The following is a 515221-nucleotide window of genomic DNA, read 5'->3' as shown; positions in this document are numbered from 1 at the left end:
ACAGACCAATGACAAGGAAGCTCTATAGTCTGAACCAAGACGGCAACACATCTTTATTGATTTCAAATCAAGCAGCACATTACAACCCTAGACTTATTCATTGCATCATTGGTTACCAGAGAGCCGTTTGGTAGGAAGCAACTCAACCAAATAGCTCACAGCAGCTGAATAACCAGAGTCAATGTTAACTGTTGAAACTCTACTTGCCAAATGAGACTTATTGATGGAAGAAGCAAAGAAGGTAAATAGGGAGATTGATCAAATGAAATACTAATATACCATGTTTGTTACTCTTTTATCATAGCATTGAGATAAGTGTTCCCTAGTTCATACATTGCGGTTGTTTCCTTCTTTCAACAGTAGACTGCTGTGAGTGTTGCTAACAAAGTGTGAACATTTTTATTTCTGGATCTCATTTATAAATCCACAGATACATAGCTCCTCAAAGTCAAAATCGACCTTGTCTTTCGTGAGAATTTTCTGTGAACCCTCATCATTTTCCCAGGGTTCACATCTGCTATTTATATCCATGATCCGGTAATTGCTATTAATATCAGGGAGCTGGTGTTAAATGACTACAGCAGGACTCAGTATTAAAGGATAATGGGCCATGCAGGAGCTGCCACATGGCATATATTGAACACACCACCTGTCAGGAAATCCTGCATCGTTACTGATCCACAAACACACACCGTCTTCCCAGACCGTCCAACCTGGTTAGTTGAGGGAATCTGTTTCTGTGACTGGGATTAATTCCTGGCAGAGGGCTTGGCCCAGCTCCAGCCAGGGAACAAGAGCAGCTTCCCTCTCTCAGAGCAGCGGTTTATCTCCTGCGGTGGGTCCAACTGGGCTGATCCTCTCATATTAAATGGATTAGCAGAGTCCTTGTTCTACTGTCAGGAGCTCATGAAAAGAATAGGGGTTTAGCATGTCGGCATTTTTCTTCCTGACAACACTGTAAATGTAAATCACGTACTTATTGAAAATAAATCTTCCAACCTCTGCATACTGGGTCTTCTCAAATGAGTGAATTTAAGTATTTTTTCACACTATAATGTTGGTAACATGATTCGTAGCTGACCTCCAGCCCTCTTTAGCCCTTGTAGTATCCGTGGGAAACTGTAGCATTAGTGCTGCTTACAAGCCTTTTTTATTTCCCATGGGAGACATCCATGACAGGTTAGGTTGGGACCCAAACACTGCATGGCATGACTCGGAACATACAGATCATGTTACAGATATCAGGAAAAATCCCATGAAGGGTGTGAGGTTATCTCTGAATGTCAACATCTACACGTCAGACGGGACTATTCTCAGATAGGACATTAGTGCTGCACCTCAGGAGCCTGAGCCAAGAAATGATCAAGTTATTTAGCGCCATTTGCGCTTCGTGAAGACTTCAAACACAGATAGTGTTAGATCTCATGCTCTGCCCGTTTTTGAGTAGACGGATAGCAGGTGCTCCTCCCTGCCTGCGCTCTGACTTTAATCTTCTTCAGAAGGCAGCCGACCTGCCACCCTCGCAGGCTCCCATACGGGCGCCAGACTAATCACACAGTTTAATGGGAGCCTGTCTGTGGCCGAGCCCTCACATCACCACAGATGTACTGAGATCAGGCTGGGCACTAACCGCTCTGACCCCAGGTCGGCCCCCTGTCCCTGCTCGAGGACCGACCCTTCGCTGATAAGCTTGTGTTAGTCTGTCTGGCCAACATGCTTTTAGTGTGAATCTTTATGCTGATCAGGAATTTGTACTCTATCGACTGCAGGCGAAAAGCCAAGCTAAGATTCATGTGATATTCTTGCTTTTGGATTTATTCAAATAATTTGGCTCCAAACCTAATTAAAGCACATTTTTAAAACACTTTAGGAGTTCTTACCATAGATTGTATATATGCATTGCTTACTTCACTGCTTCACTGTTCAGAATGATTTACTAGCAGATGTTCATTCACAACAATGTATGTGCAGAGTTTGAGACTATAAGGCTTCTTTTATGTTGTATTAGCTTAAAATTGTCTACAATGTCCACATTTTGTTCACATTAGCATTAGCATTAGGCTCTGGGGGCAATGAGCAATATTTTGGTTGTATCCATTCCAATAACTAATTTTCCCTTTGGTAAAATGTTCACAGTCTGATTGAGAGATTACCTGTAGCCTACTATAAAAATGTATTTTTCCCAAGTTTACATCCTAATTGTATAAGCTAATAAAATGTGTGTGCGTGTGTGTGTGTGTGTGTGTGTGTGTGTGTGTGTGTGTGTGTGTGTGTGTGTGTGTGTGTGTGTGTGTGTGTGTGTGTGTGTGTGTGTGTGTGTGTGTGTGTGTGTGTGTGTGTGTGTGTGTGCGTGTGTGCGCGTGTGCGCGTGTGTGCGTGTGCGCGTGTGTGCGTGTGTGGTAAGTTTGGCAGTTAGGTTGCATGTCTATTTAACCACACATAGCAACAGTTTTTTTTGTCACCCCCCCTCTCTGTCTCAGCTGGACTCGGCCCAGTATCATTAAAGACTGTGTAGTCCATTCAGTGAGGCAGGACCGGCCCCTGAATTGAGGCCACACTTACTCACTGGCCCTTTCCCACAACCTCCAGGCACCTTGGAGGAAGTCATCCATGCATAACTGTGCTCCTTAATCAAAGGCTGAATGTCCATGTTGTCCCGGAGGTTTGCTGCTGCAAGTGCGGCATTAGCAAAGCACATGCTCTCCTTTCACGGAGAAACAATGCGGCTCTTTGTGTCCGGCCACAAGTGTCTATTTTGATTTAGAAGGGGATCTCACAAGGAGATGGACAATGAAGAGAATATCTCTGACTGCAGGATAAGCTCAGGCTGCACACCACCGAAAATTAACAAGGCCAGTGTGACAGCATCTTCATGAGATAAGAGACAAGGCATGCTTTATGGGAAGATTAAAAAGAAGAAGCCTCCAACACAACTGATATCAAAGAAGTTAAGATATCATCAGCCCGGCTGCAGAGTAATGTCCTCTGAAACTGTTTTGACAGACTGAACTTATCTCTGTTTTTAACCCCGATGTAACAAGCTCTATCGGGCCCCTTAGAGCTGTCAAAATAAGAGCTTAGTATGAGAAATGGATGAGCGCAGCGGATCTCTGGATTAGTGTTGTCGTTAGTGAGAGATGCAGACCTAATAAACGTCATGAAATTCCCTGAAAATATAACTTGTGATATGTTCGATCAATGATATTTGGAAGCAGTGAAAAAACTGTCAAAATTGACCATAAAGCGTGAAATGTTATATTCAAAGTCCATCCCACCTCCTCTGGCCTCTTCACTGGTTTATAAATAACAGTGACCCATCTTTAAATAGGACACTGTCTATTGTCTTTCCATCCCAGTGCTGTCCTGATCACTGATGCTGAAGCACTGTGGTAAACATCCTCTGACCCTCCTCACCCTCCACTATATAGACTCTGACCTCATGTTGCTAATCCTCCCTTACACTACACAGACCTATGTGTTTTTAGGAATGTGCATTAACGATTTGGCCAGCATTTTTAGTTTTGAACAGAGATATTAGTTATAGATGTTCAAATAATCATCCAGAGTTGAGCGAACACACTTTGTGTTTTGCTTACAGGATTGAAAAAATAAAGAATTGAGGGAACATTTTTACAATTTATATCAAATCATGGACATAGTGATTTTGTTGAAACTAACTATCAGTATGCTTATATTCTCTTTTTTTGTGCTCAAAACACTTTAAAGAAAAACAACTTAAAAAAGTGTTTTATTTTCATAATTGTAATGATATCTTTATCTACATAGCTCTTTTAAAACAAAGTTACAAAGTGCTTCACATAACTACATGGAACTCTGGATGGGCAGTGGGATTTGAATCGTAAAAGTTGGTGTTTTGATAAAAAAGTGAATAAATGTTTCTTTCTATGTGCTTAATATTTGCATTACAGTGGTGGATGGAAACACACATTCATTTTTTATTTTCTTCTTCAGGTTTAGATGGAATTCCGTCAAACGATGGAGTCTAGATGGAAACTGGATTAGACATTGCAAACTGTTTGCGCACATAAACCAATTTTCAGTTAGTTTGCGGAGATGTTTAAAAAATAAAAAAGCACCAGCTCTAGGAGCGGGAAATAAAGCTTGCTAAACACGGTTTCTCCTTTCAACGTGATTAGGCTCAGAATCCGACTGTTTAAAGGAGCTTTTTAGAAAGGATGTTTAGGGGCTTGGAGCTGGGGGTGTGCTGGAGTGGTGCATGGTTTCCCATTCTTCTCATTATCCGGCTCGCCATTTTCATTGGAAAGAAGGCCATCTATCAGGAGCCCCTATAGGTCTTTGTGGAGCCGAATAAAAGGATCACTGTGAACAGACCTGTCTGTGGGTTGCTCAGACATGGGAGACAACAGATGTGTTAAACATAGCCAGCTCCCTCACAAAAAGCCCAAGGAGCTGAGACTGCATGCTCTCTAATGGAGAGGCAGCTTTATGTTAATTGCTGAATGGAGTCGGTCAAAGCTCCTCCATGCTGTTAGTGAGCACGTACAAGGAGGAATGCCACATCATAAAAGGAGAAGACTGCACTTCCCTCCACCTTTTAGGAAGCTGCAAAGAAAAGACTGTAAAATAGTTACAAGACCTTTAACCAAACTGCGTCTTAAAATCCCACATAAACCCAGCTTTCTCTGAATGTAGAACCACAACAGGTTTCTTTTCAGAAGGATTGGGTTGTTTGGACTTTGGAAGATCAACCTTGATTTGAGTATCCAAACAATTGGGTAATTTGAATCAAAAAGAAAATTGATTAATCCAACGTTAGATCTTGTTTTGTTATTCTTTTGCAGTGATGCTGTCGTGGATTTAATTGGTATTGGATTGAAAACACATGTATGTGCTATCGCCACCTTTTACTTAAAAAATATTATATGTAGCTTCCACTACGATAAAGCTAACAAGGAGAGCCTGTTGCTTCCTGCTTGGGTGATGCTTACCTTCTGTATTCCTGTGGGAATCAGGGTAATCCAGGGAGATCACAGCACAAATGCTTTATTTATTTACCCTAATAGATTTGTACATCAACTTTAACTGTTGCAACATGCAGTGCTGCTTATATGAAAACACCGATGAAATATGATTTTTTTTCTTTGGTTGATTTCACCTAAACACAGAGGGGTTTGATTTCACTTCTGCACCCCAGTATCCTTCTGTGACACTGAAGGAGGAGGAGCAAAGGTCCCTGCATCAAACCCCGGAGCCTAAACAATGGGAGCTTGGCGTGGACAGCCCGGGGCGAAGCCATCTGCCACGGAGAGAGTGAGGTCCCTTTGTCAGATATTGTGGAATGTGAAGGCAGATTGATGAGGGCCGGGTGATTCCTTTAGGGCCCGGCGAGGCAGCCGGCAGCGCAGAGAGCCTGAACAGACACCACAGGGAACTCCCTCTCCTTCTGTCTCCACATTTAGCAGTCACATGACGGAGTTGCCAGACGCTACAACCTGGGAAAAGGGAGAGTGTTTCTGAGTGGGTTATATTTGAGAAAATCCTCAGTCGTGTTCCCTGCAGATATTTCAGAAGTGTTCGTTTTTCATTGGTAGATTTTTCAGAGTGGCTTGTCCCCTCTGCTATGCTGCATAAGAATGTGATGCCAGGACAAAGTAGTGTGTCCAGGCCTGGATCATGACCTCTGACCCTCTCAGCAGGTGTGTGTGTGCGGATGGCCTTTATAGAGAAAAGCTGGTCCAGAGGCTCTTTGGCTTTTGTAGCGCTTGGGTCAGGGAGGGGGAGACAGGGCAGATGTTGTATGAGAAATCCCCCGGGGAAAGTGTGCCGCCACTGAGGGAAGGGGTCAGGGCAAAAGGGCGGATCCCTGACACAACCAAGACAACAGATAACTCTGGTTTCCATGGCAGCTTGCTGCATCACTAAACCGTCTGTTCTTCAGGACATGAAATAGGACTTTAGGCTCTGAGATCACCCACAAAACAAGCCTTTATTCTGCTTCTCATAGCAGACTAACTACGAAATGTGGCGTTTGGGTCAGATTCTGTTTCAGTTCGGAACATGTTCAAGAAACTGAACGAAGCATCTATTCTGTTTCATGAATTCAACTACATTGACAATTATTTATCAAAATCCACTTCCCCTTGAAAGTGCACTACCTTACTTTCTACCTCTTTATCACAAATTCCATCTTACAAAAAACCCATTTGATAAGCTAATAAGATACAAAGATATTGTCAAAGAGTAATCCAGAGGTCCCCACCCTTTTTGCCTTGTGAACTGTTACACAAATCAGTATCTTGTTTAGGCTCAGATGATATGTCATAGTTGTTAGCATTCCTACCAATAAAAGAGACGCTGTAGGGCTAACAGAAGTCAAATTATCACAAAATATTAAAGATTAGAGAAAAGTCGCAGAGATGAAAACACATTTGAGTTTCAGCACTTTGGAGGGGCCTGACCCCTAGGTTGGGACCCGCTGAACTAAACTAGCTCATTGTTTATAAAGTGTTTTAAAATAGCTCCACCTTCAGCAGCTATTACAGGAAAAGGCTGTTCATTAATAAAATATATAGGGACACTAAGCTTTTTCTAAGTAAGTAAGTATTTATTATTGTTTCAGTGGTACCTTTACTAAGTTATCTGAATACTTCTTCCATCTTTGAACACACAAAAAGACATCCTGTTTTCATCTGTTCATGTTTACAGATTAACAGCTAAATTGTTCTGTTGTTGAATAGCTATTTTTAAGAACATATTTGGGCACTATTCCCATCATTCCTTGATCCCATTGTTTTGTCCTCGCTTCTCTTCTGCCCCACACAAACACAATGCTAAATCTTTACCAATAAACAGAGCCTATCAAAATAAACGTTAATGTCTGGGGATGGTTTCAGCTGTGGAGCTTCAAAGCCGCAGGGTGCAGCAGAAATAAGAGCAGATAAAAAGCACAGCTTGTTGTCCCCACTGTTTACTGTAGCTGGACTGTGAGTCATTTCCTCTGAGGTGACGGCTGCAGAGGAATGTGACTTTCTGCTGATGTCTTTGATCAAACCCTGGCTCCATCAGGTTATCTCAGTGTGGAGTAAATAGGCAATAACCCACTCGCTTTAGGTGGCTTAAGGATTCACATTCTTGTTAGCTGCTCGTATGGTGACCCATACAAACACGCTACGACGGCCCTAAACACTTTCATTAAGTGAAACGCTCTGCACTTTCAAAAACGATGTATATATGAAAACACAAATGTTCTGAAAAACATGCTTATAAAGACAAATCTTCAGCAACTTGACGAAACATGCGCAGCGTTTGGTAAAAGCACTGCATTTACAAAACACAACGGAAACCAGCGACTAAGAAACTATGCACACAGCTGGGCCTGAGCACTTGTTGGCATTCAGGGACTATAAAGTCAATTCTCGCAGAGTTAGTCTATTTGAAATGACTAGTAGCTGTGTTAGCAACCTAGCTTAAAGCAGATCTGCAATAATATCTGAAGGAATCATGTGATCACATTGTTAAAAACAACAATAAAACTTATATTTTAATAATAATAATAATTCATTACATTTTTATTAAAGCCTAAGTGAAAGTGACCGTGATGGTGTCAAGTGTGTCAAGTTGGTGAAGATGTTTCTTCCTTTGCATATTATGTTTTGGCACATTTGTGTTTTTATTTTATTTCCATTGTTTTGGAAAGTGCAGCGTGTTTCTCCTAATGAAAGTGTTTGGGCTGTTGTAACACATTTGCCCCTGTTGGCCACCGTATGCACGTGTCGTTATTGCAACTATAAGTGAGGAGAGTTTTATTCAATACACTAGCTGCTGTTCCTACTGGACAGGATGACCAGTCATCTTAGTGACATCTTGGTTTAATAAAAAACAATGTATCCCCCAGAGATTTACACAATCACAACTTTTCATTAACTATCCTTGCAAATAAAATCTTACTGAATGAAGGGTCATAAAGGGCATGTGATACACTTTGAAACTCTATCATTATTAATAACCACACTGCAACATAAAGAATGTTGTTCTTCTCAAGCATCAAAGGAAGTGATAACTTGAGTAATAAATAAAGCTTGCAACAGAGATGTCAAACAGTCATCAGAACTTCCAAGATGAGTTTGTGGGCAGGAAAACTTTGCCCAACAGTCTTGGTGTTTTCTTTTTCTTCCTGACCTTGTCCGATATACACCATTGTTTATCTCTGTCATTCTACAAAGCACCCTCTTTGCGACAAAGCTCATAGTCCAAATGCCAGTCCCGTGACGCATGACATTTGTATAACATTACCAGGATCACAGCCCACGATCAAGATATTTGAGGTGGATGAAAGGAAGTGGGTCAGGGCTCTGGACAAAGTCTTGAACTCCAGCCTGCATGAAGAAAGCACAGGTCAAATCATACTTAGATATGCATCTTCAGCCAATGGTTGGCCATAATGTTTGAAAAGAACTCCTTAAAGTCCTCAGTCATCTCTCTATAGCGCTATTGTTAAGGAAGCTAAAGGAAAGAGGACACAAAGAGTTTCATATCATATTAGAAAATCCATCACAGGATTTCAAAGAATATGAGCCTGTTCTCAAGCTACTCTTTTTTTGCTTTTCGTGCCATGAAAATACTGGTTTTGAACTTCCTTTCTTCCTTTTTTTGTCACTTCTTACATTTACAACCAAGTGTAACACCAAAGTTCCTTCTAGGAAAAACTTTCCAACAAATGTGCACTGCTTTCCCCGTATTGTGACTGGCCCCCTTTCTTTGACCGCCAGCGTTTTAACCTCTTGGGAACATTAATGTCTGTTCAAAATGTCATTGCAATCCAACTTGATAGATGATTGTTTCATTCTTGAACAAAGTGACGGACAAATAGCATACCATTCACAAGAGAGACATGGAAACAGATTTAGGACCAGATTGCTTGTGTAAGTGCAATGCCGCCCTTAACTTACAATAGCATTATTAATGGATTATTAAATACAAAAATGGGGGGGAAACAATGTGAACAGAAAACTAAAACATTGACAACTATTTCATAAATAAATCAAGCAATACAGACAGAAAGTTAATCCATTTAAAATTGTTAATGGTTAACATTCTTGACTGTTGATGCTCTGGAGTTCCTCTTTTCTTTAGAAAGATACGTCCCAGTATCCTCTGTCTTCTGCCAGAAAGGATACAGGTATCGCCATACCTCCATGAGCCAACACAAACATGGAAACCTCATCACCGTCCGAGCAGAGGTGAAGGGAGGAGTCGTTTCCTCCCTCTGGTTAGCAGGAAGGGGTCATCCACCCCCTCTGACATTGTCTCTGCAGTATTGACGGTAAGACCCTGATTTCCCAGGTCATCTCCGCTGTTTCACCGACCAAAGTTAGCCTGACCTGTCCGCCCGTAAGTGGAGCATAGAGACAACGTGTACTCTGTCACATCTCCAGGAAGATACCCCATTGTGATTGTGTTTTCGTACTCTGAATGTCGTCAAATACCTTGCTGGATATTTTTTCCGGTATTATCAAAATACTTTAGTGCTTCTTACATCATGCCGGCATTATGTAGTATGTAGTTCATAGCAAGTCAGTAAGTGACCTGTCTATTATTACATTGCTTACGCAGTTTTGATGCCACTTGTGATCCGAGTCCTAAGTATATTGAACATCTGAGGATGGTCATCGCCTATTAAGGAGATAAAAACCATGATGCTAGCCAAATTCAGCAGCAGCCTGGAAATAAAATAATACAAGTCCTGAAAATAATTCACCAGGGGCTAACATTTATTTATAAATTGGAGTGTCTTCAAGCCTATAAGGATGTTACACTTTCTTTGTAGATCAAAAATGTCAGTAGAGATCAAATATTTGTTTTAAATGTAGCCCTACTGCTTTATGTGTTCACACCAATAACCAGATTGTACAGCTCTTCTTTATATCCTGCATGTTTCCTTTCATGCTTTTATCTTCACAAGATGGTTGTGATGATTGTTAGATCTACTGCAGAGCACAGCTTTAAGTAGAAAAGCATTTTTTGATATATTTTTTCCCAGGGCAGCATCTTCGATCAAGTCAGTATGTTGGCGGGGATTGGAATAACAGGACAAATAGCGAGTAGGATGTGAGCAGCCCAACTCTGACCTCAATCTGCACAGTTTCCTCTCCAGTCTCCCTGGGTGGGACTCCCCCAGGCAACTCAAACTCACACATATCTACTGTTCTCCAATCGTGTCTCCAATTATGCAGTGCTGCGCCTCTCAGACTGGATATAGTGTTTCTCAGGGTGCTGAGGTTAGGGACTCTCGTAGTGTAGTGTTTGTTGCAGTTGGGCTGCTGCCACCGGCGATATTAATCTTCAGTCATGGAGCAGGAAATCAAAAATAAGCTGTAGAACACACTGAATTAGTAGAAACAGCTATATAATCCACTTTCTCCATAACAATAACGTGACAGACATGTTTCTCAGCAAACATCATAGTGCTGAGATCATGTATAACAGAGGAAAATCATCTTGACACAAGACTTTGTGGGAAAGGGAGCCATGGCTGTGTTTCATTGGCTGCTTTGATTTAAGCAAACAGCACAGTGGAACCGAAATAACTGCACTAGATGAAAAGTCAGGAGATAACCCAACATTTTTATATCAATGAAAAACAAGCATGTTACCTCATGGTGGAGCTTTAGAAATAGTCAGGGGATCATCAAAGCCAATAGGCTACATCAACTTGGACCCATAAATGTCTGCAAAGTTTGTGCTTTAAGCGGATGTTACGGTATTTCCTACATGAAAGAACATTTTGACATTTTGTTAGCGCTAACAATCAAGGATCATCATTCATAAGAAACAATCCTTCAGGGCCTTGAACTTAGTATTGTTGAGCTATTCCAGTCTGGACCACAATTGACAGACAAACAATACACTAGAGCTGCTGATAAAACATCCCTTTTGTTTTCCACAAACAGTAACATGAGGACATGGATCAGCATGTGGCTTGAATTTGCCTGGTTGGCTCACTTGCCAGCAGAGTCAAACACTTCCAGCCCTCACGGAGAACGGGTTTCAATCTGATGCATCGCTCAATCCCCTCAGGAAGTGTGTGCACCAGTGCAAGCAGAGGAAGTTTATTCTCGCTCCACAGATCTCTGTTTATGTTGGGGCCACCTCACTAGGATGCAGAGCAACTTTGATTTTTTTTTCTTTACATGTGTATGTCATTAAATTAGTCTATTTTTTCCACATGATGAGTGAAAAGCAAACAAAGATTCTGTTGTTATTGATGGAGCGCAGGATGTGGCTCTTGGAAAAATCACAGAGATGGGTTTGATGGAAGGGAAGTGTCCTCTGTGACATTAGGGTTGTCACATACCGGTTAATTGTCATTACTGCAATACACTGATTTTCTGTGTTTGGACGGCAGGTCAGTTTAACAAGAGGTTACCGAAATCACCTTTATGTCTACAACAGATCCAGTGTGCATGTAAGTGTAGAGCTTATTGCTTTAGAAAAAGAAATAGTTTGAACCAGCTCTAAGTCAAATAAATGGATTTCCAGTGGCAGATCAGGCCGGATAAAGGGTTGGATAAAGGCTGATTTCTGAATCAATGTCACAATTTAGTAAAAGTTGAATAAAGACATAAATGTAAAAGAAACTCCTATTGTAGATATTGACTGGCTTTGTCAAATGTATAACTTTTTGACATGCTGAAGTGAAACACTAATTAGAAAGATAAGAAAGAGATAAGGTCTGGTTTGTTTTTTAGTCTTGGATGATGGTTTCTATTTTAGGGTCTTCTAAACAATACACAACAGGAAAGTGTAAGGAATAGATAGCAGTCGGTTCGACTGTTCTTATTCAAGCTGCTGATGTTAGCATGTCAGCTAGCCCGCTAACTCCAGGAGGAACCTAACTCAGCATTTCTTTCAGGTCCTGGAGGCATATTTTTGCCACATTATTTTGTTGGATTGGTAATATGTTAAATACATTATTTCAAATGTACTGTGTCCGTTTTGCATGGTGTCCCAGAACAGTAGGTCTACTAACTGAAAGGTACATGTTAGCTTGTTAATTGAGTGTAAGCTTAATTAGGGCTAAAGCTAACCTAGCTGGTGTAGTTGTCAGTGTATGATGCAGGGAATTGGCCTTAGGGTTTTCCATAACTGGAATGCATTGAGGCTCTATTGAGTCTGTGAAGAAATAAACATAATTTATTTCTCTATAAACTAAGTATATTTTCAAAAACGTTTGAAAATCCAATTGAGTCCTGGGAGGCCTCTGAATTCAATCTCTTTGGATTGTGGTGGTCTATACAGATGCAATCTATTTTAAGATAAGGGCATTTTCTATTTGCTTGAGTGGGGGGGGAAATGTAGGATTAGTTTTTTCTTTTGAAGAATGTTTGGGATTTGCTGTTATCTCCATCATGTTTTACACACTGCTGTGAAACAGAGATGTTCTGGCAGCCAGGCACACAATGGTACAGGGTTATCAGCAGTGTCACTTCATTGGCTTCTTTCGCAGTGAACCCCCCCCCCCCCCCCCCTGTTTCTCAGAGAGGGGGTCCTGCTGCAAGATTTGTTTTGCCTGCAGAAAAGGCATTTCAGCCAGGGCCATCATTACCACATAGGACATGTAGGTCATGATCTCCATTTCTCTTCATTTCCATTTTTCACACAAAGACCCCATTTAGATGGTCTTGTATTCAGACTTTTGATGGAGATCTGTGACTTTAAATCTCTCTCAACTGTATAATGTCTTAATTAATAGGAAAAAGCTTCAAAAACAGACATCACAAATGTTATTTATTTGATTCCTTTTTACATCCACAACGTTCTCAACAGCCTATTCTTTGGACAGTAAGTATTGAGTTTCTTACAGTTTTACTTGTATTGCTGACATATCCAACTTTTTAGCTGTGATGTCGGTTAGCACTTTATATTTTCCCCATTTGGTTGAGCCCTGTCCAAAAAAAGGAAAAGTATGTAGCATACAATCTCATGATTATATGCAGGTTTTCTAACATTAGACTTAACATTTGATTTAGAGTGTCTTGATCTGCCGAGAACGAAAAGCAGAAAATACCTTCCAGATTTCCTAAATCAAAAAATTCATAAATTCAAACCAAACGTCTAAAGCGTGGAAAAGTTAACAGAAAACTTTACAAAGGCAGATCTGTAAGATTTAGTGTGCGCCACACACATTGTTTCTCTCTGCATTGTCTGAGATGTAAAGAACTCCATTTCCTTTCTCTTGGTAACATAGTGATTGTACGACTACAAAGGGAACACAGTTTAAGTTGCACAGACAGTGGGCATGCTCTATCCCTTTTGTTATCTTGTTAGCTGTCATTCACAGAGGCAAGAAGATACTCCTTTTTCTCTTCCTAGACAACTGGTAATGAAACAGATCATTGTGAAACTCCCGTCACTTCCTTCCCTTTATGTTTGCAGCAGCAGCAGCACAACAAGATTTGAAATGCATCCTCAAGTGACTAGATTGAAGTGGTGCAATACCAAGTCCCTATAGTACCCCTTGCTGTATAAGATAAAATAAGATAAGAGGTACTTTATTGATCCCAAATTGGGACATTTTTGTATAATGATTTACAGCAACATACTGAAGTGGTAATGTGCGTGGCAGGTTAATTTGTTGTCATCTATAATAATCAATAACCCTATTAACAAGAACATTTGAATTGTTACGAGTAATAAGTCAATACATGTATAATTATAATCCAGTGAAGCACAGTGAGAACTGGGCCAATGTGACAATATCTGACTGAGACGGTGGGAACCAAGGTCACACATGCAGGGACTGGATGGTGTTTTCTCTGAGCAGAAATCTAAACAGTATAGACCAAGAAGAAAGAAGTCAGCAACAACAAGATTCTCCACAACACTGTGGTTTGGTTAGGTTAGCAAGAACTGTGTTTTCAAAATGAACCCAACTGTGGTTAACCAAGGAGCAGATTCATGGTGTGACAGTTTATGAGCTCATGTGGGGAGACAGAGTCAAAGAGTTGAAATGTTGTCCAGTTGAGAAATAACACTTGAGGGTAATAAAACCAATTAGAACACATACAAATAATATAATTTCTCATAGTATGTTCATGTCAGATTTACATCACAGTGATTTGTTATGCTGTCTGAGATAATTGTTGCCTATTAAGTGCAGTGGCTCAGAGTAAAGTAATGAACATATAAAACAAATGTAACATTAATTGGTTACAGTAACATATTAAACATATACATTACAGTAAAGAATCAAAATGTTTGGGGTTTCCGAAGGGTTATCTGTATGTATTATTGTCAGTGAAAAAGCTTTTGCGTAGAATATGACAAATAAATGCTATGTTACAATCCTGATTACATTTATGCTGAACATTTAATAAAAGTTTGACAGCAATAAATGCACTATTGTTGTAAAGATTTCTTTAGCTTCATTGCCCATTTTAAAACATTTGTAGAAGAGTGATACAAAGGTAATCAGACGTTATAAGTAACATAACTTCGATTATGTAATTCATATATTTGCATTCCTACATTTTTAACAGGATAACTAGTTACTTAAGGGGTAAAGACCACCTAATTATTATTTTTTTAAACCCAGCTACTCATGCACCTCTAAGAATAGCTGCCCTGAAATCAAAGCAATCTGTTCCTCGAACATAAACACCACAGTAGCAGTGTGCAGTTAAAAAAGAATGGAGAAATTAGATCCAGCGGAGGATGCGAGGAGGAGAGATCGATTACTCAGAGGTTTCCCATGATCCTGCCTCTCTCCAGGGAGAGCCAGCCTCTGCTGCTGCGCTGCGTTGGTCTCATACTGTCATTATCACCGATGGGAGCCACAATAGGTCAGGGAGATGAGATAACATTGTGAGCGGCAGAGCAGCAGGTGAGAGGCTCAACAGGACGCGATTAGGTATCCGGGTCCCAGGGTGTAGCATTGCCTGGGGCCTCAGGGTCCTCGGCCCTGCCATCTGCCAGGGTGAATTCCTCCTGCAGCACAGGAACTGCTCGATATCAACACAAACTGTTGCTGTGGGGCGTAGCTTTGAGTTTCTCCTGTTACCTTTAAATAGAGAGAAGTGTTACACTTTACAGTACCGTTGCTAGAGTCTCAAAGAATGCCTGCAAATAAAGGACTGAAACTTCTGGTATTCAGTCTGGTCAGCTGTGTGTGTGTGTGTGTGTGTGTGTGTGTGTGTGTGTGTGTGTGTGTGTGTGTGTGTGTGTGTGTGTGTGTGTGTGTGTGTGTGTGTGTGTGTGTGTGTGTGTGTGTGTGTGTGTGTGTGTGTGTGTGTGTGTGTGTGTGTGTGTGTGTGTGTGTGTGTGTGTGTGTGTGTGTGTGTGTGGGTGTGTGTATACACAGATGAGGACAGTAACAGTACATTTACCCAAGTACTGACATTCTACTTTTAGGTATTGAGGTACTTTACTGTCCTTTATTTCTACTTCACTACACTTTGGGGGCCAATATTGTATGTTTTACTCCACTACATTTATTTGATAGCTTTAGTAATTTGGAATACTCAAATTAATAAAACAAAAAAATCAACAAAAGATCTATCCAATATTAATACAGGTAAAGATAACCAGTATTGATTGCTTGGTGAAATTGACAAGCTATTCTTGGCAGTGTATAGTAATAAGAAAAATAAATCCTCTAGTGATTTACATATGATAATGAAAAATGCATCATTAATTATAATCCATCAGACTATAGATTCCTTCAAATGTTTAGTTTTGGTCATTTAAGTATATTTTAAGGATAATACCTTTGTACTTTTTCTTCAGTAAAATGTAAACTGCAAGATGGTTTACTTGTAACAAAATATTCAATACACTGTGGTATAACTACTCAAGTGAAAGATCTGAGTACTTTGTCCACCTCTGGTTATAAATGTCTTCCATCTGCAGACCAGAGTCACCTGGCATCATGCATGAAGCACTGAAACAGCACTTGTTAGATATGCAGTCCAGATCCAGCCTGGTTTCTGGATATTGAACGGCTCCATGACTCCAGTGTGAGGCCATCATTCAGCGAGAGCACACCCTGGGGATGCCCTGATGACAGCCATGCTGGACGGTTCTCACCTGACCCGAGAGTCCTGTTGCACGCAACACCCGTCCTGTGACCCGCCAGCACCAGCCCCCACTTTGATCTGACAACATGATGTAAAACTGGAGATGCCCAGCACACTCACACATGCCAGACATGCAGTCTGTCTGACGGACAGGCGAGAACACGGCTGAACATGAGAATATTGAATTAGGAGCCGTCGTGCAAATCTGGGATGTGTTGCAGGGCTCTCCGCTTACCTACTCGTCAGGCCAGGTGAGCGCCAATCAATCAAGTAACTGTAATCAATAGTTTGGGGTATCTGGAATCAAACAGCCGCTTCAGAACTTTACACTTCTGATTTTCCGTCATGTGTGAATCACAACATCATAACCAATGTTTTCATAGCAGACACAACTCGCAAATGATGTGTGAGCGAAGAGTGGGAGCCACATCTGTTGAATCACTTAAAATCAGTTAAGAGGCTAAGGGTGCTGCTGCGGATATCAGACACTGATAACTGTGACCCCGACCTCTAACCTGAGAGTAATAGATCTTGACATGCTCATTAACCTCCAGATCTACTTTCACTGACTTTGAGAAATCCCGACACCAAACCCGGACAGTAAGCCATACCAAACCACATCTAATATGTGTACGTACAGTTTGCAGCACATACACACATGACCATTTGTTTGTGACTGAATGCAATGGAAGATATTTTTTAATATGATGTTTTCAGACACCAGTCCATCTCCAGTGCAGGACCATTGGCTGTCTTTGTGCAGATCGTGAGGGCTGATGACATGTCCAGATGTGGAGAGTGACCCTGCACTGACCCTCATGCAGCCCACAGTCTTCCTGTTGTGCATCCCCAGCAGTGAAGATGCTGGACAGTGATGAGTTTGATGGTTACGTATTAAAATGCGGTCTATCAAACTAGAAAGATAGAAAGAAGTCTGTGGCCACAACAGCATAAAAGTCACATTTTAGCGTTATCCACGTCTTCCAACATTTTATTTATTGTATCACTTAGAAAATGTCAATTAGTAATACAAAAGATAATAAAACCAGTTATAAATATGTATTATTATACTTAAAGCTGACCAGCGATACATACAGTTTTCAAACTAGCCCAACCTTTAAGTGAAGATGATCCCCTATCCTTGAACAATGGATAGATATAGTAAATCTAAATAATAGAATAATTGACACATTTTTGGAGATTACAAGAAGCACAGATGGAGGAAAAGTGGGAAAATTGATCCAGGAAAACAACATGGTTTATTTGTTTTGTGATATGTTGAAATTATCTGAGAAAGGAACTCAAACTTAAGCCCCACCTTTACCAGCTACAACATGAACATGATAAATATAATCCAATAAAGTAGTATATTATATAATTCTGAAGTGGGCCATTCTACATAATGAGAACTAGTTTTGCTACTACATTTGTGTTTTGATGCCAATAGCTATACTTTTACTAAAGTTAAATTCTTACTGCATTTATTTTACTTTTATGTCTACACTTGTTTACTTAAACCTCAAAATTATGCAAAACCTACCTCCATATTTAGCCCAGCCTAGGATGAGGCCTGTTGTGCAGACAGGGCTTTATCTGTTACAGCCCAGGCTTCTCTACACATAACAGGTCTCCATCTGTTGAGCCAATCAGATCTGCTGCTGCTGTTTCTCTGCTGCTCGCTGCAGACAGCCTCCAAACAACCCAGAACGAGGGTCCAGGGACTATACGAGCCCCCGCCGCCCACACCTCCTGCTGGGACACCAGAAGGCCTCTGTTTTGATAGTGGCTATTACCCTCATAAGGCTGACCCTCTGAGTTAACATCCCTGCCATTAGATACACAAGTAAGCACGACGGCAAGTACACTGTGTGACACTGGGTAAACATGTTGGCAAACTGCAGGAATGTAAAGGGAGACAGTTCAGAAGAGTGTTTGTCTGCCACAGACAGAGGAGAGACGTCCATCCAGAGTTATGAAACATGACATATGAGTGTTAAAAAACATGGTTTGTCCATATTTTACTCCTTGACGGGATAGATGTATTGTGTATATACAGAGGGCCATCTCTGAGCTCTCTGGCCTGTTGGGGTTGTTGGACTGTGACGAATGGAGCACTAAATCTACACCGTTCACCCTCACCTTTTGGCGAAGACTCCAGATGGAAAATTGGGAGAATTAAGCAGAGCCATGAAGAGGCGGAGAGAGGCTGGCTTCTCCATCACTAAAAACCAACATCCCCACCTGGAGGAGAGCATTGGCTCGTCTTTCAATGTGATGAAGGAGGATGTGCTGACTGAATAGTCTAAATTATAATCTTAAATAACAGGCAATTAAATCAAAAATCATTCCGGCCATAAAGAAGAGTAGGACCAAAGGTGCTGTAAAATGAATTCATATCCTACAATAACAAGGAAACTAAACTAGACCATGCGAGCAGCACTGTGAGTCTGGGCATATGGTAAAATAATGATAGCATGGGGAACTTATCTATGTTCCCAGGGTCCTATATCCCCAGCTTAATATCCTCGTAAGTCGTAATATAATACATTTACAAGACATTCAAAGGGTTTTATCCAGTTCAAAGTGTCTCCAGGTCAAATGTGGAAAATTCCCACCTACAGACTACTGATGTTACATTCCTTGAAACCTACGAACCTTAATTTGCAGGCTAGACATTTTTTTCTTTTTACCTTTGACATTGATATCTCAATTGGGCTGAACAGATTTTCAGATTTCAAACTGCATTTCCAAGCACATAATACCCTGGGGAAATTGCAAAAGCATGCTAAAATGCCCCCTGCTTCAGATGTTGACATTGTTTATCATGCTAGCATGACAAAAAAGTATATAACCTAGCTTTCAAATGTCACGATATATGAAGACAACACAGTGATAAATCTAGGATACATATACAGAATCAAAAAAACACGCAGCACATTATAAGTAACTTTTGTATACAACTAAACAAAAATGTGCCTTGCCAAAAAGAAGGCAAATAATCCAGTAACCATACATTGGTTGCTTTAACATGCATATGAATTACATGATGAACATTTTTGTAGCCATTATGCTTCAATTACTTTTTGGTGAGAACAAGGGACTATACGATACAATAATTGATTGATTGATACAATACGATAATACTTTATTGTCCGATGGAGTCTGTTCTTGAATCACAGCAGCTCCATTTGCAACATCAACAAGGACAATATTTAGAAACAAGGAAACATATATTTAACATAACATCACGGTCGATCACTAAAGAGAAACATGCTCAAGACCCTCTAACGTAGGCTACATTTGATCTGGGACTTATCTCTGTATTTAATTTGAGGATTGACAAAAGAGTGCTTCAGTATAACCTTATTAAATCACGGGACCCTGTATCTACGATTTGATCGATATGCCTCAATATGTTATTTCCGAAGGTTGATTCATAGAGTATCTCAAAAGGTTGAACTTGTCGTGGGAAGGCTTTCTGCAGCCGGAGAGAAAGACCTCCAGGAAAATAATCAATGATGGGTTGTCAAATGTCCCGAAGGAAAATCATTAAATGTGACTGAGAGAGGTCTCTCCTTGATTCACTAGGACAGAATGCATCGCCTCGCTAGAAGCATTAGCTTCTCCATAAAGTCAGCTACTAACAGGCTTCCCTATCAGCACAAATGATCACAGTTGAACACTGTCAGCTTGAGTTTATTATAGTTGCTCAGACTTTTTGAGGGATCAGTCCTCTGCCCTCTAACAAACACTCTGTGGGAGTAGTATGTGCTCATGTGGGCTGGGTGGCCTGCTGGGCTGTCCTGCTCCCTGGGGTGTCTGCTGTAGAGAGGGCCTGTTATTCAGAGAACATCCTGGGCCCTCCCACCCTCCCGTAGTGTCTGCACCTATGGAGAGAAGGAGCTGGGAAAGCCCCAGTACAAAAGAGGACAATTTGTGGTTAGAAGACTGCTGTTTAGGTAAATATTGTAGCATGGGCGGGGAGCTGGGATCTTTGTTAGTACAACAAAAACACAAGTGAAAACTGTAATTGAGGGAAAATGCTTGTTTTTCGCAAAGCAAGGTTTTATGTGGTGTCTGCTTACCCTCATTATCTTTAAATGATGGGACTGCTTACACGGCTGAGCTCACATTAACCACTTTCTCCTCCTCACATCATCATCAACATATGGGGCCCATTCACTGGAGCATTAGGGGGAAACATGTACAGCATCATTATGGTAATGGTGATGCCTCTGCCATGGCACTCAACAGACAGAAGGACATGGATTAAAGGAGGATGGATCATAGGGATGGATGAGAGGAGGGGGGGGGGCTTACTGATTCCCATACAGTAAAGATGTCATCTTCTCAGGCTGAAATAAGGACACATGCAAATGACTCAGCTGATGCAGACAGGCTGTATGTATTTGCATGTGTTTATTTGGATATCAGACACTACTGAGCATCATCATGGCTGCAATGGTAGGAAGGAGGTCATATATTTTTGTAGATACATCGTCATATATGCTGAGGTCATTGATCCTGTCTTGTTCTGGTAGTAATCCCTCATATTGTTCACTTAACTGTCTGAACATGCCTAGTGTCAATTAAAATGTATTTAAAGGTGCTATAACTAAGTGATTGGATGTAACAAAGTATATGTATTTAAGTATTGCACTTTTTTGACATACTTGACTAACTTGAGTACGCCTATTTCCTGCTAATCTCTATTCCACTACATCTCAGAGGATATATTGTACTTTTTATTCGTCTTTACTTATTTGTAAAGCTTCAGAGACTATCTACTTTGCAGATTTAAATCATCAATACATACAACATATAATCAAATAATGAATTAGATAGGCCTTTTATAATATATATAACTACTCAGCAGTTCAAATGAGCTCAACCTTTAGCAACTTAAATTTCGAAGTAACTAACAAAAGTCTTGCATAAATGATTGTGCTTATTATTCAGACCTCTACTGCTGTATCACGTAGCCCTACAGTATGTATTGGATTCGAGTTATGGTTGCTTAACATAAAGTAGTTATATGTCGCCATCTGCTGGATATATTTCATTCAGGGGAAAACGTGTGGTGACATAATGAAACACTAGGGGCGTCGTGGGTCCGGAGTACGCTACTAACAGATTCTCATTGTTGTATAATAAGAACGTTGTAACGGTTGTAATACGTTATGAAATTGCATCTTGTTTACTTTTGTTAGCTTCGCTCCCAATTTAGCAAATGATGTCACATGGTGAAACTAATCATTTCATTATGCAATCACTTTAGTGTTATTCTGCAATGATCTTACTTTATTTTAACATCCCAGTTGTCAGATTTCCTTAAGAGTTCACTTAAAAACTGAAGTTTATAAGGGGTAAGGTGAGTGGGAACATTTCAGTTCCTTGCAAATTCTGCATTTCATATTGGTTTTGGAACTTTGATACTTCATTCTGTGAAACGGTTTTGGAGGGTTATCAAAGACTAAGATACTGGAACAGAGCTCAAGAAATAACTTTAGTAAATCATTGCTGCAGAATTGAGTTTGATAATCCATACAAATTGTTTAACAGAGTTTACCAAATGTTAGAAAATATTGCACCACTACAAAGGGGAAAAAGTAGATTTTTAGTTTTCCATAAAATCAATGTAAAGATTTTGATATCCTTAATTCTGATTTAGTGTCCACAATTATATTTCATCTTAAATTATATTCCCAGTTTATCAATTCAACATCTAATTATCCAAGCCTTCAAACCTTCCCAAATCCCTCCCATTTTTAAACAATTATTTTTGGATTTTTCAATATTACCCCTCATCACACACCAACTTATAAGTGTACCACAACACTAGTTTATTAATTCAAACCAGAAAACTAATGAGGAGAAAAAAACAGTAGATGTGAACATATGATTGTGGCATGTAACCTTAGCTTAGTAGATTCAAACCCAAAGAAAATGAGACAAATCGAAAAGGCAATTTTTTTTATTTGACAGTGAAACAGGCAGCACAAGCTGCCGTCCTGTTCAGTCACACCTAAAACTTCTGGAACTGCTTCTTGGCGCCTGCAGCCTTCATCACTTTGAGGACGTTGAACCTCACGGTCTTGCTGAGTGGTCGGCACTCTCCAACGGTGACGTTGTCTCCAACTGAGACGTCTCTGTAAAAAAGCACCAACATAAAGATATTAACAGGTGGTTGGGTTACCTTTTTGCATGAACAAGTCAATAAAGATGTATACATTTTTAAATAGGATGTTCCAATTAAAATCAGACTGCATCAGTGTTTGCCATAAGGCATTATCGTCACAGCTTCTTGAGCTAGGAAGACCATCGTGAGAAAAATCATCATTTGCAGCAGATGGTGTTCTACTTTTGGCTGTTACAGGGACTGACCATTTAACAGACGTTGAATAGGACAAGTATATTGTGGGTAAAAAACATTTATAACTTGAGCCCAATAAGGAAACAATTACGGCACTATTTTCCAGACATTTAAAAATGTGTTTTTTTTTTAAATAATTGTTTACATTTCTGGGTGCTCCATGTTTTCTATAACTGTAGAAACTGTTAATTATAAGCATAATATGGGCAGTGTTGTACCTGAAGCAAGGTGACAGATGGACAGAGATGTTCTTGTGCCTCTTCTCAAAACGGTTGTACTTGCGGATGTAATGCAGGTAGTCACGTCTGATAACGATGGTCCTCTGCATCTTCATTTTGGTCACCACACCTGTTTGAGCACAAAAGGAAATATGGTTAGGGGATTGAATTTTATGTATAATGCAATTAAGAATTCAATCAATGCCCATTTAATAGGATTGTCACTCTACTACATCAGTGTTGCCATAAGGCATTATCGTCAGCGCCTAGAAGGCTTGGAAGACCATCGTGAGAAAACATCATTTGTAGTAGTGACAGGAATATTCAATATACGGTTTGTGGCAAGTTACCCTGTATAGACTGGTTCTTGCTTGGGTTGCTTCACCTGTACAAGGGCATGTTGATTTGCAGTCAGTGTAATACACACAGTATCAGGCTGGACATTGTAACCTGTGTATCACTGGATTTAAACTACATTCGCTAGCATTAAATGTGCAATGTGTTCCTGGTTGTACATCACATCTCCAGATTGAGTGCATGACACTGTAAAATACATTTTCTAGGACTCTGTATGTTCAGTTGTATATTGTATTGGGCTGTTGTGTTTAATTGACAGCAAGTTATATGTTGCAGCACCCAAAGCCATTGACAATTGACTTGTGCAAGTTGAGTGTCAAATTTACCAGAGAGGATGCGGCCACGGATGGACACATTTCCAGTGAAGGGGCATTTCTTGTCAATGTAAGTGCCGTCAATAGCCTGATGGGGAAAACAAGGGAACAGTCAATACCATTTATCACTATACATATTCCTTGGCTCAATTAAATCATTTTATCTTGAGACTGCATCAGCATTGCCAAAAGGCATTATCGTCAGAACCCTAAAGGGCTAGGAAGACCATCGTGAGAAAAACATCATTTGCAGCTACCTAAGAAGTTACGTTTAAAACTAGTTTTACACCGGTTGACAGTCACACCTAAAACTTCTGGAACTGCTTCTTGGCGCCTGCAGCCTTCATCACTTTGAGGACGTTGAACCTCACGGTCTTGCTGAATGGTCAGCACTCTCCAACGGTGACTTTGTCTCCAACTGAGACGTCTCTGTAGAAAAGCACCAACATAAAGATATTAACAGGTGGTTGGGTTACCTTTTTGCATGAACAAGTCAATAAAGATGCAGTGCATGACATTAAGGATTTGGGGAGATGGCCCTGTGGGCCATCTAAGCTAATTTACAGATGGCCCTGAGCCCAATAGAGATTGCCCAGAAAAATGCGCGCGGACAAAATGACGCACGAAGGGTTTGGGGGGCCTCCCCCTAGAACATTTAGATTGTTGCAGGTCTTAGATGCTGTCTGGTGCATTCTCTAGACTGAATTATAAGATGAACCACCACAATATTATATTGTACAATTTCAATTTTATTTTTAATTTCACTTGTTTGTTTGTTCTTGTTTGTGTTTGCTCGCTTGCATGCCCTGCATAGCTTTAAGAAATACTTAAGTTGTTGGTCAAGACACTTTCCATCTGATGAAGGCAAATGCCTTCCCAGATGTAAAAAAAGTAGAAAACATTACATTCAGTTATAACTGCCAAAACAAACATTATTTACACTATTATGGCCCCTGTTAAAAATGTTTGTAATGTTATCTAAATTGGTCGAACGAATGCCTCCTCATCCGGAAGCTGACCGAGCAGACCCGAGCAGCAGTCGAGAGGAGCCGAGCGCATCCGCGAAGCACGCAAAATGGCGACGTCAGAGTTCCCGTTAGCCGGCAAATCTAAATATCTTCGGTCAAAATAATTTCCCTTTAGCGCAATACCGCTTCAGTTGCGCCACTTATGTGACAGACAAGAAGAGTATGTGACAGACAAGAAGAGTAAATTCTAATGTCTAACACTTAATGTGGAGAAAGAGATGTCCTGTGTGGGTTGATTGTGCGTTGATCTGTTGGTAATGCCTCGGCGTTCCGGTGGGCATGTAAACAAATGCATAATGCTGCGCATACTTTGTGGCCTCATCCGGTTGCATAGCGACACTTATTGTTTAGGTGTCTTTTAATAAGCAGGTAGTCATATCATTAGCTAGAACTAGCTGGATCTGATCGATATGGACATAAACGCGAGTGAAGTCTAATCTGACGGGAGAGAGAGATCAGCTGCTGCTGACGAGTCGACACGCAGCTCTGCATGATCACATGCAGCGGTGAGCGGACAAAACACACACTTCAGGTTAGAATATCACACGTAGCTATTTTAATTACCTCTAAACCTACCTAAACTAGTTATAGATAAGTTTAGTTTTACTGTCGGGTCTCTCATTACTGGATCCACGAGCTGCATGATACTGGCATAATAGATTGCCCGATCGGGCAACCAGCAGGTGAGGCTTCATTGCCCGAGCTAAATACTAGATGGCCCCGGGCCATCGGGCAGTCCTTAATGTCGAGCCCTGAGATGTATACATTTTTAAATAGGATGTTCCAATTAAAATCAGACTGCATCAGTGTTTGCCATAAGGCATTATCGTCACAGCTTCTTGAGCTAGGAAGACCATCGTGAGAAAAATCATCATTTGCAGCAGTTGGTGTTCTACTTTTGGCTGTTACAGGGACTGACCATTTAACAGACGTTGAATAGGACAAGTATATTGTGGGTAAAAAACATTTATAACTTGAGCCCAATAAGGAAACAATTACGGCACTATTTTCCAGACATTTGACAATGTGTTTTTTTTTTAAATAATTTTTTACATTTCTGGGTGCTCCATGTTTTCTATAACTGTAGAAACTGTTAATTATAAGCATAATATGGGCAGTGTTGTACCTGAAGCAAGGTGACAGATGGACAGAGATGTTCTTGTGCCTCTTCTCAAAACGGTTGTACTTGCGGATGTAATGCAGGTAGTCACGTCTGATAACGATGGTCCTCTGCATCTTCATTTTGGTCACCACACCTGTTTGAGCACAAAAGGAAATATGGTTAGGATTGAGTTTTATGTATAATGCAATTAAGAATCCAATCAATGCCCATTTAATAGGATTGTCACTCTACTACATCAGTGTTGCCATAAGGCATTATCGTCAGCGCCTAGAAGGCTTGGAAGACCATCGTGAGAAAACATCATTTGTAGTAGTGACAGGAATATTCAATATACGGTTTGTGGCAAGTTACCCTGTATAGACTGGTTCTTGCTTGGGTTGCTTCACCTGTACAAGGGCATGTTGATTTGCAGTCAGTGTAATACACACAGTATCAGGCTGGACATTGTAACCTGTGTATCACTGGATTTAAACTACATTCGCTAGCATTAAATGTGCAATGTGTTCCTGGTTGTACATCACATCTCCAGATTGAGTGCATGACACTGTAAAATACATTTTCTAGGACTCTGTATGTTCAGTTGTATATTGTATTGGGCTGTTGTGTTTAATTGACAGCAAGTTATATGTTGCAGCACCCAAAGCCATTGACAATTGACTTGTGCAAGTAGAGTGTCAAATTTACCAGAGAGGATGCGGCCACGGATGGACACATTTCCAGTGAAGGGGCATTTCTTGTCAATGTAAGTGCCGTCAATAGCCTGATGGAAAAAAATGGAAGAGTCAATACCATTTATCACTATACATATTCCTTGGCTCAATTAAATCATTTTATCTTGAGACTGCATCAGCATTGCCATAAGGCATTATCGTCAGAACCCTAAAGGGCTAGGAAGACCATCGTGAGAAAAACATCATTTGCAGCTACCTAAGAAGTTACGTTTAAAACTAGTTTTACACCGGTTGACAGTCACACCTAAAACTTCTGGAACTGCTTCTTGGCGCCTGCAGCCTTCATCACTTTGAGGACGTTGAACCTCACGGTCTTGCTGAGTGGTCAGCACTCTCCAACGGTGACGTTGTCTCCAACTGAGACGTCTCTGTAGAAAAGCACCAACATAAAGATATTAACAGGTGGTTGGGTTACCTTTTTGCATGAACAAGTCAATAAAGATGCAGTGCATGACATTAAGGATTTGGGGAGATGGCCCTGTGGGCCATCTAAGCTAATTTACAGATGGCCCTGAGCCCAATAGAGATTGCCCAGAAAAATGCGCGCGGACAAAATGACGCACGAAGGGTTTGGGGGGCCTCCCCCTAGAACATTTAGATTGTTGCAGGTCTTAGATGCTGTCTGGTTCTCTAGACTGAATTATAAGATGAACCACCACAATATTATATTGTACAATTTCAATTTTATTTTTAATTTCACTTGTTTGTTTGTTCTTGTTTGTGTTTGCTCGCTTGCATGCCCTGCATAGCTTTAAGAAATACTTAAGTTGTTGGTCAAGACACTTTCCATCTGATGAAGGCAAATGCCTTCCCAGATGTAAAAAAAGTAGAAAACATTACATTCAGTTATAACTGCCAAAACAAACATTATTTACACTAGTATGGCCCCTGTTAAAAATGTTTGTAATGTTATCTAAATTGGTCGAACGAATGCCTCCTCATCCGGAAGCTGACCGAGCAGACCCGAGCAGCAGTCGAGAGGAGCCGAGCGCATCCGCGAAGCACGCAAAATGGCGACGTCAGAGTTCCCGTTAGCCGGCAAATCTAAATATCTTCGGTCAAAATAATTTCCCTTTAGCGCAATACCGCTTCAGTTGCGCCACTTATGTGACAGACAAGAAGAGTATGTGACAGACAAGAAGAGTATGTGACAGACAAGAAGAGTAAATTCTAATGTCTAACACTTAATGTGGAGAAAGAGATGTCCTGTATGGGTTGATTGTGCGTTGATCTGTTGGTAATGCCTCGGGGTTCCGGTGGGCATGTAAACAAATGCATAATGCATGCGCTATACTTTGTGGCCTCACCCGGTTGCATAGCGACACTTATTGTTTAGGTGTCTTTTAATAAGCAGGTAGTCATATCATTAGCTAGAACTAGCTGGATCTGATCGATATGGACATAAACGCGAGTGAAGTCTAATCTGACGGGAGAGAGAGATCAGCTGCTGCTGACGAGTCGACACGCAGCTCTGCATGATCACATGCAGCGGTGAGCGGACAAAACACACACTTCAGGTTAGAATATCACACGTAGCTATTTTAATTACCTCTAAACCTACCTAAACTAGTTATAGATAAGTTTAGTTTTACTGTCGGGTCTCTCATTACTGGATCCACGAGCTGCATGATACTGGCATAATAGATTGCCCCATCGGGCAACCAGCAGGTGAGGCTTCATTGCCCGAGCTAAATACTAGATGGCCCCGGGCCATCGGGCAGTCCTTAATGTCGAGCCCTGAGATGTATACATTTTTAAATAGGATGTTCCAATTAAAATCAGACTGCATCAGTGTTTGCCATAAGGCATTATCGTCACAGCTTCTTGAGCTAGGAAGACCATCGTGAGAAAAATCATCATTTGCAGCAGTTTGCGTTCTACTTTTGGCTGTTACAGGGACTGACCATTTAACAGACGTTGAATAGGACAAGTATATTGTGGGTAAAAAACATTTATAACTTGAGCCCAATAAGGAAACAATTACGGCACTATTTTCCAGACATTTAAAATGTGTTTTTTTTTAAAATAATTTTTTACATTTCTGGGTGCTCCATGTTTTCTATAACTGTAGAAACTGTTAATTATAAGCATAATATGGGCAGTGTTGTACCTGAAGCAAGGTGACAGATGGACAGAGATGTTCTTGTGCCTCTTCTCAAAACGGTTGTACTTGCGGATGTAATGCAGGTAGTCACGTCTGATAACAATGGTCCTCTGCATCTTCATTTTGGTCACCACACCTGTTTGAGCACAAAAGGAAATATGGTTAGGATTTAATTTTATGTATAATGCAATTAAGAATCCAATCAATGCCCATTTAATAGGATTGTCACTCTACTACATCAGTGTTGCCATAAGGCATTATCGTCAGCGCCTAGAAGGCTTGGAAGACCATCGTGAGAAAACATCATTTGTAGTAGTGACAAGAATATTCAATATACGGTTTGTGGCAAGTTACCCTGTATAGACTGGTTCTTGCTTGGGTTGCTTCACCTGTACAAGGGCATGTTGATTTGCAGTCAGTGTAATACACACAGTATCAGGCTGGACATTGTAACCTGTGTATCACTGGATTTAAACTACATTCGCTAGCATTAAATGTGCAATGTGTTCCTGGTTGTACATCACATCTCCAGATTGAGTGCATGACACTGTAAAATACATTTTCTAGGACTCTGTATGTTCAGTTATATATATTGTATTGGGCTGTTGTGTTTAATTGACAGCAAGCGATATGTTGCAGCACCCAAAGCCATTGACAATTGACTTGTGCAAGTTGAGTGTCAAATGTTAAATTTACCAGAGAGGATGCGGCCACGGATGGACACATTTCCAGTGAAGGGGCATTTCTTGTCAATGTAAGTGCCGTCAATAGCCTGATGGAAAAAAATGGAAGAGTCAATACCATTTATCACTATACATATTCCTTGGCTCAATTAAATCATTTTATCTTGAGACTGCATCAGCATTGCCAAAAGGCATTATCGTCAGAACCCTAAAGGGCTAGGAAGACCATCGTGAGAAAAACATCATTTTGCAGCTACGAGAAGTTAAGTTTAAAACTAGTGTTCATATTTTTCTGGACAATTCAAGTTACCTCTCTTGGTGTTTTGAAGCCCAGCCCCACACTTTTGTGGTAGCTTCTCCTTGGCCTCCTTGTCACCCTCAGCGACCAGAACACGCTTCTTGTTCTTGAAGATAGTGAGCTGTTTCTGATAAGCCCTCTCAGTCTGTGGAACAAGGAGAACAACAAGTTAAAAACTGGGATAAGCAGGAACAGGGAAGCATTGAGACAATACATTCAGACGCCACCACCCGGCCTCGCTAAGTAGCCGACACAAGTTCAAGATTTACTTCCTCCTAAGGAATAAAAGTCCCGTAACCTTAAATACATATTATTAACGTAATGAGTAAAAACGGTTACATATGGACGTTTGCACTTTAAACAAAGCAATTCGTCGTTCATAAAGAATGTTAAGTTGTAGAAGGCTAAGCTAACCGAGTAGCATAGCGGCACACTTTTGCTGATATCTTTCGCGAGAGATTTAAACGTGGCTCCTTTTTTTCACAGCGATGTTTCGATCTAACTGAGCACGTGCAGAGTGAGTGTCATCACTCTAGCTTCTTCTTCTTCTCTATTTGAATGCCGGATCGCAAATAGCTTTTAGTTGCATACCGCCACCTACTGTACATGAGTGTGTATCATGTCATTCCATCACTCAACTCATGGACGTATATCTAGCTTGTTTGTTTGTAACACGTTATGAAATTGCATCTTGTTTACTTTTGTTAGCTTTGCTCCCAATTTAGCAAATTATGTCACATGGTGAAACTAATGATTTCATTAAGCATTCACTTTAGTGTTAGGCTGCAATGATCTTACTTTATCTTAATTAACATCCCAGTTGTCAGATTTCCTTAAAAACTGAATTTTATCAGGGTGTAAGGTGAGTGGGAACATTTCAGTTCCTTGCTAATTCTGCATTTCATATTGTTTTTGAAACTTCGATGCTGCTTTATTCTGTGAAAAGGTTTTGTTGGAAGGTTATCAAAGACTAAAGATACTGGGACCAGTGGCGGTTCTAGACCAATTTGACTGGGGGGGGCAGTTATTTTCTAAGGGGGGCACAATAAATGCAGGACGAAAAAGACAAAGACAGTATGAAGTAATTGCGCATAAGAAAACAATGCAATACAGTTATTGGTATTTGTTTCAGTACACATTTATTTCAGATACTTATAGTTACAGTTTGTACGCTCTAATGCAGGGGTCTCCAACCTTTTTTAGGATGAGAGCTACTTTCAAAAAATAAAACAAGTCGTGAGCTACTTTTACTCCTTTTTTTTGTTTTTTGCAGTGTATATATTTAGCACATGTTAACATTATATGCTAACCTTTGTGTGCTGTTTGGGTCTGTGGGACCCGTTTTCAGTGTTTACTAAAATAACATGTATGCAATTAAATTATTTTAACCCGCTTTATTTGGGGGTCGACCTCACCTCATCTAGGGGGGTCCGGGGGCATGTTGAAGTTAAATGCATCAATCTGGTGCACTTTGAGCACAAAATGAATTATGGATACAGCTCTCAATACTCATATGAAAGAGAGCTGTATACTTTTCAATAATCCACAAATCTTTAGAATATGATCAACCAATAACAAATCATTGAAACTTGTTCATTTTTAGCCAATAAATCATTTAATCATAAACTTTTTTTTTTAGGGGGGTCCAAAGTCAGTGTTAGGGGCACCGGCCCCCCCTGACTGGGACAAATCAAGAAATAACTTGGGTAAATTATTGCCGCCGAATCATGCTTGGTAGCTTCTTAAAAATATAATAATCCACGAAAAGGGTTTAACAAAGTTTACCAAATGTTAGGAAATATTGCAACGCAACAAGTGGGGAAAAAGTAGTTTTTTCCTTCATAAAAAAAAACCAATGTACAGACTTTGATATTCTTAATTGTGATTTAGTGTCCAAAATTATATTTCACCTTAAATTATATTCCCAGTTTATCAATTCAACTTCTAATTATCCAAGCCTTCAAACCTTCCAAATTCCCTCCCATTTTTTTAACAATTATTTTTAAATTATTCAATATTACCCCTCATCACACACCAACTTATAAGTGTACCACAAAACTAGTTTATTAATTCAAACCAGAAAACTAATGAGGGGAAAAAACAGTAGATGTGAACATATGATTGTAGCATGTAACCTTTAGTTTCAAACCCAAAGAAAATGATGAGACAAATCGAAAAGGCAATTTAAACAAGATTTTTTTTATTTGACAGTGAAACAGGCAGCACAAGCTGCCGCCCTGTTCACAGTCACACCTAAAACTTCTGGAACTGCTTCTTGGCGCCTGCAGCCTTCATCACTTTGAGGACGTTGAACCTCACGGTCTTGCTGAGTGGTCGGCACTCTCCAACGGTGACGTTGTCTCCAACTGAGACGTCTCTGTAGAAAAGCACCAACATAAAGATATTAACAGGTGGTTGGGTTACCTTTTTGCATGAACAAGTCAATAAAGATGTATACATTTTTAAATAGGATGTTCCAATTAAAATCAGACTGCATCAGTGTTTGCCATAAGGCATTATCGTCACAGCTTCTTGAGCTAGGAAGACCATCGTGAGAAAAATCATCATTTGCAGCAGTTTGTGTTCTACTTTTGGCTGTTACAGGGACTGACCATTTAACAGACGTTGAATAGGACAAGTATATTGTGGGTAAAAAACATTTATAACTTGAGCCCAATAAGGAAACAATTACGGCACTATTTTCCAGACATTTGAAAATGTTTTTTTTTTAATTATAATTGTTTACATTTCTGGGTGCTCCATGTTTTCTATAACTGTAGAAACTGTTAATTATAAGCATAATATGGGCAGTGTTGTACCTGAAGCAAGGTGACAGATGGACAGAGATGTTCTTGTGCCTCTTCTCAAAACGGTTGTACTTGCGGATGTAATGCAGGTAGTCACGTCTGATAACAATGGTCCTCTGCATCTTCATTTTGGTCACCACACCTGTTTGAGCACAAAAAGAAATATGGTTAGGATTGAATTTTATGTATAATGCAATTAAGAATTCAATCAATGCCCATTTAATAGGATTGTCACTCTACTACATCAGTGTTGCCATAAGGCATTATCGTCAGCGCCTAGAAGGCTTGGAAGACCATCGTGAGAAAACATCATTTGTAGTAGTGACAGGAATATTCAATATACGGTTTGTGGCAAGTTACCCTGTATAGACTGGTTCTTGCTTGGGTTGCTTCACCTGTACAAGGGCATGTTGATTTGCAGTCAGTGTAATACACACAGTATCAGGCTGGACATTGTAACCTGTGTATCACTGGATTTAAACTACATTCGCTAGCATTAAATGTGCAATGTGTTCCTGGTTGTACATCACATCTCCAGATTGAGTGCATGACACTGTAAAATACATTTTCTAGGACTCTGTATGTTCAGTTGTATATTGTATTGGGCTGTTGTGTTTAATTGACAGCAAGTGATATGTTGCAGCACCCAAAGCCATTGACAATTGACTTGTGCAAGTTGAGTGTCAAATGTTAAATTTACCAGAGAGGATGCGGCCACGGATGGACACATTTCCAGTGAAGGGGCATTTCTTGTCAATGTAAGTGCCGTCAATAGCCTGATGGGGAAAACAAGGGAACAGTCAATACCATTTATCACTATACATATTCCTTGGCTCAATTAAATCATTTTATCTTGAGACTGCATCAGCATTGCCATAAGGCATTATCGTCAGAACCCTAAAGGGCTAGGAAGACCATCGTGAGAAAAACATCATTTGCAGCTACCTAAGAAGCTAAGCTTAAAACTAGATTTTATATTTTTTTGGACAATTCAAGTTACCTCTCTTGGTGTTTTGAAGCCCAGACCCACACTTTTGTGGTAGCGGGGGAGCTTCTCCTTGACTTCCTTGGCACCCTCAGCGACCAGAACACGCTTCTTGTTCTGGAAGATAGTGGGCTGTTTCTGATAAGCCCTCTCGGTCTGTGGAACAAGGAGAACAACAACTTAAAATTGGGATAAGGAACAGGGAAGCATTGAGACAATACATTCAAACGCCACCACCCGGCCTTGCTAAGTAGCCGACACAAGTTCAAGATGTACTTCCTCCTAAGGGATAAAAGTCCCTTAACATTTAATATATTATTAACGTTATGATTAAAAACGGTTCCATATGGGCGTTTGCACTATATACAAAGCAATCCGTCGTTCATAAAGAATGTTAAGTTGTAGCAGGCTAAGCTAATCGAGTAGCATCGCGGCTAGTCCAACGTTGCACGAGGGTATGAAGAACAGCAACAACAAATGGCATTTCTTAAAGTCTAATTATGGTTTAAAACGGCTCAAAACGTGTTTAAAGGACTTGTAAACGCACATACTTAATGTAAACCGGTAAATGTGTTTAGTAAAACGTAAAAATATCGTTTTAAAGTCACCACGCCGTTTTCCTGAACGTACTTGTGCATCCGCCATCTTTGCCTGCCGAGTCGTAAAGAGGCCTAAAGATGCGCGCGACGGCCTAAAGACCGCGACACACAGGAAGTGACGTTCGAAAAGGCGAGGCTAACATTTTTTTTCGTATTGATCATACTTTAAAAATCACACTACAATCCATAGATAATTATATATTGCGTATGAACATATTGAAGAACTTAATTAAAAAAAATTAGACCTACCATTTAAATGATAATATCATGAGTACAAACAAAAAAATACACTGTATGAGATAGATTTAGGCTACGTTTAAACATACATTTTTCCTTTAAACGTTATTCATTTATTTTGAAGTATTCTTTCATTTATCGAGATGTCTTCTCAGACTTTTTGCTATTTAAGAAACCGAGTCAAATAGATAGTTAAGTAATCAAAGAACACAAACACTTAACCTGTCTTCGCTGAGTGACAACTTCATCTGCCTGGACTGGTAAGATTCTGGACTGGTAAGATGGTAAGATTCCCAGCTCTGCATATCACCCATAGATATCACCACATAAAGACTGCACTGATTCACAATGGAAACATATATTTATACCAAACGTTACACCTTAATAAAAAATACTAGTTCATAATAACATGTAATATTAATAATTATTTAGTTGGATCGATCTCCTTTGACATTTTTCCATTTAACCTGGGGATGAAGTGAATATTAAATATCTATTTCTTATTTTCTATATTTCGATCTCCAAAATTCCCCGACAACCGCTGACAACATAACAATGCGTCACATGATTGTACGTAAGCGCCAGCGGTTGAAGTAAACACACAACAAGATGGCATCGCACCGGGGAGGAGGCGATAAAGGTAGCAGCTGGAAACAGCGATATTTTGTATTGAAACCTACTCTGACAGCGTCACCAACACCTTGGTAGACAAAGATAATCTCACATTTGAACAACTATCTATTAATTTGATCTTGTAGTTTGTTTGCTTGTTATCAGAAACATTAGCTGAACTGAGGTTAGCAAGTCAGCTAACCTAAACGTTAGCAGTGCGTTAGCTTATGCTACCTACTATGCGTTGTATAGATACCGTTAGCTTGGTTAGCTGATAGCTGTTCTAGAGTGAGTTAGCAAATATGTTTAAACAAAACTGAAACAAAGCTTTCAGAAGACACCGACAAAGTCCACGTTTATTGGTTTCATCGGTTCGTAGACTTAGTAGACCTCCAGTATTTCTTAGCCATAACATTGACTAACTTATTGACTTAACGTTAGCCTAATCAACTTAGCTAACCACTTAAAAACTGTGGACATGTATTGCTGGCTTTGTTTACCGAACTCACAAGCTTAATAAAAGGCACAGGTGTATAAATTACTAACAAATGATTAACAAAAAATATATTTTCAAGTTTTGCTAATCTAAATAAACTCACAGTAAAGGGTGGCAGCAGATTCAGGTTAAATTGATTACAAAAGTACTGTTTTACTAGCAAATGTTCTTCAATTTCTAGAATTTCTTTATAATATATGAGAAAACTGGTTGTAAAACACTATCAGCATTTGGATGATTTAACATTGACCTTTGTCTTTTCAGGCAATACTGCAGACCAGATAGTGGAAGTAGGAACTGTTTTGTTACAAGAGTAAGTATATACTTTACAGTTAGGCGTCTCATTATTAAACAAGGCACATTATAATTTCACACTTTATTTCTATCCGCTCTGTCTCTCCCTGTGTAGTTTCATCTACGAGCGAGTTCAGCGGCATGGAAATGGAAACACTGCAGTGACCAGGGCACAGCTGGGTGGAGGAGAGCTCGACCCTAAACACAAGAAGCTTGCCCAGTGCCTGCAGCAGATTGGCGATGAGCTGGATGGAAATGTAGAGCTTCAAAGGTGAGCTATCTTGTTGTGCTATTTGGAACTGATGAACAGAAATCATCAGAAAAGCGTTTGTTAACTAAAATGAATAATGATCTGTCTGACTTAGAGTAAACACCATCAAAAGAACTTTGTCACTAACACATGCACAGAGGTCTGTCTGTGCCCAGTTGAGATGTTGTATCTTGCCTCTTGCTTCCACTACATTTCAGAGGAGAAAGTGAGAAAGTAGCAGAGGTCCAAAAATAAAATACACTCTTTGCTATATTGTACATTACACAATATTAGCTTTCCCTAAAAAAAAGTCTGCAGAGTCTCTTCATTAGTTTCCTGTCTAATGCACTTGACTTCAGCACTTGTTTGCTCAGTGTGGATTAAATGCATACAAACAGCGTAGCAGGGTGCTTTATGTTTGATGTGTTAAAGGCACATTATGTGTCTTAAAAGTATCTCTGATGTCTTAAAATTGTCATGTTTAAGGCAGGGGTGTCAAACTCAATTTCATCGTGGGCCACATTAGCACTATGGTTGCACTCAAAGGGCCGGTTGTAACTTTAAGACTATATAAAAATATACATATATAATATATATAAAATAATGTTTTATTTTACATTATTGCCTCTGCTTTGGATTATTATGGGATAGGGTAATAACTTCATAATTAACTACGTCTGAAAGCAGAAGTCTGGGGCAAATAATTGCAAGTCTCTTCAGTGTGCATGTCACAAAACTAGATGCATTGTGGGACATGTAGTTTATGGACAATGTGCTTCTGTAAAGCGGCATGTAACCTTATAATAAACATATTTTATTCTTTCTTAGCTCTTGCGGGCCACATAAAATGAAGTCGAGGGCCGGATTTGGCCCACGGGCCTTGAGTTTGACAGCCCTGGTCTAAGGAGATGGACTGTGTTCGTATTTGCTTTGACAGAGTTTATTAGGGCCCGAGCACAGAGCGCTAGGACCCAACGGCGTCCTAGCACGAAGTGCGAGGAACCTATTGTTATCCTAGGAATTCTTCTTATTATACTGCTGGCGTTTCCTGTTTTTGAGGGCTTTAGGACGCTTCAAAAGTTGTACAATTTTGCACGGATTCCAGGATCGGTGAAAAATTCAACATTCTGGAGTCAAAATGTTCAAATTGTCCAGCATGCTCTCTAGCGCCACCTATGGCCATTTCCATTTTACGAAAGATGTACAAAGTCGCACCGTAACTCTGAATGACCTGAAATTGTGCACACTTATTCGGGTAGACCTGCTCTACATATTATCTCCTTGAACCCCTAAGCCCCCCTTTTTTAATTAGCACAATGTTAAAAACAGTGAAATATTAACTTACATTTACAAAACACACCTACACATTGTACAACAAACACAAACAGCTCCTAAAACATATAATAAAGATCAGGCTACAACCCTTGCAGTGTGCGAAAAAGTACACGTCCCACCGTCCGGGACGTGTTATTTACAATATCGGACAAGTAGATCTTTCAATTGACTTGTCCAAAGGACAAGTGACGTTTTTCGGCCTGATTTATTGACAAATTATTGATACATTCAGTTTACAAAAGGCAGAACTCATTTGCAAATTGTACGTGTCCGCCATTGTTCGTTTAGAAGTGTTAGTTTCGGTTCTGCTTGTCGATTCCTAAGGAAATGCATCTCGCCGCTTTCTGTACAGTTAGACGGGGCGGAGCGGGCGGGAAGTGTAGCACAGTGGCAGGGTTGGGAAGCAAAACTCGTTTCCGAGTAGGAACAAATAACAATTGTCCGGTACCGGGATTAATAAGAGTTGTGAGGACAGGAGGCGAGGCCGAGCCCCGCGGACTGCAGCTCTCTCTATGCTCCGTATCAGCTGATCTCTGCATGGTGCAGCTCAGCGTCTCTCTCTCTCTCTCTCTCTCTACACACAGCGGATCAGCTGCCCGATTAACAGCCTCATCTTTGTCAAACTTTCTTATGTTCTTTCTCTAACACATAATGAAGGTTATTAAGCGTTTTAACTCCTATGTTGTTAATATTGACCACCATTTCCTTTATGAAGTAAAGCAACCTCCCTGTCTGTGTCCTCGCGCTGTCCTCACATCCCCAGACCCCCAGACTCAGAGGAGCACAGGGATGTCAGTATTGTTTATGAAGCAGGGTATAGAAAGTACATTATTGAAATGAAAATACTATTTATTTACTTTTACAAACAGTGAGCAGCTGCAGCATGTGTATTGCAGAACATGTGCAAGCGTCTTTGAGTTGTAGAAAAGCGCTAGGCCTATAGGCTATACATCTAATGTGTCATTATTATTATTATTATTAGGTTATGTCCTATGTGTTGGACATGTGTGGTTGGACTTTGTCTCACAGGCAGGTTGCAGTGTAACATCAGAGGAGACTGGGCCAATTGTACATTCTCAAACTGCACCACTTAGAACTAACTAAACAATGCAGAGATTATTTGTATATAATTGTATTCAATAACCGTAAGAAATTCAACAGTATGAAGTGATTTGTAAATAGGAATACAGATTTGACTTAATGTTTTCATAAATATATTTTTCTCCCAGTTTGTCATGGGACTTATTTTTACCCTCTCAAAGAACCGGAATTGAGAACCAAAAATAACCGGAATCGAAAAGCAGAACCGGAATCGTTAAAATCCAAACGATACCCAACCCTATGTGTGATGCAGTAAAATCTTACCGCTCACTTACGTTAGCGGTGTCATAAAAACCGTGGGAAAATGTAAAATACGATGACGAAGAAGATTCCAGTGGCCCCAATTTTTGTCCATTCTGGACAAGTGAAACATTTATTCGGACAAGTAAATTGCCAAACTCACTTGTCCATGGACAAGTACTCTCTAAAAACATTTTCTCACACTGCCTTGTATATTTTATTATGTGAAGCACTACATGGTTTCATGACAAATCTCTACTTAGATGTCTCCTAAAGCCTACAAATAAAGCGTGTAATGTAGGCCTGTTACATATATTATTGAGCGATATATATTATACACACTGTTCTGCTTTCTGCACTGACCTCAGCAGCTGTTCTCACTGTAAACATCGCCTCACAATGAAAGGGCAGAAAGTCTGATGCACATTTATTTGATCATCTTAAATAACTTATCACAACGGGAACAGTTTGCAGAGCTTTGCTTCGTTGACATAAGTCAAGCCATGCGTCACGCCTCTTTTAAACATCACTGTTAGCTGAAATCGACTCCGGAGAATACTTCAGTGTACCCTCGGTTATAGCTCCTCTAGAGACACTCCTCTCTCCTCTAAATCAGTGTATCCTTGGTTACGGCTCCTCCAGACAGCCTCCTCGATAATCGATCCTCGACGAGCCTTTAGAGAAATTTGTTTTCCTTCGAGACGGCGCGCCGACATCCGTTTCCGGGTCGCTGCCGCAGGACCTGGGAGTCTGGGATGCGAAAATTATAGAAACGGCTCATTTCGGAGGACTCGCGAGCGTCTGCTTGACGCCGGGACGACCGGCCGCCCTCCCCGACAGGCGCACGGACGCGAGGGCCCGCTCATCACTGCGCGCACTTCTGTGACCGCAGTTTTAATTAAATGTTTTCTTTCACTCTCAATTTATTATTTCCAGAGCGGACTGGGCACCTTTTGGTGTGGCCGTGATGTTTAGAAATATAAACAAGTTGTTTATCAGTAATAATTATATAATAAGCCTGTTCATAATTGCTAAATGTTGTTCTCCACAGGATGATAGATGACTCCCAGCTCAGTCCCTCAAAAGATATTTTTATGAAAGTTGCCATTGAGATCTTTGCAGATGGAAAATTCAACTGGGGCAGGGTTGTTGCACTGTTCTACTTTGCCTGTCGACTCGTCATCAAAGTGAGTTAAGCAGCTCTTTTGTACCTCACTTCATAAAAACAAAAGTTAGACATCTATTTGATAGATTAACAACAACTCTAATATTAAAGTATTTAACATTCCCACCATTCTCAGGCTCTGGTGACCAAACTTCCTGACATCATCAGAACAATAATCAGCTGGACTATGGACTACCTTCAGGAAAATGTGATCAACTGGATCAGGGAGCAAGGTGGCTGGGTAAGAAGCTAGCTAACAAATGCCACCCAAAAAAATAAACGTGCATCATGTTGTTGTCTTTTTGTAATTGATCTCCTGATTGTTTGAACATGTGATAATATTTGTGTCTATTTTTCATGATTTTTTTTTAGGAGGGTATTCGGTCCCACTTTGGCACGCCCACATGGCAGACATTGGGAGTTTTCTTGGCCGGTGTTCTCACCACTGTTCTAGTGATTCGCAAATTGTGAGGGATATGTGAAGAGAAGAATGGAAAGAATCGCCCGTGAGGAATGGGGACGGGAACACGAAAGAACGTCTGAAAGCATACAGAAAGAAGTTATGGCAGTGAACAAGTCGAACAGGACGAGCTTGTATTTAGACACGAAGGGCATCTCTTTGTTTCTGCCCCCTTTCATTTCCAAGGATTTGGAGTAAGACAGTAAGCACTTTCTCACCCGTAATCCTAATGCCATTGAGGAAGTGAGCGGAGCATGATGCACAAAATGGGGAGGTGAAAATGTTGTCAGGACTTAAACAGGGAATGCATTTTATGTAATTTATTTTTTATTCGGTACAGACAAGAAATGTGACTGCTTCTGTTTTTTTCTGCCCTTAAAGATATATGGACTAAAAATGTTATTTTACGTTTTGCTAAATTTCCTTCGGTTTTATTTTTTGTTCCACTCGGATTGTTTATCTTTTTATTTTCCCACTCGCCATCCACCTCATCATGGTCTCTGTATGCTAGAGAATCAGTCTTCATATGCATTTGTGAGTGTTAACCGGTGCTAATCTGCTACGATCTGCTGGAAAGTTTTATATTCACATCGGGTAAAAATATGTTTTTGCAAACAATTATTAGATAATATAAAAAAATTACACATCCAATAATATTTGGGCTAAAATTACCATGATTGTTCCCCTGAAATGTTGAGCGCAAAACTCCTATCTTCTGTAACATTCAATCATATGATATGCTCCATTTGGGTCTTTCAACCAGCATTGTGACCTAATGTGCCACATCTCGTGAACATTTCCTGAGGCCTATTAAATATGTTGCACTGCAGACACAGAAAGTGCTGGATGCTCACAGATGCTTACCTCATGTCACACATATTCAAAAGTACTGTACGTTTACTTGAGATATTCAGACAACAATCTTATCTACAGAGCAAAACGTTTTTTTATACATACTTCTTGTTTGTCAGTGCCTTGGTGTTTGGCTTTTCTTTTTTTTACTCTGAAATCACTTTGATATTCTCAATTTTTCACGTTTTTCTATTACATTTGTAAAGCTGAAATTAGTTTCCAGTCCTCCCTGCAAATCTTTTTGCTTGTCTGTTGTAATATGGAAAATAAATCTTTTAACTCTTGACTGTGTCTCTGGATATGTATAAATAGTGTAGCGTTAAGGATTATAAATATGAAAAATAAACACCAGCTACTCGTGGAGGGAGTGAACCAACATGTGCATTTAGCTCAAAACGCTGGTGTGCCTGAATGCAGAAAGGCATGATGGCATGTATACATATTTAGTTTTGTGATTTGCAAATTAAATGACAATTTGGCAGATAGCACATTTTATATTTAAGGTTGAGTACTTTGAGGCTGAAGTCCACAATATCCATACTTTTTTGGGCATAAATGTAATGTTATTGGTTTATAACATTTTGATATAGCATATGCACAAGTGTAAAACCTTTGGGCTAGAGCAGGGGTACTCAAATACAAATCTTAAAGGTCCAAAATAAATGTTTCAATAAGACAAAGGTCCGTTTATTACGGTCATTCAAACTTTTAAACAATTGCAACAAGATTCTTAACACGAGGTTGCAAAAACAAAAATAATCTGTATGCAGCAGTTTTCATTGTTATTGTGTCTGTGCTTGACCCCTCAGAGTCGCAGTGTAAGAGCTGCACAGTTAGGAATAAAGGCAGCTGCACCCTCTTTCATTCAGCATTCCCATTATTGCTTTATAAATGTCTTGCCCCCTTTTGTGTCCGCTGAGGTTCGTCAGGCCCAACACATCTTCAACAAACTCCCCCTTTGCCTCATCATAAAAACTCACAAACACCAGCAACTGAGCAGTGTCAGTGGACTCACCCACAGCTAAGGAAATGCACTGTGCATTTTCTATTCCATCACAAAGCTGATTAATCAAATCACCAGCCTGTATTTATGTTCTTCTGGTTGCTGTAGAATCTGAGAGGGGATTTGCTTGATTTTACCTGTTATTTCCTCTTTTTGTTTGCCTTCAACATGGTCTCCATCACTTCAGTCATGCATTCTTTTATACTTCAGTTATTATCCAGTGGAAGGTCCTTACCTACTGGCCTAGTTCAATCAAAGTGGCTACTTTTGTTTGGCTGGGCAGTGTAGTTTTACACACCGTCTTATTTGACTTTCTCAGGACTTAAAACAGTTTTTTGGGGGCAGACCCCCTCAAAGAAAAAAAAAATATTTACACACATAAGGTCATCATCTTAACAGTTTTGTATGCTCATCCGTGAGCAGAGCATCAAGTTGACATGTCTATTACAGCTGAATGCGGCGATTACCATTTTGTTCAGCAAAACGCCTCACAAACGTATTAAGATCAACAGCTTTAGTGCGTTTTGATTCAATGCTGAGTACAGCCAAACTGACAGTCTCTTCTCTGTCAGTGTAGACCGCAAATACCTCATTCCTTCAGTGCTTGGGTCCGAATGCTTCTCGTTTTGCACCGTCCGGTTCAAATTAAATCGCCGCCAATCATATGTCCACGCTCGCGCCAGGACCGGGGGAGGGGTTACATGACGTGCATCTTGTGCTGCATTCACTTGCACTCGGACATTAGAGACTTTCTCTCATAAATGTCCGATGAGCCACAACTTTTCTTTCAAAAGAAAGCTGCCAACTGGGGTGGCAGCTGGGGTGGTAAGGCCTATTTTTAGGGTGTCAGTTGCCACCCCGGTAGGTGAAACTAGGCTACTAGCTACAGTACAGATGGAACTTGATGAGCTGTTAACTCTACCTCTGAATTTTTTTTTTTTAAACTCTCGCTCTGACTCAGGCCCATTCTCAAACCGCCCCCTACACCCTACCCCTACCCCTCCGTTTGCGCGTTCACGCGGAGGGTCCGCCATATTGAGGGCTGTTCCAAAGCAACGAGTGTGGAGCGGTGTGGAGGGGGAGTGGGCTATCAAGACCTCAAACAGCGAGTCTGCAGCGGTGCTGACTTGAGCAGTGGCGGCGCCAGATATTTCCTCTAGGGGGTGCTGTAGGGTAGCTTGACGTTTCATAGAGGGTGCTCAAACATTTAGGGTTTCCCATTAATGCACCAGCGCTACAGTTGAATTGTCTACTGCAACACTCCCCCCCCCCCACACACACACACACACACACACACACACACACACACACACACACACACACACACACACACACACACACACACACACACACACACACACACACACACACACACACACACACACACACACACACACACACACACACACACACACACACACAGTGCACCCGCGACTGTTACAATGAAGGCTCGATAATCAGCTCACGGCATATAGGCAGGGGTAAAGTGCTATTTTTACAAGTGGAGAGCGGACCTCACCTCCTCTAGGAGGGTCCTCACCTCCTCTAGGGGGGTCCGGGGGCATGCTCCCCCGGGAAGATTTGTTTTTAAATATTGAAGTTAAAAGCATAAATCTGGTGCACTTTGAGAGCAACATTAAGAGATCTATGGATACATCTCTCAATACCCATACGAAACAGAACTGTCAACAGATTTACTTTTTCTTTATAGATATTTTACAAATCACTCCCCTTTTAAAACAAACCGTTTGAGACCCACTGAGATAACTAGACTAAAGTTAACCATCTAAACACTGAGAGAGTCCTTTACTTCACCTGAGCTGAGGTTACCTGAGACTCTCCGTCTGACAGGAGAGAGTTCTCCCTCCACCTTGTTGTTGAAAAAGCTCCTTATATCCGTTAGCTTGGCTAGCTAGCACCAGATGCTAACCACTGTCACTACCCGATCTGCAGCTCTGCCCGATCTGCAGTGCGCATGTGCGAGATGGTCCATCATATTGGACAACTCCGGACGGCAACCCAAGATGGACACTTGACACAGTGGCTTTTAGCAAAGCTCAAAAATAAAACGAGAGAGAGATGAGTTATTGTTATTACAACGTGACTTCACTATTATTTAACAACTCTTTTTATGGGGTTCTTTTATTTGGGGTTAAGTACATTGTCAGAATAAGTGAGAAATGAATTTAACTTCTGTTAGACAGCTATATGCCATACGTTTTTGCACACATTCACAGTAAATATGTATTCAGTATGATAGCTGTCTAACAGAAGTTAAATCCATTTCTCACTTATTCTGACAATGTACTTAACCCCAAATAAACGAACCCAATAAAAATAGTTGTTAAATAATAGTGAAGTCACGTTGTAATAACAATAACTCATCCCTCTCGAGTTTTCCTTTTTAGCTTTGCCAAAAGCCACTGTGTCAATGTTGTCCTATTTGGGTTGCCGTCCGGAGTTGTCCAATATGGCGGACCATCTCGCACATGCGCACTGCAGATCGGGCAGAGCTGCAGATCGGGTAGTGACAACCACAACGATCTCCGGTAGATACCCACTGGTGCGCGAGGCGAGCTCTCTCGCTCGCGCACGCACGCACACAAAATGGCTCGTGCCACACACACACACACACACACACACACGCACACAGAGAGCAGGGCTTGAATGAAACACAGAGACCCAGAAGTAAGCTACTTGTACTCACGAGGCCTATTATGTGCAGAATCCCTCACGCTTTCAGTTGGTTTTGATTGAGTGTCCACACGTGGACGTTTAAGGATTAAAAACGATCAATTTTTCACTTTGCTGTTAGCAAATCATTTGGCGCTCTAGCTAACAGGAAGTCACCCAAGTGTCACAAAGTAATTTAGTCTATGGGTAGGTCAAAAATCGAATGGGTGCTGGCCATTGGCCTAATCATATCACCTGTGTTGGCTTTATGTTTTTGGTCAAAAATGTGTTTGTTTCACATATGCATTGATGTAATCAATAATATTTCTAATTTAATTTAATAAAAATAATAATAATAATTTAAATTAAAAAAAAAAAAACATATTTCTTGGGGGTGCTTAGGGGGTGCTTTGGCAATCCTGGGGGGTGCTGAAGCACCCCCTAGCTCGCCCCTGGCGCCGCCCCTGGACTTGAGACCGGTCTCTACCTGACCGGAATCACGCTGTGTGTGTCCGTCAGGAAACACGCTGTTTACAAGTAGTTCCAGCAAACATCCACTGATAAATTGCGATGTTAACAACCTCATGATAACCTCATATGTTTTTAACTTAGGATCATACCTGTGTTTAGTCTAGAAAAAGGTAAATGTGTGCATTTTATTATAAAGTTGTGTACATTTACAGACTGTTGCAAAAACTAAGAAGCTTATAAACATCAGGTTTAAAACTAAAAGAGCTTTGAAACACAATGAAAGATGTTTGGAGTTTTATTTGAGTTATTCATTTAAACTTTTTGTTTAAGAGATGCTGATTTGAAACCGTTGTTACATACAGTTACGGCATTTCCTGTTTCTGCCGGAGAGAGGGGAGGCCGTCCCAAAGCTTGCTGCTGTATTTACTCCCTCCATCTGACAGGAGGGAGCCTCGTTGAGCTGCGAGTGTGGCTACGGACGGAGTTCACTCCGTCACGGAGGGGTAGGGTCGAGGGAGTGGTTTGGGATTGGGCCTCAGACAGGTTGAAAGAGAGACACACATTTTTCCCACCCGCATTCCGCGAAGACCCGCCCTACTGTGCCTCTGATTCGCAGATTGTTTGGGGGGGGGAAAACGCTAACGGGATGCTGAATGTGATTGGACCAATGCGTTGACAGACACACACAGACAGTGGAACAGGACATGCAGAGCGCTGTTTGCAGTCTATGGACATAGCGGATCATTTTGACTCGTTGCGTTGTGGCGATGTCTCGCAGATAACACAGATAATACATATGAAAAGTATAATTTGCTCAGAGTCCAGAGACAGTTGTGGTTCGGTCCGGATCCGGACCTGAGTCCGGACTTTGAGGATGCCTGGGCTAGAGGATCCCACCAGAGCAAAGGTCAGGGGTTCTCCAAAACCACAGAGTTTCAACCTCAACCGCTCGTAAATATCATCTGTAAAGGTCATGGAAGTCCAGGCATTGCAGTACTATCATTATTAACTTCAAATTAAAAGACAACTTTTAAATTGTGGTTCATGGTAGGGATTTTTTTGATCTCACAGTGGCACTAGAGGAAAGGTCAGATGGTTATCAAATCCTTGCAAGTCCTTCTCTGGGGACTGATTTCCTCTGTCAAATCTAATCTGACCAAAAGTTGTTTTACTCTGAAGTCCAGCTAATTGAAATAAGTGTTAAACAGTATAACATAGAAATGCAAATTAACTTAACTCAATGTTATTGGTAGATAAACTAAATCCCAGATAGCGTAATTGAATAGCATTAGATAGCATTTTGATCACCCTGTCTGTATCACACAAACAGAAGATTGACAATAAAGTTGACTGACTAAATACAGCAGAAATGGCCATAGTCATTGTGGTATTGTGAACTAGTCAATACAAATTGCATTACGGACTTCAATAATGTATCACACTCTGCATAGTTTCATATGCTGTTTAATGACTCATGTTAGCATAAACAAAGAAAGGGTGTAAACATCACAGTGGTTAAAAAAGCTCAGCACTGACTCATAAGGCTTTTAATGATTACTTTGAAGATAAAAAGAGCACCAGGCCCCCATTTTGGCACTAAAAACACGAGACACAAGTGCTGAAGAGGCAGTTCTGGAAGATGTATTCAGCCCCTCAGATAGCATGGTCCTCGCATATTGTTGCATATGGTCAAACATTTAAAAAGCTAAACAGAAGGCCATGAACATGTAAGATGGTTTAGATGACACTGAGGTGGACGGATGGAGAGAGCAGTGGGCTCTATCTCGTCTCCAGCACTCCGTCTCTGATCCTCCACCTCCAGGCAGAGCTGAAGTCCGGAGCAGGAACACAGCTGAGCTCCAGACCGGACTCTTGCACCTCCTCATCGTGAGCAACCTGCTGGCCCTGCTGGGTTTCCAGGGTGAAAACCCTCTCGGAGATCTAAAAAACGAGCACACATAAGCATTTAAAGGTCTAATCAAACTCTAAAGCATGAAAAGCTGTCGTGACATGAGTGTTCTCGGTGGCCGGCCCTCACCTGATCACTGATTCCCGTGGCGATGTGGCCCACCTTCACACGGCGCGTCTCTCTGATGCGGATGCTTCTCCCGCTGAATTCTCTGATGCAGACATCCACCCCTGAGCCAATCACAGAGCAGATAGATATATGTGTTACAGTTTGGTACAACATTAAACAGGTTTAAAAGAAGCGGGATTGTAATGTTGTTGCTCACCTTCAAAACAGCAGGGTGGTGGTAGCTGTGTGTGACCCAGCAAATCCAAACTGGAAACCTGCACGTCTGGCTGACTGCTGTAGGAGAACACACCAGAGCTGAGGTCGTCTGCTGGGCTCAGAGACCACCGGCCAGAGTCCTAGGATAAAGACAAACAAGGTGAGAGTTAAAATATTATAGCCAAAATGGGTGCCCACCATCCATGGATGAATGTCTTTGTTTAAATTGTCCTCAGTTTGGAATATCTTTTGATTATTTATGTCAAAATGTTTGATATAGAACATTATTTTCTGGAATTACATTTCTGGATGTCTGAGATAAATAACAAGTTAAAAAGGTATCAGTTATCAATCTAAACTGCCACCTAATGATTGCTTTGTGGATTTAAAGGCAAAATGAGAAGGGTTTGTAAAAACAACATAACGGTTTTGCCCCTTCTTTCCAGCTCAACGAGTCACGATGCCAGAGAGCAAAACCGAAGTTAACCTCAGATTCAGTCTTGTTTTGGAACTGAATTTGTCAGCTTTGCATCTTATTTGCATATATTCGCCATTTCATCGTCATTTCGTAGTTTCCTCTTGGATGCATGCTTATAATGGCATCTGGTCACTACTTGATTATAAAGCTTGACAACCGAGAACGCACCAACACACATCTTGTGGGTTATAAAAGATGAAAAAGAGGAATTGTTTTTTTATGAGTCTTTACATTTTATTTTTTTGGTGAAATCCTACTCACTGGGCCATTACAATTGGGATGAATAACAGCAATTTATTGTTTCTCTTAACATATTCCACTACTTTGGATCAATGTGTGCTTTATTGGGGAATAAGAACATTGAATGTGATAGTTGGCTACCTTTTTGTCCCATGGTTCCCAGGTGGAGTACAGGTCGCTGCTGAGACAAGACAACAGCTGCTCCTGCATCTCAACCGAGTGGAGCTGGGACAGACTGCTCAGGTAAAAGTCTGCAAAACAGGAAGGAACACAATGAGTGGGGTTCAGAAACATTTAACACAATAGAATGAAGCAGAACACTGAGAGAAACCTCACCTCGCTCCAGTTTACGGAGCTCAAGTTCAGGCACAGTGGAGATCTTGTTGCCCCTCTTGTATTTTGGCTCACAGATCAGTATTTGTGGACAGTAATCTTCATCATCATCACTCTGGTCCTTTGTCCTCCTCCCTGTTGTGATCAGTTTCTCAACAGACTCTTGATCCTCATCCTCGTAGTTTACGCTGCTGTTGATCAGCTGCAGGGAGTCAGGAGGTTTGTCAGAGACACACAGGGGCTCTGTGTAGGGGCCCCTCACTGGGCTGGTGAGTCCTCCAACTGCAACCACACAAACACAATACATCACACACTGCAGTTGATGATGCATTCAAGGGCGTAAATCCTTTGAAAACTCCTGCTAATATTAGTTGTTTTGATACTGTTTGTAGAATTTGTTTCTAGTGGTGTCTCCAAACCAGTCCAAAAGTTAAAAAATATTGAAATATCATAGATGAATAATTTTTCTTATCTTATTAACTACAATTCATATTTGTTGCCGTTTCAAAACAAACTTTTAACTGCTTATATATGTTTTGCTCTTCCTTGTTTTTTAGGGTGATCATCATATGACGACAGACATTCAGAGACTTCAACAAAAGCTTTGAATTCAAACATGACATTAGATAAAGCTCTATTATATATCAATGTACAGTTAATATTGTCCTAAAAAGATACTGGATTTGAGAACCTATCAGAGAGACAGTAAAGCATAGATATGTTTTTGCAAAAAATGCAACACAACAGTAAATATGGGAATGTTTTCAGGTCTGTAAAAAGGAAAGGGGGGCTACATAATGTTAAAATGTTTGGCCATACTACTGTTATTATGGGAATGTATAATATCCAACTTTTTGTTATTTACTCTATACAGTATGTGGTGTGTGTTTGGATGCCTCGCTTGGTTACCTTCTGTCAGAGCTCTGGCAGTTTTCTCTTTGAGCTCAGATGCTGATGCTCTCTTGGCTGGATCCTTCTGTAGCCCCGCCTTGATAACTTCAGCCGTGAGCGGGCTACAGTCGGGGGGGATCTCTCTCACGGGCGGGGGCTCGTTAGCGATCTGTAACCATCACAAAACAGCGGTTACAAAATCTGATGAGAAAACTTTCAAGAGCTGACTGAACATCGACACTGAAACCATGTCTGTGTGTTGCTGTGAAGAATACCTTCAGGTAAAGTCTACAGGTGTAGTATCTGCTCCAAGGCTGGCACGCATTGAGCATGTGCAGTAACATACAGCAGCTGCTCCACACATCTGCTTTGGCTCCGCGGGGTTCACCTTTCACAATCTCAGGGGCCATGTGGGTCTCTGTGCCCTTCAGATCTGCATTAGGAAACGATGATTTAAGACGTGTTAGTTGAGAAATCCATTTTCTTGGATATTGAATCGCTAAAGTAACACTGTATGTACCTTTGGACCCGCTGAGGCTCTGTCCCTGATTGTCCAGTCTCTCTGCGTGTCCAAAATCACACAGGAAGGTGTCTCTACCGTCCTCCGACAGCAACACATTGTCAGCTGTGGAAAACAATGACCCACTGCATTAGCTCTGATTTCCATTACTTCTTCAGTTCAGTTTGCGGATGACATAATGAGAAACAGGACAGCTGCACTTTCACAGAACAGTCTAAAAGGCAACAGAGCAAAAATAAGAGGGAGCTATGACGTCACTTTGGGACAACTGCTGTCCAACACTTTAATTAGGGAGGAATGAGGAGTCTAGAAACAAAAAGGTTCATTACGGTCACCAGGTGGCGCCTGAGCTGCAACCGCACAATCGTCTTCCTGTTTGTTTCTGCACTTCCTCTAACTTCTAACTTCTCTTTTAGTTTTTTTCATTCCTTCTTTTTTACAATCCGCTCTACTTTTTGCATCTTCTTTCTTGTTTCTGTATTTGTATGTAGTTCTGTCTCTCTCTGCTCTCGCTAACTTCTTCCTGCTTTTCGTCCCATCCCCCCCTCTCTGTTTTGTTCTCCCTTTCTTTCTTGCTCTCCTGCCTCTGTGCACATGCGCCGCCTCTAAAGAGCAGCGGTGAGTCATACTGTGGGAAATTCCCAGCCCGCCGGCTTCTCTGTGGCGGTCGGGTTCCACAACACAGGTGCTGGGGATCAGATCTACTGTACGGGTGACACTTGTGTTCCACGCAACAACTACACAAAGACACAAAATTCCTCTAACTTTTCGGACTAATTAGAAGTCTGAGTTCTTCTCACTGTATGGTTTTGTTTTCCAGTATGTACCACAACAAGTAAAAGTCAAGCTGACACATTTATTTTCCCTCCTATTACTATCGTGCTATTTTGATCTGTTCAATTGCTCCTGTTCCAACTTATATTGAAAGTGTTTTGATGTATTTCAGGATTGCAAATAATACTGACAATTTCTCAAAGCATTTAGATAACTGTCTTGACTAAACTAAACATGATTGTTTGTTTGAGGTAAAACCTTCAGGACAAATTGTCTAAAACTTTGGAAAATTGTTTAAAGCAATTTCACTAATGACTAAGAAATGCCACTATTGGTGTTTTGATTTTAAAAATGTAAACACTAATTAAACTGTAAAGAATATAATTTTTTGAGGGGACGATTGGGACAAATATATTTTTGGACTTTTACATTCAATACCCACAAACTCCAAAACTAAACACCTATTTGGAATTCTGACTGTAGCTGCAAGTACTGCAGTACTGCAACGGTATCGTTAAGGTTTTAACGGTACTACTACTTTTATCGATACTGCTTATCGACCCGGTCCTTTAACGGTACTTTTATCGGTTCTTTTAGAGAACTTTAGTAAACTAACTAAAGAAATTGTGAACAAAATTAACATTGCTTTTTATTTAAATTAAATAAATAATATTTCACATCAAAAGAAACAACAATGTTTTAACAAATCGTATTAAATAATGTGATAACATAATTGTAAACAGAATAGCTGAAACTTTAACAAATAAATAACTCTGTTTCCTCTAATCATTAACCCATGTTTGTATCATGTAGTTAACTCTGTGTGTTGCTGCTAGCATACATAACACCTGACGTGGAAAAGTTACTCGTGGATGGGGGGGCTACAGAGCTACAAGAAAGACAGTCGAACCCGGTACATTCCTCCGTCTGAATGTGGAGCACTTTTGCTAAATGTTTAGACAAACAGCTCGTGTTACCGCCCTTACATGCTAAACTCTTATTGCACTTTTGGTAACGAGCATCGAGACGGGTAAAGTTTAACCACACCTCGGAGCGCTTAGTTCTCTCCGCCGTGTGTATGTGTTGCTGCATGTAGCAGCTGCGTGTGTGTAAACCGCCCCGCCCCCTCGCACACAGAGAGATCTCTCGCCTGGATTGGAAAGATCGAAAATACTAAAAATAATCATAGACACAGTCTGCGTATTAGAAACGGAGTTGGCGACACTAAAACTGCAATATAATGTTTGTGTAGCATAATACATATGGTATATTTTTTAGATGTCTCCAGTACCGATAAAAAGGCCGATAACGTCGGAGCTTAACGGTACCACGGTCTTTAATAATTCAGCCCCGGGGCCCATTTAATACCAGGGCTCGGTACCCATCCCTAGCTGCAAGAAAAGCAAAAGCAAGAAAATGGCGCGAACCGAACATTCCATCGATTGACAACTGGTATGATAGAATACATGAAACATTCGTTAGGGAAATAATTACTTATTCTATGATACTTCAGGAAAATTATTATTTATTTTAATTACTATTATTATTAGTATTCTTTTTTTTATTCTACATATAGTTTGCTTTTTTTTGATAACATAATAGAATGATTTGTCAATTGAATAAAGATGTAATATGAATATTATGGGAAGAAAAAAAGAAAGAAATATAGTTTTGTTTAACATACCTTTGATATCGAGATGCGCTACTTTTTTCTTCCCCAAGTACTCCAGTGCTGTTAGGATTTGTGCATTGTAGTGGAGGCTCAGGTCCTCTGGCAGCCGGCCACGCTCCGATATCAGCTGGCCCAGCGAGCCTGGAATAACAAAATATGGTCAGACCAGGATAAAGACTGAGAGATATCTAGGTAACAATAACTGATACGCCGTGTCTGATTCAACAATTCCTTTTTATTATGGCCTGAAATTTGATGACAAAGGAAAAGAGGCATTGAGTGTAATAGTGTTTATCAAGCCGGCATCTCCCTTTACAGATGTTGAGTGTAATTTGGACCAAAACACTTCAAGGAAGCTCAACACTCATTTCTGTCGTCCTACAACCACCCACTTCCACATCTCGACACTAATCGCATCCGTTTTTTCCTGTAATCTGCCTTCCTCTCATGTGTTTGCGCTTAGATGTGTTAAATCATCACATATCACCAGTGTTGGGACTAACGCGTTACAAAGTAACGCCGTTATTTTTGGCAGTAACTAGTACTCTAACGCATTACTTTTTAAATTCAGTAACTCAGTTACCGTTACTACATGGTGCGTTACTCCGTTAGTTTTTTTATATAGTCAACAGCCAGGCGGAACAGAGATGAGAACTGTACTTAAGTACTTGAGTAAATGTACTTAGATACTTCCTGTGTCACATGCGGAGACGGGCTGTGGGCGTGTTTGTGTTGTTTACTAACAAGACTATCATGGCGGCGGCGGAGCTCAAGTCTAGTTTCTCCACCTGGAGATATTCTCACTATTTCACTTTTGTCGAGCACAAAGAAAAGAACGTTTTAGTTAAATGTAAGTTGTGTCTTGGCGGGTCAAAGAGCCTATATACTGCCCAAACCAGTAATTCAAATCTCTTAAAACATCTGCAAAAACAACATGCTGGGACGAAGCTAGTAGCTAAGACCACAGAGACTCAGCCGACGCCACTCCACCTCCACCTAAGCAACAGCGGCTGGATTTTAACCAAGGGACTGCTAGCCAGGGAAAAGTCGATAAAGCCATTGCACGGTATGTTGTAGAACACATGCAGGCTATTGCTACAGTGGAGTCACCCGCTTTCAGGGAGCTAGTTAGCATGATAGCATGTCCGGGCGGCACACGGCATATGGGACGGAACACTTTTTCCAACTACCTGGAGAAAGAATATACAAAAATGGAAAGCCAGCTAATATCGATGCAATCCAGATTGCATATAATGCATGTCAAGTTGATCAACAGATTGTATTATTCTCCAATGCAATAACAGTACTGAAATGAAGGCTATAAGGGCATTCATGGGAGCCCTTTTTTTAAGTAACTAAAACGTTACTTTTCACAGTAACGCATTACTTTTGGGTGTAAGTAACTAGTAAAGTAACTGAGTTACTTTTGAAATGAAGTAACTAGTAATGGTAACTAGTTACTGGTTTTCAGTAACTAGCACAACACTGCATATCACCCAACAATTTCCCCCCTAATCTCAACATCAGCAGTGAGCACTGGCAGAATGTGGTGTGAAGCTTTGTTTACCAGATTTCAGGTCCATGAAGAGCATGACGTTCGGCCCCTCTCTGACCACTCCAAAGAGTTCCACCACACGAGGAGATCTGAGGGTACTCCACGCACCCACCTCCTCACTGCTGAACCTCTTCAGGGCGATCTGTGAGGAAAGGTGGGAACAAAAGAGTGAGAGGGTTTTATTTTCTGGCACTTTGTGAGTTCCCTTACACACCGAGGACACATATTTATGTATAAAAGACATCAAAAAGTGCATTTTGCATGATAGGAGACCTTTAAAGACACTTTGGGTTTTTAGAAGAACGTGAATGAACACTTTTAACTAGTTTCTGACTCAAAATCTGAAAAACAATAGGCAGATGCAGTCGCACTGGGTTACCTTTTTGACAGCAAATTTGAAGCCTGTGTTGACATCTTGTGCGCTGTGTACTTCACCATAGGAGCCTTCCTTGATGAACTGTGGGAGGACATACTCCCTCCCCTCCTTGTATTCAGAGTCCACAGGCTGGATGTTCTGACAGATAAGAGAGCAACAAATTAGTTTGGTTGAATCGCTTTAAATCTGCCTTTTCCTTTCACGTGCTGCAAGATTGGAAGTCAAACTTAACTTTGAATCTCTTCCCTCTCTTGAAATGTTTAACAGTATTTTTAAAATAAACAGACTGCCGTGAAGCAGAACGTACTTCATTGTCAAAGATCATTCCCTCAGTGGTGACAGAATCATCTGCTGAGAGCTCATCCTCCTCCTCTCTTACGCCCCTCTCCACATCTTTGAAGAAGGGCCCTGCGTAGCACCGGTCCCCCTGACTGACGCAGCCTCTGAGGCCAGCGACAGCCAGGGAACAGTCTCCCAAACTGCTGAGGGAGTCTGAGTCGCTGTCCTGCCCGTAGGAGTGGACACTGGAGAGGGAGGCGCACACCGGCTCCCCCCAGGTCGGAGGAGAGCAGCTGGAGTGTGTGTTGTAGATCTGTCGGCTGTAGAGAGGGGGCCCTCCGTCCCGCTCTTCTGAGCTTTCAACGCTGCTGCAACAGGAAGACTCCTCCTTCAGGACACAAGGGAAAAAAACATGTTTACATTCTCAGGTGAGTTTGCTCAGGGGCTAAACGTTCAAGGCCATGAGAGACAGCTTTGTCTGATTTCTGTGATTCACTCCCACAACACATGAAGGCTCGTGGGAACGTCTGGAGATCGCGCCTCCGACTGCCAAAGAATGTGGCATTTTATCCTGGAGGGTGATTCACCAGGAAAACACTGCAAGAGCTTTTCAGCTGCTTTAGAGGAACAAGAGTTTACAATGTACCAAAGTCTCCTTGGGGCGAAACTGTAGTGTTGCAGTTTAGTCATTTATGGCGCGTTTCCACTGCAGCGGGTAGCTCGCTTTAAGCGTGCCGAGCCCGTTTTTGGTTGCGCTTCCACTTGGCCTAGTTTTGGCCCGGGAATACTTTTTCACCTTTTTTCTGGTTCTAGGGCCAGGAACAACCAGGCTGAGTCGGGCTGAGTATGCTAAACTAGAGAGAGAATCGCTGGCAAGGGGGCTACAACTACAACAAGATGAACATATTTGACCGTGATTTAATTGTAATACACGTTTCAAAATGATGCCGAAGTAACAACATACTGATACCGGTTAGTAAAAACCATGAATTAATGCTTTGACAAGTCTGCAGACAGACGGCAGGCGAAAAACCCTTTTAAAATGCGTGTTTTCTAAATGGAGCTTGGCTAAGCTAACGTTATATATGCTCCGACCGTCCACACTCACAGCAACGGCCTATACAGACATAAATAAACCAGCGACTGTATTCGCCATGACACAGACAGTCTGTGGTTTGTACTTGTTTAAGTTTTGTCTAGTTTCTGAACAGATATGAGGAGCTGTGAGCTCTGAGGGCTAACAGCTAACGGCTGTGTTGTTTTTTGGGGCGCTCATTGAAGATGACGTCACGGCTCCGCCTACACTGCGTTACTATAGTAACTACCCCAGTTCCTAAACTGTAATGGAAGCGCAGCATTAAAGTGAGCCGGGCCAAGCGAGGCAAAGCGAGGCCTGCAGTGGAAACGCGCCATTAGAGTTTTAAGAACTGGCCTAATAACCTCTGCCCGGTTGATTCTTGGGGAAAAGATGCTGGGAAAGTTGATAAAAAAAAAATGATATGATCAAATATGATTCAGCTTAGATATAGTGTTGCTGTATTCTAATTGCTGCCTTTATTGTATTTATATCTGTTTGGTCTATTGTCTGCCTATCAGTGTTTTTGTTCGACTTTTTCCTTTTTCGGGCTTGATATTTGGTTTTAACATGAGAGAAATAGTTTGGAGAAAAATGCACCAACCTATTTTAATGTCAGTTTCAATCTCTTTTTCCCATGTTAGACTGAACTATATGATGATAACCAGAGTTCTTACCAGGATCCGGACCAGAGAACTTCCACTCTCCTGCTCAGGGACTCCAGAGGGCATTCGTTGTCTGTGTCTCTGTCTCTCTTTCTTCCTCTCCAGTTTCTTCTTCCCCTTTCGCTTCTGTCTCTTCCTCGCCCTCTTTCCTGGCGCGAGCTGAGCGGACGAGCTGCTCGGCTCCTGGATGGAGGAGGCCGTGGTCGCCACATTGTTGTGCTCTGAGGTAACACTGAAGCAAAACGATGGCAACGATGTTAATACCAGACATGGCGTTAGATCATTCAGTATAACCTGTGTAAATAAACACAAGATGTCAAGAGCAGAGGCAATGTAGAGAAGAAGTGTCAAACCTGCTGGTGAAGCAGTTCGGGGAGGGGACATAGGAGCGTTCATAGCCGGAGGGACTAAACTCTTGGGAATCCTGGGTTTCACCTGAGGAGAGCACAATGTTAACTCTAAGTCCACAGGTATTATATGTCTTATTAAATAAATCAGAAAGACATAATTACATTCAGCTTGGGCAATGAAGGTGGAGGTCTTCAGGGGCTTTTCGCCCACTTGCTCTGCGGTCCCATGTGTCAGGAGTTTCTTTATCAAAGGGTTCAAGCAGGCTGTGTAGCCCGTTTTGCTGTCCTTCCCCTCCTCTTCCTCCTCCTCTGCCTCCTGCTCTGCAGCGGAGCAGGACGGGTACGACCCCTTCAGCTCAGCCTGGGACGACCCGGAGAAAGGTGACGTCGAGTTAAAAAGCCTCACCGCCATTTCATCTGCTGGATCTGAAAGAAATAAAATAAAAACAACTGATAAGTCAAGTGCTTCAATTGTACAAATGGTCATATTTGTAATAATAACTGATCATACTGTATATCCTAGAAATACTCAACAGCTCTTTTCTGAAATGTTTGAAAAACCCTCAATGGCATTGTGTCTCGGATCAAACTGTTTCGTAAAATGTATCTGCTAATTATTCTCTCAATTAAAGAAAGTTTGTTGAATAAAAAAATCTACAACCCTAGTGGATGTCTTTAAATGTCATGGTTTGTCCGAACCTACAGATATTGAGATGACTATTTTTGATGACAAAGAAAGGCGTACAAGTCTTACTTTTGAGAACCTGCAAAAGTTTGATATTGTTTGCTTCTCAAAGTTTTTGAATCATGAATAAGTTATAGATACTTATCACTGCAGCTCAATCGTGGAAATGCAAAGCAGTAAATGTGTCTTCTTTAAAAACTGCACTTTCAATTAATTATTACATTACATTAGTTGACATGTTACATAAGTAATCAAACACAATGTATTGCATCATGTGTCTATAGTAAACCAAATGTTCCTGCCTGTCCTTGCTACTGACTGACCTTTATAAATGTCGTGGAGTTTCTGCCTCCTAAAAACCCCGTAACGCAACACAGGACTTTTTACTATCTGATAATATGAGAGTGATGGAGCCTACTGACAAAATGTACGTCATTTCTTCAAGTTAAAATGTCTAATAAGTTTAACTTGTGTTCTCTTTTAAAGGCCTAAAAAGTACTCTTTGTTGTTGGACAGATCACCAGTTGTAATGAAGAGAAGATGTTTACTCTTCCCTACAGAAATATGCACACTCCAATCAAACAATGGCAGGCTTTGTACTGCGGTACACTATATATAAACCTTCTTCTTTAGAGCTTGTTTAACACATACTGTGTGACTGTGTCAAGTGCATTCAGGGTCACGACGTTCACTTAAAGCGAAACTTTCGAAAGTTTGCGGTTGGCATTAGAGACAGGAAACTAAACCCTGGCCTTCTTTTGACAGTTGCAACAGCGTCGTTAAAAGTGAGCACTCTGTTGCACTCGGAGGAAGTAAAATAAAGCACATAACGCCGCCAAGCTGAACTTCCAATAAAGATTTGCACGATTGACTGCAGATGGCTTGGACGTTACGATCTTCAAAACGTAAAATCAACACACCCTCTCTCTCTCTAACACACACACACACACACACACACACACACACATCTCAGCACTGGCTATTTGCAACAAAGTCAGTTTGAAGGGCACAAACTGGGACTACAGTTGCAGCATGTTGCATCAGAGTTCCCCCTTAACCACAGCTTTTCTTTGTCACTCAGCTTTTGAGTGTTTCTGCACATACATGCCAGTAAAAGATGTTCTTGATAGAGATCATACCAGGCTAAATCTAGATATCTTGACTCAAACAATAGCAGGGCTGTCAAAACATTCACCCACTTAGTCTTCACCTTTTGCTCATTACAAATAACTGCTAAAAGTCATAGTAAAGACAGACTGACATCAAACTATAGTCACATTTCAATGAAAGCTGTTGAGTTGAGTCATTACCTTGTGTGGCGACTTCATGCACTGTAAGACAATCTAGAAACAAAGCGATTCAACTGTCACTTCCTTCTTAAGACACACCCTGATGAGTTTACATGGAAAGGAAGCAGAGAAAACCCGCTGCGAAAAACACAACCACAAAAACATCTCTGTGTGTGTGAGGTAGAGGTAGCCTACCGACAGATGCCAGGGGGAAGGGCTATCTCTCTCCTGTGTGTCCTCTCTGTATAACCTCATGTACTTTAGTAGAACTGTGCTGCTGTGTCTGCCTGCGTGTTCTCCGTAACACTCAGTGCTCACCGCTTTGCTCTCCTTCATGCTGGCTCTCAGCCAACACAGGAGAGGAGGGGGGGGAGCTGGCTGACTTATGGGAAATGCATCTCCACTTCCCCATATTCACCCCTCCTTCCCTCTCTATCTCCCTCCCTCCTCTCCTGCCAACAGGGCTGGCTTACTTCCTCGTCTCGGACTAGATTAAAGGATAACGTGTTTGGTTACGTTTTTGATGATTAACTATGGATTGTTAAAACAGAAGAGCTCTGTGTGGCCTTGCTGTCAAAAATATACTCAGGTCTTTAATGGAAGATTAATTAATAATGGATGTTATTATTAAAGGCAGTATATTTATTTTAAAACGTTGTAAACATTTCAAAAGAGGGAAGAGATTCAAAGTGTTGCCTTGCAGTGAAAGTAAGGTACCAATTTAAAGTAATTGAACCAAACAAATGTGTTGCTCTCTTATTCTATCAGAAATGAAATCTTCATTAGGTCAAAAACACTACAGAAAGAAAACTTGAAAGATGTCTGTCAGTGTATTAATAAGGCTATGAGGTGTGTACATGCTGGGTACATGGGAGACCATCCGTCATAATGGATGATGAAGAGTGCAAAGAAGATATGTGGCGACATACCAAATCAAATTCAGTATGCAATTATACTAAAGTAACACACTTTGAGATTAGACACAGAAGCATGTAGCTCCTTGACTCCCACTAACGACATATTTTAGGCCCAGCTCTTTCACCCATATGCCTTAAATGCAAGACAGTACAAATAGTACTATAAAATCAATGTCTTGTAGTTGGCTGCAAGGGTTAAAGTGTGTGACTAATACAAAATGGCAAAAGTATTGGGACTTGAACTGGATATGGTCCCATTGCACATCCTTGTATATATATTCTACTTTTTAGTAATGTTTCTTTTCTATTTTTGAAATGTTTCTATTTTAAAATTGTTTATTTTTTGTCTGCTTTTAATTTCTGTGTGCAATGCATTGTTTTTTGTATGCTGCTGTAACGATAACATTTGCCAATTTGGGATCAATAAAGTATATCTTATCCTCGGCCTTTGATACAGATAAGTAACACCAAAGAACAATGAAAGATTGTACTGCTTTGCTGCGAGGAAAAACGTTTTATGCCAACTGTCAAAGTGCTGTTTGATCTTGCGCCATTAGAATATCTGACATGTTTTATACATCTAATAAACCAGTTTTTTCTTTTTAATTCGGGTGCCCTTACTGAAACTATGGACAGCGTGGTTTATCCTTTATGCTGAAGGGGTTTTCTTGATTATAACCTGAGATAATCTCTCGTAGTTATTTTCCATCATTCTATAATGTATCCATCTTCTACTGCGAAAATGTGAAAATAAAAGAGTTTCATTTAGTATTGCACACACCCGCGACACTAAAATGTTAAATGATTTGTAACCTTTCATATGCTCTGATATCCTAATGAGCATTCGTGCTCTGCAGTCAGCTAACGCAGTCACATGTCATGTCACACCACCACTTAATGCCACCATCAGACAGCAGACTTCTGGTATCTGATATTATGAGAATCAAAATTACGCTGTCACTTAAAATGTGATGTGTAATTTCACTTGCCAGTCTTTCCGGCAGCAAAACAACTTACTCATTACCGCCACAGAACACAGGAAATTCATAATACCACTTGAGAGGCTCAACCTGAACCCGAGAACACAGAGCTAAATGCAAGTGTTACAGAAACTGTTTGCTGGCATGGCAACAATATCTTCGAAACACTGAGAAAATAAGGCTTAATCAGTTAAGGTTTAGTTTTGACTACTCAAGTATCTGATACAAAACTGGATAGAGTATTTTCCACATGAACAATGGAAGAAAAGGTCTAAAAATATTATATTAAAAGTAATTTAATGTTCAATTTATCATTTAAGTCAATCTTTAAAGTAATTCAACTGCAACCATTCACTGATATAATCTTCTAAAATGATTTGTTTAAGTAGTTCACTGAATGTAAATTGAACAAACTTGGACATTTAAAGACATCACCTTTGTGAGTTGTGATAGTGAGGCGCATTTCTTTGCTATTTGCTGGCATTCTAAAGTCAAAACCAGGGTCTGATAATACGTTTTCTTTTACACCTGCCACATAAATGAACATTTCTACCACCCACTTTTGTAATCTTCGTAGAAAGATTTACAAACCTTGAGACAGTATACTATATAGATATAGAATACATCAATAAAATGACCATTGTACAGAGTTTTATAAGCGGTCAATTTGGACAAAATGCAAGTGTACAGATGTACTTAATAAATGCAAGTACACAATAACCATAAATCTTAAATATGGATATGCTTAATTGTAACCTAGTTTTGCAGATAGATCCTGAGCTAAACTCCACATACAGTTAGTGGCTATATTGAGTCGACTTCTGCTGTACACCCACGCAGATTAATGAAATTCCAAAGTCTTTAGTAAGGACAGGGAATAGGGACTCAACCTGAAGTGGGCCACAGAAAACGCACAGCCAAGCATTCCTTAAAGGAAACGCAGGCTACTTCTGAGGACATTGTCCCAGTCCTAGCCTACATATGTTTTAAAAACATCTGCCGGCTACAGTATGACTGTCACACTTCTCTCTTAACAACTTCCCTTTCCTGTTACTTCACTATTAACTGTCAATACAGGAAGTTCTCTTTTCCTAACGTTTGCTGCTCATTTTGAATCCACTGATAATGATCTGTATGTTAGATGTGAAAATGTTAACTTCAACTATGGGAAATGATGTAAATGCCAGGATATTATGCTGAATGGCATTTTATTTTACAAGGGGAAAGACTAGACACATATTGACTGAATTCAAAGACCATTACATTTCATGAAGCATTAACACTTTTAACAGTCTAGTATGAAACACTTTAAATTTGGCATTTATTTTATACATTATATATGCTATATAAGAATGGTATAGCATGTTTTTGTGTAGAAAGGCTGCAAAACTTCGACTCAACATGGTCTGTCATCATGGGTGACTACTTTGAAGCACTTACATCTGGTATATGAGCTAATAATGGCTTATTGCTATCAATCAGACAGATAGGAGCTAATGATTTAATTTTCCCATATCAATATTTTACATAATGACATGAGCATATTAGCTCTTATGGTGATACCTAATAATTAGTGAGGGCAAAATTATGATTTTCCTATGTATTACATTTGTATTATGGCTATGAATGTATTATTAATCTCCTCTTGTATGCTCTTTATATGTTATATATCACTGTAATAGTTTATCCTTAAAGTTATAGGTCATAAGACTTCCGTGACAAACACAAGCTGGAGTTGCTATAATCACAGACATCTGGCTTCCCCTAGGCGTATGAGCGGCTCTGAAAAAGTTTGGTGAAACAACAGTCGAGCTTACAGTAACAGCAGCCGGCTATTTACTGTACCGACCTTGTGTTTAACTATTGTCAAAAACAAAATATAATCATAAGTTTCCCCCGTTAGGCGGATCGTTCTTCGACCATGTATCCCTCAGTGTATCGTTACTAACATAATAACTTTCTTCTTGCCACATTGACCGCCATTTCATGTCAAACTTAAGATTGTTTTGGCCGTCGCTTATCAGTCGAAACTTTTCAAATAAGAAATTCAATAAACAACAGATATGGTTAAGTTTATACAATCGCTTAGACTATTTGATTTATCAATAAATGTACATTAGATTGTGTTCTTACCGAGCTCCCAATTAGTAGGCGTCGGCCGATGGTGATCAGATCATAGCTAACCTAGAATAGGGTTTCCGGTTTTAATTTCAAAGTAAGCACCATGTTCCCTTAATAATAATATGAAAGCATTAAAAATTACATTATACGGATTTGTCACAATTGGTATTATTATTTATTTATTGTTTTGATAATTTTTCAGTGCTACTTGCAACCGTGTTTTATGTTTGACATTGTGAGTAAGTGTCAGTTATGCTTTTATTTTGAAGCTGCAGTTTCTGTACTTCCTGTAAGCACCTGTTTTGACCATGGTTTCCTGAAGAGGCACACAAATAAAACTATAAATGCAAATAATAATACAAATGGAAACTACACAATGAGATTGAGAAATGTAGCATGGCATTAAAATGGGTTATTTGTGCAATTAATTTAACAATGGGGTTTTGTAAGTCACCAAGCATTTCCTCTTCTGCCTCTTCAAGGTTTAAATACATATTTATTTTTTATCAACATTGTTTTGTGTTTAATTGAAGTAAGAGTGCATTTATTTGTCCATATACTTTGGGATTTAAAGAACAGTGCTAGTTGTCTACTTGTCTCATTAAAAAGCATAAATTGTGCCATAATAATCCGTGGTGTCCTCCTTTTTGGCTTTAATTGTTCGAGTCTAGATAGCTGTCTGTTTCTTTCCTTGCTATAAAGAAATTAAGATAATTTAAAACGTTTAACTGAGTTGTGTATCTATACGTTTTTATATTTATCTTATTATCATCTAGACTGTACTGACACAGATTTACCTCAAGATGGAGTCATAAACTACTGACAGAAGGCATTTTATTGTTATTAGTAAACATTTTGGTTGCCTGATGTGCAATCTTTAGTATTTAGACTGAGATAGGATTAAATTAGGCAAACTATATATTTCTTTCTGATTAATAATTTTAGCAACGTCACAATCGATTGTTGAGCTTAGCACAGATGTTTGCATCCTTTAATTTTGAAGAAGGATATCATGACCAAAATGTTATGGTATAGGAAAGTAAAAAGCAACTGCAATTTCAATTCACACTCATTTAAGCTTTGATAAAGAGATGCTATATACATGTTTGATTTTGGGAGTAAACAAATGATACATTTTTAGGGAGTTATATAAGAAAATATGAAAAAAACGACATGTACAGTCCCCTCCAAAACTATTGGAACAGCGAGGCAAATTGCTTTAATTTTGCTGTACACTGAAAGCAATTAGGTTTGACATCAAAAGATGAATATGAGACAAAAGGTCAGTATTTCAGCTTTTAAGGTATTTACATCTAGATCTGTTAAACAACTGAGAAGATAGCACCTTTTGTTTAAACCCACCCATTTTTCATGTGAGCAAAAGTATAGGAACTTAAAGACTTAAAAAAGTGAATAATACTTAGTAATTAGTTGCAAATCCTTTGCTTGCATTAACTGCATCAAGCCTGCAACCCATTGACATCACCAAACTTTTGCATTCTTCTTTTGTGATGCTTTCACCACATCCTCTTTCAATTGTTGTTTGTTTCGAGGGGTTCCTCTGCAGTCTCCTCAGGTAAAATGCACGCTCAATAGGGTTTAAGTCTGAAGATTGACTTGGCCAGTCTAAAACCTTCCACTTCTTTTCCCTGATAAACTCCTTGGTTGTTTTGGCAGTGTGTTTTAGGTTGTTGTCTTGCTGCATGATGAAGGATCTCCTAATCAGTTTGGTTGCATCTCTCTTTAAATTGGCAGATAAAATGTTTCTGTGGACTTCTGAGTTCATTTTGCTGCTGCCATCATGTGTTGCATCATCAATGAAGATGAATGAGCCGGTCCCAGAAGAAGTCATGCAAGAACAAGCCATGACATTACCTCAAGCATGTTTCACAGATGAGCTTGTGCATGTGTTTGGGATCATGAGCAGATCCTTTCTTTCTCCACACGTTAGGCATTCCATCACTTTCGTAAAGATTCATCTTTGACTCATCAGTCCATACACATCATTTTTTATTTATTGTTTTAGCCTTGTCTCTGTACTTTTTGGAAAATTCAAATATGGCCATCCTATTCTTATTGTTAATGAGTGGTTTGCATATTCTGGTGTAGCCTCTGTACTTTTGTTCCCAAAGTGTTCTGCTAACGGTGGATTGTGATACCTTCACTCCTGCCCTCTGGAGGTTGTTGGTGATGTTTCTTCTCACAATGTTTCTGTCATCAACTGCTGATGTTTTCCTCGGTCGACCAGTTTGAAGTCTGATGCTCAGTACACTATAGTGCTTGCTTTTTCTCAATGACATTCTAAATGGTTGAATGGCCAATGTTTGTGCAATGCCTCTTATTGATTTTCCATCTTCTCTCAGTTTCAAAATGGCTTGCTTTTCTCCCATAGGCAGCTCTCTAGTCTTCATGTTGGTTACACCGTTATAACTATAAATGCAGTCAGCACAGGCAAAGCCCAAAGCTAAAACTGAGAGTAGACATGCAGTGCTATTTATTGTTTGAATAATCAATGTAGCAGGACACACCTGGGCAACAAAAATCACCTGTCAGTAACATGTTCCAATACTTTTGCTCACTTGAAAAATTGGTGGGTTTAAACTAAATGTGTTATCTTCTCAGTAAGATGTAAATATATTAAAAGCTGTAATACTGACCTTTTGTCTCATATTCATCTTTTGATGTCAAACCTAATTGTTTTCAGTGTACATCAAAAATAAAGCAATTGGCCTCGCTGTTCCAATAGTTTTGGAGGGGACTGTACATATTAATCTTACATGAAACTCAACAAGCATATACAACTGCCTTTATTAGTCAATCAGCATTGACTAAACAGTGACACAAAATACTCTCTATCATGCTGTGCGTGCTTTCACCTACTCAGTTTACGTAAACGTAGCCGGCCAATCGGGGCGAGCCTACCTGAATGCGCGCGCAGGCCCACAGTATATAAAGGCGGCTACACCCGCCGCCCACTATCCTTTTCCTCTTCAGACGAGCTGACAACCGAAGAGTTAAATGAACGAAGATTAGAAGATTAGAAGAAACGAAAAATGGACTCACCATTACTGGAAGCTCGGCCATGCACCTGCCCTGGTTTGATCGCGGGCGCCGGTCTCCACCACCTCTGCTTAGAGTGTTTGGGGGACCAGGATATGGCCGAGGTGGTGCCATTCACGTTCGCCATTCCAGCGGGGTGGATGGCTCCATTTGCCGTTGTCGGGCACTTCCGGGTCCGGTCCATGGAGGTCCACCGCCCTAGGTGATGACCATGGCGGCGGAGCGCTGCTGCTCCCAGCGGGCAGCATGCTGGGCAGGGAGCTGAAAACAGCTCTGCCACGCTACTGCGTGACAAGGCGACTGCAAATAAACACGGGTGTGTTGGGCATCTCGCTCATTGCTGGAGATGCCCCCACCTCACCAGATCAGAGCGATTATTTGTAGCTTGATCGTGGCCGCCGCCGTTGTCTGCCGTGTGATATCCCGGTGAGGGATCACGCCGCATGGCACTTTTCAAAAGGACCGTGTTGTTGATCTCCCGGGCCGGGAGCCCCCGTGTTTACGGAAGGGCTCTTTGGATCAATCTCCTTGGTTACGTGGGTGAGGAGTAGTCGCAGCGTGGCTGCTTCTTGCTCATCCCCAGAGGAAATAACACTGTCCCACACTCCCCGCCCCCTCTGTAAACTCCAGTATAGGAGCCAGCAGGTGGGCGCGTGCACGTGAGTGGAATAAACCGAAGTGCTGTCAAAACACTGTGCGGGTTCAAGAGAGTGATGTGTGTGTGAGAAACGCATTCAGTGAAAACGATTGCATTTATCCCAGAGTAAGGCCCCGGCCACACGAGGACGAAAACGGCTAAACGCATAGGATTAACGGAAACGCAATCGCAAAAAAGCTTCCGTCCACACGCAATATTCACCGGATAGTGTCTGTCCACACGAGACAGCTCCGTTTAGCTCCAACCGCTGAAGAAGCTGCGTACTGCAGGAGCCTGTACGTGGCGCTGTAACTTCCTCCACAAAAGCAGCGAAGAAGCATGGTTGTCATGGTTGCCCTTCTGTTTATTCTCCGCGGTGGGGGCCGAGGGAACCGGGCAGAGTTGTTCGCCAGTCAACGTGTATTAAAGTTTAAATCTTCCGACAAAATTATGAAAGTGCCGGTCAAAGGTCTTCTTTGTTATTTATTGAGCTTTAAAACAAATGAATAACGACTATATAATAAAATACACGGAGCCTCTCTTTTTCCTCCCTCTCTTCGGACAGCGTCAGTGTCTGTCTCATGCAGCAGCTGATCCAGTAATGAGTGACCCGGACGACAGTAAAAATAAACATATTTATAACTAGTTTAGGTAGGCTAGTTTGAGAGGTAATTAAAAAAGCTAAGGGTGATGATCTTACTTGAAGTGTGTCTTTTGCTCCGTTCACCGCCGCATCACAGCGGGAGGAGCTGCAGGTGAGCAGAGCTGCGTGTCTCCGTCCTGTCAGATTAGACTTCACTCGCGTTTATGTCCATATCGAGAGAAAGATAAATAATCTGAATTCAGTGTGCAGTTTACTTTGACGCGGGGGTGAGCAGCAGAGGTGGGGAGAGGCGGGGCTATTGCCTCATCATTATCAGAAAATGATCGTATATAGGGCATACACACGGAGCCGTTTGACCCCCCAGAGCGTTGCGTATGCCGTTCTATCCACCTTGGGACCCATTATCGTTACCGTAGTCGTTTAGTGCTGTATTCTGTCGTCCTAGTGTGGCCGAACGGTCTATATGACACTAAACAGTAACTGAAACGACCGTTATCGTCCTCGTGTGGCCAGGGCCTAAGAGTCATCTCTCTCCACATTTCCACTTTTCACCATAATGTCCGTTTCAAAGCGACGGCATTAGGACAGAGCCGCGGCCCCACGGGAGCACGACGTCCGTCTTCAAGTCCTTCGGTAGGATTTGTGATCTGCACGGCTTCAGCCAGCTAATCACCCAACCCACCCGGGTATGTGAAACAACACAAACTACCATTGATCTCATTCTGACCTCTGACAAGTCCAGGATCTCCAGTAAAGGGGTTATAGCATGCGGGTTAAGTGATCATTATATGATATTCTGTACCCGCAAAAAGCTAAAACAAAGGGCCGGCTGTCACAAAACAGTCATATCTAGAGACCTCAAAAACTACTCTAGCGAGGCCTTTAACCTAGAACTGGAGAGCCTGGACTGGTCAGATGAGCTCAGTGGTACACAAGTTGAAGAAACATGGCTTGGTTTCAAAAACAAATTCTCTGCAATACTCAATGATTTGGCCCCCCTAAGAACAACCAGGGTAAAAAATCGCGCTGAGCCGTGGATGCACTCCGGCATACTGACCGCCATGAAAGCCAGAGACAAAAAATGCTCTGAGTTTCATAAAAGTCAGTCAATGCTTTCCAAAAGCACGAGCAGTGAACTCCAGGCCCACGTGACTGAACTCAAAATTGAAAGAAACAGACTAAGAAATGACGTAAGCTCCATGATCAAAACTGCCAAAAAGAATTTCATCAATGTCAAAACTGAGGAAAACAAAAATAAACCCCGTGAACTTTGGAAATTACTCAATAACCAGCTTGGCTGCAGTAAAAAAACTCAAAACGAGATTTTCTAGCTTAAACATAAAGACAGATAACAGGCTCATCACAGACAAACTGGATGTGGCCAAGTACTTGAACATTTTTTTCACAAACATAGTCACAACTCTTGTAAATAAATTACCGTCCCACTCAGGGCTTTTTGGAGTAGATCACATCATGACCTACTACAAAAACCTAGGGGTACGCAAAGATGATTTCAGTCTAGCAAGGGTAACAACAGCAGAGGTACTCATTAAACTGAGCGCCCTCCAACCTAACAAGGCCACTGGCCACGACAATATCCCCTCCAAATTCCTCAGAGACACAGCAATCGCCATCTCACCAGTCATAGCTCACATAATTAACCTCTCCATAAAACAGGGAAAAGTACCCAAAGACTTCAAAATTGCAAGAGTAACCCCCCTGCACAAAAAGGGCAGCAAATTGGACCCAGGCAACTACCGCCCTGTTTCTATACTTACCTCCATCTCGAAAGTCATGGAAAAAATAGTATATGAACAGGTCGAAAAGTACCTCGCGGAAAAGAAACTAATCTATGAATTTCAATCTGGCTTTAGAACATCCCACTCCACTGACACATGCCTTCTTATTTGAGCGACCACATCAAACAAGAGGTGGACGAGGGCAAGTACTGCGGCATGGTGATGCTGGACCTACAAAAGGCTTTCGACACTGTCAATCACCCCATTCTGATTGACAAGCTAAAAGCAATTGGTTTTGGTAAACTATCGGTGAGCTGGATGCAATCCTACCTGGAGGGGAGAGAACAGATGGTGGAGGTAAACGGTACTCTGTCCCCCCCCCTCCCAGTGAGCTGTGGTGTTCCACAAGGAAGCATATTAGGTCCGTTACTGTTCCTAATTTATGCAAACGACATGTCATCAGCATGTGACTGCAACTTGTTCCTGTTCGCCGACGACTCAGCCCTGCTGGTCTCTGACAGGAACAGGTTAGAGGTTGAAAAAACCCTCAGCTCCGAGCTCGGCAGAATCTGCACCTGGCTCGCCGATAATAAATTATCATTACACCTGGGTAAAACAGAGTCCATTCTCTTCGGTTCGAAACATAATCTCAGCAAATCCGACGACTTCTCAGTTGCAGTGGGCGACATTATTGTCACAAGTAAGAAGGAAATTACATACCTAGGATCTATTCTTGAGGCAAACCTCTCCTGTGACAAAATGGCATCCAATGTAATACAAAAAGTCAATCAAAAAACTAGATTCCTATACCGGATCTCCTCTCTGGTAAACAAAAACACCCTGAAAACTCTGGCAGGAGCACTCATTCAAGGGTACTATGACTATGCTTGCACGTCATGGTACCATAGCACCTCCAAGGCGCTAAAAATAAAACTTCAAACATCGCAAAATAAACTGGTCAGACTACTGCTTGACCTTTCATCTAGAACCCACCTCACCTCTGCCCACTTTGACAACCTAGGATGGCTTAGAGTAGACGACAGAGTACAGCTACTTGCAATGGGCCTGGTCTACAAGATCCACTACACCTCTATGGTACCCATGTACATGTCAAAATTCTTCCCAAAGGTCAAGGAATACCATGATCATAACACCAGAGGGAGCTCCACAAATCATGTGAAACCCAGATTTGGCACAAAAAAGGGGGAATACACGTTTCGCAATTATGCCACATCAAGGTGGAACGCTCTTCCCACAACTGTAAAGGAAAGTAAAACTATACTTACCTTCAAAACCTCTCTTAAAGAGCACCTTCGGGGGAGAGCATTGCAAAACTGGCCCCGGTAATGGTACAAATCTCAACCTGTCGTTCAATGGACAGCTTCCCCCCCCCCCCCCCCCCCATCTATGTATATACTCGCATTTTAGACTCTGTTACTAACTGTATATCTGTAGACTTGGTATGTCTTAAATGTCCGGTTAGGATGTATTAGAACGAAATCTAAAATGAAAATTGTAAACAAGCAATCTGTATGTAAAAAAAAACCACCTGTATGTAAATTGTAAATAAGCCATCTGTATGTCAAATATGTCTTATATGTCTTAAATGACATGATGAATTGGAAATGGGGGACCCTGATGTAAACAAGACGAAAGTCTTTCTCTGGTCTGCATCCCCTTAACAATTGTATGTTTTGAGCTGTACTGTACCCAATATACAAGCTGTTAATAAACTTTTCAATCAATTAAATCAATCAGCATGCCGCGGTGCGTTCAAGGACCTCAGTAGAAAATCGGCCTTTTTTTGTGTCAGCCCCCATGCCAAAACTCCCTTCTTATGGAAAGGTTTGGCAGCGGAGTAGGCCACCAGAGAATACTACAGCTTCTTAGCTTTGGCTCCACAGCTGCTGGCATGTCCCCTGAACACAGTTTTGTGGGGAATGGAAGCCCCACAAAAGCTGTGTACTGACAGAGTAGAGGGGCAGGACACTGACTGGGTTACTCACTCAAGCTTTGCAGCGTCTCTCCTCCATTCAGGGGCAATGGAGAGTAAAATATATCATCCTGGGAGGAGATAGGTTTCCTTTCAACAGGAAGTCGAAAAGAGGCCCTGTTGCATGAACGGTGGGTTACGTATTGTAACCAGTGTGCGAACTATACCACGGTCTCCGGGGGAGCCGGGATTTATTATTTTTTTTGCGGGGGAGGTAAATGCTGATCCGTGCATTAATAGCAACAGCACAGACATAGGCCTATTATAAAGAGAAAATCTGTTGCACACGGGGTGGTGCCACAGGTCTACATTTACATGAAACGTCCCGATGGATCATGTTCATGTCAACAGATTTCCCGAGCATGTATGGGCTACGCAAACTTCAATCAACTTGATAATAAATAATCCACGGACCACCAATGTAACGTTTGACTGTTTAATTAAATCAACTTAAAATGACTCAAAAACAGGCTACATTGTTTCACATGGGCTATAGCCTATTATGGCTGTAGCCTACACAGAGTCGAACACACGCGATAAGAGCAGCCAGCGGCACCAACCATGAACAATATTCATATTAATAATACAGCTATAGCACAACACAACCCTCTCACTGCCTGGAGAGACGCGACGCCACACACACAACACAACGGCTCGTCTTCTTGTGTCTCTTCAGCCCCCAAGTTAACGTTAGCTGTCAAGTTAGCACTAGCACTGACTTTAGCTACCTCCTCTCTCGGTTCTGTTGTAGCAGCAGTCACAACGTACGATGTGCTGCCTACCACCAGCTACATTCGGTTGGTCTTCTTGATCAGGTTGTTTGGCCGTCTTTTTAAAGAAATTGCCCAAGGTAAGTTGTTTTTTTCTTTTCGACATGTCAGCAGCAGCAACAATGCCTGGTAAACATGCAGTTCTAACTAAACGAGCTTGTGAGTGAGTGGGTAGTGGGTGGAGCTGCGGGCAGCGTGCAAGCAGGCGACACTTTTTTCATGAATCATAAACTCTAAATATAATTTTATTTCACCTATTTTACACCTTTGAAAAAAAAAACATGCCCAAAATGGAATTTATTTGGTCATCATATCAGTATTTTAGAGAGCTCCCCCCCAAATTTCACAAACCATGTTCCCAGGGGAGCTCATGTCACCACTAGGGGTGCTATAGCTCCCCCTGCTCCCCTCCAGTTCGCACCCTGATTGTAACCCTAGTTCTAGCGCAGGGGTGCCCAACCAGTCGATCGCGATCGACCGGTCGATCGCGGGGAGATTCCCAGTCGATCGCGAGATGTGTCTAAAAATAGAACAACAACATTCTGTTGTATCGTTAATGTCCTGTAACATAATCTTCCTGTCCAGAATAATGCACTTGAACGCATCAAAGCTTTGTGATTGGCCGGCGAGACCCCATGTGTCGGGGCGTGACTGGTGGGCATTGGGCAGTATTTCACTGACGTTGTCCGTGTCAACAGGAGTGACAGTCCGCACACACACAAGACCGCAATTATGGCAGAAGCAAAAAAGCCCAACATATATAATTTTCACTCCGAGTGGGAGGATGATTATTTTTGTATCTATTCCAATTCAAAGTCCATCTGTCTCATCTACAATGCGAGCGTGGCTTTATCGAAGAAGGGTAATTTAGGAGCGGCATTTCAAAACGGTGCACAAACGCTACGAGACGGAATTCCCTCCTAATTCTGCCCTACGCTCCCAAAAGGGGAGGGGCCTGAGAGGACAGCTTGAGAAATTAATTGAAAGAAACACATGAAGTCTTTCAAAGACGGCGAAGTTGTGAAAGAAGCTTTCCTGGAGGCTGCCGACGCGCTTTTGGGGGACAGTCAAAATAACAGCATTTCAACAGGTTTTTGATATAATAAAAACTAAGTTAGATACCGTTATTAATCAGCTGTAAGTTTTAGTTTGTTTGAACTTATTCATTATTGTACAAAATGGTATAAGAATGCAAACATTCAGATCTGTTCTGTTTAAATTGATTATAGTCTATTATCAATTCAGGTTAAGAAACTAGTGTTGCTTGCATCCTATTTTAAAGGCATTTATTTGTATACTCTACTAAAATGCAACAAAAAAAGGGTTTGATTCTATTAATTTTGTCTTTTTTTATTGCACTTTGGCAGCAGATTCCTGTGTAGCTTCAGATCTAAGTTGTCTTATTAGTAAGCCTAATTTATACTTTTGTAGCAACACTATTTTTATATAATGGCCAAGGAAGGGTTCAGAGTCTTTTCTTTTTTTCCTGTGTCATATGTGGCAGCACTGTTCAATGTTTCTTGAAAAAATTACCCACTGTAGACGTGTGGATACACTCCAACTCTGTATCAACAACACTGTTGTGTAACTTCAGTTAAATACTAGTATGTGTGTAGATTAGAAAGAGGTAAGATAAAGGATCTGCAGTATTTTATGAAGTATTCATCGTACAAAGGTCAGTTTTATACAAGTAGAAGTGTGTATTTACATGGTAGTAATGGCTACGCCTCTCTATTTGGACTGGTAGATCTCGGCAGACTGGCAACTTTAAAAGTAGCTCTCGGTTCAACCAGTCATCTCTCTCCACAATTCCACATTTTCCCATAATGTCTTGTTGAGATCGGCAAGGCCGTTTTCATACGATGTTAATTGGACACCCATTATGAGGCGCGGCCCCCGTGAGAGTGGCCGCGGTGCGTTCAGGGACCTCCGCAGAAGAACAGTGGGTTACGTAGTGTAACTCTAGTTCTAGAGTGATATGGGTGTGTAAAATGCATTCAGTAAAAACGAGTGCATTTATCCCAGAGTAAGAGTCATCTCTCTCCACATTCCATATTTCCCCATAATGTCCGTTTCAAAGAGACGGCATTATGACGACCCCCCGATCCCCCCCCCCCGAGAGCGGGCCGCGGTGCGTTCATGGACAGAAGAAGCTCAGATGAATGCCTCTTTCTCTTTCTCTTTTCTCTTTCTCTCTGGCATTTTTTGACGCCTGTAGTGTAGACGGGAGGTGGATTAACGTGCCGTGGTGTGTTCAGGGACCTCAGTGAAAAATCGGCCGTTTTGTTCTCTGAGTGGAAACTGCATTATAGAAAAACGGCCCTTTCTGTGTCAGCCCCCATGGGTCAAACTTCCTTTTATGGAGGGTTTGACGGCGGAGTGGGCCACCAGAGAGTACCACAGCCTCATAGCTGCGGCTCCGCAGCTGATTGCACATCCCCTAACACAATGTTATGGGGAATGGAAAATCAGTGGTGTATTAAAGGGATAGTGGAAATGGAACCTCAAATAGTTTCGTTTTAACTTATATACAAGCATAATTACGTACCAAAACAATCACACCTGATTAAAAAAAATAATAATTGCCTTACGCATGTTAGAAGCACTTTATTGCAGCTTCCCCGTAGTTTTTTAGAAACGAAATGTTCGACTCAGCCAAACCGGAAGTGACGAAAACTCAGGAAGACGATACGATAACAAACTATGGCGTCTATGCAGAATGAACGTGGAAGGGCAAATATACCAGACAAAGAAGAAGGATTGTACGAGGTATCCAGTGATGATAGCGAGTCAGAAACATCCTCTCGGCTTTCCTACGAAAATGTCGTTTTAGGAACTGAATCTGAATCCCGTTCAGTAAGCGACGATGGTGAGAATATTGAGCCAGACGATGGACCATTACGTCCTTATTTGTTCGAGCCCGAGCCCGAGGTGATGGTTCACGGCATGGGCAATGGCGAGGATGACCAGGACCAGGCGCCAGATGATGCACCCCTACGCACAAATAATCTTGACTGGTAGGTCCCTAAGCATAGCTCACGCATCTTAAAGGGATAGTGGAAATCCGCGAATTTTAGGTTTAACTTATGTATTTTTATTAAAAATAAGCATAATAAACAATTTTTTTTAATTTCATGCGCCTAGTTTCATTTTATTTTCAATTTTACTGCGCCCTCTCAATGAAACGAAATACTTCGGGAATCGTCGGGAATCTTCGGGTGATGACGAGAGCAGAGGAAGACGGGCACAAACAATGGCGGACATTCAATAGCATTTGCATGTGAATAGCCGACCTTTATTATGGTGAATAGATGTGTTTTGTATGGCTGTAGTGCGACAGCAAATGCAGAGAATGGCGTATCGACGCATGCGTTTCCAAGAAACCCAGCCATTCGTCGTCAGTGGGTGAAATTTGTTCAGAAATTTTCACTATAGGTAATACTATAAGACTGTAAGACGGCAATACTTTATACCGAGTATATTGCCATAAATATGATGATTGATTATCAGTACAACATTCTACGTGACACAACGACATTGGATTAACCTTGAGATGCGTTTTTATTCCGTTGAACATAACTTTTGATCACAAATCAAAAAAGGTAAGACGTAATTATTGTAATATTTTTGGAACCGGATGTTGTTTACTTTCTCTTTTCTGGCTGATAGCTATAGGAATTCGAGGTCTTACAGTGATGACATTACATCTGTGGAGTCTCAGCTTTAAATCGTATATCTTGTTTGTGCAGTTAAGATAGTAATAAGGGCATTTCCACCGTGTGTTGTGTGTAAAAAAGCGTTAGCATTAGTTAGCATCGTTTCGCTCATTGCTAATTCAAAGGCTTGGTATTACTCTTGTGTTTTTTCTAGCTAACAATTGTTCTTATTGTCAGTTAGCGGAGTTTCTTACCTTTAAAAGGGTATGAAACATTAATAGTTTCATAAATGTTAAGAAGCCCTGAGACATGTGAGAGGAAAACAACTGTGGGAGGGGTCCACTGGGGGGACCTTCGGGCTTAACTGGTTAACAATGATTAATATTTGTAAAGGCTACAGGTGATCCTGATGAAACAGTTTCTGGGACTGGTGCAGCCAGACGATTGGTTCACAACCATCGACCTGAAGAACGCTTACTTTCATGGCGAAATTGCTCCAAAACACAAAGTATTTGCGTTTTGCCTTCCAGGGGGTAGCCTACGAGTACAACAGACTGACGTTCGGCTACTCCCTAGCCCCACGCACGCTACGGCGCTGCAACCGCTGCGGGACCATGACATGAGGGTGTTCTTTTATCTGGGCGACCTCATAGTCATGGCACAGCCCAATTGATCCTACACCTAACCAAGTTGGGTTGAAAAAGAGTTGCGTTCAATTGGAAGAAGAGCTCCCCCATACATCACCAGCAGGTAGAATATCTGGGGGTGATGCTCGATGCAGGCAGACTAGTGCCACCCTGACAGAAAACAGACAGGCATCCCTGCTGCGGGCAGTCTGCAGGCTGTGTCAGGGGGCGACGGTGACAGCTTTGATCATCATGCAGACTTTGGGTCTCATGACAGCTGCTCACTCCGTAGTGCCACTCGGACTTCTGCATGCACGTCGCATACAGAGGTGGCTTACCGGCCTTCGTTTAGATCTCAAGACACAAACGACGTCTGGTGATCATCCCCCCCTCAGTAGAAAGCAACCTCCGATTCTGGGGGTCCCCAGAGAATCTGCGGAGGGGAGCTCCACTGGGGCAAGTGACCTCCTAAATCACAGTCTTTACAGACGCTTCAGTGACAGGATGGGGGGGGACGTGCCTAGAGAGAGCTGTAGGTGGTTGCTGGCCTCTGACAGAGGCTCGGCACAGCAACCTCCTGGAGCTGCAAGCAGTGATGCTGGTCCTACAGCACTTCAAACCCTTAATACAGGGCAAACATGTGCTAGTGAGGAGCGACAACCGCACCACAGTGGCGTACATCAACAGGCAAGGCGGAGTCCGCTCAATAGCCTTGTTGACCGCGGCAGAGAACCTGTGGTTGTGGGTTTCACAGATTGTGTTGTCTCTAAGGGCCCTGCACATCCCGGGACGGGAGAACGGGGGGACCGACCTCATGTCAAGAGGCGGACCCCTGCCAGACGTGTGGAGGCTTCACCCGGAGGTGGTGAAGCAGTTCTGGACTCAGTTCGGGAGAGCAGAGGTGGACCTGTTCGCCAATCGGCGCAACAGCCACTGTGCCCTGTAGTTCTCCCTGGCCCGGTGGGACAATCCGCCCTTGGGGGTGGACGCATTTGCACACGAGCCATGGCCAAGGAAGCTGCTTTACGCCTTTCCACTGCTGCACCTTATCCCCCCCCCTCCTGGATAGGGTGAGGCGGGAGCAGCTGTCAGTCATCCTAATGGCCCCAGATCGCCGCCTGGCGCCGTGGTACGCGGGGTAACACAGATGATGGTGGGCCAGCCCTGGGCTATTCCTCAGGTCTGGGGAGCGCTGTCTCAGGAAGCAGGGGCAATAGGGGCGTTACACAGGCTGAGACAGGTGGGGCTGTCTGACAACGTTATTCAGACTATCCAAGCAGCAGAAGCAGAATCCACCACAGACTGTTGCAGGCCAAAGTGGGCGGGATTCCGGGCGATGGTGTGAAGAAAGGAGTCTAGAGCCTCTGTCATGCACGCTGGGCTCTATTCTTACCTACTTACAGATACTGGTGGACAGGGGGCTGACTCATTCCACAATTAAGGTGTATGCAGCAGCCATTTCGTCCTGCCATTTCGGATTTGGAGGCAGGTCAGCCTTCAGTCAGCCGCTTATGTCGCGGTTTTTGCAGTCAGGAGGCAGCGCCCATGTAATGCACGCCTCCGCCCCACAGTGGGACCTGCCGTTGGTGCTCGAGGCTCTGGTCACAGAACCATTTGAGCCCCTGGAGCTCTCCTCCCTGAAAGCACTGTCATGGAAGACAGCATTGCTACTTGCCTTGACTTCGGCCAAAAGAGTGTCCGAGCTGACCGCTCTGTCGGTGCACCCAAGCTGCCTTTTGATCCGGGGTGACCGTAGCAGGGCGACACTCAGACCGAACCCCTCCTTTACTCCTAAGAGCCTAAGGAGTTCGTTCAGGTCAAGGGCTATTCAGTTAGGTGGCTTTAATCTTCCACCCCATATTGAGGCCAGGGAGGCTAAATTGCACCTCCTCTGCCCAGTGCGTGCGCTAGCATGTTATGTAGAGCGCATGGCTGCCATTAGACGCACTGAACAGCTGTTTGTGTGCTTTGGGGATGGTGTGGCTAGAAAAGCTCTCTCCAAGAAACGCCTAACAGGATGGCTATGCGGGTGCATTACACATGCCTATGGACGGGCGGGGAGAGCCCTCCCCACTGGGGTCCGTGTGCATTCTACACGGGCTGTGTCAAACAGCCTTATTCAGCAGCGTGAGTGTAGAAGATATATGCATGTCGGCGTCTTGGTCTACGCCAGGCTCCTTCATAAAATGTTATCTCCTGGACATGTCTGGCTCCTTCTCGTCGTCTGTGCTTGCCGAGGCAACGCATGACTGGTGAGAGGGGGGGTAGCTGTGGGTCAGCAGTTGTCTGACCCCCCCCTGGACATAAAGCACTTGTGTTTTCCCATGTTCCTGAGGGACTCGGGAGACATGGTGCGCAATCAGCCTCATACAGGGCTGGAGGCAGGCTGGGAGAGCCTTCCTCACTATTGTCCATGCCCACTCTACACGGAGCGTGTGTGAGTGTGGGGGACATGGTGCACTTATGTTTTCCCATGCTCCTGAGTGACCTGGGGAACATGGTGCGCGGTAGGCTCCAGACGGAGTCTCCGCACAGATCTTTTCCATGCACACTTACACGAGGTAATAATAATAATAATTCCTTACATTTATTATAGCGCTTTATCAATGACTCAAAGCGCTTTACATATACACACATTACACATATATGATACATGCAATGGTCAGATACTGTGGACAATACCCACAGGAGCAAGTTCAGGTGAAGTGTCTTGCCCAAGGACACACCGGCTTTACAGACGCAGCAGCGGCGGGTTTCACCCCTTGATCTGATGATCATTGCACAGCGCACTGCGCCACACCGTCCATCTTCACGCCTCGAAGACATCGAGGCGCTTTTACAGGTACACATTGGTATTATACATGTACTGTGGACAATACCCACAGGAGAAAATCCGGGTGAAGTGTCTTGCCCAAGGACACAACGGCCTGACGCAGGAGCGGGTTTCGAACTGGAGTTCCCCAGCACTCCCCCTTGATCTGATGATCGGATGCACAGACCACTGCGCCACCCGTCCCAAGCGTGTGAGTGTGCCTTATCCAAATTGCGGCCCCAACTATATGGGCTCAGAACAGTCTCATAATACACACATGCACACATGGATTCACACTTGTATTTCCGGATCCATACTTGTGTTTTTCAACACAAATGTATTCCGTTTCATATACATGTAAATAAAATCCAAATACAGAAAAAAGTTTTACATATGTATTTTTGATCCTCACTTATTAGTTTCCCGTTTAAATCCCCTGAACCTGCAAACACAAACAGCTTTCTGTGCAGGGATCGCTTTGCATTCGTGTGTGGGTTTTTTGAGACTCCCCTGACGGTCAGCCGATTCGTACTTGTAATTGTTTCTATCTATAGCAATCAGATGTCTCCTTCATTCTAAGCCAATCACATGAGCGCGCCCCCACGAGGGTAAGATTACTTCATATACGCATTTTGCGCAGTCCGGTCAGCTCGCTAAACAGAGGGCGGAGCATCAGGTGATCATGCAGAGCAGCGTGTCTCCATCAGACTCAGCAGCTGATCTGATCTCTCTCTCGCGTCCGGTTATACTTCACTCGCGTTTATGTCCATATCGATCAGATCCAGCTCTCCTGATCGGCCTTTATAGAGAGCACCGATCAAACTATTAAGAGTGAATATCGGCCGATAATGACCGACGGGTCTCCCCCCCGTTAACAGGTCACTGTCTAGCACTGGCTTCGTAGTGCACTGATCGATTAGGCTAAGTTAACCTGTAGCTGCTCCCTCCTAAAGCAGCTGTATTCACTTTACAGGAAACACACATTTAAAACGGGTTTGCCTGCCGTTTTTGTGTACACAAGCATTCATCAATGGTTTGGAAAGTGGCGCTGTATGTAGCCTACCTTACTAATATAAAGGCTTGTATTTGCGTGCATTTCCTGTTCGGAAAGTGGCGCTGTACTGAGAGTGGAGGGTGTCCTGAGATTAGCGCCTGCAGGCAGGCTCCATGGAGCTGTCAGCTCCGGACTGCGCAAAATGCGTACATGAAGCGCTACGTCATGAACGCAAGAAATCTACCCTCGTGGGGGCGCGCTCATGTGATTGGCTTAGAATTGAGGAGACATCTGATTGGCTATAGATAGAAATAATTACAAGTACGAATCGGCTGACCGTCAGGGGAGTCTCAAAAAACCCACACACGAATGCACAGCGATCCATGCACAGAAAGCGGGTTGTGTTTGCAGGTTCAGAGGTTTTACACGGAAAACAAATATGTGAGGATCAAAAATACACATGTGAAACTTTTTTCTGTAGGCTATTTGGATTTTATTTACATGTATATGAAACGGAATACATTTGTGTGTGCATTGAAAAACACAAGTGTGGATCCGGAAATACAAGTGTGAATCCTTTTGCGGATCATGAAATACAAGTGTGAATCCTTCTGTGCACATGTGTGTATTATGAGACTGTTCTGAGCCCATACAACTACTCTACGGTTACAACCGGATGGGAGGAAGTGGGGATACAATGGATGTTAGCCAAAAGCCGGTCAGGGACGGTGTGGTGGGTCGATGTTGTTGGATGACAGGGCGTGTATACATCGGGGCTCCGCCCACTGTACCCATAGAGTCCAGTAGAGGGCGGACCCTGTGTGAAATATAACAGGGGGTTACGTATTGTAACCCTAGTTATATAAGCACAGGCGGAGCCCTCTACCTGGGGGCCCTGTCTTTCCTAGTCCGCTCGCTGAAGAGTGTATAGGATAGTGGGCGGCGGGTGTAGCCGCCTTTATATACTGTGGGCCTGCACGCGCATTCAGGTAGACTCGGCCCGATTGGCCGGCTACGTTTACGTAAACTCAGTAGGTGAAAGCACGCACAGCATGATAGAGAGTAGTACCCATAGAGTCCAGTAGAGGGATCTGCCTGTGCTTATATAACTAGGGTTACAATACGTAACCCCCTGTTTCTTTCTTAAATTAGATCCAGAAATGGGCTGCAAGTTCTGAGTGTGTGTCATGTGAGAAGAGAAGCCAAATAAATGATTGATGATCCGGTAATTTCCCCTTTTCAATACCAAGTAAAACCCCTGGCTTTCTTCCTGTCTTCACACTTGTGTGAACAAAAGCCAAGAGATTCTCAAAGCAAACCATGCAAGTATGTTGTTTAAACAGAACAAGCAGAAGAGTGGATTTCAATCTGCTGTTTGCTCCAGTATTTAATTGCAGAAGAAAATATGACAAGAAATGTGAGCATTTTTCATGTCTGCAATTTCGATGGACAAACAAAAAGATGCTATAATCTGGTGGACAAAAAAAGTTCCTAGGACACACTACAACTGCTCTCTTAGATTAAGGGCAAAGCACATCATCTAAATAGATTAGAAACTGGCAAAAAAATGTGACTAAATGATATTGGTATTTTTGGCCATATGCTATATTCTGTCAAGAGCACATTCAATATGGGTTTCAGATATACCTAATACCATTCCAAAATTAATCAACCACTACAAAATGCATACAATACTTTAGCTTCTTAGCTTAATATGTCATCAGATTAGTTTTAATACAGATGCAAACAGAGCAGTCAAATAAGTATAAAGAAGAATTAGAAGTATAAAGTATATGACAAATGGAAATACTGCATGAAGTAAATTAAAATTGTAGGTAGGTCCAGTACTACAAATAAATGTACTTCGTTACTTTTCATATCGGGCATACACATTTCCTAGACATTACAGTGTTAATATAGCCCCAGTTCATTCCAAAAGGTACACATGTAACATATTGCTGGGAATCATACTGTTACAGTGTATGGTGAAAATTGTTAGCGAAAGGTCAGTTGACAGAGGCAGGATCATTTGCTTAGAGCACCTCATCATCAGCAGCGGCAGCAACACAGCGCATCTGTTGGACACAGACAGACGGAGCGATAGAGAAGCTGCTGCTCGGTTCAGAAAATGGCCGACAGATTTTCTAGGTTCAACGAAGAGCGTGATTTCAAGGTAATGCATGTTAAACAATTGACGGTTTGCACATATTTCACCATGTATGTGTGTTTAAGCACATACATATGGTTTACAACGTAGCGGGTGGTTAAATGTAATTGCAAACGTCTGATCTAGATGTCGCTTGCTAGCACCGCAAGCTGGCTAAGCTAACGCTAGTGCACTGCGGTTCTTTTGAATGTTACTTCCCTGACGTCTCAGTGTTTGGCTGCGTGCTATATTTGGCTCCTGTCATTGGTTATTAGCCTTACGATTATGCTTACCACGCAAACTATCTTAACCATGCAACAGCAACATATATATTGAAGTCCAATTAGCTGTTAGTGACCTTGGGTAGTGTGGTTGTTTATCGACATATGCTAACGATGGATTGCTAGCTAGCTTGTAGCTAACTGGTACGCACATTCATTAGCAGTTGTAGTACTAGCTAGAAATGGCTGTATCATTTTGACAACAACTACAGCAGCTAGTTAGCGTGTTAAAATTGACCTAGTTTTAACTAGATATATGAAGGCTCAATAATACATGACATTACATGAAATTATATCTTACAGTTTGCTACTTAAATGTCTGAGGCATGTTTATCGATTGCTTTTAGATCAACAACATATCCTTGTCCACTTATTAGCTGATATTTAAAAAAAGTTTTGTTTTCAAAACTGTTATAACCTGTGTTTTCCTTGCGTAAAGTCTTTACGGTAAAGGTGACATAATTGCTTCACTTTTTTTGTTTTTGTACCGTTGCCAGACTGGTTTATCTAGCCTTCATTTTGTTTGTTTCTATCATACGACTTAAACGTACAATTCACAAGTAGAGAAGTTAGTAACAATGGGTTTCCATTTTGCTTCGTTTGTGGGAAAATGTCAAGCAATTTTACAAATAAATCCGTCCCTAGTGAACAGTTTTAACATGCCTTTTTGTAAAGGTTTTAGTTTGCATATTTACAACAGTAGTGCCAGAGTTGAGTTGCTGAATTACATCCACATATGAGCTGTTTGTCTTTCACTTGTCTATCTTTGATCTAGGACCGCACCCAGTACAAGCCAAACACACAATTAAAGATTAGAGAAAACAAGATGACCATGTTAACATGTGTTTTTTTTCACCATAAACATTGTCATTCATCATATTTGTTTACTTCAAATTCTTTACATGACATTCTAATCCCCTACTTTAACTCTGCAGCATTTGTACTTTCTGGCAATAAATATTTTAAGCCACCCAACATATTTTTAATGATTTGATGTATGGTTATTGACTGGTCTCAAAACTGTCAATAGAAGACATCCTTCGTAACAAAGTATGCAGATAATGTGTCATAATGTTTTCCTTTCTAAATATATGAATGCAGTGTTTTGAAATAAATTGTCATTTGGTTTGATCAAATTAAAGCAGCTTGAAAATTGAGTTTTGGGATTACCTGGGGTTGTAAGTCTGGCACAGGTGTCATTCAGCTACAAGTTTCAAAACATTTCCTCCAGGAACCATCTTTTCACATGGTACAAATTAGAAAAGTTGTGGTTTCATGTTATGTATATACAATGAATGTTAAGATATAGAAGATGGTAAACATATTGTGTGACCAAAAATGTGTGCTTGTATTTAGAACATTTCGAATTGGTTTAGAGTTAAAGTAACTGTGGTGTTCAGGGACATTTAAAGGGTATTGATACATTTTTTTCAACAACTAACTTGTCCTTAAATTTTTCTGACGTCATTTGTTGTGTAATATTTGGCCCATTTTTGAAAAAGAGCAAGTGTTTTTGAACAAGAAGCCGTTGATGCTCAGTTTGTTTTTTTAGTTATTTTGGGGGGTTCTTTTGCTATTGGACAGTTATAAACTTTGCTTAAAATGCTATAGTTGTTTTTAAAAAAAGCAATCAAGTACTTTTTGTAGCAATGATATGGCGAATGGGTGAATTAGTAGACAGGCCATTACAAGTTTAAGCATGTATAATTGCTTGTGAAATTAGCCAGTGTTTTCCCCCCTAAAGCCACTGTGATGCTGTCGAGTGGGAACTCAGTATTCAGCTTTTTTGTCAGTGAGAGCTAAATGTTGTGTGCTCTGAATGAGTCTGTTGAAGGCAGCTTTGGCTCAGCACAGTGGAGCTCTGTGTGGCAGATCTGCTGTGAAGGATTCATTTGCTCAGTATTCAGAAAGTTTCTCCTTGACTCCATGGACTAAAGCAAGCTGCCAAGCAACACGGAGAAGGAAACTCCCACTGATGGTCTACCTACTATCTAAAGCAAAACAAGTCCATTTGCAATATGGAGCTATGTTTCAGCAGACACCAGGTTATTTATGAGCATCTACACTGCTGGCTGGCATTAGTTCTCTTATTTGCTAATGTTAAGTGGTATGGAGCGCTCATATCAGCGTTTAAAAACAAAGAGAAATATTCTCTTGTAATATCAGAGGACACAGCGAAGATCAGTTCTATGCAGCATTGCCGTGGTGTTTGTTTACCAGACTCAGGGGATGAAAAAGCAGCAGAACATAAGAAGTCATTGTGGCAGGCCGAGGTTGTGCTTGATAGCACATTAAGGGGTCTGAGCAGAAAGTCAGGAGGAAGAGAGGTGGCTGGGGAAGAGATAAATAAATCCTTTGCTATTCTCTGAATCTCCTTCTCATAATCCCGGGCTTCACTCATGCTGACGAGAGGTCCTGTCTCATCTGAATTAATGGCTGCCAGTGTGGCATCAAATCACCTCATTATGGTGGGCGGATTTGAGTAGTTGCTTATCTCTGCAAAACCCAGATCCCCCTAGAGAATGTAGGCGGTACAGCTGCTTGCATAGCCCAGTCCGTGTTAGCATTGTCTTTGCTGCACAGTTCTGCAGCTGTAACCATATACTTTTTAGCAGTGAAGGAAGAAGTCCTGAATAATACAAAGGCAAATCATTTGTTTGCAGTGCCTGTTCCATCTCCCAGATAGATATACAAAGTGGAAATCAAACCTCCCTATGTTGTATATATCGTGTCTAGTTGCATTAGTTAGTTGTCCACACTTGTACTATTGCTAGTTGCTGCAGGCATCTAGTAAATATTGTACCACAAACTATTTTTGGACTTGTTCAGTTTTTTCTGAAGGTCAGTAGAAAACACACTCACAAACATGACCTTCGTCTCTCCTCTGCTGCTTAAGAGAGGAAGCCATCTGTCTCTGAGCAGAAACGGCTCTATAAACACAACCCTTTTGGTCAGGGTAGCAAGCCCATTACTCACTCTCCGTCCCTCCCAGGGTATGGACTTAAAATGAAATGCTCAATTTGTGTAAGTAAAGACCAGCTTCAAATTCAGACAACAAATAGCCTAAGGCGGAAGTCATCCTTCACTGCTGCTCCTCCTGGAATACATTTACCAGGAATCTGCTTCCTGAAATAACAATCCAAACTTCAAATTAAAGGCTTTTTTAAGTTTAAATAACTGGAAAATGGGATTGTTTATAGTGGAGTAATGGTTTTCTTACTTGATATGTTTTTATTAAACTATATAAACGTCATAAACATGATTTGATATGCAGTAAACCACATGCTGGTTGTGTGTTTTGCTTTTATTTGAGAGGTAAACACAATTAATGAAGCATATGTTGTGATTATTTTGGCCTGAGATTACATGATAAACCCAAAAACGACTTAATGCAGTTAAATCCTCACCACTGGCTGGAATGTTTAGGATTAGCTCAAAAACTGATTGAACTGATGATGATGATGAAAGAAAGCAAGTCTACATGATATTTCTAAATGAAAGCTTTTACATGTTTTTCACTCAGGGTGGGAATCACTTTGACCAGTATGAAGAAGGCCATTTGGAGCTGGAGCAGGCGTCCCTGGACAAGCCCATCGAATCGGTAAGGCTGCATCCATCATCCCACACCATTGGACCAGCTGTGAGAGTGGATGATTGGTCCAGGGAGAAATAAAAGCCACACCTATAAACTCCATTCTTTCTGCCCATGTAGATGCATCCAGTGTTTTCGTAAACACACTTGCCACCTAACCTGTAGAATCACCTGTCTCATGGTCATTAATACCCTTTAAGTCCCTCCCACTTCCCATGTCCTCTGCCTATTCCATTTCCTGTGTGATAGTTAAAAGATAATGTATATGCTAGATCTTCCTGTTTTATGTGCAGCTTACAGATAATCATTTGATTTATGTATCAGTCTCCCATTAGTCATTGTTAGTCATCTTAGCACAATGAGATAAGATGACTGAAAGCATGGGGTGGATAAAGCACTGTCATCAATGGCTGTTTTCTAATCATCCAGCTGTTATTCATTTGTAATTGGTAATGACAAGACTTTATTATGGATATACCTGCTTTAAACAAGGTTTCTGCACTGAGCCATGTTGTTGTTTCTACATTTGAGAGGGTGATTTACCTTTACAACAACTCTGATTTGATGATTCACGGATTTCAAATGTATTCAAAGGGTTAAGATCATAAATGCAACCCTCTTGAATCAAGGCACATGTTATCATTTTGCATTAAAAAAACAGCCAGATTAAGAAGTGTTTACACCTGTATATCTGACTATCTTTCAGTGGCTCAAATGTTTCCGATTATAAAAAGTTGGCAGTGCTTTTTCCACTCCATTTAGCAAACCAAATAGCACACATAAGATGGTGTGAATGGCTACATCTGTGTTTGAATGAGTGTGTCCATGTAGCTCTAGAATTTGTGTGTAAGTGTTTGTGTCTATAGGACAGTTATCTTATTGTACACAACTTGGGGTGTTCGACATTTCTCTCCTGCAGCGAATTGGCCCCCTATTAGCTAAGCAGCAATGACCCGGTTTGTATTTGCACGCTCTGCTTTCTTACTCCTATCTTTAGGGTCCTTGTAACGCTTCTCTGACTGTCTTTCTCTCTCTCTGTTTCACTACTGTCGCACTCTACATCTATTCTCTCTCTACCTCTCTCTCGCTCCCTCCCTACTACACAGTGATTCGTTGTACAGTACCCTCTGTCATTCTGTGCTGGCATGGTGCTTGTGCAACTGGGACTGCATTTTTTTCGCTGAAGAGGCACAAAGATAATAGCGCAGGCAGCTCTCTTTTTTTCTGTCTTTCCCACTCTCTCCACCCCCCATTCCCCTCTCTGTCACTGAAGCTCTTTGGTGAGCAGGCCCAAACTCCTCTGACCTACACAGTGTCCCATGACCTCTCTTCAGCCTTAGGGATGTGCTTTGAAAGTCAATCAGATAGTACCAGCAATCTAACAGGCATGCTCACTTTCTTCAGATTCTATAATCAAACAAAAGCATGACAAATAAAAGGGGTTTTATTTGTTCCTAAATTAAAGCTGTATTTAAACAATTAACATCGCTGGATTGCAACACAAGTAAACTAGATATTTGAAACATAATTAAACAAGTAAATTATGAGTATCATGACATTATAACAACAGGATTGCCTGGGAAAATACAAACGTTGAGATTAAACATTTCCGTCAATTAAAAAAATAAACATTCAAGCAGCGGAATACATTTCATTTTGAAAGGGAAAAAAACCCCTTAATTTATTCACAATTTTCTAATTTATCACTCTGATCAAATGTGTAGCCTATATTTGTGTTTAAGATGTGCCAGAATCTGGCATAGAATCTTTTGACATCCTGGTTGAGTTTCACTTTATTGTTTTCTAACAGGCACACACACCTCCCACTGTGTGTGGGTGGTGGAGGGGGAGAAATACAAATAGAGAGAGGTGGCCTTCTCACCTGGCTTGAGTGACTCTTTAGCTCCTGCGCTATTATTTGTGGAGGGGCGTTGAGGGCAGCGCTGCAGCATCACACATGTGGAAAAGACATGGCCACAACTGTGGGGGGTGTCACATCGTCACTAATAGAAATACACACCTTTACATATTCTCTTTGGAAAGTGCATGCTCAAAGGAGATGGTGGCAGACTGTGTAACCACAAGCAAGTCACTATGAATATTTGTTAACCCTGAGGATTATTTTAAAGGATCTGGTGACAGTTTCGTTACATCAGTTACATTTCAATAATACAAATTACACCGTTTATAAGACTGTCAAATGCAACATGTACAAACAGTATAGACCAACAATGCTACCCCTTAATCAGCCTTTAACAGTGCACCTAAATGGATAGCTAAAACATCACAGTAAAACACAGACTGACATAGAGTATGTGACAGTGTTGTTACAGGTACACAGGCCTGATCTGGGATCTGTTAGTGAATGCTTTGGCCCAGCTTCTCGGAGCCCCTCCCCCGCCACTTATTGTGTGTGAACTATAGGCAGCTAGAGGTCTGTGGTACTTTATTGGGATCTTTTTTCTCTTTCTGTCTTTCCCCTTTGGTCTTTTGCTCTTTCTCTATAACATTGTTTTTGCATTGCATGTGTTAACTTGGGAGCATTCAGTACTATTTTATCTCAACACTCTGTCCTAATCACTACTACAGTTTTCCTCCAATACTCATCCCTCGTACGTCATCTGCCCCCTTTCAGTCCCTCCAGCCTCCCCTCCTTCCCCCTCTGACCCTGTCTAAGAGCGATATGCAGCGGGCAGCCTCAGAGCCACAGAAACCACATATACGCACCAGAAATCTAAGAATCACATGTACGCAGACCACAATGCGTTTTTCTCTTAGTAAAAATGTTGTTTCAACTTTTTGCATTCAAGAGTTATTCATTACTACTTGTCTCAACTTGTACTACAGATGCTAACATATATGGTGTATTAGATATGACAATTTGATAAGAAAATGAAAACGCCCAATCCTTTTTTTATTTTAATCCTGCCCTACTCGTGACCTACATTATTTGCAACATGGCAAGCTTTCTATTAAGCACCAGCCTTAATCCAGAGAGCATCAGTGATGCTGGGTTCAAGGTCATTGCTAATGCCCTCAAAAATAATCTGTTTTAAAGTCAGCAATGGGGTAAGTGTGGAGAAAAAGAATAACCTAACCAAAAAACGCACTTCAAACCGAATGGGAAGGCCAGTTTTACAGTCTCTGTTTAAAGTTACTGGAGACCGCTACAAATGTTGGCTTCAGTGTCAACTTAATTTCCGGTTGATGCATTGGGCTTTCAGAATGATGAGGTAAGTATGTATTTTAAAATGATTCCATTTAAACCGGACGCTGGTTCTCTGTCATTTTCCCAATCACTTAATTCATGAAATCTGTTATCCCCTCGCGGTCACTCTGACACTTCCACACTTCACCTCCATCTGCTGGGAAAAAGGAGCCTGCTGTTAAAGCAATTTGACTCTTGATGCACTGACACAGTTGTTTCCATTTAGTCACACCTGCAAAAGTGGAGACCAACAAGGAATGCACAAGGGAGCTGCAAAAGCTTATGAGGAGCAGCAGTCAGCAGGCCCTGTCCTCAACCAGCACTTCCAAAAACACATTCCTCAAGGACACGAGAGAGGAGGATGAGTAACTGCAGCAGCCCCCCTTTTTCTGCAAGACAGAACCCTAAAGGGTCTGTGTTTACTCATCAGAACATGCAAACTCTCAAATCTGTTTCTGTGAGCAATAATCCCCCAAAATGATATAAAATATGTAGTTTGAGTTGATTTAGTTGAGTCACTTGCATAGATTAATATGCATGTGTGTTACATCTTTCTCTGGAACCAGAGCATTTTCTAATATCGAGACACGCTCCAGTACTGTAGACATATCAATGACTGCTTCGACTGAAGCTATAAGATTCCTAAATACTGTGAGGTCTCTAGGTGGGGTCCCCTGCATATCACTTCCCTTCCCCATATCTTTTTCCATGCACTGTGCCGATGACGGCACAGTGCACAGTTTTAAAAACACCTCTCCTTTTAGATCTCTTTTGTTTGGATAACATTTTCAATTTTTTCTTTCTCCTGTATTAACAGTCAGTTGGTGGATTTATTGACATGCCCTTTCTGTTTGTATACAGCATTATGTTTGTTTAAGAGCAGAGAGAAAGATTTGCATATGTAAGAACTTAGAGAAGCTAGCAGAATTGCAGTTGAAAGCGTTTGGCCGGTTTCTTACGTTGTGTCACGTGTGACTGTTTTTTTGACAGCCCAGTATTTTAAAGCCAGGTTCGTATGGAAATGCCTTCACTCCACTTGCACTGCTGTTGGACTCGCCGTCGTTGCTTTCATCCGTCTGTCTGTCTATTCTTTTGGTGCACTCATCTGTTCAGACACGCAGTGAGCGCCTCATCTCCGCCCTCTTAGTTTGCTGAGCCCATTTTGAACTAATCTTTTTATTAGTGTCAGCAGTTGCGACTGATGCCTTATCCAACTTGCCCTCCAAAAACAAGCTAAACACATTTAATTTAAGGTAGGGCTTATGTTCTCTGAGCTTTCAGAACATTTCATTATAACACCCTTGGTCAGACTTCTCTAGCTTTCGAGATCAAAAATAAACAAATCGGCAAACGGGGATTATGTAAACACGAGACAGGAGCAGCTAGGATAGGGTGCATCTCATTTTCCTTCTTGCTGAAACCTCATAGATCAGCTTATTCCCCAAATCAATATAGATAATCATGTGTAGAGTGGTGCACCATAATACTGCAGTAAGAGACAGAAGCATACCCAATGTCGGTGGGAGGGGAGGCATCCACTGCAGCAAATTCTGCTGTGTTTCCTACATAATGAAGTCAGGGGACACGTTGTTCACCATGCAGGAGGCCACAAACTATTAGCCATGCAGCCTATCTTTGGTGGTGACATGCCAAGGAACTGCCAGGCAATGTACAGTGAAAGCATGTCAAATGTAGGATTTCATGTCGTCCCAGTTATAATTTAAAACAAGCAGGTGTCCTCAGTTCCCTTCCCACCATGTGAGACCCAGCACAGATTCCCTCCTATCTCACCCCGCAGCGGAAAGGGATCTGAATGTGTCACAGAGTAAACACAGCTCATAGATCCATGAAATAGTGGGGGGGGAAATACCAAACCCAACAGAAACAGGAAGTGAGGCAGTTAAGCTTTTCTCTTGGGAGGAAAACATCAGCCAGTTGTCTTGGATAGATGTATTGCAGATATCTGGGATTTCACGGTTCTAAATACTAAGTATCGGTTTTTTCCTCTCAGAAATAATAAATAGGGCAAAAGAAGGCATCAGTTTGCTCCTAAACGCCAACAGGGTTTGAACATGATTATGCCAAATGTACCATAAATGAGACCCTTTGGGCGGAGATGCAGTGTGTGCTGTGTGTGTGTGTGAATCCCACTCCCCTTCACATGCACTAACCCATTCAAGCTCAGCTCACCTCCAACACCCCAGAAACTCACCTCCACCATGGCTCAGCCTGCTCTGTTCTGTCCCCACCTCCTCTTTGTCAAATAGAACTAATTGAGCCCTGTTGAGCCATCACCTTCCTCTCTGTGCCTGATCCACCTGAAGCTAACATAGTTGGAGTTTTGTTACCCGCCCTCCACCCCAGCCCGCTCCACCCCCTCTGTATGTGTACCATTCACGCTACTAACACCGACGATACTTTTTGTTAAAATAATTTAACAAAAAGCTGCATGCTGTTTTGTTCCAACCCCTTCACTTTCTGTTTGTGAAAGTTGATGTCAATCTCTTTGTGATTATAAATATCCTTTATGTTTGGTTTGTATGTTTTTTTGGTAGAATGCAGCACTCTGGTGAATGTTAGCAAAGCTTGGAATAGTTATAATCACAACAGAAAACACTGCTTATTAAGAAATCTCATTGTTTATTTGTGCTTGAGGATGTACTGTAGTGTGTAGTGGTGGGATGATCTTGCATTTCACTTAATGTTTTTGTTTTTCTTGCTGACCCATACTAGTGATATAACGCTCTCAGACATGTGCAGTTGCCCCCCTGAGTATACTAGGAATTGCTGTTGTGTGTGTTCTCGCACTTCTCTCTTGCCTCTTTGATTCAATATAATGGGTCTGATCTTGCCCACATGTACATTGTCTGTATACTTTCCTAAAGTATTCAAATAAAACCCCCAAATTCATATTGAGTTATTAATATTCAGTTCATATAATTGCATTGTTTATGACCAAATGACGAGCCTCTTTTGTGCTCTAGCCGGGCGCCACCCCTCTTATACAACATACTTTTCCAGAAAGAGATAATGCTTCTGACAAACTCCTGTTGTGTGCTCAGTCTTAAAATGAAAACACTTGACAAAGTACAGACCAGATTTTCTCCACATTGCCTGAATGAGGATTTAAATAAGAGGCAAGCTAACGGCACACATTTGTGTCTAATAATGGTTTAGAATAATTGTGCATATGGTTTGGATCAGACCATTGATAAAAGACGAAAAATACTGGAGGTGTCCGAATCATTCACAACAGCTATTTCTAGTGAATCCAACGGGGCTACGTGCACACAATGTCCCTCTCTTCACCTGCACTCACATATCCCCTCACGTGCATATTCTGTCCGCCCTGGGCCTTGTAATGGTAATCCAAGGCCCATTAGCCCCACTTCTGTCTCTTCCTCTTGCTATAGTTTTTGTGACAGCTGCATATGTTTTCATGGTGCTCTCCTTGTCATGGTTACGGAATCACAGCAAGCTTGGGTTTCTGATCTTTGTTTTGTTAATGCAAGATTTCCATACCTGTTCTGTGTCACTTTTCTTTGTGTACTAAGATCTTGCTCTGTAGTGGTTCATATATGTATGCGTGTGTGATACATATATTGCCTCCCTCCTTCCTACCACTCCTCTTAACTTCTCAGTTAGTGGATGTGACTCAATGTTATCTTTATCATCCAAAGTAAAAGATAAAGAAATGACTGCCTTACAAAACAGCACTCTGTAGGAGGGTCCTGTAGTTTACAAGCTACACATAGCCTCATGTAGTGTTCATAGTGGACAAGCTACCCTTCCTCTCAGTCTCCAACCATCTACCCCCCCCCCACCCTAACCGTCCTTACCACTCCTCGTGCTGGAAGACACTGATAATACACGCTGTAGGTGATGTGGATGACAATAATGGTGATGGTGGTGGTTGTGCTGATGATGATAGTGTGATCTGAGTGTCTTTTTGTTTTTGTTTGTTTGTTTTTGATGAAAACCCAACAGGGAAAAGCTCCTCTTATTATTGGAATATTTTTGGTTTTTTTCTCCTCTGTTCTCTCTGCTAGGATAACATTGGGCACCGGCTGCTTCAGAAACATGGCTGGAAGTCGGGGCAAGGTCTCGGCAAAAGCATGCAGGGTAAGGACAAACTCTTCTGAACATCTGTTTGCAATGTATGCTGGTGGTACTGAGCCACCAACCCTATGTCCTTTTCTTCGCCCTCACATTTCTAGGTTTTGTTGTATCAGCAAATGTTTCTTTTCCGTTTCTTTCTCTGGTCTTTTCCTTTGTGTCTGTTGCTAGCTAAAATCAATTTGTATTCAAACAAACCTCATTCCAGTTCCTGTCGCTCTCTCGCTGCTGTTCCCTGGAATGGAAGAGGGAGGGGAATGTTTCAGAGGCCTTGTAAAGGAGTTACACCGAGGGCAGGGACCATAGTGGGTTGAGGGATAGGAGTGGAGTGTTTGTCTTTCAATTATGCAATACAGATTAAAGCGAGCTTTCGGTCCTCCTTCAAAATCACAGTATAATTGAAGACAGCCTTGTTCACATTCAGTTGTTTTAGCCAACAAACTTTTATGTATTGCAGATGTGCTAGCACACAAGTCTTGTATCATCTCCAGATCTTACCCCTGGTTAAAAACATACATCCTCTTCTCAACTTACATTGCCGGTAAAGAAGCTAAATGTACCTCTTCCGAAACTTTGGGGCAGGGTTGCAGCTGCATTATAACGAATAGCACATGGTTGACATGGAAACACTAAAATGGTAAACAGGGTAGCCAGAACTCGAGCCAACAGAGCTGTCAACTTGCAGGAATGCATAGCACACCCTGTTTTTCCAAGGGCTTTTTCTGGCCTAGTTGTAAATGAATTCAAGAACAGGCCGCTGTGACAATGCCATCGGACCTAGTCCAGAACCAATGTATATTTCGAAAAAGGAAAAACCTCCAGAGCTCTGACTGCCTTCCACCATGTTAACATTGACGCAAAACAGACCCACGTTGCATGCTCCGCCTGCTTCTGGGAGACTGTTGTTAACTTTGGTTGATGCTGGACAGTCTGTTTTTAATGATTTAAAAAAAGATAGTGATACCAATCATAATCAATTTTAGCATGGTTTATTATGAACCAGATAACCGTTTCAATCCTACTCTATAGTTAGTATATTATTTACTTCAACTGATTAACATCATGTGTACACCATCCGCTTCATTTTTTAAGATCGAGAATTGCGGTCTCTTCTGAGGGAAGTGAAAGCGGTGCTGTAAAAGTGCTCTGTAAGCTCTGCCCATTGAATGAACTTGTGCAGAAAGCTTTCAACCAGAAAGCTGCATTAGAGAGCTTTACTTTCAGGAGACATCTGTAATTGGAGGTCCCAGTTGATATTGACTTGCTGTAAGAGGGAGCAGGCTGAGCAGAGCTGAGTGTGGGTTGGTCTTGGCTAACGTCAGCACATCATTAGCTCGACCCCGCTCTGCTCGTCGGCTCATTGGCTCAGAGGCAGTGGTGCAGAGCCCTGGCATGTTTCCACCGAGCCTCTTCCTGTCTCATCAGCCTCTTTCTCTCCTCATCACTTTCTTTATTCTCTCTTTTAGTTCGAACGTCCTAACTCCCTCTTCAGAGCCGCACCCTTCCATGCCCTTTCTCCAAAGAGGATGACGTATAGCATTGGCCATGAGTGATGACATCACTGGCAAGCGAATGGGTCCTGGCCGTTCGCTAAGAACCAAGCTGGTTTTTCTGCATCATTTCTGGCATTTACTTTTGTCTGCCTCCTCAATCTCCCCTGTCATCCCACACCATTTTAACATCAGAGCTTTTATTTCTATAACTCTCATGCAGTCATTTTCTTCTACTTATTCTTCTCATTTCTTGCTCAATTGCAACATTTGCTTAAGAGCATTTATTTCCCTTCAAACCCAGCAAGAAGGTATCTGCGTTCAGAATTGTGCTGCTTGATTTAATTTGTATTCAGCATAATCAGATCATGAAAAGTCCATGCCTTCCTCGTGTTTGTGGTTCAGGTGATGAGATGTTCAGTTGTCTCTGGTTTTGTAATACAACAGCCACAGAAGACTTGATGAAAATATGCATTCATTTGTATCAGGTGTTTAGAAAACAGGGCTTTACCCTGCCTATAGATGTCCTTGCTTTTGCAGATACCGGCTGTGGTGCTCAACTTGGTTGTAAATGAGAAGGAAAGGAGGAATGGCTCCCTCTCTGGAGTCACTCTTGTCTTTATTTAGATCTGCTCTCCACTGTGTCGGATTGAAGGGTCATGATATATTGCAATCTGACATTTAGATATTACATTTTGATTGTGTTTATTGGTGAGCCTTCAGAGACAGAGCTGATGACTGGCTGTTGAGCTGCGCTGAGGCCACCCTGGCACCTCTTGTTCATGCACATATATGGCCGTGGATCCCTGTGTCGTCTCATAGGTGTTCTCGGCCTGACGAAGGCCAGGGACCAGAGTAGACCAGAAAGCTGCTTCATTCTGGGCAGGCTGACAAGTGATTGCAGAGTAACGACGCAGCAGTCATTTCTGAGCTTAGCCTTTTGGTGTGCATGCGTTTCCATCTGGCCTTGAACAGCTGAATAGCAATGGATTTGATGTGATAATGATGTGTGCTTTGTGGAGAAGAGAACAAGTAGCAGGGGCTGACTGTGCTCTTGTGTTTGCCGCTGGCCCCTCTGATGTGTGGTTATGTAAGCATCCTGCTTTGTGGGCAGATGAGACTGCAGCAAAGTGTGTCCAGTTGTTTTGTAGGAATGAATGGCCCACGAAGGAGCCTACTATCTCTGTTCAAATGTGCTAAATGCACTTGTAGTGTCACACAACACAAAAACGCCCTTGCATCACATTGAAGTTTGCTGGATAATCATTATTATCTTCCTGTCCTGTCCTCCCTGCAAGAAGAGAAGGTTTTTGAATTTTGAAGTGAAAGCATTGTGTCCCCTTTTTAAGTTTTTCACTGTATTGACTTTGTTCTTATTCTTCTTTTGTCATTTTTGCCCCTTTTTAGGTAAGGTTTGTTGGATCCCCTCTGTATGTCAGTATGTGTGTGTGTGGGTGTGTTTTCTTTCTCCCACTCTGCAGTTGACCTCAATGTAACACCCCTTTGACAGTGTACCGTAGGCTAATGGCCTCTGTCAGCTTCCTCCTCTTTGCTTCATAATCACTAAACCTTTATTTCAATCTGCACAATGAGTAAAGTGCTTCGATTTGAACAAAGAACAACAATCCATTTCAAATCAAGGTAGATTTAGGAAAGCTATGATTCCATCACATCCCTTAGAATCATCATCTCCACGTACGGTAGATTTTTGTTTTCCTCTTTGAGTTTCCGTTGCTGCTGTCGGGTATCTGATTGGCTGTAACCACGGCTCAGACTTTGAATGGCTTGCAGAGTAGACATGTTTTCCCCCTTCTGCTTGTTTGCCTGTTTCTACCTCAAAACCTGTGAAGCTTGTGTGTATGTGCGTGGTCATCATGTGGGACTGAGATGTGTGTGTGTGCGTCTGTTACTGACCGGGCCATAGAGTCAACTTACAGGGAAAACCTCACCACCTTTCTACACCCCAAATGTCTCTGTCCCCATGGTAAAACACTCCCGTCCTCCCCCCGTTTCTTTGCCCCTCCTGCACAGCATGTTTGTCCTAGCGGTGCACTCCTGCCTGCCTCAAACCGTCACACTCACCTGGGGCTTTAAGCAGTGTTGGAGGTACTGAGCGACTACTTTAACAGGATAGAGTGAAATGTAACACATTTTTAGGATACTTTGGGAAAACTGCTGCTAGATAGCAACACAGACCACGCTCTAAGCACTGCTCAAAGCCTTGCTGGCTCTTTGCTCAGGTACATTTTTATGTATGTCATGTGTTCACTTGTTCTAGGGTAAAGCACGCCCCAAAACAATCTCGCTGGCTGTAGGCTAGTAAGGAAATGAAAGATTCTCAGGGAGATTTGCTATGACTGGGCTGACGAGCATCTGCCTTGCAAAACGCTTAAAGGGGGGAAATGGTGGTCGTCCCTAAAGGCATCAATCGTCTCAGACTAGATAGTTGTCCCCATGATAAAACTAAATTAAACGTAAAGACTGGCAACAGAGGCGAGGCCTGTCACAATAATTACTTTCGATTTTATAGTACGATATTTGGACATGACCACAAAGGTTCTAACGGACCTTGATATTGCCTGTTGCACGAGTGTTTGTAAAGATAAGAATGTCACGAACAGCATGCCAGAATAAACAGAGAGGTTTCAATAGCATTATCAGACCTGCACAGTTCTGTTATCAGAGCCAGAGTGTGTTCCATTTCTTTTTTCTATTTCTATCACATTCCAATCCAATATATTAATATACTTAAGGAGTTAAAGTCTGTTGCTATTTGAAATATTTTACTTGCATTTTTATGCCATTATTTTATCAAATCTGTGGCATAAAAATAGTCTTTAAAAATGTCAATAATGTAATTTATCGCAATATGATGCAGTATATTGTCCAATCTAATGTAACTATTGTGACAGGCCTACCAGACTCTCCACAGTAGATGTTAGTTTTGATTCACAACTCTTGGCTATCATAGTTAATATTGAGTTGTAGGTTTTTTGAATCACTCCCTTACCCATTGTAGCTCCTCTAAAACCACCTATATGACTGGGTTTCTAATTTCTCTTCTCGGTAAAGGTTCAAAGTGAAGGTTTTCAGTAATGGAGGGATACAGGACTTGGGGCAGATTTGGTAAGGGGGGGTAGTTTGGTACCTTGGGGGCATATTGTGGTTTAGAGAGTGAGGCAATGCCAGGCTAAGGGCCCGGGGACTGGGACCAGTGGTTGGGAGAGAGTGGTGAGAGGAAATCCCTGTAAGCACCTGGCCATGAGTGAAGGGAAGAGGGGGGTGGGGGGGTGACACACTAAACCCCCTCTGGTAATAAACCCCAAAGACACTCCAAACCCCACCCTCCCTTCTCTGTGTGCCTCAATCTTCCTGCTTAACCAATTGGTGTTTCTTTTTTACAGCGATTTGATCCTGCCCATGTTGTGCTGATGGTAAACTTAGTGGTAAATGTTATTTTATCCCCCAATTGAATTTTCTTTATTTTTGTTTTTATTTCTCCCATTTGTTTTGTTTTCCTCTCATCAGAGCACCAATGCTACATAGGCTTTCAATTCTCTCTGTATTAGTCCTCATTCTGCTGCTTGTATATTATCATGCATATGTATTACTCTTAGAACATTGTCATTTTGTTTGTTTTCAGTTTTTTTTTGAAACCCTGTGATTCACACCCTGTGATTTAGATGCACATTGTTTTTGTCTGGTCCCTTTCTTTTCCACTGGAATGGGTAACGTGGAAGTATTGTCACTGTGTTTAAAGATTGGTGATAGCTTGGGATGATTGTAATTGTTCATTAATCTTTAATTCTGGGCCTAGCTTGTGACTTCATTCAGAATAACCACTGCAGTGGCTGAAAAACAGACCAACCCCTTATCTTGGTTTCACTTTTCTGCTGTTGGGTAAAGAGTGAACACACGCCTATCATTTGATAGTCTTGTGCTCTACATAGCATACAGTCAGTCCTCTTACTACTTCAGGGGAATAAAACCTCCGCAATTATGCAGTCATTATAGCCTTTTAGCTAAAGGCCCACTCGTATGACAGACACTGCAGTGGGACTGAGAGTCCAGGCAGGCCATTCTATGTTCCAATGCCCATGCATCTATGATTTCAGAATGAATATGTCATTGGGCTGTGATGACAATATTATAAAAACAATACAGGAATGAACCGGATATTAACATCAAATTGTGTCCAGGAAGTCATTTTCTCTCCAATTGAAATGCATTAATTCAGAGTTTAAGGGAAGCTTAAAGCTTTCAAATGCTTATTAAGTAACTCTTTGGCTCAAAGTATAACTTGGGCCAGAAAATTAAACACGTATGGTATTAGACGTTTTTCTGTCGTATAGAAAACAACTCTTAATTTAAACTCAATTTTGTAAGAAACTTAAACCATACTTGTGACCGGTATTTCACAAGATAAACTTTGATTATACATTCCATATGCCCAATGGTATATATAAAACATTGATTCATGAAAAAAAACTAACTTGAAAATGTGGGAGGAAAAAACTGAAACCAAACGGAATTGATAATCACTATCAGTAACAACTGATTGCTGTATCTGGCTGGCAGCAGAGGCAGCAGAACTAGTCCAAATGATTTAGCCTTTTGTTTTGAGATTCCCCTGTCTACCTGTCTGTCTGTCCTCCCCTTACCCCCCCTCCCCATACCCATGTTTTACCAGGTAAGTATCCCCATCCCTTGCACTGTCACCATGGCGATACCTGGCCTGTGACGTCACTCTGCTGTAGTTCAGTGCTTGTGTCCTTTTTTAATTTTGATTCTGTCTTTCTCTCTGCTTTGTTTGGCTGATTATGAGTGGATTAAGCAATTATGTGTCAATCTCCAGAGTAGTTTTGATTTTTATATATTTTATATCTGTAATGTTTTTTTTTTTGGTTGTTTGTTTATTTTTCTACAGTTAATTTCTTTCTAATCTAGCTCTTTTCACAGCTTACGTAACATAGCTGAAGTAGACGGGGAAAAATACATTTCTCAGCTCTAAGTCATGATGAGGAAGGGGGCCAGGGAACACATTTGAACCTGAGGACAGTGGAAGGGTCAGCAGGCCTGCGGACCGTCCAGAAAGAGACAATGCATTAGGCCTCAGATAATATTAGATGGCTTTGTTCCTCTCATGGTGATGTCGCAGCAGCTGCGCAGGCCTGTTGCAACTCCCTACACACACACACACACACACACACACACACACACACACACACACACACACACACACACACACACACACACACTCACTCTAACGTACCACACAAACACACTCTCAAGCTGTAGTGTCCTTGATAAACTTGGCATTCTGGTTTGACAGGACTGCAGCAATGAACGGGTGGAGGAGGGGCGGTGGGTTGTACGACTACACTGAAAATAAATGCCAACAGATCTAAACGGACAGTCTTGTTTCCAGTTACTTTCTTTTGTAGGACATATTGCTAAACAGCCCTGTTGCCCTTGACCTCATCTAACAACACATTTGCAGCTAATTTGACTCATTCAAAATGCAAACCAGCAGCCATGTCAAATCTAAGGAAAGTAAGATAAAGTGTTTTATACTCGGTGGCTGCAGTAAGCTGTGAGAATGGCTGGTGTTTGGTTCACTGTAGCTTTCTGGTCTCTTTGCACTTCAAGGCAAATTCTCTAACCCCAGCCCCCTATGCTATGAAAGCAGGCTGTTTTCGAGCTGGCCCCATGTCCCAGTCTCAAAAACTCACCTCGTCCTCTCTCTGTCTCTTTTCCCTCAGGACGCACCGACCCTGTGCCCATCACCCTCAAATATGATGTCATGGGGATGGGACGCATGGAGATGGAGGTGAGATGGAGGTTTTTTATTTTTTTCTCCAATCACTATATGTTGTTTTTTGACATAAAAGCTTCAGTTTTAAAATGCGCAATTGGCTCTATACTGACAGCGTGATGTTTTGACATCTCTGATTGTTTTCATATTGGACAAGACCAGTTCTTAGTTGAGCTGTCATGGCATCTTAAACCAAATGCCACAATACATTATGATACAGTAACACTGTCTGACTAAACACACATGAAGATGTTCTGCTGAATCTGCTGGCTGCACAATGTTCCAGTGTTTTCAGTTCTTGTCGTAAATTGCATTTGACCTTCACAATTGTCGCTGAATATCATTCCTTTGCCTTCAGGAGGATTTATGCTTTTTTTTCATATTTATGTTTGCTACATTATGCATAACTGCCTTGTAAATCATAAGTCCTGTCCTGTGTTCACCTTTGAGAAAAAAACTAAAGAGAAATGTATACTTCAGATGTTTTGGTTTCATGTTTTGCAATTTTTGGATACAAAGAGGATTTATACAGCCACCTGCAAAAAGGGATGACTAAGTTACTTTTCAGTCGAACAATCTGTCACCATCAGAAACAAGTGGAAGAAAACAGAAGTAAAACAAAGTGACCATCAGAGCTCGTATGGGCCTACAGCATAACTGCTTCACAGTTCATTATGAGTGGCATATAAGATGAATTAAACTACTGTGTTGTCTGCAAGTGCTGTAACTGCTGTCTATGCTTTTTAGCTGGACTATGCAGAGGACGCCACAGAGAAGAGAAGAGTGCTCGAAGTTGAGAAGGAAGACACAGAAGAACTACGGCAAAAATACAAGGTGAGCTAGTTCCATTCTCATCAGTGTTGATTCTACTAGGGCTGCTGTAGTACATCTCACATGGAAAGAAACAGGAGAGCAAGTACTCTAGTTACTGTCATTTGAGTCTAATCTTCTACTTTTCAAAAACACTCACTCATTCCTTTCTGTTTTTCCCATCAACAATAGGACCAGGTGGAAAAGGAGAAAGCCATTGCAAAGGCTTTGGAAGACCTGAGAGCCAATTTCTACTGTGAGCTATGTGAAAAACAGTACACCAAACACCAGGAGTTTGACAACCACATCAACTCTTACGACCACGCTCACAAGCAGGTATGTCAGAGGATCAATTCTTGGGTGCTTAACGAAGGTCTTTTTGCGTCAGAATATCTTGTTGTGAGAGAAAAGTTCCTGATGTGTTTCGTTTCTCCCTGTTTCGTCTAATGCAGAGGCTTAAAGAGCTCAAACAGAGAGAGTTTGCTCGTAATGTGTCCTCTCGCTCCCGGAAAGGTGGAAAAAAGCAAGAAAAGATGCTGCGCAGATTGCATGAGTTGGCTGAGCAGAGGAAACAACAGGACCGGTAAGAGCTTATTCCTTGAGTGCCCTCTGCTGGCTTGATTTCAACATATATCTGTAGTGGTCACACAGGTGCATGTCTTGAAGGATCACCATGAAACTTGCTAACAAAGACCACAGCCATAGATTTCTTATTATTTTTAACAATTCCATCTCACAGGACAAGATATCGAAATGAATGTTCCGTTTTGTCCGAAGGACACCAGAATAAAGTTTATTGCCAAGGTTTTCACTTGCAAGGAATTTGCCTTGGGGTTTTGGGCATTCACTAAACATAAATATATTATGAGGAAATGAAAAGACAGGAGAAGTACTACAAACAACATAAATACAGAAAAAGATAGGAATAGAAATCTGTACAATGTGACAGTAATTCCTTATTACTGTCAATATGTTGATCAAACTGTATCCTGATACTGAAAACAACCAGGACCCTGTCAAGCCCTTTGTGATGACAAACAACAAGATGAAGCATGCAACCATCCAGTTAACCTGTCACCGAAGTAACGTCTTGTATTTCCTCAGTTGTAAACATTCATCCCAGTTCTCATTGTTATCATGCTTTTATGTTACAGCACTCCAGGAAGTGGGCCCATGTTCAAACCGACCACAGTGGCTGTGGATGGAGAGACTTTAGAAGATGGCGACATAATGCCTGAAAACACTGATTTGACAGACTGTGTGCCGGAAGCACCCCTTGAAGAGAAAATTGAGGAAGCCTCCCCAAAACCAGCTCCAACCATCAGCTTCTCTCTGGGGAGGAACAACTCCTCATCCCCGACCCCTAGTGGGGCATCCAAAGTTAGTGTGTCCTTTTCTTTTGCCAAGAAAGCCCCAGTAAAGCTGGAAACAGCCGCCGCAGTGTTTGCTGATCATGGCGAGGAGGCTATGGAGGACGAAGAGTCACAGGATGGAGAAAAGGCTGGAGGGCAAGAGGAGGTTTCTGGCAGCAGCTCGGACAGCCCTAAGGAAGGTGAAGGAGAAGGTGAAGGAGGAAGTGAAGCAGGAGAGAGCGTTAGTGTGGCAGTGGTAGAAGAGGTGGAGCAGCCTGATGACGGAGCCTCTCTAGCCTCCACTCTCAACAAATTAAAGATGATGATGAAAAAAGAGGAAGGATATGCAGGACAGGAGCCGGAGTACTATCACTATATACCTCCTGTTCACTGCCGGGTGAAGCCTCACTTCCAGTTCCTGCTGTTTATGAAGGCCACTGATCAGTGTCTGATCAAAGCAGACGACGAAGAGGAAGAGGGGCAGGAGGAGAGGAAGAAGGTTGAAGAAACGACTAAAGAGACAGAGCCCGACGCTACAGAGGAATGCAGACCTGAGAAAGAACTAGATAATGTCCCTCCATCCCCTGACCCAGAGCCGACTCCGCCGTCGCCTAAAGCGAAGACGGAGGATGTCTCTACCCCCGCAGCAGAGGCAGTCTCATTGCCCACTTCCCCTGTTCAGAAAGCGGAGAGCACACGGGATAGAAAGGATTCCAACTCGGGTCCTAAGATCCCCACAGGTCCCTTCTTCCCAGTTCTGAGCAAAGATGAGAGCACTACACTGCAGTGGCCCTCTGAGCTCCTCGAATTCACCAAATCTCAGCCCTCCCTGTCCTACAGCTGCAATCCCCTCTACTTTGACTTCAAGCTGTCCCGCAACAAAGGAGTGCGTGCTGGGAAAGCAACAAAGTCTCCAAAGCCTTGTGAAGCGTCTAATGACAAGGGGCAAGAGATGGCGGCTTCAACAACAACAACAACAACAACAACTGTAGATGCAAAGACTAAACCTGGGACCAGCACTGACAATGATAAGCCAACAAAAAAAGGAGAGCTTGAGCAAGTAGAAAGTGAGGAGCAAAAGCTTCAAACTGGAAGCACTAGTGCCAAGAAAAAAAAGAAAAAGAAGAAGCACAAGAAGTCTGCAAAGCACTCAAAACGCAAGACTGGAAAAGATGGGAAGGGAGCCAAAGAAGATGCGGAGGGTGAGACCGAGGCAACGCAAGAGAAGCCCAAAAAGAAGAAAAAACACAAACGGAAGAAGAACAAAAACAAGGATCCCAATCCAGATGAGGCAGCTGTTGATGAAAAGGAAAAAGCCAAACCAAAGTCAGAAGATAAAACCGTGGCCTTGTCTGTTCAGCTGACAACTGGAAGTGGAGAAGCTGCAGGAAACACAGCAGTAGAAACAGGGAAGAGGAAACGTGCTAATAAGGAAGTGCCTTGTAAGTCTGGAGCAGAGGAAGGAGGAGCTGGAAAAGGCAACGACAAAGTCAACTCCTCAGAGGAGCACAGTGGCGCAAAACGACAAAAGACTGACTCCAGTGAAAAATCTCAGAGTGCCTCCTGCTCCTCCTCAGCCCAAAAGAATCCCGGTCCCGGTCGACCTCCCAGCAGCGGGAGTGAAGAAGGAGGGGGCTCTAATACCAAGCGCTCACGGCATCACAGGTCAAGTCCTCGGGAACAACGGCGTCACCACAGCGAGGAATCGAGAAATCGGTCCTGCAGCCGCTCTTCGAGGCGGGGGGAGAGACGGGGCAGCAGTCGCCGGCGCCATCATGGCCAAACCTCCCGTAGCCACTCGTACTCCAGCAGCTCCGAGCGCTCCTCGGCAGGCAGCAGCGCCTACAGCCGTCGCAGCCGCAGCAACTCCAGCTACAGCAACTACAGCAAAGAGGGCCGCAGGCGGAGGCACTCCAAACGCTCCTCAGACTCTGAGTACGAGCGAAGAGGAAGCCGAGGACGTAGACGATCCAGGAGACATCGTTCCTCCTCTTCCTCCTCAGAAGAATCCCGATCACGTTCACGCAGTCACAGCCGCAGGAAGAGGCACCGGCGGCACCATCGCAGCAGCTCCAGAAGCTCCAGCAGCTGGAGCCGCAGCACCAGCCCGAGATCCTGGAGGCGCAGCTACAGCCGAAGCCACAGCTCAGCCAGCCGCTCCTCCAGCTCCACCAAGGGCTCTTCTCGCCGACGAGCTCCCAGGGCTCGAGTGGAAACCGACGCACAACGCAGAGACTTCAACCGCTCGTGCATCTATCGCTCCCAGTCTCCGCGTTCATCTTCCTCACGAGGCCTTAACCGCAGCACCCATTCATCCAGCTCACAGTCTCTGAGGCAAGGGGGGTCCCGGGATGCAGGAGAACAGAAAAACAGCCTTACTGCACGCCAGCTGCTGGAGAAGGTTCAGTCCAAAAGGAGCTCTGATGATTCTGCCACAGGAACAAAATCTGGGAATAAGATTAAAAATCCACCACAGGGATACTTTGGACCCAAACTACCCCCGACCCTGGGAAGCAAATCCATGCTGCCGCTCTTTGGTAAGCTGCAGGCCGGAAAGAAACCCCTGTTTCCCCTCACCAGACCTATGGAGGTTGATAAATCAGGAGCTGGAAAGTGTATTGAGCCAGAAGTTATCCTGGTAGAGGCTATACGGGAGTTCCCCCCTCCCCCCCCACCACCAGCTCCCCCGGTGCAGAAGGTCGAGGAGGCCCCACAGATCACAGTTGTGCAAGAGGAGACACAGCATCCCGCTATAGAAGCTCCTGTTCACCAAGAACCCCTGCCGCTGTTCGAACCCGATGAGCCTTCCATGGCGATGGCCCAGTACCAAGCAGAATCTGGACAGGACCCTTCTCAGAACCCCATGATGGAGTCCCTCATGCCAGAAATGCAGCATCAGCAGCATCAGATGCATGCCTACCCTGCTTACCCCCCACCCAGCCTAGAGGAGGAGTGCATGGAGGCGGAGGAAGACGGCCTGGCTCCTTTAGAGAGTCAGCCCATCACGTTCACACCAGAGGAGATGGAGAAATACGGCAAGCTGCAGCAGGCTGCTCAGCAGCACATCCAGCAGCAGTTGATGGCCAAGCAGGTGAAGACTTTTCCCTCAGCTGCTGCCGCCAGCCTGGCCCAGCCCCCCCCTCCCCCCACCATGCAGCAGATCCACATCCAGCAGCCCATGTCCATGGCCTCCGGCACATCAATCACCACAGTGCAGCACGCCATCCTGCAGCACCACGCAGCTGCAGCGGCAGCCATGGGCATCCACCAACACCCTGCACATGCCCACCACCCTCACCCTGCACATGCCCAGTTAGCCCAGGTACACCACATTCCCCAGCATCACCTCACCCCCATCTCCCTGTCTCCTCTGGGCCACTCCCTGAGTCACTCTCTGGGACACACTCTGGGACACTCTCTGGGACACACACTGGGACACTCTCTGGGACACTCACTGGGACACTCACTGGGACACGCAGGACTGATTCCTGCCCACCACACCGCCTTCCTCTCCGGTCAGCCCATACACATTATCCCAGCATCTGCACTTCACCACGGCCCCTTAGCTCTCCACCATGTACCACATGGACTCTACCCCACACTTTTTTCATCCCGCCCCTCACAGGCTGCTGCAGCAGCAGCTCTCCAACTTCACCCGCTGCTACACCCCATCTTCTCAGGGCAGGACCTCCAGCACCCACCTAACCATGGCTCCTGAGTAATACAAGCAAAGTATAGTCACAGCCACAACCACTGAAAGAAAGAAAGACTGGACCTGAACCGGCTTACGTCAGGGTTTGGATGAAGTCTTTGAGACAGAAAGCTGTCAATAAGCAGCCCTTCTACTGACCAACACAGGGCAGGAGTTGTAGCCACAAAGTGGTGCTGCCTGTGTCCCACTCAGAGTTGACATTTTCCTCTGGCTTTTGCAAGATATTTTTTTATGCATTGCCCTGAACTTCTAAAAAAGAAGTTCAAGTTTAAAGAGACTTCTTAAAGACATGGTTTATATTCGAACTTGAGGTAAATTAACACAACCCATTTACTTTTGAATGATGAATAAGAGAAATCACTGGAGTTTGTTTTGTTTTCCATATAAATATTATTTCGGACTTCTTTGCTCATCTTGGCAGCCATAGAGTGACGTGCTGGCTGAAGCTATGAGCTGAGCCATGTTAAGGTGAGGAGTACGCGGTAGGCTTTGACTATAATGTACCCTTCAGAGACAGACTACTTCATATTTACTGGTATTGTTTATGTTCTAATATGACTACTTGATCTCTATTGGATCCTTGGTCTCAATTCATTTGTAATGCAGTAACGTGTACATATATCAGTGTGTAATGTGAAGAATCCCACCAACGATGACCATATACAATGACCGCTATGGTGTCCAAGTCGGTATGACAATGTCCCTTATGAATCATTCTCTTAGTGGGAAAGACTGGGGGGGGGGGATGGTTGAAGGAGGGGTTTGAACATCCCTGCTGCTCTGAGGCAAAGCTCATGTTCCCTGTGTGGGGGTGCACCTGAATAAATTGCACTGAAAATCTGTACATCGATATGGTGCGTTTGCATCATGTAACAATAAGATTGTAGTATACTGCAATAATTGTATTTTTCTGTTTTTAAATTATTTTCCAGAATGCTCTTCAAAAGAAGGGCTGTGTTTTGCTTTTGTGTAATTTTGTAAATAAAGCGGCTGTAGATTAACCTATTAACGTTCTAGCAGTTTGGTATTGGTAAAAGCAGAATTACAAGATGGATGGAAGACGGTCACGTGAAATGTATTCTATCAAGTTTGTTTCTAAATGAACCCGGTGGCTGGGATGGCAAAGGGTGGGGATCTGTGAAGCAGTAGCACCTCTGTGTTTCAGCAAATAAAATCTTGAGTTCATGTGTTTTTCCATAATATGCGGGGTTAAAGAAATGCACATGTTAACATTTCATCTTTCAACCACTCGGCAGTCATTAGAATAAAAGCCAGCATCAGTCCCTGTAGGGATCAGTGTCCAATATTAAACACTAGGTGGCGCCCTAGCTGCCTTAATACTTGTGAAAGCTGTAGATCAACAAGAAACTCATCAGCAGAAGAATTAGAACCTCAGATTTAACCAATTTTTGTGTTTTTATTTTATTTTACCTCAGCTCCTTTGATGTGTATAATGAACTGTGAAGCCATAAGCATAGGAACGTTCTATTATATTAGGCTTGCAAGCTAGAGCCTTGGCTTCAAAATGTCTTTTTTTCCCACTGGTTCGAGACATTTTCTCATGTTGAACTTGGGCAAGTATGCTATTTTCCGGTTACTGCTCCAAAAAATAAACTGCATTAAAATAAATGTTGATGATAATTATTGACACATCCTAGAAGGAATTTAAGGTTTTAATATTATGGGTAATGTCCACAGTATTGACATTTACATGTGTAATGTGTAATTGTAAAGCGCTTTGAGCACCTGTAAAAGCGCTCCAATTAAAAAATGTAATCTATTATTATAATATTGATATATACACTTTGTTCCCGTTACAAGACAAGTCAGTTGAAGCTATACAAAATGTAATGAAACATGTTTTGTTTTATTAAGAGAATTAAATCACTCACATAGTGAGATTTGACCCAAGGTTACATCCTAGAGAAACTATATAAACAATAACAAATTAACTGCAGCTTACATTGCAGATTGTTGTTGCAACCCTGTTATTTAAAACAAAAACATCTTTAGGGATTACTCTGGAGATGCCTTATAATGAACATGGAGAATTGTATGTATTTCTACGAAGGCAGAATAACATTACAGACAGATTCAGGAGCTTTTCACTGGAGAGGAGAGCAAGTTGAGCGAAGATCAGTGAATTCTTTAGAAAAAGCCATTTGGGGTCCATTCACAAGAGTGATTGACAGCATCGGAGTGGTTTGGATACAAACAATAGATTTGAGACAGAGTTCAATGCTCGTTTGGAGCTTCAAGTGGAATAAAATACTGAATGTAATCAAGGGCTTCACTGTTCCTCATGTGCCAATAATCATTTAGATGGTGGAAAAAAAACTAATGGCACAATTTATTTCAAGAAATGTAGTTAAATCTAATAAAAATTAAGTTCTTTCATATCATGAGGGATGATGTCATGCAGAAATGTCCACGACAGATCAAAAAACGCCCGCTGTGATTGGACGGGGGTCAGCCCAGGTATCTGATCACCAGGAACATAAAGACGCAGGTCAGCAGCATGCCTCCAACCATGATGAGCTTATCCTGGGTGGCTCTCCTCTCTATCAGTCTCATCACTGTGTTAGACAGGCCCAGCATGTTGGCCACATCCAGCATCTTCTTATGGGTCCCCTGTGCAGAGCCAAAACAGAGCCATGTAAACACTAATGATCACACAAGTTAGATTAAGCCATACATACAACATGTTATGGACAATTCAGGCATTATATGAACACAGTGTAATTATGGAAACTAATTAGTTTGATTTTGGTTGACATTGAGTGCCAACACCCTGTCTGACGCGCCACTCCGTCAGAAGTTTCTCATGGCGAGACAACCGCGCCATGAGTGCTGATCAGCAGACACACCCTGATAAGACGAGGCCTGAGGCACAGCCAGGAAGACCATCTCCTCCCTGGAAACAAGGACTCACCCTCTAGCCGAGCATACGCACACTAACAATAGGACCATTATGATCAATGTGGACACCAGTAACTGGGTCAAGCATCATACAATTTAAACAGCAGATCCATCAAATGTAACCTTTTGAACTGGGCCATTATTTAGAAAAAAGGGAGGGGAAAGATAGATTGTTTTGCCTTGTATAAAGTCATATGCACTCACCTTCAGTGTAGATCTCTGGTCTCTAATACTGTTGAGCATGCTACTGCCACTGCCCAGGAGGTCGTCCATGCCTCTGTGTGCGTTTTGCAAGTTGGAGTTTAACTGTAGGGTCTCATCTATGGGGATGGAGGTATCTGCGTCCTATTGAACACAAATATAATTCCACTTTATCATCCTGAGTTATCACATGCTCCACGGCGGAAACAAGCACGTGGAGATGAAGAATCAAAGTTCATGGAGCACTATCACATTTTCACCAACACGTTTTTATCAGAGGACTTGGACCTTTGCATGCTGCATTCAGGTGCAACAAAGGGAACTGTGCCAAACAGTATTGTTTTGTATTACTTGCCACCCTGTTTTCAGGTACTTACATTGGTGGTGAAGGTGCGGCTCATGAGCTCCTCCCGGTCTCGATCCTGGGCCTCTCTGGCGTGGCGTCGCTGCTGGAAGTTTTGCAGGGCGGTGCGAAGGTGCTGGACATCATACTTCAGCTGGTCCACTCGCCTGAGGGAAAGCAAATAAAGAACACTGGTGATTCATCGTTGATATGAAGTTGGAAAACGCTCCACAGCATATTTTATGACAACGCGTCATTGCACCTCAGTTTATTGTAACTATTTGTAATTGTTCGGCTGATGAGAACATCTTTTCCCCCTCAGATCTCATGTGGTGTTTCTCACGGTCTCCATGGCTTCACTCAGACCCAACTGGAGCTGTACTGAGATCTGAGGAGTGATGTGGGATGGGGTGTACCGTGTCCCCTAAGGCCTGTTTACCCAGCTCAGAAACGAGTCTTCGCCCAATGCAGCAGGAATGCTGGTGATGACGGGGCTCCTGAGGAAATGTTTTCATAAAGCCACGTCGCCACAGGGCTACGCATCTCCTCTTCTACACCCTGTTCTGTGCCTTTATGAGATATGGCTTGCCAGCTCTGGGGCTTTGGGGGTCACCATCAATTGGGCCACTGCAAACTCACAATTTGGCGTTCTGGCGGCGGTTTGGTGGCTCCTTGCTGGCCAGGATCTCCAGGCGTTCAAGATGATTGAAGATCTGGTCGGTTCTAGCCTGTAGCTCATTCTCTAACACTTGAATAATGAGAAAAAGAATACAATAAATATGGTATAATTGCAAGAAAGAAGACATCATTTATCATTTTGATCCATTCAACATAAATGTAATACATGTGTCTGAAAGTTAGATTTATAATTCCTTTCTGAGTGTTTACTCCAGAGTGACTTCAGTGGTTTTAATTAGCAGAATAACTCTTCTTTTATTAGTTAGGCGGCAACTAACAATAGTTGTCCTGTTTTTTTGATTATCAATTTTTCATTTAGTCCATACAATGTCAGAACATTGTGGGAAATGGCTACCCCAAGTCTAATGGGATTGGATTTAAAAGGCTTGTTTTGCCAGTCCAAATTGAATAGGTATTCAGTTTAGAAAATAGGAAATAAAACAGAGAAAATAAGGCAATCTTCATATTTGAGAGCTTAGCATTTTCTGCTATTTCAGTATGAACAAATCCTTTATCAATTATTTAGTTTAGTAGGTGATTATTTCTCTGTCCATCCAATACCCATGAGTCATGAATGCTACATCCTCTTCTGGGTTCAAACACAAGTTGATGTCACACTTTAGGAAGGGTGGGGGGGGGGGGGGGGAGGAGAGGGAGGGTTGTCTACTGCCTGGCTCCCACCATTATCTAGAAGAAGCCCTCCCAGCTTCAGTCACTGCACCCACCCTGCTCCTTCCTGTCCTGGCACCAGCCTGGCCCACCACTGATTTGAGTCGGCACCAAACACAGAGAACAATCCTCCAGAGACACCACCTCCCCTCCTTTCATTCTGTCATTATATCAGGGGAGGCAGCCATAACAAGGAGTCTGCACTGAATTAGAATTTAAGGATTTAAAAGAACAATCGAGCCAGAAGTGGTGGCATCAACAAAAATAGTTAGTGCTGGCTTTTGAGATAATATCATATACCCTAATAAATGAGGTTGAAACGATTGAACACTATTTTCTGAGCATTAGGGTAAAGTGGTCATCCTGCACTAAACTAACATATTGTTCATATGTATTATCATATTTTTATAGCATTTCTTATATGTTGTTGTAGCCTACTTTTTCTATTCTTTTTTCACCCATTCTGTTTATGTTCTTGGATTTTTTATTTCTCTCAACACCATTGTATGCAAACAAAGGCACATTTCTTGTTAGAAAACCTACTTGGATATAAAACCTTCTGATTCTAATTTTGTGTCATAACTCAGGCGAGCTGGTGCCTATATTGTTAATTGTTTGTTACATGTTGATGTGTTAAATAAGGAGACACTTTCTATGTAGTATATAGCTCTTTGAAACTGTCACAAAAGGAGGCTGGTTATGGTAAAGGAAGGACATATTATAATATGATAATGAGGTGGACACTATTACATGAACACTATTCAAACATCTTCTTAGGACTATAATTGGACATCTGGCAGTATACCACTGCCAGATGTTTGACATATGGTAAATCTGTTATTTTGATTAACTTTAGTTTATTGTTTTAACTTATTGTCAGTGTGCTTGTATTTATCTTTTAGTACAAGTCAATCCTCACCTACTTTATAAATGACTGCATTAACACTAATATTCATAAAAGTGGGACAGTTAAACGGTGTAGCTTCTACTCACAGTGGACTGACTGACGATCCGTCCTCTCCAGATTTCCCATATAAGACTGAACCTCCTGGATTTTTCTAAAGAAGAATAAAACATAACGTTAATGAATCGGAACAAACACAGTACATAACTGCAAACCCGATAACATTAATGGACGTGAACAATCATCTTTGTGAAGCTTTTAGCGACCATATAAACCCCACAAAGGTTCTTTGCTCAATTTCAATCAAATGAAGTTCAATCGCATGTAATTAGCTCGTTAGCTATCTGAGAGTCTACCGTTTCCACAGAAGATACACTTACTTGTTTGTCTGATGGTAAAGCGCCTCCATCTTCCGCGATTTGTTGGAGTTTCCTCCGTGTTTCTTTATGTGTTGTAACTTTGCTTTATTCTCATATAACACCGTTATTATTCTGACAGGTGTCTGGGCTAGCTAGCTAGCCAGCTAACGGTGGTAGAGTGTACACGTCATCAGCTGAGCGTTTGTGTACGGAAATGGGAAAGCGGAAGTTGTGCAGCGTCACCTGTTGATATAGAGAGAGAGTGCGGCGGGAAAATACAGAGAGCTCACTCTGCCTCGATGTTTAGAAACGGGGTTACAGATATAGTTGCTCAGGTGGCAGCTGTTTCTCAGACATTGCATTGAGGTAATGCAATATTTAAAATATTTGAGAAGGTCGTTCCATAGATCTTTTTTGACAAGAGTAGTTTGATATATCATTTTTTTAGCAGGTTTTTAGTCTTTGAATTAACGATCTTCGCTCGTAGCCTACATTATGTAGAAACGCACTCAGAAGCAGACACATTGATAAGAAACCTAACCATGGATATTTAGTTTTATGAATTATTCTTCTTGGTTTGTGTACTGTCATCGACCTACACAAGGTATGGTGGAGCAGCTTTCTGTTTTCATGCAACAAGAGTTTGGTGAAAACACCCATCACAAATAACACAAGCAGCTTCTATTTGTAGTTCAAAGGAAGTTTAATTCCACTAGTACAAGTAGCCATCTTGTATCTTGTTTTTTAACTTGTTAGGACTTTATTTTTAGGTTATACTGTTTGTGTCTTTGTGTTGTTTATTTCTCTTGTAAGCATTCTGAGCCGCATTTTATGTTTTGCAAAATACTATATACATTTTTATAAAGCTTATTTTTAATCCTTTGATACATTGCTAAGGTAAATCTGTAGGAAGTGCTATGTTCCCCAGCTTAATATCCTCTTTAAATTACACATTGAGGAGACTTTTATTCTTATTTAAAAATAACATCATATCAAATGTTCAGTGTATGAATCCCCAGGTCAATATATTGCAATCGCTCTCCTATAGCCTACTGATGTATTAGACAATTAAAGACTCACAGCCTCAAATTTGATGGCAAGACCGTTGTCTTTACTATAGACATTGTCATCCCCACAGTGGCTGAATGGATCTTTGACCATTTTGTCCACTTGTGCAAAAATAGCTCATCTCTTAATGAGGTCTCTGTGAACAACACACCAAATGCTACCACTGAATGTCATGCAGACACTGAATCCAGGTATGATGGCTGACAACCCCCTTTGTGAACAAGTCGACATTTCGCTGAGGTCATTCAATTGATGCTAAACTTCCCAAATTTAAATCTAGGCTGCAGGCAATATTTTCCATTATATTTGATATTCTCTTCAGCGTAGTAGCTGACAGGTGTGATTGCAGAGATCCTTCCCCCTAACCTAAGACAAACTCTGAGAGCATATAGCATAATCTGTTGACATGTAGACATGTGACAGGAAAGACTCTGTGTAACATGTCCTGGGGCTATAGCTTTTGTCAGCTCGCCCTGATTCAGTCTAATAAGGCTATCCTCTTTTTCCACAGATAGGTGTCAGGATATTCCTGCCTGTCCATCCAGAGGCTTTCTTTTAGCCTGCGGTCAGAGACACCAAAACTAATGATATCAAACTTCCCAGTAAGTCCCCGCATATGATGGAGAGGATGTCAGTCAGAGGAAGTGTGTTTGTGAGTACTGTGTGAAAGTGGCATGATAGGACTTCCCAGAACAAGCTGTGAGAATTTCACAGCAGTTCCTTGGTGATTTACTGTGAGGAAAATCATCCCGGGGCGCTGCCTGGCACCTTCACAAAACCACATCTCAATCACCTCGATCCAAGCCTCCATCACGGTGCAGGAGCCAGCAAAGTAGACTCAAGCATCCTTATTAGTGCAGTGAGCTGTTTCAAGCTCCTGTGTGCCAATGATAGCCATATTTGTTTACCTCCTTCAGCACAGCAATCACAAGTCGGCCCAGATAGTCTTCCGCGGCTGCCTGATGGTACTTGAGTTGATGGTTGTATCTTCAGGCTAGACACTTCTCAACAGAGGTCTTTTTCACCCACCCCCACATGTCAGCAACCTTGGGATCTGTTCATGCCACTTCTTGCTCTTGCTGTTCACCATTTTCGGTTGTCATAACACATCCCCAGGGCAGTGGTTGGATGTGCAAGGCTTTAACCTGTTGCTCAGGAAAGAGGTGGAAGAAGGGAGAAGTAAGGCCCCCCTTCTAAACGTTTCGAAACAGTACAAATGCCCATTTACCTCTCTCTCTCTGCGCTCTCTTTCTGAAGGTCGTGGGGTTCTCTCTGTCTGTCCTTTATCTCTCAGCCCTGAGGAAAGGATGAGATGAGCTTACTGGTTTTCCTCCACACCTGAGCACCACGGGCACAAACTAGAATCCAGACTCCAGGTGTGGAGTGCGATCACGCCACTCCAACTGACCGAGAGCTCACATGTGGTTGCACCAGTTCGTCACTACCTTAGTGTTATGCACATGCACGATGCAAAGCTTGGGTTTTGTCCAGCTGTTACCTCCACCAAGGAAACTACATCTTAGGTTCCTTTTGTGTTTGTGTATAATTAAAAAAAAAAAATTGTACAGATTTCAAAGCAAATACAGATTGAATATTGGATTCTTCCTTTTTCCTCATGAATTAGTGCACTTCATTAGTGCAAAACTATTAAATATTTTACTTAAGTAAAATTAGCAATACCAAAGAGTGAAAATAATAATAAATTCCTGTAGCCCAGAACAGTCAAACCAAATGTTGGCTCTCGGGAGTGCCTTTGCAGGTTTATGTGACCTATGGGTCAACGTAGTTCTTCGTCTCACTTATAAAGAGAGGGGTGAGATGAAGGGTATTTTTGTTGGTTGCAATCTGCAACCTCACCACTAGATGTCACTATATAGTATTTTCAAATATATTCTACAGGTTAAACATCTCTGGTATTATCAGCAAAGTGCAGTTTAATTATTAAATATTATAAATGTAATATTATTGTGGATTTGTTTACATATAAGCAGTATTTTGAATAGTGTTAAGGAATAGCTAGCTTTAAATATTTACATGGAGATAAGCCCCGAATATTCGCATCACTCTAATCGCTCAAGTCTCACTGCAGCTGTCAGCTGTGTTTACTCCTGTCATTCAAACAAGACGCGCTGGAGAGGGGGCGGGGCTTATATCCATGCAAATACTTTGGTAGATACCAAGTTGGTATTACCAACTACAACAAAATGAACATATTTTACCATGATTTAATTGTAATACACGTTTCAAAATGATGCCGAAGTAACAACATACTGATACCGGTTAGTAAGAAACATGAATTAATGCTTTGACAAGTGCAGACAAGACGGCAGGCGAAAAACCTTTTAAAATGCGTGTTTTCTGAATGGAGATCGGATCGATCAGGCTAAACCAGTGATTCTCAAACTTTTTCTGTCAGGCCCCCCCTTTGGAGAACAAAATAAGTCGGGCCCCCCCCAACACAAATAGTCAGGCTCAGTGGCGGCGCCAGATATTTATTTTGGGGTGCTGTGGGGTAGCTTGACGTTTAGAGGGTGCTCAAACATTTAGGGTTTCCCATTAATGTACCGGACGCAACAGTGGAATATTCTACTGCAACACTCCCCACGCATATACACAGTGTGACAGTTACAATGAAGGCTCGAGGCATATAGGTGTAAGCAGGGGCAAAGTGCTATTTTATAGGTGGTGTGTGGACCTCACATAGGGGGGTCCGGGGGCAAGCTCCCCCGGGAAGATTTATTTTTAAATATTGAAGTTAAAAGCATCAATCTGGTGCACTTTGAGAGCAAAATGGAGAGATCTATAGATACCTCTTTCAACACCCATTTGAAACAGAACTGTAAACAGATTTACTTTTTCTTTATGGATATTTTACAAATCACCCTTTTAAACTTTATTCTTGTTTTACTGTCATATAGTATTTCATACCTGTTTTTCATTTATTCTCTTGTTTTTTTATAACTATAATGATCATTATAAACGTGTGCCTCGGAAATAATTGTTTGCATTAATGGTGACCAAAACTGTTGAGACCCACTGAGATAACACTGAGAGAGTTATTTAGTTCACTGAGTCTCTCAGTCTGACAGGAGAGGACTCTCCTCCACTTTGTTGTTGAAAAGACTCCTTATATCCGTTAGCGTAGCTCGCTAGCACCAGAAGCTAACAACAACGATCTCCGGTACCGGTGCGTTCTCTCTCTCTCGCTCGCGCACACACACACAGAGCCGAGCTTTAATGAAACACAGAGACCCAGACGTAATAGTACTGCATCATATTATTTTCGAATCAATAATTTTTCAATTTCTGATTTTTTTTTTTTTAATCTTTTTTTTTTTTATAGCCATTTTTCCTCCTGGTCTCTTGCGCCCCCCCCTAGCATGCCTCTGCGCCCCCCAGGGGGGGCACGCCCCCCAGTTTGAGAACCACTGGGCTAAACTAACCTGTAGCTGCTCCGTCCAAACTCACAACAACGTCATACAGACAGAAATAAAGCAGCGACTGTATTCGCCATGACATAGACAGTCTGTGGTTTGTACATGTTTAACTTTTGTTCAGTTTCTGAACAGATATGAGGAGCTGTGAGCTCTGTGTGCTAACAGCTAACGGCTGATGTTTTGGGACATGTTGCGCTGTCAGGTGCTGACCAATCACGAAGCGTCATTTCTTGACTGGCAGCAAAAACAACCAATCACAGCAGTGCTTCTCTGGCTGGCTCTGTCCAATCACAAACAAGAAGTGTTCTCCCTAAAGGAATACCCTTTCCGTAAAAGTTGAAATGTTGACGGGTTTTGTGAAATGCTGTAGCGTTTTGTGAAATGCTGAAGCATTTTGTGAAATGCTGTAGCCTTTTGTGAAACGCTGTAGTGTTTTGTGAAACGATGTAGCGTTTTGTGAAATGCTGAAGCGTTTTGTGAAATGCTGTAGTGTTTTCTGAAATGTTGAAACGTCTTATGAAATGCTGTTGTGTTTTCTGAAATGCTGTAGCGTTTTCTGAAATGTTGAAGTGTTTTCTGAAATGCTGTGGTGTTTTCTGAAATGTTGAAGTGTTTTGTGAAATGCTGTTGTGTTTTCTGAAATGTTGAAGTGTTTTCTGAAATGCTGTAGCGTTTTGTGAAATGCTGTAGCGTTTTGTGAAATGTTGAAGTGTTTTGTGAAATGCTGTTGTGTTTTCTGAAATGCTGTAGCGTTTTCTGAAATGTTGAAGTGTTTTCTGAAATGCTGTGGTGTTTTCTGAAATGCTGTGGTGTTTTCTGAAATGTTGAAGTGTTTTGTGAAATGCTGTTGTGTTTTCTGAAATGCTGTAGTGTTTTGTGAAATGCTGTAGCGTTTTCTGAAATGTTGAAGTGTTTTCTGAAATGCTGTTGTGTTTTCTGAAATGTTGAAGTGTTTTGTGAAATGCTGTAGCGTTTTGTGAAATGCTGTAGCGTTTTCTGAAATGTTGAAGTGTTTTGTGAAATGCTGTAGCGTTTTCTGAAATGTTGAAGTGTTTTCTGAAATGCTGTAGCGTTTTCTGAAATGCTGTAGCATTTTCTGAAATGTTGAAGTGTTTTGTGAAATGCTGTAGCGTTTTCTGAAATGTTGAAGTGTTTTCTGAAATGCTGTAGCGTTTTCTGAAATGCTGTAGCATTTTCTGAAATGTTGAAGTGTTTTGTGAAATGCTGTTGTGTTTTCTGAAATGTTGAAGTGTTTTGTGAAATGCTGTAGCGTTTTGTGAAATGCTGTAGCGTTTTCTGAAATGTTGAAGGGTTTTGTGAAATGCTGTGGTGTTTTCTGAAATGCTGTGGTGTTTTCTGAAATATTGAAGTGTTTTCTGAAATGCTGTAGCGTTTTGTGAAATGCTGTAGCGTTTTCTGAAATGTTGAAGTGTTTTGTGAAATGCTGTAGCGTTTTCTGAAATGTTGAAGTGTTTTCTGAAATGCTGTAGCGTTTTCTGAAATGCTGTAGCATTTTCTGAAATGTTGAAGTGTTTTGTGAAATGCTGTAGCGTTTTCTGAAATGTTGAAGTGTATTGTGAAATGCTGTTGTGTTTTCTGAAATGCTGAAGTGTTTTCTGAGATGTTGAAACGTTTCTGAAATGCTGTAGCGTTTTCTGAAATGTTGAAGTGTTTTCTGAAATGCTGTGGTGTTTTCTGAAATGCTGTGGTGTTTTCTGAAATGTTGAAGTGTTTTGTGAAATGCTGTTGTATTTTCTGAAATGTTGAAGTGTTTTGTGAAATGCTGTAGCGTTTTGTGAAATGCTGTAGCGTTTTCTGAAATGTTGAAGTGTTTTGTGAAATGCTGTTGTGTTTTCTGAAATGCTGTAGCGTTTTCTGAAATGTTGAAGTGTTTTCTGAAATGCTGTGGTGTTTTCTGAAATGCTGTGGTGTTTTCTGAAATGTTGAAGTGTTTTGTGAAATGCTGTTGTGTTTTCTGAAATGTTGAAGTGTTTTCTGAAATGCTGTAGCGTTTTCTGAAATGTTGAAGTGTTTTGTGAAATGCTGTTGTGTTTTCTGAAATGCTGTAGCGTTTTCTGAAATGTTGAAGTGTTTTCTGAAATGCTGTGGTGTTTTCTGAAATGTTGAAGTGTTTTGTGAAATGCTGTTGTGTTTTCTGAAATGTTGAAGTGTTTTCTGAAATGCTGTAGCGTTTTCTGAAATGTTGAAGTGTTTTGTGAAATGCTGTTGTGTTTTCTGAAATGCTGTAGCGTTTTCTGAAATGTTGAAGTGTTTTCTGAAATGCTGTGGTGTTTTCTGAAATGCTGTTGTGTTTTCTGAAATGTTGAAGTGTTTTCTGAAATGCTGTAGCGTTTTGTGAAATGCTGTAGCGTTTTCTGAAATGTTGAAGTGTTTTGTGAAATGCTGTAGCGTTTTCTGAAATGTTGAAGTGTTTTCTGAAATGCTGTAGCGTTTTCTGAAATGCTGTAGCGTTTTCTGAAATGTTGAAGTGTTTTGTGAAATGCTGTGGTGTTTTCTGAAATGTTGAAGTGTTTTGTGAAATGCTGTTGTGTTTTCTGAAATGTTGAAGTGTTTTCTGAAATGCTGTAGCGTTTTGTGAAATGCTGTAGCGTTTTCTGAAATGTTGAAGTGTTTTGTGAAATGCTGTTGTGTTTTCTGAAATGCTGTAGCGTTTTCTGAAATGTTGAAGTGTTTTCTGAAATGCTGTGGTGTTTTCTGAAATGCTGTGGTGTTTTCTGAAATGTTGAAGTGTTTTGTGAAATGCTGTTGTGTTTTCTGAAATGCTGTAGTGTTTTGTGAAATGTTGTAGCGTTTTCTGAAATGCTGTTGTGTTTTCTGAAATGTTGAAGTGTTTTGTGAAATGCTGTAGCGTTTTGTGAAATGCTGTAGCGTTTTCTGAAATGTTGAAGTGTTTTGTGAAATGCTGTAGCGTTTTCTGAAATGTTGAAGTGTTTTCTGAAATGCTGTAGTGTTTTCTGAAATGCTGAAGTGTTTTGTGAAATGCTGTAGCGTTTTGTGAAATGCTGTAGCGTTTTCTGAAATGTTGAAGGGTTTTGTGAAATGCTGTGGTGTTTTCTGAAATGCTGTAGCGTTTTCTGAAATGTTGAAGTGTTTTCTGAAATGCTGTAGCGTTTTGTGAAATGCTGTAGCGTTTTCTGAAATGTTGAAGTGTTTTGTGAAATGCTGTAGCGTTTTCTGAAATGTTGAAGTGTTTTCTGAAATGCTGTAGCGTTTTCTGAAATGCTGTAGCATTTTCTGAAATGTTGAAGTGTTTTGTGAAATGCTGTAGCGTTTTCTGAAATGTTGAAGTGTTTTGTGAAATGCTGTTGTGTTTTCTGAAATGCTGAAGTGTTTTCTGAGATGTTGTGGTGTTTTCTGAAATGCTGTGGTGTTTTCTGAAATGTTGAAGTGTTTTGTGAAATGCTGTTGTGTTTTCTGAAATGTTGAAGTGTTTTCTGAAATGCTGTAGCGTTTTCTGAAATGTTGAAGTGTTTTGTGAAATGCTGTTGTGTTTTCTGAAATGCTGTAGCGTTTTCTGAAATGTTGAAGTGTTTTCTGAAATGCTGTGGTGTTTTCTGAAATGTTGAAGTGTTTTGTGAAATGCTGTTGTGTTTTCTGAAATGTTGAAGTGTTTTCTGAAATGCTGTAGCGTTTTCTGAAATGTTGAAGTGTTTTGTGAAATGCTGTTGTGTTTTCTGAAATGCTGTAGCGTTTTCTGAAATGTTGAAGTGTTTTCTGAAATGCTGTGGTGTTTTCTGAAATGCTGTGGTGTTTTCTGAAATGTTGAAGTGTTTTGTGAAATGCTGTTGTGTTTTCTGAAATGTTGAAGTGTTTTCTGAAATGCTGTAGCGTTTTGTGAAATTCTGTAGCGTTTTCTGAAATGTTGAAGTGTTTTGTGAAATGCTGTAGCGTTTTCTGAAATGTTGAAGTGTTTTCTGAAATGCTGTAGCGTTTTCTGAAATGTTGAAGTGTTTTCTGAAATGCTGTAGCGTTTTCTGAAATGTTGTAGCATTTTCTGAAATGTTGAAGTGTTTTGTGAAATGCTGTTGTGTTTTCTGAAATGCTGAAGTGTTTTCTGAAATGTTGAAACGTTTTCTGAAATGCTGTAGCGTTTTCTGAAATGTTGAAGTGTTTTGTGAAATGCTGTGGTGTTTTCTGAAATGCTGTAGCGTTTTCTGAAATGTTGAAGTGTTTTGTGAAATGCTGTGGTGTTTTGTGAAATGTTGAAGTGTTTTGTGAAATGTTGTAGTGTTTTGTGAAATGCTGTAGCGTTTTCTGAAATGTTGAAGTGTTTTCTGAAATGTTGTAGCGTTTTCTGAAATGTTGAAGTGTTTTGTGAAATGCTGTAGCGTTTTCTGAAATGTTGAAGTGTTTTGTGAAATGCTGTAGCGTTTTCTGAAATGTTGAAGTGTTTTGTGAAATGCTGTAGCGTTTTCTGAAATGTTGAAGTGTTTTCTGAAATGCTGTAGCGTTTTCTGAAATGTTGAAGTGTTTTGTGAAATGCTGTAGCGTTTTCTGAAATGCTGTAGCATTTTCTGAAATGTTGAAGTGTTTTGTGAAATGCTGTTGTGTTTTCTGAAATGCTGAAGTGTTTTCTGAAATGTTGAAACGTTTTATGAAATGCTGTAGCGTTTTCTGAAATGTTGAAGTGTTTTGTGAAATGCTGTAGCGTTTTCTGAAATGCTGTAGCATTTTCTGAAATGTTGAAGTGTTTTGTGAAATGCTGTAGCGTTTTCTGAAATGCTGTAGCGTTTTCTGAAATGTTGAAGTGTTTTGTGAAATGCTGTGGTGTTTTGTGAAATGCTGTTGTGTTTTCTGAAATGCTGTAGCGTTTTGTGAAATGTTGAAGTATTTTCTGAAATGCTGTAGCGTTTTCTGAAATGTTGAAGTGTTTTCTGAAATGCTGTGGTGTTTTCTGAAATGTTGTAGCATTTTCTGAAATGCTGTAGTGTTTTGTAAAATGTTGTTTTGACTTGCACTTTACGGCCACCGTAAATATGTTTACCAATTTAGAACTTTAGGGTTAGGGTTAGGGGGTTAGGGTTAGGGTTATGTTAGATAACCCTATTTATCTAAGAATATTAAGTAAAGTGTATATATTTTAGCCTATATGTGTGTTTGTATGTGTCTGTTTGTGTGTGGCCACCTCATTGGATTGTCAAAGAATGCTATTTCCTGGTGCGAAGCTTTGCTCCTTTAGGGGCTCCAGCTGGAACCAAACAAGATTTAGCGCTGGATCAGTCTGCCTGTCCTGGTTAGACAACATGGCAGCAGAGTTGTTGTTTGGTAGAGGAAAAAAAGCACTCTGTGTACTACGTGACTAACCCTGCTATAACAGTGTTTTGTTCATCAAGAGAAAATTATACGTTACTGAATGTCTTAAACAACATACTTAATGATGTTTTCCATGCAATATAATACATCATGATTCTCCAATGATTGCCCAAGACAGACAAAGTGAAGAAGCCAATTATGAGGAGCAAAATCGCCCTGGGTCAACAATTTTTGGATACCAGTCATTTTTTGGAGGCACACTGATCTTCTCACTCCCCCCGAGGGAGATGATCCACTCGTCTTTGAAGCCGTGATGAGACGCTGAATGAAAGCAAATGAGGGCCTGTCAGAGATGACAGGAGAAACTCATAAGCTCCCAGTGTCCCTGTGGGTTTTGGTGGGAAAGGGGTCCAGAGGCGGGGCCGAAGGGGGGGCCAGGGGCGGCACAGGCCCCCCCCCCCCCCCCCCAGGAATCTGATATTACCAAAGTAAGAAGGTGATCGGCAGTTGGCTTGTGAGTATCAAAACCTCTTTATGGAGTGACGTCAAAAAGACACTCAAACAACCACTAAGAAAGGGAAAAGGAAAACAGAGAGACACAAGACAACAACAGAGCAATTCAAAACTACTGTAAAGAGATGCAAGACCACTACAAAGAGACACACAATGACCTGAGATAGCAAAAAAGATGCAAACCAACCACAAAGAGACTATACATCTAATAAAGAGTTGCAAAACTACTACAAATATACGCTAAAAGAACTACAAAGAGGAGGAAAACGGCTCTTAAAATATGCAATACAAACCCAAACAATGCAAAACAACTACAAGCAGATGCTAAAGGAAATGCAAAATGATTACAAATAAGACACAAATGACCATCTAGAGATGCAAATGGACGAAACAGAGCTGGAAAACAACTACAAAATGACTCAAACTACGCTTCTTTTTTTCAGTTTTTGTTTAATTTTGCGTTATTGTGTTCAATAGCATGTTTTTCTTTCATAATCTGTTCACGGCTGATTTTACATAAAGCTTGTTGTGTAGCTGCAGATATTTTTGCATACAAGCACAGCGACATTCTAGACTTTTTCCGGGAGATGTTGCTGGTTTAGGGAACACATAGCTCTTCCCTTTATCTGTGTTTTCCTTTATGGGATATTGTTGATCTGGGAACGTTTTGTTGTGGTTGTAATGGAGGTCAGTGTGTGTGTGTGTGTGTGTGTGTGTGTGTGTGTGTGTGTGTGTGTGTGTGTGTGTGTGTGTGTGTGTGTGTGTGTGTGTGTGTGTGTGTGTGTGTGTGTGTGTGTGTGTGTGTGTGTGTGTGAGGGGGTGTGTTTGCAGCTGAGAGAAAAGCAGAGGAGTGCGGTAAAATAGGCATTGGGAGTCAGTCATATGGGAGCATATCATGTCCTATCACAGCGGCTGCTATGTAAACCCTTTTTTTTGGCGCTGCAGGTGTTTCTGTGAAGTAGCATGGGAACAGTCTCCTCCAGGAGTTTCCCAGTGGGGGTGGGGGGTAACCAGGGACTGGTCAAGACGGATGCCAGTAAACATATGCCAGGCATCTTTGATGTGTGGAATCTAGTCACAACACTTTGCAGTGTGCTGCCCCACCTACTGCGTTCTTCTTTCTGTAGTTAGCCACCTCCCTCAAGCCTCCATCTCAATCTTTTAACCAATTTATACCAAGCTGGGCAAGATGTTTTGATTGAAAATGTTTATTTATAATGTTGATTTACTAATGTAACACTTCACAGTGTAGCACTCTGCCAAGGGGTCGGTTGAAAGTTTCTGGATTCATTAACTTGTCATATATTGATTCCATGATATATCACTTTTATTTTACAAACATTTCATAAAACTATTTTTTTTACTCAAAATTTATTTCAAAGTCATTTTTGTTTTTGAAATAGTTAATAGATTATGTTTGAATATAACTAATTGCTATGTATTCACAACAAAAACCCTGTTATATCCATGTTTGACTTTTAACCCCTATTCTTAATTTATTTATGTATTTATATTTTATACATTCGTTACATTTGCTTGTATATGTGCATAGGAAATGATGTGCAACAGTTTCAAGTGTCTTTATGAACAGAGTAAAGATGTAGCAAGGTTACGTTTCACAATTGATCCATCGGTTGATGCGTTTTTTTAAGAATTGATTCATCATCTGGTCAATCAAATGTCAGACTCAAGACTCTGTCAGGCTCTACTCAAGCATTCTCACATGTACAAAGCTAACAAGCTGATGTATAGCAGGTGTAACGATAACCACCTCAGATTTTAAAAGGCTAACGTGTTGATTTGTCAGCCACAGTCGATGGGAATGTCATGAATTTTGCAATATTTGTTCATAAACCAAAGTATTGGACAAATATTATATTGACCTGATGGTGGCCCTAGATGAAAAGTTTCCAAAGTCACTAGGGTTCATCATCTGGGAACCATGAATGTCTGTACAAAATGTCATGGCTATCCATCTAACAGTTGATATTTTTCAATCTAGACCGACATTGCCAAATGCTGTCATAATTTCCTGAAAGTTTGACTAACAGTCTAAAACCCAAATATTTTTTGTTGAATTCATATAGGGGTATTGTTGTAGGAACAAATCTAGAGAAATTGGAAGTATACATTTTGGGTATTCTGCTTACAATACAGACTTAAACTTTGTATCCGTTATGAAGAAATATGCATTTTCTATTGGTAAATTAATCAAATGACCATCTCACATGACGCTGTTCTCCAAGTTGTAGAGGCTAGACTCTGGTATTACAGGATGACACTGACTATCTTGACTGCACTAAATATCTATTCTACTCTAACCATCTCTTCTCTGTTCTCAGACGTAAATCCATAATTTCAACCGTGCTGCCCGCTCATTTGACCATCTCACAGGTACACACTGTCTTTCAGCCACCCTCCCTGTCCACCCTGGCCTCTGCGTTAGGCCCCCCCATAGAGGTATGCACTCAGCCTTGTCGTAGCTCTAGGCAGTGCATGTTCTTGTTGTGGGTTGAGCAATTGCATTAGTCATTTCACATTCCAAATTCCTACCCCATGCCGTATTCACAACTCTGCCTCTCTCACTCTCTCACCTCTTCTTCTGCACCAAATCTGTGTCCCTCCTCATCTTGTTCATCATTTAATGTTTTCTCTGTGCCATGTCAGAGTGTTTGTGGGGATTAGGCCCCGCACTGATGCTATCTCAGCACCTTCTCCTCAGAGGCGGAAGTCGTGTAGGGTGTAGAAGTTTGACCCGAGGCTCAGGTTCCGATTACAGGAACGGCCTTGCGCTTTGTGTCCTTGAGCAAAGTATCTAAGCCTTCTACGCTTCAGTTAACTTCTACTGTTCTTACACAAATGAGTGATGTATAAACCCCCGAAAGCTATGTATGTTGCTTTGGATAATATTTATTTTTCGCCAAGCAATGCAAATATAATACATATCTCATACAAATGCCTCAGCAGCCCCAGTGTGCCAATTCATCTTCATCCATCAGAGCATAGTAACCTTTACCTGAACCAGGCCAGTGCAGACACAAGAGATAGTGTTACCACCAGCGTTACCATACATTGTGCCATTCAGGGTGACGGAGAGAAGCTCCAGCATACAGCCGGCTGACTGCCCGCACAGGAGAACCAGACTACAAACACACACTCCCATATCATTCCTGCTGAAGTGACCACAGGTGTGCACAGGGCAAGTATGCACACACACACATATGCAAAAACCTTTTCTGCCCTCACCTGTCTGCTGTCAGGACTTTTTCAAACACACACACAGGAGCTTGCCTGTTGCACCCCTGCTCCGTCCAACCCCCCACCCTGTACAAAGCAGCCACCCTCTGGGCTTGTGCGTGCGAATCTGGCTGTGGACTCAGCAGCCCCCATCGCTGCACCCCCCCCACTCAGGGTAGTGAGGGAAATGAAGGCTTTAGGAGTTCATTATAAAACAACAACAGCAGCAGCAGGGGATAGGCCTCGCGGGGCCACAAACTATCCCTTCTCATCCCTCCATCCTCATCTTTTTCCTTTCTGTCCCTCAATATCTCAACCCCGTCCACCCACTCTCTGCGACACACTCCTCTCTCTCATCCCACCGCTCTTCTCAGAAGAACGCCGCTTTATGAAAATACAGCATTCATGTTGAATAAAGTTAAATATTGATCCGCAATATTATAATATGGCGAGTTAATATAGTGAGTCAGTAGTCTCGGCATATGAACTTGGATGACCTGACAGATGACGCACTTGTGTAGCACTGAACTGAAGATTTCAACTTTATTGTCCAAGAGGGGAAATTAATATTGAAGCAAAGGATAAAAGCGTGGGTTGATATTGGTAATATATTTATTTTTATTAGATAGACAAAAGCATGTTGCTGCTTTCCAGTTAAAACCACATTTCTCAAAAACATTTCCACTTTAGGTGAGCCAAGTAAAACAGCCCTGTTTCCAGCTTAGTAACAATGTATTGTTCAGGTTTTAAAATGGTTTATTTAACTTTGAGAATTGATCAACCCCCAAAATTAAAACAATTGTGAGATACATGCTTTTATTATGCCGGAAAATACAATTATTTGCTTTTTTCTTTTGGTCACGTTTGAATATTCTAAAGAAAAGCAAACATTCAAAGAATTCTATATATGCGTAATTGACCATTTTTTATTTAAAGCTTTAACAATAATCCTACTACTTATTTTGGTCAAACGGCCAAAAATTCAATTGCCAGCTATTTTGTTAATGGATTTACCGTTTAAGTATTTTTTCATGCAAAAAGTAGCAGAAAACGCTGTTTTGTTCCTCAAAATATGGAGATTTTCTGCTTTCTCTGTGTTATATCATATTAAACTGAATATCTTTGACCAGTGCACTGACAAAACTGGACATCTAAAAACATAACTTTCACATGTTCACAATCATCTGATACATTATAGACTGTTAATCCAGAAATAATTTGCAGACAAATCAATAATGAGAATAATCAATACTTGCAGCCCTAGTTTGATTTTAAGATACACGTAGAAAGATTGTTAATGTGTGTCTCTAAATCAGTCAAACCTTCCTTATTGCTCCTCGTGGTATAGCTGCAAGCAGTAAACTCATCACACTGAGAGATCATTTGCTCCAACAATATAATAAACTGTGCATCCATTATAATGTTTTTAATGTTATTAAACCTTTGAGAGTCAATTTAAATGGCCCTATAATTCACTGCAATACTTGGGGGCTCATGTTGATGTTCTAATAAGGAATAATAATGTGTAATCATAGTAATTAGAGAGCGACATCAAAAGCACACACTATAAATACTTCATACAATAGCCCTCTGTGTGCTGCAGCTTCACTGATGCTCTGCAAATGAGTGGAAAAGTTATGATTCAGGGATAATAGCATGTAAACGGCTCTCATCGTCAATCTGGTGCAGCCCAAAGTAACATTCTAATGGTGAAACGGGGGTCAAGCGCTCGTTAGACAGCATTTTCCCAAGTCATCGTCTTTTTCATCATCGTCATTATGATTTTCATCTCATCGCGGTTGGTGTGCTGGCTAGAGGCACAACACCTGTATGCGTGCCAAACACCCACCCACCCACCCCGTGCCTTTTACCGGGCGGTTACAGGGTGATGCATCGAGACCACAGGCCTTTCAGATGAAAAGGAGGGCAGGGCAGTTTCAGGCAGGTGTATTGCACTCGCGTGTGGAGTGTGTGCATGTTTGTGAAGGTGACCGCCTACAGCAACTGAACAAGACACAACACACACACAACGCTGTTACAAATGTATGTATTTATTTTAAATAAGAACGTAATGCAACAAGATTAAAAAAACAACATTTGGAGATGTGGTGAAGCAAAATTCAAAAGAACTGTACAAGAAAATCTAAATTATGATCTTTAAACAAATGCAAAAGGACAGGACATAACTCTGCATAGCTCATAAATCTTAATGATATTTGCCAAAAGATGAAGTGAGGTAGAAAAATTACGATTCCATGTTGTCATAAGCCTGGAGCCCTGACATGAGTTATATTCATATCATATATAAAGTTCAGAATCACTCAAACAAAACATAAACTGGCCAATAAAATAAACCTCTTGGGTGCACTTTTGACCTGCACACATGGACTTGTAAGAGTTGTCGTGGATGTAGGGATAAGTGAGTAAACACTGGGATTTACTTTAATTGGCATTTAAGGAAAATGAGAACGATTAGCCCACTTCAAAGGCATTTAGAACAAAGATGTGGCTAAATTAGACTTTGAAGACTAAATAGTTCAATTTTAAACTTGAAAGCATAGCATAGTGCATGCTTCTATAAATAGAGAGGAGGGTTGGTATGTTCAGAAATGAAACATTCTTTTTTGTTTTTCAAAGACAGTGTTTGGTGTTTCCCTGACTATTACCCCAGGTATTTCCTTTTGTTCTGTTGAGCACACATTAGGCTACATGTAGACATTTCCATAGACATTTCCATAAGAGCAACTGAAAACCCAGCTTGTTTCTTTAAACAATAACCCTGTTTATGCATGTTACAATGTATTTCAGTGGCACCCCTCAAAGCTTCCAGTGATTCGGTTTAAACATATACTTTAAATAGTTATACCATGATTTATTATCTTTGTATCATACATAACAAGAGCAATCTAAGTGCTTTTTTTTTTTTAAATCAAAAATGAACTCCTAACATGTCTCCACAGCAGGCAGAAAGACAGACAGGTGGATTCCCTTTAAGGCCATGTTAGCCTTAGTGGCAATTATAAGAAGGTTAAGGTATAAAGCAGCAGTACAACAGTGACTGATACAATAAATAGTCAAGTGGAAGGGGCCGATGCAATAACAATACGCAAAATCACTGTTAGAGACGACGTACTGCCGGTGACATCCAGTCCAAGTACCTGTTTTAAGAGCTCAGTCCCATAAGAAATGGGATTTCAGTGCATCCAAAGCAGAGTTTAAAAACATCCTAACTTACAGGAAAGCTGCTGCGTATCAATTCGGTGACGATTAGCAAAAAAAACAGCAATATTATAATATTACAAATGTATATTCCTCCCCAAATAACATGCAGGTCTGAATGGAGATTTGCATAGACATGCTCTGTGTGAGATTGGAGCTTATAGTTCATCCACGTCAAAATGTCTCTCTCACGTTTCTGTTCCCAAAGGATCATTCTACTTTCTTCTATGCGTTCTTGCAGGTGTACACCTCCTCCTCCCTCACACACGTCTGACACTCCACGTGGCAGCACCAGCGGACCTGGCAGTGGCAGGAGAGGCTGGTGAGGCGCATGGCTGTGTTGTACCCCCGTCCGCAGCACAGGCTCTGACAGCTGGTGTCTTTGGCGCAGGACCGGCCCCCCGTACCCGGGGAGTACCGTGAGGGCCTGCAGAAGCTAGGGGAGTCCTCCAGGAAGACCAGGTCAGTGGTGCGGAGGCTCTGGCCGTGGCGCCGGGGCCCCGCCAGCTCCGTCTCCCCGGTGGCTTCGTTGGTGACACTCAGCACTCGCACTGCCGTGTCGTACCTGTACTTCAGCAGCCGTCCAGTGTCGTGGATAGGAGACAGCTGCTTCCAGCAAGTCCGTACGGCACAGGAGCCGGAGACACCGTGACACTTGCAGGTTGTTTTCAGCCCGCTCTTCACTGCCTGAGATGGGAGAGAGAAAAAGCAAGGGAGAGGGGGGGGGGGGGGAATGCAGAGATGTCAGTTGGTTCAGCTTGATTCATTACCTGGCCTCTTATCTGGGAGGTCTATCTGGACTGAGGGAGACAGTTTCCTGAAGGGTGGGTAGGGAGGTTAGGAGTGGTGGTCTGCGGATTCTGCGCCTTTAGCCCACCTCAGTCAGAAATGTTGACATAATGGATTGAGGAGGACTGTTCAGAATGTCGTATTTCATTCACCTCGCATTTTTCACTTGGACAGCTCTTGCAATTTTTTGTTTCTCAATGTGTTGAAACTAGCTCTGTCTGCTTCTCTCCTGTCTCTCTTTCCTGAAGCCCGAGGCATAGGTGACAAACGGTGCAGACAGTGGAATCTCTCCACCCTGTTCTTTGTACATGCCTGCTCATGGAAAACATTGATAAGAATTTCTGTGCAAGAAGTGCCAAAAACAATGCAGCGGCGGTTGTGCGACGATGTTTGGGTTAATAGTTCACTGAGCTTGATGGTCAGCGATGAGCGCGCGATCACTCAGCCTGAGAGCCGCTGTCTTGACGGAGGCCAGAGACAGGTCACACAGAGGGAGCCAGAGGGGGCTTCTGGTTGAAAAGTGCTGCTCAGTTCCTCCCTTTGCAGGTATGAACCCCTCAGGGGCTTCAGAGCACCATTACTGAGAGGTGAGGGGGGCGCCAACCACCTCATGTTGTTGTTCACACAGCTCTTCTTGGCCACATTGGTGTAAAGTGAGGAAAACATTTAACTCAGTAAAGATGAGATAAGATAGTTCCCCCTTCCTGTTTTCTTTTTTTCTTTTTGTCTCCACTGGCTCTACCTAGGTGAGAGCTTCAGGACCCCGGGGCCTGCTATTTAGAGCTACACAGTGGTGGTTATGAACATTAGGTGGATTTATGAAGAGCACAGTGATCCAGTAAGTGGAAAAAAATGCTTGCTCGTATATTAAAAAGAGGCCACGGTTATAATCGTTCTCTCCGACATGAGACCTTTAATTTTCTGTAGGCCCGCACAGCAAGCTTTATCATGTCTGAGAACACCTGGCTCCAACGATCCCACAGCCATGTTGTCTCCCTGTTGCAGCGCCTCTGCCTCTCTGTTATCCACCAACCAAGGCCAACGACAGCAGAAAAGAAGGGGGTGTTTGTCTGGCTGGCACTGGGAAAATATGCAGGTGAGGATCGCAATCCGTATCCTCTGATGGCGCACGAGGTATAATTGTGAAGTAAAATTGCAGCCCAACTAATTGAGCTCAGGTATAGGTGATGTTTGCGATTCCCCTGGAGGAAACTTCCCCATAATGGGACAGGGCGGCTCTTTTGCTGAAGCACATTCAATGTCACATTTCTAATCTTTTTGGGGTTTATTTGTTCACACTCACCCGAATTCCAACGTTGATGTTGTGGGCGTCGATTTGAGCCCTCAGGTCCTTGCTGACCTTCTTTTGGCCGAGGAACTTCTTTATAAATTTGGTGCTATATTTCAGGTTGTCCCCGCAGACCCCCCACTGCCACGCTTCTCGATGCTGGATGCCAGGGGAGTCGTCACATGTGCATCTCTCCATTCGACCTGAGCTGCACGCTTTGGCGAGTGCATGAGTCAGCGCTGCATAGGACACTGCCAGAAGGAAGGCAGTCTCCTTGAATGCTGGGACAGATATAGGAAAGATTAGAACATGTTGTGTAAAACTATAGGACATTTAAAGGGCTACATTTACAGAGCTTTAAATGCAAGTTGTGTCAAGCCTTCTGAGGACAAACTGTCTATAGCTTAAGGGATTCATTCATGGTTTACAATCATCAAAATGTTTACAGAGAGCTCATTACGTTGTCATGGTTTGCTACAACCTCAACATTATTCTGCAAGTTTTTCTGGTGTCATAATTCTTCTTCTGACCTTTCCTTTTGGTTACGCACTGTTATTTGCCTCACCAAGAGCCGTCACTGGGGTATATTTTGATCCAATTAATTATTATTTTGACTAGGAAGGATTTTCCCAGATGAAAGTGGTTTAATCATGCCACCCTTTTCCTCTGGGAATGGGCGCTTTCCCGGGATAAAAATAACCACCGGGCTTGAGCGCTTGTCCACCGCACCACATTTCTAGGGTTTCTACTCCCTCATTATCTCCATGCTGACCTGTTCATGTTCTCCCACACACTGATATCTGTATGCATAAAGCATTTTCTGTGCACAGCAGACCTACAGGGGATTTGAGATATATCCAATATGTTGATCTTTTCTCCCAAGTGTAGCTAATCAATGGTTGTAGCATGTCATGGAAAAAAGTATTTAAGTACAACCTTTGGAAAACTTTTTTTAGGGGAGGTATGAAGGCAAAAGCGTGTGGAGAACATCTTAATGAACACAAAATAAAATGTTAAAAAGGATTTAGACTGTCACCTGTTGTGACAAACTCAAATGAATAAGGAAACTTATATCTCAAAATGAGTTAAAACGTATTGCTGTGTTTTAAAACCAGCGACAGGGAGGAAGCAAGGCAATAAGTAAGGCATTAACAACACAACCATTTTAATTAATATTCTAAAAACGTTATGTTTTAAAAGATAGACATAATACAATAACTGGTGTTAAATTTATATTATTTTCTGTGACAATACACACTTCTATTTTTACTTTATCTTAACCTTATCTCTGTGTTGTCATGTGACTTATGTCACATCAGTACAAATGTTTTATTAAAGTTAAACAACAATAATGTTTGATAACTGTCTCCTGTCGTGCCTCCAAACTTTCATAATATCTCAACTGAAGACAAACAACTGCTTATCATATTTCTTCAATCACTGCAGGCCTGTCTCACTTTGTTTTTTAGATCATTTGCATTGCCTCAAGGTACAGTACCCAATATTGCTCTCCTGTTCAGAGACACTCAGCTGAAAATATGTAAAGCATACTGCATGTCATGTCAGGGTTGGAGATTTAAAAAAACATCTGGCAGCTGTGTCACTCAAGAAAAAATGAAGATTAAAGACATGAATCCGCAAGTGAATGGTCACGAGTTCGAACCCAGCACTACCCGCTTTGGATGATGGGTTAATGCTTTCTGCTGTAAAAAATACTTGGTGTTTAAGTCTTACCTCTTTTCAGGAGGCTTCCCCGGCCTTCCAGGCTGCAGTTCCAGCGCTCGTTCCTGAACTGATAGCGACACTCCACGAGGCTGAGGCGCACCGACTCCCGCAGCGCCTCTGCCAGACCCGGCTCCCTGCGACACAGCCTCTTCTGCCGCCGGGTCAGACTCATCTGCTCGCACTGCTTCAGGTGGGCCTTGCCCGTCGGAGGTTCATTGGAAAACGGACCAGGTAAAAACACCAAGGGTTCCCGTCCTGACAGCCTGGGGATGCAAAGAAAAACAAATGAGGTGAGTTGCATTCATGCATTTGATATGAAGTATGACTACACGATCAAGTTGATATTGTTTCCATTCATAATTCCATCACTGCAGTTACTTTATACCTAAAGAAAATATGTGATTGTGATGAATTTGTAACTTAGTTTTACGCTGTCTACTCATCTACTTGCTTGCCACCTGAACATGTTATTTCCTCTTCCCATAAATAAAAACAAAACAAATATATATATATATATATGATATATATGTTATAGAAAACACAAATATATATCAGTTTTTGGACTCGTAAAAATACTGTCAACAATATAGAATAAGTCCGTATAAAGTTAAAACGTCAACGGTAGTTTAACAAACTCAGAGAAAAACGCGTGAAAACAGCCAAAACACAAATGTTGTTGATATACATCTTAAATAACACTGGTGATGATAACCCACAAACATTAGCATGACAATTAGAAAAACTACAGCGGTTTCAAACAACATAATAACAATTCACCTTACTAGCTTCTGCGCAATTACGCGTGCGTAATTTAGCTTAAGGTTACTGGTTGCCGTTTTGTTATCTCTAAGGGTTAAAACAGCATGGCAATCAATTAATGTGTTAGGCAGAAGTAAAAAAAAACACATCAGCTGACCCAAAATAAGCTGCAGTGTTCGAGAGGAGGATGCAGAGTGCAACGAGTCGCAATAGGCAGGCGGTCCGTGGGAGCCTGGAGCGCATGGTGCCGGGTTGTTGCTGCTCTTCATCTCGCTGATTCTTCAACGGAGAAAGTCTGTGCCGTCTGGCCGGCGCACCTCTTTAAGCGGCCCCACATGCAATCAGACGTTCAATCCGCTGCACCGGTCCCAGTGGTCCGCTGGGAGGCAGGGCCCTTTGGGGAATAGGGGAGGGGGGGCATCGTCCTGCTGCACCCTCATTGGATTCTCTCAATATTGTTACTGTATGTTCCCTCCCACTGTTACGCCACCCAGGTGGACGGAGCTGCAAAGTGTGTTTACCTGGTGTGATGTAGAGAGCTCCAATACACCTGGGTACCTATCCATCATTTTCTATCCGGTCCTCCTGGTTAAGCACTGGAACCAAAACCTCAGATCAAGATATTGTTTGGGCTAAATCCTATTTTTTCCCCCAGGGAAACTCTGTAGTTAAAACACTTTGTTTGAAGTCAGAGTTTTTTATTTGTCAGCTTTACTGTTGAGCAGGATGCTTCTTTTAAAACAACATGGTGGTTTCATGACCCATAATGGCAGCATATCTGCAGTGTCCTTGAACATGGAGAAACCAAAAATAGATTTCCCACACTTTACAAGTGATTACAAATATAATCATTGCAATAAAGCAACAAAATCCACAAATCTTCCAAATAACTCAAAACACAGCATTCACCCAAAAGACAAGTTACTAAAAGACCCATGCAACCTGAGATTAAAGGACAACAACATACAAATATATTAGTAAAGGGCCTACACAGCTTGTTCTTCAAGTGAAAACTACACAGTCATGTAACTTCATTGGTCCTTCAGATAAAAAAAGAAAACATGGATAGAGCACCATCTAGTGGATTCAGTATGTAAATTAATCTCTGAACGTAAATGGATGTTATGTTGTTAATGTTAAACCCAACCTGAGGAAATGTAGCAAAATATACTAGTTTTTAATATTGGGCATTGAAAATAATTGCTTGACATTTTTATTTTATTTTCACCAAAAGAAGATATGTGATGTCTAAACAGTATATTATATGGTCACACATATTTTTGGTTAAGGAGACATTTCAACCTGGCTTAATCCAGTGTTCAGATTTATGATATGAAAATGTATGCAAATAAGCAAATATTGAATATGATACTGTATAATTTGCGTAATCTAAACAAAGCATTTCTGAAAACTCTGTTAACATTTTTACCTGGGGTGTCTCTCCTATTACAGCTGAGTGACGCTGAGCTGACAGAATGCAGTACTGGTCACACTGGTTGAACTGGCCTCAGGCCTCTGAACAACCAGGTACACGTCACATCACAGTCTCTTTACTCCCTATAATTAATGATTGGCCTCAATTCTACAAACAGTTGTTTTATTTCCACTTTGATTATAGGGAGATGTCTTTGTGTGACTTAGTGTGACAGTGACACATTGAATAAAAGCATGCTCAATATTCTTGCACTTTTTGTAATTTCTCTCTCTCTTTCTCTCCCTCAATTTCTTCAAATTATACAATCTGAATGGAATCATATTTTTTAATTTCAGGAGTGATATTTTTAGTTTATTTAACGTAGCCTACTTTTGCTGAGAAGTCCAGTAGATGACTTGATTTTCAGTGTTTGAGAATAACTAGGCTCACCGAAAGGGATGTTCGTTTTTCTCACCTGCACTATCAAGATGTTGTAATTTCTCATTAAGAGGGCGGGGACAGAAACAAGAAGAAGACGACACCGGAAAAAGACACATTTGTGTTGAACCAGGAAGAAGGACTGAGACGTGCAAGTAAAGGTAGATTACTTTTATGTGTAATTCATCATTAATCATTACTGTTCGTGGATATGAATTTTCATTTTAATAACGTTAAGTTTGGAGATCAAAAAACGGTTTACGTCGACAGTTTGCTGGAACGTAAAAACCTAGCGCTAAACGTAGTGAGCTTTTCCCTGGCAGTTTAACTTCATTGCGACTGTGTTTCCTCAGGACATTTTTAAATATTTGAACTTTAATATAAATTCCTCATACATATTAATGAGAATTTATAATTCTGTGTCGTTTTTTGTGAAGGATATTCTTCCCTATGCTAACGTTTATCTATGCTTCCTAAAACTTCCACGATCCCAGTTAACGCCTGCTTTAATTCATGACTATAATGAGTCATTAAGGAAACAAAAACAGGTATTTACACAGCTACAGGCAAAGGTAACATTACTTTTCGATATCAGTTTACCTTAACTCACAACACTTTACCTTGCCCAGCTGAGTATTTTCACACATGCGACATCTTTTTTTCCTCATACTTTACCATTCTTAAGTCAAATTGGCGTTAAGGTAGATGCTAGGAAGTTAACCTCAGTTTAAGAGAAGACATTACAGATTTCTGCATTTGAAAAGAGCAAGATTTGCTTCCTGAGATCGTTCTTGTTAATGAATGATGAATCTTAACGTCACTGTTCAGGAAAGGTAGAACAGATTTCAGACCGATCCAGTGATACAGGTTCAACTCAATTCTGGATGAACTGGTCCACATGTTATTCATTTTGTCTTCATGGCTCTACAATGGCTCTTTCTTACATTTGACCTAAGATATTGTTTGAACTGCTGTTTGCATACATGGGTAGTCCATCATAGGACACACACAATGCTTGGGTATGGTTCATTCTCTCTTCCTCCCTTTTATTCAAACACAAAAGCTCCTTATTACGACCATTGTTGTACAGTAACTATGTACATTTACTCAAGTACTGTGCTTAAGTACAAATTTGAGTTACTTGTACTTTACTTGAATATGTACATGTTTTGCTACTTCATACTTCTACTCCACTACAATTCAGAGGTAAATGTTGTACTTTTACTCTACTACATTTATTGAATTCCTTAAGTTACTCTAGTACAGATGTGGATGAATGATGTGAAATATAATCAAGTGTTAAATCAGACTTTAGTTCCACCTGGAGTAAATTCACAAGCTACCCTGCAGTATACAAAGTCATTCAAACTAGCTGCACCTTTACCAGCTTTGAGAACACTTTCATGATCAATCATTATAAAACATATCATATATATTATTCTGAAATGGGCCAATCTGCATAATGAGTAATTGTACTCACGGTACTTATAGTATGTTTTGATGCCAATACTTTTCAATGCAGGACTTTTACTACAGAGTATTCCTACACTCTTGTATTTCTGCTTTTACTTAAGTAGAATATCTGAGTACTTCTTCCACCTCTGATTACAACCAGAGGGGTCCAGGTGAGGGGTTTTCGTGTGGTCTATAACAAAAACAGATGCAGAGAATGCAAAATAAGAATCCCAGGAACAGGTTATATATTATAGCCAATTAACAATCCATTTCCTTAAATCATGCAACTGATTATGTCTTTATAAGTCTTATCAACAAGTTAAAAGAGTTTTAATAAAACAGTCACACATGTACAGTAATCACACATGCTGCTAACACACACTTACAGGTCATTTAAACATATCAGAATGCTAAAAGTTACAACAGTTTAACCAAAAAGAAGAAGCTAATGTTTAGCTTCTTCTTTTTGGTAAAACTATTTGAGCTCAGCATCTAAATATTCAAGATTTAAAGGCTTTATTGTCATGTGCACACTGCACAGTAGCTACAGTGTAGAAATGGCAATGAAAATCCTCCTCCAACAATTCAGCATTTTATATAAAGGACATAAACAATAACATTAAATTAAAATAGTGCAAAATGAAATAGAGTAGAATACAAATAGTGCAGATTATGTTGCAAGACCAATGTGCATGTAATGCAGATGAAGTAAACTATACTGTACATGTCAGAAAATAAAATACAATAAGCTAAATAATGCATAGAATGTTGTAAGTGACCAAGTGAATGCAGGACTCGTGTAAATATATTTAGATATACAAGAATGTAAATTCAAATATTGTACAGTGAAATAAAATACTAATACCAGCCTTAATGAACACAACACATTTAGTAAAGTCAGTAAATGCCCCATTCCGTTGTAAGTGGTTCGTGTCACTACATGTTTATCATAGAGGAACACGACTCACACCACTTGGATGTGGTTTAGACTCGAAACGCTTTATGTTCCGTTTGTCTGTTGAGCCCGAGCCTCATCTCTTTTCATGTTCCTTACTGACTGCAGAATCTTTACGGTGCAGTGCCTCATTCTACCAGTGGGGGGCACTGCGACCACAGTCAACAGCCTTTCTAACAGTTCTTCCAAGCGTTGCATTCAGTTTCCAACATAAAAAGCCTTGGAAATGTCTCTTTCTTGGTCAACCTGCAAAAACCCCAGAAAGGCCTTTCTGTATTCTGTATTATGAAACATCAGCCTTAAAGGTGGAACATTAATACTTGATTCATGATCTCTTTGGCATGGTTTTGTATCCTCGTTTAAAGACCTGATCACTCGATCAGAATCAGAATTCCTTTATTAGTCCCATGGCGGGGACATTTAGAAAACATTTTATGGTTTGTTTTTCTGCAGGTCAGTCAAGATGGGGGCTTTTGCTAGCCTGATGAAAGGTATGTTCGGTAGTAAAGAGATGAGGATCCTGATGGTAGGACTGGACGCTGCTGGAAAGACAACCGTCCTGTATAAGCTCAAACTGGGAGAAGTTGTTACAACAATCCCTACTATTGGTGAGTCCTCTGCTGCATCTTCACACGTTTCCAACTGCATGGTCTTCTTACCAATGCCAAGATTTAAAAAATCCCTTTTTGTTTTACCCTTCATCCCCAGGTTTTAATGTTGAAACGGTAGAATACAAGAACATCAATTTCACGGTGTGGGATGTCGGTGGTCAGGACAAGATCAGGCCGCTCTGGAGACATTACTTCCAAAACACACAAGGTCAGAAACTACCTAATTTGACCAGATCTCTCAGTCTGTTGGTCGTGTCCTCCATTGCTTGTGAAACTTGAAACCACTCTCCCTTACAAACCTCACGTCTTTTCCCTTTGTAGCCGTCGTCTTTGTAGTGGACAGTAATGACAGGGAGCGAATTGGTGAGGCGAAGGAGGAGCTGATGCGGATGCTGGCTGAAGATGAACTGGCAGATGCAAAGCTGCTTGTTTTTGCCAACAAACAGGTAAATATGTGTTTTTATTGTATGATCATTAGTGGAGGAACACCAGGAAATGATGTTTGCCTTTTTCTCTAGTTGCTATTTAAGTATTGTGTTTACTGCTCTTTCAGGACCTTCCCAATGCCATGAATGCAGCTGAGATTACAGACAAGCTGGCCCTTCACACCCTGTGCAATCGCAACTGGTATATCCAGGCAACATGCGCCACTACTGGAGACGGTATCTACGAGGGTCTCAACTGGCTTGCAATGACGATAAAGAAAAAAAAATGATTCATCACTCCATCTCCTCTCTGCAGTTTAACAGGAGACTGCTCTTTTGTTCTCTTTCTCTCTTTTCACTAATGCGCTGTATCTTTTGACCATCGCTCCCCCGCATTGTTTCTCTTTAGAGGGGCGAATGTGAGTCAGAGCAGCCATGTTGTGTATTGAACTGTTAACCTTAACCCCTTACTCCGATGTTCCAACGTCCCACAGCACAAAACAAAAATCTAAGAATGACAGATATGTGTACCCATTTGTTGAATCATTTCTTCAGTTTTTAAATCAAATTTAGACCCATGTCTAAAATGAATTGGGTCTTAAAGTCTATAAATGTTACAGGGTATGTTTGCACATATGAAAGTGTATTGAGTGAAGCTGTGTTGTTCAGTTCCATTGACTGACTGGTGAGGCCTTGAACAATTATTAAAATAGAAAATTGGACTAGTGCAATATCAAAATCGCCAGAGCTGCAATAATTGTTAAAAACTAAATATGTATACAATTCTGAAGTAAACTGTATTGTTATAGAGGTCCCTTCCTACAAATCATACCCTAAGGACTTTGTTTGGTACAGATCCTTGCAAAGGAATCACACCATCATCATTTTAATATATTTTCATTTGATTAGATTATTTTATCTAATCCATGTAATTAAGCAAAACGATGCCAAAGTCATAATTTCCTTTTCTATTGTGAACGACATCACAACTGCAATATCAATCGTATAGGATATTTTTCCACTTCACTCTGTTTTTTATTTAATTTTTGTATTTATTTCTTATTTTCCGTTTTTTACAGTTCTTTTGGTCTGTTTTCAATGTTTGTATTCCTCTTTTGTTACTGTTGTTCCACGTACAACCTGTTTTACTTGGCAGCTAGTTACAGGTCTGCAGTCTTTTGATAAAAATACTATTGGGACTAATTGATCATTGATCGAATTAGTGTTCTCTTGGGAAGTTTGAGTAATGGATCGACTGTCTTGGGGTTTTCTTTGTCTTTACTCCAGGTATTTCTTCAACACAAGTAGAGTATATATGGTGTACAACAAGAAATAGTAATGTGTATTATATAATGTAATAAAATGTATTTTAACTTGACGTCCTTGTTCAGATGTTGGTCAGCTTTAATTTACATGAATCTTCTGTGCAGATGACAAGGTTGTACATGTACAAAGGTTTGTCTTTCTACCTTCAACAATTGCTTTAAGCTCGTCTTTTGACATTTGATAAATGCACTATAGTAAAGAGATTTACTGGCCTTTTCATTGTAATACCTTCAATATATTTTTTCAATATGAATTAAAGTACTAAAAAAAACTAATGCCCCACAGATAAGCATTTTAAAATGATCTTGCAGTAGCCAACAATTTGTCTGTTGAGATTCATATTCAGTACAAACAGAAACATGTTTTTGGATCAAACACCCAGGCAGTGCACAATTCAAGTATACCAAATTAAATGGTTTAATAAACAAAAAAGACCACAATAAGCAAAGAGTTAAAAGTCCTTTCAACACACGGCAGATCATAGTGCTTTACAAAAATGAAAGACATTAAGAGCATTAAGAAGTAGTGCAGCAGAAACACATAAAAAATGGCATTTAAAAACAGTCATTCGAAAGCAAAAACAATAAAAATAAACATGCTAATATATGAAATACATGAATAAAAGTTACAGTGCAGTTTAAGATATGAATAGTTCAATTAAAAGCAGCAGCAAAAAGAAAAGTCTTCAGCCTGGATTGGGAGAGTTGCAGCGGACCTGCAGGTTTCTGGTAGTTTGTTCCAGATATTTGGAGCATAATAACTGAACGCTGCTTCTCCATGTTTAGTTCTGACTCTGGGGACAGAAAGCTGACCAGTCCCTGAAGACCTGAGAGTTCTGGATGGTTCATCATTTGTAGATCAGAAATGTATTTTGGGCCTAAACCATTCCATGCTTTATAAACCAGCAGCAGTATTTTGGAATCAGTTATTTGACATACAGGTAGCCATGTCTGTCATGTGTTGCCAGGGCTTGGTGCGGGTGAGAAGCCTGGTGGCAGAGTTCTGGACGTATTGGAGCCTCTCCAGGGCTTTGCTTGGAACCCCGGACAGGACTCCATTGCAGTAGTCCAGGCGGGAGGTGATGAAAGCGTGTATGAGGGTTTCTGCCACAGAGTCAGAGAGTGAAGGCCTGAGTCTGGAAATGTTCAGAGTTCTCACAATTTCCCACATCCACCACAACCTCTGCTGTTTTAAATGTGGGACTGCATTTGACAATTTCTCGAGCTTTCTGCGTTCATGACAACTTCACTTGTGGTCTTTTTAGCTCTTTAATGAATTAGAAAGACCCCTGCGATTGTATGTTTTGCAGACCTGAGGTGGTAAACATCTGTTGAAAGTGAATTCTACCGGCCTCATCCACAAGGCCCGGCACCCCAACTGACACTTTACCTCAGCCACATCATAGACTCTATGCATTACATTAATGCACACAATACAATATCTGTTTTGTTTTTTATTACTGCAGATATTTTATTCCATTCTATTTCAATGTAAATACTGCTATATTTTAATATATTTTTTATGTTAATATAGTTTCCTTAAAATAGTTCTCTGTGTTTTTCATTTTTGTTTTACTTTTATGTATGCACCATGACACAAAGTCAATTTCCTCGTAAGTGTCAATCTGGTAATAAACACACACACACACACACACACACACACACACACACACACACACACACACACACACACACACACACACACACACACACACACACACACACACACACACACACACACACACACACACACACACACACACACACACACACACACACACACACAGCTGCTGATGCTGCTGCTAAAGCAATACATAATGAAATGATACAATCAACCATATCTGTACAGGAGCTTCAAGTCACGGACAAACAGACTCAAAAACAGTTTCTACCCCTGGGCCGTCAGGCTGCTCAACCACCACACATAATGCAATAACTGTAACCATTCTCACACATACACACACTTTTAATGCACTTTATATACTATTTTTATATCAATATATTTAACTATTTATTCCCCCGTATGATTGTATGTTGTCTGTCCTATTGCCGTGTTTTTTAGTGTTATGTATTTGTTTGTATTTTTTGCACACCGGGACAGAGTTGCACTCTGAATCTCGTTATACTCTGTGTATAATGACAATAAAAGGCTTTAACTTAACTATCTGTACAAATGCATAATCGCTTTGTAACAACACCAAAAAAATGACCATGCTTCTGACACACACAGCTCTAATTTCTCACCATTTCTTAACTCTCACATCTGACATTAACAAGTTAAAACACACACCTCGCTTTATACTCTTACATTAGACTCAAAACAAACCCACAGAAGAACAGAAGCACAACGTTCCCTGTGTGACTTTAACGTTTACAACATGTCACATCCTGGCCCTGGCTGATCGCCTCACTCCCTCACCTGGGTATTTTCTCTCCCTGTTAATCACCTGCCTGGTCTCAATGAGCCTCAGCTGTCCCTAATGATCACTCCTGGTCTGTGTATTTAGTCTGTGCTGTTTCCTTGGTCAGTGCCAGTTCGTCTTGTCTGTATAGCAGAAGGTGCTCCATGTTTCTCTTCTGACGTAAGCTATTGTTCTAGCTGCTTAGCATTTGTACCAACCTAGTTGGTTGTTTTTTTGTTACTTCAAGTCAGTACATTTTTTGATCATTGCCTGTTTTATTTTTACCTTTTGGATTAAACGCTTATTGCCTGGTTGTGCTCTTGAGTCCTATTTTTGCTCGTGCCCGTACTTGTGCTTGATACAACATGATGCAGAAGTTCCTTCGTGTTCTGGTCACACCTGTCTGACATCAAACTGCTGCTGGTGTAGCTCATGGATGTATAATAAGAACTCTGCTGGTGTAGCTCCAGGCTCCATTATTTATTTCCTGCTACATCTTAGCAAGAGATGCCTTTTTCATCTTCTACAAGTTCACCTTTTCCAGCTCTGGTTTCAATGTCATCCCGGTTTTACGGTCTAACAGTGTTGCAGCAGTTTTCATCACTCTTTGAAACCATCATTTGTCACCACCGCCCTATGGATACATCTCTCAACAACACCCATATGAAACAGAACTGTAAACAGATTTACTTTTTCTTTATGCATATTTTACAAATCACTCCCCTAGCTACTATTCCTGAAAAGTTAGGTTTTAACATCAGAACTACAAGTTATTTACGCAAAGAAGCTAAACCGGAGGGTTCATTAACATTACCATTACGAAATAAAATTATATAGTTTAGGGCTAACTAGAAAAATATACCAGAACTGATGGAGGGCAAATTAAAACATGACTGACCTGCTTGGAGCATCAATGGTAACTGAAGCTGGACTCGCGACAGCGAAATACACCCCCCGGGTACAAAATAAAGGTATGCATAAACAAACAAAGGCGGATCCAATTTACATATGAAAAGAATATCATTTTGGTGAAGATCACAATAACAGAAAATAAAGATTTTCAAGTATACAAATAGCCAAAAGAAAAAAGTCATAGAATAGCAATCTTATTTTAAAAACAAATTATATCAGTTAGGCTATATATTCGGGGGGACATTTTGAGCGTATCTGAATATTGGGGGGGGGGATGTCCCCCCCCCCCAATGTATATGGTGAATTCGGCACTGCTCTGGCAGCAGCATTTTGAATTAGTTGGAATTTACGGAGTGATTTTTTTGTGAGGCCTGTGAAGATGCCTGTGAAGATGCTGTTGCAGTAGTCAAGACAAATGCATGGACAAGTTTTGCAAAGTTTTGCTTGGACATAAGGTCTTTAATACACAAGATATTTTTTAGATGGTAGTAGGCTGATCTGTTGATTGCCCTGATGTGGCTGTTAAAATTGAGGTCAGAGTCTAAAATTATACCTAGTTTCTTGCTTGACTTTTCGGTTTGAGTAATAGTGATTCCAGGTGTGCAGAGACTTTAATTATCTCTTCTTTGGTTCCAAAATCAATGACTTCGGTTTTTTTTGTGTTGAGCTGTAAGAAATTACGGCACATCCAGTCATGTATTTGTTTTAGACATGTGATCAATAAATCAGTAGGACCGTATTCATCTATGGAAAGTGATATGTAGATTTGAGTGTCATCCGCGTAATTATGATATGAAATGTTGTTATTTCTAATTATTTGAGCAAGTGGCAGCATGTACAAATTGAATAGAAGGGGCCCGAGGATCGACCCCTGGGGAACTCCACATGTCATTTTGGTGCTGTCCGATGTACAGCTACCAATTGAAACAAAATACTCTCGGTTTTCAACATAGGATTTAAACCATTTTAGGACAGTGCCAGACAGACCCACCCATTTCTCTAGTCTTTATATTAAAATATCGTGATCTATGGTGTCAAACGCCGCACTGAGGTCCAATGGAACTAAAACTGTGGATTTCCCACAGTCGGTATTACAATGAATGTCATTTCAAATCTTTAATAAAACCGTCTCTGTGCTATGACGAGACCTAAAACCAGGTCAAACAACTGTTAAAGGTAGTGTATGAAGGTAGATATGGTGCAAAATGCGAGAGCGTGTACAACCTGATGTGAGCACTTGCAGAAAAAAAATCTGAGCTTGTGTGCATACATTTACACTTGTATAAAATATCCACGTAACTGTGAACCAAATTTACACTTGTATAAAATATCCACGTAACTGTGAACCAAATTTACACTTGTATAAAATATCCACGTAACTGTGAACCAAATTTGAAGTCACAGAAGAAAAAAAACAGTTTTGTAGCTTGTAGGAAACAAAATAAATATAGTGATGAAATGTTCACTTGCAGAAAAATACATATTTTTTAAATATATTTTCCATTACAACTGCAACTTGGTTATTACAACCTCTCAAATCAGTCATTACAACTTGACGAATCTGCTCTGTGGCAGTATAAATCGACGAATCTGCGGCCTTGACTTTTGCTACACTTCTTGCGATAAATGTGTCGCAAAAGTAATTTTCACCTGTAGATGTGGGAGGAGGGAGGGGGGGGCAGTGTTGCCAACTTGGCGATTTTCTCGTTAAATTTGGCGGATTTCCAAACCCTCCGGCGACTTATTTGTGTCAAAAGCGACTAACGACTAATCTAGCGATTTATAATGGTGTTATTAGCGACTTTTCTGGTGTTTGGAGACTCACGTATTGTTCTGCAGTTAACGAGCCGCGGGTGCTGCCGTGAGCCCCGCCTCCCTCCCATAGTACCAGTGGCGTTTCTAGGTGTACAAAACTGGGGGGGCAGAAAGAGGTCGGGGGAGAGAGAGAGAGAGAGAGAGGGGGGGGACAGAGAGAGGGAGGAGAGAGAGAGGGGGGACAGAGAGAGGGGGGGAGGAGAGAGAGAGGGGGAGTGTCAAATTACATACTGAAGACCACAGGAGCAACACTGTGAGCGCATACATTTACGTACACAGCGTGGGGATGTCATAGTAATGCACCTTCATACATGGAGTAAAGGTCACCATCACAAAGTAATTCTTAACAATAACAACAACCGTAATGCTTTAGCATTAAAACACCATAGACTGTAAATATAAGGAAAACACAGACACTCATCATCGAGGTCACAATATCAATCGATCCAGCAGAGGCAAAACACAGAAGATCAACAAAATATATGACATAAATGAACTTACCAAAGCTGAAGGCTCACTTGAAAAGAAAAGCGGCACGGCGGTCCTTCCTCTGACAGAATGTGTCTATCACTTTGGGGATGAAGTCCTGTAGTTGCTGGATCAACTGGCTTTCAATTGAAAGCATGGCCAATGCGTTAAGTCGCGGCTGTCCCATGGTGTTGCGAGTGAAAGTCTTTATCCTTTTGAGGGTGGAAAAGTTCCTCTCTGACTCGGATGTCGTCATCGGAGTTGTCACTATTATTTTGACCAAAATAACAGTCTCAGCAAACGTTTCCTCCAAGTTGTTCTCGTGAATGGATTTCAACAGAGACAGGGCAGTGTTTCCAGTGTGAAGCTCACTGTGGCGGTAGAGCGTGGTCAGCTCAGACTTCAACTTCTCCTTGTTTCCCAACGCAGGCCACAGTTTCACGGCGCAGTCAAGCTCAGGTGTAGGAAATGACAGGACATGCTGTGGGAAGAATGAGCTGTCAACAAGCTTTGCAGCGATCAAATGGTCACTCTGTGAGAACCTCTGTTCCACCTGTGAGATGACTGTGTCACAAGCCTCCTTCATCACCGGCGCTGTGCTGCTGACTCGTCGGCCTGGCTCGTCTGTTCCATCATGAGCAGTGGCGGCCAATGCATCAGTTTTCTGCCTCATTTTCTGAACATTTTCCTTGAAACGGCAGAGCGCGCTGTTGATCCCAGGTGCATCGATGCTTCGTTTTTGCAGAGTGTTGTATAGAACATCCACTTCTGGCATAAGCAACGAAAAAAACTCCAGGAGCTGCATAAATGCTCGGTCCCGCAGTTTCTTTGACAGGCCGTAGCCTATGCCTCACTTATGGTGACCGCATCCCATCCTGGTTGTGCGCGTATATGCTTCATACACTGAAGTAGTGCATCTCGGGTCTCCCAAACCGCGTTCACAGTTCTGCTTTTAAAGTTCCATCTCACAGCCGGTGGCCGTGGGATGCGTCTCTGTGTTGCCTCTGCAAGAGCTGCAACACGTTTTGGAGCACCGGAGAAAAAAGTGGAAAAAGCAGTTAGATCTGCAAAAAACACCTTCAGGATGCTCATCCTTGCTGAACACAGTTGCTGCAGGGTCAGGTTCAGTTGGTGGGCGTAGCAGTGAACAAACTGAGCGTTTGGGTACGTCTCCTTCATCACCGTCTGTACCCCGCGCACGTTACCGCTCATGACAGCCGCCCCGTCATAGGTCTGAGCGATTAGCTTTTCTTTCAGCTTCAGGGGTTCCAGAACAGCCTTGATGCTGTTAGAGAGACCTACACCAGTTTTGTCCTTTAGGCTACTTCCACAAACTCAAAAAAACGCTCTGTAACTGTGAGGTCAGGCATAATGTATCGCAGCACAATCACCATTTGCGATTTACAGGAGACATCGGTTGTCTCGTCGGCCTGAACGGCAACAAATGATGTGTTGTCCACTTGCTTGGCTATTTCCTCCCTGTACACATCATACATGCAGTCCAAGAGTTCATTCTGTATGGTGCTTGATGTCCCTTTGAAAACAAGCTGAGCTTCGTAGTGCCGTTGAAGCCTGGAATCGCCCTCACACATTGTCTCGAAAATTGACCTGAATATCACTGGATTCAGAGAGTCCGCCGACTCGTTGTGGCCCCGCAGTGCTGTCTCACATTTCCCACACAGTTTAATACAGGTGATGATCCGACCAAGCACGTACCTGTTTTCTTCCACCTTCCTATTATGAGAATCAATGCCGCGTCTGTAGGCGCTGTCAATCTGAGCTGCAACATTCACCCTTCCAAGTAATCCCAATTTTACGACATTTTCCAAATGACTGTTGCTGCTCTCATGCTTCATTGTCCTCTCCGAGAGATGCTTTAAGTCCTTGTAACCTGTCCTCGACCAAGTACCTTGATCTTCACCAAAAAGCAGGCAAGGAAAGCAAAAGAGGGAATTCTTCTGGATGCTCGCCGTTAGCCATTTCTTTTTAGCAAACCACTCAGCGTTAAACCCACGTTTAACTTTGCCCGCAGTCTGGACCATTTGGAAATCCGGTGGATGGTGGGCACCGAGGCGCTTTACCTCCAGTTTCTCTCCGAGACTAAGTGTCTCAAATGTGTGCTCCAGTAAATGGTCAACTTCATTCATTTTCTTTCAGTTTTTTACTTCTTTTAATCGCTGGTGATGTTAGCTATATGCTGCTCTCTCGTCTCCTCTTCAAACTACACGTGACGTTTCGCAGCACTGCACACGTGAGTACTTACAGCCAATCAATTCTGAATTATGTGAGATGACGTATGGTGGGGATGGGAGCACTATGCCCCTACGGTCATTATTTTTTTGCCACACACATTAAATAGAAAAATACTCTGAGCATGCGCAGTGTAGTTTTTACAATCACCGTTCACTTAGACTCTGAGAGGGAGGGGCAGGATCGGGTTTTGTCCCACATGGCTCTAAACAGCTCAAAACGGCACTCTAGACACTAATTAGAAGAACACAGACTAAAACAGAAATGTACAGACGAATCAGATTATTAAACATGACCTTAAAATATATTTTATATGTTTTTTTATTTATTTTTTAGTATTTTTTTGTAATCATTATTTGTAATACTTTCTTCTGACACTAGGTGGGGCTGTGCCCCACCTGCCCCTAATGACCCGCCGCCACTGCATAGTACTCACAGGCGCTCAGACTGACAGTTGCCTGGCCGCAGCAGAGCTGCTGCTGCAGTCAGAGCAGAGAGGAGACAACCACACTCCCCCGCGTCGAGACTGCCAATGAATTGCGCATGCGCCAACTGCCAAGTCGTCCTGGTTTTGAGCGGGATTTAAATGTTGAATGTAAATGTTTCTTCACTCACTTTCACACTATAATAAATAACTGCCTTTGCTTTGCTTTGCCTCACACAGCCTCAGTCACTCAATCACCTCGTCCACTGTGTGTGTGCCTCTCTGTGACAAGCTAAACATCATGGCACAGTCTAAATTGTATTCTCAAAAATACAGAAAGGAGTGGGAATCAAACCCTGAGTATAAAGGATGGTTGAAGCCATTTATTGGAGATGACACACGGGCATACTGCCTTTATTGTAAGGGGGATTTATATGCCAAACTGTCATGTTAAAACCCCAAAACATACTCAAAAGGCAAAGACATTTCTGATCTACTGTCGTCTGGATTTATCTCCGGTGGTTTCAAGTTTTGATCCTTGAAGGGTTGGGAACGTTTTTTGCTTACAGCCGCCATTACATGATATGCAAATTAGGCGATGACGTCATTTAGCGACTTCTGGCGACTTTTCGGACAGCCAATAGCTACTTATATTATAGCCTACTGCTTTGGCACTAACGGTTGATAACCGTTTATGAAAATAAAACCAATTGAACTGTACTGAAATAATGACAAGTTTTATAATTGTTTTGGGCTCCTGCTGTGTTTTTAAAGCCTTTGTAAATTATCCATGCTATTTTCTATTTAGAACGAAGACTTCAGAATATTAAAATCCCTTGACATTTGTATGCAATTGTGCTAAATTCAACTCTGGAATCAAGCAAATATTAATATGTTTGCATGACATTAGTTATTTATATTTTGCACTTAATTATACGTTTAATACATTTAAGTCAAGCTACGGTACATGTGATGGTAGCTAGTTAGTGCTCTTACCTGTGAGGCCTCCTCCAAACAGCATAATAACCAGACTGTATCATTAAAACTAAGTACCAGTTCTAGATCCTTGACTTTAGACAAACAATTCAAAAGACAAAATGTATTTAAAGACCAATCTTTATTTGAAGGTGCCTCTTAACCTGAGATATTAGTTATACAGTAATAGTATTGACAATCTAAAAAAACGAGATGGGTCTGGATCATAGACTGTATATGGACGTAGGGTCCGTGACGTCACCCATAGGATTCTGCAGAGTTGCCGTGAAGCCCTTAGTAGGCGGAGTCGGCCACTAACGGCTCAACAGTGACGTCAGAGTTCAACTCCCGCCTTCTCCAGCCTGCTCCAAATAAGGGCAAAGAGGCGGAGCCGAGGCGGGACCTGCTGCCAGCGAGCTGGAAGTTCCAGAGCTAGCTGAAGCTACCAAGCTAAGCTAACATGCTCCCCATCTGCACGCTGCCGTCGCATTTTACGTTTCTAAGGTAAGCGGACATGAAACTATTCAGCAAAACTATAAATAATAATCTAAGTTATTGAGTTTTTAGCATAATACTTCAGAATCTTAAAACCCCTTAACGTTTGTATGCAATTGTGCTAAATGCAACACTGGAATCAAGCAAATATTAATATGTTTGCATGACATTAGTTATTTATATTTTGATATCACTTAACTATACATTTAATACATTTAAGTCAAGCTAAGGTAGCTAGTTAGTGCTCTTACCTGTGAGGCCTCCTCCAAACAGCATAATAACCAGACTGTATCATTAAAACTAAGTACCAGTTCTAGATCATTGACTTTAGACAAACAATTCAAAAGACAAAATGTATTTAAAGACCAATCTTTATTTGAATGTGCCTCTTAACCTGAGATATTAGTTATACAGTAATAGTATTGACAATCTAAAAAAACTGAGCAACTCAACAGTCAACTTTATGTTTCTTATTGTCTAAAGCATTTATTATTTTCATTTTTCCCCTCTCATATTCAGTGTGGACGGATTGAGGCAGCGTGGTGTCCAGAGAGCTGCAGAGACTTCAGGGAGAAACCTCTGTGTGATGGACGTCCTGTCTGTTGGTTTGGAGAGGACTGAGGGTCTTTCCTCTGCGAGGAGGACCAGGGCTGATGAAGGAGCCCATGCTGGGCACAGCTGATACCAACTGCACAGGCCTAGTCTGTCACTTTATTTGACTAAATGTCTTTACTTATACATTTAATAGGTTTACACCTTCTGTCCATATGTGCTATTTATTTAAAACATTTTTGATTAACTTTTGGTTCACATTTCAATAAATTGTATTTGTATTTGCATTCCTTTTGTCCATTATTCTTACTAAAAATGTTAGATTACTGAAGATTGGCCCCATTTATTTGTGATGTTGCAAACTCTGCGGTGCAAGGTACAAGTGATGTGAAGCTCATAAAGCGAGGCAAATAAAAATAATCAGTTGATGGAGTGTAGATGTGGAAATAGATGCATCCCATCAGCTAACTATGTTTTTCGCCACACTTTATAAGCCTGACTATAACCACCCCTTCTCTGAACCACCCCTTCTCTGAGGTGCAGGCAGCGTCACAAACAAATGATGGTCCTGGTAGACTACAAAAATATTCGGTGTGCAGATCTTTGTTTTCACAATAAAAGTAGTTTCTTAGTGAATGTCCTGTACTGATCTTAAAATCTCATAACATCAGCTTTTAATGTTCCTCTTGGATGTTCTTCTTGACCCTCAGAGAAGGAGAAAATGTCGTGTCTTTCAGGCATGTCCTTTCCTAACAAAAATGACAGGAAACATAAAACATAATGCAGAACAAGTGTGTTATTTATGAAAGAGGTGTGTTTAGGGGCTGTTGATATAATTATTTTTTAATTGTAATCAGATTATGAATGAACAGTATGAAATTCATCAACATTGAAATATATTTTATTATCAAAATAATATTTAACTGTTACAAAACGTAGTGCAACTGTAGAAGCTTGCTCTGTTGTCTCACTGAAAGAATCACTTTTACCATGTTTTTACAGACAATATTGAGAGATAAATAGCAGCAGTTCTCACTATGTGTTAAATATCTTTGCCTTCAATACATTAAATTAGAAAGCTGACAAAGTCATATTGCTTGTTAACATCTAAATGTGACCTTTTGCATGGAAAAAACCCTCAACTTAACTGATGTGTAGGTGATCTAGTATTTAGTATTGTTTAATGGAATGTATATCAGTGTATTAAAGTCAATACTTCATTCATTAAACCAATATCTTTCTTGATTCTTTGTACAGTATGAAAAAAGAGTCTTTGTACCTGAGCTGAAGTTCATTGCTGTGAGGAGTCCAGTTATTTATGACTGGATGACAGTTAGAATGCTTTAGTAAGTTTAGCTTTAACTTTCATAAAATGATCCTGTGAGGATAATAAGTTAATTTGAAGCAGACTCTGTGTCAGGGTTGGGGAAAAATAGGACCCAAATGCAGTAAAAGGACTAAAAGGTCAGGTAACAAAAAGCGAGCTTTATTTTCCTGAATGTCAAAAGAAAACAAGGAACAACTTAACATACAAAAACTAACGACAGGAAGGCAAACAGGAAGTAGGACCAGACAAGACACAAGGAGGAAAACATTTCAAAAATAAAAGGTGGAAAATGAAAACAACAATCCAAAACCTCAGTCCAGTATGCAGCTGTGAGAGGGTCTCCATCCTTTAATATCTGAGCAGAAGCCTTTTTCACAGACACATGTAGTTCAGCTGTCGCTGGACTCCACTCAGGTTTTCACAGAGCTGAAACTCAATCCCATCTACAATCAGAGAACAGACTACGTTTAGTTTATTTAAATCCCAACTCAAAACATGGTTAGTGAGGAATCAGCTCTGAAACACTGACACAATCTTCTGCTCCTTACAAACCACTGTCTGTGTTTTAACATGTTGTTTTGTTTTATTGTTCTGTCTTTTTATTTATTTTATTTAAGTATTCCAGTAATGTATGTTGCATGTTTTAATTTGATTGTATTTACTTGTTTAAATGAAATGTGTTTTAGGTTGACTTATAATATCTGTCCAGGGACAACAGATGAAAAATAGCCTCTTGCTCTGGCACATTTACAGGAATGTTAATTAATGTGCACTGTCCCTGTTAAACAAATGAATAAATAAAAATAAGTGTATGCTCCTCATTTAGGTGATAATTCTTTAGCTCCAAACTTTTCATATCTTAAAAAAAAAAGAGATGTTAAAGGAATTCAGGTTCATGAGATAAAGAAATAGGCTTTTTTTCCCAGTCTTTTATCCACTTTGAACAGCTTCTGCTGCTTTGTCCTAAAGCAAAAATATGAATAGCAATTATTTTTCTGAGGGGTTATAGAAGACAGGATTACAATGAACCAACTTTCATACCATTGTTGTCTTCTAATCTTGTAATGTCTTTCACATTCCAAGCAATCATAGTACTCAAGATGACATACTGTAATTAGGCAAACAAAGCTTGTTGCTTAAAGTAAACTTGAACAATGCTAGTTATAGACTATATTTAATTTCCTGTTTAAATGTTTTGCCTGCAACTGTAAATACATTAAGGTTATATAATATAAGTATACCTACTTATCTGTTGAATTTGTATTTGCAACTAAAAATTAGAATAACTTTGAGAAGTAAAGACTTTATTCTTCCTTAATTAGCTGTCCATACTTACCCGGACCATAACAATGTGGCCAACACGGGAGTTAGCCCCAAGTTTTCTTTGGATGGTCGTCTCTTTGATGACGGTATCTCCTCTTCCAGGCTTTTCATTTTCTTCAAGGCCAACATAGAAATGCCAGCTTCTATCTAAACCCAATTTGTGGAATGCCACAAAGTGATTTGCAGGCCCCAGGTGATATGTCACAGCAGCTGGCTCATACCTTTGTGACAAGAGTATTGTACAAAGACTCTGTGAAATAGCAACATAAACATATGGAACAAGTTAAAACAGACAGCAACATTTTAGCACAGCCAAAGACGTGATATGTACTGTATGTAAGTCTTACATTCCACCAAGAATTGTAACCAGATGTGGCAAGGCTGTAGGATGATGCTTGTTGGTTAGCTTCCCCTGGTCTATTACTGAAAGTAATAAAATACAGGGCTCTCCATGCACGAAGACACGCTGCACTGTTGTCTCCTTAAAAGTGCATTGTTTCAAACCTCTGTTGAGATAAAAGGAAAAATAAAGAATAATTGGCTTAATAAAATGAAATTATAGACCCAACATACCATAAGACCTCTATAGCATTGAAACTTTTAACAAATAAATCCTGATCACCCTTGATGGCAAGGCTTGAAATTGGTTCAGTGAAGTTGTAAACATATGGGTGATATTGTCCTGTTGCTTTCAATTGTGTTAACTTCCTACGACTAGGTTCAGAATATTTCAATTTTCTTGATAACATTTGAATGTTAAAGGACAATGGTCACATATCTAAGTGATTCATCAAGGTCAGCGAGGGATATAGTTGGTCTTCATACCTCAATCATTTATTTACAATGTCGATCAATGGAACTGTTTGGCATATACATTTTACAAGGAATTATCTGAAATATATACATAATGGTACTTACCTCTTGCAAGGAAGAACTTTTAGGGACTCATTCGCCCACTTGTCGACATCAGCCTGTATGTTCCCAAAATCTGCACATCTTGAAAGGGAATGAAACATAATTGAAAAAGATAAGTAAATTAACTTTAATATGACCAATCTCTGCAATCTACGGAGCCCCTAAAGGTTCATGGAGAGAGAAAAAAAGTATCTCGGGCACACGATATACTTTCTCATTCGCACAAAATACTATTTTGTGCGCACGAGATAGTATTTTGTGCGAACGAGAAAGTATTTTGTGCGAACGAGAAAGTATTTTGTGCGAACGAGAAAGTATTTCGTGCGAACGAGAAAGTATTTCGTGCGAACGAGACGTTCTGCAGTAAGGAGGGGCGTTTCACCGACGACAGGTGTTCTTACTTTTATGTAGTTGACGGAGTATTTTTACTTTACACAACACTGTTCAACACTTAATTCTGCTTCACTCTTTAACTAAACAGCCGCGGATGTCTTGAAAGACTCTTTCGCTAAAGATTTTTGAAGACATCCGCGTTCTTGTGACACGTAAATACTAGCTTCCTATGTTTTGGTGCGGACTGCGTTCACACCAGCAATGAACCGCTCCAGAGTTCGCAAGCAAGTGTTCCGAGACCACCTATTTTAGCGGACCAGAGTCCGGTTGTTTAGTTCACTTAAGAGGTCTCGGACTGTGTTCACACCGATCCAAATGAACCGCACCAAGCGGCTAAACGCACCAGGATTAGATTCAACCGGACTATACAAGGCAGGTGTGAACGCACCCCGAGACAAATCATTTTGAATGCCTCGTCTCCTTTTTATTGCGAGATGCAGGGTGTACAGGCAACCCAGTCTCATGGCATTTCGTGTTCACCAACACGATTTTTAATCTATTGATTCGTGTTCACCAACACGATTTTCCCCTTTTTTTCGTGTTGCACAGCACGATTTTAAAAGCAATGTATTTCTACTGGTAATGACGCTCATGGAAGCACGGCATTCGTTTGTGTCGGCTGCCCTTAAAAGGCAATGTGAGCGTCCATTCTCATTGGATAACGGAGAATTGTACACCCGGAAGTAAGTATTCCCCTTACTGTCGATTGATTTTACAATGATATCTGCACTACTCATCGACTAAAAACACCAGATTATCCTTGTTAATTACACAACATTGATTGGTTTAAATTGTGTGCAATGCTTTTGTATTTTTCCCCTTCGATTCGGAGAAACAAATATTTTTTCGGAGTAAAGGATGGCAGAAGACACTACACTACCCAGAATCCCCAGCTATCGTTTGGACTACACCATGTGCTCTGTTTGACAAACCCCGTTTTTTTTCACCATTCATTCCAATGGCTGGCGTCTATGTCACGTGATCTTCAAATTTCTCCCTGCAGAAAAAAAAAACATGGCCGAACTTCGTTTTATTCTCGGTGGAAAATGCCTATTTTAAAGTTAGTTTGGCCATTAAAATGCGTTTTGATGTCATTTGATGCGAGAAATATGAGTTGTTATTTCAGATTATGTGTGCAGTGGATGTACATGATCTTTAGTTTGCTAGTTATTACGAAGATTACTTCAGGAAATTGCGTCCATAGAACGTTTTCATTGTTACCAAGGTGGTTGCTAGGGACGCTGCTATCGATATTATTTCTGTTATGTTGTGTAACTGTTTAATGGTGTTATCTTTATTGCTACCCCCTTCCCCGTCAATGTATAGTGTTGGTCCACAGCAGTGCTTGAATTGGAATGAAAAAGGTGCCAGTACTCTAAAATCAGCAACTTTTTCAAGTCAATTTTATATATACAGCCCATAAACAAGAATTTGGCTACTATAATGCTGGTGGGTTTGTCTCTTTACTACTGTATATTTTAGAAAGGTTCACTGTACTTACATTTTTTTATGATAGGCAGCGGATATGGCTAAAGCTCAGTAAGGTCAATATTAACTGAAAATATAGCAATCAAAGTCTAGATCTTCTGCTGAAGACACATGAAGCAGAGACCTTTCAGGTGAGAGCCCCTCTGGTGGTGTTCAACATTAATGACAAGGAAACAAAGCTCTGGTCAGAAGCATTTTTTATAAAAAGCTTTAACAAAATTAAGTATTTCTGTACATTTTGAATGCAATCTAACTTTCCAACTCAGAAAACGAAAAACGAAAAAGTGCCAAAAGTCTTCTCACATGGCTGAGCTGCTTTGCAATATACTTCACCACTGAAGAATACAAATATGTATAAAGTAAACTATGATGCAATCTAACTTTCCAACTCAGAAAAATGATAAAGAGCATGAACAAAGAACATGTAAAAACAAATGCAAAATTTGCACAATCTAAAATGAGAAACTGTAACTGCAAGTAACAAAGTCTGAGCCATGGTAAAGAGTTACATTGAACACCAAGCTGATCAGATAACTCCCTGGTTGGTCTGAAGTCCTTCTATCTCCAGGATCTGTACAAATCGGCACATTATGCCAAAAGTCTTCTCACTGGGTGAGCTGCTTTGCAATATACTTCACATTGTTAGAAAAGGCTCCAGAAGGCCTTGGGGACATCAGTATCAGGGGCTGGAGCTGGACAGGCTCTTTCATCAGCACTTCTCCTTCCCTTTGCCAGCCAGGACCTCACATACTGTTCCGGATTGAACTGTCCTAGTGATGGTCCATTACATTTAATGAAAACCAGGCTGGACAGTCGGCTGACAGAGAGAGCATTCCTTTTTGCAGTAAGGATATCGTTCATGCAGCTGAATGCCCGCTCACACTCACTAGTGGAGACAGCGATGGTTCGGACTGCTTTCAGTAGAGGCTCCATGGCAGCAGGTGTACGGGATGCCCTGGTTTCCTTGTATTCGCGAAAGCCCTGAACAGTCTCTCTTCTGTCCACTTTCAGCACTTCGCACAAATGTAGCACCTCTACGTCCCCATACTGTACGTCTAACTCCTCTTCAGGCCAACTTCCAGGATGGATAACTTTCATGTCCTGGATTAGCTGATTGTCCCGGGCCTCCCGGCCATGTAATGGGATTTCTCTTGTGCTGACATGAGAGGAGGTTGTGGAAGTCATTCTGTGTCTCAGATTCTCTACCATACTGCGGAAAAACTGACCTGCATGAATCTGTACAAGCCTGCCATTCTCACGCAGGGCAACACCCTTGAAGGACTTCTCAGCTAGAGCTGTATGAACTGTAGTCATGTGTGGGCCAGGCATGGTGACCATGGATTCAAAAACTCGTATTTCTCGAGTTAAGAGCCTATCTGCTGTAGGCAGTGTCATCTCTCTTTTTTGGAGTTGCCGAGAGAGGTCGCTGAGCTCTGTGAGCGCATCGTACATCAGTCCCAGATTGCTGACAAACGTTGCAGATGTGAGCACATCATCCAGGCCCTTGTACTTTGCTCTGTCTCTGGAATCCCTGCTCGTGTCGTTTGCAGCATTTGTGAAGTGATCATGAAGCACTCGGTAGTTTTCCCAGACTGCTCTGACGCTCCTTTCACTTGAAGCCACCCAGCGGATGGACAAAACACGCCCTATCACCAGGAGACGCTGTCCGACTGCTTGCGCACACTGCGCTAACTGCCTCTGATTTTTGGGGGAGGCATGGAACAAGGAATAGAGTTTGTCAAAAAAGATCTGGAAATGATTGAGCCCTGAGACCTCCTTGACCACATCCCCAACTGCCAGCTCTAGACGATGATTGGAGCAGTGCCACACAAACAGGCTTGGGAATTTACTACACAACTGGGTAGCAACGCCTGTTCTCTTCCCTAGCATGACTGAAGCCCCATCACATGCAAAAGAAATGAAACACTGACCTAAAAAGTCCTCGTTAAAATCTCTTCCAAGACACTCCATTAACGCCTTTGTGATGTCATCAGCCGTTGTTCCATCCAACTCGATCAGCTCCCAAAAAAACGTTTCGGGCTCAGCATCAGCTAATGCTGAGCGTAGACACACAACAAGCACCGTTTTACCACTAATAGTGGTAGATTCATCGACCAAAACACAGAGTTTTCTTTGGTTTTCTGTAATGTCTTTTGCCATTTTTTTCTTCAGCTCATGAGCTATGTGGTCGATGATTTCGCCACAGGTTTTATTGGAGTGCAAAACCCTGCCCACGTTCAGCCCATTCAGTTTCTGTACATTCAAATCAATTGGCATGTCTGTGAATGGCCGGCTATGTTTGCCAATTTTATATGCCGTTCGAAAAACTCTGATAGTGGTGTCTGATTCAGATTTATGCATAGACTGCACTTGATGTTGAATAGTTTCACATGAAGCAGATGTAAGGATGTCAGCAGCTTTTACATGGGCTTGTGATTCTTTATGTTCTTTGATTTTTTTTTCTCAGGCTAGCTTGTTGTTTGCCCTTGTCAACACCGAAATGAGACACTGCACACTCACCCCATTCAGTTGACAGTTTCAGTCCTTGTCCAGTGTGTATTCCCAAAGATTTGACATCTCTGCATATCCGACATCCTAGCTTCTTATCTTTAAGAAGGAGCCATGCATTGGTCTTGCAAAAATATTGCACCTGGTCCGTTGTCCAGCAGTCAGGTGCATCGCTTTGCCCGGTGTTGGTGGTGGCAGTTGCGCCAGCAGCAGCTAACGTTAGAGGCTCTGGAGGAGGCGGCGGAGCTAGTGCTAATGCTAATGCACTAGAACTTGGAGCAGGAGGATCAACCAAAGAAAGCTCCCCATCAGACACAATTTCCAACACAGGCACAGCATTCTCTGTATTTGAAGTTTCTTCCGGCGACAACCGCTGTCTTTTTGCACTTTTATTAATCCACGCTAACATTTTAGAAATGCTAATTTGTGACGTGACTTGCTTTCCTTCTCTCGGGGGCGTGCCTGCTCTGTTCTATCACTCTACATAGCCACCCACTGGGTGGGAGTTGCACTGCATAAACACAACACACGTGCATCTAGGTATGTAAATTGTAAAGCATTAAAACATGGTTTTACTAACAGTTTTCAGTATGTTGTTACTTCGGCATTATTATTATTATTATTATTTTGAAACGTGTATTACTATTAAATCACGGTCAAATAGGTTAATTTTGACATAGTCGTTTCCACCACAGTATTTACATGGAGAAGATAAGCCCCGCCCCCTCTCCAGCACGTTCTGTTTGAATGACAGGAGTAAACAGCTGACAGCCGCTGTGAAACTCCAGCGGTTAGAGCGATGAGAATGTCCGTTCGGCACCTCATGACGCATCTACTGAGTACCGGGCGGCTGTATATATATATATGGATGTATAATAAGAACGGCGGGAGATGTTGAGTACTGGCACGGTGCATGAGTACCGGAGTACCGCCAGCATGCCGGTACTGAGCAAGAGGTGCCGGTACTCCATGGGTCAGAACCAGAAGTGCCGGTACTGCGTACCGGTGAGTACCGGCCCAATTCCAGCACTGTAAACTAATATGTTTGCGCTGTGGACTCCACAGCGCAAACATATTAGTTTAACAATCCTTGCTTATCTTTCTTACAGTGCAGACGCTTTTCTGCTTGCTCTTGCCTCTGCTTACTTTTTATGCTGATTTTCCTATTCTTATTCTCTGAAAACTTCGAGCAGCGGCTCCTGGACATTAACTTATCACTGGGACAGTTCATCTTCGTAAATAGACGGAGGGTTTCAGCCATATTTCAACATTTTTACGACGACGTCAGTCTTACAATAGCGTGGCCTAGCAACAGCTAAAGCCTGGTAGGCTACTGCTATTTAGCTTAAGCTAGTTGGTAGCAAAATGCCTCCGTTCTCTACAGATGACTTCCAGAAACTTATACAGAAGATGGCTGTGTTGGAAATGAAAATGCAACGGTTGGAAGTTAACGTGGAAGTGAATGGACTATGTCGTGGGAATGACACGACTTTACCAGTGTTGCAAAGTAATGGAGAAGGGTATGCTAACTCACAGCTAGTTAGCAGCTACAAAGATTCCAAGGAACAGGAGGGCTGTGTACCGGGTAATAAATCTACAAGTGGTAGTCCTCCCTGGAACTCTCTGGGTGCAAAGCCTAAGAGTAAATCACTTCCATGGGATTTGGGAGGACGGATAACAGGCAGAGCCCAGAGCTCCGAAATCTGTGATGCGACCGGCTGGCCTGCATTGTTATCACCCAGGAAGAGCGCCTCTTCAACCCCTATTCATACTAGGAAACAGCCGTGGACAGCTGCTAAAGGGAGAATTACAAACAATCCTAAACCACCAAGTGTGCCAATCCAGAACAGATACGCTACGCTGACCGAGAACCGGAGATCTGATGACCTGGATAACCTGTCCTCTTCACGCAGCAGGGTAAGGACCAATAGCTACTCTAAAAGTAAAAGGCTAGAGGGAAAGCTAACGACTGGGCCTGAAACTCTGATTGTGGGTGACTCTGCTGTAAGAGATGTAAAAGGTCTGTGTAATAAGAACAACACCAAAGTACTCTGTTTTCCCAAGGATGTGGTCTCTGACTTGGCTGAGAAGATCCTGCATATTGGGGCTGAACATCCGACTGTGAAGAATGTGGTACTGCACATTGGAACAAATGATGTTGTGAAACAACAGTCAGAAGTGCTGAAAGAAGACTTTAAATGTTTGTTGGAAACTGCCAGCTCTCTAAATGCAGAGGTGTTCATCAGTGGCCCTCTACCGCCAGTCAGAAGAGGAGTGGAGAGATTCAGCAGATTGTTTGCACTGAACACCTGGCTTTCAACGGCCTGTACTGACCATTCTGTTCATTTTATTGACAATTTTAACTTTTTCTGGGATCGCAGACATCTTTTCAAGGCAAATGGAGTTTGCCTGAACAAGTCAGGAGTGAAATTGTTTATCTCTAACATATTCAACTGCCTGCGTCATCAATCTGTTCCCTCTGCCAAGGACAAGCGGCAGGAGGAATCAAAACACGAGAAAGACACAACACATCACGCAGAAAACCCTGAAGAATTATCACTGCACCCGCCTGAGGAATGTTCTGATTATGGGAGACATATGAGACACATGGAGGAGTCTCCACTGCCCCCCCCCCCTGTCAACGCCTTTGAGGATACTCCGTTCACCCTTTCACCCTCGCCCACCCTCCTGGAGATCGATGAACACACAAAGGAGATACAGAGGGTTGGCACCGATTCCTTCCTGGAGTTCAAAGACCAAACGAAGGCGATACGCAGGGCTGGCACCATGTCCTTTACCCCCGCTCCTCAACGACGCCCACCAAAATCACCGCGGAGACGCGCACCATCTCCCCCGTCCTCATCACCGCGCCTACGTCAACCACCTCCCCCCCCTGGCAGCATGTCCTCTACCCCCGCACCATCTAGCCCGTCTCCATCACCGTGCCTACGTCGACCACCTCCCCTCCCTTCGAGGGGGCTTCTGCAGTCTCCGAAGCCTGATAAGGATGTGTGTGTACAAAACACAACAAACTCTTACTGATATGTGATGGGTCCAGGCTCAAGGGCGTATGGCACTCTCAACTCTTTCCAGGACATGTCGGGGCCCTGCCTGCCAGTAGCTTTGCCGATATCTGTGTTGATAGGTAATAGATTAAGAGCGGTGAATCATAGAAACAGGAAGCGCTCAAACGTTTGTGTGAGTGTATCTAATTTAGCAGTGATTCCATGTCAGCCACAGCTTGTTACAAAAAACATGACTGATAGTGTGTTTAACAAACTTAAACTAGCTTTATTAAATGTCAGGTCTTTGGCAGGAAAAACATTTTTAATCAATGATTTTATCACTGAGCACAATCTCGATTTTATGTTTTTAACAGAAACTTGGATTGAACAAAATAACAGTGCAGCTGTTCTTATCGAATCAACCCCTCCCAACTTTAGTTTTATGAGTCAGGAAAGAATGCATAAGAAAGGGGGTGGAGTTGCTATTCTGTTCAATGATGCCCTTCAATGCAGGAAGACATCTTATGGAAACTTTGATTCTTTTGAATATGTGGCCCTTCAGCTGAAATGCTCCTCTCGAGCTCTGTTCCTAAATATCTATAGACCACCCAAATACTGTGCAAGCTTTTTTGATGACTTTACTGAACTGCTGTCTATAGTGTGTATTGACTTTGACCGTCTAGTCATTGTTGGTGATTTTAACATCCATGTTGACAACCCCCAGGACAGAGGGGCTAAAGAACTGTTTTGTGTTCTTGATAGCTATGGACTGACTCAGCATGTGACGGAGCCCACGCACAATAAGGGGCACACTCTGGACTTAATTATCTCAAAGGGTGTGAATATCTCTAAGGTTGTGGTGACTGATGTTGCACTCTCTGACCATTCCTGTGTTTTCTTTGAGAGCTCTATTTCTGTTCACAAAAATGTTCAAAAAGAGGTAACTACAAAGCGATATTTAACTGAAAACACTAGGGAAATGTTTACTCAGAATTTCTCTTCCACACTTGCCCCTGCCAACATCTCAGTAAATGAGCTAGTAGATCATTTTAATTCAAAAATTAAAAATGTTATAGATGCCATTGCTCCAACTAAGGTAAAGGAAGTGTCTGGCAAGAAAATATCTCCATGGAGAAAGGCCATGACCGTGAAAACAGAAAAAAGAGAATGTCGAAAAGCTGAACGCAGGTGGCGAAAAACAAATCTCCAGGTTCACTTTGAAATCTATAAAGAGAGACTTGGCCTCTATAATTTGGAATTGAAAAACGCACGACAATCGTTCTTCTCTGACATCATTACCAAAAACAAAAACAACGCACGTGCCTTGTTTGCTACCGTCGACAGACTAACTAACCCCCCAGTGTCAGTAGCCTCTGAATTTCTATCCACCAGGGCGTGCAATGATTTTGCCTCCTTTTTCACTGACAAAATTCAGAAAATCAGACAAGCAGTCAGTGCCTCTGCATCAGGAACAGCAAATGTGTTGTCCCTATCTCCACTTAACATCAATTCAGACATCATGACACAATTCCATCAGATTAATGATAAAAACCTAGAGGACATTATTCAACTTCTGAAATCCTCCTCCTGCTGCCTTGATATTATTCCAACAGGATTTTTCAAAGATGTTTTGCCTTGCATGGCCTCAGATCTACTTCATATAGTAAACAAATCTCTTCACTCAGGTATTTTTCCACAGGCCCTGAAAACTGCAGTCATTAAACCGCTCTTAAAAAAGAATAATCTAGATGCTTCAGTAATGAACAATTACAGGCCCATATCAAACCTCCCATTTCTAGGTAAAATCATTGAAAAAGTTGTTTTTCAACAGTTGAGTAATTTCTTGCATTTAAATGACTGTTTTGATGTGTTCCAGTCAGGCTTTCGTCCAAACCACAGCACTGAGACTGCTCTTGTAAAGGTCTTTAATGACATCCACTTAAACACAGACAGTGGCAGAACTTCAGTGTTAGTATTATTAGATCTCAGTGCTGCGTTTGACACTGTTGACCACAGCATATTACTAGACCGACTGGAGAACTGGGTGGGACTTTCGGAAACAGTTCTGAATTGGTTTGAATCCTACTTAAAGGACAGAAACAACTTTGTTTCTATAGGTAAATACACATCTGAGTTGACAAATATGACATGTGGGGTTCCTCAAGGCTCCATCTTGGGGCCTCTTCTCTTTAACATCTACATGCTACCACTGGCTCAGATAATGAAGAACAACAAAATAAGTTACCATAGCTATGCAGATGACACACAAATTTACGTAACAATTTCACCAGGAGACTATGCTCCAATTCAAACACTGAGTAAGTGCATTGAACAAATCAATGACTGGATGTGTCAGAACTTTCTCCAATTAAACAAAGATAAAACTGAGGTAATGGTTTTTGGAGCCAAGGCAGAACGTATACAAGTTAGCGCTGAGCTTCAGTGTGCAATGTTCAAAACAACAGATAAAGCCAGAAATCTAGGTGTAGTCATGGACTCTGACCTGAGTTTCAACAGTCACATTAAAACTGTTACTAAATCAGCCTACTATCACCTAAAGAATATATCTAGGATTAAAAGACTAATGTCACAGCAGGATTTGGAAAAACTTGTCCATGCTTTTATCTTCAGTAGACTGGACTACTGCAATGGTGTCTTCACAGGTCTCACTAAAAAATCTATTAGGAAGCTGCAGCTAATTCAGAACGCTGCTGCTCGAGTCCTCACTAACACTAAGAAAGTGGATCACATCACTCCAGTTCTGAAGTCTTTACACTGGCTTCCTGTGTGTCAAAGAATAGATTTCAAAATACTGCTGCTGGTTTATAAAGCACTGAATGGTTTAGGCCCAAAATACATTTCTGACCTCCTGCTAAATTATGAACCATCCAGATCTCTCAGGTCTTCAGGGACTGGTCAGCTTTCTGTCCCCAGAGTCAGAACTAAACATGGTAAAGCAGCGTTCAGTTATTATGCTCCAAATATCTGGAACAAACTCCCAGAAACCTGCAGGTCCGCTACAACTCTGACTACTTTTAAATCCAGGCTGAAGACTTTTCTTTTTGTCGCTGCTTTTAATTGAACTATTCATATCTTAGACTGCACTGTAACTTTTATCCATGTACTTTTTTCTTTTAATGTTTAATTGACAGCACTGTAACTTTTATCCATGTATTTTTTCTTTTAATGTTTATTTTATTAGCTTTTCTTTTTAATGACTGATTTTAAATGCCATTTTCTTAATCTCTTTCATTTTTTGTAAAGCACTTTGAATTGCCTTGTGTTGAAAAGTGCTATATAAATAAACTTGCCTTGCCTTGCCTTGCCTTGCCTTGCCTAACAAAATCCGCATCTAAAGATAGCCTACGTTATTTCCCCCTGTGCAAGCAGTCTCACATCTCACAGCACATCGTCAACAAATACCGGAAACAGACCGAAAACTTAAAAAAATAATACTTTATTCCTAGTGTGCTTGTTTTTCTCTTTGAAAGTCATCACATAACGGCATTGTAATACACGGTTCGGCTGCATTAAATATTACATATCTGCCGTAGTTCTGTATTTATAGAGCCCTGATGAGAAGACTTCTTGACAAACATGAGGAACTGAAAACGTGACGTGGATCATAAATATATCAGCCATTAAACAACATCTTACATTTCTTTTCACACAATACGTCTCTTTACAGTATCAACACTTATTCGGCTGACTTTTATATTTGATCCAATTGGTAGATAGGCTGTATTAACACCATAAAGGTGCACAGCTGATATAAAGGGACACCTAGTGGTTAAAGCATGTTATTGATTTGTATTATTAGATATTAATAGGATCCCTATAAAGTATATTAATTACTCGTTATTCTCTACTAATAGTTAATTAAAGACTGTATATAATGACTATTTTGCACATCCATTTCAAGATTTTCTAAGGTTTATTGACATATCATAAAGGCCTACACAACTATGGTGTAGTTATGCATTGAATGAAAAACTTGGGTCGCAGGTTCCTCAATAGTGCATTACAAGACATCTATCAATATTTGTGCATACCTCCAGCAATGTTAACTATGTTGAAGCAATTATTTTAACTGATATTATACATAATGTATTATACTCTTATAAGATGTATGTAGATATTTCATCTCCGGCCTTGTCAGGTATTGAACAATCAATAAATAAAGAACACAGAATTGTTAAATATAAAACAAAGAATTTGTGTGATTATACTAAATGATTTACAAATAAACACCACTGCATATTTACGCAAATGTTCCAACTTGGGATCAATAAAGTATATCTTATCTTAAGCTGATCGATGGCTACTGCCATATTTGCAAAATTTGCCTCTGAACCTTGACAAGTGCAAGTTTCAGGCTTATCAATTAATGTAATGTAATATAATGTAATGTTATCATTTAACAACGGGGGTCACAAACATAAGACCAGCTGCTAAATAAAGCTCTTCTGACCTTAGCTGGCATGTGTGTATATATATATTAATGCTGCCCATTATGGGCACAAGCAATTTTCACCCATTTATTAATTATATGTTTTAAATGTGAGTGTTTCCTATCCCCTAAACCTCCAGGGATGTACACAGTTTAATACTGGCAACTTCTTATTATGGGAAATACGAAAACGTCTTTTAAAACCACAACTCCCAGTAGAGACGTGCCATAGATAGAGAACATGTTGCGAAACAGAATAGCCAGCATGTGTAGTTCTGGGGACGGGTGGGGACGGGTGGGGACGGGACGCGGTGGACCCGTTCAAATCCAGTTTTGGACAGTCTGCCGTGGTTCCATCCCATTTCAAGTACTGTTCGAGGCTCGGCGTAACCCTCGGAGCACACTCTCCAATCACAGAGCTTGAGGACTATCACGGGGTTTGTCAAACAGAGCACATGGTGTAGTCCAAACGATAGCTGGGGATTCTGGGTAGTGTAGTGTCTTCTGCTATCCTTTACTCCGAAAAAATATTTGTTTCTACACAATTTAAACCAATCAATGTTGTGTAATTAGCAAGGATAATCTGGTGTTTTTTAGTCGATGAGTAGTGCAGATATCACTGTAAAATCAATCGACAGTAAGGGGAATACTTACTTCCGGGTGTACAATTCTCCGTTATCCAATGAGAATGGACGCTCACATTGCCTTTAAGGGGAGCCGACACAAACGAATGCCGTGCTTCCATGAGCGTCATTACCAGTAGAAATACATTGCTTTTAAAATCGTGCTGTGCAACACGAAAAAAAAGGGGAAAATCGTGTTAGTGAACACGAATCAATAGATTAAAAATCGTGTTGGTGAACACGAAATGCCATGAGACTGGGTTGGTACAGGAGGTTGTCCACTGTGCAAGTGTTTGTCATTGACACAGTTTGTTGTCCAATTGTTCCCTCTCCTCCCCAATGTGGACAGCATCCCTTTTGCTCTTCCCTTGCATCTGACAATGTTTCAGACAGTTTATACTTTTTTCTCTGAGCAGTTGGAGTAGGGGGACTGAAGTACTTCAACTTTCTTTTCAGCGTTTTACTTCGCTTCCTCCATGTCTCCTCTTGTGACAGAGGAAGTGTCTCTGGTCCCTCAGATTGTCTTTTGTCTTCAGCGTATGTTTTGGAATAAGGCACCTGTGTTTTCATTATTGCAACGCCCTTGAGTCTTCCAACCACAAACTCTTGCTGTAGCTGGAGAAAGTCTCCTGCTCTTCTGTGCAATGTTGATGAAAGGATCACTTTTTGTTGTTGTGCGGAACCAGTTCTCCACAACAGCATTACTGTCACGGGTTTTGCCAAGATCTTTAAGCATCAGACCTGTCCAAAGAGGCACAGTACCAGCATAATGGAGAATTATTTCCACAAGTGTCTCACAATAATGAGGATTTGGCTGGCCTGCTCTGTTTGCGTTATCCTCCTTCCCTGCTTCCTCCTGTGCTTGTGTGACCACCTCTTTGATAGGACCAAAGAAAGGGGATGATTTTGCGAGAGATCTGTGCATGTCTTCAAAATCAGCAGGTGTGTGGTCTTCATCTTTGAAATTGGTATTTTCTGACTTCTGTGTCCGTATGGCCTCCTGCAGTGCTGAGAGATGTTTCTTACACCCATTAGTGTCAATCTTTGATGAAAAAACATGTATCATACAACTTGAAATTGACAATACCTGGCCAAATACAGTAGCATTTTGAAGGAGGGCAAAACAGTAACAAAAGAATAGTTGTGTCTCCTTTCTGCACTGAACCTTGGACAACTCATACTGATCAACTTCAGCATGTGAGCAGCACAGAGGTGTATTACTGTCAGCTGCACTGACCGCTGCCCTTGGCACACCTGAAAGCAAAGCTTGAGATATTCCTGAACACTGGTGATGTTAAATGCCTGAACTACTGCATGGATCATGGCCCAACTGAAATCAGTTTCGACTTTTTGGGGCTTGAAGTGTTTCGAAAACAACTTGTAGTAGTCGCGACCCAGGCAAGTCAACCAGTGCAGGATTGTTGCAGTACTCTGATCAGACGTTAGCATTTCTGCCACAGGAACCACAGTTTTTGTTGTTGACTGGCATGGCATACAAAGAGCATAGTAAAGTACTGATTGGCTGGATGGTTGAGGTTTTGCAACTACACTTCCAGTGGCATCCAAATACAAGAAACAACGCTTATTCTTTTGTAGGTCTTGCAAAATATGAAGCTGGGTCTCAGAATAGGAGTGAACAACAAAAGGAGACATTGCAACATACTGCATTGTACTGTGCTTAATGTTTGAGCTGGGATTTTCCACATCCTGCTTTTTTTGAATTTCCAAGCACTCAGTTTCCATTACACTCCACAAACACATCCCTATCCAAGCGATTCTCAAGATCTTTTTCACTTGATATTTTCTGCAGAACTGTGACAGACTTTACATCGGTGTGGTTCCCTGCCAAAAGTTTGTCTTCATCTGCTCTTGCAAGTTTTTTTGAGGTCTTCAACGCTCAGGTTGACGACAATGTCGCGTGTGTTGTTCCTCACAACTATGGCAGACCTTGCCCTGCACTGTGACATGTACATTTATATCACCTGTTGTAAGATTAGGATCTTCTGCAATTGTAAGAAAATAAGTGGTACAGCCTGTGAATTTACACACAGCCTTACCCCTCCAAAAGTTCTCTTTAGCTTTCCGACTCTTTATAGATTTTATTTTATTGCTTTTGAATGAAAGGACACAAAGTTTGTTGACAGTGCCTATTTTACGGCTGATAATGTCAGTCCAACCTTTCTTCAACACACTGTATGCTTCCCTATCATCAGGTTGAATTGCAGACCATTCCTCCCTCGTTTTGATTGCAGATCTCTTCCAAAGGATAACCGCCTTTTTATGTTGTCCTTTCGTCTGTTGCCTTGGCATCTGTGCTACAGGAAGGACAGTACCATGGGGATATGGCAGCAATGTCCTCCACACTTTGGTAGCCAATGCAAACAGGATGAAACCAGTCCTTGCAGATGCTACACTGAGCATATGGCTCACTGGCATTATTTGGTTGTTTACAAACACAAAATAAGGTGTCATCTGGATACTCAATGCTATTTAGCCATCGTAATCACTTCATCCTCGTGTCTTTTTTACCACGTCTTTCATGCATTGCAATGTTTTTTCCTCTGCTTTAGAAACATTCATGTATTCACCATCATCACCATTAACCCTTCATTTACTTTATCATGTTCAACTTTCTTCCCCTGATGCAATCTGTCCTTGTACATAGTAATATTTCCAGCCCCACTATTTTCTGCCCCTTGGACTCTGTCCCTGGTCTGAGCATTGTCTTCAGAATCAACACTGTCTGCTTTGGGGCTTCTGTTTCTTGGGTCTCTGGTTATGTGATGTTTACCACTTTCTGCAATGTTTTCTGCAGTACTGGGATCCATTGTGTCTTTTTCAACTATTTCTGTTTCATCTTTGCCCTTATCCTGATCTGCGTCCTTAATCTCAGACCTGGTCTCTCTGTTTTGCTCATCCTCATTTTTTCTGGGTCCTTCCTTAATTTTTTTTCTCCAAAGTGTCACTTTCCACTCTTACTCCACAGTCACTGTCCCTCTGCTTGCCATTATTCTTTCTTCTGCCTCAACAGTGCTCTTGTTCTGATACACTTTCTGTCACAGTTCCATACAGTGTACAGCCACTTCTTTTTTTTCACAAATAGAATTAAGGTTTCACAAATCTAAAACTGTGTTATAAAGAATCTTTAGCCTCTGGGATAATCCAGTCCAGATTTCATGAGTCTAGTTATAGTGGTTTTAGATCAGGACCTGGTCTAATGTGGTCAAGATGCGAAAAAAGCACAGAAATCTCCCTTTTTTTTGTATTTTCACAAATAGAATAAAGGTTTTACAAATCTAAAACTGTGTTATAAAGAATGTTTAGCCTCTCTGGGATAATCCAGTCCAAATAAATCGGCTATGCAGCGATTTAAGAGGTACACACACGGAGGATTGTTCGCTCAGCGCTGTAAATGAAATGTCCCTTAACTTTCCCCTTAACTGCAGAATCGGAAGCTCTGAATCGGAAGCCAACTTCAGCGTCGTGAAATACATCAACATCTATATTCAACACATTTTAAAGTAAAGTTTACATTTTCATGCATAGAAATATCAGTTGAGGTTAACAGAAATCCTCCTGAGCAGTGACAGCCCCCATGGCTAAACAGACACAGGAAGGTGCACCGCCTAAAGAAACTCCAATATTTACAGAGCAACTCATGAGAAGATGTCAAAGCACATCCCATAATGTTTGATTGATAGCTGATCTATGTGCAGTGAAGACATGAACAATCAGCTCTCAGCAACAATGATGGACACACAATGAGTTTAAGAAGTAGAAGAGTTCCTCAAAGGACTTCAGGCTATTTCAGTTTACACAACTCAGCACTGTCTCCATAATCACGATGAAGCCAAAGTCCAGCATGTAGCGGCTGAGTGAATGTGGTCTGGACTCTGTGGAGGAGAGTCATGGTTTCTGAGATGCTGTAGAAGGACAGAATACCTGCTCTGTGATCCAGGTACACTCCTACTCTGGAGGACCTGAGACAGGAGTGCAGATACTGTTGTAACGAAATGTATAACTGTTTTGGTTGAAACCAAGATTCTTCATTGTTTCCAAATAAACATTCAATCCTACCCCCTGCTCTGCTGATATTCTTGTATGTGACTGCTACACAAACTCCTCTCCCTCTCCACTCCACCTCCCAGTAACAACGTCCAGTCAGACTCTCTTTACTCAGGACCTGACGCCATGTAGCGAATCTGTCTGGGTGACTAGAATAAGACTGTTGTTGTTCCATGAATGTTACTTTTCTGCCCCCCTAAGACAATAACAGATATGTGTATGCTGTGTTTGGATCCAGTGTGATTTCCTGTGAATATTTGAAGAACCCAGCTCTGGTGGTTGGCTCTGTTGCTGACAGTAAAACATCCACTTCAGTCGGTGAGACGTTTGTCCATTCCTCTCTCAGGACGTCCTGTAGTTTGTCTCTGACTGTTGACAGGGCCGTCATCACGTCCTCAAAGTAGCGCAGAGGATGGATGCTGGATGAGTGTGTAGGTTCACTGAGGGCTGACAGTGAGGGGTAGCTGTGCAGAAACTGGTTGTGATCCTCTGTGTGTATGAGCAGCTTCAGCTCAGCCATCTTCTCCTGAAGCTCTTTGACCCGACTCACTTCACTCTTCTGCTGGGATCTGAGCTGCTGCTTCACATCAGAGCTTCCTTCCTCCATGAGACGGATCAGCTCAGTGAACAGTGAAGTGTGAAGCTCTGCCTACACTGAGGGCAGCCGTGGATCTTCTTCTCATCCTCTCCGTCCCAGAAGCCTTTAATACACTTCATGCAGTAGCTGTGTCCACAGGAAGTGGTCACCGGATCCTTCAGTAGATCCAGACAGATGGAACAAGATAAGATTTTCCGGTCCAGCTGAACTCCTTTCTGCGCCATTTCACCTCTCAGTGGTAGCGAGTGTCTGAGGTTCACTTCCTGAGAGCTGAAACTAGTGTGAGCTGTAATCTGAACGGTGAATGTTGTCAGCTCTTGTACTTTATCCGTATGTTATTACACCCATCCTCCTCAGTGTGGATCTGAAAGGGAGGAACCAGGAAATACAGAGTGGAGCTGGCTGTGTCTGAGAGCAGGAAGAAGAGGGAGGGCTTATCAAACTCTGATTCATTCCAGGACGAAGAGCAGCGCTGACACTCTGAACTGTTTCCTCATTTACAAACGGAGCCTCGCTTACAACCTGCTCTACATTTGAAAATAATCTTCAGCTGTAAAATATTTCTTGTAAATTCAGGCTTTTGTAGCACACAGCTCCACACTCATGATAGCAGTCGTGTAAGAAGTATTCAGATATTCTACTAAAGCAAAAGTAGAAATACTACAGTGTAAAAATACTGTGTTACAAGTAAAAGTACAAAAGCATCGATATCAAAATATAAAAGTAAAAGTACTCCTTATGCATAATGGCCCTTTTCAGAATCGTATATATTGAGTTTTACTATAATGATTATTGATGTGTTTTATCACAGTAAGTAAATGTAAAGCTAATTTGAATAACTTTATGTCCTGCTGCTGGATATATTCACCTATAAATACATGTCAAAGTGTATTTAATAATTGATTTATCTTTTTGAATAATCTAATAATCTATATCTAACTAGTAACTAAAAGCTGTCAAATAAATGTAATGGAGTAAAAAGTACAATACTGGTTTCTAAAATGTAGTGCAGTAGAAGTATAAAGAAGCATAAACTGAGACGTATTGGCATCAAACAATTGTTAAAATACCAAAAGTCAAAGTACTTACTGTTCGTAATGTCCCAATTTAGAATCATATATATTGAATTACTGGATTATTTCTTTATTCTTTTCCCCTCCTCACTGGACATTTTGGCCACTGCTCCCCTACGTTGGTGTAATAGGGTTATTTTTTTAGAGGGGTGTTTGTGAAGGTGAGTAAGGAGTTACCTCAACCTCCTTTCCTTCTTCCTTGGTGTCCACTCATCCAACAGCACACTGAAGCTCAAATAATTACACAGTATGTTGATCCTGTTTAGTCAGTTTAATCTTTCAGAATTGTTGTTTGAATCCTAAATCTGTGTGCTGCTCATAATGTATTTAGAGTATTTTCCTAAAGAGAGATTTTTGGTGATGTGATGAAAAGTGTGAGAATAATCTGGCAGAATCGATACCTTTTAAAAAAATCATTGTTTACCTCATCTCACTATTCATTTAATTGTGTCATAAGCAATTAGCAGGAGAAATATACATATTTTGTAAATGGACAAGTAATAAAGGTACTGTTGCATTTCCTGAATGTAACCACTGGATGGCAGTACATACTAATTAAAGAGAGGAGAAGAATAGCTCACTGACATTTCATTTCTGGCAAATACTTTCAAAATAAAGCAACCAGAAGAGGAACACATATTCAACCGAAAGACATACCATCTTGCCTTGACACTGGTTTGAACATCTTGTCGACCAATCTCCACACCATAGAATCACTCTTTCATAGATACAATTAAAAACAAACTGTTGACTCATTTGTAATATTTTCACTAATGACACATTGAACATTCATTTGCTAATAAGTAAGTATATGTGGCTTCACACTGCACTATAAGAGAGATCTTGAATGCAGAAACTTGTTGGAGAAATATTTAAAATGATCCATTCAGCAATAAATGCATATTCTTTTATGGGAAATGTATGGAAAAATAAATGGAATTATTTATATTGAGAATGTATTTTGTTCTGTTCAACATTACAATTGGCTTGGAGGATGAGATATTTATTAGTAAAACACATTAGTCCCATGATCCAGACTTCAGGGTACAGCTGGACAGATGGTGGCACAGTGAAACAAGGGTCTTTTCCCGACTATCAGAGAGCCTACAGACCACAATTAACCCTCCTCTTCTGCTCCATCTAGATTTCAGATGGCCAATTCTCCATAGAGTTGTTACCTTGGAAACAGCACCTTATGTATTTATAGAGAGAGAATGAGTAGACATGGAAAAGGGAGAGCAGGAGACAAGACCGTGATTCATCTAGCTTGGATTGCAGACAGATATAGGGACTGGGTTCTAAGGTTTTTATTTAGTTAATTCTCTCTAATTGACTACAGGTTATAGTTTATGATTACATCCTTGTGCCTCACCTCGCAACAGCTGCCCTTTTATTGGAATTAGAAGATGCTCTATGACCTGATCCTATCATATTTCTATATGAAAGAACTTTGTAATTAGGTTGAGTAGATGTGAATATCATCTTCTCTCTCTGTTCTCTGTGGATCTGAATGTCTTTCACTGGTTCAACACATTTGCAATCAAAATCACCACATCTACCGTGCCATCATCTATTTCCATCTCACCCACACTCATAAAACATAAAAAAGTGACATGAATAATTCTAAAAGGATAATAGACTCACACACACTGCTCTACACTTAACCTTTGGCAGGCGCCCTCTGCAAATCCACTACGTCATTCATTGATGTATGACTTTACAGCATATTAACCCTTTGTTAACCACACTATGACTTTTCATTTTCATTTAATCGTTTATTTGGCAGGGACAATGCACAATAATGAACACTTAAAACATTAAAATGTGTCAAGCGTAACAGTGCCAGATTTAGCTTTGAGCTAATTTCCATCCGCAGTCCCTCACATAAAACATTTAAGAAAATTAGATTTTACAAACATAGCAAAAACAAAATACATGATATGCAAAAAGTGCAAAAGAGCAAGAGCAGCATACACAAGTATTTACCACTGTACAATATAGCAGCTACGACATATAAAGTGCAAGAGAAGATACCCCTGTTAAAATGCATTTAGCGGTGATTGCACATCTGTTTGTTTGTTAACCATTCTTTAAGTTGTCTTTTAAAACTATTGAGAGTGGGACAGTATTTCAGTTGGGAGGCTATTCCAGAATGAGCTGCCTTTAACGGAGAGGACATTTTGTCCAAAAGTGGTCCGTCCACGGTGGACTTCACAGTCTCCTCTGGTTTCTGACCTAGTGCAGCGTCCAGTGTGTTTTTTGTGGATTAATTCCCCTAAGGGAGGGGGGGCCAGTCCATGTAAACATTTATAAAAAAAACACATACTTTTAAAAGACTTTAAATTGTGTTTTTCAAGGATGGTACAGTGGTGGTATGAATTTGGCTTTCTGTATCCCTATTTGCACAAACTCTGCATCCCTATTTGCACAAACACTGTAACCCCCTGTGGTGGAAAGTAGCAAAGAACATTTACTCAAGTACTCTGGTGAAGAGTAGTTCTTGAAGTTGAATATTCCCATTTTATGCAACTTTAAACTCATAGTTTAAGAGGGAATTATTGAACTACTTATTTGACCACATTTCATTTGCAGTTTTAGTTATTAGGTACATTAGAAGTCACTAAAAAAAGGGCCCCTGGTCATGTCATTTTCCCCTAAACTTGGCATTAAAAGTTATTCAGTTATCCACGATTAGATTATTTAATCAAAAATTAAAACACATATGTTTAGCAGAACTTTGTTTTTTATTCTTTCTTACAGCTTCTCAAAACTCCTTAGCTTTATCTTGTGTCATTATGTAGGGTCCCTTTTCCTATATATTTTAGGTAAAACTAGCATCTTGTTCTGCTACAAGTAAAATGCTGCTTATGCAATGCTGCATCAGTATTGACAATCTAACATTATATATGTATATAGCTTAACTTGCAGTGAAATATATTGACATTATTGAAATGCTCCGTGTTCCACCACTGATGACCTCTATCCCAGGGGAGCTGAAGCACTGCGCCATTGATTGTCATCGACCAGTTTTTATCAATTATCCACCTGTGAAGATCAAGGATATTGTTAATATATTGAAAAAGGAAAGGAGGCAGCAGAAGAAGAAGTAATCCCCAGTACATTATCTTGTATCTCATCACTTTTGCCTCATATGAATGTTGCACAACAACAAACAACAACAAAGTCTAAATGGTTGTCGTTTTATGCTTAGCTAAATGTATTTAATGCGTGATAATATAAATATGTGGTCCTATTTACTGCAGGGATTAAGTCTTCTGACAGTGCAGGTAAATCATCTAACATTTTCTCTCTACAGGCTCTGTGTATGTGTAACAGTAATGCCGGTCATTTTTCACACATTTTCTTGGCGTACAGAAGTCACAGAAGGCGCTCAGCAGTGTGCCTGTTGCTGGGCTGGTATTTCAAATCCTGTCCATCCACCCACACAGCACAAAGGAAACAGAGTTCACCAGCAGGGACTGCACCTTTCCATAAAGACAAGTCATCTCTAGCCTTTAACATTGCCATGGAAACACAGGATTTGTCAAGTTGATTGGCAGTGTACTAACGCTGAGGCCAAGAACTCTTTAATTTCATAACATGACTAAATCCGTCTGGAAGACAGTTGAAAAAAGATGTCTGCAAGAGAAAAGACAGATCTTTTAATATAAATAAAACGTTGCCAATAAATGCAGTCCCCATTGAATTGTATTAGTTTGGACTTTTTTTAGATCTATTAGTATTTACCCCATGTATATAACATGCACTTTTTTTTATTATATACCGTTAATCTTTTTGTTGTGGTTTAGTACAACAACAATTATTTATTGGACATATGAGTTCACAGGTCATCAATATCTCCTACAGTTGATGGTTTGACTCAGGCTTTTTCACATGTTGTGTCCTTGAGTAAGAAACTGAACTTCAAGTTTCTTCCAATGAGCAGTGGTGGATAAAATATATGTCGCCTTAAATAAAACTATTGCTACAATTATTAGGGAAGGCAACCTATTGGCCTTTTTTTGTGACTCCTTTTGTATTGTTGACTTTCTTATTTTTGTTTTTTCATATCTGGGCGTGCCACCATATCTATTGTAAGCCACATAGCTAGGCAACTTCTGCTTTGTTCTACGTTTACCTACTTATTATGAATACTATAGGCCTATAGGCCTATGTGCTATTCTATATTACTTTTGCTTTTGGCATTTTAAGTAGGACATTTTCAGGCTTTTGTAGCCTACTTCAGTACATTTCCTACATTACCTACAGCAAATACTTTAAAAAAACACGTTGATTGTGATAATAATAATAATTTTAGAAAAAGGAATCGTCATCGATATTCGGCACACGCTGTAACCATAGACTGTAACCCTTTAATTTGAGGCGGTCTAGTTAAATCGCTCCGCACCCTGTTTGGCCCCTGTTTAGCTTACCTGTCACTTGATCGCTGCTAACTCAGTTACTTGGTTCTTCCCCATGTTAGATACCCGCAGCAGAGTTCAAGACAAGCCAAATGCCAAATGGCAGAGTTATCATGTCATAAAGTAAGTATCGAACTTTAATTATGAGGTTGTGTTTAGCTACCATGTTGGCTACATTATCTAGCTATGCTAAATGCTACCTGCCGTGTTAGCTAATCACCGCTCTATGCCTCCTCTTTTGTATATTTGTATGATTGTGAATGTATTCATCGCAGTTTGCTGTGCTCATTTTTCATAAATTGTTTGTCATATATGCAGAATAGTAAACAAGTCCACGTTTTGCATTCAAACTCTTAGTACAGTTGACCTAGTATAACGTTACTTTCAAGTAGATATTATTTCATACTATATGATTGAATAATCGTTTTTTGTTTTTTTACTGACGCACATAATTGACAGCGGCCTTTTATTGCTGTTGCTGGTCAAGTCGGAGCTAATTTCAATCTATATGTGAATTAAATCTATATTGCTGGGTAGTTTAATTGAATTGATATCAACATTGATAAACTAAGCATATGCTTTGCAAAATCCTAATCTGCAGCAATTAAACTATTGATAAAGTCAACACAATAAAACAAATAATACAACATCTCCATTGAAATGTTGGGGATAAAAGCAAGTTTAAATTAAATGGTCATACAGTACTAAAGTAACTTTAAAGTACCTACATTTAGTTGTTTTCTCATGTTGATATTTTGGTGACTTGCAGTACATTTAACTCTTGGTTGTCTCTTTTGGGCTTGCCCATTGACAAATAATGGTCTAGTAGAAAGTAATAATGTGTTTTGACTTAAGGGAAGTAAACATCTTTGTCTTAAACATAGTAGATTGTATGGTTTCTGTAGTTTAATATTTTCTCTTTTGTTAGGGCTTACAATTATGCTACAGTCCGCTGTATTCCTTGCTCAATTTAGGCTCACAACCATATTTTGGTGGTCACCTACTGTAGCTCATATATATATTTCTTAAGAAGAGGTGGTCTGCTCCTTACTCTTAACTTTTGGCGGTGATGTTAAGTTATAATCAAATGCCAGAGTCAAATTCCTTGTATGCATGAGCATATCCACCGTTAAAAACTGGTTCTGACTCTGATGTGTCTCGGTGTTCTGCTGGGCCTCAGGTGGTTTACTGACTTCCCATCAATCTCAATGGGCAACTGATGCCCACTCCTCACAATCAGTGGTAGCTCAAAGTGAACCCCCCCTTTCTAGCCAAGAAGAGTATTGGCCATGCTGTCTGTGCGCCACCCAAAAGATTGTCAATAATAGTCTGGTTCTGTATCTAATTTAGTTTTATCGCAGACATTTAGTATTGCTCTTTGTAAGCCAGCTGACAGAATATGGCTCATTGGCTCCCATAAACATTTGTCTCTTTTGTCTCCACTGGACAAAGGGTCATAAGTGCTTTAGCAGCAGTAACTCTGCTGGATATCTGCAAAGTTTGAAATGGTTAGATGATAAATGTTTGTCATTGCCTATAATTGGAACAGTCTTGGTTCACTGTTTGTAGAGAGGATTGTTCTCATATTTGACAGTTAAAATGATACATGACTTCTTAGCTGTTCTTTTTACACCACAAGCATATTAGGGATGTCATGGCATGGAATGGTCCCTACTCGTGAAAACCCCTTTGTCACAGGTCACACTAATAATAAGTGTGATCTGTGACAAATAATAATTAGTTTACCAGAAAATATATTCTGTGCTTACTTTCATCCTAAATGCTGGTTGTGTTTGTGTCTTCCCTCTGGTTGAGTTTATAATACTGGATCTTTATACCAAAAATATAAAGATTGACTCAATTTGTCTATAACATCCCCATGTTGGGTTTATATTATAATAAAGTAATTGCATATGCCGAACATATGCCACATAACACCGGAAACACTAACTATTTCGGCAACCCACAATTTGCTCTGAACCCACAGTGTCATTGGGAAGGTTTCTCAAGGTTACGATGCACCATTAGCAACTGTGTGCATGTGTGCATGCGAGTGTATGTTGTGAAGGGCATTTGAATGGTGATTGATTGATGTGTTATGATATTGACCTTTCTCTCTCTCTAACACATTAAGAACACCTTTTCTAGGTTGCCTTGTCTTTCTGCATCCAAGTCACACTGTCATTGACATTCATCCCCCTACGCCCCTTTAATAACCTCAGATGGCCAGTTTCCACTGAAGCGAGTGCAGATCTATTGTGCCACAGAATGTGCAGAAGTGTTTCTGGGTCGATGGGCTCTTACAGCTGAGATGGAAAGAAAGAAAGAGGACAACCAGGACAAACTGTGCTCCTTTGACTCCTTAGGGGACAACCAGACCATGTTTTTCAAGGCCATGAATTGAAAAGTTGCAAAATGCTATTTAAGAAAGGCCAAATCCATTTTAGATTGAGCAGCCTGATAATTCACACTGCCAAATGGTAGGTTCCAGATCCAGCAATAAAACAGCATGTGTCATTTTATTATAAAGCAGTTGCTGAGCGTGCTCATCAACTCAACAAAGCTACTTACTCAGCAAGTTGCACCTCTGCAATGAGCAGCTTTCTGCTCTGTAAAATACAGAAGCCTTCGGGGAAAACCGGCCATCAGCACTTCACACTATAATATACTATAACACTTCCAATAATATCGTCTTAACCATTGTACAAGGCAGTATAATGTTGTTTCCCAAACGATGCAGGTCATAGCTATTATCTCAACATAACAACAATGTCCTTGGCCGATAATCCCTTGGATCTACTGCTGCAGTTTTATTTGTGTTCTTTCCCCACATGAAATAAAGACACACAGCATTATATAAGGAGTAATGACATTTCAAACTGGCATTAATATTGCCTGCGTGCTTTGTGTGAGTGATGTAAACAGCACGTTTTGTTGTATTTAGGGATGCACCAATTGAAATGTTCTTGGCGGATCCCAATGTGTTTTTGTTGTTGTTTATTTTGGTTATTTATTCCCTATTTGTGCCAGGGAGACAGACATTTTAATTTAAAAGATAACGGAATTCTTTATAGTCTGCACTTCATTATGCCGTAAGAAAGAAAAAAAAGGGGATAAATAATAATAATACATCAAATGTAATATAAAGTAAATGGCAATTAGATCCATAATTAGGGATATATTTCCCCTCCTGTTTATTACATGCACAATTTGTAATCTCTGTGTCTGCTATGCTAAAAAACAGATATTTTCTGTCCACACTCTGGACTTAATTATCTCAAAGGGTGTGAATATCTCTAAGGTTGTGGTGACTGATGTTGCACTCTCTGACCATTCCTGTGTTTTCTTTGAGAGCTCTATTTCTGTTCACAAAAATGTTCAAAAAGAGGTAACCACAAAGCGATATTTAACTGAAAATACTAGGGAAATGTTTACTCAGAATTTCTCTTCCACACTTGCCCCTGCCAACATCTCAGTAAATGAGCTAGTAGATCATTTTAATTCAAAAATTAAAAATGTTATAGATGCCATTGCTCCAACTAAGGTAAAGGAAGTGTCTGGCAAGAAAATATCTCCATGGAGAAAGGCCATGAGCGTGAAAACAGAAAAAAGAGAATGTCGAAAAGCTGAACGCAGGTGGCGAAAAAACAAATCTCCAGGTTCACTTTGAAATCTATAAAGAGAGACTTGGCCTTTATAATTTGGAATTGAAAAACGCACGACAATCGTTCTTCTCTGACATCATTACCAAAAACAAAAACAACGCACGTGCCTTGTTTGCTACCGTCGACAGACTAACTAACCCCCCAGTGTCAGTAGCCTCTGAATTTCTATCCACCAGGGCGTGCAATGATTTTGCCTCCTTTTTCACTGACAAAATTCAGAAAATCAGACAAGCAGTCAGTGCCTCTGCATCAGGAACAGCAAATGTGTTGTCCCTATCTCCACTTAACATCAATTCAGACATCATGACACAATTCCATCAGATTCATGATAAAAACCTAGAGGACATTATTCAACTTCTGAAATCCTCCTCCTGCTGCCTTGATATTATTCCAACAGGATTTTTCAAAGATGTTTTGCCTTGCATGGCCTCAGATCTACTTCATATAGTAAACAAATCTCTTCACTCAGGTATTTTTCCACAGGCCCTGAAAACTGCAGTCATTAAACCGCTCTTAAAAAAGAATAATCTAGATGCTTCAGTAATGAACAATTACAGGCCCATATCAAACCTGCCATTTCTAGGTAAAATCATTGAAAAAGTTGTTTTTCAACAGTTGAGTAATTTCTTGCATTTAAATAACTGTTTTGATGTGTTCCAGTCAGGCTTTCGTCCAAACCACAGCACTGAGACTGCTCTTGTAAAGGTCTTTAATGACATCCACTTAAACACAGACAGTGGCAGAACTTCAGTGTTAGTATTATTAGATCTCAGTGCTGCGTTTGACACTGTTGACCACAGCATATTACTAGACCGACTGGAGAACTGGGTGGGACTTTCGGAAACAGTTCTAAATTGGTTTGAATCCTACTTAAAGGACAGAAACAACTTTGTTTCTATAGGTAAATACACATCTGAGTTGACAAATATGACATGTGGGGTTCCTCAAGGCTCCATCTTGGGGCCTCTTCTCTTTAACATCTACATGCTACCACTGGCTCAGATAATAAAGAACAACAAAATAAGTTACCATAGCTATGCAGATGACACACAAATTTACGTAACAATTTCACCAGGAGACTATGCTCCAATTCAAACACTGAGTAAGTGCATTGAACAAGTCAATGACTGGATGTGTCAGAACTTTCTCCAATTAAACAAAGATAAAACTGAGGTAATGGTTTTTGGAGCCAAGGCAGAACGTATACAAGTTAGCGCTGAGCTTCAGTGTGCAATGTTCAAAACAACAGATAAAGCCAGAAATCTAGGTGTAGTCATGGACTCTGACCTGAGTTTCAACAGTCACATTAAAACTGTTACTAAATCAGCCTACTATCACCTAAAGAACATATCTAGGATTAAAAGACTAATGTCACAGCAGGATTTGGAAAAACTTGTCCATGCTTTTATCTTCAGTAGACTCGACTACTGCAATGGTGTCTTCACAGGTCTCACTAAAAAATCTATTAGGAAGCTGCAGCTAATTCAGAACGCTGCTGCTCGAGTCCTCACTAACACTAAGAAAGTGAATCACATCACTCCAGTTCTGAAGTCTTTACACTGGCTTCCTGTGTGTCAAAGAATAGATTTCAAAATACTGCTGCTGGTTTATAAAGCACTGAATGGTTTAGGCCCAAAATACATTTCTGACCTCCTGCTAAATTATGAACCATCCAGATCTCTCAGGTCTTCAGGGACTGGTCAGCTTTCTGTCCCCAGAGTCAGAACTAAACATGGTAAAGCAGCGTTCAGTTATTATGCTCCAAATATCTGGAACAAACTCCCAGAAACCTGCAGGTCCGCTACAACTCTGACTACTTTTAAATCCAGGCTGAAGACTTTTCTTTTTGTCGCTGCTTTTAATTGAACTATTCATATCTTAGACTGCACTGTAACTTTTATCCATGTACTTTTTTCTTTTAATGTTTAATTGACAGCACTGTAACTTTTATCCATGTATTTTTTTTCTTTTAATGTTTATTTTATTAGCTTTTCTTTTTAATGACTGATTTTAAATGTCATTTTCTTAATCTCTTTCATTTTTTGTAAAGCACTTTGAATTGCCTTGTGTTGAAAAGTGCTATATAAATAAACTTGCCTTGCCTTGCCTTGCCTTGCCTTACCAAACTCTACTGTTTGGTCCACTATCTTTTACATCAGCCTACGGTGCAATCACATCTGTGTGTCCTTGATAATCAGCCAAAATTAAACTGGGCTGTTGTTGTTCACTTTAAGTGCTCTCTGCTAGCCGTGTCTGTTGTCGGCCAAAGATCATTTTGTGAAGAAAGCTTTTGAAGAATACTGTGCCAAAGTCAGTGGGCTACACCTGTTTCAATTTCCAGATACTCTGCACTAGATTTGCTGTTTACTTTAATGATTAGAGTTTTGTCGGCATCAAAAAACACCTGTGGTATAATAACTCAGTTATCAGCAAACCTATCAAGCCCCTGCCCTCACATCATGTTGTGCTTTTGGAGACGTAACATCAAACTTTCCACTTTCCAACTCATTTGATTTTAGAATTGTTCCAATCTCAATAAGAGATCATTTGCTAAAGATGGTAACCATCACCTGCTGGGAAATAGCATATTCAGCACCAGCAGTAGCACCCTGAACAGCATGGCTTTAATGTAGAACTTTCACAATGCAGTCCAACATGTCCACACAATATGTTGTCCTCATAGGACTTAGCTGGATGACATGTATATAGAACAGTGTGTCTCTTACCACACCAACAATGGTATGTGACATCTCTATTGACAGTAAACAGTAAATCACAATGACCTTTTATTCCCCTAAGCATTTCATCAATGTGGTTTTTGTCCATAAGTTAATGTTGTTGTGCACATACACCTGCAATTGTATACCAAATATGATGACATTTGATTATCTGGGGTACATTTAATGACACTTATGAATAAAGGCTGTCTCTTTTTGTATAATATATCACTCCCCTTATGTCAACTTAATTAAAATAACGTGTAAATTCGTGCTGTTGCAGGGTTTTGCGTGCACGCTTTTAGCTCAAGAAGACAGGCGCCAGCTGACAGGACGATGTATCTCCTCCGTGATCCCGTGAGCCAGCTGGACGTGACAGACAGGCCAGTGTGCTGTGTAAGTCGTGTGCACCATACATTATTCATAGCACTCATCGTGAAGAGGCGCTCCCTTCTCTTTTATCTCTCCGTCTCCTGGCATTTTACATTCTCTTCTTCCCTCTCTCCCCCTGCTGCTCTTACTTTCTTAACTCATCAGCACCCATTAGCTACTACAGCAAAACAAAGCCTCCTCTGTTTGACAGCAATGCTCTGAAACACCTGACAGCTTCCACGATGCCCACTATTCCTCTTTGATTTCATTCCATCTGTTTGCTTCCGTTATCCACTTGTAACTCATTTGTATTGTATTGTTTTGTCCTCTTTTAGACATGACTGATTTCAGTGTGGCTTTTTCACAGTTGATTTTCAAAGGCTTTTTGAATAGCAGACATAACGCTGGGTTCTGCCCTTATTCTCCAGTGTGATTGTTGTGAAGTGAAGGTGATAGTCGCCCGGATTAAGAGGGATCATTTGTTCTTGCAAACAAACATCCAGCAGTGCAGAGCCACAGGCCACAGAGATGCTGAGGTCGCCCTCATGTGGCGTCCTTCTCGTCACCCTCACCTGGTTGCCATGCCAATGCATTACAACCTCGCCTGGGGCCCAGCGCAGCTTCATCATTAGCTGCTGTTGTCACTAGGGTATATTCAAGTGTACGCTCTTGTCTCTCGCTTCCACTCTCTCTCTCCCCACCACCAGCACCACCCTCCTCCCCCATCCTCCCCCATGGTACAGTAGACACTTGAAGCATTTTCTCCACCCACCCTGCTAGCTCAGCTGCTGAGCCCCACACAGGACTATCCGTGTCCCTGGACTCCCCTTTATTACCATATCATGAGATGCGCCCGAGGCGTGTAGCAATGCAGCGTGCCGCCGCCTGTGTCTTTAAGAGAGAGAGGGAGAAAATATAATGTGTAATGGAGAGGGAATAAGGAATAGAGTGAGCAAGTGAGACTGAGTGGGTGAGAGAGTGTGAATTTATGGGAAAGATTTTTGCTTAATTCTTAGCTGCATGCTGAGCATCCTTGCACCGGCATGCAAGGACCATACAGCTGAAGAATACCGCCTCTCTCTCGTCTCTCTCTCTATCTCTCGCCCTCTCTTCTCGCTCTCTCCTCTCTCTCGCTCTCTCTCTCTCTTCTCTCTCTCTCCTCTCTCTCTCTCTCGCACACCCAGGCTCTCCCACTCAACCTCTCCCTCACACACACACACACACACGTGCTCACAGTCACACACACGCGCAGTGCTGTCAGGAGCGCCGCTGCTGGACCCCAGCCATCTCGCAAAAAGGAGGTTCCAGGGAGGCAAAAGAGAACGCCACAGTGAGACAAAGGGAAGGAGGACGGCAGAACGAGAGGAGCGAATAGGAGCGCGGGGACCGGCACAAGGAAGGAGAGACCCGGCGCTTTGTGAAGAACAGAAAACGAGGGACAGGAGGAGGGAGGAGGAGAGAGGAAAAAAAGAGGAGGGGGAACAGGAAACGCGATCACTTTCAGCTGCAGCGGTCCGTGTCGCAGCATGGGCAATGCACCATCCCAAGGCATGTCAAAAATCTCCTTGCTTACTTGTACAGCAGGTATCTGTTTGGTTTTGCGTGTTGTGCTTCCCAACCAGCAGGCTGTCCTCCTGTTACACTCTGTGAGCCGGGGATGGGGGGGTTGGGCTGAGGGGCTCTTGGAGCGCAGCATCGCTTCAGGAGAGGGATGCTGAAAGGTAGCATCGGTTAATGGGTAGAAGGTTAGGAGTGAGGCTCATGGGGAAAAGAGGCTTGCATTTATGTTGAATACAAGCTGGGAACACTGGGTGGAGGCACCATTTGTGGGAGCAGCAAGAAATGGGAGGGGGCTGGTGAAAAGCAGAAAAACCATCAGTGAAGCAGGTGGAGCTGGTGGGTGGGAATGTGTGTGTGAGGAAGGTGACTAGTAAGAGCGATTATTGTTGTGTGTGTAGCTGAGTGCAACGTGTGGTTGTGCCTTCCTGTGTGTTAGCGTGTGTGTGTGTGTGTGTGTGTGTTGGAGTGGTGGCTGTCAACCACATGGAAGATCTCTTTGAAGTGAAGTGCTCCAAGGTGTGTGTGAAAGACTATAAAAAAAAGATAAACACAAATAAAAGAAATGGCGGATGTAATGATCACTTAATAAGGGGACTGGGCTGTTTGCCTATGTGAATGGGGGATGGTATTGTAAATGGATGATCGGGACGGGTGGGTCAATTTCTTCATGTAATGCTCCCGCTATTCCCTTCAGCCCTCTCTCTGCTGAGCCTTTACATCTCTCTATTTCACTGTCTTTTACAAACCCTTTGGTAAAAATACAATTTACATGTCTAAAAATGCTGCTCCTTAAATAAACTAAAGCAGAAGGCGTTTCTTGGTGAGCAGCAGGAGTGTTTCTAGTTATATCTGCACAATACTATATTCCTGCATGCAGTTCCCTTTTATAATTGCATTCATGGTAATTCAGGAAAAGGGAGTATAAATAGATGCAAACATCAAAAAAGAGTGCAATTGGAATGGGGGTTACACTGGGAAAGAATTGGGGAGAATATAGTGGAGGCTTGTTGAAACACTCCTGGGATTTAAAGGCATATCCTAATCCAAAAGACAAAACAATTCCCCTATTAATATGCTTCGAAACAAATGCAGAGAAAGGGGGTACACACTCCGAGAGAGGGGCACAGCTGTGGGAATTCATTGATCAACAGTCATTCGCTCTATCTCTGCATTCCCCCTCACCTACAGTATTTCCCCCTCCTCTCTTCATCCCCTCCTCCTCTTCATCCCTCGCTTGCCTCTCACCCAGGGACAGTCTGTTAGCTAGTGTGGAGAAGTGGACCGAGACTAGAAAACAGAGAATATGAAAGAGGGTGAAAGAATGAAAGGAAGTTTGAAAGAACGAAAGACAAAAAAAGGGTTGGCTCGTTTGATAGGTAAGTTGCTGTGAGCAACATCCTTCTTTTGAACAGTGTTGAGTTTCTAAATGAGGCCATTATTCGGATGATTGCAAGGGGCTCAACAGTGGAATAGTAAACGGCTCTTTTAGGCTGTTTGTTTGGTCAGCTTCATCTCAGATGTGTTTGCTGTAGAATATTGATTCCCGCAACTATTCTGGTCAGTTTTTCAGCTTTAGAGTTAGATTTTTGCCTGATGACCTTTGGAAGGTTTCTCTAAATTGATGTTTGAATTCTCTTGTCAGATGATGTGAATGCAGAAGAAAATGGCTCAGTTGAAGGCAGACTCGAGCTGCAGACATGAGACCTTTTTCACAAGCCAGATGTCCGTGTGTCAAATGGATTTGTTTTGCTTTATCACTGTAAAGCTTGTCCTTGGAGTTCTGTCGGGAGTCGGTGTCTATCTTAAAGAGATTGACATTAACTAGAGTAGATACTGAGCTACGTTGGCTGATTGCTAAAGCAATAGTGTATTTTCCAAAAAGCACAATAGTTTTTATTAAAACGTAGGGCTGCTCAATTAATCTTATTTTAATCGCAATTACGATTTTGGCTAGCAACGATTATGAAAACAACATAATCCACATAAAACAATGCATTTTTTTATTGGTTTTTCAGTTGAATTTGACTTAAAGTTCAAGGTAATCAACTGTTAAAAACATACTGTTCACATTTTTGTTTCAATAAATGGATGTTTTCAAAATAAATGGATAATCGTTTTTAATAATCGTGATATCAATTATTGACCCAAATAATCGAGATTATGATTTTTGCCATAATCGAGCAGCCCTACTAAAACTAAACCAAAGATGTTTGGCTGTTTAGAACTGCATTATTTTGGATTTCCATTGCTCTTGTTGGCAATTGATACAGTAGGTCCTAATTTACCTTCATTCAGCCAAAAACCACCGGCACAAACATTGCTAATGATTAGTCCGTGCATCACCTCAAGTGAGCCAGACAGATCAGGCATAGCTTTGCCAAGTTTGCCAGTAGAGAAGTAGACCTTTAACATTTGGTACACATCGTTTAACCATCATCGAAGAAAATAGAAGCATCTTTATAAGCCCATTAGAGTTGTAGTTCACACTGCCAGGCTAAACCATGAAGAATAGATTAAGCAGAGTCGAGCCTTAAGCCCAGTATTAGGCTGCCGCAGAGCTAATGCTTATCGTAGTGTCACCATTGTGCAGAGACGGCAGATCCTGGTAACTCTGTGGCTCCATGGTATACCTAGTATGTTGAGCTCAGGTTTAAGTCAACACACATGTCTGTCTATTAGCTGATCCTCTACAGTGAGAGTGTGACTGGGAGGGGCCGTAGCCACTAAGATACTGCATGTTAAGGTGATGTTGTACTGTGGGAAAGGAGAGGACTGGCAAAGACGGAAACATGGTGTGGGTGTAGAAGAATTGTGATGAAGAATAGGATGTGTTTGTATGGTACCATGTTATTTTTGTTGCATTCAAACTCAAAGAAAGTATGCTGTATTTTCTCTGATGAGTTTGAGGATTTAGGCTTGACAATTGCACAGATGGATAAACTGTAGGAGTGCAAATGAAAGGATACACCTTTGTAGACTTTGGTGAGTGAGTTCAGTCATTTTTCTGACATTTAGTGCCAAACTGATAGAAGCTATGAAAAAAGCAGATAAGTGGATTTTAAAGGATAATATCATTTGTTTTAAAACCGGTTGGGCTCTGTTGGTCTGTTTACCATCTTTTCATTTCAGAGGACAATACTGAAAGCAACTGACAATTGGACTGTGCAAGGACAAAACCTCAATTTGACTATGTCAGAACCTTTAGCTGAAATCTATTTAATAAAGGATCACAAGTAATGAGTGTTTTTGTTAGAAATGTTTGCCTATTGTTGAATCCACATTTGATCAAAGCTATTCCCCATCTGTTATTGACAGCCACATGCAGTCATCTGTAGAGCTCAGTGTGTTTGTGGAGTCATTGTTTTCTCCTTATGCACCTGCTTATTCCCTAGTTCTATGCCAAACAAAGCCCCATGCATGCCGCCTTGTGATTGGCTGATGATGATGCAATGTTTTATGGGAGAAGAGCTGCATGTTTTGAGGGCATTTCCGAAGTAATTGACCCTGCTGGGAATAGCCATACCAGAGTTGCACGGATGTTCAAGTAAATCTGCTAAGCAAAATATGAACATGATATACAGACTCGCATTCTGTGGCACAACATCTCGTGCAATAAAGAGGGCTGAGCACATAATGATGGGAAGATGCCAGACTTCTCTTTGCAAACCAGCAAGCCGGTCCTTATGCTAGGTTTGCTTCATGCAGTGTCCTTGTCACAGCAAGTAGTAAATGCACCAGGGATTTAGCTCACATATGTGCACGCATATACATATGTGCAAATATGTGCTTAGTGTACAGAGAAGCAATTAAATATACAAGAACTAAGGCATGCTTTGATTTAATAAGTGTGTGATAACATGACCACTACAGAGCTGGGAGTATCTTTACATATTATTTACTCTTTCACAGTTTAGGGATCCTTAATGTGAATGAGGGTTGCGAGCCAAAAATCAAACGCATGGTAAATGCTTTGTGCTTTTACTCCAGGGGTTAGCGGTCTGTATGATGACCCTTTACGTCTGCAGTGGTAATCACACTAGTTGGCTCTCAAGGTCATTTACGATGCAAGAGTTTAAATATCACATCCATTTATGAAAAGTCCTTGTTTCCATTACCACACTTCTGAAAATGTGAATAATGGATTAGTTTACTATGTTAATTCTGTTTTTATGAAAGTCATGCATGTTAATAATATGGTAAGATTAGTAGAACTGTGTTTTAATCTCTCTTACAATGGAAATTAAAACCTCTTCTTGTTTCATTTACTTTAAAAGTAAAGGTTTTAAGCAGTTACTCTTGCTAGGAACTATTCTAACCTTTTGTTGTGTAAAAGCGCTCTGGCCACTCTAAAGAAGGTTTAGGTTATTTTATCCATCTAATATAGATCCAGTTTAATCTTTAGATAAAGAAAACCTGAATTCAGTAGAAATGTTCTTGTAGGCATTCATCAGGTGATTGCCTCATATTGAGCATTTTAGTTTCCCGGTTGAAAAATGTGTTCTGCCCACATGTAAACAATTTAACCTCCACCGAGTGAGTGGGTAGAGCTGAACATGTGATGCTAAAAGATGGAGATGCTCGGATAACATGAATAATTTATAAAACTGTCCTCCAGTGGCTGTCTCTCACAATCAGGTACAGTCACTTCCCGTCAGCTAGTAAAGATCGTATGTCAGCACACAAATCAAATCGGATGGTACAACCTTTAGTCAGCCTCCTCTTAAACAACTTAAGTGGCTGCAGCTGGGTGGTTACATTTCCAAAAGATGGCAGGAAGGCTTGTATCCTTGTATCCTTGTAAAGCGATTGCAGTGTGGGTCCAGGGGAACAATATTAACTTCATTATCCTCTAGATTTCCCCTGCTCACATCGCTGTAGTTAGTCCACAATGATCTGTGGAACAGTATTGCTTCCCTATTGTGTGAGTCATAAAAACAACTTGTCGTGTGTTAAAGTGCGTGTACTGAGACGTAACAAAACGGACTCTAAATTAAAAGTAGCTTTCTGCTGACTATAGCATTTGTGCTGCAGCAGGAGAAATCCGAGAAAACGATCCACATTTGTAAGTGGTGTTGTATAACAAAACGCTACTCAAATAACACATCAATGCATATTAAGGATGCAAATTCAACGTTTGTATTTGACGGTTTATTCGTCTGTTTAAAGTACGGAGTAATTGCAACACTTCCTGATGATATTTGAAGGCTGTTTTCTGCTTTATCGTCAGTTGTGACAGTGCAGAGCAATTTGTATAAATCACTGACATAATAAGGTAAATATTCAAATTTGCTAGACGTAAGGTCAAGCTTCAGAACTTAATGTTGCTTGCAGTGATAGATTGTCGTTAATTTGGCCTTTTTAAATCTTTCTAAATCAAAAATGAAATACTTTGCCAGTCTGTGTGCCTGACATTATAATAATGACATTTTAATTTTGGTAAATTATAAAAGAGTTAAGCCTTTTCTCTCCTAGCCTGTGGCAATCAGCACAGGGATGATTAACCGCGGCGTGCTCACAATGCTAACATCGTACTCATTTATCTTTTGAAACCCGCTTGTGGCGGTTTTAAAATGGACTTGCAGCTCATTGAAGAGTGTTTGTGTGCATGCAAACATTTGTTTACAGTTTATTTTAGTCTTGTAATTGAATTAACTCAGATTTTTCAAACATTATTTCATCAACCTTCTGAGTCAGTCCTGTTGTACAAACTGGAGAAACACAATCATTGAGCTTAATCAATGTAAAAGGGATTGTTAGACGCTTTGAAAAATGCATTAAGAGTTTGAAACCACAAAGGGGAAGCAGCCTGCTATAGCCTGGTTTTGTAGAAAGGTAAACAAACACCTCTGAAACCCATTATGCCCAGAGTTGGTCTTCCTGAAGACTTTCCATATTTTCCCTGGGAGAGACTTTGTTGAGCTGTTGTGTGCTGTTCAGATTGTAAAAACCCCCTGAGGCACATTTGTGGTATTTGGCTATGTAAATACAATTGACTTGACTTGACAGGTCTACTCATTATGTCAAACCGTTTTACGGGAGTCCAGTCTTTAAGCTAAACTTCAATAACTGGCTGCTGCTCTCCGGCTACATTTGTATTTATGTTGTTTATTTCTCAGGGCATATTAATCAACATCACTGTTGACATGCCAGAATGAGCCAAGAGGCTAGTCTTCATCTGAAGGCCCTGCTGTGAAGTTGGCAGCCTAAAATCAAGAAACAAAAAACATTACAAATAATAATAATAATCATGTAAGACCTTTTTAAACGGACATAAGCAGAACATAGACATGGGCAGCAGGTTCGCGGAGCTAGTTACAGTTTGTCTTTGAACATTTGTACCGGACATACGTGAGACTGGTATACTGTACATTTTCTAATTTCACTCTCAGCGTGTAAAAGCATTTTGTTGCTTTAGCACTGTTTTTGATAGATTGTTGTTGTCCCTTAGCTACGTAACCGCAGCAATCTAAATGTTATGTTATTGTTTTCAATTTATGATACATCTTCTCTGCCAGATAATTGCGCAATCTCCACTTCTTTATCTCCAGTCACCTACAGAGCCCAGCAAAGACTGAAAACATGAATACCAGGCCAATAATAAGATTTCATTTTGAACATGCCCCTGGTTACATGAACAATGAATGACATCCAGTATGGACTGACACATATTCTACCTTAACAAATGTTGTAATGTGCTGTTTTAGTTGACACCGTAGGGTATTCATTCAAGAAAAAAACGATATTCTCTTCTCATATTTTCAAATGTGTGCCAAACATCAGGAGCGTGTCATAATATTAATAGTGTGTCGTTTTAGGCTTTGTTTTGAGATAACAAAGGCTGCTCATTTGTGTGTTTGTTTTTGTCATTATGGAACAAAACACATTTCATTTCTTCAACTAGACTTTAATAATTAGGCTGCGGAAAGAAATAAGAGACAAAGAATGAAAATCATTTGAGTCATGAGTTCACTGACTGCCTTCGTACATACTTTATATTAGTACGGGTAAAAACAGGTGGTTTCTCTTCTTGTGGAATAAAAAGGTCCAACACTTATACGAGCCTCACCGGGTGTTTTGTCAGACCTAAAAGAGCAACTTGCATACACTTTTCTTAAAAAAATCAGAAGAAATAGGGCACCCAGTGTCAGACACGTCTGACGGGACATCTGTAGTCTAAACATAGGAGTTGCAGATCGTGTTGCCCCGTTCTCCTTCCCACGAGGATGTGTTTTGTTCCAGGGAGATGTGTTTTGTGGTTATAATCAAACATTCAAAGCCAGGTGAATGCTCAATAGGGTTCAGAGAGAGTTGAGGTGAATCACTTATATGGATATGTCAGCTCCTGAGTGTAGGTTGGAGTGCATCTTATCTTATGGAGCCTGATTCAGCTTTACATTTCAGATAGCTCTGGGCTTAAAGACTGGCATCTGTAACTTCACAAAGGGGGCTGAAGTGTGAAGCAGCTGAGAAACAGTTCCCTAAAACTTCCTCAGAAGAAATAGAGGGGGAGAGTTAGAGGATAAAAAGATGGGGATGTTAGTGAGGTAGTGGAAGAAGCAGTAATAGTGGTCTTTCTTGTCACTCAGATCGTTTCCTCCTACGTTCTCCTCCCATCACCTCTGATGTTCATTCCCAAGCTGCTCAGGCAGGAATACAAAGCAGGCAGCACAGACTCTGATTTTTGGGCAGACTAGCCGCCTTCTGCTCATGACTGGCTCCAAATATCCCTCATCTCATTCCGGTTTGTGTCTCAGTGGACTCCTTCGCCATCTTCCTCTATACCCTTCTTCTCTGGTGACACTCTACTTCCAGACTAAAGGTTGATTTGTCATACTGTAATGAGAGATTTAGAATCACTCTGTGAATTCAAGCGTCAAATATGTCTGCACTGCCTTGGGGGTCATCTACAATTGTATTTACATTTTTGCCCAAAGTCAAAATGTAAACCTCCATTGCATATACTGTCATTTGTGTAGCCTTCATCTCCTAAATCATTCATTTATTTGAGTAAATCCTTCTGTGCTGGACTTCTTCATGCCATTGCAAGTCTCTGCAGTAAGAAGGGATAGGCTCTGCCACAACCTTCTGAATCACTTTTCATTTCCTTCTCATTTTCCCGACTAGGAGCTTCCCTTCCTAACAGGAAACCAATTCCCACGTTATCGCCCACTAATATACATGCAATGGCTTGAAACCCGTCTGGAAGCAGATACAGACTTGCATTATCCAGTAGTCCAGCGGAGCTGAAGAGATGTATTTTCTGTAACGCTGTGCACAAACATTGCATGTGAAATCCAAGGATGAGCCCAAACCCACTGCCATAAAGTATTAGAGCAGTGAGTATGAAAAGGTCAGCTCTCCCCTGAGACGGACCTACATGGTTCATCCGACGCTGCCTGTGTTTTGTGTCTCCTGATCGATTAGCTGGGTGGCATCCATCTCCCGGTCCGAAGCATCCATGGGAAACCAAGGGCTCCAACATAATGCACGACATTGGCATTTTTGAAACATAGCCAGAAATACCCGACAGGCAGAAGAGATATGAACACCCTTCAGAGATCTTCTGAGATTATGGGCAGAGAAAGTGTGAGGAAGTATTTGCTTTCTGACTGTAGTGAGCAGTGGGTGAGAAAGGGAAAGAGGGAGGAACATGGCAAAGCTGACTGGATGTGTCTGGTTAATGTGCGAGGTGTTGTTTATGTTGCGGGTGGTAGTGAGTCACTTGATGGTCATATATTCAGCAGCAAGGAGTTGCCTGCTAATGTTTGACCTTGTTCAATAACTAGAGCTCTGTTGAGGAGTGCACACAGAGGTAATCACTGCCGGAGCTCGGTCTGTCGGTTGCAACAAGGATGTTTGAAGGTTATCACGGTGTGGACGTGCTCTTCCTTTGGCTTCTGTTTTTTGGGTTTTTTACTATGTTATTTAGAGCTCTAGTCTCATTGGTAATTGATCCTCATTTTATCCCTTAGCCCAACATGTCTAGTTTTGTCCAGCCAAAAGCACAACGTTATTCAATTTACAATAAAAAAAGAAAGAAGAGAAATGTCACATTTGAAAAGCTGCAACCAGAGAATATTTGGCAAAAATGTTTGATAAATGATTTAACAAAAGAAATGTCCCGCTCATTAGGTACAACTACCTGAAACAAATGAAGTCTAATACTATAAATACATTGTAAATTAAATGGTAAATTCTACCTTTTACAAACGTTATAATGTTACGTTTTAGAGAGTAATTTATTCAAATGTACAGAGATTTAGCGAATATAGTTTGCTCTGTGTTGTACTGTTTCATTATACTGTTTCTATTATTAAGTCTACCCTTATTGTTATGAGTTGTGTGGACACAATTAGAAACATATCGTGTTGTAATTTAACAGCACTATAACTGTAGCTTCTGAATAGACCATGAAATGAAACATGAAACTAAAAGCCAGAATGTATTGTGTTAGACTCAATTGGTTTTCAGTCCTAATGAACTGGAATGGTTATATTCCAATGTTTCCATATTCATTAATGCATGAACAATCACATGTAGACACACAGGCACGTGTGATCATTTGGCAATCAATGCATGCACACAACTTGCACCTGATTATTAGAAGCACTTTCATCCATCAAGCCCAACATATCTCCCACAGTTACTAGGAAACAAGAGGCTCAGGGAGCTGGAGTCTGTGGAGGCGCAACCGGTAACGCGGCGAAGGGTGATGTGTGACAATAAGAAGTGAGGCTCTGGGGATAAATTAGATATAAATGCTAGGTGCTGTAAACATTAAAAATCTCACTGTCTTCTACACCGACACCTTTGCATATGCTGCATTACACATTACCACATGCCTATAAGCCCCCCCTCCTTTTCTTCCCCTGCTATTAAACCCCTTAAAGAGCCTGTGACAGCATCCCAACAACTGTTGTGCAATGAAATATTGGGCTACTAGTAATCTCGAACCGTCAGTTTAAAAAAGAAAAAGCGATACCGTTCCGATAAATATCAATAATTTCGAACATCGCGGGGAAATTCCTTCGACTCATTTTGAAGTTTGGGGGACGCCGGAAGTGACGTCAATGCGGGAACGCTTCACTCTGCGGCGAGAGAGCCAAACACGGACAAAGTGTGTTGTCATGCGTAGAAATGGTGAATTACTGAGTTTAGGCACGTTAATAACGTTGTAATGAAGTTGACTACAGTATATTCATATTTGTCAATGCTTTCATGTCAATTCGGTGAACATAAACATAAATGATCGTGGTGAAGATGATGATTACATTAGGATTACAAATCGGTAGTGAGAGCTGCTGAATTTCCTCCGTAGGATGTGATATAAAAACAAATCGTTTATTTTTGTGGATGAAACTACATTTATTAGCAGGGGTGTACATAACTTTTTTGCCCTGGTTCTCAAAGGAGCACCTGGAGATGTTGCTTGGTGCTCATCCTTAAAATGAAATAAACTGTAACTTTTGAGGGGTCTTGACTTTATTTGCCAGACACACGGCACTGAACACACGTGCAGAGGTGAACACAGAACACACATGCAGAGGTGAACACAAGACAACATTAGCACGACCAGTAATCCTACAAGCTGTCATCACTACCCTCCTGACTGTTCTCCTCACTGTCTTCCTCTCTGTCAGACATGGTAGCTGATGATGTAGGCCTACTACTTTCTCTCTGGTTGAGTCTGTGATTAGCTGCTGGTTTTGGGTCGAAAGTCTCTGTTGTCATCTTAGAAAAGTGGATGTAATCAAATAAGTATGTGAACATAACCAATAACCTACCATAGCCAATAACAAATGAATGTAACTTATTTTATTTATGTTGTTCATTCATATCTTATTTTACCTTAACATTTATTTATTTATGCTTTTTTTTTTAATCTCCAGTTTTAGAGGATATTTTTGGTTACTGTCCTATAGTATACATTGGAATGATTTCAAACCTGTTTATCCCAATAATTATAAAGGAGTGCCTTGGAAATATGTGTTTACATAAATTGTGACCAAACCGTTTGAATTTAGACTAAAGTTAACTATCTAAACGCTCAGAGTCCTTTATCTCACTGAGCTGTAGTTATCAGCCTCTCAGTCTGACTGGAGAGGACTCTCCCTCCACATTATTGTAGAAACATCTTCTTCTTATATCCGTTAGAGCAGCTAGCACGGCACCAGATTCTAATAACAACAGCGCTGGTACCGGTGCACCCTCCCTCTCCCTCGCATTTTGGCTGTGAGCTGCGGGCGCCAGATAAGCCAACATCCCCCATTTTCATCACTTAGAGCAGGGGTGGCCAACCAGTCAGAGGTTAAGAGCCACATTTTTTCTATGTTACTGCAAAGAGCCACATCAAACACACAGTCACTGATAACGCTTGTTTCAGTTTTTTGTTTTCTGGAGACAAGATTTCAACCACGTCACTGATGCATCTTTGTGGCATTGGGATATATATTTTTTAAATCCTCTGGAGCAGAGAGAGGAGCTGTGGATTATTGTTATTGATTATTGCATCAGTGTTTCTTAGGGTCAAAAACACTAAACTCACAACTTAAAATGAAAGCGTTTAGTTTATTTAATAAAAGAGCACATGTTCAATGTGAAAAGTGACAGTAGTTATAGATTATTTGCAATTTGGTGCTATATATATATTTAAAAAATATATATTATATATATTTTTGAAACACCTTGAATTTCAGGGGGGGCGCGGGGCTCCGTTGGCGGGGCGCAGCGCCCCTCCAACACAATGGTAGGGGAAACACTGGATAGTGTTTAATCAACGATAGGTTTTCCCCCCCTCAAAGGTGATTGGTTCACTGCATCGCAGGTATTATTGTGATTGGCTCTTGGGTCACATCAAAATTAGACGCGCTGTCATCCTCTCATGACACCTGACACCACACATACACACATAGGGAGAGCCGGGACGAAAGTAACACGGGACGAAAGTAACACGGGACGAAAGTAACGGAGCGATTTTATCCGAGCCCAAACAACTTTGACCGGCCAAATTACGTCAGAATTATCAGCATTCAATACTTAACAGACCTACTAAATATCAGGTTTAACTGTCAGGAGTAGCTAGTGTTGTCACGGTACCAACATTTTGGTTTCGATACCAAGTCAAGAATTGCGATTCCGATTCTTTTTTGATACTTTTCTTAAAAAAAGGGAAACAGTCTTAAATGTAATTATTGTGCTTTATTTCACACCAGAACCATAACCATAACATAACCTTTTAAACAATGAGAACAATAAATAAAATAAATGACAAGAATTCGTATTAAATAAAATTAATACATGTCTCACAGACAGGCCTCGTGGTGTCCGTAGGCTTGCCCTCACTGTCAGAGATATAGCTAAAATACTTCCAAATTTCGCTTCTGGCGTCTTTTTGTCAACAAGCCGAGGCGCAGCGGCAGCTGCACTCCCACTTGCAGCCATGCTTCTCGTTTTCTCACATGCTCTGGCAGCTAGCGCGTGCACGAGAGAGGGGAGGCACTTAGAGCGTGCTTGAGAGGGGAGGGACTTAGAGCGTGCTTGAGAGGGAGGGACTGCAGGCAAGGCTGCAGTGCAGGGAGTGGAAGCAGAGCGCTGAACACACACGGCTCTTATTAAAACGGCGCTTTCTCACCGGAGTACTTTCCCCCGTCATTCTTAAAGTACCGATACTAATGAAACGGCGGAAGCGTAACGTTTTTAACGGCAGGGTATCGCGGTACCTTTCAAGTATCGGTACACCGTGCAACACTAGTCAGGAGTCAATGTCTCTCCCCCAAACTCACACATATACAATTCGATATGAACTGAAGAGCCGCATGAAACTAGGCAAAGAGCCGCATGCGGCTCGAGAGCCGCGGGTTGGCCACCCCTGACTTAGAGCGTCCATCGTACAGGGCAAATGAAACGTGTAACCGGGGTGAAAAGGGTGTTACATTTTACTTAATTATGAATATTGTTACATCAAGGCCGAAAATTAGGATGAGACCCAACGGTCAAATGTTTTCTTCCCTCCCAGAACTGCCAGCGCAGCACCTCCCCAGATCTGGCGCCCTAGGCGAACATCTAGCCACTGCTACGGGCCGGCCCTGAGTTCATATCATGGTTCATATGCAACTCGCAAATATCTTTCTTTCTCTCTCTTCTATCTCTCTCTTCTCTCTCTCTCATCTCTCCTCTCTCTCTCTCATCTCTCCTCTCTCTATTTTCTCTTCTCCCTTCTCTCTCTCCCTCTCTCAATGTTGGTACGCAAATGCGCTTTGTTTCAAATGACCCGGTGCTCTTTTTTTGGCGGAGGTGCGCATGCACACCAGTTATGTGCAGCCCTGTTTATTAGTGCTTTCATGTCAATTCGGCGAACATATGATACATTAAATGATCGTGAGGATGATGATTAAAAATCGTTTGTTTGAGCCGGTCTGCATTTCCTGATGAGAAAACAAACCGATGCTTTTTGTAGTTGTAGTACACCAACATGGATTAAACGTGTGTTTTTTTTTACCACAATGTTGGGGAAATTAATAGATAAAATGCACGTATTATTATTATTATTATTATTCCCACTCCGATCGGGACACTAGGTCCACCGTTTCCCCGCAGCGAGGCTCCCCCCGTTGACAGTTTACGTGGGCTGGGTGCAGTGGCGGACTGGCCATCGGGACGAATCCCGATGGGCCGGTACCGAAGTGGGCCGGTCGGATAAGTCACTAGCACATCCCCCATAGGCGGCGCGTGAGGCTCAGGTTTGGGAAGGCTAAATAACTTTTTTTACCTGACGCTGCCCGCCTCCGGCGTCTATAGAAAAGAGATCAACTCAGTGTGCGGAGTTTAAATCTCTCAAGTCATATTACAGGATAAAGGAAATACAGTTTAAACTGCCGTATGCAGAGAAGACGTGTCGCACTTATCATTCATATTACATCATCAATCAGATCATCGATCATATAATATCATAATATATTTCCTTATCTCAGTCAGCTTCTCCAGCCGTGCAACACTCACAGTGTCACATACTGTATGCAGAAGTATTATTTGAAGCAACACATTATGTTGACGAAACACTCGAGTCAAATGTAATTAAAGTCAGATCCGCTCGTGTCTTGGGGTCAGTGATATCATAAAACTATACGCTTTCAAACACTCGAAAAGCCTAGTTATTTTGTAACCAGTTGTTCTATATTCACCTTGCAGGTGCAACTCTGTGGCTTGTATCCTGGATTATATGTTTAAGTCATGGATGTTTAAAGCTCATATTTGTCTAATATTAGTTTACTTTTCATTAATGAAGTATGACGCTGCGCTGTCAGTACACTTGTCCCTGTTTGTGATTGGTCAAATGTAGCTAACCCCGCCCCTTTCACGTGAACGCGCTCTCATCTGGTGAGAGAAACCCTGGCTTGATTTACCGAGTTGATAACCAGCGTCGTAGGACCGCTTAGCGAGATCTCGTTTGCTAGTTTGTTGTTGTTAGTTTGTTGTTGTTAGTTAGTTTGTTACTCAAACATATCCAGGGTCTGTTGAACTGGCTTCGTGGTACAGGGCATAGGTGGCTAGCAGCGCTAATGTCAAAGACACAGACATTATACATTATATTTGTATTTTACCAGGATGCCGTGACACAAATATTGTAAAGGCTTAGCCTTCCCTAGCCTACAGCACCCGCCGCCCCTGACATCCCCCACTCCCCCCGTTGACAATTTACTAGCGGTACCGAAGTGGGCCGGTCGAGAATCCCGGGATGATTTTTAGTCCCATTCCACCACTGGCTACATGACCGTATGATCGCCCATATTGACGCACCTAATTCCTAAACTTCTAACATACAACATAAACCGATCCTTCAGACTCATATGAGCTCTCAGACACGTTCAAAATTAAACTGTCATCGCTGTCTGAGCTTGCTGCTGTGTGCGCCATCGTGCGTTTACATGCAGATGCTGGGATCCGGAACGGTGCAGCTGGAGCGCTGTGCCCGCAATGACGTCACACGTAATTTGGCGGGACTTGAAGAATCTCCGAGAAGATCCAGAAAATGGTCAACATTGAAGGGCAGATTAAGGGTTATCAAAGTACAAATATCCAAAATCAGTTCAGTAACGGTTTTCAAGGGGACAATATTTACTCAAATTGATGGGTTTGGATGATGGGGGAAACTCGTGTCACAGGCTCTTTAAGAGTTCCTGGGGCCATTTTTCAGCCATTCAGGTTTTGATGTGCATGCCATTTTGGCTGTGTTGAATGAATATTGCTCAAACTTGCCAGAGGATATTCTTTTTTAGTTGTATTCTGAATTGTTGTCTCAATTCCTTAAATTAGCCTAAAATGGCTAAGTTACACAAAAACCAACACATTTGTTCCTAGCGGCAAAAAATGCCCCATTGAAAATGCTTTTTTTTACCCCACATTTATCTTATCATCAACTCTTGATTTTCTTTTATGTTAAGATTTAATTTTGGACTTCTAGCTTCCAATTTTGTATTTTTACATTTGTCTACAAGATGGCGATAATTTTAACCCTTTGAAGCCTGCAGCAAAATGTCACACTATTTACTGTTTTCTGCAAGGGTGACTTGCTACTGAAATGGTGTGTGTGTGTGGCCTAGCATTACTATACTTGTGGGGACCTAAATCTGTTTACACAGTCACGTGTGGGGACTCGCCTCCCTTATGGGGACAAATTGGAGGTCCCCATGAGGGGAATCATTCATTTTAGGGTGAAGACTTGTTTAGGGTTAGGGTAAGGTTAAGGGTTAGGGTTAGGCAGGTGTTGGTTATGGTTAAGGTTAGGATAAGTCTCCAGGAAATGCATGTAAGTCAATGTAATGTCCCCTGAAGTGATACTGTGTGTGTGTGTGTGTGTGTGTGTGTGTGTGTGTGTGTGTGTGTGTGTGTGTGTGTGTGTGTGTGTGTGTGTGGTGTGTGTGTGTGTGTGTGTGTGTGTGTGTGTGTGTGTGTGTGTGTGTGTGTGTGTGTGTGTGTGTGTGTGTGTGTGTGTGTGTGTGTGTGTGTGTGTGTGTGTGTGTGTGTGTGTGTGTGTGTGTGTGTGTAGGCCACACTGCGTAATAATCTAATTCAATAATAAAAACAATGAGTTGTGAGAACCAAAACATAATATATATATATATATAATTGGACTTTGTTTTGGTTCTCGCTCAGGTTGTTTATGCAGGTGCACTGCAGCCAAGTATTAGTAATGATGCAATTATCAAATCACAAAGCCTGCGATTTTTTTTGTTTTGAAATAAAAACGTTTTGTTCTTCTTGTGTGTCAGTCATCCACACCAATCAGAAGTGCTGTGCTCCACATATACCAGTCATTGTTAACCAATCAGAAGTGGCCCATGATAGTAGGTGATAGACAGATTGATCCAATCACCTGCCAAGTATTTTTGAAATACTTTTCCAAATGGCTTCCAATGGAGCTTTCCTAGATGCTTTGGTGAAACAAACCATCTGAGTCAGGTTAGTAGTGCTCCATCACATGTTTATATCTATTACAGGGTGAATCTTAAACTGAAGCTTGACTTTAAAGCAACCCAACGGAAGTTCGGGGGTGCTAGAGACGGGAGCACATTGATACGACCTTCCTAGCCGGAGATATGGCCGCATTTTACAATAAACTTCCGTTGGGTCGCTTAAAAACAAATATCACAAATCGAATCGCAATATCTGTCAGAAAAATCGCAATTAGATTATTTCCCCTAATCGTGCAGCCCTAATGAACAGCTCGTCCCATTCAGAGGCAGCTTCAAGCAGTACATGCCAAAAAATGAATTGAGCCATCCTGGCAGCAGCAGAAACCGTACAGGAGGAGGCTCTTCATTGAAGAGGTGGGAGAAATGCTTGTGACCCCACACATCAAGAAGAGAGGGCGCCTTCCCCGCTCATCAGCCGCTGCAACAATGGTGTCAGATCTGCAGGGTGCTGCTGCAGGCCCCTCTCTCATCAGTGAACGGAAGAGCAGGAGGCAGTGCCACTTTTGCATGGACAGAAGAGTTTGAAGCACCTGCTGCAAATGTGGGAACTTCACATGCAAGGACCACAGTCTGTCCATTTGCAGCCCCTGCTCGACCTGAGCTGGACTCTCACAGCCAGACAGTGTTCATCATTCAATGTTCATCTTTGTAAAATAAATGTTTTTCTGGTTCAAAATGATCTTGTATTATTCATTTTAGCACACAACAGGGTAATAGGCATTTAGTGGGAAAAAAAACCTTTTACTTGTGGTAGGAGATGGCCTAGTGAAAATCATCATATCATCAGCATTGGCCCACCCTGAGAAAGCTTCGGTGTCATTTTAATTTTTTTAATTTTTAATTTTTTAATTATTATTATAAAAAAAAAGTATTCACCCATTGCGAATATCCAAGCATTCAAAGTGAAATTCAAGTGAACAAATATCAAGTTTAATTAATGTTGTATGTGTTTTATCCTCTGAACCAAACTCATACGGTAAAAACTGATTGTTGGTTCCGGCACGCGCCATAATAACGTGAGAGAGGCAGAGAGCATGCCTGCAAAATAAATGATGGCTCAAAGTTCACTAATGAACTTTGGTTTTAAAAAAAAAAACAGACTCCAAGAAGAGTTGCCCTCATCAGCGATCTATACGATCATTTTCTGATAACGATGAAATAGCCCCGCCTCCCTCTCCCCACCTCTCCTGCTGCTGGGCTGTCAGAAGAAAAACATTTTTAACGGAAACTCTGCCGCACGGTTCCCTCGTCCCTGGGAAGAGGCGGAGAGGTGGGTGTTTTTCATCTGCTGGTGGACAGTCCGGAGAGATATACACAGGGTTGGGTTGTAACGGCTACATGTAACGGCGTTACGTAATCAGAATACAAAAAGCAAGTGTATTCAGCTGGCGTTACATTTGAAAAACGAGTAATCTGATTACAGTTACTTTCGTAAACCTGAAGTGAATACATTTTGGAATACTTATTGGAATTATTGGTGGAAAATGTAATATTCATTACCGGCAGAACTGTGCACACTGCACAGCGCTGCAGCATGTCTGTGAGCGAGATAGAGATGCAGCGTGTCTGTGAGGCCCCGCCCCCGCACGCAGATGAGAGAGAGATCTCTTTTAAAATATATTGAAAGTTAGAAACGGAGATGGTTAGATAAAATGTGGAAGATAACGTTTATGTAGCATTTCTTTATTGTCGAAATGATGACATTTCATAACGGGATCAAATCAAAGTGCATGGCCTGCTGCTGCTGAAGGCATGGGGCAAGTGATTGGAAAAAGTTTTAAAAGTTATTACATCGTTTCAGATAATAATAATAAATAACAATGATAATTCATTCTATTTAGGGGCGCCTTTCAAAGCACCCAAGGACACCTTACAATTCATAACATATTCTAAGGAAAGGTTTTAAGCCAGTACAAAGAATGCAGTCCGGGTGATGTTTTTTATACAGGGAGCTGTCCAGAATGACACCAAGATGTTGTGTTTGTGCTCTTGATAAGCGAGATTAAAACAGTAAAATACGTGTCTCCTGTTCACCAAAACATACCCATCTGTTATGGAAAAAGAAAGTATTCCAAAAGTAATCTGCCACCGGTACCGGCGGGGATTGTTGTTAGCTTCTGATGCCAGAAGAAAAATCTGGCCCACCCTATTTTTTACAGGCCCACCCTAAAGTACATTTCTGCCTACGCTACTGTTATAGGCTAAGATTTTAAACTTTAATCTCACACTGCAGAAAAAATAATGATGCATCAAAATCAATGTTGCTGCCAATCCTTGACCCATCTAGGGACCTAATAATAACAATAATCAAATATTCCTTAATGTATTTTTTGAAAACTATTCTAGTTTTTTTCAATAAAAAAACAGTGGAGTTTCTTTTCAACAAACTGGCATTTAAAGGGTTAACATCCCCAAAATATAATTCATATTTCATATGTGTATGTCAGGCTGGAGTAGTTTTAAAAGATTGACTCTTTTAAAGTGGGAACAAATATTAATATATCATATTTTTATAGCAGTTTTTGTGAAGGTGGCATTTATTTAAGGGACTCTTAAGGGTTAAATTCTTATGTTGTTTGTTGTGCCCACTAAAAATGTAAACAAGGCATGTAAAATGTGTCCACGTGCCTAATGGCCGCACTAACCTGTTCTTTCACTCTGATAAACAATGTACTATTAGCCTCATTGTGCTTGCATGCTGCACCACCCAACCATACATCAAGCCACTTCCAGCAGGTGTTAGCAAACGACTGCAGCAATGCATGATGATTGGTTGATGCATGCCCGTGGTCATTTACATGTTGATCTGTATAATACATGCATATAATGAATATGTGTGTCTTCGTTTTTCTGTTTTAGGCAGGTAAATAATAATAATACATTTCATTTATATAGCACACTTTAAAAACAACTCAAGGTGCTTCAATAATATAAAAAAGGTTAAGAGCATAAAAGGTTAGAATAAAAAATAAATTAAATAAAGGACAGTCAGTCAAATGCTGTGCGGAACAGGTGGGTCTTGAGGCTTTTCTTAAAAAGTGAGAGTGATGCAGAGGTCTGTATGTTCCAGGTAGTGCTTGTGCAAGATTTGAGTGTATTTTAATCTCCCTCTGCAGAGAGCTGGGTGTGGCAGTGGGCTCCTTGTGGTTTGGCAGATGTGTTTTAGCTTGGCCAGGAGCTGTGGGCAGGCTATTTGTCCAGTGTTGCAGCTTCCTCTCCTCTTGGCATACCAGGATGCCAAGAGGCCGTCACAGTACAATATCAGCTCCACCTTCTAGATGCCATTAGGAATATTCCAGTGACGGCTGCAGTGAGAAGCTCCAGGGTTTGGCAGGGGGGCTTGCCCAGCTCAGCCCCTCTCCCTCCCACTGCCAAACAGATGCTCTGAGGACGGGTCCCTGCCTGTCATTCAGCCCTCCATGATATTTGTTCATTCAGTTGAATATTGGCAAGGAAGCATAGGCAGAAACAATGTGCAGCTGGACCCAGAGATGTAGATGCCCCCCACCCCTTTTATGAAAGAGCAAAGCGCTGTGTGTGGTTGTTGTGCACAGGCTGTGTCTCTTTTTGATTATTGTGTGTCTTGTTTTTTTTGCAACTCCTTGTTGATGCTTGTGGTGGTTTAGCTTTTGTGGAAGATATTAATCGTTTTGTGTCTTGTTTTGCAACTCTTTATGAACATTTCACATCTGTAGTGGAGGCTTTAATTTTTGGTTGTTATTATAAACTGTCAGTATAAATAATTTTCAAGGCATATACAAGTATTAGATTTAAACTAAAATGATAATATAATCCAGTCGAATTGAGTTTTTTTGTGGCATGGTTTCAAAACCTATTTTTAATATTTCTTCACTTCTATTTCTTGCTATTTATCAAATTAAATATACTCTGATATAATACATAGTGCTGTGTGGGTGGTGTCAGAGAATAGTGATAGACAATAGACAGATAGACAGAGCGATGGATAGTCTTTATGAATATTATAGTAAAATGTATAAAGCATCTATTCCCTATCCATATCTGATGCAGGAATTATACTGGCATCAGCTATTTTACAAATACATTGCTCAACTTTTACCATGAAACAATTATTCATATCTTTGTAGAATTATTACTGCATCTTGTGCTCTTGGAGGGGAGTTTGTATTTGACTGGTTTCATTAAAAAGCTGTGGAAAATTCCAGAAAAAGGTTGTTCTAGCCACTGTGGGCCTCTCCTTATTGCTTTGTGTCTTCATGGTGAAGTCTTTGAAACTACACAACTGCTTACTTAGTTTCATATTGACTTTCTGCGGAGACTCAAGTGCAGCTTGAGAACACTGAGACCACATTTGGAGTGGAGAAAATCATCCTTGGATACAGTTTGAAGCGTTGCCGGGAGAAACAATAATTACGTGCATTCACGTTGACATATAAACGTGTGTGTTTTATATAACACTACTGACAATGAAACAAGATTGCAGATATTGGCATGCAAACACATATGCTGCTGTGGCGTTATAAAGTGAATGGAGCCCTCAGTAGACCTTGGATGTGATGTGGTAAATAAGTGCTGACTCTAGGCGTAAATCGACAAACGTTTTAGCTCACTGGGTTCTCATTGACTGTCCTGGCTTTGTCACAGCACAATGCTTGTTATAATGTAAGCCTGTATGGACGATCGATTGTCAAGTAAAGCGATAAAATGTCGAGGACACAAAGTTGTGGTGCCTTTTGTAGTTTTGCATCTTCGCTGAGCCGGTTTGTGTGACTCACCCTCATAAAACACAGAGACACAGATGGAGAGCAGTATCTTCATTTGAAGTTCCTTCCTGTTTTAGTATCTGCTCTGGTTTGGTATAAGCATGTTAACCACCAACTGTTATTGAACAGCATGCAAATGTGTTTCTGCTGGAGGGAGGTCTCACCTTGTGCAGGAAAGCAAACAGCTTTTGTTGTGTGATTAACATGTTTCTTTGTTGCATAATGTAAATATATTTTCAGATTTTCACAGTCTCTAATGACAGCAATGAATATCTTTTCACATTTGGACATTTCATATCTGAAGTCGAGGTTGGAACAATAATCCATAATGGGGCCCTATTTTGCTCACAGGTTCATTATGGTATGTTGTGCCTCTACTGTGACATGTTTACATGCTTCAATTTTCAAAGGTTTATTTTTCTCATACTGTCTGTGCGCAGCACCTCTTTTCACCCTCTGTCTGAAACCAGAGCCCAGTCTGCTGGCCGCCTGTGTTGTTTTAGGTCAACCGCTTAGAGATGTCCCGCCTCTTAGCCAATCACGTACAATGTGTTGGAGCTCTAATCAATAGATACATTGCATTACATAGGGATGTCACTATGATATGGAAGTAACAAATGAGTCCAATTAAGGCGTTTAAGGCAGGGGGGAAGTATGTTGTTCGGAGTTTGATTCTTTTTTGGTTTTTGCACTTATTGTACAGTAAGTCGTTTAGGATAAGCGTCAACCAAATAAAATGTAATGTTTGGGATCAATTCAATCTTGAAAATTAATCTAACTTTACATTTTGGACTGAAGGTCGGACATACGTAGACATTTGATGAATTCATCTTTGGCTGTGGAAAATTGAGACAAAAAGGTTAATTCAGAAAATAATTGACAAATAAATTGATACAAAACTTCATTTAAAATGTTTTTAATAATCGATTGGTTTCTGAAATGTCAGTGAAAAGTGTAAAGAAGGCAATCAAAATGTCCCTGGAGACCAAAGTCACTTAAGACGAGTCTTTTTTTCTTCAAACCAACTACTCGAAGGCCAAACATAGCCAATTATTACTGACAAAGCTATACGGCTTATTAGGTGGCTATATATTCTGGTACATCACATTGTGACATTCCTGTTTTAAATTGTACATAGTCCTTTTAAAATAAAATAGGAAATATAAAAAAGTAGGGTGTCCTCCCATTGTCCGAACAGGTGATTATTTCAATTTTTTGCACGGTAATAAAAAATGATTTATTTTCTGTTGGTGTCAGCTTTAGTGTGCAGACACATTCAGTTTCCATATTTGTGCAGCTTTTAGTTTGAACATTTTCTGGTATATTTGTGTGTGTGTGTTTCGGCGTGTGTCCCCTTCTTGTGCTGATAATGACAGCCGGCTGTGTTTGAATGATTCATAGCTGAATAATAATGAGACATGCTGCAGATGTCTTGGAGAAGCCAAGCTGTGCCCTTTAGGTGTCACTCAGTCCTCAGGGATGTTGGTCACCTGCACATGTCTCTCTCTCGACTCCCAAATACCAGAAGCTTCATCGAAAATTAGCAACCCATGCAGCAAGTTCTTAATTCCCTAATTGTTCCTCACTTATTTTAACCTTGCTTACATACTTTGTGTGCTGAAATGTATGACACTGTCACGATGATCACAAGCAATATGAAAACCAGATTGAAAATAGATTAGTCCTTTCTGCAGGCCAGAGTTCCCGTTAGAATATTTTTTCGCCGGTCAACATGTCCGTTAAAGTTGAAATCTTCCGGACAAAATGAGAAAAGTGCCGGTCAAAGGTCTTTGTTATTTATTGTGCTTTTAAACAAATTGATATGATTCGATATTAAACAAACTAATCATAGTAGATTAACTACATTATTCAAAAGTGTACAGTAATTTACAATAACACGGGAATAATAAACGGAGCGCTCTCCCCCTCTCCTGACAGCCCGTCAGTATCATGCAGCTCGCGGATCAGTAATGAGTGACCCGACAGTAAAACTAAAACATATCTATAACTAGTTTGAGAGGTCATTAAAATAGCTACGTGTGATATTCTAACCTGAAGTGTGTGTTTTGTCCGCTCACCGCTGCATGTGATCATGCAGAGCTGCGTGTCGACTCGTCAGCAGCAGCTGATCTCTCTCTCCCGTCAGATTAGACTTCACTCGCGTTTATGTCCATATTGATCAGATCCAGCTAGTTCTAGCTAATGATATGACTACCTGCTTATCAAAAGACACCTAAACAATAAGCGTCGCTATGCAACCGGGTGAGGCCACAAAATATAGCGCAGCATTATGCATTTGTTTACATGCCCACCGGAACCCCGAGGCATTACCAACAGATCAACGCACAATCAACCCACACAGGACATCTCTTTCTCCACATTACGTGTTAGACACTATTCTTTCACACACACATACGGGTTTTGGGCCGAGGGCGACACCGTACTTCCGGTATCAACCATTTCACGCGAGGTGTATACAGAATATCATAGTCGATTGCCTTAATCAATATAGTCAACTCTAAAATACCACATATATGCATTGGCATGATAATATTATTGTGACAAGTGGGGTATTCACCTGGTGTTTCCAGAAGATAGACGTAGATGCAGCCAAAATCGACCGAAGGCCACTTTTGAGGGTCGTAATTCCATACATTGTACATCCAACAACCCACACAGCTCTAGTTTACGCTGGTAACGACCTAGAGCACACCCCTCAAGTCCAGAGATGTAATCCGAAGACATGCAGCGATTTCTTCGGTCGTTAATTCAGAAAAAAAACCTAGTGCGCTCTGCCTGGCTACATCAGCTAGCTGTTTATATTAGCATTGCCAGGATTTTTGCACCTCCAGAAAAATGGCGTCTTTATAAAAAAAGATATGGCGCGCGTTGCATTGTGGGTAGCTGTGACGTCACTGTGTGTGAAAGAATGGTTAGACATTAGAATTGACTATTCTTGTCTGTCACATAAATGGCGCAAGTTGCGCAACTGATGTGGTATTGCGCTAAACGGAAATTATTTTGAACGGACACTTTGACCGGAGAGATTTAGATTTGCCGGTCTTCAGCATATTTTACCGGTCGTAGTCCGGTAATTACCGGCTAACGGGAACTCTGCTGCAGGCGCTTTACAATAGATTAGCTGTTGGGGAAGACAGTACAAGAAGATCTAACAGAAGAAGGTCACGGGTAGAAATAACATCAGCGTTGTGCAGTGGAGGGAGACTAGGGAGATATCTAATAACTAAAGGGAGCAGCGTTGTTCTTCAAAATGTGCCTCATCGCTCTCTTCCTCCCCTCATCTTTTCTTTGCTCTTGCTCTCTTCTCTTCTTGTTTGGTCTTCACGATCGAATATACCTGATGCTGCCTGGGCATAGCATGACTCGATATTGATTTATCTTCCCTCTGCTCTGTTGGTGGGTGTCTGGCAGAGGAGTTCAGGGACACACATGGCTTTGTTGTGGCCTTTTGTTCTTTTTTTCACGTCCTCACTCTGGTCCGGCCGATCCATACATCACCAAATTGCCCTTTTCTCTGCGTTCTGCCCACCTGACAGAACGAGGTCTGCCTCCATGGCCTGCTGGACTATCCACCGGAGCAGCAGGGTGCACTAACATCTCAGCAGAGTCTTTGAATAGAGATGAAAATATCCCACTGATTAACTCCAGAGCGCCTTGGAATCCATGTATATTAAACAGTTGGAAAATGCTGAAATTCAGCAGTGGCCTAATGGAGTTTAAAATGGCTGTCGATACAGTTACTTGAATTGAGATTAGAGCCAAGAGTACCTATAATGTGCTATTTACTGCTGCAAGCCAGGAATAAGCAATCACAAAGTTCTCAGCACTGCACGATGGACACTGTGGGTTTCTGTGTAAAGCAGCAACATTCTGTTTGTATACAGAACTGTATTCAATTCAAGGAAATCAGCGAGGCTGAAGTGATCAGATCTGTAACAGTCAATACATGCCAAATTGTAGAGGCTGACTTTAAGAACTTTAGGAATAATACATATCTGATATCAAATATCAAATGATACATTGTAGCATGTTTTAATGACACTTTTCTTGAATTGTTATTATCCCTTTGGCATTAAAATGTGTGGATTATATTATCCTGCAGTTAAAAGAAACTGTTTAATCTCATTATAAAAAAATGCTGAATGCTTTTTGGCTTAACCCTCTTCAATATGAGATGTCCTGCTTCTCTGTTGTATATCATCATCATTCTATATGGTTGGATTGAAGTCTCTTTAGCCCGACCTACAAATCTGACGGTTCCGATATGGTACTATTGCTGATATATCATATCTGTGTATAGATCAACCGATATGCGACGTAATATTTCACCACAGAAATGCCAATAGTATTTTGAGGTAATTCACAAACAGTACCATGACATAGTTATCACTCTGACAAGTTTGTAAAACATTTTAGGCAGGAAAAATAAAGAGATACATAGTTTAGAAGGTGTCTGAAACCCTCTATATCAGACGTTTAAATTAAACATACACGAGGGATAAAATGTTAAGATGTGCCACTGGGCTGTAAGAGATTTTGATAGGAATAACATATTAAACAACATAGTAAATAATAATTATTTGCAGCCCTCAGAGCACAGCAGTCGATTTTATCTGATGCTGGGTTCTAATGTTATGTCCCACTCACTGAGCATACTGTTAATTTTGATAGCTTTGCAGGAATTAATACCAGACTAGTCATCCATCATAATGATTCCCAGGCACTCTTTAAACCCTGCGGACCACTAAAATGGAAGCCGCTGGCGCCAGCTTCTGTAGCAAATCAGCCTAAAAGCAATCGGGAGACGTTGGGTTGTGACACCTTGTATGTCCTTTCCTCATTCAGTGTATAGCTGAGATTATTTGTCCCTCGTCTCTTTCCCCCAGACAGAAACATTTTCCTGGCTGGTGTGCCAAATCGTCTGCTTTGGTCTAGCTTTGCACCTGTGCCTCATTCACAAAGAGTCACGTTATCAATGTCATTGTCATAATCATCATATTATGCTTTCCCTTTCTGTCACATAATCATGTTAATTAGACGGAAGCTAAAAAGAGTCTATTTTGTGATGGATTAGAGAACAGAGAGGCATTTGTCAGAAGAGGGCTGAAAATCCTCTGCGTCCTCTCAGATTTATGAATGTGTTTAGAGGTTATGTGTGTTTGCATATTATCTATGGGATTAAAATGGGTAATTGTCCGTGTTCCTGTAAATTTGACAGCAGTCTTTTTCCTATAGCCATTTTGTTCATGTGCAGTGTAACATCAGCAGAGCCGGGGAGGTTTCAGCATTCGTGTGTCTCTCACTTAGCGCCTGTCACTTCCTTGTGGAAATCTATTTCACTACACACAACATCTCATGGATCATGACAGAAACACACATGCTGTAAAGATGGCACGCCGCTCAATTAATTGAAGTCACATCCGATTGATTTTCACTGTAGCATCTTTGGCAGAATAACATATTTTTGTATCACCCTGCAGCTGAAAAAAAGTAGGTTTGTGGTTACATTACGGCAACATCACTCTGTTATCGATCTGCAGCCTCGCTTATTATAGAACAGACACCGGTGGCTATTATTACAACCAAGGAGGACTGTGTGTCTGTCTCAGAGAAATCTCAGAGAAAATACAAAGCTGGACTGCTCGCATCAAGTTTAGCAGCACCACTTGTAATGTAAATTACTTTTGAGGCTGACAAAGCTACAGTCATGACATCCACAGATATTAGCCTCAGATGTAACAACAATAACTAAACTTCTTTCATCGCTTGCATGTTATCTGTGCTCAGGCCTATCACGATCATTCTTGAGCCAAAGTAACTAACACAATGTGACAGCGCCCTTTGTATTGATTTTAAACTGCTTTTCTGGTGGCTTTTGCCCACAAAAGCTAAAGTGATGCTTTATTTCTCCAAACATTTCATCTCACCACAGGGAGAGGTGGATATGGATTGTTCTTACTGTCTGGGGTTCTGGCTGTCTCGCACATCTTGGCAGTTTTGCAAGTCTGAAAAAGAGACCGTGTGACAGTCACATATGTTAATATTGGAATGAATATAATAACAAATGATTTTCTTTAATATGGTTGGATAGTAAAAAAAGTGCACCTTTTTCCCCAGTTAGTATAACAGGGCTCCCCAAGTACACTGTTTAAAATCAAATGTTCATGAATAAACCGGTCAAGAGGGTATTTTTATGACCTATTTCCTCCCTGATGAGTCTGCATACCTGAACTTTGCATAAGCCAGCATTTGTGTCCTGCTGGCTGTTCTCTGCACCAGTCCCCAGGCTTTTTGCGACCAGATTAGAAAAGTAGTTCATCACCTAAAAAAAAGTGTGGGTATTTGTGTTGTGTCCGTCTGTGTGCAGGCTTGACTGTGCATTTGTGTAAATGTGCTGACACTAATTCCACCGTCCCAGAAAGCAGCCAGTATTATTCAGCAGGTGTACATTTACCCTCCGTGGTTGGTATGTATCATTGTGTTTCTCCAGTGTGCGTCATTGCGCATTACATCATCTCCATAAGATATGACGTTCATATTCATATCATTTCCTGGTATATACACAGCAGGAATATAAATGTTTGTTAAATGTAGCTCATGCACAAATAGGACAATAGCCATGTGCATCTTTGTAGGGCGGAGCGACTCTGAGTGAGCAATTCGGGGTAGCACCTTGGGCCGCCAGCGCTGTCTCTGCAATCACGCTCCCATTGAGGGCAGCCTTTCATCTCGGGCCTTTCACAGAACCCTTTCAGTCGGAGAAAGAGAGCGATGGAAAGAGTGAGATCAAGAGAGAGAGAGGAGAAGGGAAGTGCTTCTGCAGCCCCGAGCAATCGTCTCCGATCCTGGCTGTGAATAAGCATGCTGCTGATGAAGAGCGCAGATGTTAAAAGAATGTATAGCAGCATGTATATATATGTGTGTGTGTGTGTGTGTGTGTGTCTGTGTGTGTGTGTGTGTGTGTGTGTGTGTGTGTCTGTGTGTGCGTGTGTGTGTGTGTGGTGTATGTGTGTGTCTGTTGTGTGTGTGTGTGTGCGTGTGTGTGCGCGTGTGTGTGTGTGTGTGTGTGTGTGGTGTGTGTGTGTGTGTGTGAAGGAGAAAACTAAAGGAAGACGTGCTGATGGTGGAGCTCTTCTTTTGTGTGTGTTCACTGTGTAATCTGGCCTCTGCAAACTTTGGTATCTCTTATAAACAGTCATTGAGGCATGATGTGACTATGGGAGAATAGCGGTGTTCAGGTTTAATACATTACGGTACGGTACTACGATGCTTTACTCAGTTGGCTGCAGAGGTTCGGAGCTGAGTGAAGCTGCGCAGGCCGAGCGGATGGATCAGGGGTGTTTGCTGGGAGTGCAGGGGGAGGGGATGTACGGTGAGGACTACCAGGTGTTACTACCTGATGGGCGGGCAGTCGGCCAGGTATTGGTGCTGGGACCCTTGAATCCTGATGCAGGAGGTAAGCAGGGATCCATCCCGCTTAAATTCCACAGCAATCCCCTCTTTTCCAAAGCTACCATTTTAAATCAATTGCACTGTCATGGAAACCTCTATCTGCGCCAAGGTTTGCACAGCCTCCAGGTTTGAACTCTGGAACCGCTCACGAAATGGCAATGTGGAGCTCAAAAAAAAACTAGGTGCTTCCCTTTTTGGGCCAAAAACTTTAATCTGTATTTGTTTGCTATCATCAGAGTTGTTTCTGCTTTGTGTAGCATTTATCTAAAACAAACAACTGGCAAGCTTTGTTTCCTCTCATAAATAATTTAGGCCTACTTTGTCTGCCAAGTGGAGCCTGAGAGAACAGTTCACACAGCCCTGTGAAACACTTTTCCTTTTTTGATTCTCTTTGCTCCTGCAAATTGCTGTAGTCTTTTATGCTCTGGGAGATGGTGTGTGTCTGTGTGTGTGTGTTTGTGCTATGGAGCTCATTTGATGTCCATGAGAATAATTTGAGGCTTCAGTTGGGGCAAATGGGGGAGAGGCTGTAGAAATCTGTAGCAGTGATTGATCATTGAGGAACTAATGGGAGAGGAATGTACAACTCAGTTTTCCTCCTTTTCCTTTTAAAGTCACTTTCTTTCTTCCTCCCTCCCCATCAAAGGTTCCTATCAGGATTCTATGTGCAGGGAGGCTAATTAGCCTGCTCAATACATTTCAAAAGAGTTTGAAGTGAACAGAGTCAGATATGTGGTGGAAAAATGAGAATCGATCAAAGTCAACAATTGTATCTCCTTTCACTGTCATAACAATACATCTGAAAACTGTCATAAATAGGCAGGAAGGAAAAGCAGCAAAACGTTCACTTCCTCTCTCAATTCTTTTATGATTGGCACCAGCATTCAGGTCACTCTTTTTCAATATGATCAAAATACTACGGTGGCTAACTTGATTGATTGAAAAGTTTATTAACAGCTTGTATATTGGGTACAGTACAGTACAGCTCAAAACATACAATTGTTAAGGGGATGCAGACCAGAGAAAGACTTTCGTCTTGTTTACATCAGGGTCCCCCATTTCCAATTCATCATGTCATTTAAGACATATAAGACATATAAGACATATTTGACATACAGATGGCTTATTTACAATTTACATACAGGTGGTTTTTTACATACAGATTGCTTGTTTACAATTTTCATTTTAGATTTCGTTCTAATACATCCTAACCGGACATTTAAGACATACCAAGTCTACAGATATACAGTTAGTAACAGAGTCTAAAATGCGAGTATATACATAGATGGGGGGGGGGGGAAGCTGTCCATTGAACGACAGGTTGAGATTTGTACCATTACCGGGGCCAGTTTTGCAATGCTCTCCCCGAAGGTGCTCTTTAAGAGAGGTTTTGAAGGTAAGTATAGTTTTACTTTCCTTTACAGTTGTGGGAAGAGCGTTCCACCTTGATGTGGCATAATTGCGAAACGTGTATTCCCCCTTTTTGTGCCAAATCTGGGTTTCACATGATTTGTGGAGCTCCCTCTGGTGTTATGATCATGGTATTCCTTGACCTTTGGGAAGAATTTTGACATGTACATGGGTACCATAGAGGTGTAGTGGATCTTGTAGACCAGGCCCATTGCAAGTAGCTGTACTCTGTCGTCTACTCTAAGCCATCCTAGGTTGTCAAAGTGGGCAGAGGTGAGGTGGGTTCTAGATGAAAGGTCAAACAGTAGTCTGACCAGTTTATTTTACGATGTTTGAAGTTTTATTTTTAGCGCCTTGGAGGTGCTATGGTACCATGACGTGCAAGCATAGTCATAGTACCCTTGAATGAGTGCTCCTGCCAGAGTTTTCAGGGTGTTCTTGTTTACCAGAGAGGAGATCCGGTATAGGAATCTAGTTCTTTGATTGACTTTTTTATTACATTGGATGCCATTTTGTCACAGGAGAGGTTTGCCTCAAGAATAGATCCTAGGTATGTAATTTCCTTCTTACTTGTGACAATAATGTCGCCCACTGCAACTGAGAAGTCGTCGGATTTGCTGAGATTATGTTTTCGAACCGAAGAGAATGGACTCTGTTTTACCCAGGTGTAATGATAATTTATTATCGGCGAGCCAGGTGCAGATTCTGCCGAGCTCGGAGCTGAGGGTTTTTTCAACCTGCAACCCGTTCCTGTCAGAGACCAGCAGGGCTGAGTCGTCCGCGAACAGGAACAAGTTGCAGTCACATGCTGATGACATGTCATTTACATAAATTAGGAACAGTAACGGACCTAATATGCTTCCTTGTGGAACACCACAGCTCACTGGGAGGGGGGGGACAGAGTACCGTTTACCTCCACCATCTGTTCTCTCCCCTCCAGGTAGGATTGCATCCAGCTCACCGATAGTTATCAAAACCAATTGCTTTTAGCTTGTCAATCAGAATGGGGTGATTGACAGTGTCGAAAGCCTTTTGTAGGTCCAGCATCACCATGCCGCAGTACTTGCCCTCGTCCACCTCTTGTTTGATGTGGTCGCTCAAATAAAGAAGGCATGTGTCAGTGGAGTGGGATGTTCTAAAGCCAGATTGAAATTCATAGATTAGTTTCTTTCCGCGAGGTACTTTTCGACCTGTTCATATACTATTTTTTCCATGACTTTCGAGATGGAGGTAAGTATAGAAACAGGGCGGTAGTTGCCTGGGTCCAATTTGCTGCCCTTTTTGTGCAGGGGGGTTACTCTTGCAATTTTGAAGTCTTTGGGTACTTTCCCCTGTTTTATGGAGAGGTTACTTATGTGAGCTATGACTGGTGAGATGGCGGTTGCTGTGTCTCTGAGGAATTTGGAGGGGATATTGTCGTGGCCAGTGGCCTTGTTAGGTTGGAGGGCGCTAGGACAAACGTGCTGCACTTATGCAAATATAAAAACACAAACGTGCCAAAACACATGCAAATGAAGACACATCTTCCCGAACTTGACCACACATGCACAGCATTAGAAAAACATTCACTAACTTCACAACATAGGCTATGCACAGCGTTTCTTAAAATCGCTGCATACACAAAACGCTGCAAATAAAACAATGCAGCAAGAAGCACATACACAGCGCACGGGGACGATAAAAAGTGATGCACACAGCTGGGACCGGAGCGCTTGTTGACGTTCGGGATTCTGAAGTTGGCCACCTGTAACTTTTGCAGATTTAGCCTGTTTCATGATTGTAAGTGTTTTGTCAGTATTTTTGAAATGACTAGGTAAGCTACGTAAGCTAGCTAGCTTACATCTGATCTGCAATAATATTGGAAGGAATCATCTGATCACATTGTTAAATTAAGCCAATAAAACGTGTACGTTTCCAGTGATGGTGACAGTGGCCAACTTTACAGTCCCCGAATGCCAACATACGCTCTGGTCCCAGCTGTGTGCATCACTTTTTTAGTGTGCCCGTTTCCGGTGTGTTTTGAGCCTCTGTCGTTTTTTAAAAATGTGCAGCGTTTTGATATGCAGTGCTTTTAGTAAATGCATATGTGAATTAGGATCATCCACAGTGCATTCCCATAGCGAACATCTGCTAACAGATTTGTACCACTATAGGCCTATACTGTATTCTGCATACATAGGGGAATGTGATGGTAATGACTTCCACCTCTGCGGCATGACAATCAAAAGCTGTTAATTATTTCTGGCACTAAAGCACCCTCAATCAGGAGAAATGCTCTGCAGCTATGGGCTGTGATTGAATAACTCAGTGTGTGTGTGTGTGGTGTGTGTGTGTGTGTGTGTATGTGTGTGTGTGTGTGTGTGTGTGTGTGTGTGTGTGTGTGTGTGTGTGTGTGTGTGTGTGTGTGTGTGTGTGTGTGTGTGTGTGTGTGTGTGTGTGTGTGTGTGTGGCAATCCTGACTATTTTGTTGGATAGTGATTATGACAATTATTAATCATGATGATAGCCTGGATGATTTGAGCAGCAGACTTTTCGGCTTCACTTTTGAAAGCTTATATCGTCAACTTTACATATTTGAAATGATATATTAATGCAGCTGAGCATTTGGTGTGATATGGAGAGTGGACACAGATCTTCTCACATTAACCTGAGTAACCTGCCTGCCACTTAGATGACAGCCTTTCCAAAGTGATGTAAAAACCCTCATTTCCATGACAAAGCATGGCGGTCAAATGGGAATGTGGTCTGGTCTCTGTGCAGCCAGAACTCATTTAAAAAAAGATTTGAGAGGAATTAAGCCAACAAATGCTTAAATTCCCTGTCACTCATCATCTGGGTTGACAGAGTGAAAAATGCCACATTGTTTGAAAAAACAAAGCGAATCAGGGGAGAGCTAAATGAAAGAGTGATATTGTGCCGTGTGTGACAGCAGAGAGAGAGAGATTGGGAGACAGTGGGAGGGATGGCAGGAATGTGCATTATTGAGATAAGCGACAGATAGATGGGGAGCCAGGCAGAAGTCCTCTCCCACACACTGGGATCCCTGAGATACCTCCCATAGAAACGGCGAAGCACGCTGCAGTCGCACGCAAGGACATGTGAAGGACACAGAGAGAGGGAGGAAGGCGGCATCTCGCTGGCTGAGAGCATTCAAACTGAGCAGAGAGAGAAAACGAGACCTTTTCCTGCATTGAATGATCAGACTGTAGCTCATGATCTCTATCAAAAAGAACTATTAATGTATTGCTCATTTCAAAGAAAGAAAAAAATTAAAAGTAATCATATGATTAGTTATATCTAGGCGGCCCACCCATCATTTCTATGTGTTATAACAACTGGGTGAAGCATGGAGAAAGAGAGAAGAGAATATTGAAAAATTCAGTCATGCATATTTTAATATTGCTCTGTTGTTGTCGACACGTGACGAACATTAGCTTACATTACTGACTTTTCTCTGTGTTTTTTATATATCTGTTGTCATTTATTGTCTTTTATTGGGATTGTAGTAATGTGTTTTTATTACATGTACAGCACTTTGGCTCGAGCAAAAATCGCTTTTAAATGTGCTTTATAAATAAAACTTGATTTGATTTGATTACAAACCAATATCGTGTTGAATTATTTCTTCCCAGATCGCCCAAGCCTTATATTCTTTGAAATGAAGAGCGTTTAAGTTCTTTGGCGCGAATCTTACAACGCAGTAGATCAAATTATAATATGTAATACATGACAATCCTTTCTTTCTCATTTATTTGTAGTCTTTGTAATTGGGATTATTTGCATCAATGTTTGATGTGTGTTTGTTCGGCGAATGCTTGTTCTTTCTCAGAGCCAAATGCAACTTGCTTGAATTTAGTTTTTGGCAAACATTGTGAAGAAATACAATTTGAAGGGGATTTTTTCACAGCAGTATAAATAAGATGGAAGAGAGGGAAATATGACCTGTTAAACCTACCAAAAACAGTATGCATACAGTATGTTATAGTGTTTCTTGAAGCACATTGGATATATATTTTAGTTTAGTTATTTTCAGCAGTATTGAGTTGGGCATCGTGAATTGTAGAATTGTATCAACTACTTAATTCGTAGCATTGTGCAAATCCCTAAGATTGACAAGTGTTAGATGGATCGCCATGAAATGTGGTGCAGATATTTATTTTCCCTATATGACATATTGCAAGGTTAACTAGCTGTTATCATACTCCAACGGGTTCAAAATGCAGCTGCACGTCTCCTCACGCATACCAAATCATGGCATCACATCATCCCAGTCCTCAAAGACCTCCACTGGCTTCCTGTCTCCCATCGCATCAACTACAAAATTCTGGTCCTCACCTACAAAGCACTCCACCATCTGGCCCCCCCTTATCTCACAAACCTTCTCACTCCTTATCAACCCCCACGGTCCCTCAGATCCACCGCAGCCGGACTCCTATCCATTCCCACATCCACACTCTGCAGCTTTGGGGACAGAGCCTTCTCAGTGGCAGCTCCTAGGCTCTGGAATTCCCTCCCCCAAGATCTCCGTGACTCTGAGTCCCTCACAGTCTTTCAGTCCCGCCTCAAAACACATATTTTCAACTCTGTCTACCCATAAGCCCCCCCCCCCCCTCACAATCAACTTCAATCGACTGCCTTTTTATTTTTTACATACTTGTTTGCCTGTCCTTGTTTGTCTACCCTCCCTCATACTGTAAAGCGTCTTTGAGTTGTGAAAAGCGCTATATAAATAAAATGCATTATTATCATTATTATTATCATCCAATGTCATATTACAGATCTTTACGCATCCTAGCTTCTATGTATTGTCTGTTGAACCATGATCTCAGTATGCAGTTAAGGATCATTCTGAACCTTAAATCGATAGGATTAAATACAAAAAAGTGGCAATTATTTTTACCTTTTACCTTCCACTTGCAGATTTGAGTTTTTTCTTGCCTTTATTTCTTTGTCCCATCGATGTCTCCATCCATACTGCCTCCCGTTGCCTTCTCTCTGCTCCATCTCTCCTTCCTTGGTAACCGTATCTATGCAGAAAGGTAAAGGCAGGGCCACAGGGGGTTCTCTCTGATTGGCACAGAGGTTGGCATTTTTGATCCTGGATCACATTTGACTGCAGACTACAAAGATCAGTGGGTTTTGCCTGGCACACACCAGTGAGCATCTCACTGGCCTTTATTCCGTGGAGCTGGCCATGAATAAGTCAGCACCCTACCGTGGGTTACTGCCTTAATGAGCTGGTTGCTGCTGGTTTGCATCGCACTCGAGTCAAACTTTTGCCCTGCAGGTTCTACACGAGCTAAAGGATCTGGCTAGACTGCGCCCTTGGCTTTGCCCCCTTCACACTGAACACTGCCTGTGAGACAAGCGCGTATGATTGGGGAGGATGGGGCCCGTGGGTGAAGGGCTGAGATTTCCTCATCACCCTACTCACCGTCCTTCTCCTCACCGAGTGTATCTGGGTCAGCCCTCGCGTGACGGACAGCCTGCCATTATCACCACTCAGACAGAAAAAAAAGGAAGAGGCCAAGAGCGAGAAAGTGCTAGGGTGGAGAGGAGGGGTTGATTGAGAGGAAGAGGCCAGAGTGCTTTCCTCCTGTTCTCCCTCTGGCAGGGCGACAGGATTGGACGTTCCTCCCATGGGTGTCTGGTCCTTCCTCCCTTTGACACGTTCACATTCAGGCATCCCTAAAAGTAAACGCACACATAACAACAGTGTTGTGGAGTAGTGAACCATGTGGTAAAAACAAATCGTTTAAAAACATTTTGCAGTGAGTTGCCTTTAGTTTAACCAAAATAATATTTGCTTAGCGATTCAAGTTTTTTAATACTTTTGCATTTACCAAAAATTACAATTGCAATTTTTCAGAACAAACACTTTCACCAGCCACATCACCTTTTTTTCTACCCGCCCACTTTGAGGCAATGCATTCACCGGGCAGAAACCACCCCACACATTCCCATGACTAGTAGAGTTATGTATACCCTGTGAACAAGTACACACTTTGCATTAAACCCAATTGAGGGCAATTTTTTTCTGGCATGTGACTTTTTTCGTAATATATTTGCTTATTATTTCATAATACACATACATTGTCAATTTCAGTAGTTTGAACTCAATTTTAGCTTCAGTTATTCAAACTCTATTTCTCCCTAGGGTAGATAGGGTACTTAGGTTTTGCTGTATTTTCACTACTTCCAGTGTGAAGTACAAAGTAGCTTCCCCAACACTGTGTAATAAGATCACAACACTGAGCTAGGAGAGTCAGTAAGGGGATGAGTGTATGATGTCTTGGTTTTCTTTCCTGTTGGACTGTTGGTTTCCTAGGGTTTGCAAGTGCAGGCTCTCATTTGTCTGATTTCCACTTTAATAGCCTTGACTTGTAGTCATTCTGTGGTTCACTACCCAGGCTGTCATCGTGGTGATGTTGAGAGGACAAGGCCACGAACCACCACTCTATTTTTTAGACTGTCAACACATGACAGAGGTCGTGCTCAGACCTAGCTTAGCCTCTCTGTTTCCCTCAATTATTTTCCTTACCGCTCACATCTTTATCCTTTTTGACTCCATCCAATCTGTCACAAATACAAATCCTGCTTTAGATTCCTTCTCCATCTCTTTTCAACCATGGTAAATGTCTCGCTTTTTACCCCCGCCTCTATTTCCCCTCGTCATTAATAACACCCATCATACACTGCATGCTCCCTAATTCGTTTAGCTAGAGACACTGATGTGCAGTCAGGTATAAGGCTCACACAAAGCTAATGTCAAGCCTTTCCTGTGACCTGAAGAATTGGGAGCTGCTTATACCTGCTTTAGCATACCAGGTGAAAACCCAAACTCACACAGATGCACGCTGTTGTTGTGTACTTCCTTTATTCTGAGGATGCCGTCATCACAAGCATGAATCTCTCACTTGTCAGCTCCATAGCAATGGCTTCACCGCAGCCACCTGCTGATCTGACCCCCTGTTTGCTGAACCCTGATAGGCTCGGTTCACCTGACTGAATAAAAAAGTCCCATGGAGACGGATAACAAATGTCCCCATTACAGAGTAGGATTAACCAGGATGGATAGCATCATTTGATTGAAATTCCATTAAATAGGGCTCGCTAAGGGTCTTCGCTCAAAGGACACGGAACCTTTAAAGCTGCTAGGGTTTTGAGATGATGGCATTAAGCCATGCAAACATGAGCTTTTTGCAGTTTCATTCTGGGTTTAAAGGGATTCAGTGTGAGAGACTCACTTTTATGTGCACTCTCATCGTCTAATTTAAACATCCCTAGAATCGTCTCCAAAGGACAGCTTATTTCTAGGCTCGGGGTTAGGTTTAGGGTCATTGTTGTTTCAGGCCTGCCTAATAAAATAGGTATTTTGGCAAGTCAAACAACATTTCTATCACACCTTGCTGCAAATGCATAGATTCGCTGTGTGCATTATGTTTTTGCAAATGATTGTCTGATATCATGGCTAGGCTCAGGCTGAGAGCAGGTAAAGGCTGGGAGTTCTGTCAGGCTTAAAGTAATACATCCACTCCTCTCCCTTGACAGAGGCAGGATTATCCTACTTGTTCTGAACTCACCTGTTAACAGGGGAGTTTCCTTTGCTTTGTGTGAATATTAGGATAATACGATGTATTTGTGTATCTGTTCAGATCATGACACTTACACTATCAAAAGCATGTTCAGTTTAAAATCACTTATTTGTAGCAGTAGCTGTAACAATCCCAAGGGGAGACAACGGATCTGAGAAGCTGAAAACTATTTTTTGTGGTTGTGTGTGTAAGTCTAAGCAGTCTCCTTCTTCACTGCCTTTTGTGTCACATGTTGATTACTGAATAGTATTAAAACATTGGCCGAAATGTGTATGTGCATTGTTGTGCCCGTACACAAGAACAAACAAAACAAGGACCCACACATCAAAACCCTTGCTCCACAGGGAACCTTTAATTATGAATCAATTCACAGTGGCCTTCTAAGTCAGGGCAGGCTAATAATAACTAAGCAATTTGACAGCAGTAGTAATAATGTTTGGCTTTTATCCCTGCCAGTCCAATAGGTCTGTTGAATCCACGTAACAGCAGCAAAGAGTGGGTCAACATAAAGCTCTCCCATGCAGTACATCACTCTGACTTTGTGTAGCCATCAGAGGGCACTGAAAAGGCTGCAGTCATTTATCCAGTGAAAGATCCTCGTGTTTTGGAATAAGGCCATTTTGTTATGGGAATAACTGCAGTATTTCAAATCTAAAAACTTTTTGTAAGTTCCTAATTGCAGGCCGCAGTGAGGCTACAGAGATTTTTCTCCCAGATGGCTCTACTTGCAGCCTGCCATCGGCTAAAGAGTCAGACTCTCCTCCCACACTCATGGCTTTCTGCAACAGCGATCTGACCTGCCTGTACACGCACGCACGCACGCACGCACGCACGCACGCACGCACGCACGCACGCACGCACGCACGCACGCACGCACGCACGCACGCACGCACGCACGCACGCACGCACGCACGCACGCACACACTATGTACTAGTCATAAATGCTGTCTTTTCCCCTCCTGAAAAACTAAGTTGTTAATAATACAGTTTGGATGCACTTTGTTTAACCTAACCATCTCAAAAACATCATGCTGAATAAAATATCATACCCCCTAAAGGACAAATATATATTCCACAACATGACTCAATTATGCAATACTACAGCTTCCTGTTATCTAATCCTTTTGCACACACAGATTGGAAAAACTTACATCTAAAGGGACCACGTTATGTTACAATATGTATGTCAATGCCAGACTTGAGAGTTGAACGGACATTTATTAAGAAATATGATGAAGAGGCGAATGTTTTACAGCTAATTTAATCATGCTGTGTTTATTAAGCTATCAAATTAGGCATACATGATTTGATTAATTTGAAAACCTCTAGATCTACAGTGACCAAAGCAGACATATTTGAAAAATGACTACTCTGTTGTTACAACCTATTCCTGTCTTGTTTTTTTGCCATAAAAGCCAACATATGTTTGAATGGAAGTGACTCATACTCTGTAGGTACACTGTTGTGGGTGTTTTGATGGTTGACACAGAGCCAGGAATGAAGAGCCTTAATTAAGGGTCCCCAGTAGGCCCGCAGCTAGCCTGTTGAGCAGAACGAGCAGAACATAAAACCTCCAACTCCCTCCATAAAACTCACATTTCTCTCTTCAGAGACAGAACAGGGTAAGAAATGTTTTCATATAAAGTACAAAAGTGGTGATTCCGTTTTATTCAGGGCCATATTTTTAGCCTGTTTCACAACCATTGCCCTCACCCTCCACTTACCCTCTTGCAATAACCTTGATCTTTTCATATATTATTCTTCAGTTTTACATAAACAATAGGTCGTTACTTTCTGTTTGATACAGATGTGTTGAACTGCAGCCAATTAGTGGCTTCATAACAGTGGCGTTGACAAAGACTGAACAGAGACATACTTTTACAGTGTCTAAAACTGGTGCCTTATTGTCAGCAGAACCTTGCTTTATTCTTACAAGGACGTCCGGATTTGCTCTGATAAAGTTGAGTAGAACAGTCAAAAAGCTGCTTGCTGAAGCCTTAAAGCCTCTTAAATAGGAAGCGCTCTGGAAATATGAATACAATAATGCAGCACATCAATATCAAGGTGGGGTCTACAGCAATGATGAATGTGTTTAAGTATGACATTATATCAGAGCAGCAGAGGTGGATTGAAGGTAACGCAGATTTCAAACAATCAGGAAGTAGAAGCAAGTGAAGGTAAGAACAAATTCATGCCCAAAAGCATTGGTGTAGATTTGAGCTGCGCTGTTCCCTCCCTTTCCTGATATAGTTAACATTCCTGTCGTCATAGCAGCGGTTTGATGTAGTGGTATGCTCCTGAATGTGATGGCTGCCAGAGTTTAAGGCAGAATTTTAAGATCCAGACTACCACAAATTAACAGCTGAAAAGTGGGAGTGACAGAGTGTAGCGGTGACGGTGATGGAGCCCGCACTGCTGCGTAGCCAATAGCCGATCGATATGTCACACAGTCCTGTCCAGCTCCCCGATGAAAAGAGCAGGTTGACTCCCTTTGGATCTCCTTCAGACCTCACTGAGTCTTTGTGTTATCAAGTGCTGAATACTAATTTCTGCACTGTGCCAGGGGCCCTATCGTACGCACTATCTAATCTTACAATCTTGAAACAGCTGCTTAGGACGTCACAGAACACTGCGCTCCAATTTTTTCCTCCCAGCACTTTATTGATGCTAATTTCTATGTGAGTGTTTTTAGTCCTTTGTGCAACATATCACTTGCATTATTAATAATCATTGGGCTTTTGTGACGAATACGGTTAATTCAACTATGTTAGTAAACTGCAAAGAGAAGCTTTCTCTCATCCACACTGTAGTGATTTTAGAAACACAATGATAGCTTAAAATGGGAGATAGTCCTTTACTGGGTTTTTCTGAAGGATGAAGACTGCCCTCTTCCTCCTCATGGAACTGGGGGGTCATAAGGGACGGAGGATTGATGGATAGACCTTGAGAGGGCAGCTTCACAGAACTGCTGACGTAGTACAGCAACATGATTAATGTAAAGTCCTGTCTATACTTGGAAGCCTATGAAACAATGGTGGACCTTGTACGGTTTATTTAGAGATGCATTTTCTTTTTGCAGCATATTAATTGCTTATTATGATTCAAAGAATCACATCCAGGAATGTATTAGTATTTGTTTGCAGTAAAAGCACCGGCAAAACACTGTATAATGAAATTAGTCATACAAAACTCTGTGGAAATTATATTTTAAAAATACAATTTGCAGCGCAAACAGTCTTTGGTTTAACAGTTTGTTTTTCACACACTTAGAGGGACTCTGGTGCATAATCAGCAGCTCATTTGTATTTGTAACTGTCTATTAGTGGGATGTTTCCTGCATATTCAAGTTAAAGGAGGATCTCCGTACAGCAATAGGCAACTTGGAATACATTGTGGGTGTGTGAAGGCATAAAACAGGAGTGAAAATCAGTTTGAATATGCAAATTTGGTGCGAGTTGTTAAAAAACTAAAAGCAATAGGCCTTAATCATAAAGTACAGCATGTACGTTAGAGATGTTGTTTTGTGTCGTTCTAGGATTATTGTCTTTGCTGCAGAACATCATGACAAGTCTTACCTCAAGACGTTTTCAGACTCAAAGCTTCTTTTTAAATGACAAACTGAAGCAAACAGCCAGAAGCTAAGGCTGCCCTACTACATCAAACAAATGTATTCCCTCAAAGATGCAGCCAGTATTGTGCTATACTTGTTTATGACGGGTATAGGCACATCCTTTGTATCTACATCTTCTAGCATCTGCTGTTTGCTTGCATCAAGTTAGCGGTTCATGAGTCTAGTAAATCTGATCAACAAAAACAAGGCCTTAATACTGTTAGCTGAGTTCAACAGCGATCATGACAAGCAGCTTTTAAATGTCTCTGTTGGTCGGCTGTTACAGAATCCCTTAGTTAAGTGAGGGTAAAAGCTGCTGTAAAAGCTGTTTCCCACTGAGAGCAGCACAAACAGACAGCTCTGTAATTCACTTACGTTCTTACATTGTTACATTTTTAAAAGCGAACAACCCAACATGGCTCTGCTGTTTGATTTGGATTCCTGGTGGAACATGTAATGTTAATGTGGCTCCAACTCTTCACTTGATGGAGAAACTCACCCACACAGCAACAAACACCGACTGACGCACATTCAACACCCAGCCTGGATAAAGCAGAAATAAACAAATGGTTTAAATAATAATCCTCGTGGATTCATCTTCTTATTACAGACACATGCATTTCCTAACATTCGGTCTATATGCTGTAAAATGTATTATCTCTTCGATTTACACACGGCATCTATTGCACGTCTGTCCGTCCTGGGAGAGGGATCCCTCCTCTGTTGCTCTCCCTGAGGTTTCTCCCATGTTCCCCTTTAAACTGTGGGTTTTCTCTGGAAGTTTTCCCTTGTACGATGTGAGGGTCTAAGGACAGAGGGTGTTGTTTTTCTCATACTGATATTCTGAACAATCTGTGCTGTTGTATTTGCTGTAAAGTGTCTCTACTGTAGGCTATTTTTATTATATGTACAGCACTTTGGCTCGACCAAAAATTGTTTATAAATGTGCTGTATAAATAAAACTTGATTTGATAAATAAAGTTGGTCTCATCACAGCTGCTCAGTGTGACTGACTCATTGATGCCATGTCTGACTACGGTTGTTTGTCACAAGGTGCAGCAGTCGGGGCTCCTGATCACATAAAACTGAGTTATAGCACCCCCGAAAACATTGGATTACTGCAGTGTGGGCCTGAGTACAGTCAACAACACCTCCGAGGCATCCTCAGAGAAGTACTGAGGAAAGGGAGGGTAGATACAAAACCAACATGATGTAAGGGATAAGAATAGATTACAAATAGATCAAGGTCAAATATAGAAATGGAGGGGAAATGGGATAGCAACCGGTGCTCACATGGAGGATTAAGTGTCAAGCAGAGTGTAAAGGACCATGCCCAAAGCAACACAAAGTGTGTTTTGTGTGTGGATAGTTTAGTGTATGTCTAGAAAATCTCAGTGAAGGTTGTTCAGGGTCGCTGATAACCATTCTCGTGGTCTGCCTCCAGCTTTGAATCAAAGGAGGTAATTCCTCTGATATCGTGTGCTGACTTCACTCAACGTCAGCTCACCCCCAGAAGGATGGAGCTACAGTATTTCTACACCGCTCACATCGTCAACTACCCGGGTTCAGACCTCCTGTCAAGCATTTGGACTCCTATTAGAGATCAAATAAAACACAAAGATGTACAATTGTTGTTATGCGACTTCTTACGTGTTGTAAGAAAGACTTATGTCTCGGTACAGACCACTCTGTCTTCCTGACTCACATCCGTTGTGAGTGCATCAGAGAGATTACCCAAACGATACTCAAGTGTCCTTAAATGAGGCAATCTGGACAGCCCTGTCTATCTATTACTGTTAGTGGCATTATTAGCTTGCAGCCATTTACTGAGACATTCCATCCATCTCTCTCTCTCTCTCTCTCTCTCTCTCTCTCTCTCTCTCTCTCTCTCTCTCTCTCTCTCTCTCTCTCTCTCTCTCTCTCTCTCTCTCTCTCTCTCTCTCTCTCTCTCTCACACTGTTGGCTCTCTTAAGTCTCTTTCCCCCTTTGACTTCTGTCAAGCTTCTTCTTTCATTTTGCCAGTGTTGGCGTTTTCTAAGTCCAGTTCTTATCGGCTCCACGTTTTTCTTCTGGCTTTCTCTTATCTGCAGCGAAGCCCGGCCCTGCAGCGGTAGAGAGTTGTTCTGTGTGGCCGAGCCGGGGTATAATGAGACAGGTGATTCTTCCTCAGCCACCTTCTCACATACAGATACCGGCTTAACCCTCATCCGCTAACTCTGTGGGGGACTTTTTATGTGAGAAAGTGTCAAGATCTGGCCCAAAAGGTCTCCCTTGGTTTTTGCTGTGTTGTAATTTCTTGACAACACTCTCTCTCACACTGTCTTTGTCGTCTCAGGGTGCCCCAGTTAAAGTACAGAAGTTGTTGAACCGTAGCGATGCAGCGTTAATTAGCTTCAGTGTGTGTTCAGCAGGCTGATCTACTGCTATTTAGCACATAGCTAGACACCATTCACCCTTACCCACTCTCAAAGGGTATTTCATCTGCTCTTTGCTTCCTCCAACCAGCCTACTGACGCTGCCTCTGTTAACAAACGGATATCTTTATTTCAGACCCTAACGCTGGCGGTTGAATATGTTTTTCCAAAAATGCTCTAACACATTTAGAGCTGATCAGTTAACCAAGTCCACTGGAGCAAGTTGTTTTAAGTTGAACTGTGGTTTGTGTACAGTGAGAAGACCATTTGTATAACAAAATGAAGAATGAAACGAGCACATTCATATGATATTTTTGTATTTAGGGTTGGGTGATATTTAAATACTTGCCATGAAGCAATATAAACTGTCCACCAGTAGATTTACACTGTTAATTGTGTGGCATTTATCCCTTAATTATCCCTAATGCACGATGTTGCAGATCAATGAGCAGGTGTTATATCTCAATCAGAATCAAGATCAGAATACCTTTATTCATCCCACTAAAGGGGAATGTATATATTTATATATAATATATCTTAGCATAAATAGTATGAAGCCCCCTTATTTTTCAGGTGGGCTATTTAATGACTTGGATCTTCCCTGTTTGGTTATTTTATCCATAATCATAGTTTGATTTTTATAGACATGTTACTGTATATCACAATATACTATTATTATCTTCAGACAAATGTATATACCTACCAGGGTTGGTTACTGTTTGCATTTGAACTTATATCGGCACAGGTACCCTTAAATTGATATCTGTACCTGGAATTTATGTGATTATATGAAATATTTAAACATTATTTATTTAGAACATTTTACATAAATGTTACATATCGCTCATGATACAATTCTTCCCTACCTTCCTCTCTCCTCACTAAAACGCCACAACCTCCAGCCTGTCAGTCTGTCACAGGGCGGGAGAGTGTGAGAACGCCGTTGTGTCTGGGAGAGGGCATATGTGAGACGTGTTGCCATCACGGGCTTTGCGTTATTCCAGTGAGCATTGTCTGCGATGAGTCTTGCAAAGTGTAACAACATGAACTAAGGATCACACTGATTTGAACAAGCTGCAGGGGTGACGTAGTCTAGCTCTCTTTCTCCCTTTCTCTACCAGTGCTGCACACATGTTGCTCAGGCGTTGATCAGGCCCCTTCAAAATACCAAATTCAGAACCCAACCCTTAAACGTGAAAGATTCAATTCACCCTACCCACTCCATCTTGCATTGTGAGAATGTTTGGAGGTATAGTACTTGATATGAGTGTATAGAAAAACTAGCAAACACTTGGAGGGTAGTCAACGACGGGAAGGTGTTTTTGACTTTACATTGAGGCCTTGTACTGATGGTTGCACTTGTTCAGCCGTGCCCACTGGGTCCTGGACCTGCTAATGTCCCAAACATGTTTAGGTTGATGTACACCAGTAATTTAATAAGGAAAATATTGAAAATAGTGCAGTGGATCACATCAAAACCTTAAATTAAAACAAAAGGTGGATTACGGATTCAAATTTCTAACAAAAAACCCAGTGTATATTTTTGCAGGTGTGTGCTTTAGACAATTTAAAGTGAGCCACCAAGTAGCTTTTTCTATTTCTACTGTCTTTACCCCTGTAGAAATGTGTGCTTATACTAGATACACAAAAGCTTTACCACATCATAGAGGTACAGAGGGTAAAATGCTCACCATCCTCCATCCTCTGACAGTACTAATGGCACAGCATCTTCCAGGACAAAAACACTTTGAGGCAGAGAGGAAATGTAAAAGGAATGGCTTCAAGCATAGGTAGGACGGAGGGGAAGAAAACAATTGGAGAGAGATAGATAGAAATGGAAAGATGCGCGACTTTGATAAGCGATGCTGAGGCATAGTCAGCACTGAGAAAGGCGGATGGGACAGAAGGAGGGAGAAAGGGAGGTGGAGGGACGGTAGAAAGGGCGGATAGCTGAATAAACACCGGGATGATTGAATGTGATGGAGAGAGGTGGAGACAGAGCCTGTTTTCCAGATGCCTCGCTCTCAAGATAAAGGGAGAGAAGGAGCAGCGGTCCTCTCCGGGGAAATGCTCACAGGATGGAGAGGAGGAAGTGGGGAATAGGAAGAGGGGGCAAACAGGGGGCAAGTAGAGTTCTCTGGTAATACAGGCAGCACACACCATGACAGGGTGCTAAACAGCTGCAAAGAGACGGACAATGTATTGTACCCTTTGTACCATAACCAATTATGGCCTATAATGGCCAATCATTTATTTGCTGATAGAGCATAATTGCATGTCAAAGGGTTTGACTAGTGGTAACTGAGCTAATAAATCTCAGATGATTTACTGCATCCTCACTGGCATGCATACAAACACACACACTTGCGGAGGATCGTTTAGTGTACAAAAGAAGGACATGTTATCCTATCTGCTTACTGAATCCTAATTCCCTCTCCACTAAAACATTAAGTAAACCTGCAGAGATGCTAATGCAATTACGGGACGCTTGCTCTGTACACAAATCAGAATAATTAAAAGGTCAAAGAGGACGTACTAAGCCATTAATATCTCATCTGCATGTATTTGTAAGTGCTAAATTGCCTGATGGTTAGAGGGTTGCTTTTTTGTTTACTTGTTGTTTACTTGTGAGGCAATAGCTCACTGCGTTAGCTTAACAACATGCTTGCTTTGTGTCACTCATTGACACAGACTGGGACAGACTGCCTGCCTGTGTGTGTGTGTGTGTGTGTGTGTGTGTGTGTGTGTGTGTGTGTGTGTGTGTGTGTGTGTGTGTGTGTGTGTGTGTGTGTGTGTGTGTGTGTGTGTGTGTGTGTGTGTGTGTGTGTGTGTGTGTGTGTGTGTGTGTGGTTGTGTGTGGGTGTGTGTGGTGTGTGTGTGTGTGGTGTGTGTGTGTGTGTGTGTGTGTTGTGTGTGTGTGTGTGTGGTGTGTGTGTGTGTGTGTGTGTGTGTGTGTGTGTGTGTGTGTGTGTGTGTGTGTGTGTGTGTGTGTTGTGTGTGTGTGTGTGTGTGTGTGTGTGTGTGGGTGTGTGTGGGGTGTGTGTGTGTGTGGTCGCATTCTACTAATTGTGGGGACCTAACTCTGTTTACACAGTCACGTGTGGGGACTCGCCTCCCTTATGGGGACAAAATGGAGGTCCCATGAGGGGAGAAATGAATTTTAGGGTGAACACTTGGTTAGGGTTAGGGTTAGGCATGTGTTGGTTATGGTTAAGGTTAGGATAAGTCTCCAGGAAATGCATGTAAGTCAATGTAATGTCCCCTGAAGTGATGTATACATGGTTTGTTTGTATGTGCCTGCCTGCCTGCATGTGTGTGAACTCAGCTGGGAGTGAATCTGCATGTTCAGCAGTTGTCGAGCCCTATGTGGCCATTGTTAACCTTGCACCACTCAGCAGGTGCAGCTCTGCATAGGGGGAGATGTCAGTGGGTGTCTTCCTTTGTATCAGCAGCACACACACACTCAGTTAATGACAGATTGTTTTGATGACGGTGAAATAAAAATGTCCTGTAGTTGTTCAGAGGGATGGTGAGTTCTTAGGAGTTTGGAGTGATCCTTTTATTTATTTAATGAACTTGCAGCTAGCATCCACTCCACATTAGAGGCAGTTCTTGACGCTCTAAAGCAGGGGTCCCCAAACTTTTTCCTGTGAGGGCCACATAACTTTTCCCTTCTCTGATGGGGGCCGGGTCAGTTTGTAACAGAAAAAGTGTGACGATCGCATGGGTGTCTAAACGTAAACATTTATTGTTTTCTAGAAAGCCACACATAACCAAATATTAATAACCCTTTCCGGGATCTTCACAGAAAAAAAGTCAGGAAATAAATAATAACACTATTAATGAAATAAATAACACTATTTATGAAATAAATAATAACCAAATAACCCTCTCTGGATTCTTCACAGAAAAAAAGTCCATTGAAAATTACTGTAACTTTCTGTTGTGCCGTGCACAATCTTAACAGGTAAAAGTTTAGCTTAGTTGTCAGAGCAGAATCTCTCAAAAATAAACGTGGATTTACGTAAAAAAAAACTATTTTTAATTAAACAAAGTCTTGGCTTTCAGAATATTAAACTTGTTTCGGCAAATTCAGATGATAAATACAACTTTGAAGCTTCGGCATAATTACAAGCGGAGAACGGCAGGCATAACAACAGCCGGTGTTTCTCGTGAGTGTTTTCCCCGGGAAACAAACACAATACACACAAACGCAAAATTACACAAGCACACACACTCACACACACACACGTATACACACACACTCGCGAGCTGCCCCTCCAAACGAAAATATCTTCCCTCCGTAGTATTTTGATCATTTGCTCCGCTAATAATCAATCAGATCGATGGATTCCAGAGAAGAGACAACTTTGAAGGCCTTTTTCTCAAAATGATGACTCGGTGACAGTCATTATATAATGTGACATATTTCGCTTAATATTTGAAGTACAAAAACAATCCTGATATCATTAGAAAGCTAGGAATATCCTCTTTCCAACAGTGTATTCAACTCAAAAGGTGTCTTCAGGTCAATGCGACTGATTTCGATAGAGCAGGTCACAACATTTTGACAGGGGCTAGTCTAGGATTCGCGTGGCCAGACTGACATTTTTTTTTTTTTTAAATCATAATGCGTCTCTGGTATTGTTCAGGGGGCCGGGCCAAATGTGGAGGCGGGCCGTACCCGGCCCGCGGGCCTTAGTTTGGGAACCACTGCTCTAAAGGAATGAGCGTGTCCCTGTTTGTTTGTATCATGCACGTACAGAGAGGGGCAACAGGTAAATAATAACATGCTAAGTTATGCATCAACATGGCCAATTAAGAAGACTGAAAGCTAGTCAAATTAGGTAAAGAATGCAGGATTTTAAATCATCTTTGCAAATGGTTATGAGTGAGTACATTCAACGTTTTAAATAGTCCTCTTGTGTACAAGCAATGTGTTTTATGTAACATTAAAAAAATAATGCAATGGGATCTTTATATTATTATACTTCCAAGTAATCATTAACGATTATAAGGAAATTGTTACTGAAAATCTAAATAGTTTATTATGTTGCGCTGAACCTAAATTGAAATATGTTTGCATGACATGCAAATATCTGCCATTTTACACTATTAATAATGAACAACAATTAAAGAGAGATACATGTCTTGTATAAGTTACGTGACCATTAGAGCTGTTGTGATTATCAAATTAGAGTAGATTCTGATTCAAACCACATCATAGAGCCCAGTGATTTGATGTTGAAAAAGTGACAACAGTCACAGTGAAGCATTTTGGTTCTTGGTTAGCTTGGTTTCTAAGATTTGATTTCTATGCATGGGCCCCACTGGTGTTAATTACCGCACCGCTCCTCTTGCCTCTGATTGGCCATCTGAGCGAGGAAGCACCCTAGGGGCCATGTGTGTGTATATACACCGCTTTGACGGGGCTCTTTTTATTAGAGCGGATCGAGATGCAGAGATTGACAATCTTTCCTATTCCTGTGGGCTACGCGGAGTTAGCTCTGCTAGTATGGATTCCGGAGCTGGATGAAATTAAATTGAAAGACTCTTTCTCAGGTTACGTGGAGAGATGGAGGAGGTGGGGATGGCAGAGATTCAGGCAAATGTAGGAGAAAGATGGGGAGGAGGGGAGGATGATGAACAGAGGACAGTAGAACACAGGGGAGTGAAGGTGTTGCCGGGGTGACGGGAGGGAAGGTTGAAGAAGGACGTCACAGTAGATCGTCAGTAACCTGCTGCTCTGGCAGGCTGACAGGACAGTCCATGGCCTTCAGCAAACAACCAGAGTACAGGTCTAGTACAAGGTGCTTTAAGGCCACATCTCTGCTGCTTCCCTGCTAGCCCGGCATGACTACTCAGATGGACATAATGAAGGAAATGCAAAGAGAGAGAGAGGAAATCGAGGGAGACAGACAGCCAGGGACACAGTCAGGACGGGAGAAAGGAGACAATGTTCAGAACTGGCAGCCCTTTACTTCTCCCTCTCTCTCACTCACTCTCCTTCTTTGTATATCTCGTCTCCCTCGCTGTGTTTCTTCCCATACTCCTCCTCTCTCCCACCTCTTTCACAATCCTTTTGTCCCTCCCTGCCTTCCCTCTCTTTGATTTAAAAAAAACAATATTCCGCCTAAGCCAGTGTCCCAGTGTGGTGGTGACGGCTGGGGATGAATGAGGACATGGGTGAAGGAATAGAGTGACCTATACGATAAGAGAGAGTTGAGGGCACGGATGGAGTATGCTGGGAAACCCACAGGTGGGCGCATGGATTGGTCCCCCTTGTACTGTATGTCCCAGTCCTGTTTGTTTTAAAAAAAAAAAAAAAAGTGTATTCTTACTTTGTTTTAGGGCATCTTTTTAGTTGGTGCATTTGCTTGGTATTTCATCTTGATAAACTGCAGCATTGAGGGATTCTTTGGATGTTTGGTGTGATTGTGGTGGTTGTCATTAGAGTCACGTAGCTCTGCTGTCTGCCTCCGCCTGCCTCCGCCTGCCTCCTGTATGTTCAAAGGCTGTGGAGCTCTCCGGGTCCTCCAGGATTCAAGCTGCTGCTGCTGCTGCCTCATTCGTGACAAGCTTCTTCACAAACTCTGTCATGGCTTCCCGTTCGCCCGTGGGGACTTTTTAAGCCATTTGTAGCCAGTCACTTTGAGTTCATTTGATTTCTATTGTTGCTTCTCCTGCTGCCACGCGGATTCATATTTGCATGATGTTGCGAGAACGAAAATGTTTTTGACGTCGTTGGAACTTATTTGGATTTCTCTTTAGTTTCTCTGCGACGGCGCCTGCTATATGTTGTACATCCAACTTGACTGTTTCCAAGGAGATGCCAGCATAGCAAAATAAAAGCCCTCAGTCAGTCAGTGTTGCCACTCCCTTTTCCAACTATTATCATTTCCCGGTCCCTCTGCTGTCAGCTCATATTCATGATGATCTGGGGGACAAATTGGGTGATGTTAGCAGGACATCTGGTCTAGCTAGACTGGTTATTTTTCACAATTATACCACTCTAATTACCTCAGTGACAGTGTGTGTGTGTGTGTGTGTGTGTGTGTGTGTGTGTGTGTGTGTGTGTGTGTGTGTGTGTGTGTGTGTGTGTGTGTGTGTGGTGTGTGTGTGTGTGTGTGTGTGTGTGTGTGTGTGTGTGTGTGTGTGTGTGTGTGTGTGTGTGTGTGTGTGTGTGTGTGTGTGTGTGTGTGTGTGTGTGTGTGTGTGTGTGTGTGTGTGTGTGTGTGTGTGTGTGTGTGTGTGTGTGTGTGTGTGTGTGTGTGTGTGTGTGTGTGTGTGTGTGTGTGTGTTTGGGTGCCCATGAAGCGACAAAGCCACAGGGAATTTCTCTTGCTAGATATTCCTTCATGATAACCTCGGATCGACCGTGGTGAGCTAACACACCGCCTTCGCACCCCGACACAGCCATATGACAACAACGGTTGTGTGTATCAGTGCTTTTGTGAATGCCTGTATGTTTGAGTTCTCATTAGCCCACAGGGTTTTGAGTCAATAGAGGCCAGCACCTCTCCTCCCCTCTTTTGTCTTCCCCTTCACATCACTGAATCTCAAATTAGTATGTGTGTACACATGTGCGCCTGTGTGTGTATTCATCTTAAGTGTGCATGTGTCGGTGTGTATGAAGCCTGTGCAGTGATCCTGGATTTAATGTTTTCCGTTCTCTTGCTCTTTTGTATTGTTGCGTCTCCAGAAGAATATTTGCCCCTTGTTAATTAGTCGAGTGAACCTCCAGAGCTTAAACCATTATTTATTCATCAAACCCTCGGTTCGATCACATCAGTGAATTGGGAGTTAATGTGTGTGTGTGCTAGTGTGTGCATTAAGGATCAATGCCATGGGGGTGCAGGGTTCACAGACCATCTAAAAACACACACACACTCTTAGAAGTACACTTTTAGCAGACCAGCAACGGCTTCACGTATGCTCTCTGTGATGGATCATAGACGATATGTGGGTGTGTGAAGGAGGAAGCTTTCTTACTATATTCCTTCACTGCTACCTTGATCACTCACTTTCATCCTACAGTCATTTTTGGTTGTATCACGGCAGCTTACAATTCCTGTAACTTTAGTAAATGTTATATCTTCAAATTGCTTGTTTGAACAAATACAAAGATAATCAGTAACACATTGTTTAAAGGGGCCCTATTATGATCCTTTTCAGGTTTCATCATTGTATTTAGTGCTTCTACTGCGACATGTTTCCATGCTTTAATGTCCAAAAAGGTCTTTATTTTTCTCATACTGTCTGTGCTGCGCACCTCTTTTCACCCTCTGTCTGAAACCAGAGCCCAGTCTGCTCTGATTGGTTAGCTGGCCAGCTCTGTTATGATGCTGTGATTCAACCGCTTAGAGATGAAGAATACTTAAGCCTATCACCTACAATGTTTTTCAGCGCTTGCCAATAGAAGCGTGAGTGTAGTGATGTCACTATCACTGTTCACACCGCAGTACTTTTCCCACTTTAGTTCCGATATAGTTCCGAAATGTTGCGTTCACACCAAACAAATCCGGAACTAAAATGAGTTCATGAGAACCTTTTCACCCCCTTTTCCGTCCCTGCTAGAGAGCAGGAACTTTCGTGGGAGAAAAAGGTTCCTATGTCTGATTGGCTGGGCGGATTGCAAACCACGCCCCGTAAAACTCCCAAAAAGTGTTGTGAAGCCGCAATTTTATTATCCTCGCATTAGCATTATTAGCATTAGCATTATTAGCATTAGCCCAGCGCAGAAACGCAGAGAGACTAACTTATGGCAACACAAAAGAAAACATGGGAGCGGTGGAGATGAGGAGGTGTCGGCGTTCTGGTGACCAACTCCGGGGACTTCCGGCCGGGGACTTTGGGCGGCAGTATGCGACGTGAAGTTGTTTGCAGCCTGCCAGTAAACCCAAAGCAGAAGAAGAAGAAGTGACGTCAGCGGCTTAATTTGCCTAATCCTTCCCCAGGAACTTATTCCGGTGTGAACGCGATCTGTACTTAGTTCATGAGAACTAAAGAGTTCTCATGAACTAAGTTCTGATGAACCTTTGTGGGAAAAGTACTGCGGTGTGAAAGCGCCTTATGTCGTAAAAGTAAAAAATGGAGTCCAATTAAGGGCGTTTCCGGCAAGGGGGTTGAGAGTGCAGGAGAGAAACTCCCTCTGGAGGCAAATTTGGGATTTACATGCACACAAACCTATATAAACACACAGCACAAAAGGTAAAACTCAGAAAAGCACCAACTTCAGTCAGAAGCCTTAATGATTGTCCACAAAACCAAAGGTCACGTTGTCATTTGTTTCTTAACAACAGAGGCTTATTGTATGTATGATGCATCTGTGCTCGGGCTCGTTTTCTCCAGGCTCTGGTTGAACTTGAAGCTCCGGATATACCCTGTTTGTCACTACCAGAGAGAAGAACAGCGGGATGTGAGGGTGAAATTGGTTGTGAAGAGAGAGGAGATGATGAAGGACTGTGGCAGTGTTTCTGAGAGCTCCATCTTACCCTCAGTGATGTTTCCCTTTGATATATTTCTTCCTATTTCCTGTGCAGTCACATTGGCCCGACACGAACAGTCAACCTCTGGCATTAGCTCTCTGTGGGAATGTGTTCTCAACACAAGTGTTCTCACTATATCAGCAACACAATTCTTGAACAATAGTTTTCTTCTGCTACCACACACACACACACACACACACACACACACACACACACACACACACACACACACACACACACACACACACACACACACACACACACACACACACACACACACACACACACACACACACACACACACACACACACACACACACACACACACACACACACACACACACCACACACACACACACACACACACACACACACACACACACACACACACACACACACACACACATACACATCAGGAAGGACAGGCCTTCAACTCACTCTTCTGTCCAGGGAAACTTTGTGTCCATGAGCCCACACAATAATTTGTTTGCTCTAAGCTGCTGAACGTCTTCATCTCACCTCAAAGCAAATCAACCTCTCTTGAACAGGGAATTGTGGGGATTTAGATTATTTGTTAAACCAAAACCTTTGCTTTTCTGAAAATAATCCAATATGATATGGATAATTAAAAATAAGAAGGACGTTACAGCAAAACACAGAAATCCCCAAATGAATTTAAATCAACATAATACTGTTCTTAGAAAAAAAACAAAGAATATTTTGACGTGCTAATTGATAATTACTTCAATGAAAAACTAACCGGTTTGTTTTTACAAACTCAATCATGTCGTTATTCGTGAAATATGAGAACCAGTTGTGGTTTCAATTCTTTATTTGTCAGCTCTCTTTAACGATCAGAGAGAATACATACACATGTTGCCTTCACTTGCTGCCAGTCAGCACAATTGGATTCCCCCTCATTAGTCTCTGTAGAACTGACTAAACAGAATGACCATCACCCTATGGATGAACTTCCCAATGAATGAGTTTCTCCCAGTCTGTATCAATGTAAATATTCACTTTAAATTGGAACATTGTGTAATTTTAAGGATTCATTCACAAACCTGGAATAACACATTTAACACAACTAATTGAAGTCACTTTGGAGCATCAGAAACACATTTGAATATGTGTAAAGATAGTCATTTCATTCTCTTTGAGTTGATATATTCTTTAAAGCATCCTTCTAATTCTCCCTATGTTCATCACGCAAGACCTTTCCATTATCAAATTGATTTGAAATGATATTAAACTTTATTAGACACAAATCATATAGCCTTTTAAGTATCAAGAGTCTTGAGCAACTCAGTCTGCAGCCTGACATTGTACTCTATATAATAATGGTTGCATATTCCATTCATATTTCGGTCACAGTTGTTTTAATGTTATGATTTGACATTTTATACGTTTCTTTGGTCAATATGGATCTTGTAGTTTACCAGGAGCCATTAGAAGTCACTAGATTAGGTGGCCGTGAAGACTGAGGGGACCAGACAGAATGATGCGTCTGTTTAAAGCAGCTACTGGCCGATTCAGGCTTCAGGTCCTGATTGAGCCGTGGCTTCAAGCCTCCTTCATTAATTCCCTGGACTCAGCGACAGCTTTATGCCCCGATGATCCACAGCTGGATCAAAGAGCCATGCTGAGGTCAGCAGGAGGCCACGTGGGAGCCACCTGGGTTTGGGTGGATGCGTGCTGATGCTAAGGGAGACTGGATTTGTGGAGCTTGAAATACTTTGTGTTCGGCAGGGGGTGTTCATGACATGAGGGCAAAGCTGTAGCTAGAGGTGCCATCTACAGACAGAGAAAATGGAGCACTTGTGCACATCTGTTCCAACTGGCCAGAGGGTTAGCAGCAGGTCAGAAACAGAAAATCACCAGATGTCAGCTGTACAGCAAAGTGGTTAGATTTTCTAATTAAAGGCAGTGAGAGTGTTACATGTTGAGAGGCTGTGAGAAAGGGATGCAAGAATAAGAGAGACAGTGATTTTGGAGAACATGCCGTGAAATATTTTCAAGCTTTTAAGCTTGAAAATATTTTTTTGGGGGGATACGTCCGTCTTAAGGGAGCACTCTGGTAAGATTAATGTCCTGCCATGAAATCCTAGACTCCCTCCTGTCAAACACACGGTCGGAAGCCTATTTATAACCTAAAGCCCACATAAAATCACTAATGAGTCTATGGGTGACAAATGGATTTGGAGGACACCTTGCTCACCCGGCTTCCTCCATTCTGCTCCCTCTACTCCCGCTGCTGTGGCCCCCATGACCACTTCTTCCTGAAAGGGATATTTGTGATAGTTTAAAGTGGGTTAATATCCTGCACTTATTAGCGTATAAACGTATTTAAAACACCTACAAAGAAAGCCTTACCATTAAAATATCATTACCAGTTTAAGCATACTCTATATTTAAATATTTTGACCTCTTTACCGTGCAGCGAGAAATATCTTTTCAACAGGGAGCTGAAGCCATTCTATCCATATCCAAATCCAAAGCCAGCAGACCCCATTAAAAATAACTTGCGGAATGCTTGCCTCAAAAGGTTTATTTTTTGTTTGACTTTGGTTCGTTCAGAAAGAAATTACAGTTTTTTTCCCTATGAAGCCTTGTAGTTTAAAGAGAGCATTGATTGATATGATGGCTTCAGTTCTCTGTAAAAGGACTGTCTCATGGCAAGGTAACAAGGTCATACATGTTTTAAGTATAGTGTACACTTATAATGAAATAGATTTTTTAGGTACTCCTGTCCCATCCACAGCAAAACATTGGTTAGCTTCTTGAACACCATCTACTGGTATATATGTACACATACTATGGATAAGTAGCTCATACAACCCTATTTCAAAAAGTCCATCTATCTCTTTTAGTTTTTCTTTCCCTCTCACTCCATTATCCTGTGTCAAAACATCCCCCTTGTCCCACTTTTACTGGCGCTTCCCCCAGTTTTTGGTTTAGTTTTCAACACACACCTCAGCCATCAATTTGTCTCCTCTTCACCAACCTCTTTCTGCCAGCTTCTGTATTCCCATTTCTCGTCTGTAGCTTTCAGTGTCACCCACCTCTATTCTTAGCCTCCCTCTTCCAGTAGCTGCCTTTGTCTCTCTGTCTCCAAATCTGTCAATCTCCATATCTCTCTCCCCGTCTCTCAGCTAGTTGTGAATCAGTGCTAGCGCTCACTGGATTAGCCATGGGCGTCTCTGCCAAGTGCTCTGGGGCTCTGGGGCAGAACCCTTAACAATTGTCACAGTTTTCATTCAGCCAACAAGGTGGCAAGAAGAAAGGGGAGGAACAATCACATATAAAGACATTTCTTGATGTCTCTATGTAAATGGTGCCGTTTTCTCACTTGCCAGTATAGGCCCCAGCAAGTATCCTGCTTTTGCTTGTAGGCGAGATAGCCGGTATATTTCTGGTAGTCCGGAGAGGCAGCTTTCCTGAGGATTTGATTGGCGCGTTAAGATGGAAGGCAAATGTCCAATCATATTGCACTTAGGACTCACTATAAATGTCATTTTAACTTGGATAAATGTTACTTGTGCTCTGAGAGTCAGTGGATAGGAAATGTTAACACATGCCTGCATGAAAGCCCCACAGCTATTGATCCCATCAGACTAATGTTCCATGTAACTAAAGATAGCCTAGCACGAACACTGTAGGAGGGATTTTTGATCGTAGCATTTAGAGATTTGAAAGTATAGTTGTGTAATGAATCAAAAGTTGCATTTTAAATCCACCATGGGAAAGTTTTGACTAACCTTTTTGTTTATTTCCTGGCATTTCTTTAGTCAAAAACAAGGTCAAGTGCCCAATAATACATTTGAACTTGTCTCTTTTTTCGGTTTGATAGATTTTGACAGCTGTGGTTGTGCTAGCAACCTTCTCCAATCCTTGTCCTGCTGCGGTAAGCTGTTTGGGAGCGAGCTGTGACATTGGGGTTAGTCTGGAAGATGACGGAAAGTTTGCTTCTCTTTTCTAACTTTCACAAAACTGCAACTCACAGCGGAACCTCTTTCATACGTGTAGAGATATCATCAACACATTTATATTTAATTGAACTTGTCCAAGCCTGTACCCTTCCTCTGTGGGTAGAACAGAGTACACCTACTTGTTTTTGTTTGGAACTCCAGGCTTTTCAAGGGGTTGTCTTAGCTGATTTTGTTGTTGTTGCAGTGGGCGCTGTGTTGTGTTGGCAGTGACAGCTTGTTAACTCCTAACTCATCATCTACTTCTCGTCTTGCGTGCCAACTGGCTGCTCATCCCTGTTCACCTACACTAAATCACCACGGAAACCCATGCATCCCTCTCTCAAAGGCTGCCCCGCCCATTCATCCCTGTGCACACCAACCCACATGATAAGCTCTAAACACATGTACGCTGATGGAAGAAAGAGTTAGAGGCATGATGGGGAGGAGAAGGAGAATGCGGTGTTGGCAGAAATGGCTGTTACCCTTGATGTATGTGCACAAAGATCAATGCATGATGATGAGTACATGGAAAACCAGCATCCAAAGATAGACGCACACATGATGTGGCATACATTACTGCATGGCCATTAGTGTCTGGACATTGTAGTAGGACATCCAAAGACACAAAAGGCAGAGCAATGACAGATGAGCAGGATGTACAAATAAAATGTATGACTCTGGATTATTCACCAATGCAGTACACAACCACAAGGACATTGAATAATGGTGGAGATTGCAGAAAAGGCAGCGGAGCATTAACACAGCATACTGTAAGTGAAAATGAATGGAAGCAATACTAGCTAGAGAAAACATGTATGTATTTATCATGGGAAAAGTGTACAAGATACACGCTTAACAAGCTACTCGCAGCAACAAAACACTTCAAACATGAAATATTTGACTTGTTACTTATACTTGTTTTATTTCAGGCGTCTGAAACAAATTGTAGACGTGTAAAAACAGTCCATAGGGATCACAACACTTTTTGTTTTCTAAAGAAATCTGTATTTATTGTTTGCCAAGCCCAAGATGTAATGAAACTTTTGCAGTTATTAAACATTTTTCAGACATTACAGGAAGATAATTATTTTCCAGTTTGTTTTTATTTTGGGGGTCTACTATAATGCTTACATTCTAATGTTCATAGAAATACATTATTGTTCTCTTTCTTTCCATTTCTGCTGCTTTCGCCTCTTGAATAAAGATAACTGATAAATAAATTATGCAAATGAATAGCTTTACCTCACTTATCCAGAAATGTCCATTCCCAATGTCAAAGAGGTAAAAGAGCTTTCCAGCTTTTACTCAGCCATACTCAACTCTATTCATATCACATCTATCGTATGTCTCATATGGATGGATGGGATTTGAGAACCGGTTCCCATTGAGAATGACTCCTAAGTGTCCTATTCTGCATGCTTCAATGACTCCCGATGTCTCCTTTTAATGGTTTCTGATGGTTGCGCATGTACAACAATGTAAAGTAGTGCTGTATCATGTTTCATTTTCATTGGGCTGGAGCAATTCGAGTAGAAGACAATTATTATTTAGAAAGGTTAAGTGGTAAATAAAAGAGACTAGAGTCTTGTGTAATATGTTGTTAATTGAATCGATATCAATAACATCACTTCTCATCCCTAATGTCCCTCGCCATATTTCCACTAGTGTAATTCAAACTTAAAATGTGCCATCCTTCTATTCGCCAAAACAGCAAGATGTACTTTTCATTTCCCTAATATATAATGAAAATGGTTGTAATGTCATTTTAGTAGCTGTTTAACAAAGTGCCACACTCAAGTAAAAGTATTTGCGGTGTTAATGTCCTGCTCAGCTCTTTGTTTCACAGACACATGGGCAGTGGGTATACAGTATGTGGAGCAGAAGGTGGAGATGGAGTTTTACTGAGCTGTCTGCATCCTGCTTTGTGATATCCTCTAGGGACAGGTGAAACAAGCAATTACTCTAACAGCCCACTAGGGACTGCTGTGTGCCGCTCATCTCCTCACTCATTCCTGGATCAGAAAGAGGCGTGACAACCCCGTCCCCCCCCCTTCCCCCCTCCCCCCTCCCCCCTCCCCACAGGCTGGAGTTCTGAATATGGGATTTTATCTTTCATCTGTGTCACAGTTTTCATTCCACTTTAAAGACAGATTGCATCTTTGTATTTATGACACCATGTGTATTTTCTGATCTAGCTGTCCTCTTAGATCAGGGTTTAGGGTTCACAACATTATTTAAAAAAACATGATTTGAAGATAACAATGGGGTTTCATTTAGATTCAGTTAACTTCACAGTCCTCTACAACATTTCCTGCAAAGACAGGAACATCCCCCACATACATCATATCCTCTCAGTCTCCATGTGTCTGATCTCTGATGACAGACAGCAGTTTGTACTGTGAGACTTGACTATCAGCATCATAACACAGATCTGTGCCATGTTGACTCGACAACTTGTAAACTCTGCCGCCCTGCTCGTGGCACATCTGTCACTCGCTGCGTCTCTCACCATCATGCTTGCATAACATTACACTGTGTGCTTGTCGGACTAATATGCATGTGTGTGTGTTTACCAGCTTTTTGGAACAGCTGACCTGTTGCCACGGCGACCTATCTGCCCTGGCAGCCAATGTCATACTCATCTCCTGTAATTTCTGGCTTTTTTGATTGAGTCTTTTCTTCGTTTTTTTGGAGGTTACTTTTGCCTCTTGCGCTTTTAATTAAAACCAGTTCTTACAATTAAATGAAGATTTTTTTATCATTTAAAGAGGAGAAAGTCTTACGTATGAGCCCCAGCTTATTTTCAAAGATTAATGATCCCTTTACTGATGAGAAAAGCTGTGCCAAGCTGTGTTTAGCTTTTTGCAGTTCAGACTGAGGTTATCCAGGTCATTCATTGTTTGTGTCATATCCAAGTATCATCTCGATTGGCGCTCTTCAGTTTAACCTTTGCTTCTTTCCCTGAGGACCTCATGTTTGTCCTTGTTTGCAGGGACTCCGCTGCTGTGGCATAGTTTAAGTGCTAATAACCGGCAGCTACTTCTGCACACTGCCAGAAGTCTTGTTCTGTCACAAACGCTTTCATCGTACATTTCAGAACTCAAAATCATAGCTCATTTAATATCAAATCAAGTACAATGATACTTGTGAATGTTAAAAACCCATTAGGTGATACAGCTGCTGAGGGAAATGTAGTCAAACTGTGTCCCAGTTGTGGTTTTTATCACCTCAAAACTCATTTTTCTCAGTTTCATTGCTCACAGTCACTTCTGTTTGGCCGGTGGAGCTGAATACGTCCTCTCTTCCACATTCCCCTAGTCTCCATCGCTCCGGCCTACATCTGTTCTGGTAAATCATTTAATCAGACGATGAAAGTGATGAATTAATTTAAATCTGTAATGTAATTCACCACTGTGATTGATAACCCACTGGCCAGAGCCTAACTAATCTGACAACAGAGGTGTTCCTGTGGGAGACTGCTTGTTAGGTTAGCCCATTGGCTCTGTCTGCGATGGGAATAGCAGTGTGCTAATACCCACTACAAGAGGCTTGGCAGCAGGTCTGCCGGGAGAGAAGGCAACAAACTACATGTCAGACGCAGTTTAGTAATCCTGTCCCGTATAGAGGTAACCTTAACTGTGCTGCTCCAACTGAAATTCCCTCATTTAACCAGCAGCGGTGACAAGATTTACTGCAAATTACACATCATTAGGAAACCTTAGGCTTACAATCCTAGCAGCACAAATCGGGTTTTGACTTTCACTACTAATAATAATCTTGTTGTGGCGCTTAAGTGTTTAATTAGACAGAAGAACAACAACAAAAATGCTGTGTGCAATTATCCTGCATTCCTACCGCAGCGCCTTGTTTGTTTGTTTGGTACTGGAGCCTTCCCATTAATATGGGTTAATCATATATAGTATTATAATAAAATAAAGTCTTGATCTACAATTATTGTTGAGTCCCACTGAGAAGCTCACATTACGACACAGAGACATTAGTTAATATCTCCGTGTCATAACATTTGTTTTGTCTGAGACACCTCAAACTTTTTAACATATTTTCATACTCTGATCATTTATTTAATCTATGATCTACCCTGTCTGATTGTCACAGCAAAATATGATTATTTTTCCCCGCTTGGAGAAAAACACTTAACTTTTTTTAATGCTACATCACTATTATTTTTCAACTCCTTTCATTATGTACCTGCTGGGTTTTACGGAGACATGGACATGGACTAGGGGACATGGAGAAGAAAAAAAAAATTATTTAAAAAAATAAAATAAAAAAATGTTTTGCAAGATCTCGCAAAACCCCGTTGCAGTTTGTAGACGGTCCCCTAAGCACTCCTCTCCCTCCTCCAGCTGCGGATTGTGACACATTATTGATGTTTAGCTCGGATGACGGCGCGTATCGAACTGTTCTGATAAAAACGACTCTGTAGCTCGTTGTCTACCTTGCTATGATTGTAAAGTCATGTTGTTTGTATTTTTACAACGTTATGTTCATGAGTTATTGATCCGCGAAATTCGAATCTGTCAATAACTCAGCTCAGAGGAACGTGCATGTCCCCTCGCTCTGAGTGTTTTCTTGAGGTGTCTTCACTTATGTGAAACCCTTTATATATAAACCCGTGCCTATTGCCAAGCACTGATGTTATATCTTTATATTTAAGGCCAAGCTCAAAGTAAAATCGACGAACCACTCCATTGTTGTGGTTTCTGTGTTGCCGTAGCAGCCGAACTGACCAGGAAGTACTAAATGAAAAGTATTGCGAGATCTCGCAAAACCCCTTTGCGAGATCTCGCAATACTTTTCATTTAGTACAAACGTATTGCGAGATCTCGCAAAAGTATTGCGAGATCTCGCAAAGGTTTTGCGATATCTCGCAAAACATTATTTTTTTTTTTCTGTTCAAATTATTATTTTTTTTCTTCTCCATGTCCCCTAGGGGGCTCCGTAGGGTTTACCCAAGGGAGCACTTTCAGAGATTTAAAAACGTGAAAGTTAGTTCTTGCAGTATATCATTAAAAAGCCCTCCTTGCTCTCACTCTCCCACAAAGTTTGGACACCTCCCGTTTGCTTCTGACAGTTTTGGCAACATGCCTGCAGAAGGCTGTTGTATAATCAGCCTGATGCTGCCGGTGTGTTGGACTCTGGAGGCGAGACACAGTGAGAGGCGCTGCCCTGTCCAGAGCCGGCCTAATGAACCTGCAGCCAGTGATGCACAGTAACAAGGAATACTGTCTTACTGTACCTTTATAGGCTACCAGCAATGTGTTGCTAAACATGCAGCTTGTAATTACTTTTATTTTTGTTATAACATTCTGAAAGTAAAATTGATATTTATTTAATCCTTCTGGTCTTAATTTGTACCGTGCAGGTTTGCTAAACATACAGGCTATTTTACAGCATAACTTGTTAACAATTATAGGAAATGACTTGTAGGAATAACATAACAAGGATTCACACATACATAATAAGCATCTTTGAGCATTAGGAAAAGCGCTATAAAAAAGTATTATTATTAAAGCAGATATCAGAAAGTATACAATGCACAAGCAGGGAAAGCATTTACAAGTGTGTTAAAACAATTGTTGAGAAAATGCTGTTAACATTGCAGCCTATTGCAGTATGTTGTTTGCAAAACATTGACTATTGACTAAATGTATTCAACAAAACGGTGTGGTTGGTCTTGATTTGACAACCAAGGTGTATTTGCCTTATTTAAAGCTAGCCTGTGTAGTCCGCACATCCTTCCTTTTTTGGAACATTTTGTTCACATCCATTACTTGCAACAGTCTTATTCTTCCCTGCCTTTTGTTGTTGATCTATGTGCTCCCTGCCAGCTGCACAGTAGATGTGTAGAATGTGAAACCATTGACAGGAGGCTGTATGTGTGCACAGAACAAAGAATACAGGGAACCCACACAGGAAAACATTGCTTTGTGTTACAGGTGTTACCTTTTAAAGATGCATGAATATCTGTTTTCCACCTGACCACGTGGGTTCAGGAGAATAACAAGCTGACAGAAACACAACACTGACATGGCCCAATGCAGTTTGTCTCATGTATAATTAAACAATAGCCTATGCTCCATTACAGGAGACAAAGAGAAATATACAAGTTCATTGAACCCTATTAAGAAAAAGAAAGCTAGTGTTGAGACTGAACCATAACACTACATTTGTAGGAAGAATTGCAGAGCTGCAGATAATTCTCAGTGGATTCATCACTGCACACGACCCCTTTAACATTACATGTAGCTTTCTGGTAGTTTGTGACTATACAAAAAATCGTATAAAATACTTTTCATGCCAGTTTGCAATGTGTATTTTAGGTACACACACACGGGCACACTCTGAGTGTACACCTACAAAGCAGAAACACAGGAATCGTGCAAAGATTTATAACTCCCTCAGCGCCTCCTTCCTCTGGCGTTACTCCCTCCTTCATAATAACCCGGCTCATCACATGAATATGCAGATGCTGTGTGAATCAGCTCTGATGAGGAAGGCTTCTTAAATCCTCCACTTATGTCCTAAGATTTTCTTTACTGCTTAAGCTTCTCCACCAAATGTTATCCCAACCGTCACATTTCAGTCACTGGGTCCTCTACATTTTATGCACCAACATGCATCTGGGTGTCTGTGTGTGTGCACGTGAGTGTGCATGCCCCTAACATTACAGGACTTATGGGACAGATAATGACCTATTTTCCAGAGTGATTTAGTATGAAGTCCTTGGGAGCCATCGCGGGGGGATCTCTATTACCAGTGACCTCCACCTGAGTGTTTTTTTGCCCGCTTTTTATTTTTTACCAACAGTGGTTCCACTTCAGGCCAGGCTGTGCAGTGAAGTAGACTTTGGTGTGTGTGTCTTTCCTTTGCAGTGGCAATGCTTTCCACGTGTTTAATGTGTTTTCTAAAGGGAGATATGTGGCGATGTGTGAGCTACATACGGAAAAAACAACTAGCAGATTGTGTGTTTTCCTCCGCCTGCTCTGACAGAGTGGGACTGTTTGCATGATAAGAGTCACTGTCGACCCCTCAGGAGAGTCTGTTCTTTCCATGCTTGGTCTGCGTTTTAGTATTCCTGTGAAGAAAGAAACAGATCTTATCTTTAGTAATTATTGTTTTATTGAAATCAACAGCTGCTAATTGGTGGCTTTTATTTTTTGTTTCGTCAGAATATATCGTTTTTTATCTGATTGTTTGCTGATACCACCAATCTTCCACGATATGATTTCAATTCAATTATTGAATATATATATACAGTGTTTCCCCTACCAATGTCTTGGAGGGGCGCTGTGCCCCGCCAACGGAGCCCCGTGCCCCCCCTGAAATTATATATTTTTTATTTTTATTATTTTTTATTTTTTATATATATAGCACCAAATAGCAACTAATCTATATCTACTGTCACTTTTCACATTGAACATGTGCTCTTTTATTAAATAAACTAAACACTTTCATTTTAAGTTGTGAGTTTAGTGTTTTTGACCGTAAGAAACACTGATGCATTAACCGATAACAATAATCCACAGCTCCTCTCTCTGCTCAAATAACAATAACCCCCCCCGCTCAGGCAGCACCCCTCCAAAGCAGTAAACCTGGGAAACACTGATATATATAGGCCCAATAATTGAATTGAAATCATATCGTGGAAGATTGGTGGTATATATATATATATATATATATATATATATATATATATATATATATACGATGGATATAAGACGATATCATATGCCCATTTTACTCAACTCATAAAAAGCAACTAAGATAAGACTTGACAATTGTATTGCTGGGGTCTGTAGAGAAGGGTGTGCTTGGAAGGAAACAATGACACAGAAAGGCGATGGAATTGAAAAATGCGTCTCTAAAAGAGTTTCAAATGTTTTATTCTGCATAGATGCTATTGGCTGGTTTATCGTTAAATTGACTGATCGTTGCACCCCTACCGTTAAGCTATTCATATTGTTATTGAGTGCGTGATTTCTTAGTGAACTGTAAATGGAGGTTCCCATTATAAATGGAAACATGTAGTGATGGGCAGCAACTCTTAGTAATTAGTTCTTAAACCACCATTAAATACCAAATAGACATTACATGTTTTCATTTGTAAAAACAAGACAAATCCATTGATTCTTTTAAATCACTTGTGTCGCAGTTCAGTGTGGTCATTTTGTGAGGACAAGACAACATTGTTCCCCGACTGCAAAATCATTCTTTGTTTTGTTTTATTGCTTGGCGCGCTGGCCCAGCAGCACGCTGCAGCGCACTGCATCGCGCTGCATCGTGCTGCTCTGCTGAATCGTGCTGCTCTGCTGAATCGTGCTGCTCTGCTGAATCCTTTGGAATTAGCCTGAAAGCTCACTGGGCATTTGAAGCAGTACGTCCATCCCTGACGGCAGCAGGAAGAATTGACCATGTACAGATAGATATTTGTGTGTTTGCTCTGCTATCTAAATGTTGTTTCTTTGTTTTATGTTGTACACATTTGGGGAGGACATGTTTACCCTTCTGTTGCAGTTTCCTCAGCCTTGCTTTATTTAACTGTACATCAGGTCCCCTCTGGTTACAGAAGAACTGCACAAAGTAGAATGGACATGGGTGTAGAAAGGCTGCCTTAAACTGGAGGACACAGATTTTAGCCTTTGTTTCAGAAAGAATCCACCCTGTTGATATTTATAACTTGAGAAATATTATGAATGAGGTATCAGATACCACCAAGATAATACAAAATGGAATAGTCATCATGTAGCATGTACATGTTGTTCAGGAATATTTGTCTGCACTGCCTGGCGCTCGATGTGTTTATGGTTGTTGTTTATGTACATGTGGCAGTAGACCAAGCTTATTACAGTTCATGTCCTGAATGTGGTTGTGTTGTCAGCAGCTTGAATTTTATGATGACTAAGGCCTGGAGTCGGCTCCCTCCGTCATTCACTGTGTGTAACACCCCCTCTTTAGTTTATGGGCTATAATATTAGAATGATTTGGAAACTAAATGAGTGTCTACATTCTAAATAATAGGTGTCACCACCCCAACACCACCATTATTCTTGTGTTAATCTGTTTTCTTTTTTACTGGCTAAACTTTTGCCATTGTTCTGATGGCTTTGCATGGGTGAGGGTAATGAACACTTTATATTACTGCTGAATTCCAATCAACCATCATTTTCTAGGGTTTTCTGTGCACTTTCCTGCTTTTCAGAAAGCCACTAGTTTCCAGTCAGTGTTGTGTGGGGAAAAAATCTACCTTCAATTTTGTATTGTTAATCCGCCATAAGGTTATAAATATTCCAAATGTCTTTTCATTACATGATTTGATGTGATGAGATTAGGGCTACACGATTTTGGGAAAAAATCTAATTGCGATTTTTTCTGACAGATATTGCGATTTCATTTGCGATATTTGTTTTTAAGCGACCCAACGGAAGTTTATTGTAAAATGCGGCCAGAACTCCGGCTAGGAAGGTCGTATCAACGTGCTCCCGTCTCTAGCACCCCCGCAGCCCGAGCTACGAGTGAAAGAACTAAACTTACATGAAACTTCCGTTGGGTTGCTTTAAAGTCAAGCTTCAGTTTAAGATTCACCCTGTAATAGATGTAAACATGTGATGGAGCACTACTAACCTGACTCAGATGGTTTGTTTCACCAAACCATCTAGGAAAGCTCCATTGGAAGCCATTTGGAAAAGTATTTTAAAAATACTTAGCAGGTGATTGGATCAATCTGTCTATCACCTACTATCATGGGCCACTTCTGATTGGTTAACAATGACTGGTACATGTGGAGCACAGCACTTCTGATTGGTGTGGATGACTGACACACAAGAAGAACAAAACAAAAACAAAAAAATGTAAAAGAATGTAAAAAAAAATCGCAGGCTTTGTGATTTGATCATCGCATCATTTCAAATCGCGATTTCGATTTAAAATCGATTAATCGTTCAGCCCTAGATGAGATGATAAAAACGAATGACTCTAGGTATATGCCTAAGTATGGTGGCTTATTAAACAATAAATAAAATGCCTGGAGGTTGATTTAAGCTGCTCTCCATGCAGTGCAGGTCTCTGACTGAGCCCCTGCCACCTTTCTCTACCAGTCAATTCTGAGCCCTGTGGAGATCAGAGGTCCAGGCCTTTCTGTCAGAGGAGGTGCAAACTGTTTGAAGTAACTCCGTATGCAGGCAGGCATGGAGTCTCCATGCTGTCCAAACGTCTTATTTTCCATTTCAATCACTCCGCTCTCTCTATCTAGCATCTCATTGAAGGCAGCATCCGCCTAGTGAGGTAAACTGAGCAGCGCTGATGTGATGAGGTGTGGCTGGAGCTTCTTCCTGACACCCAGTCGCAGTAATGCGCTGACTGACTTTAATTAAGAGGCTTTCTCACCTGCTGGCGGACCTCTGTTGTTCATGAAAAAGACAGCCGGCTTTTAGCAAGATGACGAGTGAACAAAGAGGTGCATTATGATGTCACTACCCCCACCAGCAGCACCCAGTCTGTCACATTTATATATATCCAGCTTCTGTTGCATTTTTCCTCCAGACAAATTCACACATGCATTTTAGTTTTCAGCTCCAGACGGCCCCATAGAGCTGTGGAGCCGTAGCATGCTCGATTTGTCTGAGTGCATGCCTTTGTGTATTAACAGGTGCTTTTTCTGCTGCAATTTTAACTAGGCTGCCTCTACAGTAGTCCCCAGTGTTGCCCTGGGAAACTAAAGTCGAAAGTGGGTGGGTCGTAGACGGCTGATGGATAGACAGGGAAGAGCAATAGGTGAACAAGATGGCCATGTCAATCATCTTATTTTCCATGTATTAGGAGGACTAATCAAGAGGGCATGATCAGCTTGTGTGGAGCAACAGATTGCAGTTGCTTCTGTCAGTTTTTAATGTGAGCCTATCACCGTCTCCGCCCGTTACTTCGTCAGACAATGCAGACACATAGGCTTTGAGCTTTTCTGAAGTCTTGCTATCAATCCCCAAGCGTCAATTTCACCCCTTTTAACTCTCCTCTCCTGCCACAGCGGTGCCTCTGAGCTTTCAGAGAATACCTTAATGGAGAGAGAAAAAAAGAGTGAAGTGAACAAGCTGCTGCTTTTATGTACCTTTTTACCTGGAGCCTCATTGTTGCAAGTGAAGAGAGAAAACAAATCCAGCTAGAACACTAAAAGAATGAGATAGGAGAGATGGAAACAAATGTTACCCTTTCAAGTTTAGTCGCTTTATGAAACTCGAGTGTCTACTACTGTACTTGCTGTAGTACATTTCAAGGTCTGTTTGATAGCGTACCTTGCAGTCACTTGCCAGTCCTTTTGCAGGATTTGTAATTATTTAGCAGGGGAAGTCTTCATAGAAATAACATCCTAAAGAGTCAACAGCAGCACGTTATGGTTAAGGCCCAACTGTTCTCATATTCCTGTGGGTGATATTACCCACAGCTGTCATTTTAAGATTTAATATTATGTGAAATGCAACCCCCTAATAGGTTCTTGAGAACTGACTTGGAGAGTTTCTAGAAGCCTGATTGGTGGTCTTACAGTCTTCTAGTTATTTGTTTAAACTGTTCCCACTGGAGCGAATAGAGTTACAATTGCCAACAGCTTCAAGCCTTGCTGATTGGCTTATTTCCTGTTGCCTGTAGTATTAATTGACATGCCGGATTAGCAGTTTGCAGCCACTTCTACTTGATTTGACCTCTTCCCTCGTTCCGGTTAATATTCAGCTGGTCTATCCCACCTATGCTGTCACGTCCGGCATCCCACAAGGAGCCCTGTCATGCTCGCAGTAAATTAGGCTCTGTATCGGATGGAGAAGCCTTGCCACCCTCAAACATCTGCATAACGACACACCTTCAGGGGGAGGACATCGCATGGAGAACGAGCTCAACATGGAAGAATAAAAGAGACTTGAGAATAGATACGATGGAGGATTTAATGCTTGGTTTAAATATTACCATTAAAAGATTAAAAGCCACTACATAGTAATCTGATATTGAACACAGATCAAAGATAACTACACATTTTTTTTTTTCATGTAAAAAAAACAAGCAACAGAACCACACAGAGGCAAAAATCAATGACCTGTATAATAATTGAATTAATCCATATATTTGATCAAATGTCAATGAATAAACAGATTACTAACATCTAGTTTTGAATACAGAATCATTTAAAGTGACAGAGAGGACTCTTACTTTGGCATTTTATTAGCAGGCGTCAATACAATTATCTATATAAACTTCTCTGATTAAATAAAAAGTTATGCCTTTCATCTAGATCGTGTAGGTGAGCATATCTGAAGTGTAAACACACTTTAACGTTGTCTCAATGTTCTGCATAGAAAGTTCTGTCTCATGGACTTCATTAAACCTGCGATATCATATTCAATTTAATACCTTCTTGTTTATTTATTCACTGATGGCACTTCTTATCCCTGATGTTTAACTGGTGCGCAGGCGAGACTATTTAAATCACAGAGAGAAGACCTTGTGCTGTACTGTATGTGCCTCAGAGTTGACAGACACTATTCAGAGACTCATTTTCAGTACACATGAATTATTAACATTTCTACATCACAAAACACTTCATATCAATCCGTCTGGTCTCTGCGAAACCTTTTTTTCTAAAACTTTTTCCACTTTTTAGTCATTCTAAAACATATAGTCGTTCAATAGAAAATTAATCTCATATTTCAGCTTTTCAAATTTGAATGATTGCCTTATGTCTCATTTATGATGGTTTACTTGATATATTTGTGTTTTGGACAGAAAGTGTATATTAGCATCCTCCCAAGTACATACTGTACATGCGTTTTCAAATAAAATTAATAATACACAAGTATTTAATGTAGCCTTAAGCAGGAAGAGAGTTGAAGTACCTTTGAATTTGGATTAAGCTATTAAAGAATCCTGCCCTGTTTGTGCAGTCTGCAGCTCCTTCTGAGACTGGAGCTACTTTACACCCCTCCACTCCCTCTGACCCACTTGTTTAACATGCCTACATTATAAAGCTACACCGCCTCTAAATCCATCAAAGCAAACCCAATCCACTTTCCTCACCTTGTGATTCTCCACACCTTATGTCCATGCATACGATGAGCAGCAGCTCCTCTCCCACAATTTAAAGTCAAGTTCAGCAGGAAACTGTATATCAAAAGGCACCTTTCCCTTTGGAAATATGTGGTCCAGGATATTGCTTTGATGTTACAGAATATTATGTTTGTGTGATGATATTTGTTGTGGGTGAGTTGGCAAATGCCTCATGACACGGACTGATTTTCACTACATGTAAAAAATAACCTCCTGAAGGCGGTGTAGACTGGCGAATCAGAAGAAAATGTATTAAACAGAAATGTTTTACTTTTAATTCCAATAAATATGAATCCATTTGTCATTGTTTTTATGGATCAGCTTCAAACAGTGGTTCAAACTCCCCTGAAGAAAGGCGGTTTTAAGCTTTTTTGCATACAGATAGTAACAACAAATGGAGATGGACTCCCGGTTGTATTGGAGGTTTTATTATTTTTGCCTTGTAGTATATTTTTCTCCATGCAGGTCATTTCTCCCTGCCTGTTTGTCTTATCTTATCTCTTAAGTCTCCGCAGCTGGTTGTTTTATTTAGGCAGGTGAAAGCTCTTGACTGTGCTCCCTATCTTTGGCAGTGCAGCCGAGGCCTCATTGGCTGAGCTCAAATTCTATCGGTCCTGATTGTGGCCTCACGTTGTTATTCAGATCTTCTATTATTTCGTCGACCAACATGCTGCATCTTTTCCTGAAGGTTCTCCGTCTATAAAGCAGCAATTTGGCCTGCCGGAGATCCAGACTTACTGACAACAATCCCTGCTTTCTCGCGATAGAGCGGTCACCAGAAACCCACCCCATTAAGGCTCTTTTATGTACGTTTAAATTACGCTGCCATTGCGTGGGTTTGCACAGATTGTTTTGGCTGTCAGGGTTATTGTCTGCCAGCTTATGTGGAAATACATTGGCTGCGAATGACGAAAGTAGAGATGAATAACTTTCTATTCTTGCTCTGCTGCCCACACATATCTTTCTCCCGCTGTGCTGCTCATGCTGGTGGCTTTGTACACAACTCAAGAAAGAACCATAAACTGCAGAAAGTTTTCTGGCTGTATTCCAAACCAGTGGTACAAAGAGATGCAAATCTTTAAAAACTAGAGTTCATTTCCTTTGGCAAGACATCAGCTTGTTTAGCATTTTAACTTCTCTAAGGACTTAAACTTTATGCGGTTGATAAGGCTACATTGTTTTGTCGACGCAGTGTTTCATTTTCTTCGTAGTTTTATGTTTATCTATTGGCAGTAGCCTACTCAGCTTTTCACTGCATGTTGTGGATGCTCGGTCACAATAATAAGCCTCATAGGCCCGGCTTTGCCAGCCATTGTAATGGGGCCCTTGTGTCAGGTCCTTGTTAGCTGATTGACAATAAGCTCCGGCCTAATGAAGTGTAAACCAGAGATCTGCCAGTCTGCGAGTGGGCCAGATGAATATGACCGGCAGCCTTTATGCTCAGCAGAGAGCTCAATGCTAATGCTATTAGCCAGGAGGTCAGTCCATTGCGCTTCACCCCTTCTCAGTTTATCAGCACTTCATAATATGGTGGATGTAAGGGCACAGTGTTGAAACAGTTGAGTGTGATATCTCTCCGAGGATGAATAGAGAGAGAAATGGGTTCACGATGGGCATGCGGACTGATTGCAGCTGTGTTGAAATGATCACAGACCTTCTGCCCTTTACAGGCTTCCTCTGTGTTAAGGTGTGTCCACTGGAGAGCGTTGCAGCTCCGTTGGGCCCCCATCTGGCTGGCTTCCTCTCTTCCTGTGCGTTTATTAACAGTCCATTTGTTGCTCCTGCCCTGAGGAGCCGTCCTCTGCTGCTTACTCACTTAGCTCCTGCTAATGCTGCTGATGAGCCCTTAATATACAGATGGTCCACTTCATACAGCCTTATTAAGCCTCAGCACTTTTATACTCTGCTTCTCACCAGTTGTATCCATTTTGGATTTTTAACATTTTCTCTACCTGCTTTAAATTAGATGTTTATACAGTTAATTTGCTATTTGGTCCAATATGAGTACAGTACATGAACTACAAACTATTTCTGTGTAAAAATGCACGATGTTCTATATTCATTTACCATTCTAGAGGTTATTGTAAGACACTTAGTATTCATAGCCAACCACCATTTCTCCATATGTTAACCCTTATAATGCATATATAATGCATTAACTAGTTGTAATTCAGAGAAAGAGCTATCATTTCCTGATAGCTCTTTGCTGATGCTCATGTGATGGTGTCCTGGCGTGTTTGTCGGCACCGCTGTGCACAAACACGCAAATTAATCCTTTGCATGTTTCTCTTCTAGCCAACGCCGGGGCCTGTTATGCTAAGCAAGGTAACTCACCGGGCGAATGGCTCCCTGCTCTTCCATTATGCTTACATTTTAATTTTTCAGTCACTTATTTTTTTCTGTTACCATACCGTCTCCTTCCAGCTGTCTCCTTTTTGCTCATGCTTTCAATAGTGTTTCTTTTCAATTAGAGCGCTGATAAAAGGCCAAAGGCTGTCAGAGTGATGCGCCTCTCCTCCAAGAGACGGTGAGAATATGTAGAGTAAGTGGCAGAGAATGTCAAGGGATGGAGGGAACTCTCAGATAGATGGACAGTAGTTGGTGAAAAAGAACAAGGACATTTATAAAGGAAGTGTTGCCTCATGTTCCCAACTGACTTTCCATTTCCTCAATTTTCAGCATTTTGCTTCTCTGTGTTTCCAAAGGAAACAACGTAAGACACTTGAAATGACAAGCAGGCATATCACAATGGAACATCCAGCCAAACAAATGCAGTCCCATCATCTTGCTTTGATCTATTGCAGAAGCATTTTACTTTCTCATTTTTCTTCCCTTCAGAACTTGAAATCAATAATTCTGCAGGGAAATGCTACATCCTGGTGGCAAATAGTCTAACATCCAATTCAATTTTGTCACTCTCTCTCTCTCTCTCTCTCTCTCTCTCTCTCTCTCTCTCTCTCTCTCTCTCTCTCTCTCTCTCTCTCTCTCTCTCTCTCTCTCTGCCTTTTTTTCCTACTCTTTGCTCCCTTTGTTTCCACCCATGTTTGCCTGCTGCCGTCTTCACCCTGAAATCTTTCTGCATGCGTGTGTGGGTGTCGAATCACCTCACACTTTCCAACCCTTCCCTCTTCCTTCCTTTCCCTTATCCTTCTGTCCTCGTCCCACAGATCCCGAGCGTGGTGGCAGTCACATGATCTCCACAGATGACCTGGAGTATCCGCGAGAGTACCGGACGTTGGGGAACAGCGCTCGCCGCTTCTCCAATGTCGGCCTGGTGCACACGTCGGAGCACCGGCACACGGTCACGGCGGCCCAGAGCCTGGAGGCCCTCACCAACCTGCACAAGGTGGACATGGAGCGCAAGAGGGACGCCTTCATGGACCACCTGAAGAGCAAGTACCAGCAGCAGCAGCAACTGCAGCATCCGCATCACAGCCCACACCACACCCCACCCTCTCCCTCACCCTCCCACGCCAGCATGAGGGGGACGTCAGAGCGGGCTGCACGAGAACAGGTAAAAAGTCATACCTGGGGAATGGGATTCTGTTTTTCTTTCAGGACTATCCTGTCAGAGATACTGTACGTGACAAACTGATCAATACTGTCAATTTGATTAGAGACAAAAATATGTAGACAGGCCTATTTACATGCACACGTAACGCTGTAGTTGAGGTATCATCAGGTTGTCTCTTGTCAGGACAATTTCTGCACATTGTGCTTATTAAAATAATTGAGAGAGAGAGAATAAGGAAAGGCTGTCAGAGGGTCTTTGTATGGTGGTTATTAGAGGTTGTCATTAAACTGTCACAGCCAAGCTTTCTTTGTTTTATTTTCTGCAGCCAGGACTTTACATAGACTGGCTCTGTTGAGGTGTGAAGGAGGATGGGAAGTCACACACTTTATGAATGTATAAATGCTAATGCTGTTCTCTAAACAATTAAGGATAATGTTTCTCCTTTGCTTTCTGTCTCTTATCAATTATTCTCCCCCATAAGATGTAGTTTATCATTTGACCACTTTCACAGACTGACATGCACAGGTACACACACACACACACACACACACACACACACACACACACACACACACACACACACACACACACACACACACACACACACACACACACACACACACACACACACACACACACACACACACACACACACACACACTCATTGTGTGAGCTCTACTGCTGTGTGTGTATCGAGGAAAAAAGGTTAGATTTATTGTAAAGACATGACAGAAAAGAACATCAGGGGAGAAAAGAGAATGAAAGGGAGAGAGAGAGCGAGTGAGTGAGTGAGAGCAAGCAAGGGAGGGCGGGTGATATGCAGGTGGAGTCCATAGTTGCCGTGGCAACCTCTCCCATAAATGGCAAGTAGGGATATCGCGTTGCAAAGGTCAGGTTAGAGAAGCAAGAATTGTGCAATGATGAAGACCGAAGGGAGAGAGAATTAACGAGACAGAGGTAAAAAAAAAAAAAATGTGAACAAAAGCCGGGAGAGTGGACAGATGCAAAACGTATTTTCCGTTTACGGGGGAGGCAGCAGCAGAACCCGGGATTTCTTGTCATCTCGTGGATGTACAGAGCATGGACAGCGAGGAGCGAGGGAGGGGGGGAGGAGGAGCTGGAGAGGAGAGGAGCGCAGCGCAGCAGCCAGTCAAGCAGCCCGCTGCTCAATTAGCCAACACCAGCAGGAGCCAGCCACCCATCTGCGAAGGAGTTAATCGGCTGGTGTTGTAATGAATTAAATAAAGAGTTTCCGCCGCATGTGCTACTGGAGAGCAAGACAGAGAGAGAGAGAGGGAGAGAGAGAGAGAGGGGGAGAGAGGTGGCCTGAGCGAAGGGAGAGGGAGGGAGAGACGGGCAAAAAACACCACGAGGCATCGCTGCACCTGACCGACAGCCTGGGATGACTGGAGTAGTGGACAGGTGCACTGCAGGTGAGACGGGACTGCAAGCTGGAGGCTGTTGTAGAGAAGGGTGTGTTTGTGTGTGTGTGTGTTTGTGTCTGATAAGGATGCACGAGCTAGGATTATATTCCACGCCTGTTGTGTTTATGCTGGTTGTTGTGGTGACGGGGGCTGCATATGCTCTGCAGGCTAGACGAAGGCTGAATGGACGATAGTGTAAACTGCACACAGCCTCTTGTGCAGCCTTTATTTGCCGTGGTGGCTAGTGTAGGTGTATTTTAAATGACAGACAGAAGGGGACAGGGGCTGCGGTAACATTGGGATGCCAAGCCAAACCGGAGGAGGATTGAAGGGGGGGGGGGAAAGAGTAAAGCGTGGTTGAGATCAGAGGGGGGCGGGGGTGCAGAAAGGATGACGACATGAGGCGGAGGTGGAGGAGGGGTGCAGCGAGTGCAGCCTGCTATACATGCCGGTCAGGTAATGCAGCGCTATGCTCTGCGAGGCTACATCCTCCTGTTGGAGCTCTGTGGACAACTCACAAATGTATTCCTGGGTGTCTCTACGTGCATTCAGCTCTTTAGCCCCAGGTTTAATCTGACATTTCAAACAGGCATCAGTACAACTGTCTCTTCGGGGCTCACAACGTATTAAATTCAACAGGAGGTTAAATATGACAAGGTGCACATTTGAGCTAATTAGTAGAGCCTCATTGGAGAGTTTTGTCTCATCAGGGATTATGTCTGAATGAATTAGTGTGATAACGTCTTTGTATAATTTCCGCACAAAATAAAATGCCTAGTAATTGCTAGGATGGAGAAAGTTTAAGGGGTTCTAACAACGTCAGCTGAGCAACAGTTACAACAACACGAGACGGGGGATTGTGAATGTGTTGACGTTCCCTGAAAACTGTGAGTAAGCCTCATTAAAGCACAGAGAGAAAACACACCACAAGAGACAAACACACCACAAGACCACGAATGACTTCCGCACCATTAAAGCCAGCCTTCAGAGTCGTTTAGCTTTGTGGGAAAATAATATCATTAACATTGTCTAAACAAGTGAACAGCAATTATTTATGATGCTCCAATGCTGCCTCGAAGCCGCTCTGGATTCAACAGATTGTCAAGGACAAAGCTTTACTGAATAAATGACTGACACATGGCCAGGTTGTCAAGGCCAACATGAGTCCAACCTCCCCTCATGTCTTATCTTATCACCAGTGACCCACTTTACCCATGATCCCTCACACCTGAGTCTTACTGAGAATTAGCTTTCTGACCACTTCAGAGGAGATGCTGATGTTTCATTCAGATCGCTCATTGTCCTGTTTAAATAAGACAACATTCCTTGTTTAAATCTATGTAGCAAAGCTATGTCTTTAAAGGTGTTCTAATATTAACCCAAAATGAAGTTTAATTATTTAATTCTTTTTGACAGGCGACCATATTACCTAAAAAAACAAAGCAGAAAAAACTACCCTGGAGACATAAATTCTCCTTAGCGTCACATCGAAGAGTTCTCCTACTAATATTTTCTTCGACATATGTTGGTAGAAATGTATATGCTATGGGAAAGAAATAAGTGTGGGTGGAGATTATGCTCCATATCATTTTGAGTCACACTTAATGTTAGAGTGTCTAGGCAGATATATCACACAAACCTTTTTTTTACATCTCAAAGTAAAACTGTAAAAACAGTACAGCTACATTATTTGGCAGACAGAAAATTGTCCATGTAAATGCTATGGAATAGCTTCTAGGCCAGGGGTCACCAACCTTTTTTAGGATGAGAGCGACTTTCAAAAGATAAAACAAGTCGTGAGCTACTTTTACTCCTCTGTTTTTTGTTTTTTGCAGTGTATATATTTAGCACATTTTAACATTATTATATGCTTACCTTTAACCTTTGTGTGCTGTTTGGGTCTCTGGGACCCATTTTCAGTGTTTACTAAAAGAACATGTATGCAATTTAATTATTTTAACCTGCTTTATTTGGGGGTGGACCTCACATCCTCTAGGGGGGTCCGGGGGCATACAACCCCGGGAAGATTTGTTTTTAAATGTTGAAGTTAAAGGTGGGGTAGGTAATTTTGGAGAAACCGGCTCGAGTGCGCTAGAATTTGAAAATACACAACCGGAACAAATCTGCCACTTCCTTACAGAGCCCCTCCTCCAACACACACGAACGCGCACATGACCAATGAGGGCACGAGATAAGTTTGTGCACAGATGGAAGGCTGACAGGCAGGTAGGCCATCCAGTTATTTTAGCCGGGCCAGCTAAAATGATTGGTCGTGCTTTTTACAGCGCCACAGCTTCCACAGATGACGTTTTTTTATGTATTTATCATCAAAGCATTTAATATATTCATTGCTATCGGGATGTTAAGAGCATTCCATGGAATATAACAAAATGTGTTTCTGAAATAAATTACATACCCCACCTTTAACTACAAATGAGTATATTATAGATATATTACCTAGAGTTATTAACAGTTAGTATTTAGTATAGAAGCTGAACACAGACTTTTCTTGCATATTAACTACCAAATATGTTGAAGGAGTACATGCAGTATGCTTTTAGTGTGTAGTATAAATTGGGACACAGATCAGGCTTCTTTTAATACATAAGTGGTTACAAACGAGAATAGTTTTGCCTGGTTTCAATGCCGTCAATAGGTTAATCTAGTTCTGTATTTAATTTAAAAGAAAGCTTCAGTGCTGTTTAGACAAGACTCATAGCGCCGAGCTCTGTGGCGCCGAGTACAATTGTGTGCTCCACATGTGGAGCCACACACACTGGTGTGTGTCCGTCCATGTGTGATCATCTCAGGGTGCAATAAAGAGCAGGCAATAATGTAAATAATTATTAAAAAGTTTCAATTCAGAATCAAGGCATCGTCTGATCGGCTCTTCTGATTGACCTTTACAGAGACCACAAATCCAAGTCTTGACAACTAATACCAAGTGTTGACCCTTGGTGGGCAATCAATTGTTGCACCAAACCTGATCAAAACTTCAGTAAAGCCAACATAACATGTAATAAAAGGCGAGACATGCACAACACAAAAGATTACAAATATTAGCATTATTATTTAATCATCGCTGAGTGTACTTTTGCCCAGGAACCATTACCACTTAAGCAACAAATTGCACTACAGAACATTAATAAGAGAGAAAAAAACTAGACAGCACAGAAAAATGATAAAACCAAAGATAATGTCAAAGAATGGCAGCAGGGCCAAATGAGGGAACAATAAATAAAAGATAAGCTTGCAATAAGGTTATGAACGGTTGATATCACTCTCCCTGTAATGCTAATGTATACTGAAATAATACAGGCTTTTGTTGCGACAGTATTACCACCAACTATCATAAATCAAAACTTGACTGTCACTTTTTTACCCTCCCTGCTCCAGGAGAGTAATGTGGTTCCTGCAGAAGGGAGGAAGACTGGACTGAAAATTGCCGTCAGATAAGAATAGGAACTACTGTAGAATAAGAGTTTGGATTAGAATTACAATTCATGAACTCGACTGGGGGGTTATTACGTTTGCATGGAAAGCTCACTTCCTGAGGCCTTGGCCAACATGCAGCTTTTTTCGCACTTTGGCAGAGCAGCAGGAAGGGCAAATAGGCTCATGAGTGATTCAGCATGGAGAGAAAAAAGTGGTGATGTGACGATATTTAGTTGAAAGAGCAGAGCAGGTGGATTGAGAGTGAAAGAGACAGCCGAGTGCGAGGAGGAGACGGAGCCGGTGGTGGAGGAGTCTGGGAGAGAGTCCAACATCGGAACAACAGAGTGGGCTGCTGTTTGATTCGATTTCACCCTTTTCATTTCCTTCCCTTTCACCAGTAACAGCCAACAGTGCAATCTTGTTTCAGGTGCTCTGTAACCTGAAGCCTGCAAAACACAGCCGCCCCCCGCATTAACACCAATCAAATTTAACGATTCTGGTTCGGATTAGATGAAGCTGTCAACAATTTTAATGAGTTTCCTATAGGGCCTGTCAAAAATGGAACGCAACAAGGAACTGATTTAGGAAATGCAACCGGTTATACTTCTCAAGGAGGATGCTTTGGATCTCAGTGTCAAACACCTCACATCTCCTCTCCAGTCCAGCCTGTTCTATGCACTTAAAAAAAAGTTTTATTTATGTCATTGATCCTCTGTTATTATTTCAGAAGCAAGTCCCTAACTTTTCTCTTTCTGTTTCCCTCCCCTTCCCTATTTTGTCCTTCATAATCTCAACAGCAACAGCAACAGCAACAGCCCAACTACTGGAGCTTTAAGGTCAGTGCTGCTTGTCTTACTGTCCCTGTGTGTTCGTCATCTTCGTGTGTGTGTGTGTGTGTGTGTGTGTGTGTGTGTGTGTGTGTGTGTGTGTGTGTGTGTGTGTGTGTGGTGTGTGTGTGTGTGTGTGTGTGTGTGTGTGTGTGTGTGTGTGTGTGTGTGTGTGTGTGTGTGTGTGTGTGTGTGTGTGTGTGTGTGTGTGTGTGTGTGTGTGTGTGTGTGTGTGTGTGTGTGTGTGTGTGTGTGTGTGTGTGGCTGGATTATGTCAGACTCCTCGGGCAGCACCAGTCTATCTCCTTAGTTCTCTGGCTTCTGCGACACCCAGATCACTTGACATCTCTCGGCTCTTTGGGCAGTGTGAGAGTGTGTAGTGGCAGAGGTGTCAGGGGTGGCGACAGCTTAAACTTCTCCAGCTCCATTTAATCTGCAGAAGGAGATTCTCTCAGGATTTATGATCCCTCAGGCAGCTGGCATTAATGGCTAGAAGCCATGTGACCCTTCTGAAGTATTACTCACACTGACTGAGACATTAAGTAGACATTTCAGACATGCCGCTGAGGCATGACTGAAATAATACTTTGACATTAGCACAGAGGCTTGAGACATGGCTGGGCGGCTGAATGTGTTTTGTTCACAGGTTGCAAAGAGGCAATAAGTGCTAAATGAACTGGAGAAGGCCAGCGTCAAGATGTATAGAAAGTGTTTATCTATTTAAAGAGTTGAACCAATTTTGTAGCTTGTGTGTTTTTTTAATGTGCAGGCAAGGAGGCGTCCTATCTAAACAGAAAGTTAAAGAACGTTTAATGTGCGTGAGAGAAGAGCCTAAGGCTTCTCTGCGGTGTAGTCTTCCCTGAATCCCTGCTTACAATATCATTTGGACAGGTTGGAAATGTCACTGAATATCAATGTCCTTTGCCCTGACCTATATGGAAGGCTGAGCAATATATAACTCACTTACACAAGTACTACAACCTCAAGCAAGAGTGATAGAAATAGAATTTAGAGCCCCGGCCATCAGATAAATCCAAAACCAGAGGATTTCAACTCTGCAGGACTTTCAAGTGGTGGTTTGCAAAAGCTCTCTGGATGTTTTTGTAAAAGATTTGTCAAACATTACACAGACACATGCTCATGTTTGTTGATAAAGAATAACATTTGTAAGTAAGTGTGTCTAGCACTACTGAAAACTTTGAAAACGTTGAACAGGAAAGATCTGTAACTACGGACAACTTTCATTATGGATTATATCAACAGATTAGTTTATCTTTTGGTTCACAACGACTAAATAGTAAATGCGTGCTAATCATAATTTGTATTTTCCATGTAACCAGCCATAGAGAAAGACATTTGTTTGAGAATGAGTTGAAAGCAGAGGGAAAAAACCGTACACACCAGAGAATGATTAAAACATTTTCTTTCCTGTAGTGTGTTATACATGTTTTTGTGCATGTAAATGGGCTGCATAAAGTATAAATAGCATACATTGGAAATACTCAAGGAAAGTACCAGTACAGAAACATTGTACTTAAGTACAGTACTTGACTATATGTACTGTGACTATTCACCACTTTGCAGGTGTTGGATATGGAATAATGCACAGTTAAACTGGGATACAAAAGAGAGGACATTTTACGACATGTTGGTGCCTGCTGTGTTTTCAAGCTACTTGTCTATCAGAAAAAGAAAATCACTTCCTGCAATCTCAGCCATCATCTCCTCTCTCAAAGATAACGACATTCTGCTCCCTTTTCTTCTGAGCAAACCGTTTAATATCGCTGCGTAATTTACAGCACTTTATCAAAGCGATTGGTTCCCTGCATTGACGACTCCAGGTATATAAGAGAATGGAGTTTAGGGGGGTTGTCCAGGCAGAAGATTAAGGTTAGAGATGGATTGATTTTAGTCAGCCGTTTTCTTCCTCCATTTTCTAAAAGTAATGGGTGTGAACTTTGTTGTGAACGAAAAGCCAGCTTATAGTTGGACGGAGACAAAGCAGGCTCAAAATCTTGAACTGCAGAAAGTGACAGCACAATCATGTCACCTGGATGAAGCTTTGACCTCTGTCACTAGAGACTGAAGCAGAGGAAGATCTGTTGACGTGGAGCAGCTCAGCAAGAATCAGAATTGAGCTTTGGGAGTGGACAGATGATTGACAAGAGACACAAAAAAAGATTGGAGGGAGACGTACAACCTGAAGCAAGCTTTTCAGAAAGAGGAAAATATCATTAGAAGAATTTTCATAAAGAAATAATGGAAGAGAAGAGATGTGGTTAGGCGTGAGGTTTGTGATATTCACCATTTCACACCTCAAGTTTTCAAAACTATACTCAAAAGCCAAACACTTCATTGTCATTTCACACACATCGAGTCTGTTGCTGACATTTCTGGTTGATGTATATTGTCTCCTCGCTCAACTCCATCAGAATGTCAAACCACTTGAGAGGGAAATGACTACATTCAGGGAAAAGATCAGAGAGAATTGGCTAGCAGCAGCGGCAGCAATTGTGTGGTCAGCCTCCCTCTGGACTCCAACACTTTCACATGTGGTAACGCCTACCAAACCACAGCCTAGATAGTTACAGACTGGCTAGTGTGCTTTTATTCATTTATGCAATTGTGCTGGATGTATTTGCAAGAAAGATACATGATGTACTGAATGCTGAAATCTCTCATCTTAAATAAGCCTTATCTTTGGCTGAGCATGCACTGCCCATTTCTATTGTATTGTATAATGATTATACTTATACTTTACATTATGCTATTTCCCACAACATATATCAATCTGCCATTTTTAATGGGTAGAACCTGCAACTTTAATGCTTAATGCACTGCATGGATGATTCTAAAGAATTACAAATAAATTAATATTTTCATTCCAAAAAATAAAAACAACACCCTCAATCGGTTTTGTCCGATAAAAAGAAGAAAATTCAGACGATTCATTTCTCAACAATGGTTACGTAACTAACAAAAGAAAGACAGCATTACTTTCAAATGATTTTACCATGAGCGGAAATTAAGAAAAAACATTGGAGATGGCTGGAAGAGACAGACAATATGGTGTGTTTCGTTGTCTGCTCTGCATCAAGTTCAATTTTATTTGACAACAAACTTAAATAACAGGCTAACCACAGTTCATACCAGCACAATTAAAGAATTTATAGAGGTGAACAATTCAGGGTTTAAACGTAGCTTAATTCCAATTGAGTGCTGCCTGGCATCAACACTGTTTCCTCACAGTGTGTTAAGCATCTTTAAAGCTGATTCTCTTCTTATTTGTTTGCACTTTTTAACCAAAAACTCTTCCAGTGCCACTTGACCTTAAAACAGAGCGTCCCTGTGTGGGTGTGTACGTGTTAATGCGAGACAGGAAAAAACATGGCGGAGGTCGAATTGAGTTTAATGCAGTTTGTAGCCTAAGGTCTGCCGTCAGACCTCTGTGTCCCGATTTCCCCCATTCACTTCTGTTCTGAGTAAGATCATCATGTTCCCTACTTGTTCCTCTCCTCTGCCGTGCCCTTAGAATAGTTTAGAGTTCTCAACAATAATTGAGTGCTGTTGAAAAAGTCACTCTAAAAGAAAAGGTTGAGGGGGGAAGGGGCAAGAGGGCAGCGGTAGAGAGATGATTGTAGGGGAAAATAAGAAGGAGGTGGAACCAGTTTCCCTCGTATCAGGCTGTGAACATGGTCATGTATAACACTGGCTTGTCTAGCAGGACCAGATGGTGCCTTCACATATAATATTTACAATGTTAAATTCCTACATGGAGAGATTTTCCGTTTTCATATCACATAAACCACCAATATGGACGCCAATGTACGTAGTTACTAGGCAAGCTGACTAGGAGCAACAGATTTGGTGAGATCACACACATTCATACATCGGTTTCATTGTCTTTTTTAACAGCTTATTTATAGAAGAGGGTATAACATTGCACATTCACTGTTTTTAGCTGGTTCAGAAATATAAAACTTTAGTACGCAAACATGGTGAGACTCGAGCTCCATCATGCAGCAAATTCTCAACTCCCTCTGCCTTTTCTTAGAAAACTCCAGCTAGGTTATTTAAATTCCCGAAACACGGAGATTTTGAAACAGAGTTCCCCTTTTAGCCATACAGAGAAAATAATTACCATATACTCCCTGAAGAAAACTCCTTTGACATGTTTTACACATGGTGGGGCTTTCTGCCAATCCCGTTAATACTGGAAACTGGTATTGCATTTTATGCCAAATATATCTCTGTGTGTGACTTCCCCTGAGAAATAGTGTTGGGCTCGGGTAGCTGGTTTCTCTACAGATGCCGTTCCAGGTAGACAAAATACTTGTAATTTGAGTCCAACAAATTATAAAATATTTTATCAACCGGCTGTTTTTTGTAATTATTGAGAAGTGATATGTAGCCGACTGACAAAGGCCAAGATTAGCCTCTTAGCAACTAAATTCATTTGGAGTTTAGTCGCTCCAACCTGTTTACCTATTTTGTGATTTAGACTGGTAACTTCCTGTAGTTGAAAAGCACAAAAATGTAACAAAGCTCAGTTTCGCATATATTTTTACGGTGCCAGGCTAGCTGTTTCCACTTGCTTTTGGTCGTTGTGCTATGCAAAGCTTAACAACTGTCAACTTTAGCTTCATATTAACTAAAGAACTACCATAGGCTTCATAAAATAAGTGTGCCATAAGCAGAGTGGAAAGCAGGAATGCAAAGATACTTTGTTTCATAGAAAGGAAGACGAGATAAAATGCTATTGGACACTAACCTTACTATGTGTAGTACTGTATCTCACCCCCTTATATATTATATTGCACTGTAGCTGGCCAGAATATGACACAGTGATGCAGCGTATGTGCTTCTCCTCTGTGTTGTTGTTCAGTGTGGTCACATTCTAGATAAATGAGCCCATTAGAAAACACGGTGGGGGTTATCTGTCAGCATCAGCGTCCTCTGCGTGCTCAGACACTGTCTGCCACCACTATCACTGGACACCACTATCATTCTGTGTGTGGGTGTGTGTGTGACTGAATTATGTATGGTAGCAACAGAAGGAATCTTACATTTAAAAAAAGATAGCTCTGCTTTTTAGTCATGATATGGGGTTTGTAACTTCCCTTGTAAACACAAGTGATACATGGCAGTAACTTTAAAAAGCAAATAACAGGTGATAATAATAGTTAAATGTCATACTGTAACAGCTCATTCACTTTAATGTAGTAAAGCAAAAAATAATGTATATCTATTAATGAAACAAATCATCAAAAATCATTTCAAATGTACGGAGCCCCTAAAGGGACATGAAAAAAAAAAAAAAGTCAGGATGATGGGTTAGTATCTCGTGCTCACGAGAAACTAACCCGTTATGCCGACTTTTTTGCTTTTTTTGACAAAGTTACCGGTGCGCCAAGGAGGAAGTGGAGCGCACAGGAGACAACCATTTCATTGCAGACTGTTATGTTTACGTGGGGAAATGACAGTACATACATTATTTGAGATATATTTCGTACTAAGACTTCATTTTAAGGACATTTCGACCAGGGGTGTGTGGTCACTCCAGGAGGCAACGGGACGTGTAACTCAGAGAAGAGCAGCACCAGCGCTCAAAGAGCTTTTACGCACTGCCTACACTGTGTTTACCTTCATCCGAACAGCTAAATAGTGACCGCAGGCTGTTACGTTTTAACCACACTCACCTCTACACAAACACAGTCACACACACACACACACACACACACACACACACACACACAAACACAGTCACAGTCACACACACACACACACACACACACACACACACACACACACACACACACACCACACACACACACACACACACACACACACACACACACACACACTCTCTGTTCATTCGTTTTATGAAGGAGATGTCCGGTCACCAGGGTGCATGATGGGCGGACTGGGACTAAAAATCAGCCCGGGAATCTCACCCAGCCCACGTAAACTGTCAACAGTGGGGGGGGGGGGGGGGGGGGGGATAGTGAACTGTCAACCGGGGGGAGCCTCACTGCGGGGAAACGGTGGACCTAGTGGCCCTGATTGGAGTGGCCCGATTGGAGTGGGCCGAGTGGCCCGACCGGCCCACTTCGGTACCGGCCCATCGGATTTGTCCCGATGGCCAGTCCGCCACTGGCTCTGTGTGTATGTGTTATGAGTGTTTTTTTTCCCTTTAAAACAGCTGTGGGCAGCAGGTAGCCTACCCTGAGAGTCACGGACATTAATTCATAGATCAAAGCAGACTGGTTTACAGACTCTCCTGTTTTGCCAATCCGGTGCTTAAACAAATAGCTCTACACCCCTGGCCGAAATGTCCTTAAAATTAAGTCTGAGTTCGAAATATATCTCAAATAATGTATGCACTGTCATTTCCCCACATAAACATAACAGTCTGCAATTAAATGGTTGTCTCCTGTGTGCTCCACTTCCTCCTTGGCGCACCGGTAACTTTCTCAAAACTTTCATGTCCCTTTAGGGGCTCCGTACAAATGGGGTAAATTGTCGACACATGTATTTAATACGACATCATTTATCGAAAATATAATGGAAAATAATACATACTTTATTAAATTATAAAAAACCAGGATACAATTTAATACATAGAAGGCATAGCATAACATGAGAAATAAAGTTACAAATTACTACTATTATTTAAATAATGCGCATATAGCACCACAGCTAAATCAGAAAGTATTTCAACTTTGCGTTATTTAAAAATGAATCACTTTCGGAATTTGGCTGTTGGTTACAACCATGGTTACAACAAATCATTGCATTTGAAAATGTCTACTGTGAAATTGAGATGGAAAATGTCTTTACTTTTGAATAAATATTTTTAAAAAATGTAAATAAAGGTAATCCCTAGCTGTTGTATTGTGTCTTGTTTTACAGCCCAAGTCAAAAACATGTTGTGAAGCTTCTAACAGACTGTCAAGTTAATTAAATAATCAAATCAAATCAAATCAAGTTTTATTTATATAGCACATTTATAAACGATTTTTGGTCGAGCCAAAGTGCTGTACATAAAATTAAAATAGCCTACAGTAGAGACACTTTACAGCAAATACAACAGCACAGATTGTTCAGAATATCAGTATGAGAAAAACGACACCCTCTATCCTTCCATTAATACATTAATGGAAGCCACAGTGAATCCATGCTACACATTGGGGAAGAAAAAATAAATCCTTGAAAGTGGGGAGAGCAGTTGTGTTCATGGCATGGTGAAAGGATGAGGGAACCAGCACAGCTACTGTACTGTGGCTAAAGATGTGTCTGCTCCTGCCATCCAAACAAGCATCACAGAGCATTGTGGGAGCTCATTACAGCCGCCCCTGAGCTGCAGGAAACGCTACAGCGGTGGAGGATCAGGGAGCCAGTTCAGTGAGCTCAGCCCTGCTGCACTAACAGTCTTTCAGGGAGAAGATACTGGGCAGAGTCCTGCAGGATAAACCAATAGTGACAGCCTGGGATTTGCATCCGCTTCTCCTCCCCTCCCACAAGTCCTTATTAGAGTCCCTAACAGCACAGGGGAAAGAGTTTGGATGCTGTACACATTTCGAGGAAACATGACATAACTTATGCTGAGCTGGAGCACAGTTTCCAGCTTAATTTCGCCACCATAGGTGATTCATAAAGGCTGATTCCCTGGAGTGCTGTGCCATTTGAGAACAACTATATTGTGCTTTTCTGCTGCGGCATTCAACTGATGACGGATACTGTGACGCCGGTAATTGTTAGTGAATGGCTGGCAGCTAAAACATTGTCAAGGTCTCATTAATCTTGTTACGTGGTTGATTGTGTAGTGTCTCATTGTGTGCTCACTGTCACTTTTTCCGGTTGGTCTTACTTCATTGGCCCTGTCTAATCCATTCTCTCCGCCTTGATTTGACCTCTTAGTTAATGAGTGTGTGTTTCCTTGTGCTTTGTCTTCCTGCAGAGCCGCAGCCCAAGGCATTCCCAGTCTACCCAGTCTGGGCTTGCCGACCAGGCCGCCAAGCTCTCCTTCGCCTCAGCTGAGTCCCTGGAGACCATGTCAGAAGCTGACATCCCCGTCGGGTTTAACAGGATGAACCGTTTCCGCCAGAGCCTGCCGCTGTCCCGCTCTGCCAGTCAGAATAAGCTACGATCTCCAGGTTAAGATTTAAAGCACTGCTCTGTCACCACAAGCTGGCCGGACTCCAGGCAGATTTACAGCTGTCTGTTTACCTGGTCAGGCTGGTGATGTGCAGCGCCACGCTTACACAGAACGGGAAAAGTGTCTTACTCTCATCTCAATTACCGTTACAGTTTACTCTAATTGCTCTGCTACAGAAGACTGGAGAGTAGTGAGTGCTCACATAACATAACTTTCTGAATGGTTAATTAACTTATAACGAGCTGATCTATTTAAGTATAGACACAAATACTCTTAATATATGCACGATGAACTAACAAGCAAGTGTGTAGGTGTACAATTAGAAAGAATGGTTTATTATAAAAAACCCTGACATTTTCCGAGAATGTTTTCCAGTTTAGATTGCTAGTGTTGTGTATTTGACTGTAAGACTGCCTGCCTGTATTAATCACAGCAGGTTTACTACAAAAGGGCCTTGGCAGTGTATTACTGTGAGGCTTGTCCAGATCAAGGAGTGGTGTTGCATCAGGTATTGTGAGAAAAAAAACGATCTATAAAACTAAATTACAATTGACTGACGAGGGCTATATTCAATGAGGAGATCACAGAAGAGCGAAGCTGCCTCTCTCTCCTCTCCGTGTCTCATTACTAACCACTTTGTTTTCTTCTCTCCCCAACTCCTCTGAAATATACTCACCTATTCTGCTTGACTTTTAATCACTGTTCTTTCTTTGCTTTGCTTGTTGTTTTTGTTTGTCCCCCGGGTGTATGCAGATGAATTTGCAGGTTAGTCAGGCGTCATCTTTAACACAAACAAATCTAAGGTTTCAGCATTTGACCAAGTATTCCATGAAGCGGGGTTATTTTGCCATTTGATTATAGGAAGTAAAAGTTTTATATGAAAGATATTAGTTGTAAAAAGTCAACTTGCCTTTATCAAATATGCACCTTAGCTGTGAATTCTAACGCAGCTACCCACACAGTCCTATTCTCACGTTCAGAAAGGGATGATTCATGCTGAAATCTGATAATAAAAATCATTCTTCAGCATCTTGTATATTTGAAGGCAGAACATTTGTATAATTATTGACTGCAATATATCCATCAAAATGCCATAAAAAAAAAAGCGATTAGTTATTCTTTCCATCAACAGAAGCCATCCCCTTCTCACTCAACCGTCACTCTCTTTTAGGCGTGCTGTTCCTACAGTACGGGGATGAGACGCGTCGGGTTCACATCACCCACGAGCTGAGCAGCCTGGACACGCTGCACGCCCTCATCGTGCACATGTTCCCTCAGAAGTTGACGGCAGGAATGCTGAAGTCGTCCAACACGGCCATCTTGATCAAGGACGAGGCACGCAACGTCTTCTACGAGCTGGAGGACGTCCGAGACATCCAGGACCGCAGCATCATCAAGATTTACCGCAAAGAGCCCATCTACGCTTCCTACCCGGCTGCACCTCACCTGGCTAACGGAGACCTGAGGGTGAGGAGACGGGGGCTGGGGAGTGGGGAGGTGACGGGGTTAACGGTTTTATTCAAAGGAAGAATGCCATCTGATATCTTGCTAGTCTGATGTCAGGGAGAACCTCTATTATGCCGTGCCTCTACATGAAAAGCAGCAGTGTGCTTCTTTGGCTAGGCGGTTTTTGTATACTTTAAAGGTACCTTTGACTGTTACGGTGTATAAGTTAGTAATTTAACAGGAATTCCTCCTGGAAATGTACTTTCTTATCTTCAAGTAGGCCATCTGTTGCTGTGCAGACACCAGAGAACAATGTTCCTCTGTGAAATGAGCATATTTCAACATTCCATGTTATTTCTGCTTCAGTGAATATCAAGGAAGCCTGAGGGAGACCGTTTTTTTAATTATTTTATACAAAACCATGCTTACCAACTGCATAGATTCACCCAATGCTGAGAATACAACCGCTATTAACCATGCAAACAGCAGTTTGTATGTATATTGTGTTTGCATGTATTGTGCTGTATGTTTTAAGTATTGGTGTACGCTTACAGTACATGCTTGTTTATGCATGTGTATACAAAGAAAAGCAAAGATATGTAGTGAGAAAGCTGCGCAGCACGCAATAAAATGTGAATCTACATCTATACATATAAAAAACCCTAACAAGGGATAATTTGTTGTAACACATTTAATTTGGCAAAACCATTATCAAAGTAACCCAGCATCTTTCACAGTGCATGAAAGATGATTGTTTTCTCCATTTATCGTTTGATCATTTAAATATCCCAAAACAGTACTAAATGTCCATTCAAGTTTCTCACCGCCTAAGGACTTTAAATGTTTTGTTGTGTCTTTCCAAAGCCCAAAATATATTACATTAAAAAAGATATTAATCATACAAAGGCAGTCACCACTGTCAATGTTGCATGAAAATGTACTTGACAATGAATCAATTATCAAATTAGTCAACTAATTGTGTAGAATTATTTCATGGTAAGTGTGAGGTGAACGGTTAATTTATTCTTTGTAACTTGAGGCTGCATCTTAACAAGCATGTTGCCATGTATTTGCTCTTGTGCACGTCGTGCCTGGTGGTGTCTTGTAGAGCAAATAGAGGCTTTGCGCTGTGCCTTAATCTATTTGTTTGTTTAGGTTGTCTCCATACAGATTGTGCAAACCAGAACACCTCATATACTGTAGCTTTGTAAATATACAGAATGTGTATATATATATTTGTCCCTAGACATAACAGCTCAACAGCACAAATTCCTTTGTCACGCTCCAGCATTTCCTGTGTATTACATGGTGCCGCTTGACAAGGTTGGTTAGGATGCTGAGAAGGAAATGAGAACAAGAAAACAGCAATGGGAAAGCAACAAATGTAGTAATGTGACAAGGGAAAACTGAATATATGTGAAATTAGGAAAATCCCTACATTAGAAAAGCACAGGCAGAGGTGGGTTTCGACATATTATGATGCTCTACAAAGAAAAGCAGGTCGAGAAAAAGAATAGCTAAGAGGACATATATATTTTCTGTTATTCAGTTCTGTATGAATTAAGTTGTTGAGTGTCCTGCATCCTGTCACTACAACTACATGGAATACATATTAATGATTTGTTTTAGCATATTATCTGCTTGTAATAATATACTAGTAACCCTATAACCTGTGAAGACAAGAAGCAAAGAGACATTTTGGAATATGCATGTGCTGGACAACATTTATATTCTCTAATTTGGCAAATCTAAAACAACATAACAAACAACACACAACATTTGGTCTCTTGAGAACCATCTTCTCTTGGGATGTACAGAATTTAACAGCTGATTTATTGTCTATCAGATCTCAGTTGTTGTTATGTCAAACTGCCTCATGGGACACATCTCATCTGTATTTCTCCATGGTAACCCGCATCCCTGCTTGTTCATTTCAGAGGGATATGGTGTACTCCTCTCGCGACTCCTCCCCAACTCGCCGCCTCAACACCCTTCCATCCTCTACGTCCTCCAGCTCTCCGTCCCGCTCACGGCTCTCTTACAGCGGTAGCCGTCCTCCATCCTTCACGGGATCCCAGCATGAACAGCCCCGACACCCCCACCATGCCCCGGCCGGTCACGGTCCAAACGCAGGTCTGTCTCCATCGCCCAGCGCCATCCTGGAGCGCCGCGATGTCAAGCCTGATGAGGAAGTCTCTGCAAAGAATATGGCTCTGATGAAGAACGAGAGCCTGTATGCAGATCCCTACAGCCTGATGCACGAGGGCCGCCTCAGCATCGCCTCCACCCAGTCCCTCGCTGCCATCGGAGACCCCTTTAGCTTCCCTGTAACCAGTGGCCTGTACCGCCGTGGCTCTGTGCGCTCCCTAAGCACCTACTCAGCTGCTGCCGACCTGGAGGACTCCCTCTACAAGCCTGGAGGCTCACTCTACTCCGACACCTACTCCTCAGCCACACTGGGCATGGGATTTCGAATGCCGCCATCATCCCCGCAGAAAATCCCCGACATGCAGATGAGGGACAGGGACTCGTATTCCAACCCGCCCAGCAGAGCCTCACCTGTCAGGCAGAGCTTCCGCAAGGACTCTGCCTCTTCCTCTGTGTTTATAGAGAGCCCCAAGTCCAGGCCCAGCTCTGGTTCAGAGCCTCTGTGTCTGACAGCCGGGCCCGGGGAGGGCGGCAGGGCCACGCCTGGATTTGGTTCCCTGTCTGGACAGGACCTTGAAACCAGCAGGTCAGTACTGTCTGAGTGGAGAATTTAATGAAGGTGCTTTATTGTTTAAAGTAGGTTTTGAACATTTGTTTTTATAATCAGCTTCTAAGGGAAATGAATAATCATCTGTAAAAATGAAATAAGAGCACTCTGGTTGTTTTGCATGAACAGTTTCTGTATTTGTGTTTTTTTATGTTGGTTTAAACTGGCTTCACGGAATTCTAGTGAGGGGAATCAGAAGATGATTCAATATTATTATAGTTGATTTTCTCTTAGACTTTAATTTAGAATTTCTTTGGTTACAAGCAGATATTTACATGTACTTACAAAGCTGTATTGCTTACTCTACTGAACTGTGTGTTACATATTATCACAGCCAAACAAATGTTTTTATAATTTAACCCTGTGTTCACCTGCCTTTGAGCTTTTGGTGATTTGGCATTTTCTGCAATATTTATTTTCAAATCCCAGATCAACACTCACTATTTAAGAACTACTTTTAATGTATGATAGATATTGCATGTTGTATACTTTAAGGGTTCTGATTTATATGATCATTGTAACTGCTGAAAACGTGTCTTTGAGTACCATGAAAAGCACACTATAAATGAAATTGTATTACTACCATTTTCCTTTTCAGGGATCAGCGTCTGGAGCGCATGGAGGCGATGGAGAAGCAGATAGCCAGCCTCACTGGCCTGGTCCAGAGCGTGCTGACCAGAGCACCAGACAGTGACAGCACGTAAGACTCCCATTACACCCCATTAACCCTTTAAATCTCGCAGCGTTATCGACGACAACGGTGGCAGGCTGTTATCAGAGCCATTATCAGCATTAGTTTGTGTGAGCACAACACAAGCACAGAGCACTAAACATTAGCTACAGGGCACAGTGCAATTGATTTTTGCATTGATACGTAGAAATGTGTAAGATAGCTTTTAAGTTGATTTGGAGTTCCTCGTATTTAAGGAATATTGTTATAACTTCAGCCTCATGAACACTTCAGGGGCTCATTAACAAGAGGATAGCTTGTTAATGTAGTCTGATAGTGTCCAGGAGTAGTGCTGTTAGCGTTAGCACTGTAATTGCCTTGCCCTGTGGCCGTTAATCCTCAGATGCGGCCTGCTGCGTCTCTGCATGATGGCGGGCTGCCCTCCAGACCAAGGGACGGAGTTCTCACGGCCCTTACCTTTTTCTTCCAGCGAGAAGACCGACACCAACAGCGACGGCTCCGCCACCGAACGTGAGTACCCAGCCGTTACTCACCAGCCCTTTTTGTTACTAACACAGTAATGCCTTATTTACATTTTTGGGACAATTTATTTTCCACACTTTAAAGAGGCTAAAGGACACAAAGAAGAATTTATGGTGACCTGAATGTAGTTTAGGACAAATGAATTCAAATTTGACAAAGCTCTCACAAGGGGATTCACAATGGAAACTAACGCTTTGTTTAGAGTTGTGGATTTGGTTATTTAAAGCATGCTTTTCATACTTGTAGTTCAAACCGAGGATTTGTTGTTGTTCTCATATTCAGTCGGATGAAAGCAAATCTCAATTTATCCAATTTTGCCCAGTATAAAGCTTTTAGCCTACTTCAAAAGCTATCTCTGTACTTGATGGAGATATATTTATTTGTATGTATCGGTGTATTTTTGTAAATATCAGACACATATTTTTCAGCATTTAATTTTTAAGTACTGATAGAAATCTTTTTCCAACAGGTGTAGCCCATACAGGCCGAATCATATCTGACTTAAATCATTTCTTTTATTCTACGCATTTCTCTCTTTCTTTCTCACATGTCCATAACTCAGTAGCTCGGTTTTGGCATAAACAAAGCTTTTCTTTGACCAGACTTTCACATGGCCAGTAAATATGAAATGAGACTACCCCGTCCCTCTTTGTCTCTCGAGCACCCTCTCATTTATTCCAAGGTAACTGGCTCACTCTTTTTATATTCCAGCTGGACGGCTAAAGAAGAAAGGTAGTTGTCATCTCCTTCTCTATCGCCCTTTTCTTTTCCACCTATCAGACATTCTCATGGCTCTCTGCTCTCTGTATGGGTGTGTGGTGTTGCTGGGTAGCTGGCAGTGTCTATCCTCACGTTTTCCTCCTGGCTGGTTTCCCTGAGAGCGGAACCCCCTCGTCCTGTCTCTGTCTCTACTTTTTAATTTCTGCTTGGTTTTTTCCTTTGGGAATTTCAGAAGGTTGTCTTTGTCAGAGACTATGCTCTCCTTTTTAAATGTGTATATGTGTGTTCAGGAAGCATACATGTGTGAGAGAATAGCTGGAGAGTCAATGGCCATATTCACAAAGCCCTGTGTCAAGATAAGAGCATGGTTATCCCCCTGTGTGTCACTACTGAAAAGACTAATTGCTCTTCCATATGGGCTACTAATAGCATGAGCTCACATTTCTCCCAGTGGGCTATTAGAGTTTTGTGAATATGGCACTTTTTTAAAGTTCACACACTGTATATGCTCCAGTTTGTGCAAATGTTTCTATTATGTACGTTTCTTTGAGCCTGTATGCTGTTTGTGTGTTTTCATTTGTCATGCTGGCTAACTGAAATCTCACCGGAGCACAGCCCAGCAAGCTAATCAATTTGTTTCCCAACGACCTCCTGGTGACCCCCCTTGTCCTGCTCTGTGATTGGCAGCTCATACACCGTCGGCCCCTCTAGCTCTGATGCCGCCACCACCTTCTCTCTTAACCCCGGTTAACGGCGCCGGCCGCTTGAAAATGAAGCTCCACCTGAACGGCCTGCAGCAAAATGCCACCGACCTGCGCAAACAGCTCAGCCAGCTACGCAAGATGCAGGTAAACATTAAATCAATTGCAGAAAATGCATGTTTTGTTTCTTCAAGGGCCTGTTCTCCCAAGTTACACAATTCTGTTACACAGTTTTTAAGATGCCCTATTATGCTTTTTTGAATGTTCCCTTTCCTGTAGTGTTTTATATAGGTTTTTGTAAATGTAACTGGTCTGCAAAGGCTAAAAAAACATAGTTTCCTCCAGAGGGAATTTCTCTCCCAAACCCCCACCCCGCCTGATACGCCTATTGGACTCCTTTGTTCACTTCTGCGACATAGTGACATCACTATGTAACACTCTCACTTCTATTGGCTAGCGCTCGATGTACATGTTAGGCTAAGGGGCATGACATCTCTAAGCAGTTCACCAATCACAACAGAGTCATCGTGCTAACCAATCAGAGCAGACTGGTCTCTGGTTTCAGACTGAGGGTGAATGGAGGTGCTACTGTATGAGAGGGCAGTATGACAAAAATAAAGACCTTTTTCAACATAAAAGCATGGTTTCTGATCATTCTGATAATTTCAATTATTCTGTGATAAATTAATTCATAATGCATCTCCTTTTCATCATTTTGATTCCTCTGAATTACATACAAAGAGGGATTCTTAGCACGGTCCAAAATGTCTCACTATTGACAAGCAATTTATACAGAATGTGAGCCAAGATTATGTTCCCATGCTGTGGTTTACTTGTATTCCACATATTGCACCAACGTTGTAGAATAGGGCTCAGAATTATCTATTTATTCTACATTCAATCGGTTATCTAAAATGTTTATGATGAGCGAGTGTATACTGTGCAGTTTTTTCTATACAGGAGACGTGGCTTTGATGTTTATTTGATCTTCACATCAATACAACACCTACAGTAAATAACACCTCCAGGTTCACATACTTGTACTGCCTGACATATTGAGGGCATTGTACCTTTTGAGGATTAATGATGACATGGAGTAAAAGCTTGGCTCGCATGGCATGGTATTCTACAGAGATTCAAAATGTCACTCCAGTTGTGGAATCAGATGAAATGCCACAAGTAAGGGTTAACTGGAAATGTGGAGATACAGCCCTCATTTATTCCATGTATCTCTGATGCCAGCGATGCCATGGTTACCGCAGGAAGAGATGATGAGATAAATGCTTTCAGCAGCAGAGGAGAGGATTCAAGTCTCTCGCAGGAAGAAAGGAGAAAAAAAGAGTAATAGGAGTGACAGATGATGGGCATGCAGTGCTTTTATTTGTTCCCTGACAGCAGTCACCAGGGCTGCTTGAGAGCATTGAGAGCTGTGTGGTACCCAGAGAGGACAGTTAACCTGTATGTGTGCCCAAGTGTGACCTAGGCACCTGGACTAGTACTGTTTCCACCAGCGATTGTCAGCGGCCTACATTTTACATGTGGCTCATGAATTATACAGAGAGAGTTTCCAGGAGTGAGAGGGGGCACAGGGCTGCACTATTTGAAAAACATCCTAAATGTTCTGTCTATATAATTAAAGAAAAACATCCTTAATGCGTCAGCAGCATTGTTATCTGCAGTATAGTAATGCATATGGGGTAATTTTAAATGTTCGTGATATCTTGTTTGACTTCCTGGAACATAAGGCTGATCAATTATTCATTTTTCTTTGCTTACCAGGTGTTTTCATCTCAGGGAGTTGTATTACATGCAGTAGTCCTGTAGAATATTCCATTCATAACACAGAGCTGGAGTGGGGTTCACACTCAGTGATTCTGTCATGGAAACCCTTCACTCTCCTCAGGGTGTCCTGGCTTTTTGTGACACATTACTTGCACGCGCTGATACAAAAGGAACTACTTACCGCATCTAACAGTGCTTTTAAGGCGCAAGACAATAAACAAGCAATGCCTGAAAACACATAGGCAGTCAAGGAGAGAGCACAGTGTTTTTCTGGCATCAAAAGGCAGAGAAGGTCGCACAGTAAAACAAGAAGCCAAGGCCAAGGTCAGGGGAAAGAAATATATAAGTTGCAGTAAATCAATATAGTCTGTCTTGAAAAGCTTTCAGCAACTGCAATTATCCTCTTTGTTGTCCTGTTGTAATGCTCCAATGGCAACGATATCAGATTTCACATCTTCAACAAGCTATTGTCATTATGCTATCGATGCTAACGTTGATACGATTGCTCTTAAAACAGTTGTCAAATGTACACAAATCCCAACTTAAGTGTTAAGTATGTTTGAATATGTGTGCAGATGGAGAACCAGGATTCAGTGCGAGTTCTGTTGAAGCGGGCCGAAGCGGAGCTGAAGGTGCGCGTGGCGGACGCCCTGAGGAAGCAGGAGGACCCTCTGCAGAGACAGCGCCTCCTGGTCGAGGAGGAGAGACTCAAGTACCTCAACGAGGAGGAGCTCATCATCCAGCAGCTCCAGTCAGTAACAGGAAATGTCTTAGTATTGACCCGTCTTTTAGTATTGGTCTAAGTCTAAGTCCTTTGTGAAATGTCCTTGTTTTCATCATACTATCCTCTTTTAGTCGAGGTTTAGCCTTTAAATGTCAGATTGTGTCTAAACATTTGAGACAATCTAGTCTACCTTTTTTGTATTTTAATCTAACCTTTTTCACAAAACATTTTATCTTATTATTATCTGATGAAGAAAACACATTCAATTATTTTAAAATGCAGCTTTACTACTCTCTCCATTATGAGTGCAAATCCATTACGTCCAACAAATACTCAACCACCAGACCCAACCCACACATCTGCAAACTTTATGCATTATCCTAGCAGAATTGCCAGGATTAAGATTTATAGATCAATAATCATGTTAATCCAAAGACTAGTTTTCTCCAGAAAAATGTATACATTTTTTTATTTTGTACTAACGGATTGATTTCTGCTCAGTGCATTTTATATAATTGGATTGATATCCAGTATTAGATGAGTTTCATCACATACAGTATATTTAATAATTGCTATAAACATGACACAGTTGATATCTGTTTTATAATTGCATGGCTCACTGGGTGAAGCAGTGATAGGGATGAAATTGTAACTGTAATTAAGCCCGGCATAGAGCAAGATGCTTATTAAGATCTGAGGTATGAGAGGATCCGGCTACTAATTGAAGTGACTGCAAAACCAGAGCAGAGAGCTACCTTGAGATTTAATAATCAGATAACTTGCTACTGTCTCACTCTCACGTGTGGAAATGGTAATAAGTCTGGGAGCTGCAGAAGAGTTCCTGAATCTCACTCTGAGCGGCTTTTTGATTGCACACTAATTGGTTGAACTGTTAGATGATCTCATCCTGACTAATGGCCAATTTAATATTGGTTCATTATACATTAAACTTTCATTCATTACATAATTTAAGGCAGATTTATATGACATCAATCTCAGACACATAATATTTGAGCAGAATAAACTCATTTGAACTGATTCTCGGCTGCACTTTGTACCTCAGTTGTTTTCAAACTTTTAAATACCCGTCCACACTCCTCCAGTTCAGCTGTCCAGAATGCTTAATCTTGCTGCCAGTTGATTGAGAGACAGTTTATTGGCAGAGGTTTTTTACTGAAACTCAAATAGCATCATTCTGAGATAAAAGCGTAGTCAAAATGTACAGTAAGTGTTGCAGAGTAATCCCTAGTGTTCAGCCCTCTGTCTGTTCTTTATCAGTGACCTGGAGAAGTCAGTGGAGGAGATCCAGAAGGAGTCGTCTGTCAACCACAAGCTGGTGACAGTGCAGGAGCTGGAGGAGAAGGCCACTCATCTCAGAAAGCTGGGAGAAACACTCACAGAACTGAAAAGTGAGTCATGCTGGCACATTTCACATTCTGCGCAGAGGCACGAAGCAGAAAACTTACTCTGGCAAACAGTTTGTATGTCACTAATTACTCACCAGGCATGACTCATTACTCATCCACACCCTGTCTGCAAGCCATTTGATCAGTCTCAGATTGCTCATTGTCTTAATGAACTCCCTGACCATTAGTACCAAAATGTTTTCTTTGCTTACAACGAAAGGCTTTCAATGTCCTTTGACAATTAGATCGATTTGTTATTGGGGAACATGGTTGTTACCTCTCTTCTTCCTCCTGCAGATCAGTTCCCGGGGCTGCAGAGTAAGATGCGGGTGGTGCTCAGAGTGGAGGTGGAGGCCGTTAAATTCTTGAAAGAAGAGCCGCACAGACTCGATGCTCTGTTAAAACGCTGCAAGAGTATAACTGATACCCTCGCCACCATGCGCAAGTACGAACCTGCGCCCACTGAGAGCTCATAAGCTAACTTTGAATGCTCATTTAAGGCACAATTTTCTACCATTGACTTGATGTTTTTGAAGTAATCCTATATGTTACGATGGAAGGGTAATTGTGCGAAAACGTTTTTGACACCTAGTGAAATACGTCTGGCATTAGCTTACACAAAAACATAGCCATTAGCAATCACTTTCTGGAAGGCTTTTCCTTTTGAACCTCTGCCAGAGAAATTATGTTTTCACCCCTCATTGTTTGTGTGTCAGCAGAACATTATGGATTTTCATAAAAGGTAATGGGCAGACAGGACTCAGACCAAGCTAAATTGATTAGTCATTGCTGTTGAATAGGTTTCAGTATCCACTTTACTGTTTTAAGCCAAAGCTCTTAAAACTAGCAGGTTAAGAGTAAAGATTTAAGTCATAATGTGAATACAATAGCCTGCTCTGAAGAGTGCATTCAAACAGCCATTGAAGTACCACTTTGCTTTATGGGTAATACCCTAATGAAGGCTCTTTTCAGCTACATGAAGGACTGCTTTTTAACTTTATGGTGAGTCTGGTCCTTTGGACTTTTAAAATGTGCCCTTCCACTTTAATTAACTTCACTGATCAAAATATTTCTTTGTATCTCATCTTTGTGGGTAAGAGAGAGAGTTGTCCAGAATTGGTGAAAGTTTTCGCCCTTCACAATATTTGGAGCTTTTTTCTTGAATGTTTTTGGCATTCAGCAACAATTGCTTTCTTTTCAAGTTATGAATTATTCATGGTTTAGTTTGTATTACATTTGAAAGAGTTGTTTAATTAATTCATATTCTGTTTCTTACCAGACAAGCAAATGAGGGTGTGTGGAAGAAGCAGGAGGACTTCTCTAGTCCTTCATCAAAGCACAAAGACGACATGCGAAAGTTTTCAGACTTTGACATCCACACCAGCCAACCACTTACCATGAATGACCTTGGGGGAAGCAACAGCCTGTCAAACTGGAGCCCCCACTCCAGCCTCAGCCGGGGCCACGCCAACATGTCTGGCCCTCACAAGGACAATCATCCTCCTGTTCCTCACAAAGGCAAAGCCCTGGAGGAAATGGAACGCCGTGCTTTAGCTGACAAAGCTTTGTCCGTGGAGGTCCGGCTGGTAGGAACAATTTATGCCATTTTTCACCTATTTCTTGTCTGTTTTCACTGCTCACATAGTCTGCATTACAAATCATATACACTAGTACTGCATTACCATTACGGCTATTTGAATATAAAATGTTTAGATGAGTTTTTGCACTTCACAGGCAGCAGAGCGAGACTGGGAGGAGAAGCGGGCCACTCTGACCCAGTACAGCGCGCAGGACATTAACCGGTTGCTGGAGGAGACACAGGCCGAGTTAATGAAATCTATTCCAGACCTGGACTTTGCTGCCAAGCAGATCAAGTCCTCCTCCAACACACCCACCTCCCAGAACCCCCACAGCGGGGCAGGAACCCTAGAGCACCGCGTCGGCAAGCCCCAGCACAAACTCTCTGGGGGAAGTTCCAGGCGTGGCTCTGGTGAGAGTTCAGTTCTTTAGTCTGAATCATTATCATGCATCATCGTCAAGTAAAAAACCTGCCTCTTCAAATTGACAACTTTTCAAGAGCTGAGAAAAACAGATATTTTTCCCCTAAGAGTTACCACCTTGCATTTCAAAAAAATCTAATTACTTTTAAAAGACCTGCAGTCCTTCAAATGTTCTCACGCACTTGCATACCCTTAACTGAGTTGGAATATAAATAAAAAATGTATGTCACTCAACATAGATTTAATATCGAGAAAAGCAGGTTTTACATACAACCGTATTATAAAGGCTACAAATGCCTCATGGGTCGATCCAAAAGTAACTGTTATGCCGCTGTCACTGTATGAGTACTTTCTCAAGATTACCAAATGATTTCCTTCTCTAGATGAGCTGACTGTTCCACGATATCGCACAGAGAAACCCTCCAAGTCCCCCCCTCCTCCACCACCCAGACGTAGTTTCCCGTCTTCTCCGTGCATAACCAGCCGCAGCGGAGAGCAGCTTATTCCTGGGAAAAGTATAAAGGTAAGACAAAGATGCAAGAATATACTTATAATTGTTATGTGCACCACACAAAGTAAGAATTTTGCAATTCAAACTATTCATTGTAAAAGTTAGTAATTAAGTACGTTTCCTCAATGGTTAATATCAACAGATAATTGGACTGGTATAGAAAGAAGGTTGAAGGCTTTAATATATTGTCTTAACTTCAAAACATTGAGTACTGGTCCAATACAGAATATTGAAACTCCAAGCTGGAATACGGGATCAGATGGGTGAAACATGTTTTTTATATTTGTAATTGTAGAAGTCTGAATCTGAAGAGACTGAAGGCCAGAAGCCTCATGTAAAACTGAGGAGGGCGGTGTCCGAAAACCCTCGTCCTGCATCCACCCCCCCAACACTCACCTCTGGGGACAAGGAGGACGTAGAGGAGGAGAAAACTGCTGCCGAGTTGGAGGTAAACCAAACCATGGGTTGTGTATTACTGTATGTTATATAAATAAACTTGCCTTGCCTTGCCTATGTTGATTACATCCTCAATAGGCTGTTGTTCAATGACTTGGAAAACTGCAGTTTTTATTATTTATGTTAGGTCCACAATCTGCTACCTGCTTTTGTGCGCACACATACTCACCAGCAGACCTGCTCACCATCATTACCACATGTTCAAGCAGCAGGTGCCATATGTCCCCCCTCTGCCCCTGGCACTGGGAGCACCCAAAGATCACATACTGCTCATTCACACACACCATCACCCAGGGCTCACAGATCACAGCCAGACAGATGGACCCTGAATGCTGCTTGGGCTGTGTTTGAGATGGCCTGTTGGAATTTTGTTGGAGCAGAGGGTCCACAGAAGCAGATTTGTCAAATTCAGTGCTTGTTTGGTTTTTATTGTACAATTTACAACAGCTTTTGAACCTCTCTTTTCCCTCCCCAGCTGTTTGAGAGAGTCCCAGTCAGGCTCTCTCTTCCCCTTCCCCATTCCCTTCCTGTTAGTCCTCTCAGCAGGAAAAGTGTCCCCCCCTGCAGACCGGACCTGTGGCCCTCTGAGGCCCCAGGCACTGAGGTAACACTGGTTGGCCCTGAGTGCTGTGGATTGCTGCCCTTTTTTTCTTCTTCACCTCTCCACCTTAACACAGTAACCACCACTGCTCAGCATCCAGCCACATGTATTCCTCCTATCTCTTCAATCTGAAAAGTCTCCCTTCAGCAGTTAAATTACTCACAAATTGATAATGTCTACCGTTTGCATGCTGCATTTCCAGCCTAAAACATGCAGAATGCACTAAAGTGAAGTCTTATTTACATACAAGCTTGTCTGGAATCAATTCAATGATTGAGTACCCACTCTTATTCTTTTTTTCTTTTTGAAAGTTGAGCAACTTGAAAATGGTTGTGGCCACTGATATACTGTACAGCTGACATACAAACAGCACTTTACCTCTGTCCTAGTTGTTTTTGGTGCAGACAGTTGCTCAATTACACTCAGCAGCCAGCATTATTAGCATTCATTGACGAGTTATGTTTCTCTGATGAATGTAAGATCAATATTCAATATGGTTTCATCATCTTGAGAAGTGTTCTAGTCCTCAGTGTTCACTCACTCAACCTCCTTCAGCTTACAGTTGATTGGTAACGGGCAGGTAGCCTACAGAGGTTTATTTGCTGGGCACATCGCTTCCTGTGTTGATTGTAATTTTGAGACTCAACCATAACGCAATTTTGCTGCAAATCCAAAACAATTACCTAAAAGATTTTTTTTAAAGTTGTCATCGCTAGATTACTCTCTTTTTTTGTAACAATGCATCTTGACTCATCGTAATTTGGACACACCCTTGTATACACATTGAGTTCCTTTGTATAATATGAATGCACCCTTCACAATCACATGACATTCTGTGTGTGTGTGTGTGTGTGTGTGTGTGTGTGTGTGTGTGTGTGTGTGTGTGTGTGTGTGTGTGTGTGTGTGTGTGTGTGTGTGTGTGTGTGTGTGTGTGTGTGTGTGTGTGTGTGTGTGTGTGTGTGTGTGTGTGTGTGTGTGTGTGTGTGTGTGTGTGTGTGTGTGTGTGTGTGTGTGTGTGTGTGTGTGTGTGTGTGTGTGGCCTAGCATTACTATAATTGTGGGGACCTAAATCTGTTTACATAGTCACGTGTGGGGACTCGCCTCCCTTATGGGGACAAAATGGAGGTCCCCATGAGGGGAATTTAAGGGTGAAGACTTGGTTAGGGTAAGGTTAAGGGTTAGGGTTAGGCATGTGTTGGTTGTGGTTAAGGTTAGGATAAGTCTCCAGGAAATGCATGAAAGTCAATGTAATGTCCCCTGAAGTGATGTATACATGGTGTGTGTGTCAGTATGTTTGAGAAGCGAGCTGAATTGACATGATCACACAGGCATCACATCAGAATCGGTTTGTTGTATGCACCAGAAAGGAGCATACACATGTTAACACACTGATAGTTGCATGTAGAGTTAGTTATCTCGACATAATTACAAACAAGCTGCTTAAATCGCTTGTCTGTCTGGGTATGCAGTGATCTCAAGCAGCAAGTTGTTGAATTGTGCTTAAGCTAAAACCAGTATTTAAATATAACCCTTCAAGTGCTTTCCTCATTTATAGGGAAGGTGCTTGTATCCTGTCCCCCACATCATGTTGACAGAGTGTTTCCTGCCTTCACACGCTGCCTCAGAGGATCCTGTCAGAGATTCAGCCAATGACCCCCTAGAGGAAAGTCCATCACGAGACTGGACTGGTCACAACACAGTCCACCAGACTACATTTTCAAAAGAAAGGGATTCATTTGGAAGCCCTCCTCAGCGAGAGCAGCTATGTTTTAAGGAGGACTTAAGACAGGAAGTGGCCCTGTTGTTGACAGAGCTGGAGGTGAGGGTGGTGTCTCCTGTTGAGGCCGAGGAGCTCAGCAGGATACTCGCAGAATCTCTGCAGACCCTCATCATTTCAACACAGACCAGTGAAGTTCCTGAGGTCCAGCTGAGGGCTCGGCCTCTCCTAGTGCTTCTCAGAGAGGTGAAAACAGTAAAGGATGCCTACATGCTGCTGCGTAACCTTTTGGAGTCTTCCAAGCCGGTGCCCAAACCAAGAATTAAAGCCTTCCCCAGCTCGGTTCAGCAGTGCTGTCTGGTAGAGGCTCTGAGGAGCGGGATACAGACGGGGGATAGAGTACTGAGACTTCAGCGCAACACTGAACTTAACATTCCTGAGGTAAAACTGAAATCTGTAAACATCACTCTTCAGTCAAGTGGATCGGCTAGCTCTGTGGATAGTGTATCGAACCAGAACCAGAGGAAAGCAGGAGAAGATGTCCGCTTCAGCACATACAGGAGGCTGGACAGCTTGGAGGAGACTATTCGTGAGCTGGAGAACACTTTGATAGAGATCAGCGGCCATCCAATGGCAGAGCAGCTCTACACAGAGACGACCTCACAGACCAAGAAGCCCCCGGTCCCCCCCAAGCCGCCCTCTTTCAGCCCAGCATCGATCCAGGTTCATTGCTCACAGATTGCTCTGAAGCAGCATGCTCTATTTTCTTTCCTCACTGCTTCCCTCTGGGTGACTGCTGGAACTTCACTTTCAAGCTTTTGATGTCTGCTCCCTCACTTAATCCGAGTTTAATTGTATTGAAATCGAAAATATGTAATGTGGGGACTAGACAACAGACTTCCTCTCTACTTGTCTGTTCTGTGATTAGCGCTGGTGCTGCTATCCTGTTGAGCCCAGGGTTGTTAATTGTTTCTTCATCGACCTGTTCTCGCATCTGTTTTCTGTTTGTAAATCTAGCCAATTTCACCTTTTGTTACCACAAACAGGCAATACAAGCAAATGCATAGATAATATAAACCTTACATTTCCTCTTCTTTTTCTCCTCGTTACTTACAGCGCTATTTTCTGGTATTTGTTCTGTTTGATCCGAACCAGAATCACAGTTGTGAGACCTTACCTAACCAAGGTCGATGGCAAACAGTATGAAAACAGATGAAAACTTGTGACCTCTGTCCGGATCAAACTGAACTGTCGTCTTGTTTGTTTCTGTGTGAAAGCATTTTTTGATGGTTTAGACTTTTGGACAACTGACAAGACTTTATAGCACGTTATTGTAATGTTATAAGTTTAGTGGAGTCCCTTTTGAGGAACGGCTCAGTCTTCATTGAGTGTGGTAGAGAGAGAAATCTACAGTATCTCTTAAAAGAATTCACTTCCAATACACTTCTTGGTAATAAGTAATGACCACATGTTGAACTCTATTACCAGAGATTTAAGATAGCTTTCTTTCAACTCACCTCCAGTTGACCGTAACACAACAAAAGATTAGTGATTACCAGAAGACTCATTGCGTTCCTGTGTCAGCTGCGCTTCACTGAGGTGTGTTGACAGCTTGCGTAGCATTCCCTGTACTGAATGTTCCCCCCCCCCACTCAGGGCAGGGCTGCCATAATTGACAGTTGCAATGTCATGGCGAGTTTCAGCCCTCTGATGTAGAGCCGGGGAGCATTCCCATAGGCAGGGCTGAGGATTACAGCGTCTCCACACATTATTTCATCACTTTTACTTCAACCACGTTCAGTATTTCAACATGACCCTTCTTCCTGCTCTTGTCCAACGTTTGCTAGTGTACTCACCGAATTCAGACTGACAAGTGATCTCAAGTCAAACCCCAGTTTTTTTAATTAGCTTGTTAAATAAAGCATGAAATACTGTATAGTGCACAGCTTATGTCTGCAAATTCAGCTTTATACAAGGCTCAGGGAAGACAGGCAGGTTTCCTTGAATTACAATTGCAGAGAAAGACGGGCTATTTGACGTCACTTCAGTTAATCTTTTATTAGTTTTCAGTTCAGCTAATATCTGTGTGCAGAGGAGGCACAGTGGGGTGGACATTTGACTGCATGTGTATTTCTTTTTGAGCGTATTAGAGAAAGCCGACAGAGTAACCCAGCAGGAAAGATCATTAAGCACACGCTTTGTGGGTCCTACTGTGAGGCTATGCAACGCCGGTTTTGATTCCACGTTTTATGTTCTCCTCTTTGTCATTTTCCGATAGATGGTGAAACTCTGTGAAGTGGATTGTTCAGTTGTATCAGATACAAGCTCTGATCTTAAAACCTCATTGGTCTCGGGGGGGGGGGGCAGAATTGCTTGATTGATTCACACTCTGTGCTAAGTTGATGTGTGTGTGATGTGTGTCGTAAACTAAAGGCCTCTGAAGTGGAGAATGAAATGTAAGAGTCTGTGTGTCTGAGGTCAGATTCACACATCACTCTTCTCTCCTTTCAGGGAGGGAATAAGGTCGTCCAATCCTCCGCTGCCTCCAAACTGAAGCACCTGCAGCAGAACAGTACAGACAAGACTAAAAGTGTCAGAAGAGAGGACTTTGTGAAGGGCCAGCAGCAGCAGGTATTATATCTTTACACTTGACTCTCTTAAGGCTAATGCAGGCTTGATCTGGCAGGGTCTGTACAGTATTTACCACACTCTTCAATGGTATTCGCAGCCAACCAATACATGTTTTTCAGGAAATGTAAGAAAAGCTTGTCCAGAAGAGGGGTAGACAATCATTAAAATTAAGATGGTGATCATTATAACAAATAGCCTTTTATTACATTGTCCTTTACTTGAAACTGGAGCAAAGAGTGGCAATGATCTGTGGCTGCTATAAATCAAGAAAGATGGCAGAGAGTTTTTTTATCACATAAACAGGCACATTTGATGACCTTGTTTTTGATATAGAAAAATGATTTATTATAAAGGGGGATTGCTTCCTCACAATATCTCTGCAAGCTGATAACGTCTCCAGAATAGCTCTGCAGCCCTTTGGTATTTGACACACCAGATCAAGCAGAAATGAGCCTCGTTCTTCACCTCCACAGAACTCCTGCATGTTCCCACCATGCTTCACTCCTCACCTTATACCTAACCTTTAAGATGTCTGTTTATGTATTTATTTTAACAACAGTGGCTATGATTCATGCGTTTAAACCAGCTTAGTTAATGACGGTAAATCGTTGATGGCAAAGTCTCATTGATGTGACTGTCTCATTATTGTGAGTTTGTGAAAATAGATGAAAGTATTCTCTGCCGGTGTTTTTGCTCACAGACGAGGAAAAGTGTTTCAATTAAATCTAAACCGGATTTTTATACCTAACATCTCTAAGTATAGTATTTAAACCAATTAAAAAGTTATAAAATACTTTACTTTGTTTTGCCCTAATTAACACGTTTAGGTCTGGATCAATATACCAGCTTGGTCACACAGTTACAAAAATATAAAGTTCTGCAGAACGTAAAAATAATTTCAGAAACTCCCTGCGTAAGCCTTTTTCTATACTGTATGTTGTTATCTCCCCCTGATAGCAGGCTTAACTAACTTTAATTCGCCAGCACTTCAGTGTTCAGTCAAATATGGCAAAGGACTGGACATTAGGATGCTTGATGGCCTCTGGAGGCGAGGAAATTGAACCGTTGAAGCATGTAAGTCCAGTAAAGCCAGGAGAAGCTTTCTGCACCACCCCTGTGCACAGAAGAAGAAAAAAAAGCTTAATGTCAATGTAATTTGAAAAATAACAAGAGCAGTGGAGTGAACCTAAACCTCCATACTCCACTGAAGTTGACAGAAACAAATTCATGCTTGAAGATTGCAAAGAAATGAATGTGTGAGAGATGGGGACATAAAGAAGCTTTGCTGGCGTCAGACTAAGAGGAGATTGGGAAGAATCTCTGCGGTGCCATGTAATAATCGCCTCTTTAGTCGCTGGCAATCAGCGATTATTCAGTATGAAGAGGACAGCTCTCTTTTCCCCCACCATTACGTCTTTCACGTTTCCTCTTCTTTATGTCTCTTTCCTTCTTCCATGTTCTACTCTGCAATTGACGCACGCTGCCCGTCTATCCTATTCACTCTTCCCTCTGCCAGTCTTTTCAATCCCTGCGATTTAAAAGTAGAGTGGATTCCCACACTTGTATAATAAAAGCAAAATTAGTCCTATTATTTCATTATGACACTCGCACAGGGAACACTCTCTCTTTGTCCACAAACTGTTCAAAACATCCATTGTACAAAGAAGCTGTATGTGTGAAAGCACTACCCTCAAAGGGACAGTGGGCTCTCAAAGCTAATTGTCAGCGTGGGAAGTTGTTGCCAAGCTGTTTAGGGTGGCAACATCCCACAACTGCATGACGAATAACTAAAAGAAACAAAGAACCAGCTGACTTAAAACAAGAGAATGAACAGTCAGCTGTGGCGGCTTTCACAATAGCTGCATTTTGCGGAATTTGTATGTAGTATGAGCAGCGTGTAGTTAAGAGGTTAAGTAGTCCTTTAGAGCAGCAGTAGGTAAAGGTTGTTGTACAAAAATAAGCTGAGGCCATTCTCTAGGAAATCAGAGGACTCTCAACAACTAATTCCTAGTTACTCTCATTACTAGTATCCTCTACTACAGATGCACAATACTCCAAAGTGTTTAATATTAAGCAAATTAACGATTTTGAGATCAATAATCACATTTTCCCATATGTTTAAAAAAAGATGTCACGGTAATTAAAAGTAAACAACATCTTAATTGGCCTACAAAAGATAATTGTTTACCTCTCTAGGTAAATAAATGAGGCACAAATGAAATAATGACTGGCAGTGCAAAATACCAGTTCATACGGTCAGGTTGCCACCTGCTTTAGGCACCTGGATGAAGACCATATCAAGATGACTTTAGCTTGAGTAATAAAGACATGTTGTTGGATTCTTTAGCTGGAATACGCTGTATTTAAGGATGCCAAAGGTTTCATAGAATGCAGGTGTGTTGTGCTGGCTTTCTGTATAAGATCCTCTCTGGCCTCTCAGTCAATCACATGAGCCCTTTCCTCTTTGGATAGTAGGCTAAAAAACTTTCACCAATTGTAGCCAGTTAGCTCCTGTCAGCAATAGCAGCAACAGCCACAATTGCACCACTGTTACACCAAGTAAAAATATGAAAGAACGACTGTATGAAAAGTGAGTTTGTCAAAAATTAACATAATAAAAAAGATATATACGGACTTTTGAAAAAATACAATTCTAATATTATGAAAAATAAGGATAAAATAGCATCAATAAGTTTTAATTATGTCTTGAATTATTAAAAAACTTCTTGGCTTATTTAAATATTTGACATATATTTTCATTAATTTTGTATCATGTAATTTATAATTAAACACGTTTGGGTTTCATACATTTCAAGCTGAACTCTTTTAACCATGCAGGGCTGTAATACGAGCTCGGTTGAAAATGCCAACACAAATATTGTAGCAACCTTTTTAAACCTTAATGAGGCACCATGCTGAAAATGTAACATTGTGTTATTGGTTTCAACAAGCTGTTGCTTTTAAATCGGCTCTGTCTCAGTCGGCTTCTTGATGTCTTTAATGTTAAACTAAGAAAAACAGCACAGATTCTGACAATGAAGCTTACAGATAGATGGAGCAAAACGTGTCTTCTAAGGCATTTAAGTTTTGCATAATGAAACAGCTGACTTTGCTGTAAAAACACACTAATTATCTGCAGCTCATCTGAGGAAATAATCAAGTCGGCTGACTCATTTGCATACAGTCTTGAAGAGTTCATTAAAAACGTCTGCAGACTGTATATTTACTTCACCTGAATCCTTATTTTCTGTTCACTGACTTTGTGATGTTTTTAAAGAGAAACCCCAATTATAGCAGCTACACAATTGTTATGAAAATCCTACTTCTTTTTCAGAACTTAAAAGCAAGCAGGTTTTTAAAGATTATATTTGTACCGGCCGTGTCAGAACAGTCACAGTTTTCGGCATCCACATTTTCAGAATCAGAATACCTTTATTCGTCCCACAAAGGGGACATTTGCCAAGAAGCATGCATTAAAAAATATATTAAAGATGTCAAAATGAAATCACACAATTTACAGCAGCCAGGTATATATTGCACAGCCCTCTAATATAACTGTAACCTAGACATGATTCATATTAGAGGCAACCCTCCATAGGGCCCCTCCCTCTTATTTCTCCCTCAAACTGACACCTGCTGATCACCTGACTGATAATGTTGTTCTAATCAGACGTGCCCACCGTGGGTGAACTCTCTACTCTGGCAACATATGAAGGTAAAGATGTCTCTTCTCTTAAACCTTACCCGGACACAACTCCCTAGATGTGACCCCCAACTAGTAACCCAGTTCCCATTGGTGTTTTCTCTTTTGTTTCCTCTGGCCGAATGATAACTGACATTTCTAGGGCATTTTAAACAGGGCACAAACAAGGAAGCAATGAGCAAACCACTTCAGAGTCTCCAGCCAATACGTGAATAGATCTAAATATATATAGATATCTTTAGCATCGGTGGCATTATCTACACAATGATGATGACATTTCCCACTAGTTCATATGAAGGGCAGCTGGTACACATTAACATATCATAAGAGCCAGCTGGACGGACAGTAAAACATTTGAAGACATCGCTGTGTACCATCTGCACTCAGCTAAAACAAGATGCACTGGCAACGCTTTTTGTTTTTTTACGTGTGCACTGGGTATAGCACTGTCAATTTCTAGTTACCCACTTATTTTACCATCAAAATAAAATATGATGGTGGACAGTGGACACATTTTGTGCCATAGACAGATAATGGTCATTTTGATTATATTTGGGATCAGCAGCTTTAGTTCCAGGATAGCCATTCAGATGTTAGGGTCATACCTTTGTCAAGCCCCTGCAAATAATGTAGTCCAAATGGATCATTGGAGCAAATGTAGTCCTAATACTCAGGTTCTTAAGCTAGTTTAGGCTCTGATGCGTATATTAACAGAGCTAATGGTGCTCTGTGCTCAGGCTGCCTGCTCACTAAAGCTTTACTCCAAAGTATTAAAGCATCCCAGACTTGAGGATCCTTTGAATCCGTGTCCTGGATATGAGTTCAAAGCCACAAATTCTCCCTGTTTGCTATGGCACAGATCATGGAGGGCACAGTGTGAAACCCTATTTCCATTTCCCATTCAGCTGTGTATTACTTCTGGTGGTAAAACAGGTTAGTTCAAGGTGCTGGGGGTTATCAAGACTTGTCCTGGGAGGCTGCTAGGCATCTCTGACATGCGTGAGATGAAGGGAGGATACTCTGCAGCACTCACACACCGGGACAAATGTGTTGACCAGACTTGAGAGGAGTTTCTCATGCAGAAGGAACAGCTCCTTCCTCAGGGGACGGTTGGCAGCCCGTGCTCTGCAGGTGAAAGCGTCCTAGCAGACGAGCCCACCTGCTCTGCTTTCATACAGCGCTAATCCCCGTAATCCAACAACAGACATATTCAAAATGGCTTTATTGCCAATGCAAAAACGCCCCTCCTGTTGCTTTTTTATAAAGAAGTGTAGATAAAATGTCCCTTTAGTGTAAAATTATTTACAATAAAATGCAGATATGGTTCTTGCCTGCTCATATCTCAACCCTGTCATCAATGTTGTGTATTTTCCTTCCTCTGCCCCCCCCCCCCCCCCCCCCCAAAGATAGAAATTACAAACCTTTTCGGTTAAATGCATTCAATTTAGCTTTATACATGTTATGACAAATGTGAGATTCATACTGTTGGAACAGTGCCATCTACTGACTCATTCTAGCATTACACAGAGGAACTGAACATGTGATGCTGCCTGTTCGTCAGGATATTTTGCATTTTTAATGAGTTCAAATCATTAAAACGTGTCAAAATAAAGACACCTTATACACGTTGTCACTTAGTGTTGCACCCTAAGACAAAAGTGTGTTTATCAATGGTTTGGTCATCATGTGTGCAGGTCTCGTGGCTTGCACCACACATGCTGACTTCAACCTGTATAACAATATTCTGTCTTTGTCTTTTGTTCTGTTCTCACCTTTCCCTCACACACCCCTTACCCCTCCACTACACGTCTCTTCTGCGGCCAACCTCACCCCCCCCGCCACCCTGTGTGAACCCACGCCGCCCTGCACCCCCGACCTGTCCCTGTGACCCTGCAGCAGTGAGCCACCTGCCTTGTGGAGCCTCTTTAGCTTCCTTCTCCTCCCGTTTGCCTGACAGAGATCTCCACACATCCATCCACCCGTTTGACTTCATCAGCTTCTTTCATATCTCCAGTGTTTACTCCAAAGTCTGTGTGTGCAAGCATGCACGCCCGGGCATGTTTGACTGTGATGGGTGAGGGAAGGAGCTGCAGGGGGACGGTTGCCAACCAATTTTGAGACTTTAATTGTTCATGAATTTCCCTTTGATCCCTGAAACCCCCCCCCCCCCCCCCCACCCCCCCCCCCCCCCACCCCGATTCCCCTGCCCCCCCTTCTGTGTCCCCGCTCTCACCTGAAGGCCGTGGGGACCAACAGCACCAGTGGCAGTATTGAGCCGTACCTCTCTGGTATCAAAACGGGAGTTCTGCCAGGCCGAGCGCCCTCTCCTGCAGCAGTGTTCACCCCTGGCCTGAGGAAGCCCCCCCAGGAGGGGCTGCCCTCCCTGAAAGGCTCCACCAGCCAAGCCAGGGCTCTTCTGGCCAGCCTGTCCGCCTCCGGCCTGAGCGCCGAGGCCCTGCTCCTCTCCTCCACCCTCCGCCATCGCCGCCTCCTACGTGAGCAGCGAGCCTCCTCCTTGCCCCTGCCCAGCAGCAAGTCCTCCCCTTCTACTCCCATCGCTACATCCCCCTCCTCTTCTGCTTCACCCACCACCCCGACACCCTCCCTGTCTCCCTCTTCTCCCAACCCTTCCCTTACCCTTTCTTCTTCCGTTTCCCAGCCCAGCGTCAACAGCTGCAAGGAGGCGGGCAGTGGGCAAGTGAAGCAGGACCTCGCCCCGGGGTCCTGAAGAGAAGGAGGATGGATGGAAGCTCCATCATATTATGAACCATAAAGAGAACACATCTGCATTATGGGAAATTGGAGCATCTTTGAGTGTCATATTTCAGGACTTTTTAGATTGTCCTCTCTGTTTTTTTGGCCTCACTCCAGTATGCACTCTTCATATCTCCATGGCAAGACCTACCATACCGTACATGGAGTCACTATCTTCTGTTTGGACATGTCTCCTACTCTAATCTGGTTCCATAGTTCCTCTGCAGTTCTCCCACACTCATGCTGCCAGTTTGCCAGAAAGAGAGCCCACAAACGGGCCTGCTGTAAGCTGATGTGGTCTGGATGGATTTACTGACAGTAGCAGTCTCATAAAACCCCTCACTCAACGGGGTTGTTAGTGGAGTAGACATTATTTATAGACTTTTATCATAGAAAATAGAGCTGCAATAATCACCAAGTGAGTCCAGTAGTCGTGTTTGTTCAGGTTCATATTGTGTCACCTGGCAGAATGTGCTCAAGGTGATGATTGTGGTTTTGTGTTAAAAGGGCACTCGTGGCTTTTCATGCATCACCTGTGTTTTAAACTGAAACTGGTGCTATATGTTCCCCTCTGTTTGTACACTGTGTAAAGTGTACATTCCACTGTGACTATGATTTCATGTCACACTGTTTCAATATTTATATGAACCCTTACAGGAGGAAATCCTTGCATCGGAAAATTAGGAACAACTATAGGACATCTTCAACTTAAAAATGTCCAAATCACATTGAAAGGAGCGGTTTTATGACAGCACACCTTTACTGAAAATAGAATAGAGGCACAGTTACACAAAAAGGAAGGAATTGTAAAGAGATTGCATTTCTGTATATCTGTATTGACAAGTTAATAATGACAATCAGGATGTTCCGCTGTCACGTCCTACAGGTTGCTAAGGCATTTCAGCACCTGACATCACAAACCTTCCCAAAGACTCAAGCACACACTGATGAATAACTCTGTCACTCCTTCTGCACTTGTAAAACGAACCTGTGTGCAGAAACCTTTGTTGTTGTTGTTGTTGTTGTTGTTGTTGTTGTTGTTTTAGGGCATTTTGATAAGGGATGAATCATTTTTTCTCAAGTCACATCTGTTGCACCGCTTGAAAAGAGCCACATCGACAAGAAGACGATTTCACCCTTTAAGGAATCTAAAGAGCAGACATATAAAGTGCTTTATTTTAGGACACTTATCTTCTTTGAACTTCAAAGTTACTCTGATGGGAAGCAGCTTACAACGATGCATAATACCTTCTTTGAACAGGAACAAAATGTTTCTTGCACTGCAGTGAATTGATCGCACTTCAACACTTGGCACAGTTTCAAGCAGTGTTTGAAAGCTAAAGAAAGAAAATCAGCACACATTTAGACACTTGACACAGCTTGACCCTTGAAGGGCCTGAGATTTAGATATATAGGAATATAAAGAAAGCACATTGTCCTCTGAAACACTTGACACCTTTTTCTCACATTTTGATCTTGTGAATCTGCTTAAAGAATGATGAGCACAAAGCTACAAATGTTCCTTAAAGGAAAGAAAATCCCCGTTTCTTTTAAATGACTGTACGTTAGATGAACCTTCATTTGGTTCTATTACCTGCATGTTAAAACATGTATGAATGTTAGGTCTTTAGTGTGCATCAATGACAGTAGATGAAGTTATCTCTATTTATAGCACATGAAAGGCCCTTCAGTGATTCCCTGAGTGTGAAGCCTGCACACTCTGAAGTCCCTGGCCTGTGTTATTGCCTTAAGGCTGCCCACTGGGGATGTGATGAGGTTGAACGGACAAAGTGTTGTTTTGTGTTTTTTGTTTCCAGTGGTTCACAAGAAAGACTGTGTGAAATCGATTCTTTGTGGCATGAGATTAAAATGTCCGAAAGTGGATTGTGTCACATGGCATGCAGCTTGAGAAGAGGGGATTAGATTGGGAACTTGTGTTTGAAGGCTTCTTTAAAAGAGACGGCTTCTTGTCTCCATGGAGAGTGTTTGTGATGTGAAAGAGCCAAAGAGATGAGAGGAAGGGTGTGACAGCGGCTGTTCTTCCCCCTCTCACTTAGCTTTGTCTGTGATGTGGGGCGTCTGTGAAAGAAATGACACTTGTTGAGGTTATTTTAGGACAAAGTCTGATGGGCCTCAGTAATGACAGTAACAGTGTGTGAAATATGTAATTAGCACTCTTCCCGTGCTCTTTCCTGAAACTCCTGCCTGTTTGTCTGTAAGGACCTGATATCTTTTTCCCAGTGCCTCGAAGACTTTCCACAAATCCCCTGTTGATCTTGTATAACAGTATTAGATCAGCAGCAAAGACAGAAGAACACTTTTACCCAAAGAAGAGGCTGCGAGAATTGTCTTGCTTCCACTTTTGCAGAAAAACAACACTTGAAAAGCAGAGTGTGTCAGGTTGCAGTGTTGACTAAACACTCCCTGAGCTCTAACAATGTGCACAGCCAAGGCGTATTTAGCCTCACCGGTCGCTCTGTAGCTCCATAAGGCAGGTTCAAGCACCGGGGAGTGAAGTCAAATGAAAGTAATTCACTTACTCTTGCTGTTCCATACCCAAATCCATAACTCTCCCATCAGTTAAATCTGCTGCATTTGCGTCTGGTGAGCGTTGGGGAGGGAGTGTTCACGCTCGGCTGCTTTCCTCAAGTTAAGTTTGAGATGAAACCTCCCAGAATTGCGTGACAGTGCTCTCTGAAATGTTTTTTTTTGTTTTTTTTATAAGTGTTAGTGGGCTGTGATTTCAACATGTCCGGAGGCTTGGAGGGCACGTCGCAGAAACTCATGCAAACTTGAAATCAAACCTAGAAGAAGTATACATATATAAATATATCTAAGTGAGATGTTTGTGTATGATATTATAATTGTGAAGAAAAGTGTGATATATATATAGGCCTAGATTAAATGATATACTGTAAAATGTCATCACCTCTTCAGTTTTATATATTAGTGACCATTTTGTACAGATTTTTCCTTTTTTAATTCATTGAGAGAGATATTACATTTCACACTGAGATTATTTATTCATACGCAGAACATTTTTATATTTCTTTAACGATATCTGTATAGATAACAGTTAGCCTCTGTAATATACGCTGAAGTTCATTTTTTGATTATAGGGTTTTATTTACAAACACTGAGTTGGATTTTTGGAGTTCATTTAGATTTTTGAAAAGCTTGTCCCTGAAAATGCTTGTCCAGCTCTTCTGCACCTTTGCCTCCTTATGTGAAGGGTCACTATTGAGGTGTGAGAGGCTGGACCAGTGCCTGTGCTTAGGGGCTTATTTTGCTACTATTTGCGTGTTTTAAGGGGGTTGTTTTCTGTACCTGTGGTCTGTTTTCTTTCACCCCATCCTGTATTTGTGATTCAGCTGGTATTAGTTGGAGTTGGTCAGAAGTTGTGGTAACTACTGTGAAAGGTCAGTTTATGGGCCAAGACGTTTGAGATGTGAGTCACATGGCTTTAATTTGTAGCTGTGTCATGTTTGCATGTGAACAGGAGTGGTAGCAATGTGGATGCTCAGTGCAAAAGCTTTTTAGAGACAACAACAGGTGGAATAAACATTTGGAAGTACATTTTGTTAATTATTAAGTCCAAGTTGTTGCACTGAGGGGCTTTAAGTAGCATTTAAGCTAAACCACCGGAGTTGTTAAAACCACCCAAGATGGATCAATAAGGGCACTTTGTGATTTAAAAGTGGAATCTCTTCCTTTGCCATTGTATCTTGTTTTTATAACAAACCTACATTATATAGTATGTATATGAGATTTTTACATGAATGTGTGGATGTTCAAAAATGTTGGCATCGAAAGTAGAAAAACAAAATTGACCTGTAAATAGGCTGAGTCATTCCTAGCGAGTTCCACAAATTGTTATGTCCAAAAGAAGATGTTTTATTAATAAACTATGACAATGGGTACAAAGATATATACAAAACAATGCATGTATAGTCCCAAAGCAATCGCACGGTGCAGTTGAAAAAAAATGTTGTCTACATGTTTTCTCAAAAAATATGAGAACAAGAAAGGGTTTCTATGTTAGGAGGTTTACACACATGAAGAATGAGACGTTATTTTGGTATGTGTGTCACAGGCATGTTCAGTCTTACTGTGATGTGATGTGATGGAGATGAAGATAGTGGTGGATGTCGAGAAGGAACGCACCCCAACCAGAAAAGTCACCCGTGATGGTGTACTCTTTCCACAGATCGGTCCTCCCATTTGTAGAGTAGTGTGATATAAGAACAAAAATAATACAGAATATAGATCTATGATATAATGATATATACATTTAAAAGCCTACTGATACTGGAGATACTAATTTATCAGTGTGGATGCCATGATATCCTGTGAGACATGTGTGTGTTTTTCCTGTGAGAAGACAGTAGGCAGTTGAACCTGCCTTCTTTTGTACATACTTTGCTGTGATTGTGTGTCCAATAAAGTGCAGCTCTCTTGTACAGTGGCGGCGTCTGATCTTGCTTAATATTGTGTTTTATGTTGTGTTGTCAGGAAATGCATGCATCCTTAGCGACAGAAAATGTGTTAAAATGTTGCATCAGGTCAAAGCGCTCATACAAATACAGTAGGTCCATTTCAAAAAACATCATGATTTTATTATTATTACTCAATAGGTAACAACACTGAACATTCAAAAGCCAATTGGTACCACAGAAATAGTAAAAGTGAGATTTATAATCAAATTAAATGTTGCTTTTAAAATATGAAATAGTTAAATATTCAAATTCTATTTACAGAGCAGTTTCACTCTAAAATCTTGGCTAAAAAACACGCTGCCACATGGCTCGTTATGCATTTTAAAATACTGTATATACAGAACATTTTGAAGCATGTTCTTCTCGAGTTACATTTGTAAAAATTCATGCACCAGAAGTGGATTAAGGGTCCTGGCGCTGGGCTGGCCGTCGACCATCTGTCCGCCTGTATGGTGTGTTCCTCAAATCTGAGGCAGAGCAGGAGAGTTTCAAATAACAGCACATGAACTTCAAACACGCTTCAAATATCACTGTGTGACTCCACCAGGAAGCATCGTGTTACCGTACCTGTGATGATGTCCTCCAGGGCGCCGTCCTTCCCCTCGCGTACCTGAGGTTTCTGCCGCTTCTTCAGCTCCGCTATCAGGTCCATCTGGGGCACTTTAGGCGTCTGAGGTCCCTAGCAAAGTTACAAAAAAAGCATTTGAAATCAAAGGTAACATATATTTCCCATTTCTCTAAGAGTTTGGTTGTCATGGGTTATAGTCAGAGATCTGTTTTCGATGATTGTTTATGTTGCTTAAAGTATGAATTACATGGAAAGTTTCATAATAAATATGGCGTATACTATAGTATGTCAAAAGTCATTAAACAAACAATGTTAATACATCTCTGATATAACTTATGATTGTACCTTTTGTGACCCGGCCTTGTTTGGAGATGACACTTTTTCCTCGCTGCTCTCACTCTCCTTTTTCTTTTTCCGCTCTATCTCCAGCTGTGCTATCTGTGTTCAATTACAGGAAAATGAAATCAAGTTGAAATGCAACATTTGTAATAAATACAAATGTGAATCCCTCACACATCCTCACCTTATAGGCCTTTATCAAGCGTCCAAACGCCGGGAAAAACATGGAAGGCTGCGTGGTTTTAGGATTCTCTCCGAAATACTCCACCACAGATCCGTATGCCTCCTAAAAAGCAGACAGGAAGATGAAATCATGTCTGAGAGCATGTAGTGGGGTGTAGGTTGTACATTTGAGATGCTTTGCAGGCTGACCTGAGCTTTCTTGCTGTCTTTGATTAAAGTCTCCAGCTGATCACTGTTGGTCTTGATGAACTCCTTCAAAACGCTGCTGTCATCCTGCACCAGGAATTCCTTTTTGGCCATTTCCATTCCCCGTTCTAATGAGCGGATGTCCTGAAGAATGCCGTCCAATGATACTGTCCAAGAAACAACAACATTTAGTTTAGTAATTCTCCACATTTAAAATCACAAGCTACATAATTGGCCAGGTAGACTGAGTAAATGCACCGAGAGCTGCCTTGTCTACAAAGTGTAGATCAGTGTGGAAGTTGGACAGGTCTGGGTATTTCTCCTGGATGATGCTGGCGATGAAGTGGAGGAGGGTCTGCGAGCGGTCCGTAGACTTGGTCTCCAACAGCTGAAAAGGGAGGAAGTTGACAAAGATAAATACGTCATTTGAGTTTACTTAATTCAAGACTGCTTACTGTTTCTTAACAGCGACCACTAGTTACAATTTAGGAAACATTTTCTAATTTGGAAACATCCACTAGGAACCTATAAACAACTGATAAGAAAGGTCAAGGTCACCATGACCTTACAACATCATTATTTTGCTAATCAAAAAGAAATGTCTAATAGGGAAGAATTATGAAGAGATGAATGTCAAAGGTTTTTTGCAAAAGCTACAACCTCGAGGGTATTTTAGTAACGTATGAATGTGTCTTTTGAGCAAGACAATGACATCTCTAATTTGATAAGTGAAATAGTCTTGCTTTAAAGTAAAAAATTCAAGTATAAACAACTACTTACAAGGTCGAGACTCTGCAACCGGAAGCCGTACGCCGCCCCCCTCTTACTGCTGTTCATGTAGTTACCGAAGGCAAGAACAATCTGAGGGGAAAACATGAGAAATCACTCATTCACACACTTGGAAGCTACTGAACAATTCATTTTGTTTGTCTTTTACTCACTTCTAATAACTTTTTCAGTTTGGTTGAAGACTTGATGGACATCGATGCAGCGATGAGGGAGTTCAGTTGCTGTGGAGGGAAAACAAAATCAGTTTAAGAGCGCCTCAGATCTCAGTTCTATTTTTAAATGCATGACAGAAACTGACCGGCTGCAGGCGTTTGACAGTATCAGGGAAGTTGCCCATGAAAGTGAGAGTGCTAATGCGCTGCTTCAGACGAGGAATCTTCCCAAAGCGTAGAATAAACTGATCCTCGTCAGCCAGCTCCTCCAGCGGGCGGCCATCTTTCTCATAGTTAAGCAGCAGCTTCATCTCGAAATCTGATGGTATGAAGGGCTCGAGTAATTCCAGGTCTATAGACAAAGACTCCTGGTCATACCTGTACAGAAAAGTAGTAAAAGCTACACCAGTTATTGCATGAGTGAGAAAAAAGGAGGATCACTCAGAAATGTCAACACATTTTCCATGAAGCACGTACATCTCTATGGCGGTGCAGATGCCGGTCGCGTTGATTCCCCCCTTGCGTAACGTGATGGCCAGATTCTTGGCCTTGTTGCCGTCAATCAGGGAGGTCTTGCTGGGGGCCTTCTGGACCACCTTCTTCTTGATAGTAGCAATGTCTGCTGGATTACCCTGTGCCCTTGTCTTGAAATGTTCCTCAAAGATATCCATGTTCAACTCCTGATGTCCACAGAATGAGAGAAAGAGTAGAAAGTCAGGATGAAGAAAGAAATGTAGTTTCCTGACAGAACAACAAAGGAAACAGATGTTGGAGCTTCTTACCTCTAAGACCTGCTCGTCATCCAGCTCGTTGAAGACAGTGCCGGTCACCTGGTTTGGTTTTAAGGCCTGCCAGTTTAACAACGGCATCCTGAACTTGGTCTGAATGGGCTTCTTGCTCTTGACGCCTTATGAAACAAGAAAAGGAGAATCATCAAACAAATAAGATTTCCATTCATTGAAGGTATAGTCCCTTAAGATGGCGCATGTCATTTTGAAGGAGTTGCTATAGAGACAAATACAAAATGATAAAACACATGCAAACACAAGCCTTATATAACATCCACTGCAAATACACAGATACAGAGAGACAGTTAGCTTCACCTCTCCCACCCACACCCCCAGCCATCAGCTGTTTGTACAACATGAAATTGGCAGCAGTCCCCAGCAATAAATCAGTTACATCAGCATAGGGTTAGGGTTATCGTTACCAGATAGAGCGTTTGGTGCTCCAGGTGGAGGCGGAGGTCCACCACCAGGCGGGGGAGGTGGGGGTCCAGCACCAGGTGGGGGAGGGGGGGGTGGAGGTCCACCACCGGGCGGAGGAGGCGGCAGTGGGGGTCCAACACCAGGTAGGGGAGGTGGAGGTGGGGGTCCGGCGCCAGGTGGGGGAGGAGGGGGTGGTGGTCCTGCTCCTGGAGGGAGTGGAGGAGGTGGAGGAGGAGGAGTCGGAGAGGCCAGCCCGTCTGGACCACCAGGAGGAGGAGGGGGTGGGGAAGCAGAATCAGTGACAGAGACACCAGGCTGGGCGGCTGGGGGTGCGGGGGTCTGGATGTACTCCACCACGGTGACAGGCACCACCTGGATGTCCAGCCCCCCGGAGGCGCTGCGTCCCAGGCGGAGCAGCCCCCGGTCCTGCAGCTCCTGGACCTTCTGCTCCAGCTCTGAGGAGGTGGGGGGGGCGGATGTGCTCAGGCGCTCCCGGTCCTTCTCCCTCTCCCGCTCCAGCTCCCGCTCCCTCTCCCTCTGCTGCAGCGCACTGACCTGGGAGCAGGACTGCTGCAGGCTCTCCTATCAGACACACACACACACCTCAACAACACGTCTTCCATTTCAGATCCGCAAAGCTATTTCCGTTGAGTCCTTTATTTGAACACACAGGGGTTGAATGAGAAATGTTCTGACACAAGATTCAAACACAAAAATAATATATTTGGTTTTGCAGGAATTGGTCATAAACTGAAGAATTAGACCAAATAAAATGTTGACCTTGTCATGGTGATAAACTAACAGTTAAAGAATTACCGTTACAATCAGAATTCAATAACTCTAGAACTAAAACTGATGATGGCGCTAGAGGAAAATTCAGGGGATCACAAATGTCATTAGTATGAATACTCACAGAATCATTATTGCGTAACATGTAATCTCCATCTCAAATAATTATTATGGTATTTCAATTGCCTTCCATAGAAGTGGTCAAATGCAAGGTCATTTCAAGATTTATTTGACAAGTGCAAATCTTTCTTTTTTCACATTAAAGATAATTAGATTTTACTTTCATATCATGATTATGAAAATAAAGTGAACTGCCACTCCTTTGACCTCATTATAATGAATCACTGTGAGAATGGCCCACCTTGCTGTCTAATTAATCTCATTAAAGTGTGTTGGTGTGACGGGGGGGCACTTACTTTGAGCAGCTCCGTCTCCTTGGTGGCCTGCATAAGCTGAGTCTCAAGTTCAGATATCTTCTCTGTGCTCTGGTTCTCAATCTCCTCAAGCCGGGCTCCCAGCTGCAACCAAGAGATCATCGCTTTAACATCACATTATCTGATCAAGAATGCAATCTGTCTTTTATTTGAATAGCTGACCTGTACGTTGTGTTCCTGCAGATCGTCCACATGCTCGAGGACCCCCCCCCTGTTCTCAGCGTCCTCCAGCAGGGCTCCAACATCCAGCACATTGTCCAGGTAGGCCTGGATCTGAACCTGCAGCTTCTCGCTCTCTGTCTGCTTCAGACGCTAACACACAGACACAGACAATTATTTAACACATAAATATGGCAATAATGTCCATACTGGCATAGGGGTCAACTCAATTGGACTTTATATTGGGATAATAGAATATTTTTTAATTACAGAAACTAGACAAATACAGTTATTTGATACATTTGTATGTACCTGTTTTTAGCAGTTAATACTGTAAGGACTGCAACTCATTTATTATTTTCATCATTGATTACAATCGCCAGATTAATTGATTATGTGATTTGTTTATAAAATGTTTGAACATTCTGTAAAATTTCAAATTCAGTTTCCCAGGGAGAGATCAATTATTAGACCACAGTCCAAAATCCAAAATATTCAATTAACAATATTAGAAAACACAGAAAGTCATAATTGAAGTAGCTTAAACCAGAACATTCCTATTTGAAAAAGTTAACAAAATAAGTGTTCAATAAACAAAAGTTAGTTTTTGTTGAACGATTAATTGACTAATCTTTTATCTGCCTCTAGTTAAGAAGGGAAGTCATTATTTGATCACTGCAATAAAAAGGGAAACTGGATAAGCATGCAGCATCAACATCCTAATAAATAAGGAAGAGAAAGGGCATTAGTACTAACCAGATGGAAAACACTGGGACATGCATAAACATGAAAACACCTTCAATGGCTAATATGTTAGCAAACAAAGCTTAACACCACATCATGTTGCTCCTGTGCAACATAAGCTTTCATTTGGAGTATCTGGTAACAAATATCACCTTTTTTGTATCTCTGTTTTCAGACTTTACTGTACCATCTCCTCCGGGAATGATCTGCCTGTTTAGCTGATAAATGCTCCCCATGCTGTGTTCACTGACCCCTAAGATATAATTGTTACTTACCCCGAGATACTTGTCCAATCCGAGGTAAGTAAACTCGAACTGCAGATGAACACGGAAGTTCATGTTCTCCACTGAATGGACCACAATGTTTATGAACTGCATGCAAGCAACCTGGAGATAAACATAAGGACAGTAAAGACTCAATGACATCAATCATTTAAAGGTCCCTTTATTTGTTAATAAAGAAATCAACCAGTGTTAGGTCGAAAATGTGTGGACCTACCATGAAGTCAATGTTGCTGTCATCATTGATGAAGTACTCCATCAACTTCTCAAAGCGGTTCCTTTCTCTGCTCACCTGAGAAAGAAATGGAAACATTTTAATTGTTGCCCACAGGGGGGCGGAAGGGTGATATCCTTTACATAGCTGATCTAAGATACACAAATAGGATATAGGTCTTACCCTTGAATGGCCTTTGCAATCACACCCACATGCTCTATAAGTGCTAAAATTATCCCCAAAGTGCATGTGAGGCTTGGAATGTGTCAGTCACAACATGAGTTATAAAATAGAGGAAGTCTAGGACAACGGTATGCCTGAACAAACAACGGTCAGAGTCAAAACAGTAAAATAAATATCTTTAACAAAAACGTATTTCACCTCTGTGAAGTTGTCAAAAGCAGACAGAATGATGTCATGTCCTCCTCTGACCAGACACACTGCAGCCAGCAACTCCAACACAAGCGCTTTGGTCCTGTTGCAGCATAGGAAGGGGTTAGAGAGGGATACAGGCACACAGATAACACACACTTTGTCTCACACAGATGCACACACCTGGGATTCCTGCTGTTGAGGCTGAGGGTGATCTCGTTCACGCAGCATGGGTGAGTCATCACCAGGTTAAAACCAGACTGAAAACAGAAGGAAAGCTTAAACAGCTGGTGCCCAAGAGAGCTGCTGTGTTTAAGGATGCAGGACAAATGATTGTGTTTGGTTTGAGAAAAACGACATTATAAAAGCAACTAGTTCGATTTCAAAATGTGTTTTACTTCTACCAAGCAAAGTGAAACAGCATTGAGAAAAACATTGGTTTATGTCAGCTCACTGGCTAAAAAGAAACTTGTTTGAGAGCATGTTTTTATGCAACACTTTATGTATTGGACACATACTGCACTGTAAGGGAATCAGATTAGGAGGCTTTACCTGGTAGTTCATGATGGCTCGCAGGCACATTATGCACACATGCACATCATCTCTCTGGTAGGATGAATGGGATTTCTTATAAATCTTGTTCCCAATAGTGGAGCTTATTCTGTGGAGGGATAACAGGTGAATAGACACATTAATACATTTCTTGAGGAGAGGGAAAGAGAAGGTGAAGCGGCTGTATGTGCAAATGGCTTAAAGTTGAGGCCCAGAACAGCAGTTTGCCAATTATAACAACACTCCCTGGGCTGTTTTGGACATCCACTGTGTTTGTCTGACAGCTGAAATGTGGTATCAGATGGAAAGGAAAACCAAGAATAAAAAACTCAACAAATAGTGTGAATGAATGCAGTGTGAGAAATTGAACACCTCTCAACCCTAATCCAAAAGAACTAGGGTGCTAAATCTCTAATTGAGTTGTTATTAGTAAGTTTGAAATGGCTCCATGGACATTGAATTGGAAAAAGGTGTTATACATCACCAAAGGCAATGTTCTGAGAATATGGGAACATTTTATGTCATAAAAATGAGAACACTATAATAGAACAAAGCACATTTGGGGATGGAAAAAGTAAATAAACATCCTGTGCATTCACAAAATCAATCATTCTTACTTTGAGATGCAATACTTATTTTTACAAATATTGATTTAACTTTCCTAGGCCATGGAAATAACGTATTGGTACTCTTTATTGAAATGGTTTCTATGTTTTCAGTGAAAAAGACCTTTAGCTTCCCGCACTGTTCGTCTCAAATTGTATTTTTCTCCGCTTGGTTGATCTTTCAGGTTGTCACTTTTTATGAGAGAATTTGTTTAACTGTTTTGTAGATCTTGCAGGTTATTTGCAAAAAGGAACCGATCAGTTTACAGTTCAGCACCACAACAACTGAACTGTTGAAACAACATCTGTTAAACACCTGAACTGTTGAAACAACCATAACATTCATCTGCTACTTAGAAATGATGTATCTATTTATTGAATATATCATATTCCAATAACTTGCAGATAGACTCTTATTGCACTATTTCACTTTTTTAAACTATTTTTGTATTTACTTGCACTATGTTTCTGTGTATCTGTTTTATGGTGTTGCAGTGTTGGAGGAGCCTGTGACCTAAGATTGTCATCGTCATAACTACACTGTAGCTATGTTCGTATGACAAAATAAAAACCTTGAACTAAGAAAATGATATGGCATGACCTCTGTCATACAGCACCACCACACCACTTCTGCCTAGTGAGTCTATTGTCTGACTATGCATGCAACCTTAGAAGCTGAACGTTCCTCTTTAGTAGGAAATCTTGATGTGGAGTGCACTTTATGTATAATTAATTATACATTTCTGTGTACTGGAACCCTCATAGTTGCTGTTCCTCACTAATGGTTGATGTCTGGAGATTCTTACCTCACAGTCAGAGCCCGAGCAGCTCTGGTCATGCCATGTGAGTGAGAGCTGCTGGGGCTCTTGGTCAAGTCTTCCATCGACCTCTCTGCTGGCTTTCTTCTTTCTGACAGGCTGCCACCATTTTCAGCACTATCCGCGTCATACCTAAAGGGATCAATAAGATACATTATGATAAATAGTCACTTTGTAAGAGCATCGTCATTTTCGGAGAGATTTTAAACCACACTGGTACTCACGAGGCATCACTTTGTGCATGGGACAGGTATTCCACCAGGACATCCAAACCTTTATTCTGCTCGTTGAGAAACTCTTGAGCCCATCTACAAAAAGAACCACCGTTTAAAAAAAGGATGGCGAACGAATGAAACACTGATAAAGAAATGCTTTGTAAATATATCTTAAAGATGTTGCACTTAGATTAGACGTGAAGCAAGAGTTTGTTTATTTAGAAAGAAGAAATAACATTACGTGGGAAATGTTGAATTCATAATCAATAAACCGCGCTATTGCTCAATCCAGTACTTTGCTGACTTCATGTGCGTTTGTGTTTGTGTGTGTACTCCAACTGACTCCAACTGAACATTAACCATAATAATAATATATTTGTTTATGTATTTCTTCAACATTTACAAGCCCTGTCCATTTTTTTATTTACAAAATAAGCCTCTAGCTGTCTTGAAGAAGACTTATACATGTTAACTTTGGTAATAAATGTATGAAGTGAGAAGTGGGGTCATCTTTTCATAGACTACAATAAAATATCACTTCTTGTTGCAACCAGTTTTCAAACCTGGAGGTTGCCACTGGTTTGTAACGGAGGAAAATGTGTTACCATTGCTGAGCACATTGGTAATCCAAAAGATATTCATGTCATCACTATCTCTTCCACAGATTGATAGTTGGCGGCAATAACAGGGAAAACGGAGTGTTTGAACATCATCATTCTGTTAATGCTCACCCAATGTGATTGGTGCGAAGTGATATCTCCAGATCTTTCAGGACCTGTGTGGCTTCCTGAATCTTTTTCTTTAGCTAAAGTAGCAGAAGAGGTGAGAATTAAGACATCCTTTTTGTTCAGATAGAAAATTAAAGACTTGTTAAATATGAAAAGAAGGTGGTCGTTTACACTGACCCTGCGAGACACCCCTCCTTGATCCTGGTAGAAGCTCTTGATCTTATTCAGGTAATTGGACGGGGGGCTTTTCACTTGGAATCGTTCCTGAGGAAGACGTTTTAGAGTCAAAGTACCTTTTGATTCAATTTGATCAGCAACACTGAGATGACTGGACTGAGACGGCACATCTGAAGCTATTATTGCCTCCCCTTGTTAACACAACAGGCACCAAATGCTCACTGTTTCCATGCCGACGCCATCAGTTGTCACCACAGAAACTGTGCTGCAAGGTTTTCACACTGCACTCTGCTCTTTACCACATACCCAATTTGGGTTTTTATGTATTTTGTGTCAACTCTATCTCAGTGAAGAAGTTGCCTGACTCATGATTATTTTTGCAACATATATGTTGGGTTTTATTGTGAAAGCAGCTCTTTATCTGTAAAAAAAACAAGTTCTTACCTGATCACAGACTAATTCCCACTTCTTGTCATTGTCATACTGACTCAACAGCTTTTGTTTGTCTGGAGGCAAGTTCATGTAGCTCTGAAAAAGTCAGAAAGACGCTCATTAATATATGCAAGAATATGACTGGATGAAAAAAAAAACGTTGAGCTTTGTTTTCTACAATTTAACACCTCCAGTGTAATTCAGCACCACATTTAAAAGTTGTAATCTTTTTATCTTTCTTGCTTAGGCAACAATATTCAAATTTCAATCCAACCAAACCACAGATGTACCTTCTAAAGGGTGTATACCTGCCGGAAACACAGATGACTCATGTTTGCATGCATGTATTGATGGTTGTCAGTAGGCACCACGCACCAACGCTTACTCGTGTCAACTTCTAAGAAATGAAGGAACTGACATGTGGTGGTGTAATAATGATGTCAACTTTTAAATCACCATGCAACATTTGGTGAAGATAAAGTTGTTGAAAAAAGGCCCATTATTACACACTTATTATTTTGTATATATTTGTTGTGTCTTTAAAACACTGGCATTGTTTTAATAAGAGTATGGCAAAAATGTCATAGGACTAACCAAGATTCATAATTCATAACATCATCTTTGGTATGGTATTCTACACGCATCAAGAACTCCCCACATCCAGAACCTTTTGGTGCCGGTTGACTCAACCAACTAAAGTGTTGACATTTTGCGCAAAAAGGGCAGTTTCACTTATCTCCCTCCACCTACTGTTAAATATTTGACTGATAGAAAAAGGTTATTTCCCTACTCAAATTGTTGTAAGAACTGAATTATTTAATGAACCCACATTAAGTATTATGGATTATTCAGAACCTAATTGGGGAGTTTTTGTGGAGAAGAAAATGTCATAAGTTATTAAAGTGCAAGATACTTGAAACATGTATTGGAGCAAGTAGGGTTCTCAATCACTTTCTTTTAAATGAAAAGCCGTTAATTAAATACTTTTTTTTTTTGTAACACTTGTTTGGGAATAATTACATTCTATATGTTTTATATGATTTTTTATACAATCTTCCTTTACACTCACAACACTGCTGCGCTCTACACCTGTCATTGGTTATGCAGCTAATACAAAGAAAAGTCATGATTATAACGAATTATCAATTGATACTGGGTGTGTATCCTAAATATAAAATATATAAGTGTGTACATTCAAGCAGTGGTTTGGTGGTGAAATAAAGCTTCATCTTTGGTGGGGGAAGGGAGGAGTCCTGTTGTGGGTTTTGTGGTACAACACTTAACAAAGGAAATGTTACTTGCATGAACTTACATGAACATAAAGTAATATACATTTCCCTAAGTTTGGAAAATGTTTTATTTAGGCAAACAATCAATCCTGAATTCTTACAATAAAATAAGGTACAGCCTCGCTCGGAAGTTTGAATATGTGGTGGAGGAAGTGAGGTCATACTTTCATGCAACGCCAGTGAGGGCGTTGTAGGTACAAATGGCACAGGCCACCGTTTCCGAGCAAAACATGTCAAACGGATATTTTGAGATGGTTAACGTTAGAGCAAAGCCACACTTACATTTCATGTCCTCTTGTGGCATGACACTCTCAGAAGTTTTGTAAACATATGTGAAAAAGTCAAGTGAATCTTAACATGAACAAAGTTACATGTATAATGTGGAAGCCTAAATAAGAACTATATATTTGACATTTAAAAAAAATCATCAACACTTTTTTGATTATTTTATTTAAGGTATAAAATATCATGGTTATATTAGGCTGGTTGTTGGCACTTTATATATACAATTGTCGAGGCCCAAGACACAATCTGAGATAAAGCATGAGGGGTGTCAAAATGTTCTTGACACCCCTTGACATTTTAGTGCTTTATCATCAATACAATATTCTAGTTCATATGTTTTGATGTGTTATTCTTAATGGTTTTTCAAACTATTAAAGTATTCATCATCAGATTTGGGATTTGTTTCCTTGATGCAAGGATGTTGAAAGAGTGGTGGAACTGTTGCTTTCCGGTCTTATGGTCTAACTCATGTAAATAAGTTGCTCAACTTCCCCTTGGGGCCAGCCGCCTGAGCATGCACTAAATCACCCTGTCCCTGAACAGCTATTGATGATCTTTTTTGAAAACACACATTGGCAAATTGACATCTTCACTGGATCGCATTTAAAGCAGACATTTTGTAAAATGTAGCCATCTGGCCCTGAAAGAAAATGGGCCTCAGTGTTTGGATATTTGAAAAAATATCTAAGAAAATGGGAAATGTTGCCATCACTTAGTCTGTATTTAGTTCAAATGGTTTTTGGTGGCATAAATCAGTCATAACCCACACGTTTTCAAACAGGGCAATTGCAAAGTTGTTTGTGACTCTGAATCATATACCTGCATAATTTTCATATATCTAACATTTAGCCTCTATTACAAAACCCTAGCTGCTATTGTTAATACACCAAGTGCATAATCTCTATTTTTGTGTGCAGTAAAGGTGTGTGCCTGTCCACTCACCAGCACCACATTGAAGCGCTCCTCCAGCTCCTCCTCTGGGGGCATGGGCAACTTGGGGGGAGCCGGCTGCTTCTTCTGCAAAGTTGGAGTGGGTTCTCCCATTCCTGAAGCTCCTCCGACTGAGGTTCTGGCCTCTCGGCCCTCAGTCTGTTCCTGCTCCAGGGCCCCTGTGGCCACATTCCCCATCACGAATCTCCACAAGTAATCCAGGAGGAAAGCTTAACACAAACAAACTTCTGAGAAATATGTGTGCTTCAAAACAGAGTGACACAAACTGATCACTCTGATTGACAACAACAAGAAGGTCTAAAGAAACCAAGTATTTTGGCCTTTAGGAGTTGAACACCAAGCCTCACTAAATCCACATGAGTCCTGAGGGCAGGTTGGGTGATGAAAGAAGGTTTGTTTGTCCTCCCATCAACCTGTTCCTCTCGGTCTTCAAGTACCTTTGAGAATAAGGCACCACGCCTTGTGGGGGCCTGCTGCTCTAGCAAAAGGCCCACCTAGTTTCACTCACTTGCATATTGACCGAGAACTCCCCTGGAGAGTGACTAGAGAGGGCTGCGTGTGAGAGGAAGGAGAGTTGAGTGTGACACACTCTGTAACACAGACATAAACCGCAGAAGCACAAAAGCAGAAGAGTAACTTCCTGTGCATGACAGCAACAGAAGCTGGGGTGGAGGACAAGGTGGAAAATAAACATGTTAACTGTTGTGCTTGTACTACTATAGTGGTAGGTGATGGTGAGTAAAATAATGTTGCACAGGAAGGAAAGCAGAAAGATGGCTGAAGTTTAAGGAGAAATGCTAACCCAGCAGGTGCAGAAGAAACAAAGCAAAATGAACCAACAGCCAAAATAAACGTTCTCCCATGAATTAACTTTCATTGCACTGACATTCAATTATTATCTTAAAGAGTGTTTAATTTGCATGGGTTTACATTTGTTTTAGTCACTTTCCTTCATGTTAGGCCAGGTTGATGTGGAAGTCAGGTAAGAGTAGATTTCCCAGAGCGACAAGGTAAGAGGAAAGATTGTACAACAACGCCACTCAGCGTTTGAAGCCAACTTCTGCATGTATAATTGCTGCCTTCGCGGTCTCCTGGGAAATCAGAGTTATAACCTACCTAGCTAAATATAACAGTCAATATGTGCAAATAAATGCATAGGACATGGACCCTGTAACGAAATAACGGTTTACTAGTTAATACTATTACAAACAGTAACATTTCATGATGAAGCTGACCTGTTCTTGACAAACGTGTGCACAAGAAAAATGTCGATTTGGGGAATAATATGAAAGTTAGTCGCGGACAATTTTTTTAATTCAAGGAGCAAACCTCTTTTACTATCTGACATCGTTTGGTCTGTGTGGAGTTATTTTTTAAGTTTGATATTTGAAATAATTATATACTTTTCGGCAACATTGGTAGGAAATACGAGAAGCACTCGAAGGCAGCAGCAGAGCTTATTTTACATTTCAAAATGACGGACCCAACAACGTCGCCCGAGGATCACTGGAAAGTAAGTAATGTTAGGTGACAACAACTTTTTGTTAGTTCTTACGTCTGATGTGTGACGGAACTGATATGTGGATACATGTCATATCTATAAGTTGAAGTTTTGCTAACACGAAGAAGGAGCAGGGCTTTGTTAGCTAAAAAGCTAACGCTAGCTAGGTGACAGTTTGCAAACGTCATAGAGCTATTAGCTGTTAGCTCGTTAAGTAAACAAATCGTCCTGAAAGGGGAAACTAGTGTTCCACGTATCTGCACCCACATTAAATAACATTTGTGTTTTAACATTGCATTGTTTCTAACGTCCATGTGAAAGCGAAGTGCATATTCATTAAAAGTCAAATGTGGTGCAGCACCTTAAATTGTCTCAGAAATGCATTGTTTTTGTAGCCCCACCACAATAGTGTGAAACAAGAACAATGTATGCCCTCATGATATGACTTAGATCCCTTTCCCTTGTCAGAAGCAATTGGCAAAAGCTATTACCAGGCTTTGTGACGTGATAGTCAATGTAATAATCTAGCTCTTTTTATTGAAATAAAGCTGTATCGAAATATTTCGGTAAAGATGTTGTTAACCCATGTGAAACCTTTTTTTTGTGTTTTAATTCGGGGAACCTATAAATATGATGATGTTAGAGGTAGAGGGAGATAAACCTTTGGTCAGAGTAGTTATGGTCTAATAAACATGTAGCAAGACCTAGGGTTGAAATGGACTATGTTTACAACTGCGGTAGGTTAGTTTTAAGGTTTGATATTCGACATCTACTCTGGATCCAGCGGTGTCTTTTAACTAAATAATACCTGTTTTTGGTACATCTTTTTCAACGACTGTTGTGAATGTGATGTTGTGCAATGCCTTGTTATTATTTAATTTTTGAATGCTGTTGTGACAAAAACATTTTCCCAATTTGGGGTTAATAAAGCATATCTTATCTCCTCTTAAATAAGACACGTTTCTTTTTATTACATTTAAGTTATTGTTTTAAGCTATATGAATACTTTAATAACATTTGGCAGTTTTTTGCTCAATTTTTATTTATTTATTTTGCCTTTTAGTGTTTTTTACATTTTCAACAAAAAACGTTTTTTTCAATTGAGAAATCTGATCACATTTAAATAACATCCACATCATGGTAAATAATGACTCCAAAAGTAAATGCTGCATTGCATAACTACACTGTACAAGTATGACACACCTCTTTCATTTTTATAGGATTCTTATTGCGTTTTCTATTTCATATGAATATTTAATGAAAATTCAGCACTTTTTTAATTGCAAACTATATCATTTGTCTAAATCTTACACATCAGGTGACCCAGAGACTGCAATTCAATGCAGCATTGTACAACAACTTGAGTGAATGTCTATTGTTTATCAAACCTAAAGATAATAATAATAATAGACGTTATTTATATAGCACCTTTCGTGCAAGGGCTTTACAGATACAGAGGCTGATCACTGAGTTTACCTTCTGGAATTATTGGATAAAAACTCAACTTGAATGGGGGAACCAAACACTACGGCTACTTGTGTGTTTTGGTGCCCTACATTAAAAAGTGGATCTGTGATTGAAGTAGTGATTGGCTGCACCTCTGTATCCTCCTGCATGTTGTGATTTGGTATCATTTGTGTAATTAGGGCAATGCTCAGCGGGGGTTTAGACTGTCTATCGCGCAGGCTAGATAATTCGACTACTGTTTTTTAGGGCATCACGATGTTTGCCCTTTTTTGTTTCCAAAATCTCCTCATCTAATTTATATGTTTTCCATCTCCTGTTGTGATGACTCTGCAGACAGACGGAGCTTTCAGTGACAGTGGCTTTGACCCTAGTGAGTATTCAGTCGGTTCACATCCTATTTCTTGGCCATGTGATAGTGACCTTGTCTTTCTGTCAATCTTTGTCTTGCCTCACTGTGAAACATCTTTTATGTCGTCTGTCCTGCTCTATAGGTTTCTTTGCTGAAACGGGCAGAAAGGGTTCTATTGTGTCCAGAGCCAACAGCATCGGCTCGACAAGCGCCTCTTCAGTACCCAATACAGGTATACTGTTTGTAACACTGTGAAACTCACATTATTGAAGGGAGAATATGTACTGCAGTTAGAACACGTAGAACCATTCTAGATATATTAGGCTATAACATTGTCATAGTGAAGTACGCAATAAAGATGTCAAGATATAGTGTGTCATAAAAACAACTTTCAAAAGGTCTCTTAATAAGATATCAAAGGACAGTTCTTGTTTTAATAACGGGCGTTACAAACAGGGTTTTATGGGTTGCATCTGTCAAATAATGACTAGCCATGCCAGTTTAAAGTGCATTTTATTCATAGATTGAACTTTATTGAAGCATACACAATTAGCTTCTCTGAATTCTGCTTGGATGAAAAATAATGGTCCAATGTGTACTTATTTCTGTAATGAAAGAAAAACACTAAAGCTCCAGGATATTCATTTTAAGTAAATCTATAAATTCATCTTTAAATCCCATAAAATCTTGCTATGGCTTTAGAGTTTAGACCAAATAAATATGCTTTATCCTCATTATGTGTCCACCAATAATATCAACGTTGTGCATTTGTCAGCGGTCTGCTGCGGTTTCTAAATCTGAGTGTTGATGTATTCTCGAATAGATGATGAAGACAGTGATAACAAACACGAGACGTCGTATAAGGACTCGTATAAAGATCGGCGGAGACAAGCGCACACACAGGCTGAGCAGAAACGCAGGGATGCTATCAAGGTAAGTCTCACCTCACAATCCTCGGAAAAGCTTTACAGTTATATATTTTAATTTAATCAGTACTTTATCTTTTTTTTAGAAAGGCTACGATGACCTCCAGTCCATAGTACCAACCTGCCTGCAGCAGTCTGACTTTGCAGTGGGAGCGCAAAAGATCAGCAAGGCCACCGTGCTACAGAAAAGTAAGATGTAGCTCATCCTTGAGAATATTGCATTTCTTGGATTGCATTGCAGCTTTATTAGAGCAAGATGATATATAGGACAACATGGGTGAAGGTCAGTGATGGAGTAAGGGAGTTTTCTGTAGGAGTATTATTATAAAGTAGTTTTCCTGTCAAGCCACTGTTTTTCTTCTCCCTTCAGTCATGTGATACAAACATGCATGAGCTTGTAACCCAGGATTACAGTTCCTGCTCACATTACACCAAGAAACAAAAAAGACAACAATTGAAGAGAACAAAGCAGTTACAGACATATATAATTACAAAAAGAAAGAAACATATATCAATAGAAATATTGAAACAGAGATGTCGGCAATTGCTCAAATGTCTTCATTAAAGAAGTGAAAAAGAGGAAGTAGCTGCATTTGGTATATGGGGATAACACCTCTTGGCAAATGGACAATTAAATCTGTGTTGAGTGAAGAAATCCCTCACGGAAACATCTCTGTGCTTCTTTGCAGCAATCGACTACATCCATTTCCTTCATAAAGAAAAGAAGAAGCAAGAGGAGGAAGTAACTGTGCTAAGGAAAGAAGTGATGGCGCTGAAAATCATGAAAACGTGAGATTCATAAACATTCTTTTCTTGTCATATTCTATTTACTTGTATATAGACTTCTTGCACTATTTTGTATTTTATTTTATGTTGCATTGTTGGAGGAGCTCGGGTCATAACATTTTCATTGCCATTTCTACACTGTAGCTTACAGCATGTGCATATGACGGTCAAACCTTTGAATTTGAATTGAAACAACCTAAGCAATGTTTTTTCCCAAGATGTATTCTACAGTCAGGTTTGCTGGCAAACTAAGACCTCCCTACTTGTTCTGCTCAGGCAAATCAATTACATATATATAATATACAAATAATTGTGTTAAAGGTGGGGTAGGTAAGTTTGAGAAACCGGCTCGAGATACACTTTTTGTTATATTCCATGGAATCAATCAATCAATCAATCAATGTTTATTTATATAGCCCAATATCACAAATGTTACATTTGTCTCAGTGGACTTTACAGTTTGTACAAAATATCAGTATGACAATACGACACCCTCTGTCCTTAGACCCTCACATCGTACAAGGAAAAACTTCCGAAGAAAACCCACAGTTTAAAGGGAAAAATGGGAGAAACCTCAGGGAGAGCAACAGAGGAGGGATCCCTCTCCCAGGACGGACAGACGTGCAATAGATGCCGTGTGTAAATTGAAAAGATAATACATTTGCAACATAGGTAGTCCAAATGTTTGGAAATGCATGTGTGTATAATAGGAAGATGAATCCACGAGGATATCCATCCAGGATCTATGATCCAGGACCACAGCCACGACTCAAGATCCAGGACAGAGGAGCGCAGGATCATCCATGACTCCGGATCCCGGCGTATATAGCCACCAAAAAGAAAGACATTTGGGGAAGCTGGGTTAATCGGAACATGAGAGTACACAGGTATAGGCAGAGAGAAGGAAGAAGTAAGATGTCCCCCGACAAACTAAGCCTATATCAGCAAAACTAGGGGCTGAATCTAATCAGCCCTAACTATAAGCTTTATCAAAAAGGAAGGTCTTAAGCGCACTCTTAAAAACGGATAGGGTGTCTGCCGCCCGAACACAAACTGGAAGCTGATTCCACAAATGTGGAGCTTGATAAGAAAAGGCTCTGGCTCCCATTGTACTTTTAGAGACTCTAGGAACAACCAACAACCCTGCATTCTTGGAACGCAATGCCCTAGTAGGACAGTAGGGTATAATGAGTTCTTTAAGGTAAGATGGCGCCTGCCCATTAAGGGCTTTGTAGGCGAGAAGAAGAATTTTAAATTCTATCCTGTGTTCTATAGGGAGCCAGTGTAAGGCAGCCAGAAACAGGAGTAATGTGGTCCCTTTTCCTAACTCTGGTTAGTACACGAGCTGCAGCATTTTGAATCAGCTGAAGCGACTTGACTGACTTCTTGGTACACCCTGATAATAAAGAGTTACAATAATCCAGCCTTGAAGTAACAAATGCATGGACTAGTTTCTCTGCATCGTTTTGAGGCAAGATATGCCTGATTTTTGCAATGTTACGTAGATGGAAGTAGGCGGTCCTTGAAATTGATTTTATGTGGGCGTTAAAGGATAAATCCTGATCAAATATAACACCAAGATTCCTTACAGTCTCACTGGAGGCCAAATTAATGCCATCCATGGTTAATATATCCTTAGATAATTTGTTTCGTAGATTCTTCGGGCCAAGTACAATAACTTCAGTTTTGGTCGTGTTTAACATCAAAAAGTTTAAGGTCATCCACGTTTTTAAGTCCTTAAGGCAGTCTTGAATTTTATTTAGATGATTAATTTCATCAGGCTTGATTGATAAATATAGTTGAGTATCATCCGCATAACAATGAAAATGTACAGAATGATTCCTTATAATATTGCCTAACGGAAGCATATATAATGTGAACAAAATAGGTCCGAGCACTGAGCCCTGTGGCACTCCATGGCTAACTTTGGTTTGCGTGGAAGATTCATCATTGACACGTACAAACTGAGAGCGTTCAGATAGATAGGACCTAAACCAGTCTAAAGCAGTTCCCTGTATGCCAACTAAGTGCTCTAGTCTTTGCAATAAGATATCATGGTCGATAGTATCAAATGCAGCACTGAGATCGAGCAAAACAAGAATAGAGACACGTCCCTTGTCAGAGGCTATTAGAATGTCATTTGTGACTTTAACCAGAGCTGTCTCTGTGCTATGATGTGTTCTAAAGCCAGACTGAAAATCTTCAAATAAATCATTGTTTTTTAAGTAATCACACAGCTGTTTTGCGACCGCTTTCTCAAGAATTTTTGAGAGGAACGGAAGATTGGAAATAGGTCTATAATTGGCTAAAACCTCTGGATCGAGGTTGTGCTTTTTAAGAAGCGGTTTTATCACTGCTACTTTGAATGATTGTGGAACATAGCCTGATAATAAAGACATTCATAATATTTAATAAATAAGTGCTAATTAATGGAAAAACTTCCTTCAACAGCTTAGTTGGAATTGGGTCTAACATACACGTTGATGGTTTAGAAGAGAGAATCATTGAATTTAATTGTTCAAGGTTTATGGCTGAAAAGCATTCTAGTTTACTATCTAGTGTAATATTAGAACTTACGTTTCCGGGAGCTGTTGATAACACTATACTGGTCAAAGGCAAGAGGTCATTAATTTTGTTTCTAAGAGTTGCTCTTAACATCTACAACATTTCTAAGGAATGCTCTTAACATCCCGATAGCAATGAATATCTTAAGTGCTTTGACAAAAAATCCATAACAACATTTCATCTGTGGAAGCCGTAGTTCTGTAAAAAGCATGACCAATCATCAGGGGCCTCATTTATAACGCCGTGCGTAGGATTCACGTGGGAAGGTTGCTTACGTAGTAGAAATCCAAAAAATAGGTACAGAAATGTTCCGATTTACCAAACATTGCGCACCGGCGAGGAAAGTGCGTACGGCACTTCCTACGCCGGTTTCCCTTTATAAATCACAACCGACTCGAAATGCGGTGCAGCTTTTGCGGGCTTCACGTAACGCCCATATTTGCCTATAAATAGTCAAAGAAACGCCCATTCATTCATTCATTCTGACTGACTTTATGAAGAAGATCGCAGGAAATGACGACAGAACAGCTAAAAAAGACATCTCACACCGTGTCAGATTTTGGTTATTTTGGGGAGGTGGAGATAAATCATATTGTTTGGTGGATGCAGTTTGAACCAGAGTAGCAGCATGGAGGTCGGATCGTCACCAAAATAAATAAATAAATGGCCCGAAAAAGGTTAATGACAAAAACAATACACATAGCCTTCCTCAGGCAGTGTGTTTGTACCGGGGACAGGAGACCCCCCCTTGATGAGAGACTGTAAGAAGTGAACGGGGAATCCCCCCGGTGTGGAGTCATGACGACTGGATCTGAATTATGTTTTTGTATTTGGTGGTTTGTGTTCCAGCTGTCGTCCCTATATCCACCAGTTAAAGGAAATACAACTAATGTGTTGTGTTATATCAGCTGTAAAATGTACCACATATGGTGTTCCTAGTTTCCATACCTCCTGTGTTTTACGAGCGACTTATCAAGTCTTGGCAAACGGCATAAAACACGATTAAACATGATAGTATATAAAACCATGCTCGTATCTACAACCTATAGAAATGCAAAACGGCGTCAGTTTAGACGTAATTCTGTCCTTCTGCTTACCGCATCATTTGAGAAAACATTTCATAACATTAACACAACATATTCGAGGTGGTTTTCAATAACATATCCGTATTTATTTATTTCTCCAAGTTATGTTATTGTGTGCACTGAGGAGTCGCAAACAGGCGTTTGTTTAATCATTTTAAGATTAGCTTTAATCAATGTTTGAAAATGAATTCTTCATATATGATAAATGAGAGGTAACATTTTATTTATGGTATTATTTCCACATATTTCTCTCCATTCTTCCTTCTGCCAATGGTGTCTCAGTTTCTCGTCTCTCCCGTTTTTGTGCTTAGTGCGTACGCATGGGTTAGAGTTTGCGTGGAGGACTGCACATTTTCCCGTCAAGTTAGTATTTTATAAATCGCAAACATTGCGTAGAAACTGGCGTACGCCATCTTTTGAGCGTATATCCCTTTATAAATGAGGCCCCTGAGCCGGCCCGGCTAAAACAACTGGATGGCCTACCTGCCTGTCAGCCTTCCATCTGTGCACAAACTTATCTCGTGCCCTCATTGGTCATGTGCGCGTTCGTGTGTGTTGGAGGAGGGGCTCCGTAAGGAAGTGGCAGATTCTTTCCGGCTGTGTATTTTCAAGTTCTAGCGCACTCGAGCTGGTTTCTCCAAAATTACCTACCCCACCTTTAATCTTTTACATGAAATACAATCTTGAGATAGAAATGCTTTAATTGTAGCAATGAAACAACATATAGTGAAAAGTTCAATAAAAAAACCGCAATAGGATATCCTATAGTTCTTGGTGTTGATTGTATTTGTGACACTTGCTCAAACCAATTAGGGAATCAGTTGTTGCTATTAATTGAATCGCATATCTTAAGATGCAGTGATTTTCTTTTGAAATAGCAACTATGAGCACATCGTGAAGGCCCACCAGAACCACCCTGCGCAAGGAGAGGATCAGGTGTCGGACCAGGTCAAGTTCAACATCTTTCAGAGCATCATGGACTCCCTGTTCCTGTCGTTCAGCAACTCTGTTTCAGTGAGCAGCTTCAAAGAGCTCTCCGCCTGCGTCTTCAGCTGGATCGAGGAGCACTGCGAGCCACAGGTATGGAAGACTTTAGACGCTTTTGGACAGCAGATCAGACTCGATCAAAGTAGCTTTTTGTTGATGATGAGATGAGTCACGGGTTGTGTGCTTCTTCTGTTCTCTCTTAGACACTGAGGGAGTTTGTCGTGGGAGTGCTCCGGCAGCTCAATGGACAGCTTTATTGACTCAACTCTCAGGCAAACTGACTTTGGGCTTCCTCTGGCCTCTCGGCATGGGGTCAACACTTCAATCAGCCTCAGGCCACACCAGTATTTACACTCACTTCGGCTCACCAGTGACTCCCTGGCTGCAATTGGATTACCTCAACCTCACACTATGGGCCGAGACGAGACGTCGGGTTGGATTGAGCAGTCACGTGTTTTAAGAGAAATCCCCCCCTCATTGTATTGTACATACATACCGTTGTGTATATTTCAGCCTCTGCTGATTGTTCTGCTTTGAAATGCAAGGGGGAACACAAACTTCATTTGTTTTCAAATGAATGTATACAGTGGAGGGAATAAGTATTTGATCCCTTGCAGATTTTGTAAGTTCACCCACTTACAAAGAAATGACTAGTCTATCATTTTAATGGTAGGTTTATTTGACTAATGAGAGACAGAATATACAAAGAAAAATCCAGAAATTGACATTATATAAAAGATAATTGATTTGCATTTAACTGGGAAATAAGTATTTGATCCCCTTGCAACAAACAATAATTCAGGAGGGTCTTCAGAGAGGAGTGGACAACAATCCTTCCTGTGATGTGCACAAACCTGGAGACCAACTACAAGAAGTGTCTGACCTGTCTGTCCAACAAGGGTTTCTCTTTGATATAATGTCAATATCTGTATTTTCTTTGATATTCTTACTCTCACTGTTTATATTAACCTACCATTACAATTATAGACTGATCATTTCTTTGTAAGTGGTTAAACTCACAAAATCTGCAAGGGATCAAATACTTCCTTCCTCCACTGTACATACAGACAGCTTCATATTTCAGCCTCTGCTACGACATGCAAGGGGAACACAAACTCAGAAGTTAAAAAACTGTTTTCAAATGAATGTATATGTGTAATGCATCACTTACACAAGAAGGTGTAGACTGTAGAGTGCATCTAGTTTGAATTGGCCGCAGTTGCACTTAAATAAATCAAAACCAAGACTCCTCTCCCAGATTGATAATAGTAATTAAACCTAGCTAATAGAAATAGAGAAGGCTAAAGGAAAAAACACCTCGTTAGCCAAGTCCTGGTGCTAATGGCTGCTCTCAGCTTCAGTGCACACACGTGAGTCAGCCATACCTCTCTGGAGCACAACATGCTAATGCTATACTACTGGAGGGTTTCTCCTAACTGCAAACGGGAATACACTATTACCTTTGAAAAACTTTTACTTTTACGTGCAGTGTTTATTAATGTATCTGTCACAAGTTGACATGTATGCTTAAATCTCATGGATGACAGTTGTGCAATGTAGGCAGCATAAACCATTTTAGAAAATTATTTATAAAATGTGAACTTCAAAGCACATTGGGAGGAGATTCTGTTTAAAATAGTTATTCAATGTTTATGAACGTTTTTCAGGAGATGTTCAATAAAAAGTGCCGATTCTCTTCTTCTGTGGTCTACAATAAGCAGTTTTAAAATTAAGTTGTGTAAAATGTAATCCTTGACATTTCCATATCAAGTCAGTGTTGTTGCTTTAATCACAGGGACATTTCTTTTTTTGACTGTCTTGTTGCCTTGTAAATGTAATCTACTGTAAATACACATTGAAAGTGAAATCCACAAGTCAAAACACATTCAACGATTGTCCTGTTTAACGGAAATGAAGTGCAGCTGAAAAGGACAGATCATACAAATGGCTAACATCCAGCTAAAAGAACCTCTTAAATATTGTAATATAGTCGAGTAAGAACTTGAGAATATCTGTTGGCACTTCATTGACAAGTACTATCATGAACATGTAATAACTTGGAAGCATTTCATAGTCCAGAAACAGTACCAAAACAAGAGGGGAAAACATGGCAGCCTGCCATAATCCCTTAAGGTCTTTTATTTACAGTTTTCCAAAAAAAGGGAACAATATGGATTTTAACACATGAAAAATAACATACAGCTCTCAAAGCTAATAACTAATTCATTGTCATTTCCCTCAGAACTCAGGATTGCTTTCATGGCTTTTATTTAAAAAGGGTCAACTAAACCAACTATAAGGTGACAAGCATGTGTAAATCTAGAAATTCCACGTTTGAGTCTCGCAAACCGAAGCTTCTTTTGTATAAATATGCGTTTGTTAAAGATGTACAACTATACACAAACAATGCACTGTGGCCCGTACTGCTCTGAGGTGTGAGCTATATTATTAGCTAAGTGTGGCTAAGCCGACTTGAAGGAACAAGCTTTTTTTTTTAGATATTTCAAGTACTTGGAACGACCACCTTACAGTCCTCATCGGTCTCAACTCCAACTTCCTCCTGCGAAGGAAACAACCATAATGACTGATTAAAAATAATTACTGGCACGAAGGCAAAACACACATACTGTAGACGGTGGCATAAAGTTCAGTTTCAGAGAGTTGGTCCGAACAGCTGGTTTCACTCACCAGGAACTGCTTTTTGCTCTTAGGATACCCTTCCAGGATTGAATCCATCATGTCTGAAGCCTGAGAGAAACAGCACAGCTAAGTTTAGGAGTTTAGTTACAACAGCTCGTGTTCTTCTGTTGAAAGTCTACAAATGATTTTTTATTGCATACATTCTAAATAAATAATGTATTATTACTTTCATCAAAGATTTATCATCCGTTATATTAGTCATTTAGTTTATGATATATTCTTTGTTTTAAAGTGAAGACAATAATATTTTTAAAAAATAGTGATTTCTTCAGTTTGCTTGTTTTGTCCAATTACAAATACAAAGAAGAAACACAGATTGACATACAGTATCTGAGAAGCTGATGCTTAACAAATGTCAACCAATCAATCAGCTCTTTGGACATTACCAGTCTCTTCCTCTTCTTCCACTCTTTCACGTAAACATTCCGGTCAGTGTAAACCTGTAAATAAAACATGAGCATTTTACCACCATACAGCAAAAATCAGTTAAAGTATATTGAGTATGTTTCTGAGATGTTTACCTTCTCTCTCTCTTCGGGTGTGACGTGATTTGTGGCCGACTTTATTTTCTCCACGCGCGCTCTGTACCCCGAACACTCTGCTTTCAGCTCCTTCATCTCTGACATCACTTCCTCTGTTGTCAGGGCGCTGTTGAGCTCCTTCAGCTCTGTGAGCCAAGATTTCAAACAATGTAAAACATTCCCTTTTATAATGCATTCAAACAAAAACACGGTACCTTAAGCATGGCGAGCTAGTTCAGGCAGTCAACTCGAGCACTTGTGCTGCCTTCATACCACTCTACAACTAGCCAAACAGAGTCGCTCTATTTAACCTGCCAGACACTACTTCCACGTCGCTGCTGCTTGCCTGCTGGTGCTGTCCTTGCAAATGTCTATTGCTATCTCCGACTCTGGAACCGGTCCTACCTTCTCGAAGTTAAATCAGTGCTTGAAGCCTTTAATTCCACGATATATTCCCTTGAACAAACTCGATCGCAACCAAATGACTCTGGATCTACACGTCAAGCCCCTCAAGGATTTCCCATATTCTGCCTCCAACCAAGAGCATGATTCAAAGCATACAATTCAGCTTGGTACTTTATCTTCTTCTGTCCCAACCTCCTCTGTGTACTTATGCAATAGATATATTAGTTGTTCATGCATTCATTGTATTTTCATTTGAATCCTGCAATCTTCAAGTGCTAAGTATTAAGCCACGCTAGAGTTCATTCATTTGCTCCTCAAGGGCCTTAAGAAGGCACGTCCTCCACGCAATGACAAAGACTTAACTTTAATGTATAAGTTCAGACAAAGGGGTTTCACTATACATTGATAAATGTCAGATGCAGTTGTTACAGCTTTCTCTTGGTTTCTCAGGTGGCGAATATACACAGACCTCTCACCTTTTAATCCTCAGCATAATCTCTCCCTTACTGAATTAACTTTGGAGATCAAATATACACACTGTTTTTGAAACATTCAATGTCTGACAGTTCTGTTTGGGGAGTCAAGGAACCCCGAATAATCATTGCTAAAACTAACACTGTTCCTTTATCTTCCATGCTGAACTTCTCGTATCATTGCCCTCTGACACATGGGTCAGCACCCATGTTTATTCGATGGCTGCAAACCCAACGACGAGGGTTCTCCTCCAAGCTGCGCGATCTCTGCCTAAACTGAATATATCATAAACTAAATGACTAATATGACGGATGATAAATCTTTGATGAACATAATAATACATTATTTATTTAGAATTTATGCAATAAAAAAATCATGGCCCCAGATCGCTATTCCCACTGTTTAAGAATCTGCGCAGCCACAACTGCAGCTCTATATCCGCCTACCTCAACCCTGAGTATCCTGGGCCGTCTGTCATCTTCGGCCCACCAGCGCTATATCATGCTTCACCGGAATGAGATCCTTTCAGCACAAACAACCATGAACTCTTGCACTACTCGATGAATGAGTAAACGTTCAAAGATATATATCTGTAGAATTCTGTTATTGCATACCAGGTGGTTGCTGGGTTAGATTATATGTATTCTATTATAGTATATTCCCCTCATAGCTGCATGCTTGGGGGGGAAGCTCATTGTTGCTGCCTCAAGACCTAGACACAGCCGTCTTGATAGGTAGTATATTCCCCTCAAAGCCGTGGTGCTTAAGGGGGGATGGCTTTTCGGGCTGTTCCCGTGCCTTCACATAGCACTTCACTAGGTAGTGTATATAGGCAGTATATTCCTCTCAAAGCCGCTGTGCTTGGGGAAGAATCGGCTCTGGGCTATTCCTCAGGCCTACACATAGCAGTCTCACTAAGTAGTATGTTCCCCTTAAAGCCGCTGTGCTTAAGGAGGATGGCTTTTCGGGCGTTCCCGGGCCTTCACATAGCGGTCTCGCTAGGTAGTATATTCCCCTAAAAGCCGCTGTGCTTAGGGGGAATGGCCACGTGGCAGCTCGCCAGGCCCTCTACTTATCAGACTTACATCACCAGCGTCAGGCTCGGGCAACGCAGTTTTGGGGGATAGTATCTAATCTCCACGCAGTTTTGGGGCTTAGTTATTTGATCATCACTCATCGTGCTATGTATATCTGTGGAGTGATGAGGGCCGAGCCTAGACGCCAAACTCAACTATATGCTGCTTCTAATACACGTGTTAAAGAGACACGCGAGTTGTCTGACTGAACTATACTGGTGTCGTAAACAAAACAAAAATGCACAAACTTTAGAACTGTGTTGTTTCTGAAAGTCTGGAGACACCAACCTGTATGTAATAAAAATAGTAATACTAAAGTCCTACTATAGAATGTTTTTTATCTAAAAAGTAAAAGTATAGTAAATCATAGAAATGTCAGAAAACTCATAGTATATTATTAATAAAAATAGAACTTCAAAGAATGCTATAAAGAGGTTGCAAAAAAGTAAGTATGTCAAAAATTAAGAAATAAATATTACAGAAAGTCAGAAATGTTTTGTATGGTGTGTAAAAAATATAATAAAAGTTTTAGAATTGCATGTTATAAGAAGTCATACAAAATGCATAGTATGGCTGTCTCAAAAGAATAGTATAACTGGTATAGGATGAGGATAAGCAGTTTACTACACCTGCATCCATCTGTCTGCAGCTCTGGGTGATGGACTGCACGTCTGCGCTGAGCTGTGAAATCTGAGCGTCCATCGCCTTCAGTTCTACATCATCCACGTCTTTAAACTGAGACTGTAGGGAAGGTAGCAGCAGAAGATGAATCTAAACAGCCGTTTTGGCCCTTTACTTGACCTTTCCATGACAAAACTGTATTCAGATGAAAGGACTCACCTGATCAGCGAAATAAATCTTTTGCTTGTTGTATGATTTCTCCTTTATCTTGCCCTCTAGAGCCAGCAGATCCATAGCTTTGACCACTGCCTGGTGAATCACAAATAAACAATCATTAAATGTAAGCTACACACATATAAAAGCATTTATGTGGCAAGTATTTAACTCACTGTTTTTCCCAATCCATGCTGCTTCTGTAAATTACAAAATACATCCTGAGAACTGTATGGTCGGTTCTTCTCATTCAGATATGCAAGGATGACTGACGTGCCTGTGGATGACAGCTCAGTGTGATCATATGGAAGGACACAAACATTTCAAAAGTCTTTTTAACATTATGCATCAACATTAATCACTCAGTGCCTGTAATGTGTCGTTCATTTATACTTGTAATACCCCTCTGCTTATAAAGAGTGAGGCCAAACTATTATAAACACATCTCAATACAATGTAGTTCATTATAACAAAAATGCAAAAATACAACCTCAATAATGAAATTATTATTCAAATTACACATGTCTGACAATGTCAACGAAACTGGATTTTATAAACTTCACGAAGTAAGGAATTTATGGAAGAGTTGCTTTGAATTTTACAGGTGTAACTTGAACAATATCAACTCAGCGTACAAACAATTATACTCTACAAACCTCAAACATAGCCAGAAATGACAACTACATTTGTTTGTTCTTTAATGGTTGTTTTTAAATGCCGCCCTTGACGCACTTTAATGGAAGCGTTAGGTTAGCCCTTATTAATTATCGTAGTTTATGTTTAATGTTAGGTCTTAACAAGCTTAAGACAATTAAGGTTTATGTTATTTAACATTATAGAAATACGCCCCATATACGATTCTTTGAAATAAATGTATTTTGTTGTAAAAGTGGGCGTATTTGGAGTGAGCTCTCTTGTTTAAGAGCTAGCTTATTATTATAAGGGATATGTAGCTAACGTAAGGTGATAGCTTCTGAGCTCAAACTGTATTTCAGTGAAACTATACGACCGCCGTCCTTCATACGGGGGTCAGATACGCCACCACAACACGTTACAGCCAAACACATAATGACATCAAGCTAAGTCTTACCGTTATCCTTCTTACTCATTTTCAACTTCTTCAAAGACGCTATTTGTTTTTAGCTTCCAAAACTGAGTTTCGCGCGAAACATGCGTCACGGAACAGATCGTCTATGCTTTAAGATGCATCACACTAACATATCTCCTGCTCTGCGAGAGTAGTGCGGACAAGCTTTGAGTTCATATTTGCGTTGATTTGATCTTCAACACATGTTTGAATTTTCTCTCAACAGCGTTGTTTTCAAAGTGATTTAATTAATCTGCCGCAAATAAATTACTGGTAATTATTTATCTTTCGCGCTGCCAAAAAAAGAATACTTCGCTTTTTGCCAAAAAAATCTGAGTGAGAGCTCAGTAGTTTTGACTACGTTTAGAGCCAATTTATCTAGCCTGTGTTTTTATGTGGGCAAATGTGTGGGAATAAAAATAAAAATCTACCTCATTGATGTTGGTAGAAAAACATATTTGTGACATATTAATAGTACATGGTTTCCAAACAGGGGGTTTGTTGATTGTTGTCTTAAATAACAAACTTTAGAACTGTCTCAAGAGCTTTATCTGTAGGCTATGTCATCTGAGATCACTGTACACCTTGTCATGTAATAATACCAAAGAAAGCCTTAATTGCAAACATTTTATTCAATACGATTCTCACATCAAAACCAGTTACAGAGAAGAACATATACTACTATGCACGTTACATTATCAAACTGAGGAACAGACTCTTCATGGAGCAGCGATGAGCAACATTCTGTTTAACTGAGGTGGCAAAACCAAGTCAGACAACTAAGACTAACTTCTTCTCCTCCTCCTCCTTCTTCTTCTTCTTCTTTCACCCTAAAATCCAAGCAAGTATCTATCAGTGCACAATTGTTTTACTTCACCCCCATAAATGTGGATCCAGCCGTTTTATATGCCAACTTCTCATCTGCAACTATGATTTCCCTCTCAAAATAACGCATTTAAAGAAATGTTTTCAGCCATTAAAATCCCAGCAATTGCTCACTTTTTGATACATGCATTTAAATACAATTCAACTGTGGCTCATTTAAGTTTTAAGTGCCATTTCCGCAGTAAAGTGATATGATTTGTCTATCAAAAAGAAAATCAGGCTGACCAGCACACAGCCACGTTAAACCTTTACATTCTAACAGGATACATTTCTATTATCAATTTTGATGTAAACATGTTTCCCTATTAAAATATTCATGAATTGAATAATACTTGATTGTTTTCTCCTAAAAAAAAAAATGCAGCATGACTGTCAACTACATGAAATTCAAGGATGATAAAAGATAGGACATTTGTTTAAACATTACTTTAAAAAAGACAACAAACACACAAAGGTATTAAACATGGACATCATATATTATCGAGCTGTATTAAAGGGCAGGAAAACAGCAAAAGGATTCTGAACTTGCACAGAAAAAGAAACAGACCTGGGAAAAAAAAACTTTAAATAAAATAAACAACAAACCTAAGACCAAGAGTTCCTCCAGGACAGATATCTTAAGACTGTAAGGGGTGATTTTTTTTAAATTAAATAAGCTAACAAAAATACATTGAGATGCCTTCATATGTTAGACAGCAGGAAAGAAAATCATAAAGGAGAACTTAAAACCTTTATCCTAATATTAATTATCATGGAAGAGGATAGCTGTCTAAATCCACAACAACTGAAAAGTGTTTAAAAACGGTTAATTCAAATCTGTAAACCTGAAATATTGTAAAAGAGCATGGCCAAATCACTTTTAAGGACAGCAGAGCACTAACATCAACAGCAACATGAACTGCTGCTCCTTTGTCACATTTGATGAAAGCCAATGAGGGGTTAATTTATCTTTCACAAATGACAAAACAACTTGAACATGTATTGCTGTACAATAATGTCATTATCATAGTAGCATGGCTCAACCTAACCAACAGGAATGTCATGTTTGGTCCCATGTTGAATAGCCCTGTAAGATGTTATGGGCACTGTTGTTCTGTATTTACAGACATTATAGACAAGGTGCCGCTAATCACAATTCTGCAACAAGCCTCAATAATGCTGGTTTGTTTAATGTTCGAATGGGGTTTAGGTTTGTTGTGGCATTTGCTATTGCTCAGCCTACAAATGAAATATTTTCTGGATGATCAGGGTTTGAAAGTACGGGAGAACAGAGTTTGAGAAGATACAAATAAGAATCAGGTTCTTCACAGTGATAACTGATGCTAATCAGAAGCAGGGCTGCTGGAACCTTAAATGCTCTCTCACACATGAAAACTGCTCAGGAAGTTGCACTTGACATAAAGACACACTCGCACACACACACACACTCATAAACACACACTTTACTGTGGTTTACCCAGAAAGTTAGACAAGAAGTTAGACCCCTGGCTCTCCCCCCGTCTACTACCCCCTCCTCCTGCGAGGGGGTCCATCTGGTTCAGTTCAGACTGATCCAGCATTTCAAAGTCCTCTCCGTCCAAGTCTGTGTCGAGCTCAGAGCTAGACTGCTTACGGTAGCTCCGGCGGGCTCCAGCCCGTGGAGGGCCTTCTCTGCGGCGGGGGGCAGGGGGCCGAGGTTGCAGCGCCCCGGCCAGAGCTGCCTGGATCATGTTGCTGGCGATGACTCCGGCCAAGTCCCCGGCGAAATCAGAGGCAGGTGGCAGGCCGCTGAGAGAAAGCTCTTCATCCAGATCCTCCTGATCAGAGTCCAGATGGGCGTCCATCACCGAGGCGCGGTAACTAGCCAGCCCAGACATGGCCAGGCTGGGCAGACCGATGCTCGTGTCCTCGTCGTCGTCCATCAGAGTGGCGTCAGGGTTTATGGAGGGGAAGTCTTGGAGGTCCTGAGCAAAGGACTCCTCAGCATCACTGTGCCTGTCAAAATCTGACCAGAACACAGACAGGGACACGGTGAGGGACAAGAACAACCCAAAACAAATAAAGGAAGAGGAGAATCTGCAGTACTTACCCTCAGAGCCCTCTGTGAGTGGGGTCTGCCCACGAGATAGGTTAAAGGTCCCATTATCAGTGTAGGACACCTCAGCATCGGAGTGCTCAGAATCAGTCATCGCCAGTTCTTTTGCAACAATAGCATCATCAAACTACAAGACAAAACAGAATAAAAAGGTTGAACATGTGTTGTATTTTTTAAATATATGCTAAATGTGTTAATTAACTCTTAGGTTGTGCTATAAAAAGTGTTGTAAACTGTTGTAAATTCTCTCATCTCTTGCAGGTGTTACCACACAATGACACATGACAGACATAGCACATGATGTGAACTTTCTAACCAAAGCAAGAAGTGGCTCATGTGTGCATGTAGCTAATGCTGTGCTGAGGTACAAAGCTATTTTTATAATTAGAAGAAGCATACTTTACAGAAGACAGACTGCGTGTGAACACTTCTACATTATGCTGTTTCAGTTATTAGAGACTATGTTGTCTCTTGCCTTCTCTAACAAAGCATGACAATATTTAGTGTGAGTTGTGAGATAGAGACAAATCTTATTTACAAGTTGAAGAGTTAATAAGGAACCCACAAAATACATTAAACAAAAAATGTAAAAAAAGTATAAATTGCTTTCCCAAGTTTATTTTACAAAAATCTTCAGATTTGTCAGTCATTTAAATATTTAGAGACTTTTGGATTCAAACAGACTTACCGTTGGGCAGAAAGCAGCCAACTCCTCCTCGCTGTCACTGTCTTCCCCTGAGGGGCCACGGAGAGGCCTCCGCAGGACTGCAGACAAATGGAAACACAAAGGCAACATTTTAACATTGACAGTCACTAACAGTGCATGTGATCTGTGAGTTAAGTGCAAACAACATCACTTGGTTTGGTACCACCAGAGGCCAGTCACACATTATTAAGATGTCCAAGTCATTTCAGCAACAAGAACCTCATAGAAATGATATTCAAACAAACTATGACCCCCAGAAGAACAGTACTGTTATTTGTGAAATCAATGTAGGAGATGTCATCATGTGATATCTATTTGTTTATTTTCAACTTGGGCTTTGAAGGTTTTAAGTATAAAAAGTAGCAGACATTCAATCAAATGTATTTTTACTACTTACACTGATTATCAATAGGCTTGGACATCATGAACCCACAAACACTGAAGTCCAGTCGCTGCAGGACCGGATCCAGCTTCACACACACATGCTGAAAAATCCTGTAATAGGCTCCCAGAGGAGCGAGGAGAGAAGCCCATACTGCAGGAGAGGAAGAGAAAACTAGTCATTATAGAGAAGGAGGGAATAGTTTGATAATAAAGACATCATAAATAGGTAATGTCACGTAATTGCTTGGTAATAACAATGGGTGTACTGTATGTGGGTAACATCAGACCGAAATGTATTTAACAGTCAAATGGGGCCAGAAACAACCAGTAACAATGTGGAAACTTGTATATTTAACAACAAGGCAAAACTCTTACATAATACTAATGTATAATGGTATCGGTAACCTTCTTTAAAAATATATATATCACGGCAATAATTGGATAAAACACGATGTTAATATGATTACATTAATGGGGTGATAACCTGATGATAATAAGGTAATATACGTTTTTCACAATATTTTAAGCCACTATCAGAGAATATGATCAAAATGACATGAAAGTCTCTGAAATCAAATTGCTAATAACCATATTATAATGTTGAAATTGATCCCCACTTATGTTCCGAATTAAATTATGTTTAATGCTGTGACTCGTTACCCCAAAAAAACCACTTAGGGGTTTCTGTGTAATAACCATAAATTAGCCGGGCTGCAAAATACCCAACTACATGCATCTTTTTTTAAATGTTAAGATAATATTAGATCCACACAAACATACAGAGGCATGACTCAATATGTTATTACCAAACTGTAATGTGAACTGCTACCGGGAATTACTTTTGGGCTGCGTTAGCTTCAGTGGATACTCAGTTTCTACGTCAGAGCAGAAGTCTTGGCCGCCCTCCCAGAGTCTGCAGCCTACACTGGGTGGAGGTTGGGAGATTAGCCCAGTCTCAGTCCCTTTCCCTCCCTCACTACTTCCTTCCTTCCTTGTGTGCCTCATCCTGGATTTAATCACCTCACAGGATAGGCTGTGTAACCGGGACCCAACTGATCAGGTTTCACCCTCCATGTATTTTTAATAGGACCAGTCAGGCCAGTTTCCCTGCCTTAGTGAAGGAGCCTGGATCTGTAGTAAGGACTGATGAAACTGCAGGGACTCACAGGCAGAGTAGGAGAGCACTAATCCAGGAATGTAGCGTCCAACCCCAGCCAGGCAGGTGAACACGCCACAGGTCAGGAGGCAGAACTGACACAGAGCAACCACACACAGGAGATTAAGTCAGCTCCTACAATACATGCTGACTATGGTGCAGTTATACACAGCTGACAACTCAAATAGGAGAGCAGAAACATCACAGACTGAAAAAAAAAAACTCAGATAAGAAAACAAGTCAGATTTTCTCCCTGAATTAATTGGCAATACTTAGGATCTTGATTTGGCATGATGATTAAATTGTGACGGACAAATTACACTATTTAAAAAGGCGGTTTCCACATGCTGTGATATACTGTATATTTGATGACCTTCAACTACAGTATATTATGATCAGTGCCATATTTCCATTTGTTTTGCTGGCCAAATGTACACACTGCATGATGGTTTAGTCGCACACAGATTAACATCACAGTCACACATACACCATGTTGTTATTGTTTTGATTATGTTCTCACATGAAAGTGAAACATGCTTTAAAAAAGTGTGGATGTGCAGGAAGACTTTTATTTTGAAATGTGTTAAGAGTTATAGAAGGTCCTGTAAAAGTCAATGTTTTATAATTAACATTCAACTGTTTTTGTGACGTGCCAAATATAATTCTTAGAAATAAAATTGGGATCTAAAAAAGAGATTTTTTCCAAATTGTAGGCGTCCCTCACCTTGCCGGGGTAATGTTGTTTGAACTGCACCACACTGGATGTGAACACAGCTCCACTGACCCAGGCCTCAGCGATGTGGTGGCACAGTTCAGGCACGCTGAGGACGCCAGGCTGCACCAGACCCCAGCTGGACAAACAGAGGAAATGATCAACACCCCAGGCTTTCTATTTATACTATTGTTGTTGTTATAGTTGGAATACTTGCTGCTGTATTAACACACCTTTCATTTTCTGGTTCTTCCAGGTTTCTAACTGTGGAGAGAGAGAACATTCATCACTTTCAGAAACATACTCAGCGTACAATAACTAAAAAGCTATCATATTAGTTACAAATTATTTCTAAACTCGTCTTCATTCTCTGATCTTTTGTAGATGATGTTACACAAGTTCAACAACAGGTTTGAGAGATTAACTGTTACAGGTGTAATATAAATCACTTGCAAAGTCCAGAATGTATGGCATATCTTTCTGACAAAGTACCCTTGTTACAATCTGGGGAAAGGAAGAAGCAGTCTGTTAGAAATATATAAAAAGTCACATGTAGCACACCTCTAATCTCTGGCCAGATTTGATTTCTCCAGGTATCAACAGTGACAATCAGAGCCAGACCAAAAGCCAGCAGGAACAGCAGGCGCAGCGAGGTCAGGGCGAAGAACCTGGAGGGCAATAAAACAAAGCAAATACATGAGAAAAATATACCTTTAATGAGTAAATAATAAACAAAGTTTAACAAAACAGTGTCACAGACTCAATCACTTAGTACAGAATTTATGAAAGTAATGATGTTTATTCAGAACAAAAAAAAAAGTGAAAGTGGTTTAGTTTAAAGTCAAGTGTTCCAATTGATGCACTAGTTTGCTAGTGCATCTGAATGTTTGTTGACCACAACACCGTTTACAGATTAACCTAACAAAGAATGTGTTGGCAGAATGTGGGGTGTTGGTATTTGGGGTAATACTGCAATAAGCAGCTACAGTTGGGGAAAAACATCAAATGCAAATGTATCAGTAAACCAATCCCTGGTACGCACATAATATATCAACTTGCAAATTATTGCAAAAAAGTGTCAAAACAACACTCACTTAAACAACATTCTTTGAAGATACATTTTATTGTATGGTTCTATTTAATTGTATTATTGTGTAAGCTATATCCATTTCCCCCTTGGTGCTCTAAGAAGGTTAAACAAGACCTCCAGTCAGAATGGTTGCCTGTGTCTCCTCCTCGTCTCCATGTGACTTGCCATTGTCAGTTGCTTCATGCAGATCATTAGTGTATATCTTTGCCAGCAACACTGAGTGTGATGAAGCACAAGCACAAGGGAGACATGCCTCCAAGTCTAATCTAATAATGTCTGAATGCCTGAGCTCCACAAGCCAGCCTAGTTACCCAGGTCAGTGGTTCTCACCATACAGCAGTATCAATGTCACTTCATTTAGCCGAAATATATCCTATACTCTCTCCTCTTGGTTTCTACTGTACTTGGTTCTTGATGTTCCACCAACAGATTAAGCGACAGATAACAAACACCAACTATTTAGATATTTCATTTCAGCCCAAATAAAAAGAGTTCTTACTTAGCGTCTTATTTATTTCATATTAAACCAGATATCTTTGGGTTTGGATGGAGAAAAACAGACATTAAAATACATTATCTAGGACTTTAAGGAGGAAAAATGGTTATTGGTAAAACAGAGACTGCTATTCACGGACATGGGCTTAATACCTCCAAGATGTGCGGAAAGCCCTGTAAAAAAGGAATTCCCTCCCATTTCTGTATCGAAAACACATTGACCTAAATGCACAGCCTCACACACTCAAGCCGCTTCAATGGAAATGGTCAAGTAGATCATCCACAAAGACACCATGCTGTTATCAAGATGAAAAAAACCGTTTGTCCAGGAGCCACATGAGAGATAAGGTGGAAATGAGTTTAGTGCATTAACCACACACAAGGCAAGGCAAGTTTATTTATATAGCACTTTTCAACACAAGGCAATTCAAAGTGCTTTACAAAAAATGAAAGAGATTAAGAAAATGGCATTTAAAATCAGTCATTAAAAAGAAAAGCTAATAAAATAAACATTAAAAGAAAAAATACATGGATAAAAGTTACAGTGCTGTCAATTAAACATTATCAATGATGTGCTGCAATGTTTTAAAGAAAGGTGCAATTCCCCCTGTTGCTTTACATGTTCGTTTATCAAATGATTGATGACAGATTCCCCTTACAGCATTAACGCTAATTGAACCAGTGTGCATTTGGCACTATACGTTAACCTTATCTGTGCTGGTTTTAGGCGCATGTCTTTTCTGTGTATGCACTTTGAAAGCAACAACATATAAGTCTATCTCTTTGTATGTGCCCAGAGAGCTGACTTAAACGGCCATTACATCTGATTCTGAGTGTGTCTATAAATAGTGCCACTAGCCAGCCATCTGCCCTCTTTTGAATTGACAGGTGAACATTGCATTGTGTAGAATCACCATCTGCTTGAGGTCACTGGCTCTCACCCAACAACCAGCACACACTGTCTGTATTGTCTGGATGTAGGTTGCCATAACAGAAACAGACTAGGGAAACATAACTACAAAATGTACAAAGTTTGCGCTGAAAACTTACCAGAACACCACGTTGACCACCGTGTAGATAAGCACACACTGTAAGGGTCTCTCCCACACCAGGACGGACTGTAGGTAGGTCAGCACGGGCTCGTAGGGCCCCAGCCTGGACTGGAGAGCGGCTTTGACAGCCCGCACCTGGCCGTCTCTCTCGCTCGAGCATGGTCGACTTCGCATGCAAATATTTGACCCCTGCTGGGCAGAGCCATCATCCAAGGGTGCACCTTCCATTGCCCCAATGTGCTCCATCTTAGCTGTCTACAGATGATCAAATCAGCCTGTAAAAAGAGACATGAGTGGAGACAGGTACATGAGAAGGGACGCCACGGAGCAGCAGCACTCACTACATTAACAGTGCTATGCTAGCTAGCTAACCACGCCAGTTAAATCATCTGTTAGCGTCTAACACTAGTTAATTATAGTAGAAACGAGCTTTGTATCACATACAGAATCAAAATGTTTTTAAGATAACATGACACGTACTATTTTGTCATTTTTACAGAAGTGAAAGGCTCTTCGGATTCTGACAATATGGCGTAACCTGTTTTTCTGAGACAGCAGTCCAATCAGAATCCCCTGTGTCATGCTGCATTCAGGTGCAATAGGACAAGTTTGTTTACTTTGAAGCACATCATTGACAAACTTCTTTGATGTTGAAATATAAATGTACTTATTTTCGTTTTTTTTGGTATCTTTCATGGTATTGTTTGGCTGTGTACGTACAAAATATAGCTAAAGTATATATATATATATATATATATATTATTTTTTGTTAAGAATCCATGTACCACTAACATGATGATACTTTACTTTTAATATAAATGAAAGTAAAATCAGAGACACAAGTCGGTAAAGCTGTGACTTGGTAATGAAGCAGAGCTCTGATTTATTTTTATTTATTTAATAAATTAAATGAAAACGTTTTTTATTTGAAATAGTTAAGCTTGGCACTAGAGTTAAGGTTTGTTTTTTTTAAAGAAAGAGTTCACGAAACTGTACACGTTTCTACCATACATCCATGGTTTCTACAGGGACCTCATGTTGTCAAATGTGTAACTACATTAGCCTGTAAACGTTTTTTTTTTTAACGCCGTAACCGGAAGTTATAACAATTTTATTATGTCTAACTTTGATCGGCTGAGTTCACTTGTAGTTACTGATTGTGACCACTAGAGGACAGACAAACGCACGACTTTAAATCTCTATGCTTTAAATACATGTTATGATCAGATCATTATACGTTTTAGAAACAAAACGAATCTCAATATTATTGACAAATACCTTGTAGAATTATCACCAAATAAAATCATGTCTACAATCTTTAAATGGTAACTGGTTAAACCTCATATCCTCTCATACAGTCTGTCTATCTTCAGTCAATATCAAACAGTCATAATGTTATAATAATAATAAAATAATAATAGTATCATTATTACATGTTGACATTTTATCATAATTGTTATTATTATTATTATTATTATAAAAGGATACAGTTTTAAAATCCTCATTAGATCTCTATCTAACGAGATAGATCACCCTGACCCACCACTTACAACTTGTATACAGTCTATGCTTACAACATGTCAGTAAAAATACAATAAACGGTACTTGAGTAAATGTACTTACATCTCAACCTTTATAATACAGTCTATGATCTCAACCTGATCTCAACGCAACGAATGTCAAGACAGAAACAATAACATACTAGTACTTCCGGCAAAGACTTTCAAAATAAAACAATCAAATTACCGTTTAGGCAGCATACTAGAACCAGAGGAGGGGCGAGGTTTCGTGTTTTTCATGAGTTTGGCCAGAGCCATATGATAGAAGTTTGGCCTGTACAATTAAAAAATGCATATGTCTTGCAGGGTATTTCTCCTTTGAATGTGTCAAATGATACTCTGCTTTATGACTCGACACGCTCCAATACAGTAGGCGGCGGTAGGCAGGCCATTGAACAGCAGAAGAAGAGTCCGCTGCAGCGTCACATCAGCACCAAGCGGGAAGCGGCGGGCTGGCAGTGGTGAAGCGTTTTCAGCAGCAGTCTACTTTTCTTGTGTTATTTAGCTAGCAAGCAAGTACGCAGGCTAGCTAAATAAGACTCAAACATGCCTCGGGAAATCATAACGCTCCAGCTTGGACAATGTGGAAATCAAAGTACGTGAAAGAAGAAGCTTGTTATTAGATTCCTGTGGTATCATGCTTATATTGTTAGCCAATGTCCAACATTTAAGTTAGCTAGCTAGGATGATGTATGGTGGAATGGCGATATCTAAGTGCTAGTATCTAGTATATATATTATTACACAAAACAGCAAATGTATAACCTATGTTAGCTGAATTGAAGTTAGCTAATGGTGTCTCTACATAGCATAATATAAGTGACCGTTAACAAGCTAACGTTACCTGTGCAGTGTCATTCGTGTAACCATGCAGGTTCTGGTTGATGGTGTTCACCGTGTGTCTAATACACTTGTTATCAGTTAATTCAAGTGACTTTACATGACCGTTTACCTGACCTGCTGCTCTCTGTGTTGCAGTCGGGTTTGAGTTTTGGAAGCAGCTGTGTGCAGAGCATGGCATCAGTCCAGAGGGGATTGTGGAGGAGTTTGCAACTGAAGGGACGGACAGGAAGGATGTTTTCTTCTACCAGGTAACTGCTTCTATTCAATCCATTCTATCCACAACATGTTAAATGCTCTTTCTGTGAATTACATCCTTAATTAAATCCTCCCTTTGAATATTATTTGTTGGTGAAGATATTGCAGTTTTTTCAGATTTTGCTTTTGACTATTCAAATATCCTGAGGTGGAAAAAGTACTCCGATTTTTTTATTTCAGTAAACGTAGAAAAACGACATTTTCAAAATACTTTCTTTAAGAAAAAATACTTAATTGTGCATAATGTCCCATTTTAGTGGTATATACATGAATTCACTGGATTATTATTATTCATGCATTAATGTGTTTATCACTGCTGGTAAAGGTGGAGCTACTTCATAAATGAATTCATAAACTACTGCTCCATATCTTAAAGCGTCTTTGAGCACCAGGAAAAATGTATTATTATTATTAACCAATAGTTGTATTAGTTTATTTGTATTGTGTAATAGCTTATAATGTGAATATGTAAAGTTAGTAGTAACTTAGAGTAGAAGAATAAAGTAGCATAACATAAAAATACTTCAGTAAAGCACCCCAAATCTTGCGTAGCTACAGTACTTGAGTAAATGTACTTCAATACATTACTCCACTGTAAATGTCACATGTGGTTGCTATGAGCATCGCTATGAAGAACTTAATGCATTTTCTATTGAAATGATTTATTAATACAGGAAATAGAACAGTGTATTTACCACAAAACATATTGTCATACACTCCCGTCTTTACTTCTACTTAATTTATATTTACTATATCTTTTTTTGGTGTCTTTTTCTGTTTGTCATTGCTTATTGTTTTGTTTTTCTCAACACCTCATGTGTATGTGGGTTGATGTATTGCTTCCACTGCAACAACATTATTTGCCACTAGATGGAGTCGTTGGATTAAAACCTTGTTCCTGCAGCCAAACGCAGGACTGTCCACTTGATCACCAGCTAACTCCTGTTTCTTCATGACACTCCCCAGGCTGACGATGAGCACTACATCCCTCGGGCAGTCCTCATGGATCTGGAGCCGAGAGTGATCCACTCCATCCTCAACTCCCCGTACGCAAACCTTTACAACCCGGAGAACATCTACCTCTCTGAGCATGGCGGAGGCGCGGGGAACAACTGGGCTAGTGGATATTCACAGGTAATCACACAAATAAATGTCAATCTTTAACCCTTAGAAGTAAAACCAGATCGCAAGTTAAGTCTGCTGTTTTTTCTTTCTGTCTAGGGCAAAAAAATCCAAGAAGACATCTTTGACATCATTGACCGGGAGGCCGATGGCAGTGACAGTCTGGAGGCAAGTCTGTTTATCTCATACAGACTGTCCCAGAGGCAGGGGGGACAGGGCTGTGGCTGTAGAGCATCTTCAAAACTGATTGAAAAGTAACCTGATATTGTTGTGTGATGAAACATTACATGGTAACTTAAACTCTTACGAGAACTGAAGCCTGAACCTCAAATGTGACCCGCTCTATCGAAATCAGTCGGAAGTCGCAACGGCTCATTTCAAAAGAAACGTGGATTTGTGTAAAAATTTTCCGGGGTTCGGGTGTTTTGTTTGATTTTAAACAAACAAAGTCTTGGCTTTCAGAATATGAAACTTTTATTTCCAAAATCACACGATAGATACATGTTTGAAGCTTGTAAAGGGACGAAGACAGCTCTCACTCGCCACTCTGCTGTTCCGCAGCGCCGCTCCCCCTCCCTCCACTGAAGTTATGAATGAAAGAGTATAGTAATCATAGATAACACGGCAGGGTCAATTACAGTTTATTTTCATCTGGTTTCAAATAAACAAAGTCTTGGCTTTCAGAATATTAAACTTGTTTCGGCAAATTCAGATGATAAATACAGCTTTGAAGCTTCGGCATAATTACAAGCGGAGAACGGAGTAACTTAACGTCACTGCAGGCATAACAACAGCCGGTGTTTCTCCTGAAGGTTTTCCCTGGGAAACAAACACAACACACACACACACACACACACACACACACACACACACACACACACACACACACACACACACACACACACACACACACACACACACACACACACACACACACACACACACACACACACACACACACACACACACACACACACACACACACACACACACACGAGCTTCCCCCAGACCAGTAATCCAAACGAAAATATCTCCCCTCCGTACTACTTTGATCATTTGCTCCGCTAATAATCAATCTCAATCTCAAAATGATGACTCTGTGACAGTCATTATATAATGTGACATATTTAGCTTAATATTTGGAGTACAACAACAATCCTGATATCATTAGAAAGCTAGGAATCTCCTCTTTCCCACAGTGTATACAACTCAAAATGTGTCTTCGGGTCAATGCGACTGATTTCGATAGAGCAGGTCACAAATATGCACTAGCGTATTTACAGTATTTGTAGTTCGAAGGAAGTAGGATGAGATTAATTTCATACTTAAAATACACAACAAGTAGAAATGAAAGTTGGAGAAATACGTCACACACTCTCCAGGTGCAGTTCTCTGTTATTCTGATGACATTTCTTCTACAAAATCAACAAGAACTGAAAGAATAAAACCCATCTGGAGCCAGAGTCTGATAAAGCCAAGAATCTTGTCTGAATAAAACACGTAATCAGACAACAGTGACCACTGAAGCTCAGGTGGCGCACGACCATCCCATTTGTTCAGTGATTTATCTGTGACCCGAATATTATCAAGGAACACTAATATGTACTGTCAAATACTTGCTAGTCTTTCAGTCAGGCTCTTTAATCTCTGTTGTGGCACAATAAAGATGAATGACTTGTTTAAAACTATGTTCAAATGGTGCCGGTTCCTGTCATCTTAAAGCTCGCACAGCCTCAGCCACGCCTCACTATTATTTCTAGCTTTTTTCTTTTTTCAGCAGCCAGCCTCTCATAAAATAACTCTCGCATTTCCCCTCTAAGGTCTGCCATTTCTGTAACTCATTCACATTATGACCCCACATTAGTGTGTGTGTGTGTGTGTGTGTGTGTGTGTGTGTGTGTGTGTGTGTGTGTGTGTGTGTGTGTGTGTGTGTGTGTGTGTGTGTGTGTGTGTGTGTGTGTGTGTGTGTGTGTGTGTGTGCAGGGTGTGGCGTCTGGTGATAATAGCCGGGCGAGTGTTGGAAGGCAGGTATTACAGGGCTGTGTTGGGGGGGGTGAGGGAGCCTATTTGTGAGGTGGGGCTGCACTCCCATTTATATAACTCCCGAGGAAGAGAGGCATTTGCTCACCCACACACATTGGGTTTTCTGCATCAGTAGAGTTTACAGTAAGCCTCACACACACGTGGCATAGTGTGTAGCAGAAACTGTAATGACTAACTCTTTGTCTCTGCAGGGGTTTGTCCTGTGTCACTCCATCGCTGGGGGGACGGGCTCCGGGCTGGGGTCCTATCTGCTGGAGAAACTCAACGACAGGTCAGCAAACACACAGAAAACGATTTCATTTAGCCAGAACGCATTTCTTGTTAGTGTGTGTGAATGATATCTATGTTCTGATCCCCAGGTACCCCAAGAAGCTGGTGCAGACTTACTCTGTTTTCCCCAACCAGGACGAGATGAGCGACGTGGTCGTTCAGCCGTACAACTCGCTGCTCACGCTGAAGAGGCTCACGCAGAACGCAGACTGCGTGGTGAGCAGAGGAGCTACTGAATGAGAGTTGATTAATCCCACTGCGCTGTTTGCTTTAAAACGCTGCCATGGATCTACATAACCTCACAAGATGGCTAAAAACTAATTATCTGTATTCAGGCCCCGGTGACCCCTGGCAAACCAAATCTGACATAAAACATGGTAGCTAAACTGTTCCACTAGCAATGAGCTGGAACAGCAAACTAAAAATAACTAAAAAGTGCCAGAAAAATGACGTCAGACTGTTAAATACATTTGGCCTCGTGTGTTCTGACGCAAACATTGAAAGGTCAAAAAGCAGCAAGCTGTGAAGACATCAAAGACGAATGACATCCTACATGAATACATTTCCAATGCCATAATTCATCCCTGATTTTTGCTGCGTTTGATGTTGTTTTCAAGAGATTTAAAAGTTAGGTACCACTTCACATTAAGACTACCCTCATAAAGGGTTTATAATTAGGTTGTGAACACTTTATTAATCATTAAGAACCATTTATAAACCAGTTCTAACATAGTTTCCATACGTCAACACAGGCTCACTATTTGGCAAGATGACTAAGTCTTATATTGGCTACTTAGCGAGAATCAACTCTGAGCAACAGACACCAAGGATGCTGGCTGGTGAAGAAGACGAAGTAAGCTAGGTAGCCAATGTAAGACTTAGCAGTTCAGATAAATGTGGGCTCACTATTTGGCAAGCAACCGGTCACAGTTGCCCTGTTTATCTCATGTCTCATAAAAGCTTATTCATGATTTATAAAGTGTTCACAGCCTAATTAATAAATAAATTACAAAGTATTGGTAAACCCTTTATAACGGTAGTCTTATTGTAAAGTGCTACCAAAAAGAAATCACAAATATGGAGAAAGGTCGTAACATCCCTCTCTGTGTGTTGCTTTAATGAATCGGCTTCTATTAATATAAAGTTATAAACTTGAAGTTACATTTCCACTAGTCCATTTCCAAAGCAGCTGACATGAGTCCATGTTGTCATTCCCCCTCTTGTCTAAAATCTCACTTTCTTCGAATGTGCAGCACACTAATAAAGAAAGGAACTGCAGCGCCAGCAATCAAACGTAATAAACCTCAGTCTTAAATAGTTGATTGTATTAGTCTGCGATGCTCTAACAGCTTAATGGTGTTCCCTCTGTAATACCTACTTCCTGCGGGGTCTTGCATAAGGCCCTCATGGTGATTGAATTAGCCGGAGAGCTAATAGAATCTGCCTAAGAATCGCTCCCCCTGTTTCAAACGCACAGAGTGTCTTTTATATCCAGCTCTGCCCCCAACAACAGTGCACTGTGCCGCTGCTTAACACTCATTAACGTCTTACTCTCTCTAACATCCTGTTGTTGTGCTGGAGGGAATCTCTCCTCATTTCTCTGTGTTGTAAATCAGGTGGTGTTGGATAACACGGCTCTAAATCGCATCGCCACGGACCGCCTGCACATCCAGAACCCGTCCTTCTCCCAGATCAATCAGCTGGTGAGTGAGAGGCGTCACCCAGAGCAACCACCTCCAGGGGTTTTCTCACTTGTCAGTCAGCAGGTTTTAGTTATACTTCTAGACTACCTGACTGTACTCAAACAAAGGCCAAACGTCGAGACAGGCTGTACCAGACGCATGTCGCTCACTTAAAAAATTACAAGATTCACAAACTAGTTTGGCGAGTCCGTTGCATGTCAGACTGGATTTCTGCTCTCTTGGAAATGAGTTGCACATGGCTGCCTTTTCCTAATGGTATCAGCGTGCTCGACAGGAGCCATTTAGAATTTAGGCTGCTCTCCTTTTAGGAGAGTGAATTTGGCCAAGAAAGGAGATAATGTAACCTTTTCAAGTTTTTATTGGATTATTTTTCCTGAAAAAGGCAATTTGAGAATGGAATTGTACACATTGTGCAGAATTAATAAATGAATGTGATATGCCTTGCTCCAAGTCATTCCTTTGTAAGATCTTACAAGATTAAAGTTAAAGCTATGTGTGTAATAAACTCTTCACACACAGGTTTCCACCATCATGTCTGCAAGCACAACCACCCTGCGTTACCCGGGCTACATGAACAACGACCTGATTGGCCTGATCGCATCTCTCATCCCCACGCCCCGCCTCCACTTCCTCATGACTGGCTACACACCTCTTACTACTGACCAGTCGGTGAGTTTGGATTGGCGCAGAAAGTTACATTTAAAGGGGCATTAAAACCTGCTTACAGTTAATATATTAAAAGTGCTTAGTTAATGCTAAATGTCCTTAAGATTTAGACTTTCTAAATCCGTAAATGCACTGTGCTTCAGGTCGCTAGTGTGAGGAAGACCACAGTGCTGGATGTGATGAGGAGGCTTCTGCAACCCAAGAACGTCATGGTGTCCACGGGGAGAGAGAAGCAGCCGAACCACTGCTACATCGCCATCCTGAACATCATCCAGGGCGAGGTCGACCCCACACAGGTACACATGCACAGTATACGATTCAGGATAGCAGTTATTAGATAAAAGCTCGAAATGTGAAGAAAAACAGCTATGTACATTCCTTGTATGTACATATATATGTGTTGTTGCTATATATATATAAAGAGCGACCTGGCCAATAAGGCAGCATGAACAATGTTACAACAAATGAACACAAAACAATACAGGAAGAGGAATACAGCTGTCGTAAAACACAAATGAAATGGCACATTAACCGGTCAAAATAAACTGTTATGGAACATAAAAAACTGGCAAAATGTTAAAACGACTTCAATTATGGGATATAAGAGCAATCATCGACCAATGGTGTCGTGTTCTCTGTCCTTTAAGATGGACTTAAACTCCCCCATAGTGATCCAATCTGAGAGTTTCAGCTCCTTCTGAACATTGTTCCAAGCATCATCTTTAAAAGCTTTTTACCCAGGTCTGTTCTCACTTTAGGAACCAGCATCTGAATAACATCTTTATACAAATCTTTTATATTTGATATTGTTGCATCGACTCAGTTGTCTTGTGTCTTATCTGTCAGAGAGAAACCATTATGTATTATCATACATTTGACCTCCTTGTGTCTATTAACCTGATAACATGTTATATTTTGCTGCATGTACCTTTAAAGTTCTTAACAAATAATCTGAGGGGAATTTCTTCTCGTTTGTTTTTAACTTGTGATGTGTCATTTTGAGCTGCATGTGTTGTATGAGAAGTGCTATATAAATAAAGCTTTATTATTATTATCTTGGGAGCGCAGGCCATATAGACTTTCTTTTGTACACGTATATGTATAAGAGGGAACCAGCCCAAGGAGAGATTGATATGTAAAACCCAACCAATGGGAAAAGAGACAAAGATGGCCGATTAGCAGCAGCATACAAAGTGCAGTGGTGTACACGATATCCACATCCAGTAACAAAACGTAATGCACAATGGTACACAATATGTCAACTTCTCATACTACCGTAGGTGCATAAAAGCCTCCAAAGGATCCGGGAGCGTAAGCTGGCCAGCTTCATCCCCTGGGGCCCCGCCAGCATCCAGGTGGCTCTGTCCAGGAAGTCCCCGTACCTGCCCTCTGCCCACAGGGTCAGCGGCCTGATGATGGCCAACCACACAAGCATCGCCTCGGTAAGTGCTCAGCCTGCTCCGCTACATTCTGCTGCAGTGTGTGTTCCTGCAGTCTAGACCTGAGCTGTGAGTCAGGGCTGCAGGCCGCCATTGTCCTAAAACTGAAGCTACGAGACCACAGCAGCAGTTAGAGGGGAGTTCCACAAGAATTAGGTTTTGGATTGTCATGCTGTGAAGTTCCTTGAAACTTTAGATGGTTTTGTTCCTGGTTTCAAACATGATTTGTAAAGTTTAGTCCTGTGATTTATAACAAAGAAAGCCTTTAAGGACAGTTTGATTTCCAAGCCAAAATGAAGCTCTTTCCCAATTTCCTTTTAGTCTTTAAATGTAATCATATATTTCAATTTCCATTCAGTGTACATAAAAGTATCAATGGTTTAGAGAAGTCAGAATAACTTCCTGAAACTTTCCAAGTATTAGTTTTGGTTTTGATTTCCTGTGTTTCTGTCCCACAGCTGTTTGAGCGGACGTGCAAGCAGTACGACAAACTGCGTAAGCGAGAAGCCTTCCTGGAGCAGTTCCGCAAAGAGGACATATTCAAGGAGAACTTTGACGAGCTGGACAACTCTCGGGAAGTGGTCCAGCAGCTGATAGACGAGTACCACGCAGCCACGAGGCCCGACTACATCTCCTGGGGCGCACAAGAGCAGTGAACGCACTGACTTGAATCTCTGAAATACCATAGATGATTAGCTCATTTCTTCTCTTTTCAAACATGTTCTCCTACATATAGGTGACTAAAGAGACAGATATTTGGCTATAGTTGCATCTCTGAAATACATATTTATTGGCTTGTTATAGCAGTAAATATAATGTTTCTGTATCAAAATGTAAACGAGTGGAAACAGCCACTGTAATTAAATTAACCAAAAAGTAAAATCACCTTTTCTGAGCTGGATCACATCCTGGAGATTCTTAAACCTAGTTTAAATAGAATAATCCTTGCCAACAGTCCAGTGAAGTGAAAGTCAACACTCATTTCTTAGAAGTATGTGCAGAAAACATTGATAAAATGATCTATAACTGTCTGTTAATAGTTTTTTCCGTTTTCCTTATACCCATATCTCCCGCCTTGTAGCCTTTTGGTTTTCAGCATTGCAAGAACATGTGTTGCTTTGGTCTATTTTTATACTGAATACAGTGTTTTGTGCAGTTGAGTTACAGTAAAACTACCACCCCACACAAAATGATAGCCTTGAATACTGACAGTACGGTTGACAGAATATGTTGCATGATGGGTAACGCAGGTTCTTGCATCCCAGACATTTCTGTCATCGGGCCGTCATCTGTTTGCTGCCGATACACTGATCTTTTTTTACTGCTGTACAAAAACAAGAATGTCAAGTTGGGCTTGAGCCAAAAATGTTAAAATACATGCTATAAATTAAACGGCTTTGACATTTTAACAGCATTGGCAGAGTACAATTTGCACAGACGAACATAGTGTACACTTCATCTCCATGCCTGTATATATGCTTCAAAGAATAGCTCATCACTGACATTCTCTGTATTGTCTTAAATGAATATACTGTTTCATGTTGCTTTGCTTGTTGGACCTGTTTGAAATGGTTAATAAACACGTTTTGTATTATTTTGTATTTGAAATGTTTCTAGTGGTATATGAAGCAAACTGGGAATGTTTTATGTTAAGAGACTTCAGGGTTCCCCCTTTCCTGTAGTGTGGTATATAGGTTTTAGTGCATGTAAATGATTTGCAAAGTCTACATTTCCCTATGTTCCCTCCCTCCCCCCGGCCTGAAAAGCCTCAATTTGACTCCTTTGTGTACTTATGTAACATAATGACATCACTATGTAACATTTGCACTTCTATTGGCCAGAGCTTCAACTCATTTTGTGTGACATGCTAAGGGGAGGGACATCTCCAGACAGTCGACCAATCGCAACAGAGCCACCCAGCTAAGCAATCAGAGCAGACTGGGCTCTGGTTTCAGACAGAGGGTGAAAAGAGGTGCTGCAGCACAGGCAGTATGAGAACAATAAAGAGCTTTCTGAACTTTAGACATGTCACAGAGGCACAAAATACGAACCTGAGAATGAGCATGATAGTAGTGCCCCTTTAAGGGTTGGTTTTGCTTCCTAGCTACAAAATGATGAAATGCTTTTCCTCTCACCTGGAGGCTGGAGCTGCAGTGTACTTGTGGCCGTTCATCTCCCTCAGTTAAGGCTCATTACCACACGGGAACGTAAAGGCACTTAGCAACCATTGCCTGACCGACCATTGTTTGTGACCAGAATAACTCCGGGGAGGCAGCTCTCTGCTCTGCTGCTGGCTTTTTATAAAACGTCTGGTTGAGAACAATAGTCTTACATTGCTTTGCTAGTCAAGGCTAAAGAAAGCACTTTTTTTTTTTAAAGGGAAAAAGGAAATGAGTGCTCAAGCTGAACAACAGAACCAAACATTAAATATGGTAAAATGGTGCTGTTTTATTAATTACATACAGTATTTATAGTTTTTATTGCACTTCCAAGCTAGTTAAAAACAAACAATAGTGCATTTAACTATACACACATTACATAAAAAAGGTACCATGCAGCATACAAACAAGCTTAATACAAAGCAACAACATCCGCACTTTGATTTGTTTTATTTTCATTCTTGTAGCTTGGAGCTGCCTGCAGCTGTGGTAGAAAAAGAGCTGCCTCTGAGCGGGAGGCAGGCCGACTGTGCAACGACTCGTCAAGGCCTTTCATGGTGAGGGGATTCAACTTTAGAGGCTGGTTATCACATGGTTGTGTTGAAGACAGAACTCTAAAATTATATTTACAAAGCCTATCTATGGTCTCGGATTCTTAAAAGGTTATTACTACATTAAAAATAAAGTGGACAATGTATACAACAGGATGTCTCTATATTTATTTGACATTCAAGTTTAGAGAACAAATTATAAATGGGAAAACAGTCAAATATAAATCTGGGGCTCTTTATCTGCTTTGGGAACATTTCTTGTTATAAAAGCTTATTTAAAAAAAATAACATCTTTGGTCCATGCTCTAACCCATGACTGGTAAAACTTTGGCTTCACAAGAATACTCCAACAATGAACACAAAGACGGAGCTACACAGGATTTACACCTCTGAACTGCTTTAAGGAGCAGAACCAAAAGCACCTTTTGGCTTTTGGTAACAAAAAAAAACTGGGTCTGCATTTAAGACATAAAGAACGGTAAAAAAAAAAGTTGCATAAATAATACTACAGAATCCATGGCCTGTTTAAAAAAACGTTTTTGTTTAAATAGTTGAGGACGGATGGGAACTTCAAGGTAAATATGGCATCACTTCTTAAATGATCCAGATCTCTGACTAGGGGTTTTATCATGTGTCCTCTGAGTTTAGATTGACCCATTATATATACACATTGTGAACATAAAGAGAAGCACCTGTTATTTTCAGCAGAGTAGAGCTGCATTAGGATAGTAACTGACATGAGCAACATTATTCAATCAGTCAAGTGTTAACCAAGTTTCGTGTCGAGGATTACAGCCAAGACAAGCAGCGCAACAAAGGACACATGAGAGCATTTGGTGGAAACAATGTAGAAACAGCTCCAAAACCTTTGGTTTCTGTGAGAAACTCAGATCCTGAATGGGAAATCCAGGAAATGGTTTTCTTGATCAAACACACATACAGAGACACACACTGATAATCCCGAGGGTAAGAGTCTATATGGCAATCGCAGCCCGAGTGACTTAGCCACAGAGTTCAACATCTGTTTCCAGTTCCAAGTTCACATGGCTGACTGCATCAACAGTTCCAGGTAATGCAAACCCAGCCGGGACCTTATGAAAACTCACTGCCTCTGAAGAACATGTCAGCATAAGGGCACGTGAGGGAGAAACTGTGTATGTGTGAGTGAAAAAGCTAGAGCCAAGGCGGGAGGGCGTGTGTGTGTCACTGAATGTTCTCAACACTTTTCCAGCAGTGCATGAGGGACGACTGCCTTCTAGGAAAGGCAATATGAATATGGCACACATCGAAAGTAAGAACCAAAGACGAGCTAAGGAGCTGCGATTTCACTCTCAGCCATACCTTCACGAGGGCGTGCCACAGTTCATTGATGTAATAACTCTTGTGATGCTGTGTCTCACATTGTCGAGGGGTGGGGTGTCGCCATGTAGGGTAACAAGGGTGGTTGCGTGACAGGGTGGGGTGGAGGGTGTTTGACAGCTCATCAGCAACCGCATTGGTTTCTGTGGGTTTCTGGCCTCACTTGCAAAACAGAACCCCTTGCCTTCCCGCCTTCCCGCCTCCCCCTCCCATCGGCCAGCTCCTTCAGCTGGAAAGCTCAGCAAGGGTTTATTTTCACGGGTGGGGAGTGAAAACAGCCCTCTCTTTGTTTTGGCTGCCATGCCGTTCCCAGTGGAGGAGGCGTGGTGTCCTGAGGACTGGGGCAGGGCCTCATAGGGGCCACGTGGAGGAGGAGTGTGGGGTGGTTATGGGTGTCCGGGTATGGGTCCCTCTCAGACTGGGTGCGAGGGCAGCTCCAGGAGAGTGGGTGTGTGTGTTGAGGCCAGGTGACAGAAGCCCACCTCTGTATTATTTGTTTTGGTGATGTCTGCATCTTCCCCCTTCCCTCGCTGGCGACGGATGGCACTGAAATATGCATTCATCAGCTGCATGATCTCAGTCAGCTGTGACAGAGGGAGGGAGAGAGAGAGGTCAGATTAGTGGCAGTCTCAGTGTCTGTCTGGCGCTGTCACAGGAGGGTGGAGACGGATGATGTCATACATTTGAAAAATAAAATAGAAAAAAAAAGTTTCCTAAAAGCAGAGGATGACACGGAGAGAACCCCCTTGATCAGAAAATGGAGACCTTAAATGTGTGTGCACATTATATCACTGACACGTTTTATTATGCAGCTGTTGCAGAAAAAAGAAAGGGCACTGCGGAGGAGTTCATCCCTCTCAGTTTTCCTGACCTTGGTGGACATGACCACCAAACCATCACAAGCCACCATGACCAATACCCTTACTTTGCTCCTGCTAATGCCTAAACATGGTGTGTGACAACACCGACTAAAACAGTCTCCGGGTTTGAACCTACACCTACTTTTTAACTTTGACTGTAACCCATGAATGAGCAGCTAATCTCACCCTCACCCTTTACTCCAGGCCAAACCATAATAACCCCCTGCAAATCCATGTCACTTGCTCAGTAGCTCGAATATATGGTACATTTATGTGAGAGCAATATGAGGCCTCATCTTCATAAAAATATGAGCCTTACTGGACTCTGCTTCAAATCGCCTGTGCATCGCATAAATAAAAGCCACTTTTGTGCCCATGAGAGATCACAGAGGGATTTTTTGTTCCGAGTGGGAAGATGAGGGGAAATCTGCCGTGTGAAAGGCAAGATTTGTTCTCTAGTGAAAAAAAGTCTGCTTGGAAGAACATCCATGTTTCTGAGAAAGGTTGGCTAATATTTTAATCTGACCACTGTAATAAAACTTTCCCTCCCTCCCTCCCCCCCCCCCCCCCCCCCCTAGTTGCCCTTTAAAACCAGGAAGTTGGACTTTTGGTGGTAAGCATCGGCTGGAGACCAGGGGCAAGTTGTGTGCTCTCTATTTAGACCAAATTAATGAGTGTTTTTAAAGTGGGTCATAGAGCTGGAGGGAGGGGAGTTTCATGAGCAGACAGCGTGCTTCTTTCTCTTGCTCTCCAGAACACTGCCCGGTGATAAGGCCAATTGGCCGTCCAAAAACGAAATCCTGCCGTGGAGATAATATTGTTTCTAAGCTTGGTGGAAACACAGCTCGAATAATAATACATTTTACTGACATCAACCCGGTGCTTGAGGATAGACTGTATAAGAAATCAATGCATTCAACTTGACGTCACCCATTGGTTTATGGACTATGATTTTGAAGCCTCAAGTTTGGCATTTTGGACGTTTCAATATTTCAGTTCTAAATTCAAAAATACAAACATGGAGAGCAACTAAACCAGAAACACATTGGTAATGATCCATCAATCACAAATGATTTGTTGAAAAAGACGAAAACATGCAAATAAGACTATGAACTCATTAGGAAAATGATTACGGAGTTAATAAATCAAATGAAGTCAGGTCATTTCTCATAGAATTCTATACAATCAGACTTTCTTTTGCAAACAGTGGAGTCGCCTCTGGCTAGTCATTAGAGAAAAAGCAGGTTTAAGGCACTTCTGCATTGGGTCACTTTTCACACATGAATGTTGCCACTTTGGCACGAGTCACTATACCTTGGTGGTTTCAAACATCAGATCCCGATCCCCAGCTGTGATTTTGAAGGTGTTTTTGTCAGATACCCCGTAGGAACAGATCTGGCCGTAGGGGAAGGACTCCAGGGCCTCGGCCTCTCCCTGTCGATACAGAGACACGGATGTAGCAGCTACACCCAGCCACAACTTCTGGGAAAAACTCCCTGTCGAACTCTGGAGGGAGGAAGAGATAAGCAGATGTTTGAACAGTTCACAGTTATCCTTAAATATACCTCAAGAGGCCAAGTGACTGTCAAACATTGCGAGAGCTCAAGAGACCCAACAGTACTCACAATATAAAAATCCACTTCATAAAGAGTGCATCCAAAGCCCGACCACTGGCGTGCAATAGTGAGGTAGGCAGCGATACTGTCCCTGCGGCTGTAGCCAGCCAGGCCTTTCCAACGCTCCAAGATGGACGCCATGACGGCCGCTGCCTCCTCCTTCAGCCGGCTTCGCAGACGCATGTCCTGCTCCACCTTCTGCTTGTGCGCTGCTGTAGCCGTGTGGCTCCACAGCGTCCCTGCCAGGAGGCCCGTGTGGAAGCGCTGCGTCGTGGGGCAGCCCTGATCCGCCACCTGACAAGGAGGCAGGGCCGGGTGTGCAGAAAGGGACATGAGGACCTGATCTTCTAGTACATGACCTGGGAACAGCTCGTCCAGAGGTGGGCAGGGGGCATGTGTACTGAAGTCCCCCATCAGACACTGAAGCCTCAATGAAGCCAAGACCTGAAGGTCCTCTTCACAGGCCGGCAGCTGGCCGCGCACCACCATCTCATGGCACTGCAGCGCAAAAGGCCAAAGCGAGGACAAACAGGGCGAGAAGAAAGAGGAGGAAAAGAAGGCACAATTTGTCAGTAAATAGCCTCACTCCTGCCATCAATCCCTTTCTACCCCACCCTGTTTTATTTTCTCCCATAACTCTTTTATGAGAGTCCTCAGGAAAAATGTTCTAATGAAGCCAGTGCTAGCTGTATTTGGCCCCCTTTGCATCATAGCCAGTGCTCTTAGTCATGCTTTTTATGCACTGTGCTTTATCACAATCACAGCCCATAATACATTAATGATTGTAAAGTAAAAACATAACAGTCCAATGAAAAAAGAGGAATGACTCGCAGCAGGAATGTAAATTAAATCTCACTATCAGGACGGAAAAGGCCAATCATAGCAAAGACACTCTCAAAGGAGGACTATGCCCTTGGTGGAGTTGTGTTCTGCTCCATTACCTGCTCAAAGAGGAAGAGATACTCAATGCTGTCCACTGATATGCTGTCAGCATCCAACAGGCAGTAGAGCTTGAAACACAGTTTCCATTGGGCTTTAGACTCTGACTCTTTGGTTGACAGGCTGCAGAGAAGGGGGACAGAGAGAGTTAGAAAGGGAACACATACACTTTACAAATGGTATTACTAAAAATGTAAAACCATGTTAATATGTTACAAGAAATTGTAATGTAATATTGTTGTTAAGTACGTTGGCGGTTTCACGAGTTCCATGTTTACCCTCAGCACTGTGAGGACACAGATGTCCACACATGTTAAAAAAGCAGGTTCCGTAATTCCAGTTGGAATCCTTATCATTTAGGTCAAGACTTTGCCTTGCCTTGTACAACCAAATGACATCAGCTTCACCTCAACTAAGCAGCGACTGGCTGGCTTTGCTGACATAATTAGTGACATCAGTCCAGTTTCCCAGCAGGGTGTCATGTTTGACCAACAAGACCAGACAAGGTCACCAGTTATCAAGGATACTGGATAACATTCAGCATGGGCTAGCGAAGATAAATATACAATCCACAGCTCTGTTTGCGTTCATCTAACAAGTGACACATAGCTCAGATTCCTGCCAGACTTAGACAAGGTGTTTTGATAGCATGTCTGTCTGCTTGTTTTTTTAATTGTGTCTGACTTCCTCTCTGGGTTTGTCGGTTCTATTTAACAGTGTGAAGACGTAGATTTATTCTTCAAACCTGGTCAGGATGTCTGCGATCAGAGCGCCGCCTGGAACTGGCTGCTCCCACAGTGCATTCTGCTCGTACAGTGCAAACGTGTTTTTGGTGTCCTGCAGGCCGAGCTTCTCCTGCATCCTTCGAACAACCTGATCAACGGGAGTGGGTTGAAAGAAAAGATGGACACACAAAGGGTTTCACATTTTAAGAGTATAAACAGGAGACGCAAATGCAATTTATGTTTTTAATGATTTAGTTATGTCACAAGACTCAATATTAGGCTGTGAAGTGGTGCTATAAAGTAGAATACAGATGAAAGCGCTAACCTCATTAGCGGTAGTGTGTGAGCTGATGTAGAGCTGGCAGGATAGAGGGCCAGGATAGTGCACAGTGCACAGCATCTCCTGTCGGCTCATCAGCACCTGGATCTCCTCCCAGGATGGCACAGACCCCCGACACTTGGTCTTCTCCAGAGCCTCGCTGATGAATGACGCATAGTTATCCATCTCAGACTCAGGGTTCTGGCTCTGGATCCTGCGAAAAAAGAGTGACCGTGAGATGGGGGGGATATGTGCAATGTGTGTGGAAACCCATTTCAAATGTATAGATATTTGCCAGCAACATTTAAATGTACAATACCTAAAAAAGGGAAAACTTGTTATTGCACGTGATGTAAACAGTGATTCAAAGTCTGTAAAGCATTATGCTGTGATGATGGACTTTACGTCATCCTTTCGATTCAAATTCCAACAAGTTCTTTATTTTCCTTGGGCTGGCAATGCTCGAAAGTCAATGAGGCGAGGAATGACAAATGTTCTCACTTTAGCTCTTAGGGACTTAAAGACTCAACATCCCTCAATCCTTCAAAGAAAAGGAAAATGGCAAAGAAAACATGTTTGACTTTGGGTAACGCACGAAACAGGAAAAGGTGTTTCCGCTCCGAGTGACCTGCCACTTCCTCCCAGCGGAGTGTCCAGGAGCAGTAGGTAAGTGTGTGTGCTGTTGTTTTAAAAGAGGGGACACAAACCCAGCAGACAACACACTCTAACTGGAGCCTGACGTCTAACACACTGAGTGTGAAAGGTGTTAAATACTACCTGATGGAGTTATGAGCCCGTGTAAACAAAAGGAAACTAGGAAGGAAACAATTAAACTGCGACGGTCGTCCCAAAACACACAAAACGGAGGACAGAGAGAGGGGCGCAAGAAGGCCTCAAATATTCTGCCAGACAGAGAGGCCCTATCATTCCCTCAAATGTCTTTCTCTCTCATAAATATATGGCCACAGGGTGGGATTTGTCCTGCTGAAACATAATTAGGAATGTTCCACTGAGTCTGTGTGATCCTTCCTCTCCTGTCTTCACCCCTCTCTGCTTTTTCCTCCTTTCTCCCACCCCCCCAACCCCCTTCCTCCTCTGCTTTCTTTCTTCTGGCCTCTTCTCTCTGACAGCAGACATTCCCTGGGGGTTTCTCAGGGCACTAGGAGAGTGGTGGAGGGTTTCTGGGCCCACTTCCCAGCTCCAGCTTGAGCTTTGCCCAGCTGCAGCCTCAGCACAAATCCACAGTGTGTGAGAGAGTGCGTGAGAGCGATGGCAATACGAATCAAAACACACAAGCAGCTTTATTATGAACTGCCATTGCATGCAACTGATCCATTAGCTACAGGCTGACTCCCGTACATATAGATAGAAAACTGTAGCGGTTTGATGGTATGTCGTCAGACAGAAAATCTGAAGCAGAAGATTAGCACTGCTAATAACTTAGATTAACATGCTTGACAGAGGGCTAATTCAGATCTGTAAATCCAGCCTTTAAACACTGAATCTGTCTGGAGGAACATACTAACAATGTGAAGGCATATCACGCTACTATATCTAAACTGGTGGTTTGCAGTGCTGGCGCCTACTTTTTGTCCACCGTCTAGACCTCATGTTTTCCCTACTACTGCACACTACCAGTTAACCTTTATCTCCCAGCATTCAACCTGTTCTTCCTTATAAATCGGCAACTGACTCCTGGTATTATGTGTTATTCTTATGTGACTGCATCTTGTTGCACAACTTCCGTTCACATTTGACTTAGATCACGTCTAAGGTCAAATTCTATTCACGAGTATAAGAAAACCCTGCTTATTTACATGTTGTTTAAATTACATTACATTATATGTCAACAGAAGGATTACTGTAGTTGTTTCCTACAAATGAAAGCCAGCAAAAACAAGAACATTTTCCATCTGTAACTACAAGGAAATGATGTGAGCAACTCTATTCAGTCAGAATAATTGTACCTGAATTCAAATATATATATATATATTTATACACACATACACCCTCACTATACTTTTGTGTTGCTCACCTCTTGAGGTGGAATCGCAGGTACTTGAGCACGTTGGGCCCAGGCAGGAAGGTGCAGCTCATGCAGGTGAGAAGCTGCCAGTAGCGCAGGTGTGCTGCAGTGTATGGGGCAGGGGTGTAGCTGGTCTGCTTCACTAGCTGGCAGTAGACCTCGTCTCGGAGAGGTCGTAGGTCCAGGCAGGTCTGCAGTACACCCTGGATGATGGGAACCGGCTCCCGTGCCGACTCTAGCTGCTGCAGGCAGTTAAAGAGTTTCACAGCCTCTTCCCGTACCGAGCCGTAGCCTTTCCCGCTGTGGTCTGGAGAGAGGAAGAGGAGCAGAAGAATCGTGTATTGCTTTGATACATTTTTCTCAATTATTTTACTTCTTCAAGATATCTGAATGAGGATGATTTTGTCATTTAGACTTCAAATAGTTGCATACAGTGTCTTTTTGTTCTGGGTTGAGCCTTGGTTTGCACTTATTTTAGACAAGAAAAAGCCCTGAGTTGCATTGTGTTAAATGCTGCCTCTCAGCAATTCTACCAGAGCAGAGATAACACTTTCTTCCAATTAGCAATAAAGTCCTTGAGCAGTGTGTTCAGAAAATAGAATGCACATACAGGCTTGAGTGGTCAGTTTCAGTTGGAAAGCATAAAATAACTGTTATAGTAAAGATAACAGCTCGATAAACACTCATGGAAGTGTAGATCTGAACCTACTAGATCCAACTTCAAATTATATCAGCACTTTGTATTATGTGCAAATGATGTTTATCATTCTTATCATTTTTACCCGCAACTTCAGACACTGTTGCTATGATAATGTATGACGTGAACATGTCAACTACTTACATGTATGCTCCAGGCTGCCGTAAGGAAAGGGCAGCAGAGGAGCGTACAGGGGGCCCTGAGTGTACTTCAGGATGGGGTTGTGCTGGTAGATGTGCTCCACTACCTCTGGGTGGAACTTATTCTCCTAGTGCAAACAAGTGAAAAACAAATGTCACAATAATGTCCACACACAGAAAATAACATACGTTAATCTGCCTTTAATATGCCTGCAGCCGACCTGGAAGCATGTCAGTGAATGGGTGATTGAGTATGTGTGTTTGTCTGTGAGAGGTGACCAGGGTCGATTTGACCAGGGTCACAATTCAGCTCTGGCAACTTTCAAAGCAGCAAGAAGGTCAAGTGATGACCCAGCAAACCACACTAGCATGACTGAAAGGTTATATTTTATCGACTGGTGTCAATGGGTTTAGTGTGCGTGTGTTTGTCTCTTCCCCTGCCTATGTGGATAGATGCCTTCCAGCAGCACAGATGGCTCCCATGCTACTGCCCTCTAGCACCTGTTGCTCATTAGTAACTTTGCCACTGCTCTCTCCTGCCTCTGCAACCCCCTCAAACCAGCCACTGTTTCTCTCTGGCTACAAGACAAGCCCGCTTTCCCCCCTCCTTAGTGGGGCAAAGTTGACGCATTCTTCAACGGTGTTTGGTGCCCACTAGTGCAAATGCTGGAATAAGATGCTGCTGTGTGGATCACATACATAAGGTCAGAGCATCCCAGATGAAATTCATACACTGTACATGCACCGTTGTTGTTTCCCTGACATATGCAGCAGTTGGACATTTTAGAAAATGCATATATTGTCTTTATTGCCAAAAGCTATGAAGGGATTGAAAGCAGTCTCAAGTCTGCAAAGTAGATATGAAGCTGTAGCCTTACTTAGCATAACACTAGCACTAAGACTGGTAATGGGGAAGTGAATACCTGGAGTCTCTGACTGTCGCTTGGCCAGCTTTTCAATAAATAGTTTGACACATAACCTTACATTTGAGTTGAAGTTTCCATTATTTTGTAAAGAATGGACCAAAACAACATGTTAATAAGTGAGCTTTCGAGGGGCTGCTGTGGCAGTTTTGAATATGGGCAGAGCCAGACTATCTGTTTATCTTTCTGCTGCTGGCGATAGTTTTATAATGAAAAATGAACTTTCTTCTCTCAGCATACAGCGCAAATAAGCAAATTTCCTTCAAATTATAATTCTTGTGTATTACAAGTGGGTACCGTTTCTCAGATTTGTCCATCATTTTTTGCAGTTATGGTAACACTGTGCTTAGCAAAGTAATTGCTAAAATCTGGTGATACAGCAACATTGCTCTAATTACAATGAGGTCCGTGTTAGCAAGACACACAAGCAGTCAGATTATAAAACAGGTTGTAAAAACACCAGGAGTTAAAATAGATTATCTAAACGACTATTCGGAGGTCAAACCAAAACTGTTACTAATAATCCTTCAGTGCACAGGAAAACTATGTGGTGACACAACTAAATTATACTTGGTCAGAGTTGTGCTAGGATGTATATGTGTTAACTGTGATGGATATTTACAGTCAAGGTCATACCTTAACACTATATCTGTCCTTTAAATGGTATGTGTTGAACATTTTTAGAGCAGGTCAGCCATCTAATCTAGTCTTCTCTCCTTTTTTCTCTATGGCCTCTGGCTGTAGGTCCAAGGCCACCCTGCTTCCCCTTGTGTCTGTGGCAGGAACATAAATATATGCTTTAAAGATAAGCTACTATCCTGTTCACACAAAGCCTTTTTTGTTCATTCGTTCTTTGATTTTGCAGTCCTCATCACACAATCGCACGTGGAAAATACCTCACCTCTATGAGAAAGTGGGCCTACTTGTAAAAGTGAGAAAAAGAGAAAGCAGCAGACTGGGACAGGGAAAATGTGAGAGAGAAGAATGAAGAAGAGACTTCAGGGAGGGACATGTGAAACAATGAAGGAGCTCTTTAAAAGCAGGCCCCCTCTACTTCTCCAAAATGTAAGCTTGGCCCCGCCGGACGAAGCAGACAGGGGCAGACGGAGGCAAGCAGATTAACCACTCTCTTTGAGATTAGAGACTCTCGTTGGGAGATTACGGAGACAGGAGGCCAGGCAAAGGACTGCTTATCTGGCCCTGCTGCTTCATGCTGAGCCCCCCTCCACCTCTTTTGCTCAAACTGCCCCTCTCTTTAACTCAGGGGCAGACTGATGCAAGAACAGTCATCTGTCAATGAGATTCCAGCATGCTGTGTATTTTAGCAGTCTGAAAATATGTTAATGCACCCTCATTCCACATGAAAAAGTGAAGCAAATGCATCCTTAAAAATCCCACTGGTCTACTGGCATTCAGTAACTGAAAATGTATTTATCTTAACACAACCCCTCTGCCTCAGGTATTTATAGTATGTATTGTCCATGTGTGCAGGAATAGGATGAGATCAGTCAAAATGTTGAAGCAAGCAGAGGAAACTTTGGACTTTTGGCGCAATGAGGCCATGTGGAATCCATGGTAACAGGGGAGAGGGGGGAAGAGAGGTGTGTGTGTGTGTGTGTGTGTGTGTGTGTGTGTGTGTGTGTGTGTGTGTGTGTCCTACCTCGATGTCTCGAATCAGGAGCTGTGTTGGTGTTTCCACAGGTGCTTTGGTATCAATGATTTTCTGGATGGCACACGCCCAGTGCACGGCCTCGTTGAAGTGCTTGGTGTACAGCCTGTAGCAGTGCTTCCGCCCATATACTGTGATGCTCCAGTGGCCTGGAAGAAACACACAAAAAAGCATTTTAAATAATGGTACTGTGGCCGGGTGATAACGCAATATAATAATTGATCAGCTTCCAATAGAATTGTATCTTGATGAAATCATATATTGAAATATCGTGATAAACATTTTTGTCATAGAAATTGGTAAAACTCATACTAAATCACATTTCTTTGAAAAGCTGATGTGTAATATCTTAGGGGAATATCATTTGATCACACTTAACATTAACAAACAGTTCAATAGTTAAACAAACTGCTTAAATTGAAATATTTGTTTATATTTGTTCACTTAAACTTTTGATTTATTAAGTATTTACCTAACACAAGACCTAACAATAATAGGCTTTACCATGTAGTTATTTCATATGGAATTTGTTTTTTTTTACTATTCTATATAGCGAAATATATAGAGATGTGAAATTAGGTAGAACATTTTGGCCATATCGCCCTGACCTGGCACTGGAAATTCAAACTACACCTCATTGAATGTGTAATTCAAGTAAAGGAAAGTTAAATGTTCTCTGCATGGGACACCTCACGTATCTGCCGTGATTCACTTTCCATGACTTCCTCTCTCGGTTTTACTGAGGATCAAAGGTCAGCCTGAGAGAAACATCAGTCAACGCCAAGACCAAACAACATCATTTATTCTACAGATGAGAGGAGAGGGTGAGTTTCCTCCTTAAAGAGAGGAAGTATTAGACATACCCCAGTCAGTCTGGCCTGATCTGCAGCCCCACGGCTGTTATCAGCCTTTCCTGCTACGTGACTTGGCAACACGTCCTTCTTTGTCTAGGTTCTTGGTTAAGCACAAACCCAAAAATAAAAAGTTTAACCACCAAAATGATTACATGGTGGTATTGAAATTGTTTGTTGCCCTTACAATACCTCTGCTGTTCAGTATCAGGGAAGCCAAAGATGGAACCTTTAAAAGGGAACTAATATTTCATTGTGACAACCAGAAAATACACAGAGGAAGTACAGTAAATATGTCATGCTTTCTCAGTGGCTTAGAGGGAACATAAAGTCATTCAGTAGTGAAAACACTAAATAGAGCTTGTGACAAAGCCACTATTGAAAGAGTACTTCTGTCTGGAAAAGTCCCCTGGCATATTGAGTTAGTAAGAACTATGTTTGAGCTTAGGTTTATACAATGGGTTAAAAATCTTAGGTGGTTTGGGAAAGTAAGCAGGACATAATCCGCACTAACTTGGAAGAAGGCGACATACAGAGACTAGAAAAAGGACAAGTCATCCCTCTGTCTCCTCTTTGTTGCTTTCATCCTAGAAAAGGAAGGGAGAGTTCCCCGTTGATTACTCAGAAGTGAGTTTTGTAGACAAACCTTATGCCACAGCTGGGGCTTCCCAAACGTACTCAGAATAACAGCACTTATGGGAAAGGGGACCGCAAGACATCACTTTAAACCCTGACAATTTTTTTTTTACCAAATATGTGTTGGTCACTACAACGAGGAGGGGAATTACCAAAGGTCTTATTAGCCTCTACTCTAGAATACATGGGAGTCAGCTGTGCATCAGTCATCCATGTGCCCCTCACCTGTTTCCTTGTATGTCTTCTTGTCTGGCCAGATGACGGAGCAGAGGTTGGTGAGGACCAGCGTGCCCAGTCTGCGGGCTCCTTTCTCTTGTCCGCTGTAGTAGTCCAGGGAGTCCTGGCTCAGCACAAACCAGTACCGGCGCTGCTTGATCCAGTTGCCTCGCACCTCCCGTGACAGCCACCCTTGAAAAAAGAAACAAACCTGTATCATTTGAGAGTCAACTTCAAAATGAAGGGACACAGTGGCTTACATGCTAGCAGAACAGCAATGATTAATTAATTAATCCATCAGCCAAATAACAGAAAATGTTACTTTTTTGAAAATAGATCAATGGTTTAAGTTGTTTTTATTTTTAGAACAAAAATGTTGTGGCTCAATTGTCAAAGCTGTTGGGCCATGTACTTTGGCGTTGTCCCCCAAGCTGAAGATCCGGATTCAATCACTGCTCAGGATCATTTTCAGCATGTCATCTGCACCAGTTTCAACTCTTTCTCTAAAATAAAAGGCACTTGCCAACAAAAATCTTTAAAGAAATAAACAAGTCAGATATTTTATAGTTCAAAATTCTCTAATATCAGAGTCGGCTGCCGTTTCTTCTATTCTTTTATAGTAAACTAAATACATGTGGGTTTTGTACATTTACACATTGGAATTTGTGATGGACATAACTGTAAAATCAAGTAAATAATTGGTGGATTAATCAACTTTATTGCAGCTCTACATCAGCAGCCTAGATCATTTGGGCTGGATATAGTTGAACATGTTTTAATACTCATGACAAGTATCCCTAACCCAGTTATGGATTTAATGACACAATAAATACTTTTCCCAAAAAGATTCATATAATATACAATATATCCTTATTTCAGTTAACACAATTCAGCAAATATAAATTTGATTTCCTCTACTTCATCATAGTCAGAGAAATGATGTGAACACCAGGACAGGCCTTTCTCCGAAAGGTCTGGGCGGTAGGTGGGCTACTCATATAGCTACTAAACCAGCACAGCCGCACCATGTCTTCACTAAGAATAATCCCCAAGGCATGTAATTGTCCATAAAGTTTGAAGCAGTCTGTATGAGACTGCCTTGTTGGGGTAAAGAGAAAGAGTGAGATTAAGATGTACTGGAACAGAGTGACAGAGAGAGTACAGCAGACATAACTTCATCTCATATGCATGCCCAATGGTCTTGCCAGGCCTGGCTCTACTTTGCTAGACTGTTGTGTTCCCAAAGTGCTGAAGGGTTGGAAAGACGGGATCCACTGTTCTACAGCAGTGAACTCTTTCTGCCCCCTCATCGGTGGGTACAAATTGTTCCTAATAAATATTTTATCTCCGAGTAACTAAATAAACTAGTTTGGCAGAGCTCTGTCCAGATGCCGCCCGTGGAGAATTGACAGAGGTAGGATTGTAGAGTCCTGGTAGGGGGTCAAAGTTCATCCAGAGGGCTGATGGAGAGCCTGGCAAAGGGAGGAGGCAGGCCACCTAGACCGATCATAGGCAGGGTGGGTCTCTATGCGGGGGCCGAACACTGCTTATGCTGGCAGTTTGCCACTTGTGGGCTGGCTGTGCACATGTGTTCATATGGCTTGTGCATGCATATTTAAGAGAGGTTTTAAAGGAACAATTAGGCAATGTACCTTTAGCTTCCTTCCCTGTGAAAACTGCAATGACGCCACGCCAGCATCACAGCTTCCTCTGTGGTTAGCAAGCTGCGTGCCACCTGTCAGACAGCGCTCACTCTGCCTGTTCCTTTCTTCCCTCTACTCTCAATTACTATTTACTTTCATCTTCACCGTTTCTCTTCTATCCCCGTTCTTTATCCTTGCCTCAAAGTGGTTTTCCCAGGCAGGCTGGTATTTTTTACTGCTACTCAAAAATAAAAATAAAAAGGGAGGAGGGGGGCAAAGGCTCAGCCTGTCAGGCTATGTTTCCCGTTTAAGAATGCTTCTATATGATATAAGTAGAAGGTCTGAACCCACCATAAACCCACCCAATATAGCCTAAAGCAGAAACCCTGGAGGTACTTAACACCACATCAGAGAGGCACAGCATCTAAATCCAATGTGAAACGGATAAATAAAAAGCCTGCTGACAGACTGGATGTGCAGCGGGGAGACAGACAAGCTGACGAGGGGAGAGACATGGAGAGAAGGGCATGCCTGCTACTTTGATGCCTCAGTCCAGACACGGGACGTCCCACAGATGCTGCTCTTTTGGAAACTTTAAACAGGGCGATAAGAACCAGAAAAACAGGAGGGAGACAGAAAGAGGGATACAGAGGAGCAAAGTCCCCTGTACACCCCTCCCCTGGTCTCCCATCTGGATCCAATCTCTGTGGCCTGCTAATGTTTCCCCTGGGGGCCACGGCTCGCCCTTAATTTGTTTCATTTGTGACCCCTGACCCCAAATGCCCTGCCCCCTTCAGACCCAGATTGTTCAAACAATCTCTCTCTGTGCATTTCCATTGCTCTACTGCAAACCTCCTATCTTTAGTACTGAACGTTTTTTCCATGATTGTTTAAATGACATTATAAAATTAACCATACAAATAAATAAAAAAACACCTCACTTCAAAGTGAAATTATTTTCATTTCTTTCATTCACAAATCTGCGGGCAAATATGCAAACAATGTCTAAAATCATACAGACAGAAATAAGTATTGTATGGCTGTTTCACTTTAAAAATAAGACATTGCATTTTAAATATTTAAATCACAAAATCAGACATAAACTTTACTTTGATGACCAAAAAACTCATAACTAAATTGGATCAGACTGACCATGACAAGTTCTGCATCATTTTAGGAGCAGTTTATTTTAACCGGGTCAACAAGGGTATATCAATAAACCACCGTCTCTCTGTCACCACTCAATAGCCATTACAATGCGCCCTCCCATCACAAATCTGCATCGGCAATGTTTGTGTCCCATTTTACATACGGTGCAATATCAACCCCATGTAGCCTAAGGACGTCCTGCTGAAAAAAAGTAAACACACTGAACATGGCCTTAATGGAGAAACTGTTGAAAACATATCCTTCTGCAGCACACACTGATAAATGAGAAGGATTATCTCTCGCCCTGAGGTGTTGTGGTGACTGTAAGAGTGTGATCGGATAGAGGATGAGGGCAAGGTCAAAACTCAAATCAAAGAGACAGTGCCCTAGGAAAGTAGACGTTCTGTGTTTTGAAAGAAAACTTTTCTCCTCAAATAGTACGACCAGACATAGAGGGGAGAGCAGTGAGGGAGGGGCACTAGCCAAGGGTGCATAGTAACCGTTGTCAGAATTAGGCCATCTGACTGCCGACATTCTAAAACAGGACGTCATTTATCCAAGTGCTGGCATTTACTCTCTGAGTGTAGCAGGGCAAGAAAATAAATAAAAATAAATAAAAGCACACAAATATCCTATGAGATCATTCCTCAAAAACATCAGACACCCAAGCCGGTGCTCCTGTTGCCAGGAGCGATCCTTGCGTGATAACAGAGCAGGCGGGGGGGAGAGTAGGAGCAGCTGTGCCACAAGTGGCTGTGACATTACTTATCAGGAGATAATTAGGGTACTGAAATATATACTCAACTTACTGAGAACAGCATGATCCTACCCAATTTAATAACTGAAGTGAAAATAGAAAATAAATGCCAATCTCAATTTCCAATGGGATGTTTTGCATATCCAAAATATTCAATTTAGATAGAAAGGTAGATAGATACTTTATTGATCCCAATTTGGGAAATTCTTCGTCACAGAAGCAAAAGTGTGTTTGGACATTAAAGTACAATACTTTATAGTGAATGTTTACCATGTTTGCTTCAAAAAGTAATTGCCAATCAAACAGAGAACATAGCAGGTATTTGCATTCAGTTTAAGGAAGTTCAGTAAGGCTGTTTTCATGTGACTTACCTTTGACCAGCAGCTCGGGATCTTCCTCCAGGCCCATCTTATTCTTCTCGATGATCAGGCTCTTCATCTCTTCAGTCCCTTCTGAGACAGTGTGCCTGGGTAGAGGAGCAGAGGAGAATGTAAATAACTTTGGTTCTCTCTCAACTCAAAGTCTTCCCCTGACTACTCCCTCCCATTGGATAGCTAATTAGCCTGCCGAAACACAGTTGGCTGTGAACCCTCACCCCCCTCCCCCATATGACACTGTGCCAACTACAAGCTTCTATGATACTCTTAGGTGGGGGTCACACACATAGGGGACTGGAAGAAGTGCCATGAATATCTGTCCTCCAGCGTTCTCCGAGTTTCCCTCCCTAGCAGCACGCAAGCTCACAAACACACACTGACAAATACCACGCCACTGTGGACAGCTCGTCTCTCTTTTAACACTTTGGCCACCGCGCCGACTGAAAATAAACGTGACAGAGCGACGCCGGCCTGACTCGCAGTCAGCCAGCTCACTCCGGTCAGACAAAGGCAGAAGGTTCAAGAGGTCACAGCCTCAGATAGTTCAAACCAGAACCATCAAAAACATCTGTACATCCAATTATTTATTTTCCTTTTGATTTTATTTCAATATTTTCTAGCATTCGTTGTTATTTAAGGGTGGGATTTTCTGTTTTGTATATAGTTTTTTCAGGGGGGGGGTTTGGTGATGAAGTTTGTTAAAATTGAACATCATTAAAAAAGATAAGAAAATAAAAACCACATCTGTAAATCTGTTGACGCCTCAGAAAGTGATGTGCCGCTTCCTGAACATAAAAGGAAGGTTTAACATCTGGTCAGGCAATATTGTGGAAAATTCAGACCTTGTTATCTCATGCCAAGGCCCATTTCAGTCCATTGGATTGTTTGTAGGTTTTATTTTCTGCTTATTTATCTATTAATTACTTGTTTATTTGTTTTATTTCCTTGACCTAACTATCATGTGAGGCACGGCATGTCAAACCCCTCCTTTCTTCCTGTCCCCCTGCTGGAGTCATTGCTTTCAGGAAATGAATGGAGGGAAATCTGGCCTCCTGTTACCTTCTCCTTTGCCAGCTGATTTACGTCCTCATTGATCTGATAATTCCGGAAGGTTGCTCCTCACGGAAGTCAGCAAATCAATGAGTCTGAATATAGCCTTATCTGCTTTGACTCAGCTTACATGACTCCAAAGGCCATTTCCTTTCCTTTAGTGTGCGCTGACCTATTCCTGTCTGTACCATGCTTTATCATGTTGACCTCTGTGACATTATCCTCAAATATTGCCTAATATTAGGATTGTATTGCAAATATAACTTTAAACACTAAATGTTTGCATTAAGATTAGTTGTAATTTCTAAACTGTATCAGGTGCATGTATCATGTATGACTACATGCTTTTTGATGACAGACTGAGACAGTTTACCTGCTTGACAATACTGATTTGCTGCAAAACAATGAATGAATTATGATGAACAGACTGAAAACGTAATCTTATTAGATAAAAGCGATGTTGACAAAAAGTAATAAAAGGGTATTTATCGCATTTCACATAATCATAATACTTTTTAAGCCGCAATCAGATTGTAATACCTGTGCCTAATTATTATGCTTAAATACATACAATTTATTAAATGTATTATCTGTTATAGATCTTAACAGACTGGCACCAGTCTCTAATTTAAGCTAATATTCAGACATAGTGAAACTCTATACTCGGAGCCAGTTTTCCTACATGTGAATGTGAAGTGGTTCAGGACATCACTGGAGAGCAGAAGTGAGAAGGAGAGAGTCAAGAGAATCCGGTCACATTATTCTTAGTCAGTCTGTATAACGTCTGCCACAGCAGCCTTCAGGGAACTCAGACAGCCTCTGCATCTATAGGCATTAAAATTCAAACAGAAATGTAACGACGTATCTTATTTGAGGTTGTTAACAACCCCTGCTACATAACAGAGACATGCACGCAGACAGAGATAGTTTATGTATGAAAAATGAGAGAGGAATAATATATATAGAAAAGCTACGGCTCGACTGAAGAATATAGGCTGCTGTGGTGTTTATGATCTTTACATTAGAACCGTCTGTGATGGGCATGCATTCCAAAATGTTGAGTGATAAAAAATAATCCTTACACTCGAAATCTGAATTTACTATACACCAATATGAACCTCAAAACAACTGGTGTAACCTACTGCAGGATTTGAAAAGGCAGTCCTAAAGACACTACTCTAAATGTTATGGTTTATTAAAACATTATGTGGTACACATGGTCATAAATCTTGGAGCAATATCCTTGGAGATTAAAATTAACCTTGGCTGTCATGTGTGAAGATTTCGAAGAAACGTTGGCCTTTGACACAGCTAAAAACAGACTTAAAATCCTTTTTTTTTACACTGAAATACTTGTTAGCGCAACGTCATTACTTATTTTAAGCCTTGTAAATAACCATTAAATCCCAGGTTTTGACCTTTAGCTGCACAAACTAGCCTGACCTTCAATTTAGACACTGCCCTAGCAGAGTCAGTTTGAGGATTGTGCTTTGGATCTCCACAGCTGTCCAGCAGCCCTAAACCTCCCCACCTCCATCAACCCATACTATACCACAATGCTACCACCCCCACATTCCCAGAAACCCCAGCAAAAGCCGTGACGGTGGGGCCTTTAGTGGGTAACTTCCTGTGGAGTGCAGGAAACAATTTGACATGGGGATTAGACAGCACGGAGAATACAGTGGACAGCTACACACAGACATCACCTCTCTTTCTTCTGCAGACGCAAAGCATCTTTTGAATGATTAAGCTTGGTATCTGTCAAAAATCAGGGTATTTGTTTTGCTCTGTGTTTTGAGTCTTGTTGAGATCAATGCATTATACAGCTTATACTTTTAGAAAAACAGAAAAGTTAATTTGCTTCCAAAGGAAAATATGCAGCATAGGGAACAAAACACCTTCCAGATTATTTGTTTATGAAAGTGAAAACATCTTCAGATCAGATCTCATAGGTCAGCACGTAAACAGTGAGCAATGTGAAAGTCATGAAAAAGTAAAAAGTAATTTCCTATATGTACTAACCATAGATCTGATTCTATAATAAATCTAAAGCACATATGTTCATCCTGTTGAGTTTAAATATCCTGTTGCCTCGTGAGAAGTGAGAAACTGTATGGTGTGAAGCTAATAAGTCACTCGGATACATGGCCGACGATGAACATTTCTTCAATATTTATCTACTACAAGTACTAGTTTGTGTGTGCCCTTTCTCAATTTCAAATCTCTTTATACCCAATCCACACAGTAATAATATAGAGTTCAGATGTGAGACGAACTACAGACAAGTGGTAAACTTGTTGGAAAAAAAGGGCAATATAGCAAAGGTGTAAGTGTAAAACATTTATAAATAGGACGGAACAATCAGCTGCGAGTGTTCCTTTTTTTTTTTTCTAACTTGCAAAACCAAATTACTTCTTATTGTCATGAATGATGAAGGTCAACAACCAACACCTCATCACATTAATCAATGACCTGAACTTTATTTTTTAAAACTATGCAGTTGGGTGGAGATTTACATGATGTCACCAAATTCCACATACTTTGAAAGAGCTTTATAAGATAAAGGTGTAGGTTGTCCCATCCTAACATGTGCCACAAAGTGAACAAGAGACTCAGGGAGCTGTCAATCACTGACACTCTGTACACACCCTCTCAGTTCTGAAAGAGCGTGGTGGAGAGGTTAATAGTGTGGTTGTTTCCAATTCATTCTGATGCCAATGTATTCAAAGTTGCCATTATAGCTACATCAGTCCAACCTGCAATAGCGAGCATTTTTAATGTTGATTAATACATAGATTTATTTTCCAATAAATCAATTATTGTTTGGCCTATATTGGTTAGGGAGCATTACAATGCCCAAAGCAGACCGGGTGGTATGTTACTATATGTTAACACAGCAAAGTTTGACTCGAATCTACAGTTTATGGACTGACACCAATAGTTCTTACGGAAATAAGGTCATAGCATATGCGGTGCAGCCCTCATGGTGACAGTGACACACTTAAGAGTATAAGCAGAACAATGAGTTGATTAGTTTGTGAGAGTCGGTCTGATGGAGGCTGCTGGAGCGATGAGTAATTGATTTCATTCCAGAGTCTAATCAAAATGCCGAGACGCTAATTAAAGTTAGAAAAGTAGTGTCCTTGCTGTCGGGCTTGAGTGACCGTAGTGGAAACAGTGGAGACATGTTCCAGCATACAAAGCGGGTCCTTGTGACCACGAGAACATGCACATTTACAAAAAACGACCTTTGTGCGGATGCGTCACAGAAATTCTTGGAGATTTATGTGATGGATGAAAGGTCTGGATGGGTCCAAAAAGGCATTCAAAGAAATGACCTCAAACCAGCTGCCTTTTTTTGATGTCCAATTCCATATAACTATACACAAATTACAGCCATATATCAAGTTACATGTTTATGAGACATCTGAACGAGCACCAAGGACAAATACCACTATCTAAGACGACCTTCATTAAAATATAGTGGATCATACTGCAGCAATAGATAATCAGTTTTTCTTTTTAGAGACCATTCCTCTCTCTCAAGTCTTTATCCCCTCCCCCACATTACTTGGCCTGGCTTCATGGGCCTCTGGCTGAAGTTGGGCTGGTGGGAAAATGGGAATGTGGTGATTAAGACTGGGCCTATATGACCTTCCAGCTAAAAATACGCTGTTTACTCAAGACCACTGCCAAGAAACTCTGGACTAGGGAGAGGGGAGAGGAAAAAAAGTCATGTTTTGAGAAAGGAGGAGGATGAGGGGGTCGGTGCATGTGTGTGACAGGAAGTCCAGTTTGTTACTAGGCAAGGCAAGGCAAGTTTATTCATATAGCACTTTTCAACACAAGGAGTGTGTTTATCAGCAATAACTTTTATGATTGAAAGAAAAGTGACTTTAGTTTGAAGAAAGTTACTCGAATGCTGTGGTTTTATTAAATGTGCCAACTGCTAGGACTGTCTTAGGGAAGACAGCTTTTAGATGCGCAGCGCCTCTGTCTTGGAATAGTCTGCAAATTAAATGGAAACTGAACAATCTGGTGCCACTAAATGTTTTTAAAGCTCGGTTGGATGCTAGTCAATCGGAAGCTATTGGTACCTGTTTATGTAGATAATTATGTAAATGATGCTGTATGATGTCCTTTTGTTGTTCTATTTATGTTTTTATGTGGAACTACTTGAGCAGGTCTCCCTTGAAAAAGAGATCAATGATCTCAATGGGATTTATCTGTATAAATAAAGGTTTGAAATTAAATGAAATTAAATGAAATGACTCACTGTGAGACTTATTAAGGTGGATAAAAACAATCAAAATGCTCTGATGTTTTAAACTGGGCCGCTTTGTGATGATTGCATAGTTGACAGACACTCAAAAACTTCAACACCAGAGACCCACTACTAAGCTTTTCATATACACCCAAATATTTCATGCCTACACTCTCGGATTTCACACACAACCATAAAATTAATACATTCTGATACACTGGCCTCTTTCATCCATTGTAGCCCACACTAAAAATACAACTGTCAATTGTTGACTAAGCAGAAAGGGGGCTAATGAGAAAGCAAATGGACAAATGGGAAGAAGGAAGATTGTCCTCAAGTGTCCACTTTACTTCTGGTTCATTTTGTACTCTGTACTCAGTCCCAGCTTTGAGAAGGAATTTGAGAGTCAGGAAAGTGGGGATGAGAAAATAGTGATGATGTAAGAGAGACTTGAGTGTGGGCACAGCAGGAGGGAGCAAGCTGACTGAGGCCCCGTCCACACGGACACGAAAACTAAACGAAGTCAATATCAAAAAAGTCTTCCGTCCGCACGGAATCGGCTCAAGAAACGTGTCCGTCCACACGAGACCGCTCGACCCGCTGGAGACACTGTAGTACATATGCCGGGCCTGTAAGTGGCGCTGTACTTCCGCCACAAAATACACCAAAAGCAGCGAATAAGACCCCCCGAGCATGGTTGCCCTTCTGGTTATTCTCCGTGGTGGATTTAGCAACATGTAGTTCATGTAGTTCTCCATGTCCACTTGTTGCTGATGGTTGTGGTAGAGGAGCTGTAGATTCTGCACTAACATCTGTAGCATGGTCAGTAGCACCTGGAGCACGAACGCAACCCTGTGACCCGCCATTGTTGTTGTTGTTGTTGTTGGCGAAACGCATCAGCAATGACGCGGGGCTGAGCAGGAGAGGTGGGGCTATGATCGTATAGGGCGTACACAGGGAGCCACAAGCGTTTCGTCCCCAGACCTACCCACTTTGGGAGCCGTTATCAAAGTGTATCGTTTGAGGGCTCCGTTTCGGCCTCGTGTGGACGAACCGTCTATACCAGGGCTCACAATTAACGATGTCCCGATGTCCCGGGGACCATAACAATTCCTACTGGGACACAAATCAATTTTGTCTGGGACTATTTCGGGACAGTGAAAAAAAAATTAAAAGTAAACTTCAAAATGGGTGTTATTTGCAAAGTCATTGGGCTGTCAAATCATAGAATGCATTCTACGTCATCCACTCTGCTGCTGACTGCTGCTAGACTCGCGCCAATGCAACGGTCACGACAGTTAAAAAAAGTAGAAAGAAATGCTGAGGTGGTTGAATAAACAGCCCCCTGATGCAAGCCCCAATTCTGCCGACTCCCGAAACGAAAACATCCCAAGTCCTGGTCATGATGCATCGTCTTCCACTGTGGTAAGTTAGTTGTCTTAAGTGTCAATGTTATCTAGCGCTAACTAACGCTAGCAACTGAAGTGTGCCTTACAATGCATACAAACGTCCTAAAATGCGGTGTCATGTTCTTCTGAAGTTTGTGAAAATGATGTGAAATACAGTTGATCAGAATAAGAGGTGTAGCCGATCATTTTTGTATTTTCTTTGTCAGCCAGTCAGTGACCAGGCTAAAAATCTTTAGCTGCAAAAACGTAAGGCATTTAGCTAATCATTTAGCTTTTCATCTTTTTTTAGTGTTTTAGTTTTTTTGGGTCAAGAACGTCAGTCAGATTGGGTGACGATTAGAAAGGGGGTCGCAAGGTAATTTTAGTTTGTCAAGAATCAACTCTGGTATGAGAATAATGTGTCATGTTAAGAGAGAGTAATGTTCCAGTTGTTTTTGTGCCTGGGGGGAGGGGGGGGGGGGTAAATGAGTGAGAGCAAGATGATTGACATTCATGAATGAAGATAGAAGATCAATTTATATTCCTATAGTACTACTGACTTGTGAGGATAACTTGTAATTAGAACTGAAAACAGATACATTTATTAAACTATATTATGGAACTTCTGTTTTTTTATTATCATTCATACCACTTTTATTGCCAGATGGAGGGTTCCGATCATAAAACACAGAGACCATACAGCCATATTGAATTGAAAAATACAAATCAGAATTCTTCTATGTTGACATGACAATGATAAATTAGTCTGGATATTGAGAAACAATAGAAAAACATGTCTTAAAACAACTCTCTTCCCTTCTACTCTAGGAGAGGCAACAGATCAGACTAATATTCATATGTTTAAAAGAACAAGTATTTTAAACTTACATGGTGGACCAGAGTCTATGGTGTGATGATTAAGTGACAAAAAAGTATCAAATTATATGTATTCTGCATAATTGGGTGGGCGACGATACAAATTTAAATTTGGGACACTGCTGGTTATATCCGGGACAATATAAAGTAGAATTCGGGACGGTTGTGAGACACTGAGGAAAAAAGTTAATTTCGAGCCCTGGTCTATACGATAAAGAACTGTAGCGGATACAACCCATTACGTCTCCGTGTGGAGTGGACGGGGCCTGAGAGACAGACGGAGGAGACCCCATGCTGCATGCCTGCACACATTTGTCTATCACCCACACACTCAATATGCTGCCTGCAACTACGAGCGGTCAGCGCAAACACACAACAAATCTATAATAGGACTACTGACATATAGGCCAAACTGATGTTAACATTGGAAAAACGTTGATGCAGCTTCTCCGCTGTTATAAATCAGTCACTTAAAGAGCTAATAATTCACTGTGTTGTGGTATGATTGATATAACATTGAATTGTTCATACTTGATGTTGGAATTTCTCGATTGACAGATGAGACAATGTATACCTCGAGAACCATTTTGGGTTACTTATTAAACATATGAGTCTCTTGCAACTAAAATGCAGTGCGAAGTCAGTTATCACAGATTTAAAAAATAAATGTTCTCCAACAAATCACAAAAAAAAAATGTAGATACCTGTTAATAATACCTAAGATAATGAACTATACAATATATATTAAAGATCATCCAAAATATTCCACCCTCTTTCTCATGTCTCATTGATTGTTCTGTGTCCCATCAGCAAGAGTATGTTATTCTTATGAGTAAAACCGGATTGAATGACTGATCATGAATAGAGCTGACTGTGTAGTATGTGCCCTGCAGCTATGTTTGGGTAACACAAATCCTTATAATTCAAAGTGCATAACGAAAACAAAGCATTGTATTTTCTTGGTTGAGCATGACTAAGAATGTATGTTCACAAACAATTTAAAACAAAACACATTAAAATAATACTCCCATTATTTATGGAGAACCCCGGATTGGCACACACTGTTTTAACAAATTGGTTTAGTTATCTCCCTCCCAAACCACTCTGGCCGGCACCATGATGAATAATCTGAGCATTACCATATTAACCTCAATCTACTAGGATAACAATTATTCCTGTAATTCATCACCATCACATCTGGGTCGTTATTCAAATCAAAAATTGAGATAAATGTCTCCTTTTGGACTGTACAATTCAATTAACGTAACCCAGGGCTGTCCAGCCTGTTACATGACACTGAAAATAAAAGTATGGCACCATTCACCACATAACAATGCCCTGACTTATCAGCGCCCCCATACAGTTGAACTTTCGGGCGTGTCCAGTCATTGGCCAGGTAATGACCAAGCACATCTCTCTTTAATCTCTGCACTCAGTGTGATGATTACAGCAACGCTTTTAACACACTCCCTTCAAAACCTGTAGTTAATTGTGCCATGTGCCCTCAGGCCACCTCCACTATAATGTAGAAGTGACACACGCACGCACATCCGAGCCACACCTCTTCTGGGAGTGCTGCTTAGGTAGGACTGAGTCACCCAGTCCAGTTTGCCTGTCTTTCTCCTTCCATCTTCCCTTCCTTCTTTCCCTCCAAGCTTCATGAGACAGCACATCCTGTATACCTGCAACAAGATGTCCCAGCTCCAGCTCCCCTACCCTGCGCTCTTCTTGTTGAGAACTGAAGCAGACCCTCGTCCATGCATTAGCATTGTATGATAGTCGGACAAGTAGAGTTTTCTGACTCATCGCCTTTGAGTCGGCAGATGTACAGTAAAGATTATGGCTGAGGGAATAGGGGCGGGGGGGATGATAAGGGCATGATGCCAGAGACAGAATGGAGCAGATCCTGGCTACATCACTGTCTGAGATCACAGCCCTGCACTAATCGTCTGGATACAGCCCTCCATGAATCACTCCTTTGCATTGGCACTTGCATTCACTTGTCAACCACATGACCATTTTAATGTTATTATGTGTGAGGCATAGAGGTTCCTTGTAAAGGGCAGTTTGAGTATTCAGCCTTAAAACAAACAAAGTGATTGGATTTGGAAGCAGGATGGAGTTACCAGTGATTGGAAGGAACCTCATCTATGTTGAAGATTGACATATTATTGGCCAATGGAGCCCCAAACAACAGCCAAACCTCAACCAGTCAAGAGGTTAACGAATGAAAATTGACATTATCCATAATCAATCAAAGTTACACTGATACTCCCTTAACATTAAAAACATGTTATTTAAGACCAACACAGATCATCTATCAATATACATGTTAGTTCGTATCACTTGCATGTGTGTCTGATGTGAGTATGTGCATTGATTTGATGTTAGGCACATGTGTCAGGGCTAGGCAAATAAGGAGAGCCCCATGAGAAAACATACATGGTGCAGATGAAGTGAAAATCAAGGAATTGGCCTGCACGCACACGTGTGCCTGCCGGAGGATACAGAACTCCCCAGCACTCAGAGGAAGCATACGAGTAAAATAAGGAACTATTACTTCCTAAAATGCCTTTTTTCATTCCTTACCCATTTGTTCCATTGGCTGTGCGAGTTGGTTGAGAAACAGTCACTTCAGCTGGACTCTGTCAACAGAAGAGAGAGAATAGGGTAAATAGATGATAATGCAACACAAACAGTAGCCTTTCCTTAGAACTAGTCAACAGGTTGAGTGATCCTTCAATAGTTTTCTTTCAGTGGCCACGCTACAGTAAAGCATACAGCCATTCCTGGCAGTCTCAGCACATAGCTGCTCTGTTCCTGTAATGCTTGGCTTTCACTTGCAAGGAGTGAGCTAGTGGGGAGGAATATGGCATTAAAAACAGGCTCATTTAATACAGAAGTGGGGAACAGAAGAATAATGTGTGTAATAGGAGCATGCACCCCAACCAGCAAACCCCAAAAGGCTTTTTCTCAGAACATTCATTCCTCTGAGAAGGTTGTTAACCTAAAAATAACGTCAGTCTTTCAGATTGCACTCACAGCATATTTTGCCTTTATCTTCTATCAGCATGTTACAGTGTCACAAGTTTGCTGATAGCTTGATGAAAACAAGTGGGAAAAATAAAGAGCCTCTAGAGGGGGCTTGTATGAAAACAACACTTTGTGTAGTAAAATAAAAATGCTCCAATCTAGATTGGAGCCCCTGTGGCTGCCCTGGCCCAACTCAGGGGTGTTGGCCTACCTGAAACAGTATCCAGGTCAGCTCTGGGCCCCTCTCAATTCACACACACCACACTTTACAACTGGGAAAACCAGCCTAAGTATAGCCCTTGCCCTGCGATAAAATAAGTCTACTGCTTCTTTTGGGACTGCTCAAAAATAACAAAGGAACAATTAACTGCAAATGTAAAGGTTAGCATGGCATCTGGGTTATATTTTTAAGGCAGTTGGACTCTGGCAAATGTCGGAAAGATGAGGTTTGAGATTGGATTAATGTTTTACTCAGGGTGAGGTACAGTAAACGTCAAACCAGACCGACAGGAATAACTGAACAGTGTCAGAAGGCGACTTGTGAATGAAAGAGTGTGTGTGCGGTAACTCCCTATACCCCTGTCCGTTAACCATAAATAAATTCTACCAAGCAAGCAGCTCCAGAGAAAAAAAAATGCAGACAGACAACGCGAAAGAAAAGGACTAATTAATACTGATCAAATCAAGAACTGCAAAGCTGTAATATTTTGAGTAAGACTTGTCAGAGGATCAATAAACTAATGAGTCAGGTAGATTAGGTTCAGATATTTTCACTAATTATACACGAAAATGTGACAATTTACAGAAAGAAAATAGCTTTCCAATATAGTTAATGGGCTGTGGGATGGGGAACAAGGATAGCGTGCAATGCAGAGACCTGGCAAAAGCTCTCCCTTTGGACAGGCATGGGATGAATCACTCCAGACTAAAGCAGAGCACGGAGGGAAAAAGGGAAAGATGCCGTGATGTGTTCGTTCCGTGGCTGACTTCCGCTCTCGCTTTTCCCCCCTCCAGTCTAATCTCTCTCATTCAGCTCTCCTGGGAGGCTGAGTAACCAGGAGGAAATGCTTGGGCTCAGCCAGTGTCGGCCTGAAGACCAGATGTGTGGCCTGGAGGTGGTGAGGCAGAGACGCAACGGAAACCAAATATAAACCAGTGTACCATGACACCGCTGAAGACAGAGGGCAGTAGTGACGGTTAAGGGGACCTGCTCTTACCAAGGCCGGACTGTGCCCATTTGTCAAGTAACAGGATACAGTGCGGTGCTCTGGCCCACACTTACAACTGTAAACACTCTGTGGTAGTAGTTTATTGGTAAACCTGAATGGATGTTGCATAAAAACTGAATAAATATGGAAAGAAGAGAGAATGACGGATGTCCTGTCCTAAAATGACTGGCTTGCTGTCCCAACACTGGGGGCATTCAGCTCAGAATGACTGTTTGGCAGCTGTTGGAGAGCAGTTTCTTTGAATGAGGACTGTAAACATGCAGGGAAAGGGTTCTGACATGGCCCTGTGCTCTTAAGGGCAAAGCCTGCCCAAACGTCAGCACTGACTCATGATTCCAACCTCAGTGAGAAAGAGTCTTGGCAAAGAACAGTATGTCATCTATGGCTTTGGTGCTATGGATGCTGCACATCATGGGATCCTCTGGCAGCGCTTTGGAAAACAATGCAGGAGAGCGTGGTGAAGGTTTTGAGCGAGGGAGAGTCCACCAGACCTGCGGGTTACTGCGGTCAGCTCTGGCAGGAACTGAACAGAGGCCTACTAAATGGAGTATTTCAGTGTTAGAAAGCCCAAATGAGACACACACACACCCAGGGAGGTCTGACCGGCTAAAATGTGGCCTCTCAAGCTTCAATTGGGCTTTCCCTGGGACTCACTGTAGACCATCTTCAACCCTCGCCCCACCCCCTCCGTTAACAACACCATGGAAAGCCAAACAAAATCTGTTAGATCTGTATATTCTGAGGGGAGGGGCTCTGGGGTGCACAACCGATTGTGTTGTTAAAGAGTGGGTCAGCTGATGATATTGGCTTAGAGTGGTGCAGCTGTGGTTTTAATTATTCGCTTAGCGTGAACTATTGACACAGAGTTACAATAGCCAGCATGAACCAATGACATATATCCAGAGGAAACAGGTTTATGGAAGTGAATTGATTACCTGCACTCATTACATCAGGGAATTGATAATCAATAACTTCTAACACCAATGTGGACGTATAACAGAAAAACACTTGTTTCATTCAAAAGAAGAGTTTACTTTGGTTACTATGGAAAACATTGTCTAACTGGTTCCTGCTAATTAGGTTTTTCTCATTATCTGAAAAGGCCAAATTAGTGAGATTAAGTCATGATTTTCCTCAATGTTGTTTTGAAGAGTTATGAGCAAAAAAGCAAAAGAACCACAACTGTAATCAGTGATGTAACACCACTGCAAGGCATAGAACAGCACTAAAGACAGAGAAGCATTATGACTTCAGTCATATATACGATAACAAAAATGATAGTAGCAGCTTTGTTTTGGACTTATTCTGGTGTAAAAATTACACAGTTTAAAAATGTTGAACTGGACTGAGGAATAACAGTAAAAGTGCAGTAGTATGCTATTCAACTTATCTTCTCAAGAGACTAAAGACAGGCCAGAATGCAACAACAATTCTATCAACCAACGTTAACCCGAGCCTCCCAAGAGGAGCATTATTCTGCAGATGGAGCACGGGTTGCACTTTGATGAGGGATCCGGGAAAGTTAAAAGAAAAGGAAATATTTGTGCCTCACTTTAAAAAGGCCATCAGCCGTCTCCATATGGACATGCTACAATGATCTCATATTGATTGTAAATATGGAGTACAGTTAGGTTCCTTTGACTGCCAATAGCCAGGCAGATGGTACATTATGACCAAGACAGGGATGTTTGCCAAGAAGAAGAGTGCTACACAAATGCCTCTCTGGATACCCCTGAGCAACAGATGTTGCTCTTATCTGGCGGCTGCTACTTCTGTTGAGGCAATAACCATGTAAAACATATCTGTTCCCAACGTTTTCATGCAAATCTCTGTGGTGTTACACTGGTTGGATGCAAGCACACAAATGGGCCACTTAATAGATGATCAGGCTTTGTAAGTAGGTGGTATTACTTTCATTAACAACACCTACAAAGAAATGCTGTTTGTATAAACCATGTCTCAGCAGCACAGAATACCTAAGACTAGGGCTGTGCAATTAATCGTATTTTAATCGCGATTACGATTATGGCTTGCGACGATTATGAAAACAGCATAATTGACAAAATACGATTATTTTGCTGGGTGCGCTTTCGCCCCTCCCTAAAAGCCCTCTCGGCCACGTGGGAGTGACATGTGTTGTGAGTGTTCAGCGCGAGCGAAGATGTCAGAACAAGAGCAGCAACTCGTTAAAAAGAAGGGTACAACTATTTCCACTATTTGCAAGTACTTTGCCATTACATTTCACATCGCTAAAGATATGTGCCCAGTTAGCAACCAGGGCTTTAAGCAACTTGTCAACACGTTGGACAAGCGTTACGCGATGCCGGTATTATTTCAGCCGGTCTGCGCTGCCTGCGCTATGTGACAAATGCCGTGGGGAAGTTGAGAGAGATGTGGATTCAGCTGACTACTTTGCGACCACAACGGACCTATGGTCTTGACCAGGGGTGCCAAACTAGTCGATCGCGAGATGTGTCTAAAAATAGAACAACAATATTCTGTTTTATCGTTAATGTCCTGTAACATAATCTTCCTGTGCCAGAATAATGCACTTGAACGCATCAAAGCTTTGTGATTGGCCGGCGTCGTGTCGGGGCGTGGCTGAGGGTCTTCAGTACAGGTGGCAATATCGTCACCTGCCTGCGCTCATCTCTGAAACCAGACCATATAAACAGGCTGGTGTTTCTTGCGAACAATCTTTAAGAGATGACATGAGCAGCCCTACCTGCATTTGCCATGGTGGCCTAAACATTTTTATTTGGTCTTAAATTGTAGTTCAACATTTATTTCCTGTTACTTCTGGACCATGACGGTTGGCCAGCCTTCAACGTTTAACTGAGTGGAATAATGAATATGTTTTACCAAAATGTTGGCTATATGTTAAGGAGTTTTCAGTAGGTTGTGACAGTGCACTGCAACATGTTGGATTTAATTTATTTTGGTCTAATTTATTTTTATTTATCATATTAATAATATATGTTTAGTATGGTTTTGGAAGTGTGCTCCAACATATTTGTTGATCTTGTTTATTGGTAAAATATTATTTGTTTTAAAGTTCAATGAATAATCGTCAAAATAATCGTGATATCAATTATTGACCCAAATAATCGTGATTATGATTTTTGCCATAATCGCACAGCCCTACCTAAGACTATGTTATTATGTAACATAATGCAAAGGCAAAACACCTTTTAGAATATGTTCCTTATAAAGGGTGAATCTGATGTGAGGATAAGCACACAGTAATAAATACATACAGGTGTAATATTCTAAGAGGCTGTACATGATGTTGGGTCATACAGATAGAGCCTACCTCAATTCCAGGCAACAATGCCCCCTCACAAGTGGGTGGACAATGCTGAACTCTCTGCGCCTGATCAGATGACTAACATTACAGAGAAGACAAGGCCACAGTCTTATTTGCAATTGAGCAGGGAGGCCTAACACACAGAATCACTTAAACACTGGGTTTTACAGCGTGCGTGTGTGTGTGTGTGTGTGTGTGTGTGTGTGTGTGTGTGTGTGTGTGTGTGTGTGTGTGTGCGCGCACGTGCTATTGCTCAATGTTGCCCAAGCCTTCAGGAACGTGCAAAACATAAAAATCAAGCTGGCAAAAGCAGCAGCACATTTTTTTCAGTGATAGAGCCTAGGATTGAACAGTTAAAAACACTGTAGCATGCAACTTTAAAATGTGGGCAATATACACAGATTGCATGGATACCTTGAAGTTCCAATCCATTTACTTACAAATAATAATAATATTCATATTAGGAACTGATGTCTGTTTGCACTCAACTGATATAATACTTCTGAAGCTAAGCCAAGTTGCAAGAAGACATACATGACAGTTGACAGCTACCACTAGACGTGAACATGTATATTAGCTGTGTATGTGAAGTATTCATGCACAGGAAGTGTAGTGTACTGCAGGTGTAGAGTTTTTACCCGTCCATTGGGAGTCAAGTCCTCCTTGTTGCGCAATTCAAAAGACTCTTCCTCCTCTTTCTCCCCATAGTCCCGTCCGAGCAAACTGAAGCCCTTCCTGCAGCACAACAACCAGCAAACTCCTTGCAAAGGCATTCAAATGAGGTTATGTGTGTCGTCTTCTGATATCCAGGTCGGTGAATTCAACATTCACGGTGCTGTGTCGGCCGCAAGTAACTCCAAGAGTTGCGTGAGAGCATACAGGACAGCCTCTCCATAGATATCCAGTGAGGAGGATGAAGGGTTGCATAAGCTTACTGTCTCTCCTTTCTGATAAAGAAAATGTCTAGGAACTGTACATGACAGCAGTAGTACTCCAGCAAACCCAACAGAGAACGGGTTCAGGAAAAACAATAACTCCCTTCTTTCCTCGATACACCTTGCTGTCCTGTTAGAAGAACTTCACACGACCAAAGTGCGATAACAATATGTTGTGTTCCCAAAAATGGCAGTAATGGTTAAAAAATACATGAAGGTGAATGCACCTAAAGAGAAATACTGTTGTCAGCGTTTTACTAACACTACTGTGTGACTGTGTAAAGTAAACGAGAACCTCTGGAAAGCCGCCTACCGACTGTGACTTCTGAATTTGAACAAAAGCATGCTGCAGCTGGGACTGAATAGAGTGGGAGGGGAGGCTCCGCCCACAGACAGCACGTCAATATTCTGATTGGCTGAACTCAGACACTCCTCAGAAAGACGCGCCCAGAGCACACGCCCCTTCAAACTGACGATGCATCACATGTCTTTTTGTAGATGATATCAAATCATCCAGATGTCACGGTAATACTGATTTAAAAAGTCTGTAGCCCTCATCAGTAAGGGTATTTCTTTACTGTAGAATTCACACAGTCAACTATACTCAAATGTGAGTCTAAATAGACTTAAATTATGCTTATTACGATGGTCTTTAAAATCTCCTTGCTTAGTTTTAGGCTAAGCTTGTAGAATCTGAAAATGTATGCAATTATAATGTAACCCCCCACAACAAAATCTTGAAGTAACTTAATACTTTATAGTGGAAGGTAATTTGATCATTTCTTATAAGTAAAGGATTATTATGTTATGTAAAACTAGCAATTAACGCCTAACTACAAGTAAAAGTCATGAATTCAAATATTTCAGTCAAGTGCAGTTTGTAATTTAAAGTAGTAAGACAAGTGAGCTTTCATTATTATATTGATGTTGTTATTTTATAATTGTTCTTATAATCCCAATATATAATTATATTATTGGACTTTATTGGATATTCATTATTATTTGGAATCAGAATCAGAATTAGAATAGTTACAGCAGTATAGATAGAGAGGAGAATAACACACTATTAGTAAAAAAAGTACACAAGTACAAAGTATTTCAAATAAACTTTTTTTTTACAGAAGTACACATTCAGGGTAAATATAAATAAGCAGTATTTATCAAATAAAATGAGTGTAACATTGTGGACTATAGTGTGGCAGTGGGTTGATTGTATCGTTAAATACAAATTAAATGATACATTTACATAATAACGTACAGATTACATTACATTTTATTTGGCCGACCCTTAAATCCAAAGCGATTTACAATAAGTGCAGATTCTAGTTTGAATGGATAACCGAAGTATAGTAGCCAGCAGTCATAATAGTATTAGGACAATACAGATATTATTATTAATAAAAATGAGTAATGATGCGTAAATAGTAAAGATGTTGAAATGTAGTTACTGGTAACTTAACTTGATGGGTTGTTTAAATTATATAAACATACATTATATTTTATGAACTGATCATAACTTTATATGTAGAATGTTGATCTGAAAAGTGACTAGAAGCCAACTGTTGCTGTTAGATAAATGGGATCGCGTAAATAATATGAACCGCTCAATAAAGTAGCATGGCATTTCTACTTTCATGCTGAACTTGAGTTGGTTTCACTATAAATATTCACATGATATTAGTATGCCCTTTGCTGTGGTTAGTATGCTATGATATTTGCATAAGACTTTAAAGTCTTACACCATACTATACTTTGTTTCCAACGTGAATGCACACACTCCTCCCCCACTTTTTCCTCTTCCACTTTGCTGAACAGCCTACAAAGATACAGCAGTAGGAGGTAGAAGGACTGGTGCTAAATCCAGACACGTGATATATCCAGCCCCCTCGGCACTCATGCTTATTTCTCCCCTTAATATCCCTTCATTTCCCCTTCTCAGTTCAAACTACCCCCACACATCTCTGTCAGCTGGCTCGTTCCTCACTAAGAAGAGCTCTTGACGGCTGGTCTTCCCACTTTAGCTTGACGGATGCTCCTTACATTCAGTTATTCCCATTAAACACACACACACACAAACCCACACACACGTGCACTCACTGTATGTTTCAGTGCACTGCCCCTTGAGATACTTTTAACCCTGTATCCTTCTTGTTCCCTGAGGGCTTTGTAAATCAATAAAAGGCTCTTGGATGCACCTTTTCAGCTGGGATGTACTCAGTGTTATGGACAGTATTCCTGACCGCCCCCCACCCCATTTGAGAGACACACACACACTAACAATTTACAATCACTGCCCCGCAATTCCACCTACATTGGTTACAGGAAAGGAGATCATTTGTGCAACTGAATATAATTGAATTATTACAATATCCATTCCAAAAATAACATAGAGAATATTTTATGAACTATTTTCTTGAAAGTACAGCTGCTCTGGCACCTCTGCTCTCCCCCTGTCTGTATCCAAACCAGCAGTATATTTCTGCCAGATTCTCCCTGTCCTCCCCCATATCCCAAAACAATACGCTGGGGGCCCCTGCTCCCACAGACCTGGAGAAACATATGTTTTATTTTTAGAGCACACTCCCTCAACCCACGCTAGTAAAGTAAAAAAAGAGAAAAAGCCTCCCTCCATATAAGGTTTCAGAAAGTGCTGAAGTCAGAACAAAAAGCATATAAGCATAATCCTCAAAATCAGCTTTTGCCTTGTATCATTTGTGAAAAAGTACAATGATGGTTGCTCTTTTAAACTCTCCCCTAGTCTTCCTCTGTGCCCTCCTCTGTCCTTCCATTACCCTCTTTCCAGGAGATGACACATGATTCTCTATTAACACACACACACACACACACACACACACACACACACACACACACACACACACACACACACACACACACACACACACACACACACACACACACACACACACACACACACACACATTTTTGGATACACACAAGATAACCCGATACAGTGTGTCAAGTTGAAGCACTAGATCAGGAGAAGGGCAAATTATTTGGTTGGGCTCCGAGTATGAACATTAGCCTTGAGCCAGAGGAGAGGTGTGAATCTGGTATAAAATATAAGATATTAAAAGCTTTTTATAACATGTTGATTCTTGTGAAGCTGTGAGATTCTCTCAGATATGTCCAACAATAACAAAAAGTTGATTTACTTTTAAAGCACAATGAGAATAGGGTTCTTGATGAGAAAAACAGTTGGTATTACGTTTAAGCTTCACCATATCTTAACTATGGTGTTCATAAAAGTTTTTCCTTCATCTTCTTGATTTTATTGGATTTTTTTTTTACATTTCTGGCTGGTCCTACCCACGTCCTGCCTGCCACTCCTCACAACACTGCTTGTTGAAATTGGCGTGTGGAGTTTCAAACAGAGACGTAGACACAAGTCACACATGTCAGGTTGATTGGAGACAGAGCAGAGCAGTGCACGGTTCCCTCCATTTCTCTCTCCCTCACTCACTCTGTGCCTCTCGCTGTGTCTCCCACTCTTTCCCCTTTGAGTTACTTCCTGCAGGATCCCATTTCACTGAAACCCACATTGTAGCAACACTCTTATGTTGGTGAACCAGATTGATTGTCAACATAAAGGGATGTGAAATCTTGGCCAATGAGGAGCTCCCTTCATGTTCACATTTGGGTGGCTGAATGCTTGTTATGTTCTTTTTTTACATGTTCTTTTGGTAATGGTTCATCAAATGTAATGATTTGGTTAAGGAGTACTTTGGGATTTTAGCTTTTAAGAAGTTGTTTTGAAAACTAGGCTTTGAATGTGGTATGCAGGCACAAGTAGAACAGATTCAATAATAGTCTCTGTTTTCTGTTCAAAACAGCTGCGCTGTCTTGAGTGAACTACTAGTTTCCCTCTAGAAGTCCGGTCCAAGGTCAACGTTTATCTGACAACCCCAAACTAAGGATTTAGTATAGGAACTGACCTCCAGCGACCCTTCAGCAAAGACTCAGACAGGATTTCCTCCCTGCTGTGTCTAGCATTGAACTTAACCCTCATCCTGCCAGGCCACCATCCCCTATTCCACAAGCCCAGTGTGTTTGGGTCGAGCAGAGATTTGGACTATGGGTTAGTGAACAGAGGACTGCTGTTTGACGGCTGTTGGCTCATGTAATGGGATATGGCTGCTAGGGAGCCCAAACTACTGCACCACTTGACCTGAAGTCCCCACTGTGAAATATCCAGCTGTGCATGTGGATCGTTTGTGACAGACAGGCTTCATGGGATGAAATTATGAACGAAGATTCATTTAATGAAATGGATGATAAAGAAATCGGAAGATCTACTTTCATCTGCAATGAGTCACATGCAGGCTTACTGTAATAAAATAAAGAGGGAACAGGATTTTTGGTTATGCAGCTAAGTTTTCATCGATGCCATGTGCAGTACTGTCTGTGTTCAGGAACAGTGTTTACCAGTATCAGGGACACCACAGGGAGGTGTTTCTAACCCTGGCTGTGGGCACATCTGTTCATGGGGACTGTGTGGCACACAGGCTTGTGTCAAGGGAAGGCCAGGCTGGAGAAAACATTCTCAGGTTCAACTTCTGACCCTCTCGCCCCAGTTAACCCCTCGCATTCCTCCTTTTCCCCTTGCTCGGCTTCATTACAGTAACCCTTAACTCTCCGGACTCTTGCACACTGGCTCTGCCTGTCATCACGTAAACTGCCAGCACAACTTTTGCAATGGATGAATAATTGTGTTGGATGGAGGTATCTCAGGTTTTATGTGCTGAGTGACATTCTATACCTTAGGCATCTGTCGTTGGTGCCATTAGACTGTAGATTCAATATTGACCGCATATTACAGCTATTTTATACAACTGAGTGAAAAAAAATCACAAAGACTGATTTGGTCCTTCTAAGTGATTTTTTAAGAAAAAGTTCAATACAGCTGTTTAGTGTACAGTATATGGGCATCCAAATGCAATTGTCCAAGAAACATATAATCATTGCTCTTTTTACAGATTCAAGCCTATTATATTAAGATAAGCAAAGAGCAATTTGAATGCAGACATTCCTCAGCATGGTGGAAAATGAGAGCCACAATACGAGAAGCCATGTTATCTGTAACCGTCATCAAAAGCCAAGTATGGAGGCGTTGCAGCAGAATCAGAAAGGCAGAAAGAAAGATGGGGGATTGAATGCTCTGAATAGTCAACCAAAAAAGATAAAAAGCCAGGAGGGCTGAGACTAAACTGTGAGGAGACACAACAACCGACAATGCAAACAAACAGCAGATATACGCCCTCATCTTGTCTGCTTTTTTCACATCAAGGAGGGAATAAAAGAACAGACAGGGTGTCCCAACATACATATTGCAGTTCATATCCTGATCTTCCTAGTTTGGGATTTCTAAACAGTAGCAAGCAATCAAGTTAGCTTAAACCTATTCCTGTACATTTTACTTACAGTACTGATGATGTGTTTATCACCACATACTAAAGGCAGTCCAGAATAATTTACAATTAACTTGTGGTATTTGGTTAATGGTTGTGGTACTGTATGCACTAAAGTTGAGTGTTGGTGCAAGGAGAAGATAACGTATTGACAGTTAGGGAGGCTGGGCAGAGAGCCAAGGTCCTTCAGCTATTTTTAGACTGCTGACTGTGTGAAAGTATGCTGAGTACAGAATTGATGACACATTGCCCAAATCTAAACCCGTGCCGAATTAGTAGGTTCTGTGTGCACTTGCATTTATACATGAGCTCTTTTGCAGAGAAGCACATTTATCCAAATCTAAGAGGAAGGCAGGAATCAGTATGCGTACCTTTGTGTGCAAATTAATGTCAGAGATTTTGCATTGCGGGTCACCATGACCTACTGAAACATGGACATATCCAAAGGATTTGTAGAATGACTGAAAATGGCCTGCTATTTGCGATGGATTCTAGCTCTTCTCGGCCTCGCATGTGTTTCCTGTGTTTAGATATCAGCCTTGAGAGTGGCTCTTAGCAGTACAAGCAGTATAATTACTGATTATGGAAAACGTGCCCACTGCTTTACCTCAGTCTGGGCATCAGCCCTCCACAGAGCAACTGAGTAAACTTCTATCCCTTTGGTTACATTTGCGAGAATGTATATGGGTGTCTTTACAAGGTAACTTACCTAGGACACAGCCACAAACTCCTGTGATCTTGTACACTTAAACATGTTTTGTATACAGGAACTCTCAAAACAAGACTCAGGAAAACTAAGACACCGAAGACAATGATTTACAATGAAATCTTTGATAATTATTTGATTTGTTTGAAATGTTTTCACATCAATTAGTTTACTTCAAGATTTTAAGATTTCATCCTTTTTTTTCAATTCTCTGTTAGTTTTAAATGGCAACAAGTAAACAACTGGCGTCATGAATAGACAAAACATTTGTTATGTGCCGCCTTCTAGATAAATTAGGGATTGGATCTAAAAAATCACATCAGTCATATAGACACATGCACACTAAACAGCTAAACTGTTGTTCTGCAACTTTAAAACAACCTTATATCATGTCAACAAAGTGAGTTTAATCTGGGTGTGTTTAGGAAAATGTATGTGGCTATATAAACTGTGTATGTACATGTCTGCCTGTGTGTTGTCTCATGTTTCCTTTAGGACTTCATCCAGGCTGTTGCTAGGTGCCGTGACCTCCTACTTTCATGGATGTAGAGGGTGAACCCTGCGAAGAGGAGGGCTGTATTTTATTTCTGCACCCTCCCCCTACCCCAAACATCCTGTCTCACATACAGACTGTATACCACAAAATCCCAATGGGCTTCGTCTGTGGCTAGGCTTGTTCACCAATATTTCACCACAAGGCACAATATCTACTCCCAACACTAATTCCCACCTCTCTTTGTCTCTTCAACCAGAGGAAGCAGAGGAGTTTCTGATTTTTAGGGTAGTATTTTCCCCCCATGAATAAAGTGTTTAGTATGACATCATTGCCAACTGGTCTTTAACACTTCCTACAGTTTTTATAAGAAATAATCCTTTCCATCAACTGCACTCCAGATGCCCCAACCCCCACCCCACCTGCAGGCTGTGTGGAGTGGGGCCCAGTATGGAGAGGACAAGCCGTTCTGCTGCCTTGCTGCCAAAGGTACTCTACTTAAGCTGAACTCCAAGGAACTCATCTGGAGAGGGGAAGGACACCGTTTTGCATGTCTGTCCAGATACCTCAATGTGTGTGGGTGTGTGTGTGTGTGTGTGTGTGTGTGTGTGTGTGTGTGTGTGTGTGTGTGTGTGTGTGTGTGTGTGTGTGTGTGTGTGTGTGTGTGTGTGTGTGTGTGTGTGTGTGTGTGTGTGTGTTGAAAGAAGTCCATGGTAGAAATGGGCCAGCAGAACTTCTAAGAAATGGCTGACCTTTGATTCAACCGTTGTATTACTGCTTTGGACATGCTTGCCAACGTGTGAAAACTCATGTCCAAGTTAGTTTGGAGGACTTCCAAGCATCCTATTGGAACTGAATAGAGTTCCATTCAGTAGTCGCTTTTGAGCACATACACTAAAACATTGCTGTTTATCCAACCTGGCCACCTTCATATGTTGTCACTCGGCGTGACCCTTTTCATTCTCACTCTCACTCATCATCCTACCAGCTGCAATTGTCATTTGTCGCAGTCAACAGTTTACATCAAACAAAGCCCAAGGCAGAGCAACAAAAGAGAGAAGACATTGGGCAAACAAACTGGGAGGCAGACTAAATAACTGCGGCTTGTCTGCTGCGTGAGGGAAACACAACCCGGTGGTGTGTGTGTATTACTGGTTGTGGCTCTGCATTTGTGTGTGTGTGAGCGTGTTCTTGTTGGCAGCAAATATGAGAAACAAAAGTGTCTCAGCTCCATGCATATCCTCTAGGCCGCAGCTGTTTTCAGTATTTCAACTTAATGCAGGTGTCAGTGCTGTTGTCTTTGTGGAGCTGTCGTTGTGTGTAAAACTTCTTCGCCTCCTCTCTGAATAAATCAACTTTGAAAATGTATGAAAGCATGCGTGTGTTCATTAACTGGAGTACAATAGCAGCACTAGTGCCGGTACATCAGCACAGAAGCCTCACTCGGTTGTTTTAACAGAGTAAATTAGAATCTGATGAAAAGGCTCACAGGCTTTTATGTTGTACCAGGCAAACACAAAGGAATAGCCTTTTAAACTGGCTGGAGGACGGGACTAGAATAAGAACAAGCCAAATGCATGTTGATCTCTTACTTTATTATCATATTTTCTTGACATTGGCTTTACAGTGAAAAGTGCTTTACAGTAGACGAATGGATAAAACAAAGACCAATGAGGCTATAATAGTAGGACTACAATATGATAAAATATGAATGTAGAAAACAAAACAAAAAATTCAAACAATAGAGGTTAAATAGCACAATGTGGTTGCAACTGTGTCATCAATTTCCTCTCAATTTGGAAAGAAAGCAAAGACCCTCAGCAGAAGTTTTTGGTTTTTGTAACATTCCCATAACCCCCCGCGGTCTGTGTCATAAACTGAGTTTGTCGGAGAGTCCACTCTGAAGTGTGAATGGTCAAACAGGTTGTATCAGCTGTCTTGGACACACCAGTTGAGCTAACAATGGGGGGAGATCTTCAGAGGTGGGATCCCAGTCTGGGCTTCCCCAGCTGGGCTTATTTTCAGCTGAGATTGGCCTTCACCAGCAGGAGGTCATACCAGTGTAAGGATACCTTAGACTAGAGCAAGCTGCTTTAATAGCCCTGTTTACAGCAGCTCACGCACCAGTATAGGGGGACATTAGGTTCCCATAGCTGGTGGCCAATATAAACAACTATCTTAGAGTCCCACCAGAATACAATATTGCTGAATTCTCCACTTTCTGACAAGTATTTCCCAAATAGCCACCATCAGCGTGACCTGCTGCTGTTTTGTGTCTGACACATCAGAAACACATAAATAAAGCCCGTGCTCATCATACAAAACTGGTCAGAATCCTTCATCCATCTTCATGACAAGTCACTCATCCGTAAAAACAGAGCAGCATTATCTCTTGGAAAAATCTGGACCCAAGTATTGTCTTGACCCCTGTTTGCGAGTGTCTGCGTGCCCGTGGTTGTGGGTTTGGTGATTTATGTGTGAGAAGTGTTTATGTGTGTTTTCATTCTTGTACCCTCAGCACATGTCCTATGCAGAGTACAGTGGAACCCCTATGGAAAATACACACAATGCTAATGGGGGCTGACAAAAGTACAATCTGATTAAAAAAAACAACCCTGTGAGAAACAAGGCCATCACGTCCATCCACCTGTGGGTGTTTTTTTTAAAACACGTTAGAGAAGGACACAGAGTGTGATTTTTTTTTGTTTCAACTTAAAAGTAGGTATAAAATCAATACAAAAGTAAGAAAAGTAAATCATATTTCAAATCTGGCATTCTCATTTCATTAAACCAAAGGTCGTTGGCCAATTTATTGATAACGTATGTACATGTTACCATAAACCATAAACGGTTATTTTAAATATAAGACCTGCAAAATAAAGTTATACAATGAATAAGTTGTGGTAAAGAGTTTTTTCAGTCAAATGGTGTAAGCTGACAAAAAACATAGATACAGTACATGTCTGAGCTTTATCTGACACCTAGTGGCCAGTTGTGGTTTGGTTCTGAAACTGCTGCAGCAATCTGCAAATTGCAATTTAAGTTTAAATGCACATTAAGGAAAAACCCATATTTTGCATTAAGGTTTATCCCTCTTATGATTCACATTTTCCATTCATTCATATTTGTCAGCTATATGGTTATCCATTAAAACGTAACTTACAAGCTTTTTAATCTGGTAATGACACTACCAAATGGTGTTCTTTTCCACCTAAATGTTACACTAATATGTCATTTGTATCCGCTAAATTGGCAGCTGAATATAAAGTGAATTATTGTAGTGTTCTTCCATATTTAAAAATGTGTTAGAGATTTATTTCTATTCAGCCTTCATTGTGCATAGTTGGAATTATTGCATCACTTTGGCAGAACTATTCACATAACGAAAATAAGAGGATTTTAGGACAGGATATTTGAGGTATTTCACAGCAAACACGGTGCCAAATGGACTATGTGAGAGAGGTTGACATTGGAACCCTGCATTATATTATGTTTGCTGGGGATTCTGTCTCTGGATGCTCTTGTTAATCAGTTTATCACTTGAGCTTTTGTGTTGTTTTTCCTCCCAGATGTGTGGTTTAACCCCAACCAGACCTTATTATGTGTCCTTTGAACCTGTCTCTATGGTTACTATAAGGTTGAATATAACGGTCACTAGGGAAACAGATGGCAATCCAGCCTAAAACAACGTCTTTAGGTGCATGTGTTTACTGTAAATGTTGTCTGAGGAGAACTGAGCAACAGTCAGTAGGAAAACATTTAGTTTTATATCTATTTGTTTATTCCGTCTAGTCTAACAGAGACAACCAAATACAGAACACAAATAACATTGTTTGCTTTGGTTTAGCCATATATTGAACTTCACTGTTATAGAAATTAATGACCTCTCCAAATGATTTTGCACCTGTTCCCAGTCAGTTAGATACCTCTGCAGTGGGCCACATCGGCAGTTTCCCCTGCTGATTTGATGCCCCACTTTACTCTCCCATGTATTTTCTTTCCTGTTGCCATTGTTTTATTTCTGCAGATATATTTGTATACTCTGAATTTCAGGGGTGGGGGAAGCGAGCAGGAGGGAGCTTACAAACTGACAATCTGATTTGATTGAAAACACGGTAAATCCCACGCTGGCCCAAGCATTCAATCTCACATCACCACTGACACACTGCAGCCCCATAAACCCACTTCTTAATCCCAAAAGCCTTTTTATTTTGTGGTCAATGTGCTACCCATTGCTACAAATCCCCCTCTGCCACTGTCTCACCCAGCCCCCACCCCCATGTAGTTGTGTGTGTGTATGTGTGCAGGGATTCGTCTGTGTTCAGGCACAGCTGGCATCATCATCCTCTAAAATGAATGTTTTTGATGCACTGGTGGGAACAGAGTACCTGCACAAGGTCAGACAAACAACCCGTAGACCTGTGCAGCCTGCTGCTCTGCTGTGATTGTCATTCTATACGGTTCTGCTGCTGATGCGGCATATAAAGGACTTCCATCCTATTTTTGGATACAAGTTCAGATCTACGTTATTGGACCAAAATACTTCTTAACCATCTCCTCACTAGCGCAGTGCACTCCAGTGTGCAGCCTTGAAAAGTGTGCCAAAGGACGATGTGATATGCCCTGGAAGAAGAGAAGAGGAATATATATTTAGTCCATTATTGAACTGAGCCACATCCCAGAAGGAAAGTTGCTGTTTTGACAAGTTCTTTAAGACTTATCTGGAGGTTAAAGACAACTTACATTTTTCTTAATTGTTCTGGAAAAATACTATCACTCTGTGGCAGACAGAACAAGTTGTTGTTTTTTTCCTGCCTTCTTCCAGTCTCCTCTGCATCCTGCGAGAGGGACACACCAGAAACCCACCTGGTATTCAAACTCTCGGCTATAGTTTACAATTATGTTGAATCCTATCACGCCCGGAGCCAGAGAATTCCATGACGGACATGTGAATTAAACATTATTAAAGGATATAAAGAAGAAGTGCGCGCTCTCGGCGAAGGGCAGCATCAGCACCAGCATCCAATGCGCGTCCCCGCCCCGGTAGAGGCTGCCCGAGAACCCGGGAAGAGGAGTTGGAGCTGCGCGAGTTAAAGTTGGGCCAAAGGGGGGGTGAGAGGATGCTGCAGAACAATCTACGATCTAAATAAGATAGCCTGTACGGAGAAACGTGTCCTAAGTGAAGGATGACTTGCAAAATACTGAGCATATGCCTCTTATTTTTGGGTTTTCAACATTGCTCATCACGTAAGTCCTGTGAAACTGAAATTGTTGATTTATTATCGGCTGTTAGAATAGTATTAAAGTGTTTATACGTGCCGTATATGCATATTGTTTAACGTCTGATTGTATGCTTGAGAGGAAGTTAACTCGGTAATTCGGTTATAAGTGGAAAATACCACCAGGGGGGGGGAAATGTAGCCAGAGGTGTTGCGATCGTTGAAGGGCACGTTGCGGGAAAATCCTTTAAGTGCAGATCATTATATTCACTGGTTGTATTGGCTATTGATATTTCAGTAAAGCATTATTATATGGGACCTCAGAACTAAAGTGTGGAAGATAACCGCGTCGGTCCTGCGGAAGGTGTGCATGGTGATCCCCTCGCGCTGCACTGTCTGCATTGCAGTGCTTTCCCTCGGCCAGCGTGCAAGTTTCTGCCGCGTGCGACTTTATCTCTCGACTTCTTCTCAAAATAACGATGATGATTGGGAGTCTGTCTTGTTTTTAATATCAAATCGTGTATCATGTTGTTTTGTGGTGAAAATGTGATCTTATTTTTAAAGAAGCGGTTGAGACACAGCGTCCTGAGTGGGACCAGCCCACTGCAGTACTTTTTTTGGGAAGCCCTGCGCCACCTGTCCACAGATCACTGCATGGTGCACACGAAGAGCTCATATTCACCTGCAGGGAGATAAAAACACAAGCAGTCATGTGTTGGGTTTAGTTGGGCAGTGATGGGGCTGTGTTTGAGGTCAACATTAGATCAGGGGAAATGTTAGATCTACATTTCTATCACAAAGCTTGTATGCATACTAATAAGCTTTATGAGTGATGTCATGATGATTTCACAGGTTCTTAACTATCCCAAAACAGCGCATTGCATGACTCAGTTGGTATCAGTTGAAGATCAGGAAGGAGGGATGCTTTGTCATGTGACTTCCTATAGGCAACTGTATTTTGTGTACAGTATTACTGTGTTAATGATACACTATATTGTGCACTTTTTCTGTACAGTTATTGACAGGAAATTATGACACCATGCTGCTGACATGTCACATATTCTGTGAGTGAACGGTACTATCATACGTTATTGTGAAGAGCATTAAAATGTGAATGAACAGGAAAGTCTGCAATTGACTGGCTGTTGGTAAACATAATTGGATCCCAGAATGTTATGCAGTAAATGGATGGCCTGTGGGCTTGTTGTATATCCTGTTGGTACTTTATTGCAGGCCTGGCCAATATGTTATCTGCTCTGTGGAATTGCACAGGAGTTCTGCCAGATTAAAATGGAGCATCAGAGTACAGTGGGGTGGGGCTGAGGTTCACTTACTTGTGTGTGTGTATGGAAGAGTGTAATGTCAATGCATACATCTGAAGTTCATGCTGTGTTCATTCAGTCATGGTAAGCAGTCCAGGCATCAGGAGACTGTCAGGGGAATTGATATCAAGGGACAAAACCAAGCTGTTTGTTTCTTTAAGACAAATAATCTTTGACATCTTATTTCAGATTTATGTCGGAATGTGATACCCTGCATAGTTTGTGTTTATATCTCAGGCAGTGGTCTGACACCACCCGCTGTGATGCCGGCCTGGGTATGAATGATTTATTACACCTCCTTCAATAGAGCTTGCTGTATTTTACTACCATTTTGCTGTTCTGTTGCAGTATTTGCATCAGGATCCTGATGCATTGTTGATATTTTGTTGCTGGACATCTGCATTCAGACATACAGGGGTTTCTGCCTGAATCCCCTGCGGTCACACGTCAAAGGCTAGTGACAGGCTGAGGAGGTGCATCTCTGCATATATATGTGTAACCAGCTGTAATGATGTGTCAGCCCAGACATACCAGCCTATACACTTACAGCAGACTGATGATTCAGCAAGAGTGGTGCTAGAGCTCTATGCAGCCACTGTTTCCCACAGCCCCTAAATGCTAAATGGAGGAAGAGACTACTCTGCAGAGAAGGGGGGGGGGGGCTTTGGCTGTCACAAGAAAAGGGGTGAAAACCTGGTGACTGGATGCTCTGTACAGGCTATAGGTACATTTTAGCTACTGCTGCATCATGACAACGCCCAGAGAGTCTCAGAGAGAAGTACAAAAAAAAAGCAAGATGATAAGCGAGAGTATGAGGTAATGTGACGCAGGGAGAGCAGGAAAGAGTGGATTATTTTAGGAGTTGGAATAAAGATAAAGAGAGAGGGCGAAGGAAGAAGTTAGGTGTTTTATCAGTGGGGGGGTGGAGTGCGTGACAGTGAGAAGGGGCTGCTGAGTGGCCTGGGTTAACCTGCTGCAGTCTAGGATGGGGCTCTCCACATTTTTAAGTAACATTCCTTTACCCTACTGATTGAGGAATTAAAACAGATCAATACACTTAAAGCCATTAGTGGCAAATTGACTCTGCCTGTGTAAGTGCAGCAGAGCGTCTACTAAATATTTTTGTTTGATTAGCCATTTGATCAGTGGATCTTTACAAATGGCTCTACAGAGAAGTAGTGAGGCGGCAGATATATTAGAGTGTCCGCAGTATACATAGCAGGAAATTCAGTATGGTGAGGAAACCTCTTAGGGAGGCAGACAGAAGCAGAAAGTCAAGGTCACATTTCCCTTGCTCAGCACGCTACCTCCAATGTGCAGCGTGTCCTTGCATGAAAGGTGACAGAATTCATTTGATTTACCCCTTCTCACCAGATGAGGCAGAACATGTCGTATTGTGTATGGCTCGAGAATGTTTCATGTGTTATATAAGATTAGCGGTTAGGCAGTTGACAAAAGTTCTCCACTCTCTGCATGAATTGGTATGATCACTCAATCTTCCCTGCCTGGCAAAGTAAATTCAAATTAGACTATATGCAGCACCCTTCCTCTACTCTCTCTATCTGCAGCTTGTATACACATGCTGCTAACTGCTCTTGTTTCTAGACTTTTCTTGTGCTCCGTGACCTCTGCAATTGTAGGAAAATGATTTATAATGACAAAACATCTGCTTATCGGTTAACAGCTCCAAGTGTTAAGAGAAGATCATACTAATAAGGGAGGAGGAAGATGAGGGTTAGATAGGGAACAGCTTTTATTTACCTTATTTCTATTATAGTTGGTTCTCTGTGGATTAAAACATTGCGAGGTATTTGTATCTGCTTACTTTCATACTCAAGTAAAACCCCATCTGTTTCAGTCTATCTATATTAAATCTGTTGTGGCTAGAGAGCATATTCCACCTCTTAAAATGAGACAGTGCTTCTCTTGCAGCTTGGGGCGAGGGCATTGTACATTCATCCCCAGCAGTGACACAGGCAGGATTAGGTAGAATTATGGTCAGTTTTATTAGCCATGGACTGGAGAGCGAGTCTGAGCAGATGGCTATGGTCTTATCAGTCTCATAATGCAGAATAGCAACTCAACATGACAAAGCGACAACCTTAGATTGCCTTTGACTTTACTGCCCATGAAACAGCATGTGTTTTATAGAGGAACTACAGAGAAAATACCGACATGCAGACACTGACAGGCATGTACACACACCCACAAAGACATTCATGTGACGCAGCAACATTTGTATTCTGTGTCTGCATCACCAAACAACACAGGACCAGACCTCTTTATAAAATAGATAGGGGGTGTTGCATAACCCTATGACAATGACATTCACAGTAGTTTATCTCAGAGATAGCATGCATAATCAGAAGTTGTCTGTGTGATATTTCTCAGCTCGTTCCACCCATCCCATGAAGAAATTATGATGATGCACAGGACAAATTTATGAGCCTTGGTTCACCACTTAATAAGAAGGTTATTTAGGGACTGTGCTTTACTGTGTAACATGAATCTGTAACCTCATTATCTCACTTTACCAGCAGAAAGACTTTGTGCTACGCTTTTATTTAATTGTATGGTTCCGGACACATTTGTTTTTTATGTCTAATGGAGCGTGCACTAGCCACTAATGAAACTTCAAATGCTCTTCTCTCATCGAGCTGTGCGGCTGTGCCAGCCTTTGTTGCCCAGAACTATATCATTTTGAAAGCAATGTGTGAATGCTGCATTATGACAAATATCTTGCAATAACTTCTGACCTTGACGTCTTTCTTATTGTCACTGCAGGAGAATGTGTTGATCCACTGATCTCCGGGCTCTATGCCTCTTCCTTCCTGGCCTCCTCCAGATATAACTTTCTTTACTCTGCCAATTTTGCCAAATTATATGGTAAGTCATTTAAATGAATCCATAGATTCACACCATTAACCTCACAGAACTTTCTAATTGCAGATGTTTTGACCTATCACAGCAGGAAAACCACGAGTGTAGCTATAAGCATAAATAACAGCTATGGTCCATTCACATGTCAAGGCACATTAATGTTATTAGTCACACCTGCGCTTTAAAAAGTTAGAGTGCCAAAGGTGAGAAAAGAGTATTCCAACAATCGAGCATCTGTATGCTACCAATAGAGACTTATTAAACTCCCTGTGGTTGTGAACATATAGATAATCTACTATTTTCTTTATGTATGTATATACTTTCACTTTAGCAAAGGATATTGACCTCACATTACATAACAGCAGTTGAGGCAATGATTATAGTGAATGTGTGGGATTTTAGTTGGAAACTCTGCTTACAGATATATACAGCCCTCAATATTATTCATTGGATACAAGTAGCTATACATTAGCTTTGTGTTGTGTTATCTGCAAAATCACAAGTCTTGTCCAAATGTTTTTATTTTTCTTAGTCTTCGCCCTGTGTCAGATGCCCTTGTTATTTTATAGGGTATAATTAACATTATCCTGTATTATTTTGTCAATCTTAAGTTAACTAAATGTATTTGCATTTTACACTCATAAGTCAAGGAAAACCATAACTATTCTAATAAAGTATTAGTAAATGAAAATTGTCAACATTTTAGTTTTTTTAAGTAGTTCAACTCAGCTTTCAATTAATGAAGACTAGCCAAAAATATTGCTGTAGTCCTGATATGAGATTAAAACATTTTTAATCAACAATAATGTAGTCTGATTATGTGTTTAATGACGTTTGTGCCGTCCCCCTATTGGCTTGTATTAGTCTTGGGAAAAAGACAGCATCATATTTAGTACACTGCCTCCAGATAAAAAGCTCTTCTTTCCCCCCCTCAGGCAGCAGTGGCTGGTCCCCCTCCCCCAGGGACAGGCAGCCATGGCTGCAGGTAGACCTGGGCAGGAAGTACCGACTAGTGGCCATCGCCACCCAGGGGACCTTCAACTCATATGACTGGATCACCAAGTACACGCTGCTCTATGGAGACCGACCGGACTCCTGGACCCCCTACATCATGGAGGGAGGAAACTCTGTAGGTGTCTCTGAGCCAGAATAATTAGGGTGGGGTGAGGGCTGTAACAGGGATGAGGAGAGGATTAACGAGACAGATGTAATCTAAACAGCCGATTTCCCATTCAATGGGTGTTTTTGTATTTATTGTCCCTTGCAGAAACAAAGACAGCACAGCATAGTATCTCTCTCAACAATGACAAAGCTAATCTCATCATCAGTTAGTCTCCAGCCCCTTAATAAGGCGTGAACACCATTGCAGTAACTCAATAACTCTCTCCCTTGTGTCCCGCTCTCTTCTGTTTGCAGACGATGCCTGCAAACTGGAATTATTATCAGTTGAGGAGAAATGTCTTCCATTACGCATTTACTGCTAAACACATTCGTCTGCTGCCTCAGGCGTGGAACACCGAGAACGGAGGGAAGATCGGCGTGAGGCTGGAGCTGTACGGCTGCCCTTATGGTAAAACATGACTGATGTTCTCTACCCAGGGATTTACTTTCTCTGATTCACATCCAGGGACATTTTGAAATCCAAGTTCTTAATCGTATTAAGTATTAGGCCACAAAATGTAAGTGCCAAATACACCACAATATGTTACTAGTTAATACATGACTAAGCTCAGTATTACTCTGGAACATCCATGCAAACACATCTGATGAGCTCCAGGAAAAGTGCCATGTAGCATTTATTCATACAATCCTTTAACCCTTAAAAAGTGCTACACAAGACTATATATACACATCCCATCCTCTTTAGTAATATTGGGATATTTTGTCTGCAGATTCCTATGTGCTACAATACAACGGCGATGACTCAGTGGTGTACATGTACCCAGAAAAGAGGTACCGCACACAAAATGACCACATTGCCATAAACTTCAAGACTCTGGAGCAGGATGGTCTGCTGTTACACAGTGAGGGGATTCAAGGAGACCTCCTCACCTTGGAGCTGAAGAGAGGCCGTCTTTACCTGCACATCAGCCTAGGTACAGCTCCAGTACTTTGTTGAAAGAGACCTTATTGAGTTATGAGCGGAAAAATATTGGCCTATGAGACAATGACATCCGCTAAAAAAGTTCTACAATAATACCTTGAGCATAGGTTTCTTTATTGACCTCCCCCTGTCCTTGCCATCTGTTTTTTAGGAAGCAGTATAATACATAAAGTCGATGGTCGAACAACACTGACTGCTGGCAGCCTGCTTGACAATCTACACTGGCACTATGTTACCATCAAGCGCGTTGGTCGACAGGTCAACTTCACAGTGGACAGTCACACAGTCACAGCCATCTGTAAAGGAGAGTTTACAACCCTGGATCTGGATACGCAGGTACCTCATATCAACACAAGAGAAAACCCCCAAAAACATAATAGCGCCTCTTTAGGTCTTACTTTTGGCATTTACATTGAGTATTCATTTGAATGGTTCATGATGATGACTATGTGCCTCAAGAAAGAGTAATACATTATTGATTTTCTACCTCTCTCCTAGTTATATGTCGGAGGTGTCATAGAGCAAAATTTGCCTCATTTGCCCACTACACCCAATTTCCTGGGCTGCCTGGAAAACGTCTTCATCAATGGCATTAACATCATCTACATGGCCAAGAGAGAAGAACCTGAAATCCGCATCCCTCGAAAGGTATACAAAACATGGAGATCACCATTAATTGTAGTGAAACAACATAACTTTGTCAGTGGAAATGTTTTAAATGTAACTGAAGTCAGATCTTTTTTTCTCCCCCTTAGAAAAAGATGCATTATGCCTGCAGGGACATTCTGCTCAAACCGATGACCTTTGCCGGGCCCAACAACTACCTGCAGGTGCCAGGCTATTTCAGAAGGCCTCGTTTGTTTGTAAAGTTTAAGTTCCGCTCATGGGACTACACTGGGCTGCTTATGTTCACACGATTTGCTGATGACCTGGGTGCCCTTGAGCTAGGCCTGAGCGAGGGACAGATCAACGTCACTATATTCCAACCGGGCAAAAAGAAACTCCAGTTTGCTGCGGGTGGGTTTTGAATGAGTATGCATGTGATCTCTGTACTGAATCTGATTGTAGAAACATAGCATGACAGGCAATCTCTAATTTCTAGGTTACAGGCTAAATGATGGTTACTGGCATACAGTGGATTTGGCAGCCAGAGACAACCTACTGACCTTGACAATTGATGAAGAGGAGGGCTCTCCATTAAAGATCACCAACCCTTTCACAATCCGAACAGGAGACCGCTATTTCTTTGGAGGTGAGTGGATCATGTTGGATCAAAATAAACGTATAAATTGTTACCATCCAATTCTTAAATGTGTTTTCCTGTGCTCAGGTTGTCCCAAAACTAATAACACAATAAGGAAGTGTGAGACCAAGCTGAACCGCTTCCATGGTTGCATGCAGCACATCTTTATAGACAATGAACAGCTTGATATCGACATTATTCTGCAACGGCAGTGGGGGCGCTATGCTGAGCTATTGTTGGGAACTTGTGGCATAGCTGACAGGTAAGAAATATTCTTTCATTTGAAATACCTAGTATAAAAGAACGATATAGTTTTATTAATAGCAGGCCGGGATGCACAATATTAGATTTTGGCAAATTTCTGGTCTATGCCTTTATTTAATTTCAAAGTCATAAAGGCAGGTATGCTTAGGTCACCTAAAGTTTCATGTCATAAAACCTCACCCGAAGTCTCTTAAAATAGAAATAATCAACAACAAAAATAGAGAATGTATAATGTAAGTGTGTTGGATTCACTTTTGTAACACCAACATACAGAGTATATCTTTGGTTTACAGATGTAATCCAAATCCATGCGAACATGAAGGCAGATGCATCCAGTCCTGGGATGACTTTATCTGTGTGTGTGAGAACACTGGCTACAAAGGAGAAGTGTGTCACATGTGTAAGTGCTGGCTGGCAATCTTTCCCATGTAATAAGTATTGCTTTACAGTTGATTACACTTGGCCCCTTCTATATTTCTTCCTAATAATAACAAAGTGATCATCTTGCTTCTCGAACAACAGCTGTTTATAAAGAGTCATGCGAGGCCTACAGACTCAGTGGCAAGTATTGGTCTGGAAACTACACCATCGATCCTGATCTCAGTGGACCTCTGAAACCATATGAAGTGTACTGCAAAATGAAGTGTAAGTTATTACTGTCACTTAATAAAATACAGCTCCATCAGCCCTATGTCCAGTGCCGAATCCTCAGGTTATCATGTTCCTGTAATGTGAAATACGTAATGTTATATCATGGGATTTCTTTTTAATTTCTGTTCGGTGTTAAAAAACGTTGGGGGCAGTTAAGGACAATGTCGCAGAAGACGTTACAACCATCCATTATGATGAATATTAGGAGATAAATATCATATTATAATAGCCTCAATAAATCAAAAATCACACTAAATTGGCTGGACATTAAACCACCATATATCAGCAACTGGAAACAGTCCAAAGACAGAGGGACCAAACACATGGAAATAATCATCTATAGGTTGAGAAAAAGAGAGAAGAGAAAAATAAAAAATGAAATTAATTGTTTTATGGAAATAGATGTATGGAACAGCAAAACCAAGAATATTACAGGAAACCAACCTTCTTTCCTTTAAATGGTTTATTCTTATCACCTGTTATCATCGCTTTTTGTGGTTGTATTTCTATACTTTCTTTAATTAAACACATTGTTAAAATGTATTTCTAGAGCAAAAGTGACAAAACTGAGTACTTGTAATGTAAATAAGTGCAAAAAAGTATTGCCATTCAATTGGAAATTAGACGTTTTTATGAAACAAGATAGGTTCAGCAGTTATCTCAGAATGTGTTGTAAAAGTATTCATTTTCTTTCCCCCACCTTTCTGTTCACATTCAATTGCTTTACATTCTTTTCATTTTTCTTACATTAATATTCCCTCCATCTTTCTCCTTTCAAATGTAATCACCACGACCTATATCTGTCATGCCTCCTTACAGCATATAAAGCTTGGACAGTGATTCTAAATGACCGTGTGGATGGTACCAAGGTGACTGGGAGTTCAATAGACCGGCCGTATATCGGAAATGTCAACTACTGGAACGCCTCCTGGGATGAAGTATCTGCTCTAGCAAACACCTCTGTGTACTGCGAGCAGTGGATCGACTACTCCTGCTACAAGTCCCGTCTCCTCAACACCCCCAGCAAGTTGGATTAGTCCATTTGGAAGTTTGCACATGAAGAACAAGGAAATAGTAAGCTAACACAACTTTTCTATTTCAAAATAGATGGAAGACCTTTTGGGTATTGGATTGGTCGTGACAATGTGAGTCACTATTACTGGGGTGGAACATTCAGAGAGGTCCAAAAGTGTGGCTGCGCTATCAACCAAACCTGCACCGATCCCAAGTTTCAATGCAACTGTGATGCTGACTATAGACAATGGTGAGAGAAGGACACATTTTGCAGGCTTAACTTGTATCTGCGACAGTGACAAGCTAGTCTTTACATCCACACTGTGTCTTTACAGGTACTCAGATAAGGGCTACTTGGACTGGAGAGACCATCTGCCCGTGAGGAAGGTGGTGATCGGGGACACCAACAGGACCGGCTCAGAAGCACAATACACTGTTGGGCCTCTTCGCTGCCATGGCGACAGTGAGTTTGCATTTTATGGGGTTTGCTCAAACAGTGATGTTCAGTACTACTGTATGAAAGTGTTTAGAGTTGTTTATTTTAATACATATTTGAATGTTTTCCAAAGGAAACATCTGGAACACCATATCCTTCACCAAGCCCACATACATAACCTTCCCCACCTTCAGGCCTGGCTCCAGTTGTGATATCTCCTTCCACTTCAAAACCTATCGTGACCACGGCGTCTTCTTGGAGAATTCTGATGACCAACTTCGAAACTTTATACGACTAGAGCTGAATAGTGAGTTGAATCATCTGTTACTGGAGCTATAGAGGGTATGCAAATGAGGTCAACGTAGGCGAAAGTCACTGAGTTAAGTGTTGAGTTTCAGCAAATCCTAACAAAACACATCCTAAATAGACAAAAAATGTACAGTAGAGCAATTTGAAAATGGTTAAAACTGCTGTAGCAAGAGCAACAAGAAAGTTAGACATTGCTGTAGAACCTATGGGTTCATTGGTAAGTTGTAAAGATCATTGACATGTCCAACTGCATTTAATTGAAGTAGATATGTGTTATTTTTACTATAATTCTCCCAGTTTACCCTACTACCATAAGCCAGGTTGCAATATGATGTTTTGTGCATACCCTCTATTCTCCTCATCTTATTTATTGATTCATCTCTATATTTTTATTAAAACATTTTCTTTCTGTCTTTTTCTCTTCCAGCCACCCATAACCTTGCATTTATTTTTATGGTTGGCGATGGCATTGTAAATGTGACACTAAACTCCCCTGTTCCACTCAATGACAACGAGTGGCACTTTGTTCAGGCTGAGCTTAATGTGAAGCTGGCCCGAATCAAGGTTGATTATCAGCCCTGGGCTGTCAAGCGTTTTCCAGGTCAGACTTTCGTCACCATGAAGTTCACACATCCTGTTGTAGTAGGTAGGTTGCCTGAGGTGAACTTCAAAATGTGCCATGACATAAATTGAATGTAATGTTCACTCTGAATTTGAGTAAATAAGAATAACTGATACAAGTTTTCTTTGTATTAGGTGCTGCTAACCGCACCCTGAGACCGTTCTTGGGGTGTCTTCGAGGGCTGCGAATGAACGGGGTTACTCTTGATCTAGAGGGGAAAGTAAATGAAGAACAGGGTATAAGGCGGAACTGTACTGGAGAGTGTCTCAATGCGACCATACCATGCAGAAACTGTGGCCAGTGTATAGAGGGCTATGCTTCCTACACCTGTGACTGTAACAACACAGCTTTTGATGGTTTCTACTGCCATAAAGGTGAGTTCATTCATGTTTCTCCAGAGGCCTGACACATAACATAGTAACTGATATAATCTGCAGCAATATGATTCAACAGATATCTAATTTCGCAATGATCTTTTTTAAGACATTGGAGCCAGCTTTGAGATTGGCTCGTGGCTGAAATACAACATACGAAAGAAGCCTATAACAGACGAAGCAGCGTGGGCCAACTGGATCGACCCGCACTACGACAACTTCAGCCTCGGCTACAATGACACAGCAGATGACATTGAGTTCAGTTTCAGCACCGTTCACAAGCCAGCTGTGTTGCTTTACATTAGCTCCTTTGTCCAAGACTACATTGCTATAATCCTCAAAACTGATGGTAGGAGCAACTCAAAAACTATTTGAAGTAATGTGCTAAACTGGAATTTATAAGGTAGAATTGCACATGTAAAAAATCTGATTTATAACATTGACTAGAAACTCTAATGCTCACAAAAGTTGCTGTAAAGTAGTTATTTAACAGGAAATTATATTATTTTTGATATCTTGTTTCCTTTCTCCCTTTAGGTAGTGTAGATCTGAGGTATAAGCTGGGGCTCATAACACACAAGTACCAGCTGACTCACCGTAACCTGGCAGATGGATACCCCCACTACGTCAACATAACCAGACACAACAGAACCATCAAAACACAGGTCAATACTGCCACTGCTCTAACTGTGTAAACTCTGGCCTGGGTTTATGTTATTTTTAATGAAATAAGGTGTCATGTCTAGAGGAATCATAGACTGCTGTTCACCTTTAGCTTAGCTTAGCCTAAAGACTAGAAACGACTTAGCTGTCTCTAAAGGTCACAGAATCCTTTTGTTTTTTGATCTGTCCACAGGTGGATTACATGGAGCCCATAGTGGAAAAGATAACCTTAGTGGAGGATGCCAGGTTTGACTCTCCAAAGTCCATGTTCATGGGCAGAGTGATGGGTACATTTCTAAAATATATGTTGATGAGAACAAGTAGCCATATGTTTATTGTTTTGCAGAAATGTATTATCCCAGAAAGAAACGTTAAGATGTAGAATCTCGTACTTAAGGGGGTTCCTACACAGCAAATCAGAGGTTATTGGTCAATAAATAGACAAACATGTATAACACACAAAACAAATTTGGTTTGCGCCTTTCAGAGGTTGGTGACATTGACTATGAGATCCAGAGGCATAATTCTCCAGGCTTCATAGGCTGCATATCTGGGGTGAGATACAACGTCTACGCGCCCTTAAAGGCCTTCTTCCGTCCAAATGAAACGGATCCTCCCGTAACGACGCAAGGCTACGTATCTGAGTCCAACTGTGGCGCCTTCCCTCCTATCCTGGGTTATGTACCATGGGAGGTTGACCCCTGGTTTACCACCATAGGTGAGTTTCTATGTCCCATAATACATCAGTACAAAACAAATATTATTTGATGTTCATCCACTTATGTGTATACCTCTTCCTTTCAGAATATATTTACATCCATGATGACCTGGGCCTGTTTTGGATAACAGGTAAGATTACATTTTCTCTGATGAGACGTTGCCCTATTTACATAAATACTGCATATCTGCTTGTTTCTGAATTACTGAATAAAAAAGGCCAGTAAATTAAAATGTTGCACTTCATTCAGTTAATTTGGAAGCAATGCATTTTGCCCTTATGCTGTTTGACAACGAGAGAGAGAGGCAAGTCCTACATCACACAAATCAGCCGTTTTAAATTATCTTTCCTTTTTTCTTAAAATCCTCTTGTCCTTAATTGAGCCCAGTTGTCAGGGTCCAATGTGGGCTTTTGGTTTTTAATCTGACTGCAGTCTCAAATTTATTGCAAGTGGGACAAAATCCAAAAATCATACTTGTTGAAAAATAAACAGCAAGACATTTCTAATACATTAATAGAGGAGATTATTTAGTAAGTCGCTTTGGATAAAAGCATCTAACAAGTAACATGTAATGTAATGATTATATTTGACTCAGTCAAGGTCAGATTATGTTATTTAATCTTCTAGAGTATATTAATACATTTAATTCAAGTAGAATAGACCTATTTGTCTTTGCAAAAGATATGTGAACTAATATCCGTAAAGACATGTTCCTTTAATGTCTATACATGCTTAGATAACATTTGCATATGCTACATAAAGTCAATAGACGATTTACAATGAATACATAACATTACCAATACATAAAACCTTAATTCCTTGATGACAATAAAATCAATGGCCAAAATAGTATTGCAATAGTGTTAGATCAATTATGTAAAGGCAACAGGCCATCGAATAAAATAAAATATATTTTTGACACAATAAAAACATATTGGGATATAATTGAAGCTGTGCAGTACATGGTAGATTTTCTTAATGATATTATATTAATTGATTATGGTGTAATTCATCATTTTGATATGAAATGATATGTGATTTAAAAAATAACATATGAAAGACATGAAACTGATGAGGGAATGACAAATGTGTTTTTCTCTGTAAACCTATGGATTTCTGGAAAACATCAATTTTTTTTTATAATAAATCTCTTCCACTATATAATCCCCATGATATCCCTGCACCTTATTACAAGAGGAGTGTTGAGAGCAAACGAGCATTTTGCAGTAAAGTATTAAAGATGACGGACAAAATTAGAGCCCTTCTCCCCAATGAGCAGGACAGGCTGGAGCCTCAGGATTAAACTGCAGCACAGAGTCCCTGCTCCATCTCTGTCTGAGACCTTTACCGGATCAGCTATATTTAGTCTGCATGGGCCCAGTTTACTGCTCATCATTGATAGAGGCTTCACTTTAATAGATCATTCAGATGTATTATGCTAATGAAGGGCATGGAATTGGTGTGCTTTTCAATCATCCAAACAATGGTTCCTGCTGGTTATCGGTTGCAACCCAGTCTCACAGAAAAACGTGTAATAGCTACGTTGGTCGACAGGGCAAAACGTAGTAAATTCACAAATAATCCTCTCAAGACGTGATATGAATACAATATTTTGTAAAAAAAAACATGGAGCTCAAATAATTTTCCTAATATCTATCAAACTGTGGATCCTATAGGATGCATAGTAGAATGGAGAATAATAGAATAGTAAATTCTAAAAGTACAATATTACGGAGCCCCTAAAGGGAAATGGAAAATAAAAAGAAAAGAGAGAGAAAAAAAATAAAGTCAGGATAACGGATTCGTTTCTCGTGCGCACGAGAAACGAATCCGTTATCCTGACTTTATTTTTTTTTTAGAAAGTTACCGATGCACCAAGGAGGAAGTGGAACACGAGACAACCATTTCATTGCAGACTGTTATGTTTACGTGGGGAAATGACAGTGCATACATTATTTGAGATATATTTTGAAGTCAGACTTAATTTTATGGACATTTCGGCCAGGGTTGTAGAGCTATTGGTTTAAGCACCGGATTGGCAAAAAACAGGAGAGTCTGTAAACCAGTCTGCTTTGATCTATGAATTAATGTCCGTGACTCTCAGAGTACCTGCTGCCCGCAGCTGTCACACACACACACACACACACACACACACACACACACACACACACACACACACACACACACACACACACACACACACACACACACACACACACACACACACACACACACACACACACACACCATCAATCCCATTGGGCCGGTACCGAAGTGGGCCGCCCGTTGACAGTTTACGTGGGCTGGGCTGGGTGCGATTTCCGGGCTGATTTTTAGTCCCAGTCCGCTGTTCAATGAAGGTAAACAGGGTGTGACTAAAGACCGAAGGGCGCCGGAGGTCGCCGGAGGTCGCCGGAGGGCGCTGGAGGGCGCCGGAGGGCGCGCTGGATGGGGCTGGAGGGCGCCGGAGGGCGGGCGCGCTGGATGGGGCTGGATGGGGCGCGCAGGGTCTTTACATATGCATATATACATCCCTGATTATGCGCAATATACCTTCAAAGACTATACATGGAGTATCAATTGCTAGTAGGTAATTGATGACATGTGCCCAAAGCTATCTAGAGATACCTATCTCACTTTAGGGTCTGGTGAAGCAGCTCTCAAGCCAACTGGGAGCAGGAGGGGGTGTTGTGGGAATGCGAGGGTGGGACTGTTTTGCTGTGGGTCACGATGCAGGGTGATTACCTGTGCAGTGAGGGGAGGGCTCATGGACCCCAAGTGCCGATTACGCCCATCCAGCGCGCCCTCCGGCCCCATCCAGCCCCATCCAGCGCCCTCCGGCGCGCCCTTCGGTCTTTAGTCACACCGGGTAAACACAGTGTAGGCGGTGCGTAAAAGCTCTTTGAGCGCTGGTGCTGATCTTCTCTGAGTCAGCTGCCTCCTGGAGTGATCACACACCCCTGGCCGAAATGTCCTTAAAGTGAAGTCTAAGTACATATATAGATATATATCTTAAATAATGTATGCACTGTCATTTCCCCACGTAAACATAACAGTCTGCAATGACATGGTTGTCTCCTGTGCGCTTCACTTCCTCCTTGGCGCACCGGTAACTTTCTCAAAAAAATAAGTGCGAGATACTTTCTGGTGAGCACGAGAAACTTTCGTGCTCACCAGAAAGTATCTCGTGCTGGCCCGAATATCCGCTGGCCCGAGACCAGCGGATATGGGCACAAAGGCTTCAAGACATCTCAGCAGTCCATTACACAGTGGACACACTGACTGACAAAAAAACACACACCTACAGGCAGTTTAATGTCCCCAGCTCAGTTGACCCACATGTCTTTGGAGTGTGACAGGAAACCAAAGCAAATGCAGGGGAACATAAAACTGCAAAAGGGCTGAAAACCTAGAGTCACAGTCAATGATCATCTAGGATTAATTTTTTAATACTTCTGCTCTTGCTTTTGTTTTCATTCTGGATGTGAAGTGAAGGAAATAACTAAATACAGAGTGCCATCAAATATGTTGCAGAAAAATAATTAGCAAGATTAAGTCGCAGTAAATATTCCCTGTGTCCGTTTGGACTAAAAACCTGACTAGGATGTTCTAGATTACACGTTCAGTTTTCAGTCAAACAGTGCCTGTTCCTCATTAGTATTTCCAGAAGCACCTCTTTTCTCATTGAGTTGCAAATTAACTCTGACTGTGCTATTTTTATCCTTCAGTCATTGTCATCCTGGCGCTGCTGCTGCTCTTCGGAGGCCTGTACAGCATCTATGTATATGCCTATCAGCAGAAGGGCAGCTACAGCACCAATGAACCCAAGAACCTGGATTCCCCCAGCAGCTCCAGGCCGCTGACCGAGACCCTGAGGAGAGAAAAAAAGAACCTCCCGGAAATTGAAGAAGAGTTCAGGAGCGACTAAAAACACAGGACTTTTGGGATCATAGGGGTGGGGTTTGAACAGGGGTTGGGAGGAGGGAAATAGCACTTACAACAACCACAGTTACCTGTTTTCAGTTTTTTCTAATTCCTTTGTTCTTATATTTTTGTTTTGAGTCCGTTGAGTTGGATCAGACAGCTGGTGCTCCATATAGTACGTATTTTGGTAAGGGTTAAAAGTTCACAACAAGCCCCATGTTGCGTGAGTAGTCTCACACTGTATTGCAGGGTGAAATACTGAAGTGCCTCATCAAAGCAAGCTTAATCTGGATTAGCATAATAGTTTATTCAGATTGGTTTCAGATTAGACACTGCGGGATCAGGATTTTTTTGGGATCTTTAGTTACAGTTGGGACATCAGTTAAATGTTTTCTAGCCCTTTTATTGATTTCCTGAGCCATTTAGACTAATTTAAGCTACCAATGTCTAACTGTATTGCCATCCAAGATAAACCTTTTGATGACAATCTTTAAAGGAGCCATTTTTTGACTTTATTGTTTATAATCTGTCTTGGGTTTGAGCAGTGAACACATCTAATAACTAGTGAACTAACCCAGTGTGACAAAAATCCAGATCACTGTAACAAAACTGATGTTCATAACAACAAACCGAAGAGACAAACACACTGGCATGGAGCTTTGAGATGATGCATATTAAGATTGTAAGAGGTATATACGCTTATACTTGTTGTATTGCAGCCTATAACAGTGCATTACCTATACAGAATGGCACATGTAAGTGGTTCAGATTTGCCATAGTGTCAGTAGATAGCAGCTTTGCCGATTACAGTATGCTAAAACACATTCTCAACTATGGGGCTTCGGAAATGAGAACGTGATGATATGATACTCCTCTAGGTGTGAGAGCTAACAGGATGTTGGTCTGGTTCAGAAACAATTCAAAGGTTGAGGTGAGGCTCACCAGGGACAGGCTAAACATAAATCAAGATATCATTCCTTCTGTCTTGCTTCTGGTTGCTTATATTATGTCCTAGCAACCAATAGCTCGGTGCTACAGAGAGTTTGACTCGGCAGAAATCTCTAACAACAGTCTAAAAAAAGAATCAGTCTTTTTACAATCCTTTCATCCCCAATCAGAAGCATCTTTCAGGAAACAGCTGCTCCCTGTACCCATATGGAGAAGCATACTGATAAGTAGGCCTACACATGCACACACACAATAACATGTACAGAGGACCACAAAAGTGTAAATGCTAACTTCTCATACTGCTTTAATATATTTGCACAGTGCTGTAGAACAGTAGTTGAACACGCTGTTATTTGCTGCTGCTGCTTGTTTAGCTGCTTTCAGTGGAAAGTTGAAATCTCTATCTACTTTTATGAAATCTTTCTTCTCTAGCAAGATGACATTTCATTCGATACGTGGTGCAACCAAAGCTTCAGGCTATCATCACTCACCGCTGCTCTCCTTGACAGAAAAACACTATTGTGTAGGGAAAAAGCTAAACATTTGTAACATAATAGCTATGCATTTGTAGAGCATGACAGCACTTTGCAGTAACATGAAATAATACGAGCTTCTTTCAGCCACCAATGATGTTTAATTTGCATCAAGTAAGATTTAATGAGTGTATACGTGACTATATATGAACAACGTGTTTAGCGACTTTTATATTCCTATTGTTTATACAAAACAGTTAAAGGGAGTGCTTTGAATGTGAATCCTCTGACTCGCAATGTATGAGCGGACACTACAGTGATGACCTTCTTGGATGTTTTCATTGTAGGCTGCTTAGCACTGAAAGTAAACTCACTCATGGTAGCTCTCTAGAATGCTCAGGAAAAAGAAAGTACAGTACTTGATCTCTTGATCTCTGTAGCACTTTTACACCTCCAAAGCTCAACACTTGGTTCTTCCGTTACAGATGGGCAGAACTGTGCGAAAACTGTACATTGAAAGGATGTAAAAACTGCTAACACTGTAAAGACAATACTTGCTAATACTGTATGAAAATGTATAGATTTGGCCAAAACTGGCATGAACAGGCTATATTTTTAAGAATGCTGTAATGAAATGAATGATACTGAAAAGTGAGAAAACAGAGTGAAACTGCTGGTTTGTGATTAACGGAAGAATAATTTGTATTTTTTTGTTAAATGGACAATCACCACTTGAAGTTCATATTGGGCGTAAGCCAACAAACTTGGGTCAAATATGCTTTGCTGCCTATTAGGAAGGAGTCGACTATTGTATTATATGAATGTATACACCTCACTGTATTCATTGGTAAATAGACTATAAGCATTCAGCATAGTCAGTGCATAGCTAGCTAATCCATGCGTGGTCCCTGGAGCGTGTGTATGTGAAACTGATGGGATGTTTAGATGTTCGTGCATTTGTAGGTTGCCCACCAAGATACAACATAAAACTGTTCAATAAGAACTCTGTTTAGAAAACGAATATGTGCACTGATGCCAACTATCAAACATATTGTAGTGCAAGTAAAGTACATGGAGACAAAAACCTGGATGTGGTTCAGAATGACCCCTCTTTTTCCAGATATCAGGTGTTTGTAAATAACAAGCACATTGAATCTGTGTTGAACTGAACCTGAAGCGTCCATACTGCATTCTTATAATGGAGGCAATGGCTTGAATAAAAGGGATAAAGATAATATGGCCAGTAGAGGGGGGTCAGAAGGATATTGTTAGCTCGGACTTGGTATCTGCTGATTTCACTCCATGTGTTTTGAGTGCTGTTTAATGCATCCTGAAGTTAAACTTATCAGTAACATCAGAATACATTTTTCTTTGAAAAAGGGACATACAATTAAACTGGGGTTTAAATTATTTGCATCTATTTCTATTCTGAGTTCAATTAACACTTTAATTCTCAAAAAGGCCTTAAGAATTGTTCATACTTTCTATGAATCTGCAGATACCCTGTCAACAATGATTTCATGTTTGAAAACAGACGATAAAGCAAGAGTGAGTAGTTCCACTTCTCTGCACCATCAACCGAATTCTTCTGCAACGAGTACAAGAAACGATCGTTACAGTTGTTTGTGATCACACTGAAATGTAGGATTTTTTCTTTTTGTCAGTCAGCTCGATTTTGTTTTGTAATACTTTCACTGTAAATGACCATTACTGTGTGAATCAAGGCAAAGCCAAGCCGTCACCTCAATAAAAGAAGCTTAAATGAATTGTCAATGTTTTATTTTAGGTAAGATGTGTTTTGCACAGAGACATTAAACACACTCAAGGACCAGAGCAGCATGTTTTAATGTATAAAGTTAAACTTTTATTTTTATAGGCATACACTGTACATAGCAGTAAACTCCATTTTGTTCATCCCTATTGAGAAGGATCTCATTTTAAATTGGGACTGAATGTATTTTAAATGGAAAAACAGGATGAATTACAAATCTGGACATATAGAACAAATGAGAGATGATGAAAGATGTTTTACATTCACATGTGGGGGACTTCAATATTTGGTCAAACACTGATCATTTTGCTTTCCCCATAGTTATAACCTTGAAATGGTCACCTTTAATTTATACATCTTTTAATTATGCAATACGTTTTTCAGTCTTTTTTCTGTATGAAATCATTTGGCACTTATATGATTTATAAAAGGAAGACATTTACTGTGACTTGTTAATGTATTAGTTATATCCTTCACAAAGTGTAAAGGCCTCAAGATCATGAAAGTATGATAATAAATGTTTGATGTGTGTGTACGTTACTCAAAGTACTGACAGAATGGATTTATGTGTAAAAATGAAAAGAGGGATGAGATCTCTTCACCATCGTCTAGAGGTTACATTCAGTCAGTCGGTTCTTGTCTGGTTGCCTATTTTTGCAGAACAATTATATAAATGCACAATATCTTATTTCACCATAAAGATGTGGTGGTGATGCTAGCCGCTGAAAAAGATTCAAAGAGGAACACAAGCTGTCAAACCTGGTCAAGTTCTTCAGAAGAACTGCCAGTGGGTAACATAACACAGACTGCAATACTGAGACCGCACAGATTCTGACTGAAGCTAATGCTAACATGTTTATTGGTTCGCTTATCCAAGAGACAGCACATGCATTTCACTGATTATTATCATATACTATGTAAAAGCTTGTTTTAATGTATTGAGAGGTCAAATAAAAGCTGGTCTATAAGTACAGTAACACACTTAAGGATGGGTAATCACGACCTCTTTGCTTTTACTTGATGAAACAAAAAAACAGAACGAGATGTTCGTGGTGCAGTAAGCAATACGGATTAATAGTATTTCCACTTTATATAGTCTAGTTTCATAAGCTTGGCGTATACACTGTTGCAGGTAGTGGGTGGGTTTGGGCAGAGGGAGACTGACTGCTGTCACTGGACGAGGGAATGATGTCTGCAGGGAGCAAACAATAGGGAGGGACTCTATTTTTAGAAGTGCAACAGAGAGGGCAGAGACAGCGGCTGATCATAGAAACTCGTCTTCTAGATGTGACGCTACAAAGAGGGCCAGAAGCATTAGTGGGTGGCTGAGCTTTTGTGGGCTGGTTATCGAGGTAGGCAGCTAAGCCGTGTCTACCTCCCTCTCTATCCCCACATATTTGAGGGCATCCGCTTGGCTGTATCTGTGAAAAGAAGATGAAGTGTCTGAGTTAATATACAGGAACTGCAGGAAGTAGTCATTCAGGCTTAACGTACAGTGGCCTGTTTCTTTTTTGTTTTACTTTGAAGCGGCTGGAGTCACTAAAAAGGCCTGTGACTCTACCTGTAGTCAAAGAAGAGCTCCTCTCCTTGCAGGATAGCTCGCTTGGCAAAGATTCCAATGCGGTGGTCTCCATTCACCATTACCACTGCAATAGAAGCAAACAGCTTAGCCAAGAAAAATCCTGTGAACTCACATCTGACAACATAGCAAAGATAAATATTACCTTTAGCGTAGCAGTTAGGATTAACTGAATGATTTGCAAAGCGGATTTTGTTCCCCTTTCGAGTGGCATCCACAACAAAGTCTACCCAGAAACATAGCGTGTATTAAGGATTATTTTTAAAGACCATAACCGTGATATGGTTACGATAAAAGGAGGAATTGGGAATACTAACCATTGTTTAAATTGAAAAGGAAGCTAGACATATATTTGTCATAGATCCTTCCGCGTCTGTCTGCCTCATCCTGCGAGATCAACTGCTCATGCACACACAAAGGAATAATAAACACTATAACAATTAAATCCACTTGAGAGCTTATATATTATAAAATATGACTAAACCCCATGGTCTTACCTCTCCGCAGTATTCAGAGATTAACTCATTCTTCTGAACTGGTTCTTTGATGAAGGTGCCCCATCCGGCAACATCTGATGGAGCCAAAAGCAGGTGCTGAGAGAATCAGATGTAGGTTAGGGCACCACGCACACATATGGGAGATCCCCAGAATAAAAGGCTTAAACATATTTAACCATTAAGACCTTCAAGTGACCTAGTGTACCTTTTTTAGGCTCCTCTGGATGCTGCAGTTTTTGCAGGAGATCATTTTGATGTCCCAGTGCTCTGCAGTGCCGCAGGTCATGCACAGATCTGGGTCACATTCCCTCACCGCCAGGTAGCAGGGACACTGTTTAGTGTTGCACTGAGTCTTACACCTGCAGCCCGGGAAGCGGTTCTGGCCTAAAAAACATTGGACACACACAGCTGCTCTGAAAGGGGATGCGCTCACAAGTTTGAGTAGTAAAAAAAAAAGCAGAATAAAAGAAAGAATAAAGAAAGACAATGCAGACTCTATGCATTACATTAATGCACAAAATGTACAACAATATCTGTTTTCTTTTAATTACTGCCGATTTTTATTCCATATTTTATTCCTTTTTATTCCATTCCATTGCAATGTAAATACTGTTACATTTTATTATATTTTGTATTATTCTTAATATTTTTCTTGTTCTCTACCTGTGTTTTTAATTCTTGTTTTACTTTTATGTATGCACCACGACACCAAATTAAATTCCTCGACGTGTAAACCTAAAATATGGTAATAAACCTGTTTCTGATTCTGACAATGCAATTGAAAGCTGGCTCCGTCATCGGCATCAAGCTGGACCCTTTTGAAGCTGTGGTGGAGAGGAGGACACTGAACAAACTGTTATCCATCACAAGGACCGATACAGGAAAACATTCCTGCCGACTGCAATAACTCTGTATAACAAATCACCTCTCTGCTCCATAGATTCTCTTGGACAACTGGACTTAAAGTCACACTGTACATTTTAAATGTATATTCAATTTAATATTCCATTCCTTACACACTTAATGTATATCATATCCTGCTTTATATTTTGTTACTGTAAATTTGTATTTCAGTTATGTTCATAAATGTTGTATGTGACGGGACTACGGATGGAAATTAGCTCAAAGCTAAAATCCGGCTCATTTACATTTGAAAGCATTATTTTGTTTAAAATGTTCATTAATGTGCATTGTCCGGGTTCAAATAAACGATTAAATGAAATGAAATGAACATGTAACTACTTTTTTTAATGCTATTTTATTTCTATTTGAGATGTTTACATTTTGGATTGTTTATTTCTAGTCTTTTAATTTCTTTATGCTGCTGCAATGCACATATTTCCCAAATTGGGATCAGTAAAGTACTTCTTATCTTATCATTATTATATGACTTAGCAGAAAACAGGTTGGCTATGGAAATTAATTCCATCTCCAAACGCAGTTGTGCAGCACAGAATTTAAATAGCTGAGTAATGCTGAGAAACCCATCACTCAGTGACCTCTGCTGGCAGATATGCTGAAATACAATTTTGCAGAGTGAAACATAACACCCTGCAGGCAGGCGAGTGGAAGGATCAGGCAAAATGTAACCCAAATGTCTTTCCAGAAGCCTCTGCCCGGGAAACACTGTGTACAACACAAAGCTGAAGGCAGCATTTGTCTTCTCCGTTTTAAAACCCTCCCATTCCCAGCCTGTGTGAGTTTTATGTGTCTGTATCATCAAGCTTTGTTTAGCTGAAGCGGTCTGACTCATACTGATGTTGGAGATTAGGCACAGAGCCTGTCATATCCCTTTGATTTCTCTCCAAGTCTCCGGAGCACACACATGTGCAACCGGGGGCTGCTTCCTGTTTGGCCTGGGCTCTCTTCAGCTACGGGAAAAGGCGAGGTAACAGTCGGGTAAGGAGGAGGGCCGAGAGAAGATGACTGAACCACAACAGATGAACAAATGAGGGGAAACCATCTCTTCCAAACCATAGCAAAATATTTACTTAATCTTCTCCCCTTTCTCTGTTGTAAACTCTCCCGAGAACAAAATACAGAATGCATTCCTCCACCATGTGGCCATTTTGGAAAACACAGTTCTGGGTCATTGCTGCTGCAGCGAATGCCTCATTTTGAATGCAGCTCTGTTTTAAACAGACACCCACCTACGATGGCCAGAGGACACTTTCTCCTCTGACTGCTGCCAGAATACTGCATACTTACATTCTGCTGCCCTGCTCTACTGGAAAAAGGGCTTTAGGTGGAAAATGAGGTTATGACAAACAATAAGCATTACAAGGCGGAGAGAGCTTTTATGTATTTTTGTGTGTGTAAGAAAGAAAGAAGCACTATGGTGAAAGAGAAAGGTGACACTCACACTCCTGCTCACACTGGCAGAACTTCTCACAGAAATTCTGGGTCATCACACACGGGCAGGTGCTGTCGCATGGATGTTCGGGGTGATCACATGGCTGGTATTTGTACACCTTATTGGACGAGCTATCTGGAGCAACAGAGGACAAACCTTTCAGACTGGGACAGTAGACTGTGTTGTATTACAGATTTCTTTTTTTTCTGTGAACGTACCTTTCTTTAGCTGAATCTTTGCCCATAACCTGCCACATTAAACAAACACAAAAGGGTTAACAACTCTTATGCCTTGTTCCAGAGTGATGCTGTTAAGTGCCTGTCATTGATTGTTGAGTGACAAACCATTAAATGTGTCAGGAAGACCAAATGCAACAGTGCAGTTTGGATTTAACTCTGTGTGACCTTAATCATGTACTTTAAAATTGAGGGAGATTTCACTGAAGGCCTATCTTCTTTCTGCAATAAATTAGGTTATTATCCTATTGACATCATTAAGAGAAGGTTGTGCATAAGTGGGAGAATAAGTGGCGATATCATGCCTGTGTTTCCGTTTCTTCTTCTGGGGCGGGATGCCTCCATCAACCAAAGGAGCACGATGGATCAGGGCCTCCTTCGCCGCAAACTTGTACACCTGTGGGTAAAGTAAAATAAGATGCATAAGAATAAAAATGCATCATGCTTATAGTTAGATTTGTAACCCTAACCCACTGCAATTTTTACCACAGAAACACCCACCACCCACACACACACCCACACACACCCACACACACACACACACACACACACCACACACACACAAAACACACAACAAACACACACACCACACACACACACACACACAACACACACACACACACAACACACACACACACACACACACACACACACACACACACACACACACACACACACAACACACACACACACACACACACACACACACCACACAACAACACACACACACACACACACACACACACACACACACACACACACACACACATCACACACACATACACACATACACACACACACACCCACACACACTTCTGGCTGCCAAAACCCAGATTTGGCCTCTTTCCTAAGACACAGACATTCATAATGATGCAGCCGGTTTTCAGCATTTCCGCCTCAGTTAAGCAGTGGGCGGGGCCCTTTGGATACAAAAAGGTCCATCCAATACATCTCTGAACTTAAGGTACTACAAGGTTGGATGTAAATGGGTAAGGCTGCTTCAACATGTGCTAAATATGGTTAAATCGTTATTTTCCGCATTCTACTGAGCTCAAAAGTAATAGAATTAGAGGTTGTCATCTTTTCCCCACAGCCCCATACGATTTTCAGTCATGTTGGACATTAAGTCTGTATATGTCTTAAGCTGAAAAACACCATGACGAGAATATGAGCAATGGTCACATCCTGGTCAGCATACGTGTTTATGGTGTCATATGCCATTCTCTCTGTAGTCATTCCAATTATCCATACCATAAAACCACAGGATGCATGCATTATTACATTCATACTGACGCAAACGCAAAAGAAATCAGAAATGTTAGTATGGCATAACTATGCATCAGTTTCAGATTGATGCAGTTTTTTATTATAACATTAGAACTGCAGGTGGCATAGCTAATGACTCACAATTGCTGTACTTAAGGGCTGTCTCGAAAATAAACCCTCATTTCACATGAATCCTTTTGCTTCTATTTCCTACTTGTCTGCATTCCCTTTTGTTGGTTTTGTTTTAAGTGTGTGTGTTTTCAGCTACACTGAAGTGTTTTGAAGTGTTACATCTATTTCCAGACTTTATCTCACTTTAGCATCTGGGATTTAAAGGGGAATTCAACTTTTTATTTTTAACATCAAAATCTGTTCACAGGTGTTCAGGAGTATTTCTGAGAGTAGTTTTATAAAGCCTTTTATAGCTCCAGAAGAAACATATTTTTTATCCAAAGATGACCAATTACAAAGTGGGCCAAGCTACATTAGCCCAGTGGCGAACCGTGTCTATCACAACTGGACCTTCTGTAGACACACACACCCCGCCGCGGCGTTATAATGTCCGTCTTTTCACTGAATTGTCGTCTTGAAAAGGGTACTCACAACAATTCCGCAACAACTTCATCTTCACCTGTTGCACTTGCCATTTCAACGTTAAAAACAATAAAACGGCATTCGAACGGCTTCGTCACATTCATCTAGATCCTCTGTCTCGAGCCAGTTAACTAGCGGGCCTTCTAGAGTACCCTGGAACCGAGGGGAACTCTGAAAGAATACGCCCATTGGCTACAAATCAATATATGATTGGTTGATCAAACTGTCAGTCCAAACGTACGCTCTCATTCAGTGCAACGGCCAGGGCATTCTATCAAGGATGTAGAATACCTTGGTTGAAGGATATCCTACCCAGAGACCCAGAACGAGATCTGATTGGTTGCTTTCTTTTCTAACATAAAACCACTGAAATGCGTAGTGCATGGTCCGAGAAGGACAAACAAATCAACGTAACACTGTAATATTACAGATCAACAACACAGATACCATTCTCATTTATTCATTTTATATACATTTTATTTATATAATTAAATCGATTTTTTGTTTGCTTTATCTGAGTGTTCCAGGGTATTCTCTGAATACCTTGAAGGCCCTGACGGTTCGCCACTGCCCACTACTAGCATAACACAGTCAGTACGAAGTGTTGGGGGGTTTAGTTGCACTGTGAGTAAAGGAAGAAGAATCCATAGGACAAAAACGATGCTTTCACTGATTCTGCTGAAATGTCCATCGTGACTTGACAATGTTGGAGGATTACAGCGCTTAATTGGTGTACTTCCTGTCCTACCATCTTCTGAGATAAGAATACTGTTGGGGTCTTTACACATTTTACCTCCTTGCAGCTCTTTGTACCGATGAGGCGAGCGATGGAGCAGAAGTTGTTGAAGTATGTGCCGTGCAGCACTCTGAACAGTGACTCCTCCGCCCCGCTCCACTGGACCGCACAGCTCGCCTGCTGCTCCCCGTTATCAACCGCTGGACGCAGCTTGGTGGGAGTCTGGCATCGCGAATTCTCTTCTGTTACAAAAACAGAAAAACAATTTGGTTTCACTGTCCAACTACTCTTGGCAAAGAGTCTGTTTGATATTTGTTTAATCTACACACCTGCAGCTGAACACACTTTTTACTTTGTTTTGGTATAAGGCTTTTAACAGTTATATATCTGCCCACGGACACACGAGTCATGATAATTTAACCCTACTGACACATATAGCTTTTACTAGGAAAACAATTGTTTGAGTATCTGAATGTGTGTGTGTGTGTGTGCTTTTTGAATATTCAATACTGATGCTCAAACACCCACAGCTCGAGGAAGAGAGCCGAATGTTGCTTGGCAACAGGCTGAATGCAGCAATGCTGTGGCCACATGCTGGAGCACCGAGTATCTTTATTAATCTGCTCGACAATCTGTTTTTTCCACATTATCTCAACATGTGCAAGAGATTCTGCTGAGTCACTGGCTGAGCACGAGCATTTTCCAAAACTAACAGAGACTTCCAGTGAGGCACTGATGGCGAAGAACAACAACCTGAGAGCTCCAGAGGAGAGGGGGACAATGAAGAGCAAGAGGAGATTGCTCTTATTTCCCTCCCACTGCTCTCCACATGTACATTTCAACAGAAAAGCAAAACAAAAACAAAACAAAAACCTAGTAGGAGGAGGGGGAGAGGGAACAAAGTGTTTATATTAGGGCCGAAGCATGCAAAACTAATGGCTGGTTTATTTTGCCTGGCAAGAGAGAGCTGGAACAGGGGAGACACAGCAGGATATCACTTGTCGGCTAAGATCTTCGGCCAAATTTCGTTTTTTAAAGGGCTGCAGTCAGTTGGGGCAAACAGCCTTCCAGAAAAGGAGGGATTTGGGGGAGGTTATGGTAAATGATGCATCCAATACATCACACAGTGACTCAGAAACAAATTTAAATAACTGTGTCTATACTGTATGAGGCACAGAAATCTCAAATGAATACGCAATATATAGCAATAAGTAATTGTAAAAGAAAAACTAGAATGAAACATTTTACAATGAACCTTTTCCGATACTTCCTTTTGTCTTGTCAATTTTTGTGATCTGAAAAGCAGCTCCAAACCCAGCACCTGGAAGATCGGAGTCCTACCTGAGGAGGAGGTGGTTTCATGGTCACTCTCTTGGACTTCCTCAGCAGACACAGAGGGTCCGGGACAGCTGGAGCTGGTGGGACGCTGCTGCCTTCGGCACCCTCGAGACCTTTGTGACCGCAACATATTCTGATCCACAAACTCTTTAGCCCCTTTCTTCAGAAAAAACGCAGGGAATGGAAAGAACAACAAAGAGTGAAAACAACATATAGCATGAGCTACAGAAATGAAGGAAGATAACAATTGTAAGGTTGGCATACCTGTAACAGGAAGCAGTCTTCACCACATGGTTCAGTCTCTATGCGGATCTCTTTTATTTTCCTCTTGTACACATTGGGTGTAGCATGGAAAGCTTTATGAAAAGAAACACAAATATAGTGATTCTCTTTTTTGGGTTGAGAATACTTTGAAATGTAATTACTTGCTTAATACAAATTACATGCACATTTGTGTACAACATCTGACCCAATCGGAATACTACCTCAGGTAATTAGTTCACAAATGAACAAATGTAATAAAACACCTAAGGCACAAAAAATAGTCGGGGAAGACATATATAACGATTTCAAGTTTAAAGATCAAATGCAAAGCTTCCAAATATGCTACATTTGTATAGAAATGTTGTTTTTAAGACTGCCTGTATTTTTTATTTTATTTAAATTGAGATAATACACCCAAAAAAAAGCTTTTTATTGATCCAAAACTCGACCCAAAGCCGTCTGAATTTCTGACATGTAATTCCCAGCAGCCTCCGCGCGCGTGACGTAATAGTGGCCAAACAGTCTCTGGACCAAATATCCCGACTCGGCAGTCTCGGTCACATGTTTTTCTAAAAGAAAACTGAATTAACATGGGTTATTGTTGAGCTTTTTGTTGTACGAACGGTGCGGGATCTGGGAGAGTTTTACATGCATTTCCCAAAGACCAAATCATCCGCAAAAAATGGATTTTTTTAGTGAATCGTGTTGGCTGGCAACCGACAAAATGGAGCAGGTTGTGTTCTGATCACTTCACGTGTGATGCATACGACGTTGATCCTGCTATCATGAAGTCTGTTGGTGAAGAAGCATTAATAGCACGTCGGTGGCTGAAACCCGGAGCCGTCCCCTCCATATTTCAGCACAAGAAACCACTGAAAGAACGAAAGAGCCGGGCGATGCAGAAACGCCAAAGAATTGAGGTAAACAACTTTTGATTAGATTTCAAAGCGCACGGAGCACAGCAGATAACGGAATTGCAGTTGTATTGCTTATAGAGGTGGGCACCGTTAGATTCTGTGTCTTTACGATCATAAACAATGTGTTGGATGTGGAGCTAGGATAAGTAATAAGGGCGCTAGGAGTGATAGGTTAGCATTTTTCGCTCGGGGCTAATTCACTACACGCATTGTAGTTTATCTGCAGCTCATTCATCGCTCCTCCACTCATAACGGAAAATGTCGAACGTCCTACAGTCGGTGATGCAGACTTCTTCTCCCATCTCTTCCTTCACTTTCCCATAGTTGTGGCAGCACTTGTTTTCTCGGCTTGTATGCATGGTCTGGCAGTTTCCACATCTACACCAATTCTCAGCACCCTCGGCCTCTTCCTCAGATGGCGAACTTGAATCATCGCCATCAGCACTTTCATCGGTGATATCAGGTGACGTTTCCTTGTATTTCCTCTTCGACATCAGAGGCTCGTATAGATATGGTTGGATGTCGACAACATACTCCAGATATTGGGTGGCCTCCGACTCAGAATCAGACATGATAGACGAAACTAAGTTGTACTATCGGCGGAAGCCGCTGTGAGCCGCTGCGAACATTTTTCGCTCGGGGCTAATTCAGAGGCTCACTCAGAGCGCCTGGACTTTATTTTTCTAAACCTCTCTAAAAGGTCAAATTTCACTTGTTTTGCATCAATCTTGATACAGGGTACTTATTATATGTTATAGTTTGGATTCCTAAAGCTTTTAGTCTATAGTCTACTCAGAATCAGACATGATAACGAAACTAAGTTGTACTATCGGCGGAAGCAGCTGTGAGCGATAAGCCAAGGTTTGTTTGTTTGGCCACTGTGACGTCACGCGACGCCATCTTGCGGAGGAGCGGCTGAGAAAATAAATCGTCGGACTTGGTGTTGGGGGTTGAACAAAATAAATATTGCGCATTGCCAGACGCATATTATCTCCGATTTTAATACTGCAATATCTTAGATAGTGTTGTAGCTATATGATTTCGATTTGACTGGCAATTATAAAAAAACCTTTGCATTTGATCTTTAATCAAAATCTTAATGGAAATCAAAAAAGATCGTAATATGTAATATAAACTATTACGGTGGAGAAAACAGTCGTATTTGAAGCAACGTCTGCAGAAGAGTGTGTGGAAGGAGTGCAACGACTGCTCCCGCTGTACAGACTTAGCGAATGGACCGTCCAGGTTGGGGGTGCAGAGAGGGGGCAGCTTTACAGGGCGGGGGGGACCCAAGAGGTCCTTGTACCTGTAGAGGTGACAGGGAGAGTTTTACTGGCAATATATCACAAATGTACAGTTTTACCACGGTATAAGTATCAATTAAAATTGTTCCTGGTTTAAGTTGTTTTTTTCCCCCAGTAAAGCTCTTTCAGATGCTGATGCGACTGCTCCTTTCAGTCAGAGAGCCTGAGAGGGAGCCACCATTATTACTTTCCCTCCTGACAGCTTGCGTCTCCATGGTGAACACTAAGCAACGGCCTGTTCAGCATTGTGGACATAGATTCTCAGTGTGCACTGCACTTTTCTTACTTTTCCTTCAGCTCCTCGGTGGTGCCCTTGTAAGGGAACATTGAGGCGATGGCTGTAAATATGTTATCGTTGGGGACCTTCTTGCTGCCGGACATGTCCCTCACTTTGGGAGACAGAAAGAAAGTTGGTTATGCAAACAACCTATTACACATCAGTTTTTCATACAGATTCACAAACAGAGCTTATTCAAAATCGTATAAATATATTGCAATGGTAGAGACGTTTTCCCATGATGTAATACAAGCAGTGACGTTTTCTTTTCCCAGTATCTTTTATTCATGAAGCCCCTCATTCATGGATGTGTTTGTGTACCAGTTCCTGAATGACTGTGTAGCCAGGTGTGCCTACATTTAGTTACATTTTAGTCCCATAACGCTTGGTACCAAAGGCCATTAGGTTCTGTAATTAGAGCCATATCTGTGTCATAGACAAACAGGTTCCCTCACACACAGTACCCATGCTGGGACACAGGGACAGCTTTGAAGTAAACAATGCCTTTGCAAGGGCTGCTGTGGCAGGGCGACCTTGTGGCAGCTCTACAGTGTGATGAGAGGAACAGTAACAGCCTTGTTCATGCTGCAACCCTCAACAATTGACCATATATAAGATGTGGACATAGTCACTGTGATGTCACTGGTTTCAGGACTACAGTTTTGAAGCCCAGAATTCAAATTCTGAGACCAAAACACATAGAGCACCCGGACTGGCTGTGGTAGAAACCTGTCAATCACAAGGTAGACCCACCCTAACGCCATGCCCATTCTACAAGCGGCAAAATAGCCAAGCATGGCCAGATATATTATTTCAGAGACAACTTTGAAGTGTTGCTCAAACGCTCATTATCATACACACCATACCACATAAAAGCACAATGTACTGGCTAATGGCTAGCTAATTTCTTCAACTTTTTAAAGGAATGGAATAGTGGGGGAAAGGGGACCATGTCATTGGAGTGCTGAAAAAGTGATCTGATTGGACTTTGTAACTACATGTCAACTACTTCTGTTACTTGTTGCTCTCAGTATCAACATAGCATAAAGCAAGAACTGCTTAATTGTATACTTTACTACTTGACCCTAAATGGGACTATATTTTACTTAATTGAAGAAGATTTGAAACTAGCAATTGAGACCATCATTTCATTGGAACAATGTTTACAGAGAATGTTGCCGCCTGGTCTAAAGACACAAACTCCCATCAACATAAATGCTCACCCTCAGTAGTGCTCCTCCTCTTCCTCCTGGTAAATGCCCCAGTACCAGGTTTAGTCTCCTCTGAGCCCTCCACTGAGCTCCTCATCACTCTCTCGTCCTCCTTCTTCCCTGTCACCTCCACCGTCACCATCGCCCCTGCTGCTTCCTCCTCTTCCTCCTCCTCGTGGTCAGAGTACTGGCACAAGGCCTCCACCAGCTCTTTAAATACCTCATCGCTGATAAACCCCCCCTCTGGAATACATATAAAAAAGCCAATTCCTTAAATATTTATCTTCTCAACACACTTTGAGAAAATCAGCTGCATCATCATCATATACTAAACCAAAGTCCCTGAATATTGCAGTGATATACATAATTACAAGGTGTTATATTATGGGTTGTGTGCAGAAACTGTAATGTGATAGAGAATTCAACACATACCTCTGTCACCATGGACACCATCGTAGTTGTCAATGAGTTCTTCCAGGAAGGCCTCATCCTGTTCCAGCACCTCATCACCCATGTATGGGATGTTGTGAAGAAACGTCTCATCCTCCACCTAAGAAACAAAACCTCACGTCAAGACACCAATGAGACCTGATGATGGAATACGTCACACCACCAACTGTGATCTACTGTACAGCTAACATGTAGTTCCTAAAATGTGCATGTGGTCCTGATCTGGAAATATAAGAAAGAAATCAAATTGTGTTACAAGAGCATTTTGCCAGTCAAACTATATGTTTTCAAAATAAAATATTTTTTGGAGCATTTAGATTCATGATGTGTGTTTTTGACTTACTCTGGTTTAGATGTTCCATCCATTTCATCTCACAGAGGATCATGTTGAATAATATGTGAGATGCTGCACCTGTAACAGCACTGTAAATGCATCACCTACAACCCAGTATGTATCATGTCATACCATGAAGTTATGCTGCAGAGACGACCAGGAGTACATGAAGGGGATCCCTGCCACTGTTGACAGAGGTCTCATGACAATGGCTTGAGCTTTGAATTCTGGGAAGCCAAACTCCACTGTACACATCTGCAACAGCACCAGAGGTGAGTTTGAGTCAGCATTATTGGACAATTATATAACTGTATAATCGATGACATGCCGCCCCACCCTTGATAAGATTAACCCCGACAGCGTGAGAGAAGAGAGAATGCTGCCTGGACCACAGGCTATGTGTAATATTAACTTTTACAGCACTACTCCTTGGCTGCCATATGATTATGTTCTGGCACACAGCTTTGTCCTGAGATATTTCAGTAACACCTGACAGCCAGGTGAGAATCAGAGCAGAACACTGATGCGGGTGAAGAGGATACGTAATGATGGAATAACGTGCACACACACAAACGCACACACACACCTTCTTGTTGGCCCCAATTCCGGCAGACGTTGACAGAGGGATGGACTGGATCCTGAGCCGGGACCACTCTTCATTCAGGACATTTGTCTTTTGCTCAATCTTTTGCCTGTTGGAATTGAACAGGGCCTGGAATCATAAGAACAAAGAGCATGTCACAAAAACTGTTAAAAGCATAAACAGGTAGTGAGTGCATCATATGAAACCCACAACAGCATAATATCCCATACAGTAAAAATATTTTTGTTGACCCACCTTGACCTCTTCTACTTTTTTAAGGCGTTTTAATTGGCGAAGGCGCATGTACTCAGACTTGACCCTCCGTCTCCACTCTAGCAGGCTGCGGGAGGGTACAAAGGAGGAAGGCTCAGGTTTTGGGGTTGGGGTGGCAGCCCCGGTACCAGGGGATGGAGCTGCTGTAGCTGTTTCCTCCATGACTCTTTAAAAAGACAGAGATACTTTGTGGCAAACAAGTCCAACATCACTGCGGTACACAATGCATCAAGATAATTAAACAGGCTGAATTATGTTGTTAAATTAGGCTTTCAGATGCCTAAAATGTGTTTAGGAGCAATTGACACTGTTAGAATAATGTTTAAGTTTGGACCATTCCTTAAGGAATCTCTAATAATATACAAGGCTTTAAAACAAGTCCATGGTGCTCAATTGTAAGTGTATAACGAATCCATCCGTTTCCAAACGTTACCTGTGACTTTCTGCAATTTATTTTAAATTAGTAGCCTACTACACACATTAAGTGCAACATACTGTCCCTCTACGTTACAGGCATAACACTTCCCCATTCCCCCCTCACTGGAAGTACATTTGAAAAGAGTGCCCCCCTCTGTAGGCAAAATAAAACTGACATAAAGGCAACAAATATACTTCCACACTGGTGCTTTAAACTGCTCATATACGATCGCCGTTTCTCCTTCGATCCAATCATGAATAGCAATGGCTCAAATAAGGAACAAATTGACTCATGGCGTGCACACACAAACAAGCAACTAATCCACATTGCCTAGGAGTGGGCGTGCCTCTTCAAAAAAAAAAAACATGAAGCGAAGCGGAGCAGAAAGTGCGTAGTAGCCTACAGTTTTCCTGTGTTCCAAAAACACCTTAGTGAACATCAAGTTTCAAATCCGGCCCTAAAAGACAATCGAAAATAACTACAAAGACCAAACTGAGCTCGGGAAACTGCTATAGTGCATCTCGTTCCTGGATACGAGTCGTGCACACGTTTCAGCCACAGCTATGAAGCGCGCTGCGTCCTGTAGTCGCAGCCCCGTTGAGACAACACAGTTACCATTTAAATGTACAAAGACGTGCGCACCGAGCTCCACAATGACAGCACGTTAGTGGACGCGTGTGCACGTCTACCTCCAGCCTTCACCCAGTGTCGCAGTTATTAAATACCTTCAAATCAACGGCTTGCTTCCTATTCGTGCGAAGACACTGCAACGCGATCAAGTCACTGTCAGATTTTTGTACACAGTCGAAAGATCTGGAGTAATTACAGGCTGTGTGTTTGCTATGGATCTGACACAGATACCGTCTCCGCGCGGCGAGGGGATCTCAGAGAAATCCCTACGTTATCCATGGGCATGGTGCTGCTGGAGGTTGTTGTTGTTGTAGCTTACAAATATCTGCGCACTTGGCTCTGTCCAACCCGTGCAGGAGGGTGACGTCTTTTTTAATGACCACAGCCTTTTCCTAGCCGAGGAGGATTCATTACTATTATGCGTCCTGGGAATAAAAAGTAGCGTGGAGCAGCAGCCACAGCACAGCGATTCACACGCATGCACAGGAACTGATGCAACTGTCCAGAGTGATATATCGCCATCTAAATGCGTGAGGGCATGACGCTCGATTTGATCGGAGAATAAATGCCATATTATTAAAATATTAAAAAAGAATATCACAGGAATATTTTTGAATGTTATCAAATAGCAAAACAAATTAACTGCTCCACAACTGGAAAATACTTTAGGACTAATTACCCCAGCTGTGCACATTGTGTACAAATAACAAACTATACATACATATTAAGAATAAAAAATGATCAATACCTAGTTGAAAACTCCTACAGTGGATTGGAGTTGTATGGGTTAGAAAACAGTGCCGCTGTTGTTCTGCATTCCTCCTCCAGGGAGAGCCCGACGCATGTCGTTCTCTTTTTAGAGAGAGGGCTGGTCATCGGGCCACTGATGCCATCACGTAAACTACGTAACATCCTAATTTACACTAGTTGAGCTGCAAACTTGAGAAAGCACATTGTAAATGTATGTTATATAAAAATGAGTACAATGAGCAGCATAATTTAGAGACAGAATTCACATCTTAAACAATATAGGCCTACATCTTAAAATGGCAGTGTAAAATAGGAAAAAAAAAAAATTTCATAAAGCAATATTTAACAAAAGTATTTTCCATCTAACTAAAATGTTGCATTTTAATTTTGCATCAGTAATATTTCAAATAGGTATTTCTGTCTTTTATAATTCTTCAAACATTTAAAAAAAAAAACAACATTTAAAAAAAAATTGGTATTGTAACGTATAGAGCCTGTTCTGGTACATAATATAAATCATGGAACTTACAATCAAAATGGCATATAACATAATACTATACTATCACAAACAAGACCTTGTTTACTTTTACAGCACAAAGTGACTAAGCTATATTTAGTTTTAAACCTCAAAGAGAATAGCAACATACGCAATATGCAAAGTGTTTGAGAAATGACCTGACTTTTTTAAATAAGTTTTAGGTAAATCGAGATATGTCTCATGTTGAATTGGTGAGGGTGATAGACCTAGAAACAGGGAATTTCACAACAACTTGAGTTTAATTTATTGTTAATATAAGATATTCATTTTTTCTTTAACCTTAGCTTTTGTGGCATTTGAAAACAAGTCAACTCCTTTTAAGTGTTCTGCAAATAACCGTTACTCTCTTTTTTAAATTCAACTTGTTTTTTTATTTGGTTATTGATATACAAGTGCAAAAAGTCAAACATCAATGTATGGTATTGGCTTTACTTTTAAATGTAACCCTGAATCATATCATAAAGACTGTGAAAATATGGATGGTAATTGATGAATATTCACAACAGTTCTAAATGTCCTTTTTGCAAAATAAACCCTTAGCCTGATGGATCAAAGGAAACCACAGAGATGCTACTCGTCTGGCACACAAGATGGCGCTATCCAGCTTTTTTCATCCCATGACACAACATGTCATACACATGTTCTTATTTGGATACACAAACTTGACATGGTTAAGTCTTATGTTATGCTTAACCATGACTGCCTCTGTGTTTTTCTCTCTGAATACCATGCTTCTGTTGATAATTTCTCCTCTCGGTTTCTGCTTTATGAATGCATTATTGGTTAGTAATTATGCATGCAGTGAGCAAAGGTATCTCAGATGATACAGCATGTTTGGCCTGTCCACAGTAGCTCGTGCCATGTTGATACCGACCCGTCAAACAAAAGCAAACAGACACAGGAAGATAAGTTTGGAGAGCATGGCTGTTGATCATGATCAGTGGGAAGTGTTTAATTGTGGTTAATGTAAACATTGTCTGTTGGTCTTGGCGCTTGTCTATTGTGGAACTCAGATCAAATGTAGTGCAGCTTTTATGATCTGTGAGAAAGGCTTGCAGATAAAAGGTTTGCAAAGTAGACATACTTACCTCAAGTCATTTAAACTATTGTATTCAATGTAGGAAGTATTTCTTCATGAGACATGTGCCAAGTAAACATTCACTTATTTCTCAATAGTAGTCCCCTCCTTGCAGGCAATCCATTCTATTATTTTACGCACTAATACTGAAGAGTAATGCAAATGTATTAACTGTCTGTTTGTTGGGTTTTAAAAATTCAACCAGTTGCATAGAAAAGTGGCCTCCTTTTTCTAAAATGAAATGTGGAAGCAATTTTGTCCCAGAGCTAGCTGGCTCAGTCCCAGGTCCAGCAGCTGAGAAAGAGCACTCATCCTTCAGTGACGTGAGTGAGTGCAACACTTTCATAATGGAGATCCCTGACGCCTCTTTTTACCAGACCGACTGACGTCAGATACAGCGGTGGGGGGGACTGGTTGCTTGTCATCAGATGGTGCAACACAACACAGATATGAAAGACATATTCCTCACTCACTAGCACTACACTGTAGAATAAATCATGCTCTACAAGAAATAACAATAGAAGCCTCCCTAAAGATCTTCATGCTCTACAAGAAATAACAATAGAAGCCTCCCTAAAGATCTTCATGCTCTACAAGAAATAACAATAGAAGCCTCCCTAAAGATCTTCATGCTCTACAAGAAATAACAATAGAAGCCTCCCTAAAGATCTTCATGCTCTACAAGAAATAACAATAGAAGCCTCCCTAAAGATCTTGCTCTACAACAAAACCAATAAGCAGCCAAACCAAATATGATCTATCGCCTCAAGTTATGTCGCTTGAGTCAGTGACTGTTGAGGCTGGAAGTTTAAAAATGTTACTCCTCATTTCCGCTTTAGGGTTTGTGCTACATTTGTTTAAATGTATATTCTGTAACAAACCAAACATCCAACCAAAATGGCTGCGATTGAGTTGCATTGTGCGTAGTGTAGGAGCAAAATGTTGACATGGAAAGAAAATGGATAAACAAGACAATATATCTCATGAGCCCTCATTTAAAATGTCTTACAAAGTCGTACACTATACTGTTTATACCTTTTGTCATTAACTTGTAACTGTAGCCTTTAATGCATAGATTTATACATTTTTCTAAGTACTTAATGTATTTTCTAACTAGGTTTTGACTAATGAGCACAGGGGTGGTATATTAGTCTGCTTATGATATATATTTATGGCAATTTAGCCAGACCATTTCTATCTTACTTTTTATCTCAAAATGTTCTTTCGTTCCTTTTTTCCTTTTTGTAAAGCACTTTGAATTGTGAATTTGTGTTGACAATAAAGAACCTTGAACCCTTGAACCTTGAAAGGTGCTATGTAAATAAACTTGCCTTGCCTTTATAGATATGTATAAATGTGACTTGTTAGCTTTTGTATATGCTTGATATTTAACTTGTTTACGTGTACTATTAATTGGCTATGCATCATGGGTTTTTAAGATGTAAAATCTCTATGATCAGTTGTGAAATTAAGAGCCTGCTAATCAAGACGTTACACAGCATTAAAGGTCCCATGTCATGGCCATTTCTACTGATCATAATTCCATTGTTGAGGTATACTAAAATACATTTATATTGTGCAATTTTCCAAACTCACATTGGTTTCTCATACAGCGTCTCTGTATAGTATGTGTATTCACTCTCTGTCCTAAACGGCTTGTTGGAGCTCCTGCCCCCCCCCCCCCCCCCCCCTCGTGGCTGTGGTCCTGGATGGATATCCTCGTGGATTCATCTTCCTATTATACACACATGCATTTCCAAACATTTGGACTACCTATGTTGCAAATGTATTATCTTTTCAATTTACACACGGCATCTATTGCACGTCTGTCCGTCCTGGGAGAGGGATCCCTCCTCTGTTGCTCTCCCTGAGGTTTCTCCCATTTTTCCCTTTAAACTGTGGGTTTTCTCCGGATGTTTTTCCTTGTACGATGTGAGGGTCTAAGGACAGAGGGTGTCGTATTGTCATACTGATATGTTGTACAAACTGTAAAGTCCACTGAGACAAATGTAACATTTGTGATATTGGGCTATATAAATAAACATTGATTGATTGATTGATTGATTGAAACCCAGCCCGAAACACACACACACCCGCAGCCTGGCTGGGAGTTTGTGTGTGTGCTCAGGCTGAGTTCCGCGGTGTCTCGCTGTCTCGCCGTCCCCACACCAGTGAGCCAGCTCACACTGTCCACTCCTCGCAGCAGCGAGCCTCGCAACGTCCCGAGTGTGTGTGTGTGAGGAAGTCCGCGGATTGGTCCAAACGTAACGGCTCTGCGGACGTAACATCACTATACCCAAATACGTCACTATCCCCAAGAGGAAAACAATGGAAAAAGAGAAATCTCCAACGAGGCGTTCTGGGGCAGCATAGACAGGTATTTTCTGTGTTAGAGTTTTACTCGCTACAGGGTGTACTTTGAGGGTTTGTGACTCTGCAGACCGTTTACATGCAGAAAAACCTACATAACACACAAGGGGATGGGTAATAACCAGAAAAGCATGACATGGGACCTTTAACATCTTTCCAACAGGAGCTCTTTGGATCAAAAAAACAAATATCTCATAATAATTGAGAATCATGCATATCTTTTATGTTGTTAGAATTACTCAGCACACAATTATTGGTCCAAGGAACACTTGAAGCAAAACATTAACAACATAAAAAAGTTGTCAGATATTCCAATAAATTATAAATCATTTTTTTGTCCAGCGCTGTAATTTTTTTTAGTCCCATTATTTTTATCCCAAGTATTGCACATATTTATAAAAGTATATATCAAAAGCTAAATACATAAAGGGGGAGAGAGCTAAATGAGAGGGTGGGGCTCTCTTTTTGAAAGCACAGGGTTGGATGAGAGAAATAAATAGATAAAAAGGGGGAGAGGGTGATGGTGGACCACAGTAGTTCCAACCTTATCACAGGCTTTCTGTCCCATTGTGTGAATCCGCCCATCCTAGGAAATGAGGGCTTCCTGTTGTTTTATAGAGCCTTCCTGCAGAAAGGTTGAGATATGTAATCCCTACCCAACAGGGAAGACGGACAAAGCATTGTCAGGCAAAATGACAGCCACTAGTTCCTCACTTAGGTTTTCTGGCTGTTTTGTGACTCTTCTCATCTGGGGTAAGTAGAGGATTTATGCTGTCCATTTCTTCACATTTATGATTACAATTCCTTACTTGCCCTCTCTCTCACCTCTCAAGAGGAATGCTGGGGGGCTTTTAGTGATTGAGTGGCTCTAAGAAAGGAGCTTAGCAAGTCTCGTGATTGAGTTTGAACGTTAAACAGTTTAGTTTCAGGGTCATAGAATAGTTTTGAGCCAGCTGATGAACAAATGTGTGTGTTACTAATAATGATAGTTGTTGTTATTTAGAATTACCATTATAATATTACATTTTGTTTAATGATCAAGGCATAATTTGGTGCTCCCATTTATTATAAGATATTTTTTTCTTGTTTGAGGGTACCATGTTTTTGTGTCCTAGTAATATATGTCAAGATTTCCCTGAAAGTAGTAGCAGACAAAGGGAGGATGCCTTGACCTGTTAACTTCCTACTGTTTATTTTTTTGTTATTTCCTTTTCCCACTCTTCTTGGGTGCTGCAGTTTTAGTATACACAATTGTCTAAATACATTTCATGATTGCTGTTGGACTGTTTTATTTATTTTTTACTTTTACACATTTATTCCTATATTCAGTTCTAACTTTATTGTATTTCTGTCACAGCAGGGTGTACATCAATGGTTTGTCTGGTGGATGAGAAGTTAACGGCACAACCAACAATAGGTACGTGTACTGTAAGAAAAAGAAAATCATACATAACCACAACTACTTGGACTAACATGACCCCCTTTCTCTACAGGCTATTGTCAACAGATGAGACTGTTGCCAGTAAGTTTCAACTTTGTTTTTGTATTTGACCTTACTATAGACTAAACTACATGTCTGAGTCTCCGAAGGTGATTCTGTCAATGGTCTGCTCTTGATGTAACCTTACCTAAATAACTAAACAGAAATACATGAATACAATTTAGGCTACTTTATTTTACTATTTAAACAGTGATTATATACTTGTGTCGACTGGGGGATTCTTTTGGCTCATTTCTTGAAATTAATTAGCTTGGCCTGAAATTGACAAACACAGAAAGCAGAGCACAGTGATCCTGGTTTCTGCCAAGATCTCCTCGTGTGTCCTATCATGAGAATCCAAAAACAACTCTTGGGGAGGTCTCCACCAGTGAGGGTCAACAGCAGTAGACACGAGGCCCACAGTGGTTTGGGGCCACAGGTTAACTCAAACCTCATTATGAACAGACCCCACCTGGCTGAACTTCCTGAATTTGTTCATCATTCACCCCATGCAACGGGTCTGATCTACGCATGAACTCTAGGTTGTGAAACAACTGGAACTTTGGAGCAGCGCCCCTTTCACTGTTCCTCCTCCAGTGCCTTCCCTTTTTTTCTTTCCCCTGATTGTCCCCCTCCCTCCCCCTGCCAACTCCCCCCAACTCTGAGCTCCTCCCCTGCTGAAAAGACACATTTCCTGATGTCATTACTAAATCAAAAATGCTGCTCGGCAAACAGATGTTGTGAGAGGCCCAACATGTGGATTTAGTGACATAAATGGACAAGTTTGTCGTGAGAAAACATAAACCATGGATTCCATTTTTCATTCAATCAATGAAACCCACTCTCTTACACTGCTCTTTAAAGTCACAAGTGTTGACAGTGAGAAACTACCTTACAGATGTAGCACACTCAAGTTTTCCCACACTTGTGGAGAAATATATCCGTTAGTTGGCCCTTCAAACACTTCATTAGCTATGACTAATAACTTCTTCCAGGTTGGGAAAAATTAACCTAAAAACGAATTCATGGCTGTCTGCACAGAACACCCTGCAGAGTCATGATTACATCCACCCCAAAACGCTAAGCCCTAAATGTTTACTTATGTTTCCTATTTGGCAGAGGCAGCCCAAAAGGCAAATAAATCACATGCTGTGAGCTCGCCAGGCCCTCGACTGTGAGCAACTGAGACTAAAAAGCAGAACAAGAGTTAAAGAGTAAAGGGTTTTCAGATGTGAGTCCAGCCCAGCTTGGGTGTGCTCCCTTTTATTTGGGAGAATGGAGAGGACAATCTTTGTTGCCTCCACCCCTTTAAAAAGAAAGAAAATCCTAAAGAAACGTGTGTTGGAGAGGGGAAGAGCTGATGCCAAGGCGCAGGCCCGTCAGACAGATCTTCGCAGAACATCTGGTAACCGCGGGTAACACTGTTTGGACATCTGGTAACCGAAGGTTACACTGCGACTCTTCCATCCTGTCGGGTTTCCTGTTATGCCTCGCTGTACACAGTCTAACGAGTTTAGGTTTATTATACATGGTTGCCGGTTGGGGAAAACGCACCTTTATTCATTTTTTCTGACATGAAGGGAGCACTTGGTTTCATTGGGGTATTCCTCTCCTTTCTCTGCGGTAAGTGTGTGGTCTCTCTTCCACAGCTGCAAATGCCTGCTTTAGTACAAGACATGCAAAGTAACTCATGACATGAGTCTTTGCATTGAAGACTGCTATTATGTACTGTATGTCTTATTGTATAACTTATTGAATGGACTGAACTGGCAGAGGGTTTTGCCTGAACTGCCAAAAGTCAACAATAATGTCTGATTTAAAGTTTTTTAAATCTAACTTTTCTCTGTTTTAGATGCCACTCATGGAGACATTCCCCTACCATTGTCATTTGGTAGGTGAACTAACTCTGTAGCCCTATACATACTCACACAAATTGTATCATCACCATATAAGTTTTTCTGAAAATGTTCCCACAACTTTACTGTCATTTTTCTCTCTGACGTCTCTTTAACTCGCTCTCATTCTATTATTTTTCACTCATGCAGCTTGTGGGACTAATTCTCACAGTTGTATGGAGTATTGCAGCATCTGTCAGGATTACTTCGATGTACCAAGAATGATGTGCCTTCACAATCTGCTTCAAAAATTGTGTATCCCCAAATTCAATAACGCAATGACATCAATGAAAAGCACTAACTGGTGCACTTGGGGCAATGTGAGCAAGTGAGTATTATGTGTTTATCTGAGGAGTATTTTCTTTTTTTATATATATATATATTTAAAAAAAAAAAAAAATATGTGCTGATGTCTGAATCATGTTTTATGTCTGCAGCTATTATAGTACCCTAAGCCTTTGCACGGAGGAGATATCTGACTGTCTCATGATCCCATGGCCAAACCCACTGGTGGAACAGACGTTTGTGGACATCCACTCCAGGTTTTTCAAGGAATGTCCCTCGGAGGAGCTCAGTGACCCCCCCCCAGTCATTGTCATGGCCCTGGTGATAACTCCCATCTGCCTGATCCCTCTCATGGTTAGCCTAGTAGTGCTCAAGACCAAGAATGGGGATGGCAGCTCCTAAAGGTCAGCTCTGCTCGAAGGATATCATATTTTTGACCTACACTCACCCTCCTATCCCAACCTGAGGACTAAAGCAATCTTTCAGAAAAGCTTCAGATGCACTTTCATCTCACCAGTGACCTTGCAGAGGACTGAACCTTTCTGCACTCCAAAATTCAAATGAAATCTAAGATATACGCCACAGAGGAAACCGAGAAGGTGACACTGATGTAGATTGAATATCATCAAAATAACTGATTCTGTTTAACAACAACCTCCCTGATGCTGACAGGAACACTGTGATAAAATCTATGTTATAATTCTGTGACAAAATTGTTGTTTTCAACCTACCAACTCGATATCTGAACATGTATCTGTTGCTCTTAATTTACTGTTGTGAAAACAGAGCTAGATTTTTTTTAATGGAAAACCCAGAATTCAGGGTTATGATGACAAAAGCTTCGGGGCTTGCAAAAGTCAAAATGTATTTGTATTGACATTCCGCATTATGTTGGATAGCAGTTGTGTTGATAAAAGACAAGGTCATTTTTAGTACTGAACTCTGGAACTCTTCTTATGCAGTTTTTTTTCTACCCTGCTTTGAGCCACTAATTCAAACGTGTTTATGCAGAGGAAAAGGGTAATCTATATGTGTAAAAAAAAAGACAGGTAAATAAGTATAGTGTGATGTATGGACCTGGTGATGTGAGTCATAATATAGGCATGGTTTTAGGTTTTAGGTTACTGATGGGACACCATGAGAAAGGGGGATTTATTTCCGGGTATATCTTTGAGCAGCTGAAAACCCTTCAGCACTTTCCCCAGTCCAACAACGATAATCTTCATGACCATGTGATGAGCTAATTGAAGCGTAATCATTATTAACATAACCACAGACAGACAGACAGACAGACAGACAGACAGACAGACAGACAGACAGACAGACAGACAGACAGACAGACAGACAGACAGACAGACAGACAGACAGACAGACAGACAGACAGACAGACTGACAGACAGACAGACTAATATTCTGTGCAGCATGGCGATAAACACTGAGAGAAGACACAAAGATAAAATACTTATCTTTCACCTGAATCATGATTTGTGTGTAATGTTCAATCTTGAATGACTATAAAGTCAATGTAATGGCTTTCAGATTTGTAACAAAATGTGTATTTATATACTGTTTTATATATAGTCCTTACTTTACCCTCTGAAAAAACACATTCAGACTGCTCTCAAACCATTTACTGTATGTATTTTGATATACTTTTTTTATATTTAAAGCAATTAAATATACTGTTGGATTGTGGCTGTTGCTTATTCTTACTTATCTAGAGTGTCAGAGAAAGGAAAACTAACCAAACTAGCCGTCATAACATAAAAGAAGGCTGATTAATTCCAGCTCGTGTTCATTAAGATACAACAGAGTTGCCACATCACACCCTTTAACCTTTGTCAGTATTTGACTAAACACCGTGCAGATGGCATTGTTTTGTGCTTCAGGTAGTGTTTCACTGTATCTTCAGTGAGCAGTATTTTGGGGTGCAGTTGCTAGGCTGAGCAAGTGCTGATGTAGTGAAGGAAGCAGTGACAGCAGTCATGTATCACCCTCATCTGGCAAACACAACACTGCAGGGTGTGCCTGTGTTAGTGTACCATAGACTGTATAAAGGTGTGTACGTGTGAGTGTGCGTCTGACAGGGCTGGGTGGGAAAGTGTGTTTGGTGACCTTCTTCCTCTCTAGAAGTTGGGTCATCTTCGTTCCCACCCCCTTCTGATCTCATCTGATTCAGTGTTACAGCTTATTGTTCCAGCAAGTCAGTAACCATTTCCAATCACGTGGTTGTGAAAACAATATTAATCACTTTTTATTAGTCACATTGCCTCACAGGGGTGTAACGGTATCCGTATTCGTCCCGTACCGTCACGGTTCGGACGTCACGGTTCGGTGCATGGAGTCACACGACGAATACGCCTTTTTTTTTTACGAGTGGGAAAAAAGTCTGTCTTTCAGGGCAGTATCCACTACACCAGTGGTTCTCAAATGGGGGTACGCTGACCCCTAGGGGTACGTTGGAGTACTGCAGGGAGTAGGCTACGTGAGATTTATTTTATGTTAATGAAAAAAACAACATAAGTAATACATTTCAACAAACTACTAATAGTAGATTAACTACTTTATTCAAAAGTTTACAGTCATTTTGGATAATAAAATAAAAAATAAACTCTGCTCTCTTTTCCTCTCCTGACAGCCTCATGCAGCTCGCTGAACCTGTAATAAGTGACCCGACAGTAAAGAATAAACATATTTATAACTAGTTTAGCTAGTTCCAGAGTCGATAAAAGTGTGTTAGGTCTAACACAGTGTGTTTTTTGCTCTGCTCACCGTTCCGTCACAGCGGCGGAGCTGTGACCCGGCAGAGCTGCGTGTCTCTGTCAGCAGCAGCATTATGCATAATATGAGGGGTCAAAATCCCTTCGGGCGGTTATAGATAAAAAATAAATAAATAGATAAATACACCAATTTTAGGAAAATTAACGAAGTTTGAGCAGTGTGGGTTTTATATTAATAGAGTTACACATATTTCAAAACACGAAGAATAACTGCAGTTGCCTCCCTGTCAGAGACAAGCCCATGTTTCTCACTCAATGCAACTAATGTCGTCCTAGTGTTATTGCATGATTTTAAAATTGGTTTTCCATTAATTTAGTGATGGATTGTAAACATTGGAAATGTAGCATTTAAGTATTTCTCAGCTACAATGTTGTTGTTTTAATAAATCAGACACTGATGGTGCAAGGCTGTACTGTACCTCTTTATATAGGCTTTTTTCCCCTAACAAATAGTTTTTGCGCTGATCAGGGGGTACTTGGCTGAATTTTTTTTTTTCAAAGGGGGTACATTATTGAAAAAAGTTTGAGAATCACTGCACTACACTAGCCTATAATCCAGGGAGCGGTATTGCGCCTAATAGCTGACAGCTGCCCTTAAACAACAAATGAAGAAGAAGAAGAAAACACAACGCCCCCGTGGGGGGCACGGACCGCGATTGACGACGGCTAACGGCAGTCCCATTCGCACGTACGGCGTGAGGCCTATGTGTTTGTGCATCGGAGGACAGCGTTTCAGCTGGGATTTTGTGACAGCGGACATTTCTTTTCCCCTCCTCGGGGCGGATTTTTTGTGTGCTCATGGACTCTTAGTGGACGTTAAGAATAGGCGTTTGGTTGATGCCTTAACGTTTTCTTCCCTCGTGTGCACACTTGGCAGCGCAGCGTACGACGGGCTGTCAGGCTCGCTGTCAGGTGCAGACACGTTTCTCAGACTGTTGGCCGAGTTTCCAGACCTGTCGCTACCCACCTTCTCTGCGCTTACCACTAAGCATGGCGTGGAACACCACGTCACTACCGGGGGGCCTCCTGTCTACGCCAGGGCCCGGCGGTTGAACCCTTCTAAGCTGGCTGTAGCGAGGGCGGAGTTCGCAACCATGGAGCGCCTGGGCATTGTCCGCCGCTCCGACAGTCCTTGGGCTTCCCCCCTGCACGTCGTTCCCAAATCGAACGGTGGGTTCCGCCCATGCGGGGATTACCGCCGACTCAACGACGCCACTACGCCTGACCGCTATCCGGTGCCACACATTCAGGACTTTTCGGCGCATCTGGCCGGTACGGGGGTGTTTTCCAAGGTGGACCTGGTGCGTGGATACCACCAGGTGCCCATGCACCCCCTGGACATTCCCAAGACAGCAGTGATAGCGCCTTTTGGACTTTTTGAGTTCCTGCGGATGCCTTTTGGACTCAAGAAGGCCGCTCAGACGTTCCAGCGCCTGATGGATTCGGTGCTGCGGGACCTGCCGTTTGTGTTTGTTTACCTCGACGACATACTCGTCGCCAGCGCTTCAGTGCAGGAGCACCTGTCCCACCTCCGAGCCCTTTTCACACGGCTCAACGAACACGGATTAATCATCAATCCTGCAAAGTGCCAGTTCGGGGTGTCGGACATCGATTTCCTGGGGCACCGCGTCACCAAGGGCGGTGCGACACCTCTGCCAGCGAAGGTGGAGGCTGTTGCGGCGTTTCCTCGCCCGCTCACAGCCCGGTCGCTCCGTGAGTTTCTGGGGATGGTGACTTTCTACCACCGTTTCATCGCCCGGGCCGCACACATCATGCGGCCGCTGTATGAAGCGTTGAAAGGCAAGACCCCCGTCCAGGAGATCGACTGGACAGCAGAGGCGGACGGCGCTTTTGCTGAGGTCAAGACCGCGTTGGCTCAGGCGGCTTTGCTGGCACACCCATCATCTACGGCTCCCATCTCTATCACCACGGACGCGTCAGACTACGCGGTCGGCGCAGTGCACGAGCAGTGGGTGGAGGGCGCTTGGCAGCCGCTCGCCTTTTTCAGCCGCTCGCCTTTTTCAGCCGCCAGCTGACGCCTAGAGAACGCAAATACAGCGCCTTTGACCGGGAGCTCCTCGGACTTTATTTGGCCGTGCGGCACTTCCGTTTCATGCTGGAAGGCCGTGAATTTACGGCGTTTGTCGACCACAAGCCGCTCACCTTCGCCATGTCAAAAGTGGCGGAGCCTTGGTCGGCACGTCAGCAGCAGCAGCTGTCCTACATATCGGAGTTCACTACGGACATTAAGCACGTGGCTGGCAGACCAGGTCACAGATCCCGGCGTCCAGGCCCTGGAGGTGGAGAGCGCGGGGCTGCGCTTGGAGGACGTGGTGTTCGGCGACGCGGGCATTACTCTCCTGTGTGACGTCTCTACGGGCCTGGCGCGGCCTGTCGTCCCTGCCAGCTGGAGGCGTCCTGTGTTCGAGGCTGTGCACGGCCTGTCACACCCCGGCGTTAAACCTTCGGTGCGTTTGGTAGCGGCGAAGTTCGTTTGGCAAGGACTGAAAAGGGACGTGAGGACTTGGGCCAGGGAGTGCGTGGCTTGTCAACGCGCTAAGGTGCACCGCCACACGAAGGCCCCGTTGGAGCGTTTCCTGGTGCCTGAGAGGAGGTTTGATCACGTCAACATTGACCTGGTTGGTCCGTTGCCTTCCTCTCAGGGGTTTTCCTACCTCCTCACCATGGTGGACAGAACGACCCGTTGGCCGGAGGCGGTTCCGCTCGTTTCGACATCAGCCGCAGACGTTGCCCGGGCCTTCATTGCAACGTGGGTGTGTCGTTTTGGCACCCCGTCAGACATTTCCTCAGACAGGGGCTCTCAGTTCACGTCCGAGCTCTGGAACGCTGTGGCAGGCGGTTTGGGGGTTAAGCTGCACAGGACTACCGCTTACCACCCTCAGGCTAACGGCTCTGTGAGCGCTTTCATCGCTCCATGAAGGCGGCCCTCAAGGCCGGCCTTACGGACGGTAACTGGGTCGACAAGCTGCCCTGGGTGATGCTGGGCCTGAGGACCGCACCTAAGGAAGATCTGCAGTGTTCTACAGCGGAGATGGTCTACGGTCAGCCGCTGAGAGTTCCGGGGGATTTCCTCCCAAATGCATCGGCTCCCTGGTCGGCGTCGGCCCAGCGGGCTTTCCTGCGTGACGCCGCAGAGGCCTTTGCTCCGATTCCTACTACTCAGCACGGTACTCAGGTGTCCCAGGTTCCCGCAGAGCTCCGCTCGGCGGAGCACGTGTTCATCCGGCACGATGCGCACAGAGGCCCCCTGCAGCCCCCTTATGATGGGCCTTTCCGGGTCTTGGAGCACGGGGACAAGCACCTGGTGGTCGACCTGGGTGGCAAGGCCGAGCACGTCTCGGTGGACCGGGTGAAGGCTGCTCACCTGGACTTGGACTAGCCTGTGGTGCTGGCTCGACCTCCGCGACGGGGACGCCCCCCGGCTTCGTCCCCTGTCACGGATTTAAGACCTGTTGTTCCGGTCCCTCCCCTTCCGGGGGCCGCACAGGCGGGGGCCGCACAGGCGGGAGTCACTTTTCCGACTCCCGTGCTCAGGAGTCGTGGGGGTCGGCGTGTCGTTCCTCCCCGCCATGCTGATTTTGTTTATGTGTGAATTCTGGGGGGGCTTGTGTGGTGACACGTTATTGGACATAATTCACCTTGCTTATTGTGTTGCCACACGGACCCTTTAGTGGGGAACACCTGTAGCTTTAGCTGCCATTCCTGCTAGCTCATCAGGCAGAGCAGTGCATGTGTTAACCTCTCTGAAAGTAATGGATAATAAAGATTGGAACTCCATTCTTAATACACCGCCTCCGACTCTCTTTTCACAGCACTACAGTATACTGTATAGTAGGTGTGTAACAGTGTAATGCGTATAGTCTACTCTACACTCTACCTTTCAGCAACGTTTTAGGGATTTAGGCTCAGTCAGCTCAGGGACTGTTTGGTTACTTTAGTTTGGTAAATGAAATAAATGTTTGAACTTTGTAGTAGTTCACTGTAGTTGCTGTGATAAGTCATTTGTAGACTAAGTGGCAAAAAGTGTTTTTTTTACATTTGTACTTAGAGAAATGTAGAGACAAGTTGGAAGGGAGCACAATAAATCTGACGAGTTTGAATTTGAGTTGATTATGAGTTTATTTTCAATTGATAATTAGCTCACAATAAGTTCACTTGAGTTACTCACACAACTTGACACAAGCCATGGGTTCAGGTCCGGACTTATAAGTCCGGACCTGAACCTGAACCTCTGGACTTGAGTCCGGACCTGAACCTGAATGTGAGTCCAGGTACGCAGCACTACCTACAATACATATAGGCCTAATATTGTGTATTTAATGGGTGCATCATTTGACACAACACCGGCGTTGTTCGACAGCGGTGCGGTATACTAATGGTAACACTAGCCAAACATGCTAAATCACATCAGAAGGCATCACCCAGATTTGGCAATCACCGGAGCCCGGCAAAAGACAACAGCAGTTCAACAGCTTATCCCCGCTGTTTTTAAGAAACCAATAGACATGAAAGCCGAGAGACCAAAATAAATAACGGAAGCTTTTGGAATATGTTTTTCAACGGCTATGCTGCGCCCTTATTCAATCGTAGAGGACCCCGGCTTTTATAAATTGTAATTGAAACACTATCTTATTATTTATTTTGTAATATTTTCAAGACATTCTTTTTAGTTTTACAGTTTATTGAACCTTTATAGATTATCTATCAGCTAGCCTACTATAGATAATATGGCTATCTGAGTGTGTGTGGTTTGTTTTTAACTGTGTAATGAAGTTAATTATTCAAAATGTTAGAGTTCCTTATTTTTAAACTGAAACTTGCACTCCTGTTCAAAAATAAATAAAAACCAAACCTGGAATTATGCATTTAGGACTTTTTTTTTGCTTTTTGTTGTTGTACAGAACCTGTACCGAACCGTGACCCCCAAACCGAGGTACATACCAAACTGTGAATTATGGGAACCGTTACACCCCTAGCTTCATGTGTTTCAGCAAACAATATGCTTGCAAAATAAGCATAGTGAAAAACCCATAGTTAATTTACAATGTATGAGTTTGTGTTCAGTCAGGAAACCCTGCCCTCTAGTGGTGTGAGGTGATATTGTGACAGAAGTGGTCTTACATTATACTAAGCAACCGACCAAATCCCAATTAAAAACCCACCTGTTAAAATTAGCCTACTCACTTTAGTGCCCACCTGTCCCTATCATTTGTGTCCACTTTGATTGTCTCCTCCATGATTGCCTGTTGGCGTTTTTAACATGTTCTTTTGCTTTTAACCTCTTAGAGTATTTATTAAATTGTACGGTGTTCTTGGGTGTCATGAAAGGCGCCCTTAAATAAAATGTATTATTATTATGATTATTAACATGACTGTCATTTCAGTCATGGTTAACTGGACAACTTGAGCAATATTGCTACAACATACAAATAGCTCTTTATATAGAAAATATGTTGTGCATTCAGCATGGCATGGCGGCCAAGGAAGAACAGTAAACTAGTAAATAAAGTTGAGAATAAACTTACCTACTGTATGTTCTGTAGTATATTAAGTCCTTCTTAGACAACTGCACTCCCCCTGTCTACTCAGGATGTATACTGTTGACATGGAGACAGTGAGTTAGCTGGACTAAAACATTACATTTATTTACATTTTGGCAAACTGAAATCGGTTTTCAAATTAAATAATAGTAATATATTATAATATATAATTATTATAATAATAATTGTTTTTGAGAACATGGATGTACAGGCGACTATCGTGGGATCATTTTAATTTTGAAGAAAACCACATAAGGTTCTAGGGTTTAAGGAATGTACAAATCTAAAAGAAAATATTAAATAAAAAAGTTAGCTACCGTAAAAGCTTATTATATAAACACTGGTTTGCTTGATAGATCTGTCTATCTCTTGCAACAGTGCTGTGAAGTTTTATATCACTAGGAATCCTTCAAGGGAGTACATGAGGTCAATAGGTTATGTTCCAGTCCTTCAGCTATGCCACAGCGCAATTACATAACATTTTGAGATGCCTGAACTTGGATATTAATCTGCTGATCTGAACACAATCCCATGGGCCTCGGATTCAATGATCTGTGCTGACACCGAGGAGGGGGACTTGATGCTGTGGGGTTGAAACTGCTTTCTGAAATGGAGCAGGGAGCATATCTGAAGTCCTCCAGATATATTTTGTTATGTAAAATCTGACAGTAAGTTAGTAGCCTAGATAGGAAAAATGGGGGAAAAGAAACTAGGAATATGTTGAACTTTGGGAACTTTGTTGACAAGAAATATTTTTAAAAACAGATACTGAATTAATTGGTGTAATTAGTTATTCATTTTAAATCTAAGCTTAAAACCAAGGCTTAACAGCCTTTCAGTTTTACTGTGTGGTCAAAAGATAAGAAACTATTAATGACACAATGGATATGTGTAACAATTGTAAATATGCAGTGTTGTTTGGTGTCAAATATTTCTTTGTAATTAATTTGTTAAGATCACATAGTGTTTTGTATTGAATAATTCTGTGTTCTTCCTTTGCTAAACTTTAAATACCTGACTAGGTCTGAAATCAGTTGACGGAACCTCAAAAATGCAGTCACTGTACACAGAAGATTTTTTTGTGGGGACTTCCCCCCCTTCATATTGTGTCCCTCATGTTTTGTGAATGTGTTCCACTTGAGAGGAGTCAGTGTGAGGGAAAACTAATGTAATAACGACTGATTTGTTATATATCTGTTGTCAGTAAATAAACGGAGATCTGCTCAACGGTATGCTGACTCGGGTCTCATCCAACAAAAGAAGCACAATGCAGACACCGCATATCAACACCGGTTACATATGTTATCTTTGCAATTCTAGAAGGGAAATGTTTGGGTGTGATCTCTGCAGTTCTCACCCAGAGCAGCAGCTGTGTCTCCAGGTGCAGGTTTGGCTCTGGAGCGTGTCAGGGCCTCCAGGTCTTCTCCCAGTAGGAGCCGATGACTGGTATGTCCCAGGGATCTGGCAGAGTGGATGGAAGGACAGTGGGTAATGGCATCTGTACATCAACCGCTGCTTCCTTTGGCAGACTCAGTGGTGTGGCTGGGGACGGAGGTGGCTTTTAGTGTGAGCTTCACTGCTTCATATGAAGGAGAAACTGCCCTGGTCAGGGTCATCAACGACCTGCTGATGACGGCTGATGCTGGCTCTCCCTCTCTCCTCATCCTCCTCGATCTCACTGCAGCTTTCGACACCGTTGATCACGGCATCCTCCTCCATCGTCTGCACTCGACCATCGGACTCTTTGACTCTCCCCTTGACTGGTTCAGATCATACCTCACCGGGAGAACAGGGTACGTCTCCTTGGGCGAGGCAGAGTCGGGTACCCACAACGTCACCTGTGGTGTCCCTCAAGGATCAGTTCTCGGCCCCACCCTCTTCACACTCTACATGCTCCCCCTTGGCCCTATCATCAGCCGACATGGAGTATCATTCCATTGCTACGCTGATGACACCCAACTGTACCTCAGGATCAACCCTACCTCCTCTGCAGCCCTGCCTTCACCCACACTCACTGCCTGCCTGGAGGAGATACAGGCGTGGATGAAGCAAAACTTCCTGAAACTCAACAGCTCCAAGACCGAAGCCATTATAGTTGGCACCCCACACCAGGTTCGGTCATCCACCATCACCACCATCACCTTCTCCGGCCAGGACATTACCCTCTCCTCAATAGTCACCAACCTGGGTGTTAAAATGGACGCCCATCTGACCTTTGAGGCCCACATTAAACAGCTGTGCAAGAACTCCTTTTATCACCTCAGGAACATCGCCAAACACCGCCCCACACTCACTCTGTCTGACGCCGAAAAGCTGGTCCACGCCTTTGTCTCCTCCAGGCTGGACTACTGCAATGCACTCATCGGGATCCCTAACAAAAGCATCCAGAAGCTCCAATACATTCAGAACAGCGCTGCTAGGATCCTGATGAGGGTGCGCAAATATGATCACATCACCCCCATCCTTAAAGCACTACACTGGCTACCCGTGGAACTGAGGATCGAATTCAAGGTCTCCGTCCTCACCCACCAGTGTGTCCATGGAGCTGCCCCTCCCTACCTCAAGGAACTCCTCACCCCCCATACCTCCTTGCGGACCACCCGCTCCAGCAACTCCAACTTCCTCAAACCCCCCAGGACTAAGCTCCGTACTATGGGAGACCGGGCCTTCTGCTCGGCTGCTCCCAGTCTGTGGAATGCTCTCCCCGACCAAATGAGAGCACCACAGACCGTGGAGGCTTTTAAAAAAGGCCTCAAAACCCATCTCTTCAAAAGAGCCTTTGCCTAGACCTTTTTATCACCCTTTTATTTATTTTGTATTGCTTTTTATTAATTCTACCGTGTTGTGTAATGTTTATTTATACTGTTCATGCTCACTACTTGTAGCACTTCGGGATTTGAAATCAAATATGAAGTGCTTTATAAATGGAACCCATTATTATTATTATTAAGGAGCATTTGGTAACATCGGTGACAGCAGGTCAACCATTACTTGGTAGCTAGAGTCAGTCAGATTCCTGGAGATGCTATTGATGAGTTATTGATACCTAATTGGATTTAAAGATGTATTCATTCCTAACAATATGTTTGCATTATACATTTATACCTGTTGTATTTTTGAGCATTTGCAGACTGTAGACGTGGCACTCTTGATGAGAATTAAAAGATTGCACCCATCGATGCGAGTCATTGCGTGTAACATGAGTAATTAGTTTGTTGTGTGAGATCCAGCAGCTGGCACCGCTGTGTCAGAGCTGACCCTGCAGCTGGATGACACCACGCTGGCAGCAGATCACTGTACTTTCAAGTAGGTTTGACATCAAAACTGCAGCTTGATCAGGCACATTAAACTCAAAGAAATACAGAGCGTGAACAACCCATGCCAGAGTGACGAGAGGCAGGAATATTCTTTAGTTTTCCGACAATAACAGGAAAAGGAGCAGGGTATCTCTCCCTGCATGCACCTGTGAAGGTCATTCCCAGTTTGAAGAAGATCCTGAGAGATTTATCCGTGAAAAAAAGGCCTGGAGCTGCAGCTGGACCAATTAAACTACCTGGGAAACAACAAGAGGGGGTTGGTTAAATCAGAATCATTATTATCCTGTTTAATTCATTTTGTCTTTACTTTAGGGGAAAAGAGCAGTGAACACAACACTGTTAACAGTTAATATGGCAAACTTGTGTGCAATCAGTTTCCTATTGACACATACTGCACATATGTGGCTCAGTGATAGAGTGCTGGACTTTGAATCAGGGGATAGCAAGTTCGTGTCCCAATGTCGTTGTGTCCCTGGGCAAGACACTTCACCCCAAATTGCTCCTGTGGGGATTGTCCACAGTACTGAATGTATGTAAGTCGCTTTGGTTAAAAGCGTCTAACAAATGACATGTAATAATATAGACCTTCAGGGAAATGTCTGACTTTTTAGCTGCTAAATGCTCAATCTGATAATGTAAACAATGTTCTTTTTTTACTAACTCACCAACTCTACAGCCTTAGAGGCATTAAGAAAGAAGCGTCATGGCAGGTCAGATTCTTGTAATAATGTACGAGTACTGCAGAAAACTAAAAGGGTCTTCCCTCAGGTTGTCTGTACATGATACACATCTGCAAGATGAGAAGTTCCAAATAACAATCTAACAGGATAAGACCATTTCCTAAGCCTTCTAGGAATATGGTGACCTTTCGACCCCCACATCTCATCCTTAGAAATGTTGAACAGTGTGCAAAATATGACCCGCAGGAAAAAAATAAACATTCAGAACAATGCAACTCTTTTTCTTAAACATATGTGACTATGTTGTTTTGACCTTGTGGACCTGACCGATATCCAGGCCTGTAATTGAACTCTGATGATGGGGCTGCAGGAGTATGTTGGCAGCCTGACACACATCAAGACAGACACACAGTGTACTGCTGCCAGTTACATGTTAAGAGCCAGTAGGAGAAGAGGGTGAGTCACATAAATAAAGTACAACTGTCTGCTGATAACAAAGAGATAAAGACCGTCTTACTGCTTAAAACCAGTCATTCAACACTCTGAATCTGTACTTTATTTAAAAGGTTGTTTTTCGACGTTGGACACACATGATCGCTAAATCAGTTAATGTATTTACATTTATTTCAAAATCAAACCAATTCACTGGATATTGGTAGGGACATGTCCTATATGCTATGTCTTCGGATTATATTTGACTGTCCCTGTAGTATCCGTGTACAATGAGTTCTTCAAGACTTGCTCTAAACAAGTGTGTTTTACACTTGATACCAGAATGTGCCACTAGATGGCAGTCTATGAGAGCATATTCAGTAAATGGAGGCCCACAACAATGGCATCTTTTAAAGTATTCTTCCATTCACTTTGATGAAAGAAGTATGTATCATGTTGCTGAATGTACCCTTAGGCATGGCAAAGCAGTGTGTTCAACTGTTTAAAGAGTTACCGCTCACACCCAAACCGCAGGTCATTCAAATTCAATAATCTCTTGCTTCTGTTTGGACACTCCCAGTTTGAGTCAATATACTGTACAATAGATTTGGCATGAATGCTTAGTTTCAAAGCAAATAGAACAACTGGGTTTCAAACAAACTTGAAGCGAAATATGTAATGCAATAGTGATCAGGCTCACACAGAAAATGCACTGAATGAGTTTTGTTTTCACTAAAGGAGTGTTTCATGCTCTGAACATACACAGCCACTGTACAGCCTTCGTAACAGGTTGTAATAATAACAACAATGATAAGGGGAAGCAAAAAGAGATTTTAAGTACAAAGAGAGAGGAGATGCACGTTGTTGTGTTTAGCTCACTCTTCAGCCTTGTGCTTTTTATAGTGTGGAAACTACAGTTCAACAGCGTTGTCAAAATACAAAAAATAACAAGTAAAAATACTTGCAAGATTGCAGTGGCTATATCTGTTGCTATGTGTAGTCAGCTGATTTTTGTTTCATGAAAAGACAAACCTTCAATGGTGCAACTATCCCCCTTTCTTTCCTTTTAAGATCCTTGAAGGGTTTTGACAGCATTTTACCATGACAACAGCTAGATTCAGTCCTGTTTAGTTGCAAATAGCATTAGTTTTAATCCACAAATGCGGAGCTTCTTAAGTTTATCTACACAGGAAAATACATTTTTAACATATCTTTTGTCTCCTGTCTGCCTGGTTCTTGAAAGATTTTTTTAAGACAAATCCATGGCACAAAACAGAATGCATTTGATATAAAATACCCATGGCTGCATTCAAGGCACACGTGTATCGAAACTCAAAGATGCTCATCACAAAAGCGTGCAAACACATTTACTGTACATGCAAATGCAAAAACAAACACAAAGGCAATCCCTCACAAACACACACAGGGAACAATATCATTTAAAACATCAACGAAGACTTATGTGCAGGTATAGTAAACAGAGAGGAAAACTGCGTGGAGCGTATTTTAAAGCTGTGGCAAACAAAAGTTTCTGCTTTGTGTCCCTCATCTGTATATAGAGAATGTGTGTTATTTCTCTGATCCACTACTCAACAATGCCTCAGGGATTGAGCCTAAACAGGCGTAGTTGATGCCTTATTATGTATGGCCTTTATGCAAATGTGATGGTGAACCTTTGATCTGGGCTTCTTTGTGGCCTGAACAGTTAAAGCAGCAGAAGCATCATGAATCTGATGAAGGAATGCGATGTTGAAATTGTGAATTATTCAATAAATAATATTGAATAATTTCAGCAAAGTTATCCGGATAACTTTGCTTCTGTTGTAAATTAAGAGCTCATACTGCCTCCTGCCTTAGAAACCCTACATTATCATGATTATCTGCAAATAAATTGGCTTTGACAACACTGCAAAACAAGTTGTTAGATGGGGAGCTAACACACAGAGATTCCCCCCAAATAAATAATTATAAAGCTTTATGTAAGTGTGATGAGATGATGAGCAGTCGTAATAACAGGGTCTTCACCTAAAGCCATTCCTTTACTCATAGTCCCTGCCTGGATCATAATGTAAAAAAAATGAGCAAATTAATCCAGTAATTTTCTCTTAGTTTACTGGTTCACAAAAATGAAAATTGAATGTGTTTTGAACAATAGCCACTTAAGTGAATCTGTTTTAGTGTTCCCTCTGGTTCTGCCAAGGTGGCAAAGCAGGCAAATAAAAACAGCTTTATCCAACAAATCTGGGAACAAACTACGCTCTCAAAACTGATTTTAATGACCAAAAGGTTTCAGACTTTACTATCTGTTTTCATGTAGGTGTTTGTTGAGACACTATTTGGGAGATATTTGTCCTTTTGTTCGGGATTTTATAATTCACTGTCTGCTATGCTTTGGCACAAACTTACAACAATGCACGCTACACCAAACTCTACAAAATGAGTTTAGAATTACATTTACACATTTGGTGTTTTGTTGGAAAATAGAGACAGGGTGTGTCTCTATGCTGCTCTCATTCAGCCCCTATAAAAAAACCCTGACAACTTTATCTCTGTTCAGATCTAAGTTTCACTTCAGAATTTTGAAACAATTGCAAACACTCTTTCTTTGGATTGTACCCATGCACAACACAACATAATTTGTATCCAAAAATGTCATAAATGATCACACACGCAAACACACATAGCTGGAGTGAAAAGGTTTATTTTATTCCTACTGTGTCAAGGTAAATACAGAAAAAGCTCCTGGTGTGATTTATTAAGCAATGTGCCCTCGTTCTCGGGTGACTCATCCTTTGATTTTCATTTCTAAAGATGCCATTTTAAAAATGGATGCTATAGAAACAGACAGAGGCTTCGGCTTTAAAGGAGGGAATAATGCCATCTGGATTTATAAACAAACCAAACTCTGATCTTAAGCAGATTTACTGAGAGGTAATACCCGGGGTATACAGACACATGTCAGCAACAATACATCTGTTAAATCATGCGTGTTGCCAGGTAAATGTTGAGGTGGAGGGAATAACTTTGCAGCCTGTGACAGAGATATTAGTTATGATGGCTCTTTAGTACGACTGCTGGCCCATGGGTGTGAAAAGCTTATCCCACAACTCCACCTTCATCACAGCGTTACCCAGAGGGCTCATGGTGGCCTTGACATCTAGATATTTCCCCACGTAATTGATACCTGACCCAGTGGACTCCTCCCTGACAAACCCGTGCTCATTCTGTTTTTTCTCATAGTACATTTGTTTGTATAACTCCTTATCACAGATTTGGCCCTTTTTATAGAGGCCCACTGCGAACCAGTTCTTGTACAGGTTGTAGTCCCATGGAACCGAGAACATGATGGCCAGCGTCTCGATGTAGTCGTTCTGCGACCTCTCGAACAGGTCGTAGGTCATGACACCAATTGCACCGGTCGCTTGGCCGCCCGACTTAGAGAAAGTGCACACTTCTGTCTTTAGAGGGCGCACTGTAGGTTGGGGTGGGTTGTATGTCTCCCCATTCTCAAAGAACACCCTATAAGCAGCACATACAACAGACACATGTATTACACATAGTATTTTGGATCTATAACATACTTTTCAAACAAGTCTTTCAATTCATGAGAAAATATCAGGACTTACCTTGGTTTGATGAGGCAGTAGTTGTTAGTGACGTTTGAGATTTCAATGGTAACACTTCTCTTGCTGTGCACATCGGCCGCTACAGCTTCAGCTGACTCCATTATGTTGGAATGGGTGTGAGATCTGCTCACAAAGCAAAGGTAATTTAGGTGTTAGACATTTGAAATAAATAACATCCCAGCTGTGAATAGCACTCCCCTCCAACCAGGAGGATCACACTTACTAAACATCAAATATCTTCCTGACCGCTGTTTTGCACCTAAACTGGCATGGGGGGTGCAATCTAAACTCAGAGGCTAATGATATTTCAAAAACATTTGTGAAAAATCTGAATATAGCTGCAGACTGTCTATGTTATTACCACTTCAATTATAGCACTGAGTAGCATGCAATAATGAAGTTAGAGTGAAAACTGTGGAGAAAATGACGGCCCTTTTATCAACAGATAAGATACACATCAAACAAATGCCCCTTCAGGCTTCTGAATGCTTCTACAAATTGCTTTTGTATTAATCTAATAAGTCATTTTCTGTACTGCGTCAAATCAAGTTCTTTTAATAAAGTACTTTCCAAAAATGAAATAACTGACTTACCTGCTAAGAACATCTGTTGATGCTCCTAAGTCCGTAAATGCATAAAGTTACCTGGAAGGGAGTTGCCCGCAGTTTTTTTTTCTTTTCCTACAAGGACATATTCCATCCCCCAGCAAACCCTCCCACTTGTAACACAATACAAGTTGGAAAGCAACCGCCCTCTTCCAACACATTTCTTTGGAAATACTCTTGTGTTTTTGCCTGTGAGATGAAACTGCCACACCTTAGTTTGTGGAAAAGTTTCCAGCAGTTTCCTGGATCCCAAACCTGTTTTGTAAGCCGGGATCATTAACTCAGCACATCCATTTTCTCCTACAGAAATGCTGCTACATGGACTGAGGTGGTTTGGTAATCTCAGTGGAATGGTGCAAAACAGACAAAAGCAAACTGAACAGGTTGAGACAGACATCTCTGAAAGAAAGGGTTGTCACTGTAATTTTCTTTTGAGGTACTATGCTTATATTTCAGTTTTGTTATAGTTGTAATTTCTAGTACCTTAGGGGTGCCGGGTCAGACTGGCACCAGTGAAAACGTGGCGCCATGTACTGTAAACAGAGTAACATACAACTTCATATTTTCATCTGGTATCTCAATATACATTCCTGGTCAGAAATGAAGTTCTTTCTGGACATCCTACAGCGGGTCAGACCCCGGTTATTAACCAGTTTCGTGTTTTTTTCAACACAATAACCACTAGAAAAGATGGAGAGTGTCAAAGCCAGTGAAGAGCAGTATTGTTATCATGCCAATTAAAAAAACCTCTAAGCAGATATTCCATCTGTTGCCACTCATTAGAATGAGATGGATCCAGCGTCGACATTAAAGAATGATTATTGTTCATCAGTAATAATGAAAGCATACTGAGTGAGAACATATTCCACACAACACAGGCATTGGGTGTAAATGTTTTATTATCATAATCAGATAAAAAGGGAGAGTACAATATACATAAACCCAAGAAGTAACCTAATGGAGAATCAATGAGCTGGCTGTCAGATATTGATAGCTTTCAGTGGACACAAATAGAAGATGACAGTAAAATCAGTCTTCCTCTCCCTTCTATGTTTCTATGGATGTCACATGAAGCAAATCAAATGAAGTTTATTTATTCTGTTACAAAGCACAAAACTAATGACCCATTTTATCATAGAGCTCCAGTTTAACAATTGCTTTGCCAATAGCAGACATTGTAGCCCTCAAATCAACATATGTAGCATGGTATTCCAGCCCACAGCCGTGTGTCTCTGAGCGGACAAACTTAGTGAGGTCTTTCCCATCGTACAGCATGTTGTACAGCTGCTTGTCGCAGGCATGGGATTGTTCAACCATGCCCACGGCCAGCCGGTTCTTGTACAGGTTCTGGTCAAAGGGCACAGAGAACATGACGGCTATGCGCTCTGAGCAAACCCGGCTCTGCATATGGAACAGGTCGTAGGTCAGCAGGCCGACGGAGCCCGTGGCAGTGTTGTCGTCCTTGGTGAAGGAGCACACTTCGGTCTTTCCAGTCCGGACCGTAGGCTGAGGCGGGTGCTGACAGAATCCACTCGACATGTATACCCTACACAAAAGAGCCAGAGACAACCCTTACTGTCACAATCAAGATAACTTACATGTCACTCTTACAAGACTTTTGATGAAAAACAAGAGTTTGGCAAGTTCTTTGGACATTGTCAGTGTACTTTTCAAGTGTTGGGCTTTCCAGGGTCCCCGGAAATATATGTTGATGGATGGAGTGTGACTGTGCCAGTACTGCTGTGGACTTCTAAGCAACAGTGAGTGTACCTGCATGCAATGTGCAATGAGGCGTTGTGTGTCACTGCATGATGGATAGGTGGATGTTCTCAGCAAAGTGATGTCACACATGAAAACCACCCATCCAAGATATGGTCTGTCCTGCCTCAGCTAGATAAATGTGGAGGTATGGTAGGAATTCCAATAGACATGGGTCGTTTCTGTATTTTATTGTTTTGTTTTATTTATTTCCTTTTGTTAGCAGAAGTGGAAGAAACAGGCAGAGACCCCTGTGGTTGATTGACAGTTTAACTCTACTTTAAATGAAGTACAATAAAAGTACATTGAATTAACATTGACTTTTAAAGCTGTTTCTATGACTTATGGAGAGAAAAAGTTGTGGATGCTACATTTCCGAAAGCATTGCATGCTAATAGTATCAAGATGATAATCTGGAGCTATAATCAGGCATTGTGATCTTAAAGCACTTCAAAGCAAGGTATTAAACCTTTTGAAAATGAATACTTCTCCCTGAAATCAAACCTCTCCCCAAACTTGAGTAATCTAACAGGCCATGATACTAGTGCAAACAACTATGTGGATGCAAGTGACTCATAGATTGAGCTTTTGATAAACTGACATGTTCATCACATTATCATTGGATGTATGAGGACAGTCATTCATTTGTATTTTTCCAGTCAAATAATTGTGCCTGAATTAATCATTTTCATAGGTATGTGAAAACAGTTACAGACTTACTTGGGGTTGATGAGGCAGTATCCAGCGCTGAGGTTGGTGATTTCTATGGTGCAGTTTCTGTTGGTGGTGAGAGTGGCTGACACAGCTTCTGCAGTTTCTGTCATCTTGGCTGCAAGAGGAACGGGACGAAAAGCTTAGAACAGTATATCTGCAAAGAGGTCACCCTCAGGCTGGAAATGTGGAGGAAATGGATACTTCTCTTTTGTTTAAGGAAGGTGAAGGAAGGTCGAAAAAAATGCATATTTTAAAGCCAAATCAAGATGTTTCTTCTTCAATAACACAACTCCTGAAAACGATTTATCCGTACATATTCTTTAGTCTGTGTTTACAAATATTAATAAAGCTTATATGAGAACTGTTGTTATCTAAGAGTATATCATAACAAAGATATAGTTCACACTTTATTTATTATCTTGCTAAGTAGGAGTAATGACAGTATATTCACCTTTTGGAGTTAACACACGAGTCGTGCTAGGCAGCGTCAAGTTTCCTTTTTCACAGATCCAGCAGAGAGGTGGAGAGTGTCTCCCTTGTGTGATTACACCTCCACAGAGCTTGTTCCAACACAAGCACAGGCGTGTCCACCGAGGAGTGAGCAAACACCATCCCTTATGGAAAATGAGACACTCGGGCCACCTTATAATATCCCACCATCACGCTATAAAGTAAACATCAGAAATAATTCTAACGAGGGGAGCCATCAAACTAATTCATGTATTTATTAGACAGCATCTGTGTCAGCATGTTTGCCTTCACAGCAGACATGGGTGGTATTGATATTATTTTTGTATGTTGAGGCTTGAGGTGATTTTAAAGAAAATGCATAGCTAATGCAGCACATTTTGTGAAAGCTTATCATATTATCTACTCTGTAGTTTAAAATGTTTAAAATAGTTTTTCTTTAGTTCTTTTTAAAATTGTAATTCATTTTAATTTGCTAATCTTTTCAAAGATATGTCCTTTTTGCCTTTGTTGGACCCTTTGCAGCTCAAACAAAGAACCTTATGGAACATTTCACGCTGTGACTGGCTTAGAATGTAGTCACTATTCCCCAAACATTGCTCAACTGATTACTTTTTTGCAGGTGAAGGCTCGCAACTTTTTCCTGTGGGAACCTACCTACACCAGTCACACATTTCAACACACTGTCTGACTCCTATATCACTACATATTTTACTCCCATAGCAGTGTGGGGCAGAAGAGGAGACACTCCCTTCTAACATGTAGGAACAATAACAATGTATTATGTAACACAGCATTGTACTCTGCGGTGTTGTATTTATCCGTAAGATTATACAGACTGAGGGTCTGCTCAATTAAGTATGTTTTGCAAACTTAGTCTGTTTCGAGAGGTATTCATTATTCCACCAGCCAGCTCAAGTTATATTATGGCAGCTGTTCTACGTGTATATCATACATCAGGCGCCTGGAACTAGATTTAAATCCTTCAACTCCAATGCTTGAAGTCACCAGATGGCACCAAATATGCATTTGCAAAAAGACATTTGCACTACATAGACTTTTTCAGTTAATGTTTGCTTTCTGATGGGTAGCCAGTCTGTGACAAACCTTACATATTTAGCATGCCCGTCATTATGTCCTGTGAAAAGGGCAAGGCTGCATTCAAATAGTCGTATAGGTGCAATACTTAATATCAAGAGCTATAAGTATAAATTGAAATAATTAAATAAAGTTGGTCTAGAATTACATTTTATGCTGACATTTTTGTATCTTCAAAATTTGAAGCCTCAAAGCTTCCCATGGCACATCAAACCAAAAAACCACTAATCTTAGAAATGCACTTCAACGATTTTAAAATGCAACAAACAAAACAACCAAATCTTCTATTTACGACAATAATTTGACAGCCATTGTCGTGCAACACAACATGATCTATTCAGTAACACATAATCAATGGATCTGTCAGAATGGATTTAATGTTCCTCCATATTTTATTTAGCAGGTGAGTTAAGTTGAATCACTTAGAAGTGTTATCTATGCAGTTTCTGAGCGCAGTCTGTAAGAGGCAATTAAGAAGGTGATAATACGCAAGTCAGTCATTTTTATTCATAGGTTATGCTTTTAAAGTGGTATGGTGACAGCGATAAATGTATGCTTAACATGAAACCATGTTCAATAATGGTGGCTTTAGTATCAGTATCTTAACCTCTGCATGTCACTCAAGTGACTTTTTGTATGTTGGACATTTTCCGGTCGAATTCCTATATGAGATGTTCATATCTGACAGATCTAAGTTGAAGCTGAACAAAAACAACCCTAATTATTACTGAAAACTCTGTTCCCATTAGCTTGCTTGTTTACTCGTTTGTGTGTTCAGCCTTAATTAAACTGTAAAGTGAAATGTTATGTCACCAGAAATGTCTCTACCACGCTGAAAACAGCTGAGCAATGGAAGTTCATTTGCGGCAAGACCTTGATGACATTGAAATGTTTTTGTTGGCTTTAGAGTCACTATGTGTGACAATCAAAGGCTTGAACCCGCAGGCCCACTTTGTGATTAGGGCCAAGTTAAGCTTAAAGGGTGCAATAGGAAGTACGGAGGACAAAGGTCAGCGAAAAGGTCATCAGCAGTAAGGATGAAACAAGACACCGGGCAGCGTTTGGCAAGGAAAAAAGCAACGGTCGACAGTCGCTCATCCATGTGCTCGGTCAGTTAGCAAACTTGTAGCTTAGCTTAGCTGCTGACAGCAATTTAATAGTTAAATTGTTTTACAGAAACATCATCTCCTGTCTCATCTGCAAACCATTCCTCTGTCGTCGAACATGTTTTTAAACAGAGGAGGTTAAATGAAAGTGAACCGAGCCCCACATCTAACCTCCCTGTCCCCTGAAAGGTCAGCACTGTCAGGGCTGCTTGCTATTTGTCAGTGGCCCGATGATTCTATTGGAATTGAAAGTGCCACAAAATGTCTCCGTTATAAATCCTGGGTTGCCATCAAATGGCCTCTTTTGCTTAGGAAAGTTCCCAACTGAGTGAAATGACCCGGAATTATCCATGTGTGGGAAGAGCTGGTTGAATTCTCAATTCAAAAAGGAAAAGGTGTTTCAATGTTTCCATTATATCTTTAGGAAATACGTTTCTTTCCTCTCTGAAGAACCAGCACCTTACCGTGGTAGAGAGGTTTGTGTGCCCTGATGAACCTGGGGGCTGTGTTGTCTGGAACCTTGTGTTCCTGGTAGGGTCTCCCATGGCAAATTGGTCTCAGGCAAGGGGCCAGACTAAGATTGGTTCAAAAGACCTCATGAAAGACGATACAAGAAGTGAGGATACCCGGCCCGGAGGAAGCCCGGGGTCCCCTTCTGGAGCCAGGCCCAGAAGGAGGACTCGTCGGCGAGCGTCTGGTGGCCGGGCTTGCCATGGAGCCCGGCCGGGCCCAGCCCGAAAAGGCAACGTGGGCAACACCTCCGCTTCTCCGTCCCGCGGGCCCACCACCTACGGGAAACAGCGATGGGGTCGGGTGCGCTGCCAGAAGGGTGGCAGTGAAAGCGGAGGGTCTCGACGGACCAGACCCGGGCGACAGAAGCTGGCTTTGGGGACGTGGAACGTCACCTCTCTGGGGGGGAAGGAGCCGGAGCTTGTGCGGGAGGTGGAGCATTACCAGTTGGATCTGGTTGGGCTCACCTCTACGCACAGCGTCGGCTCTGGAACCTTACTTCTGGATAGGGGTTGGACTCTATTATTCTCCGGAGTGGGTTATGGGAAAACTCTGACTGTTGTGTGTGCTTATGCATCCAACAGCAGTTCAGAGTATACGGCCTTCTTGGAGACCCTGGAAAGAGTCCTGTATGGGGCTCCTGAAGGGGACTCTTTAATCTTGCTGGGAGACTTCAACGCACATGTGGGCAATGATGGAGACACTTGGAGGGGCGTGATTGGGAGGAACGGCCCCCCTGATCTGAACCGGAGTGGTGGTTTGTTACTGGACTTCTGTGCTAGTCATGGATTGGCCATAACAAACACCATGTTTGAACATAAGGATGCTCATAAGTGTACGTGGTACCAGAGCACCCTAGGCAGAAGGTCCATGATAGATTTCGTTATCGTATCATCGGACCTGAGGCCGTATGTTTTGGACACTCGGGTAAAGAGAGGGGCGGAGTTGTCAACTGATCACCATCTGGTGGTGAGTTGGGTCGAGTGGCGGGGGAAGCCTCTGGATAGACCTGGTAAGCCCAAACGTGTAGTTCGGGTGAACTGGGAACGTCTGGAGGAGGCCCAAGTTCAGGAGGCCTTCAACTCACACCTCCGGCAGAGCTTTTCGGGCATTCCTGTGGAGGTTGGGGACATTGAACCAGAGTGGTCGGTGTTCAAAGCCTCTATTGCCGAAGCCGCGGCGGGGAGCTGTGGTCTCAAGGTCCTAGGTGCCTCAAGGGGCGGTAACCCTCGAACCTCCTGGTGGACACCGGTGGTCAGGGAAGCCGTCCGACTGAAGAAGGAGGCCTTCAGGGATTTGTTATCCCGGGGGACTCCCGAGGCAGTTGCAAGGTACCGACAGGCCCGAAGGGCAGCAGCCTCATCCGTGGCCGAGGCAAAGCAGCGGATGTGGGAGAAGTTCGGAGAAGACATGGAGAAGGACTTTCGGGCGGCACCAAAGTTGTTCTGGAAAACTGTCCGACACCTCAGGAGGGGGAAGCAGGGAACCATCCAAGCTGTGTACAGTAAGGATGGGACGTTGTTGACCTCAACTGATGGAGTGTTAGGGCATTGGAAGGAACACTTTGAGGAACTCCTGAACCCGACAACTCCGCCCTCTATGTTAGAGGCAGAGCTGGAGTATGACGGGGATCAACACCAATCTCCCTAGGGGAGGTCACTGAGGTCGTCAAACAACTCCACAGTGGCAAAGCCCCGGGGGTGGATGAGATCTGCCCGGAAATGCTGAAGGCTCTGGGTGTTGAGGGACTGTCATGGTTGACACGTCTCATCAACGTTGCGAGGAAGTCGGAAACAGTACCGAAGGAGTGGCAGACCGGGGTGGTGGTTCCCCTTTTTAAAAAGGGGGATCAGAGGGTGTGTGCCAATTACAGAGGCATCACACTACTCAGCCTCCCCGGGAAAGTTTACTCTAAGGTACTCGAAAGGAGGGTCAGGCCGATTGTCGAACCTCAGATTGAGGAGGAACAATGCGGATTCCGTCCTGGTCGTGGAACGACGGATCAGCTTTTTACTCTCGCAAGGATCCTGGAGGGGGCCTGGGAGTACGCTTATCCGGTCTACATGTGTTTTGTAGACTTGGAGAAGGCGTATGACCGAGTTCCCAGGGAGTTACTGTGGGAGGTGCTGCGGGAGTATGGGGTGAGGGGGTCTCTACTCAGGGCCATCCAATCTCTGTACTCCCAAAGCGAGAGCTGTGTCTGGGTCCTCGGCAGTAAGTCGGACCCATTTCCGGTGAGGGTTGGCCTCCGCCAGGGCTGCGCTTTGTCACCAATCCTGTTTGTAATATACATGGATCGGATTTCGAGGCGTAGTCATGGGGGAGGGGGTCTGCAGTTCGGTGGACTAAGGATTGCACCACTGCTTTTTGCAGATGATGTGGTTCTAATGGCTTCATCGGTCTGCGACCTTCAGCACTCACTGGATCGGTTCGCAACCGAGTGTGAAGCGGCTGGGATGAGGATCAGCACCTCCAAATCTGAGGCCATGGTTCTCAGCAGGAAACCAATGGACTGTCCACTCCAATTAGGGAATGAGTCCTTACCCCAAGTGAAGGAGTTCAAGTATCTCGGGGTCTTGTTCTCGAGTGAGGGAACAATGGAGCGTGAGATGGGCCGGAGAATCGCTGCAGCGGGAGCGGTACTGCAGTCGCTTTACCGCACCGTTGTGACGAAAAGGGAGCTGAGCCAGAAGGCAAAGCTCTCTGTCTACCGGGCCATTTTCGTTCCTACCCTCACCTATGGTCATGAAGGATGGGTCATGACCGAAAGAACGAGATCGCGAATACAAGCGGCCGAGATGGGTTTTCTCCGCAGGGTGGCTGGTGTCTCCCTTAGGGATAAGGTGAGAAGTTTGGTCATCCGGGAGGGACTCGGAGTTGAGCCGCTCCTCCTTCGCGTCGAAAATTGAATAACGACTTCTCCAACCTTATACTTTGCTCCAGAGTGCCGTGGTTCATTGTTTATTAATGTGTTTCTGCAGCATTTACCGACCGCTGCAGTGTTGGCTGCTCTTCCACGGGAGTTTATTCTCCCGTCAGCTCCCGGTTAGCTCACACTGCTGCGGCCGCTCTAAAGTATTCACTGTCCGACTCACACAAGCAGCTGATACATATCCCCAGTTCCCCTTAGCCTAAGTGAATGTGTGTCAGTCTGAATTGATGCTGTTTGGTATCACAACGCTGTTATGAAAGTTTCTCTGGTATAAAATGTGTGATGTTAGCATAGCAACCGAAGCTAAACTGACTACTTGCTATTGCTATCCTATTGTGGCATAAACCGTTTTCTACAGGCACATTTTACCAGCGTATTTTTATTATGATTCTACTTGTGATAGTCGGACACGACAACCTGTGCAGCCCATGTATTGATTCCATCCGATAGCTGCTATAATACAAAACAACACGTCTGCCTCTCTCCACAATGATCAATAACAGTGAACGGATGGTCAAAGTAAGGTAGGCTACAAATAAACAGAATCACACGAAGCCTGGTTAGTGTTGCCTGACTTTAAAGTGTGTTTATAAGCACTACTGCTTGTAGGCAGGCATGACAGTCGACCCATGTTCAGGGGAGGTGGGTTTAGTTTCCTGCACGCCTCGACGTAAGAGAGACGTAAGCGACGCCACCTCTTAGCTCCGAAGCTCTTGCCTCTAGACCGACAATTTTTTGGAGTTGGAAGTGAACCGGATTCTGGAGCTAAGAGCCGGCGCCGCTGCGGTGTGAACAGGAAAAACCGGCGCTTTTCAGGCTCCAGCTCCGAGCCGGAGCTGAAAAAGCGCTGGTGTGAAAGGGGCATTAGCAACACAGATTTGTTTACCAAGTCCTGATTAATTCTCCTTCATATTTTATCCTGACATCATCATGTCCTTCAACAAATTCAAGTATAAGTGTTAAGCTAAAGCACTTTTTGATTATTTGACTGCAGGCCTAGTTTGACCAGCCTTTAGGATCTTACTTGTATGCAGATAAGTAGGTGTGCAGGCAATTGATGTACTGTATTATTATTATTATTATTATTATGTATTAGGTGACACACTAGGGGCACCTGGTGGGCAGGTATGGAATAGCATGTCTGAAATAGCAGGAGTTAAATTAATCACTCTTTTAGAATCAGATGAAGAGGAGCTGCAGGGACGAGGCGGAAAGAGCAGCTGTTGCCATGACTTTATCAGTAAACAATCCACAAATGATTATGGTGGCGTGTCACAATATGTGTAGAAATATGAGACTGTCAGGTTTCTAATCTGGTTTAATATATTTTTCCTCAGATCAGGTGCACAAGGTTGGAGCCTCAAACGAAAACAAGAGCCTCTTCCACTCATTTGTATAGGGGAAGTTAAACATATCAATATACCATCATTATATTTTAAGGTGATAATTTGCAGCCACACGGAGTCATAGCAGGAAATTCACTCCTCAATGTACAGCATATAAAACAATAAAACATACAAATCCACCACAATTCCTGCTTATTCTTCGTGGCAGTGTAATTAAGAAGTCTGATATTCATGAATGATTTTACATTTGAGTAAAACGACAACTTTATGAGTTGTTACAGTATGTCTAGTATGTAGTCTAGTAGTCTAGTATGTAGTCTAGTATGTAGTCTCCAATATGTGCTTTTGTTTTCGTGTGTCTGCCTCCAAGCTATTGTCCATTATCATACACACAGTCAAGCCTTGTCATCCAATGCTTGATGGCTGATTTTCTTTTGACCTTTTCCCAGAAACACTCTTTCACTTCCAAATGTGTTATCGACATTACGGAGCTCTGGGAAGGAGAATTGGCCACTCAGGACGTGAGAAAACAAACATGATCGTAAATTGTTCCCCCGGTGCTAGCTTAGGCAGATGTGACCAGTTTTGTATTGATATTACTTTCTACTACAGCAGGAATAAGTCCTTATATTTTATAGTCTGGAGATAAATCATTGCAAAAAGTTTACATGGTGACCCTTTGTTGTATTAAAGGTGTAATTGCTTATTAAATCCTAAAAATGTAGATAAGAAAACACTAGTTTTGCTTTTGGTAAACACTAACACCTAATGATTTATGGACACATTCATTTTCCATCCTATTCAAGTCTGCATATGAAGTGAACCACTTTGCTGCTCTGGTGATGTGTAACTTAAGTGGCATCTCTCTCTCTCAAAAACACACTGTGGTTTTGTTTTAATCTCTGTATTTATGCTGTTATACATGATGATAATTGTTATTTGATGTGTAATGCAGAGCTTTTACCTTTTAGACCAATTATTTTATTAAACACTAGCCTGGCTTTATAATTATGTCATTCATATTGTAAAATGTATTTATGAAAATCCTCTGTTAGTTTCTGAAGCTCCTATTCTGTCAAATTATTTTCAGAACATTTTTATTTTATTAATAGTTATGTCCAATAAACGCTAGAACATGGACAACGCATGGACATACGTATGTAGGACACTCAAACACAAAACAGGTTTTTCTTGATTTGTTCTTGTTAAGAATATATTTGTTTACCAATTTTGAGTTATTTCAATACTATTTGCATAATGGTATGAAAAGAACATTGCTGATGAAAAGGGCAAGTCACTGTGGATTACTCTTTTCTGGAATGCCTTAACAACATATTTTGTTACAAAGATTTGAGGTAGAAATTACAAAGTCAGTCAATATAAGAATGTGTAAAATGTAATGATGTTAAAATAATAAAAATGATTAAATTATTGATAAGGATATTATTTATCTTGCCATAAAAGAGGTTGCACTGTACTGTTGGGCCCCCTTTTTGTTAATCGACACTATAATGTAGTCACACGCATAAGTATATTTAAAGTTTACAATTACAACATATTCAATTTTTTGCTATTGCCATTTGTCATCAGCTCATACACCAGCCTCTACCATTTGGGTTCGACTATTTTAAATTGGCAAATAAAGACACATATAAGTCTATGTTATTAAGCACATCAAGAGAAGAAATATGTACCTACAACAATCATTTATGATTAAATTAAAGTACCGATGATGTGATTTGTTTTCTAAAGTCCTGGAATTGAACTGTGTTAGAACGCAAGGGGACATGTTCTTTTAAATGAAATCGATTTAAATTGTTTTATTTAGGGTTATTCTGAGTTGATTAGATTTCAAAACTGTGCTGTGTTCTTATACATGTAAGCCTCAGTCTGCAGTCTCAGTCTGCATTTAACCTGAAGTAGATTGATGAGAAACGTATGGAAAGGTTTGAATTCAAACTCTGTAATAGGTTATTTTCTGACCAGGAATCAAACAATATGCACTGACCTCACCATCTTCAAAACACGTACAAAAACTCACCTCTTCAAACTGGCTTTTAAATTGTGATTGTTGTTTTATTGCTTGATTTTAATGTGATTTTTACTATATTTAATTGTTGTCCTTTTTTTAATGACCTCTGTAAAGCGACTTTGAGCACCTGTAAAAGCGCTTACAAAATAAATGTATTATTATTATTACTATTATTAATATACAAATACAAATACAAATTATATTGATATGTATGTAAACAAACAAACAAGCAAGCAAACAAACAGATCAAATGATTTGTGTGCTTAAAAATGATTTCCTTTGCATTGCACATTTAACAGCTGATCATTTTACCATGCATGTGAACATTTGAGCAGGTTCATTTGAGTTTAAACCATATCAGAGAGCCTTAAAACAATCAGGAGAAGAGAAACCAATTTCATTAAATTGGATGCTCTCATTTATTTCCTACATACACAAGATGACCCCTTTAGATTATTTGATGAATCCCTGCGTGCTTGGACACACTCGACACAAGTATCAAGGCACCATTGCTCAGGATTTTCTATGATGTGCTGCCTTTTACAGTTTCTCAACATTCCAAACAATCAGTTAAGCTAGATCCAATCAGTGAATATGAATACCCCCTTTTTATACATGATATTACCGTCACATAAACTCTTACAATTGCATCCGCCTTGAGAATGGGAGATTCTGATTAATCCCTTCAGTCATCAGAATGGTCTTCAAAGGTAAAGGTTCTCAAACGTGGGGTAATGGGCGGGGGGAAGCAGAGGGGGATTATGCAAACTTCACAGTGATTAATTTTGGCCTGAGACGTATCTCTACTGATGGTAGCCGGGAGAGGAGCGTATTGATTGATTGCTGCAGGGGGCGCGAGGTTCTGCACATTTACTTTTTGATAAATAGGCTGTCAGGGACACGAACAACCAAATATGGCTCCGTAAATGAATGTTTAAGCGATTATGGTATAAGTGTAAATATTACACATCCATTAAGGAGGATTACATTTGGTGCCCCTTTGAAGAGGAGGGGGAAATAAAAGGGACAAGCCTCCAGAATATCCCATAGCAGAGTTTTAATTTCTCCATGCACCTCCTGGAGAAATGTGGTCTTAATCTGCATGTATAATGTTTTAGAATTCTAAATAGGAAAGTCCTTGACATTAATCTATGTGTCCTGCGAGTGTCTGGGTATGCATGCGCGTGCAAGTGTGTATTTTTGTGGAGGCTGGTGTGTGTTTTCAAGAGGGCAGGGACTGAAGATGGGGGCTTTAAGTTGACAGAGCATGCCAGTGCATCCGCTCCCACATATTAGCACGGGATAAAACGCATCCTGGGTGTTGCACTGGAGGTGAGAGAGGAAATAAACGCTTGCTTCCAAGAAGATTTGTGCTCATCGTGGATTCATTCTCCCCCCTAAGAAAAATCAATAGCCATGTGTGCAATAGGAATACGTTTGTGCCACCTCCTGGGAACCAGGGAGTGAAAACACAGCTCAGAAGGTTTAGACAATACACATCAAAATGACTAAAAGCCAGCAAGCAACGAAACCGGTTGGGAAGCTCATTTGGAAGAGCTGCTAGTAATTAAGGACTCTCTCTTTGTCTGTCAGTGTCGTCTCCATCCCACAGCTCAATTTGAATTAAATGCATTTTTTCAAAATAGCACCCTTTAACTTTTGAAGCTTCAGCATCCGATAAGCCAAAATATGCAAACATATTCAGCATATTCATCATTGTTCAAGTACATTTACATCTCATTGTTGTCATGCAATCCTTTACACTAATAGGCTAAATTAGTGATCTTTTTAAATGGAGGACGAACTGTTTTGCTTGATTTATAATCCTTTTTGGAGGACATACTTCATGTAAACTCACACAGGAATGCCTGTATACAAGCCGCTGTTGAAGAGCAGTTACCACATGCACAGATAACATATGTTCGTTGCAAAGAGATTCAGATTTAAAGCCCAAACTTTAGTGTGTACAACAACATGTAAAAAGACTGAAGTCTACAGTATCATCGTGGCACAATTCTTCCTATTAACAAATGTGAATATGAAGTGCTTGTTCTGTCCTTTACCATCTTGTTAAGTTATCTGAAATACACTGACTTTGGCCCTTTGCGGACCCTTTCATTTCAAATACAGGACAATATCCTCATACTGATAAAACGCTGCATCGTAGAGTTTACCAAACATTTCCATATCCCCAGACAGAGCGTCCTCATCCACGCATTGACTAAATGATAAACACCAGGGCCTCTGTTTGCCACTGATCTTCTGAAGAGAAGACAGACAGGAGATCAATAAGCTCCCCCCCTCCATCCCATCTGTAGGCATCGGCTTTTCTTCTGTTCACTCTCCCCCTCACCCAATCCCTTCTCTTTCCCCAAAACGTCGCTCTGTCATCACATTCTCTCTCGATCCTCTGCCTTTTCACTCACACACCCACAACCCTGTAACGCCCCCACCTTCCTCTGCTCCGTCCTACTTTATAAGAAATATAATCCCATTGATCCAAAACCCGATGGGAAGCGTTGATCTGTAAACAGACGAGTGCTCAATAAGAAATGTCCAGTCCTCTGGAGAGGAGGTGAGGGGGGGTGGGTGTGTGCTAGCTGCAGCTGGTACTGGAGAGGTGTGCTTATTATGAGAAGGGCTGCTGTGAGAGGAGAGAAGGTGGTGCAGGGGTCTTAGTATCTGTGTGTCTTGGCATCATTTATCAGTTGTATTGCTTTTTCTTGTCTGGTTGCTGGCTACCATCGCCCCTCACCTGGCCCTGCTGTTCTCCGTAAACCTCCCTCCCTCCCCTCCCTCTCGCCGCCTCACTTCCATCACATGTTCTGCCCATGCGATTAAAAGTCTGCAGCTGAGGGTGAACAGATGAAAGGTGTGACATTTTGCTTTTGACTGACGATAAATTCAGAGTGACGGACCGGACAGACGCATCCAGGCACGGATATGGATTGATTTTTTCCCCCCTTTATGTTCCCAGACTCTCCCCCGACCCCTCCTCTCGCTTCCCCTGCAGTCTTACTTTGCACCTACCTGAGGTGAGGGGGCCTAGCTGTGAGGGAGTGTGCCCGACACCCCACCTCATCCTAAATCATTACTTGACAGTTTAAAAGGGCACAAAGCAATGGATGGCTTTTTCTCTCTGTGTTTCCATGGTTATTTTCTTTCTCTTAACCCTTTCTCTTTTGTGCCTTTGATTAAGTGAGTGGGTATATCTGTACTTACGCTGCTTCTGTGTGTCAAGGTCATTTGTCACTGAGAGTGTGAGGCACACGCTCTCGAGCCAGATGGAGGGTTTTTTTCTGGTTGATGTGTGAGAGGGGATAAATTAGGATTGTTTTTCGCCGTTACATTTTTAGTACAGTCAAGGGTGTCATTTCGGTCCCATCCTCGTCCGATACACGATTTTCCTCTTCCATCTAAACTGAACTTGTGTTAACCTGGACCCTCTATAGCTACAGGTGGGGGGCTTCTCTGCAGTAATGGCTTTTTGTGGTCAGGTTATTGATTTAAAGCATCCCCAGCTTTAGAAGACGCTGCGAAGAGTTACTTGCCTGGTCAGAAACCTGAAACATTCGGAAACTAATATAAAGTGTGCATTAACATTTTATTTTCTGATTTAATTTGTGTTTTAAAGGGGCCCTATTATTCTTTCTGGGGTTTTCCCTTTCGTGTGTTGTATAGGTTTTTGTGCATGTACATGTTCTACATAACTACGTAATGCTCGCAGTTCTATTTGGTAGCACTCCAACACATTGTACGTGATCGGCTATGGGGCAGGACATCTCTAAGAGGTTGACCAATCACAACAGAGCCGGCCAGCTAAAAAACATGCATAATAAATACAAAACATACAGTAATAGCTACTATTACTTGAACTACAAAACACAATTTGATTAACACATTAAGTCATTTTTTCGAATAATAAGACACCCACAAATTTGCAGGGAAAAAAGAGCTTGCCAGCTACACTGACCCATACTCCCATGTCTGGTCATTCATGAACTCGCCCACAGTATTGATTGGCAGAATCCACAGGACAAAAAGCGGCCTTAAGGTCAAAGGCACACTCGTGCTAATGACCTGTAAAACTGCAACAACTGTGCAGCTGAAAGGTGGCATCAATACTCATACCTTGAACTCTTCTAATACAGGTCCTCTTACTCTTCCTTCCCAAACCATTCAGACATCAAATGCAATTAGCATGTGAAACACGTGCGTGCAGAATGTACTCTGCTTCTTGAAAACATAATTTCAATGACGCAGGGGCAGCTAAAAGGAGACAAGGTACATGAGAGAAGTTCCCACATGTATATGCACTCCTCGCTATATCTGCTGGACTAGAATATATTCAGCTGGTCTGGTAGAAGAGTGACAGTAAGCAGGCATGTGCAGTGCAGTGTGTATATTTTTTCTTCAAGTATGCCTTCAGCAACCCACACATTCAGCCCAACTTTTCTTAGTAGTCGTAGTTTGGCTCGGAGCTTCTAGAAATGTCACAAAAACACCAAACATACTGCAGAGATCAGCTGGTGTCATTCTGCTCCAAAATAGCATTAGCTGTGCTCCAAGGTGCTTGTTGCGCACACTTGGAGACTTGCTGTTCCCATTTTGACCAGTGGACTGACACAATGGGCCACAATACGCTTTTTGTTTCACAATTAAGCAAAAACACAATCTTTCTAGGTAAACATACAGGAGAATGTACGTTATACGAAGAACAGTTTCTGTAAATTGAATTATTGTCATGTCACAAGTGGCAAGCCATCCATCAGACACCAACATCACCAGTCAGGACCATTGATCTACCAATATTTCCAGTCAGCAATAATCAGGTTGCCTTTCTACCTTCAAGCACATTAAGCTACAGAGCCAAACACACTGTCCCACTTTCTGAGGGTAACAGAAACTAATGTCAATGTGGGCAGAGAATACCAGAAGAATATCTGCTAACAGAAGCAAAGCTTGAAGGAAGTGCTGGCATAACCTGACTCATCAGACAAATGCATTGTTAAAACCAAGACAAATTATAATTTAATGTGAGAGGTTTATTTAACATGTGTTGTATTGATTTAAAAAAAATCACTAGAATCAAGCGCTTGTAAGTTGTCCAAGAAAGATGATCTCACATTACAGCAGAAGCCAAAGTAATAAACAGATTTCCCCCAAATCTGAGCCCAACATGGATATCTCATTATTATGGGATGTGAGCCAGCTGTAACCCGCCCTTAATGCTGTTTTATTGTGCTGTCTTGGATAATATTGTTTAATCCCATTACACGTATGACATATTTCTGTCTCTTGCATCTTTTTATTTGAAAATGTCTTACCGGCTGTCCTGCATATGTGTGAAAATCAGTCTAGTGTTTACATTCCGTCTATATTTGAGTGGTTTTCCTGTGTTGTGTCGTTTTTCTGTCTTTAATCATGAAACCATCTATTTGACTCAAATAGGCTACATTGGGATCAGTGCTAGAGTGCAAGCATGGGAATGCTACTGTAGCTTTGTTCACATCATTGTCCTTTAAAACTGGTTATAATGCAAGTAGGATTTGGTGAAGCACACTTTGATCTATTTGAGCTGAGAATTAGCTGCAGTAGCTGCTGGTGTTGGCTCTGGAATTGTTGTCTAGTGTCAACACACTGTACCTAAACTTTTATTTCCCATGGTGACGTAGAATATAATACGTCTGGTCAATTCCAGTCAATTAAAATGAGTTTTGTTAACAAAAACAACCTCCATTCTCCTCGTCTTCGTTTCACATCGTCCTCAGCAGAATATCTGTGGGATACTTCTTCCTTTTTGCCATGTCATAACTTTAATAACTTCCTTGTTATTTCTCCAAAAACACTAACATCAATTTCACGTGTATCAGAAATAAAACTGAGAGATTATTCCAGCATGTTTGATCTCCTTCATAGTGAAATCACCTACTTAGTCATCACCAAATGACTTCTACTGCCAGGCAGACCCCAGAGTCACTTTAGCAAGGAGACAGATGGCTGGGCCAGAAAATCATGTTTGTGCATTGCTCATACATGTTAAGCGGTTGGTAAGGGTTGGAAAATATATGTTTTGTTTTTGTATTTACAACCGTCAACCAACAATTAGGCTGGTACAGTAACGACTCTGAGCTCATTATTGCGTGTGCTTTTCTCCTGGTGACCTGAAGGATTGTAAAGCTGATGCAGACATGGTGAGGGAAGTTATTTAAATCTAAACCAGTCCAGTACAGTGGCTGATAATATATGAAGGATTCAAAACTAAATCTACCAATGACGCAGAATTTATTTTACGTTGGTTTCTATACCCCTTTTCACTTCAGACATGTTTCACTTGAGTATTACTGCAACAAATGTAAGATATATATCCAAAAGAAGGATTTAAACAGACGTGGTGGTACCTATTCTCCAGATTTAGGCTGATCGCAAAGGAGTTCCAAACCATCTGAAAAATATCTACATGGAGAAACAAATCTCACAAGTGCCTTCACAATGAAACAATGTAAACTTCAAATAAATCGCCTCTATGATAATAAAGGAAATAGACTGGATTTCATGACATTTAAAATCACCCTGAATAGTAAATAGTAAATGTTTACACTTTGTTTAAAACTTTAAAAACTTAACCTATGAATTCCTTTCTGATAGATATTGAGAGGTATCACTGGTCCTTAGCCTCTATTCACAGCTTGTGCTTTTCCTGGATAGTAAAGATGTTCAACAAATAACGTTAGATCCCTCGGAGGTAACCTCTACACAAATGCCTGAGGCTACAGAATAAATACGCACTGCCTTTTTACTCAAACTTTTGATTTCTTTGATTGTCTTCAGTCTTTACTGCACCCCTCGAAAGGCTTCTGAGCTTTAACTGAAGGACTTTGATGCTGCAGGCTTAACTTAATTGTTTTGTTCACTTCAGAAAAATCATTAAGTGAGTGTGTGTGTGAGTGGACAAGCCATCTTTACAGCCAAAGGAACCTGGGGAATAATCTCAAATTGATCCATAGACATTGAGTAGAACTCCCAGGCTTCTTGGCACCTGTGCAGATGGCAGACCTTAAAATATCAGTAATGTCAGCACCTCACCTAGGTGAGAGCTCGAGAAAGTCAAGCAGAAGGCTCCATAATAAAACTCATACTAACACGTTGTCAAAAGAAGGTAAGAAAATGTTTGTGACCAGGTAGGGCAGCCATGACATCGTTCGAGATCTTTGAATGCATTGACACAGATAATTATGTAGAATAGCTGTTAAAAATAAAATGTCATACAACATAAATATCATTATTAGTTTATGACTGTTGTCCAAATGTTTTATAGAAATGTCATTAATTGACAATTCTTGCCGATGCATGCTTGAAATGCTGCCATTACTAAAGGACATTTTACACGTTTCTCTTTTTTTTATATCACACATCTAACATACATCTAGTGTATGTACATACCTTACTAGGTTAAAGCAACCATAAAATCAAGCGGTTCTGTATGAATAATCATTTTAAAATCACAATATGTCATTTTCGGGCAAATTTCAAATTCAGTGTTGGTAATAATCAGATGATTATGTAAAAAAAAATCATCTTTACCAATTATTCTCATGTGTAGCACTAGGCGTACATGTTGGAGGAGCCTATGTTCTCCCCTCAGCTCTGGTAGTCATGTAGTGGACGGTGCTGCAGTCTAGCCTGTGTTTGACATCAGAGATACATCGTGTGGATTGTCCCCTTCCATCAGCCTCAGACACCTTACCAGCTCCCAATCCATCTTTCCCATCCCGTTCTAATAGGCAATATGTCCGTCCCTACGATCTTCACCCTTGTGATGGGCAGCTAATTAATCACAATTGTGAAGTGCTGTTTCTTAAAATTCCTTCACCTTCCCCTCCTTTGTCCATTTGTTGGGTTTCTCTGTGGACGGCAACGTCTCTGTCAGTTAAATATTTCAATACATTTGTAATGATATGCCATGACATTTTGTGCAACAATTTGTGATTCCTTGAGGAACAATACTATTAAGTTTGGTGATCCTTACATTTTTCATCATCAGGTGACACCAATCAGTCCATAATCTGTTCTTGGACAGTTCTTCGGATTACATTTTTGCTGATATGAGGTTACACATATGGTAATTACTTCCACAACCAGAGGAGGGAGGCAAACAGTGTGCACTCCTTTATTTCAGGACAGGATACGTCAAATATCACACCTACTTTTGGCATTTATTTGAAAAAACATTCTACATTACACAGTGTTGTATCTACAGGTATATGCAAGGATATATTTTATCCAATTCATTATTATTTATGTGTGATTGCACAGGCAATGACGCTTTAAATGTGGAAGTAATATCTATCTGATAGACATTTCTTAAAAACCTCAAACTAAGAACCAGCAGCATGGTGTTTGTGATTGATATGTAAGTGACACAGGACAGACAGCCAGTGAAAGAAAACGAGAGGTAGAGCATGCCAAATAGAGAAAGTGATAGAGGCGGGCAGAGGGAGGGAAGAAAAAGATGGGCAGATGAAATTACACCTGCAGGTCTGTTAGCTTTAGCAGCCAGAGTCGAGCAGTGTGGTGTCCCATAACATACCCCAAGGGTCCGTAAGGGATAAAGAGTGAGTAAACCTCACATATCAAAGTTTCTTTTCTCTCACACTCCTGTTATTGCTCCTGTGACTCTCCTTGACAGCTCTGTGATTCATTTCCTCCTGCCTGAAAGGCGGGAAATGAATAGAAAGCTTGGATATTGTCAGCCTCTAAATGGGAAAGCAGTTGCTCTGGAGACACAATGCAGGTGTATAGGTGAGAATGGCGAGTTGAGTTTAAGATGCCACTCAGTCCCACTACACCGCATAGCAGCACCTGTCTCACACGGCAGAAGAGAAAATGGAGGAAGGGTTGATTGGGTGTATAACATTCACATCAGCCTGGTTTATGTTTGAGTGGGATATTCATCTCTTTGCTGTCAGACTGCAAGATACTGACATTTGTTAAACACCTGCACTCTGGAATGAGAGGCTATTTTCACATTTGCATATAACAAAAAAGAAAAAGAGTACAAGTGACCTGAAAGTTTAACCTCTTTTGATAAAAAACGAACTGGCAGCTGGTCAAGTGTTTTGCCTGCAAGAGAAATCTGTTGAGATCTTCAGGAGTGCATGTGGGCTGAGCATACCCACAACACCTTTGATGTTGTTGTTTAGCACTTGCTTAGATGTGCTCAGTGCAGCAAACACACATTGTGTTTGCTCACACACTCACGCAGCAATTTCTCACAGTATTGGGAATACATACTTAACTGAAATCATCATTTATTTTATGTATTTTATTTTTATTATCATTATTATTACCTCCTTGAGTCTCTTAACCTGTTAAAATGTTATATTTTGTTGCTATGCTGCATGTATCTGTAAAGGTCTAAACATCTGATCTGAGGGGAATTTCTTGTTGTTTATTTATAACTTGTGATGTGTGCCATTTTGTAAAGCACTTTGAGCTGCACACGTGCTGTAGGAAAATTGCTATACTATAAATAAAGCCTATTACTAAAAGTAATGCACTACACCTGTCCTGTGTGAAACTAGTCTTTGTTATGTAACTTCTGTAGTTATTTTACACCAAACACAATATTTTCCTGAACCTAACCAAATAGTTTGTCATAATAAGATAAGTATTATAAGATCTGTGAGAATAGGTTTCACATAGGGACTTGTATTTTAGGGGTCGAAGATGTTCATAATCATCATAATGTGAAGTGCCCATTGCCATGTTTTAAACAGTACCAATAATGAATGGAAATACATATGAATATGTATGAAGATAAATTATCTCTCCTATTTTAAGTTACACTTGTTAAAGGTGATGTAGCCTATACTGTACTAACCATACATTTTGGAAAAATATCACAATGTTTTAAACAAAAAAGTTACAATTGAATACAATTTGACCATCACCGTTAAGTGGGGTAGGTAATTTTGGAGAGTGCGCAAGAATTTAAAAATACACAGCCGGAAAAAACCTGCCACTTCCTTATAGAGCCCCTCCTCCAACACACACGAACGCGCATATGACCAATGAGGGCACGAGATAAGTGTGTCACAGATGGAAGGCTGACAGGCAGGTAGGCCATCCAGTTATTTTAGCCGAGCCGGCTAAAATGATTGGTCGTGCTTTTTACAGTACTACGGCTTCTACAGATGACATTTTTTTATGGATTTTTTGTCAAAGCACTTAAGATATTAATTGCTATCGGGATGTTAAGAGCATTCCATGGAATATAACAAAAAGTGTATCTCGAGCCGGTTTCTCAAATGTACCGACCCCACCTTTAAGCAACTGAATTTAATGAAATAGCCTGTTAGCTTGTTTGCTAATTCGACAGGAAATTAGCTTTTAATGTTAACTTCCTTAGCATTCAGTCTGTCACAAAACTGCCGCAACAAATGTATTGTTCAACATAATACATGAGGCAAAATCTAGACCGAAAAACCAAATAAATGATAGTAAGGGTTCTACAAACATATTTGAGCGTTCATCATCATGCATGGTCAGTTACTGTAGATTAACCTTCAGCTAAAGGCTTCTATTCTGGATACAGGATACCGAGCCTACTAGAAGTCATTAAGCCCTGTGTTGTTTCTGAGTGGGGTCATCATTTATGAAGCTTCTCTCAAGTACGACTGACAGATTATCCGGTTTAACATGTGAACATCAAGGAAAACACGGAAGAGATATGGATGCATGCGCTCAAGCTTTGTTAAAATAATAGATTTGATGTGACTTACATTTCTCATTAGACTGAGCGTATACACAGTAGAGATGTTAAGATTCACCGATTCGCATCGGTGCACCGGCATAAACGTTCAAGATGCGAGTGCACCGGTTGAAAGAGTGCACATCGGCTACAGTTTGGGTTGAACCGGGTTGAACTCGCGATGCATCGATTGCGTAGCGTCTTTGCATCGGTAAAAAACCGATTCATTCATATAAAATTCCCTAATCTTGTCAACGCTCAGCAGATACGATCTTTGATATCTTCGCCACTACGGAGGCCGAGAGTCTCAGTTATCAACACACACGGAAGTCGAGGAGAAAGAGAAACACAGCGCACCGAAAAATACCTACAAATCAAACGTTTGGCAACACTTCGGATTGTTCAAGAAAGACGGTGTAATAGTCCTTTATGCTAGGCTATATAGTTGACCGCAGGTCATGGAGAGTAATAAGGTATCCGTAGACCTTTGTATGAGGTATCTTTATTACTTAACAGGTCTACAGCCATGATACATAGATCCGTCCTAGATGCGGGCTTGCATACACACAGTATCACTCCGCAGCCGCACCCCATCAGTAACGTCCTGATGGTATATGTGCGCGGCACAGACGGTCAACTTGAAAAATCGCTCGCAAATTGTTAACGATGCCGAGCCGATTTAAAGTACACAAGTAGTACGAGGAACTTAGCGACGCACATAAAGAGTCGACATGGGGTCTGCGGCTGAAAAGAGAAACCTCAAAGTTAGACATATGAGTTAAATCACTCAGTGAGGTGTTCTGTCAGAGAGAGTGGTGTTTAGTTTACAGCAGCCTGTGACGGCCAATAATAATTTAAATGTATTCCTCACTGTAAGCAGTTATGAAATACCTGTTTGTGAAAGGTTATTTGTATTATTTATTGTTCATATAGAACCCACCGCTTTCTGCTCACTGGTGAGTTAGCCTATGAATGAGTGTTAAGCACATCAGGCTGGCAGCTGTATGGGCATTGCTCTATGGTAGCTGTTATTTGCACATTGTTAATCATGAGCAATGCATCCTTACATTGTTTAACTGTGAGGTGTTATACAATTGTACTCTGGAGAGCTTTTAAAGGTAAAAAAATAAACGGCATGATGGGATGTGCAGTACCAAATATGTAAAGCACTTTTTTGTTAATGTATGATTTGCTGCATATAAGGAATAAAACAAAAATCCTCTGTCGTACCAAATTGAAGTATCATTATTTTTGCATCGTGTTGAATCGCATCGTATCGCACCGAATCGCATAATGTTGAATCAAATCGTATCGAACTGTATCGCAACAGGGGTGAATCGTATCGTATCGCATCGCCTGGTGTTTCAAATGTATCGTTAATGTATCGTATCGTGGCAACGTATCGAGATGCGCATCGCATCGGCCTCAGTGATGGAGATGCACATCCCTACTACACAGTGCTATGATGAGAGTAATATTTCCAGACAGGCACGAAGCAACCAGAATCTGAACCAAGAGCAGCTCTACAGGATTGTGATCCAGATAGGGTGGATGATGCCGTTTGTGTTCAGCCGGTTCAGCACAGTCTCTGACCTTCTCTTCACGTGTGCTCCATGGGGCATCACTCTTGTTTGTGATGGTATTGGTCTTACTGGGGCGTGCTGCTCAGCGTGGCTGTGCCTGAGGTGGCTACCTGCTGGGATTTGGACTCTTCCAGATGTGAGGGAGAGACATGAACGTTAGTTAAAATCAAATCAAATCCTCTTTTTCTTTATATTCCTCCAATGGTCCAGCACTGAAATATGAGAACACTGTTGTTTCTTTGCATGTCACGCCGGATTTGCGTGATGATGGGGAATTCAAATTCAGACCCAGCTAAGTTGATGAATGCATATGCTTGCATGGAGTGGTTATAAATAGGGCTGGGCATAACTGTTAGGAAAATAATGTTTTAAATGGGGAAGGGGAAGATACAAGCCATATTTCCTGTTTAAAATACAATTCAGCACTGATTATAAGCCCATTTGGGTATGTAGGATTCTGTAGTTAAAATAGGAAATATGTAGTGGAAGGCACATTTTCCTTTCAGATGTCCAAAAACGTGAGCCTATAGAGGACAACCTCTTTTGTGTTATCTTAAACAAAACCTGCGTTAATGTTTAAAAATGGCTATGTGGTGAGAAAAAGAATTATAATGTACAAAACATGTTTGTGATCAGAATTAATCATAAAAATCTAAATGTCTAGAAGTAAAAATAATGTTTTAACCCACAAGGAAAACATATCCATCCCCTGACACATTGTTTAGCAGAAATAAGGATTGCAAACTTGTACAAATATTACAGTTATACGTCTTACAATCTAACTGTAAGATGATTGATTTCCGGACGGATTGTTAAATGTCTCATGGCTGTGATGAAGACAGAAATGAATTGAATGATTTATTGAAATGGGAGCTCTGTTCGAAACAATACACTGAGAGATGGAGTTCAGCGAAAGAGCATGCAGTGAATGGATGCAGCAAGCATGACAAAAGGTGTGTGTAATGATGTCGTTCTCAATTACTAACCCTTTTCACCCTCGGGTGTCATGGACGAGATTTCACCCTGAACAAAAAGACTCAAGTGAGCTACATCAATCAAACGATGCATCACTGCACTGAACTGAGATTACTGCAGCTGCTTACTGTGCCATCAATATACTGTATGTTTGTCCATTTTTTTATTCGATAACATTTGTATTTTCTACAGTATAAAGTGCATTGCTGTACTTTCAATACTTTTAAACTATTGCATTGCACTGCGGGAGAGAGCGCGCATTATTGTTTGTGACAATCTTTATTACAAGAAAGTCTTGTGTGCCAGAGCCTGCTGCTGCAGAGCCAGGCCGACGCTAGATTTAAAAGCTTTCATGCTGCGATGCTGAATCAAACTTTGCATGCATGCCATTCTCAATCTGCGCCCCTTCAAACAATCTAAGAGTGGGTAATTAGTCACACATTGCTGTCATCTCCTTTGGAGTAGGACACACTGAACACACGAGGCCAAAGTCAGGATTAACGCATATGGACAAAGTGTCCCACAAAAAGGAAGGACAATTATGACAGCTTAAATCTCACAGCAAGTCCCCATGGTCGTCATCTCGTGTCTCAGACTTTTTCTCAATGCTTTTGCTGCTGCTGCTGCTTTGCGACAATCAAGCCACCTGTCAATTACTGTAAAACACCTGCAGAAAAATGACAGAATATCCAGTACATAGACTACTAAAAAAAAGTCATTTTGTTTTAACCAGGATGCATGATGATGTGAATTCATGACAATCCTCTGAAGAAAAGAGATCAAGATCTGTGCTTCCAGTGCCACAGAGTCAGAAGAGTCAAGTAGCCCCCTGTAGACAAGCCATATGGCCTAGGAAGAGTTTCATGGGTGGCAAAAAGCACCATGCCAGTCCCTCTGCTGATTTCTCATTATCGAGGAATAAATAGAACAAGATTACAAAACAGTGGCCCTGTTGTGTCATACTCATTCTGACTTCGGCGTGAGACAGATGGTACAAACTAAATGGCAAGATTTGAATAGTTGGGAAACTGGGCAGCAGCACTAAACACAACAAACAAACTGTGATGAAGAGAGAATTCAATTATTGTCCATTTCTCCACATTTTGTGAATAACACCATCATTTTCTTTCCTTGACACCTGCTTTGTCTTGCATTACCAGGTGCCACTTTTAACAGACATCCCAATGACTGCACTAGTTCCTGCATTATTATTGTCTGTGCAAGACGAGTGTATGGCAGTGGCGTGGGAGGCTGTAGGGGAGTCACAGGAAACAGCCGGTGCCAGGTCTCCTTCTGACGGGCAGGCGAGGCAGACAAGCACACGATGCAAAAAGCTAAGGCAGATAGGCGACCTGTAAATATAGCACAGCAGCTCAGAAGCTTCGGTTTCCATTAAATAGCCATGTATTTCGCAACTCCTGGCTTTATTGCACCGTTGCTTCGGGAGTGGGAGCCCAGGAGGCTCTTCAACATTATTAGCAGCTCGCAGTGCATAATCCCACAGCAGATTCTCGTCTATCTTCAGACCAGACTGAGATATATAGAGAGAGATGAGGAGAGAGCACAGGGGGTTTGTTGGAGAGCAGATGAGGAGGGAGGGTCGGTGGCGCTTGCCAGTCTTTCTGAGTTCAAGTCATTGACGCAAAAGGACAGAAAGGGAGGCAGACATCCATTTGAAAAGCCTCCGTCTTTCTCTACATGGTGTCAAGCTACTTCAATAACAGACACCAGATGGTGGCCTGTCTCCAGAGGTCCCATGTGTCTCACTCAGTCATGAGGCCAGACACTGAGCCAGTGCCCTCCTCTGCCAATCCTTTAGAAGGGGATGAAGCCCCCTCGTTCGGTCTCCCCCATGCCTCGGCCTGGTTCGACTCCTCATGCTGCCGGACACTCAGGTGCTGTTTACTACCAGAAACACTGAGACGGGGTGAAAAGAGGCCAATAGGCAATTTTTCAGAAAAAACTAAATAACTCTTGTTCATCGGAGAAAAACGGAGTTTGATAACCAATAAATTGTCCATCTTTATGTAAGAAAAGGAAAACAATGGCTGTAATTCAACATGTTTTGCACTTTGAATCTGGGATTGCCAGACAATGACCAGACAATGACTCATAATTACGCAATATGGGAGACAGAGCAAAACAAATATATAAATATTGAAACATATTGGTCTCTGGATTAAGGAGGTGCTTCATCACAAATAGAAACTCAGAGATTTGAAGGAAGGCATTTTTAGCAAGGTGAAATAAGAGCCATCTAGCAAACCACAGCAGAATGCATAATATCTTACGAAGCTGGAGTTACATTACAAAGACATGTTGAGGCTTTTTCTTTGTTCCATTTATAGTGTGATCAGAAATATCTAAACTTAGTGTGGTTAATGTAGTTTCTTTATTTGTTAATACTTGCTCTCATTTTGGACAGACAACATTCACGGCTAGTTTAACAACTTTAGCAACTTTTTATGCCCGTAACTATGTATCTTATAGAGCATTCCCCCAAGTGTTAAACAAAGCACGGATCACAAACGACACGTTTTTGGCCGTCAGGTGAAAATGTGTATGGCCCATTGCCATCTTAAACAGTACCAATAATGCATGGTGAAATACATATTCATGTGTATGAAGACAAACGATCTCTCCTATTTTAAGTTCAATTCGTGTTACGATCTCAGGCTCTTAGGATGTTGGACCCAATTACAGACAGGGAGACAGAGGTAAAGTATTGTAAGATACTTTATTTTTCCATGACTGGCAAAAATGAACAAAAAGGTAACCACCAAAACTCTAGTCGAGATGACAAAAAACAGAGAACAAAAAATGAAGGCGTTCACGCAGTGAGGAATCAAAAACCTTTCATGAGTACCAGGAGCATAGACCTTACCATGACAATAGACAAGACGAACTGACCCTGAACACTGGGAGACAGGGGAATTTAAACACAGGGTAACTAGACACAGGTGAGAACAATCAGGGGCGGGGCTGACACTGATGAGCACAGGAGACACACAAGGAGTGACAGGTGAAAACAATCAGGAAATTAGACACACCAGGGAAACTAACGACAGACATGAAAACACAGGGAAAACAGACCAGACAATATACAGGGAGGAAAACATGACAAGGAGAACGGAGTAGTTGGCGGGGCCTCCAACGGGACAGGACACAGGGTTGGCAGGACACCCGGCAGGACAGTAGTCGGCAGAGCCTCCAACGGCACAGGACATAGGGTTGGCAGGACCCCCGGCAGAAGAGTAGTCGGCGGGGCCTCCAACGGCACAGGACACAGGGTTGGCAGGACCCCCGGCAGAAGAGTAGTCGGCGGGGCCTCCAACGGGACAGGACACAGGGTTGGCAGGACCCCCGGCAGGAGAGTAGTCGGCGGGGCCTCCAACGGCACAGGACTTAGGGTTGGCAGGACCCCCGGCAGAAGAGTAGTTGGCGGGGCCTCCAACGGGACAGGACACAGGGTTGGCAGGACACCCGGCAGGACAGTAGTCGGCAGAGCCTCCAACGGCACAGGACATAGGGTTGGCAGGACCCCCGGCAGAAGAGTAGTCGGCAGGGCCTCCAACGGCACAGGACATAGAGTTGGCAGGACCCCCAGCGGAACCTCCAACGACACTTGAGTAGCGACTTGAGTGGGAACTCGAGAGAGGGCTTGAGAGGGAACTCGAGAGGAAACTTGAGAGTTGACTTGAGAGGTGACTTGAGAGGAATCTCGAGAGGGAACTCGATCGGAACTCGAGAGGGGACTTGAGAGGAAACTTGAGAGGGGACTCGGGTAGGAACTTGAGAGGGGACTCGGGTAGGAACTTGAGAGGGGACTCGGGTAGGAACTTGAGAGGGGACACGGGTAGGAACTTGAGAGGGGACTCGGATAGGAACTTGAGAGGGGACTTGAGAGGGGACTTGAGAGGGAACTTGTGTCGGTCGGTACGCCGACAGGACACGGGGAGCTGGCGTTGGCTGGAGAGCCAACAAGAGACGAGGAGCTGGCGTCGGCCGGTACGCCGACAGGACTCGAGGAGCTGGTGTTGGCTGGAGAGCCAACAGGAGACGAGGTGCTGGAGTCGGCCGGTACACCGACAGGACACAGGGAGCTGGCGTCGGCTGGAGAGCCAGCAGGAGACGAGGTGTTGGAGTCGGCCGGTATGCCGACAGGACTCGGGGAGCTGGCGTCGGCCGATGAGTCAACAGGTGACGAGGAGCTGTAGTCGGGACCATGACTGCTGGGGCCGGTACTTGAGTCGGAACCATGGCTGGAACTGGGGCCGGAACCATGGCTGCTGGGCCCGGTACTTGAGCCGGAATCATGGCTGGAACTGGGGCCGGAACCATGGCTGTATGGGCCAGCTCTGGTGCAGGGACCATGGCTGCATGGGCCGGTTCTGGAGCCGGAAACATGGCTGTAAGATCCAGTTCTGGAGCCGGAAACATGGCTGTATGGTCCGGAGCTGAAGCCTGGATCATGGCTGTGTGGGCCGGTTTTGGAGCCGGAAACATGGCTGTAAGGTCCGGTTCTGGAGCAGGGACCATGGCTGCTGGGGCCGGCACTGGAGCCGAAACCATGGCTGCTGGGGCCGGCACTGGAGCCGGAACCATGGCTGCTGGACAAGGAACCGGAACACGGATCCATGGCTGTGTGGGATGGTACTGGAGCACGGTACCATGGCTATGTGGGATGGTACTGGAGCACGGAACCATGGCTGCTGGGTCCGGCACTGGAGCCGGAACCATGGCTGTTGGGGGCAGAGCGGAAGCCTGGACCCTGGCTGTGTAAGCCAAGTAATGGAGTATGGACGCAAAGCTGCGTGGGCCGGTACTGGAGCATGGAGGCATGGCTGCGAGCTTGGCTTTGCGACTCCTTCTCTTAGCAGCCGCCTGAAGGCTCCGTGGACCTCCATAAGCCAGACGAGTTCCAGCATACGACTCCTGGACAGGAGCAGGACCTGGGGCAGAAGCATGGGTTGACTTCAGACGGATCCCACCGAGGCATATGGTGCCAGGTTGGGAATTGGAAGACAGGGAGCTAGCATGCCTGGGGCTAGCAGACCGGGAATCCCACACCGGGATCATGGCTGTTGGAGCACGGGCTGGAATCCTGGCCCTGCGTCTCCTAGAGGCTCTTTGGAGACTCCGTGGACCTCCAACAGGACCGTAGTCAGATCCGAGGAAAGGGTTAGATGCGTCGGACCAGTCCTCAGGACAACTTGTGAAAAGCTGTAACCACTCCGGCAACGAACTCCTCAACCAAGGCATTTCGGCCACCTCCATTCGTGCCCTCTCGAGAATAGCCTCTTTGTCCTTTCTAGAAGAAGTTCCTTTCCACTCGGCATGAGAACATTGAAGGGAAAAGTCTAGATCGAACAGATCTAACTCAAAATCTTCCATATCCGCTGGGTCCATATTCTGGTCAGTTCGTTCTGTTACGATCTCAGGCTCTTAGGATGTTGGACCCAATTGCAGACAGGGAGACAGAGGTAAAGTATTGTAAGATACTTTATTTTTCCATGACTGGCAAAAATGAATAAAAAGGTAACCACCAAAACTCTAGTCGAGATGACAAAAAACAGAGAACAAAAAATGAAGGCGCTCACGCAGTGAGGAATCAAAAACCTTTCATGAGTACCAGGAGCATAGACCTTACCATGACAATAGACAAGACGAACTGACCCTGAACACTGGGAGACAGGGGAATTTAAACACAGGGTAACTAGACACAGGTGGGAACAATCAGGGGCGGGGCTGACACTGATGAGCACAGGAGACACACAAGGAGTGACAGGTGAAAACAATCAGGAAATTAGACACACCAGGGAACTAACGACAGACATGAAAACACAGGGAAAAGAGACCAGAGGAGGGAGGGACAGGGAGGGACAGGGAGGGACAGGGAGGGACAGGGAGGGACAGGGAGGGACAGGGAGGGACAGGGAGGGACAGGGAGGACAGGGAGGAAAACATGACAAGGAGAACGGAAAAACACCCACACCCACACCTAGACATAGAAACGTGACATGACATAATAATCCTGACAATTCGTCAAAGGTCATGTAGGTGTAGGTGATGTTCACCATACATTTTGTAAAAATCACAATGTTTTAAACTTTCTTTTGAATTATACAATTTGACCATCACTGTTAAGCAACTGAATTTGATGAAATATCCTGTTACCTTGTTTTTTAATTTGACAGGAGGAGCTTTTAATGTTAACTTCCTTAGGCATACAGCATTCAGTCTTTCACAAAACTGCCGTATATGCGTATTTTTAAACATATATGAGGTGACCTGACTAGACTTCAGGAATGGGCTAACACTTGGGGAATGTGCTTTAATGCTAGTAAGTGCTACGTCCTACGAACAAGCAGATCAACAAACCAGCACATTAAAAACTATACTCTATGTGGCCAGGTGTTAAAAGAGGTGACCCACCAGCCAGGGGCGGCGGGTGCTGTAGGCTAGGGAAGGCTAAGCCTTCCCAAATATTTGTGTCACTGCATCCTGGTAAAATACAAATATAACGTATAATGTCTGTGTCTTTGACATTAGCGCTGCTAGCCACCTGTGCCCTGTACTACGAAGCCAGTTCAACATACCCTGGATATGTTTGAGTAACAAACAAACTAACAACAACAAACTAACAAACAAGATCTCGCTAAGCGGTCCTACGACGCTGGTTATCAACTCGGTAAATCAAGCCAGGGTTCTCATTCATAACACTCCGTTCGATGTCTCACTATGGGATGCGCCTCATCGCGGAGCAAACAGAAGCATCAATCTCATTACGCCAATCCTGATTGGCTGGAGATCTTGACGTCAGCATCAGGGAAATCACCCCCTATAAGTAGCTTGCGCCACAACGCATGCGCCATTCAAACACCTCTTCTCGCTTCAGAGCACATCTCTATAGTAGCCGGACAAGCTTAACAGTCCACAGACTGAACCCAAATATAACCATTTCGGTCGACGGGCGCTCGCCGGCTACTCCTTCTGCTTCGCAAGAAGACGGTAATACTAACGCCAGTTAGTATTAAAATCGACCTCGCCGTTCTTTCCCCGGAAAGTAAGGTAAGGTTTTGATTTTTCTCAAGCTAGCTACGCACCTGTTGCTAGCTAGCTTCCCCTTACTACCGACACCACGGTAGCGAGGACGCTTTTCTTTTTCTCTCTCACGGAGGAGAAAAGGATTAGAAGTATATTGACACACCAGTCAATATTCTTTGAGAACAAAGGACCCACACCGTCCCGGGTTGGTAACACTTTTTCCCTCAACGACGTACCTGTTACGAGCGGGTCCTCTCCACGCCACGAGGCGAACAAGATGGACGCCTCTCCCCCTCACACCAGAGGAGTCAGGGACTCGGAGGCTCGGTCATGCGGCTGCGGGTTGAAGATAGCAGGCACAGACTCACACCAGGTCTGCTCGTCCTGCCTCGGGCTGGAACACGCCCAGGAGGCTATCGACAACCCCGGCTCGTGCGGGCATTGTGCCCTTTTCACCCGAAAGAGCCTCCACCGACGGCTAGCACACCAAGCTAGCTTGTTGGAACAGGACTCCCTCATGTCCACTGATTCGCCGTTTGGCAATCAAGACACGGGGGCGTCCGCCGCAGAGACTGAGCCCCTCACTGTGTCGGTCTGGGGCTCACTAACAGCGGCAGCTGCGGAACCGGGATCCCACGCCGTTCAGGCCGGGACCCGGTGGCGGCAAGAGACGCGGGAACGGAGCCCCACGCCTGACCAGGCGGGAGCTCCCGGCGAGACCTCACCATGGTCTCGCCCGCAGAGGCTCGGCCTGCTCCGCATACCGCCGATGGAACTGCTGGTGGCAGCCCACCTCCCACCGAGGATGGGTCACCAAGCAGGAACCCCACGCTGCCAGCGAAGGTGGACCGTTTCCAGTCGGCCATGACTGAACGGTCCTACAGAGCCGCAGCGTTGTCCGCCAGGGCTCTGAACGTTGTTCAGGATGTGCTTGACATGCCCATCGTTCCCGAGGGGATTTTCGGCTCCGCTCTTGCCTCCATGCAGAGGAGATGCGAGTCGAAAAAGAAGGAGGACGAGGCCCTCCACCTCTGCCTCCCTCGAAGGGCCCAGCCGCTGCGAGTCGCAGCGGCAGCCCTTTGTCCAAGCTGCTCCGAACCCTGCTCGGTTCAAAATACCGAAAACGCAGAGGTCGCAGTCCGCCCCGAGTCCCCAGCCCAGGCAGGGGACGAGGGCGAGCTGGCCTAGAAAATCTCCGGTTCCGGCTGCAGCCCAGGCGCAGCCAACCCAGAATTTCGGCCAGCAGTCGAGGAAGAAGAAGCGAGCGGCGTGACAGCCCCTCCTTCTCCCCTCTGTGACAGAGCTGGAAGTCTACGGTTCCCCAGCTCTAAATGTATTCCCGCCGCCTCGAGAGATGCCTCAACACCATCCTCAAGTCCGCGTAAACACATGTCACACACTTATTGATTTTTCTGTCATAAAACATTTTCCGCTGACGCATCCAGGCTTCGAGCCAAGGGTGCAGCTCGAAAATGAAAAGAAAAACAATAAAAACAATAAACAGTCCGTCAACTGTTCCCCTTCTGAGAGCAGCTACGGCCTCTCTCAAAGGGCGGACAATTGACGGGTCTGTGAAGGCACCACCGTCACGCGCATGCGCAGTGCCGGCTGGGGCTGTAAAGGCACCACCGTCACGCGCATGCGCAGTGCCGGCTGGGGTCGTGAAGAAAAGCCCGACCCGAGTCCCCAGCCCAGGCTGGAGACGAGGGCGAGCTGGCCTAGAAAATCTCCGGTTCCGGCTGCAGCCGGGGCGCAGCCAACCCAGAATTTCGGCCAGCAGTCGAGGAAGAAGAAGCGAGCGGCGTGACAGCCCCTCCTTCTCCCCTATGTGACAGAGCTGGAAGTCTACGGTTCCCCAGCTCTAAATGTGTTCCCGCCGCCTCGAGAGATGCCTCAACACCATCCTCAAGTCCGCATAAACACATGTCACACACTTATTGATTTTTCTGTCACAAATCATTTTCCGCTGACGCATCCAGGCTTCGAGCCAAGGGCGCAGCTCGGAAAAATGAAAAGAAAAACAATAAACAGCCCGTCAACTGTTCCCCTTCTGAGAGCAGCTACGGCATCTCTCAAAAGGCGGATTACAGGCGGGTCTATGAAGGCACCACCGTCACGCGCATGCGCAGTGCCGGCTGGGGTTTTTAAAAACACCACCGCCACGCGCATGCGCAGTGCCGGCTGGGGTTGTGAAGGCACCACCGTCATGCGCATGCGCAGTGTCGGTGGGGATTGTCGAAAGGGGGGCACCACTGTGTTCAGACACTAGAGGGCCCCATAACACAACAAATAGAGACTCAGAGGGGAAGAGATGTGACATCTCCACTGGCTCTAAGGAGCATGCAGTGGAAGATGCTCACATCATCTGCCTCGGTTTTCAAGACAGTAACACGGGGCTACAGACTCCAATTCGCTGTCACCCCCCCTCGCTTCTCGGGCATTCTGCATTCGCAGGCCCGAGGAGAGTCAGCCCATATTCTGAAGAAAGAGATTCTCTCTCTCCTAGAAAAGAGGGCTATATCTATTGTACCCGCCGAGCAGAGTCAGGGCGGCTTCTATTCCAAGTACTTCCTCGTTCCCAAACGGGGAGGGAATGGAATTCGGCCAATACTTGATTTGAGGGCTCTGAACAAATATCTAAGAGGATATAAGTTCAGAATGCTCACTCACACATCTCTGCTGCGGCTCGTGCGACAAGACGACTGGTTCACATCAGTCGACCTGAAAGATGCGTATTTTCACATCCCAGTATATTACCCACACAGGAAATATCTGAGATTCGCATTTCAGGGGATCTGTTATGAATACAGAGTACTCCCCTTCGGTCTGTCTCTCAGTCCAAGGGTGTTTGTACGATGTACGGAAGCCGCGATAGCCCCGTTAAGACAACAGGGTATTCGCCTGGCGACCTACCTGGACGACTGGCTGCTTCTCGCACAGTCGGAGCAGGAGGCTGTTACGCAGACGAATGTCCTCGTAAAGCACCTGCTCAACCTGGGTTTCATAATAAACACAGAGAAGAGCATGTTGTGCCCCGCGCAGACTATACTCTTCCTGGGTTTACACCTGAACTCGGTGCCCTTTTCAGCTCGCTTGTCAGCGGATAGAGTGAAAGCTTTCAGAGCTTGTCTCGCTCTTTTCCGGCTGCGCAAACATGTTCTCTTCAGATCATGCCTGCGATTGCTGGGGCTCATAGCGTCAGCCATCCTGGTCGTACGACTGGGACGCTTACACATGAGGGAGTTTCAGCGCTGGGTGGCCGCCCTAAAACTAAACCCCGCGCGTCATGGCGCGGAGAGTGATGGTTACTGTGAAATACGTAATGGCACTGCGCCACTGGATGCACCCGACTTTTCTAGTACGAGGTGTGCCTATGGGTGCTGTCCTTCCACGGAAAGTGGTCACCACGGACGCATGTCTGACAGGTTGGGGAGGTATTTATGAAGGTCGCCCGGTGAGGGGTCTCTGGAGCAGAGACCTCCAGCGGGCGCACATAAATTACCTGGAGCTTTTAGCGGTGTTTCTCACCCTAAAACGCTTTCTGCCTTTCCTCAGGGGACATCACGTCCTCGTGAGGACAGACAATACGACCACAATATCGTATATTAACCGCCAAGGGGGTTTGCGTTCTCTCCAGTTACACACACTGGCGCGCAAACTTATCCTATGGAGCGGTAGGCGTCTCCTCTCTCTGAGAGCGACGCACGTACCGGGAGTGAGGAACCTCGGGGCAGATCTACTGTCCAGAGGTATACCACTTTATGCAGACTGGACTCTACATCCAAGGATTGTGAGCCAGCTGTGGGTGCGTTACGGCAGAGCCGCGGTGGATCTGTTCGCATCGAAAGACAACGCTCAGTGTCAGCTGTTCTTTTCGATGCGCGATCTAAATGCACCGTTAGGCGTGGATGCACTCGCGCACAATTGGCCCCCGGGCCTTCTGTACGCGTTCCCACCCCTGGCTCTGATACCCCCAACTCTGGCCAGAGTGAGAGAGCAACGCCACACACTTATCCTGATAGCTCCGCACTGGCCAGCTATGTACTGGCTAGCGGAGATATATCAGCTGCTGTGCGGGCAGCCATGGCAGCTCCCACTACGCAGGGACATATTGTCCCAAGCGGGGGGGGCGATCTTTCACCCACACCCAGAGCGCTTGGCTCTATGGGCCTGGCCCGTGAGTGGTACAATCTAAATACAGTGTGACATGACGCTGACCCTGGCAGCTGCCAAGCGAGCCAGTGGCACTCATGCACTATCTGTACAGTTTTCATGCACTCAGTTTGCCCCAGGGCAAACAGAGTGTGGTTGAAGCCTGACCCTGCCTTTATCTTAAGGCGGTCGGTTCGGGTACCACATTTGACATTAAGGCATCCTCCCCGCCACTGTATTCCTCCGGGGAACAGCGGCCGGATTTGCCGTGTCCAGCCCGTGCTTCACGCACGTACAGGGACAGATCAAGGGTGCTTTGTCATAATGACCAACCCCTTGTGTCCTGGGCTAACCCTTATAAGGGCAAGCCTGTTACTAAGCAACGGCTCTCCCACTGGTCTGTGGAAGCAATTGCTTTGGGGCTCATACGAGTCAGAGTTCGCAGGCACCCTCGGGTCCGCGAGCTCTTTCGACTCAGAGTCTGGCTGCATTCTGGACTCTGTCCAGGATGTCTCCCATCAAAGACATTGGTGCAGCGGCGAGCTGGTCCTCGCCGCTCACTTTTGTCTGCCTCCTAACAGGCTGGACGTTCTGCTCCCAGTGTGACTCAAGCAGTGCTGGGCACCTGGTTGAGTCAGAGCTCTACCTGTTAAGTTCTGGTTGGTTTGGTGATTTTCGAGATAAGCTCGTCTGGCAATACGGGAGCTACAATTTCCCATAGTGAGACATCGAACGGAGTGTTATGAATGAGAACTATAGGTTACTTACGTAACCCCAGTTCTCAGAGTAACATGAAGTGAGATGTCTCACCAGACGGCCCTCCTTACTATGGTGAAGCGAGAAGAGGTGCTTATTTTGAATGGCGCATGCGTTGTGGCGCAAGCTACTTATAGGGGGTGATTTCCCTGACGCTGACGTCAAGATCTCCAGCCAATCAGGATTGGCGTAATGAGATTGATGCTTCTGTTTGCTCCGCGATGAGGCGCATCCCATAGTGAGACATCTCACTTCATGTTACTCTGAGAACTGGGGTTACGTAAGTAACCTATAGTTTCTCTCTCCAGCTGAGAGCGCGTTCATGTGAAAGGGGCGGGGTTAGCTACATTTGACCAATCACAAACAGGGACAAGTGTACTGTACTGACAGCGCAGCGTCATACTTCATTAATGAAAAGTAAACTAATATTAGACAAATATGAGCTTTAAACATCCATGACTTAAACATATAATCCAGGATACAAGCCACAGAGTTGCACCTGCAAGGAGAATACAGAACAACTGGTTAAAAAATAAACTACAGAGTGTTTGAAAGCGTATAGTTTTATGATATCACTGCCCCTAAGACACGAGTGGATCTGACTTTAATTACATTTGACTCGAGTGTTTCGTCAACATAATGTGTTGCTTAAAATAATACTTCTGCATACAGTATGTGACACTGTAAGTGTTGCACGGCCAGATACGGCTGGAGAAGCTGACTCAGATAAGGAAATATATGATATATTATGATATTATATGATCGATGATCTGATTGATGATGTAATATGAATGATAAGTGCGACACGTCGGCGTCTTCTCTGCATACGGCAGTTTAAACTGTATTTCCTTTATCCTGTAATATGACTTGAGAGATTTAAACTCTGCACACTGAGTTGATCTCTTTTCTATAGACGCCGGAGGTGGGCAGCGTCAGGTAAAAAAAGTTATTTAGCCTTCCCAAACCTGAGCCTCACGCGCCGCCTATGCCACCAGCCTATCTTGGGGTAGAAATCCATAACAACCTGAAATTTGGCCAACACATTGGCCAAATTGTAACACAGGCAAACCGTTCGCTCGGCTTCCTACGCCGGAACCTGCGACGCTGTCCCCAGAAACTGAAGGAGACAGCTTTTGTGGCCCTAGTACGTTCTAAACTAGAGTACGCCAGCTCGGTCTGGGACCCCTACACTGATAAAGACAGTGATACCCTGGAATCAGTACAAAGAAGAGGTGCAAGATTTTTTTTTGGAGATTATGAATGGGACGGCAGTGTCACAGAAATGCTCAAGCGGTTGAACTGGGTGGAATTAAGTGAAAGGCGGCGATTGGCTCGTTTGGTTCTCTTCTTCAAGATTGTCCATAACATCTCAGCCATTGATGCATCAATGTACCTAGAGCCAGTTAGAAGAAGTGCAACCCGCAAAGCCAACTCTTTGAACTTCGAGCGAATTTTTGCAACTAGTGACACTCTTAAATACTCCTTCTTTCCGAGAACAATCAGAGTGGAACTTGCTACCAGAAGAAGCTGTCATCGCAGAAACCGTGGAGTGCTTCCGGCAAATTTTCAAAGAGACATTCAGCGGGGATCATCCATCCCCCACTGAGCGTGATACCTCTGGGTTCTGCTCAGTATTAATCCAGATCCAGATCCAGAGGCAAAATCTACACCAAAAATAAAAATAAATAAAAAGTAGGGGTTCTTCAAACATAATCGGGATCAGGGTTCCCATAGAAATGAATGGACTCCGGTTGACTTGTATAATGTACATCGAGAAATGTGGAAAGGATGTGTAACGCTTTCTGGTGCTGAATTATAGCCTATAAACTTTCACAGAAGTATAACATCATCTCAGTGTAAAACTTCATGGGAGATAGGAAAGGAAAATATCCGATGGCATTTAAAAGTACACAGCGATATGAGTATGTGGCGCGTTCTTTAAATAGATGAGCCATCAGGGTGTCTGCATCCACGATTATACACTGTACACACCAGCTCATCACAAAGTGTGCCGTTGACATTCTGTGTCAGGAGGTGAAGATACAATCTTAATATCCTTCATCGAAATGTCTCATTAACATTGTTAACTTATGTGGTAGTCACGACGCGTGGTACCAGCCTGTTAGATAATTACCAGATTAGAAGCAGCAAGGGACAGAGCAAACACGCATCACAACAGCCCTCATAGAAAGACGGCTTTACTGACGTGTCACATGACCAGACTGGAGTTGCTATGGCACAAAGAGCACCTAATCATCCTGACAGGACTTTCTGTGCACTCTGTGTTTATAGGCCTTTGGCAGCACAAATAAACTGTGTCAAAACATCAAATATCCCCACATCCCTGACAGATTGTTCTGCTGCTTTTAGTTTGTCATGTAGAGCCTGTAATCTTGCCCCCATGTATGTACTTGTGTTCTCTTTCAGGAAATTGAAGTGAATTTAAGATTGCAGCCTGTGAAAGTACTGAAAAAGCAGGGAAATAATTATGGTTCATCTTCTTTTTTTTTAAAGCCTTGTTTTAATTTGGTGGTTATCCTAAATAGTTTGCACAGTCATCATCTGTGTGATAAGGAAGAAAAACAAAATAGTTATTTGAAATCTGCACAGATTAATTACACAGCACTGGCTGCTGAATCATTTTGACACTGTCATTTTCTATAACAACTCGGAATCATAGAAGTAGTTTTCATGCACTTTGGATAAACGACACCAGTGGTGCCCCTCAGGGAAAGCACATTAAGCCGCTGTATGTGAAAGTCATTGCCTCACATGTATTTTGCCCTCCAACTCCCCTGTGGCAGAACCCCCAGCTATCTAGCTGCTCTGCTCTTCTGCTAGGCAAGATAACTATCACTACTCACCACTTAGCATCTGCCCAGTAGCATATCGGTGGAAATTTCACATCTTTGCCACTTATTCACCTCCTCCTCGCCTCCCCATCTTCCAAACATTCTCTACCCGCCCCTCCACTCACCCTTTCGCTGCAGCCACCTCTCTGCTGTGACATTTGCCATTTAGACAAGGTAAAAGGGACAGCCCTTATCCAATCCCTGACCTTTTCCCCTCGCTTGCATCACTGATGTATTCACTGCAAATTAATTTCAGACACTAAAAGCTGATTTCAAGACAACACTGGATATCATATTGTATGTAATTCGTTTTTTGGGGGGATTTGGGCTCTCTACAAATGATATTTACCTGAGTACCTGTCTGAACACTTTGCCTAACTGCCTCACTTAATGCAGGTAACTGCTGCAGCAGCAGTAAAGGTTAATGAATGCTCATTGAATGCCACATGCCATAAGTCGCTGGGGCATTATGTATTCAGTGTATTCAGTGGTTGGCCTATACAGATGATCTACTGTACATTTTCTGTGCACATAAGAGGTAGATATAACCTCTTGGGACAGTATAAATATCTCATTATGTCTGGACTACATGTGAAGGAGAAGTGCTTAAAGTTTAGGGTATTTTTCTTTGCAATTAACAACTCTACTGATAGAGCAGCAACAGTTATAATCATGCAGACTATTGTTACACAGCAAGTGGTAAAAGGGCTCAAGAATACAGAAGTGCTTGCCATGATGAGGCTTACCTGATATGTCAAGGCAAGAGCCATCCAACAATCACCTTGTCAAAGCTGTGATCTCCTCTCCTCCCCTCCAGCAGCAGCAGCAGGGTGCTGGTGACACATATGGCCAATTATAGGTAGAAGTGGAGAAGATGATGTGAGCTGAAAGCTTGTTCACACGTGGCGGGTGTCCAGACGGCCAGGGGCTGCATGGTGGAGGGCCGTGGGAGAAAATAAATCATCAATAGCTGATTCCTCCTCTCCTCTCCTTCTTTCCTCTCCTCCTTTCCATTCATCCGCAGGTCTGTAGAAAATCAAATAATACTCTTTAGCAGATCAATACTGCCCCTTAACTTCCTTTTATTACTCCACAGTCAGAAATAGGGTTCGAGAGGGAGATGCAATATTCAGTTCATAAATCATGCAGTAAAAAAATGTCAGGGGGTAATTGTGGTTTTCCAACACCCTTTAAAAGGAAAGCAGATTTTATTAGCGGGTTAACGTCGCAAGGCGACCCTCATTCCTTCTCATTATGGGCTCATAGAGGCATCATCAAACGTTAAATGTTACAGTACTTCTCAGCAGGCCCTGGCCTAATTTCTCAAATACACACCTCTGCGGAACATGCAAATACACAAGCAAAGTGAGTGGCACTGAACATGATGTACTCTCAGAAGAAAGCTTTGTTTGTTTGTAATACATGACAGGATTGGTCAAAACTCATTGTCTTGGCATTTTTATTTAATTCTTCATAATTTATTTGTTTTGCTAGTTTCCTGAACAAATACAATGGCTCCTTACGTGCACATACAGTACACAGCACAAATAACTGGAATGATTTCCTCATCAAGGTGCTACTGCATACCTTTTTACTCCCCACCCCTCCCTGACTTTCTCTTCCCTCTCTCTCAGTCTCCAATGAATTTCAATTGGCCAATAATTTTCCACCATATCCCCTAGTTACAGTGTTTTGTCACATCTTTTAGTGATTAAATGGATCGATTTCTGTTCTCTGTGGGTGATTAATCCCACAGGGTTAGAGAGATTACAGAGAGGGAGCCACAGAGAAACCCTCTTAATGGATTCACACAGAGAGCCTTCCATTCATGGGGCTAATGAGATTGGATTACAAAACCGGTGCTCCAGAGAGGAGAGGGAAAACTCACAAGAGTAAACTCCAGTCTGATGGGAAATAAAGGGGGGGTTTTATGATGAGAAACATCTTGGTGCTAATGCAATGAATGACCTCGCATGGTGTGCTGTACCACTGACCCTTCTTGCCTTTTTTCCTGACTGTGACTGAAAAACTCAACACCTGCTCGACCAGTGGGGGGTTCCTACCACAGCGCTTATCATGGGGTGATATTCTCGCAGCAAAGTCTCACATATGATTGATCATAGTCATTATTAGTCAGTGGGACGGGTGAACAGTGCGAGGGACCAATGCAGCGAGCCACTGCTGCTCTACAGTCATGTGAAGCGTCCCACATAGCCCAGCTGTTTAGGGCTGGAGGGGGGCTGCTCATGCTGGGGCGGGGAGGGGGTTTGTATGTTTTAGACAGTGGGTAAGGGGCTCATAGCTGCCCTCCACAGCTGGACATGGAAGCAAAACGGGGAAGTCGTGACTTACGGCCCGTCCACACTACAGCGTCTGCAGGGTCGACAGCTTCAAATCTGCCCATTCACTTTGAATGGGGTGACGTCACGTTGCCGCTTTTTTTCGCCGAACTGAATTGTGGGTAGCAGAGCGGTCCGTCTCCGGCGTCTCAGGTGTCAGAAGTTGAACAATGTTCAACTTCTGACGCCGGAGTAGCCAGCGCCAGCCAATCAAATCCCGTTTCGGAAAATCTGACAGATCAAGCCGTAGCCAATCAAACCGCGTCTAAGCTGGGAGAGATATCCCGCCGTTCATTTCTATATTTCAAAAAAAGATGGAGGAGAAACTAATTATCGCCGTAGCGAATCACCCGGTTTTGTATGACCAGACCCTCTTCACCTACCCGGATACAAACCGGAGGAACCAGACATGGAGGGAGGTGGCAGAGACAGTGGGTGAAACTGGTAGGTTTTCGCCTGTTTGGGGAGTTTATATATATATTGCTCCCATAAAATCCCCGGGGGTTTTTGCTTTCTATGTCGGGGGCGGGAGATACATGTGATTGGTTGTTGGTCGCGGTGCTTGAATACAATCCCCAAGCTTCAGACACGCCCAGCTCCAAGCTTTTTTTGAAGCTGTAGTGTGGACGCTCCGTCGCTCTCCCTCTGTGTCACGCCCCACAGCCTCAAACCTCCTCTAGAGCTGGGGCAGAGAGGGGGGGCGGGAGGTGAACGGACCAGAGGGAAAGGTGGAGGAAGGAAAGCGTGTCGTTGAGTTTTAAAACACATGTATGACCCACCAACCCAGTCTCACGGCATTTCGTGTTCACCAACACGATTTTTAATCTATTGATTCGTGTTCACCAACACGATTTGCCCCTTTTTTTCGTGTTGCACAGCACGATTTTAAAAGCAATGTATTTATACTGCCTGCAGCACGTCTTTTTCTCCGGTCGGGTCGAGGAAGACCGGAAGCTGTGTGGTTCATAAAAACATGTTCTTACTCAATATCAAGCCACAGTTATTGCTTTTATTTGAAATCGTATAATTTCGGACTTTTGTTGCCGTCTGTGAGGAAAATAAATGGGGCTCAGAGCCTCAGGATACTGAAATCTGTATTTTTTAAATCTTTTTTCCTTCTAATTTGTTATTCTTTTCAAAAATAACACACTGTTATTTACTCACCAATAACACACAATTATCCTTGCTTTTATTTATTGGTTTAATTCCATAATCTCGGGCTTTTTTGGCATCCGTCAGGAACTGAATTTCAAAATAAAAATAACCGGAAACAGACGTAGGCATTTCGAGCGATTACCCAAGACCCTCAGCTATGGTTTTAAGCTCGTTTATTGGATGTTTTAGCCGCAATGCATGCTGGGATTTGGTGTTTATATGATATGAAATCCGGAAAATATTTTAAAATAATACTTAATTCCGAGCGCTCTTGCTTTTCTCTTTGAAAGTCATCACATAACGGCATTGTAATACACGGTTCGGCTGCATTGTATATTACAGATCTGCCGTAGTTCTTTATTTATAGAGCCCTGATGAGAAGACCTTTGGAAAAACTGAGAAAATGCCGCCGAAACTGAATACTTGACGTGGATCATAAATATATTCAACAATTAAACAACATCTTCAATTTCTCTTCACACAATACGTCACCTTGCAGTATCAACACTAATTCGGCTGACTTTTACATTTGATCTAATTCACAGATAGGTTATATTTACACCATAACGGTGCACAGCTGATATAAAAGGACTGTAGTATTACTGATTTTCTTTGAATGTAAGAATATAAATACTGAGTCTGAAATAGTATAGCAATATGCTGTAAAATTATGTGAAAGCATGCATAGAACTACACATCTTCAGATGTTGTACGAAAACACAAGTGTCCTACACTAATAATACAAAGTTATTATGGCTGTGTGTACCTTGTGTGCACCTCCTAGTGGTTAAAGCACGTTATTGAATTATTGTGTTTTATTTGATTAAAAAAATATTAAGAGTACATACTTTCATAGGGGGAAAGTATAAATATAGAATATAAAAAATCAAGAAGATACTATAAGTGATCTCTACAATAAAACAGTTTAGTGCAGAATGTACAAAGATATTAATAGGAGGAGGTGCAAAACAGAAAAACGAATTAACCTTTATTTAAACATTAAATAACAGATTAAGGTCTTCTTTTAAATAAGAAAAAAACTTTGGGGGTATCTATCTACAGATAAATATTAAGCCTGACAAAGTACTTAACGTCTAATATATTGCTTTCCTGCAATGTTAACTATGTTGAAGCACTTATTTTAACTGATATTATACATATGAATTATACTCTTATGTATGTAGATAGAATAAGAAATGTGCAGAATATGACAGTTTAATGGTGGAGGTACACACATATTGATAGATGTCTTGTAATGCACTGTTGAGGAACCTGTGACCCAAGTGTTTCATTCATTGCATAACTACACCGTAGTTGTGTATATGATATGTCAATAAACCTTTGAAAATCTTGAAAGGGATGTGCAAAATAGCCATAATATACAGTCTTTAATTAACTATTAGTAGAGAATAACGAGTAATGAATATACTTTATTACTCGTTTCCATTCATGTCAATTGCAGATACATGTTTAGTCTTCTCAAGCACCAACTATCAAATATCTCTCCTGATTGTTGGCACTTGACAATCACCTTACCTGAATCTTACTCAGGTGTAACTAAAGTCTGATTTAAGGGTTGTTTATATTTCACATAATTAATCAGAATCTGCAAAGTAACTCAAATAAATGCAGTGGAGTAAAAATACCAGGTTAACCTCTGAATTGTAGTGGAGTAGAATTACAAAGTAACAATGAGCTGTCATGTGGGTATTAATGCTGCGCATTATGGACACAAGCGATTTTCACCCATTTATTAATTATATGTTTTACATTTGATAACACCAATGTGTTTAATACTGGCAACTTCTAATTGTGGGAAAAACGAAAACGTTCAGTAGAGACGTCCCATAGAACATTTTGCGAAACACAATAGCTAGCATGTGTAGTTCTGGGGGGGTGTTCGATTCCAGTTTTGGATAGTCTGGCGTGGTTTCGTTCCATTTCACACAGCTGTTTGACGCTCTGCGTAACCTTACGGGGACTGTAGTCCTAAACGATAGCTGGGGATTATGGGTAGTGTAGTGTCTTCGGCCATCCTAAACTCAGAAATGTTGACAATCGCAATGATGCTCGAAATGTCCCTTATAGGCCTACGTCTGTTTCCGGTTATTTTTATTTTGAAATTCAGTTCCTGACGGACGCCAAAAAAGCCAGAGATTATGGAATTAAACCAATAAATAAAAGCAAGGATAATTGTGTGTTATTGGTGAGTAAATAACAGTGTTGTAGTGCCGAGAGACGGGAGTCGGAGGCGGGGTATCAAAGTTACAAGCTCTACTTTTATTTAGCATCTGAACACACATGTAAACAACTTCATGCCCGGGAAGCGAAGACCGGCGGAAACAGGAAGTCCGGCTCACTCAAATGTCCGTGCGGAACAATACCCCAACCCATAGATCCGTGGGTGAATAATGTCAATCACCACACAAGCCCCCCCAGTATTCACCCATAGTCAAAATCCTCGTGCCTGGGAGGAAGTACCACCCGACCCCGGCGCGTACGGACCACAGGGGCCGAGGAGGGCGGGGCCGCAGGCGAGGGCAGGGGCGCCAACGAGGGCATCCCCACAGGGGGCGGGGGGCGGGCCATGGGAGGGCGGCCCCGACGTGGGGGCAGAGCCAACTCCAACGGCCAGGAAATGTCCACGTGAGCAGGCTTAATCCAATCAACGGACACAGTCTCAGGCCTGCCACCAACGTCCACCACCAGGCTCTTGTCCCCGTGACGTATGACCCTGAACGGACCGTCGTAAGGGGGCCGCAGGGGACCGCGGTGGGCGTCGTGGCGAATAAAAACAAAATCGGCCGACCGTAATCCGGGGGACACCCGGAAAGCTGGGTTGCTGTGCTGCGACGTGGGGACGGGCGTGAATGTCCCGGCGGTCTCCAGCAGGGAGGAGCGCTGCCCGGCTGCAGACCAGGGCACAGTGGCGGTGGGAATGAATTCCCCAGGGACCCGTAGCATCTGACCATAGACGAGCTCCGCCGATGAGGACTGCAGGTCTCCGTGCGGAACAATACCCCAACCCATAGATCCGTGGGTGAATAATGTCAATCACCACAGTGTGTTATTTTGAAAAGAATAACGAATTAGAAGGAAAACAATATTTAAAAATACAGATTTCCGTATTCTGAGGCTCTGAGCCCCATTTATTTTCCTCACAGACGGCAACAAAAGTCAGAAATTATACGATTTAAAATAAAAGCAATAATTGTGGCTTGATATTGAGTAAGAACATGTTTTTATGAACCACACAGCTTCCGGTCTCCCACGACCCGACCGGAGAAAAAGACGTGCTACAGGCAGTAGAAATACATTGCTTTTAAAATCGTGCTGTGCAACACGAAAAAAAGGGGCAAATCGTGTTGGTGAACACGAATCAATAGATTAAAAATCGTGTTGGTGAACACGAAATGCCGTGAGACTGGGTTGGACCCACAGGGGCATCAGAGGCCCTAATCACAGCCGGAATTCATCCAGGTTACTGGGAGGGACAAAAAGGCGAAGCTGGCTGAAGCCGGTTCCTCCAGGTCAACGCACAAGCCATAGCCCCATGTTATCTGCACTGTATAGACTAAATGCCCACAGACTGTGAAAGATCACAGAGCGGAAAGCACATTTTTTTTAATCTTATCCGGTCTCACAAGGGGATCTGTAGGTCTGGTGAAATGGCATGTGTCTTTGTACGGCATATAATAAACACAACTACTAGAAAGCTATCACTCTACACCAGTGACCACCAACTGGTGGCCCGCGGGCCACATCCGGCCCGCCAGACATTCTCATCCGGCACGACGGGGGTGACTGCGGCGTGGTTACTGCGTTCGCAGTACTGTGTGCAGTTCCGGAGTCCAACAGAGAGGCAGCAGCTAGACTAGACTGCGTACTGCAAAACCTTCCCTGCCTTGAAGAAGAAGTGATCCTTCGTTGCGAAGAGTCTGGTTTGTGCGCTCCGCACAACAGCAGTAGCCCTGCTGCGACAGAGTCCAACAGAGAGGCAGGAGCTGCGTGACAGTAGCCTAGAAGCAGGGTTGGGTTAACGGAATACATGTAACGGCGTTACGTAATCAGAATACAAAAATCAAGTAGGCTAACTGTATTCAGCTGGCGTTACATTTGAAAAACGAGTAATCTGGTTACTTTCGTAAACCTGAAGTGAATACATTTTGGAATACTTATTGGAATTATTGGTGGAAAAATGTCCTCACAAAATGTAATATTCATCATTACCGGCAGACAGGGTCGGCGTCATGGGGGGTCATTCGCGGGCCATGCCCCCCCAAATGAGTCACTGTGCCCCCCCAATGAGCCTTATTGCCAATTTGCCGTTTTAAAAAAAAAAATCATATAAGTTAAAACGTTTCCACCAAACGTTTTTTGTGTGAAATACATCAGAAATAAAGAATACACATTTGTATTCTTTATTTATTCTTTATATGAAACACAGCCTGAGGTGTGCTCACTGCTGCTCTCTGATTGGTGTGTTGCTTGACCAATGACCCCGACTTTTGTTTTGTTATCATTACGTGGCTGTGTGTTTAGATGAAAGCCCAGTGGCGATCTGTCCATCTGTTATACTGATTATACAGTAAAGCCATCGAAAATAATATGATATACAGTACAGTACAAGTACATGGGTCTCTGTGTTTCATTCAAGCTCGGCTCTCTGTGTGTGGCACGAGCGCATTTTGTCAGTGCGCGAGCGGTAACGTGGAATATTGTTGTTAGCATCTGGTTAGCTAGCTATGCTAACGGATATAAAGAGCTTTTTCTACACCAAGGTGGAGGAGAGTCCTCTCCTGTCAGACTGAGAGGATCTTATAACGTCAGCTCAGTGGGGTAAGGACTCTCAGTGTTTAGATAGTTCACTTTAGTGTAAGTTATCTCAGTGGGTCTCAAACGGTTTGGTCACCATTTATGTAAACAAGTATTTGCGAGGAATAGGCTACCTTTATATGATCATTATAGTTATTAAAGAATAAGAGAATAAATGAAAAACGGGTATGAAATACTATAGGACAGTAACACAAGAATACCATTTAAAAGGGGAGTGATTAGTAAAATATCCATAAAGAAAAAGTAAATCTGTTTACAGTTGTGTTTCATATGGATGTTGAGAGATGTATCCATAGATCTCTTCATTTTGCTCTCAAAGTGCACCAGATTGATGCTTTTAACTTCAATATTTTAAAAATAATCTTCCCGGGGGAGCATGCCCCCAGACCCTCCTAGAGGAGGTTAGGTCCACCCCCCACCTAAAACATGTTCACATGGATAGGATACTAAATACATTTGCACACTTTTCATATGGTGGCCTATGTCCATATGTTTCTGTTTTGGTGATCGTGCCACTACCGTGCATGTATGCACAGGTCATAGGTGCGCTATACAATAGCACTACACCCCTGCAATGTGTGTGAAAGACAATAGACTTTACAGCATGTTTTTTTAAATTGAAGTTGCGTTGGTGTTTGTGTGTTGGTTGTTGACGGCAGTGTGTGCCCCCCCTTGGTAAATGATTTCCCCCCCATTTGATTTGTTCTAGAGCCGACCCTGTCGGCAGAGCTGTGTGCACACTGCACGGCGCTGCAGCATGTCTGTGAGCGAGAGAGAGCAACACATCCTCACTCCCAGGTCGGCCTATGTTGACGTTATGTCAAGTCCCCTGTCGGCTTTTTCCAACGCAAGGGGGGGGGCCTTAGCGTCCATTTTCAACGCAAGGGGGGGGGCCTTAGCGTCCATTTTCAGCTTTCCGGGATGTCCATATGCTTCTATGGACGCTCATGGAAGCACGGCATTCGTTTGTGTCGGCTGCCATTAAAGGCAATGTGAGCGTCCATTCTCATTGGATAACGGAGAATTGTACACCCGGAAGTAAGTATTCCCCTTACTGTCGATTGATTTTACAGTGATATCTGCACTACTCATCGACTAAAAAACACCAGATTATCCTTGTTAATTACACAACATTGATTGGTTTAAATTGTGTGCAATGCTTTTGTATTTTTCCCCTTCGATTCGGAGAAACAAATGTTTTTTCGGAGTAAAGGATGGCAGAAGACACTACACTACCCAGAATCCCCAGCTATCGTTTGGACTACACCATGTGCTCTGTTTGACAAACCCCGTGATAGTTCTCAAGCTCTGTGATTGGAGAGTGTGCTCCGAGGGTTACGCCGAGCCTCGAACAGCACTTGAAATGGGATGGAATCACGGCAGACTATCCAAAACTGGATTTGAACGGGTCCACCGCGTCCCCCCCTCCCCCACCCTGTCCCCAGAACTACAAATGCTGGCTATTCTGTTTCGCAACATGTTCTGTATCTATGGCACGTCTCTACTGGGAGTTGTAGTTTTAAAAGACGTTTTCGTATTTCCCATAATAAGAAGTTGCCAGTATTAAACTGTGTACATCCCTGGAGGTTTAGGGGATAGGAAACACTCACATTTAAAACATATAATTAATAAATGGGTGAAAATTGCTTGTGCCCATAATGGGCAGCATTAATATAAATATATATATACACACATGCCAGCTAAGGTCAGAAGAGCTTTATTTAACAGCTGGTCTTATGTTTGTGACCCCTGTTGTTAATTGATAACATTACATTACATTACATTACATTAATTAATAAGCCTGAAACATGCACTTGTTAAGGTTCAGAGGCACATTTTGCAAATATGGCAGTAGCCATCGATCAGCTTAAGATAAGATATACTTTATTGATCTCAAGTTGGAACATTTGCGTTACATCAGCATGTGTAACAGTTAAATATGCAGTGGTGTTTATTTGTAAATCATTTAGTATAATCACACAAATTCTGTGTTTTATATTCAACAATTCTGTGTTCTTTATTTATTGATTGTTCAATACCTGACAAGGCCGGAGATGAAATATCTACATACATCTTATAAGAGTATAATACATTATCTATAATATTAGTTAAAATAATTGCTTCAACATAGTTAACATTGCTGGAGGTACGCACAAATATTGATAGATGTCTTGTAATGCACTATTGAGGAACCTGCGACCCAAGTTTTTCATTCAATGCAGAACTACACCATAGTTGTGTAGGCCTATATGATATGTCAATAAACCTTAGAAAATCTTGAAATCTTGAAAGGGATGTGCAAAATAGTCATTATATACAGTCTTTAATGAACTATTAGTAGAGAATAACGAGTAATTAATATACTTTATAGGGATCCTATTAATATCTAATAATAAAAATAATGAAATTCAATAACATGCTTTAACCACTAGGTGTCCCTTTATATCAGCTGTGCACCTTTATGGTGTAAATACAGCCTATCTACCAATTGGATCAAATATAAAAGTCAGCCGAATTAGTGTTGATACTGCAAGGAGACGTATTGTGTGAAAAGAAATGTAAGATGTTGTTTAATGGCTGATATATTTATGATCCACGTCACGTTTTCAGTTCCTCATGTTTGTCTAGAAGTCTTCTCATCAGGGCTCTATAAATACAGAACTACGGCAGATATGTAATATTTAATGCAGCCGAACCGTGTATTACAATGCCGTTATGTGATGACTTCCAAAGAAAAAAGCAAGCACACTCGGAATAAAGTATTATTGTATTTTTTTTAAATGTTTTCGGTCTGTTTCCGTTATTTGTTAATGACGATGTGCAGTGAGATGTGAGACTGGAATTGCACAGGGGAAAATAACGTAGGCTATCTTTAGATGCGGATTTTGTTAAACTAATATGTTTGCGCTGTGGAGCAACACTATACATTGACGGGGAAGGGGGTAGCAATAAAGATAACACCATTAAACAGTTACACAACATAACAGAAATAATATCGATAGCAGCGTCCCTAGCAACCACCTTGGTAACAATGAAAACGTTATGGACGCAATTTCCTGAAGTAATCTTCGTAATAACTAGCAAACTAAAGATCATGTACATCCACTGCACACATAATCTGAAATAACAACTCATATTTCTCGCATCAAATGACATCAAAACGCATTTTAATGGCCAAACTAACTTTAAAATAGGCATTTTCCATCGAGAATAAAACGAAGTTCGGCCATGTTTTTTTTTTTCTGCAGGGAGAAATTTGAAGATCACGTGACGTCAAACAGAGCACATGGTGTAGTCCAAACGATAGCTGGGGATTCTGGGTAGTGTAGTGTCTTCTGCCATCCTTTACTCCGAAAACATATTTGTTTCTCCGAATCGAAGGGGAAAAATACAAAAGCATTGCACACAATTTAAACCAATCAATGTTGTGTAATTAACAAGGATAATCTGGTGTTTTTTAGTCGATGAGTAGTGCAGATATCACTGTAAAATCAATCGACAGTAAGGGGAATACTTACTTCCGGGTGTACAATTCTCCGTTATCCAATGAGAATGGACGCTCACATTGCCTTTAAGGGCAGCCGACACAAACGAATGCCGTGCTTCCATGAGCATATGGACATCCCGGAAAGCTGAAAATGGACGCTAAGGCCCCCCCCCTTGCGTTGGAAAAAGCCGACAGGGGACTTGACATAACGTCAACATAGGCCGACCTGGGAGTGAGGATGTGTTGCAACACATCCTCACTCCCAGGTCGGCCTATGTTGATGAGGATGTGTTGGAGAGAGATGCAGCGCGTCTGTGAGGCCCCGCCCCCGCACGCAGATGAGAGAGAGATCTCTTTTAAAATATATTGAAAGTTAGAAACGGAGATGGTTAGATAAAATGTGCAAGATAACGTTTATGTAGCATTTCTTTATTGTCGAAATGATGACATTTCATAACGGGATCAAATCAAAGTGAATGGCCTGCTGCTGATGAATGCCTGGGGCAAGTGACTGGAAAAAGTTTTAAAAGTTATAACATCGTTTCAGATAATAAATAATAATGATAATTCATTCTATTTAGGGGCGCCTTTCAAAGCACCCAAGGACACCTTACAATTCATAACATATTCTAAGGAAAGGTTTTAAGACAGTACAAAGAATGCAGTCCGGGTGATGTTTTTTATGTGTGGTGCAGATGAGAGGGAGCTGTCCAGAATGACACCAAGATGTTGTGTTTGAGTTCTTGATAAGCCATTAAAACAGTAAAATACGTGTCTCCTGTTCACCAAAACATACCCATCTGTTATGGAAAAAGAAAGTATTCCAAAAGTATTCTAAAAGTAATCTGAATACGTTAAAGTAGACCCGATTCCAACGTTTAAGACACGTAACTGTAACTGTATTCTGATTACTTTCAGAGCCATGTATTCAGTATTTAGTAACTGATTACAGAACACTCAATACCCCCCCCCCCCGGTCTACAACTTCAAAATTCTGGACTATATAAAAATCGCTGGCCCGCGATAGTGTCTATTGGATACATTTTGGCCCTTGGACAAATGTAGTTGGTGATCCCTGCTCTACACTGAAGAATAAACGGAAGGAAGTTGTGAAATGAAACCAATCAAGTTTATATATTCAATTATTGAGTGTTGTTGAAGTGAAAGAAATACACTACAAACACATAAGTACTGTATTTCCACGAGGCAAGATTGTTTTCTATTTATGTACATGAGATATCTAGCAGAGATCACAGGACACATTTATTTGGCGAGACTCTGTGCATGTTTTGCATCTATCATACCACTGTAGTCAAATGAGCAGTGACAGGTCATGAGGGGGCAATGAAGAAGCAAACAGGGCCGCGAGGTAATGTGTCTCATCATCCCAGAGCAAATGGTGCTGACAGGAAACTGTGAACCAACGAAAAGCAAACAGGAAACCAGGTGCCCTAAGCAAGGAGCCACACAATGTCCCCAATCCACCCTGTGTGCTACAGCCGGACCAGGAGACCGCTAACCTCACTCAGGGACACACGTCTACATAATCACACACGCATGTGCACACAGCGTAATTTCAATTAACTTCATTTAATCTGTCTATTGTGAGTATACGTCCAAAAACAAACAAAAAAGCACTATAACAGCATTCAATTATTTCACATAGCAGCTAAGCGGCAACTCCAGCCATGTAAAGGAGGTGGTTTCAATTATCTATCCATCCATATTTGTTGGATACAAATACAGCATACTGTCCATTTTGGGTTTAATGTTATGGTTCAACTTAAGGTAAAACAGATGATGAAGCTAAATATACATTAACGTCCAGTTACCATCTATTTGACAGGTTGCTACTACACAGTATTATTCTGTTCGGGTGCTCTTTGTGATTTCATCTTAGAACTTTGACTCTATCAAACTGTGTGTTTAACCCATGAGAGATAAATGCAACATTTTGGTCTGGTTGTTGTTTGCTTCACTCTCTCGTGTCACTGGTTCCCAGTCAGCCAAAGAGAGAAGGAATCAAAACCACAGTCACAAAACATTGGGTGGTGTTACAGTGACTACACCTACTTCTTATACTGTAAACAGTCAGTTACAGCAACCTTCACTTAAAATAGAAGCTGCCCCTTTAAAACCTAAGAATACTCTTTGGGTTATTGTTTTGTTCATACTGTTGATTTATTGCCAGACCAAAATACTTAGTATCAGTATGAGTAGTAATATAAGTAGACTTTCAGACAGACTAAGTAAAGACTGTCCTTAAATTATAGTTGTGCTCTCCATTTACTAAATGGACTGTTTTACTTTAAACATTTCCACAGTTTTTTTTCTTCCGTTTGAATATGACTGCAAAAACACACACACAAAGCAAACATTTGCAGAAAGATAACCAGCAAAAAACGTTCCAAAATCCCTGAGGTGCTTCCTCTTTGAGTATAAGGAATATACAGAAGCTTTTTATGACTCACATTACTCACAAATCTGTGCGAGCTGCTCAGGCGCTAGCAGGGTGATTTTTTAGGAATTCAGTCCAAGGTTAGTTTTGTGTCACACTCCTGACGTCAGACCGTTGCTGTTATGGAGGCTAATTATGGCGCAGCGCAGGGGGATTTCTGCCTCCAGTGAAAGCTGCTCACGTAGAGGGGTTAGTTGTGCTGCTGACTCTTTCAAAAACGGTCTGTCTGAGTGCAGCACTCATATATACTGTACAGTACATATACACACACTCCATACACACAAACCGAGTGCAGCCTATATTTCTTTGCAGTGCAGAAAAGTCTCCAGGTAGAGAGGCGAGAGTTTTCCCTCAGTGCAGAAGCCATTAGTCAGAATGGAGGTGATTTATGGGTTGTCTCCTTGCAGAATTTAAATTAACTGCCATGCTGTATGGAGGGAGGAGGGGGAGGGGCACCATTGCTTTTTGGGTTGCTACCCTTTGCACTCCATATCACGCTGTCTCTCTCTCTCTATCTCAATCTCAGAAGAAAAATATTGGAACATTATTTTGGATCCAGGTGTGTTGACAGGTGTTCTTCTCACTTACCACAAAAATCAAGCAGAGTCCTGAACCGTAAAATAAAACAAACAAGGTCAAGGTCATGGGTTACTCTGCAGAAGGTGCTGTGTCTTTATGCTCCAGCTTTATACTCCTGATACAGCAGCCTCGGGACTGCAGTCACATTTAAAATACATACTGTACACATCTTTGAATGCAAATACAGCTACACCATGTTGCCCACACTTGTTTTTTGAATGATTAATAATAAATGTGTACCCAAATGTGGAGATACAGCATTACTAATCATGGGTTTCTCATTATTTCATGATATGCTCCTTCTGCTCCCACATCCATATTAATGATTTGTTCATATTAATGATGTTTTGTACTGTACTCTCTCCTCTGTGATGGCTATACATAACTGAGCCAAAAACCGGGCTGAGGTGTGATGTGAGAGTTTAAGGGACAGGAACTCCATCAGACTTCATCAGAAATCCCCTCCATTTTGCACATACATCACTATGCACATTAATACTTTCTTATTGCATAATACCTCATGCTCTGCAGAGGATTCTGTGCAGCCTGCAAGGTGGGGCGGGTAGCTGGCAGGGGTCAGACGTTAGAGGTCAGGGAGCCCATGGGTGCCTCCTAGCAGGAGGGTGGATGTGGGGTGGTGAGGACTGAGGATGACTCCCTATGACATCACTCTGTAAAGCACATTGAGAGTTTTATATTATTGCTCTGAATATTGATTCACACCCATTTCATTTTAATTCCATTATCTTAATATATAAAGGGTCAATATTTATCTCTGCTGTATTTATTTTTCTTTGCCGATGAGAATGTGCTTTACCAGCAACTTTACTGCTTCTATCGTGCCCCCAAAAACACACACACACACACACACACACACACACACACACACACACACACACACACACACACACACACACACACACACACACACACACACACACACACACACACACACACACACACACACACACACACACACACACACACACACACACACACACACACACACACACACACACACACACACACACACACACACACACACACACCCTTATTTCCTCCTGCAGGCTCACAGTGAAATCTGTAGCGATTTCATTACGCATCCGTTTACCATATATGGAGCCCTGACCTTTTGTGTACTTGTGCTGTTTTGTTGCTGCAGAGCTTAAAACGGGGATGCAATAATTAACTTATAACTGTGATTTAAATATTTATATCACAACAACACAACACATATATCATTTTACATAAGTAATAGTAGTTACATGTTAACTGTGAAAGCCCGTAAACAGAAAAAAAGAATAAAAAAAAGACCATAGCTATCTGTGAAGTTAAATACTCAAATGAGTAAACAAAATAGGAATACATAATAATAATAAAGAGAGTACTGTAAACGATATAACAAAAGTGATATTTTGGTCATGAATCAAGGTCAATCTATGAACTAGAAATTATTCTTAGAGGAGAAGTCATATATTGGAATAGCTAGCCTGGTTTCTGAGGATAGAATGTATAAAAGATGTGTACGTTACTGTGATATCATCCATTAGTTTGTGGTTTTGAAACTTCAAGTTTAAGTAATAGCCACATAGAATACACACAAGAGGGTGAAGCTGTGTACAACAGAATACTAAACAAAAACATGTTTAGTCCACCAAAATGTTACAACTACTTTCATTAACTGATAACACACTGGGTAAGGGTTAGAATGCACTTCACATTGGAAACCTTCAGAGAGAAATAAAAATGTCTCAAAACATTTAACGATTCCTTTAATCTTACTGAGTTAATGTTAATGAGAACACAGTTTTAATTACCACAGTATTACTTCGCAAATGCACTGTTTTCTTTACATATCTTTCTAAACACAAGATATCATTCCATATTTTATGTGATAATTGCAGAGGATAACAGAGATGTTAACACCTCTCCTGAAACACTTCATATCCTCCCTTCATCTCACCTTAGGTTTAGTTGTGTTTTCCACAAGGACATCATATTCTTCAGTGGTCTCTCTGCTGCAGCCCTGCCACGCTGGGAGTGAGAGCAGACCACAGAGAGCCTGCTGGACTCAGCTGAGGTTTTGACAGGCTCTGATCTTCACTGCCGGGATGAAAGGACCCTCCACGAGTCTTCCCCTGGGCCAGACAAGGAGGAGAGCAAACATAGAAAATGTCAAATACACAAGTCAAACAAAAGAATATGTACATTAAACAGATTTAAATAGTTATACAGTGATGTGTCTTAGTAATTCTTTAGCAGGTTGTTTATTCCTACCTTATGTGAGGGATCATTAACTCATAAATGAACTCTGATGAGTGAGGAGTGCCAAAATGCCTTCCATACGAAAAGATAACATATTGGAGATAAATGAAGTTTCATTATGTTCAGTGGTTGAAAGTAAGTAATTACATGTACTCAAGTATTGTAATTGAGTAACACTTTTTTTTAAATCTATTGCTTTACAGTGTTTTGCTAACACACTAAAATGATACATAAAGCACAATTATTTTAACTGACACTCAAAGAGCAAAACATCGGCTCAAATCTCCAAAACTCTAAACACGTTTTCAGCTTTTCACACAATTTGCAAATCAACATGGCACTTTTTGCAAACCACTGTACACGTTTCTCCACGTAAGACACAGGCATCTGACATAAAGTCACGTGTTAGCAGGTTTAAAACACTGATATTCAAAAGGCCTCACACATGGACCAATGATCAAGAAACACGTTCCACCTGACCAAACACCTGATAGCATAATTGTTGGCTCATCAATCAAGATGTTAGCACTATAAAAAGACCACAGGTGAGTACTTTCTTACAGCAACAATGGAAGCCAACATGGAAGCAAGAGCAAGAGGAAGAGGAAGAGCTGGGCTGAGAGTGAGAGGAGGAGGAAGAGCTGGGCTGAGAGTGAGA

General features: G+C 41.7%; 21 protein-coding genes and 12 non-coding genes across 63 annotated transcripts; 8 read left to right on the top strand and 25 right to left on the bottom strand.

Moving 5' to 3' along the window:
• Positions 1-22013: 22013 nt before the first annotated feature.
• LOC117548678 (40S ribosomal protein S11-like) lies at positions 22014-26334 on the bottom strand. The gene is made up of 6 exons (XM_034220079.1): positions 26311-26334; positions 26153-26228; positions 25472-25601; positions 23330-23427; positions 22647-22776; positions 22014-22204 (listed from the first exon to the last, which is right to left on the bottom strand). The coding sequence occupies exons 1-6, from the start codon at positions 26332-26334 to the stop codon at positions 22081-22083; spliced, it is 582 nt and encodes a 193-aa protein (XP_034075970.1). The 3' UTR covers positions 22014-22080.
• Positions 22315-22400, bottom strand: LOC117548889. Its single transcript, XR_004569382.1, has one exon. It is a non-coding gene; the product is annotated as a small nucleolar RNA SNORD35 (small nucleolar RNA).
• LOC117548885 lies at positions 22872-22954 on the bottom strand. Its single transcript, XR_004569378.1, has one exon. It is a non-coding gene; the product is annotated as a small nucleolar RNA SNORD35 (small nucleolar RNA).
• On the bottom strand, positions 23485-23569 carry LOC117548898. The gene has a single exon (XR_004569391.1). It is a non-coding gene; the product is annotated as a small nucleolar RNA SNORD35 (small nucleolar RNA).
• Positions 25140-25225, bottom strand: LOC117548888. The gene has a single exon (XR_004569381.1). It is a non-coding gene; the product is annotated as a small nucleolar RNA SNORD35 (small nucleolar RNA).
• On the bottom strand, positions 25466-29737 carry LOC117548748 (40S ribosomal protein S11-like). Its single transcript, XM_034220188.1, has 6 exons — positions 29297-29737; positions 29000-29075; positions 28310-28439; positions 26444-26567; positions 26153-26228; positions 25466-25601 (listed from the first exon to the last, which is right to left on the bottom strand). Exons 1-4 carry the CDS (start codon positions 29498-29500, stop codon positions 26525-26527), a joined length of 453 nt encoding a protein of 150 aa, XP_034076079.1. The 5' UTR covers positions 29501-29737; the 3' UTR covers positions 25466-25601; positions 26153-26228; positions 26444-26524.
• LOC117548884 lies at positions 25695-25777 on the bottom strand. Its single transcript, XR_004569377.1, has one exon. It is a non-coding gene; the product is annotated as a small nucleolar RNA SNORD35 (small nucleolar RNA).
• LOC117548893 lies at positions 26306-26390 on the bottom strand. Its single transcript, XR_004569386.1, has one exon. It is a non-coding gene; the product is annotated as a small nucleolar RNA SNORD35 (small nucleolar RNA).
• On the bottom strand, positions 27979-28064 carry LOC117548887. Its single transcript, XR_004569380.1, has one exon. It is a non-coding gene; the product is annotated as a small nucleolar RNA SNORD35 (small nucleolar RNA).
• On the bottom strand, positions 28533-28615 carry LOC117548883. Its single transcript, XR_004569376.1, has one exon. It is a non-coding gene; the product is annotated as a small nucleolar RNA SNORD35 (small nucleolar RNA).
• LOC117548899 lies at positions 29153-29238 on the bottom strand. Its single transcript, XR_004569392.1, has one exon. It is a non-coding gene; the product is annotated as a small nucleolar RNA SNORD35 (small nucleolar RNA).
• Positions 29738-31463: 1726 nt separating the features above from the next.
• LOC117548747 (40S ribosomal protein S11) lies at positions 31464-33828 on the bottom strand. The gene is made up of 5 exons (XM_034220187.1): positions 33707-33828; positions 33092-33232; positions 32792-32867; positions 32104-32233; positions 31464-31661 (listed from the first exon to the last, which is right to left on the bottom strand). Exons 1-5 carry the CDS (start codon positions 33719-33721, stop codon positions 31538-31540), a joined length of 486 nt encoding a protein of 161 aa, XP_034076078.1. The 5' UTR covers positions 33722-33828; the 3' UTR covers positions 31464-31537.
• LOC117548886 lies at positions 31772-31857 on the bottom strand. Its single transcript, XR_004569379.1, has one exon. It is a non-coding gene; the product is annotated as a small nucleolar RNA SNORD35 (small nucleolar RNA).
• LOC117548900 lies at positions 32327-32409 on the bottom strand. Its single transcript, XR_004569393.1, has one exon. It is a non-coding gene; the product is annotated as a small nucleolar RNA SNORD35 (small nucleolar RNA).
• LOC117548882 lies at positions 32947-33031 on the bottom strand. Its single transcript, XR_004569375.1, has one exon. It is a non-coding gene; the product is annotated as a small nucleolar RNA SNORD35 (small nucleolar RNA).
• A 569-nt stretch (positions 33829-34397) lies between the features above and the next one.
• Positions 34398-41001, top strand: LOC117548746 (apoptosis regulator BAX-like). Its single transcript, XM_034220186.1, has 6 exons — positions 34398-34552; positions 35285-35333; positions 35430-35585; positions 39292-39427; positions 39542-39646; positions 39778-41001. The coding sequence occupies exons 1-6, from the start codon at positions 34522-34524 to the stop codon at positions 39874-39876; spliced, it is 576 nt and encodes a 191-aa protein (XP_034076077.1). The 5' UTR covers positions 34398-34521; the 3' UTR covers positions 39877-41001.
• Positions 41002-46310: 5309 nt separating this feature from the next.
• Positions 46311-65667, bottom strand: map3k14a (mitogen-activated protein kinase kinase kinase 14a). 4 transcript variants are annotated; one of them, XM_034220262.1, is made up of 16 exons: positions 65361-65667; positions 56468-56731; positions 56309-56390; positions 55968-56187; positions 54244-54603; positions 53940-54074; positions 53573-53702; positions 52018-52146; positions 49560-49664; positions 49315-49472; positions 49058-49208; positions 48152-48430; positions 47957-48066; positions 47099-47237; positions 46903-47003; positions 46311-46805 (listed from the first exon to the last, which is right to left on the bottom strand). In XM_034220262.1, exons 1-16 carry the CDS (start codon positions 65539-65541, stop codon positions 46644-46646), a joined length of 2706 nt encoding a protein of 901 aa, XP_034076153.1. In that variant the 5' UTR covers positions 65542-65667; the 3' UTR covers positions 46311-46643. The 4 variants fall into 4 exon arrangements, with proteins under 4 accessions (XP_034076153.1, XP_034076154.1, XP_034076156.1 ...); XM_034220263.1 differs by lacking the exon at positions 65361-65667 and adding an exon at positions 62310-62349; XM_034220265.1 differs by lacking the exon at positions 65361-65667 and adding an exon at positions 58475-58610.
• Positions 65668-81143: 15476 nt separating this feature from the next.
• On the top strand, positions 81144-106895 carry gpatch8 (G patch domain containing 8). Of its 10 annotated transcripts, none has more exons than XM_034219668.1 (10): positions 81283-81361; positions 85139-85216; positions 86127-86163; positions 92465-92537; positions 97426-97467; positions 99784-99851; positions 100584-100670; positions 100839-100982; positions 101099-101229; positions 101801-106895. In XM_034219668.1, the coding sequence occupies exons 6-10, from the start codon at positions 99825-99827 to the stop codon at positions 105714-105716; spliced, it is 4305 nt and encodes a 1434-aa protein (XP_034075559.1). In that variant the 5' UTR covers positions 81283-81361; positions 85139-85216; positions 86127-86163; positions 92465-92537; positions 97426-97467; positions 99784-99824; the 3' UTR covers positions 105717-106895. The 10 variants fall into 10 exon arrangements, with proteins under 10 accessions (XP_034075553.1, XP_034075554.1, XP_034075558.1 ...); XM_034219669.1 differs by having other exon boundaries at positions 95429-97467; XM_034219663.1 differs by lacking the exon at positions 97426-97467 and having other exon boundaries at positions 81187-81361; positions 89406-92537.
• Positions 106896-107556: 661 nt separating this feature from the next.
• gosr2 (golgi SNAP receptor complex member 2) lies at positions 107557-111994 on the bottom strand. Its single transcript, XM_034219672.1, has 6 exons — positions 111805-111994; positions 111514-111578; positions 109813-109921; positions 109208-109340; positions 108834-108974; positions 107557-108341 (listed from the first exon to the last, which is right to left on the bottom strand). The coding sequence occupies exons 1-6, from the start codon at positions 111831-111833 to the stop codon at positions 108180-108182; spliced, it is 639 nt and encodes a 212-aa protein (XP_034075563.1). The 5' UTR covers positions 111834-111994; the 3' UTR covers positions 107557-108179.
• Positions 111995-127358: 15364 nt separating this feature from the next.
• Positions 127359-133453, bottom strand: wnt9b (wingless-type MMTV integration site family, member 9B). Its single transcript, XM_034219744.1, has 4 exons — positions 133250-133453; positions 132343-132596; positions 130624-130889; positions 127359-129218 (listed from the first exon to the last, which is right to left on the bottom strand). The coding sequence occupies exons 1-4, from the start codon at positions 133333-133335 to the stop codon at positions 128757-128759; spliced, it is 1068 nt and encodes a 355-aa protein (XP_034075635.1). The 5' UTR covers positions 133336-133453; the 3' UTR covers positions 127359-128756.
• A 1562-nt stretch (positions 133454-135015) lies between these two features.
• On the top strand, positions 135016-139768 carry arf2a (ADP-ribosylation factor 2a). Its single transcript, XM_034219745.1, has 5 exons — positions 135016-135105; positions 137808-137962; positions 138063-138173; positions 138287-138411; positions 138519-139768. Exons 2-5 carry the CDS (start codon positions 137818-137820, stop codon positions 138678-138680), a joined length of 543 nt encoding a protein of 180 aa, XP_034075636.1. The 5' UTR covers positions 135016-135105; positions 137808-137817; the 3' UTR covers positions 138681-139768.
• Positions 139769-184130: 44362 nt separating this feature from the next.
• Positions 184131-301733, top strand: si:ch211-278a6.1 (SRC kinase signaling inhibitor 1). Of its 9 annotated transcripts, XM_034220428.1 has the most exons (23): positions 234432-234486; positions 257086-257115; positions 257958-258304; positions 263961-263999; positions 271951-272146; positions 272902-272913; positions 273320-273615; positions 275532-276328; positions 276948-277049; positions 277423-277550; positions 278274-278294; positions 278970-279130; positions 281341-281516; positions 282768-282898; positions 283193-283340; positions 284175-284481; positions 284630-284885; positions 285279-285418; positions 285702-285854; positions 286338-286466; positions 288019-288903; positions 290692-290811; positions 296754-301733. In XM_034220428.1, exons 1-23 carry the CDS (start codon positions 234462-234464, stop codon positions 297240-297242), a joined length of 5088 nt encoding a protein of 1695 aa, XP_034076319.1. In that variant the 5' UTR covers positions 234432-234461; the 3' UTR covers positions 297243-301733. The 9 variants fall into 9 exon arrangements, with proteins under 9 accessions (XP_034076312.1, XP_034076319.1, XP_034076314.1 ...); XM_034220421.1 differs by lacking the exons at positions 234432-234486; positions 286338-286466; positions 288019-288903 and adding an exon at positions 184131-184499; XM_034220423.1 differs by lacking the exons at positions 286338-286466; positions 288019-288903 and having other exon boundaries at positions 234447-234486; positions 277510-277550.
• A 129-nt stretch (positions 301734-301862) lies between these two features.
• fmnl1a (formin-like 1a) lies at positions 301863-314813 on the bottom strand. The gene is made up of 25 exons (XM_034220429.1): positions 314226-314813; positions 311722-311805; positions 311278-311364; positions 311104-311177; positions 310382-310465; positions 310146-310289; positions 308735-308843; positions 308366-308442; positions 308192-308285; positions 307814-307888; positions 307591-307701; positions 306575-306724; positions 306395-306496; positions 305192-305771; positions 304764-304888; positions 304459-304661; positions 304128-304359; positions 303982-304050; positions 303821-303901; positions 303299-303428; positions 303044-303207; positions 302856-302957; positions 302678-302770; positions 302332-302443; positions 301863-302231 (listed from the first exon to the last, which is right to left on the bottom strand). Exons 1-25 carry the CDS (start codon positions 314409-314411, stop codon positions 302167-302169), a joined length of 3333 nt encoding a protein of 1110 aa, XP_034076320.1. The 5' UTR covers positions 314412-314813; the 3' UTR covers positions 301863-302166.
• A 762-nt stretch (positions 314814-315575) lies between these two features.
• On the top strand, positions 315576-325602 carry mlx (MAX dimerization protein MLX). The gene is made up of 8 exons (XM_034220114.1): positions 315576-315747; positions 317536-317572; positions 317694-317783; positions 318375-318484; positions 318564-318666; positions 319167-319266; positions 323792-323993; positions 324104-325602. Exons 1-8 carry the CDS (start codon positions 315709-315711, stop codon positions 324158-324160), a joined length of 738 nt encoding a protein of 245 aa, XP_034076005.1. The 5' UTR covers positions 315576-315708; the 3' UTR covers positions 324161-325602.
• Positions 325603-326004: 402 nt separating this feature from the next.
• Positions 326005-331167, bottom strand: psmc3ip (PSMC3 interacting protein). The gene is made up of 8 exons (XM_034220115.1): positions 331001-331167; positions 330087-330187; positions 329917-330006; positions 329706-329817; positions 327122-327267; positions 326987-327040; positions 326589-326648; positions 326005-326460 (listed from the first exon to the last, which is right to left on the bottom strand). The coding sequence occupies exons 1-8, from the start codon at positions 331017-331019 to the stop codon at positions 326404-326406; spliced, it is 639 nt and encodes a 212-aa protein (XP_034076006.1). The 5' UTR covers positions 331020-331167; the 3' UTR covers positions 326005-326403.
• Positions 331168-331610: 443 nt separating this feature from the next.
• retreg3 (reticulophagy regulator family member 3) lies at positions 331611-341193 on the bottom strand. 2 transcript variants are annotated; one of them, XM_034220255.1, is made up of 10 exons: positions 340032-340120; positions 339550-339826; positions 337476-337582; positions 337148-337178; positions 336927-337053; positions 336213-336297; positions 335060-335197; positions 334645-334721; positions 333951-334083; positions 331611-333866 (listed from the first exon to the last, which is right to left on the bottom strand). In XM_034220255.1, exons 2-10 carry the CDS (start codon positions 339795-339797, stop codon positions 333325-333327), a joined length of 1488 nt encoding a protein of 495 aa, XP_034076146.1. In that variant the 5' UTR covers positions 339798-339826; positions 340032-340120; the 3' UTR covers positions 331611-333324. The 2 variants fall into 2 exon arrangements, with proteins under 2 accessions (XP_034076146.1, XP_034076145.1); XM_034220254.1 differs by lacking the exon at positions 340032-340120 and adding an exon at positions 341175-341193 and having other exon boundaries at positions 333325-333866.
• A 291-nt stretch (positions 341194-341484) lies between these two features.
• On the top strand, positions 341485-351044 carry tubg1 (tubulin, gamma 1). The gene is made up of 11 exons (XM_034220274.1): positions 341485-341705; positions 342088-342200; positions 343174-343341; positions 343429-343497; positions 345564-345643; positions 345732-345858; positions 347259-347345; positions 347865-348014; positions 348155-348307; positions 349292-349453; positions 349909-351044. Exons 1-11 carry the CDS (start codon positions 341657-341659, stop codon positions 350104-350106), a joined length of 1356 nt encoding a protein of 451 aa, XP_034076165.1. The 5' UTR covers positions 341485-341656; the 3' UTR covers positions 350107-351044.
• Positions 351045-351873: 829 nt separating this feature from the next.
• plekhh3 (pleckstrin homology, MyTH4 and FERM domain containing H3) lies at positions 351874-385461 on the bottom strand. The gene is made up of 13 exons (XM_034220259.1): positions 384848-385461; positions 379230-379285; positions 369057-369151; positions 365146-365328; positions 363425-363582; positions 360846-360969; positions 360014-360311; positions 357985-358192; positions 357680-357807; positions 356937-357057; positions 356005-356493; positions 355694-355885; positions 351874-354103 (listed from the first exon to the last, which is right to left on the bottom strand). The coding sequence occupies exons 1-13, from the start codon at positions 384980-384982 to the stop codon at positions 353933-353935; spliced, it is 2358 nt and encodes a 785-aa protein (XP_034076150.1). The 5' UTR covers positions 384983-385461; the 3' UTR covers positions 351874-353932.
• An 11010-nt stretch (positions 385462-396471) lies between these two features.
• cntnap1 (contactin associated protein 1) lies at positions 396472-416700 on the top strand. Its single transcript, XM_034219510.1, has 24 exons — positions 396472-397016; positions 401095-401196; positions 402126-402319; positions 402607-402760; positions 403083-403286; positions 403446-403630; positions 403793-403942; positions 404050-404311; positions 404397-404546; positions 404625-404799; positions 405095-405201; positions 405324-405446; positions 406272-406475; positions 406560-406716; positions 406802-406929; positions 407036-407209; positions 407639-407857; positions 407968-408207; positions 408317-408556; positions 408745-408872; positions 409064-409157; positions 409358-409588; positions 409675-409719; positions 413318-416700. Exons 1-24 carry the CDS (start codon positions 396956-396958, stop codon positions 413515-413517), a joined length of 3927 nt encoding a protein of 1308 aa, XP_034075401.1. The 5' UTR covers positions 396472-396955; the 3' UTR covers positions 413518-416700.
• A 61-nt stretch (positions 416701-416761) lies between these two features.
• Positions 416762-432863, bottom strand: ezh1 (enhancer of zeste 1 polycomb repressive complex 2 subunit). Of its 7 annotated transcripts, none has more exons than XM_034219514.1 (20): positions 432714-432863; positions 430900-431083; positions 430648-430773; positions 430194-430316; positions 429710-429827; positions 429290-429520; positions 428076-428178; positions 427628-427791; positions 425569-425660; positions 425308-425464; positions 424024-424208; positions 421676-421767; positions 421353-421381; positions 421144-421269; positions 418987-419165; positions 418782-418877; positions 418602-418683; positions 418430-418510; positions 418226-418351; positions 416762-418126 (listed from the first exon to the last, which is right to left on the bottom strand). In XM_034219514.1, exons 2-19 carry the CDS (start codon positions 431077-431079, stop codon positions 418263-418265), a joined length of 2253 nt encoding a protein of 750 aa, XP_034075405.1. In that variant the 5' UTR covers positions 431080-431083; positions 432714-432863; the 3' UTR covers positions 416762-418126; positions 418226-418262. The 7 variants fall into 7 exon arrangements, with proteins under 7 accessions (XP_034075405.1, XP_034075402.1, XP_034075407.1 ...); XM_034219511.1 differs by having other exon boundaries at positions 418267-418351; XM_034219516.1 differs by having other exon boundaries at positions 418267-418351; positions 430900-430984; positions 432714-432837.
• Positions 432864-437244: 4381 nt separating this feature from the next.
• Positions 437245-442056, top strand: ramp2 (receptor (G protein-coupled) activity modifying protein 2). 3 transcript variants are annotated; one of them, XM_034219518.1, is made up of 5 exons: positions 437245-437454; positions 438059-438118; positions 440034-440072; positions 440227-440404; positions 440514-442056. In XM_034219518.1, the coding sequence occupies exons 1-5, from the start codon at positions 437295-437297 to the stop codon at positions 440761-440763; spliced, it is 687 nt and encodes a 228-aa protein (XP_034075409.1). In that variant the 5' UTR covers positions 437245-437294; the 3' UTR covers positions 440764-442056. The 3 variants fall into 3 exon arrangements, with proteins under 3 accessions (XP_034075409.1, XP_034075410.1, XP_034075411.1); XM_034219519.1 differs by having other exon boundaries at positions 437300-437454; positions 438062-438118; positions 440514-440791; XM_034219520.1 differs by lacking the exons at positions 437245-437454; positions 438059-438118 and adding an exon at positions 438253-439804 and having other exon boundaries at positions 440514-440791.
• Positions 442057-455816: 13760 nt separating this feature from the next.
• apnl (actinoporin-like protein) lies at positions 455817-457613 on the bottom strand. Of its 2 annotated transcripts, none has more exons than XM_034220138.1 (3): positions 457351-457613; positions 456758-456880; positions 455817-456650 (listed from the first exon to the last, which is right to left on the bottom strand). In XM_034220138.1, exons 2-3 carry the CDS (start codon positions 456856-456858, stop codon positions 456194-456196), a joined length of 558 nt encoding a protein of 185 aa, XP_034076029.1. In that variant the 5' UTR covers positions 456859-456880; positions 457351-457613; the 3' UTR covers positions 455817-456193. The 2 variants fall into 2 exon arrangements, with proteins under 2 accessions (XP_034076029.1, XP_034076027.1); XM_034220136.1 differs by having other exon boundaries at positions 457402-457538.
• Positions 457614-458243: 630 nt separating this feature from the next.
• On the bottom strand, positions 458244-460435 carry LOC117548749 (bryoporin). Its single transcript, XM_034220189.1, has 3 exons — positions 460286-460435; positions 459841-459949; positions 458244-458908 (listed from the first exon to the last, which is right to left on the bottom strand). The coding sequence occupies exons 2-3, from the start codon at positions 459942-459944 to the stop codon at positions 458479-458481; spliced, it is 534 nt and encodes a 177-aa protein (XP_034076080.1). The 5' UTR covers positions 459945-459949; positions 460286-460435; the 3' UTR covers positions 458244-458478.
• Between the last annotated feature and the right edge of the window lie 54786 nt (positions 460436-515221).

Source organism: Gymnodraco acuticeps, unplaced genomic scaffold, assembly GCF_902827175.1.
Source record: "Gymnodraco acuticeps unplaced genomic scaffold, fGymAcu1.1, whole genome shotgun sequence".
Classification (NCBI taxonomy): Eukaryota; Metazoa; Chordata; class Actinopteri; order Perciformes; family Bathydraconidae; genus Gymnodraco; species Gymnodraco acuticeps.
This window is presented reverse-complemented; position numbering and strand designations above follow the sequence as displayed.

Excerpts from the sequence above, each read along its gene's own strand:
- LOC117548747 (XM_034220187.1), bottom strand. Across the intron at positions 32,868-33,091 it reads GCTTCAAAACACCAAGAGAG|GCTATTGACGGCACTTACAT; the intron begins GTAACTTGAATT and ends TTTCCCCATCAG. Across the intron at positions 32,234-32,791 it reads CCGTGGCCGCATCCTCTCTG|GTGTGGTGACCAAAATGAAG; the intron begins GTAAATTTAACA and ends GTGCTCAAACAG.
- psmc3ip (XM_034220115.1), bottom strand. Across the intron at positions 330,007-330,086 it reads AGCATGGATTGGGAAAAACA|GCAGTGGTCAAAGCTATGGA; the intron begins GTGAGTTAAATA and ends GTGATTCACCAG. Across the intron at positions 329,818-329,916 it reads AGATTTATTTCGCTGATCAG|TCTCAGTTTAAAGACGTGGA; the intron begins GTGAGTCCTTTC and ends CCTTCCCTACAG.
- wnt9b (XM_034219744.1), bottom strand. The coding sequence starts at position 133,335 with ATGCGCTCCAGGCTCCCACGGACCGCCTGCCTATTGCGACTCGTTGCA. Across the intron at positions 130,890-132,342 it reads GGGAAGCCTCCTGAAAAGAG|CATTCAAGGAGACTGCCTTC; the intron begins GTAAGACTTAAA and ends TATCTGTCCCAG. Across the intron at positions 129,219-130,623 it reads ACATCAACGTTGGAATTCGG|GCAGTGAAGAGCGGGCTGAA; the intron begins GTGAGTGTGAAC and ends CTCCCATCTCAG.
- mlx (XM_034220114.1), top strand. The coding sequence starts at position 315,709 with ATGACGGACCCAACAACGTCGCCCGAGGATCACTGGAAA. Across the intron at positions 315,748-317,535 it reads CGCCCGAGGATCACTGGAAA|ACAGACGGAGCTTTCAGTGA; the intron begins GTAAGTAATGTT and ends ATGACTCTGCAG. Across the intron at positions 318,485-318,563 it reads AACGCAGGGATGCTATCAAG|AAAGGCTACGATGACCTCCA; the intron begins GTAAGTCTCACC and ends TCTTTTTTTTAG.
- tubg1 (XM_034220274.1), top strand. The coding sequence starts at position 341,657 with ATGCCTCGGGAAATCATAACGCTCCAGCTTGGACAATGTGGAAATCAA. Across the intron at positions 343,498-345,563 it reads ATGGCAGTGACAGTCTGGAG|GGGTTTGTCCTGTGTCACTC; the intron begins GCAAGTCTGTTT and ends TTGTCTCTGCAG. Across the intron at positions 347,346-347,864 it reads TCTCCCAGATCAATCAGCTG|GTTTCCACCATCATGTCTGC; the intron begins GTGAGTGAGAGG and ends CTTCACACACAG.
- apnl (XM_034220136.1), bottom strand. The coding sequence starts at position 457,523 with ATGTGTTGGAAGAGGGCGGTTGCTTTCCAACTTGTATTGTGTTACAAG. Across the intron at positions 456,881-457,401 it reads TGCGGGCAACTCCCTTCCAG|ATCTCACACCCATTCCAACA; the intron begins GTAACTTTATGC and ends CTTTGTGAGCAG. Across the intron at positions 456,651-456,757 it reads TACTGCCTCATCAAACCAAG|GGTGTTCTTTGAGAATGGGG; the intron begins GTAAGTCCTGAT and ends TGCTGCTTATAG.
- ramp2 (XM_034219518.1), top strand. The coding sequence starts at position 437,295 with ATGAGGGCTTCCTGTTGTTTTATAGAGCCTTCCTGCAGAAAGGTTGAG. Across the intron at positions 437,455-438,058 it reads TGTGACTCTTCTCATCTGGG|CAGGGTGTACATCAATGGTT; the intron begins GTAAGTAGAGGA and ends TTTCTGTCACAG. Across the intron at positions 438,119-440,033 it reads AACGGCACAACCAACAATAG|ATGCCACTCATGGAGACATT; the intron begins GTACGTGTACTG and ends TCTCTGTTTTAG.
- gpatch8 (XM_034219662.1), top strand. The coding sequence starts at position 81,317 with ATGGCCGACAGATTTTCTAGGTTCAACGAAGAGCGTGATTTCAAG. Across the intron at positions 92,538-99,783 it reads TCTCGGCAAAAGCATGCAGG|GACGCACCGACCCTGTGCCC; the intron begins GTAAGGACAAAC and ends CTTTTCCCTCAG. Across the intron at positions 100,671-100,838 it reads AACTACGGCAAAAATACAAG|GACCAGGTGGAAAAGGAGAA; the intron begins GTGAGCTAGTTC and ends CATCAACAATAG.
- map3k14a (XM_034220262.1), bottom strand. The coding sequence starts at position 65,541 with ATGGACCGGACCCGGAAGTGCCCGACAACGGCAAATGGAGCCATCCAC. Across the intron at positions 56,188-56,308 it reads CCGAACTGCTTCACCAGCAG|TGTTACCTCAGAGCACAACA; the intron begins GTTTGACACTTC and ends GTTTTGCTTCAG. Across the intron at positions 48,067-48,151 it reads GCTCCGTAAACTGGAGCGAG|ACTTTTACCTGAGCAGTCTG; the intron begins GTGAGGTTTCTC and ends CCTGTTTTGCAG.
- gosr2 (XM_034219672.1), bottom strand. The coding sequence starts at position 111,833 with ATGGAGGCGCTTTACCATCAGACAAACAA. Across the intron at positions 109,922-111,513 it reads GGATCGTCAGTCAGTCCACT|TGTTAGAGAATGAGCTACAG; the intron begins GTGAGTAGAAGC and ends TCATTATTCAAG. Across the intron at positions 108,342-108,833 it reads ACCAGAGATCTACACTGAAG|GGGACCCATAAGAAGATGCT; the intron begins GTGAGTGCATAT and ends GGCTCTGCACAG.
- LOC117548746 (XM_034220186.1), top strand. The coding sequence starts at position 34,522 with ATGGCATCGCACCGGGGAGGAGGCGATAAAG. Across the intron at positions 35,586-39,291 it reads GGAAATGTAGAGCTTCAAAG|GATGATAGATGACTCCCAGC; the intron begins GTGAGCTATCTT and ends TGTTCTCCACAG. Across the intron at positions 39,428-39,541 it reads CCTGTCGACTCGTCATCAAA|GCTCTGGTGACCAAACTTCC; the intron begins GTGAGTTAAGCA and ends CACCATTCTCAG.
- fmnl1a (XM_034220429.1), bottom strand. The coding sequence starts at position 314,411 with ATGGGGAATGTGGCCACAGGGGCCCTGGAGCAGGAACAGACTGAGGGC. Across the intron at positions 311,178-311,277 it reads AAGGAGGGGTGTCTCGCAGG|CTAAAGAAAAAGATTCAGGA; the intron begins GTCAGTGTAAAC and ends CTGCTACTTTAG. Across the intron at positions 302,771-302,855 it reads GCTTGATAAAGGCCTATAAG|ATAGCACAGCTGGAGATAGA; the intron begins GTGAGGATGTGT and ends AATTGAACACAG.
- LOC117548749 (XM_034220189.1), bottom strand. The coding sequence starts at position 459,944 with ATGACAGAAACTGCAGAAGCTGTGTCAGCCACTCTCACCACCAACAGA. Across the intron at positions 458,909-459,840 it reads TACTGCCTCATCAACCCCAA|GGTATACATGTCGAGTGGAT; the intron begins GTAAGTCTGTAA and ends TCTTTTGTGTAG.
- LOC117548678 (XM_034220079.1), bottom strand. The coding sequence starts at position 26,334 with ATGCCTTATGGCAATGCTGATGCA. Across the intron at positions 25,602-26,152 it reads CCGTGGCCGCATCCTCTCTG|GTGTGGTGACCAAAATGAAG; the intron begins GTAAATTTGACA and ends GTGCTCAAACAG. Across the intron at positions 22,777-23,329 it reads CCGTGGCCGCATCCTCTCTG|GTGTGGTGACCAAAATGAAG; the intron begins GTAAATTTGACA and ends GTGCTCAAACAG.
- ezh1 (XM_034219511.1), bottom strand. The coding sequence starts at position 431,079 with ATGGAGGAAACAGCTACAGCAGCTCCATCCCCTGGTACCGGGGCTGCC. Across the intron at positions 429,828-430,193 it reads CTCTGCAGCATAACTTCATG|GTGGAGGATGAGACGTTTCT; the intron begins GTATGACATGAT and ends TTTGTTTCTTAG. Across the intron at positions 421,270-421,352 it reads AAAGATTCAGCTAAAGAAAG|ATAGCTCGTCCAATAAGGTG; the intron begins GTACGTTCACAG and ends CTGTTGCTCCAG.
- si:ch211-278a6.1 (XM_034220428.1), top strand. The coding sequence starts at position 234,462 with ATGGAGTATGCTGGGAAACCCACAG. Across the intron at positions 284,482-284,629 it reads TGTCCGTGGAGGTCCGGCTG|GCAGCAGAGCGAGACTGGGA; the intron begins GTAGGAACAATT and ends TGCACTTCACAG. Across the intron at positions 290,812-296,753 it reads TGAAGGGCCAGCAGCAGCAG|GCCGTGGGGACCAACAGCAC; the intron begins GTATTATATCTT and ends TCTCACCTGAAG.
- retreg3 (XM_034220254.1), bottom strand. The coding sequence starts at position 339,797 with ATGGAGCACATTGGGGCAATGGAAGGTGCACCCTTGGATGATGGCTCT. Across the intron at positions 337,054-337,147 it reads GAAGAACCAGAAAATGAAAG|CTGGGGTCTGGTGCAGCCTG; the intron begins GTGTGTTAATAC and ends CTGTTTGTCCAG. Across the intron at positions 334,722-335,059 it reads CAAGCCTATTGATAATCAGT|TCCTGCGGAGGCCTCTCCGT; the intron begins GTAAGTAGTAAA and ends ATTTGTCTGCAG.
- plekhh3 (XM_034220259.1), bottom strand. The coding sequence starts at position 384,982 with ATGCCTTTGCAAGGAGTTTGCTGGTTGTTGTGCTGCAGGAAGGGCTTC. Across the intron at positions 365,329-369,056 it reads TCCCGAGCTGCTGGTCAAAG|GGTGGCTGTCACGGGAGGTG; the intron begins GTAAGTCACATG and ends TCTTTTTTCAAG. Across the intron at positions 363,583-365,145 it reads GAAGACATACAAGGAAACAG|GCCACTGGAGCATCACAGTA; the intron begins GTGAGGGGCACA and ends TGTTTCTTCCAG.
- cntnap1 (XM_034219510.1), top strand. The coding sequence starts at position 396,956 with ATGACTTGCAAAATACTGAGCATATGCCTCTTATTTTTGGGTTTTCAA. Across the intron at positions 402,761-403,082 it reads GCTGTACGGCTGCCCTTATG|ATTCCTATGTGCTACAATAC; the intron begins GTAAAACATGAC and ends TTTTGTCTGCAG. Across the intron at positions 406,930-407,035 it reads TCTTCGCTGCCATGGCGACA|GAAACATCTGGAACACCATA; the intron begins GTGAGTTTGCAT and ends TGTTTTCCAAAG.
- arf2a (XM_034219745.1), top strand. The coding sequence starts at position 137,818 with ATGGGGGCTTTTGCTAGCCTGATGAAAGGTATGTTCGGTAGTAAAGAG. Across the intron at positions 138,174-138,286 it reads TTACTTCCAAAACACACAAG|CCGTCGTCTTTGTAGTGGAC; the intron begins GTCAGAAACTAC and ends TTCCCTTTGTAG. Across the intron at positions 138,412-138,518 it reads TTGTTTTTGCCAACAAACAG|GACCTTCCCAATGCCATGAA; the intron begins GTAAATATGTGT and ends CTGCTCTTTCAG.
- LOC117548748 (XM_034220188.1), bottom strand. The coding sequence starts at position 29,500 with ATGTATTGTCTCAATGCTTCCCTGTTCCTGCTTATCCCAGTTTTTAAC. Across the intron at positions 29,076-29,296 it reads GCTTCAAAACACCAAGAGAG|GCTATTGACGGCACTTACAT; the intron begins GTAACTTGAATT and ends TTTTTCCATCAG. Across the intron at positions 28,440-28,999 it reads CCGTGGCCGCATCCTCTCTG|GTGTGGTGACCAAAATGAAG; the intron begins GTAAATTTAACA and ends GTGCTCAAACAG.